This window comes from Diospyros lotus, chromosome 13 (assembly GCF_014633365.1).
Source record: "Diospyros lotus cultivar Yz01 chromosome 13, ASM1463336v1, whole genome shotgun sequence".
Classification (NCBI taxonomy): domain Eukaryota; kingdom Viridiplantae; phylum Streptophyta; class Magnoliopsida; order Ericales; family Ebenaceae; genus Diospyros; species Diospyros lotus.
Genome location: NC_068350.1, coordinates 2,565,618 through 3,129,300, shown reverse-complemented (window position 1 = coordinate 3,129,300; position 563,683 = coordinate 2,565,618). Strand labels below are relative to the sequence as shown.

Genomic DNA, 563,683 nt, shown 5'->3' with positions numbered 1-563,683 from the left:
ATTATGCCTCTAATTAATTGTAGAAGCCAACTTCCTTACTTCATCCTGAAATAATATGTAATACGAATAATTATTTACTTTAAGCATGAATATAAAGCCAAAATAGGGATATAATTCATTAGGATATAGGAAATATTGACCCTTATCATCCACACTCCCATCAAATTCTATAATACTTTTAGAATACCTATTTTACTCTTCATAGCTCATAGTCCATTCTCTCTTTCTCTCCCGTACCATATATACACACAAACACATACATATATATATACACGCCATTGCTGGGTCGACCATGACGACCAACCCACACACACTCTCTCTCTTTTTCTCTATGCGATGGCCACGAGATAGGTCGACAATAGCAGCCGACCCGCACTCTCTCTCTTTGTCTCCCAAATATACACACACACACAATGCATGGCCGCGGCCATAGGTGTTCGCAGTCGGGGAACCCAACAATTTTTTTATTTATTATTTTAATTAAAAAATTTTATTATAATAAATAAAAAATAAAATTAAAAATTAAAAAAATAATACAAATAAATAAATTCTTTTTAAATATCTACATTTTAAGTAATTATAAATTAAGTAATTTTATATAGGTGTGTTTGTGTGTGTGTATAAATTAACTAATTTTATATATATATAGGTTTGTTTGTGTGTGTATATAATTAATATTAATTTTAAATTTTCTTAAGCATTAACTAATTTAACACCATGATTTAAAATTTAAAATTAGTTAATTTATAATTACTTAAAATGTAGATATTTAAAAGAATTTATTTATTTGTATTATTTTTTTAATTTTTAATTTTATTTTTTATTTATTATAATACAAAATTTTAATTAAAATAATAAATAAAAAAACACGTTGCAGTCGGGGAACGCCCATGGTCGTGGCCATACGTTGTGTGTGTGTGTATATATATATGTGTGTTTGTGTGTGTATTTGGGGGACAGAGAGAGAAAGAGTGTGGGTCAGTTGCCATTGCTGACTCACCTCACGGCCATCGCACAGAGAAAGAGTGTGTGGGTTGGCCGCCATGGCTGACCCAACAATGGCGTGTATATATATATATGTATGTATGTATGTGTTTGTGTGTATATATGGTGTGGGAGAGAAATAAAGAATGGGCTGTGAAGGGTAAGATAGATATTTTAAAAGTATTGTAAGATTTTATGGGAGTGTGAGTTGTGAAGAGCAATTTACTGAACTGCCGATAGAATTTCCCTATATGTATATATGAATGCACGATTGCCATCGAGAATTCTCCCTCTCTCTTATTAATCTTCTCTTGAAATTAATCGTCTAATGTATTATAATATCTTATTTAAACCACAATTCTTTAAATTTAATTTATTTACTTGTTTCTTACAAAAAAAAAAAATTAAATATGTAAAATTTATAAAAACTCGTATTTTAATCATAAACAAAATAACATAAATTTAAGCTCAAAATTAGATAAAAATAAGTCCTATCAAATACCCTCACACTAATTCTTTTGTTTATACTCAAACAAAGCAAAAAAAAAAAAAAAAACTAAAGAGCAAACAATTCATTTTCGTACTTAGGCCAAAATTAAATCTAACAACATAGCGATGCATAATTAATTACAAAATCAGTTACCATCAATATTATCACATCAATTCTAAATCCACCAACAATGATTGAAAGACTTAATCATGCAAAATCAACACAGTTATTTCCATGTATTCACTTTGTAACGAATACAATTAAATCATGTAATAGTTTTATTGTAATTACTTCTCTCAACTCCTATAAACATAAGAAGTAATAGGGATAAGCATTTTTTTGTTTCTTTCCTAAACATTACTTAATTTTTGAGGCAAATATCAATATTTTATAATAAAGACACCTAATTACTCTCTTAAATAATTACTTAAAATACATATGTGTACTCATATTTTAATTTTATTCGTGACACCATACTTGTGCAAGTGTGTTTCTAATTATTTATTCCAAAAATGTGCTCTCATCACTAATGATCGCCCTTGATGTGCCAAAACGTGTGAAAATATTTTTATTTATTTATGAAGTTCACTACAACATTAGCATCTTTAGCTTTAAGAGCCACCGCTTTTGGCCATTTAGTGAAAGGGTATATATATATTGATAATTAAATATAAGTACTTACGTTTTCTTAATCTTAATCTTAGACCTATGACCCTCAAGAACCACAAATAGATAAATCTGGTACAGTCCAGCAAAAATTACATCACTTACATCCAAATTGCTCCTCCCACCACTCGAACTTATAACGTCTTTACCACTCGTTCCCCCTTCCATCGATGAGCTATCCCGAGTCACAAGATATATTTGTTCTAATTATATGAGGATGGGAATGGCCCCACCAAGTCAATGCCTCGCATCAAAAAGATAACACAGAAGTATATTATTGAAGGGCACTTCATGCCTTTTGCATATGTTTCACGTCTTTTGGCACTCATTAGGACGTGCCACATAATTATAAGCATCTTATTGGCCAATAAAGGCCAACTCTTCGAGATTAAGAAAGCTATTTAATAGGCAGTTAATGGCTTTATTAGACAATTTTGTTAAGGATTAAGAAAGGATAATTGAGTTCGTTAGAATTTTTAGATTTATAAAATCTGATCGATTATATTATTTTAATTTTTTAATAATAAAATTATTAATCTTGAGTTACGTAAATTGTATATTTATTATTTATTTTCTTGCTCTATTTCTGATCGTTGATTTTTTCACAACAATCTTGATATTTTTGTGATGCTATTTGGATAATTATAATATTTTGTGATTTTATATATTATATAAATATAAATATATAATATATTAATACACAAATGAGTCGACAAGGTTATCTTGCAACCCAGGTGAGCACAAGAAGTTGCTTCTACAACTCTCCAAAGCCACAATAATTTAGGCCAAAGGAAAGGACTAGATAAAATGAATCATATATTGTTTATGTCTATCCGATCCACTATATTACGTCATCTTTATACTTTTACCAATTTTTTTGTTTGAATATAATAATGATATTTAGAGTTGTCAAAAAAAATAACTTCGAGTCCGTAGAATCCTTTAAGGAATAATATTCTCAAAGAGCGCAAGACGATCATCCTATAGATATTTCATACTTAAGTCATTTTTTGTGATATTAAGTATTTTGTAATTTTTTTAATAATTTATTATTTATTGACTTAAGTATCAAAGTGTTTGCGCGAGAATCGCCCCGTATTCTCTAACAATGTTCTTTCTTACAGGATTATACAAATTCGAAGACAAATTTCTCGATACTCTAAATATTATTGTTATATTCAAACAACAATACAATGTTTTATAACTACTAAGATAGTATTTGTTAAAATGATTAAGATAAGACTCTATCAAGATAAGTTATATGTAAAGTTTAAGATAAATTATATAAAAGAAAAAATGATAAATTTATATTAAAAATTCAAGATAAAACTATTAAAAAGTCATGTGACTTATTTATAGAAAATTTAATAAATACAATGAAAAATATTTTTATCTGATATATTTTCATATTTTTTGATTTATATATTGATTAATAAACGTTAACTAAATATTAAAGATTTGATCATATAACAAATTGTGATTAAATTGAGATACCATATTCAATAATGTAACATCATCATTGCACTTAGTATTTTATTCACACCATTTTGATTGAAAAAACAAATGATTTTGTATAAAATGAACATATATTATTATAAAAATATTTATTACATAAATATAATTATCATTTTAGATTAGAAATACATTTACAAAAATTATTATGAATTTGAGTAGTATTATTTATTAAACTCCATAATAGTGATTGGATGACGTACGAATTTTCAAGAGAATCTCTCAAAGGTCTCAAAGGCGGCTCTCGGGTGAGGCTATTCAATGTCAGTCATTTAATCTTTCATTACTCAACTGATGTCCATCAATTTCATTCATCCAATAATTTCACATACTTAGTGCCTTATTTCTATAGATTTCCCCTTTCAAATGGCTTTTGGAGCTCTTTTTTTGGACCTACATTCATCCCCACTTTTTGTTTGTACACAACATCATCAATATATGAAGTGAAATGTTATATCACAAATAAATTTGATTAATAATTCTCACAAACTGCTTCGGGCATCGATTAATTAACAAATGAAGAATTATTGGAGTATTATTCTTTGGGTCTTTAGGTTTCGTGTTTGAACCTTGATCATAAAAGAGAACTCAATAGTCAGGAGCTATCATGAAAATTAAAAAAATATCAAATCGCCCTCACGTCAACGGAGAGAGAATAGAGATAGAAAGTAGCTATTGGGTTCTCTAATTTGCATTTCTACTGAGCAGTAGGGAGCGTTCGTGATGGCACGTTAATAAAAAATAAAAAATAATTTTCACAAATTAAAATAACACGTAAACTTATAATTTTAAAATTTATTTGTGAATATACTATTTTTTACATAAAAATGTCATATCAAACGTGACTCTTGAATAACGAAGAAACACTTTAAAACGTGGACGGTTGGTATGAATTAGGTGTGATTATGGTCGCAACTTTCCCAAATCCTTTTCTATTATAAATGAAACAAAAACAAAATGAAATATCTTGGGGCCATTTAAGGCTGTTCACTCGTCACACATCACCGTTTCAGATATTTTATATTTATATATATATGACTTAATTTTGATATTTAGATTTAAATTTACGCATTAATATATTATATAAATAAATTACGTTAATATAAATATATAATATATTAATATAAAATATTAATTTAAATATATAAATTAATAGTTGGCTAAATCTACATTTTTATTCTTGTACTTTCACATTTTTTTGCATGGTCATTTGAATTTTTTTTGTTTCGATTACATGACTAAATTTGAATTTTTAATAAATTTAATTTATGTGTTTTGATTTTTTTTGTTTGGTAATTCGAATTTTTTATTATTTTAATTATATTACTAGATCGGTACTTTCGAGGTAATTTAACGTATATATTTTTATTTTTATATATAAAAAAAGATAAAATGAGATGATAAATAACATGTCATATTTTGTTTATGTTTAAATATATAAGTTAAATAAATTTAAAAATACAGGTATAGAAGTATAATGATAATAATGAAAAATTATGATTATTATATGAAAAAATTAAAATATAAAAATTAATCGAGTTAAAAATAGAAATTTAAAAATATAATTAAAAATAACAAAAATAGCATTTTTGTTATATGTTAATATCGTAATAAACTGTTAAAAAAGATGGGGAAACCGAAAAAGTGGCCTTTTTGCAGAAAGTTAAAATGGATCTGCATCACCAGTTCTAACTTCTAATGCATCTGCAAAGGGAATCTCTCTCTCTTTCTCTTTCTCTTTCTCTCTCTCCTTCTCTCTGTGGTGATCGAGAACCATGTCGACAATATCTCTGGAGCCTCTTCTGCACCGTTGTCGGAGAGAACACCCCAAGCTCGTCCGGAATTGCGGGAGAACGAAAGCATTCTCCCTGAATTACGCTCCGAGAACGCTCTCCCATGGCCGGAGCTTCTGCAGATTCAGACCTCACCGGCCTCTTACCGTCAGAGCGAGCTCCGCAGATGCAGCTGTGGTGGAGGACTCCCAATCTGCCGACGTCTTCTTCAAGGAGACGTTTTTGTTTAAGCGAACTGTTGAGAAGGTCCGTTCTCTGTCTCTCACTTCACATTTAATGGGAACTTTTGCTGTTGATATTGATTTCGTTATTTTTTGTTTGATAAATTGGAGTCGTGAACTGATTTAGGTTAGTGCAGTTCGTTTTAGTGTTTTTTTTTTTTTCTTGAATCATTTATTTTTTGTTGTATCTGTTCTTAGTTTTCTCTTTGCTTCGTAAGCTTCTGGCATTGTCAAACCTTTTTTGAATTTTCTAGATGTACTTAAATGATCTCCGCGTATTTTTTTAATACAAAATTCAACTGTATTGAGTTTCCGAAGAGTCTATCTGTTTGTTTATTGTTTTTTTCTAATTTGTTATGTTTCAACCAAACAGTGGGGTTTATGTTTATTCATTCGGATTTTATTAGTTGGTTGGAATAACAGGTGGAGGGAAAGATATCCATCAGATTGGATAATGGGAAAGGTGAAGACAATTGGCAGCTTAGCGTGGGATGTAATCTTCGTGGGAAATGGGTTCTTCACTGGGGGGTAAACTATGTTAAAGATGTTGGCAGGTTTGCTGCTGGCCATTCTTTTATCCTACTTTTAAGTTTTGAATTTGATGCTGGAAATGAACTTATGTTAACAAAGGCACTACACGTAGTTTTAGTGCAATTATTCATCAACTTGGGTAATTGAGTTTAATTCTTCATAGGCTGGGATCACGGTTGATTTTATCCTGTGCTATTTCTGCACTGCACAATGTTAATAATGACTGGTGGTTATCCCATAACTTGTGATCTTATCTTTCAAACTTTGCAGTGAGTGGGATCAACCTCCTGTTGAGATGCGGCCTCCGGGATCTATTCCCATTAAGGTCCTTGTTGGTTAATTATATTTCCTTGTGATGTATCTAGTGTTCTTTCCTGCATTGTTTATCATGACCTAAAATATATTTCTTTCCTTTTTCTAGGATTATGCAATTGAGACACCACTGAAGAAATCACCAACAGTGGTGGAAGGAGATTTATATTATGAAGTGAAGATCAATTTTAGTACCACTAATCCTATTGCAGCAATAAATTTTGTTTTGAAGGTTCTGTCTCAAAATTCTGTCAGCTGAAAGATTTTTCATGCCACTAATTTGATATCTCATGTAATATTTTTGGTATAAACAAAGAATGCTATTTATTTATTTTGTTCTTCTTTTTCCCTTTTCCTTTTTTTTCTTTTTTTTGTTGGGGGGTGGGGGGGTGTTTGGTGTTGCAGGATGAGGAAACTGGATCATGGTATCAGCACAAAGGAAGAGATTTCAAAGTTGCTCTGATCGACTACCTTCCTGAAGATGGAAATTTTGTGGGCGCTAAAAAGAGCTTGGGTTTGTGGCCAGGTTTTGTGAAATAATACACTGTATCTTGCTTTGTTTCTGTTGAGCATTAATTCTGTGAAAACCTTTTCACCTTTAGGTACTATTTGTTTCTAATTTGGTATCAAATCCATAAGGAGTGACCTTAAGATATTTAAATCTTCTTGAGCCAATACTTTAATAATGATTATGTATTTCTTTACTTTATTTCATCTTTCTAGAGACAGGTATTCATGTGGCTCATTTTGTTCAAATAGCTGGTCATACATAGTAATTAGTAAATAATGGTGACTTTTAGGCATCTAACTGGTTCACTGGTCTGTTGCTGTTCTATTGGTTTCAGGTCATTCCATGTTCTATAAACATGATTACATCTCATCAGGTGGATTATAAAAGCATTCATGAGTCAATATGTTGTTCTGTTGAATATATATATAATATATAAAAGATAAACGTGCTGCTGAGTTCAGAATATGGGAAAGACAAAAGCCTCAAACAATCTTCTTATAGTACTAATTAATAATAAGGCTTTTATCTTTCTTTGCCTCCTTTTGGTTGACTAGCTCTATTGGTTCATAGGGGCTCTTGGCCAGCTATCTAGCGTGCTCCTCAAATCTACGGAAGATAACAGCGCGTCTAGAGATTCTACTCAGATGCGTCTTGAAGGGTTCTATGAGGAACATCCTATTGTAAAAGAAGTTCTTACGGGCAACTCAGTAAATGTCTCTGTCAGAAAATGTCCAGATGCAGCCAAGAATCTTCTGCACATAGAAACTGATCTGCCCGGAGAGGTTCTTCTTCACTGGGGTGTTTGCAAAGACAACAGTTACAAGTGGGAGATTCCAGCTGAGCCATATCCTGCCGGAACAATAGTATTTAAGAATAAGGCATTGCGAACTCTATTGAAGGTATATAATTTAAAACAGTGAAAATCATGTCTTTTGGTGTTCCTCGCAAACACAATTGTCATTGGGTCTTTGGTGGTTGCACACCCACACACATGTAGTGATAGACCTTTCCATTTGTGATGTATGCTGAGACATGTTATATTAGCTTTCACTTAGGTAGGGAAGACTTTAGAAGCCATCTGAAACTGTTGTTGCTAGTGGTTGCTTCAATCTTTTATAAACATGCAACACTTCTTCCCAAGATACAAGGAACATTACAGCTTGCCATTTTCTAGTGAAAACGAGAGTCTAGCATATAGAACCTTAAAATAAACTTAAGCATGTTTCATTGGATACAGTGGTTTAATTAGATTGGTTTTTGGCCCACTCATTAAGCAGCCATATCCACATCTCATTCATCTTGTTGTGCTGTAGAATCTAACTATATGTGTCTTAAGACAGTATAAGCTGTCTGAAACTATTGTTGCTAGCGGTTGCTTTAATCTTCTATAAACGTGCAGCACTTCTTCCCAAGATACAAGAGACATTACAGCTTGCCTTTTTCTCATGAAAATGAGAGTCTACCCTACAAAATTTTAAACAAACTTAAGCAAGTTCTGTTGGATACAGTGGTTTAACTTGTTAGATTGGTTCTTGGCCCACTCATTAAGCAGCCATATCCACATTTCATTCATCTTGTTGTGTTGTAGAATCTAACTATATGTGTCTTCATGTACCTGCATGTTTGTGTGTTATGCATGCATGAGCGTATGATTGTATTGTCGCAGACATTTTACTATATAGCCAAAATTTTAAATTATCAAAGGGAAAATGTCTTCAAGTGAAGTTGAACAATAAAAGATTCATTCTTTATGTTGTGCACCAATATATATTGTTGGACAAGGAAGAGAAATTCAAAATTTGAAGATTGTTAACCGATGGATAAGGACTTTATTCTTGTAGTTTAAATATTGTAAACGTGTATTTTAAAGTTTAAATTAGTCTCTATAAGTTAGGAGATAGAATATCCTAATATTTAAGAGATAGCACATTCCTATCTCATCTCCTACTTTATAGGAGAAAAGATAAGGATGTATTTTGTATATATTTCTGCTCTTTTTTTTCGTTAGAATCAATCAAGCAAGAGAGTTTTTTTTGCTTGTTTCATGGTATCAGAGCTAAGGAAAAATCTCTAGTCTATCTCAGCCGATTGCTAGTTTCCTCAAAATCATGGGCGATACAAATCAAAACCCTAGTCTCACAGAAGCTTCAGCCACCAATTCTCCAAGTGCGGTTCATCCCTCAGCTACCTCTCAATCTTTCCCAAACCTGTCCAGCCATTCAATCGACAACCATCCATTGCAAATTACTCACCAGAAGCTAAATAGGAGTAATTTTAGGGAATGGCTTTAATCTGTTTTATTTGTGATCAAGGGAAAGGGAAAATCAGGCTATTTAACCGGTGCTACCCCTGCTCCTCCACTGACAACAGTCACCTATGGCACTTGGGAGGCAGAAAATTCAACCATAATGGCTTGGTTGATAAACTCCATGGAGCCTAGGATTGGAAGGACATACCTCTTTCACAAATCAACCAAGGAGATTTTGGATTCGATGCAAGAGATGTACTCAGATTTGGAGAATTCATCTCAGAGTTTTGAAATCAGGTCAGCCATAAGAAATACCAGACAAGGTAATCTGAATGTTACAGATTATTTTAATACTTTGGTAGAATTGTGGCATGAGATGGATTTATTCTATACTATTACTTGGGAGAATGTGGCTAATAGCATTAAGTATAATAAGATGGTTGAAAAAGACTGGATATTTGATTTCCTCCATGGACTTAACAATGATTTAGATGAATTGCGTGGCAGAATTTTAGGTACTAAACCTTTGCCCAATTTAAGAGAAGTATTTGCAGATGTTAGGTGAGAAGAAAGCCGACACAAAGTAATGCTTCAATCGGCTGATGATTTATCCCATCAACAGTCTGCCCTAGCCACTGTTAGACAAGGAGATTTTGTTTAAAAGGATGCTGGGAGAGAAAAGCAACAGGGTGATCATTGCAAGAGACCATATCATACAAGAGAGACATGTTGGAAGATCCATGGCAAACCAACCAACTAGAAACCAAAGAATAAGAGAGAAGGCACCAGATTAGCTTATGTGGCTGCCACATTGGGAGAGAGTAGACCAAAATCACTGGAAAAATGATCAAAAACAGATCTCAATCTGTCAGAGGACCAGATCCAAACCCTATACAGGCTGCTAAACCAAGGTACAAACTCAACTGGGTTTTCTAATCATCAGCCTACTAGATCAGTTGCTTTACAAGGTAATCCTCACTGCTCATTTATGTCAAAACAAATTCATAAGGATGTATGGATAATAGATACTGGAGCATCCGATCATATGGCTGGTTCTATGGATTGTATGACTGAATATAGGCCATGTAAAACAATGATTGAGATATCTATGGCAGATGGGTCTATTGCATCTGCATTAGGTCTTGGGAAAGTTTGTGTCTCTAACTTGAAACTCAATCCAATCTTATATGTACCAGGATTAAGCTACAATTTGCTGTCTGTAAATCGGATTACCAAGGACATGAACTACAAAGTAATCTTCTTATCATCTTTTTGTTTATTTGAGGACCAAGCCTCGAGAATGATGATTGGTAGTGTTGAAGCTAGGGATGGTCTCTATTGGTTGAAAGGAAGTCCTTCAAACCCATTACATTAAAATAAAGTTGTTCTAAATGTTAATTCAAATGTCAAAGCTATGTTATGGCATAAACGTTTAGGACATCCTAGTTTCCCTTACCTCAAATTTTTGTATCCTCAATTCTTCATTAATAAAGATCACAATCTTTCATGTGAGCAATGTACTCTTGCTAAACAACCTAAAGCTCATCATTCCATTCAACCGTATAAACCCTCATCCCCGTTCCACTTGGTTCATAGTGACATTTGGGGTCCTTCTAAACTCCCAAATGTTTCGGGCTCTAGATGGTTCATAACTTTCATAGATGACCATTCTAGGACTTATTGGGTATATCTTATGAAAGAGAAACCCGAAGCTAGCAATATTTTTAAACGGTTTCACAAGTTTGTCTTGAACATGTTCCAAGTCTCTATTCATATCCTTAGGATTGATAATGGGAGGGAATATTTTTCTCATGACATAAACAATTACCTTCTTGACCATGGGATTCTGCATCAAAGTTCTTGCCCATACACCACAAAAAAATGGAGTGGCCGAACGAAAAAATAGGCATCTCTTAGAAGTTGCTAGGGCTGTGATGTTCACCACTCATGTCCCTAATTCCTATTGGGGGGAGGCTGTTCTTACGGCTACTTATCTCATAAATCGTCTTCCCTCCAAGACATTGAACTTCCAAACACCCCTTGAGACCCTTTGTGCTATATATCCTCATGCTCCTCTCTTACAATCTCTTGAACCTAAGGTGTTTGGCTGTGTTGTCTATGTTCACAACCGAAGTACATCTTGGACTAAGCTTGATCCCAAGGCCCCAAAATATCTTTTCATTGGTTATTCACCTACCCAAAAGGGATACAAGTGTTACAACCCTACGACCCACAAGTATTACATTTCCACCAATGTCACATTTTATGAAGATATTTCATTCTACTAGTCCAACCCATCTGTGGCTATACCTACTGATCCTCTCTCGGCCCCTCCACTGTCACTGCCAGTGTATTCTTAAGGGGGAGAAATCATTACCTATGACAATACGCTGCCAGTGGAATCCCTTCCTAAAACAGTTCCAGCAGCCCCATCCCTTCCTAAAACTTTTCCAGCAGCCCCAGCAGCTCTTGAAACAGCCTTTGAGTCAAAATCAGCTGATTCAGAAACATCTGACCATTGTTCTGGTCAGTTTTCCTCCCAGCCACAAATCAAATCAGCTGTTAAACCTAAGTTTGTCTATTCCCAACAACCAAGGAACCAAACAAAGCAGCATCAATGCCAATCATCTCTACCAAAAGCTGGTCCATCGAAGGATGACTGCAACTTTGGAAGGGAAATAACCAGAGACAACACAAAAACTTTCAGACCGACACATGATGCTAATAGTGAGGCAGTTCCTGAGGATGGGCTAGATTGGGCAATGCCAATAGCCTTGCGGAAGGGGGTAAGGTCCTGTGCAAAATATCCTATAAAAAATTATCTAACTTTTGCTAAGTTATCTCCTAAGTTCAGAGGTTTCATTGCTAAAGTTGATAGTATAGTTGTTCCAAAAGATATTCAAGAAGCAATGCAGGATCCAAAATGGAAAGCAACTGTTATGGAGGAAATGAAGGCATTGGTGGATAATAGAACGTGGGATATAGTGAGAAGACCCTTAGAAAAGAAAATAGTTGGGTGCAAATGGGTTTTTACAGTAAAGCACAAAGCTGATGGTAGTGTGGAGAGATATGAAGCTTGATTGGTGGCCCAAGGGTTTACTCAAACCTATGGGATAAACTATGAGGAGACTTTTGCTCCTGTGGCAAAATTAAATTCAATCCGGGTAATCCTTTCAATTGCTGTAAACTTAGATTGGCCACTATATCAATTTGAGATTAAAAATGCATTCCTTAATGGTGATTTGGATGAGGAAATATACATGAAAGTACCACCAGGTTTTGAAAGGGAGGCTGGTATAGGCAAGGTTTGCAAGCTGAAGAAATCTCTATATGGATTGAAGTAATCACCTAGGGTTTGGTTCAAAAAGTTCAGCATGACCTTAATTCAATTTGGGTATCAACAAGGACAAGTCGATCACACATTGTTTGTAAAATCCTCGAAAAATGGAAGGAAATCTATTCTAATTGTTTATGTTGATGATATAATTGTTACAGGCAAGGTTGTTAAAATCGGGATTTTAAGTGGGATCGAAAAAGTGTCCATAAAATCGGATCGTAAAATCGAATCGTAAAATCGTAAGATTTTAGAAATAATTAGAAATACCCTTCAATTTTTGTAAATATATGTTTATAATAACATAATTTTGTAGAAAATGAATTAATATCTTTTAATAACTTGATTATTCCTTATTATAGTTCAATAGATGATACTTCCAAAATATAGCTCAAAAACTAGCATGTTGGTATAGGCAATTTAGAGGCAAAATATAGGTAATTTAGAGGTAAAATATAGTTTAAAATTCTTTAGAGGATTCTTTCAACGTCTTCCATTAGATTTATGTTGCATTTTTTTCTTGATTTAACATTGATTAAATCAAGTAAAATCCCGATTTGGGGTTTGGTGGTCCATTAATTAATTACTTGTTTGTCTTGATTTACTTATGCAATCAATGTTAAATCAAGTAAAAATTATAATTTAAATCAAGTAAATTGGAACTTATGCAATTAATGTTAGATGCTATGTGACATTGGAACTTATGCAATCAATGTTAAATCAAGTTCCAATTTAGAGGCAAAATATAACAATTCATTGCATAAGTTTCAATGTCAGATGCTATGTGACATTGAGACGTTAGAAATATCATCTAAATTGTAACTTAAATCAATGAAGGTCTTTGAATCGTAAAATCGTTTGGAGATCTCTGAAGCATAAAATCGTATATGTAAAATCGAGATTTTATAGGATTTTATCCCAAATTGGATTTTACATGGGATTTGAATCGTTTAGGGGTATTCGAATCGTAAAATCGTACGCGTAAAATCGGGATTTTAACAACAATGGTTACAGGTGATGACATACAAGGGATTGAGACCTTAAAGAGGCAGCTAAAGTCCAAATTTGAAGTCAAAGATCTCGGGCTTATGAAATACTTCTTAGATATGGAGGTTGCTAGAAGCTGAGAAGGATTATTTATCTCACAAATGAAGTACACCATAGATTTGCTAAAGGACACCGGGATGATGGCTTGTAGACCTACTGGAACTCCATTAGATAAAGGATGGAAATCAAGAGAAGAAGAAGATGATGTCCCTATGAACAAAGAGAGGTGCCAACGGTTGGTAGGGAGGTTGATTTACTTGTCTCTTACTAGGCCTGACATAGCCTACGTTGTAAGTAAAATAAGCCAATACATGCATTCTCCTACACAAAGACATATGGATGTCGTTTTTCATGTGCTAAGATATTTAAAAGGAACCCCTGGAAAGGGGTTAATGTTTCAGAAGACAAAGTAAAGAGGAATTCAGGGGTTTGTGGATGCAGACTGGGTAGGATCAAGTGAAGACAACAAATCAACAACCGGATATTGTACCTAGGTGTGGGGAAATTTGGTGACGTGGAGAAGTAAAAACAATCAGTGGTGGCCCGTAGTAGTGCTAAGGCAGAGTTTCGGGCTATTGCTCAAGGAATGTGTGAAGTAGTCTGGTTAAAAAGGCTTTTGGGAGACCTAAAGATACCCTTGGTTCAACCTACAAGGGTATACAGTGATAGTAAGTCGGTAATAAGCATAGTGAAGAATCCTATCCAACATGATCTCATGAAACATGTTAGGATAGACTGAAGTTTTATAAAACGAGAGATTAAAGAATGAGAGATAGTCTTGTCTTACATTCCTATCACTGATCAAGTAGTAGATGTGCTCACCAAAGCAATGGTAAGACCAGGTTTTGAATTTCTAATTGGCAAGCTGGGGATGACATGCATCTACTCCTCAACTTGAGGGGGAGTGTTGGACGAGGAAGATAAATTCAAAATTTGAAGATTGTTAACCGATGGATAAGGACTTTAGTCTTGTAGTTTAAATATTGTAAACTTGTATTTTAAAGTTTAAATTAGTCTCTATAAGTTAGGAGATAGAATATCCTAATATTTAGGAGATAGCACATTCCTATCTCATCTCCTACTTTATAAGATAAAAGATAAGGATGTATGTTGTATATATTTCTGCTTTTTTTTTCATTAGAATCAATCAAGCAAGAGAGTTTTTTTTGCTTGTTTCATATATATATATATATACACACACACAAACAAATATATATTGGACAAAGATGATGTCTTTTTTTTTTTTTTTATGTAAATAACAAAGATGATGTCACAAGCATGACTTTCATATTTACCAGAGAGGTAGGGAGGCAAATTGTGGGACACAGTAGTCAAGACAAGTTTGACCTTCTATAGTTTAGAAGTGCATCATGCGCATTTTATTTTAAGTGAGCATCTAACAAAATTTAATGCCTTAGAGAGATGTAATAGGAAAGATCTGAACAACATTCATTACAAGTTTTAAACTATTACAAAGTGTTTTTTTTTCTTAATATCTTACTCTTCTGATAATATGTAATCTTGTCTTTCTTTCCTCTTACTTGTTTCATTTTTTTTTGTTTTGGCTGAAAATTCTTTCCTTTTACATTGTGGCCAGTGTGTAATCAATGAACTATTTTTGTAAAGGTGAAGTAAATGGGAAACTAACATACATGTTTGTAGACTGATTACTATTGTCTCTGAACACTAATTCCCTTTATTTGTCTCTTTCGTTTATCTTATTTGGCAAATTTGCATTAGTTTCTCACATACGACAAGAGCTACTCTGGTTGGGAATAGTTGTATGGTTCTTTTTTCTATCCTAATTACTAACCTTGCTTTATGCTTTCAGCAAAAAGAAAATGGACATGGCAGTTGGAATTTAATTACTTTGGATGAAGGATATGTTGGATTTCTATTTGTGCTCAAGATAAATGAAAATACATGGTTGAATTGTAATGGAAAAGACTTTTACATACCCCTTTTAAGTTCAAGTGGCTTGCCTTTACAATCTAGTATTGGGCAATCTGGAGGTCCTAAAGTGGTAGAGACAAATCAAGCAGTTCCTCCAGCTGCAGATACTGATGAAATCATCAATGACATAAGAAATTTGGTGAGTGATATTTCCTCTGAAAAGAGTCGAAAAACAAAGACAAAAGAAGCTCAAGAAAGCATTCTTCAAGAAATTGAAAAGCTAGCTGCACAAGCCTACAGCATTTTCAGAAGCTCTATTCCAACTTTTTCAAAAAATGTGGTTGTGGAATTCGAGGAACTAAAACCTCCTGGAAAAGTAAGTTCCGGAACAGGTTCAGGCAGTGAAATTCTCTGCCAAGGATTCAACTGGGAGTCTCATAAATCTGGAAGATGGTACATGGAGCTCCATGAAAGAGCTGCAGAAATATCTTCTCTTGGTTTCACTGTGGTATGGTTACCACCACCAACAGAATCTGTGTCACCTGAAGGCTACATGCCAAAGGATTTATATAACTTGAACTCGAGGTACTGCCTTACAGAATTTATGAAGATACATGCATATTTTACATCCTTTGTTTGAATGCTAATGTGTGTTGTACTAAATATTATAACTTTGAAGACATGGATCAAGAATTTATATTTGTATGAACCACCTGTAAATGGAAGATGTCCTTCATAGTTGAGCTGATTTATCTTGATTTATTTGCCATCAACTTGTTCTTATTTATCATGGTCTGAATTTTGCAAACTACAGTTAGGAAGTCAAATTTCTTTCTCTTTTCAATAACTTGATGTTTAGTTTCACAGCCATTTTTTTTCTTTTTGTTTCTTTTTTTTTAAGTTCATGTCAACTAATGATGGAAATAGGTATAGTTTGGATGGGTATGCCTTCCTGCCCCACCGGAAAAATATAACGCTCTAAACTCATCAAGGGGTGTGGCAGAGTGGGGTTTTTCCAGCTGGTTGCAATGTTTAAGACTTTACATAGAAAATGTTGAACTGGACTGAGCAAAGTACTCTTAACTTGGTTAGTAAACTGCTTAAATGTAACTTGGTTGGACTCTGTGCATGATATCACTCTTACTTTTATAAGCTCAAATGTTCTTCCAATGTGAGACTTGTTTTCTAAAGTCCCTGCAGCCCTTCAGTTGAAATACACGGTTGATGGAGGATAATGAATTCCCCAAATTAAGATATTTTTAGTAGATAGTTTTGTTATAATTTCAAATGGATTCTATCTGCATAATTTTGGGAAGAGTATGGCATCAAAATAAAATTTTTAAGGCATCTATGTAATTAAAGTGGGATGGTTTGTGATGTTGACCAGATGCTACCCCTGACTTGACCTTAAACTTGTCCCAGCCCCCGTTAGCTGCTCCTTAGACCCTGTACTATCCCGGTGGGTGGGTGCCCAACTATTTGTACTATAAGTAGCGTTTTAGTTCATAACAAAAAGAACATGGACATGAAAAGAAACATTGATATGTATATAACATGGTGTAGAGTTTAAGACATATCATATAATCATTCCAAAGAAACCATGACAGAATATAGTAGTGAAATGACAAGAGAGATATATATATTTTTAGTTTCATGTATAGATATTTGTTGATAGGATAGTTAAAATAGAAAAGTGTGTTTAATATTTTATGCAATAATAAAATTCCATTGAATCTAAAAGGGAAGTTTTATCAGGTGGTTATAAGGCTAACTCTATTTTACAGAATATATTATTGGACAATAAATCACCAACATGTTCAAAATATGTGTTGGATAGAGATGGGGATGTTATGGTAGATGTGAGGCCGTTCAAGGAATAATAGAATTAAAAATAAGGTTATCCATCATAAATTCATGATAGCTCCTATTGAAGTTAAGATGCATGAGACTGATTAAAATGGTTTGGTTTTGGGGTAAGAAGACCAATCGATGCCCTTATTGGGAGAGTTGATTGAATGAAAGAAATTTTTAGCAAAAGAGGTTGGGAGATACCAAAAAATCTTTGTGAGAAACATTTAAGCATAATATGCGCTACAATTGCCTTACAGAATATATGGCTGTATATATAGCTATCAGTTTTTTTTGTATATATAAAATAATTTTTTTTTGTATTATTTTAGTTTTAGTAACCATTGCTTTATTGTCATCTTTCATATATTTTTAGTGTATGAAAGCAATGAGAACTCACTATGTATTGACAAAAGTATGGAGAGGAAGTAATGTATCTATTTTAGAAATTCTAATTAATCAAAAGCCTAATTTCTCATCAAACTTTAAAATTTAATGAATATTATATTATGAGTTTCTTCAAATGAGTATCAACAGGTTATGTGGTAAAGCTTTTCTCAACTCTTCTATATCGTCATTTCCTTATGCTTTTGTATTTAAAGGGTTGACTTCTGTTATGGTATGGATCAGATATGGAAATATTGATGAGCTGAAACTTCTTGTTAAGAGATTTCATGAAGTTGGCATAAGAGTTCTTGGAGATGCTGTCCTCAATCATCGTTGTGCACACCACCAGAATCAAAATGGCATTTGGAACATTTTTGGTGGCCGTCTAAATTGGGATGATCGTGCAGTTGTTGCAGATGATCCACATTTCCAGGTAAAACCCTTGCTTGCGATGGATGATCATGCTGTTTAGAATCCAATTAATGGGATCCAAAAGTACAACGAGATAAGTGTTAATTCTTTTTTCAAAATTGCTGTTCAGCTTCTTCTGGCGCAACTTGTTGACCTAACAGAATATTGGTAAAAAAAAAGAAAAATAACTATCCAATGTTGTGTCTGACATATTTTCCACTAAATAAATTATGTTTTCCTTTCACTCCCTGAATTTGTGATCTGATTCAGTTTTTTATTGCCTTAAGGTCCCAAAATTTTGGTATTCTTAGGATCAGCTATAAGCAGCAGAGAGGACTTATCACAGAATTATTTCCTGAAAACACTGGAAGTGTTGTTAACATATTAATGTATAAATAGAAGAAACTCTACTATTTAACTGCAGATCTAGAAAGATTTTCACACATACAAATAAATGAATATTTTATCTATATGTGATCATGTATCTGGAGGGTGAGCCTAGGTAGCAAGGTATGGTCGTTCTTTTAGAGTCATGGGTTTGAGTTGTGAAATAATCTCTCTGGAAAGGTAGTCTACATACAAAAACAATCCTCTTCCAATCCTCATAAAGCAGGGGCACTGCAGATGACTTTTATGTGATCATATTTCTGGTACTAAAGTTTGTGAGTTCAGTTGGATTTGGACAACCAAATAAACAGAAATTATTCTCAAGTGATATTGCTCATGCTGCAACTTTTGATATCCTAATTCTACTAACACTTAAGTAAATGCAATGATGGTGCTCTAAGTCCAAAATTATATAATATTACCTATATCTCACTTATCTCTCAAGGACAGTTTAATTTCTTGAGGTTTTTATTCTGTCAGCAGAAATAATGGAAGTGACTAAATATGCTTGATATCTATCTATTTTCTTTGATTCCGAATTATTTATTTCTGGCCATACTACTTTTTGTGTTAGGTAGATGTGCAAACTGGATATCATTACATTATGAGTGTCAATATTGAAAAGAATTTGTTCCATAAAAGATTCTCAGACTTTATCTATTAGTTTTTCTTTTATTGTCTGCATGCTATCTAGAGGGTGAGCCTTGGTAGCAACCTTAACTCTTATGTGAATGGAAGATTGCCAGTGTCCAACTCATACAAATTAGGGAGCCCCACACACTGGGGATGGTCTTTTGTTTTTTTTTTTTTGTCTGCCTGCTGTCTAGTTATTCCCAAGTTTTCACTAGAATAAATGTGATTAGGCAGTATCTGTATCTTTTTTCTTTTGTCGGCATCTTATCTGTTTTTTCCACTAGGATAAATTCTTAGCTGAGAAAGAATGGTAACTTAGTGACTGCTGCAGTTAATGTTAACTGTTTATGCACAATTAGGCTGTCAACTGTCAAAGGAATGTTTCTTTTGTGTATTTAATATGCCAGTTTGTTTAAAATACCTCGTTTCTATGATTTTACAGGGAAGAGGCAATAAGAGTAGTGGAGACAATTTCCATGCTGCTCCCAATATTGATCATTCGCAAGATTTTGTAAGAAAGGATCTTAAAGAATGGCTCTGCTGGCTAAGGTTACCCCTGTCACCCTATTTCATTTTTTGAGGATCCCATTCATAATCCTGAGATCTTTATTTGACAATGGAAACAATTACATAATGCAAAAGGAAAATGAAGTTGCAAAACTGAAATTGGTAGCAGAGTTATTTAATAGGTGTGACATTTCAGCTAGACTTTTTTTTTTTTTTCAATAAAAGATTTGTCCATCATTTTTCGCTTGTTGGATCATAGGAATGCTCTGACTTTCTTTGAAGAGCTCTCTGGATGTTATTTACAAGAGCAAGCATTAAGAAGCAAGGTCTAGGACTCTAATCTTTCTTTCCTGTATCCTGCCTGTCCTTTGGTTCTCGTGTAAACAGATAAAGTTCTCTCGTCTCAAAGTGACTGCTACGTGGATGTGTGTATCTAATTTACCATAATGCACTTGGACATTTTCTTATTTCTGCTTCTGGGTTCTATTTCTTGTGTCCAAAAACAATAACTGAATTGGTTAGCCTCCTCCCTTCCCATGTTGGTATCTAAGATACATGAACTTAAAAAAAGTCCTCTGCCTCTTATAAATTGTATCTTTTAATCTCTCATTTGGAATTCAAATATAGAATGGAAGTTTACTGTTATTAAATTGATGAACAAATGTTCTCTTGGTCTGCATGCCCTTCTTCTGTTTGCTGACTGAGCAGTAAGTCTGACTATTTAAGTTTTTTTTTTTTTTCCTTTTCTGGTGATACTTGACCTGCAGGAAAGAAATTGGGTATGATGGGTGGAGGCTTGATTTTGTTAGAGGATTTTGGGGAGGTTATGTTAAGGATTACTTGGATGCAAGTGAGCCCTACTTTGCTGTAGGTGAATATTGGGATTCCCTCAGTTATACATATGGTGAAATGGATCACAATCAAGATGCTCATAGGCAAAGAATCATTGACTGGATCAATGCTACTAATGGAACTGCTGGTGCATTTGATGTCTCAACAAAAGGAATTCTTCATTCTGTAAGCATTCATTCAGAAGATGCTCTTATTTGCCTTTTGGACTCAGTAGAGAAGTTTGGACAGTCATGTGCATACACAACCTTTTGAAATGTGCTAGATGACAGATAATTTTTCTGATGAATTTCTTGCTTTATTTCATTGTTCAAAGACGCATTTCCTCTCCATGTCTTGTTTCATATCATAATTGCCAGTCATATTTAGAGATTGCATTTCCTTGTTTTGTTTTTTCTTTGTGACAATTGCAGACATTTTCCACATTGTGGAAAACCTTCCCTACTATTGTCTAATAACAGTGAATTCCTCTGAATCTTGGTGCCATACACATCGTACCTTGGTGGAATCTTGTCAGTTACTTATGAACCCATGAATATGTTTCTACAATATGTTAAAAATTGGAGCTGTCACTCCATTTTTTATTTTGAGGCTATATGATTTCTGATTTTTCATGCTGTTGGATCTTTAATCTCTTGCTTTCCTCACTGCATCAGCACATTTCAGTTGATATTCCTTCCCTTTTGTAAGGCTTAAACCTCCATCATTTCACCTTCTTACTTTTGCAGTTTGATTTTATGTGATGATGGCCAAACTTTTGCTTTTCCTTTCATCTTCTTCGTCATTTATTTTTTCTGTACATGGCCTAAAATGATTGTTTTCATTTTCAGTTCTGTACTCTGTAAGCTTGTGTGCCATTGTTTAGACATAGAACTTAGTTTTTCTTAGTTGCCAAATGTTCATCCCTATAAAATAAAGTTACTTTTTATTGCAAAGCTATTCTAAATCTTTCCATACTCCATTTGAGGGCTGATCTTGGTGAAGTGGTAAGGTTATTCCATTTAGACTGATATGTTGCAGCTTCAAAACATGAAAACATACTCTGCACGAGTCAAGGCATGTTACATTTTACCCTCTCAAGGTCCCACTTGTGGGAGCATTAGGTGCACCAGGCCTGTTTGTTGTTGTTGAAAACCCAATGGAACTCATGAACTTCATATATGGCACTTTCTATGATTTTATCATTCTATCCACAATCAATTGTATCTGCTACTCTGTTTGCATGTCTGGTGGCTTAGGACCTTCAGCTTGTATTCTGGTTGTTGTCCAAATATTAAGGACCACACAAACAGATAGGGTATTTGAATTGCTATTTCTCTAACAAGGCTTTTACTTGTTGATATCTCTTTTCCCAGCATTCTTTGTTATTCTTTTTTCTTTATATTATCAGTTGAAATCTAAGATGGGATTGCAATTCTTGTATTTAGGCACTTGGAAGATGTGAGTATTGGAGATTATCAGATCAGAAGGGAAAACCTCCAGGTGTTGTTGGGTGGTGGCCTTCTAGGGCTGTTACATTTATAGAAAATCATGATACTGGCTCCACTCAGGTACACTTAGTATTTTGATTACTGCTCTTACTGTTGTCATTTCTTATTGTTAATAGTTATTTTCTTTTATCAGTAATATGAAGTTAGTTATGTACTTGTTTTTCCGGCGATTTTCTACTTCCGCATGTAAGTGATTAATATGAAAGTGAGAGGACTGAGCTAGCTGAGTGATGGGAAGTAACATTCTGACAACACAGTGAAGCTGTTCTGCATTAGCCTCAGTAAGCTAGGTGCATATTTTCATCAGTACAGCCTTTGGCTGAAGTTAAGAATGGATGTGGCACTTAAAGATTTTGTTCCCTTATTGCATTTATACATTTTTCCCTTTTCTTGATCTCTTGGACTGCTGCAGCAAGTGGTCAACGAGGAATTACTATTCATTATTCCATTGTCTACATCTTATGGTTTACTGTGGTTTAATAACTATAAAATTGTTTCTGGAAGAACGGCCTTCTGCTGTGAGAATAAACCTCCCTCTATCACATTGTTGCTTCCTAGGTTGAGCTCATTTATGGCAGAATTATATTTTCTTAGCACCAGGTCACATTTCTACACTAACTGGTGCCCCATTCTTGAATACATTGTTGTTTGAGGATATTCAAAGTTCTAACTTTTGACATGTTACAAATTATCAATTATCCAACAGAAATCTACTTTAGAATTTTAAATGAAAAAATTACATAGATTCCATCTTTACCATCTATTATGATCTAAGTGCTCTCCATACCTTGAAGGGTCATGTTTCCAACAGATGCGAATTTGTTGCATGTTGCTTGAGCTTTGAACAGCAAGAAGAGATTCCTGTAAATCTAGTTAATTTTGAAAGGCTTACTACTATGTCTTCTCTTATTCCTTGAAGGGTCATTGGAGATTTCCTGGTGGCAAGGAGATGCAAGGATATGCATACATTCTGACTCATCCTGGAACACCAGCAGTTTTCTATGATCACGTCTTCTCTCACATGCGATCTGAAATTTCAGAACTAATTGCTTTGAGAAATCGGAACAAAATTCACTGTCGGAGCACAGTAAGTATCATTACTAAAACTTCATTAATTGCTACCTATCATTTAAAATTAGCAAGCTCAACCTAGTCATTAAGAACATTAGATGTAGTTCATTTGGCATCAACTTAAGGATGAGAAAAGAAGGAAATTTCCTCTCGTCCAAGCATTATCCTTTACATAATGCCTATCAAAACAGATCAGTGTCACTCTGAAGTAATGTAACTGCTGTTTTGTCCAGTGCGTAAGCAAGCATAACATTATTCAGTTGGAATTCTTAATCACTTTATCATGATCTGACTTCTTGAGGGTTTAGGCAAGCATAACATTATTCAGTTGGAATTCTTAATCACTTTATCATGATCTGACTTCTTGAGGGTTTAGGGTTTACGGCATTGATGTAGTGATGTCAACAATGAATTCTGGGGCTAGCCTTTAAGATAATCCACCATATAATTGGTTAAACTCAGAGTCCTTGAGTCTGGTGCAAGTGACACCAAAATTGAATAAGCAGCAACAAAGCATCATTCTACAGAGTTAAGATTTTTCCTGATTGTTCTCGGTTACATCGATAACATACATTTGAAACTGGTTATGCATTGTGATAAATCAAAATTGCAGTTCTACACGCAACTGTCATAACTAGACTTGTGTAACATCTGGTCATGTAATTTGATTTTTCATCTGGAGATCATGTCTTAAGACTATGGTAACTATTGGCTGGCACCTTTAGAACTTCCATTTGAGTCTTGGAGTGATAAAATAATCCAATTGCTGGTTTTCCAGTTCGAGTCTGCGCCACCTTTGATCCAGGGGGACAAGAACCACAAATTATACAAGTTGCGCATTTGGATAGGGTCATTTGATCCTATCATTTGGAAATTAGAATTTGAAATTTCAAATTCATTGTTTGGGTACACTTTTGTTGAAAGCATTTAGATTTGGGGCTAAATTCACCATGGACTTCAACCCAAAAAATAGAAGAATTTGCAATGACATCATTTGAAATCCCTCTATCCAAACGCAACCTAAAGGTTATCTTGGACCAAATTAAATTCTTTGGAATCTTCATATAGCTTTGGGCATGAATCATGAGCCTTTTAGGTCCTGTCAAATGTTGGTTTATGTGAAATCTTTAATTTGAGAACAGGGCTATCTGCCATCTGAATATATGGCTTCTGTTCTGTTCAGGTTTTTTAATCTTTTTGCTAGGGATGCTCCATTGAAATAAGAAAAGGTGCAGGGGCGAGATTGATCAGATTGCTAACAAAAAAGAATATATATTTATTGCATGTTTCTTGACATGCAATGTGGAAGGAAAAGTAGATATTATTTTAACAGAGGAAATGCTAGATATCCCTTTAGGCATGAAAAATTCTTGATCCACATGAAAAGAGTTTATATTTTAAAGAAATACAAAATACCATTCATCTGAAATGTCTTTGTAGGAAGATTTCATCTCCCAATATAATATTTCAAGATTGAGTTTTGCCAAATCAGAAAATAGCAGAAAACTAGAAAAGGACTTAAAATAAAGAATTTATATCAGAACCCAGCCAAAATTGAATTATCTAAGGATAAGGTATCCCTAGAATTACAATTGCAAGCAAATATTCTATTTTTAGGATCCTAGGAGGTGAAATTTGTCCTAAATCGTTGTATGTCATGGTCAAGCATCGAGTATTGATCCTTAAGTCTTCTCGGATTAATCTATCGAATTTCAGCCCATTCCAACCTCAGCCCACCAGATGAACATTTTGCCTTTAATATCGGTTTCAATTCATTTAGGCCTTATTTCGATCCCACAACGTCCAAAACTCATACTCTAAACCTGCATTGGGTGGGACCATATAGCAAAGTAGATTTTCTCTATTTTACCTATATGTGCGTTTAGCTCCATCTCAGTATGTTTAGCAAATTCCTAATTCTCTCTGCAAATCTTTTGTAACGATTCAGGTTCAAATTACAAAGGCAGAGAGAGATGTTTATGCAGCAATAGTAGATGAAAAGGTTGCCATGAAGCTAGGACCAGGTCATTATGAGCCGCCAGCCGGGCCCCAAAGCTGGTCTTTGGCCATAGAAGGAAAAGATTACAAGGTCTGGGAAGAAGCATCATAACGTATCACATACATTATGTCGATTGCATATAAATTCATTCAGCTTAAGAACATTTATGCTTTGGAGATATAATGACATTTCCTGAGGTAAATGGAAACTTCCTCGGTTGCTTTGACGATTATGTTGCAGCTGGTTAACCCGCCATCTGCTGCTCTACTTGGCTTTCATATACGGAATACTTGATTCAAGGTGTGGATGTATTGGTCTTAAGGAACAATTATATGCTTCCTTCTGCCACATTGTTACATTCGAATACATGTTGCAAAAGTTAGAACACAAGACAGTAATCTGTAGTATTTGCTGTGACCAGAACTCAAGCCAGCAATGTATAGTTTTTGTGCTAAGTAATAGTATATAAAATGATGCTTATTGTGTAAATTGTTGAACAATCAGGGTGATCTATCTCAGAAACCATTCTTCACTGTTTATTGGCAGTGGAATTTTTCTCTTGGATATTGAAATAATATGACATAACACTTTTAGAATGTCCCCTGTAATCCTTGCTACATTACTTTTATATTCTTACTTCTTACTTACAATAAAAAAATTTAAAAATAATATATGTTATTAATGATGTATAAATATTTAAATTATATATACATCAGCGGCAAAAGTAGGTTCAAGAAAAAAACAAGGTTAGGCAACCAAAAATAATATACAGCAATAGGCATTCATACCACTCCGACATACCCTAACATGGATTTGTGTTATTGCATATCATCTTCTTGACACAAAATATGTCTATTACTTATCTTTTAAGTGTATCAACATAGTCACCTACACATTTCATAAGTCGATTTAGTCATAAAAATAAGATATATTCTTGATTTATGATGACATGATTTTTTTTTACTTAATTAAGACATATTCATATTATAACTTTCTCTTTTTATTTTATTTATTTATAACTTTAGTCTCCGTGGTACAATTCCCAAGCATCATTTCAAACATAACATTTTTGTCACATATTCATTTGAGTAAAATGGTATTTAAGTTCTTTGAAACATTTTACCAAAAGTACGTACATAGCATAATGTCTTGATATCTTATCTCATCATCTTAACCCTTTGTTGGCCAAATGTAGGGGTGCGCTTTTATATGGAAAGGTGTGTGCTTTTACGTGTTGGATGACATATTTGCCGGTAGCTGAGAGATGAGACTGGTTTTCTCATACTCAGTCATACCACCAACCATTATCCGGACCATTTGGTTTCTTAGAAGCAGAAGCTTTAATTCATGGTCTTTAGCCCTTAGAAATGCTTCCTCCCCCCACAGGGCACTTTTACTCTACTCCCAAATGCAACGTCTATCCATCCCCTACGACAGCTTCTCCATACTCTTCACTCTAAAATCTTGTGCTCATTTGCAGAGCCTTCCTCTTATCCATCACCTCCATGCCCATCTTTTGAAGCTCGGTTTCAATTCCCATGTCTATGTCGCCACCTCCCTTCTGCATGCGTACGTCGTGGCTTCCTTTGGTGATGCGCGCGCGCTGTTTGATGAAATGCCAGTCAAGAATACCGTGACATGGAATACCATGATTACGGGCTATTCCAAGTCGTTCCAAGTTGAAAAGGCAAGGTCTGTCTTTGATAGAATTCCTTCAAGGGATTTGGGCTCCTGGTCTGCTATGATAGCATGTTGCATGAATAATGGTCAATGGGGAAATGGATTTGTACTGTTTCGCGAAATGCTAGCGACTGAACAGTTTAAGCCTGACCAAGTGACATTAGTATCAATGTTGGTGGGGTGTCCTCGCATGGGTTCCATTGGTTCGCTGCTCGGAAAATCCATTCATGGATTTACCGTAAAGAACGTTTGGAAGTTGAATGTAGAGCTCGGCACAGCACTAGTTGACATGTATGCCAAATGTGGAATCCTAAAGAATGCTGGTCGGGTCTTCCACGTGATGCTAGATAGAAATGTCATATCTTGGACAGCATTGATTCATGGGTGCGCGCAGCATGGGTATGGGAAAGAAGCATTGTCTATTTTCGAGATGATGAAAGAATCCGGTGTCAGACCTAATGAATTAACATTCACAGGGGTTCTCACTGCCTGTGCACAAGCAGGGTTGGTTAAAGAGGGCCGTAGATATTTCAAAATGACTGAAGAATACGGATTACAACACACGATAGAACATTATGGTTGTATGGTTGATATGTTTGGGAAGGCTGGGCAATTGGGAGAAGCTTACGAAATTATTAACACAATGAAACTTAAGCCAAATGTTGTTGTTTGGGGTTCTTTTCTGTCAGCTTGTAAGGTGCACAAGCAATTCGATATGGCAGAGAGAGTGATTGATCAGGTCATGGAGATGCTAAAGCCGGAGAATGATGGAGGAGTCTACACCCTAATTTCTGATTTGCTTGTTCTGAGTGGTAAGTGGGATGCTGCAGAAAGTGTGAGAAAATTAATGGTTAAGCAGAATGTTCAAAAAGCAAGAGGGTCAAGTTTCATTAGAAATGGATCGGGTTAGATAGATTTGGTCTTTTATCTTATTTGTCAACTCATGAACTATGGGTGGCGATTGTGAACGTCCCAACTTGTTAGCTCAGTGTTATGCTTTGCATATTATAAAAGGGTTCTATTTAGGCAAACCCTATGAGACTAAATTGGGAAGCTTTTAGCATCACAATGTCATGCTTATTAATTCAATAGAAAGATAGAACAAGAAGAACTACAACTCTACAAGTCAATACAAGGAAAATACAAAATGTATTCATTTGAAAGCTTTTTGTTGTTGTAGTCTGGGCAGAACGTACATTGAATGAAGCTGTAGAATTAAGTTCCTGAGAAAGGGAATGGCAAAACAGAACATTGGTGAGGAGATTTGCCTTCTTCAGGTTGGTTATGGAATTGGATAGGGAAAAGAGGGTTCTCCTTGCTGCTCCAGGGAGTCCAGGTATGGTGAGCCTCCTATGATTTTGCTTTTCCCTTTTTGTAGTTCCTGAATTGAGCTTGCATGCTAGTTCTTAGTGGGAAAAACTAAAAAGGATAAATGAAAATAAAATGAATTGTTCGTATTGGATGAGGCTTCCTTAATTTTATCATGTGAAGGCATGCTTAGCAACTGCTCTAAAACGTAGAGAGGATCATGGATTTGTTAGGATGCAATGAAAATTTGCAATAATTTCCATCTGGAAGTCTATTGCTGTTGGATAAATTAGAACCAAGTCATTCACATATGCATATACTAGTGCTTTTATATCGAGGCTCTGATTGATAAAGAGGTAAAGTGAATCATTCAATTATGCATATACGGATTGGATGGACAGTTTAGAGGTAATCTCAGGCTGAAATTTTGAATTTTAGGGGCTGAAAACAGGTCTGGAAGCAGGGTCACAAAAATAATAATCTGAGCATGAAGCTTCGGGATGAGAGAGAGAGAGAGAGCTTTTAGACATCACAACTAGGGTTTTATACGTACCCAAATATATTATATGTTTGTTATAACATCCTACTTTGTTTGTTCTAGCTGGTTTTCCTGTGGAGTTCCAAAATCAAGACACAACGATCAGACCCAGTCAAATAAATCAAGACTCTTGGCATGCCGTAATATTTAGCACAATTTTGAGGTTAAGGTTTAGGGTATAGGGTATGTTTGCATGATGTTCATCATTCATTGCATCAAAGTAGAGAGCAATAGAAGTATCTTGTTTTCTAAGTTCTCCAGGCCATTTGCATGCAACTCCAGGCCATCAAAGTAGAGAGCAATAATCATGAGCATGAAACTGCCGATCTATGCCTGGTAACTAAACACGTATGCAGGGGCGGACCTAGGATTTTTTACTTAGGGGGGCTTCAAATTTTTTTTCTAACCGTAAACTTCACCAACAAAAGAAAAATAAAAAGGCAAAAATGGGAATGTAAGAGCTTTACATGCATATTTAACATAATTTAAAAAGAAAAGGCAAAAAATAAAAATAAAAAATGTACAATGCAAATACCTTATAAAGTTGTAACATGCATTATTCTTAGTAAAATTATTTTAATACATATGAAAATATTAATAAATAAGACATACTAAAAAATAATCCTACCAACCTTCTTTGACTAAAGCAACATCCATATATTTATCGAGATAGATTTAGCATATTTTTAATTAATATTCTAAATAAGAATACAAAATATATTAATAAGCGTAAGAAAATATAATATAAGAGGACATTAAAATTTTAACATAAATGTAATCATCATCAAAACATCCATAACATAAAACTAGAACATAGTTCACACAACTTGCTTGCAAAAATGCATTTCATTACATACAGATTTTCATATCTCATAATCACAAAACACAAACCTCCTTGAAGAAATATGACCAAACACTCCTTAACTTTAAAAAAAGACATAATTTTTCTTTTGTTTTTATCAACATAGCACAAATGATCATTCAACAAGCTTAGCCTTCTCCTTAGAAATACAAATTTCATTACTTTACATGTTCAATAGGCTAACATGAGCAATGAAGCTTAATAATAGTTTTAAAAATATTATTTTAACATGAATATAATAACACACAACGTACTTGAATGCAAGATAACGAATAACTATAGCATATGCATGCTTAAAGATGAACAAAATCCATTTCACCTCTAGGCTTTCAAGCGCGGGGTGGCGAAATAATTATTATTTTTTTAAACCACAAAATCTATTTTTTAAAAAAAAAATTGGGTGGGCTGCCACCTCCTGGGTCCGCCCCTACTGGCATATGCATGCAAAAACTAGGAGTCGCCTAAATTACGAAGGGAGATGAAATAACACTAATCCTTAGTCCTCTAAGGCTACATAGATTCTAACTTACTAATCATTTCTAACCACGACCATATCAAGGGCAAAGGGAATGGGCCAAAAGGGTGCAACTCCAAGCTCATGTTAACAGCATGGATTAAAAAGAAAAAAAGGTATTCTGCAATTTGCAGGATGCTTAAACATAGAAGGAAGAAACAAGCAGCCCCCAGGATTAAGCCTTTCACATCCCAATAACAGGAACTTGGTTTGTGGAAGTTAAATTGGACTACTTGAAATGCCAAACTTTTTCAACAAATTTCCAAGCATCTTTAACAACATATTGAAAGGGCAATGAGTAGGCAATCCATATTTCACATAAGTTACTGAGAAAGCAGTACAAATATCTCGAAGCAAGAAACTCCTAGATTTTGACTTACCGTGTGATGTGAAGGTCCCATGAAACAAACAAATAGAAAGCCAGAGAAACTCAGTACAATGCAGCGTCATTGATATTAAAATTTTCAGAATCCTTATTTGGAGAAGGGAAAGTCAGTCACCATCTCCAAGGCAGCTGAAACACTAGCATGTAGGGAGAACTCTTGGACATATAACATCTACAATAATGCCAAGAAATACTTGGAGTTCACTCCAGACAAAATGAATGGCATATATATATCCTTTGATATGATGAGATAAATATAGGGCAATATGTCCTTAAAGGGGGAAAAAAAAATAGAGCCCAAGTTGAGCCTGCAGAGAGGTTTAATGTACATTAAATCATCAAGTAAACCAAGCTTAAGTACTTGTACTTTGATTTGGGTTTTGGACCCAAACTAACACATGTTCAACCATAGTTTAGGTAGTGAAGAGATGACACTAGATACCACAAAAATTGGACTCATTAGCTGCTGAAGTAACTGGCTGTTGATAAGATTGTGAACTTACTAAGATCTGAATCCAACAGCCATTACCGAAGGCGGCTTCCATTCTTCTAGTGATTGTTGAAACGTTCTCCATTAACAGAAACCTGCTGCAAGATGTTAGTTCTTTGGTAAACAGTTGTTTACCTGTTATCTCTCCTTTCTTTGCGAGACACTTTTCAATAATGGGAAATTGCTCGTCTGTTGATTCCATCATTGAATTTCTTCTTCGAAAGGTCAAGAGTGGTCCATAGATAGCATTGTATAATAAACTCTTAAATAAATAAATTACACTCAATATTTGAGGTTTCTAGGATTTTTATCATTTTTCAAATGTCACAAAAAATAGTGTGATAACTTTAAATTAATAATTTAAGAATATAAGTATCGTCTCTCCAAACATTATTGTTCTAAATATTATCGTTCTAAAAATTATTAACATTTAGGCCATTTTATGAATTTATGCAATCAATAAATGAATTTGATGTGATTATTAAAAAAAAAAATATTAGGTCTAAAATTAAAAACACGTTAAAGTTGAATGTTTTTTTGATAATTTATATATGTATGTATTTATTACTCGGAATATTTTGTGGTTTACTAAAACAATATATATTAAATGAATTCAAAAGGTAATTAGTAATTCATGACCGTTAAATCAGTGTCTTTTAAGTGTCCAAGAATAGAAGAGCCTTCCATAGATCTCGCTGCTTCTTCTTCTTCTTCCATGCATTTCGCGCCTTCCAATCTCACGTTGTGGTTCGGAATTACTGGTTGTAAGATGTCGTCCGCCATGGATGAATGCTATAAAGCCCTGCCCCGAGCACCATCACCAATCCAGACAAGTGAATCACTGCGACCAGTGATTCGCTTGCGATCGAATAAAGGTACGTACGTATATGTACGTAGCAGGGATTTTCTAATAAGAACAAAAAAAAAATAAAAAAAGGAAAGAGGAGATCATTGATCAACCCCATCGAGCAGCCAGCGATGGAATTAAGCACGAAGGATCGCCATTCGATTACCTTCTCGTTTTTGCTGCTGCTGTTGGCGGCTGGAGCAATCCCGGCGCTGCACGCCGATATCGGGGAGATGGACGAATACTGGCAGGATAAGGCCCAGAAAGCTCAAGAGGATGCTCTTGAAACCTTCAGCTCGGACCCTGAACAAATCTCAGACAATCTCGCTGCAACTGTTGAATCGTGAGTTCCATTAATAATAATGGCTTCTCTTAATTACCTCATCGTTTAACTAATTGTGTTTATATATATATATGTTTGTTTCAGTTATGCATATTATTTGATTGGTTCTTGTTTTGGTTTGAGCTGTAGGGATTTGATGGGTGCTAATGGCACAAGGAGGAGTCTGAAAAAGAAGTACACCGGGTTAGGGCCATGCATGGCCACGAATCCCATCGACCGGTGCTGGAGGTGCCAGCCGGACTGGGAGAAGGACCGGAAGAGACTGGCCGACTGTGTGCAGGGCTTCGGCCGGAAGACCACCGGCGGGAAGAACGGGAAGATCTACGTGGTGACTGACCCATCCGACGCTGATTTGATGAACCCAAAACCGGGAACTCTCCGGCACGCTGTGATCCAGGACGAGCCTCTGTGGATCATCTTCGCGCGGCCGATGTTCATCCGGCTGAGCGAGGAGTTGTTGATGACCAGCGACAAGACCATCGACGCCAGAGGAGCCAACGTCCACATAGCCAATGGCGCCGGAATCACGATGCAGTACGTGAAGAACATCATCATCCATGGGCTCCACATCCACGATATTCATGCCGGGAACGGCGGCATGATCAGGGACTCCGTCAAGCACGCCGGCCTCCGCACGAAGAGCGACGGCGACGGGATCTCCTTGTTCGGCGCGAGCAACATCTGGATCGACCACGTTTCCATGTCCAATTGCCAGGATGGCCTCATCGACGCCATCATGGGTTCCACCGGCATCACCATCTCCAATAGCCATTTCACCCACCACAACGAGGTATACATACATATATATATATATATATATGAATTCTTAAACCAGCAGTTCGATCGACCAGTCCGATTTTAATTACGATGGTTTTATAATTATTAACGTACGTAGGTGATGTTGTTCGGAGCAAATGACGCTCACAAGATAGACGAAGTGATGCAAATCACGGTGGCGTTCAACCACTTCGGGCAAGGGCTGGTCCAGAGGATGCCGAGGTGCCGATACGGTTTCATCCACGTGCTGAACAACGACTACACCCACTGGTTGATGTACGCCATCGGCGGCAGCAGTCATCCGACCATCATCAGCCAGGGCAATCGGTTCATCGCGCCGCCGGACGTGAACGCGAAGGTGATCACTCACAGAGATTACGCGTCGGAGAGCGAGTGGAGCAAATGGCAGTGGCGATCGGAGGGCGATCTGCTGATGAACGGAGCGAAGTTCGTGGAATCCGGGGGGCCATTGAAGGACAATCCATACTCCAGGCAGGACTTCATCAAGGCCAAGCCGGGCAGTTACGTGACCCGACTGACCCGATTCTCTGGCCCGCTCAAGTGCATTCCGGGAAAACCCTGTTAACTGTTAAACCCAGCAGTTTTGATTTCTGTTCTTTTTTTTTTTTTTCTTTTTCGTTTTTTTTTAGCTCTTGCCTTTGTGTTTTATTTATTTATTTTTTTATTTGTGAGGAAGAAAAGAATCCCCATCTGAAAAATTGAATGGTTATCTGAAAAAAAAAAAAAAAAAAAGCCCGAACTACTAATAATATTATATATTGATGACAATATATAATGATGGGTCTCTGTAAAAGATTATCAAATAATTTATGTATTATATATATATATATATATAGTTGGACACGACAATAAAATATAAGTCTATTTTTAATCTATGGTGATTGATGAAGAAAATGAACTAAAGTACAAAATAAAGTTGATTAGGACTTTGTCAATTATTATATATGGTATTGTTGTTGCTGATTACAACAACAAAAATATATATATATATATATATTGAGGGATTCATTTTTTGTTTTTTTATTCTAGATCATTTTCACTCATTTTGTGTTTCTGATTCTACATTTATCCTAAATCATTCTCACTTATTTTACAATTTTAATGCTAGATTTATCCTAGATTACTCATTTATCACTTTTGTTTCTGGGTTATCTTAGATTACTTTCACACTTTATATTTTGATTTTTAGACCATTCTTACACATTTTGTGCTTCTAATTCTAGATTTTTTCTCTATCATTCTCGCACTTTTTTACATTTCTAATTCTAGATCTATATGGATTATGGACCCTAAATCATTCTTGTGCCTTTTGTGCTTCAATTTTTATGTCATTCTTATGTATTTTGTGTTTTTCATTTTTGATTTGCCCATTTATCTATTATTCTTCTTGATGAACCTTAAGTCATTCTTGCGCATTTTTTGCTTTTGATGTCAGATTTGCTTATTCATCATGATTTTAGTCAATTTTTATGCATTCATTGTCAAAATGCTAAAAAAAAAAAAAAAAAAAATTGTAACAAGGTAAAAGTTTTTATTTAGACATTATTTACTAAAATATAACCTCAAATTATTTGTATTTAATCTCTTACCTATTTTACTTGCCTAAAGCAACCGCAGCATATAAATGTTTTTTTTATGAATTCCTTCATGGGCCTCAAGCAGGGAATACTTGGCTCTTCTGAGGGCCTAGTCATTTGAATGGTGAATTGTGCTCTCTTGCCCTTGCTCGTTGAGGTATTCTTTTTGGTATTGGATCGTACCCCTTGTCCCCGGGATAATATGTTTGGGTCACGGTGTCCACAAATCTTCTCAGTTTTCCTTCCTTGATCCAAGCTTTTATTTGGTTGATCAACTCGTAATATTCATCAGAAAAGTGTCCATATGATCATGGAATTTCTTGAGAAATTTGGTAAGGCTTAATCCTTCAATAGCTTCCAAAATAGAGGTACGTGACTTTGTGAGTTGGGTATAATTCATGAATTGGAGCTTGGAAAGGTTGTCAGACTTTTTGGCTTTTTCCTTCCTCTAGCTTGTCCCCTTGTCAAAATCTCTTCCTTTTATCTCTTTTTTTTCGTTTCTTCCAACTCTTCACATTACCTCAACATGTAGAATGTATTTGTTTTTTGAAAAAACAAGTCTACCAAAGATGGAAGCTAATCTAGAATGAAGGATTTTTGTAGTGGTACAAACCGGTGCCTTAGAGCTTTGTGGCAACCAGCACATCCACATGCAAGTCTTGTGTTTCTAAAACGACTGACATATTATCTGAGTAGTTCTTTGCTTCCTTGTTGAATATTAACCAAATGTGTAGCATCTTCTTTTTTTGGCTATTAATAACGATAAAATTCATAAACTCTCTCCTCGATTATTTAAAGGAGGAAATAGATTTCTTGGCTAAGCTATTAAACTATGTGCAAGGATGGTCAATCAAAGTTAAAAGAAATGTCTCGGCACATGACAGTTTCTTCCCAACAGTGTAATAACATTACATAGTCATAATTTTGGACATGATTGTAAAGATAACATTTTCCTAAATAGGTAGTAAGTTGTGGCATCTTGAATTTACATGGAATGGATTTCTCCATGATTTTAGGAGTAAATGAGATCTTTGTCCTCTGCTAGTCTTCTTCAATGGATACCAACTTCTTTTGCTCCAATACTTGTTCAAGTATCTTTATCATGTTTGTAGCCTCACAGGCACTAAAGATAGACTAATTATCCATTTTTTGCATCTTTCTAGACTAATGCCTTGGTGAGATTCTAGCTTCACCTATTGTTGTTTTCTATGAATTCTTGATATTTTTTTCTTATGGGCAACCCCAATTTCTTTTTGAACTAGGGTAACACTCATCCTATCATGTCGATCCGAGAGGGTCTCCCGTGACTTTCTTTCCCGACAAGTCTCTAAGAGAGGTTAATGGCCTTGTGGAAGACTCCCTTGCAAAGTATCGAGAGGATTCTTGTCAAACAGTCTAGGGCTTTGTTCCCAAGGTTCCAAGAGCTCTCTCTAGGGGAGTCTCTCACTGTCTTTAATTAGGAGATAATCATCAGGGTCCTCTTCACTTTGTCTGGCAGCTTGAGATCTTGTGAACCATGGTGAATTTTTTGACTTTTTGATCAGATTCCCACAAACCACACCTATTATTATTATTTGAATCCAATAATAAAATTTATGCGGAGGAATTCATCTTCAAGAAGTCAAGATTATGCAAGAAAGAAAACTCTAATACTTGAGTTAGATCTTCATAGTTAGAAGACATACCAAAGCTTTTTCTTTAAGTTTTTGTGACTTATCTTTGACAAATGAATGTTTACCTATTTATAGAGAGGAGTTTGAGAAATCTATGATAACCATCCCTAATATCCTAAGATTGACTAGAATTTAATTTATTCTTATCTGTTACATAGTTCTCAAATAAGATTTCAAAGTTACTTGTTTGATCTTTTTCTGGTTAAATAGATTTCTCAATCAATTGTAATCAATACTTCTATTTCATTCATCTTAGTTTAAATAATTCTGATACATGATCTTGAACACCAACCAATGAAAAATTTATTTATAAAATTATTTCTTACATTGTATAAATAAAACTGAAATCCCATTTCACATAACAGTTCTTTTACAATTTTGTTATTCTGTTTAATATTTTAAATGTCAAGTATCCACATCATCAGACCACTCAAACCAGTTCAACTTATAACAGTGGTTATAAATTTTAATGATAAAAAAAAAAATAAAAGGAATATGGCATTTCAAATTAAAGAAATAAAAAAAAAAAAAGACAAGAGAACACTGAACACTCTCCAATTTCTACTACCTATCAGTAGATTATAAATAGAAACATAGCTTTAAAGAAAAACAGTCACTGATTTTTATCCCATTCTATTATTATTCCATCCCTAAAACAAGAGAACCATCCTCCTATACCGTCCATTTCATCCTCCCTTTCCAAACATATTGAAGCTAGGGAAAACAAACCAGAATAAGTGAGTACAAATTGGGTATGTCAATGGATGGTATGAGTCAACAATCTGTAACGAATTGTGTTGCTTGAACCCTAAAATTAATGAATTTACACTCCAAATCTGCCCATACCAATTTCTACCCAATTAAGGGCTCTATATGGGGTTTATTTATTTATTTATGTTTGGTGGTGGTGGGGGGTTAGTCTGCCTCAAATACTCCCCATTTGCCATCCCTAGAAATGACAAAATCCTGCAACTGTACATCTGATCTCAACGTTACCAAACCATTCAACATGCAGAAACATGCCATTCCAGAACTCTATACTTCGAAATAAATAGAATAGTAAAACAAAGACAAAGAGAGCGCTGCACTCAGTGTCAAATATGTACATCAAAGTAGGGCAATTCCGAGGAACTAATCGATGTAAATGAAGAAGAAAAGAATTATGTCTCATCACAAGGACAATCTTAAGCCACATATGTAGTGCCGGATCAAATTAGAGTGCAGACAAGTATGCGATCCCCAATTCTTGTTATTGGACATCGATGGTCGTCCTCCACGGGCTTTCTGAAAGAACAAATCAACTTGATCTCTTCATCAAAATAGTTGAATCAACATTTGGTTGGCACATCTTGAGCATGTCATGTAAGGTGGACAGGTCAGTGGGCATAATATAAAATGCTTAAAGCAAAATACTCAGAAATGGAACAGCGTTGCTGTTTGACATGGGGGGAAAGGGAGAGGGAACATGAATAAAATAAGCTATGGCGATTTGTGGGTTGGGTTAGGCGGGAGGGGGGAGGGCTAAGATAGCTGGGATTAAAGCAGCCGTTATGGGGAGATGGAAATTTGTGCTTTTTTGTCCCAAGTCTAGAAAACCTCCCGTTCAGGTTCTATGTGGCTTCCCTAGATCTTTTAGTTGCTGTTTTGTTCAAAAACAAAGTTAAAAGGTATTTGATAGCTAGTTTTCTCTTTTAAAAAGAACATAAAAATCTCATAAGATAAAAACCCCAGAAGTGTTGTGAAATAGAGAGAAAAGAGAAGAGATGAATATAATCATACCTCAAAAAGTGTATCTCATTAAAAACCAAATCCCTATATTTATATGTGAAAATTAGGGCTGCAGGGGTACAATAGTCATTCACCAATAATTAATAATTTACAACAAGAAGAAAATTGTTGTTTTTTCAGTTTATTTTTTTCTGTAATCAAAGAGAGATATTTTACTTCTTTTATGCAAATCTTTTCATAAAATATTACTCATCTAGATTCTAGAGTACAGCCATTGTTTTCTTAATCATGCTACAATAACAATGACTAGCAAAATGACATCTTTTTAAGCGGTGACCAGACACTCCGTCATGACTTTTCCTAAGCCAGTTTTTTATTGTATTTTCAAGCCAACTTTTTTATTTTTTTGCCCAAAAAAAAAAAACCCTAGTGCTCAGATGGAGCTATGGATACAAGGTTTCAGGCATATCGTAGAAAGGTAAAGCTGGCACCAAAAATACAAGCCATATATTATATATATATTTAGTATTTCAATTCATACCTTGCTACTGTCTTAGGCACGTCATCCAACTTGCAAAGTACCATCTGTTATTGACTTATTGGTATTTTCCGAGAATAAAGAATCAGCTATCTCCTTCAGACCCTGCAGAAAAGTAACTTCCCTCAAATTTCAAAGACCAGTATCATGTTTATAGCTCTATAGCTGAATAGTCCCAACTTACACGTATCATGGATTCATGCTAACATGGGTAATAGAATAATTTAATATGCATTTCTGTACTAGATACGGTATGTTTTGCATGAAGTTGTTATTGATGTCAATATAAACAAAATCATCACTCAAACATGTACCAGAACCACAGCTTTACAGTGCTTTTTACAACTAGAAATGTTGTCAAAGATGATAATGAAATGGATGCAACAGAATTTCTCATGTTCACTTTTAATCCATAATGAAAGTGAAGCACAAATTTCACAAAGATGCTGCCGTTGGTGGCATAAGTATAAGATGTCCCAAACCTAAATATCCTCAAAAGAGAGTGAATTCAAATTGCCATATAACTAGGTTCACTAAAATAAAATCTACCGCAAACAAATTCTTTTAAGTAAGAAATGAACCTTTAGGCTTGGTGCTTCAGAATAGGTGAGAAGACCACGAGATTTCCCAGAAGGCTTTAGTTGTTCCTGCAGAAAGATTGAACATATAAATACCATAAAAGCACTGGCTGTAGAGATGACCAAACTTCATTCAAGATGAAATGTGGACACTAATGTGAATTCCAATGAATCTAGTTTCTGCACCAAATTATATAATTACTAAGGAAGACGCAGATCTTAATCTGCACCACAAATAGAGCTGCGCCATAGTGTAATGATAATTATTGCTGCCAGCATGTGCTGTGCAAAATAAACATGTGATAAGTGAAACAAAAATCCCACCAGAGGAAGCAAATGGACAGCAATGAAGGATTTCAGGACTTTATGGAATACATTGTAATAAATAGCCACCTAGCCCTATTATCAACAAGTATCCAAAGCAAAAATTTGGAAAGCAGCATGGAGTATCTCTTCCAAAAATTCCAGGAACAAGATGAAGCTAAAATGACAATGTCAATATCAAGTTTGCATAAGCAATCATACAAACCTGTACAGCTTCTGGCATTCCCTTTTTTTTCCCATCAACAAAGTTGCACAAGTACAACACACCAGCATTGGCAATGTCCTGTTGCAACAACCATGTAAGAAGAGGAAACATAAGTACAAATAATAATTAATGCAAAAGCAATAGGGGCTACAAAGCACATTCACATTTTTTTCATGGTCGTAATAATCTAGTCCAATCTACTATTCCAGAATGAACGGACAGTGAATAATAAAAGAATCCATTAAAGTTTGGAAACTAGGAAATCCAACTCCAAAGTGCTTGACATTAAAAGTCCCAGTTGTTACAGATACTGATCGCATCTCCATAGGCAAATAACCTCTTCCATAGAAAATGGTGCTTTATATCTGAGACATGCTCTCTTCTTTTATTTCACTATCATGTAGCTTCCTTCTTGCTCTTCACACCCCAAATTAAACAACCAGCTGCCACTCAATTTCTTATATCTTTCTCATTCTTCCTTCTATTACCTTTACCAAAGACCATCTACTCACCCGAAATGCAAACAAAAGCGTACAGAAGGAATAGAGAGAAGCATCCTATTCAGGAAAAAGGGAATAATTTTGAATATTTTAATAACCAATGATAAACTGAAAAGATAGCATAAAGAAATTGAAGTATAGTTTCTAAAGTACATCAGTAAAAACTTTGAAGGTAAAACTGAAGCATGCAAGGACAAAAGTTCATAGCATCATCACAGTCAACTGCTGCTTACCCTAAACGAGTTAGGGTCAGTGTCAAAAAGTTCATAGCATAAACATACTTTTTGTTATAAAAAAAAAAAAAGTACAAGGAAAATAGAAGCTCCAAGTCTACAAGTTCAATTTTTAGCAAATGCAAATTAATTGTCCAAAAACTTCACCCATGGGATGAGTAATCCCCCTTAACACTTACAGCATGTTCGGTAGCCTTTGTAAGACATGGTAGTACCATCAAAATTGGTATTATCATGTTTGGTAGCCAACAAAAAATGCAAAAGTTTTCAGATCTTCTTATTATGGGTTCTAGACAAAGTAGGCATCAATGCGATAATAAAATTCCATTAAAGCTAAAAGAAAAATTGTATCTTACAGCCATACAACCAGCTTCATTGTATGGTACAGAATGCTAGGCAATAAAGCACTTATACGTGCAAAATATGAGCATAACAGGGATGAGAATGTTACAGTTGATGTGTGGCAATGCAAGATATAATAGGATTGAAGATAAGGCTATACATCATAAGGTCAAAGTGACTCCTATTAAAAATAATAAGATGTGTGAGACACAATTAGGATGGCTTGGCTTGGTCATGCAAGAAAAATACCAATAAATGCCCTTGTGAGAATAGTGGATTAAAAGGTAGAAGCTTTTAACAAAAATGGAGGAAAACCAAGAAAACTTGGTGAAAAGTTCTTAGGCATCATATGCATTATATTGGTCTTACAAAAGATATAATCATAGATAAAGATGATTGGCAAGCTAAAATCTATGTAGCCAACCCCACTTAGTGAAATTAAGATTTGATATGTTGTCATTGCAAATTGACTTTAAAAAACTAGAATTCATGTAACCCCACTTATTAGGTGGGATTTAAGTCCTCATATGTTGTTGTTGCAAATTAACTGTAAAAAGATAATTAACTATGGAATCATATGGAGATAACATTATCTCAAGTACAGAGATTTTTCAAAGCAATTGATCTAGCAACCATTGCCACAATTCATGCAATAGACGTAAGATGCTATTAAAAATGACTTAGTAGGTTAATTTACTTTCTTATTAGAAATTCATATAAGACGTGGAAAAAGTTTTACCTGTTTTCTTTCTACTGTACATATCTTTCCATCCTGCAAACAGAATAAGAAAATTAATAAACAAAGACAAAATGAACAAAACTAATAAGATCTCCATCTCGGAGCAAACAAATTAGTGAAACAAAAAAATGCCAGAGAACTTTTGTTTTTCATGCCAAAAATGTTATACTATCCCCAATTTCAATACCAATTGCCAAAGCAACAAGGGCCTCAAAGTTAGCATTTGAGATTGTTGAACAATATATGTGCAAGCAACAACCAATTGGAAAATCATTGCATCATCCTAAACCTGGATGAAACCCAAACCAACTATTTATGTAATATCCTAAAATTTGGGAAATAAATAATGATTACTAATTTGGTCGGAGCAATTAATAATTGTTAAATATTTGTTGGTTAAAAGGCAATATTAAATTGTTTAGGTATTTGGAGAATTAAGTAAAATGTTTATTTATGAGAAAATAATTATTTATTAAGGAATATTTAGGAAAAGATTAAAATAAAGTAATTTGGGAAAATTTCTAGAATGTTTGATGTATAAGTGCAATAAAGGAAATGAGAGTTAGGGGTGTATGTGTAGGTTTTTGGAAGTTATGGGTTTAAGTGTAGATTTTCGGAAGTGACAGGAAGTCATTATAAAATTAATTAAGTGTGTCTTTATTACCAAGGAAGCAGCCAGCCCAGTGGCCGCGTGCGCGCTGGTGCTGGCGTGAGGCGCGGGATCGAGCCAAGGGGCTGGCGCGCGCGCTGGGGAAGGAATTAATATTTTTGGGCAGCAAGGGAGCGCTGAAACGGCGCCGTTTTGGGGCGCCAGTACAGGCCCCTTGCGCAACCACGTGGCGCGCGCTGGCGCGTCCAAGCGGCTGCTCCCCCGCCCCACTTATTTTGCACGCTTTTTAAGGCCAAATTGGCCATGTTTTTCTGCCGACTTAGCTACTTTAAATTGCCTCAATTAAAGGTAAAATTGAGATTAAGTTGGGAGGAAATCAGTGAGCGAGCAGGAAACATCTGGAAGAAGAAAATGGCGCGTTGAGGCTGGAAAGGGCGAGAAAAATTGGGAGAAGTTGGAAATTTAGTCAAGTTTAATTGTGATTTGATTACTCTGGTAAGTAGATGATTATGTATTATTAATTTGTATGATTAGAATTTAATTATAAGTTTAATTTTATTAAGTTTGGGTGATTAAGTTTGGTGTGTAGGTATATAAATTCACTGGCGTGAGAGTGTATAATATTTTGTCTATGAGCATGGGTGTAAGTATATGTATATATGTGGAGGGTGAATTTTGGTGACCATTTAATCGTGGAAAGTGAGCAGTACTTGAGTTGGGCTTGATGTGGTGATAAGCAAAGGAATATATATGTAGATAAATATGTTATGGTTGAGATAGCAGTGAATTGTGTGTGGTCGTGAATATAAGAGAATGGTTTTAATAATAAATATAAGTGGAGTATATGTTTGTTGATAATACATAATTGGAATTTATGATTTCATTAATTATCAGGAAACGCTATTTCGCAGTGGGAGGTCAGGAAAGGCAAGAAATAGCCGCATAAAGGCAAGCTCTTAACCCTCTTCTCACGTTATTTATTTCCCGTGAAAGTCTTTAAGGTTTCTTCTACTCTAAACCCTCCCTCACCTTGACTCGGTTCTACGCATAAATAATAATAATCCGCGTAGTAACCATTTTACGACTTTTATTTTATTAATAAGTTTATTGTTAATGGGATAAGCTAAGTAATGATGTCATGGCGTCTTTTATTTCAACCGTCACGGAGCTTCGTATCGCTCCGCTTCCCTTGGGAATGATGCCGAACCCGTTGGGGTTAGGTTCTTAGAGAGATTGGTTATGGTTAAAATTAGGAAAATGTGTTAAAGAGTTTATTATGTATGTTGAGATAACTTTATGTGAATGAAAGTAATAAGAATGGTATTACGATGTTATGTGGTTATGTACATGAAGAGTTATGAGTTATGGAAAAATGTTATGTAAAGTTAAGCTGGGAAGATATAAAGTCAATAATGTCAGTAAGTGTGTCTAAGGGTATGGGTACAAAGCCACTGACTGTTGACCGTGGGTCGTGGCAGTTGATGGCTGGATGTATGGGCGCCAGTCATCGATTGTTACGATAAGCGCTAGACGGCCAGAAGAGCTGGTACTCCGGATTCCCGCCTTGGTTTGTGCATTTCATGATGTGTGTGCTACAAAGGGCTGGGTTGCATTCACGTGGGGACATGCTTTGTGTGTGATGGGATGTATGAGCATTTGCATGACCCGGTTGGTCCAAGAGCCAATTTGGGTACCCTAGATGAGCATATGCATTTAGAGCATGTCGCATGTGTGAATTCTTATGTATGGGCGTAGCAGGGCCTGATGCTTGGTTTATGGGGGCCTTGCCATCACGTTTATGCTACAGAAGCCCTTGCATTTCTTATGTGTTGCATTGCATGGTTCTAATGTTACTGTTATTCTGGACGGGAGTACCGTGCCAGGTGTCGGGAGTACCGACTCATGTGAGCTTCGGCTCGGCTTAGATATTAGCTCGGGGTTGGCCCGAGGGAAGACCAAGATCGCGGAAGTATATGATTATGTGATGTATGATATGATGAACACATGAGAATATGATGGGAATCAAGAAAAGTATGTAACAAGTATCAGGAAAAGCCGACCATGTCAGGAAAAGGCTGGTCTAAGAGAATGATGATATGGTAGCCTATGTTAGGCTACAACAGGTTTGTATGCGGGACCCGGGTGCCAATGTTTGACTTATGTGGGCCCTTGGTTCCTTATGTGCAGTTAACTTTATGTTATGCATGTAGAAGTAAGGTACATGTGGATCATGGCATGGTGTGGTTGCATTGGCATGAGTTGCATGGGGTGTCATGGGAAGAGTCCTATCCTAAGCCCTCAGCCTTTCTTTTCTAGAGCTTGCTGAGTCTCGCGACTCACGTTGTTTTTGACATCATTCCAGGTACGTTCATCGAGGTTGGGTTCAGATCGACATGTCATGGTAGCAAGTGCAGAGCTCTCCCAAACCTAGATCCTGGGTGTCATCGTGTCTTAAAAAGGTTAATGTTTATGTTTTCAGAGTTTGTCGCATGTTATGTAAGCCCAGGTGGGGCCCAAGTGATGAATGGTTTGTAAAGACTATGATGAGGTGTTATAATAAAGAAAAATTATGATTTCAGAAAGGGTTATGTGTGTGTCGTAGGTGCGTCATTGTTCGATATCATTTTTATAATGACCCTCTCACGGATCCTCTATCCGCGATAGGGGCTCCGGGAGGCGGGCCGTTACAATTTATCCCACTCGCATGTAGTGTTACAGCTCATATCTCACGTCTTAATTAAGCTGTAATGCAAGCTCATATAGGCTGATAAGTAATGGGACCACTAATCATGCTTGCTCCTTGGGAGATCCAACACTAGGCTTGTAACTAGTTTTACAAACAATAAGCACAAGGAATGTCAAGCACCCCTAAGTTGTTCAGTCACTCCAATTGAAAGGATACTCCTAAAAACTTTGACAACACATTCACATGTCTCAGTCTATAAAGAAGTAATTGTCAATAGAGAAAATAAAGACAGACTATTAAGATGGCCTCCCTTCATCTCCATACAAATACGTTCATAAGTGACTAATTTCTTAGCAATGTTACAAATTGTATCAGCTATCACCACGGTAAGATGCTAAAATAGCTGCATCAATCATCTAGCATCATGACTTAGTCAAACATCAAAGAATATAAGTAAATAGAAGTGATTGGTCATACACAAGTGATTCCAGGACTCACATCATGATGAAGCTGGATTTGTTTACTATTGATCAGTTGCCAAACACAATTAAGATGAAATATATGCTAAGGGCAAGTATCTTAATCCAAACAAGGGTAGATGTTTTCCCTTATACCAAACAAATACTTAGCCTAGTCTCTCCATAAATAGCCAACTGAATCACCAACTCACCCCATCCCCCTTAAATGCCCCAAATTAAAATCTAACATCAATCAATCTATCAACCTTTGAAAACAGCCTCTGGAAACAGCCTCTGGAAACAGCCTTAACTTATCTATGTGCACCGAAACACTATAACCTATCATGTCTCATCCTTGCTTTATATCATCATGTTGACACATGAGACAAATATTAACAAAGGAAAATAAAATGGAGAAATTGTTATTAGCCATGTGTACTCACAGGTCCATGTACTGGAAAAAGGTTTATGCACACACCCTTTTATAAGAAATCTTTCACTTACTTCTGCAGGCAATATTTTGTCTATATATCCAAAGTTAAAGAGGTAACAGATCAACAACCATGCTTGGTTTCAAGCAAACATAATCAAACAAGAATTATTTAGATTTAAAAAATGTGCTCCTTTTAGTATAATTGATTCCTTGAAACGTTACAACAACAACAACAACATATCCAGCCTTTATCCCACTATGTGGGGTCGGCTACATGAATTCTAGACTTCCATGTATTTCTGTCTTTTGTCATATCCTCATTTACATCCATATATTTCATATCAAATTTTAATGTCTCTCCCAAAGTCTTCTTGGGTCTACCTCTACCTCTTTTTGTGATTAATTGTTCCATTTCATCAACTCTCCTCACAGGAGCGTCTCTTAGTCTCCTTCTCACATGACCAAACCATCTTAGTCTAGTCTCTCTCATCTTCTCCTCGATTGGCACTACTCCTACCTTATTACGAATAACTTCATTTCTAATTTTATCATTTCTTGTATGTCCGCACATCTATCTTAACATCCTCATCTCCGCTACACTCGTCTTTTGCTCATGCTGGTATTTGACTGCCCAACATTCTGAGCCATGCAGCAAGACTGGTCTTATAGCTGTCCTATAAAATTTTCCTTTCAATTTTAATGGGATTTTACCATCACATAACACCCCCGATGCATTTCTCCATTTTAGCCAACCTGCCTTAATTTTATGTGCGACATCCTCATGGATTTCTCCATCTTTTTGAATCACTGATCCCAAATATCGAAAATGGTCTTTTCTTTGTAAGATTTGGTCTTCTAATTTTATTATAACATCATCCACTCTTGCATTTTTACTAAATTTGCATTCCATATATTTTGTTTTCTTTCTACTTAATTTAAATCCCTTAGATTCTAAATTGTTTCTCCACAACTCAAGCTTAGTATTCACTCTCCTTCTTTTGTTTCATCCACCAACACTATGTCGTCTGCAAATAGCATACACCATGGCACATCTGTCTGAATATCTTTAGTGAGTTCATCCATTACTAGGGCAAATAGGTATGGACTTAGTGCAGAACCTTGATGCAGTCCTATTGTAGTTGTAAATGGTTTAGTATCCCCTCCGCATATTCTAACCCTTGTCCCTACACCATGATACATGTCCTTAAGGGTTTGTATATAGGCTATTTTGACTCCTTTCTTCTCTAAAACCCTCCATAATACTTCTCTAGGGACCCTATCATAGGCCTTTTCTAGATCTATAAACACCATATGTAGGTCCTTCTGATGATCTCGATACCTTTCCATTAGACGCCTCAGTAAATATATAGCTTCCATTGTTGACCTACCAGGCATGAAACCAAACTGATTTTCTGACACCTTTGTTTCCTTTCTGAGCCTCTGCTCTATTACTCTCTCCCAAAGTTTCATGGTATGACTCATTAACTTAATTCCTCTATAATTTTCACAGTTTTGAACATCTCCTTTGTTCTTGTATATAGGAACCAAAGTACTCTTCCTCCACTCATCTGGCATCTTTTTTGATTTAAGGATGGCGTTAAATAGTTGCGTTAGCCAGGAGATGCCCTCTTCTCCCATGCATTTCCATGCTTCTATTGGTATATTATCTGGTCCAACTGCCTTATGATTTTTCATCTTTTTTAATGCTTGCCTTATTTCATTTGAACTTATGCGTCGATAGAATGTGTAGCTCACATTCCCTTCGGAGTTACTAAGATGTCCCAACCTAACTCTTGTATCACCACCATCATTGAATAATTTTGTGAAATACTCCTTCCATCTCTCCTTAATCGCTCCCTCATTTACTAAAACATTTTGATTGTCATCTTTTATGCATTTCACTTGATTTAAATCCCGTGTTTTTCTTTCTCTTGCTTTAGCTAATTTATATATATCCCTTTCTCCATCTTTTGTATCAAGTCATTTATATAGATTCTCATATGCTTTTGACCTTGCTTCACTAACAGCTTTTTTTGCTGCCTTTTTTGCTTCTTTATAATTTTTTTGATTTTCTTCATTGTTGCATTGATATACCGCCTTATAGCAAGTTTTCTTATTTTTAATTTTCAATTGTACCTCTTCATTCCACCACCAAAACTCCTTAAGGTTAGGGGCTCTACCATTTGTCTCTCCAAGGACTACCTTTGCCATGCTTCTCAGAGCATTAGCCATTTCTTTCCACATTTGGTTTGTCTGTCTTTCTTCATTCCATTCCCTTCTACCCCTTAATTTTTCTTTGAAGATTAGTTGTTTCTCCCCTTTTAAATTCCACCACCTGATTCTTGGATTTTGTTTTATGTGATTTTTTCTCTTCTAATTTCTTACTTGGACGTCAAGTACTAGAAGTCTATGTTGAGTAGTCAAACACTCTCCCGGTATCACCTTACAATTCCTACAACATAACCGATCCTCTTGTCTCATGAGGAAGTAATCTATTTGGGTGCTTGAGGTGATATTTTTATATGTGATTAAGTGTTCGTCCCGTTTTTTGAACCTAGTATTGGTTATAATGAGCCCATATGCCATAGCAAAATCTAGGATAGATTTACCATCATTATTAATTTCCCCGAATCCATACCCTCCGTGTACCTCTCTATATCCGTTTCCGTCTCTACCCACGTGCCCATTTAAGTCACCTCCTATAATCACTTTCTCTCCTCTTGGTATCATTTGTATGAGTCCCTCTAGGTCCTCCCAGAATTTTGCTTTTATCTCATCACCTAACCCCGCTTGTGGTGCATATGTACTAAAGATATTCATAGTCATTCTTCCTAGACTAATCTTCACCATAATAATCCTATCCCCTATTCTCTTTACATCCACTACCTCATCTATTAAGCTTTTATCCATAATAATCCCCACTCCATTTTTCGCTCGATCAGTTCCTGTGTACCATATTTTATATCCAGCTTCTGATAAAGTTTTTGCTTTTTTCCCTACCCATCTCGTCTCTTGAAGGCACATAATATTAATTTTTCTCCTAATCATCACATCCACCACTTCCATAGCTTTGCCTGTTAATGTTCCTATGTTCCATTAGTGAGCAAGTTATCTAGTAGGAACCAACAAGTTATCTAGTAACTCCGTTTAATTTCACTGGTTTGAAGTTTGTAATTTTAGAAGCTAAAACTTACCAAACCAGAAACCATCTTCTGTAGAGCATCCAAGTCAAAGCCAATTTCAGAAAGATCAGTACGAACATCAGTAACCTGTTACAAGTTTGAAACCTTCTTATTTAGTGAGCAAGTCATATATATATTATAACAGGTGTATTCATTGGCCTGATTAAGAATGTTGTTGTTGTACCACTCAATATAAAGCAGTTGCATTTGAATATTGATGTATGATGTTCTTTTTCAATATTTTTTTTGGAAATAGGGCACAAAAGAAAACCTTTCATGGATTACCTCATTCTTAATCAACTTTGATATCTCCACTTGCTCATCTAATTTTCCATCCAAGTTCTCAATTCGCTGAGTCAAGTGCCTCTTTGCTGCCTGGTCAAGGAAACAGATTTAACAACCAGAAAGCCATATACAGAAGCCATAAAAGGTATGTGAAATACAAAGATGTTTTTATATAAATGAGAACTCCCAACGATATATATCTTGAGTTCCAGGAGGGCGCTTGTTTTCTTTTACAATTGCATCTGATATGTAGAAAGCATTTAGGTGGTCCCTTCACCTGTTTTCTTTACTAATTATTTCATTGTAAAAGAGGCCACAGATGGGAGCTTTTTCCTCTTTACCCCCTTAAGACGACCACATTTTCTGCATGAACTTTGCAGCTTTGCATCTGGTGGTTAAAAAGAATTCTGGAGAAGACTAAACAAACTATACAGAGTTTATGATGGGGCTGATAGATGTATTAAAATTTGTGTCTCAACAGAGTGAGAAGCCCTTCTGTAAATTTAAGGAAACAAATCTACCTAAGAAAGGATAATAATATCCATGTTCACTTGTGCTACTTCTTGAAGAAAAGAAACCTCAATGAGAACTGTGTTCATATCAAAGAACAACTTTCCATTTGTTTCCATAAAAAATAATAATAATAAAAACATTCACATTTCAACGTTCAAACATTCCAAAATGAAACATTAGTAAAATAACAATCTAAGGTTTCCATTGAAACAGAACAAGACACAATAAATCACAAAAAAAGTAATACGGAAAATACCAAAAACAAAAACTGTTTAACAAGTTTACTTTTATCCATTTACATTTGACTAGATTTCATTTTTACGTGCAAACTTGTATGCATTTTCAAATTCATTATATTTCACTTCCAGAACATTAAAAAGAAATTCCAAATTGTAGCAGAAAAAAAGAAGATCCAAATGATGGTTTGACACCAGCTGCCTAAGAAACATAAATATGGGCATGAGGCATGGATGCGACTTCAAACATGCCAACACAGTAATTTCCAAATCAGTTAGGACATACTACATTAACATGTCAACTACAAAATTATATATCTCATGTATTTACATGAAATAACTGGAGCTCTGCTTAACAGGAAATAAGTGTGACTAAAAAAGCTTAATATAATCTTGTGAAACTCTACCTATAAAAAGTTTTAGAATTCAAAATCTCTTTAAATAAAAAAAATGCACAGGAGAGGGGACAAGTAAATCTCAATCTACACTTATATATTGATTTTCAACTTATTTTTTAAGCTATAGTATGATTATAATTTATTTCTGTGATGGACAGGCAAGATCATGAGCCAGGAATGCAAGATCCTGCAATGGACACAAAATTTCTAATAGTAAATATATATAAATAATAGGAGCCAACCCCACCTAGTGAGATTAAGGCTTGCTATATTGTTACTGCTCTTGTAATAAAAAATAATAGGACATGTTTGGATATGTGACCAACAGCATTTGGAAGTGTACAACTGGGCGTTGATATCCAATATGGGTGTCCAACACAATATGGCACCATTACAGGAATGCACTTGCCTTAGACTGCAAGCATGTCTTGCACAACTCAAACTTCTGGGGCCACATTATTGGGTCAACCCAAAGAACAACAACATCCAATGACACTCTTCTTTATGTCTTCAGCATCATTTACTTTTCTCTTCCTCCGTCTTCACAATCTGATTATCTATTTTGACATCCTTAACAAGAAAACATCATTTTTTATGCAGTTCTTTCCTAAAAGAGAATGTTAAACGTCCTGCCAAAAATAAAGGGACTGGGGCATTAGTGCCACTCACAGTTTGAGGGACCAGAATACCCTATTTAACGTCACTTGCAGTTCCTTAAAGGGCTGTCTGTGGAGAAGACTCATATAGACTAATTGATGGAAATGATTTTTCCCACTTTCCAATTGGCTCTGTTTTGTATAAAACTAGAGATACATGGAGAAGGGGCCACATGAAGGTACAAAACTAACTACGAAAGGCTCAGATCCAAAACCTCCACATAAATTGTCCAAAATTTTCAACAGGCTGAACCCAAGATGAAAATTAGTCTGGTGCAGCTTCCACCCTCATGTTCATCATGACAATCCACCCAATTTTAAATTTAATAGGGTAATTTTACAAATCAATCAGTTACCTAGCAGAAATATGACATTGGCAGGTCAACCAACTATCCACATTATTTGTTAATTCTTCCTCTTGATGCATTCAATCCTCTAAAGTTTCAGGTCTTGGTGGTACATCCAGAAATATAAGTAAAGTGAAAATTAGGGATTTGCTATAAATTATTTTGATAGGATTTAATAGATTGACAAGCTGAACCCAAGACAAATACAATTAGTCTGGTGCAGCTTCAACTCTAGTTTTCACCACGGCAATTGACATTTTGAGTCTTTGACTGTGGGTTTAGCCCAAACATAAATTAAAATGAATAATTTTATGAATCAATCAATTACCTAGCAGAAATATAATACCAACCGGCCAACCAACTTTTCATATTATTTGTTAATTCTACCTCTTCATGCACTCAATTGTCAAAAAGTGTCAGATCCTGATAGTAAAACCCTGGATAATATAATCAATATGAAAGTGATGATTAACTATTCTCCATAAATACTTCTCCTGTTCTTCCCATTACTTCCTGGATAACATTGCTTAGCCAAAGATTGAAAGGGAGAACCAAGGTGACCAAGAGAGAGAAGAGGAAGAACACAAGCTTGAGACCCAGCATGTATTCAATTTAGGAACAGGTTTATCTAGTTCGGGCACACAAGTTAGGTGTGTTTCAATGTGTTCGTGACATGTACATGTTTGCATGTATGTCTGTCCCTATAATGTCTAGCCAATGAGTCACCCTGCAAAGAGTGTGTGTTTCTTAGATATTACTTAATCTCTCAAACACAGAAAACATATATTAATAAACTAAAAAATGAAGTGATAAAATTGGAACTTACAGCAAGGGCCTCAGACACATGCTCCAGATGTTTTGTGAGGTTTGAAACAGCATTTTCCATATTACGCTTTGTCACATACATAAGGTCCGAGAATGAAATACCCTGAAAATTAAGATGAAAGAAAGAAAACAATAGTTTTTTGAATTGCAGATTTAGCATACTTTTCCAAACATAAACTGATATCCATGTGCACCACCTTTGGTAAAAAGAAATTTAACAACATATCTGGGGGGCTAGGTCTGGGGGGAAAGAGGAACTTGCAAATATCAATATGTGAGAGGACAGGTAGAAGTCAATTAAAATAGGCAAGGTAGCAACAATAATAACATGCCTTAAACTAGGGGAACAATGAATGGATAAACTAGGGGGAACAATCTCTTAACCAATTACCACACCTTCCACCACATGTACCCATAGCCCAATGCTCCCAAGGTAGCAACTGGCACAGCAAGAGATGTCATGTTACCTGGAGAAGGGGTGTGGGGGGGAATGCAAAAAATCAACAAGAAAAATGCAATGAGTAGAGGCCAAAACAATATCAACATATAGGGTAGATATGACCAATTTTTGCAACGTAGACAAAAGGAAGTAGAAGTCATAATTGGAGATCATGGTGAGTACAGTACATGCAATTTTGAGCCACAAATAGATTATTTTAAGTAGTTATTCAAGTATGCAGATAGGTACCCATTAGGCTAGAATTCCCATCCAAAATGGTTATCTGTCTTGATGAAGCCAGTTGTCGGACCTCCATTGCTAATCGACGCACCTGTACAATTATTAGGCAAAAATTCAAGAAAGTATAGCATCTATCTCAGTGACAAAAGTACGTTGGATGAAAAATAATATACCTCCCATGCTTTAACTCTCTCAAATCAACAATAGGAATATATTGGAAAAGAACATTTCCATGTAGCACTTTTTACCAATCAACATAAAATAAATCAGTTTCTAGCCCCCCAAAAATTGAGCAGCACTCATAAAATTTGGATTTGAAATCCATATTCTAGCCACTGTTTGCCTGCACATTAATCAAATTCGGGTAGGCTTTGGATTAAAATACAAGGCACATGACTGAAGTCATGCCTCAAGAAAAGTTCATCCTAAATTGCATTCTGTTTACATAATCATCTAGGATTTATACAATTATCTCCATTGAGCTTAGAGTAAAGGAGTTCAAAGATCTTAAAGAAACAAACAACTTCAGGTTGTTCCCTTTAATTCGCCATATGTCATGGAATATTATCCTTCCAAAAGATGGTTGTCAATACTATGCCAACAAAAGCTTGTTTTTCACTCTTTTTCCTCTCGTTCACATCATTTTTTCCCTTTAATGTCGATAATAATTTCACAGGGGTAAGAGAGAGTTGCTTGAATAACGCAACACACAGCCCCTTATGCCTCTTTCATTTTCCCCCCCTTTTTACTCTAGATAAAAATATTTAGAAAAATAGAGCTTCCTGCAAGATTCCAGCACGCGATACTTGCAGATAAAATTAATAATTATAATAGCATCAACGCAAGGAAAAGTAAAATCAATATAGTAATAAAACCAACACCAGACATGAAATAAACAACTGGTGCACAGCGTAGCTTAACTGCCGTCTAACATTGATAAGCTTACCTGAGCAGCAATGGCATCAGAATGGTCAGAGTCAGCCTCCGATGAGTCCCCATTCTTTTCCAATCCTTTCACTACAGTCTGCCCGATCAAAAAACAACCAGACCGTCAAAATAAGTCAAAGAAATCCGAATCGCCAAATTCACCCCCCGAAATCCGTACACATTTAGAAAAATAAGATAAATAATAAACGAGGCAAGTCTTTGCAGTTTCAGTAATTGAGAATGGCGATCCGAGCTGCAGTCGAGCAACAGGAAAACTGACTGAAGTAAATTTAAAAGCTGATTGACCTGAAGTTGGCCCAACAAGTCGGATAATTTGCGGTCTTGAAGCAGCACTGTACCAGTGTAGCCTGTACAGAGACGTATCTCAGTTAAAGAGTGCAGTCAGATGGAGATCAATAAGAAATTTGATATATATACCTGCTCCACACAATACGAGGATCTTAGATAAACCTACGCCAGTTTGCGTCGCCATCGCCGGTGACGATGCCGTAATCACCAACCCCAAGTGTAGCCTCCTCTCTCTCTCTCTGTGCCGGACGGGAGACGATAATTTTCAGAACGGGCGGCTACTTTGTAGCGATGGACGGCGCCGTTGGCAGCCCAAATTCAACCGGGAGAATCCTTTTATATTTTCTTATACATTAAAATTTTAAATAAAGTCAAGATAATGCCAATAATGCCTTTTCGGTATTTATCTATTCCATAAGAAAATTTAATTATTATATTTTTAAAATAATTAAATAAATGACATGCTGTATTTTTTAAATTTAAAATAACTGAAAGAATGATTTAAAAAATACAACAAATACTCCAAAATTAATATTACATTGTAATTTTTTTTATTATTAATTAACTTCAATTAAATATTAAAAATGATCAGAATACTTTTATATATAAAAACTTTTTCTCATTTTTTTTAATTTTTATTTCTCTTTATTATTAAGTCTCTTTCTTTCTCTCTTGGTGACTTAACATCCTTATTTTAAATTTGAACAATAGAATAATAATAATAGTAATTTTTTTTTTTATTATAAACTTAAATGATCAAGGTTGATCTTTATTATTATCTCTTCATCTTTTATCTTTAAACTTAAATACTTAGCGATCATGTATAAATGACCATTAGTTTTTTTATATATTTTTGTAAAATTAAAGAAAAAAATATGAGAGAAAAGCAAGAGTAAAATTGTCATTTTGTCCCTTTATTTAATAACAAAATAGATTATTGCTTTTTCAAATATATAAAGGTGATTTTTACAATTATATCAAACTTTAAGGATAATTATTATAAAAAATTCATAAATTAGGATTTTCCAAAGTTGTGGCCACATTAGCCATTACCATCCAAACCGTCAAAATGCCACATAATAATACTTAACTTCTGGTAATGGCCTTAAAAATCTCTCAAAATAAAACCCTAAACTCATAAATTTGAAATTTCATCTCAAGTTAGAACTCAATTCAAACTCAATAACGGACAACTCTTATGGTAAAGAATATAATGAACTCACAATAAATTCAACTCTATTTCCCATACTAGAATGATGCATAAGGACACATTACATCACCAAGAAACAATCGCAATTCTAACCCAGTTTTGAGCCATACATCTGAACAAAAAGATGATGACATATGATCAGGCTTTGGAGCTATTGTTCAATGGGGTCCCTGTTTCTACTTGGGCAATGTCCTTTAACTATATTGTGCCCTTCTTCCAGGCACAGGCACATCTTGCATTTGTAGACACGATCTCTGGGAGCAAAACTGAACTGCCTTTCTTCCTTGTGTTTTCAGCATCTGATTTAACTCCTGTTCTGCGATGCCCATGCCATGTTCGGCAATTAGTCCTCCGGCAACATTGATGCCTACTAGTGACAGCGGCTTTTGAACCAGTTGTTTTGCATCGCTGTTTTTAAGATCATCTCCTGAAAACTGGTTAACAAGCCAAAAGACTGATGATCTTTGAAGTTACTGGCGTTTCATGAGCTGAACACACTTGAGGCCTTACTCCTTCCCAACTCTGCTATCACCTTTGATTCTCCACCTCAATGCTGCTACATCCAGCTTCCTTCAATTCAATCAGCATGGACTCAGAACTTTTCCCTATTCTTCCTTCCTTTATCTCCTGCATGCTTACGTTGTCAGGAAGCCTCCCCGCAATAGCACAAGTACTCAAGAGAACGATTGAATCAGCCGGATGTTCTTCAAATATATTCTCTAACAGTTTCTTCACATGCTTCCCCAAAGAAACATTGCCGTGCACTCTGCACGCTGCAAGCAATGTACGCCATGCAGTAGCATCGGCTTCAATGGTCAAACCCTCAATCAGTTTATATGCTTCCTCCAGCAACCCGGCACGACCCAAGAGATCAACAATACATCCATAGTGTTCAGCCTTAGGTGTAAAGCCATAATCTTGAACCATGCTCTCAAAACAGCTCATCCCTTCTTTCACCAGCCCAGCATGGCTACAAGCACTCAAAACTGCCAAGAAAGTGACTTCATTGGGTCTATGACCTTCCTCCTTCATCCTCTGAAAGAATGCAATGGCATTTTTGGCTTGTCCATGCATCCCAAAACCCGAGATCATGGCTGTCCAAGATTTTACGTCTTTGCTCTCAATTCTGTCAAATACCTCGATGGCCTTATCCAGCATGCCAGATTTGCAGTACATATCTACCAGAGCGGTGCCAAGAACTGCATCTAACCCGGGTTGTTCCACATCCACGTAGTTATGTATGGATTGCCCTACAGCCAGAGCTCCAGAGGCAGCACAGGCTGAAAGCAAACCAGCCAATGTAGATGAATTTGGTTTCAGTTGTTCAAGTTTCAATGTTTGTAGTAAAGCTAGTGATTCTTCTAATAAGCCACTTTTAGCATACCCATCGATTAAACAGTTCCACAAGACAATATCCTTCGCAGGAACTTCATTGAAAATTCTTCTTCCTGAATCAATAAGACCAATTTTTCCATACATTGCAATCATCGCAGTAGCCACGTTCAAATCCAAGCAAAATCCAGTCTTGATGCAATAGCCATGAAAAGATTCTCCTCCCAGAATATTCCCCACATGACCAACAGCCGATAAAGCACTCAAGATCGTACAGGCACCAATTCTCATGGTGTCCCTATGCAACTGCCTGAACAAATCTATAACCACAGAGGGTTGAGATGCATGAAGATATCCACCCATTAGAGTATTCCAAGAAACCAAATCTCTTTGGGGAAATTCATCAAACATCTGACGGGTATCTCCAATTTCCCCACAAACACAATAGAAGTGCAATAAAGCATTATTTACATTGACAAACAGATCATGCCCAGATCTTACAACAACTGAATGAATCCCCTGACCCTTCCAAGTAGCACACAACCTAGAACAAGATTTGAGGGTTGATACAAAAGAGAACTGATCTAACAAAATGTTTTGAGCCCTCATGTAATTGTACAGCAAAAAAGCTTTTTCTGGATCATCGCAAATTGAATAACCCCTGAGCATGGTATTGAACATGAAAAGACTAGGGTTTTGAATGTGCTTGAAGATTGAAGCTGCATGGTCTATGCTCACCAGTACAGAGGATGCAAGAAGCTTGCTCAATGTGAAAGGCACCAAGTCCAGGCCTGACTTTACCAGTAAGCCATGGATTTGAGAGGTTTCAGAGGCTTGTTTGCAAGATTTCAGTAGAGAAATGAGATTCCGATCTGCTGAAAGAAGAGAATGGTAGTGCTTTGGGTATAGTATTCTGGACGGCCAGGACTTGAATTTCAATCCAAGGCCTATAACCATCACTCATCAGCTCCAGACTCAAAATCTAAGCGAGCTTCTCAATTTATGGCATATATTCGACAGATTATTCAGCTCATATCAGACACTAGTCATAACCATATCAGATATAAACTACAAGGCAACCAAGAAATTGCCCGGTTAATTAGTTACACGAACAAAACAATTTGCCGATTCTAATCCTCGAATGGTCGGCTCGAACCTCCTCCTTATCGACGCCGGTCGGTGCTCCGGCAGCGGAAGAGGAGCCGCAACCGGACTGTTGTAAATGCATCCCCCATTCAGCATCTTCAAAGGAGTTGCTATTTTGGGTGCTAAATTATCGATTTGTAATCTTAAATAGTATTCTGGCACTGAATCCTATATATGCTCCAATGGCAAGTGTTATTTTAATATTTTTTATTAAAAAATATAATTAAAATTTTACATAAAAATAATTATATTTTAATAATTAATTAATTAAAATAAAAATAATTATATATATAATATATAGAAACCTCCACATTTCCATCTCCAGAACCTTCTTCTTCGTGTCTCTTGCCTCATGCCCTCATGGCTCGTCTTTATTGATCATTGTCTCTCCCTCTCCCTCATTGATTGTCGCCTCTCCCTCGCTCTTGCAGGTCGTCTCGCTCAGCATTACTCGCCCTTGCCTTCTTCTCGCTCTGTCACTCTTCAGCTCCGACCCTTTGTCGCTCGCTGCCTTGCTGGTCAATCGCTGGTTCTCTCTTGTTCTGTCTCAGCTCCCTTGTTTCAAGTAAATATATACATATATATAATGTCAAATATATCCATTGAATTTTTTACCGTTGGCAAATGCAATCTTCTTTTTTCTTTCTCCAAAGTTATGAAAATAGCATCGAAGGAGGATTGTTGTCATTTTGTAACTTCATATGCTAGTTCCGTTGGAGTGAAAATTTTGTATTCTGGGGTGTCATTTCGACAATTACAAAAATGGCACCTCGGATAACAACTCCCATTGAAATTGTTTTTACTGGAACACAACCTAGACGAGTCAATATTAAAAAAATACCATCCCAATTAAATTATGGTCAATATCGGGCACACAAATCCATCTTAAAAACTTTTATGGTACCAATCATAAATGAGAGAATGCATCCTTAAAAGGTTGTCTTTTAAAGGCGGGCAAACCTATATTTTCTCTCTTGAGATTTACATAAAAGACTATTTATTTTTTAAATTTTTAATTTTAAATTATTAAATATTTAATTTTTATAATTTATATTTATTAATTATTCAATTATACAGTCAGTATTAAACATGTAATAAATGTATTATTAAAAATTTAAAAAGTAACCAAATATTTAATAAAAAAACCAAAATATATATATACATATTTATAAACACAAGTGTGGCTCACTGTTTAGAGCAAAGAGGACGAGAAATGGTGGGTCATTAGTCGAAGTAAAGAGGAAAGAGAATAGTGGATCGATTGTGATTTGTAAGTCGTTAATCAAAGCAAATAAGATAAGGAATGGTGGATCGGTTATGAGCCGTCAATCAAAGTAAAGAAGAAGGGAACAAGTAGGTCAATTACGGTTATCAATCAGAGAAATGAAAGAATGAGTAGGTCACGAGTCGTCAATCAAAGTAAAGATGAAAGGTTAAGATCGATCAAAATGATAACGGTTGACGGGAGATTCAATTCTTTCATTCCGATTGACGAGAGACAAAAGATAAAATCATAGACAATAACCGAAGACAAATGAGAAGGCAAAAGGAAAAATCAGTTCCGATAATTTTTTTTTTTTTCTAGCTCATCTCAGTGTAATTGACACATTATTTTATCATATTAGGTAGTTAATAAGTATAAATTATAAAAATTAAATATTTAATAGGTCAAACTTAAAGCTTAAAAAAATGATAAAATTTCAAAGAGAAAATAAAGGTTTGGCCTTTATAGGCTATTGCGTACTTGTTTATGAGAGGCACACAACCTACAAGAGTATAAACTTACAGGTGGCAGATATATGGTTATTGTATTTTAAAAATAATTAAATATGTTATTATTATATTTCAAAAATAAATAAATTATAACTATATAGGTCATGTTGTGATTGTGTGAGATTATTTCAATTAAAAATTAACGTTAATAAAATTAAAATGTTGTTAGATAACGTTAAAAAAGATATCAGTCATAATTGCTTAGTTAAAATTGAAAATTTTCACGTTATTATATATTTTAATTTAACAATTCATTTTTTAATTTTTTTTTGTAATTTTTGTAAAAAAAAACTAATGTTATTAATGCAAAATCTATTCCATTATATAGCAAATAATCTATTTCAATTTTTGAGAATATCTTTTATATTTTGCTTAAGAAAAGTAAAATTAGTTATTTATATAAGGACAAAATTATAATAGTTTTGATGTAATTTATCAAATTAAAAATTCAGAAATATTGAATTATGGGGGTCATATATTAACTAGCAGGACGTTTGTTAATCAAGATATAAGGTGAAAAAATTAAAATATGAAATGTATGTTAGTTAACTTTATCTGACCAGTATTGTGAAAACTATCTTATGATCTCTTATCTTGATTTTTCAAGATATGCATATCTCTCATTCCCCTCAAGATAAACATATCTTAATCTTTACATCTAAGAAAAAAAAAATGACGCATGTGTCATTTACTGGATTTCAAAAAATTTAACAAACAGTTTGATAAAAAAATTAATATACTTCTCAATTTTATCTTGACCATTCTATATCTTGATCTGAAAACTATCTTGAACTTGATACTCTTTTATCTTGCTAAATTTAATAAATATTACCTAAATAAAATATAATATTAATAACAATCATAAGTACGCTACCTAAATAAAATACAATATTAACAACAATCGTAAGTCTTAAATGTGTGCTACATAAATACACAAAAAAACGATGAATAAAAATAAAGGAATTTGCAACAAAAGGTGAAAGATCCAAGAAAATTTAGTGTTAACCCTTAAAAATATGATATGATGGACACAAAAAGTTATGCAGACGACCCCTAATGGAATCAAGGCATGTGTTGTTGTGTACATCACAAGGAAGATATGATTCTACTTCCCAGGCTAGAAGTACCCTATCCTCCAACTTGCTTTGAAGACCACATTAACCAGAAACAATCACAAATTCTAACCCAGTTTCCAGCAATACATCTGGACAAAAAGATGATCATTTGATAAGGCTTTTGGAGCTATTGTTCAATGGGGTTCCTATTTCTACCAGGGCATGTCCTCGTATTGTGCCCTTCCTCTTGGCACATCCGGCATTTGTAGTGACGACCTACAAGCGATTTTACTTTGTTTCTACGATGGCATGTTCGGCGATTATGCCCGCTTTGGCCACATATTCGGCAACAATGAAGCCTACTAGTGACCATGGCTATTGGACCGGTTGTCTTTGAATTTGGACAGGTTCTTCTGTTATGTCCTCTCTCCCCACATAACCGGCACTTAAACCGTCTGTCTGTCAAGCTGTCGCGAAGTTCTGGGCAGTAGTGGCTTCTATGCCCTTCGCGCCCACAATTGCTGCAGTAAAATTTCACTCCTGGACAAACAAACCTGATGTCAAAAGTTCAGCAAAGCATACAGCATATTCTCTGTACATTATGTGAGCCTAAAAACAAAGGGACTATTGAAATGATTTAACGACACTTGCAGCAGCACCTGGGTCCTGCCCATAACACGGCTTACTCACCGATAAAAGCTCTATCAAAAGATTTCAGTCATCTTGATATGTATAATAAACACACATTATTAGATGAGGGAAGAGAATTCCAGGTATGATACTTCATAAGATTGGCTGTGCACAAACAGTTACACTTCTCAAAGGTTTTCTATTCTACCCAATACTCTGATTACATATTACTACGCTGCTTCAGGGGCGGATCCAGGGGCTGAGGCTGGCACATGTTTATACACACAGTTTTATTGTATATAGCTATATACAATAAAATAACTCTTCCATGGTGCATGTATATAGCAGGCACATGTATATAGCTATATGCAATAGAATTCAAAGCTATATGCAATAAAATTCTGCACATATATTTACGCAGGGGCTGAAGCTGGCACGGGCTGAAGCCCATGCCAGCCCTCCCCCGGATCCACCCGTGCACTGCTTGGTAGCATAACCTTGATTATCTGTTGGCATTAACATGTAAACTATACAGTTCGTGTATATGCCTTCTTACACTTGAGAGAGAGGATGGGGGGGATGTCCCAGCTACATACAAGGCTGAAAAGTTCTAATTATTTAAATTTCTATTTATTTAGGGACTTCAAAGGACTAGGAAAGTTATTTGTTTGTTGCCTACTTTAATTTTGATCCTTAACTTGGTACGATTGGGGAAGCATATAAATGCCTCACAAGTGTAATGATTATTCAAATTTGAAATATTATTTATTACACTTGAATAATTATTAGGACCACACAAACAAACCTTTCATGGCAATGCTTCTCTTGCGACGATTCGCTGGATCACGAAAAAAAGCTTTCATAGCCTCAGATGCATGCTTCCTTGATGCAGCAGTCCTTTTAGTTTTCTACACAAAAAATACACTTAATATCTGAGCCTTCCTGCTTGACATTACATAATAATATAAGTATGACATCTCTATGCATGCATGAGAAAGCCTAAAATTTCAAGAAAAGATAAGCGCTTCAGCTTCATTTCAACTATCTCACATACCAGTAGCATGCCTTTCATTTTACTATTAAACAAACTGAAAGAATGGGAAAACAGAAAACTACAAAGACACATAATACTCCCTGTGGTGAGAAATCACCACTCATGACATTGTTACTGAAAACATAACCTTTTTACGACCATCTTCTATGATGAAAGTATAGAATGAAAAACGATGGCATATGCTATAAGGGGTTTCTTGTTACCATATTAGCGAATACAATTTCCGAATATAAATACATTCGTAATCTTTGGGCACAGAATAAGCCAGCTTCTCAATTTTTCATGAAACAGAGTGAGTAAAGACAAAATTATGCTAGATGCCAGACCTTAATAGCAGCGACTCTCTGAGCATGAAGCATAGGATCGCGATGGATGATCTTCATTCTTTTGCTAAATAATCCAGTTTTGGCGTTGAGGCTCTGCAACCATCCAACTAAAGAAAGAAGATTAAAATTCATGATCAAATCCGTATGAGGTATTGTTGAAAACATATAAAACAATACCTCAAAGACTAACATGATGAAAAATCTGCAAAACATAAATGCTATCAGAACTAATATTGAGAACGAACTGTGCGAGTATGATGTATATTTTTTGTTAAGGATAAGAAAGTTGAGAGGCTTTCCTTCAAGAAAATATGACTGTATGACTGTATGAGCAGCACATTTTTATTGTATGACAACCCATCACCTGACTGTATTAACAAAGAAAGTGCAGAAATGCAAGTAAAAGATTAAAGCAAAAGACAAACTTTTAGTGATCTGCTAATCTTCAGACCAACTTCAGGAGATGGAGACTGATATACGCGCTTCTTTTTCCGTTTCATATCCAACTTTATGTCCAAATTGTCTACTTCATCATCTTCTTTTACTTTAAGTGGAGAACTAAAACAGGAAGAAGGTTTAAATGAGCCTTCAACAGATAAGAACTTGAAATTAATGGAATGGTCAAATAAAGAAAAGCAACATTACCAATTCTACAAACTGGTCGAGTTTTGAGAAGGAACAAAAATATGAATAACAGAAGCAACTGTGTATCACACCTTAATCCCACTTTGGGTCAAGAGAACAAAATACGAATATAATAAAATTAAGCAATATAAAGGGGAACAAAGAAGATGGCATACTCTGTAAGGGGCTTCTTGTTACCATATTAGACAACAAACTGAGAATATAAGCTTGTTTTGATCTATTGCTGCCTTTTGGATCTAAAGGTTATTGTTCTCAAAAGAGAGAGAGAGAGAGAGAGGACAGAAAATTATCTTGTCACCCACAGTAGTTAAATTAACATTAAAATAAAAACAAACACACTAACTATATTCAGATGACATAATTCTTTCCTCTGACAAGCAAATTATGCTTTGAAAGTCTAAATGGTCACCCTTTTTCTGGATTACAAACTTTTCAATTGGATTGGGTTTTCCACTTGAAAAGTTTATAAAATACATTGTCTGTCAAGTAAAACCCATATTGGTACCAATTAAAAGTTCTCCACCTTTTATTGTCTTTTTTCTTGCCTTTTTCTCTTGCTTATTTTAGGAATTTATTTCTTCTGTTAGATAACAATTTGCTGACATATCCTGCTATCAAAAGCATAGTTCCAAGAGAGCAAATCTCACACCATCTGAGTTCTCATTCTGTGCTTATTATTGTACACTATCCTATGATAATTATTCAAGTGTCAGTCATTGAATTTTTTTTTTTCACCCGCTTGCCTCTCCAACTGATACAAAGTTGCACATGATTGGGGAAGTGTGGTTTTTGGGACAATTGTTGAGCTAGCAGATAAATGTTGAGAACAACTGCTGTATTCATCTTTCATGATGAGAAAGATGGCATTCAAGTCTTATAACATGGATTCCAGACCGCTTAAAGCAATGTAACATAAAGAGGAGGACTACATGTTTGGAAAATTAACATGAAAGTTAAAACCAGTATGGAATAATTACACAGAATGCGCTTTCTCCCATGGTTGTTCATCAATTGACTCTTCCCATATGACACAATCACCTGAGCACTGGTGACAAGTCCTTATGCCCTGTCAAAAATGGAGAACAGGATTAAGTGAAGGGTCAAAGAAACGTGCATTGTCACAAAGAAACGTGCAGATTATTGAGCTCACATCAGATATAATTCATAGACTTCTGGTAATATCCAATTTAAAGGACAAGGCATTGAAGAATATTTTACCTTTCCATTACACTGTGGACAATCTGATCTAGATCTTTCTATTCCACATTCTGTACATGGAGTGTAACCCCTTCCCCTGCAACTCGGGCATGGCAACTCTTTTATATACTGGCCATTAGGACCAAACCATGATCGAGGTTTGGGTGCACCCAATTTACGATACCTGAAATTTTGGAATCGCCAAAAATTCACACCGTTGTACATAAAAGTAACCAGTGTATCATTAGCAACTCACAATTTCTTGCTATCCAGCATTGTTCAAAGCTTCTTAATTAGAACATCAGAGAAGGTAATTGTCAAAGTATCTCCACAGCTTAGTTTTATCAAAAAGGACAAGGCTAAACAGTAGAAGACCAAAATTGCTAACTTGCAATTTGAATTGCTTGGCAGAAAACCAGCTTGATTGTGTTCACTATCAAGAGAACAAACAACAACAATAAACATATTAAGGTCAGCTAAATAACTCTAACTTGCCGGTCATTTCTACACTTGGCCTTATCTTTTGCAAGGCCCTTACAATTCATATCATACTGAGTGTCTCCCACCAAATTTTTCTTGGCCTTCCTCTAGCTCTTTTGCTAAATAGTGAACACAAGCTAAAATTCACAACAAAGATTCCCACCAATGCGCGTGGAGAGAGAGAGAGAGAGAGAGAGATTAAACCTTGGCTGCATATCAACTGCTAGTCCAAAGAGGTCCTCTGAAGGATCATAACCCACCTGTCAACAAGAAGAATGAACTGATGAGAAATGAAATCCATGATTCAGTTGTCGGTGGGGAGAGAGAGAGAGAGAGAGAGAGGGAGAACCTGAGTATTCTTGGGCGGAGAGATTGAATCATCGTTCAAGGAGGAAGAGAGCGGGGAAGGAACGAAGCCAATCTTTCTCTTGGAATGGAGCATCACCCAGAAACGGGGCTTCGTGTCGGCTCTCCATTGAGGTGCCAAAACTCGAAAGGAGGACCAAATCGACGACATCTCTTTCTCTCTCTAGGAATTCATTCATTCATGATTCATTCACAGACGCAGTAGAGAGATTAGGTAAGACCCAAAGAAATGCTCAGAAATTGGACAAGTGAGGATGATGACTTAGATCTTTCCTGTGTGGACACCACGCTCCCATTAAAAAAAACTGCTTCTTCTTTTTCTCTTTTTATTGGTGGGTAAATCACAGCAAACATCATTAAATTTTGATGTATTTTTTATTTTAATCACTAAATTTTAGAGCATGTTTGATAGTCAATTTTTCTTATGAAAAAGGTAAAATTTTCACCTAATTTTTAATTTCTGCATTGTTTGACAGCTATTTTTTTCTAAAAAAAATCATTTTCCTTACAATAATCACATGAAAATATTTTTCTTTAAATCATGGACATCAAATTTCTTGAGGGAGGAGATAGAATTTTCTAAGCAATTGAAAGTAGGCCGTGGGCGACGACAGGCCACCGAGGGATGAGAGAGAAGGAGGTGGGTGGGGGAAGGTTTATAAATTATTTATATTTTATATTTTTAATAATATAAATATATTAAAAAAATAAAAAATTATGTATAAATTATTTCTTTCGAAAACAAAAAAAAAATTGTAGTTTTATTTCTTTGAGAAAATAATTTAATTAATTTAAAATACATTATTATTTTAATTTTTCTATATGAAATTTAATATATTTTTATCATTAAATTTCATGAAAAATGACAAAATTCTATAAAAAAATATTACCAATCAAACACCAAAAGATGAAAAATAATATCATTTTTCAGGTAAAAAATTATACCAATCAAACAGATTAAACTTCCAATTTTTAGGAATTCATTTTTTTTCTGCTCATGTTACACGCTTGCAATCAAACGCACCATTAATTATTTGCAATGTGATCATAGAAGTTTAAAAAATTTTACAATGTAGTCATATATAAGATTTTCTGATCACTCCATAGCTGGAATGGATGATGTGGTGCTGATGTAACAGATAATAAAAATATTATTTGACATGTGGTACATTTTAATTGGTTATCATTGTACAATGATTTTTATTATTTGTCATATCAGCATCACGTCACCCACTCTAGTTATAGAGTGACCATAAAATCTTATATATGACTACATTATAAAAAATTTTAAAATTCTATGATCAAAGTACAAAGAATTAAAATTTAGTGACTAAAATAAATTGGGGAAGAATTCATAACTAGCCCAAAACAAATGTACATAATCGTTTTTAGCCACTTTTATAAAAAAAAATCGTTTTCAGTCACTCAAACAAACTAATTACACTCTATAGACATTTTGTTTTTCATTTTTTTCAAAACTGTACTTAATTAGAAATGTGACATGGTCAAAACTGGATAGGTTAAAAGTTATAAAAAAAATGATAGATTTACAAAAATAATCGAAAGAGTCAAAACTAAAAAGTGATTGTTTTCAACAATTAGTTTGTTTAAGTGGCTGAAAACGATTTTTTTCAAAAAAAATGGCTAAAAATGAATTTTTTTTTTGTTGAGACATGATTAGTTTTTGCAATTTCTAAAATTTTGTTAATTTTAGTGATATTTAGTGTGATTTATCCTTTTATTGATACTCCATGTACATAGGTCTATATATACTCACATGTATTTATATTTTTACCTATATTTATAATACATATATATACACACACATATAATAGGTCAACCTATATTTTTGCTTCTATAGTTTATGTTTTTTTTATTTCATTATATGAACTTTTTATTATTTGAATTATACTTTTAAATCATATATTTTCAAATCAATTGTACATATCATCCTAATTAAGTTATAATGTATAAAATATGTGCTAAAATACCTAAATTACCCTTCAAATGCATGTAAATTCTTGTTGTCGGCCATCATTTTTGCCACAACTTATTCCTTCGGTGGTCAACAATGATTGAGATGTAAATAATGGAGAAGAAAATGGGTTATGATTTACAATGGGTGAGAGATTGACAGTCCACCTCTACACATGGGGCCCATGCCCCCTTAACTGGAGGGCACCTGTTATGTTGCTTTATGACTGTTGACAGAGATGGTAGTTGGTAATGAGATTGGATGACTGGTATGGTGAAAGGTAGATCTAGGAATTTAGAACACATCTTGGTTCGGGGCAGCATCTTTGAATTGAGAAAGATTTGGGTATTGGGTTAATTTTAAAAACTTTTTAGACCAAATTATTGACTTGATTTGAGGCGATGTATTTGAATTGGAGCTTGAGGAACATGGATTGATTAAAAAAAATATAAGTTGACAATTCAAAAACTAAAAAAATAATAATAATAATTTACATCGATTTGAGTTAAGGCAGGCATAAACTGAAGTTCAGTCCAGCCCTCCCCTAGATCTACCTCTATGTATTGTAAGACAAGAAACAATTAATGACGAGACAAGGGACGTGGCTAGCGACAAGTATAGAGGATGGAGAATAAAGTGTGACAAAATTGATATCTAACAATGAGACTAGGTGGATAGTATGATAAGATAAAAAATAGTCCCCGAAAAGACAAGAGAGATAGTGGCTAATTATGTTGATAGTTATGTAATCTTGTTAGGTATAATTTCAAATATTTAGAATTTATTGGTTAAAATCTAGAGTGGTGGACTCAAATATAAATATTTTTCAATAATTATCTAACAAATTAATAGATTTGAAAGTTCAAATTGCAAACCACAACCCAACCAAATGTAATCTTTAGTATGTTTTTATATTTTAAATAATATAAATAATATGACAAAAAATTAAATAATAAAAAATATATTATTTTTAAAGTAAATTTTGGCAAATCACACCTGAAATTTTTGTACTTATTACTCATATATTTTTAAAAATGACATTAATTTCACTTCATATTAATAAACTAAATATCATTTTATTCTTATATTTAATATTTTTTTTACTATTTTACTTCCCTTTTCCTTTCTTTCTTTATTGTCATGTCACCAATATGCAGTGACAGATTACCAACCACATGGAATGATCAATCTTCCCCATCATGTGCATTGTGATGGGGCAAGACTAGCAATATGGAAGAAACCTGAACAGGAGAGGAGCCAGAAAAATTTGTTCAAATTTATTTAAAAAAATAAAAAATAATATAGTAATATAAATGTACTAAAAATTAATATAATTTATTCATACCTTATAATAATTTTTTTGCGAGAATTTGAAATTAAATTATCAAAATTAATAATTTTAATTTATCAATTAAATTTACAATACTAAAAGTAAACATAAATTTACCAATTAAAAACTTAGCTCAACATGAATGAAATAGATGGATGTCAATCTTAAAAAATATAAGGTAAGGAATGTAATTTAAGTAAAATTTTAGAATAATTTATGAAATTTACTCTTATTTTAAAAGAAGGCATACACAAACTTATAATTAAATAAATATTTGACTAAGCTTATAAGCTCCTGAGAAATACCAGCGAGACGGAGCCGACCTCGAAGCCGCTGGCGCTTTGCATTGCAGCCGCATGTGCCCTTCCAGTGGGGCCGGTGATTGAGAATGCCGCGTATAATGTGACGGGCAACTTGGCAGAAGAAGCCATAGAAGGAAAGAAGCAGAGGCAGGAGCAGCTCATATCCAGCTATCGCTCCAACCTCCGATTGATCAAAATCGATCGCCGTGACGTTCTTTCTCTAATTCCCTCTCTATCTTTCTTTTCTTTCTTTATCTTGCAATCCGAGCATTCCTTTTGCTGATACTCGCAGCGTCTCCGACATTCAAAGCTGATACTCGCCGCCTTTGCTCACAAGTAAGAGACGGGTTTTTACTTCCGAGGTGATTTATTCTTTTGCCGTTCAGATAATTGATCTGATTTGCGTTGCTTTTCTTTCCTTTTTATCTGTTAGAAGGCGTTTATTGGGCTGTGAGGTTGCGGAACCCTAATTTTGAGATTTCAGTCAGTAGTTGAGATCGATGTTGGATTGATAACCGAACTTAATGGGTGGATCTGGAGGGAACATTTTTCCCTTTTTATCCTCAGAGGTGTGGATATGCATATAAGTGTATAAGTAAGGTCTTCTTAGGCTCTGTTTGTGACTTCTGGAAGAGAATCAAAAAGGAAGAAGAAGTGATTGGGAGGGGAATTGTGGTGAACGTAGAAACTGAGGAAGGGGACATCTTCCCTCTTGTTTTTTCCGATTTATTTCTTCTCGATTTCCACCTTGAGACCAAACGAGAAACAAGGAAAGCTTTTAACTCTGCCCCTCTCTTTACCTTCTTGTTTTCTCAAGTTCTAAAACACTGAAATTCCTTAGACCGCCCTTGTAGAGTAAACTGAAGTACGAGGGGCTGCCAAAATTGTAAAATTCAAGTGCTCATGGGCAAGAAATTGCTCAACCTTAGCTAGGAAGGCGAGTGGTTTACCTTGACTTTCACTGTCTGTTGAAACCTTTGTATGGATTGAAGTTTGCACAGTTACTTTACCTTATTTGTGTGAGCAATGAACTTTTTTGGATCCAACCCCATCTGGTTGGATTAAAGCTTGATATGTTGTTTGTTACAGCCACTTTTTGCATGCTAGAAATTGTGGTAAACTGATACTGTTGGTTGGCTTATGGTCAAATTTGTAGGTGGTGAGGATGTCAACTCCTGCGCGCAAGAGATTGATGAGGGATTTTAAGAGATTGCAGCAGGACCCCCCTGCTGGCATCAGTGGTGCTCCCCAAGACAACAATATAATGCTTTGGAATGCAGTTATATTTGGGTTAGTTTTGAGACATGCAATTCTGTTTGCAATTTTCTATTTTCAGTACTCAGCAACCTCTTCATTCTTACAATTTATAGTTTTGTATCATAAGCATACATTCTAATGCATTTTTTGTTTGAACTGCAGCCCTGATGACACCCCGTGGGATGGAGGTAGTATCATTTCTTCTTTTAATTGAAGAATATAGATTTATGAATGTGTATAATTAATTTTTATTCATCTATTTGTTTATTCAATTTGATGACTGTTAAGTGATAAGATTAATTGATAGTATTCTCATTAAATTTAGGAAACAAATGATATGACATTAAATCTTAGTATTTTGTCATCATGAGTGTAGTTCAATGCCATTCCTCTTTGTTCATATTCTATCTAGTTATTGTTTATATGGATTGATCTAAATAGGCCGTTTTATTATTAAGATGTACAACTTGCTAAGAATGTATGATTTCCTTTTCCTGAGTTATTTAAATAATGACATTCCTTAAGGGTAGTATTACTAGACCTTCTTGGAGTAACAAAGTTGCCTTTGGACATTATTCGTCACTAGAAGTACTTGGATTAAGGCTTGAGATGTTGTTGTTTTAGAATTATTGAACCTAATGGTGGGAAAGCGGTAGGGAGACTGAACCGACAAGAAAGATGTAAAGGGGAATTTGCAAAGTACTAATACGTGCTTTTGGCTTTTGGGAAAGCGCTATTGTGTCTTTTTCAGAATTCCCTTATTTATGTGTTGACTATTCCTTCTGAAGCGTGTGCAAATTCTTCAATGCCAGTTGTCAGCCTGAGGTTGATCCAATCTTTGTGCGCAACTTCATCAGATTGCTCATTTTGATTTTTGAAGCTTATCTTCATTTGATTTCAGGTTCTATCTCTTCTGGGAGGTTGTCAGATAAGATTTTGGGTGTTTCAGAATGTACTCCTTGCTTAAGCTTTGACCATGGACCTGCAAGACCACCAAATAGTCTTGCAGGAAATAGTTCTTTGCTTCTTCCTCAATAATATGTACTGTTGAGCATTTGCAAAAAGAAGACATTTTATTCTGACGTTGAAAGGGTTGGTTGGCTCAGTGGGCCCAATAACATTTATCTTCACAAAAGGGGGGAGAAGGTATTGCAGTTGAACACCCACTCAACTGTAACCAGGATACAGTGGCAAAATGCTGCCTCATGAAAAAGTTGCTGCAGCAGGTGACTTGAAAACTGCAATAATGACTTGGTTGAGATGCCATGTGTGCAAGGGCTCCCTGAGCAGGAATAGTGTTAGGGTTCCACTTAACCAATGTCGAGACCAAGCTGACTTGCACATGCATGCGAGTGGCCAATTTTTAGTAGACTTCCCACAGGCAGTAGCAATTAGTCATGCTAATTGATTTGGGTCACAATGATGGGTTAATATTCAATGTTCCCCAAAAAAGTCTGTCCTTATGTGGTGCTGAGGTTGTGTTGTTTCCATGCCCTGCAGTAGGGATCTGTGCTAGCTGCTCTTTGTATGCCTTGTTATTAGCAATAGTCCCAAATTTTTTTTAATGTCTTTTAGTTTCATTGAAGGTGGTATTTGTGTTTGCCTATTATTATTCTACATTCTTATTAAAATATTGCTCCAAATGACTTCTATTATTCTATTCATGTTTGCTTTTTGTTTATGATTTTTGTGCTAATCTTTCCTTTTATATTTTATTTGTTTTATAACATCTAACATTTAACATTGATTAGGTACATTCAAATTGACTCTTCAATTTACTGAGGATTATCCAAATAAGCCACCAACAGTGCGGTTTGTTTCTCGGATGTTCCATCCAAATAGTAAGTCTGAAGTGCAGAATCATTTTTCTATATATACTATCAAGTTAAGAATTAACTTTAAAATTGTATTTGTTACGTTTTTATATAACACCACCAGTATTTCAGTTTCTTGACCATATGTTTAGCCTTCTTATTTTGAGTTCGTGGCGACAGAGTTGTCCATTGGTCTCTACAAACTATGCATAGTCAGGGACTAAGTATAGATTTTATGTTGCTATGGATCTTTTTTGTCAACATGCTGTTATACATACTAGTATTCTTCCTGGCCAAAATTGGTCCGTTCTGATAAATACTGGGATTACTTTGACATTTTAAGTCCAAAGATGATGTGTTAATACTGTTTACCAAATTGTTGATTGATAATGATAAGAATGGTTGTGAAAGGAATGGAAATTTTAATTGCTGAATATAACATTCACTCATCTAATGACAAAATGGAGAAAAACACCTTGTTACTGGATATAAATTACTAAAAGAAAATTACTGGAGGTGACGTGAAGTCTGCCTGCATTACCATAGTGTTAAGAGTCCTCTGTTTACTATTATTACCATTTCTTCCCAATACTTGTTTGTTCTTTAATGTATTGGGTCTATATGCTGAGAAGTGATTGTACTGATTAATTCAGGCATTATATCCTCATTTTTCGTTTGCTTGTATCTTTGATAGTTTATGCAGATGGAAGCATTTGTCTAGATATCCTACAAAATCAGTGGAGCCCTATTTATGATGTAGCTGCGATACTTACTTCTATCCAGGTGCGGGAGTATTTAACAGTTCTTGCTTTTGTGATTTGAACTTGGAGTTTGACTATTGATGGAAAATAGGTTTCTCATCTCCATCTCTTTTTTTCTCTCACCTTTAGCTGTCTTTCGTTCGTTATCTTTCCTTCTATTTTATTTTTCTATATCCCTAGTGGGATTGGGCCTTGGAATGAGGGTTCGAGTTAGCATGAATTTTGTTTGTAGACCAGGAACATCAAACCATAGGAAGCTTGTGCATGGGCAGTTTTGCTAAAGGAGTCTTGGATTTGAACTCCTTGGTTGTATTTACTCCTCCCATTATGAATAGTGAACCTGCAGTGATATTGACAGAGCTTTCTCGTTTGTGTTTTGGCCTCCTTTTCAAATTTACAATGTGGACTTCATTTCATGTTCTTAGGCTATGTAAAAGAGCTGTTTGGCTACTTCTAGTGGTTATAAATGCTGGGGAAATGAGAAATTGTTATTTCTATTTGTTAATTTTTTGCGGGGGTTCTAATTTTAGGGAAAATCTTTTCAATAATCTTTTGTAAATTATTATCTTTTTTATTGCTATTTTTTTTAATGAGAAGAGTTCCCTGTCATTTCTAAAGTAGGCAACAGCAAAATAGAGTTTTTGTGACTTGGAAATTAAAGTTTGCAAACTATTGTTTTCTGGATAAAATACAACGTGTACCCTTAAAAATTTTGATAAAAGAATAGGGAGTATTCCTCATATTTCAAAATTTTCATTGATTGTCCCTACTTCTGAACCAACAAAAACAAAGAAAATAGAAGTACTGAAATCACAACCAAACAGGGCTCTTCTCTTCATCCTTAGCTCCTTTTTTCTTGGGGCTTTCTTTTTTAATGAGTATAGCTGTCTTTACATATCTCACTAGATGTTGCTTGGGTTTTGATTGTTCCAATCAATTAGAACATGGAGATACTTTTAATTTTTATATTCTGTTTATGCATATACGAGCTGACTTGTTGGTTGCTTTCTGCCACAAAATCAGAGATGTTTGTTGCCATATTCAGATTGTTAGTACTGGTAATGTTGCTCTTTTATGAATGAAAAGTTATGGGTTTGAAACAGCCTCTTTGCAAATCAAGGGTAAGGCTCTATACAAAAACAACCCCCTAACCCTCGCAAAGTGGGGAGCCTTGTGCATTGAGGTATATTGTTCTATGGACTTCCCTTCCAAGGTATATTGCTGTATCACTGGGAGTTTTAAATTAGATCAGGTTAATTGATTAAATAAATGCATCTGAGAAAGAAAGGAAGCAACTGTAGAAAGGTAGCTGAAACTTCGAAGTGGATCCATTAGAAGTTTTTCAATCTGTGTCTATATTGCTCAAATGAGTTTCACCCAGGATGAGTAAAGATCAATTTTAAGGTTAAAAAAACCATGTTCTTAATGCCATCGCTTTGTCTATGTAAGATTTCTTTTAAATCATCTGATATTCCTCCATCACACCTCACTTGATCATGAGAACTGTACTTAGAATTGCTTTCACCTCTCCTGCATGTCCACCATTATTAACACGGAATATTTAACCATGGATTTCTATTTGCAGTCTTTGCTCTGTGATCCAAACCCGAATTCCCCGGCCAATTCAGAAGCAGCACGAATGTTCAGTGAGAACAAGCGCGAGTACAACAGGAGAGTAAGAGAGATTGTTGAGCAGAGCTGGACAGCTGACTGACTGCCCCGATAGAGTGATATTGGAATTCCTCAAAGGATGGTTTAATGGCCTGTTATAGTAATATAAAATCTTAAAACGATACGTTGCAGACTCCTGAACTTTGGATTATATCTTATGCTTGCTTACATTTTCATTGGTGATATATCTTATCAGGCTTTTTTTCAGTTGCTTTGGGAATTGGGACCTGTTTGTTCTTCATTTTCTGTTATGCTAATGGGTTTCCGGTTAACATCAGATGTGAGCATTCAAATGTGAAATGGATAAAACTAAAATGCTTTCCTTTGGTTTACTGATCGTCTTCTTCAGCTTTGCTTAAAACATCCAAATCTGCTCACAGTTTTTCCATCTCTCCTCCACCCACCCTAGCAGCAATGCAGGCAGTGTCGCCTTCTAGCGGCTGTTGGTTGATCTGATTTGAGGAACCCAACTTTTAAACAAAAATTGAAAGTAGAAGAGGAGATGGCGGCAGTGGCCGTAGGAGGGATGTTCGCCGCCGCGATGGGCGGTGGAGGTGGTGGGAAGAAGAGATATAATGGTTGGATTTGTTGGGCATATTAGGTATTTAATTTATTAAGGTGGGATTATATAAGATTTTACCCCTTTTAAATTTTATGCAATCTCACTTTGGTGAGAGTATTTTAAACTTGTTGCTTTATTTCATATTGAATGGGATATCGAAACTATGATAAAAGGGGTCACTTGGCATCTATATTACAACGGAACACACACAAATTGATTTTGGCAACCCATTCGGCATCTATATTATAATGGAACACACAGAAGTAAGTAAAATTCGTTCAAAACCAGGATAAGGTGTCACTTGGTAGGGCCACATGTGATTTAGTGGCAATTGTTTTTAGGATATAAGTTTGTAACAAAATAAAATTTGAACAATGTGACACTATACTTCTTTGTGGTATTTATATTTACGATTTTGTTTTGTTATCCATATCGAGCAGCTCTTATATTGTCCGACACGAATAAAATGAGAAGGGGACGTGGGACCTCACCCCTTATAAGTTGTGTTAGACAACATAACAGAATCATTTATATTTATTATGTGATTTTAATAAAATTTTCAAAAAATGTACAGTGAGTTCTAAATCTGGTAAAAATAGAAGAATTGCATTAGATGGTGACAATCAACATAAAATGTGTTCGATCAAGCAACATAAATTTTAAATTTTAAATAATTATAAGCAAGTCAAAATTCACATATTCCATTCACATAGCAGAATGAAGACTGAGATATCTTATTATTGTTGATGTAACACCCTAATCCAGGCAGCACATGCATGGTAGATAACCATATTCAATATGGGCAACAACACACTTTACATAATAGAGTCACTGACCAGCCAAGAGGTTTGGTAGGAATGTTCCTAACAATGACCATGAACAGCAAGCAGGTTGTAATACTTTACAAGTTAGGTGGGGGCACAGGCACTACAGTTTTGTACTCAGATTCCCACTGCTAGTCCAATCCTCCTGTACTTGAATTGAATACTGCAAGTGCCAAAGGACATCTCCTATGTTTGGCCTTGAGGTTGCGTCCTTGCTGAGGCATTTCATGGTGATTCCAATCGCTGTTTTTAGGGATTCATGAGCAAATGTCCCCCAGATGGCCCGATCTATTTCCTCTCGTAATCGTGTTGGTGACTCGGCTAAGCTTCTTTCAACCTGCCAAGTTAGAACCCTAATAGTTGAAGCATTGCCATGAATGAATGCTAAACAGATGTTATTGAGAAAGGAGGGTCTGAAATAGACAAGGTTGAATGTTTATCCATACCTGAAGCTTGACCTTATCCAATTCGCTAGCCGATGTGATCGATTTACCAGTAATTACCTCAAGCAGGATGACACCCAGTTGATAAATGTCATTCTCTTCTGGGTTCCCATTGCTGCATCGGATAAATTAAATGCTTGGACGGTTATTCCCCAACTTACTTGAACAAGAACTTACATATATAACTTACTCCATCCAGTATAATGTACTTCCCCATCGATCTTATTAGGGTTAATGACTCGAGTTCGTGAGTTAGGTTGGGGTTGGATCGGTCTTGTTAGGGTTGAGGCCGGGTTAGAGGCTCAAATTCTTGAGTTAGGGTTAGGGTTAGGTGGAAAGCCTCTGGTTTCTCGAGTTAGATTGACATCCCATATTAGAAGATGAAGTTGCAAATTACCTGTGAACCCGTTTGGAAGCATCTGGTCCATTGAAAGGGCTCTCAGAACCTGCCTAAAAGTTGCCAAATTGTAAACAAGTTTAGCAGAATATATGCGAGAAATATGCTTTGAATGAGATAATTATGAAATATTGGTGCTTCATTATCTCCCACCTTTGATTGGAAGGAGATGTTATAGCTGCTGATTTTTGCTGCAAGACTCTCATCCAAGAGTATGTTCTCAATCTTCAAATCGTTGCCAAATATTCCTGGCACGATCCCAGTGTGCAAGAACTGGATTCCCCTGGTAATGCCAATGGCAATCCCCATTCTCTGTGGCCATTTGAGATACTCCCTCCTCCTCCAATCTGCCAAACCAAGCAGTGCTTTAGTTCTTCTAACACTAATAGGATCCCTGCCCTACCCAATCGATGCCATCCGTCCCATTTTGGTTAAACGAGTTGAGATCAATGTGAGTTTAGGTAAATTTTTAACTGGGTCAAGTTCCAAACAGCATTAACTACACATTACTTAAATCGAAGTCAAGTTAAGAAACCGGGACTTGAATTCTCATTTTAATCTGAATTTACCAGTGAGGAGATCCCTGAGAGACCCATTTGAGACATGTTCAAGCACAATGAACACAGTGTTGGCTGTGTTGGGGTGGTCCTGTTTTGTCTCAATACAGTGCCCCAGAACACTGACCAAATGCCTATGCCTCAGCTTTGATACCACCTCCATGTGCTGCTGCAAGCTCTGATGCGTATACTTCTGCTTCATCTTCACACACTTCACCATCACCGTTGACCCATCTCTAAGCCACCCCCTGTAGAGCTGCAAGCCATTAACCAGTCACTAGCAAGCTCAATGTTTTCAGAACTGTTAAAAGGTCGTTTGACAGAGTTTTCAGTTTTCTGTTTTCTGAGAACAGCAAAAACAATTGAAACAGAAATTTCATTCACCTGTCCATGAGATTCTTCTCCCACCAAATTTGATGGGTCAAAGTAGTTTGTTGCATCTTCCATCTCCTCCAATGTGTAGACATGATACTGCGGCAGACCTAATGCCGGCGATCTCAAGATCTGGGGAACATTTCCTATGAACATCGATGAAATTAGTTAGTTATAGTAATCACGACATTGCGATTAAAGCTTGATATGTTTATACACATGGATTTTGGAAACATCACGTCCAAATACCCAGTGCGTTAAAACTTAAACTCGAGACCTAAAGGCCTTACTTCCATTGACGACAGGCGAGCTCCTAACAGAGGTTTTCTCGAACGCAAAGCTGTCGGTTTTCAAGCCATTAGCATGGCTTCTTCCGGCTCTTCTGAGAACCGCCAAAATCAGAATTCCAGTAGCTCCGGCAGCCCCAGTTATTCCCCCTACAATTCCCAGAATCAATCCAACTTTCATGGCGGATTTCCCCGATTTTTTATCAATAATCGGAGGCATAACGGCCAACGCTTCTTTCCGGCAGTATCTGTACGGGTGCTGATATCTGGAGCCTCCGCTGGCGAGACAGTTCCAGGAGCTGAGCACCGTCCTGTTCTTCGAGCTTGATCCGATGCAGCCAGACAAATTTCCGATCAAGAGGTTCCGGGAAACGTCAACAAAACGGAGATTGGAACCGCAAGAAAGATTTGACGGAAGAGCGCCGCTGAGCTGGTTGCCGGCGAGGTTGAGAAACTGAATTGACGGCAGAGAAAACAAAGAAGGTGGAATCGGGCCGACGAGCTTGTTTAGAGAGGCGTCGAATCGTTGAAGAAGATTCAAATCTTTGATCCATGGCGGAATTGGAGATCTGAGAGAGTTGTTCTTGATGTCCAGCTCTTGAAGAGATTGTAATCCGGCGAGATCTGGAACACTTCCATTGAACGAGTTACCGGCGAGAACGAGCCTCCGGAGATTCTTCATCCCATCGATGGACGCCGGAATCTCGCCGGTAATGAAGTTCGAGCTGATGTTGAGAACCTGAAGCGACCTGAGGCGGCTGATCTTCTCCGGCAACGGGCCCCAAATTCCTAACGAAACAAGAGACAACGTTTCCAACCTGGAGAGCTTCGTCAAAACAGTGAAAAACGAGTCAATGGAGAATCTGTCGGACAGTTTTTGGAAAACTCTGTCTCCGGCGACGGTTAACTGAGTAATGTGATTTTCCGAGCAGACGACCGCCAGCGAGGGCGACGGCGGCAAGTAGCAGAAGTTGGTCCAGTTATTCCATCCCTGAAGACCTTGCGGGTATTCGAGCATTTGCCGGAGCTGAAAAAGGATTCTGGTTTCGGGGGCAGATAATTGGGCGGTCGAAGCCGGAAGAAGGACATGGAAAGCGAGGAGAGAAAGCAAGAAAAACAGCAAATTTAGCCGGAAAATCTCCATTTTCTGGGGAAGATATTGCGGGAACACGAAGTCTCAAACAGAGTAGTAAGTAGCCTTCAATTTTAAATTCCTTGCAAAAGCAGAGATCCTCTCGGGCAGAACCGGAATTGAATGCTTGTTCTAGCGAGAGATGTGTCATGCATTTAATCGACTGTCTGGAGCAATGAAGCAGAGAGCTTCCGTTACATGAATGTGAAAACGAAGTGGAAGGTGGCTGCTGACGCCTTGCCCCGGCCTTCGTCGGTTGGACTGGCGGGCGGCCACCATTCATTCTACTTCTTATTAATAATAATTTTGAGATTTGTTATTAAGTAATAATTAAGTAAGTAAAGAAAGCTCACTTCACTTTCCAATTCCATGCACAAGCTGGTGAGAGTCCAGCTGTCCATGCACAAAATAAAATGGAGGGAGGGGAGCTTTGATCCCACGCTTCGCAACCCTCTTTTTTTTTTTTTTTAAACTTGCCACTTGCATCCACAGCCGTTGATTTTTCCCATCCCTTCCTTGATGGAGGTCAACGCCGCTCTGAATTCAAACACTACGCTACGCTCCCGGGATCTCAGCGTTGACCGTTTACCACGGGCTGGACCGCCAAATCACGCTCCGGAGGCGCGTGAGATTCGAGAACTCTGCTACGCCTTTCCTCAAGGCGGTGGAACCCTCACGGGTGGTGATCTTTTCAAGGTAACTTTAGCAGTGGAGTGATGTTCCATCTCTCTCTGGGCAATGGCATTCATTGCAAGAAGAATTCTACACCGTGTACTCTGTAGACGCACTGGGGCAAGTCGGTGGGGGAGGTCGGAGGGAGGTTGGTGGCTAATGCCAGAGCCAAACATGTCAGCACATGCTTTAGTGAGGTGTACCTTCAATATATATATATATATATATGTATACAGTGTGGCGGTAGGTGTGCTCTTCTTCTTCTTCTTCTTCCTCTTGGTCGCTTCCTCTGGTGAAGACAAGCTTTTTATTCCATTCTTCAATTCCACTCCATATATTACTACTACCACTACTAATAATAATTACTTAAATTCCAATATATATAACATGATATCTCACTTGTACTTCTCCCCATATCTTTCCTCACCCACTCTCACATGCACAGCTATTTATTTACCAACCCATGGCTCTTTAAATGGGATTAATCTGGCCAATATTAAGTTTTTTTGAGTTTGTTCTTTAAAATAAAATAAATGAATTGAATTTGAATTTAATTTATAAATAAGTTAAGTATGAATTCAATAAATTTTAACTTATTAAATCTCACTAACATATTTAATTAAAGGCTAGTAAATATACTTAATTAGAAGTTTACGAATAAATTTATTCATAAATATATTAATATATTTATTTATAATTTTATAAATATATTTTTTAACATAAATTTATCAAATTTTAAATTATTATATATATTAATTTAATCATTTAACATAATATTAAATATTTAATAAAATAAAATAACAAATTAAATTTAACTAAACACCATACAAATAATTGTCTAAATTAAAAATCTTAAAAAGTAAAGAAGATTGAAAGAGAAAATAAGCCAAGGGTAAGAGACAAATATAGACATTGTCCACAATAAGCACATGTTGTCCTCGTCACTACAAACCTCAATAAGAGGTTGAACCACAGCTAGTTGTTGTCCTTCGTCGCCATCGTAAATCATTTTTCTCTACTTTATTATCGCTTGTTATGTGCTATCTTTGCTAAGAGGCATTAGAGTTCGTATTGATCTTGAGCTAAGTCTTAAAATTGGTTTGTCGAGTCGAGTTTGAGCTTAGCAAAATTCAACTTAGATCGATTCGATTATAATATTAATTGGATTCATTAAATTAATTATATACTAATTCGATTTAAGAAAAAAGATTGGCGATGGGTATAAATTAGTCAAATTTGGTGAAAATTATATATATTTTTAAATTGGTCAAGCTGATAAAATAAAAAATAAAAAGAACCAATTTTGATTTTTATACCAAAAAATAAATAAATAAAGAACTTGCAATTTTAAAATATATTTTCTTTAATAAGGTGATGGTGCAAAGACCCACATCCACCCCAAATTGGGTCTGATGGATCGCCACTTGTTCAGATTGTCAGAGTCACCAGGAACAGGATAGTGTTTAAAATGAACGTTTTTTCTAATGATCTTTGATGAATATATAGTGAGAACTGTGTAGGGCTAAGCTCAAAAGGGCTTTTTGATGTTTAAATCAAAACTAAAGTGACCAAAGACTGAGAAAAGAATGCAGCAAGCAAGCAAGCAAAGGTAGACAAAAAGGATAATGATTGAGAAATAAAGTAAACTTTTAAACTTATTTATGTGACAATTTAAGTGTTACGTTTTAATCAGTCTAAATATAGGAAGATGACCAAAATCATGGAAGATGGGAAATTGGGAGAAGGCCCATATCCAATAGTGGGGGAGTGGGCTTCGATTCCTTTGTGTGTGCGCCTTTTGGATCACGAGGCTTTTAACTACTTTGGCACTAAGAACCTTTATCTTTTAGTCCCTTTTTTTTTTTTTTTAATAGTCAAAAATATATTTATGTCTTTACATTTTTATATTCTTTTTTTTTTTGTGAAACTTTAAATTTTTTGTGATTCTAAACTTAAACTAAAAGCATATCTATGCTCTTGAATTTTTGTATTTTTTTTTATGAAATTCTAATTTTTTCCGTGGTTTTAAATATGTTTTTGAGCGACATAAAATCACTCATTTAAATATCAAATTAACAAGTGATTCGCATAAGCGTTGATGTGACAATTTTTTGGTGTCTTTTCAACTTCCTCTTCTCTCTTTCTTCGACATCTCCTCAATTCCCCCCCTTTCTCTCTCTTTCTTCGACATTTTCTCGACTCTTTTTCTCTTTCCAACATCTCCCCCTCTCTCTCTAGCTATGTCTCATTTTTCTATGGTGTCTCCTGCATCTCTTTTGACTACGTTTTTTTTGTAAGAAATGTTATTCCCAAACTATCTCTATCTTCGATCCTTCTCAAATGGTGGGATGATCATTAACTCAAGCACATTAATGATTGGTTCAACCCAATTAGTCTACATAACCCAATTAGAGGAGATGTAAAAGATGCTAAAAATAGAGGAGGTACAATAAAAAAGACGTAATTGGAGAGAGAGTAGGAATTGAGGAGATATTGAAAAACTGTCTCGTTAATGTGCATGCATATTACTTTTTGATAAGATATTTAACTAAGTGATTTTGTATAGTTCAAAAATATATTTAGAACCACAAAAAATTCAAGAGCACATTTGAAATTACAAAAAAAATAAAATTTCACAAAAAAAAAGAGAAAAATTTAAAAACATAAATATACTTTTTAACCTTTTTTCAAGGCCATGTGTTGGTTGCATCCACCATTAACTTCCATAAATAATTTTTAAAAAATGATTTAACACGCAAAATTTGTAATAATTTTATTTAAAATTAATAATATATATATATATATATATCACCTCAATTTATAAAAACTATTTGTGGGCAAGGAATTTCCCCTTTACTCAGCCCATTTTCAATAACTTTGAAATAGGGTTTAGGGATGAGCACATGGGACAGCACTTCTTATTTTGTTTTCTAAAGCCTAAGTTGGGTAAATTATTATATTAAAGATTTTATATCAAATCATTTGGATCTATTGCATTTGAACATTTTAGGGTTTTTTTATTTTTAACAAAACTTGAGCATTTAATTAGTGATTCATGCTTTTTAATTATTTTAAAATCATCTTAATTAGAAATTTAGTATCCATATAATTTAAACAGTAATGAATTATTAATTTATTATCCTATAATACAAATTTGTAAGCTAGCATCATAACCAATATCAATGACTTAATCTATTATTACATAAATAATTATGACAAAATATATATTTTAATTCTTGTAGTTATATATTTTTTTATTACTTTAAAAATACCTAAACTTATAAATTTGAGTCAATTATATTCTTAATTTTTTTTATTATTTTAATTACACTCTAAAACACTTTGATAAATTAATTAATAACAATGAATTTATAAATATAATTAAAATAACAAAAAAATTAAAAATATAACTAACTCAAAATTATATAATTCAGAAATGTCTTTAAAATAATAAAAAAATTAAATATTTAAATAAAAAAAACATACAAATATAAAAATTAAAATATGTATTTCACTAAACAATTATAGTGGGAACAAATATGTCACCAACATTAACATTACTGACGTGGCATGAGGTGACAGCAATACTTTTGTAATTATGAGTCTCAATACCGCCATTGCCATTGCCATTGCCATTGCCAATGCCAAGTCTCTAGAAGAATGATACACTGATAGCAAAATTCATTCCCAATACCAATACATGGAAGAAAAAATTTACACACCGGAATGCTGGCCACCGGGCGGCTGGGTTCATCTTACGCGGGGCGACTGCCGGTGGGACAACCGCAACGGGGAGGCGGACGGCGTCAGATTCATCGGCGAACGGGGGCGTCTCATGGCTGATCTAGGGATGGGATGAGAAAGAGCCGGCTGCTCGTACTTGCCTGCATTTTTGGGCGCCTGGAGCTGTTCTAGTCTTGCCAATACCTCTGACATACGTGGCCGGAGTTTGGCCTCGGTGCACAGGCACTGCAAGGCAAGGGTGGCCGCGCCATGAGCCCCTTTTTGGGGGTACTGACCCCCCAACTTTGTGTCCATGATCCTGAACAGTTTTCGTTTATCGTCCAAGTATGGCTTTGCCCATCCCACTAGATTCTGTTCCACACCGGATTTTGATTTGTCAACAGCCCGGCGCCCGGACAGTAGTTCCAGCAACACAACCCCGAAGCTGTATACGTCGCTCTTTGCCGTCAGCCGACCTGTTCATCCTCACGAGATTTAGCACATACTAGCCGTTGCCTCAATAAATAAGTGCAGGAATGGAAAATTGATGATGTACATGTACCTGTAGCAACATACTCGGGTGCGGCATAGCCATGAGTGCCCATTACTTGAGTCGAAACGTGTGTCCTATCACCGGTTGGTCCAGCCTTAGCCAAGCCAAAGTCGGACAGTTTCGCGTTGAAGTCCTGAATCGAAGCAGAGCAGCATGATCGATATAATAAGATCGGATTTCTAGACGAGCTAGCGATATCAGCATAGTTTTCCTCAAGTAAATGCCAAAGAAATTCACAAATATCTTTCTTTTATTTAGCATACCGCATCTAGAAGGATGTTCGAAGCCTTAAAATCACGATAAATGACTTGCTCTTCGGCATCATGCAGAAAGCAGAGGCCTTTAGCTGCACCTATTGCCACTTTCATCCTTGTTGCCCAGGGAAGTGGCTGAGGTCCTCCTGCAAAACCCACGCAAGGCGTAAGTCATTACCTGTAATGTAAGTGAACTACAATTAAAGTAGCATCAAAAGGCTCCATAGATCCTCATTAGTTCGATTTTATTGCTAGCTAGAACGACAGCCAAGAGTCAGATCTAAAATACCCTCAAGGATGCAAGTCATTCCAATAGCAAATATGAATATGAAAAAAGAAAGATGAATGAAAAAAAAGCTGCACTCCAACACTGCCCCGTTCTCCGAGGATGCACAAAAATGGAGCAGATAGCTTTTGAAACACCCAAAATCCTAAACGAGGCAACCCGAGGGACATTACTTGAGGCACCCGTCAGTTGGATTGTGGTGCTGAATGGATCTTAGGCTTCATGTTCCTTAAGTTTCGGCCTGGGGTTTATGGTTGGTCGGTCATACTTAACAGAAGAGAAGGCGTGACAGCTTCCTTTCAGCTTCTGTTTCTCTCAAAGGTTACTACTGCTCAAAATATGTAACAGGTGATAGGACCTGGGATCATGTCAAAGCCACTTCAAACTAAATGTGCCAGAACTTATACTCCATAGTAGCATCTGGGTAAAAGGATATGACTTAACAGTTACCAGCCTTGTGACTTAACACTTCAAGAAGGAAAGTGGAAAAACAGAAGAAACATTATGGTGGTGGAAGCAAACACATACTAAAATAATTATAAAGCTAAAATGAAACTAATGGAGTTTCCTCCAAATTTCGTTAAAAATGTGCTACTTACTTCGAAACAGATGATTTTCCAAGCTCCCTTTTGGCATAAACTCATAAACCAATAGCCGGTTGTCACCCTCTGAGCAGTAGCCAATAAGTTTAACCAGATTTGGGTGATGAAGTTGGCCAAGATAGTTAACTTCTGTCTGCAAAATGGTTTGTACTACTAAATAAACCAACCCAAAAAGCGGGAGTATATTTAGCTAGTAATGGAGAAAAACATACCAGCCACTCCTTATGGCCCTGAAAACCCTCAGGTTTAAGCTTCTTTACTGCAACGACAATACCAGATCCAGGTTTAGCAGCGGCAGTAGTGTGTTCATCGATCCATCCTTTGAAAACATATCCAAAGCCTCCTTCACCAAGAAGACTGTCGGGACGGAAGTTTCTGGTGGCATTCCTTAACTCATTAAAGGAGAAGGGTTTCGCATTAGAAGAAGACAATATTTCCCCTTCAGATCGGGGAGTAGGAAGAGTTTCAGCACTCTTTTCACTGTAAGATATTAATGTAAGGCTGGAACGAGCTGAATAAGTGCCAGTTTTGCTAGTAGTTTTTGAGATCCCTGAGATAGATCAGTAAAGAAAAACCTAATATTAGTTAAAAACAAATGTAGTGAGTTTTGCAGAACAATAATGGCAGGGAATTAAGACAGAACTGAAAACTAGTCTCTGCTCAAATAGACACCCCATCCATGGGCGTCTCAAACAATGCAGTTCCATTACAAACTTATGATAATTTAGAACACCAAAAATACATATACCCGATTGACAAGCTCGAATTCAAGTTGACAGTATCACAAGTACAGCAGCAGGGTTCAAATTCCAAGTTCTGAATCTTCATTCTCCTTCAGTACCAACTTGTTGGTTCACATGAAAAACTTATGCATCACAGTATGTCAAAACACTTCTTTTCATGCATGTTTGGTTCAGTGTAGTGTAGCTGACCTCCTGGTTGTTGTTGCGGGTTTGGTTTCAGTATTCAGAGTGGGAATCTCCTAGAACATTTCGGTCTCCACATTTTGTTTTTTTTTTTTTTTTTTTGGGGGGGGGGGGGGGTGGGTTTACATCAAGATAAGAGCAATACATCCTTTATCCTTTTCGTTTCCACTCCCATTTCATCAATTTTCCAATTCTTACTTTTCATTGCTAAAAGGACCGGAGAAGGATTTCCTTAGGTGAATCCCTCTTGTTAGTATGAAGAGCTAAATAACGTCATGCAAACTCTGTATGAATTCATCTAAAATATAAAATCTGCTCTGTATCGATGGCTACGGTCTCAGGTCATTTTGACGCCTATACTTGCCTTGGGAGCAGACCATGAGCATCATTGGAGTGATGGTGGATGATGAGTAAAAGTAGTGATGAAGGGATAACTAGCTGCGTTGGCCCAGCAGCTAGGTAGGAGGTCAAAGCTACTCCGTTAACACATAGGATTTGTACAGCTCCTTGGGCCTTTCATGGAAAAAATAAGGGGATTGCTGGTCGCAGGTGTTGTCCTTGTGACATATTCGCTACAACCATAGGAGAAAATCGAACAATTTGAGACTCAGGACTAATAGGACAAGACACATTCTTAGATATGGCCCGTGAGCTTGTTCTCATCTATAGACGAATTCTATGTTAGACTCCAAGGGTTAATCCTAGTGCACTAATTCTCCTAGAACCTTTTCACTCTTCTTTTGATAAGTGAATTTATTCTCCTAGAACCTTCAAGCACCCACTTCTCCCAGAATCTGAATCTTTCTTCCTTTTATTAAGTCAATTTATTCTCCTAGAACCTTGAACCACCTAGTTAAAATTAGTACAACCTATGGCCCTACCTGCCAGTGGAATTGACCCTCCCTCCAGCTGTAATATGCCAGTCCATTTTGAAATATCAAAGTAGGGGAAGTTGTAATGTCAGAGGGTTACTATTGAAGGAATTATCGTGAAGACATCTATAACCTTTCAATGACACGAAGCCTGATGCTGGACAACCACAATAATTTAGGATATGGAAAACCAGCAGTCACGAAGACACTGGGGAAAAGCCCTTGATGCTACAAAGCTAAAAAAGCACTTTCTCCTTCCGCTAGAAAATTAATCAAGGATTGAAGCCTTTCTAGCAAGTGGAGTCTGGGGCAGTAGTGGCAGATTATGCTTTATGTGACAGAAAGAATCTCTTCCACACCTCTGACCAAACCATAAATAAATTCAATAAAATTGGTTTGTAGTATTTGAGACTCAAAACTGAAGTTATGAAACAAGGATGTAGCCCAGAAAAAGGGAGAACAGAGATAAAGTCCATCAGAACTCTTTTGTTGCTAATAATAGCTTGCTCGGACTGCAACACATGCATTGCTCCCCCTTTGCTCCTACCTGAAATAAATAGCTATACGCATACATCTAAATACCCATCCTGGAAAGTTGAGATTATATCTGAAACTATACTATTTTACTAGTTTCCACTAGAAATACTTGAGGAGAATTTGGAAAAGAAAAAAACTCTAAACTAATGAAGGATTGGTATCATGACCGGGCAGATCCCTTTATGTGAATTCAGAGCTGTTTTTCTATAGCAGGGTGCTCTGATACTTTCGATGTTATAACATCTTAATACTCCAATATGATTGGATATATTTTTGGGTGAGCCATCTATAGATCAATTAAATGGAGAAGGATGTCCCTAACATAGTATTAAACTGTTCAACCTAGGTTAAGAGGGTTCGTAAGTTCACAAGGTATAATTGACCCTCCTTTTTTTGGACATAGTTCCCATTTACACTACCACCTGCCTTATTTCATCTAAAGATCATATCCGTACTTTTTTTTAAAAGTAAAGATGACAGCATATTGTTAAAAATAGTGCACCCAAATGCAGAAAGAGTGCCTGATAAGTTATAAGACACAAAAAGCACTGGCTTTCCAAATTTTTGACATTATTCAAAGATGTGCATCTTATTTCGAGCCTCAAACTAAAACTAGCAGCTTCCATGACTATTTAAAGTGTCCAGAAAAGTACTCGGAAAGGAAAAGAAAAGAAACATCAATAGTAAAACCCAAAATCGGACACTTCAATACATGTTTTAGCTAAATGTGAACATCTTGCCAAAGAATAAAAGTGAATCCTTAAGTGGATTTTATAGCTAATTTCATAAAAGAGTCAGACCTTGACTTAATTAAATGAAAACAAGCCATTAAAATCCACAACAGGTATCAACAATAAAACATCTGAGACCAGCCACAAAACCTTGCCGAAGAGCAGAGGTGTACAGATTGCTAAAGCCTGAGGCCTTACAAGTGATGAAAACCCTAAAAAAAGGAAAAACAATTAAAGAAACCAAAATATGTTTTGAGGGAACATCCAGCAGAACTGTCTCTCAAATAAACCCATGCCAATTAGGGTTCATACCCAAAATCCCTTAAGACAAATTTAAGGGGAAAAAAAAAGAAGAGGAAATCCCTGAATTTACTATCAGGTTTCAGTGCTAAAACAAGAAAACCATGATCTAGATATATGTGGACAAAGAAGTATTTAACTCCAAAAGAAAGTTTTCCTTTCTCTTTTGTTTTTCTTTCTGCTCTACTGATAATAACCTCCAAATAGAAAACAGAGCAAGCAACAGATGGAAGTATTACCATTATTTGTATTGGGGCTATTAGCAGCATCAACTCTCGCAGAAGAATCTAAGCAGTTGCCCATCTCCTGCTCCAATCTTTAACCAACAACAGAAGAAAAGAAAAAAAACAAAGAATAATCAACTTAAGCAGAAACCCAAAACAATTCCGATTTCCAAGAGCTGAAATCAAAACCCAATAAATATAGACTGTAAATGGTTTTCTCTTTGTCTTCTTGTAGCTCTCTTCCTTCCTCTCGGGACTGTTTCAGGTTTGATAGTTCATGGCAGAAGATAACATAAAAAAGGGAAATAAGGGGACAGAAAGAACAAAGCAGCTTTTACACATACGAGAAAGGAAGAAAACGCTGGGAAATTCGAGGAAGACGAGAGAACTGAAAGAAGAAACTAGCAGCTGTCCTCCACCACCTTCTTCTTCTTCCCCTTCCTCTTCTTCTCCTTTTTGTTTCCCCTAATCAACGGCTGGTTAATGACAAACCAGTGTGGGGACTAAGCCCCTTAACGTGTTCGTCACTACAGCAAAATGTGGAATTACTGAAACACCCTTTCACGAGGTCAAAGCTTTTAAAGCGTCCGAATGAATGTTGGGTTTCTTTCTTCGTTTCATAATCACATGTCTTGATGTGGTTGCTCAATTTATTGACCTTTTCATTGAATGATCCATCCACCATTTAGAGGGCTTTCATTTGTAGCATCCGGTTGATGAGATATTGTATTCTTAAACGGCCGGCAAGATATGATTAATTACTGTCATCAAATTTATATAATAATGTTATTAATCCTACTTATATATATATATAATAATAATAATAATAATATTTCTCTTACAATTTTTTTTTTTTGTAAAAAGACTACATTTTTAACTCAAATGAGAAACAGAGGAAGGCGGTGTCGGGGGGCAATTTGGACAATTCAGAGGAAAGGGAAAGTGAATGGGAAAGGAGGACGATCGACGCTTGCGTCACCATCGTCATCAGCAACGGAGAAATAAATGTCAACAACCAGCAAGGCAGCGAAGGGCGCCAGTCAGTCTATTGCTTCTCCTAGCTTCCAAGCCATTGGGCCGTTGACTCTCGTGGGTCATGGGCTTCCGGCAGGACCCACTGGGACCGGGTCGGGTGGCATCTGCGGAGACAGTCAAGGAGAGAGAGAGATGACACTGATAAGAGAAGAAAAGAAGGAATGGTGGAATGGATTCGGCCGCAAGCAACAGCAGCCACACCAACGAAGAAGAGGTGGCAGCCTCTGCTGCCTCTGCTGCTGCTTTGACTGACTAACAACAAAGGGTTGGTCTTTGATTTCGCCTTCCTCTTTCTTTCGATAGATCTCCCACGTGCGTCCAATATATGTAAATAACACAACAAGAACAAGAAGAAGAAGAAGAAATGCTACGCAATTTCATGTTACCTAATTAATATGTTCGCCGTAGTCAAAACTGCTCAATCAAGCCCCACTTGTTACCTTTCCAATTCTCATTTTCGTTTATTTTTAAATTCAAGACTAACTTATTTTATCTTAAAATTAAACTTGAAAGTTACTGCATTTTGGGTTGAAATTGTCAGAAATTTGATTTTTATTTAGCTAAGTTAGATTGCTTTTGGTTATAAGTTACCGAGAGAGAGCCAACAACTATTAATCAAGGTTAACTTAAGTGACTTAAATTTGATGTTATATATATTATATCAAGAGATAACATATCACGTTTCTCTTTTATTTTTTTTTTATTAGAAAAAGTTGCTCGCACTCTATTAAATCCCTTACTTAATCCAATAATTTCGAACTAATTATCGCTAAACATCTTTTTCAAGATTCATGAAAGATATTCTCGCTATATTTTTGAGATCTCATTTGTTCGTCAAATAGTTATACTGTACATGCGGTGTTGTCTTTAAAAAATACACATAAATACATTATTAAACTGAATTATCATACTTGCACTTCTTATACCAATATTGACCAAGTACTAATTTAATCATAAAAATTTATTTTGAGAAACAAAAACCTTGCCTATATAAAGGTCTAAACACTTATAAAGATTTATTTTTATTTTCATAATTTCATATTCCAGATAAGATTTCTATATAAAAGGAACTATCTCTCAACTCTTAGGAAGAAAGATCTAGTGCGTGCATTCATATAACAATTATTTGTTATTTGTTCTTACCGACCCCGCACCTGCTGTCTTGCTTATTGATGTTTGCTTTGACCCATAAAATAAAGAAGACTTGTCCCAAGTCATACGCAATTGCTTCAATGGACAATTGTCAAAATTCTCATCCTCATATATAAATATTATCTTTTGACCTAACTCCATTTGGTTAATGATATCACTGCTGGCGCTACTTTTTATATAAGAATTTATAATTGTTAGTCAATACATTTTGAATATATGTATTAAAATACTTATAAACTATGCACAATAACTTGCTCCAAAAAGGTTTTAACTTTGGTCAACTTCAGGGGGAGCAATTAGCTCTTTATGATTAAATAATTATTTAGAAAGAGTTCTTGTTTTAATTATTAACACACCCAGTTCATAAAAAAAAAATGATGCCCTAATCATCCCTTATTAAAACAAGTTTACTGAGTATATTCAGACAAATACCCATTAATTATAATCTCTATTTAAGAATTTTAGAAGTATGAACTAGGTAAAAAAAATTTTATGGTATAAGGATATTTTATTTAATTTTATTAATTAAGATTTTTTTATTTGGTGTTATTTGTCATTTAAGTCTATTAAATTCAAAAATGCTCTTTATTTGCTTTGTAATAGTTAATGGGGTTACACACCTTATTATAGTTTTTTTTTTTTTTTTTTTAAAGTGCAAGGTATATTCTTTTTGTATATAAAAAATAACAAGAAATGTCTATATTAAAGGGTATGGAAAGATTTCAACTTACAATCTCGTAATTTTAATTATTAATTAATTAATTGAAACAACCAATTGTAATATTAAAATATATCAAATATAAATTAAAAAAATTAAGATTCTAAAAATTGGATCGAGAATTAAAGAAAAAAATTAATAATCAAACCAGAGTCGAATCAATATGTATTTTTATAAAATAAAATAAATATATATTAATTAAAATTATAATATAAAAATTTTTAAAAATAAAATTTACCATGTAAGCTTAAGAGATTTAAAAGTGTATTAAGAGACATTAATTATTCTATAATTAAAAAAATTAGAGTAATTACCATCATAAAAATATTTTTCGCAAATAATTGCAAATAGTAACTAAAAAATATATTAAAAAATTAATAATCAAACCAGAGTCAAATCAATATGTGTTTTTATAAAATAATATATATAAATTAAAATTATAATATAAAAATTTTTAAAAATAAAATTTACCATGTAAGCTTAAGAGATTTAAAAATATATTAAGAGACATTAATTATTCTATAATTAAAAAAATCAGAGTAATTACCATCATAAAAATATTTTCACAAATAATTGCAAATAGTAACTAAAAAATATATAAATGCAAAATAAATTATAACAGATAGACTTGCAAAAAAAAAAAAACATTTTTTGTTTTTATTTTCAAACTTTTGATGATCAATGCAAAAACGTAAAGTTCAAAAATTTAAACTGAAAAGGAACACAGAAATTAAAAAAGAAAAAAAAAACAAAATATGCCCTCAGCCTCTGAAAAGATGGAGTTGGTTGAGTAGTAATGGTATGCCTACTTTAATGATTATGTTCTTTTATTTGTGACTAACAGCAGGATGGAATGGAATCAAAGTTAATTTAGGGCTCTGGGACCATGAAGATGAAGCCCCCCCCCCCAAGATTACCAGTTTAACCCTAGGTCCACCCCCATTGAAGAGGTCAAAACCAGTGAGTCATATATGTGTGATATGATATATGTGTCTGTGGGCATTGAGAATTTGAGATCACTGACCACTTTATTTTGGAGATGGTTCCCTCCCTCTTTTACCAACTGCTTTTTGCTTTGGCCATGCAATCATATCATACTTTGTCTTCCACCACCCACCATGGCTGGCTGACCTCCTTAAATACACACAGACAGAAGACCAGACCCCTCCTTCCCCACAGACACCATGGAAGATCTTCCAGAAGCTCAGATGGAAGCCATTTTCATCTCTGTAAGTTGGTTCCATCTCTTTGCTTCTCTCGTCTTGGATTGAAGTTGAAGTTGCATTTATGTCTTCTCTGTTGTTAGATTAGTATCAGGCAAGTAGACAAGCAGAAGAGAGAGAGTGTGTGAAGTTTCTGCACACAAAAACCAATCACATTCTCCACTCCAAATAAATATATATAAGTTATGTTACAAGAAAATATGTTTGAAGGAAAGAATACAACTTAGCTTATTCTATACCCTCCTCTGCAAGCCTAAAAAAGAAAAAGAAAAAACAACAAATAGGAGTTCAATTCAACTTCTTGATCCTCCTGTCTCTCTCTGTCTTTTTTTTTTTTTTTTTCCTTCTTCTAGACCCCCGTGATCAAGGGGTGGTATAGGCGAGATGCCGATGTGTAATTACAATCTCAAAAGGTAATGGAAGACACTGCAGGTTCTGTACAAATGACAACTCAGGAACAAAACCTTGAATGGGAAGAGGAATACCCATATCCAAATCCCATAATGTGAAGTATAAAAGAGAATAAACAAAGCACACTTCAAAGGCAAACTGGAAATTAGTGAGAGTATTAGGGCTCATAACTGATGAGGAGATTGAATGATGAAATATGAGGGGTGCTCTACCAGAATGCACCGTAACATTCTAGCTCGAAACGCAGATCTTAATAGGCCTCAGACAAAAAACTTGGGGTCGAGATGACTGCGATCCAAAGGAAATCGGACTCTGGGAAAGGAAAAGCTCTATGTGCCAAAAACTTTAGGTAAGTTGTTATACTGACTGTAAAATCCCCTGCACACTCTGTATGTGAGATGGATCAGTAAGGCCGGTCATAGGCTATGGAGAAGCGCCCTTTTGCAGGGTGGAGGTTGTGAGGCATTGTTGCTTAGATTACAGGACGGGGACTCCATTCCAAGTGTTTTGAGTAGGAACTGCCTCTCCTGAACGATGGATCAAAGTAAATGGAGTCAGTCAGCAGAAACTGGCATGAAGGTATACTAACATGAAAACATGAATTACAAAACAGCACAGATCACAAGTTAAAGAAACTTTTCATCAGCTAGCACAAAATTAAAAAGTAATACGTCATTTAACATTAGTTTAGTTGGAAAGTGTGCCAAACAGTATGCTTTTTTTGACCAAACATTTATGCTTGAAAGAATTTACTACAAAATTCATGAGATTAAACATTTATGCTTTTACATTTTTTACTTATGTAAGGTAATTTTATGTTTACTTGATAGATTTATTCATGTAAATGATATTGAACTTGGAGAACCAAAAATACGTCCAGCAAGTCAATGGAGGGAACAAAATAATGCATCTTAAAAGTATAGATGAAGAAACTTATCCACATTTCAGTACTCTTAGAGTTAGAACAGCCATCTGTTTGAATCATGTTTTGCTCTGATTAGTATCAAAATCATAGACACTAAAACTAGGATCAGCAGTCAAACAAAGTGTTTCTATGCCCATACACTTATCCACATTTCAGTATTCTTAGAACAGACTCTGTTTGAACACAAACTTATGTTTTGCTCTGATTGCATTAAGTGAAAAGGTGTAGACACTAAAACTAGGATCAGCAGTCAAACAAAGGGTTTATGTGCACATGCACACATGCAAGGGAAAATGAGAGCAAGAATCCCATTGAGGACAGATGATTTGTGCAGGAAAGTTAACTCGAGGGTGAACATCACCCTACAAGTAGAGTGGACTTAAAAATTTGACTGATCTTAGTTTTGCATTACACAGGCTCTGACTAGACTCTATTTTGAATAGGAGGAAAGCTATTGGCTAGGCCATAACAAAAGTCCATTTATTTTTCCATCATTAATACTTTTTCTTGCGTTTATCCAGTTGTATCACTTCTAATTCTGAATGGTCTCGGTATATATATTCAGATAACTAAGAATGAGGAACTTATCCACCATAGACATTAATTCTATTGTAAAATATATTTACTAAATAATTATATTTAGTTAGCAACTTTGTACTGCATCAAGAGCTCAGCAAAGGATTTTCTTCCCTATCACTAGGTGTCAGCCACAAGGACTCCTCCTCTAATGGCTATCTTAAAAGGCCCAATGACTATTAATTTATGTTCCACATGCCAACTGGAGTATTCAATCAATCCAATTGAACCTACTCTAGTTTAATTGCTAAATTATCAAAGCTACTTGTCTGCTATATTTCGGAGAATATGTGATTTGTAAAATTGCAGCAAGATTGCATAGCAAACTTTTTATAGAATTTCTTATCTGAGTTATGTGATATCATTTTCAATTGCAGGATAGTGTTCTGTAGTTGATCATATTCTATAAAGTATAGATGCAGCCAGAAAAGCTTGTCAAAAATTTCTTCTAGTTTTCTTTTCCTGTTTGTTCCCTTACATTGGACATTTATGGTTGAGATATGAGTCTCCCTTTTCCTTTTTTGGGTCAAAGCTTTATTTGTAGTCCACTTCACTTACCAGCTATCACCTCTAACCACTGGTAGAATGTGCAAGTTCATTATAGACTTTTAACAAGATATGGACTATACCATGACCATGTAACACATTAAACATAGACATTTTCTGAAACCTCACAGATTGCTGAGGTAGTTGATCCCTGAACTTAACATGAGCTAGGGCACACTCAAGATAATAATGATTTGACATAAACTGTGATAATTAGTGCTGTTAGTATCTTCCTAATGTTGATGGATCCTTTTTCAGCAAGATAAATAAATCAAAATAAGAAGGCATGAGACTGGTGCGGTTACTACTCTAGTTGCCAGCGTTGATGGCATGGCAATCAACAGATACTGTAAGTCTTACTAGTGTAAATTATCATCATATTCAGGGTCTTGTAACTATATTGAAACAAACTTTAAGTCATGGCTATCAGAATTAGGCCAGATTGGCAACCCAGTTCAGTCAGGAACTGGCAGATTCACTGGTTCAACTCACCGATGTCACAAATGATGACAAAGGTAAGAGTATTTGCATCCTCCAATTTTAACAATATTTGAATTAAAAGAAGCATATATTTGATAATAAGACAATTTTTTAGGCTAGACAAACTATTGAGACCCTCGCAAGGATGAGACATAGAAATCTCATTTTTCTCTAAAATTCCATTTAATTTCCAGTTCCTTCTAAAAATCATCACACCGAGTCTTAACCACACCAGTTGGGGTCAATTAAACGGATTTTAACTCTCGCCAATCATCTCTATGACCATATATTCCGTAAACTTATTTTTACCCATGTCATACCTAAGAATTTATGACCGAGTTTTTCTTGGTCTCTGTCTTCCTCATTTGCTACAAATTTTCTTATATTCCTTCCACTGTTCTCACAAGAGCATCTATTTCTCTTCTTCTCACATAACAAAATCATCTTAATTACATCTCACATATTATCCTTAATAAAAGTCATTTCAACTATCTTATGGATAGTCTCATTTTTAACCGTCTTGTTGTTTATGGTTGCACATCCCTTGTAACATCCTCATCTCAATTACTCTCATATTTTGCATATGTTGGTGCTTTGTTGTCTTAAGAGTTAAAGAAGATGAACATATTGACGTACAGCTTTATCCCGTACTCATATCCAAGCTAGGAAGCAGGAATACTTCTAGAAAGACTGTAATGTTTGGTCCAACACCCTGTTGAACACTGGCACTATCTGGACACTTCTATATTCACATTACCCACTCATCCAACTGTCTTATTATTATCTAATTTGTCTAGAATCACACTTCTCAAATACATGAGATACAAGTCTGTCTATAATGGGAAAACGCATATCTATCTCTTAACAAAACCTAGCCAATTGTAAGTTTAAAAAGACAATATCATAAACAATTATAAATATAAAGTATGTGGATTCTTATAAACTTGATTGTGAAAGACCATTAAAGAATAGGTACGAGGACATTTTGTTCACACATTTCCAATCAGATTGTGAAGAATAATCTCCTATTTTTGATAATTATAAATGTAATTATGAAAAAAAAAAACTAACAAAGAAATAGTTACATCTTTAGCAATATGTGAAATATTTTGTTGTTAACTTGTTCCTATTTAGATTGTGAAGAATAATCTTTTCAAAAACTATGATGCTAGAGTGTTATTATCATGTCATTCCTCTGTCTTCTACCAATATCTATGTTTCTTAGTATGAAAGTCCACACAGCATGATAATCAATTCATTAGTATCAAAGTCCATGTAACATAGCAATCAATTCAAACATAACACCTAACATAAAAATAGAGTCTGTAGATGCCATTATTATGTAGCTGTAATGAATCTGTTAATTTGATGATTCTGATTGAAACACTATTTCCACCAATTAGCCATAAAACCCACACCTCATGAATTGATGAAGTGTTTGGATCTAAATATTAAATCCTACTCCACGCACTGTTGTTTGATACTATTGTCAGTGTTTGTGTACTCGTGATTAGTGAGCAAGGTTGTGGTTCTTTCTTCCTATGCATGTGTGTGGTGTGGCTAGGTGATGCAAAGCTTACTGCTTGTGCTACAAAAGGCTATAATCAGCAGGTTATAAATCATACTCACACTTTCTGAGAATTTGGGGCTGGGAATCCCTGCAGCTAGGGTTCTAAAAATTGGGGTTACTTGAAGAGGAGAACTGAACTCTTTACTTGAGAAGGAAGAAAGCACCCCATCATGATCTTTCAGATCGTTGCAAGATGGTAAGAAATCTGCAGCAATAATATAAAAATTTTCAGCAGAAAAATACTTCTCAGGATTCTTTGAAGTGAATGACATGAAAATATCTGACAGGGTTCGCTAAATATAAAACTGAAGTTCACCTTGAGTTCCAGTTGCACCAGAGATAATTCCATTTTCTCTATCACCAAAACCATTTTGGTCTCCCACATGAGTTGATTGTGACTCAGCTATACAGTCCTGATGTGGTGCGCATAGCTCACCTTGAGTTTGTCCTGTTTTATCTGCTGTCTGGGAGAGAATGGTTGATCCTGTACTATACTCAGAACTGCCAGAGGACTCCTCATATAGCTCAGGTTGCCTGGAGAAAAAGCAACTAGGTTATATTACAAGCAATAGGTGATTAAATTTCAATACCAGTAAGCTTATGTTTGTTACCTCCAAGGTGGTTGACTTCCCTCAATACTGCTCCTCAAGTCCTCTACCAAGTCTTTAAAATTTTCAAGTTGAAAATCCATATCAGAAATTGTTGTACTAAGCATATCACTCCCTTTGGTTTGATGGAGAAAACCTTGGAGAACCTGTATGCCATATTTAGTTTATATTAAGCAATAAGCAAACACCAGGGGCCAACAAATGTATATTACCTTTTTTTTTGCAATTTAAATAGGCAATAATAAATAAGATCCTATAGCAGTAGACAGAACACATCCCTGCTGTTGGGACATACACAGAGATTTACAGTATTAGAAAATGTTCGTAGCAATAAGAAAGTCAATGCAACCTTGTTGGATCATTATTTCTGTTGTTAATAAATAGCAAGAAATAGATTCATCGTTTTGGTTGCTAGATGTAAGCATTAAACAGATAATGGGTGTCTTTTAAGTGACTCCCTGGAGGCTTGCTGGCAATGGGCCATCCTCAGGCAAACACAATTACATATTGATAGCAGAAGCAAGACACACCTAGTGTTCCTCACCTTCCATGCATTCTCAAGACTCTGATCTGTATTCTCGGTATTAACTTTGACTGCAAGGGAGCTGAGCAGTTCTGCTTGTTGCATCAATGCAAATATCCTTGGATCATCTTTCTTGAGGAATGTTCCTTGAGTTTTGTCACTATGGGCTGCTCCTCGAAAACAAAGGAAGCCAGGCTATATCAAACCAATTTAATCACAGTAGCAGCAGTTACCAAAGACTAATACTTGTATTATGAAGAAACAAACACTTTCCAGCCAGTGGTTATGAATTGACATAAATTTTAATTTTCTACAATGTACAATCCAGGTCATGACTGAGGGATGATTTTAGTTTACTACCAAAATGTTTGGCAACTCACCATCACTTGACGTCTCCTTGGTGGTGGCACAATGCTGAGTGGGCAGGTCCGCTGCAATGCGGAAGTTTTGCACCAGTACTGCAAATGGAGGTCTTAACTGCTTATTTGTTGTCCCAGATTCCCTTGGTATTCTTTCCCCACGGTTGCAAGTTTCTGTGAGATCACAGATTTGGGTCCTCCTATATCATGGAAATAGAGAGTTATTTCTGAAACACTTCAATCTTATTATATTCACCTCTAAATGGAGGGATGCCCCATTAATTGTACCTCATTTTCTTCATGGGTGATGCATTTTCTGATATTCCTGATGCATTGAACCCATTCCGAAAGAGAACTCTTTTGTTTTTTGGATAAATGTATGAAGTATTGTTCTCTTTTGCCAAGGCTTCATGTTTTGCCCTCTTCTTGCACAGGGTGGTAAATCGATTCTTCACAGCATTATCAGTTCTGCATAAAGATACAACAACTTAAGTTATAATTGCCATCTAGTTGTCTGCTTTAAAGAAAGAAACATACAAAAACTTTGCATACCTTCCCGAAACTACCTTTGCTATTTCAGTCCACCTGTTCCCAAATATTTTTTGAGCCTGCAGTTGAACTTAATGCATCAGTTTCCACATACATGTCAAGGAAATGCTTGTGTTTTCGAAATATGCGGTTATTTAAATCCCGGACCTTCGGAGTCAACAAGTAAAAGAACCAGCTCTACGTCTGGCCTGAATATAAACCTACTACGTCTTCTTCAAGATCAAAAACTTACAGACGCTGGCTGAGTTTATTAACTAACCAGGTACTTTAAAAATAAATCTCATTAATAAGTATTAGAAATGCAAAATAATTTGTCAAGGATTGGTCTCACACCTTTAGCCTTCACAATGAATACGTGGAAAGCCTGAATGCTTACCTCACATAAGAGCATGTCTTCCTCTGGAGACCATCCTCCCTTCTTGAAATCAGAATTCAAGTAAGTGTACCATCTACAACGTAATGGTTTCACTTCATCAGGGGAGACTAAAAAACAGAATAAACAATAATCTTGGAAGGTCAAAGGAGAGCTATCATCAAAACACTATTTATTTTCCAAATAACCTTCTTCTACATTGCCGGGTTGTTTTGTCCTTGAATTTCGACGCAATAATCGACCAACTGCAGGCATAAAATGCAATAAAAGCCGTCAATTCCATTAGTCGAACAAGACGAATTTACATTTTCACTCAACCAAAACTAAGATACGGCAATCAAGATAAGAGGCACTACTTTTCAGTTCCATGGATGCGAATTTGCTCGCGGAGTATATCATCCTCCTGGAATGGAAACAATCCACATCAGGTATTCGTCAAAGGGCCGAAGCACAAAACAGAGTGGGGGGGGGGGGGGGGAAGAACCAGACCTCTTGAGACCACGAAACGATGCGACGCTCTTTCTGCTTGGGAACTTCATCGTGACTATTATCGCAGTTCTTCTTCATATTCTGCATTGCTTAGCTCTTTCTACAACCATGCTAAAGCGAGAGCCTTTTGGCCGTGTTATATAAAAACGCAAGGCAAAAGGAGCCCCGTCCGATGCCTCTCTTTTCGGTCTTTACGGTCACTGTTACTCAAAAACGGAACGCCGAATGCAGCAATCTCCAACACTATGCTTCTTTTAGCGCCTCGGATTCGAACTTTTCACTCCGCCTCTGGTCTACACTACACAACACATCCAGAGAGAATCCAAATTAGGATTCAAACAAAAAAACCGAACACAAAGCAAATCGCAACGCGAGCTCAATCTCTATATACGATCCTGCTGGAACAGTGAGGTCTCAAAGTTCTCGAGATTCGAGAAAGAGATTTAACTCGCCTTCGTATGTATACATCTATACATACCTACATACAGATACAGTTGAGAGCGTGTGGATGCGTATATATATACAGAATCGGAAAAATCGTAGTGGATCTGAGATTTGAAGAGGCTCGACGGTGAGGCGGAGATTGAGAGAAAGAGATGAATAGATGTATGATGATCGCTCGCTCGCTCGCTCGCTGGGGCTCCTCGGATTTGGAATGGATTATTGAATTTCAGCGTCTTTCTTTTTCTTTCTCTGTGAAAGGCATTTTAGAGATGCTGATTGATAATATTATTCAACGAAAGGGTTGCTTTTGAGCGCGGGGATGAAGGCCGAGTTTGAAAAATAACGCTGAAATCCACGACCCCCTAATTAATGCTCTCTCTCTCTCTCTCCCCCCCCTTTATATACCTATATATAAAATTCGAAAATCTCATTTACGCCCTTTTATTTGAAATTTATTTATTAATATACTATATTTTATACGACATAAATATCACAAATAAATATTAAAATAACATTTTTGTACATATAGTTTCCCTATTTCTAAACAAGAGCCAAATTTATATTTTTATTTTTATATTCTTATTTTTTTGTATAATTATTCAAATTTTTTATTACTTGAATTACATTCTTAAATTTAATTTTTAAATCAATTTAATTTTTATATTTTAACATTTTTTATGTGACAATTCGAACATTTCGTTGTTTTCATTACAATATTAGACTTAAATTTTTCATTTAATTTAATCATTATACTTAACAACAACAACAAATAAGTAAAATAACGAAGTAAGTGCGACACTCTGTTCATGTTAAAACATAAAAGTTATATTGATTCAAAAATATAATTTTAACAGTGTAATCGAAATAATAAAAAATTTAAATTATCGTACGAAAACAAAATCAAAGTATAAATATTAAATTCAGTAAAAAATACAGGTTCATATATATAATTAAAATAATAAAAAAATTTGAATTATAACTTACCCTCTAAGTCTAAAGAAGCAATGCAAAGAGGTGAAATGCTGCACACGTGGGGCGTGTGCAAGGAATTACCACTGCAAGCGGATTGATCACGTGACGTGTACACCATGCGGTATACAAATGCAAAACACAGAGCCTTAATCCTGTATTACAAACTATAATAATTTTTCCCATTTTAAATATTATGTAATGAATGAATGTTGAATTTGAAAATTTGAAATTGTGGAGGGCAGATGGCAGATGGAGATGGGATGGGTGCTTAAATTAGTGCGTGCCAATGTTCGTGACCTAACCTCTGCCTCAGGCTCACGGTCGACGGGATGACTCAGCACGGCTGCCGATTCAAACGCCTGTCGTCCACGCTCCAGCCTAATGCCTTTGTGCGCTGGCATTCCTGCATATGTCCGCGTGATGAGGTTTTAAATTCATATTTTATTTTTAAAAAGTTACCAAAAACATTATGGGATTAAGAATAATTGTGTGTTTTTAGTACTAGGTTGTCACACCAGCCCAGCCGTCCGTGGTGTTGTGCCCAGTGAAAAACAAAATGAGGTTGAAAAGGTGATATCTAGATTGAATGTTGCATTAGGTATACCAAGAGTCTCTTAATAACAATTATATAATATAATTTTTATGTCAAATATTAAGTTGGTATGAAGTATTAGCAAATGTATAGTGAACAAGAAAAATTATATAGATTTATTTATGAGAGTCTTGCGATAATCGTTCTTATGTAATTTTCGATATTCATATTCTCGATTATGTTAGATAAGATAAATCGTAAGTTGGAGCTTTAGTCCTTACGTAGGGTGAGAATCGAACTCGTAACTCACCAAATTAATATCGGTATATTGCTTATCCAATCGCTTAACTTGTGCCCTAGGGACTACCTATAAGAATCTTGTTCCATATTTAGGTTGCACAAGATGGGATATTCGATACTATTTTTGAGGTTCTCGAACTTTATAATTATGAAGTGATAGATGATTTTTCAGGTTGAATCAAGATAACTATCCATTGACTTATTTCTTAAATCTGACTTAGATAAAGAGGCACATATTATTGTTTTATTGTTTAAAGATAAAGATACGAGACAATACGATATTTGTTATTTTAGAAAGGTACTTTATATAATTTCACCTTTTAGGTGTTCCCATTAACCCATATTTTATAGATTTAAGTGGGGATAATTTTGAAATAAATAAATAAATTACATACGTAGTATGCAACGTTTGGAAGAGTTAATGGATAAATAGGGATAGTTTTGAAAAAAAGACATAAAGGTCAGAATCAAAGTGCAATTTGTGTAAAGTTCAAGAGGCTAATGGGGTTCATAACCAAAGTGCAATTTTTGTACAACTGACTACCGTTATGTATATATATCTTCTACTGATCAATAAACACACCAATATGTTTATATTTAGACTCTTTTAGCTTAGAGGTCTTTCAGAGAGTCTTGGCAAATTTCCATGAAAACGGTCTTTAGAAGACAAGTCTTTTGGAAAAGTCTCCTACTAGATATTTCTATAGTAAAAAACACAAATAAGACAATTCTAAAAATTCTTTTAAGAATCTGACAAAAGATAAAACTTATTCATAAGAATCCAAATTCTAGTTAATGTTAAAATATCAAAAATATTTATCACAAACCTTCAAACTCCCTTATAAATATGTGAGCTCACATTCAAAAATGTACATTTATAATACTGTTTCAAAAGCTTTACAAATTCTTCAATGTTCTTAAAAATCTAATTTAAGTATTGAAGGGTTTGAACAAAAAACGATCTTTAGAAGACAAGTCTTTTGGAAGAGTTTCCTGTGGGGTATTTCTATAGTCAAAAGCGTAAATAAGACAATTTTAAAAATTCTTTTAAGAATCTGACAAGGGATAAAAGTTATTCATAAGAGTCTAAATTCTAGTTAATCTTAAAATATCAAAGATATTTATCACAAACCTTCAAACTCCCTTATAAATATGTGAACTCATATTCAAAAATTTACATTTTTAATACTATTTCAAAAGCTTAACAAATTCTTCAATGTTCTTAAAAATCTAATTTAAGTATCGAAGGGTTTGCATAAGAAACGGTCTTTAGAGGACAAATCTTTTGAAAGAGTTCCCTATGGGATATTTCTATAGTCAAAAGAGCAAATAAGACAATTTTAAAAATTCTTTTAAGAATTTGACAAGAGATAAAATTTATTCATAAGAGTCTAAATTCTAATCAATCTTAAAATATCAAAGATATTTATCACAAACCTTCAAACTCCCCTATAAATATGTGAGCTCACATTCAAAAATGTACATTTATAATACTATTTCAAAAGCTTTACAAATTCTTCAATGTTCTTAAAAATCTAATTTAAGTATCGAAGGGTTTGCATAAGAAACGGTTTTTAAAGGACAAATCTTTTGAAAGAGTTCCCAGTAGGGTATTTCTATAGTCAAATGAGCAAATAAGACAATTTTAAAAATCCTTTTAAGAATCTGACAAGGGATAAAACTTATTCATAAAAGTTTAAATTCTAGTTAATCTTAAAATATCAAAGATATTTATCACAAACCTTCAAACTCCCCTATAAATATGTGAGCTCATATTCAAAAATGTACATTTATAATACTATTTCAAAAGCTTTACAAATTCTTCAATGTTCTTAAAAATCTAATTTAAGTATCAAATAATTTACACAAGAAACGGTCTTTAGAAGACAAGTCTTTTGAAAGAGTTCCATGTGGGTATTTATATAGTCAAAAGCACAAATAAGACAATTTTAAAAATTCTTTTAAGAATCTGACAAGAGATAAAACATATTCATAAGATTTCAAATTCTAGTAAATCTTAAAATATCAAAAATATTTATTACAAACCTTCAAACTCCCTTATAAATATGTGAGCTCACATTCAAAAATGTACATTTATAATACTATTTCAAAAGCTTTACAAATTCTTCAATATTCTTAAAAATCTAATTTAAGTATTGAAGGGTTTGCACAAGAAATGTCCCATTCCCTCTAATTATTTTATTTTTTGTAGAGTTCTAATAACTTGAAAACAAATTCTCCAACAAATAATTTATTATTATATTCAATCAATCAATAACACATTTAATAATCAAATTAGAGTAATGGTTTGATTGGTAAGATATTAAAAAATATCTTTAATTAGTCATAATCGAATCATTGAATTGTGACAATCTAACTTTCAACTCACAAGTTGACTTAATGGTGCAAGTCAACTCTTTTGCACTTCCATTAAATAGTGATGAGATTTAGTTAGTGATTGACTTAATGATTCAATTGAAAACAAATTATTATATTTTTTAATATTTTCCTTCCAAAATAAAAAAGATAGGGGCAATTAAGTAATACTAAACAAATTTAATATACAAACTTGAGAGTGATCTATCCCCCTAAAGTAAGGTCCTCACTTCGCCATTATACTATACCTTATTTGATAAGAAAAGACATTACTTGAGATAATAATTATTCAATGTTTGGTGTGTTAAAATGTGAAATATATATGTATTACTTGAGTTAAATTATCAAAAATGGCCAAATTACCCCCACAATCTTCCATGATGTATATATATGCAAATATATTTTTATTTAAATTATATATATTATATTTATATTAAAATAAAAAAAGACATTCTCACCAAAGAGAAAAAACTAAAAAAAAGTCCTAAACATCGTAATATGAGCTAACCCTAGCAATAAGGTTTCTTATAAGGAGGAAACAAATAACAATAGTGGAAGCAATTTTGGTTATGGAAAATTTGAGCCAAGGAAGAGTAAAAACAAAGAGGTAGAAAAGTAATGGATGGAAGATGAACCATGATCACTAGCAACAAGGTGATTAATAGTAGAAATAACACTTGTGACAATAAATAGTGGATGAGTTTGTGGTAATGGTAACAGGACATGGTGGTAGTGGTGGGCAGTGGTAAAAATAATGGCAACATATGGTAGGTAGAGCGGGCAATAAGCCAAGCTACTTGTGAGCTAGGTTAAGATTCGACTCGATAATTGATTCATTAAGCTAGCTCATCATACAAATAAACCAAATTTGAGTTCAAATGTTTGGCTCATTTAGTAAATGAACTGAGCTTGAACTACCATCAGTTCAACTCATTTGTCTCATGAGCCAACTCGATATACTTATATATATTGATTTTATAAATTTATTAAATAAAAAAATATTTATTACTTAATACTCAATAATATAAATATATACTTAATAATTTTATAAATATATTATTTAAATATAAATAAATATATATATTATATATATCACATGAGTTAAGTTTCGAGCTGAGCTGAGCTACCTCATAGTCATCTTCGAGTCGACCTTGAACTAAAAAAATAAGCTCATATCAAGTTCGAGTCAAGTTATGAACCAAGCTAAAATCAATCGATTTGAGTTCGAACTAGGCCTAGCTCGACTTATTGTCAGCCTTAGTGATAGGTAATGGACGAAGAAGATGAGAAAGGCATTTTTGACCCGACATTAAAAAAAAAATTATAACAAAAGAAAAATGAATAGAATTATCTAATACCTGTACTTTATAATTATCTAATCCCAAATAATTTGTTTTTTTTTTATCAAACTAAATAATACTTCTTCATATAGTATTACCATGACTTAAAACCATGTCACTTAGCAAAGTCATGCAATAGAGTCTTAAAATCATTTTTAAATACAAACTTAATCAAATACAATATACATAAATTAGGATTTAAATATCATTTTTAAATACGAGCTCCTCTTCTAGAAGAAACCATCACTTTATTTGACTTATGGACAAAAGCCTAACTGTGTTTGGATTTTAGTATGGTTTTTTATAATAAGAACGTTTGCTCAATTTAAAGGCAGGATGGGGCCCACTCTAGCAGCCCAATAGGGCCAATAAGGGGTAATGGTATGTAAATATAAAATTTTATATTAAAAAAAAAAGTCAATCAATGCCATAGTTTAGAGATAAAAAGATTTAAAGATGGGACGTTGGAAGTTTGTGATTGTGGTTTTGAATCTTAGTGTTCTTAATGCTTTGGTCACGCGTTGAACTAATTATTGAAACTATCTTTTTAATAAAAATTTATAAGGATATTATTTTTTTATATTCTCACTTATGTCCCCACCCTTCCTAAGGGCTAGTTTTCAAAAAACTAGATTAATTTGACATCAATTTAAATCTATAATTAGGCCATCATGAGACCTAAACCTAACTAATTATAAAGTAATAATACCTTTAAAACTTTGTCCTAAGTCCTAACCTCAAAACATCTCTCATTTCTTATTTGTCCAATTACATAACCTTTTTCTTAACTACAATTACTATTAAATTACTCTTTTTTTGGGATTTAACATATTGGATTAGGTTGTGTTTATTTTAGAATGTGTTCTATAATTTATGTCAAAAACAAGTTTTATAGATCTTTGATTTAATTTTTAGGTGTTGGGTATAAATTTTTGGTATGATTATTGAGGCCACCAAATATTGACAAGTGGCACGATGTTGTACTTTCATGTTTTTATCAAAACAAGTTTTAGGTATTGTATTTTTAAGATTTTTGTTTTCGTGTGATCACTTAAATTTTTTATTATTAAACTATTAAATTTGTATTTTTGAAATAACAAAAAGGTTCAGCTTATCACATGAAAAAAAGTCAAAATACATAAATTAAATTGACTCAAAAATCAGAATTATAGATGTAATCAAAATAACAAAAAATCTAAATAATCACACGAAAAAAATATAAAAAAATAAAGATAAAAATATAGATTTTGCTAGGAAGAACTCTACATAGGATGTCTACACTATGCAATTCTCATTGAGGCAAGGATCATCCAAGATAATCTCCCAAAGTTATTGACAAGATTGAGTCTTCGCTGGGAGTATGCAAATGGTTTGCTCGGTCATCGAATTCATCAAAATTACTAACTGATTAGATCAAACCGAACTCACTAATTAATCCAAAAAATCAAACTAATTGATAATCAAAAAAATCGAACCCAAACCGTATAAACCAAACCGAACCAATTAGACTAAAAAAATGTATAAAAATTGAAGAAAATCGAAGTAACTGATAGAAAATACACAAAATCGAAAAAAATGATGTTGTTTTATAAACACCAAAATAATATCGTTTTAAAGTTCAGTCACTTTTGTTAGTTTGGTTCTTCCTATAAAAAAATTGAAAATCAAATTTTTTAAAAAAAATTAATCGAACCGAATCGATGCAAAAAAAAAAAAAAAATTGAACTGAACCGATAAGTTTAATTGATTTGATTCGATTAGTTCAGGTTTTCGATTGATTCGAATCGATAAAAAAAAAAATTAAACTTTTACTCTCCCTTAATATTAAGAGTGAAGAAATCTCCCCCATGAGATTATGGTTTCCATAAAATCAAATGTAATGTGTGACAAGATCCGAAGAAAGACTAAACTTGTAGTAATATGATATGATATTCTAGACCATACACCACTCCCTATATCAATTATTATTTGAAAACTTTAATAATCAACTAAGCAATTGAAAGACTCTCTCCAAGGGCTAACTTAAGATAATTCTTCATTATTTTTGCATGTTCACCAAGAAAAATAAATCATTCCCACATCCTATACCTAATGGACATGCATCTCTCTATTGGTCCAAATCACAAATTTCTTAAGGTGTGCATTTCTGCATTATCAATTAAACAAATTAGATTTAGGGTTATCATAGCCTAGTTTTGAATCTTTTTATTGAATTAAATTGATCTTGCTTTTATTTTCTAATTATATAAATTTTATATCCAAATTATAAACTCAATCATATTTAAATTAAGATTTAATTTACATAAAATCCAAATCAACGCGAGTTGACATCTCGTTTTGGTTTTTTTCAAATGCCCTTAAGACAGTGACAAAGTCACGAGCCATGCAAATGAAACATCAAGCTGGATAAATAGTTCTTTTTTTTCTTGATGGAAAATTTTTTTATCAAAAGAAACCCACCAAATCAATTCAACTAATAAAGTAACACGAAGTATATACACACAAATGATTGATCAAAGAGGAAGAAATCAAATCAACAAATTAAGACGAAGATATATACAAACAAATTAAGCTAGTGTCCAAGAAAAAGGGGAGAATATATAGTGAGCGAGCAATGGTGGAGACAAAAACAAAAGAGTTACTAAATGATACTTATTTTACAGAATAACTATTAAAGAGTGGAACAACAACAAAAAAGAAAAGGCTGCTTGAGCTTTAATGGATTGAAGAGAAGAGAACCCTATGCAAAAGCTATCTTCATTTGGTATGTCTTTCCCACGTCACTTTTCAAATTCGTTCACAAGAGAAAAAGAAAACTAAAAGGAGGAGAAACCTAACCCTAACCCTAACCCTAACCCTAACCCTAGCCCTAATTTTCAAAAGAGAAAGTCGTCAGTCATGACCAGCGGGCGCCTCCCTTTCATTATGCCTAATTAGTTTCGTGATTTGTCATTGGAAAATCAAAATTCTACGAGACTGTTTCATTCAGCAACGTATGGAACAGAGCGTTCAAACCATTCGATTGCTATACCAATGATGAAGGGCTGAATGTGATCATGGCTGCTCTGGGTTTAGTAAATATAGCTTATGAATGAGCTGTTGACCCACTTCTCGAGTGTTGTGATAGCATCTCTAGGTCTTGTGTAATAAACAATCCCTTTTCACCATTCATGAAATTTTTTAACAAATTTTTACATCAAATCATGAACGCTTTCCCAAACCCTAATCTGCAGGCAGGATAAACAGATTAAAAGGGGCTCAATGCACAGTGATGATCATTATTGTACAGAGGAATATAATAATAAAGCAATTATTATTACTTGATGGGTGTTTAAGGTTTTAATGTTTTATCATTAATGAGTTATATTGTGTTGTATATTGGTTACCTCTGTACAAGTAACTAGTTTCATAATGTATTGTTCGTGTAGACTGATCATTGATCAATGAAATAGGAAGTTGACTGATACCATTTTGTTGAGAAATTCATTAAGAGTTGAAGAAACAGTACACTTTGTCTCTCGATTGATCACTTTAACTATCTTTATATTTTGCTAAAAAATTCTTATTAATCGCGTCATTGATCTATTCATTTTAAAATCGTATAATATAAGATCACTCAAACATTAATAAAATTAAGAAGTTAAAGTTTCAACGAGTGGCAAATTGATGTTTTCAACACCTTAATTATAGAACTAAGCTATCATATGGAATGGTTATCATTTATATAGAATTATAAAAATATTTGTGATGATTATAGGGTGGTGAGTGGAGCTTGGTGGGGAGGCCCAAGTTCCCAAAGAGATTGATAAGATTAACGTGGGGTTAAGCAAGCAAGTAATCTAATCTGTTGATAAACTGCTCATCATTTCAAGCCGCGCGGCCACCCCACCAATTGCACGCTGCCATGTGTCCCTGCACCCTTCCTGTGTTCTTTGTCAAGAGAAAAGGAACAATTCAGGGACACATGGGCCATTTAGGGCTACCACTGTGAACAAAAAGGATATTTCTAATGATTCTGTACTTAATATTCAATGAGCTTATCATAACCTTCATTTGATTTGGTCTAAGTTTGGACGCTTGGCTCTAGGCCAATGCTCTATTTTCTTTTAGGTAAAAAGGACTAGGAAGGTGACATTTTCGCTTTTAAACTTTGTGGGTTTTGTTTTTTGTAATTACGTTATCAACAAAGTTTTAATAATATTGAAGGACAAATCTAATGTATGAAAAATACATACATTGGAGTCCCGAATTATAAATGAAAAAAAGAGAGGCAGAAAACAAGATAGTTCCTCAGTCTCTTTACTGTCTATACTTGTGATTGTAGAACCCAGTACTGAGACATGATCAGCAGAAAGGTAATCACATTTTGGCTATGTTGCCTTCATGTCCTTAGTATACGAAAACATATGATTTAGTTCTTCATTTCTTTACTATCTTGGTAGGGTACTGAAGTTTTTCTTTGAATAAGATAACAAGGGTCCAGCACTAATCTTTCCGGCTTATGGATTTCAAAGAGGAAAAGGAGAGCAAAGAGGAAGAAAAGAAAAGAGAAACAGATAGAAAGGAATACTACAAAGGGAAAAGCAGCTTCAAATTTTGACACAATGGCTCCAACCTGTATTTTACTTTAGTTTTATGTAGAACTTTTATACACATTATTGTTTATTAATAATCATATGCTATGGTTCATTAAATTTGGTTCCTATCATTCAACTTTGATCCAGCCTTAAACTCATGCCACTTGAACTTCAAATTTTAAATCTTAATACAGAAGGTAAGTCTCACGATCGAGCTAACACCCAACTCAATATTAATTTCACTTCTCTGGTTGGTTTTGGGGAAAGGAAAACGTATTGCATGAGACAACTTTACTGGGCAGACTTAGCTTTGGAAAGAATACAAAGCAAGCCACTGTTTAGTTCCTCTACGAGGTGGGTTATATTTTATTCTTGTTGTTTGTGCACTAATCTCACAATCAATAGAACAAAAGCCACTTAATTGCAAAGTTTAATCACTACTTTTCTTCTTCAAATAGGGCCCAATTTGCGCTCCTCTGAGATTTCTTTTCCTACATGTAGAAAGGAGGACAAGATGATGGCAAAGTGGAAGAGAAAGATTAGCATTTTTACCCTACAAAAGAATAAGGCAAAACATATATAGGGTACAATCCCACTTTTTGTTCTTTTTCTTCTCACCCTTTGCTCCCTTTAGTTTCATTTTGTCACATCCTGGTTGCTCCCTTTAATTTCTTTATACAAAATTATATGACTCATTGGGATCGCATACGAAGAAAGAAAACATCGGTTAAAGTAACTTAAAGTTATGAGAGGATCATTATCATGTAAATTTGATAATATTTTTTTAAGAAAATTTTTGTAAAGGTGTTTACACCTTTGATCTATGAAACTATTTTTAACATACTCTTTTTAGAGAGGATTAATTGGTAGAAATACTTTCAAAACTGCGATGGAAATGGGAAATTGGGCCCCATTTATTTGTTTTTAGGTGTGACTTGGAGCTTGTTTTTCAAATATAAGTTGGAAAAATTGCTTCCCACCAAGTTATTTATAAAGGAGGGAAAAGAGAAAAAAAAAAAAAAGACATCGTTTATAGTCTTAATGGTAAAGTTGTTTTTTTTTTATTAAAATATCACAAATTTTCTTTTACCTAACAAAAAAAAATTAAAAGTTCGAGTTTTAAAAGTAGTTTTTTTTTTTAAAAGCAAGGGTAAAATTGCATGTAAAAAAGATCTTTTTGATTGAGAAAGAAATTCACTATATTAGTAAAAAAACTTTTTAAATGAGCCACATAATATGAAAAGTACATCATACCCATTATTATTTTCCTAATAGAGATTATCTTTAATAACATCATTAACTCCTTTACTTTGACTCACAACTCACAAACCATGTCAGGGATATTATTGAACAATAACAAAATTCAACACGACTCAAATTAACAATTACAAATTGAGAAGACGCTTTCTTTATTTTGTACGAACAACTAAACTACGACTTTGATAGATCTTTTACATAAGAAAATATTTTTTTAATTTGAAAGCACGGATGGTACCGGGGCCAAGTAAAAGAAAACAAGGAATGAAAAGACCCCACGTGTGGAATGAAGGTGTGGTGTGGGAGCTTATTATGTAATTATGCTTCTTTATTTGATTTTTAGCTTTATGTGGGTGTAGTGTAGTTAGGCTGCTTGGGATTCCTACATCTTTGTGGGGGCTGCTCTGTGGGATCTTCACTCACTTTCTTTCCTCCCCCCTCTCTCTCTCTTTTTCTGCAAAGCACGCTCTTGTTAAAGAGAGAGGTTTGGGGAATCCTATGCCCCCAAGTTAGCAAACACCCTTCATGCATGACTTGGTATTTCTCTTAAATTAACATTTATACGTCGATTGTCAACTATTTAATACAATTTCTTTTCTTTATTTATAATCGAGAATACTTGATAATCTATATTTATATGCTGGTTTTCATTCGCTTAAATCATCTTCTTCTTTTAAGCTAATTGCGAATTAACGTTAACGAGAAGTCAATCTAAAGGTGAAGTTAACATGAAATCTAATTTTGCATAGAATGTGCACAATGACTCAACACAACTATGAGCAACTTTGATTTGTGCTTTCTTTCTCAATATACCATTTTGTATAAAAATTCTGAATAAAGAACCCCAATTGAATGGCTACAACTAAAGAATTGTCAATGTCATATTGTTTTGATTGATAATATTTTCTATACGTAGTATGTAAAAGAACATCATTTCCCAAACCAATTGATTGATCAGTTCTTTCTCATGCATCATGCATAGGCCTGTAAAGAGCTAAAGAAGTTGGGACAAACTACTCCCTTTCAATTTCATACACTGAAAACAGCTCTCTCTCTCTCTCTCTCTCTCTCTCTCCTTTAGCATCTTTCAATAAAGAAGGGGCATGGCATCTCTGCTCTGCCACAGCCTTGACTAGACACCACCTCAACTTCCCCAATATTTATACCCTTTTTTTTTCCCTGAGAAAATTATTTAATACATAAAAAATAAGAATAACAGAAAAAGAAGAGAAATACAGAAAATTGGTCAAAAGTCTCAGTGAAACAGTGTTTTAGTACCCCAGCCCATCTCCTTTTGAGACCTCAGCTTGGCCCATTTTTCTCCCTTTACTTCAATTCCTCTCTGCCATGGAGATGGCAACCACCCACAAGCCTTCCATGGGACCTTTCAAAAGGGAAAATCTTTAATATCTTATCCTTCAAATGGAGTTTTGTAATGAAAGTGCTGTAAGAAATGACGCGACAGTGATATTTTTTGTAATTATAAGTCGTTTTGGCGGGTGTTCTGCTTTCTTGATTGTTGATGAATCACATCATTTTACATAAGAATTCTATATAAATTTCTATCACATATGGTAGCCCAGCTTAGAAAACGACTTCTCTGCCTATTTTGTTTAAATAGACAAGGAAATTTGAATTGAGGAGAAGGGTCCAGATTGTACTAGACTAATCTTTGACATGGAGCCCTGTTTACTCAAATGTTCAAATTAGCAACAAGCCAACAAAGGAAGTTGCTAAGAACTTTCTGTTTCATTGTGCAAGATAGATGGGATTTTTCTAAATTGCTACAAGGCTTGGGATTCTGCAATTCACCTAAGGCCACATCTGGAAAAGAAAATTACAAATCCTAACTCGAAACATAACAAAAGCACTACTCTAATGCTTAGTGCAAATAAATCTGAAAACCCAGAAATGAATAAGAAGCAGAATACAAGTAACACCAGGTCTCACTACCAAGATGCTCTGTTTCTTAATGATTACATGCTTTTTACAGTAACTTTTACATGAATATATGATCCATCAGGTTTCAAGCAATTAAAAAAACCACAGCCCAGATAGATATATAGGACAATTGAGGTGTATATGTAGCTGTGATTGAACTTTAAAAGTAGGTTTCGTGTGCCGAGCTTCATGTCAGACATGATACCAGATTTGCCTCCCAGCCCAGCCATGGACCCAACCTCCACTCGAGTGAAAGAAAGTTACACACACACATTAGGAGCCCATTCTTTAACACCGGCTTACTTTTTACGACCACGCTCTCATGAAGATGGAGATGCTACTGAAGATGTGTGGAGGCCGGGATTGAACCCCGGCTGGCATTTGTTGTCACAGGGGTCCATACAGTATTAACACACACTCAAAAGACTAAGGCAGTTAAAGTTGTCACGACTTGATCTTACCTTGGAAGTATACTGAGAAGGTCTCAAGACGTATTAAGGTTAACTTTCACCAGCACTTTTGAGTGATGACCTGTGACCCAGGCTATCATTGTATGATATATTTGAGGCCCGTCATGGATTAAAATTATGGTGGAGTGAGATTTTTGACCTAGCGAGAACACCTGAGCTTAGAGGAAGAGAACTTTTCACGACTTAATCCTGCCTAGTGCCTACGTTGTTGGTATACTGTGGAGGCCTCATAACTCAAAAACTAACTTCGGCTAATATATCTAGGATGTTATAAAAGTTGTCACCAAAAGTCCAGCAATGGTCCAAACTTCCTGGGCTGGCTACACTATGCTCCAAACGTACCCCAAGTTCTTAACCAAGCCCAAGGGCCAAGTCCATCCATTAAAATACATATTTTAAACCTATAACAACTTGTGATAGCCCAAGTTTCCCGGAGGGATCAAATACTAACATCTCCGGCTCATAATCTTATAATAGTTTGGCACTGCTCATACATAACCCGATGAGTTAACCCCAGACTTACAATACAAAAATGTCACATAATGGTGTATGGAAAAAAATCAATTCCCCAGTCCACATTTATTTGTACGGTTCATTAACGGTTTGCATGCTGATGGAAAATTAAATAAACTAAGAATGACAAGAAACTGCACAAATGTTGAGCTGGCTCATCTAGGTAGATTTTGAAAAAAAAATAAAATTGAGATTTCAAATCTTAATAGTGGTGGATCTAAGAAGGCAGTGGGCGCCACGATGAAAGGGAAACCTTTAAAAAGGATTGGTTACAGTGTAAGAATTCCTTGAATGAAATGGTAAGAGTTATTTTTTTTTGTAGGATCTCAGCTTATTCTTCTGTCAGAGGGAAATACTAGAGGGCAATAAATGGAAGTACCACTAAATCTACTAATTCAACCAAAACATGTAAACGGGAAGCCAATAGCTTTCACATTATCAGTAGTTTTGAGGGAAAATATTTTGAATTGATCCCTTTGATTTTTAGAAATGAATTCAAATGACCATGACATCTTTTGCAACTATAAAGATAGCTGCAACATTAAAGACTGATCCTCATTCTAAGTTAGGAATCTTAAAGCCCGAGAGTGAACTGGACTCTTTTATAGTTTGGGTGTATGGAAGAGTTCCACTCACGGTCTTCCTTGATCTCCTTTCAATCTTGGGACTTATGCAATGTTAATATTCCAATCAGTTAAGTGACAAGGTGTAACAGTTTGAATTTTGTTCCAACATGCAGTTGGTCAACACTTGCCCAGTCTTAATCCTTAACTTCCAGTTTTGATCTCCTAGTCCTTATGCCCTCGTTCTACTAAGAGACTTAAGTGTCCATTTTTGTTGTCTATTTATACACTACTAATGCCTCTGCCGAAGGGGTTGGAAAGTTCATTCATTGTTTTATTAACTGGAAATCTCCTGACAATTGCCTGTGCAACTACTTCATAGTGAGAGAACTGTTCGTCGCTTCTTTGTCAAAGCTGCAAAATCACTTGATTTTAGGATCCCATTTACCATATCGATTGCAAATTCTCTTCAAGTTCCTTCTTCTTGGGTAAGTGTTGTGTGGGTTTGCCTACTGTTTTCTTACTCTTTCTCCTAGCATTGATTGTGGTTTCTGATAAGCCACATCCCCTTTTCTCTTTTATTATTTTGTCTCAGAGAGAGAGAGGGAGTTGTACAAGTATGTAGCATCATACACCTCGTTAATGATGTCTCCAATCCTGTTGCATTTATCTAGATAATTCTACACGTGTTTCACATGTATCTAGAAACTTATGTAGGAGAATTCAAGAGTTATGCACAAATCATGGCATTCATATATTTATACAATTTATGAATCTTTGTCTAGGTTTTTTTAGGTGCATATGTACATGTTATTAGAAACATATTGTGCAAGCAAAAGCCCCTGAAAGAACTTTCTGAACAATGTAGCATATATGTTTGACTTGTTATTAGACATTCTTTTTATATCATGTGGAAGTGAATGCCACCAAATTTTGTCAAGCACCAAAAGAATCATACTCTTAACTCCATGTCGGGATCATGGATTTTTCAACCAAAACGAAAAGCAAAGCACATTAGCATATCTGATGTTTTGTGCATGCATATTTACATGTATGTAGGAACATTTATTGGCATTTCCCATTCTCGACTCTCACATTGTATAGGATAGGATTTATTTATAGTCTTTGTAAGGATGGCCCTCCCATATTTGATACCAAAGAAAAAGTAAAATGTGATTACTTTGTAAAAATAAGACACAAATCTGATAGCCCCCTACTCCCCTTTATTTATACATGAACTTTTCCCCATCCCCCAACAATAAATTTCACCCTCCACCTTTGCTAGTGGGGCAAAAGAAAATGAACATTACAAATATTAGGAACTCCAGGTAACACGAAAAGCCCCACCTCATAGAGGCAACAAATACCTAGGAAAAGAGATAGATAGAGAAAGAACAAGAAAAACTTGATACAAAACACTTGATATAATATAAGTTATAAAGGCCTTACAAAAGATAAGGTCGTAAGTAGAAACACCTGACAATCTAGAATTCGTGTAGCTAAAACCATGCGTTGGGATTGTAGACAATCCGGCCTCGTACAAAAAAAAACAAGCAAAATCAAGTATGGTAGTAATTAATAAACTATATTTACAACTAGAATTTGAAAAGGAGAAAACATAGGATTCAAATCAAGTATGGTAGTAATTAATAGACTTCAAATATGGTAGTAATTACTAATTAATAGACTTCCAATGAAACTATCTTTACAACTAGAATTCGAAAAGGAGAAAACATAGGATTCAATTATCCACTAAAGCGGCAACAAAGGAAACTAATTTACATACCTGTTTGAAAAGAAGCAATCTACAACAAACCAAAATCAAACCCTCCTCATCTCATCAGAAGCCCTTAGGCCCAGTCTCCTTCAAAACCGCAGGCTTCTCAGCCATGGAGAGGCAATACTTGGCAATCTCCCTGAACTTAGGGACACTCCTCAAGTCCACCTTGGTTCCATCCTTGAGGGTGATGATAATGTCACCCCACTCCCCAATGAATCTTGGGACCACCTGCACGTCCTTGATGACATTGTAGGAGAAATCGCTCCGGTCTTGGCCGGTGAGGCCGGAAATCACCGTCACCCGCAGGTTGGTGAAGCGGTACCGGAGATAGAAGGCGCGGAGAACGGCGGCGAGAGTGAGGGGCAGCCAGAGGAGAGTGAAGCCCAGGAGGAGGTTGGCCAGGAGGTCGCCATAGTGGGCGCCGCCGTCGAAGAAGATGGTCTCCTCGGGTGGGCGTTTGGAGGCGGAGGAGAAGGACTTGTTGGCGGGAGAGGAGACGTGGAGTTTGGTGGTGGGTCGGAGGGATTTGGAAGGGAGTTTGGGGGAGAAGATGGAGGGGAGTCGTGGGGCGGCGGCGGCGGCGGGGCGGCAGATGAGTGGGGCGGGGGCGGAGGCGGAGGCGGCGGCGGGCATGGCTATGGGCTTATCCGGGGAAAGATGGAAGAGATTTGGAGCCGTTGGCATTGGTTAGTTGAAGCATTTTGAGCTTTTGGATTTCAGTTTGGGAGTATGGTTTGGTTTGGATGGAGAAGGCAGAATGGAGGGTGCGTGGCAGCTTCTGCTCCAATCACACATCTATATGCATTACTATATATAAATAAATTATTATATTATTATTATACACACACTAATATATTATCTACAATTTATTATTATTATTATTATTATTAAAATTATTAATATAACCAAAATACTTTACAATTTTTTCTTCTTTCTTTATCTTTCTTTGCTCAACAAATTGTCAAAATTTAATAATTTGTTGATCTTTTCTCCCTTTAATTCGAGTGTGACTAAACCATAGTCTACTTGAAAAAGAAATTGATATTATATAAAAAAAATATAATATAAAAATATTTTTATTATATTAAAATTTGAAACATTTGTAAAATAAATGAGTGAAAAAATAGTTATAATTATAAAATCATAAAAACTTTCTATTACTCTTTAAATGTTAAAAATATTAACATTTATTTTTTAAATGTTAAAATCATAAAAGCTTTCTATTACTTTTTTGGAGCATCATTTAAAATATCACTTATTTTACAACATTAATGGACCAAAATTTAAAAATACTCTTAATAACAGTAATTTTTGTGTTTTACAATAAAAGTAAAAATTTGGTGTTTTTGTCGGTACAGCAAAAATGGAAACAAAAAGTAAAATCATTAACTAACAAAATTAATCTTATCAAACATTTTTAAATTTGCAACTATTGTCCTTCCTATACATATATATATATATATAATTAAAAACACTTACTTTACAAATATATATAGACATTATATGTGCATAATGCATATGTATAATTACAAAAAATAAAAAAAATATTAAAAGCATTTTTAATAAAGAAAAAATATTAATTGTAAATGTACTTTTATTAATATACTTTCCTCTAACTTACATTTTTTTTTTTATATAAAAAGTGATTCTATAATTCTCAAAATAGCAAAAAATTGAAAGCAATACTAAATGTAGGGTTCACTCATGCTCTCGTCTCATGGTTGGGTTGGGTTGGATTGGGTTATACGAGTGCCTTTATCCTTCAGCCTTCACCACCAATAACAAATGACAAATGATAGACAAAAGTTGAGAGTAATGCTATTTGTAGAGAAAGCTTTAGAGAAAGTTTTATCGAAAGTTTTTTAATTTATTTTTTATTTAATTTTTCATTTTTATCTTTTTGAATCCTGCCCATTTCACTCTCTATCTCTCTCTTTCCCCCTCTTTCACTATCTCTCTCACACTATCTCAAATCGACCACCATAGTGCTCTCTCTCTCTCTCCCTTTTTCACTGCCCACACTCTCTCTCTCTCGCACAGCCTCTCAAACCCACCACCACCACCAGTGCACGCTCTCTCTCTCTCAAACCCACCACCCCCACATCGCCGCGAGCAACGCCATCGCCCCCTGCCAGCCGCTCGCACCGTTCGGCCTCACCCGCCGTCGCCCCTTCCTCCTTCGTGCGCGAGCAACCGCCTCGCCCCCACCCTCCAACCCCCTCCCTTAGCCAGTCGCCCCCACGCCCCTCCGACCAACCGTCGCCGCCCATAGGTTGGCCCCCCCACCCGCCGGCCATATTATTTGTGTTAGTTAGCTTTGATTCTACCTAATGGATCAAAATGGAAGACCAATAATTGCCCAGAAAGGAACACTAGCCCAGCAGTTAAATAAGAGAACACAAATAATATTGTAACTTCATATGGAAAAACTTACTTTGAGATAGTCAATAATCATCTCAGTTCATGACATGGCTTAATAAACAGATACAAAGTTGATGGTTGACTTAAACCTCACCATGCAATTGAATCAAAGCTTATCCTCATGGGTAACATTAAGACTACAATGGCCTTGGCTTGTCAACATAAGTGCAAGATCTTTATGTGTCTACGCAGGGACATTACTCTGCTTATTTTGCTTACTTTGTGATGGCCCTACTTTCGTTCTTATTAGGAAATGATAGATAATTGATTTGCACCACTTGAAAGAATTTATTTGCTTAAATTCTTATGAACTCATTGTTCATATAGTGACAGTTTCAAGTGATTTTTGAATCAGTTTGTAAGGAACTCAATGCAGACAATGTTGATGATCAAATAACTGTTCATCTACCCAGTGCCGAACCTGAGTTTTTGGGGCCCTGAGGCGAGATGTGAAAATGGGCCCCAAATTGTATATTACATTTAAATTTTATTTTTTTATAATAAAATATAAAAAATAAATAAATATTTATACAATAAGAATAAAATTAATTTTTTTTTAACTTATCAATTAAAAACTACCATAAACGAAACGAAATGAAGGATACTACCATAAATGAAACGAAACGAAAGAACAACTAACCGCTGAAAGTTGAAGTAGATCTGGAGTAAGAGCATCTGAGAAACAAATCTAAAAGACTAAATCTGATGAGTGATAACCCAATCGGCCATCGAGAGGCAGCAAGCCACTGACCACAACCCACAAGGGCGAGCAACGGAGGGCGATGGCGAGCCAGCGACTGAGCAGAGTAGCGAGAAGCGATGCTTGCTAGGCGAGTGCTCGAGCAGCGAGCCACTGGCCACGAGGGCGAGGCAAGTCGGTGAGGACGAGCGATCGTCGATCGAGCAGTGAGAAGCGAGGGCAAGGGTGAAAGACGAGGAGGAGTAGCAAGATGAGAGAGAGAGAGATAGCGAGCTACCGACGATGAAGCAACAGGGAGAGGCGAGAGCGAGGGCGAGGGCAAGGCGCAACGAAGCCAGAAAGGTAGGGCTAGGGTAGTGAGCAAAAGAGATGGAGGGAAAAGGGTCGCAACTCGTGAGAAGATGGTGGGCGGGCGAAAAAAGCATGGGCCCTAAGTTGTGAAATTTTCATGGGCCCCTAAGTTGTTAAATTTGCACGGGCCACTTTCAATTTATGGGCCCCTAAATTGTGAAATTTTCATGGGCCCTGAGGCAGCTACCTCTTGAGCCTCATGGAAGGTCCGGCCCTGCATATACCTGTATCTTACAAGCTCAAGCTTGCATATTCTTACCTTTTGCGTCAAAATTAATTAAGGAGTCAATAACATTTCACCATAATAATTGATATTTTGCTGGGTTTGCTTACTTTATGCTGGCCTGACTATCTATTTCTTATTAGGAACTCAGTTTTGGATATTTTATTTGAAACAATTAAAGAATCCATTTACTTAATTTTGTATGAACTCATTTTTCATATACTAACAGTGGCGCACTCGCCAAAGAGAACGAGCCGAAGGTGGGGGACTGGACAACCGAAGGTGGAGGCACCATGATCTCGTCACAGTCGCGCACTCGCCACAGAGAAAGAGAGAGACCCGAAGGCCGGAGGTGGAGGACTGGACGGCTGGGGGGCCACAATTGCTCTCGACGGAGGGAAGGGCAAGGCGATGCGAGCAACTGGGGAAGGGGAGATGGCATTGCTCGCAGCGGTGTGGGGCAGGCAACAGCGGTCTGTGGCCGAACGGTGCAAGCAGCAGAGGGGGGGCGACAGTGGGTTTGAGCGAGAGTGTGGGCTGAGAGAGAGAGAAAGTGCGCACTGTGGTGGGTTTGAAAGATTGTGGGAGAGATTGTGAAAGAGGGAGAGAGAGAGAGAGTGAAATGGGCGGGATTCAAAAGATAAGAGATGAAAAATTAAATCAAAAAAAAATTAAAAAGCTTTCGGTAAAGCTTTCTCTACAAGTAGCATTATTCAAGCTGAGAAGGTATTATTAATTAGCGCATTGATTTGAAATAAGCATTTGTAGAGTTGGGCATTCCTATTTACTACCATAACTCGTATTATTAGAACAACAACCGCAACAGGCAGCTCAATTAGATTCTCTTTATGCCACGAACCAACAAGAAGATGATTTAAGAATGTGAAAGTAGGACCTCCAATCCACCCCCCTATAACCCACGATTTACACTACCATTCCCCCCTACACGTACACGTATATCCCAACGTATGGGAATAAAGAATGAATTTGAATATCGAACAGCATTGCCTCAACGAATATATATTGCGTACTATTTCATTTTCACCCAAGTCTGCCCTCTCGCTCTAAGTTCGTCCCCCAGACTGGGTTCTGAGCGGTTCTTGGCATCGGATGCAAGTTGCTCGTCGCCTCCTCATCGAGAAAGAAAGCTAGTCAACCGAAATGGAAGCCGGATGATCTGAAGCCGCTTGACAGGTCTGGCAGCTTCCGAGTGGCAATAATTCCAGCCGCTAAGGCACATAAGGAAGCGAGAACAAATGCAGGTATATTGCCTCCACCGAATAGGGCATCCCAAGGACCCGCTCCAAGGGACACGACCATCTAAGAAAGCAATAGAAGTGTATCAACATCATCATATCAAGCCTTAATTATCCTACTATGTGAAGTTGGCTACATGAGTTCTAGCTCTTATTGTCATTTCTAACTATAACTTTTATCACTAATGGAGTAAACCACGCAGGTGTGTCACGGAAAAAAAAATATATATATATATATATACGAAAACTCATGCAAACACATTTGCTAAAAACATCTACTTATAACTAGTTACCTGAGGCACGACAATTGCAAGATTTAGAACCCCTATGGCCAACCCTGCATGGAAAGTCGATACTTAGCCCAAAGCTGACTCGGTGAAACAGGGAAAAGAAACAAGGAAAAGGCAAAAAAGGAGCATGTATTTTATACATACCTTGACCACCTCCTGAATCTGCAGTCAACTCTGCCGTCACAGAGAAGGGAACACTGTATGTAATCTGCAAGACACAACTGGTGAGCAAAACAAAAAAACTGCAGAAGGACGAACTAACAGGAACTGGGTGGACACGGGCAGCAGTGCGGTGATATTTAAATGAGGTGGTGAATGTAAGAAGAATGTACAAATACGATCAGGATACTTACAGCAAGTGGAAAGCCGAGAAGAGCAAATACAACCAAGGAGGCGATCTTGATCGCCCCACCACCTCCAATAACATGCTGAATCCCTTGGGCATACTCCCTCTCTGAAACCAAACTAATTATAGCTGTGCCAGCCATGCAGGCAAACACAGTAAAGTTGCTCATTGCCCAAACAAGTCTTGCACCCATCCACTGACACATAGGTTCAATGAAGAATGAACTAATGCCGAGAACAACCTGCCAAAAAGAACATGCTGATTCTGTGGTCCAAATTCAAACATAAACAGAAAAATAAAGCTCATGATGCTCGATTTTGAGTTCTTACTGAATTCAATAGCAAACCAAATGCACCTTCTCTGACACCCTGATCATAAGCTTTGACTTGAGAAGCATCTCCTTTTGGGTCCCCGTGGTAAACTTCTCGTCCCATCCAATCCGTATCAAAAAGAAAAAATGGAAACCAGGACAACTGCATGCAAGAGAAAGAACGATTGCTAAGGGTAGAATCTAAAGAGAAAAGCTGAAAAGGCTGCAATAACTACAAATATAAAGATCAACCAAATGACAAGTGGGTCCAAGTATAACATACCTAGATAGCTTATGAATAAGTAACAATGGATAAGAAGCAAGTACTTACCCAGGTAAGGGCCATGACAATAAGTACTGAATGCATGGCCGGTGGTAAATGCCTCAAGCTGGTCAACAAATTGACTAATACTGCTCCGGGGCTATCAAAGAAATTTTGATTTTGCTCTTCCACCGTTCTTACGTCTGGGCTCTTTAAATTTTGATCCATTCCGTCACTACTCTCAGACTTGTTCCTTGATATATTATCAACTACATGTGCACCAGGTTGAGATCTTGAAAGGTCAAACACCATCTGTTGAGGATCATCCAAGAGGGGAGCAGAATCTGCTATGTGGGGCTCTCTTGGTATTAATGGAACCTCCTTTGCAAAATTGAGGGTCACAAGTGTACAAAAAGTAAGGAAAAGCTGCAGGCAAATCAGACAGATCTCAGACAGGAAAAAAAATAAATAAATAGATAAAAAGTCACAGTTCTTCAAAGTGCAGTAACATAAGCAAACCAAACCAAACCAAACCTCGAAGCAGCAACATTTGAGAACAGGAATTGGAAAGCAAAAACACACATAAGACTGAATTGTTAATACTAGAACAACATTCCACAATTCATTTAGAAGTATACTATACACAAGCATCCCAGTTACATGATTCATAAAATAGAATGCCATGTTTAAATATTCTAGTCTATTCAATAAAGTGTAGAGTTCAATACCCTGACTATGTGGACATGAAATTCCAATCATAAGTCAGTAATAAATTCCATAGCAGATGGTGACGCTATTTGGCATCTAGCAAAGCTTTATGCATTATAGATTTACCGATGAGAACATTGAAGTTCACAGTGACAACGTCAAAAGTTTTGACACTCATAGAAGAATGAAAAAACCAGTGGCACGAAACTTTGATGGATCAACACAATATATTATTGTATCAACAAGTAAAGCAAGAAACAGAAAATGCAACTTATCATTAATTGAATTGACCATTTATTTCTGGTGAAGCGCAAGATTTGTAAACTCAGTTCTCTAACAAACTCTTAAAATAAAAATATGCTCAAGCAAAAGGATGAGTCAAATTAGAAGTACTTTCTATTATGTATTTCAGTAAAAAAACACATATAAGCAGCAACAACCAAAGCAGAAGTCTCCACATCACCATTCTTGATGCCAGTCCTAGAAGGCTTTTGAGATCAATTATAACCCATAAATTTGCATGACATGTTAAATTTGCAAAGTTGTACAATATGCATGTACACACATCACTAGAAATGAGTAAATAGCCATATCTCAATAAAATATAAATAGAAAAGTATAATGGATTGCATATAAACTAGTATAAAAAAATCAATGAGTGACTAAAAAAAATTGCAATATTGAGGGACTTCGTATGAAAAAGAGATCATTATAAAAGCTATGTGCCTATTCAATTATAGAAAACATTTTCTATTTTTTCAACTAGACATGCCCTAAAATTTTATGTTTAAAAAAGAAACAGCAATCTTTTCCAGAAAATTTAGAAAACATCTTTTTGATGTTTTCCAATTCATAGTATAAAGTTGAAAAATTAGAGAATTTAGTTTTCTGTTTTCTAATTGGAGATTCAATCATTCAATAGAAAATTAGAGTTGAAAAACAAAATGTTTTCTACAATCAAGCAAGCCCTAAAATTTTTGCTGACCTTCAGAGGTCTCAAGCACCTTCCAGAGCAGCCAGGATTGGAAATATTCAGAAAACAACTCCCCCCCCCCCGGCGCAGGGGGTTGAGGGAGGCTATTTGTACCTAAACAGCATTAGTAGTAGCAGTTATATGCAGTTGTACTTAGAAGTTAGCTGCTCACAGTTGTACTTTGAATTTGAACTGGCAGCCTTGTTGACGCCAACTTAACTGCTGCTTGGATTAGTATATAAAGCTAATCCAGCCTAATAGAAAAGCACCGAAGAAATATTTTGGAAAATTCTATTTCCCACTCAATTCTTCTCTCTCACACCTCTTTCTGTTCTCCTATCTTTGAACTTTCTTCTCAAATCCTCCCTACTTCCTTCCTTAATTCTCGCCAATTGGCTGAGAATTCACCTTGCCAGAACTCAGGATTTGACAATTTGGTATTAGAGCACTTTCAAGGCCTTCGATTCCATTTGCGATTACAATTCCACCATGGCTGACAGTACAAGAATGAAGCAGTTCAAGTCTCAGCTGATCTCAGATCTGTAGGCTAGAGTCGATTCTCTAGAAGCTTGGATCCAACAGAAATCACAAGGGGATTCTTTCACTAGAGCAGAAGTTTGAGACAATGGATCAGAAGTTGGAGACCTCTATGGACGGATTGGAGAGGAGATTTGATGGCTTTATGCTGATGTTCTCTAAGTCACCTCAAGTAAGTCTTCCTCCTGAATTTCCTCTTAAAGAGAGATCGGATCCACTCCTACCAAGGAATGGAGTGATCCATAGAGCCGTTGGATCCTTTGAATTTGAGGTAGAATCAGCAGTCGTTGGTGAGAATGTGATTGAGAATGCAAGAGGTACAGGCTGTCAAAAATCAGCCTTAATTTCCAATGCCTCAGTTGGAGATTCCTCTACTTGATTGCCCAAATCCTATGAGGTAGGTGGGGCGATGTGAGAAAATGTTTACTCTCTATAACATATCAGATCAACAGAAAGTCGCATTGGCTTTTGCTCATCTTAATGATGTTGCTAATGCTTGGTTCTAAGGTTGGATCTAGTTAAGAGAGAATTGTCAACGGACAGAATATGTGGAAGAATTATGCGAGAGATTTGGTGATAGGAACATGATGGATGTGGTGGAAGAATTTACAAGTTAAAGTAAGAAAATTCAATTTAGGCCTACCAAATTAAGTTCGAGGAGTTGAAATCCTTAATGCTAAATCTTAATCCTCACTTAATTGAGGCCTACTTTGTCTCAAGTTTCATAAGTGGCTAGACTGAAGAATTAAGGTCAACAATGAAGATGATACAGCTAAGAATAGTGGAACATGCCACGGAAAGTGCTAGATTGCAAGAGCTTATTGTAGAAGTTTTGATAAAAAAAAAAAACATAATTCCATATAAAGGAATTGAGACAGGTGAGGCACGAATTTCATTGGTTACTAGGAATTTCAATTCTAGAACCAATACTGGAAAATTCTTGCAAAAACCTCCCCAAGATCCATCGTCTTCGAGTCAACCTAATATGGCAAAAGTTGCTAGTGTAGAACAAAGGAGGCAATGGGACTTTGCTATAAATGTGGAGAAAAATATTCTCCTAGATATAATTGTAAAATACAGCCATTGCATTTGGAAGGTAGAGATGAAGAAAAAGAGTAAACAGAAAAAATAGAAGCCACTGTTGAGATTGAAGTAGGGGTATTTCATTGCATGCTTTAAAAGGGAATTCCTCTAATGAAATCATAAAAGTAGAGGGTCAAGTAAAAGGTAAGAAGTTGATGATATTGATTGACAATAGTAGTATATAGTTTTATTAATGAAAACACTGTCAAGAACTTGTATTGTAAGTTAAAGAATACTTTTTATTTGCCAGTTACTGTGAAAAATGGCAATATAATGTACAACAAAGCCAAGTGTGTCGATTTTTGTTAAGAAATGCAAGGGCATGAATTTATCGTTGATTTGCGGCTATTAAGATTAGGAGAATGTGATATTGTATTCGGAGTGGATTGGATGAGAACATTCAGTCCAATCATATTTAACTTCAATAAATTGAAGGTTACTTTCGAAAAGAAAGGAAAGAAGATAACTCTCACTGGTAACGATACATGACAAATTGGCCCCCTTAAAATTTCTTGTCCTATTAAGAGTAGACTTAACAACTTCCAAATCTTAGCCTTTTCAATTTTTTCTCTTCCACAGCTTATATGGAGAAATCATGAAGAAATTCTATAATTTCTTTCCAAAAATCAGTTTACATGCTCCCATCTCTCCACGCTGCCAGTGAGAGTTATGTTCTTTCCCTCATTCTCGAAAGTAACTTCCAATTTATTGAAGTTAAATATGATTGGACTAAATGTTCACATCCAATCCACTCCTAATACAATGTCACATTCTCCTAATGATACAACATGTAGCGCGTGTGTAAAGAAAACACACAAAAAAACCCTTGAAACAATAAGTTTCAAGTACCTTTGAGAGAACAAACTTCAACGACCAAAGTTGGACTCTCAACTAGGCGCAAGAACCGAAGCTGCTTGTTGGAAAAAATCAAATTGGTTTGCTGGAATTTATTGAATAAAAAAACTGATTACAACCCCTAACTTCTAGGTATATTTATAGAGTTTGGCTAATCCATCTAATACTTGTAAACAAAATTCAACTAGAATCCTAATAGAAATAAAACCCTAATCAAACATGAAATAGAATCCCAACGCTATTGTTTGGGCCAGTTCTGGACTGTCCGGTTTGGGTCGGGGTGACCTTGGACCGAGTCTTGATCGGTGACCGCATCATTCACCTCCACTTGAGAAGAATTCGTCTTAAATTATGATCTGAGTATGACAACACAGCATCCGACAAATACAAAGAAAGATTAGCAACATTAAAGGTTTTGGAAATACCTATATGATTAGGTAAATCCACAACATAAGCATTGTCATTGATCTTCTTTGTAATCTTATAAGGACCATACTTCTTTAGCTTGAGCTGCTTGTGCTTTCCTGCTGAAATCCTTTCCTTCTTCAAGAATACCATGACTTCATCTCCAACCTCAAATACCTTGTGCTTCCTATACTTGTTAGTTTTCACATTGTATTTCCCATTCACCTTGTGCAACTTTTGCTTAACATCCTCTTGAACTGCTTGAACTTGCTCGACTAAGTCACTAGCTGCAACATTGAAACTTGGTACCTTTGGCAACTTTACCAAATCCAATGCATGATTATGAACTTTCATATATACGATGGAAAATAGTGATCTTCCTATTGAGTTATGCACGGTGTTGTTGTAGGCAAACTCCTCAAGAATCACATCGTGAAATTCCTCCAACAATCCCTGCACCTCCATTGGAATTTGATTCACCTTCAGTGACTCACTCACGCTTTCCCCCTTTACAACCAACAAGTGAACCTTTCGGGTATGCCTACACTCCCTCACTAACTCAGAGTGTTTATGTGTAATGATAAGAAAATTCCTCCCCTCCACTTTAGAAGCTTTGGTTTGGTTCTTTTCCACCATAGGTAACAAGGTATAACGCACACCCTCTTTCTCAAGCTAATATGTGTTCTTCCTACTCGAGTGCTTAGTATCCACGTCAAATTGCCAAGGCCTCCCAAATAAAATATGGCAAACATCCATATCAACAATATCACAATAAACTTCGTCAGAGTACTTACCAATAAAGAAAGACACCTTGCAGCATTCATCTACATGTATGCCACCAACTTCTTTGATCCATCCAATCGTATAAGGGTATTGATGTTTATCAAGAGTTAGCTGCAACTTCTCCACCACATCTCTTCTTATGACGTTCTCCTGACTTCCACTATCAATAATTAGCTCAAAAAAAAATTCCTTTCACTGTACACCTCATGTGGAAAAGCTTATGCCATTGAGCAGTATCTTCATTCTTTTGAGATAGCATTAACTTCCTCACTACACAGGTATACTCTCCATGTCCATACTCTTCATTATCATCCACTCCATCAGGCCTACAATATACTTCCTCTTCAGCAACATCTTCCTCCTCCCTTTCTATAATATTAACTGATTTTTTCCTTGGGCAATCACTAGACCAGTACTCAACCTCATTGCACTTGAAACACTTTAAGAGAACAGGCTTTGCATAAGGGTTATTGAATTTTGGAAGATTAGAAGTAGTACCTCAAGTGTTTTCCCCTGTTGTAGCCTTATTAGGGTTGACTATATTAGGTGGAGTGAAAGATTGCACCTTGATCCCAGACCTCTAAATTCCTCACTTAGGCGTTTTGTCCTTCCAACACCACGGTACCCCGTGTCATCCTACTCTTTTCTATCATGGCGTGAGTTCCCTAATTCTTCCCACAGCCGAATCGTCCGACTCTGATACCACAATTGTCAAGCCCTTGAATTAGGGCTGGCAATTCAGTAATTCCAATTGTAGAACGAGAGAGAGAGAGAGAGAGAGAGAGAGGAGTTTATTCATTCAATCAATTGGTAATCCTCCTGATTGCTGTAGGTCTCTTATTAATAGGACCTCTAGCCATACAACTATTCCTTCTAACCGCCTAACAACCTCATGTAGCTGTTACAATAGTCCTTCCCACCTTCTAACCTCCTAACCTCTCCAACAGTCTATAAGAGGTAGTAATTACAAGATAATCCCCAAGGTCATAACAATGGTATGGTTTGGGTCGGGTCCGCCTTGGGTCGGGTCTTGATTGGTGACCGCATCACCTAATCTTAATAGTCGCAAATCAGTGATAAATTCATGCCCTTGCATTTCCTAACGAAAATCGACACACTTGGCTTGGTTGTACATTTTATTACCATTTTCCACGGTAACCGACAAAGGAAAAGTGTTTTTCCACTTACAACACAAGTCCTTGGCAGTGTTTTCATTAAGAAAATTGTGTGTACTACCACTATCAATCAATATCATCAACTTCTTACATTTTGCTTGATCCTCCACTTTTATGATTTCATTATAAGGATACCCTTTTAACGCATGCAATGAAATTCCCCATATTTCAATCTTATTAGTGGCCTCTATGTCTTTTATTAACTCTTTTACTTCATCTCTACCTTCCAAATGCAATAGGAGAATATTTTTCTCCACATTTATAACAAAATCTCAACTACCTCCTTTGTTCAACACTAACAGCTTGTCATATTAGGTTGACACGAACATGATAGATCTTGGGGAGGTTTTTGCAAGAATATTCCTTTATTGGTTCCAAAATTGAAATTCCTGATAACTGATAACTGATGAAATTTGTGCCTCACCCATCTCAATTGTTTTATATGGAATTATGTTATTTTTTATCAAGACTTCTATAGTAAGCTCTTGCAATTTAGCACTTTCTGCGTCCTATTTCACTATCCCTGGCTATAGCATCTTCACCGTCAATCTTAATTGTTCACTCAAGCCACTGATGAAGCTTAAGACAAAGTAGGCCTCGGTTAAGTGATGATTAAGATTCTGCATCAAGGATTTCAACTCCTTGAACTTAAGGTAGGCCTGAATTGAATTTTCTTACCTCAACTGTTAAATTCCTCCACCACATCCATCATGTTCCTGTTACCAAATCTCTCGCATAATTTTTTCACATATTATGTCCACTGACAATTCTCTCTTAACTAGATCTAACCTTGGAACCAAGCACCAACAACATCGTTAAGATAAGTAGAAGCCAATGCAACTTTTTGCTGATTCAGTATGTTATAGAGTAAACATTTTCTCACACTACCTCACCCACCACCTAGGATTTTGGCAATTGAACAAAGGAATCTCCAACTTAGGCATTGGAAAGTAATGTTGATTAGTGACAACCTACACCTCCTGCCTTCTCTCAACTATATTCTCACCAACTACTGTTGGTTCTACCTCAAATTCAAAGGATCCAACGACTCTATGATGATATGATCACTCCATTCCTTGGTAGGAGTGGATCCTATCTCTGTTTAGGAGGAAATTCTTGAGGAAGACTTACTTGAGCTAACTTCGAGAACATTAGCATAAAGCCATCTAATCTCCTTGCCAATCCGTCCATAGAGGTCTCCAACTTCCAATCTATTATCTTGAACTTTCGATCGAGTGAAAGAATCACCTCATGATTTCCACTAGATCCAGCTTCCAAAGAATCAACTCTAACCTGCAGATTTGAGATCGTCACATTCACTTGTTGTAGTTGAGACTCAAATTGCCTCACTCTTGTACCATTAGCCGTGGTGGAATTGTAATTGCAAATGGAATCGAAGTCCTAGGAAGTGCTCTGAAACCAACTTGTCAAATCTTGGGATCTGGCAAGGTGAATTCTCAGCCAATTAGCGAGAAATTGGCTGAGAATTAGGACAGAAAGTAGGGAGGATTTGAGAAGAAAGTTCAAAGAGAGAGAGAAGAACAGAAAGAGGTGCGAGAGAGAAGAATTGAGAGGGAAAGTGAGAGTTCTCCAAAATATTTCTTCGGTGCTTTTCTTTTAGGCTGGATTAGCTTTATATACTAATCCAAGTAGCAGTTAAGTTGGCACCAACAAAGCTGCCAGTTCAAATTCAAAGTATAACTGTGAGCAGCTAACTTCTAAGTACAACTGCATATAACTGCTACTACAAATGCTGTTTAGTACAAACAGTTAGGTACATGACAGGGAGGTAAGCTATTATCCATTAGTTTAAGCTCTATTACTAGCAAAATAGCCTGATGCCATTTTGTTACTGGAAGACGGGATGAATCTGGCTAAAACCAGAAGAAATGGCAAGAATAAGCTGGAAATCAAATAAAGATGTCAATGTAAACTACATACCCTCCCAGTGCAGTTTCCACCAAGAAGGCACGGAATGAACAACTATAATATAAGCCTTTGGTACTGCTCATTATGTAGCTCATCGCCCCCAGCATTTTGGAGTAAAAACAAAATAGAAATAGAGTGACGCCTTGTAAACACCGAGTGATGGTATGCACACAGACAGAGTGAGCAAATTCCAACAGCTAGTAACTCTAACCTGATTAAAAACTTCAGAGAACTAAGATGCTTATTTCTCTTTCAAGCTTGATTATTTTTTTCCGGGATATGATAGATTTCTCATACTTCTTTTCTATAAATATAGTTATTAAGAAGTAATCACAAATGCAAGTAATCAAAGTGGCAAGTATAGATGCACACCATGACCAGAGAGTGAACATTAATAACTAGTAAAAGAGAGGGGGGGGGGGGGGGGGGGGAGGAAGAAGCTCGGTTGTTACCAAAGAATTAACAGACTACATTTATCTGAGGAACTAGATGAAAATTAGCACGCACACACACACACACACACACAAAAAAAGAGGAAGAAGGAAAGACTACATGAATGGGTAGATGACCCCAATGAAGACAAGATGGAGCATAAGGAACCTACAAATGAGAGGAGAGAATATAACATCATAGATGTGGGGCTTCTAAGCAGAAACTTACCACCGCGACTAAAAATGCAGCCTTAAGATTTCCACAGGCTTCACAGCAAGCTCTGCTTGTCAGGAAAGGAAACCACCTGCTCAGAAATAAGTTGTCAGACAAACCAAACATTAATTAAGTTGACTGTATGCATTAAGTTATGGGTTTGTTTTTTCAACAATGAACATATGAGTTTTTGGTTTCAGTTTTGCTTGTGAATTACATGCACAAAAGATTGACTTCTACTTGACCTTTTTCTGGCTTAATGAAATGGAGATTATAAAATGTGTTGCATTAAGAGACAACTAGACAAATGCAAAATTATATTATCATATGATAAAAAAATGTATTTTGACAGTTATACTTATACCTGTGCCAATTTCCACTAGCACCAGCAGAGAATCCTAAGATGTTTCCAACTGCCATCCATGAGCAAAATACAGCATTTGCTGTATTTCGTTGATCAGGTCCTGGCACAAGCAGTGAGATATTAGCAGTCTATGAAGACATCCACCTGTTGCACTTCGAATGTGGTGCTAGGAGACCTATATGTCAGAATCAACATTCCTTTTAATTCAAAAAGATGCATGAAAGGGAGAGAAAGGGATGGTAACTCACCTGATAAATCAGCAAGAAGAGCGCGAGCAGGGCCCTGCAGAAGAGAAAATGTTACTTGCAATACAAAACATGTAGAAATGGAAAGAGCAGCTTCTTTTTTTTTTTTTTTTTTTTGGGTGGTGGGGAGGTAAGAAACAAGCATATCAAAGAAGAAATGCCTGGAGGAGGCAAACCTTGCACACACACATGAAAGAAAAGAAAATAAGGTGAGACTTGGTGTTACAAATCCGACATTGGATAAAGAGGAACCTCTTTGGACCATATAAGGGGGTAGGTAGCACCACCTGACAGCTTAAGTTTTTAGTTCTGATAGCAAGCGCCCAGGTCGTGACAAATGGTATCAGAGTTACTAACTGAATTCTTTATTTAACTTCCAAGGGAAGAGCTCCAAGGGGAAATAGGCAGGGTGATGTGACCCACTCCAAGGACAGAGCAAATTTGGGTGGAAGAGTGTCATAGATCCCATATCAGATATATATATATATATATATACTACACACACATATAAAAAGAGGATGCACCATCTAACAATTTTAACTTTTAGGTTGGATGACAAGAACCCAACCAGTAACATTCAGCCAATCACAAAAGAGTTTCCATCTATTACTTTTAACCATTAAACAACTATAAAAACCAACCTGCACGGTATTATTAGCAAGATCTAGCATCCAGAACCCAATGATGAAGACCAAAGCTGCCCTTGTCCGAGTACCTTTAAATGTGCTGCATTATCGAGAGTTGGTTAGTCACACTTCACATAATAAAAACACATAATGAATGAAAGCATTAATTACCTGCAATGCTCTTTTGCGTCCCCTAACAAATATCCAATGTCCGCAGAAAACCCTATTACTATCACCTAAATTACAAAATTTTGCTTTAGCTAATTTAAATAAATTAAATTACTGGTGGAAATTAAATCTAAGGTTCTATAATACTCACAGCAATTGAGATCATGAGAGATCCAACAAGAATAAATGGCCGTCTTCTTCCATATTTTGAAGTGCATTTATCACTCCAAATACCTACACAAGGTTGAACCTGAAATTCGAAATAAGTAGAGAAAATTGAAACTCAAACATTATAGAGTAGCAGGAAAAAATGTTAAAAGATTCTTTAGTAGTTTTCAACTTTCTAAGATAAATGTGCAACACATCATCTACACAAGCAAAAGTATCAAGAAGAAAAACAAAGAACAGCAAGGACAGACTTAGATGTGGGGGGATTAGGATATTCAGATTGCCACAATGAACATTAAGGCAACAAGAAAAGACACTAAAAAACTTAAAAATAAAGAGAAATCAGAGTCCTGCACAGTGTGCCTAACTCAGGGTTTGTGTCGGTACATGACATTGGTGTAGGTTCAAAACATGACATTTTTCTCCACATGCAATGTGAGATTGTGGGCTTATATGGAGCGTTATCTGAGGTCACAGTTCAACTGGAAGCAAGCTGTTCATATCTATACACACATTAAAAAGAATTTTGATAGTAATTAGAATGAGAATAAACTGGTGAGATTTTTATCTTGCCGCCATTCAGAGATCCCTAGCTTCAATTTGCTTCTGATTCCAGGACCTAGGTTTTTATTTTATATATTTCTTAATTTTCTTAATCAAATTTCCTTAAAATTGGAATACATCTATGGTGCATATCTGGTGCACAAATTGACCAAGATAGCGACAGCACAATCCACATTATGCTTACACGGGGCCTTTGTGATCCTTGTGTCACTGGCCCTATCAATAAGCATATTAGAAATTGACCAACAATGGTAAATCCCTCTCCCAAGAAGCCAATTTTTTGTCATATCTCTCCACCACCACATCTCAAAATGGCTTTGGCTCTAAATGGTGGTCCAAGGGAAGTACTAGGTAAAAGAAGAGTACAAAGTGCAACCTTGCCCCCCAGCTTGGCTGCCAAAAGAGACCAGATTTTCTCCTCTGCCTCTAGCGGAATAATCTCACTCTTGGAGAGGTTGATCCTTAGGCCTGAAATAGTCTAACAATTGGTTTCGGTCTTTGGGGAGAAAAAAATTAACACCACAGATCTACCCTAACTGTTTCTCAAGCAGTGGCACACTAGCGCTTTGCAGCCAATTTTCATCAACAGTGATGCATTCTTTTGATCTATGCTCATAGGCCTCCATGAAACATCCACACAGCTCTGTTATGTCTTCAAGTGGAGGTAAATCCTATAAGACAGGTAATTCAATCACCCATATCCAAAGCGAAATTGGAACCTGACCTAGTTTGTAACAATTCAAGAATTTGTTTGCCTTGCAGGGAGAAGAAATTAGCACCATAGACCTACCCACCCATTTCTCATGCAGTGGCATACCCAACCATCCTTAATCCTCCCTAGCTCCAAATCAGAACCCTATTTCAAATCGGCCTTCAATTTCCAACAATGCAATGAACTTTAAACCCCTAAAAAGGATCAGAAAACTCTAAAAGACCCCATCCCCTTTCCAGTCTCAAACTTTATCCCCATGCTTGACGTAGAGGTCAAAAATGTTTGATCCAACTTGCAAGAGAAACTTCCTTGTCATGTTTTTTTGAGGCCATCTTATATGGCTTGGTTCAGTTCGTTTCTCAAAGTTGATCACATTGTTTCAGTTCAATGCACACAAGATGTTTCTGCACTGGTTCGGAAAAGGTTCAAGACTTCAAGTCAAATTAAACCTATTTGCATCCTTAATATAAAATGGGTCCCACATCACTTGCCTTTCACCCAGAAGGATTAGTGTTATTGCTTCAAAGGAGATTTAATATCATTGATCTTCCTCAAGTTATGCTGCTGTTGCGACATAACCATCATAACTGGAATTCAACTTAAAATGGGTATCAACAAAAGCAGGAAAAAAAATTATGAAAATTAGCAACACAGGTCAACATCTTCAGCTACACAATTCTTTCTTTTTCTTTTTCTTTTTTCCCTTTTTTCTCAAGAGAACTGGCATCTTTGGAAGAACATGGCGGCATAGAGTTATGCAAAAACGGAAGGAAAAGTAAAGGCCTTTCCTTTTGAATCCATTATTTGTTGAATTCTTTACAACCTTCTATGACAGAAATATGTCCGAGGGAAGAGTTAATTGCCTAAATAAAATGCAACTGCACCACAAACATAAACTATTTAAACAAGACCATGTATGCATCCATCTTCCTGCTGCTACATATTTATCATAACGAATCAACACCAACAAAATGTGTATGCAACATAGAAGTCAGGCCTAACCTTAATATATCTATGAGTCTATCCATTAAAGTAGAAGTAGTTAGACATTGGATAATATCCATGCTGAGAAGATTCAAGTATAGCCTTACAAAAGATGGCAGTTAGTCATGGATTATAAGCAATAGGGTTTAGGGGGGGTATCCAACCCATTCAAAATATAGAGATGGTTGTAACTTACCACAAGGCCTGTAATAGGGCCACAGAGCCAGATAAATGACGAAAAAGCATGTTGTATTCCAAGTGTCTGCATCAATGAATTAAAAATTGCATCATCAATGAAACAGGAAACTGATACACAATCCATGGTACTCATCATGTTGAGAAAAATAATACAATATCATTGCCCACAAGACTAATTTAGTAATTTATATATTTAGGCATGCTGTAAGATGGCAGAAAAATTACTTAAGTAGGCAAACGTGCTTTTCTTGCATATTTATAGTGATGTTTGCCCTGCATGAAAGGCATTTTTATGTGAAAGCAAAAACCTCTTTGAGCAAAAAACTATTGTTGGGAGAGAGAAGCAAAATGAACAACAATCCCAAGCCTTAATCCCTCTAGGCACTACTGCAACCTTATATTACGTGCGACCTTGTTTTTCATTTTGCCTTTTCTCATACTTTATCCTCTTAGCTACACTCATATTATTCACATGTTTGCACTTAATTGTCCAACATTCTAATCCATACAACAAAAATGGTCTTATAATCATATCAAACTTTCCTTATAGCCTTAGATACCATATGCAAGTCTTTCTATTTATTTCTAGACTTTTCAGTTACGCATCTCAATAAGTAGATAGCTCCCCATTATTGATCTACTGGGCATAAAACAAATTAGTTTTTGAAGATTTTAGTTTCTCTTATTGACATGTGTTCAATTACCCTCTCCCAAAGTTTTATGGTGTGGCTTATTAGCTTGATACTGCTATAATTAAATATGCTCATTAACTTTACGCATCTCCTTTATTCTTTTAAATAGGCACTAAAATATTCTTTCTCTACTCATTCGACATCCTTTTTTATTTAAGGGTCACATTAAATAATGTTTTTAACCCAAAAATTCCTTCTTCTCCCCCATGCATTCCCACGCTTCTATTGGGATATCATCTGATCCAACTGTTTTATTATTCTACATCTTTTTCAACGCTTTTTTTATTTTATTTGGGCAGATACATTTATAGAACATGTAATTCTTTTCTTCTTCAAAATTACCAAGATACCCTGATATAAGGCATGTTTCTCCACCTTCATTGAATAACTTTGAGAAATAGTCATTCCATCTTTCCTAAATCCCCCCTCATTTTGATTTTTGTCTTTTATTCATTTTCATTTGGCTCAAAACCCAGGCTTTTCTTTTGCTTGCCTTTTCTAGTTTATTTGGTGCTTCTTTCTGTTGTCAAAAAAATGTTTTTTTCTCTTTCTTTTGGAGTAAATACCACCCAAACCCTTTTGATTTGAACCATTTTCATGCAGACCCCATGTGATTTATTTTTAGCATTTAAGATCTCTATGGTTTACTTTTCTTTCAAAGACACTCTTAGTTAAGTCAAGAGCCCCCCTTGATGTACCATTCCAACTTCGAACCTACACTGGTTTTATCCCTAATTGTAAAACTGTTTTGTAGTTTTTTCATCTAATCATCCCTCAACAGAACATAAGTTTATTTTCTAATATAAGGGGGAAAAATGTATAGGAAACATAAGTTTTTTTGACCTCTGCATTAGTTAACTTTTTATTTACAAAATCAAGAAAAGCTTAGCATCGGAAAAGCTCATCAAAGCAACATTCATTTTGACTATATGCTGCTTAATTTTATATGTCCAAATGACTAAATCATAATGAGAGCTAAGTTTAGCATGCAATTTTCTTCTGCATTTGAGGGTTACATGTAGGTGATTTAAGGTTTTGCAAGGATAAATACATGATAAAACTAAGAATATTACCAAGCGGAGCTAGTTTAAGTGTTCATCCTTGTCTCTAGATGCTCAAAATCAAAACGACATTCAAGGAACCAGACATGTTCAGCTCTTGCAAAACTACAGATAATCCAACATTACCTGAACGTAAGGAGTGAGAAGAGAAAGCTGCAAAGCCCAACCGAACTGAACGCCGGCGGCCACGGTACAAGCGAGGACCAACGTCAACAAAGTCGCGTGCTGCTGGTGAGTCGGAGAAGAACCAGACGACAGATCGGAGAGGTCCCCATTCGAAACCCTCGATTTCTCATCGCGACCAATCGCAACCCGATTATCATCCCCATGATAACGATTATGAGGATGGTTGTGACGATGGTGCTGGTGATGAGCTTCGTCCACTCCCACCAATTCTAGTTCTACCTCCGCGTCCTGCCTCAGATTCCTGTACGGCACGCGGATCGAGGCGCCGTCCATTGCAAGAACAGATCAAACGCTAGGGCTGTAAAATGCATCCACAGAGGAGAAGGAGAAGGAGAAGGAGATCGAATCCGTTCGGTTTGTGAGAGCAGTGATTGAGGCTCCGTCTCCGGCTTCAGGCTTCAGGGAAAGGTAGCTGCTATAGGCGGCATAGGTTGCAGCAGCACGAAGCGTCCTGCAGATTTTGATTGATGAACCAACGAGACGAGGCGACGGCGGGCCACTTGAATGGAATCCTCCTCCCTGGGTTGAATTTAGCGAGGAGCATTGGGAATGGGACGCGTCATCGGCGACTTGTCTTGAAGTGGATCTGATCTGAGTCGTCGATTGAAAATGGGATTTGGCCTCTTTCCTTTTGAGCTGTGCGTGTCTTTATCACCAAGGCACCGGGAGAGCCCAGCCACCGACGCTGGCTCGCTGGATCGGCGGACCCGCGTCCCAAAAACCAAATATAAAATTGGCTCTTGGCTCTTGGTGCCCACTAAATAATATTAAAAAATAAATAAACTGTCACATTTTGATTTGACCGTGAAGTAATTTTGTATTGAATAATGTTATTTATGGTGATTTTTTTTTAAATAATTAAAAAATATATAATAAGCATAACTATTTATACCTTTTTAATAAAAATGTATCACCTAGATTCAATTTAGATAAATAATATTATTTTTTTATATTTTAAATCTAAAAATAATCAAATAAATTATTATTATATTTTTTAATTTATGATTAAGTTAATAATTATAATAAATAAATATCATCTTAATATTTTGAATAATGTTATTTGTACATTTAAGTTGAATCCTCATTAATTAATTACTAATATATTTTTTATTTAAATTATTTAATAAATAATATATTGATAATTCATTCAAACAATAAATGCAAATGCTTTAGAGAATTACCAATATATCATTTACTTGAACGATTTAATAAAAGATGTATTAATAATTGATTAATGGGTGTCAACTTAAATGTGCAAGTAACAATATTTAATAGCGTTAGTTTTATTTCTAATTAAACATATATTCAAATAATCACTCGTGATTATAATTTAATTATTTTTTAAAGACAATAATTAATCAAATAACGAGAATTTAATTATTTTTTTATCGAGAATAGTCATTACTAATCTAGATGTCTCTTAACAAAGGTTTTTTTAAATGTCTCCCCATATCGACATTTTTACTCTTATAAAATTAAAAAACGTTACATAATATATTTTGAGTTAGGCGGTTTCTTTTTTTATTAAAAAAGCCATGGCCACTTTTTATTTCATAAATGAATTTAAAATTATGTGGTTGTTAAATTATTTTATAAAATTAATCTTGAAATAAATTAAACTATTTTACTTGTTTTAGAAATACAATATATATGAAAGCAAATGTAATTTTTAACTTCCTACAAAAAAATAATTTAAAAACAACAAAAATAAAAAAAATAACAAAAGTATAAAAGCCATAACATGTCATTTGCAATTGTTTGGAAATAAACATAAAATATGGAATTTGATAAAACAAAATTGTATAATATTTTTAATAATTATATATTCAATAATTTATTTAACAAATATATTTAACAATTGACACTAATGTTTTTAGAATTGGACCAAATATCGAACCGAAAAATGTAGTGATTTACAGTTCAATGGTCAAATGGATCATTATGGTTTATATATCAATCAACATGAGTAAAAAATTTATAATTATATTATATGTATGTACATAAACCATTGATGTGGCATGAACAAATTATCATAATTATCAATGATCATGAACAAACTAAATAATTTAAATCGAAGAAAAATCAATATTAAATTATGGGTAAAGACATTTGCATTATGATAATTAAGTCATATCGTGTTTAAATTTTAATTTAAATCAAAAAATGAATTTGGTCTAGACCGACTAAAATTCGATCTAATCGATCGTTTATTCACACTTTTACTTCAACTAATTTCAATCCGATTTGAAACTAATCCAAAGCAAAAAATTGTTTTAAAATAAATAATAATATAATTTACATATAATATATTATTAAAGTGTAAGTCAGTTAATTATTGTTTAATTTTTTTTATGAAAATTTATATTTAAATGAAATAAATAAAATATATACATATTTTTTTAAAAAAATTATATTAAAAATAATAAAAAAAATTCGATATAATCCCATATAGCATGGTATGCTTTCTAATACTCTACAAAATACAAAAACAGAGAGTGATGGGCTATTGGACCCGTACTCACTGCTCCAATGAATGGTCATTTATCAAACAGCCCGTGTCCAGCATTGGTCTTGGGCCTTATGGGCTTTCATAGGCCTTGGGCCTTATGGGCTTACATCGGTCTTGGGCTTTATCCAAGTCATTTGCCTACAAAATTTCAATTGATTTTTGTTGTTAGGGTCTATTAAATTTTTTAACTTAAGCTGGAATGGAAAAGTAACGCATAAAAAATAATAGACCCTCCCTTTCTATTTTACTAATAACTTGTGTATTTACAATAATTTATAGGGATTTTAGCATGAAAAAATCAAATATTTTTGTATTTTTGTAATTTTATTCAAACGTTTTAATTTTGACAATTAATACTCGATTTAGTCAATTGATTACAATTTTATTCACGACCCGAATCCGATTTCAGAGGCGTGTGCGCCTATTGACGTGGCACGCTATATGATATTTTAAAACATTTTGAATTGGCTACGTTGACACAAATGAAAAAAAATAAAAAAGACGGCTACAACGACGAATAACAATGGCGACTGATCTGGAAGTTAGAGGAGGCAATCGATATGGGTTTTCTCATGCTCATGACAATAACGTCTGATCTAGAAGTTAGATCGGCGACTTATCTGGGTTTCCCCTGCTTACAACCACCTCATAGAAGGTGACTGACGACCCTCTACTCTTGCCATTGCCAGCCAATGACGTATTTTGTTAGCCACCTCACCTTTGTCGTTGGTTGCTTAAGCAAGACTCATCGATGTGAAAGATCAATCATCAAGTTTTCAGATTCTAGATTGACCTCCATCGCCACCTTTAACGTCTAGATTAGCCGTCGTCTCTAACCTAACGTTGTCATCGTTTCCGTTATTCACTTGTCTTCCTTCTGACTCGCTTTCTCTCTCTATATATATATATATATTTAACATCATTTTCTTTTTTATTTTCTTTTTCATATGTCAATGTGGGCCCACATAAAATATTATAAAATGCTAAGTGGCATGCCACATCAGTCAAAGCACACGCCTCTCAAATCGGATTTAGATTGTGATTAAAATTGTAATCAATCGTTCAAATTGGACGTTTATTGTCAAAATTAAAACATTTAAATAAAATTACAAAAACGTGAAAATATATATATATATATATATATTTTTATGCTATTAGCCCTGATTTCTAACTATACAAAGTGACGTATTAACGCTACTAAAGCTTTAGTAATGGGTTCGTGCTTTTTAAAGTATTACCATTAGTTTAGTAGCTTTGATTTTAAAACAGGTTAAGCTATTTTTAAGCAAAAGTAACAAGATCTTCTATTAATTATTATAATCTCGATTAATCTAACACTTTAACTACTACTAGCTTTATGTCTAATTTTAATATCCCTTTTGGCCTTCATCCATCCATTCCTAATTGACAACACCAAGATGCTTACTTGAGGTTTGGTTGAGTGGGGACATCTAATTCTATTCCATTGGAACTTATGCTTTTACTCATCTCATATCAACAACAACTAGTGGTGAACCCGTTATGATACACACGGAATAATTTAATTTAAAAATAATAAAATAAATTTGTTATTTTAAATAATTTTAACATAATTAATAATTATAATTTTTTTAAAATCTTTAATCATTTATCAAAATTTAAGTTTAATTAATTATTCGCTATTCAATATGCTAATTGAGAACACTTTTAATTCAATGTATTGTCATTCAATGTGTTAAAGAATAATTAACAAATTAAGTAGATCACTTGACAAAATACTTATAAATTTTTTTATTCAGTATATTATATTTATTTATAAATAAATATTATAAAATCTATAATATTTTCATTCAAAGACGTTCGTTATTTTCTATTTATTATATTATAATTAGAAATATAAATTAAAACTCTTAAATATGAGTAAGACTAAGTTTTTTCAATAATAACAAAATTTTAAAAATATGAATTTTGATTTCTTCCATAGTCTTAAAAATGTGATACTTTAAATATTAATTGGCATTGAAAAACCCTAGCATTTGACAACCTTAAATGTTTTTTTTATGAATTTGTTAAAATATCACATTTTTAAGACTATAATATAATTATTAAAATAATTAATAATTAATTGATCGCTACCTTTGTTTTAATAAAATTTTTGAGGGAAAAAATTCACCATTGATTGACACTTGACAAAATACTTTGTTTGACTATCATATTTTAATATTATATAAATATATATAGAATAAAGATATGAAGATAATATTTTAAATAAATGGATAATTTTCTATAACTTAATTAATAATGTAAGTTGTCTATTAATATATCTCATAAAACCTATACAAATTTGATAAAAATTTTAGAGGCAAAAAATAGCTTGGCAGATTTTTGGAGGGAACAAAAATTTGCAAACTATTCTACTTTAATATAATATATTATATATTATTATATTATACAAAGATAAGATTTTATTTAATGGATAATTTTTCGTGACTTAGTTAATATTTTAAGTATCTATTCATATTCCTTATAAATAGTATTTATTTTTGATTGATTGACAGATTAATTAAATATTTAATATTCACATAATAATGTATTAGAAATTCTATAATTAGTATTGAAAAAATCATATATTTAAAATTCATTATTAATTTTACAATAATTAGTACATATTATTTCAAAACAATTGAAATATTTAAATTATTAATGTAAATTACAAAATATAAATTATTAATGCAATAAGTATTAAATGTAAATCATTAATGCAAGTTTTGGGGAGAAATTTTATTACTACTTATTATTTTAAAGCAATTGAAAATTTTAAATTATTAATACAAATTACAGATTGTAAATTATTAATGCAATAAGTATTAACTGCAAATCATTAATACAAGTTTTGGGGGAAATTTTTTTTTTTCAAGACTATCCTACTTTTATATATATAAAAATCTATTATTCATTTTCTGAATTTGATTGTTCTCATTTCATTAATCTACTATCACAATCTATAGGGTATGTTTGGTTAAACACATATTTTTATTCTTCTACTTTCACATTTTGTGTGTGTGTTTATTTAAGCGTTTCGTTGTTTCGATTACACCCATGAACTATATATTTTAAAGTTAATTATACACCTTAGTTAGAGTATGCAACACGTGTGCTGAAATTATCAGATTACCCCTCACACAACCATCATTTTCGCCTCAATTTCTTATTTAAATGGCTGGGAATGAGATACGTGCAGACCGACAACTAAGGAGAAGAGATGTAGAGGCCGTCATTAGTTGGGAAAAGTGCAAGGCAAAGAGGCGAAGGCCTCAACAATGGCAAAATGTGAAGAAGTTAAGGTGTCTATGGTGGTGAAAAGTGCAAAGGCCATCGTTAGTGGTGATAAACGGCGAAGAGGTAAAGGCGTCAGCGATGACGAAAAATAAAGAAGCGAGGCATCGATGATGGCAAAATGTGCAAATGTTGTCATTGGTAGTGGCAGAAGGTGAAGAGGCGAGGGTGCCTGTAGTGGTGGAAGGTGAAGAGGCGAAGGTGTTTATGACGACAGAAAATGCAGAGGCCATCTCCAACAATGGTGGAAAGCTTTGTTAGTGACGAAAGGTGAAAAAGCAAAGGCATTGGAGATGGTGAAAGGTGCAGGGTGGCAACACCTTCCACCACTACCTATGCCTTCGCATTTTCACCTGCCACCACTATCGACGCCTCCATCTTCTGCTTTTCTTGACCGATGACAACTTTTGCACTTGTCTTGTCGTCGGCCATTGAAAGAAAATATTATGATGAAAATGGTAGTTGTGTGAGAAGTAATGTGGGCATTTTAACACGCTTGTGTTTACATTTTAATTGAAGTGTGCAATTGACTAAAAAATGTATAGTTTAGAAGTATAATCGAAATTACGAAAAGTTCGAGTAACCATATTAAAAAAATGTTAAAATATAAAAACAAAAATATGTATTTTGTGGTCTATGTATAGTTGCATACTTACTACCATAATGCATGTTCTTATTACCATACATTTCAAAGACGCCATTTTATTATAAAATTTAAAAAATATCGAGTTTTGTCTTTTTCTAACACACCCATTGAATCGGATCCAACCTCATCATATATACCCATTAGCACATGTGCAAGTTCAATAATTGTGATCGAAAACTAATTTAAGGCCACTTTATTAAAAAAAATAGAAATTTAAAAGAGTCATATCTTATATTTTAATTTACTTATTAAACTACATACCCACTATTAAGATCTTGTTAATAATATCATTAAGACCTCAAATTGGTTATAATTGATGTATAATCCAATTAGACCACACATCTATTTCTTATGATACATGAGTATAACAAATACACAATTTTTTCACCTTTTTCATGAATAGAAGTTGATTCCAAATCAACTCATGCCTAAATGATTCTCAAATCAATGGATCAAAGAATACCAAGAAAGGTAGATGATTTGAGCCTATTTGCCAAATTGTGGGTATCACATTGTGGCATGATTGGTCAATTTTTTTCAAGTATTTGGTATTAAATTTTTATTTATGTTATTATGTCGTTCTCTTGTTAGATATTAGAGATGCTCACGACAAGAGAAATTATATGATAATTATAATTTTAACTATTAAAAGGGGTTATTTAAGAAAAATTACAGATATCTCAAATACTAAATTTAAATTATATGATATTTTCACAAAAATAACTCAAATTACAAGAAAACTAATATAATTGATCACTTTTAATGGAAAACACACCCAACCAAACAATATTATTTTTAAATTTTAAAAATAAAATAAAAAAACAAAATCAAACAACCCCATCTTAGTTTATGTAATTCAAAAATTGTTTTTAATTTTAATAAATAATGTATTATAAATAAAGGCCAAAACTTATGCTAGTTTAATACAACTATGAAATGCTTACTCTTATTGATAATTATTTTTGTGAAAATAAATTTTGCTAGAAAAATTTTAATTGATTTTAGGTCATTTTATTTTTCACTTTTATTATTATTGTCTCTCAAGTATTATAATAAATTTATTTATTGAGATATGCAAAAAAAAGAATGATCAGAGAGTATTGGGCAATCTTTGCAAGAATACCATGATATTTAAATTAGGTAATCGAATTTGTTAAAGATTTGAATGTAATATTGAAATTAATATTATAAGTATATATTTTTTAGAACAAGGGATCGTTTATTTGTAGAGAAGGCTGGAGCTTGGAGATTTGTGATAAGTATAATTGGTAGTTCAAGATCGATCAAAATTAAGATTTTTGTTAATAATATCTATCATTTATGAAATTCTCACATGAATTTTTGAATGTCAAAATGATTATGTTTGTGTTTCTTTTAGGACTTTCTCAAAAAGGGATTTGTATGTTAGTTTTCAAAAGATTCAGTCTCCCGAAACTAGTAACGATTTTTAAAAAATCAGAATCTTTCTAGGATAACTTATAATTTTTGAGAGACTTAATTTCTGAGAGGGAGTCCATGTTCTTAGAAAACGTTTCAGTTTCTCGAAGATTGCTTTGGGTTTTCATTATTGTTTTGAGCTTGTTTTTTAATGGATTTTTTACCTTTGCCCATGTGTCATATCATTTATGAAATTCTCATACGAATTTTCAAATGTCAAAATGATTATGTTTGTGTTTCTTTTAAGACTTTTTCAAAAAGGGATTTGTATGTTGGTTTTTAAAAGATTTCAGTCTCTTAAAACTAGTTACGATTTCTAAAAAATTAGAATATTTGTAGAACTATTTATAATTTTTGAGAGACTTAATTTCTGAAAGCAAGTCCATGTTTCTAGAAAACGCTTCAGTTTCTTGAATACTATTTTGGATTTTCATTCTTAATTTCAGCTTGCTTTTTAATGGATTTTCTACCTTTGCCCATGCGACATCAATTTTTTTCTCAAGACCAAAAATTTTAAATTCTTACTTCTTTTTACAATAAAAAATAATACACCATCATACAAAATTGTTTCTTGCTATGGGCCAAACAAGCCAATAAACATGGCCACGTGGGTCCATCATCTTCTTTAGGACACAAAATTGACTAGGGAACCTATGAATGCGAAGATGCCCAAATACCAAACAAATTTCAAAGCCAAGCAACTTCCACTAACCCTTAAAAAGAGATTCCCGCGTGCATCCGCCCTCTATAAATAATGTCCTTAAAATATCATTAAATTAATTCATATTAAATATTATACGTTTCTTAATTAAAATAATCCCATACAATCACAATTTAAAATTTAAAGAATCATATGTCCTTGTACGTCGTGCTTTCTTTTTTTTTTTTTTAAAGTATATTGACCAATTTAACCCTAATTCTTATTAAAATATAAAAACTTAGTCGACCATTTTTTAAAAAAATAATGTCTTATTTAATGTTAATATATTTAATTTTAATACACCAATATGATAATAATCATTGGTTTAAGTGAGTCTTAAATTATTTTGGCATGGAAGGAAATGGAGGGCCTACCCACGTGACATGTCACGTGGATGGCATGCCTAGAATAGACCTATCTCTTATCATGTACGTCAGGGTATTCCCTGCTACAAAGGAAAATGTTGATTTCAATAATAATGTTACCTTAATTTAAATTTAAATTTTTGTATGATTGTTTGGTGTATTTAATTTATAAGTTATTCTACGTGTTTTATAAATTTATTTAATATATATATATAGAATATTAATTACAAGTTCTTATGTCAACAACAATAAAAATAAAAAATATATAATAATATAAATAAAATAAAATAAAATAATTCAAAATAATATGATTTTAAACCCATAAAATAGCCGAGGTGCCCCAATATCTTATTAGGATGGTATGTGTAAATATTGACTAAGATAAATAAATACAGACGATGAAAGTTAGAGGGTCAATCACCACTTGATGCACGATGTGATAGTCTTTTTTTTTTTTTTTAATTTTGAATTCTCTTCAATTTTAAGGCTGTTTTAACAATTTTCGATTTTAGGTGTATCTCAAATTAGTATTTTTTGTAAGAAAAGAGGGCAAGATCGTGTTTTTTAATAAATTTTTTGAATTTAAATTAATTATTATAGTTATTATATTAAAAAATAATGTAATAATAATACAATTAACGCGTAAGAATCCACTCGTAAAGCCCTTATTGAATGCCACTCGGTAGACAATGAGATTGAAGTCGGATAACAGTCATTATCATTATCAGATAATAACACAAAGCCGGCTCTTCAATGGCCTAAGGGGGGGGGGGACGTGTTTAAACTAATTAAAATCCATTCCCTTAATGGTCAGAAAGAATGGGGGGCACATCCACAGTTACTCATCTGCCCACGCCAACCCCGCCATTTGTCGTGAAAAAGAAGGACGTTTCAGACATTTGAAGTGTGAATACATTGTTTTATATTTTCACGAATAAAACAATACGAAACAATACAAAAAAAAGTTCTTGTAAACTACGTCACGTCCGAAATGTGAAATTGAGTGTAGAATTAGCATTTCAACTTCCTAAAGTCTCTACTCAATTCATCACTAAAGGATACAGTCAAAAAAGGTAGTTTGAAAGGCTTAAATGGATAAGGAAAAAAAAAAGAAAAAAAAAAAAGAGACGCGTGTCTGGTAGACGCTAAAGGAACAGTTTAGCCATGCATTTCTGTCCTAAAATGACTTGAAAATTAAAATTTATTATTTTATATTATTATGTCATAATTGAAAGTAAAATTAAAAATAAAAAATAAAGACGAGTTGACCTGAAAAATGGGCAAAGATCTAGGCCTTCGACGATTGCGACGCAGGCGATAGATCGATCTGTTACCCCTCCAGTAATAATGGCCGATTAAGGGTTTCTAAAAAATACATATATTTGATATTGATATGAATAATGAATAATATTTTTGACAACAGCAATGCAAGTGAGAGACTGGTCTCCAACCCATCAAATAGCAACGGTCGATCAACGGTCTTTATGAAATGCATGTTTTTGATTCTGGTGTGAATAATGTTTTTAGATCTTCATCATTTTTGGGTGGAGATTTTTTTATATTTTTTGATTATTCTCTTTCTTATAAATTTTAGATAATTTGATAACGGTATTTTTAATAAAATAAATTTATTTTTATATCTCAATCACAAGAAAAAATAAAAAAAAAAGACTACGTCATGAAAATTCTCTTTTATTGCGAAACTAACTATGGTGTGGAGTGACAGGACGTGGTTTGTCTTATTATGCAAATTAAATTAATATAAAAAAGAACGAGAAGGAGGAGAAGGAGGTAGGGGACCCCCTCCCCATCCATCTGATCTGAGACCCATTGCAAAGCATATGGCTGGCTGGGCAGTGGGCAGTTGAGATGAGAGAGGGGGGAGGGAGGTGGAAAGCTAATCCACAGTGAAAGCTATAACAATCAGAGTTTGTTAATTATGGGGCTCTCTCTGCCTTCCTTTCTTGACATGCAATTGTGCGGTGGCACCGTCAACTATAGTCTCCTGTCACGTCCCTTTCAAAATATTTTTGTTAAATATATGTTGAGCCAACTGTCATCCCTTTAAATAATTGCCATTTTAATCTCAAAAACTATTCAAAGTTGGTCCACTGATTAGAGATTGGTGATTAGAGATAATAACTGGGGGTTTAAGATAAAATAATAATAATGGTTACTTACTGGGGGAATGTATGTATGTATGTAGTTATATTTTGACCGTGTCACTCACGACGCTTCTAAACGTGACGTATAATATAATGATTTTATTATTAATAATAATACACGTAGACGTAGATATAGACGGAGAGTTAAAATTCACATATATAAATGAATGAAAGGAGGAGAGGAGACGAGTGAGAGGACGGAGGACCCCTTAAAAAGATTTCGCACCGAAGCCCACAGCAGACCAGAGCCTGCTTCATTTGCAGAGAGAGAATCCGAAGGACGCTTCTGAGCCAGACCGCCGAGAATCCAAACTGCCCGACAACGCACAGAGAGAGAGAGAGAGAGAGAGGAACGGAGCAAGAAAGAAAGAAAGAAAGAAAACACGCAGATTGATTCTGGTTTTAATTTGCGCATCGATTTCTCCTTCGTCTCCTTATCCAATCCCGTAAGTCCTCCGCTTTATTCCTCGCCTTCTAATCTGCTGTTTTCTCTTTGCGATTCCGAGAAGAAATTAGCGCTTCTTGTTTTCTCGGTTTCTGATTCGGTTGATGTAAGTGCGAGCGACCGGCAGATCTAGTAATCGAATCGGACTGTTGCTATTCCTAGAAGCTTCAGATTAGGTGTGTTTTTCTGAAGCTCTGATCGATTGAATTTGACAAATTTTGGTTGCTGTTTCGCATCTGATTGGAGCGATTGAGATCTGGCGCAGATAACTCCGCTCTTTGGAGATTTTCGGCGCCCTTGTTTGACCAAAGCCTGCCTTTATTTTTGTGAAATTCTAAATTCCGTTTGCGTCTTCGTTGACGATCCGAGGGTTTCGACTTTTCTTTTTGGAATTAATAGTTTGAGGAGTGATTGAATTTTAATTTACACTCCTTCGATCTCTGTCGCTTCTATTTGGATTCATATTGAACTTTTATTGATAATGGACCGGTATGGTTTCTAGATTTCTTCATTTGTTTTTCCGAATAGCTTGTTTCTGATTTTGACAAATATATGTTGCGGATTTTGGGCCTTCCAGTATCAATTTCCAGAGGTGGACCTTGTCTTGTGAGGAGAAAAAGGAGGTACTGCATTAATAGTTTGGTGGTTTTCTGCTGAGACATGTTGGAGGACCTATCCTTTGTGGTTTCAAGGGGTTGTCTGAGAAATTGTGAACAAGAAAACAGCTGGACTTGCATGAATAGCTGGCTAGAGAATGGCAAGAGACCCTTAGAAATTGATGGGGTGGAAGAAGGTGCAAGGAAGTCATCTAAGCAATCAGATGCTCGTGAGAGAGTTGATTCAAGTCTGCTGTTGCGTGATGTTTCTATGTCCCCAGCGGACCAATCAGGTAACCAGCGTCAAGCTGGGGATAATTCGGATTCAGATCCCCTTATCCATGGCATTGGCAGAGACAACTCAATAAGCTGTCTCATTCAGTGCTCAAGGGCTGATTATGGCTCTATTGCATCCTTGAACAGGAGCTTCCGCTCTCTAATACGGAGCGGCGAGCTCTACAAAATGCGGCGTAACAATGGCGTGATTGAACACTGGGTTTATATTTCATGCAACCTCCTAGAGTGGGAAGCTTTTGATCCAAATCGTAGGCGGTGGATGCGTTTGCCAATGATGCATTCCAATGAATGCTTCGTTTTCTCAGACAAGGAGTCTCTGGCTGTTGGGACTGAGCTTCTTGTATTTGGAAAGGATTTGATGTCTAACGTCCTTTATAAATATAGTTTATTAACAAACACATGGTCATCTGGAATGAAGATGAATGCTCCAAGATATTTGTTTGGGTCTGCCAGCCTTGGGGAGATTGCTATTGTAGCAGGTGGTTGTGATAATCAGGGAAATGTTTTAAGCTCAGCTCAGCTCTACAATTCTGAGACTGGAAACTGGGTTACACTCCCAAGCATGCATAAGCCACGCAAGATGTGTTCTGGGGTTTTCATGGATGGAAAGTTTTATGTTATTGGGGGAGTTGGAGGAAGTGATTTAAAACTTCTTACATGTGGAGAGGAATATAATTTGGAAACAGGATCCTGGACTGAAATAAGTAATATGTCCCCTGTGCGGAGTGGCACAGTTGGGGAAAATGAAATACCAGCTACATCTGAGGCACCACCTCTGGTTGCTGTTGTAGATAATGAATTGTATGCAGCTGATCATGCAAGGATGGAGGTCAGAAAATATGACAAGGAGAGGAGAGTGTGGGTTACCGTAGGCAGATTGCCAGAAAGGGCTGCCTCCATGAATGGTTGGGGCTTGGCATTCAGGGCATGTGGACGCCAGCTTATTTGTATCGGTGGACCAAGGTCTGCGGGTGAGGGATTTATAGAAGTCAATTCATGGGTTCCAAGTGAAGGCCCCCCAGAGTGGAAGTTGCTTGACCGGAAGCAATCCGCTAGCTTTGTCTATAACTGTGCAGTGATGGGTTGCTGAAGGTTTGGAAATTGGAGGAACTGTCTGCATCCACGGTGACTTATGGTGAGTGGAATCCAAATGATTGTTATCCATCGGTGAAATATTCATGCTAATAGGTAATTTAAACCAACCCTCATTTCCCCATTTCACCTCTTTTTGTTTTTTACTAGCTGGGTATGAAGGGAAAGAATATCAGATTTACTTAAAATTCTACAAAATGTTTTATCGGGAGGAGGACTTGAATTAAATTTTTCAACATTTTTATGTCTTTTTTCTTCTCCATTGGATTTATCTTCCCCATTTTCAGTGGCATGAAAATTCAAAGTGGGCATCAGGAGGCACAGGGGATAGGTTTAATAATTCCATACATTGGTAGGAGGTTGTTAGTATTTGCTGGAGGCTTCTCAAGAATCACAGAATTAGTTACATGGTTTTATAATCCTTAATTTTCTTGGCCTTGTCTTGATGGAGAAAATAAACTCTTTGAGATTGTTCTGCTGGAACATTACTGATGTACCAAGTATATTTATTTTGCTCCAATGCATCACTATATTGAGCTTGTTTATTTCACTTTCATGGTCATATGTGCAACATCTTGGCCTGGTATTGCATTTTCAGATCAGAGTTGTGTGATAGTAGTTGATTTGTTAGGCTACTCAAAGAAAATATAATAACAGTCAGATAGCAGTTCATGTTGGTATCTGTGCTGTTATCTACTTTTATATAGCTTGTCACGCAAAGGTTTTTTGTCCCATTGCTTCCTTTCTTTATGTGGATATTCTTGTGAGGCTGCACGGCATCCACAGTTGGAGAATTTTAATGGTTTTCTCACTTTTAAGTTGTTAGAATTTATACCTTACGGCCTTCCAAATTGAAATATCATTGAGGGAAGTAACTTTGTTGAGATGCTAATTGATCATATATGTGCTTTTACTTTTTCATCCTTGTTTAATGTGCACAAATTGGTGTTTCCAAGATTATTAATTTAAGGTGCATATTTGTGGCTTAAATGCTTCGCACGTGCTGTAGACCAAAAGACTAATACATTGAAAAACCAACTCTTATTGCAAGAGATTAGAAACAAAACATGATTGGATTAAGCGCTGGGAAATTTTTACCTGAATAATTTACAGTGTAGGTTGCTCAAAAGAACATGGACGGTTGAATAGATAAGTGTGGTATTATCTGCTAGATGGAGCGATTTCTGTGTTCTTCCGCCTTATATTGTAAGCTTCAATTTCTGCCTCCAGGGACAAATCTTGGGGGTATAAATTTTCCAGAGAAATAGGCGTTGAAGTCTTTTTTCCCCTTAAGTTTCTAATAAAGAACAGGACCTTTTTATTATCGTTTTTGTATTTGTGACTGGCCTTATAGAAGAAGGTAAGGACATGGATAGAGATTGCTGTGATCTAGACTTCATGTAGCAGACCCTCCTAACCCGCCTAATGCAATTTGGGCTTGTGATTATTGTTGATGTCGATATTGTTTTCCATTTGTGAGCCTGACGTGTGGATGTATGACCCAAAGTTGGATCTTTTCTGTTTAACTCTTAGTTGCTGCTTTCTTGGTTCATCAAGCAGCACCATGTGTTTTTGTGACTTACTGGTGGTTATCAGTGTGGTTCTTATCCTTTTCGTGTTTTCAAATTTCTCAATCTAAAGACAGATGATGTTACTCAGGAATGATAATAGATTAGATATGGACCGGCGTATCTTTCCCATACTTGTACCTACACCCTCTTCTTAATACACCCATGCTCATATCCATTATCATTGAGGTCTTTGTACCTTATGCGAGTATTTTTTTTTGGCCTGATTTCATGTGTTTGTGTGTCCCATATTAGACAATTTTAATCCATACTAGTTATAGATGAATCAGATTTGTGTGTTAGGTTAAAGTTATTATCCCTAATGTTATTTAATCACTTCCACCTTCATTTAGTAGGAGAATCAAATGAAAACCATAGATCTGTTTTGGGTGATGGGGTTGAGTGCAAAACATTTTGCCCAATGGTTGACCATTCATTTTGACAGAATTCAGTTTCATGTATTGTTTGGGGACCATTCCATTTGTTTCCGAGTTAACTCTGGCATGGATATGCATGCATGCATGCATCTCTGTTCCGTAGTTGTCAAAGAAAAAGCTGAACACCCCAATCATTAAGAATTAGTGATTGCGGGGTTTATTGAACGTCATACGTCATTTTTAAAGGATACGAGTGATTGATTTTATGTCAGTTTATTTAATTATGACACTAAAATTGATCATTATGATTTTTTTTTTTTTAGCAATTTAAATCGTCACCGATCACTTAAATTTTAAAAAGCTATTGTTTAGTAGTTTAGAAGCATTTAATTTTTTGTACACAAACACCCCTTAGTATCGGCCATTGGTAATGAAATTGAGGCTAACAGCTTTTTGTTAAATTGACTCAACGGATTAGAATAAATTAATGCATAAATAAAAAGAAAAGTGCATAATAGCAAGAACAAAAGGAAAGAATTATTGAAAATTGAAAAAAATAAAAGGAACAGTTGGCTTCCATCATACAAATCCAACCCTCTCTACGATCTGGAATCGGCCTCCCTCTCCCTCATCGTCGGTGGCTCGGTCGGGAATCATTCATTGTCGACGACTGGCAGTTTGGCTATTTTCGTTGCGGGGTAGACATCATCGCCGATGATCTCGGAAGCATAAGCTTCCACCAACAACCATGAGTGCGTGCGTGTTGATTTTAAGGGAATTTCGATGTTAAAAGTGACTTTTGTGCTACTTGATAAAAAGTTGAATGCATATTGGAGATGGAGGCCGATTCCAAGTCGAGTAGAGGGATGGATGATGAGGGGACCTGACCCGACTGTTCTTCTTTCTTGGGGTTTTAAACTTTTTTCATTGTTTCTCTCTCTCTCTCTCTCTCTTGTTTTTCCTTCCCTCGGCATGGTGATGGTGGAATCGGCAACAGGAACAGGGGACAACAAAGCAGCACAGCTAGAAGATTCATTCATTCGTATAAGATTGGTGCATCCATTAAATTTTAATTAAAGCCAAAAGGAAATCAAAGCAACGGAATAACGAAACAAAGAAGCCCAGAAAAAGCAATGAATTGAATGGGTTTTGCTTTGCTTTGATGGTGTGGATAGGACTTAGGAGAGGGCCGACAGGGAAGGCTACCCTTTTACACACATAAAAACGGAGCAATTTGGGCAAGCCTTTGGTTTGAAGCACTGGTTGGTCCTTCCATTTTTCTGAAATTCAATAGCAAAACCCATTAAAACTCGCATTCTTGTGTATAATTTTCACTTCTTGGGTCGGTAATTGGTAATTAATAAGCTAAGCTGAAACAAATCCTTCTTCTTATTCTTGCTCCTAACTGTTTGGACGCTTCTAACCTGTCTTCTCACTCACTCGGCCCTTTTGGGAGATTTCTAGTTCTTTCGACTACATTCTTGGACAAGAACAACAAAATTGTCATTGGAGTTGTTGATGAACTGCTGCTTGCAGTGTTTGCGTCGGCCTTCTGTCCATATTCCCTCATGGCCTGCAGCCTGCTTGTTGACTTGGGCGGCATCGATCTGATTGGAGTTTGGGACTGTACTGTACTGCCCTTGTCACAGCAGCAACGTGTTGTGATAGTTACCTACCCGTATAGATATTTTGTGACCCATTTTACCTATACATCACCCGGTTAGTCCCTTCTTAGCATATATGGGTAAAATGAGATTCTATACGTCTGTTCATACCCTTCAATGCCCAGATCCATACTTTCTTGGAAAACCTCTTAATTTGTTTTGCTTTTCTTAGTTTCTTCCCCTGCATATTGTCTTTTTCATAAACACCTGGGTTCATGGTTATCAGCTATAGATTTATTTATGATGGTCAATTAATAATTTGCAATAAATATTGTTTTCTTGGACAAGTAATATTACATAAGCAGCATTGAATACAAAAATAAAACATAGTCAGTAAAGGATGTTGCCATTCAATTCAAACATTAAAAAATAGGTTTCTTTGAAACAAATGAAAACTTTTATTTCGATCAATTCAATACTTAGAACCTTGGAATAACAGTTAAATTAAGTAGTTCTACTTTCAATTCAATGCTTAAACTTTAGGGGGCTAAAAAAATAAATCAAAAACTTTTAACTTTGGATTTCAGTCAAAAATTGTCTGACCAACAGTTGTTGGCATGAACTAGTTCCGTTGGATGACTTGATCCAAGGAAGAAATTAAGAAGAAAAGAAGGGAAAGAAAATACCAACAAAAATGCAGAGCGTACTACTGGGAGAGGGAGGACGGAGAGGGAGAAGGAGAACTAGTGCAGTGACCAGTCAGGCTGCTTCCATTTCCCCTTTTGACGGCCAGCAGCAGCAGCATAATATTATTATTAATGTGCTGCCCATATGTTGTGCCGATCACACACCTTGGTGCCATTTTCAGCCCACCACTTCTCTGCTTGTTCTTCCGTGAAACGTTTCCGACTGTTGACATACATAAAACAGTAGATTGTTCAATAAACTGAATTAGTTCGCTCCTCAACTTATCACAGAAATTCACCCATGAATTGTCTGCCAACAAGCTACGTGCTAGATAGAATACATACATCTACATTTGAGTGTGTAGGTGTGTGTATGTGAGAGTGAATGCATATGTCAAGAATGAAAAGGTCAAGAATTAGGGTCCGTTTCTTCCACCATGGGTTTGAGGTGAAGCATGTTTAAGAGTCTTCGCATCTCATCTCGATTGTTGTTATCGATGAGAATTCACTGCCACTACTACACTCCTTTGGGTGTACGTTGCAATAGCCTATAAGCCACCTCAACGCCTACATTTGCACTGACTGCAAGATCGATTTTTCTTTACTTGACTCTATTCAGAATTTTTACTTGCATCTGACATGAATAAAAGTCGCTCTCAAATGCAAGAATGGCAGTTTTATGTTAGAGTGACCTGTACAATCTACTTAATGAAGTTGCATATGCATTTACAGGTCATTCATTATAGCATATCTGCATGTCTGGCATGTGGTGTTGGTGCAGGGAGCAAGACAATTGTCACATGTAAGATGACCACAAAAGCCTTTCCTAGACTATAGTTTAGCGCATCAATGGACATGCATCAAAATCATACACAGAAATTTAAGCTGTACAATCTTACAGTACACTGCAGAACGACAGCAATGGTATATGAGTAACAACTGAAGGAAAGTGCAGTGAAGTTGAGGGTAAATCATGAGAATTTGCTGTCTGGTTGTGTTGCTTGACACAGTCTATTGCTAATTTCCATTATAGAAAATGACTTGAGTATGCATACCTGAAGCGAACTCGTTTAAGTTCGTTACGACCCCCCGGCAAGGAGGAGAGAGTTATGAACACTCCCGGTTCATCTTGCACCACCCACTCTAGCTTCTCATTTTGAACCTTTGTTCCATCAGACAGCAATGGATCTGATGAATTGATTTTGGACCGAGTGTTAGAAGAAATTACGCCCATCAAATTGGAATCTTTAGAGGGGGATTTTGCACCACACAAAGCATGCATAGGAGAATAGTCTAATTTCTTGCTGGCAATAAGCCCTTTTGGAGCTGTCTCAGCCATCCCCTTCAACTGTTAGAATAACAACAATATAGCTATCAAATAGATTAATGACTTCACACCAACAACATATCAAGCCTTGAAAAATAACAAGAAGAAGAACAGGATACCAAGACTTAATCCGCTAGGTGAGGTTGGCTACGTAAATTCTAGCTTGCCAGTCATTGTAAAAATACAACTAAGAGATAACATAAAAATATGCATATTTTTTTTTTGGCTGAATCAAATATGCATAACTGTTAAATCATGCAATACATATGAATTTTTGCCAGCAGTGAATAAGGTAAAAGATAATGCAAATAGGACTTGACAGGATACATGGACTAGGTGGGGTGGGGGCACACATCTAGCATGTGTGAAATCAAGATCGGTGCAAGGAATTTACATCACAGAAAGGGAGTGGATTTATCTCAATCACATATATATATATATATATATGTGGCACAGCATTTGCAGTATCCTTAATGCAAGTTCCACATAATAACAGGAACATGACTAGCTTGAAAGGGATAGGTAACTGGATTTTGCAATAGGAAATGCTTGTTGCCATCAAACATATGCATCAATGCAACTTCCATTTGATTTGGCATCTAACAGAAAATTTATTTCTTGTCTGTTTTTTGTTAAGTTGGTTTTTCTTTAATTTCCCATCACTTATCAACTGCATAGATAAGTTTATGACTTCAAACTGACATTTTAATGAATCAAACCTAAACAGACCTAATATTCACTTTTATCTTCATCCTCTATCTTGATTCGAGGATATGACATCTAATTTTGCATGTGTAGCTGGCAGGACCACAGAGATGGGTTGAATAAAATCCAATATATTAAGAAATGAAATCTAGAACCCATGAACTGCATGTATATGATTAGGTTTTTCATTACTAGTATGATATAAAGTGACACACTGCCATACATACATCAAGACAAAACCCATTGCAATCGAAATAAAGCAAAGAGTAGACACAAGCAAATATCCAGCACACATCTTCAGAGCTTAATGCATCTCATAGAACCGTCAAGACATTTTGTCTTTATTATTATTGGGAAATTTTACAATATATGCAAAAGACTGTAGGGGTGAACTCTATACAAAAAGAAACCTCAAACAACTTTCAACAAAATATCATCCAAAAATTTTACAGAAGACTCAAGTGTGAGAAAGGTAAGGGGCTGTTTAGTTGTGGAAAATGATTTCTAGTTTTCTATCTCCAATTTTCTATAAAATTTATTGTTATCATTTTCCAGAGAAAATTTGAAAAATGCATTCAGATGTTTGAAATCCAGAAAACTAATTTTCCAATCTAGAAACTTGTAACATATGTTCAGAAAAAAGGAGAGATGTTTTAATTTCTTCTGTGTAACTTGTCTTAGAGAACAAGATGGAGATGATTTGGGAATTTTTTTTGGAAAACCACATTTTCCCAATCTTCAAATTAATAAGGAAAACTTAGAAAACTCATTTTAGGAGTTTTCCAAATTCAGTTCAATTTTGGAAAACTACATTCACCAAATTTCCATTTCTGTTTGGCAAATTTTTGTGTTTGAACAAGTTTTCTAATTTTCTATTTTCTGTAGAGTAATTTTCTGGAAACTAGGGCTGTTTTCTACAACTAAACAGCCCCTAAATCTCCTCTGACTCACAAGGAAAGGGAAACGAGCATGTTTCCCTTGAAAAAAATAGTAGAAGTTCCAGAGTATTTCTCTCCCTCCGAATATGCCATGGGACATGAAAAGGAATAATAAGCACAAAACTCTCTCACTTTCTTGTTAGGAATTTAGGAAAAGCCCTACTTCAAGAAAATAATCCATCAAACACTGAACCTAGAATTGCTAACTGCAGACTACAGAAGAAAGAAAAAACAAAGACAGAAAATGCTCCAAATATCATGTGCCACTAAATAATGGAGGACCAAATCTGCTTCCTTCTTACTAGTACCAATCAGTCACAAGATACCCTCTTAACCAAATTGTCTATTCTAAGAACGGTGCCAAGACAAGTGGTCCAAACAAAAAAAACTACCATCGGTGGAGTGTACAACCTCCATAAAGATTTCCAAGGGAAATCTAATCTACAGTTGTCACAGACAAGAACGAAACTAAGAAATACCTGTAATTTGACAAGTTCCAAAGCCATCTGTTGTCCCCAGGTCCTACCTTGAAATAATAACGCAGAACTCAAAGTACAAAATAGTGGAATTATACTCCCATACATTGAGATTATGCCAGAAAATATTGCACAAAACAACATTACCAAAACATAGAGAGAAGCGACCACTCACAGTTGCCAAATTATTACTAGGTAGCCAATAAAAATCTAAAAATAGTTCACCAAATGGACTAGAACTACACCAATGATCCAGCCAGACTCAATTCTTCTCCCATCACCTGGATGCCTTTCCTTAACCCAACACCATGAAGAGAATTAATCGAACACCTAGACCAATCCCCCATAAGAAACCGCAATTGAATTCTACAGCCTTTTTCCAGAGAATGACATTTTTGTTTACAAATCTCCAAAGCAAGAAGAGCTTTGTCAATTACTTCCAAATTTCTAACTCTTAAACCACCACCGTCTCTCAGTAGACTAACCATCTTTCAACTAACCAAATAAAATCTAAAATCTCCATCTAAACCTTCCCAAAGGAAATTCCTTCGAAATTTCTCCAACCCAGATGCAACTGGAGCAGAATTTGGGTTATGATAGATGAATTGTTTGTAGTCATAATACGGGCAACAAGATTATCATTGTAACATAGATTACATACCATTTCTATGTAACATAGAGGCTCAAGAAACATATATATATATATATATATGTCGGGAAATAAGGAGCATTTTTACAGAATTGTAGGATTTATGATTTATTGTTTTTTCTATATAGTTATTGGTTTGTTTTTCAGTTATATTATCTGTTATTGGGCTGAAGTTATGGCCCTCAAGTTGTGTTTTATGTTCAGATTAGTAGTTGGTTAGTGGATCCTTAATTTAAGGAAGTGGGGAGTACTTTTCCTAAACTGTATATATATTGAGTTATAGGCTGGAAATAAAGTCAGTTTTCCTCGCCAATTCATAACATGGTATCAGAGCCATAAGAGCATCCGATTTCCGAAGAAACTAACATCTCATTCCATGACATTAAACTTATCTATCTTGTGACTCGAGAAGTTCAAGTGCAGTTCATCTAGGAGCTATGTCTACCTTAACCGAAGCAAGTGGTGCCTCTGAAGCACCAGTTACAACAACTGTTTGTGGGGAGTACAAAAGCAATCCATCAACTGGAGAATTGCAGAATATCGAGGCAGCCTATAGGTTGAATGGTAAGAACTATTTGAAGTGGTCTCAATTGGTTCGTACATTTTTGAAAGAGAGAGGCAAGCTAAGCCATCAACTAGGTACTGGACCTAAACAAGGAGATCCTACTTTCGAAGCTTGGGATGAAGAGGATTCTAAGGTAATGTCTTGGTTATGGAATTCTATGTTTCTTGAGATAAGTGATACTATTATGTTCTTAGGTACAACTAAAGAAATTTGGGACGCAGTTAAGCAAACTCATTCAAAAGTTCGAGATGCAAGCCAAATTTATGAAATCAAAACAAAGATCTCAGCAACCAAGCAAGGAAATCGTTCGATCACGTAGTATTCCAATCTCCTGCAAACTCTATGGTAGGAAATGGATCACTACCAGTGTATCAAAATGAAATATAGTGAGGATGCTGCCCTACTTAAAAAGGTTTGTTGAAAATTAAAGGATTTATGAATTTCTTCCTAGCTTAAATATTGAATTTAATGCAGTGAGAGTCCAGATACTAGGGAAAGAGGATTTACCATCTCTAAATGAGACTATAGCCATTGTCTGATTTGAGGAAGGAAGGAGAGGAGTTGTGCTTGAGACTCATACCGTGGAAAATTCAGTACTTTTGATAAGAAAGATCCAACATTCCAGTGCAAAACATCAAGGGGGTGAGACTAAAAAACCTATAGATGTGTCACGCTCAAACAAAGATCTCTTGTGGTGCACCTATTGTAAGAAGTCTAGACACATTATAGACAAGTGCTGGAAGCTACATGGAAAACCATAAGCTAAAGGTAAAGCACCAGACAAGCAGAAGAGGCAGGAGCATGCCTATGTGGCTAACACACAACAGGCTGAAATGGAGCATTCAGAACTGGTGATTACTGAGTTCAACAAGGAAGAAATCTCTAAAGTGAAGCAACTAATTGGATCCCTAGAGAAATCTACTGGTTTAGGTATTTGTACCCTAATCTCTTCAAGTATTTCCTCATTTTCTCATGCACTAAATGCCACAGATACTGCTCTATCAAGTGCCTGGATTATTGACTTAGGTGCCACCGATCATATGACCTCTTCTTCTCACAAATTTGTGTCACATAATCCTTGTCCTAACAATCGAAAAATTACCATTGCTGATGGTATAACTACTGTGAGAAAATAATTATGAGAGAAAAACCTAAAAGATTAGTCTTTTTTATCTTGTTATTTATAATAGACATAATGGGCCTTAAACACCTACGGGTTTAACCTATGAGTTCAATCTAATTACAAATAAAATACACATACAATAATTACAATATATACAATTATACTAATAATTCTAGCACTCCCCCTCACGCTAGAGGATAGATATCATATGCACCAAACTTGTTACAAATATATTCCATTTGAGGACCTTTTAGAGACTTGGTGAAGACATTTGCAAGTTGATCATTGGAGTTAACAAACTCTGCAATAATAACACCTTTAACTAACTTTTCTCTAATAAAGTGATAGTTGATTTCAATATGCTTAGTCCGCTCATGGAATACTGGATTGGAAGCAATGTGTAAGGCAGCCTGATTATCACAAACAAGCTTCATAGGGGACACTTCACAAAACTTCAGTTCCTGCAACAAATGTTTAAGCCAGATAAGCTCACAAGTTGCATTAGCCATAGCCCGATACTCTGCCTCTGCACTAGATTTAGCTACTACATTATGTTTCTTACTTTTACAAGAAACCAGATTTCTTCTCACAAGAACACAATACCTAGAGGTTGACCGATGATCAGAAGGAGATCCTGCCCAATCTGCATCTGCATAATAACAAATATCTGTGTCCCTTATCCTCATAGAGTAGCCCTTTACCTGAGGCTCTTTTGATATATCTTAGAATTCGAATAACAACATCCCAGTAAGAATCACATGGAGAATTGAGGAACTGGCTAACTACACTCACAACAAAAGCAATGTCGGGACGAGTGACTGTGAGATAGTTCAACTTGCCTACCAGTCTCCTATTCCTTCTAGGATCTGAATAAAGCTCCCCCTGTCCCGGCAAGAGTTGGACATTCGGATCCATTGAGGTGTCAACTGATTTGCAGTTCACCATACCAGTTTCTTCGATGATGTCAAGTGTATACTTCATCTGAGAAATTGAGATACCGTCTCCTGATTGAGCAACTTCAATACCCAAGAAATACCTAAGTTAGCCTAGGTCTTTGGTCTGAAAGTGCTGACGTAGATGTTCCTTCAGCTTCTATATTCTAACATGATCACTCCCTATGACAACAATGTCATTTACATAAATGACAAGGTAGATGCATAAGGAAGAAGAATGGCAATAGAAAACTGAATGATCAGCTTTACTTCGAGTGAGACCAAAGGCTCGAACCATAGTGCTGAACCTGCCAAACCACGCTCATGGAGATTGTTTCAGACCATAGAGAGACTTCTTGAGTTTGCAGACTCAATTGGACTCCCCCTGAACAACAAAACCAGGTGGTCGCTCCATATATACCTCTTCCTACAAATCACCATGAAAAAAGACATTTTTTATATCGAGCTGATAGAGTGGCCAATGATGCGTGGCAACGAGAGAGAGAAAGAGGTGAACAGAGGCCATTTTTGTAACAGGAGAGAATGTATCACTGTAATCCAACCTATAGATCTGTGTAAAGCCTTTGGCAACCAAGCGGGTCTTAAGACGTTCCTCCTGTCCATTAGGACCCACTTTGGGAGTGAATACCCATTGGCAACCAGCGGGAGTTTTTCCTAGTGGTAAAGGCACCAAATCCCAAGTACCATTCGAATGTAAGGCGTCAATATCATCTAACATAGCTTGACGCCAACCAGGATGGGACAGAGCTTCACCTGTGGTTTTAGGAATAGAAATAGAGGAAAGACTCAAAACAAAGGCACTATAATAAGGAGACAAATGGTCATAGCATAAAAGTTATAAATAGGATGGGGATTACGAGTAGACCGTGTATCTTTGCAAAGAGTAATAGGGAGATTGTCGGGCTCAGGATCCGGGGTAGAAGGGACCGCAGACGGAGAGAGTGAGTCAGGAGAGTCTTGGGCCGGAGGAATGCTGGCGTCGGTAGTGGGATGAGGACGACAGTGATATGTAAGAAGTGGAGGAGCCGTGGAAGGTGGACCGAAAAATGGTAAGGTAGGCGCCATAGAGGAGAAGACAGACGGACCCAATGAGAACAACAGAAGAAAAGAAAAAGGAACATGCAAAACCTGGTAAAGACTCTATGAATCAGGCTAAGCAACCGAAAAGAAAGACTGTTGTTCAAAAAATGTGATATCAGCAGACATAAGATAGCGGTTCAGCTCATGAGAATAACACTTATAGCCTTTCTGCAATCGGGAATAGTCAAGGAAGATACACCTAAGAGATTTGGCAGCAAGCTTATCCTGCCATTTTTTACATTAAGAAACTTCCTAAAACCATTTTTTAGAAACTTCCAATGAAGAGAGCTGTCACCAACCATAGCCGCCAACCACAATGAGAATGTGTGGGAAGCACGGGATCACAAGCACATCAAACCGTATAGCCAAAATAGGAAACTTTGGCTACACGGATCCACATATTTCATCAATTATGCCATTATTATTATTATTATTATTATTATTATTATTATTATTATTATTATTATATTTAACGGTATTTTTATCTTGAATTACTAGTATCTTTCAACATGGGGATAATATCCTTGGCCTATACGTATCCTTATTTTTTTGAATCACCATATCCCGTATGTTCTGTGTTTTTCTAAGTTTTATCTGTATGGGTGCTTTTGAGGATAGAAATACGACATGTTGACAACTATTTTGCAGTGTCAATGCTTCATACCTGCACCAAGTGCTCGTCCTTTTGGGGTAACTGCTAGTCTGCTAGGTGAATGCAGAAAGCTGCGTTGATCAAATATGGAAAAACCAATGAAACTTAATTATTTATTTCACTATTATTATCTTGTTAAAATATATATGATTTGGAGTAGATGGCTAAAGTTTCCCCATAATATCTTATTTGGCGTACATGACATGCTTGGCAGGTTCATGTAAATAATGGGCTAGGCAATTGGCAAAGACCAGTATCAGAAGTTAATGACTGAGAAAGGACCTTTCTTACTCTATCAACACATGCAGATTACATAAACCTAAATCGCAGTTGGCACAAAATACCAAAGTCCATTTCTGAACAGCTGAAAATGCGATCAGAACTTTGTTTTTTTGAAAATATTCCCAAGGCTATTTATCAGCTACAAAGAGGCTTCTCCCTTCTCTGTGATCCTGCCAGAAATCCTTGTAAATCAGCACTGTTCCTTTCCCTCCCCTGCCCCAAATTCCCAGAAAAGGTCCCAAAAATGAGAATACAGGAGTTTAGAGTAACTGATGATAGACAGGAATAACTATTAGATTAATAATCAAAAGACAGAAATAGGTTTGTAGCACTACTCAAGTGACATGCATGATGGCATATACTTTCCAGTTGGGTAAACACTTTCAATCATGTTACGATCCTAACATGTCCTTAAGATAAAGAATAACCAGAGCAGATTTGACCCTGTAATTCAAGCCTAACCATACATTGTCACCTTACTTTGAAACCACCTTTTCCATCTGATATTTGGCAGAATAGAAGGGAAAAGAAAATTCTAATAAAAGACAAAGGTATGGTTCCCACTTAAGTCTGAAGTGTGCTAGTAAAGTTAGCTTGTGGTTATCCAATATGAAGAAATTAATTGTTTACGTCCATATTGAACAGGCAGAGTGCCTGTGACTGATAAACATCTTTCCTAGATGAAAATATCTGAAGTACAGAATTTATTGAACATAAAGTCTACCTGTGCAGTTAGAGACTTAATAACTTCCTTTGCAGCTTTGAATTTTTCAGCTTCATTTGCTGATGTATCTGTTGCTTCCTTCAATTGCCTTGACATTCTCCCCAGTTCTGCTTCTAGAAGTTGGGACTTGCTAGTAAGATCCTCAACCTACATTTTTTTTTTAAATTCAAGTTCAAAATGAAATCTTTAGGTGCCATATATCAACAAAGCAAAACTGGAGTATACAGTAAAAGACATATGCTGCATGGTCTAAAAAATTTATGTCTCTACTTATTTTTGTTTATGAGCATGTAACCCTTATGCATGAAAGGATTGACTATAAACCAACATAAATATTCTGTGGAAAGACCAACAGGGCGAATGAAAGGTCTCACTGAAACTGAGCAACTACTTCATGGGAGAGCCATCGATTTTCTGAGGACACAAGATATTTTACCTTCCCAAATTTGTTAGCGTAATAGTTTTAGTTGATTTCCTTATATTTCCCCAACAATGTCCAACATCCAGCCAGATCCAATTTGTGGAATTAAATTAAACATTCTAGTCCTCAAACTGAAATTATGAAAGCTTGAAACTGGTAGAGATGGCAAGGTGGCAGAATTATTTTCTTTTTTATTTCATAGAATCAACAAAAGGCAGCATGCAAAGTTGGGGGAGAGGGGCAGGGAACAAAAAGAATTGAGAGCTAAGATTTGGGAACCATAGGGTAACCTTAGTTCTGAATATAATGCCCTCTTTTGCTTGACGAAAGACATCCTGGCAAAGGCTGTGTATATTAGTAAAAAAAGGGGACTTTCATGGATCCAATGGCTCTCTGACTGGTGTGCCTGAAAATTATTTGGTATCAAATTCTTACATTAGACCCTTTAGCACCACTTCTTTTAGATGATCTTTCGCTTTTTTGCTTAAGAAAAAGATTAGGTGTTTGGTTGACAGCTTTTTTGCTTAAAAAAGTAACCTTTTGGACCAAAAAAGCCCAAAAAGTCTTTAGCATTTTTTCGCTTAAATGAAAGAGAAATGATATCTTTTACACTTTTTTTTTTAGCTTAAATCACTTTGATACAGAATGATCTACAGAAGCTAGATTTTTTATGTAGTAACCAAACACTCCACCGCCTTTTAAGCCATATTCTTTCTACTTCTTAGACAAGCTTTGTAACAAGAAAGGAAGGTGCGTAATGGACCCTGTTAAGAGTGGAATAATAATATAAAAAATAAAGTTAACTCTATATCCAACAGCTTAAACTTTTAGATGAGATGATTAACAATTTAACATGATATTGAAGTAGGCACAAAGGTCTTGAGTGCAATCATCATCGCTAACCCAATATTAAATAGTTGAACGTGTTTGGACTAGTTATCTAGGAAGCCTGGCCATAGATGAGAGGGTGTGTTGGGAGAAAATAATAATATAAAAGGTAAAGTTAATCCTCCATTTAACAACTTAAGCTTTTTAGATGAAATGGTAGTTAACAATTTAACAAAGACAAAGTCAATAATGAGGTTCAAATTGTCCTACAGGATTATGTTGGGGTTAGGTTTTCTGCTATGTCCAATGGCGGAACCAAAATGGTAAAGACACAATATAAAGGTTCTACAGGCAGCAGTGAGAGATCCATGGACATGTGCACTAATGAATTGGTTGGGTATCTCCAACTTGTTGTGAAATGCATTAGTTTCAATAAAACCACATACTATATACTCTAGAAAAATATTTAGAGTTAAAAATAAACATATTCTTGACTTCCCAACTTCCTGTCCGTTGTCCTTTTTCCTAAGTAGAGAAGAAGGCATGTTCCAAAAAGAGATATCATGAAGGTATGAAATCACAAGATAATGTATCCTTCACATGTGGGAGGATTGTAGAGATCAAATGAATTATGCTCCTTAGAAGTGCCATCAATAAACCAATAACAAATAGAACCAGAGATTTATGCATGAATGCAACTTATATAGTTACTGCAACTTCATAAAGGCTTTACCTGAGCTCTCAAATTTAGGACATCTTGTCTTAGTCTTTCATTTTCATTCTTTGAATCAGCAATCACCATTTCAGATGTATGAAGATCGAGTGATGATGCAAGTGTTGCAGACTGCACCTGAGCTGACTTTCTTCTAACAGGAGATGGTGCCCGAGACACCATTCTAGAAACAGGAACAGAAACTGAAACTGGAAAAAAATTCTTTTGAGCTCCAATTAGAAATTTTGATGCTTTTGAGGAAGAGATACTCCCCCTTTGTGTATTTCCACTTGCAATCGGGAACACATGGCTACCATTTGATTCTATTTTTGTATTGGATCTAGAATTTCTGCCTTCAGCCTGATTGATTATGTTGGAAGATGCAAGTATAGAAGACTGTTGTAGTGTATGACCCCTGATCTCTTTTTCAGCTGCCTCATTGGATTTATTAAGGATAGACCCACTTTTCATGTTAGAAATTAGAGCATGAGATCCAGATTCAGCAACCTTGTTTAGCTTGTTAAAACAATCATCACATACACGATATGGTCGGTGCATACTAGGAGCTAAAGAAGCTTTCAGTGATTTCCTACTGCTGCATGTGCTGCAAAAAGCAAGGCCACAGTTGTAACAATTATGATGTTTTCTTCTGAAATTAAATGGATTGTGACAACCAGAACACAAAGAATCATCGGTGGTTGATGCTAATCCATGAAGACATACAACAGCAGTAAAATTTGCACCACAAGCTATGCTCTTTATTTGCTTATCTTTAAAAGCATCAATTAGTGTGGGTGTATTCCGATCCTCACTGTCTCCATGGCCTAATTGGCCTTGTGCACCCTTCCCCCAAGTATAAACTTCTCTTTTTGAAGTTAAAACTGCAACATGATAGGAGCCACAGGCAATTTCTTCCACAAAACTGCTAGCAATATTACCTTCAACGCAGGTGGGTGTCATTGCATCAGCTAAAGGACTCCCCAACTGACCATAAGCTGTGCTTCCCATTGTGTAAACTCGTCCTGTAGTTGTAAGAGCAACTGTTAGGTTGTGGCCACAGGCTACTTGACAGAAGCTTATGTTAATCAATGAAACTACACACTTGGGAACTACACTTGATTCTCTATCACCATGTCCAAGTTGACCTTTATCCCCATTCCCCCAGGTGAATAACATTCCAGATGAAGAGTTATCAGAAGTTACAGAAATAGATCCAGACATTACTTCAATAACTGCAGCAGTATGCCATACTCCACAAGCGACACTTACTGTCCGTAATCCTTTTAAGGCTTCCACTTCCCTTGGGGTGCCTGCGCTCTTGTGATCTCCATGGCCCAAGGCACCGAAAGTTCCATCTCCAAAAGTAAACAACTGGCCTGCAGATGTTACAAGAGCTGTATGCCAAGGTCCACATGAAATATATGATACATGTATTCCCTCCAAGATACCACTTACTTTCTTAGGAATCCAGTGACTGGCTTCACTTCCATGCCCAAGCAAACCAGAGTTGTGACTACCATCACCCCATGTATAAAGATCCCCAGAAAATGAAACAGCACACGTGTGATATTCACCACAAGATACTAGTTCAATGTTCACACCACCAAGAGCATCAATGAACTTTGGGTGTGAAACATCGGCTTCTACTCCATGCCCAAGCCTGCCCCCAGATTCCTCCCCCCAACTAAATATCTCTCCTTGTTTTGTGACTAAGACAGCATGCCTACCACCACAAGCAATTCTGTGAACATCAAGTACAGCTGTCGACTCCAACAGTTTAGGAAAAAATGCATCTGTCTTGGTGCCAGATGAACTACCAGCCCCATTCATGCCACCGCCCAGGAGTCCATCACCGATTTGTTCTCCCCATATCAAAACATCACCCGAGGCATCAAAATCTTCATGGGTGGAACCATGGCTTGATAAACTTTGACCACTAGATAAACTAACTCGAAATGTTTCAGCAACTGAACTAAGACCATTTGAATTATTTTCTAGACCTTCACATGACAATGGACTAAAAGAATCGGTTACTGGTTCAGGTTGAGCCTGGATTTCACTTGCTGCAGTTAATGAAATTATGTCAGAGAACGCCTTTCCCAACCCAGTATGGGGAAGACTCACAATGTATGGAGTATCTCCTTGATCCTGATATATAGGTAAAGAATAAAAAAAGAAGTAAGAGAAGAACAAGAAAATAAAAGGAAGAGAACTTTTCTGCATATAAATGAAAAATATAGATGAATCAATATGATTTCAAAGATGTATAAATAAGACCTGTTTGGTTAAGGAAAATATTTTCCAATTTTGCAGCTCTAATCTTCCACTCTATCCCTAGTTTTCCTTTTCCCACAGAAAATATCGAAAACACGTCCTCCTCCTATTGAATACTGGAAACCATTTCTTATTTTGAAAACTGAAAAATATAATCGAAATGATCACAAAAAATATGTTCAATTGTATATAATATAATAACATATCAGTAATAATATTGAAACATTAATAATTATATTATTATTGCTATAAAACTAATGCTATTGATACAATATTGATTACATTGGTAACATTATGTTATTATATTAAAATTGCAAAAAAATTAGAATGATAATGTCATTAAATTAATATTAATAAAAATATTCATTGTATTACTATAATATGATATTAATTGATATTGATTACAAATTTTATTTCTTTTCTAAAATCTTTACAAATTTTATAATACTAACATTTTTTTATTCATATTTTTACTAATTATTATTAGTCAATTTTATTATTTAACATTTTTACTGTTTATAATATTAATATTGTTCATATTCTAATACTATAATATTTTTATTATTAGTCAATGTTGCTACTTATTAATAATTGTACAGTTTATAATACTAATTTTCTGATATTTACGGTATTATTTATTATTACATTTTAAAATTCACCTCTGTACTATTTAAATTGTTCTCAATGTAAGTACAACTGATATTGATTTTGGGTTAAAAACCCATGTTTTTCATTTGTAAAACACAAGAAAAATACACCATTTTGTTAAGAAAACAATGAAACGTCCTTTCCAACAATCAATATAAATTTGGAAAACTGAAAAGTAGAGTTTTCTATTTTTTATCTGAAATTTTTTCTCATTTGCCCCAAATTTCTAGTTTTTTATTTTCTGTTGCAAAACGTTTCAAAAAATAAGGCTAGTTTTCCACAACTGAACAGCTCCAAAGAATTTGATCCTTACAAAAGGGAAGGCAGTAGGACAGGTTTTCTGAGCATGTGGACTATCTGCAGATGTACTCCCATTCCTTGCTTCACTTCCCAAGTTGCGATAACTACCATGTGCAATCAATGCCTTTAGACCAACAAACCAAACCTCAAGTTCATCCTTATCCTTACATATCTGTTAATGCAACAGTAGTGAGGGAAAAAAACAAGTTAAAGTGTATAAACCCAACAAGTTTATGTGATTTAAATCCATGTATAATATTCCAAACACAATAAACAAAAAAGGAAAACAACTTTCTACTTCCTACTGCATTTAGTAGGGGTTACTAGGTTCTTTAGGCTCAAACCAAGCTTTGTGCCATTCCTTACTCCTCAGCAGAAAGATCACTAGTGAAAAAGAAGACTCACCAAATCCAAGGATCGGTCATTGCATATGAGAGAGAATGACTGATATTCCTTCTCTGGACGGGGATACCTCTGAAATGTTGCCTGACAAGAAACCATTACCATTTTAGTCATAATTGTCATAAATTTAGAAGCACAAAACAGTAAACATTAAAGAAATGCCAAAGCATTGAGAATAATGAAAATCTTCAAGGTACCCTTATTAGAAAAATCCTTATGCCCTGAAGACCTTTTGATAGATTTTGCTAAAGCCTTTGCAGCTCTCTATGAAGCATCCAAATTATAAATGCCTATCCAAATAGTAATTGTAATGCCATGCTCTTCCAATGTGTTATTGCCTAAAAAATTAAGTTTTTTTAAAAAAAATTAAATTTACACCCACAAATTTCCATGAAATATTGTTTTAGCTCCTTAACAATAATTAAGGCAGCTAATTTAAGTTCTGCACAAAACGTAGTCTAGTTCTAACCTTATCGAGATATAATAACAAAAATTAAAGCATCAATTAAATAAAACTAAGTCATCGCATCTCTCATATTGAGTTCCACAATTTAAGGAAATTAAACAATAAAACAGAAATTCAAATTCGGGAATATAATTAAAAAAGACAGTCTTCTTCTTTTCTTCTATATGATCTTCTTCTATACAGGAATATATGATTAGCCACCATTTTATTTCCTTTTGAAATGCTTGAATCACCTTTAACACGTTTGAATATGCTTAAATTAGATGATGAACCACCTAGTGACACCTCCAAAACACTTTTCGTGCTTGTCATGCTTCCTACGCCCTTATGACAAAATGAGTTGGTAATTACCACTTATTGTTTTTCAATTGAACCCATACCATTTGGTTCAGGATGAAACACCAATCACTTAGTGATAACAATGTACCATCTCATTTATTCACCAAGTCAAAAAAGGCAATGATATGGTCATATATGTGTGCATCCCATTAAAAATGGGTTTTAATGCAATAATCATAAATTTCCACATCATACTTCAACATGTATAACCAAGGCTATCGTGCAATTTTTGCCAATTAAACATTCAAATGCATAATAAAATGTAAATTACAGGGCACCTATGCCATTTGAACAAAACCAGAGGACAAATGCATGATATAATAGACATGCAGGGTCTAAGTGCAATAACCCAAAGTTTTAGGGGTTCAAGTGTCATCTCTTGAAACTTTAAAAACTTTTGAAAAATTCCTCTCGTGTCCCTCATCTCCTCCAAACCCAAGCTACGCTACCAGCCAACATCTGGCCGCCCCTTTGCTGCTGCCGTCACTGCCTCTCACACCAGAACACCTCACCATCAACTCTGCCCTCTCCTGGTTTGCCGCAAACTGCTGCCACTGCTGCTCGCTGCAATGTCACTGTCAGCAACTAGTTTGCCAGTGACTGGTTTTGCTGGCACAGCAATCAGAAAGAGCTGCCAGCCACTGCTTCTCACCAGAAACCACTGCCAGTTTCCTACAGCGCTGGAAGCCACCTCAACTACCTCGCAGCTGGCTGCCATCCTCAATTCAACTGCTGCAGCCTCACCAGACTGGTTCCCAGTCGCTGCCAGTTTCTGGACCGCCGTTTTCCAAGCACCCTTGGCCACTGCAAACCACCTCCTGAAGCCAGAAAACACTGCAGACTGCCCCTGCCACTATAACACCCCACCAACTGACAACTGTTTTGCCTCACCGGCGACCCGACTCCCCCAAAATCTCTCCATTCTCTCCCCTTTTCTCTTCCTCTTGATTTGTGTGTCTCAAAACCGAAGAATGAACCTATTTTTATAGGCAATGAGGGTCGCCAAATTCTTCATCTTTCCATATGCAAGTGGTTTGTTATGAAATTGGATCGAATACAAACTATGATCAAACCATCAACCACACAAACAAACACATAATTTTATGTGAAAAAACCAAATTGAGAAAAACTACAGACGGAAAGAACAAAATATTACTAAACAAATATTGCTAGTATAAAAGTGATATTGCCACACCAATACATCACGAAGATGATATTGTTGCACTAATTCTAGTAACCTGGGCACTTATTTATAGACCTAAAATTATATATAGATGTACACAAGAAATCGTATCCTGACTAAAAGATGATTCTTGAGGATATTCCTCCAGATGAGATAAATTTCACTTAAAATCGAATTTGACAGCATCTTAATCATAATCAAATTTGAAGTCATAATCACGATCAAATTAGGAAACCCAATCATAGACAAATTTGAATTCTAGGTCACAATTATAAAAAGGTCCACCTTGACACAAAATTCAAATATGGAATTATCCAAAATTCTTTTTTCCAACAAAATCACGGGGAATTAATTTCCCAGATGAATACCAACCAAAACTGGACCACAGGGAATATCACCCAAATCCACACAAAGTTTACTACAATGGATATCTTCAGTTGCACTTAAAACATAGGCAACGAGATTAGCCTTAACATATCTTTAAGAAGGGTTGATATTTCTTTTGGGTTTATCCTTAGCAATACAATAATTTGATGGACCGGTACTTGCTTTCGGACTTGACTTGGGGCTTGACTTAATCTGAGATGATGACGACGGTTCAAATGTTTGACTCTTGTTGATTTCAATCTTCACATAAATATCAGAACTCTGGTGACCTGTAGGGTTAGATACTTTTGCAAAAGAATCACGAAGCATAGCAATTTCATCACAAATAACATCTCTGTTAATTACAACTTTAGACACTTCTAGATCCCATAATTTATAACCCCTAACACCAAATTTATAACCAAGGAAGAGACATTGTTTAGACCTTGGTTCTAATTTTTCATAATTAACATGAACAAATGCAGGATATCCAAAAATTTTCAAATTAGAATAATTCGCAGGAGTAACTGACCATAACTCCTTTGGAGTTTTCTTGTCAATAGCAAACGAATGAGACCGATTAACCAAAAATCATGCCATATAAGCAGCCTCAGCCCAAAAAGAGTTAGATAAACCGGAATTAGACAGCATACATTGTACCTTTTCCATCAAGATTCTATTCCTCTGCTTAGCTACACCATTTTGTTGTGGTGTACCTAGAACTATTAAATGCCTTAGAATTCCTTCTTTCATGCAGAAATCTTTAAATTCATGTGAACAAAATTCTAAACCATTATCAGTGCGGAGACGCTTAATTTGTATGTCGATTTATTTCTCAATCATAGTCTTCCACTACTTGAAAGTAGTAAAAACATTAGTCTTTTGTTTCAAGAAGAAAACCTAGACTTTCTTAAAAAAAATCATTGATGAAAGTTAACATATATCTGACACCACCTTTAGAGGGTACTCTGGCCGGACCCCAAAGATTAGAATGGACATGGTCTAGTATACCTTTAGTATTGTGAATGCCTTTACCGAAGACACAATGTTCACAAAACTCCAGTTTTCCAATACTGTACCCTTCAAGAAGTCATTTTTTGCTCAATTTAGCCATACATATTTCACTCATATGTCCAAGACGCATATGTCATAACTGAGTGATATCGATATCAGATAAAGAAGAAGTAGAAACAGAAACATCACCTGTAATGGTAGAACCCTACATAACATATAATTTATTATATTGTTTTGTACCTTTCATTATAACAAGAGCACCATTACTGACCTTAATAACTCCACCTTCACCAATGAACTTGTACCCATTCAAATCAAGAGTACTCAATGAAATAAGATTTCTTTTGAGAACAAGAACATGTTTGACATCAATTAAAGTTCGAACGATACCATCAAACATCCTAATTTTAACTGTTGCAATGCCAACAATTTTACAAGAAGAATGATTACCCATCAACACATCACCAGAATTCAAAGTTTTATATGTCGAAAACCAATCCCTTTTAGGAGACATATGAAACGTGCATGCAGTGTTGAGAATTCAATCTTCGCTAGGTTTAGTAACCTCATTATTAACCACCATAAATTCCCCATTACTACTATTATTTTCAACAACATTGGTTTCATTAAAAGTTTCTGGTTGTTTTTCCTTTCTAGTCAGATTCCTATCACTTAAGTTTGTTTTACAACTTATAACACTCATTCTCTATGTGTCCTTTCTTCTTATAGTAATTACAAATTTTTTCTTTGTTTCTAGACTTGATCTACTTTTTCCTCTATCAATAGAATTTCTATGTTCTATTCTCCTTCTAATCAACAAACCCTTCCCTGATTTTTAAAATTCCCCAATAACTGCTTATCAATTTTATCTTTCAAGAACAAAGCATCATAAACTTCATCTAGGGTGAGAGTATCACGACTATAAAGTATGGTATCTCTAAAAGTTGAATACGAGACCAGTGTAGAACATAACAAAATTAGACCCAAATCTTCATCATTATACTTAACCTCCATGCTTTCCAAATTAAAAACAATTTCTTTAAAAATGGTTAAATGACTTTCAATAGACATATCTTCAGCCATTCGATGAGAATACAACTTTTAATTTAGATGCAACTTACTGGTTAAGCTCTTTGTCATACACAGCTATTCCAGTTTCAACCATATAACGACATCGGTTTTTTCTTTCAAAATATCCTGTAAAATTTGATTCGATAAATATAGATATATTTGAGACAAAGCCTTACAATCCTTACGTTGTTTTTCCTTAATATTCCATGATCGTGGCATTTTTTCAAAGCCCAAAAATGCATCATCTAAATCCATCTGTGCCAAAATTGCACGCATCTTAACTTACCATAGTGAAAATATGATATTCGATCAAATAAAAGAATATCGTACTTTAATGTAGCCATCAAATAACCCCGAATAATATCAAATAGTTTAAATAAGAAACCCAATTGAAAACGGACCAAAAAATACCAAATATGGGCAAAAATTAGATATGAAATTGGGCTGTCAAATTTGTCGGATTTGGAGTGGGCCAATGGGTAGGGTTGAACTAGATTCATATCTGGGCAAGGATCTGGGAGAAGCTTAAGCAGCCAACAATGGTTGAAACACCTCTGTGCATTAATGGCAAACCAAAGGAAGGTCGTCGGTGACGTCAATAGTGACAGCAAGCAAGGCAATCATTGCCGGTTGCGAAAGACTGAGATGGCAATAGGAAGCAGGGAACCCGCTGTCAATAGTGGCGACGATGGTAGCGGTGACGACGGTAGAGGCAGGGAAGGTCGACAGCGGCAACAACTGCTAGGGTTGGGCAACCAGTAACTTGGCTGAGGAAGATGAAGATGGTGCTAAAATTCAAGTTTTCTATTCTTCCTAAAACTGTTTTTTAACATGGTATTAGAGCCAGCTATCTAAAGGGCCTTTTTTCTCGGCCTTCATTGTTGTTTTTTTGCTCCAACAGTTAATGCCATTCTAGCCTTTTTTCTATTTCGTTTTTTTCTGAACAATTGCAGTTAGTTTTGGCCCTCTTTCTTTACCCAATAAGGCCGTGTTCTCTTTGTTGTTTTCAACCCGTTTTGAGTTTTCAATTTACACTGAAAATGCATTTTCTTTTCTGTTTTCAAAAACACATTTTTGAAAATAAGAAAAAAAAATGTAAAGAAAACTCAAAAACACATTTATGTTTTCTTTTCTTTTTTGTTTTTCCATATTTCAAAAACACATTTTTTCTGAACGATTGTAAAAAAAAACACATTTTCAATCAAAACTAACTGAAAACACCCAAAATATGGAAAATGTAGAAACACCAACACCCCCCCCCCCCCCCCCCCCACCCGCACAAACCCACATCTTTCATCTCTCTCCATTCTGTTCTCCTCTTCTGGCCATCGACAACCACCGCCAGCGCCGTTGACCGCGCCCCCCACCGCCACCGCAACCATTGCCATTGACCAGCCCACCACTACCACCGCGACCAGTGCCGTCGACCCGCCCCACCGCCACAACGACCACCGCCATCGATTGCGCCCCCCACAACCACCGCAACCACTGCCATTTATCGCGCCCCCCCACCGCCACCGCCGTCAACCGCCCCACGGCTAGTTGCTAGTTTTGTCTACTCTCTCCTCTCTTCTCTTGCCAAATCTAAGGAGATTTGGCCATTGAATCTTACTGATTTTTGGGTATGTTGGTAGATAGGCCCTTGGGGGTCAGGTGATTGCCTCTTATCAGTAGTGGTCGCCAGCGCCGAAGAAGATGCAGGGCGCCAGAGAAGAAGAAAAGAAAAAAAAAGAAAAAGAAAAGGGAAAAAAATAAAAGAAGAGAAAAAAATAATTAAAAAATTTATTATTAAATTTTGAAAATAAAATTATATATTTATTTAAAATTTAAAAAATAAAGTATATTTATATTATAATTAAAAATATAAGATAACATATGTTATATTATTAAGTATATAATTTAATATAAATTATTATTAAGATGTATATTAGTAATTTATTAATTAAATTTATTAATTTATTTTAATACTAGAATTTCATTAAAAAGAGTTAATTTTATTATTTAATAATTAAATTTATTAAATAAAATATCATAATAACAAAAAAGAAATAGTTTTTCAAAATTTCAAAACAAAGGTGCTTTCTAATTTTTTGTTTTGAGAAATAGTTTTTCAGAATGACAAAAAGAACACATTTTCAAAAATCTCAATCAAAACACACTCAAAACTCAAAATTGAAAATGAATTCAAAACTGAAACACGAAGAGAACACCATCTAAGTGTTTCCAAGATCTTCCTAAGATGTCTACCATCTCCAACAACAATCCTATACCAGAAGCAGTTGAAACGAGCAGCTCTTCAGAAGTTCCATTCTTTGGAACCAACAGTACAAGCAATGGGGGAGAATTACAAAATCTCCAGGCGACCTACTGGTTGAACGGAAGAAACTACCTAAAGTGATCTCAGCTTATCCGAACCTTTCTCAAGGGAAGATAAGCCACCTCTTAGGAACTGGTCCCAAGGAAGGAGATCCCATGTTTGTTGCATGGGATGAGGAGGATTCCTTAGTGATGTCTTAGCTATGGAATTCAATGGTACCGGAGATAAATGATACTGTGATGTTCTTAACAACTGCTAAAGATATTTGGGAGGCTATCAACCTCACCTATTCTAAGGTGAAAGATGTAGTACAAATCTATGAGGTTCGGATTAAGATTGCACCAACTAAACAAGGGGTAAGATCTATCACTAAATACTCTAATGTGCTGCAAACTCTATGGCAAGAATTGGACCATTATCAATGCCTAAAGATGAAATGCAGTGAAGATGCAACCTTACATAAAAGATTTGTGGAAAAAGAAAGAACCTATGATTTCTTAGCTGGTCTTAATATGGAGTTTGATGCAGTAAGAGTTCAAATACTAGGTAAAGAGGAGTTATCTTCCCTAAATGAGGTAATCTCTCTAATTCGGGCTAAAGAAGGGCAAAGAGGAGTAATGCTGGACACTGTCCCTATGGAAAGATTAGCATTAGTGGCATTGAAGGGTCCTAACCGGGCTCCTAAAGAAGAAAAGAGGGCTGCCAGGGATAAGGCTGCAAGCGATAAAGATCCTCAAGACTCTCTATGGTATACTTTTTGCAAAAAACAAAAGCATACCATAGAGACATGCTGGAAGCTACATGGGAAACCATCTAAAGGAGGACAGCTAGGAGGCCAAAATCAAGCCTATATGGCCAACAACCAACAGCAAGGAGAGCAGAAACTAGCAAAACACAAGGAACAAGGAGATGGTTTGGAGTTTAACCGGCCAGAAATTGAGAAGTTAAGGAATTTTCTAAACTCTCTTAACAAGAAAGAAAAAGGTACCTATTCTCTTGCACTTACAGGTATGTCATCTCATTCTCTTACCCTACATGCTTCGAGAATAACTCAATCTAACTCTTGGATCCTTGATTCTGAGGTAACGGATCATATGACCCCTTTACCCCATTATTTTATTACCTATAGCCCATGTTCAAGTTCTAGAAAGATAACCTTGGCCGATGGGTCCTTAACCACTGTTGTTGGCCAAGAAGACATTATTCTTAATAAACATCCTACCCTTAAGGATGTTCTCCATGTCCCTAAACTATTCACCAACTTTATTTCCATTCAAAAACTTGTTCTAGACAATAATTGCACTGCTAACTTCTCCTCCACCTCTTGTAAAATTCAGGAACAGGAGTCAAAGAAGATGATTGGGCTTGCTAAAGCTAGGGCTGGCCTATACTACCTTGATGGATCAAGTGGGCAGGAAAACAAGGGCAAGATGAATCTTGTGTCTTGTTTGGTGTAACCCAATAAAAACCAGATCTGGTTACATCACCATTGTCTTGGTCATCCTTCATTTTTTACCCTTAAGAGTCATGTTTCCAGCTTTATTTAGGAGTGTTGATATTAGAGATTTTCATTGCTCTATTTGCGAATTTGCTAAACACAAAAGGGTGACTTATTCTTCATCTAATAAAAGAACCTCTCTTCCGTTTACTCTTATTCATAGTGATGTTCGGGGCCTTGCACCTGTTCCCAATATTTCTGGGGCACAGTGGTTCATAACATTTGTAGATGATTGCACTAGGGTAATATGGTTGTTTCTTATGAAAAATAAATCTGAAGTAAGCACTATTTTTCCTAACTTCTATAATATGATTAGTACTCAATTTGGAGTGCCAATCAAGAGGCTAAGATCTAATAATGCCAAAGATTTTTTCAACCATTCCCTCACACAATTTTGTCAACAAAAAATGATCATCAATGAATCATCTTGTCCATATACCCCTCAACAAAATGGAGTGGCCAAAAGGAAAAATGGACATCTATTAGCTGTGACTAGGGCACTACTTTTCCACCATAATATTCCAAAAAATTATTGGGGAGAAGCTGTTTTGATTGCCACTACTCTCATCAATAAATTGCCTTCACAAAATCTCGGGTCCTATAGCCCTATTCAACTCTTAAACAAACATTTTCCTGAAACTCACATCTCTAGTGACTGGAAACCAAAGATTTTTGGGTGTCTCCTTTGTGCACGTTCATAATCCTCATAGAGGCAAACTAGACCCTAGAGCTCTCAAGTGCATCTTTGTGGGTTATTCCTCCACCCAAAAAGGCTATAGGTGTTATCGCCCTCCTTCCAAGAAAGTCCTAGTCTCAATTGATGTCACCTTTGTGGAAAATTCTCCTTATTTTGATCAATCTTCTGATCACCAAATCGTTTCTAATAGGGAGCCATCTATGTGTCTCCCTAATCTAGAATTTCCACCTTATTCTACACCCCCTTCGGATCTAGTTCACACACAGACTGCATCAAACAAGATTCCAGAGAAAACCCACCTAAGTATTCCTCCTCTCAAGGTCTACTCCAGGCGGCAGACGCTGGCTCCTAGCCCTATGTACGACCAGGAGTCCAATTCCTCCCCTGAACCTGCCAGCACTACCAGACCTCTTGCCAGTCTAGCAGGCACACCTTTTTTTTATTCTTCTACATCTGTGACATAACCCATTGAAGCTAAGGGTGATATTTCATTTTCCCCTAGTGACCTTGAATGGCCTATCGCCCTTAGAAAGGGAACTAGGACTTGCACCCAGCACTGTTTGCACCTGGTCCTCTCCTATTCCAAACTATCTACCTCCCATAAAGCCTTCCTAACCAGCCTTCATACCATTCCCCTTCCCCACCATTTTTCCGAAGCTGTAAGGGATGAGAACTGACGGAATGCTATGGAAGTCGAGATGGTAGCCTTGGAAAAAAATAAAACATGGGAGCTAGTTCAATTACCAAGGGGAAAACAATCGGTAGGATGCAAGTGGGTGTACACCATTAAGTACAAATCTGATGGGACCCTAGATTGGTATAAGGCAAGGCTAGTGGCCAAATGATACACTTAAGTCTATGGCATTGACTTCCCAGACACTTTTGCTCCTGTTGCAAAACTAAATACAGTCCGGGTTCTCTTGTCTCTAGCTGCTACCTTAGGCTGGCCACCACTTCAATATGATGTAAAAAATGCATTCTTACATGGGGACCTAGAAGAGGAAGTTTACATGGACTTACCACCTGGTTATAGTCCCACAACCCGAGGGCAATTCGTGTGTCAATTGAAGAAGGCCTTAAACAATCCCCTAGGGCTTGGTTTGGCCGATTTGCTCACATGATGCTCACTTTAGGGTACAAACAAAGTTAAGGAGACTATACCCTCTTCATTCATCACTCGGCCACAGGGGGAGTAACAGTATTACTTGTATATGTGGATGATATTGTTGTGATAGGAAATGATGAAGAAGGTATGACTAAACTCAAAGAATGCCTAACCAAGGAGTTTGAAATTAAGGAATTGGGACGATTAAAGTATTTCTTGAGCATAGAAGTTGCACACTCACAAGAAGGCATTTTTATCTCTTAACAAAAGTATGTTGTGGACTTGCTAACAGAAACTGGATTGCTAGGGTGTAAGGTTGCTGAAACTCCAATTGACCCCAACCACAAGTTAGGGGAAGTCCTAGGGGATAAAGAGGTGGATAAAGGGGCTTACCAAAGGCTGGTAGGAAAGCTAATTTACCTAGCCCACACTCGGCCAAATATTGCATATGCAGGGAGTGTGGTTAGCCAATTCATGCATAACCCAAAAAAACTCACCTAAGGGCAGTCTATAGAGTTTTACATTACTTGAAAGGAACACCAAGAAAGGGAATTATGTTTAAAAAGGTACAAGGAATGACACTTGAACCTTATACTGATGCAAATTATGCAGGATCAATGGTGGACAAAAGATCTATATCCGGTTATTGTACTTTCCTAGGGGGCAATCTTGTAACTTGGAGAAGTAAGAAACAAAGTGTGGTGGCCCGATCAAGTGTAGAGGCAGAATTCAGATCTATGGCTCTAGGAGTTTGTGAGTTGCTCTGGCTAAAAATTTTGCAAGATGACTTGAAGATCGACTTGGTGACACCTATGAGACTCTATTGTGACAACAAGTCGGCGATAAGCATTGCCCACAACCTAGTCCAACATGATAGAACCAAACATGTTGAAGTAGACAGGCATTTTATTAAAGAAAAGCTTGATAGTGGTTCAATTTGTACTCTATATATATCATCTTGTGAACAGCTTGCAGATGTCCTCATTAAAGGATTGCCCGCAGTCATATTTTAGAAGATGACCAGCAAGCTTGGAATGGATGAAATCCATTCTCAATTTTGAGGGGGAATGTTAACGAGTAAAGGATTAAGCAATGGGTTGAGATAAGGGGATAAGAAGCCGAAGATATTTTTGAAGATAAGTCAAGATTATACTATTTTTTATCTCCTATGTAAATATGTAAAATATAGAGATAATGTTGTAATCTAGTCCTATTAATTAGGGTTGTAATCTTTTCCTAGTTTTTAGGAGAATTATTAGGATGTCCCTTGTATATATAGGCGATAGTATACATGGGATGAATACAAGTTTTATATTCTTCCTAACACTCTCTTTTAACACTAAGCAAATATTGCTAGTATAAAAGTGATATTGTCACACCAAAATATCACTAAGATGATATTGTTGCACTAATTTCAGTGACTTGGACACCTATTTACAACAACATATCCAGCCTTTATCCCACTATGTGGGGTCAGCTACATGAATTCTAGACTTCTATGTATTTTTGTCTTTTGTCATATCTTCATTTAGGCCCATACACTTCATATCAAACTTTAATGTCTCTCCCAAAAATCTTATTGAGTCTGCCTCTACCTCTTTTTTTGACTAATTGTTCCATTTCATCAACTCACCTCACAAGAGTGTCTCTTGGCCTTTTTCTCACATGACCAAACCATCTTAGTCTAGTCTCTCTCATCTTCTCCTCGATTAGCACTACTCCTACTTTATTACGAATAATCTCATTTCTAATTTTATCTTTTCTTGAATGGCCGCACATCTATCTTAGCATCCTCATCTCCGCTACGCTCGTTTTTTACTCATACTGGTATTTGACTGCCCAACATTTTGAGTCATACAACAAAACTGGTCTTATAGTTGTCTTATAGAATTTTCCTTTCAGTTTTAATGGGATTTTACCATCACATAACACCCCCGATGCGTTTCTCCATTTTAGCCAACCTGCGTTAATTCTATGTTTGACATTCTAGTGAATTTCTCCATCGTTTTGAATCATTGATCACAACTATCGAAAATGGTCTTTTCTTTGTATGATTTGGTCTTCTAATTTTATTATAACATCCTCCACTCTTGCATTCTTACTAAATTTACATTCCATATATTTTGTTTTCCTTCTACTTAATTTAAATCCCTTAGATTCTATATTGTTTCTCCACAACTCAAGCTTAGTGTTCACTCCCTCTTTTGTTTCATCCACCAACACTAGTCATCTGCAAATAACATACACCATGGCACTTTTGTTTGAATGTGTTTAGTGAGTTCATCCATTACTAAAGCAAATAAGTATGGAGTTAATGCAGAACCTTGATGCAGTCCCATTGTAATTTTAAACGGTTCAGTATCCCCTTCGCATGTTTTGACCCTTATCTCTGTACCGTGATACATGTCCTCAAGGGCTTGTATATAGGCTATTCGAACTCTTTTCTTCTCTAAAACCTTCTACAATACTTCTCTAGGGACCCTATCATAGGCCATTTCTAGATCTATAAACACCATATGCATGTCCTTCTGATGATCCCGATACCTTTCCATTAGGCGCCTCAGTAGGTATATAGCTTTCATTGTTGACCTACCAAGCATGAAACCAAACTGATTTTTTGAGACGTCTGTTTCTTTTCTGAGGCTCTGCTCTATTACTCTCTCCCAGAGTTTCATGGTATGACTCATTAACTTAATTCCTCTGTAAATTCATAGTTTTGAACATCTCCTATGTTCTTGTATATAGGAACTAAAGTACTCTTTCTCCACTCATTGGACACCTATTTATAAACCTAAAATCATCTATAGATGTACAGAATAAATCATATCCTAGTCAAAAGATGATTCATGAGGATATTCCTCCAGATGAGATAAATCCCACTTAAAATCGAATTTGACAACATCTTAATCATAGTTAAATTCGAAATTGTAATCACGGTCAAATTAGGAAACTCAATCATAAACAAATTTGAATTCCGAGTCACAACTATAACATTGTCCAATTTCTTGCCAATATTCTTTTGAATCTTTAATCTTTTATGTTCAAAATTTATCTAAGCTGGTGCCAAAGTGTTTCCAAATCAGTTTCAAGACCCAACTTGGAAAGATTGCAGAGAATCAGGAAGATTTGAGGCAGTTGGTCGATCAAGTTTTTAGGTTTGTGTTGCCATTTTTTGACTTCCCCTAACTTCGTCATCGATTATCAGAAATGCATACCAAAAATGCTAGTTTACTCTCCTTTGTGCCATCTATAAGACCCATCAAACGATTTAGTCCAATTTGAAGCCGTTTGGCCAAAATTTGAGTCCAAAGTGCTCTACCCGAACTGTTCTTCATGTCTCTAACAGTTTTTTCTACAATCTTCCAAGCTCCATTACTTCTAATATGAGAGTCGATAATGCAATCCAAAGGCACCATCATGTTCTTGATTTATGCCCCTTTGACACCCATATTTCGATTTGTCTTTACCTGAGCCCGTTCAGACTTTATTCGGGTTCAAAGTAAGCCACCTGACTAACCCGTTACATGTTTCAACCAATTTCAAGCTAGAATAACTTTTAATTCGCTCAACGATTTCTGATAAATATATTATGCTCCTTAACTTAGTAAAAATGGCCTATTTATGTAATTTTGATAAATTATGTTTAGTTCCTAGTTCTTTATAAATTCACCCTTGGTTCTCCTAAATTCCTCTTGAGGCCCGTTAATTCACCAAATTATCACTAAGTCCCCTTCACATGCAATTTTAATTAATTTTAAAAATAATTTAATATCCAAAAATCCCTAAAATTTTCAGATATTACATATAATACCCCTTAAGAAATTTTATCCTCAAAAAATTTCCTAGGCTTAATTTTTCCAATTTTCTATAAAAATCTAGGGTATTGCAGTAATAGATGCTCTGATAGGTCATGGTCAAATATTTTTTGTCAAATTATTCATACTAACGAAAGAATTCTAAGTTAAAAGTTATGGAATGACATCTTAAACTTCAAAACTTTCAAGTTGAGCAGGTCAAAAACCAAATATATGGAATGTAAGTCTAGTAAAAATTGGAGTGTAGATAGTGCTATAGCTAGACTTGTAGATTATCGTTATATTTTGGATCAATTGTTCAAGAAGACGAAAAGATTATAGAAGATATTACTCATAAAAATCAAGATAAAATGGTTCAAGCCAAAAAGGACTTCCAGCATTTTGTGAGATTCAGTGATTGTAAAATTCCGAAACTAAATGGAAAGTCTGATTGGATGGCTATGAGACCAACTCTATTTTATGGCATAGAATGTTGGGCAGTTAACTATCACCGTGTACAAAGATATGAGTGTAGTAATTGAGATAAGGATGTTACAATGAATATACAACCATAAAAGATTATGGAAAACTTAGAAATGAGTTTATCCATACTAAGATCATTAAGGCATATGCTACCAAGCATGATAATCCCCCAAAATTAGGCCTATAATTGTACTTGTATTTCTCATTGAGTAATCACGTCAAGGCTTCAGAGTATTACAAGTGTTGAGAGCAACAATAAAGGCACATAAAAGTGGAAGGAACCTACAAATAGGGAAAACAATCGTATAACATTATGGCTTGTCCCAATTAACTAACTCATTCGTGTATCTTGCATATCTTAACCTTAGTTAGAAAATGAAGCTCAAAACCTAAGTCATATGATTGACTGACAAACAAAAAATTCAAGAATAACTAAGGAGGTATTAACAACATGGAGATGAGAAATAGAAACAAGTCCAATATCACTAACATGCATATGAGAACTATCAATAGTATAGATTATAGGTGTAGGGTTAAGGGCATTTTTTGTACGGAAAAGCATAGGGTCAAATGGCATGTAATTACAGGAAGCAATGTCAATAAACTAGGAGAAGTTAAGGTGACAAAAGGATGACCAAGATAGAACCTAGTGGATTAAAGCCTCGATGTCAGAAGTAGTAACACGATTACCTTTTAACTTTAAATATAAGTGTGATAGGAAACCCACTCAAACTCCAATTTCACTATCCAAATCAGTAGAAAAAAATCTAATTTGTAGTGCTCAGTTGCAGAAGACTAACAAAAGATGGAAAACGAATAGAAGAAAAATGAAAACCAAGGCCAATTCAAGAGGGCCTCCTCTCCCCAAAATCCTCTCCCTTTTATATGGATTCCCCCAGTGGTTACAACCATGTGAGGTTGTTATTCCTAACCACCTCTAACAATTCTACCCCTGTATCCTTTTCCTCAATTGCCCTCTTGCCTCATTTCTTACCGCTATGCTGATATATGTGGTGTATTGGTGCTCTATCATGACTCTTGTCCATAAGATTCACCTTGTCCTCAAGGTAGAACTCGGGAAACTATTGCAATATTTGATTGGACAGTTCCTCGGTAGCTTCTAAGGGTGGCAACCCTTTCCATTGAATTAACACATCAAGGCCCCTCAAGTTCTTACCTCTGCCTGACCATATCCCTAATAGAAATTTTGGTTCCACTATCATCTCTAGCTCAACCGTCAACTGAGCTGGAATGGTGGCAGTTGCTGGTATTGTCCCCTCGGCCTTTTGTAGTTGAGATACATGAAATATGGGATGGATGGCACAGGTGCGTGAAAGTACCAGCTTGTACGCCACCTTCCCTATTCTCTTTTCCACGACGAAGGGCCCAAAATACCTTGGTGACAACTTTTCATTTAGCTTGGTAGCCAAAGTCTTTTGCCTATATGGCCGAATTTTCAGGTAAACCAAGTCTCCCACTTTGAATTGGATGTCCCTCCACTTCTTATCCGCTATGGATTTCATCTTTGCTTGTGCTCGCAGTAGTTGGCTTTTAAGCTCTTCTAGCACTAAATCCCTTTCTACTGGTTGTTGCTCCAATCCGGATATGGCAGTGATACCCTTCTCAAACCGTAGAAGTGGAGGCGGCTTGCGCCCATAGACTATCTGAAAAGGGGTTAGCTTAGAAGAAGCTTGATAGGAAGTATTATATCAATACTCAGCCCAAGGAAGCTAAGTGTACCACACCTTAGGTGTAGAAGAGGCAAAACATCGGAGATATGTCTCCAATGTCCTGTTGAGGACTTCCGTTTGGCCGTTGGATTGGGGGTGGTAGGTTGTACTCCTATTCAGATGTGTGCCCTATAGCTGAAATAGCTCTTTCCAAAAATAGCTAATGAAGACCTTGTCTTTATTCGAGACAATGAGTTAGGAATCCCATGTAGCCGTACAATTTCCTTGACAAAAACACCTACTACACTGGCTTCTGAGAAGGGGTGCTTCAATCCGATAAAATGCCCATACTTTTTAAGTTGATCCACCACCACTAAAATGGAGTCCATTCCCCCTGATTTTGACAATCCTTCTATGAAGTCCATTGACACATCCTCCTAAATTTGATGAGGAATAGGGAGCGTTTGAAGTAAGTCCCTTGGTGAGAGAGCCATATACTTGTGTTGTTGGCATATGAGACATTGGTGGACATACCGATGGATATCTTTTTTCATTCCTACCCAATACACATTAGCAACCAGCCTTTTGTAAGTTCTCAAGAAACCCGAGTGGCCTCCAATCTGCCCATCGTGACTCTCCTTCATCAATAAAGGAATCATAGTCAAACCAGGGGGAAGTAGCAACCTGCCTTTGAATAATAACTGCCCATCCACCAAGGAATAGCCTAGCCTACTTGAAGGTTCAGCTTGCAGTTCCCTTATGATCTGCTGGAAATGGCTATTTTTGGCTACTTCTTCTTTGAGTTGATCTAACTGCAGCACCCGAGGAACAGTAAGAGCCATGAGTGTGACCGGGAAAGGAAACTAGGAAAGTGCATCAGCAGCACGGTTCTCCAAGCCGGGCCGGTATTGTATTTCAAAATTGTAGCCCATTAACTTCATCACCCATTTTTGACATTTCGGGCTCACCAACCGTTGCTCCATCAGGAACCTTAGACTCTTATGATCCATCCGGATGATGAATTTCCTCCCCAATAAATAGTGTCGCCATTTTTGTACCGCAAATAGAATAGCCATCAACTCCTTCTCATAGACCGATTTATTCCGATCGCTGGGGTTTAAAGCATGACTAAAGAAAGCAAGCAGCCTATGTTCCTGCATCAATACAACCCCAAGTCCATGCCCTGAGGCATTAGTTTCCACTATAAACTCCTTTGAAAAATCTGGTAGAACGAGCACGGGCAAAGCTGTCACGACTGTCTTTAGAGACTGAAAAGCTTGCTCCGAACTCTCATCCCAATAGAAGTTATCTTTTCGAAGTCATTCCGTTAACAACCAAACTAATTTCCCATAATTTTGTACAAACTGACAATAATACCCCGTGAGTCTCAAAAAACCACGGAGTTCTCACAGTGAACAAGGGCTGGGCCAATCCATAACTGGCCGAATTTTTTAGCTATCCACAGCAACCCCCTACTGCAAAATGATATGTCCTAAGTATTCAATCTCCAACTGTCCAAACCAGCATTTTTTTGCATTGGCATACAACTTGTTTTCAGCTAATATTCCCAATATGCAACGCAAATGATCCCGATGTTCCTGCATCGTTCTGCTATACACTAAAATGTTCAAAAAATATGAGAACAAACTGTCTCAATCGTTCCTAAAAAATCTCATTCATCAAAAACTGAAATGTAGAGGGTGCATTTGTTAATCCAAATGGCATCACCATAAATTCATAATGGCCCCCATGAGTGCAAAAAACAGTTTTTGGAATGTCATTAGGTGCAATACATATTTGATGGTAACCCGATTTTAAATCTAACTTAGAAAAAACTACAGCCCCATTCAACTCATCTAGGAGTTCTTCAATAACCGGAATTGGAAATTTATCGAGAATAGTTACCTTGTTTAAAGCCCGGTAGTCCACGCAAAGCCTCCACCCCCTGTCCTTCTTTTTGACCAACAATACTATAATACCCAAGAAATTATTAAGGGTATAAATGGTATTTGATGAAGGGCATAATAGAAATTATCGAAAGAAAGAGGTTGTAGGGTACACTAACGCAGCTTTGAGATGACCGAATCAATTGGAGGGAGTACCCCGGACCCTAAATAGCCAAGGAAAATGGTATGGTATTGACGAGTAATACGAATTCTGATTTTTAGTGATGAAAGAAATTGGATTGGGAACAGTTTTCGGTACAGCTGTCGACCGGGCTGAGAAAACCGAATCGACGTAGGAGACGTCCGGAAGGTCAACGGAGCATGCTAAGGACTAACATTTTATGTGTAGAACAACCCTTAAGCGAATTCGGGTTAAAAAAAATATATTTAAGGTCAAATTGACCAATCGGGTCTAGGTGCAATTTTCTAAATTTGCCCGAGGGAGGTCAAAATGGTAATTTTTTGAGAGTTTCAAGGATGAAATGAATAGTACAAAGTTTGAGGACCTTCGTGGTATAGTTGAATTCATCAGGGGTATCATGGAAAGGGTGGAAATGTCATTAGAAGAAAGCAGGGGGTCAAAGTGCAATAAAAAAAAAATCTGGCAGTGTGAATGCAAAGAAGAAAATGGCCGCCGCACTGCCACCGCACGTGGAGGCCATTTCTGGCGATGGGACGACCGGGGAGGAACTGGGGGAGGTCGTAAACGGCGTGGGCTGGCTTGGGGGCCAAGCCTTGGCCACTGATTGGCCGGAACTTGGCCGAATTTTTGCTATAAATAGCAAGGGTTTCGGCCGACACTTAGCAAGAAAATCGATTGCGATGTTGGATGTTTTTGGGAGAATGGTTAAGGGGCTATTGATGCTTGCATCAAGGAGAAAATTTTGGAAGGTTTTTGGAATGTTTTCATCAAGTGAAGAGGCCGATTGAAGCTCGGCCGAGAATGGGTGGCGGACCGCCTGTCGCCGCCTACAACTGCCATTTTCGGGCGTTTTTCGGTGAGTTTTCGGGCTCCAACCAGTGCCATTGTGATCGACTTCAAGTGGGCTTCAAGGGGGTACCTTCAGATCGATCATCGGAGACGTCGGCGGTGGCCAGAAATTTGGGGAAGAAGGTGGCGCGTGGTTGCACACGCCACACACCACCCGTACCCACGCACTAGGTGCGTGAGGGTGCGTGAATGGGGATATTCTGGTAATTTCTTTTCCAGTATTTTTATTAATTTATTTTAGGAATTATTTATGTGAAAAAAATTGGGAAAAATGTTTGAGGAAATAATTATTTTGGAATTATCGAGGTAAAAAATGGGAGAAAATAGAGGAAATTTTAGAAAAATTGAGGAAAATGGATTTTAATGCTTCCTTAATTAAATATGGTGTTTAGGAAGTATTATGGTTCGAGATTGACTGCAAGTTCAAGTGTTTGTGATATGACACGCAAATCGAGGCGTTGCACGAGGATCGAGGCGATCCGAATACGTTCAGGTGAGTGGTCTGACTCTAGTTTTACCCTTCTTTTGGAAATGTCTTGGTGTGAGTGCAGTGAGTTCAGGTGAGCGGTCTTACCAGAACTCGAGATGCTATGCTTATGCATTTTATTCATGTATATATGGCATCATTTGCATATTGATCATGTGGTATATTGCATCAACTGTTTTTACTTGCAAAAGAGTCGGTGCATGGCGTGTGATTTTCATGTCATCGGGGTATTGATTTTCGTGTCGTTATTAGGTCCTTATGGGACGGGATGGGGTCTTCTTGAGAATGGGACAAGGTTAATCCTGGTGAACGAGTGACACGGTAGGGCACTCGAGAGATTAAGTATGTTGCGGCAAGGTCAACCCCAAAGGTGTGTGAAATGAATTTTTCCACGGGAGGTTGAGTATGTCAGAGAGATTTCTCAAGATAGACGTGTTGCATGTCATTTTGTTTGTGTATGCCATGCTCGTATGTCTTTCATGCATTATGTAAACCATTTCATGCTGTCACTTAGATGTTTTGTCATCTAACCTAAGTTATGCCCCTGGAACGTTCAATGTTCTAGTCAGAGACTGCTGCGAGGGCAAGGACATGGTCGGTTGAAAGTCAACGGTGCTTAGATTGATAGTTGTTATAAATTTTTGGGGTTTTAGTATGTATTTCAACTTGTGTATGAATAGTTGTACGATAACGTTGTTATCATTTGGTTATCTGTATTACGTATTTTGTTATGGAAATACTATGTAAGAATCACGATGTTTGATGTTAATGTATCCGCTGCGTTATGGTCTGTCTCGTTTAATTGTTAAGATTATTGATCTTGTTAAGTTAAACGGGCAAGACTGGGGTTTTCGGAATCCTGTGTGTGTATGTGAAGGTTGTTCATAAAGCACCGCGCGTGATGATGTTAGAGGAAAAAAAAAAAAGATTCCTGGAAATATCCTTATAGTGACACGCCTGGCGAGGTGGGGTGTTACAAATACGGGGTTGGAAAAGGGGCTGATGCTTGGCTTAATGATACTTGCAGCCAGCATCTCTCTAACAAGTTATTCAATCTCAATCTTTAAGAGATGGGGGTATCGGTAAGGTCTCACACTTACTAGGGAAACCCCAGGTTGCAACGTGATAGTATGATCTCGCATTCAGTGCGGGGGCAGCCCACACGGCTTTTCAAAGACTGCCTTGAAGTCGTTTAGTACCCCCTGCAAGCTGTTAAGGATTTTAACTTCCACTATTTCAGCCGTTAAACAGCCCAACTCCAATAATACTCCTTCCCCACCTTTCTGGAATGCCTTCATCATGGACTTCATGGTCACTAAATTCTTGCTAAGGCTGGGATCCCCATGCAAGGTAATGGCTGTGTCTCCCACCTTGAACCTCATGATCAGGGAGCCCCAATCCACTTGTGTCTCTCCCAATGTGGCCAACCATTTCATCCCAAGAATGACATCAGAGCTGCCCAGCTCCAAAGGAAGGAAGTCCTCCACTATCTCCACATTTTGCAACAATAGGGGGACCCTCTTACAAATTCCCGCCCCCTGCACTGCCATACACGAGCCCATTATCACCCCATATCCTCGAGTGGGCATCCTTAAGAGTCCTAATTTTTGCTATGAAATTGTGGGAAGCCCTACTATCAATTAAGACAATCACTTCTTGGCCTTCTATTGTTCCTTTAATCTTCATCGTTTGAGAATGAGTTAACCCTACCATGGAGTTTAGCGATAACCCCACCATTTCTCCTTCCTTTACAATATCTTCCCACTCCCCGGAAGCCTCCACTACCTCATTTCGTTTTATCTCTTCTTCTTCTCCCCTCTTCTTCATAAATAACCATCACTTGCAGCTCCTTGTTCTTACACCCATGCACAATTGAATATTTTTCGTCATAGCGAAAACATAATCCCTTCGCACGCTTGGCTTGTAGCTCATTCTCACTCAATCGTTTGAAGGGTGGTGTGGTCAGCTTCCCGTTGGTAAGCAATCTTGATGAATTAGGGGAGCTAGCTGTGACTATTCTGGGAGGATTGGAGGCCTGGAACCCCAGATTTCGCTGCACCATAGGGGTTGGAGCTAGGTGAGGAGTTACCTTACTTAGGCCGTAACCAAAACGATTCCCTTGGAGCACCTGATTCTAGTCCTCAATTCTTTGGGCCATTTCCATGATATTCTCTAGACCCAAGGGTCTCAGTACCCTGATTTCCGCTGGTTTGAGCCCATTAATGAAGTGTCCCTCCAAAACGGCTTTGGGCATCTCTTTAATGGGTGATGCTAAAGTCTCAAAGCATAATCGATAATCCCTAGCCATTCCCCACTATTGAAGGGCTAGGAACAGCTCCTCCACGGTCCCTTCTTGTGTGGACCTGAATCGGTTCCTCAGCAGCCCTTTAAGTTCCTCCCAACTTCTTACTCATCGCCTCTTTTGCTCCCACTAGAACCACGACAGAGCCCCTCCTTCAAAGCATAAAGCCGCCAATTCCAACTTCTCTGCTTCTGTTAGCTGGTTTACAGTGAAGTAGCGCTCAGCCCTAAAGACCAAGCCATCTGGATCATCTCCCTTGAAGATGGGCAATTCCAGGCATCTCCCACAGTATTCTTGCCTTCCGACACCATCGACCTAGTCACCCCCTTCCCCACTTCTCCCTCTAGCCATCGACGTTCCCTCCATTGACAAGGAAGATCCCGTAGGTCGATCTTCCCCATCTTGCTTCCCCTTCCTCTCTCTCTCTTGCTTATCCCATCGCGCCATTAATAGGTTGAATCAATCCATCATCCCTGCCATGTTCTTTTTGATATTTTGCACCCTCATGACTTCAGCTTTCACCGATTCTAGACCCTCCTATAAACCCGCCATATAGCTCACCCACTCTTTCATAAACAGTCATCCCCATAGATCAATCGCTCTGATACCAAAATGATAGGAAACCCACTCAAACTCCAATTTCACTATCCAAATCAGTAGAAAAAAATCTGATTTACAATGCTCAGTTCCAGAAAACTAACAAAAGATGGAAAACGAACAAAAGAAAAATGAAAACCAAAGCCAATTCGAGAGGGCCTCCTCTTCCCAAAATCCTCTTCGAATTCTTTCACACCCTCTCCCTTTTATATGGATTCCCCCAGCGGTTATAGCCACGTGAGGTTGTTATTTCAAACAACCTTTGACAATTCTACCCTTGTATCCTTTTCCTCAATTGCCCTCTTGCCTCTTTTCTTACCCCTATGCTAATATGTGTGGTGTATCGGTGCTCTATCAAAGTGATAACCTACCTTGAATTATATTTAAAAGGAAAATGGAAAAAAGAAAAAAAAAATCAGTTTTCTTTAAATGGTAAGAGAAGGACTACAAGTATTGACAACTCAAATATTTGATTTTAGTTACAGGCTTTTAAGAAACTACCAGAAGTACTCTCCTTCCACAAGCACCCAAAAGAAATACATTATGTAGAAAAAAAAATGGAAAAACTGGTCTGCTTTCTTTCATGAGAAATACTGAGTAAACTTTCAAATCTCTTATTTTTCTTATAACTTGAATAGTTAAGGAAACTTACAGTACGCTGGCCAGGAATTATCCTTGAAACTTGACATAGTTCAACCCGTCTTTCTTCTTTGCCACGGTACCATATCAATGCAGTCTCATCCTGTAATGCAGCAAAAAGAACCTGATTATACAGAAAAAATAGGTTCCTATGGAGGGAAACATCAGCAGGAATCATATATACTAATGAGAGCCAGGAAAATATTTAAGACATATAACTTTGTGATCAATAGAATGAGGTTCCATGATTGATTAAACTCCAATCAGAAAAAGAAAATGTATCTCTTGGCTAAATACTAAATTAACCATGCATAGATTTCTGCTCAGAATGAGCAAATAAAAAGAGTTATGCGAAATGTTGCCTAGTTCTTCATCAAAATAAAACACAGAGAAAATGTTTTATTCAACTCCATATATACTCCAAACTGAATATCAAAATAACTGTTGTTATTCTACTGGTAAAACATAAGCACTAAGTGAAAACAACCAATGGTGTGAACTGTGAACCACAGGCAGCTAAAGGATCATCAATAGGGTCGTAGGCATAATTCTCCAAAATTAAATTAAAACTCCAATTCCGCCAACTACATGGGCAAATTTTGAAATGAGAGAGAGAGAGTAGACACCTAAGTCTTTAGAATGAGCCATGTGCACTATGTTAAACAAAAATCCTTCAAATGGTGAAAAAACTACAGAGCCCTAAAAGAATATAACACAAACTGTAAATGTATTATAAACTGCAGCAAATGGACATGCTATCGTTGCCTATGTGGGAGTTGCTACACTTGTCCATATAGAGTCACATCTTATATATATATATATATATATGCACGTATGTATGTATAGGTGAACACAATGCACAAGCTTCCCCCATTGTGGACTGTGGGGAAGGTCAAGTATATGCAACCTTACCCTTACTTAGCAAAGAGGCTGTTTCTTGACATGAACCTATGACCTCTAGATCACAATGAAGCAATATTTTTTATGCCATATTTTTTTTACAAGCAAGTTCATCCATATCATCATCATCACAAGCCTTAAATCCCACTAGAAAACAAGGAGTGCAAGTTTTATGCAAAAGGGTGTTTTCCAAATGACAAAACAATGGGCATGGTGATAGGTGGTCCTTACCTTCTTACTTATAAATATTTTTGTTGGTTTAGTGAACACTAGCTCAATCCCCATTTCCTAGTTTCAGCTCTGTGAGGTAGTCCTGCACAGGTTCTACAGCTCAATTTCAGAGTCCGCAGCTATTGGTGGAACTACCTTTCACACCTCTACTGGGTTTTAGCAATGAATTCCACTAACTCTACATAAGGCTCACACAGGAGAATTTCCCCCTCTGCTCTCTTCTCCCCTTCTCAAAAGCCAGAGGCTCCAAACCAAAAGGAAATGGCCTCTCTACTCTATTATTGTCACACAGGTTCCCCTCCTAGAAGAGGTTGTTAGGGTTTATTCCAGCCCCACACTATGTGCTGAATGCTTCTGAAGATATAATGTGTTTCCAACTGAACCAAACAGTCCAAACCTGAAAGTCTGATATACAGAATTGAGAGAAAACATAAGAGAAGAAAAGAGAAATTAGAGGGAAGAACTAAGTCAAATCTTTATTAAGCCAGGGTTACAAGTACTTACACCCTAACATTGTAACTGCTATGTACAAGCTACCTATACTAGGTAAAAGGTACAACTAGTATATGTAGTACACTAATACAAGCCTATATGACCTCTCAACATGCCCCCTCAAGTAGGTGCATACGTATCATATGTGTCTAGCTCAGAACAAATATATTCAATCCTTGGAACTCAAAGAACCTTAGGAAACAGGTCAGCCAGCTGATCCATATTCCCGACAAATGCTGGAAATCTCACCAGAAACCAGTTTTTCTCACAAAGTGATAGTCTATTTCAATATGCTTGGTCCTTTCATGAAAAACAACATTTGAGACAATATAAAGAGCAGTTTGATTATCACACACAAGTGGCATAGAACTTGAATCACCAAAGTGCGCAGCTCCTTAAGAAGCTGTTTCAGTCAAACCAGCTCACATGTAGCTAATGTCATGGCTCTATACACAGCTTCAGCATTAGACCAAGCAACTACTTGCTGCTTTTTACTCTTCCATGAAAGATTGCCTCCAACTAAGACACAATAACCAGAAGTGGACCATCTATCAAATGGGCAGCCTGCCCAATCAGCATATGCATGACTAGTCACATATGTATGACCTTTATCCTCAAATAATAAACCTTTACCAAGTGAACTTTTAATGTATCGCAAAATATGCACCTAAGCCAGCCAATGACCATCACAAGGAGACTCTAAAAACTCGCTAACCACACTAACAACAAATGCAATATCATGTCAAGTCATTGTAAGATAATTTAGCTTCCCAACCAGTCTCCTATGATGCCCTGGATCATGAATAGGTTCCCCTTGTCCAAGAACAAGCTTAGATTAGGATCCATAGGCGTATCAATGGGCCTAGAATCCAAGATGCCTATCTCCTCCAGAATATCAAGGCATACTTCCTTTGGGAGATACAAATTCCATACCTAGATCTAGCAACCTCAATACCTAAGAAATATCGTAGTTGACTCAAATCTTTAAGTCTGAAAATGAGAATGCAAATGAGCCTTCAATTGAGAAATCTATTGCTCATCATCACTAGTAAAGACAATATTATCTACATAGACAACCAAGTAGATAACACCACTAGGAGTATAACGATAGAAAACAGAATGGTCAACTTCACTCCTAGTTAAACCAAAGGATTGAACAACAAAACTAAAGCAACCAAACTAGCACCAAGGTGATTGTTTCAGACCATACAATGGCTTCTTGAGGTGACAAACCAGCTGACAAGACTCCCCTTAAACAACAAACCTAGGTGGTTGCTCCATATAAACCTCCTCAAGAAGATCACCATGGAGAAAAACAATTTTTATATCAAGCTGATGAAGAGGCCAATGTTTAATGGCAACCATGGAAAGAAACAAACAAACTGAAGCAATCTTCGCCCCAGGGAAAAAGGTATCACCATAGTCAAGACTAAAGATTTATGTATAACCCTTGGCAACCAAACGGGCTTTCAACCTATCAATAGAACAATCAAGACCATCTTTAATAGAGAAAACCTAGGGACAACCAACCGAGGATTTCCCAAGAGGAAGAGGAACCAAGTCCCATTAGCAAGCAAAGAAAACATCTCCTCATCCATAGCATGATGCCAACTAGGGGCAAAAGCCTCTGCAATTGTTTTAGGAATAGAAATAGATGAAAGAGAAAAAACAAAGGCAGAATGGATGGAAGATAAATGATGATAACTCAAAAAAGTGTAAATAGGATGAGGATACAAGAAGAACGAGTACCTCCACATAGAGAAGGCTACACGAGATCAAAAATCGAAGGAATAATGGCACCGATAGGAACTCCATCTGAAGGAACTACATCATCTGAATCTGGAATAGAAGAAGGTCGTGAACGACGCATATATGTTAAAAAAGGACAAGAAGGAACAAAGGAAGGAATGGAAGAATAGATAATAGGAACCGAAGAAGAAAAAGAAGGAACAGGAAGAACCTCATCAAGAGATGAGGAAGAAGGTAAGAAAGAACTAGATTCAAACAAAGTAACATCAGAAGAAAGGAAATACCAATTAAGATTGGGGGAAAACACATACCTTTTTTGAAACCGAGAATATCCCAGGAAGACACATTTAATAGATCGAGGTGATAATTTGACCCTTTGTGGAGATAAAAGATGAACGAAATAGGTGGAACCAAAAATATGAAGAGGAAGAGGATATCAAGGCTCACGAGGAAAAAGTAGAGAATGAGGAATATATCCATTAAGAATTGTAGAAGGCGTCTGATTAATGAGATAGCAGAAAGTCAAAAGAGTAGCATCCTAAAACAAAAGAGGAACATGCATACGAACTAGTAAGGTATGAGACGTCTTAATGAGATGATGATTTTTATGTTTGGCCACCCTATTTTGTCGTGGAATATATAGAAATGAAGTTTGATGAAGAATGCCATGAGAAGACAAAAAAGATTGAAAAGGCTTTGAACAATCTTCCTTGGCAGTATCACTTCAAAGGATACGAGTAGAAGAATCAAACTGAGTCTTAAGCTCATTATAAAATGAAATGGATAAATATTAAAGACAACAACTCAATTCAATCCTTCATCAAATACAACTATGTACAATGAGAATAATCATCAATAAAAGTAATAAAGTAAGAAAAACCTTGTTTAGATTAAACTCGACTTGGACCCCAAATATTAGAATGTACAAGAGAAAAAGGAGAACAAACTCTTTTATTAATTTGATTAGGAAAAGAAGAGGGTACATGTTTGCCCAATTGGCAAGATTCACAATCTAAAGACTGTAAAGAAGACAACTATATGTTTTACTAAGACAAATGAGGATGGCCTAATCTACAATGGATTGGCAAAGGTGTGGTTGTCGTAACAATACAAACAGGGGGTAAATAGAGATGATAGAGGCCTTCAGATTCATGTCATATGCCAATTATTTGTCCAATATTCCGATCTTGGACCAAAACAAAATCGGAATCAAAGATAACCCGACAATCAAAAGATTTAGTCAAATGACTAACAAAGATTAAACCGTATGGACAATGATGTACACGCAGGACTAAACTACGAGATAAGGAAGGCAATGGATTGGCTTGACCTAAACTTGTAGGAATGGACTTAGAACCATCAGCCACCATAATAGAACAACAACAACATATCCAGCCTTTATCCCACTATGTGGGGTCGGCTACATGAATTCTAGACTTCCATATATTTCTGTCTTTTGTCATATCTTCATTTAGGCCCATACACTTCATATCAAATTTTAATATCTCTCCAAAAGTCTTCTTGGGTCTACCTCTACCTCTTTTTTTGACTAATTGTTCTATTTTATCAACTCTCGTCACAAGAGCGTTTCTTGGTCTTCTTCTCACATGACCAAACCATCTTAGTCTAGTTTCTCTTATCTTCTCCTCGATTGGCACTACTCTTACCTTATTACGAATAACCTCATTTCTAATTTTATCTTTTCTTGTATGGCCGCACATCCATCTTAGCATCCTCATCTCCGCTACACTCGTCTTTTGCTCATACTGGTATTTGACTGCCCAACATTGTGAGCCATACAACAAAACTGGTCTTATAGTTGTCTTATAGAATTTTCCTTTCAGTTTTAATGGGATTTTACCATCACATAACACCCCCAATGCGTTTCTCCATTTTAGCCAACCTGTGTTAATTTTATATGTGACATCCTCGTGAATTTCTCCATCTTTTTGAATCACTGTGTCATGACCCTAAGAGTAATAAAAGGGTATTATTGTAATAGGGTAGAATAGTTTGTTAGGGATATTCTAGCAATTAGTTAGGTGCACATGGCTGCATGTGCAAGGCTGTTAGGGGACAAATATGCCTATATAAGGCTGATGTAAATGGAGGGGATGTATGCTGAAAAATTGATATTGAATCTCTATTTTCCTCTCTACATTTCTCTCAATTACTCTCTCCCTTTCTACTGATTTCTCCCCCCATTTCCCCCTCCTACAATTCTAATTTCATTCCCCAATTCCTCTTTTACCTATCACGAACCCTAGGTTTGTGACAAATGGTATCAGAGTAGTCGTCCTCAACTGTGAGTTCGTAAATTCAATAGTGTCCGATCCGATTTGGAGGTCCCTCCGGGAGTCGAACCCAGGTCGCTGGATTCAAAGTCCAAAGTGCTAACCAACCAGAGTCGAAGCAGAGCAACGATTCTTGGCGGTGGTTCCGATTCGTTTCGAAGGCTGCTAAAATCAATTTCAGTGATTAAACGGAATAGGCAGAAGTTCCGAGGTGATAGCGAGTTCGCTAGTGTTGATGTGAATAGCCAGGAGGTTGCGATTTGGACTTGGGAGTGTGGCGACTCTCCAAGGCGAGCGTGAGTCCGTCGAAGGTGAAGCAGACGGCCTAGGCGTGTGCGACTGAAGCGGAAGACAGGTTGCAGGAGCTCCGCTGGATTTGACGACAGGGGCGAGGAAGGTGTCGCGACCATTACCGAACGCGACTAGTGGGTAGGAAGAACCAGAGGAGGATTCGCGACTAGAGAGAACGACTGGTACAGGAGATTCGCTAAAGTTGGCGACGCGGACAGCATCAGAGGCAACGTGAACTGAGGAGCCTTCGCAATCGGAGTCCATCGAAGGTGATCCAGCAACAGATTTGGAATGGGCGAGGCAAGATGTTGACGAACGGCAACAAATTTTAATAAATCTTGCTCGAAAATTGAAGACGACACAAGCTAGGAGAGTGTCGACGGTGATACCGAGTTGAATCTGAAGTCAAATCAGAGTGGTGCAACAGGTATTGGATCGGAATCGGAGCGACTATTGAAGGTGGAACAGTAGGGTGAATCGCTATTGTTTTCCGAGTTGCTGTAGTCGATCAGGAGGCGAGGCGAGGCGAGTGTAGGGACTTCTGCAACAGGCAAACAAGAAGGCGGAATCGGATCCGTTGCTTAGCGGTTCATTTTGCTAGAGGACTGAAGATCGCTAGCTGTGGTGAGGCAATCGCTAGTCCTGGGCGATTGTTGTGAAGTAGAAGAGCAAGTGGATTGCGGCTATTTCCGAGGCTAGGCAGTGTGGGTCAACAAGCCGAAGCAAATTTAGCGGAATTGGAAGCCAATTCATAAAATACTGCAACCATCAAATTTTCAATTCTGGAGAATTCTGTTAGTTGCAGCACAATTGAGCAAGGGAGGCAAAGCCAACCCAAATCTCTGCGGATTCCGTTTGAGGCGAGCCGACTTGGAGGAATTTTGAGTCATAATTGAAGGCGATTTTGACGGTGACCGTGGACATAAGTGATCGTGAGTCGCTTTGGTTGTGATTTCAACTCCGGCAATTATATACTTCTACGGATAATGGAAGTAGAAACAGGGTGATTTCCAGAAGGCTGATTTCCGGAAATTGATTCCGATGTCTGGTTGATAGACGACTGTCATAGCATTGTGGGTTGGAGTTCAGGAGGCGGACATCGTCGGCAACGTAGCCAGGTAAAGTTCGATCTGTTTAGTCTATTGCCAGCTGACATGATTAAATTCCAAGAGAGAGAGCAACCCTTCGTTCAGACGTTTGAATTTGGGGGGCGAAGCAGGGTGGACAACGCTCCAAATTCTTGGCCTGTGTCTCGTTCTGCTAGTGAAAGTTTTGCCAAGGCAGGCAGTGCGTACATGAGGCCATGGGAGACTCAATGGCAGCCAAAGAAGGCTGCATTTTCAGTGGGGTGTCCTACTCATGAAGTTAGGAGAGACTGTGAGCAAAGGGAAACAAAGGCAGCCAAGGGGAGCAATGCATACATGGAGCAAATGAGCCCTAAATTGCAGTAAAAGAATGCTTCATTTTCAGCTGGAATGGAGCCTCAATGGCAGCCAAAGAAGGCTGCATTTTCAGTTGGCAACAACAAGCAACATAAGAAGGGGATCAACCAATTGGACAAAGGAACCAGCAGTGGGTTTGATGAAGAATGCAAGGAATTTGGTCGAATGTTTCGCGAGAAGTTGCAAGAATTTGCGATGATACTTATTAAGAAGTATCATTACAACTTTCCGGTGGAATACTTTGATGATTATCACGACAGTTTTAACAAAGATGAATTCCTTAAAATGGAGCAGCCGAAGGAGAAATTTAGGAGGCAAGAAGCAGATTCACTGCCTACCTCCAATACAAAGTGGAAGAAGTATGTCGGCCTAGGTGGAATGGACAAGAAAGGTGACGATAATGACAATGCTAGCAGCAATAGCAGACTTTGCGGGGGTTCGGTACAAGGTGTGTGGGCAAAAGGAGAATTAAAGGAACACATCGATTCCTTTGGAAAAGAAGTTCTCGATGGTGATGTTTTTGGGATTCTGCAACAAGAGCAATCCAACTTTAAGGAAGAAGGGGAAGAGGAGGAGGAAGAAAAAAGTGAGGAAAAGGGATTGGAGGATGACACTCAATCAATTGACAGCCTCTCAAGCACTCTTACTAGTGCTGAAACACTTGGCCAGGTGTCAATTATTGAGCAATCGTTGGCTGGAAGTGAAGTTGCAGCAGCTCCTAATGTTAATGCTCACAAACAGCCTTGGTATGAGTATTCAAGGAAAGAATACAAACCTCCATTGCTGCATTTTGAGGCTGCTGTTGATATTTCTGCAGCAAAACATGGCTGTGGGTTGAATGGGGATAGAGTAACAGCAACAATGGCTGAAGATCTACCCTTCTTACTTGTTTTGGATGGTAATGAAGTTTTCCCTATTGAAATTTTCGGCCAATTCATACTTGGAATTGATCTTGAAAACCTAAGAATGAAGAAGAAGAGACCTAGAAGTAGAAAGAAAGAAAGGAGGATTATTCGCATAGAGAAGGTTAGAATTGGATGAAGAGCAATGGCTACTTGCGGCAAGTTCTTGGGGACAAGAACTCTCTTATGGAGAGGGGAATTGTCATGACCCTATGAGTAATAAAAGGGTATTATTGTAATAGGGTAGAATAGTTTGTTAAGGATATTCTAGCAATTAGTTAAGTGCACATGGCTGCGTGTGCAAGGCTGTTAAGGGACAAATATGCCTATATAAGGCTGATGTAAATGGAGGGGATGTATGCTGAAAAATTGATATTGAATCTCTATTTTCCTCTCTACATTTCTCTCCAATTCTCCCTCTCATTTTTCTCTATTACTCTCTCACTTTCTACTGATTTCTCCCCCCATTTATGCCCCATTTCCCCCTCCTACAATTCTGATTTCATTCCCCAATTCCTCTTTTACCTATCACGAACCCTAGGTTCGTGACACATTGATCCCAAATATCGAAAATGGTATTTTCTTTGTATGATTTGGTCTTCCAATTTTATTATAACATCCTCCACTCTTGCATTCTTACTAAATTTACATTCCATATATTTTGTTTTCTTTTTACTTAATTTAAATCCCTTATATTCTAAATTGTTTCTCCACAACTCAAGCTTAGTGTTCACTCCCTCTTTTGTTTCATCCACCAACACTATGTCATCTGCAAATAACAGACACCATGGCACCTCTGTCTGAATGTGTTTAGTGAGTTCATATATTACTAAATCAAATAAGTATGGATTTAGTGCAGAATCTTAATACAATCCCATTGCAATTTTAAAAGGTTCAGTATCCCCTCCGCATGTTCTGACCCTTATCTCTGCACCGTGATACATGTCCTTAAGGGCTTGTATATATGCTATTCGGACTCCTTTCTTCTCTAAAACCCTCCATAATACTTCTCTAGGGTATCATAGGCTTTTTCTAGATCTATAAACACCGTATGCAGGTTCTTCTGATGATCCCGATACCTTTCTATTAGGCATCTCAATAGGTATATAGCTTTCATTGTTGACCTACCAGACATGAAACCAAACTGATTTTCCAAGACGTCTATTTCTTTTCTAAACCTTTACTCTATTACTCTCTCCTAGAGTTTCATGGTATGGCTCATTAACTTAATTTCTTTGTAATTTTCATAGTTTTGAACATCTCCTTTGTTCTTGTATATAGGAACCAAAGTACTCTTCCTCCACTCATCTGGCATCTTTTTTGATTTAAGGATCGCGTTAAATAATTTTGTTAACCAGGACATGCCTTCTTCTCCCATGCATTTCCATGCTTCTATTGGTATATTATCCGGTCTCACCGCCTTATGATTTTTCATCTTTTTTAATGCTTGTCTTATTTCTTTTGAACTTATGTATCGATAAAATGTATAGCTCACGTTCCCTTTAGAGTTATTAAGATGTCACAACCTAACTCTTGTGTCCCTACCATCATTGAATAATTTTGTGAAATACTCATTCCATCTCTCCTTAATCGCTCCCTCATTCACTAATACATTTTGGTTTTCATCTTTTACGAATTTCACTTGGTTTAGATCCCTTATTTTTCTTTCTCTTGTTTTAGCTAATTTATATATATCCCTTTCTCCATCTTTTGTATCAAGTCGTTTATATAGATTCTCATATGCTTTTGATCTTGCTTCACTAACGGCTCTTTTTGCTGCCTTTTTCACTTCTTTATAATTTTTTAGATTTTCTTCATTGTTGCATTGACATACAACCTTATAGCAAGTTTTCTTATTTCTAATTTTCAATTGTATCTCTTTATTCCACCACCAAGACTCCTTAATGGAGCTCTACCATTTGTCTCTTCAAGAACTACCTTTGTCGTGCTTCTCAAGGCGGTAGCCATTTCCCTCCACATTTGGTTTGTCTATCCTTCTCCATTCCATTCCCTTCTACCCCATAATTTTTCTTGGAAGATTAATTGTTTCTCCCCTTTTAAATCCTACCACCTAATTCTTGGATTTTGTTTTATGTGATTTTTTCTCTTCCAATTTCTTACATGGACATCAAGTACCAAAAGTCTATGTTGAGTAGTCAAACACTCCCCCAGTATCACCTTACAATCCCTACAACATAACTGATCCTCTTGTCTCATGAGAAAGTAATCTATTTGGGTGCTTGATGTAACATTTTTATATGTGATTAAGTGTTCGTCCCATTTTTTAAACCTAGTATTGATTATGATGAGCCCATATGTCATAGAAAAACCTAAAATAGACTTACCCTTATTATTAATTTCCCTGAATCCATACCCTCCATGTATCTCTTTATAGCCGTTTCCATCTCTACCCACGTGACCATTTAAGTCACCTCCTATAATCATTTTCTCTCCTCTTAGTATCATTTGTATGAGTCCCTCTAGGTCCTCCCAAAATTTTGCTTTTATCTCCTTACCTAATCCCACTTGTGGTGCATATGTACTAAAGATATTCATAGTCATTCTTCCTAGACTAACCTTCACCATAATAATCCTATCCCCTATTCTCTTTACATCCACTATCTCGTCTACTAAGTTCTTATCCATAATAATTCTCACTCCATTTTTCGCTCGATCATTTCTTGTGTACCATATTTTATATCTAGTTTCTGATAAAGTTTTTGCTTTTTTCCCTACCCATCTCGTCTCTTGAAGGCACATAATATTAATCTTTCTCCTAATCATCAAATCTACCACTTCCATAGCTTTGTCTGTTAATGTTCCTATGTACCATGACCCAATCCTTAATCTATGATTTTGGCTTTGACTTTAAATTTGATTTTGTTTTTTATTTTGGTTTTGATTTTGGACTAGCTTCTTTACCTGCATCCGTCCAAGTAAATGCGATGACCCTTGCTCATTTATCACTACATCCGGGCACCGATGCAACAACCCTAGCTCATTTGACACTACAAGCAGGCAATGTAGCGTATTGCTATGAAGGGTTATGCCCCCAACGGTTTTCATAGTTTGTCTAGAGTTTATATTTTGGATCCGACTAGATTTTACGTTCATCAACCACCATAATAGAAGGCAACATATTAGAAGAATCTTCTATTGAGAAAGGAACAGAACCTGCAGCTTGTGCAACTGAGGCTATAGAAGTAGATGCCTGCTTAGTTGCTTGGAATTGGTGAAATTCAGCTAACTCCACCCCTAAAATAAGCTGAGAAACAACACTAGGCCCTGAAATAACACCCTGTCCAACTGAAACAGAGGTGGAAACAGAATCAGCATGTAGGTGGTTAGTGGCATCATCCATAGATGCCACATTTGCTTCAGGTGGACGGCCATGTAATGCATCACAGGTCTCTTTATAATGACCTGGTTTGCAACAATACCAACAAAAAGTCCGTTTCCCCCCTTTTCTACCATTTCCACCACGCTGTGGCTGCTTATTCTTGGACTGATTACCAAAGGATGTAGCCTGAGAAACCACAATCGACCCCTCAGCTGTGGAATTAGAACCAGTAAATGTCTGAGTACTACGCAGCAGCTTCACAAACACTTCTTCCATAGTAGGAATGTCAGGTCCATTGAGAATTTGTGTACTAACATTCTCCAAGTCAGGTCCTAATCCAGCCAATGTAAGCATCATGAACAATTTATCACATTGGACACACTGTTCGGTAACATTTTTGGTGACTGGCAGCATGATATTGAAATCTGTCACAGCAGATTGAATCTTACCCAGATATGTGGTCATACCTAAATCTCCTTTTTGAAGATTAAACAATGTACTAATAATTGTATACGAATGAAGGATGTTGTTTGTATAAAGTCTCTGTGCATGTAACCATATTTCTGCACAATTTTCATAAACACAAAAAAGAGGCACTAGATCTAGTTCAATAGACTGCCACATCACAGAAACAAGCTTTACATCAACGTTATCCCACAATGTCCTATCATTTTCTGGTATCTCATTCAATTAGATGATCACTAACCCCTTGGCCTCGAAACAACATTTTAACTGAGGCTGGCCAAGAAAAATAATTTTTCCCATTCAATCTTTCAGTTGTAATAACGGGAGTACGAGATATGTTTGGAACAACAACACAAGGATGAGATATTACCTCATAACCAGACATGTTAAGCCCTAATTTCAACAATCAACACAACAAGATGACTCCAAAATACCAGATCTCAATTTCAGGAATTCCAAAGCAGCAGATCACGGCTTCAGGAATAGTCCAGACCAGAAAAATCTTAACCAGTAGAATACAGCAGAAAAGCAGCCAGTCAGATCTAGAGAAGTTCCAATCTCAGATCACAGAGAACTACCGATCTCAGCTCAAGCCCTAGAGATTCCAACCTCAGATAGAACTGCTGATCTCAGATCAAGCCAAGCTCTAGAGAGTCTGGCCTCAGATAGAAATGCTAAAAGATCGCAACAGCCCTAGAGATAGATTACAACTGCTGATAACAACTCAATCAGATCGCTGATCTGAACATTATCGCTCTTGATCAGACAATCAGATTGAGAAGACAGTAAACAAGATTTGATGATTGAACTTCATCAAATCTACTCCAATTCTCCAGTTCTATCCCTCAATGGCTCTGATACCATGAAAATCTGATATACAAAATTGAGAGAAAACAGAAGAGAAGAAAGGAGAAATTGGAGGGAAGAACTAAAGCAAATCTCAATTAAGCTAGGGAGGGTTACAAGTACTTATACCATAACATTGTAACTGCTATGTACAAGCTACCTATGCTAGGTAAAAGGTACAACTAGTATATACAGTACCCTAGTACAAGCTTATATGACCTCTCAACAAAACCCCTTTTGACTTTTCATTTATTTTGGGCCATTTCACACATCTCAAACGCTTTGACATAGAAGCCCATGAATTTGCCTTAAGACCCCACATAACCAGCACAATTTCAATTTAGGTTGTTCTGGATCAATAATTCGTCCTAAAAGAATAATATTGTGCATTATATCCTTTTATTTTTGGGATTTTTTTCAGACATTCTAAAATACTTTTGAACTTCTTTGAGCATTCTTGGTCAACATCCAGCTCAGGGTGTAAAATGACCACTTTACTCGTGGGTCCATTTATCCTTCATTTCTTACTTAGATCTCCAAATTTTATTTTAATTGACCCATATCCACTATATTTCAGGTACGCATTCTTCAGGGTGTCGCACAACATCAAGTCCAGAGTAAAAGTCAAACACTCGCTCTTTGTCAACCAGCCACTAAAATTTACCAGCATCTGCAGCACATTCAGCTTGAAACTTTTGGTAGCAGTCTAACTCCTGCCATAAACTACAGAGTTCAACATAATATTGGGCAAAAATATCCCCTCACTTTGTCTCATGAATGTTCTCCAAAGCTCATAAATCTGGTAATGTTGATTCCCGTAGGATACACAAAGGAAAGGATAAGGAAGGTTGACTAATTATCCATTCTAGGATTTGAAGCTGATCTAATCTTTGGTTTTTAGAAATTGCTAAAATCAGTTTAGGATACTTTCTTAATTCTAGTTTAGGATACTTTCCTAAACTTTGCATAGGTAATCTTTCCTAGTTTTAACTATTGTAATATTTCCTATGTTGTAATTCCTTAACCCTATAACTAGGGTTGTATTGTTGTGTGTAAGATATGAATGAAATTATTCCATTCTCACATGGTATTAGAGCCTTCGTGATTTGCTCTTGTTATCCTCTCGGTTTGATCTAATCATTGTGTGCCTTCATTACATAGTATTATTTTCTTTCATCCTACTTGTTCAGCCATTTATCCCTCCAAATATGTCAAAAATCTCTAAGACCACTCTGTCCATGGCAACAGGAGAGATTGTCCCATTCGATCAACCAACCGGAAATCCTCCAGTGAGCTATCGGGAATGCATCATTCCTACTGCTTCGATGGAAAAAACTACGTTCAATAGTCACAGCTTGTAAGGACTTTCCTAAAAGGTCAAGGGAAGATAGCCCAATCATAGTTGTTAAATCGAGATTCGAATCGAGAATCGAAATCCTTATTTTATGAATCATGAATCGAGAATCGAGAATCGAATTGAATCGTAAGATTTGGTACACATTCTCAATTTCAACTATAAATAATATATATCCATAGAAAATAAATAATGTGCCCACCGTGATCAATTCTTTTAAATATAAATAGATAAATAAATTTCTAAATATATTTGCTAAGTTTAAAATTATACCAAAAGGCAAAAGTATATTCATGTTGCCTTTAAATTCAAATTGCACCAAATCAAACCATTTTCAAAATAACAAGTTAGAAAAAAAAAAAAACCTACAACTATATGGTTACTAATAAACTCCATTCTCCATAATCTTCACTAGTTATCAATCATCTTCATCATTTCCATCATCTTCTTTGTTTTCAAAGATAGCTAAATCGAACGAATATTTGATTAAAGCGCACATGCAAACGAAGTTGCACGAATTGGACGAATCATGCTATTCACGGTAGATTCGTTCGATTCATAGTTGATTCTAAGGGATTTTCGATTCACCCTATAAATTCGACTCGATTTCTATATGAATCGAGTCGAATCATACGATTCGAATCGTGAATCGTACGATTCTAAGGGATTTTAGATTCACCCTATAAATTCGACTCGATTTCTATATGAATCGAGTCGAATCGTATGATTCGAATCGTGAATCGTAAGATTCTAACAACAGTGAGCCCAATTAACTGAACCAATCCCCAAGACTTCAAATCCCACATTTACAGCATGAGATATTGAGGATTCAATGATCATGTCCTGGCTTTGGAGTTTTATGCATCCTGAGGTAAGCAAAACTTAAATGTTCTTATCTTTTGCAAAGGATATTTGGGAAACTGTTAAGTGTACTTATTCTAAAGTACAAGATGCCTTGGTAATATTTGAGATTAAGACAAAAATAAGTGGTACTAAGCAAGAGTCATTGACGTTAATTGATTATTATAATAAGATGAATGGATATTGGCTTGAACTAGATCACTATCAGGATATTAAGATGGTGTGTAGTGAGGAAACAAGCATCCTCACTACCATATTTGAACGAGACAGAATTGTAGAGTTCTTGGCAAGTCTTAGTGCTAAGTATGATCACTTAAGAGTACAAGTTCTTGGAAGAGAGAAACTTCCATCTCTCAATGAAGTTTTTTCTATGATTTGGAGTGAGGAGTATCGAAGGATAGATATGCTCAATGAATCCCATTTTGAGGGGTCAGCCATGGTGACCAATGAGGTGGAAGGAACCAGATTCAAGTCTCAGCAGAGGAAGTCTGACTTGCACCCAAGATCACAAAACCGAGAAGGATTGTGGTGCACCTATTGTAAGTTTTTTCTCCACTTCAAGAAGGATTTTGCAGGTCAAAATTTACAGATTGTTGTTTATGATACTGGATTTATTTTGCTACCAGTTGATTTCAGTTTTAACTCCTCTAGATTGCTTGAGAAGTGAACGATTGCTCCCCACTATCATTCTTACTTGTGTGATCCACCATAATGGGATAAAGCATGAATAATATACTTTCTTTTTCATAACTAACAAATAATAGATAACAAAATTGGAGTTGTTTATAATTGAATGAAAAGAGAGAAAAATACTGTCTGCAAACTCTCAGCAAATCCGTTTCTTCCATCATGAGAAATGGCCCTAAATAATATGTGGAAACTTGGAAACTGGAATATGTCAAAAAAAATTATTGAAGCCATAACTTCTTCATTTCACTATTATTATTGACACAGAAATGCACAAGAAAGGATGGAAGAGATTATGAAAGTCTTTGCTTAAATGGAAACAAAGCAACTTACAGTAGAAAGTCTAAATAGACTGAACTTTGGCTTCCCTCGGCGCCCATACTTAAGCAAATATGCCCCCTTCTTAAGCGCTTTAATGGCCTGTAAATCAGAATTTAAAAACAAATGCTGGCACATGAGTTTAATCTCTCAGGGAAATGGCACAGATAACACCTTCAGACTGTATATATCTCAGTCCAGTCAATGGAGTCCAATTCCAATGCTCCTAGTGCTCTGTCATTCTCATTCTTTCTTTTGTTGTTTTTTCAATAAGTCTGTCATTCTCATTCAACACCTCTGTACTTTGCTTTCAGTTTCCTGACTCTATTGTACAAAGTTGTTAAACGCATGATAAGAAATAACGATACTAGTGGATATCAAGAAGCTGCAGAAATAGGACACCTGATGATATCATTAGCTCCAAGTACCACAGTCGGATGAATAAGTGTTCTGTCTACTGAAATCCCAAGCATGAACATCTAGAAAATTTGAAATATGACTCATGATAATTCATATTTCATCAACAACTAAACCGACCACCAACCCTAAACGACTACATACTGAAGCATGTTTGGTATTTTTTAATCCACTCTGAAGAACAGGACTTGGAGACCACTTCAGGTCAGAATTTGAAGTAGATTAAACTTCAATTTCCACATCCAAGGCATTAATTCCATGATACCACTTGCAAGTTGCAACAAGCAGCTTTCGCTAGTTCCTTCCGTAGAGATTTATATATAGACGTATGTATTTGCATAAGTCAGTAGGGAGGGTTTACCTGTTCAATGTCTCTTTCGACGAGACCAGCCCTCTGAGAATCAGCCATTCAAGTTGCAATATCAGGGAAACCCCAGGAGTAGACCCAAAACCCATTAGAGCAATTCAATACACAACTCTGCCCCATAAAAAAATCAATCCACGCCAACTGGTAAACTCGAATAGCCAATCCTTTCATCAACCCATCCCATATATATTCCCATCAAAACCACTGCCAGCTTATCAACTCCATCAATAAAATCCCTGCAACTCAAAAGAATCCCATAAACGCACCCCTAAAGACATCACACGCTCAGACTTAAGCCAACCAACCGATGTCAAGCTCACACAAGTTCTCGGTACAATTCACAGAATCCTAGAAATTCATAGGTCCATTTCAAAAACCTGAAAAGCTCCGAATTTCGCACGTATAGATATTGGAAAATGCAAAAACCATCTATCCGTACAGGCGTGCTGGGAGAATGCCAGCCACGGTTGCGTAGAACAGGGGATTGCACCAACCTTAACGAATCTGAAGTCGTTGAGCTCCAAACGGTGGCTGAAGAACTAAGCGATCCAATTCGGATGCGGAATGCTTGTGACGCGAAACGAAACGAAACGAATCCTACAATTGAAGATCACGCGAAGAAGAGAAAGAGATACAATTTTTCGGAATTGCGATTTCTCTTTCTCTTCCTCCCCTCTCTCTCTCTCTCCCTCCCTCCCTCGCTTCCTTCCCCTTTACAAACAGATTGAACTTGTCTCTCTTTCTCCTCTTTCATGGATTTTGTTCTGTGGGATGGTGCCACGTAGGCAGCTGAATCTTGAAAAAAAAATTGAGAAATTGATGAAGAAAGAACGTGGGGCCCTAGAAAAGGAAAGGCTGAGAAGGACTATTTCTTTTTGTCTTATATTGTTTTGAGATCTTTCATAATAGGGCCCAGCCCTATCTATGGACAAAAAAGCCCAAGTAAGTAGACTCATACAAACCTAAGAGCTAAGATATGACCTCAGTATGGCTAAGGCATGCCACTATAGCATTCAGGCATGTTGTGGAGTCATGTCCCCTAACGACTTAGGTGGAGGAAGAAAGTGCTAGAAAGTTCGATGGGATTATTAAAATGAGGTTAAAAGATGATTTTATCCTATGTCTGCTCTTTCCCTTCCTCTCTTGCGGATTTCTCCCCATGTTCTGTGCGTCTCCCCTATTATGGTTATCGTTTCGTCTTGCTTTGCTGCCGTTGCCTCTTTGTCATCGTCAATTTGCCGACAGTCGCTACATAGATTGTTAGGAGGCGAGACGACGATGGCAAAGAAACGACAAAAAAGAGGCGACAACAGCGAGGCACGACAACGAGCATGACAGAAGAGACGCACAGAGCAGGAGGGTAGTGGCCCACTTTGCACATTTACAAAGTGGGCGGGGCAAAATCATCTTTTTACCTATTTTCTATGAGCAGCTCGGTAGGCTCGTCAAGCCTTGTAGAACAACTTGATGGAAGATTATTTCGCCTGACAAGTCTAAATACTATTTAAGATTAGATCTTTCTAATTTAGTTCACGTGCTATTTTAATATTAACTTATAATAAGTTTGTATTATTTTAATATTAATTTATAATAAGTCTGTTATATTATTTGTATCAAGCAACAACAGTATATTACTCGATGTGGACTTGTAAAGGTAAATGTATAAGTTTCACCCCTCATAAAGCCACACTCTTCTCTCAATTTGCTTACATTAGACAAATTGTCTAATGCAATTATCTTTACTTAAAATATTAATTATTTTCATTTACTAGACATAGTCTACAAATTTTGAAAAAAATGAAATAACAAGAAAAGATAAATTAAAATCTAGTATGCATGTTAAGAAGAGAAGGGGAACTTGATCGAGTCTGTTCGAGTAATACAAAAAGTACACTCTAATTCATCTTAACTAGCTATGTTCTACCTTTCCAAAATCAGCTGCCACACTTGGGTTCCAAGTGAGTGAGTTAGGTAGTTGATTATATGAACACTAATTTATTTATAGAAAAAGCATATTAGGTGGCAGAAAAAAATTAATTTTTGAACAAGTGGATTCATCTTTTATAAGGAAAAAAAAAAGTGTTTTTGAGGATTAATCTATAAAGTCATTTCAATACTTAAATTAGATTAATCTATAAAGTCATTTCATAATCTCAATCTCCAAACCCCCAAATGGCTTCCCCTCAAATCTTGAAAAATCGGATCCCTCATTGCCCCCCCACTTTCCCCATGGCTAGCTTTTGCTGGATTGAGAACTCGATATATAAGGTGAGCATTTGTTTGGCTCATTTGTGGGACAAGCTTCTGGGCACGTGGGCGGTGCACTGGTGCTCCAGCAAGACCCACTTGAGTGCCCAATTCAGTTTATTTAATTATCTGATTAATGCTACAGAATAGATATCTTTTTGTGAATGGAGATGTGTGGTGGGATGTCAATGGGGGGGGGGGGGGGGGGGGGGGGGGGGGGGTTTCACACCATGCCATTTGATCATTGACAACAACTATAGGTGTCTCAAAGAGCTCATCTGATTATCCCAAATATTAGCAGAGTTTGGTCTATTGCTTGTCTCTCAAATTAAACCATGAGTTGGAAACTTCATGGACGAAGCTACTCTGTTTGGAAAAATATATGGTTGTTTAGCACATGCTTCTTTCCTGGCTAACAAACTGAAACAGATGGTCTTTTCAGCCGCTCGCTCTTTGTACATTCTATCTTCTTCTCCCTGTTCTCCTCCTCCGTTGGCATTAAGTTACCTGAAATAATCAATTTTCTGTAGCCATTCATCATCAACTGTGGCGGTTGCAGAAATAGCATCGCAACAAGAGCGAGGAGAAATCTATCACTATCAGGTGTTTTGGGCAATTTCGTCTTTTCAAAATTGATAGGTACTTGAACGGTTAAATTCATATTTTTATTTACTTATTTTTATGTTTTTTTTTTACGTAATCATATAATTTTTTTATTATTTTAATTATACTATTGTATTTATATTTTTAAGTCAATTTAATCTATATATTTTAACATATAAAAATAAATTATATGAGTCATCATTTTGGATGAAAATTTTAGTTAATTTGTCAAATTTAAAACATTACCGATACGTGTCTTATTTCATTATCATACTTTCTTATTTTCTTCACCAAACATATTAAAATTCTCTAAACATGATAAGCATGGGAGAATCAACTAAAAGGAAAATTGCAAGCACCAATTTCTTTGCAAGCTTACAAATTTATTAATAAAAAAAATTCTAAACTTATAAAAATATAAAGAGCAAGTTGAAAGAAATAAAAAGAGAGATAAAGTTTTTGTTCAAAATACTGACTTATCTCATTTTATTTATTTATTTTTATATATCAAAATACAATAATTAAATTAATTAAAAAATATAAGTATGAGGTATAATTAAAATAATAAAAAATTAAATTATCACAAAAAAAAGAGTAAAATACAAAGATAAAATTAACTAAAAAATAAAATTTTAGATATGCACATAAAACAACCAAAAGTTTGACTAACTAAATCAATAAAATATGTCAGCATAAAACATGTCAGCATGGGTAGCTCAATTGGTCGAAAAAGGGGCATAAAGTGCTTTTCGTGATGAATTTTGGATCAAGACAGAGAATCGAGTCTTGCAACCGATAGTATAAGGGTACTGTTCTCCAAAGTGAGGGAGACTCTTTATGCGCAATGAATTTGAATCTAGCCACAATATCTGATTAGTTCACAATAATTAATCTTTTTCATATTCTATCAAATTGGGTGTTGGGACGCCCGGGATGAGGGAGTGCACCTTTTGACCAACTAAACCAATAAAACAGACCCGACAGGCACATAGGCTGTGTACTTTCCTGTCCTGAGACCAGGCCAGGCCACAAGAATGGCTCTTCATTTGTCGCTTTACTCTTTTTCAACCGGGCTCTCCCTTAGCCCTAACGCCGGTTTCCTTCCCGATCGAACAACCTCTGTTGCAAAAGCCATCACCTCAACAATTACAACGACAACCTCATCCGTGTACGGCGGCGGCGGACAAGGACTAAGACGACGAGGGTTCCACTCGCCTCCTAGCTGCCGAGAATTAAACCACGACCTCAGCCGACCGCCGTCGCCGGACCCTTTATGCGCTTCTGGATTCTGCTCTTGCGGGCGAAGGCATTTTATTGAAGCAATCGGTACCTCTTTCTTCGCTAGTCCGCCCTCCAGCGCTTCCACCTCACTCTTCGCTATTCCGCCCTCCAGCGATTCCACTCCACCTCCTGACCCCACGGTCTCTCTCTCTCTCTCTCTCTCTCTCTCTGTAGATATTTATGCTTGGTTAGAAGTCTCAACTAAATTTGTAAAAATTATACGACGAACTAGCTTGTACAGGAAGGATAATGGTTCTGGCGCTCAATTTGCGTTCCACTCATTGAAGTCCTGAACCATCGCTGCAAGCCCAATGTGAAGCAAACTAGACTCCTTCACTTCTAAACTGGCTTCACATATAAGTTACAACAATACAGAACAGCAAGTTTTTCTTAAAACCAAGGGCTTCCCAGAAAAGGTATTTGGAAGTCCCCAGAATAATTATAAATATTCTACTCCTCAGCACATCACCATGCTCACTGGAGATGTGGACCTTGGGGGATGACATGGATGACCGCAAACTTTCCAACTGGTTTGGCGGGTATTGCCTGACACAACATTTCACAGTTTCTCGCTGACATCCGAAAGAATCTCACTAACATCTGAAACAGTACCTGGATGGCTTGACTGGTCTAAGGGGGTTGTGACCCGCTAACATGGTAATCAGGTCTTTAGTGATCCAAACGCTCACGGAACTCAGCCGCGAGAGTCTGGCAGCCTCTTGGGAGTCCTGCCTCCGACCTTGAACAGTCCAGGTACACTGCTCAATGAGTGAGCAGGAGTCCAGTGAGCTAGGGGAGACTCACTTACTGGGTGAATGGGTCTCCAAGTGCTCACAGCACTCAAGCTCGTGAGTGTCTGGCAGGCCTTGTCAAGGCATACCTGCTCACACAGTGAGCAGGTGTCCTTTAACCCGTGATGACACTGACCTGGTCCAGATGCAGGCCGCTTAGGCCCCTGAGCATCTGGCTCACTGAACACCCGCTCACTTGGTAAGCAGGTGTCTCTGGCCTGTCTGAGGACTGAGCCATGCCTTTAGGCTTGCAGAGGCCTCTCAAAAGGCTGCCATAGAGTCACAGGTTGAATTCTGTGCGCATTTGGCTCTCCAGGGACTCTATTACCATGTTGGCAGGTCTCAGTCTCCTTAGACCCATCAAACTAGTCAGTTATTGTTCAGATGTCTGTGAAATTCTGTTAAATGGTTGTGTTACGTAAGACCCACAAAATCAGTTGGCCGGTCTTCATTCATTCCCCAATCCCCAAAAGTGCAGTCAATGTGGTGCGTGGAGTAGTATATCACTATTTATTTATGGAAGACAAGTAGATCCCTAAATACTTTTTGAGAAGCTCTTAGTTTCAAGAAAAACTCCAAAACAACCTGGTTACTTCATGTTAGGCTGTGATCAACTGAATTTAACCTGGCAAGGCATGACCGCAATTTGAAACTGGTTAATTTACTGAGCCAAATTTGAATAATCCACATCTCAGATTGTCTGCTTCCCACTTAATTGTGGAAAAAAAGGCTGGTTATTTTTAAACTTAAACTTGTCTCCAAACATGTTGACTTGCTTAGTAGTAAATGATAGTAGAGGAACAATAAGAGCACTATTTTTGGGAATGTTGTGGATCAATGACAATTCATTGGTTGCCATATTATACGAAATGCAGGCCATGCTGAACAGCATTCACCCTCCAAGGCCAGATTGGTACGAGGAGTTCTATGCATCTGTTTTGGATAAATGCACAAAACCTTATGAGGCGGAGGTCAGTATTCTAGTTTTATGATAACATCATTATATGTATATATATTGATTGTGTCCTGTCTTCTAGTAACTGCATTTTCAAGCAAGTACATCTAATCTGCACCTGTTCACTGGTCAGATTGCAGGTTATAAGTCACAGCTCTTCAATAACTTGAGAGGAAAGGCTGAGACAGTGTTGGAAATTGGCATTGGGACTGGTCCAAATATCAAATATTATGCTTCTGATGGTGGTGTCCATATTTTTGGGATAGACCCCAACCGGAAAATGGAAAAGTATGCTCTGAAAGCAGCAGTGGATGCAGGCCTACAGCCAACAAATTTTAAATTTATACAAGCAGTATGTTGTCTTTTGCATATGACACTACTTCATTGAACTTGATTAACTTCCAAACATGGTATCCTTCTCCTAAGGAGCACAGTTATAAGCTTCTTAGGATCAAAGAAAAGATATATTAAATATACGTGCAGAATAAGTTCTATATGTAAGCTGATCTTTGTTGTTAATATGTGGCATCTGATCCTCATGATACATGCACCTTGTAATATGGAAGACATTTTTTATGTGGAGGGCAGAGGTGGCAACCCAAAGGTAGTTGTCTTAAATGAGTAAGTAATTACTTCAACCAAAATTGATGACTTGAAGTTGAAGTAACTAGGAACTGGCACTTGGGTGGCTTAGAATGGATCTTTTGCTGTAGCGCCATTAATGAATAGGTGTTGGATTTCTTTAGAGTAGTCTGGTTAGGAGGAAAGATCATTATCAAAAATGGTAATTTGTCCTATTAGGGATTAGATTATTTGGAATTGACCATAAATGCCAATGCTTATCCTTGTAAGATCTAAAAAGGACCAATACAAATACAGACATGGACACAGATATGGCAATTTATAAAAATGATATGGATACAGTGAGAATACTACGAAACAAAATAGTGTGTATATATATTTATATATATATTTCTTTCAGTAGTGTTCATGAAAATAATAACTATAAGTCACTGGAAATTTTGAAAAGTACCACTAATCCATTGAGTACCATAGTTTTGTAATGAAAATGTACCACAGTCTTCTATAAATTGGAGGGTTCGGGTCCAATTTGGATCATCAAATTCATATCCTTTTGATCATTCTCTCTCTCTCTAGTCACGGTGCTTCATTTTTTGCTTTGTCCAACACAGGTTCTTGTGCTTGCTCATTTGCTTAGATTCTGTGACCCCTTTGTGTAGTTCTCTATCTACAACTTTTGGTCAGGATATCTTTATTATTTACTTTGTCATATATGAAAACACGAGGCTGTTAACATTGTTGCTAATGATGTTTGCTTTTTTTTTTTCCCTTCCTTCCTGATTGGAGATACTAGGATGTACGTCCACATGTACCTTTGTTAAGAAGGTTGCAGGTGGTTATTTGAAGGACCGACTCACTCTTTGGAATTATGACTTTCAACAACTGACCTACAACCATGACTTCCCCTAATGCTTCATTCTTGCCTTTTTGCACTTGTAGAAAATGACTGAACCATTTTTGATGATTTTATTATCTTGCTTAATTTGGCACCACTTGTGATTTTCTCATGAATGTGTTTACTTGTCCTGGTCTTTCCCCATTTTGCTTAATCAAAGAATCTTGCTGACTAGCTGCTATCTCTTACTGGCCAGTAAAAGTACTACAATACAAATCAAATTTGTGATGACTATTGTCAGGCTAGTGTTTCATTTGTGGAAACTAGTAATGTGCCCTGGGGTAGGTTATATGATTGGCATTACAACATAACTTAGAGCAGTCTTTTGCTTCATGTGCTTATTTCATACTCCAATAAGCTGAATAAGTGAATGCTTAGTGAAATATCCTTGATAGTTGTTCTTATGAATTATACGTTTCCCAGATTTCTGGGGAACGAATTATTAGAAAATTTTAAATCATCTTTGTTCAACTGCCAGAAAGAAGAAAAGATGGAAAATGGTACCCCAGGTGGAACACCAATTATCAGATATTTACTTTTTCAGAATTTCGGGAGGAAAAAGAAAAGAATCATATGCAACAAACTCAAGCAATTGAGTTGTGAAATGACTATTATGGTATCAATGCTTCTGTCTAGATTTCTGTGACACTTGGTGATTCCTATCCTATTCTTATGCTGTATTTGGTTTCAAACCATAGGCTCTCTCCTAACTTGTGTAATTATTGATCAAGAAATTTAAGAACTAAACTAGAAAGTTGATAAACTCTGAAAATTGAATGGGGAACTTTGTGCAGGTAGCAGAGGCTTTGCCATTAAGTGATGCTTCTGTTGATGCAGTTGTTGGGTCACTCGTGCTATGTTCTGTTAAAGATGTTGACATGGCACTGAAAGGTATATGACTACCCTGAGTCCCAGTTTCTTGTTTTGTTGGTGAATTAGTTAATTTGAAATTCAGGTTCATGTTCATTTAGGGAACTGTAGTCATTGAAAATCATTGCCCTCAGGGCCAGCCCAAGGCTCAGTGAGGCCCTTGGCGATGATAAATTTTTTTTAGGGGAGGGTGGCGTGGTGTATTTTTTGGGGGCCCCCAAATTTTTTTTTTTTGGAAGGGCGGGGGGCAATTTTTTTGAGGGTGCTTTGTTCTCTGATTATTTTTCTTCGGGGGAGGGGGGTATTTTTTTCGGGCCTCAATTTTTTTGGGGGTGCTTTGTTCTCTGCTGTTGGGGGGGGGGGGGGGTTTGGGGGCCCCAAATTTTTGGGGGGCAACTAGGCATAGGCCATAGTGGCCTATGCGGGGGGGCCCAAATTTTTGGGGGGCAACAAGGCATAGGCCATAGTGGCCTATGCCTTGGGCCGGCCTTGCCCTGAGTGGAAAATATCAATTTAGCTTGCATCCTCCAATTATGTTTTCATAAACCATGCAGCCAGCTACTTTACGATCATCTTCTTCAAGTATATTAGAAGTCTATATATTCTGTCTACACTTCTTTACTTGGTACTGGTAGACAATTTAACTTCTCCTCCCAACTTGTGTTACTTAAAGCGCCTGCCCATGACATCTCATCTTGCTTTTCATCACCTCCAATCTTATTAACTTCAAGAAGCTCCACAAATCTAACTCATGTTGTCTCCAGTGTGCCTTGTCTAGCATGTGGTGACTAGGGCCTGTTTGATTTTAGTTTTTGTTTTCATATTTTTGTGTTTAGTTTCCAGTATCTGTTAAAAAAGTGAAAATTGAACATGTCATTTGATAATTTTTTATGTTTATTTTATATAATGATCAAATATATATAATAATTCACTTAATTTCAAACAAAATTAAATAAATTGTAAAATAAGATATAGAATCTAGTTTTATTTATTTTAAAAATAATTAAGTATCAATAGTACCATAAATGTTAATGCAATATAATGTATTACAATATAGTGGAAGTAGATAATTATTATTGATTTTTTTTATTGTTGTTAATTTTTAATCGATTCCAAAAAATTATAGTAATCTATATACTAATAACTCAACCGTCACAACAATTCGGTTGCCAATACAAAAATCATAATGAAGCATATAACAAAATTAGCATCGATTGTAATGACTTTGTTAGCTAAAGTAATTGCAGCAATACATTTTTTTTTTCAAAATTTTATTTTCCCAAATTGTTTTAATCCCCAAAAATCTTTTAGTCTATGAGAAGTTTTGTTCCTACTAGGGGTTGAGGAAAGGAAGATAAGGGACACTCAAGAAAGAGGATGTTGTGAATAAAAATGAAAACTGAACACAGAAACACCTTTTATGGTGTTTCAATTTTTTCCAAAAAGAAAATGAAAATTGTGTTCATTTTTTTTTAAAACTGAACTCAAGCAAATGATTTTGTGTGTTTTCTTGTCAGAAAATGAAAATAGAAAATTGAAAAAAGTAACAAAAACGTACTATCCCTATTAGTTTCATTATGTATAATATGCTAGGGAGGGACTTGAAATAACTTCTACTTAGTATTAGGATGTTGTAGATAGAAATCTCCCAGTTATTCAGACAATAATAAAACAAAGAAAAAAAAACATCTATGTCATAGTGCTGAAGGGAGAATGTATTCTTTAAAATGCATTATGATCTATAGTCAGTTTGGCATGGTTCATTATCATCTTCATTTCTTCTAGGAATTTGTTCCATCCTTCAAGAAAAAAAAAACAATAAAACTGAAAATTAAATACCCCAATCAAGTTGCTAATTCTATTTGAGGGGACATGATTGCCAAAAACTTCATTGAGGATGTTGTGTGATAAAGCCAATTAGAGAAGATGAATATGTATAGCTGACAAAAGATTCTTGGAGTTTATTGTTTCCTAGCTCAATGTTTATATTATAGCTGGGTATGTGCAAGCCATAGAACATTTATGGTTTTATTCCACACCAACTTTGTAATTGCCTACCAAGCTGAAGCGATAGGCCCTCCTATTGTTGGTGGAATGGAATATTGTCTCCATCTTTGATGTCAGCCTGTGCCTGGGCACTAGGTATGATTATGATTCACGAGCTAACACCCAGTACTGATAGGGAGAAAAAAACTAAATTTATTTTGAGTTACACAAAATGAGAGAGGGTGGTCCTTGGTAGCAATTTAATGTTTGCTCCTTTGTCATTAGAAGATCATGTGTTCGAGTTAGGGAGCAGCTGGGCTACATAAAAATATGACTCTCAGCCAAGTCTCACAAAGCCGGGAGCCTCATGTACCAAAGATGCCTGATTTGTGGTAAAGGACAGAGCAGCCTTCCACCATGGAGAGCAATGTGCCATGAAAAGCATCATATAGATGGCTAATTTGTTGAAAGAGTCAGACTGGGGATTCTGAGAACAATTATCAATTTGGCCTATTACTCACTCAAGTTTCAAAGAAATTGATCAGTTCGGTACCCTGAAACTGCATAAAAATATGATCTGATACTTATCTTTGAGGTTGATGGATGACTGACTGTTCCTGAAAGGTTAAAGGAATATAATGGGCTGAAACGCAGTGTTGTTTTGTTGCCTCATACTGTTTGATGACCCCGTTCTAGTTTCTTGGCATTTAAAGAAAAATTCATCTCACAAGTTGAATATTCTAGGTCATGAGTTTCTGACAATGACAATTCAGGCCAACAGCTCTCCTAAAGTCCAGAGCCAGCACAATAAATATAACAAATAAAATCACAGGCCTTAATCCCGAAAGGTCCCCTGTTGATGGCTGTATCTTTTGGAAGGCTATTAGATTCCCTCATGTCTTAAGGGTAGCCAGCATCAGTACATAATTGAATTGAAGTCGGTTTCAAATCTTTAGCATGCATTGTAATGTGATTTCCAAGCAGCCAAGCAATGGCCAAGAAAGTTGGTTGAGAGATTAAAACTTGATAGGAATGTGTCAAAAGTAGAGCTGGGTAGTGAAATTTTGTTCATGGCATCTGCTGTTTGTTGTCCCTACTTAGTAATAGAAATTCAGACCTAATTATCCATTGCATAATTGGACTTATTTTCATTGTGATCTTTATCTGACCTGCTAACTTTCAACTTGCTGGTGAATTCAGAGGTGAGGAGGGTGCTTAAACCAGGTGGACTTTTCATATTTGTGGAGCACGTAGCTGCAAAAGGTTAATGAACTGATTCTCCTTTTTGGTACCGTAGAACTAGATGCAACCGTGTTATACTCGACTTCAGACTCCATTTTCCTTCTGGTTTATGTTAAACCTAACAGATGTAATTTGTGTTTCGTTATGTGCAGATGGAACGATTCTCAGATTTGTGCAGGGTATTCTCACCCCCCTTCAGCAGATGGTATCTGACGGGTGCCATCTTACCAGGAAAACAGGAAAACACATACTTGAAGCTGGGTTCTCAAACGTTGACATAAACACGGCTTTCTTGTCGAGTGCCACGCTCGTAAACCCTCATATATATGGAATTGCTTGCAAGTAGCCAGCTGAACCCCTATCGTAGATTTTGATAGCTAGCGGCTGAAGAGCACATATATTGCTACCACTGATGCAATCCTAGAGGTTACATATGCCATTATTGTTAGGGCTGGATATTTTTGTCTCAGGTGGCAGATGATTCAAATTTCAGATTGGCTTACTATGAACGTCTTGCAGGGTTCAGGGGTTGACCGTGTTACGGCTTAACCTAGCTGTAAGATTCTTATGTCGTGATCGAATTTATATTTTTATCTCTGTATTTTTATTTTTATGTTTTTTTTTATATAGTTATTTGAATTTTTTGTTATTTCAATTATACTTTGGAACTTGATTTTTGAGTCAATTTAATTTTTGTATTTTATTTTTTTTATATGATAATTTAAATTTTTGTTGTTTTGATTATATCTCTATATATGTATTTTTAAATTAATTTAATTTGTGTACTTTCATATGTTAAAAAAAGATAAAATGATATATGTCACACACTATTGATATTGAAATATAAAAGTTAAATTGACCTAAAAATGTAGGTTTAAGAATTGAAAAAAATAAAAAATTTAAGTCTTTACATGAAAAAAAAAATTAAAGTAAAAGAGTTCAATGGTGTAATTGAAAATGTATGTTTGATGTTGTAATTGAAATAATGAAAATTTTGAATAGTTATATAAAAAAATATAAAAATAAAATAACAAAATATAGATTTGACTTTTTATCGGTTGAGAAATCTTAAGTTGTTTTAAATTTGTTCGGTCCAAATAGTGTTAGCATTCGAGCTATGCGGAATTTATGGTGTGTTTAATATTATGAAAATTTCATGGAGAATGTCACATTCAACCAATTGAATTTTTTTTTTTTTTGTTTGACATATTGCATTTTTTATTTTATAATATAACTCTTTAAAATATGTTTTAATCTATTTTTTATACAAAACTGATTCTAAGAGTGATAATTTTTGTTTTTCATGAAAATTAAAAAATATTTTCTTTTCTAATTAAATGAAACCAAAATCTAAACATAAAATTGTCGTATCAATTTGTTTGTTGACCGATTCTACTCATTTTGGGCTAAGTGACCAGTTTGGTCCAATTCTCAAATAAATAATAACGCAACAATGGGGGCGTCTAGGGTGAGCGATTCATCTTTTGGGATAAGTAATAATGCAACAAGACAATGGCGCTGTTGTTTGAAGCAAGTAAATCTTTCCTGTGTTTAACTTTGAACTGAACACAAGACAGATAAAAGAAGACAAAAAAAAACACTGGCAAAATTGTCTGGAATGGAATGTAAAAGCTAAGCTATAAACAACAGAAGACCAAAAAGAGAGTGATTACTCAAAATGTTGTACACAGAGATGCCGCTGCCTCACAGAAATGGTGGTGCCTCCCTCACCTGGTGGATCAGCACCATTCCGCCAGCACAATCGACTTAGGATAGCAGTTCTTGTGTCGGCTCTACAAGTCTCAAAGACAACCAACCTCCTGCCATCGCTGAGAAACCGTCGACAAGATTTGACGATAGGGGTAGACGAGCAGCTTCGACTTGGCATGTCAGGGACTGAGCTTGTCAGCTACAAGACGACGATCCGGTCGATAATGTTACTGAGAGGAAACAGGCAAATAAGCAAATTAATTGCCCAATAGATACCACCACAAGGGAAACCATTATGTCAAGTCTGTTGAGACAAATCATAGAAATGTATCCATATGCTGATAGCTAGCTTCGTGGGGGGGGGGGGGGGGGGGGGGGGGACCTTTAGCATTGGAGAACAATATCTCCCAAATCAATTCGGCAAGCTCAGGTTTTAGGACCAGTAGTCTCATTCTTGTCTTCAGTTTTTATGTATTCATTTTTATTTACTTTGTGTTCGCTGTCATTTATTGTTAAAAAATAGAAAATAGACATTGTGCATTTATTTTCAGAAATAACAAGGACTTTATGTGCCCTTTAAAAGTTGAGTAAATCGACTATCTTATCTCAATCCCCCACAAACCCCCCATCTAGTTAGGCCATTCCTAAACCAGAGAGGGGGGGGGGGGGGGGGGGGGGGGGGCATTTTTAGACTTATAGCAGTTAACTAACGGCTATATTTTCATTAAACATAGGTGTTGCTTATATTTTCATTAAACTATAGGGGTGCCATTTACCCAAATTCTTTTATATTGACAAAAATACCAATCCTCCACAAAAATGGATATGGTCATGGTCAGTCACTAGAGAATGGATTAATGAAAGGGTTGTGCCTGATTAGTCCCTAGAACTTAAATCAATAGAAGGGAACACACAAAATGATATTTTCCTCTCTTTTCTTTTCTTTTTTTTTTTAAAGAGAAAACGAAATAAAAAATTTAAAATATAAATAAAATGAACTGGACCCTTAGTAAAAGGGTTTCCTGATCAGAAGCACAACCAAATAAGCATAGACTAACATATATACACATATTATAATTCACAGAATTAACTTTGTCCCGTGTCATCCTTAGCCTAATGTAATTCTTCATAAACCTATCAAAATGTTTTAACTACATTATACAGGGGTGATCCTGGAGCAAGTATATCAGGTGCATGAAGATAAATCAAAAACAAATGGAAGACACTTGCCTGTAGGTAGAGACGCTGGTCAAAAAATGCAGTGACAGAAGGTCCAGATGAAGATGCCCAGTCGCAAAGGCTGGTTGAATTGTACCCAAAATTAGGAGGTTCGGATTTACCTTCAGTACAATAGTTGTGATTACTTTGTGGCAGGTTGGTATCCTGTGCTGGTTGGAATTTGCTGTCAGGGAAGATATTCTGTGGGTGTGGGTAAGTACATTGCGCATACAGTTGTAGCCTCGAAGACTCAGCCCGTGTTAACTCATTCCTCACACATTCACTTCTTATCAACTCATTTATCAAAAACTCGGTTTTCATCATCTCATTCCTCAAGGATTCTGTTTTTACCTCATTCCTGAAAGTTTGAGTTTTTGAGCCAATTGACTCATTCTTCGAAGATTCAGTTCTGAGCAAGTCACACAGGATGCCACTGCTAGAGATATCTGCCTTTTCAACCGTGCCAATGTAACCAGAAGAGTTCCCAAAGGAGTTACCTCCAGACAGTTCTGTTTCCCTGTAGAAAAGAAAATATTTTATGGCAGCTGGTATATATATTCGAGAATATCTAGTTCTCCTTGCAACTCATGGAAACGATTAGTAGTTTTCATCCTAAGTCATGGATCTAGCAATGGTGTGAATTGTTTGATGACTTCTTAAGACAAAATGTTCATGAACTCATTAAAGTTTGAAGCTTGATAGCAGTATCACTCACCACACACTTGGTTTGATCTGTGAGATCATGTGTTGACTATCATCATTCTGGATCCATGAAAAATGTTGGACCTGTTGCTCCAGACCCAAACTCGAGGATAGGTGCATCCCATTTTGGTACTGCAAGATATGACTGTCTAAAAGCATGTTTCACAGGAACAGAATAGTGCCCCACCTAGTTAAATTTCTCACCTGATTACAAATGTTCCCTAATGCCAAGGACTTTTGCTTTCCAATATTTTCCTGTTAATAAGTAAATAGCAAATTGTGTCACTACCCCACAAGGCAACTGACGCAGGTTGTTAGGTAAAAAGAATTTCATGATCTCACCATCATACCATACCCTACAGATTTAGGGAAGTCCTATTCTTGGTATCCCCTTATCTGTGCTCAATACCAGTGTGTAAATAACAAGACTGCACGGTAAGTGACAATTACCACAAGGAAACCAGATGCATACCTTCTGTGTTTGAATTTGACCAACCAATCCCCTGATATAATCTTCCATTTGCTTCAAAAGCTCTAAACTGTCGGTCTTCTCGAGGTTATTCCAATCACTGTACAATCCAAAACATAACAATGAACAAAAGCATGGATTTGGTTGTAACACCCATAACATAAAAGGAATATTTCAGAAACCAAGCCAATAAGGAACCTGCAAAATTTGGGCACGAGATAAAGCAAGGTGTCTATACTAACATTGTATAGGTTATGCTAAAGAATACCAGGGTAACTGTAAGTATTTAGGTAAAGCAGGCCATCTTAGCTAACAAAAATGTCGGATAAAATTACAGTGACTAGGATGATACTTGCTGTTTAGAACCCATAGTATCTCCAGAACTTATTTTTTTTATTCTACTAGATGGGTAGCAGAATATAGAAAGAAAAGTCAAGGACAAGTTTTGTTCATCCATGTCCATTATCTAGCAAGTCAGAGACTTTTTTTCTTTGACAGTTCGATCAGTGGGCCTTGCCTCGTTATTGGGATACAATCGAAGTTGTGGGATTGTCCGTGAGGATTCTTCTTTTTTGTTTTTTTTTCCTTCTAATTAATAGAAATTCAAGATCTTCAAACTTAAATATTCAGATTATTTTCAGCAGTATTTTAGTGATAAGTGATCCTTGGATTTCATTATCAAATGTAGTAAATAAAAGATCTACTCAGAATATTTCATACATAAACCGCCTGACAGGTACTATACAACTTGAGGATAGTAATCCATGGTGCCAGATCTTAGTTCATAGTCCACAATGATAGATCCAGATCCTTGGAACCGAAACCATTGTATCTTTCTGAAAATTCAATCCATAAATTGATTATAGAGGTTTTTTAATGGTCCGGGACAAATGATTTGACATAAATATTTAACTGTTTAAGTTAATTTAAATTGAGCAGCATGAGTCTTGGTAGCAATAGTAAAGTTGCTTCTTTGTGACTAAAAGATCACGGATTTGAGTTGTGCAACTAGTCTTTTCGAAAAGCAAGGGCCAGGTTACATACAAAAATATGACCCTCCCTCTACTTTGACAAAAGTGTGGAGCCTTGAGTACTAGAGATACACTTTTAAGTTAACTTAAATTTAGAAATATTCACATAAATATTGTTCAAATTAATGATCAACCATTCAAATCTGTGAAAACCTTCCCCACCAAAAGAACGAAACAAAGTCCAACTCAAAATTCATATCCACCAAAGAAAGAATCAACACGCAGAACGCTGAGGCTTATAGAAGACTATAAATGTAGCATTAAATGACAAATAACAAATAACAATGATAGTGTTGGAAGACATAAGAAGGGGGAGACAATGCTGAATGCAAGAATTGGCTATAAGTATATGGATGATTGAAGAAGGAAAACAGAAAAGACCCAGAAGACAATATGATACAGGCATCATACAAAATGTTTTCCAAATGTCAAAAGAACCAAAGAACTGCATTTTAATTAAAAATGGAAAAAATCACCTGAGCCTCTTCTGGATTACAGAAACTTGAGTTCGCAACATATTTGCTTGAACAGTCAAATCCTGTCAGAATCAAATTACAAAGGGCAAAAGATGTCTCTACTACTGTCACCATCAACAAACTCAAAATATACTAATTTTAAAAAATAAGAACCCAATTGTTAACTGGCTTTACAGAAAATAAGAACCCAATTTACAGAAAAAAAAAAATAAGAACCAGTTAACTGGCTTTTGATACATACCCCAATTGTTTGATAACTGCAAGAAAAACAAAAATAGAGCAAGAATAGTTTCATATCAGGATAATATAGTAAATTTCATATGCCTTAGTCCCAAAACAATTTGTCAGATACCTTGGACCAAAGAAATCTTCTACTGTAACTGTATGATCCGATTTGCTGTAGGATCTTTTCAAGGCCTAGAGTAAGGGAAAACACTATGTGAAGGACTAATTGGTAATTATACCACATGTTCAAACATTGAAACAAATAAATAGTTGGAGAAGAATGGAATTTTACTGAGAGCAGCTTACGTCAAAGCTCTCTAACTTCCTGTTTCAATCAAGTAAAGGGCAATTCAATTTCAATTCATGATCACATCTAACCAAAATGGGCAAAACAGCAGGTTTCCAAGAGAGAAAATACTGGTATCACCTTTTTGCTCTTTCATGTGGTGTTAACTGAGCAAACCTTTCAAGAATTCCTTCAATGCTACTGAAAAAGGCAGAGGAAGAAAAAGGCTTAGTATCATACCAACCTCATTGTTACCATTGGCAGCAGTAGCATTAACAAAGTCAGCGGTAAAGATAGTACAAAAGGTCTTTCCTATGTTACATGGACTATGAAACAACCGTTACATGTCTGAGTGTCAGATTTATCTAATTCTAAAGCTCAAGAGTGCACCAACAGATAAATTTCATATTCATTAATCGCTTATTTTATTTATTCAATAGTGAATACAGACAACTATTTTTCTCCTGTAACAAGCTACGGACAAGAGGAGGAAAAAACACACTTTGAACATTTTGGAACTAACTTAACACATCAATTATTCACAAAAAACTAGACATTTCTCTATAACCAAGGCCTCAATTTGGTGCCCTGGCACCAGCCTATACCACTTTTGGAATTCAAAGCACAGTAAGTAAAAGAAATGAGATTACAAGCATATACACCTGTTCTTTCCCTTCCAAAGCACAGGCTTGCCTGATGGCGAGAACATGATAAGGATAACATCAACATCACACAACACTGACAATTCACTGGCCTTCTTGATCAGCCCATTCTTCCGTTTCGAATAGGTTGTAAGACGGCTAGAACTACTCTCCAACCTCTTTATCTTCAACTTGACCCGCCCCATCTGCATTTTCACCGGAAAGCCTTAACTTAGTAGTGTATTACAGAAAACATTCGGTATCTGCAAGTTGTCATCAAGACATGGAGAATCGTTGAACTGGTTTTCAAACTTCTGTGCAGTCATCAGAATGGGGTATAAACACGGTAAATCAAGCAGAGTGTGCGTTATTAGCGTTAGAAGAAGAAACAGAGACTCTAAACAATAAATTTTGTATTGCTTTGAATGCATTATATATTCATCGGAGAGAGTTGTACAAGCAATCAGCTTATACAAGAGAGAAAAAATAAGCCTCATAATATCTTGAAGAGATACAAGCCAAATTCAAATTTGACCCTGATCTAATTTAATTCTTGCAATTAGTACAGCCCAATATAAATAGAGAGAAACCAACAGGACCCAGATAGATAAATAGAATAGTTATGATTAAAGCATAGGGAAATCCCTTAATTTAGGAGGAGGAGAAGAAAATGAAGCGGCTGAATCCCCATGATGGCAAGGAGGAGGCTAAATATAAGAATTACCCAGATGAGAAAAGAAGACACTACTAGTTGAGAATCGCTTGATCCAACCCTCTGAGAGTGGGGACGGATAGAATTGGATCACCATTACAGATCCCATTAAAGAGAAGATCAAAGAGAGAGAAAGAGAGAAGTCCACTGACTGGGCCCGATGGTTGAGTATTTGGACGAAATAATGGGCAAGAAAGCCGGTCATCTATAGGGAACGAGAGAATCGGTGTTAGAAATTTGTTATAAAGCATCAATTTTTCAAGAAATCCTCTATAAGGTTACAACTATAAGCGCCTAAGGAATAATAAATATATTTTATTTACATTTATTATATTTTAAATTTTAAAAATATAACAAATACACTTTATCTAAAAATAAACAAGGAGGGAACTTTTATATGTTCATTTTATTTTTACAAGAAAATTAATCATTCACTCCTTCAATTTTAAGTTTTTGCGGGAGTATTCTTAAGTTTTATATTTTTTAATATTAATTTTTAATTTTTTTAAAATTATTTATAATATTATTTTCATTATTAATACATCTCTTAAAACTTTAAATTTAAAACTTGTTATGTTAATAGTGTCTGACAATAATATATTGCATGACACAAGCTTATAGGGATGGATGAGTGAGTACGACTTGCAAGGGTGGATGTGTGGGTCCCACTCCTAGGGCCCATGTCCCTCTCTTAATTTGTTCTTGTTGGATAAATTTTATTTTATTTAATATAAATAACAGAAATTTTTTCATTTAAACTTTAATTTTTTGACTGGACACCTTTTGAATTTTATTTTTTACTTAATTAATCTTTGAACTTTTTTAAATTAGTTAAGATATCCCTATGATATTAATTAAGTACATATTAAAAATAATTTTAACTAATTAATTAACGTGAATTTTTTGTAGAGGGATGTTCTTGCAATTTCAAAAAAGTTTAGGAACCGATTTGATAAAAAATAAAGTTTAAAGATTTGGTTAAAAATTTAAAATTTAAGGGGTATATGAGTAATTTAATTAATGTCATTAATAATATATATATATGTATAAAGCGGAAATTGGCAGTTGGATAGGAAGCGTGGCCCTGAACCGGTGCTGTATCGGCTTCTGCTCCATGCAGCTGATGAGAGATGACAATTCGACTGCAAATCCTACCTTCTCGAACCCTAATCCCTCTCGCCCCAAAATCCTCCACAAACCTTAACCCTAAACAGCGTCAATCCAAGCCCCTCCCCAATCTGAATGCCCTCACCCCTCTCCAAGCCTACCCCACCACCATTACTCCGCTGCAAGCCACCTCCGATTCGGGCCTCCGCTTCCGCGAAAAGCTGCTCTACCTCCAGCGCCTCAAGGTAAATCCCGCCAAAGTCCTCGAGAAAAATCCCAATATCCGATCAGCCCCGTTCGCCTCTCTCAAATCCGTCGAGCAATGCCTCTCCTCGATGGGAATCGAGCGCTCCGCCTTCGGCCGCATTTTCGAAATGCACCCTCAGCTTCTCACTTGCGATCCCTACTACGATCTGTACCCAGTCTTTGACTTCCTCTTGAACGACGTCCATATCCCCTTCCACGATATCCGCACCTCCATCGTACGCTGCCCCAGACTGCTGATTTGTAGCGTCGATGGCCAGCTGAGACCGGCCTTGCATTTTCTCGAACAGTTGGGGTTCGTGGGGCAGCACGCGATAACTTGCCAGACGACAGTCTTGTTGGTGTCTAGCGTCGAAAACACTCTCCTTCCGAAGCTGAATTACCTGCAAGGGTTGGGATTTTCGTACGAGGAGGTGGCGGTGATGGTGCTGAGGTCGCCGGGGCTATTGACGTTTAGCATAGCCAACAATTTCCAGCCCAAGGCGGAGTATTTCTTGAAGGAGATGAACGGAGATTTGGCGGTGCTGAAGAGATTTCCCCAGTATTTTTCGTTTAGCTTGGAAGGGAAGATAAAGCCCCGGCACCGGCTCTTGGTTGAGAATGGCTTCTCGCTTTCGTTGCCGGAGATGTTGAAGGTCAGCGACGGGGAGTTCAACGCGCGGTTGATTGAGATGCGGCTGCGGTTACTTGATCAAGAACATTCGTAGTAAGTTGGCTTGCAAGGTGCTATAGATATATCATGTATCTGTTAATGCTCAAGCATAAATTTTCTTGATATACAAAGGGGTCCTTATTCATCAAATAAAGTTGTTATCATTGTGATGTGGGAGAATTAATTCTTTGAGCCATCAGATGTGATGACTCCTTTTTCATTGAACTTTACAAATACTCATGGCTGTTATATTCACATATGTGATAAATAGGATTTTAGATTTGGATGCCACTTAGGGCATGAATGCAAATTAGAACTCGGTTAAAAATAGTTGTTTTCTCTTTTTCTTTTTCAATTTGTTGGATTGGTGGCAAAGTTAGTCACAATTTAGGTTTTGTTTGGGAGAGATTTAGTAATGGAACACAATGGGAATGGGTAGAAGGATTGAGATGCATGGTGATTTAGAATTCATATAATCAACGACACCTAGTGGGATTAAGGTTTGAGATTATTGTTGTGTGAATCTATCCCAATAGACAAGACAATATCATCAGAATTCTTGAGATTGTAGGAGTACTCTCTTTTGTGCTTTTATGCAATCAATGGTCAATACTTTTTAGTTTCATTACTTTTGGAAGGAGCAAACATGTACAGATAAGCAAATGGGATCGCCTAACATCAATTAAATACTGAGCAAATCAAGCTGAATTGATCCTCCCCAATATATATGAATGCAATTCATCGCCAGGACACTGAGCATCTATAAATTCATGAATGAGTAAAGTATTGTTGCTGGATATGGACCTACCACAGTGAATTATCAATTAGTAGTATTCCACACTCTGAATATCAATATTCAAGATACTGATTATATGGAGTACAATTCACAGTGGATAAACACAGGAGGAGAATAACACCACTTCAGAACCAACTCAAAACCAATGAAGAGGCAGTCCCAATAACCAGTCGTAAAATCAGTAACTAAGAGAACAAATTTTAGGGACCTTCCAGTCAAATTTCACTATTTCAGCATGAGCCGCCTGTTAGTTGGATCACCTGGCATGTAATATTCCACCATGAAAATGGACCAAGGTCAGTCCATGCTTCTGATTTGACCCTTTGTAGTCCAGGAATGGATTAGCGGAATCACAATAGAATTCTATAATTGCTGCTGAAACTTAGGTTGTATTTGCATCTCTAACAGCAGCAAACTCTTATGTTGTAATATTTTTTGTACTAATAAAAAATTATTGTCTCTCCTGTTGAGACAAGTAGCCTGTGCTGAATTACGTTAATACTCTGCAACTAACTTATTTTCGCTTGATGTATGCGGGTACTATCTTTGCTGTGCTCTTGAATGGTAAAAAGTTCCATCAAGAAAAAACACCTGCAGGAAACACGGGCCAACCTGAGGTAGCAAGACTCATGCCCAAATGGCCTGTGTCTTGTATATGTGAACGTGAGCTTTTCCATTTTCATGTCAAGGTGGAGTGCTCATTCATATATCAGTTGGCACAGTACTGGAACATGGACCACTCTATGCATCTCAACAAGACCACACAACAGCCTTTCTGGTAAGGTTTGCCCCTTCCTGTCTTTCAATTGTTTGTTTCTCTTTTTGCCATCTCAATTGTCTTTTTTGTATTCTTTGGGTTTGATCTGCTCTTCTTGTATAATTTTGATTTGTACATCAATTTGTCCCTAGAGTCTCACTGCTTTCTTTAGTCTGTATTTATTTATTTTTTTGAGTGCTGATCCCATGTAATGGGATAAAGGCGTGGTGCTTTGTTTGTTGTAGTTATTGTTTTACTTCTCGAGTGTAAGGCAGATTTTTTGTTGAACTCTTAAAAGTAGTGCAATGAACAGATTCATTGATTGCCCTCCTTGTAGTGAAGTCATGTACATTTATCATGACATCTATAATTTTTCAAGTAGTGCAATGAACAGATTCATTGATTGCCCTCCTTGTAGTGAAGTCATGTACATTTATCATGAAATCTATAATTTTTCATTCTTAAACTATACAAAACATAGTTCTGGATTTCCCTTTTAGATCATTCATTTATTCTTTGACAGAGAGAGAGACTTCTAGCTATGTAGTTATTGTGCTTTATTACTGAGTTGATTGTGCATGAATGATTAGACACATTGTTTTTGTTTTAGGAAAAACTCATTACAACATAATCCACTCCACGGGCACAGGCGCGGTGGGTGGGGGTTCAAAGCTCTTCAACGTAATCTTCTCCAATGGAATCGGAATCTGAGAAGGAAGGGAACTCGATCTTGGAACCGCAGCGGCGTCCGTGCGGCATAACCGGGCATTCCATGAAGTCGGTGGCGGAAGAGTCCACGCAGAGGTAAACCTGGTAGAGCTGGTGGTTGCCTGATGGATCGACGTTGCACTCGATGTAAGGCGAAACCCTAAGAGCTCCTTGGATGGCTTCTTTGATGCTATCTAGGCTGTAATATTTCCCATTGGGTCGAATACCTGCAACCCAGAACCAGAAATTCAATCAATCATTGTGAATTGAACACAACACACACACTGTTTGTTTTAGGCCCATACATAACAGGGGCGGGCGGCTTGACTACTAACTAATTCAGTATCACCATTTCATGTCACTCAGAATCATGAAATACTAATAACTTGCTCCTCTAAGCTCCCAGTCCGCTGTGATTAATGGTAGGAATGAGGCCACAGGCAGGGCCAGATCCAATGAGGAACTATTCAGCCTAGATTTGGATTCTATCTCACAAATTCATCATTTGATTCAGATCCATGCTGCAGCTACTAACTAGTGCGTACCCAACTTCTTGTTCTTCTTCTTACTATTATTATTATTATGAATAATAGTATATCGATCGGGGATCGGAGATGGATGGATATGGATACCTGATCTGGAGAGCGCTTCAAGAAGATTGGCCTTGGACTTGAGGTCGAGAGCCTTCTGGAAGTAGCTGTGTTGGTTGAGGACATTCTCGGAGCAGGTGCCGTGCTTGTCCCATTCGTGCTGCCAGAACTTGTATCCATCGCCGCTCGGACAGGCCAGCGTCGGCCACTCCTTTTGCAGTCTCTCCGTCAGATCTGAGATCTATGCGCCAACCAACCAAATTAATCATCACAATTCATCAACTCATTCGGAAGCTATCGGTGGATTCAATTAAATTCATGAGAGGAAAACTTCACTGCACTCCCAAGCCATCGTCGCAATATGTATGCCTAATCTATGTTTCTATTATTATTATTATTATTATTATTATTGGGCGGCAGGTGGCGTTGGTGCGGCGGACAAGGAAGGAAGGAAGGAAGGTGCCACGTTTCCGTTATTAGTCACATATCAGTTAGGTATTACCCGTACAACTTACAAGTCTTAATTTAAGAAAGAAGCTGCTTTCAACAAAAGCATTTATGTTGGTTGTTGCTTGCATATCTATATCTATATCTATATCTATATCTATTCTATATCTATATCTATATATTTAAAGAATTAAATTTTAATAAATATAAAATGTCATGTTACTAATAACACGAGAGTTCCATATATATTAGATGGTAAATTATAGCTAGTCAACGAAAAAATTACTTTGATGGTGATGATTTAGTGGTATATTTGAGACAAATTAATTTATTGAGGACTATAGTTTATTTTTGATATTTTGTTATCTATTCTTTGTTTTTGGAAAAATTATTTTAACGTTGACTTCCAACTATATAATATAAAAGTATAAACTATAAGGCCCAAAATATTAAGAGAAAAAATAAAAGACCAAATGAATGGAACTAAAGCGGTGACTATTTATAAATAATTAAATAAATTGTGAAAACTCAGAAAATTAAAAGTAAATCAGACCATATTTGTAACCAAGAAAGTTTGGTGTTCCAGTTATTGCAACTCATTTAATGTATTATCTGGATCCAATTATTTATATTATTATTTCCTCAAATACTGCAGAGACATTATGAGCGACTTTCTCTAACATGATTTTCTCATATGGTTATGTTGTTAGGTGAATATTTTTTTTTTTTAGGATGGTTTTTGATTCTTTACTGTTATGTTATTGCTTTACTTATCATTGTTATCCTCGTGATTTATCTTAGCTTCTCATTAAGACAATGAAATAGACAAATTAATGGTGGTGGAGAGGAGATGGCATGGGCTGTAAAATATATACCTCAGACTGGTCGAAAAGGTTGTCACTGTCGCAGTTAGAAGGGTAAGTGCCGTCGTCATAGTTAGGCCAAAGCCCGTGAATGCTGAAATCCTCCGCCGGCTTTCCGGTCGTCGGATAGCAGCAGCTTCTCTTTGTGTCGCAGTAGGACGCCGGCCACTGCACAGAATTAATGAACGATATATAATTCATACCTCTGAAGAAACATGCGTGTTATCATCAACATTAGACATTAGAATGAGAATATCCATGCATCATGGATCCCTCAGCCTCCTCACCTGTTGAACGAAATAGAAGAAATCAAAATCCCTGGCGACGCTTAGAGCCGCCACACTTTGTATCACGAGGAGCTTGATGAAGACGAAACTTGACTGCCTGCCTTTCATGTTTCTTCCTTTCTGTCAACTTCTCCGTTATTTCCTTGTGTTCTATATATATATATGAACTAGGCAGTTGAGAGCAAGCCAGCTATGGAATTAATGGGATGCCATGTTTGGTGGGTGATGGCTTGCATTTATAGGCAAATGACAAGATGCAATAAGAGCCTGATCAGATGGAATATGCTTTACGGTACGTATATCCATCCCATTCATACATATATACATACATATATATATATGTATGCATATGGGGATGGCCTTGGCTTGTGCTGTGGAGATAGCCATCTGATCGTATCTTGCTAATTATTATTTACTTAATAGGACAATGTGTTTTCGACAACCCACTCCCATCCTCTACAGCCATCAAGCAATTATTTTTGCCTATTTGAACCTCATATTAATGATACTCCCTCCTGTTTGTCATGTCCATATCACGTGGTAGAATTATTTATCATGTTCAATAAATAATTCGACCCTTAATTACAATAATTTATACACGAGACACAGTATGTAAATTTTCTAATAAGAGAGGATTAGCCTCCACGTTAGCATGCGTGTACAGTTGATCAGATTTCAGACTTAATTAGGATTATAATAAATTACTTAGCCAAAGCCATGGTGGGTGATTCATGGTAACATGGATACAATTAAGGGGCCTTTGTGATTAATTAACTACTGCAAGCTTATGTATATCTTATCTCCATTGATAAGTGCATGGCTCAGTCTCTCTAAGTTGTGTGCAGTGCATCTCCATTTCTAGATTCCACACACACTTGCATTAATTTTTAGAATTTTAAGTGTAATGATGTGTTAGTGCTCTTTAATAATCACAATTTTATTTTATTTTTTATCTAGCAAAAGAGAAGTTTACTTTGACGGGTCTTCTTTTATTTTGTTTCTTAGATGAGTGTTCTTTTTTATGGTCATTACCCAGTAAAATTATTTGTGTCTAATAAAGTAATATGTGTATATGTGTGTGTCAATTAAATATATATACACCCTTAATCAAAGTAAATAATCAACTCACCAACCAATCCTAAAGTGTCTCGTGACCCAACTTGAATTTGTCATATAGACCAGCGAAAATAAACATTTGATACAATTTTAATGAGCTGAGATGAACATCTCTTGGAAGGCATCTCCATCCACCATGTGGTGAGATCTAGTGTCCTTGATGAGTATGACTCAACAAACATGGCTTGAGCCTTTATTATCTTATTGATGTGGCACCAACTGAAATTACTAGAATATCCCTACGTGTTGATAGTCTCACCTGTCACGTGGATCACCTGAGAGACCGACACGTGGCCAGTCAACACTCTAGAGCGGAGCTTGAGAAATCTGGGTCGAACCGCAAGACCCGTTCCAACTTGATTGGGATTCTCGAGAGTCGTGCCCACTCATCTCGAATACCCCCAAAACGGGTTCGCCTATAACATTTACTAATACTCGCATTTACTCTACTGATTTGAGCGTCGGAGTCCACCCCGGGAGATCTAAGCCCCGGCCCTCCATTGTCTTGCAGGTTCTACACCCGAGGTCCGACATCCCCAAGTCCGAGGTTCCATTCCCGAGGTCCAGTCATAAAGGTGGCACATGGTGGTCGGTCCCAAATACCATCATCACTTGTCTTGATCATATCCTAGATGGGATCTCCAACGAAAATCACGCTCTGATTATCTCTTGTACAAAGTATAAAATTAAACCCTCAAACTTTTTTTTTGGCTCTAGTTACGTATTAACTCTTTCCCTACTCATTATGAAGTACTAACTTGATTTTCCAAGGTAACACTAAGAGATAAAAGCTCTAAATTTACAAGAGACTAACAAGTGTTGCAATGAGTTTCATCTACATGACAACAACATCAATTATGATGCCAATAAAAAATTACTTTTTATGAAAAAAAGACCAATTTTTATAAGACAATTTTTATTTTAACTCTCATCCCATATAAAATTGTTCCCCTCAATACTTTGTACTCTTAAGCTTCTATAGAATTCAACTATTTTATTATTACATTAATGTGAGATATTAGTCAAATTAAAAAATAAATAATGTTTAGGTCAAATTTTACCTTCTGATCAAAGATGAACCACGAATATATATTTTTAATTATAAATAAATTTTAATTAAAATTATATTTAAATTTCAAATCACAATTATCACATGGTTACAAATTAATGAATAAGTGTCTATCTAAGTTTGGTGGCAGCTTGTCTTATTGTTATTTTTATTATGCTTCTTTATTCATTAGTTTTTCTTTCCTTGTCTCCTAGTGAATAGCCAACTCCCATTTGGTCTTTGATCGACTCCTTAAGATGAAAATTATGGCTTCGAGACAGACGGAATCAACCTCCTATTTTAAATTTTAAGTCTGATCTTAACTCAGTGATTGAGAAATTCAGTAAGTTACTAAATTCAAATGAGGTGCTAAATTTTAATTGATTTGATAAATTTTAAATATTAAAATTTAATATTTAAGTGAATTTAAGAATCTAACGTGTTGTGTCTAAGAAAATGAACCAAACTTTAAGATATACCCAAGAGAATGAAGTCCTAAAAGAAAAGTTCGGGAGCCCTTCCCAATAGAATTGACGTCCCCAAGAGAGTGCGATTTTGTTCACCCCCTTTAACGGGGGTGAACATCACCCTCACAATTTTTGTGAGGGTGAAAAAGCAACGGAACGGCAATCAATATTTTAATGTCGTTCCGTTGCTTTTTTTCACCCTCACAATTTTGTGAGGGTGATGTTCACCACCGTTAAAGGGGGTGAACAAAATTGCACTCTCCCCAAGAGACTTTCCCAGAGACCTTCTCAGGAGTCTCTCTCGCTTCCAAGAATATATCAAACTCACATTAATTTGATGTTTCTACGTACATAAAAATTTGGCATAGATGATTTGAAAGATGAGAATGCTCATTTACTTATCAACTTCAACCTCTATAAATAAGAAGTGATTTTTACGATTGAAGTAGAACTAAAACTCTACTTAGACTATAATCTTCTTATTTTACTACACTTTTCTGTAAAGACTAATTTAAATATCGGAGGACCTATGCAGAAGACATTAATTCCATGCCCTTAACCCTTTTCTCTTTTGTAGGTGTCTTAGAAACTAGAAACTCAGCATGAATATTTTTTCGTAATTACAAATTTATTATTGTATTTAGACAACAATAGAATAAATTATCCAAATTTTGTTATATCTTAATTACATAAGATAACAACACAAAAATCAGCATTTGCTTAGTAAACTTATTTTATTATCATGGAATTATAGAGATAAACATATTGATATCAAATCACATTAAATGTTTTTAATATCAGCACTTGCAAGAAGAGGTGGAGTTGGATCCCCTAGTTTAATTTCTAACTCTTAAGTCAATAAAGTAGTACTAGTGAATGGTAATGTTGTGAGCAAAGATGAGTTAGATTTAGATGCTATTATCAATGGGGAATGGGGGTTCTTGTCCTTTATATAGCCGGGGGACGAGACAAGATATTCGATGTTATTTTTGAAATTTTCAGACTTACAAGTTGATAGAAGATTTGTCATACTAAATTTGGATGATAACTAATCTACCAGATCTATCTCAAATCCTTCCAGATTAATATTCAAAAGTTGAATTTGTTTGGTTTTTTTTCTTGAATTGGGTCAAATATAAAAACATGTCATTTTTTTTTTTTTTTTTGTTACTTGTTGATAAGAATAATAACGACATAAAATTCATTATTTTTGTCCATAATACTTTTCATATCCCACTTTTTATATCTCATGTATTAATTAACAAACACTAACCTAAAGTCTTCACTAGTCACATTGATAAAACAAAAACAAGCTGATGGTAAAAAGTTCCATCAAGAAAAAGCACCTGCAGAAACAGAGGACAACCTGAGGTAGCAAGACTCATGCCCAAATGGCCAGTGTCTTGTATATATGAACAAGAGCTTTTCCATTTTCATGTCAAGGTGGAGTGTTCATTCATATATCATTTGTCACAGTATTGGAACATGGACCACTCTATGCATCTCAACAAGACCACACAACCGCTAGCCTTTCTGGTAATTAAGGTTTGCCCCTTCTTGTCTTTCAATTGTTTGTTTCTCTTTTTGCCATCTCAATTGTCTTTTTTGTATTCTTTGGGTTTGATCTCCTTTTCTTGTATAATTTTGATTTGTACATCAATTTGTCCCTAGAGTCTCACTGCTTTAATTTCTTTAGTCTGTATTTATTTATTTATTTATTTTTTGAGTGCTGATCCCATGTAATGAGATAAAGGCGTGGTGCGTAGTTTGTTGTAGTTATTGTTTTACTTCTCCAGTATCCAAGGCAGATTTTTTTGTTGAACTCTTAGAAGTAGTGCGATGAACAGATTCATTGATTGCCCGCCTTGCAGTGAAGTCATGTACATTTATCATGAAATCTATAATTTTTCATTCTTAAATTCCCTTTTTAGATCATTAATTCATTGATTCTTTGACAGAGAGAGAAACTAGTAGCTATGTAGTTATTGTGCTTTATTACTGAGTTGATTATGCATGCATGGATGATTAGAGACATTGTTTTTGTTTTAGGAAAAACTCATTACAACATATATAATCCACTCCACGGGCACAGGCGCGGTGGGTGTGGGGGTTCAAATCTCTTCAACGTAATCTTCTCCAATGGAATTGGAATCTGAGAAGGGAGGGAACTCGATCCTGGAACCGCAGCGGCGTCCGTGCGGCATAACCGGGCATTCCATGAAGTCGGTGGCGGAAGAGTCCACGCAGAGGTAAACCTGGTAGAGCTGGTCGTTGCCCGATGGATCCACGTTGCACTGGACGTAAGGCGAAACCCCAAGAGCTCCTTGGATGGCTTCTTTGATGCTATCTAGGCTGTAATATTTCCCATTGGGTCGAATACCTGCAACCCAGAACCAGAAATTCAATCAATCATTTGTGAATTGATCACAACACACAGAGTGTGTGTTTTAGGCCCATACGTAACAGGGGCGGGCGGCTTGACTACTAACTAATTCAGTATCACCATTTCATGTCACTCAGAGTCGTGAAATACTACTAACTTGCTCCTCCTCTAAGCTCCCAGTCCTCTGTGATTAATGGTAGGGATCAGGCCACAGGCAGGGCCAGATCCAATGAGGAACTTATTCAGCCTAGATTTGGATTGGATCTCACAAATTCATCATTTGATTCAGATCCATGCTGCAGCTACCAACTAGTGCGTACCCAACTTCTTCTTCTTCTTATTATTATTATTATTCTTGAGATAGAATATTAGTATATATCGATCGGCGATGGGAGATGGATGGATGGGGGTACCTGAACTGGAGAGCGCTTGAAGAAGATTGGCCCTGGACTTGAGGTCGAGAGCCTTCTGGAAGTAGCTGTGTTGGTTGAGGACATTCTCGGAGCAGGTGCCGTGCTTGTCCCATTCGTGCTCCCAGAACTTGTATCCATCGCCGCTCGGACAGGCCAGCGTCGGCCACTGCTTTTGCAGTCTCTCCGTAAGATCTGAGATCTACGTACGCGCCAACCAACCAACCAACCAAATTAATCATCACAATTCATCAACTCATTCGGAAGCGATCGGTGGATTCAATTAAATTCATGAGAGGAAAACTTCACAGCACTCCCAAGCCATCGTCGCAATAAATATGCCTAATCTATGTATCTATTATTATTATTATTATTATTATTATTGGGCGGCGGACAAGGAAGGAAGGTGCCACGTACGGTTACGTTATTAGTCACATATCAGTTAGGTATTACCCGTACAACTTACAAGTCTTAATTTAAGAAAAAAGCTGCTTTCAACAAAAGCATTTATGTTGGTTGTTGCTTGCATATCTATATCTATATCTATAAAGAATTAATTTTTAATAAATATAAAATGTAATGTTGCTAACAACACGAGAGAAGCGAGGTTTACATATATATTAGATGATAAATTATAGCTAGTCGACGAAAAACTCACTTTGATGGTGATGATTTAGTACTAGCTAGTATATTTGAGACAAATTAATTTATTGAGGACTATAGTTTATTTTTGATATTATGTGTATTCTTTTTTTTAAAAAAAAAATTATTTTAACGTTAACTTCTAACTATATAACATAAAAGTATAAACTATAAAGCCCAAAATGTTAAGAGAACGACTAAAAATCAAATGGAACTAAAGTCGTGATTATTTATAAATAATTAAATAAATTGTGAAAACTTAAAAAATTAAAAGTAAATCAGGCCATATTTGTAATCAAGAAAGTTCGGTGTTCCAGTAATTGCATCTCATTTAATGTGTAATTTGGATTCAGTTGTTTACATGATCATTTTTTCAAACATTGCAGAGTCAGGTTATGAGACATTATTATGATTTTCTCATATGGTTATACTCTGAGGTGAATTTTTTTTTTTTTTTGTTGGTTTTTGGTTCTTTGCTGTTATGTTATTGCTTTAGTTATCTTTGTGATGCTCGTGATTTATCTTAGCTTCTCATTAAGTCAATGAAATAGACAAATTAATGGTGGTGGAGAGGAGATGGCATGGGCTGTCAAATATATACCTCAGACGGGTCGAAAAGGTTGTCACTGTCGCAGTTAGAAGGGTAAGTGCCGTCGTCATAGTTAGGCCATAGCCCGTGAATGCTGAAATCCTCCGCCGGCTTTCCGGTCGTCGGATAGCAGCAGCTTCTCTTTGTGTCGCAGTAGGACGCCGGCCACTGCACAGAAAACATGCATGTTGTCATCAACATTAGACATTAGAATGAGATCCAGATCCATGCATCATGGATCCCTCAGACTCCTCACCTGTTGAACCAAGTAGAAGAAATCAAAATCCCTGGCGACGCTTAGAGCCGCCACACTTTGTATCACCAGGAGCTTGATGAAGACGAAACTTGACTGCCTGCCTTTCATGTTTCTTCCTTTCTGTCAACTTCTCCGTTATTTCCTTGTGTTCTATATATTTATGAACTTTGCAGTTGAGAGCAAGCCAGCTATGGACTTAATGGGATGCCATGTTTGGTGGGTGATGGCTTGCATTTATAGGCAAATGACAAGATGCAATAAGAGCCCGATCAGATGGAATATGCTTTACGGTACGTATATCCATCCCATTCATACATATATATATGCATATGGGGATGGCCTTGGCTTGTGCTGATTATTATTTACTTAATAGGACAATGTTTTCGACAACCCACTCCCATCCTCTACAGCCATCAAGCAATTATTTTTGCCCATTTGAGCCTCATGTTGATGATACTCCCTCCTGTTTGTCATGTCCATATCACGTGGTAGAATTATTTATCATGTTCAATAAATAATTCTACCCTTTATTACAATAATTTACACACGAGACACAGTATGTAAATTTTCTAATAAGAGAGGATTAGCCTCCACGTTAGCATGCGTGTACAGTTTTATCAGATTTCAGACTTAATTAGGATTATAACAAATTACTTAGCCAAAGCCATGGTGGGTGATTCATGGTAACATGGATACAATTAAGGGGCCTTTGTGATTAATTAACTACTGCAAGCTTATCTCCATTGATAAGTGCATGGCTCAGTCTCTCTTAAGTTGTGTGCAATGCATCTCCATTTCTAGATTCCACACACTTGCATTAATTTTTAGAATTTTTAAGTGTAATTTGATGTGTTAGTGACACTAATAATCATAATTTTTTTTTTTATCTAGTAAAAGAAAAGTTTACTTTGATGGGTCTTCTTTTATTTTTTTGCTTATATGAGTCTTCTTTTTTATGGTCATTACCCAATAAAATAATATGTATATATGTGTGTCAATTAAATATACAGTTTTAATCAAGGTAAATAATCAATTCACTAATCAATCCTAATTAAAGTGTCTTGTGACCCAACTCAAATAGTCATATGGACCACCAAAAATAAACATTTGATGCAATTTTAGTGAGTTGAACATCTCTTGGAAGGCATCTCCATCCACCATGTGATGAGATCTAGTGTCTCGACTATAGTATGACTCAACCACCAACATGGCTCGAGCCCTTAATATCTTGTCTTGATCATGCTTGATCACATCCTTGACGAGGTCTCCAACAAAAGTCACGCTCTAACTATCTTCTATGCAGACTATAAAATTAAGTCCTCAATTTTTTACGTTCATTATACAATAACTCTTTCCTCACTGATCATTATCAAACACTAATTTTACTCTAAGCGTGTGTTTGATTGCATTACCTAGAATTTAATTCTAGATAATATTACCTAGAAAATAAAAATCACCCTACCCCCTTGGAAAATGAATTCTATGGAAATAAGCTTTAAATGATTGTACCATACATATTTTTCTATAGAAAAGTTAAAAGTGTTTGATTGCTTTTCATAGAAAATATGTAATAATTACATATTTTCTATGAAAAATATGTACAATCAAACACACTCTAAATTTACAAGAGAATAAGAGGTGTTGCAGTGAGTTCCATCTACATAGCAACATCAATTATGATGCGAATAAAAAATTATTTTTTATGAAAAAAAAGGATCAATTTTTATAAGAAAATTTTTATTTTAACTCTATCCAATATAAAATTGTTCCCCTCAATATATACTTAATTTGTACTCTTAAGCTTCTATAGAATTCATACATAAAAGAACATAAAAAAATTTAATGTGAAAATTCTAAATTGAAAAAAAATCACAATTATCACATTTGTAAGGGTGGTACTCTAAGTTTGGCGGTAGCTTGTTTTATTGTTATTTTTTCTTATGTTTCTTTATTCATTAGTGTGTTTTTTTGTCCTTGTCTCCCATTGAATAAACAACTCCCATTTGGTCATGGCTTCGATCGAGACAGACGGAATCAACCTCCTATTTTAAATTTTTAGTCTGATCTTTAACTCAGTGATTGAGAAATTCAATAAATTATTAAATTGAGGTAAATTTTAAATATTTAAGTGAATTTAAGAATTAAATATGTCGTGTTCAAGAAAGTGGGTTTAAGTTCATGATAGTCCCAAGAGAAAGAAGTTTAAAGAGAGAAGTTTTGCCCAAGGGCATCTCTCGAGAGACCTCCCGAAAGCCTCTCCTGAGATTATGAATGTGTCAAACTTATATTTAATATATCTATTTGAAAATGTAGAACACATGATTTGAAAGATAAAATACTCTTTTACTTGTGAATTTCAACCTTTATAAATAAGCGGTGGTTCATTTGATTCAAGTAAGACTAAAATTATACTCAGGGTACAATCTTTTTATTTTATTACACTCTTATGTGAAGACTAATTTAAGTATTAAATGACTCACACAAGAAACATTCTGTACTCCTAATCATTTTATTTTTCACAGATTTCTCGAAAACTACAAATTTATGATAGACATTCTTATGCAATTACAAATTTATTGTTATATCTAAATAACAATAGAATAAATTATCCAAATTTATTATCCTATCTTAACTACATATGATAACAACACAAAATTCAACATTTGTTTAGTAAACTTATTTTATTATCATGGAATTATTATAGAGGAAACATATTGATATCAAATTGCTCAACTCAATAAAGTAGTACTAGTACTGAATAGTACCTTGTGAGCAAAGATGAATTAGATTTAGATGCCTTTTATCTTTGGGGGTTCTTGTCCTTTATATTGGCCGCAATTTGCTACCTAACTGCCATTTATACTACATTCGTGAGGGCAAAAAAAAAAAAAAGTTCTTGTCCTTCATATTGGCTGGGTGGATATTAGGTGTTATTTTTTAAATTTTTGATCTTACAAGCTGATAAAAGATTTGTCAAACTAAATTTGAATACCAACAAATTTATCATACCAATCTCAAATACTCAAAGATTAATATTCAAGAGTTGAATTTGTCGATCTCTTTTTTTTTTTTGAATTGGGTCAAATACAAGGACACGTGTTATTTTTTATTACTTGTTGATAAGGATCATAATAATATAAAATTAATTATTTTTTTAAAAAAATAACTTAATAATTTTTATCTTTTTAAAGTGTTCCCTCGTCACATATTGATGTAACCAAGACAAGAATGCAAGGGTGAAGTGAAAGTGCATTGATGGAATGGAAGCTATATTAGGAATTATTGCTACCATAAGGTCGGATATAAAAGTAAGGTAATCAAGTGACACCTACACATGCGTAATGTGAATCCAGAAATTCAAAGGGTTGAATATGCGAAAGGAAAAGGATTTCATTTCACACCAAACACCTTTACAATTTATATTTTTTAAACATAATAATTTCCTGTCTTCTTTCATTGACTAAATAAGTAAGTTCATCACTTCGTAAAATACTCATTTAATTTTTAAAATAATAATCACTAAAAATTAAAATAAAGGCAAATAAAATAATTTACATTAACATCTCTAATCAAGTCACCAATTCTCTACTTAGATAGTATATGTTAAAATAAATAAGATTATATTATATTAAAATATTTTTTGAATCAAGATATAAAATAATTAAAATAAAATTAAAAAATATTTTAAATTTTTATTAATCTATTTGTTAAATTTTTTTTAATATATTGAGAGACATGGGTTATTTTTTTTTTTTTTATGTGTGTAAGGTGCAAGATAAATTTATTTGAAAAAGTTGAGAGATAAATTTATTTAAATAAAAAGTTACGTCACTTCCTTTCAGTAAATTGTTAAATATAATAGAAATTATTTTTATTTAAAATATTTTTTATATGTCACTTTTTTTTTTTTTTTCAAATCTCATATTTTCCGCTCAATACAAACATATTCAAGCCCATGTATCATCAGATCCACATCACAAGTGGAGAAGCAGATACTAAATATGACTGGAAATACAATTTATTTCAGTTTCTTTTTGGGTTTCGTTATGTTTTCTGACGTCTGGTGATTGTCAAGTCCCCGTCACAAGTGGAGTGAACGTTTTGACACCCTTTGCTGTGCCGTGCCGTGCCGCAGCCGTGAAACCTGCTCTACTCTAGAAGGAAGGAAACTGCACGGTGGAAGCACATTTGCTGCCGGTGGGAAGCACCGGGCATTCAATGGTGTTTGATCCTTGATTGTCAATGCATACGTAAACCTGGTACAGTTGGCTGTTGCCCGATGCGTCAACATTGCATTCGATCCACGGAGTGAAGCCAAGTGCATCTTTTATGGCTCCTCTGATCCTGCTTAAGCTGTAGGATCCTCCATCCGGGTTGATTCCTGTCAATCATCATCTACTCGTTAATTTCGGGTAAAAATCATCTTCTTTTAATTTGGGCCATTATTATTGTAAGTGGTCTCATCTCATTCAATGGTGTTTTGTTGTGTTGTTTAGTAAAATATATGAGTATAAATGATGGGGAAATAATTAAATAGCATATCCATGGAAGTACCTGCGGACTGGAGAATTGGGAGGAGGCCGAGGGTTTCTTTCAAATTGAGAGCTGTTTTGAAGTAGTGGTGCTGGTCAAGAACGGACTCGGAGCAGGTCCCGTGTTTCTCCCATTCGTGCGACCAGAACAACGAGCCATCTCCCCTCGGGCACGCCAGCGTCGGCCAACTCCTCTGCATTCTGCTGATCAAGTCCGATACCTGCACCGCCATCACCATATATAGACTTCCTAAGTTGATTAATATTAAAAATATTCTAATTGATTTGGTTCCTACGAACCTGGGATCGATTGAAGTGGCTATCAGGATCGCAGTTCGAGGGGTAAGATCCGTCCTTGTAATTCGGCCAGAGTCCATGAATGCCGAAATCTGTCGCCGGCTTTCCCGTCGTCGGATAGCAACAACTCGCCTTTGTGTCGCAGTACGATCCCGGCCACTACATGTTCACAAAAATACATGAAGTCCTAAGAATCATCGACTAATTAACTAATTAATTAAAAGCACAGAGAGATAATAGATCGATGGATGGCTCACCTGTTGCACAAAGTAGAAGAAATCAAAATCTTGCTGCGCAACGGCAACGCACAGAAGCGACAATGAGCATTGCAGAATGAAGAGCTTGATCAGCAAGATTGAACTGGTGGATTTCATGGCGCTGTGAGTGTGAAGTAGCGGTGGAGTCGGGAGCTCCATTTATAGGGAAAAAAGGAGCAGTGTAAACAGAATAGGATAACGGGCTGGGGTTTCCATTACAGGTCCACCTTCCTTGTGTGAAAGGTTGAAAGAGAGGCCGCTGATTGATGGCTTGGCGGATATATGCCGACCAGTGTCTTGCCCTAATTTCCTCCTGTAAAATGAGGAGAGAGAGAGAGAGAGAGCATCTCAAAGTGGGATATTCCATGCGTTACGGCAGAGGCGTTGTGTTCTTCTGTATGGTTTATTGCAGCCTCTTCTTCCCTGCGTGCGTTCCCGCTGTTCGTTAAAGCAGTCTCTTTCCTCACGTCTCTTCCGCCACGACAAGAAAACAACCAAGTCATGGCTAAAATGGGAAAGCCACCACAGTGTATAAAATGCACAAAAAGGCTCCATCTTCTCTGCCTTGCACGGAAACAGACCCAACCAAAACAGAAATGCCAACCGAATAAGGTAGAAACAGAATAGAGAAAAAGGGTAAATTATATGAAAACCTTAGAGTCAGTTTGATTCCACATATTTTTTTATAAAAAATATATAATTATTATATATTTTTTATGAAAAATAATCAAACACTTTTAATTTTTTTATAGAAAAATATATATGGTACAAGCATTTAAAGTTTATTTTCATAGAATTCATTTTCTAAGGGGGTAGGGTGATTTTTATTTTCTATGTAATATTACCTAGAATTAAATTCTAAGTAATGCAATCAAACACACCTTTAGGGTCATATTAACTTATCCCGTTGCACTTTCAATTGCATCAAATAACTTCTTTACACTTTTAAAATATTGCAATCAACCACAATTTATTGTTATTTTATATAATTTTATACAATAATTTACATACAAAATACATAATTCTACATATAGAATTTCAATACATCAAAAAAATACAAAATTTTGTATTAATCAACCAATAAATTGCATAAAATTATGTAAAATAATAACAAATTGTGGCTGATTACAATATTTTGAAAGTGTAAGGGGGCTATTTAATGCAATCAAATAAGTTACACATGACCCTAATCGTAGGGGGATTTCATATAATTTACCTTAGAGAAAACAATATAATAGTGTTTGTTAATCAATATATAAGTCAAAAAATGTGGAATATGAAAAGCATCCTAAATATATGATCTTTTTAATGTATTTGTTAAACTTATCTGATGATCATTAGAAAAGAAATCACATGATTTCTTATTTTGATTTTTCAAGATATGTTTATCTCTCTCCCCTCAACATAAATATATCTTGGTATTTATAGATAAGAAAAAAATAACGTTTGTGTTTTCTAGTGCATTTTAAAAAATTTAATAAACAATTTGATAAAAATCTTGAAATGCTTTTCAACCTTATCTTGAGTATTTCATATCTTGGTCAGAAAAACATTCCGACCTTATCTTGATACTCTATTATTTTACTCATTTAACAAACGCTACTTAAAAAGAAAATGTTACTTTTACAAATAACTAGATTAGTGAGCGAATGCGCTAAAATTTAAAAATATCATCACTTAATTTATCATTATAGGCTCTGAATAAAATCCTAGGTTTTATCATTGTCTTCATCCCATGATGAAGCCTGGTTGGACTTCATGATTGATGAAGTCTAATGATTGATAATAAAATCCGATTCGATCATCGAGTTTGTATATCTTGTTGGTACATATAACATAATCCTTTTAAAAAAAGAAGTATGAAATAAAAATATGAAAGAAATGTATAAATAAAAAATAAAGGTTTTTTTATAAATATAATTTTTTATTTAAAAAAGTATTTATTTAATTAAAAATAAACATAAATTTTATAATCCATTCAATCAAATATAAAATAAGTTCTATTATTGATGAACCATAATTTATCAATTAAAAATAAATAATAAATTAAAAAAATAATCAAACATAACACAAACAACAAATTTAAAAATTTATTTACTTTTAAAAATAAACAGTACATTTTGACCAAATTTTTTTCCTCCTCTAATATCTTCATAGATAGAAATGAGTTATTAATATTTTTCTAATATTATAAAAAAACCCAAAATATTTTCAAATTTGTTAAAACTGCCAAAAATATATTTTTAAATATTTCAAAAATAAAAATATCAAAATGACTTGGTTTGTCAACGCAACATAACGTTTGCCAATGTGGGCAAGATGAGAAAACGGGCATGGGCTTCCCCTCCCCCGTTTTCTCTCCTCTCTGCATGTTTACGTCAAACAAATTCAACTTGAAATAATAGAATATTAGAAGGAAAACAAATAAATAAAAGTTGATAGATAGTGCTGAGGCTTGCACTTGCATCACTGTCTTTCAATTAACAAAATGATATTTTTTTATTTAATTATAATATTTTTATAACATTTATCCATTAATATATTATATATATTTATATAATATGACTTAAAATAAAATACACAAATAAACTATTTTCGTTGTGTGTAAATAAACTAGTTTGAGATTTAAATAAAGTATGTATCGCTTTAGCTATTGAGTTTACTTATATAACAATGTTATATGTATTTCTCGTACTACTTCTTATGGGTTAGACTCAGTTCAGTGAACTAGGCTAATTATCTGGAGCCCAGAAGATTCAAGCGACCTCGTTAAAGAAAACTCATACACCCCTAAAATCTAAGCTCATATCGCAAAATCAAGCAAACTCCCGGTAAGGCTTCCAACAAACTCTTAGAAATCGATTTAACGAGCTCCCAATAAAGTCTCTAGTTCGCTGGCCCAACCATTCAGTTCGCTGGCCTGAAACTTCCAATTTGCATGGACAACAAGGCTGCTGAACAGTCAGAGATAGGGATCCACTTACTTTATCTAAGACGAATCATAGTCCTCATAATGAGGATCCCACTCTCGATTTTATATAGAAGATAAGAACTGTTTGTCCCCCATTATATCATTTTTATATTTTTATATCTTATGCAAATTATAAATGCCCCTCATTATAAATAGGAGTCAGAAATATCACAAAGGGGAACAAAAAGAATAATTAGAGTACATTCGTGGAATAGGCACCGTTTTGGCCGAACCATGTGAAAATTCCTTATGTTCACTTATATCTGTTATTTTTATTTTCTTTCTCTTGATATTTCGGATTCACTCACTGCGACCCAAAATAAATCACGATCGGTCAAAATTGAAACGTCCACGCTCAACAAATTAACACGCATTTAAGGAGATAATTGTAATTACAATGGGCAAAAACAAAAAAAGCAATTATGTACACACATCAATACAAACAGATAAAATTTAAAAACTAAATTATTGAATTAGTGGAGATGCGGGGTATCGATCCCCGTACCTCTCGCATGCTAAGCGAGCGCTCTACCATCTGAGCTACATCCCCATGATACTGGATGGTAACACAAAATAGCTAAATTTAATATAAAATTAAGATTATATATTTTATATTATATATAAATATGTATCAGTCTGCATATGTATATATTACACCACCCTGACGACAAACGAAGAAGAAGAAGATATACTGCAACTAATATAAACACAGCGCGATGACACAAACAATTCGACCATATCACTTCTCGAGGCCTTTCGACCTGTACTTGTACCGCCTAGCCCAGAAGAGGTAGTTGAAGAAACTCAGTCCACTCAGCCCACACATCAGCCAGTAGAACCGATCCAGCCGATAATGATTCAAGTTCCTCCCAGCCAGCCATGGATGCCGGTTCGAGCTTCCCGCGGCCGTCACATTATTCACAACGGATACAATGATACTGCTGAGATAATACCCCACTGCCAGCGACGCCCACGACAGCGACGTGGCCAGTGACCTCATCCCCGCCGGCGCCTCGCTGAAGAAGAATTCCATCAATCCGGCCAGTGTAAAAAGATCGGCCGATCCCAGAAACAGGTACTGGAAAGAAACCCAGAAGAAAGTAATCGGCAACGGATTGGTAGAGTCGACCAGGGATTTGTTCCGGGCGACTGCCTTGCGCTTCACTTCGACTAAAGCAGCGATAGCCATGGCGAGGATGGAGAAGAGCAACCCGACTCCGATTCTCTGTAAATGGGTGATGCCCATTTCGGATCGGGTGGCCTTGCGGGCGAAGGGAACGATGAAGTGGTTGTAGATAGGGGCGAGGATCATGATGAAGAGGACGGGGAAGATGGGGAGGGAAGCCGGGGGGACTTGGAGTGAGCCGACCCGGGTGGTCATGGAGGCGGCTTGGTGGACGGAGAAGGTGGAGAGCTGGGCGAGGCAGGCGTTGAGGATGATAGTGGAGGCGAAAATGGGGAGGATTTTGAGGACGATCTTGACTTCCTCGACTTGCTGCGCCGAGCAGGACAGGGCTGGGTGGGCTGGCTTGTTCTGAGCCGCTTTGTTGAGGAACTTGAGGCTCTCTGTTGGGGTGGCAAAGGGAGATTCATTATTATTTGGTGTTTGTTCTTCTTCTTGGCTGGTGGTGGCGGCGGCCATGCTCGCTATTGCGTTGCTTGAGCCGCTTCTTAGGCAAGAGTTTAGTGCGGCTGCTAACAAAACCTGTTGAAATTTGGCAAAGCAAACCAGTGTGAGCAGCTGCTTAAATTAAACATGGTTAATTAACACCGTTACCTGCAGATTATTGATATAAGATTAGATGACGACCCGAGCATCGTGAATACTCTTGGTCTCTTAGGTCTCTTACCTTGCATATGGTTGTGAGAGGACTTCCAGAGGGTATCTTATTCCTGTAAAAGCACGAACCAACAAGAAAAACTGGGATCGACAAAACTATGGCCAAAGTACCGATGCCAAAGCCCCATTGCCAGCCCTTATTGTCCTCAATCCAGACCACGAACGTCACCGCAATTATGGCACCGGAGGCCAGACAGAAGACGAAGTAGTTGAAGAACGTGGATATCTTCTTCCTCCCCTCCGGCGTGCCGTCATCGAACTGCTCTGCTCCTTGTACCGGCAGCGATCCTTTAATGCCTCCCACGCCTAACGCCACCAAGTACAAGCCTGTGCCCAGCATCGCCGCCTTCCACCCGCTGACCTCCGAGCAGGGGCTGCTCGGCCTTTCGCCTCCGCCGCATGCTGGCGGCTTCAGCGACGGCGACCGAGCTTGCACTGTTAGAAGGATCAGGCCCTGTTTTGAATTGAAGCAAATCATAAATTCATAATTCCATTCCAACTCAGAACGAAGGACATAACGGTAATATACCTAATGAACCAAAATATACAAATAATATTACTTTTTTTAAAAAAAAATTTGTGATGTTGAGTGACGTGGCACGGAGTGAAGGAGATGGGTGGCAAAGGTGGCCGAGACGCCATTCGTCGACGGCATCGATCATCGATGTCTGCTCATCAAGAACACTCCGTTTTCCTCCCAAACTTATATATAATTATATTTATATATATCACGGCTATATTACATAACACATAACACAAAGAACGAGAAATCGGAGAGATTTAGAATTACCAGAAACTCGGTGAGTGCGCTTATCAGAAAGATGTGATACGCGGGGAAGAAAGCGTCCGACAGGAAGCCGCCGAGGATGGCGAGGAGGAAGGCGGTGCCCATGAAGTTGGTGACCGAATTGGCCGACTTCTCCGGCGACAAATGCATGTACTCCGACATGTAACGCACCAGGTTGCTCGCGCTTGCCAGATACGCCAAGTTCTCCAGAATCTCCACCCCTGCTCCGGCCGACCCGATTCGCCGGGAAAAAACCCACATGCAGATCCAGTATTAGCCAACAATTAACAAATCTGTTAGACGCTTGAATTGTAAAAAATAAAAAATGGATGCTTAATTACCCAGAACGAAGGATGCGGCGAGCATGCCGCCGTGGAAGCGCCGGAGTGCCGGTCTGTTCCGCCAGTCGACATAGCCGTCCCAGGTTTCCGCCGGCTGCTGCGATTCCTGAAAACAAAAAATGAGCCGGCTATATATATATCAGGGTTTAATTAATTAGCTAGCGGTGAATGAATGAATGAATTAGAAGAGAGAAGCGAAGAGGAGATCATATATATGGATAATGAAGATAGACAGTACCATTGTTGGCGTGGCTTGGGATCAGGTGAGATTGTGAAGCGGTGCGTTGGAGAAGACGACCAGCACGGGGTGGTGGGGGAATCAATCCATCAATTAAATAGGGAGAGGGGAGGAAGAAAGGGCCAAGTTGAAGATGAATAATAGAGGGTTCAATGCCTTCACACTGTGGGCTGTACGTGGCTGTGGAGAGGAGTGTGGGATTGTCTGCACTCGTCACGCTGTGCAGTCTGCCGTCAATGCATGCATCACAAACTCCTCACCATCCCCCCAAAGGTATATAAATTCCAATTTACTTATTTTAAAATATCAATAATTAAAGACTTTTACACCAATAATCATTCAACTTTATATTCTGTTACTGTTTGATCATTAAATTTTGAAATATTACTTATTAATCACAAATATTTCAAAACAGTTACTATTTAGTCACTAAATTTTAAAATGTTACCTACTAATCACTAATATTTCAAAACTGTTTCTCATCCGTCACTCGTGAATTTAAAGTTCAGTGACTAACGAGTGACGAGTAAGAAACGATTTTAAAATATTAGCGACTAGTAAATAATATTTTAAAGTTTAGTGACTAAGTAATAACAATTTTGAAATATTAATGACTAACAAGTAACATTTCAAAATTCAGTGACCAAATAATAATAGAATGCAAAGTTGAGTAATTATTGATGTAATTAATCTGATCATGTGCGTCTCCTCTAGTAAAAATAGGTAATTTACTCCATCGGCTCACCATTATATATGTTAGGAACAAATATCATTAGTTCTAGTAATATCATTATGTTATGATAAATTACCTAAACTTTTAGGGTTGTTTAAATTTTGATGGGAACCAAATCAAAAAATCTTAATCCATTTAAAAATCAATCTTATGTATAAACTCGAATTTGGAAAAAATATCGAATAAATATAGTAGAAAAGTATGTATTGACATTATTATTAGATATAAATACAACGTTGCATTATTTATTAGGAGCTTAACTTTAATTTTAATTTTGATTTTTAAATTATATTATGAAACAATTAATTTTTCTATTTACAAAAGTAATTGTATTGGAGGGAGCTACTCCGGAAGAAGGCGACAGTACTGGGTTACGGTTGCAGAGGAAAATTGCCCTGGAACGGGACGGATGACTGCTTGCAAACGGGGAACGGCAGACAAGTCTGAATTTTATCCACAACTCAACTACTCTTATTATATAATAATCATAATAATTATTATTATTATTATTATTAAAAGTAAATAATTTTTTAATCTTGTATATTTAAAAATAATTAAGAGTCCAAATAAAAAATTCATAAAAATGCTTAGGGTTTTTTGTTTTGAAATATCATAAGGCAAGGGTAAAAATGTCACATCTCATACATTATTTTGTATGATTTGATTAATTTTATTATTTTAATTACATCATTATATTTATATTTTTAAATTAATTTAATCCTTATATTTTATTTTTTTATGTAACAATTCGAACTTTTTCTTGTTTTAATTACATCTCTATACATATATTTTTAAGTCAATTCAACTCATATATTTTAATGTGTAAAAAAATAAGATCAGTTAATTTAAAAAAAAAATTACACATAAAAATATAAAGATTAATTAATTAAAAAATACAAATACAGTAGTATAATCAAAATAACGAAAAGCTCGGATTGTCACATGAAAAAAATATCAAAGTATAAGGGTTAAAATGATTTAAAAATATAAGTATATAAGTGTAATTAAAATAATAAAAATTCAAATAAACACACTAAAAAAGGACAAAAGTACAAACAACAAAAATATAAAATTAATAATTCATTTTAAAACCATTTCTACCAGCACCACCATATAAAAGGAGTCTCCTAAGAGTGCTCTTAGGAGACTCCTTTAGGTGCATTTAATCTACTTGTTTTTAATATTCAAACATTTATATTAATCGCTAATAACTGCATCGTATTTTGAAAAAATTAAAACATATATAAACAATTTTAACAATTAAAAAATAAAAATATTTTCACGACCAAAAAATCAGTTTAGTTGGTATTTATGGTTAAAGAAATATACGATATAATAACAAGTAGGCCCAGCTAGACTCGTTTATAGGACAGGCCCAACAGGCTTGCAAGCCTAAATGGGCCAAACCCAGTAGAAATTGGTCAGCTTGGCCTCTTTTTAATATGCTTGAAAAAATAAATTTAAAGAATAATATTTAAATAAGTTTCCTGAGCCGGTGAATCTGCTGTGCTGGCCGACTGAAGCAAGGCTTTTTTGCAAGCCAAGTCGTAGGGCTCAGACATGCTAGACTCGGGTCAGCTCGACCCATCTAAGAGAAGAAGCCGGATCAGTACCCGACCGGTTTGACATTATCTAGCTGAGCTCCACCTCCGGCTCTGATTCGTCTTCCTCCTCGTGGACGCCACCTTCTGCCAACGAATCTCCATTTTTAAAGCTCCAAGATTCACTGGCTTCGTTTCCTTCTTTACTTGGCCCTCACCCTGACCCATTCATAATTTCGTTCTACCCTACTTAGATTTGGTTGCAGAGATACTTTCTATTATTAAATAATAAAGAAATAAAATAGTTTTAATTATTTTATGCAAAAGATGTGATTTTAGTTTGCATTCCCTTTTGTGAAAATAGTTTAATCAATTAAAATTTATTAACTGATTAAATTTAATTAGGGAGTAAAATCGAAATGAACCGACCTATTAACTCGAAGAATCAAATTAATCAAAAATCAAAAAAATCAAACCAAATTATATAAATCAAACAGAATCAATTAAATTAAAGAACCGCAAAAAAATTAAAAAATATCAAAATAATTGATATAAAAGACACACAAAAAAATGACGTCATTTTATAAACATTAAAACAATACCATTTTAAAGTTTGATCGGTTTAGTTAGTTTAGTTATTTCAACTAAAAAATCAAACCAAAAATTAAAAAATTAAATTTTTGAAAAAATTAATTAAATCAAACTGATACAAGAAAAAAATCGAATCGAACTAACAAGTTTAGTCGGTTCGGTTCGTTTTGTTCAAGCAAAATTAAATTTTTGATTTCCCCCTCAATCGCTATAACTATTTATAGAGATTTAACTATTGTTTATAAACTTTTCTCATCTCAAGTGTCTTAAAATTATCACGGAAGTTGAACTTTGATAAGATTATGTAACCCCAACATCTCATTGAGGTTGATTTCTTCTTTTTCAACATTGACGAAGCAAGAAAAAAAAGAAAAGAAGAGAGAGATTGTCGCCATCGTTATCACATTGATAGAGATGGAAAAAAAGAGTGTTGTCAGGGGAGAATAATAATTATTATAAATTATATAAAAAATACCTAAATTTTATGGGTCTTTTTATAAAAGTTAAGTCTTTTTAAAATAGTTTTAGATTTTTTTATAAAATTTGTAGATTTTTTTTTAAACTTAGGTTTTTTTTTATCAAAGTTAATTTTTTTTCATATCGAAGACTAAATGTCAAATTTTTTAATTATTATTTAATCAAATATCATATTTTTATATCAAACTTAATCTAATGAATCTTACTAAAGTAAATTTTTTTATGAGAGGTGAAATAATACGTAATATTTTACAGTGAAAATTTAAAATAATAATTTTTAATAATTAAAATATCAAAACTTCATTTTTTATATTTTAAGAATTAAAGTCATATTTTTTAATTATTAAAAGATGATTATATATATATGTGTGTGTATTAAGCTTTTATTTAATTTAGCCATCCATGCTTTTTGGGCTTTGGGCCTGGGCTTCCCCAGAATCAAAGAGATTGGCGTCCAGATTTGGACAGACTGACATATTTAATTTCTCCCATTGCTTAACGGCGGGGATAACTGCCGGCAGCCGACAAGGCCCCCTTCAGAATAATTATTTTTTAATTCGAATAACAAAATAAGTGCCAATAAATATTATTTATATATTTAAATTTGATATTTTTATCAATATATTGTATTATTTATATTTAACGTGTATATGAATCAAAACTCAGATAAATAGACATAGAGAAGCCCAAAAAGATAATTTAAAGAAAAAAATTAAAAATAAAATAATTCACTTAATAAATAGGCATCTACCTACTCACGAAACCTATAAAAGATAGTTAAATATAAAAAATAAGAATTAAAATAAATAAGAAAATCACGAAAAACTTAAGAAACCCTTTTGGCAAACTCCCAATGAAAAGAAGTTTTGCATAACCTAGTAAAGTTTCGTGGAGATCCTTCTAGCAAGATATTTTAGAGCGAAAAAAATGTGCAAATAAATAAATATAAAATCCTATAAAAAAAATGTGTAAAAGAGGAGTATAAGGTAAATTTAAATTGATTCCAAAAAATCAAGAATAATTATCACAAATCTATTAAGCATCGTTATAAATAAATGAACTCTCGTCCTTCAAATGTAAGCTGTAGAAATTCATGAAAGATCTCTGTTAATTAAGAAAACATGACTTAAGTATCAAAATATTTGTACAAAAAATGTTGTGCTTATTCTGATCGTTTTTTATGTTATTAGGCCTTAAGACAAATCTCCCAATATAAATTTTATTATTCTATTTAGACAATAACAACATTAATATAAAATACAATATAAAATATCAATACAAAATATCACTATAAATATCAAAATTAAATATCCAAATAGCATTATATGAAATAAACCTAAATCAATTTAATAGTGAAATTTGATAATTCTACTAAAAATGGGGTGAAGTATTAAAAGTAGGGTTATTCACGAAATTAATTCAATTCTTTTTGAGAATTTATAATTTTATTGAATGATTTTAATTTTGACAATTAGGTTTAAATTAGTTAAATTGTATACAATTTTATTCAATACGTAAAATCAATTTAAAAGGAGTGTGTTTATACTGACTTGACATGTTACGTGTCATATAATAATAATATTTGTGAAATCCATATGTACACATAAATAAAAAAAATAATATGTAAAAGAAAAGTAAACAAATTATGCAAAACAAGTTATAAATATATTTAATTAAATATACATGTAGATCTTATAAATATTATTATTATATGACATTTGACATGCTAACTCAACATAAACATATTCTCTGTAAATCAATTTTACATATTAGATGAAGTTGCATTTAATTGAACCAATTTGAACATATTATCAAAATTAAAAAGATTGGATAAACTTATAAATTTACAAAATATATATATATATATATATTTTCATAATTAGCCATAAAAAAAATGGCAAACTTTTATCTCTATGGAAAATTTTAAAAATTTTCAATAGTATATCAAATTTTTTGTTTATTTGTAATTTTATAATGAATTTTTAATCCTTTTTAGCTTTGCATTTAGTTTAAATTGGATTATACTATAAACATCCATCTAAGATAAATTTGTTAAAATCAATAATATAAAGTTATATCAATATAAGATTAAAATATTTTTTAAATTAAGATATAAAATGATAAAGATAAGTCAGGTAAACATTTCAAAATTTTTATCAAACTGTTTATTAAATTTTTTAGAATATACTGAAAGACACATATGTTATTTTTCTTATCTATAAAAATTAAGATAAATTTATCTCGAGAAAAGAGATAAATTTATCTGAAAAATTCATATAAGAAGTCTCGTGACTTATTTTTCAACGATCGCTAAATAAATATAATAAAAAATATTTTTATCTAAAATAATTTTAATATTCTATTTTTTTTATTTATATCTTAATTAATAAACACTAACTAATTATATATCGTGGATGAAATTAATGTCTAACCTGGACAATAAGTTAAAAATACTATATTTTATGTATATTACTCATATATATATACATATATTAAGGGGGTTAGTGAGACACGTGTAAAAATATATTTAACATTAAAATATATTTTTTAATGTTTATAAACATATAATTTTAGGTAATATGTAGGGGTATTTTAGATAATATCAAATATTTCTTAAACGATACGTGACGGTCCACTTTAACATTTAAAGGCACAGCGAACAAAGAATTAAATTATGAAATTATAAGATTGGAATTAAACACACAGTTGTATTAAAAAAAATTAAAAACTTGTCACGAGGTTAAAATAAAATATAAAGTTGAATAAAGCATAATTTAAAATGCTTTTTTATATAATTTTATTATTATCGAAATAAAAAAGGATGGATGAGTCAGCGTCAGGTGCATCAAATTCCGAGCTGTACAGTGATAATGATTGATGGGGGCACTGGGCTTTGTCCTTCTTCGGCCAATTGGGAGATCAAATTACCAAACATGCCCTCCCCCCTCCCTTTCAGTCTTCCTTTGCTCTTTCCTTCCACGGAAATGTTACTTGCGAATTCAGAAACCATATTTGGCGTGATGTTTTTAAATTATTATATTATATATTTATATTAATTAAATACATAATATAATACATTAATATAAAAATATAAATTCAATTTTATAGTAGATTCAATTTATATTAATTAAATTCTAATTTAAACTTGAAACGGTATAACTAAAAGTAAATTTTATAGAATCAAATCAAATAAAATTAAACCTAAAATCAAATTATCATTATCAATTGTCATAGTTCTTTCTTTATGTAAGCCTATAAACACCTATTTTCTCAACTTAAAAATAAAACAACACGATTGGGAATATTATATTTTTACGTTTTTTTTTATAATTATTTGAATTTTTCGTTATTTTGATCATAATTTTTAATTTAATTTTTATATTTTAAATTTTTTTTTAAATTCTTTTGTTTTTTTGGTTATTGTGGCTGCTGGTGCCAGAGGCTGCATGCATCACCCTGCAGTGTCTTATGTCTTTGCCCGAGTTCAATGAACCACACCCACATAACACAACAAAACAATCTAGTTTTGTTTTCTTCTTCAAGAAAGCACAAGCAAAGATGATGAACAGTCCACTGTTCCTTTGCATGCTGGCTTCCCAATGAAAATTCATTGAACTTCCACACACTTTTGTCTCTCCACCACTCGCTTTATTAGCCAAGCCAACCCCTCCATTGTCTCTCTTTCACCCCCACCTCCCCAACTCCAAACTCTTGTCAGCTTTTGAGGCCTTTGCTCCAAAACTTAATTTTGCCTTTTTTTGCAATTTTATTGATAGAGCATGTGCAACAAATTTATACTTTTTAAGCGTACATGGAGAAAATTTACTATACATCGCACATGTAGCATAACCCAATGACATGGCATTAAAAAATTACAAAAATATCTATATCGTCATGTGTTCTTTATCTTAAGCCCTTGGAGAAATGCATGACAAGTGTCAGCATTAGGGTGAAGACTCGGACCCGAATCCAAAAGAATTTGGGACACATGAGAAGAATTCGCTCCCATTCTCATAATAAAATTAGGAAAATCCTCTTGAAATTGGCGGTATAAAAATTCATGGATCTCGAAACTCATTTCGGGCAATCTCATCACCTTATAAAAGGCACAGACTCTCTCATAGATATATAGTATCTAATCTAAATTTACTTTCAGCTCTTATCTTTATAGACTCGTGCCTATTTTTTTGGTTTTATTAACTTTAGTTTCGGAGTCTAAATTGGGAGACTTAGCACTACCTCATTCTTTTGTAGTTATATTGTAATACTCTAAGAATTCAGATAAGAATAATATATATCGAGAATAAGTATGTAAGAAAATAATACTAACTAGATATATTTTGAGTTGAATGTAAACAAAGAACTCCGGGGTTAAACGTGTTTGAGTTGGGAAAATTCAAAGATGGGTGATTCCCTGAAAAATTCGCGTAGACCCATCAAGATAAGTTGTTTCGATTCTTCCTATCGCCCGATATAAAATATTACATACATCTCTCAAAGTTAAAATCTCGAGACAACGTCTTTTTCTTGAGAGTATAATGTACTCTCAAAGTATATTAACCCAGGCTAAAAATCTCAAAGCTAAGGCTCCAAAATAATGCATAATGATTGGCCTCAAATATTACAATAAACATATTTCTTAATTTTAGTTTTATGAAAATAATGCATAATGATTGGCCTCAAATATTACAATAAACATATTTCTTAATTTTAGTTTTATGTGCTTTTCTATAACATTTTGACCAAAATGATTAATTTTTATAGCAAATGCTATAACAAAACACATCCAATTTGAAGAAGAAAACATCACACACACACACACACACATATACACAATAAAGAGAAACTCATGGTCATGGATCGTCTAAACTGCATGATAGCTGAAGTGCATTTCCAAATACGTTGGTTTGAAACGTAGAAGGGGAGAGCTTATCGCTTGGATTGGATGTCAACTAATATTTTTTGACAAATTGGTATAACGTAACACTCTCCGATCATACCCACCCCAAATATACAATAGAGGAAGGCCCCCCCCCCCCCCCCCCCCCCCCCCAGTCTTTTTCCTATTAAATGAGTGACGTTACGGTACTATATATGTTAAACCCTAAACCCATAAAAACTCTTTAATGCTTAATATATATATATATAGTTATTTAATTAGATTATTATTATGCGATCGAGTTTAGGCCAAGATTATCAAGTTAATTAGGGTTCGTGTAGAAGGGTCGGGAACCTTCATTCCTCGTTGACCAATAAAAACGGGGGTTATGTCACCTGAGATGAGAGAGAGGTAGAGATAAAATAATTAAAATTCATAAAACTCAAAAAGTTTTTACGAAATAGATTATATATAATTAACTTGCCAATTCTAATATATGAAAATACTATTTAAGTATTTAAAATTTACACTTATAATAATATTTTATAAATTTATATTAATATGGTATAAAATATAATAAATTAATATAAAATATTAAATTTAAATATCTAAGTATTATTTTTTATTATTATCTATGAAAAGATGAGGTCAATCGGTGGCTTGCTGCCACTTGCGCAAGTTCCAAGCTCAAGGAAGGGAAGGGAAGGGAAGGGAAGGGAAGCTATCTCAACTGAAGTCTTGTTTTTCACAGCTCTCTCTGTCTTTATAATCCCCATCGGTCCCTTCTTCCCATGGAAGAATCTCTCTCTCTCTCTCTCTCTCTCTCTTCCATCTCTCTGCGGTGCGTCCTGATGAGCATAAATAAGCTCTCGCTATCTCCATTCTTTTGACCTCCCCGTCGCCTTCTTCACCACCTTCTTCTTCAATAAAATCTGAACCAGCTTTCGAAGAAAAGAAGCTATATATGGAGGTCGGAACGGTAAATGACAGGCTACCTGCTTCTTCCCAGGTCCTCGACTCTCTCTGGATCTCCAAATCTCACCCTTCCTTCCACGGTACACCCCTTTCCCGGAAAGTTATTGTTTTATGTTTTCATGTCCATTTTCGTTTCTGGGTTTCTTCTCAGCCTCACTCGCTTGCCTGAAAATTAGTTTGTCTCAACTTTGCTTGTCGGTTTCTGCAATGGAGTCTAATTTCTGATGAAACTTTGTTTCTGTAATTTAATTCTCTCTGCAAATTTTCTGTTCTGCTCTGATTTGACTTGCAATTGCTCGAGTCTGTTTTGCATCAACTGGTCTGGAATTACACTAATTAAAGCTTCATTTTGATCTGTAGGCGACTCCTTTTCATGTTCATTGTCCATGGTCAAGTCCGAAGATGTCAGAGGGGCAAGCCCCACCTCGGACCTGCCATTTTTCTCGGCGCTCGAGAAAGAAGAAAGCGGCAATGAGGACTACGACGGGTGCTTCCACCAACCGGGGAAGAAAAGGCGGCTAACCGCCGATCAAGTTCAGTTTCTGGAGAAAAATTTTGAGGTAGAAAATAAGCTTGAACCAGAGAGGAAAGTCCTGCTCGCCAAGGAACTGGGCTTGCAGCCCCGCCAAGTCGCCATCTGGTTCCAGAACCGGCGAGCCCGGTTCAAGACCAAGCAGCTGGAGAAGGACTATGACTCTCTCAAGGGAAGCTTTGATAGGCTCAAGGCTGACTACGAAAACCTCCTCAAGGAGAAGGAAAGATTGCGAAATCAGGTAAATTATTTGGTAATTCCTCACATTCGGATCTCAGATAAAAATCAACTTGTTTGTGGATAAGGTTCAAAGTTGACGCCTCTGCAACTCTCCCTTTCGTAGTTTTTGATTGGTCTAATCACAATAATATATTACAAAATTTATTGTGATTTTGTGTCTCGAGTGTGTGTTGGAAGTGGAAAACCAATGCTGCTAGTGTATATTTCTCATTGTCGTGAGATTGTTAATTTGTATATGGAAGTATGTAGGTTAAAACCAAACCAAGTTAACTGACGCAATCGTCTTCTTCATCAGGTTGAGGCGCTCAGAGAGAAGCTGCTTCTGAGAGAAGATCAGAGCCGAATTTCAGAACTTGCCGGTTTAATCAAACCGGTGGTTGCAGAGGCCCAGAAGCAAATGCCCAATTCAGCAGGTTCTGGGCATATTATAGCCAAGCAGGAAGATGCAAATTCATCAGCCAAGAGTGATGTTTTCGATTCAGAGAGCCCGCATTCTTCAACCCTGGAGCCGGCGAACTCTTCCCATGGCTTCGGACCCGAGCAATCGAACGTCGACGAAAACGAGCTCGGCCGGGGGCTTTTGCCGTCGCCGTGCTTCCCCAAGCTTGAAGAAGAAGAAGAAGAAGAAGAAGACGAAGAGGAAAGCCTGGCTGCAAATTGCTCCGGCTGGAGCTTCCCGGTTGAAGGTCAGCCTTCTTGGTTGTGGCCTTACTGAATTAGCTGCTTCCAGGCCATAGATAGGACTCGAACTAATTAATCTCTTAATCAGCCCATGCAACTTCATGTGTTCTGTTGTAATTAATGTTTCGATGCAATAAGATACTGTTCCCTGTCCCTCGTTTCCAGCTTTATTTTGGCATTCTTTGGCATCAAAGTTGGTTCGAATTTGAACGAGGAAGAAGCTATACTGTTGCATCCTAGTTTGTGGTGATGGGTGAGCTGGTTTTGCACTTTGTGCACCGAGAATGATGAACCTTTAGGGCATATTGGGATCATAATCTTTGTACGAACTTCCGTCTTCGTATTCTTAGTTACGTTAAAGAGAGATAAATCGTAAATTAAATTTTTGATTCTTGCGTAGAGCGAAAATCGAACTCATAATTCATCAGATTAACATTAACATATTATTAATCTGGCCGTTCGACCTATCTCCCTAGTACACTTTTAGAGCATATTAACGTTTATGATGGATGGATCAGAGTAATGGGATAAATCCGTTTAATGAAGTTGTTTTAGAACATGATTATTAGGAACTTTGGTATAATCTTCACAGCTCTAAATAACAAGCACAATCACACTAAGCAACCCCAATTCAATAACAAAATGGGTTGTTATGTGAGTTCTGAAAAATTTTGATGAGTCAATTAGGTACTTATTTTATAAAATTATCTCTGTTATTTTAGATATGAGACCAAAATCAATGTTGGGAAAATTCCAACTCTTTTTGGTTCTTTATCCACGAGACTCATGGATAAACTAACCGGGTATTCATAAATCTTATAAATCAAATATACTAACTTAGTGTTTATTAATTAAAATATAAACTAAAAAAAAGTGAGATATAAAAAATATTTTAAATAAAAATATTTTTTAAATTTATTCGATAACCCATTAAAAATAAGTCACGCAATTTCTTATACAAGATTTTACGGATGAATTTATCTTTCTTCTTTAAATAAATTTATTTAAAATTTTACAAAACAAGAGACCTATGTATCCCACCTCATACAACCCTCACTCTCTTTATATTCATCTATTTTTCTTCTTATTAATCTTTTTTTTTTCTTTCATCTTCTTATTTCATCTGCCGCCGTAGTTTTCGCCGCAATTAATTTTAAATGAATTTAAAATAAGAATATTTTAATAAAAAAATATTTTTATATTTATAATATATATATATTTAAACACACACAGAAAGAAAATGTGTTATTCTTGGTATATTTTAAAAAATTTAAAATATTTTTTATTCTTATTTTGATCATGAAAGTATTTCGACTTGATTCAAGTTTATCTTTCATATTTTATCAAGCTAATAAGTACCTAGACATATATTTAACTCTGGCACGATATTTGAGATAAATTGGCTACAAATTAACGATGAGTATGGGACTAAATTAGGGTTAGGGCAACTCATCTGGTCGTCTTCATCTCTGGCAAGCAATAACGGAGCCCCAAAATTCTAATGGAATCTGCTTTTTGGCTTTGAACAAGCGAACATCTGCAGTGGAAAACTAGGCGTTGTGTGTCTTAGATGGCATGCACAGTTTGAAACTCTTGCAAAGTTGGAAGAAGAAAAGGTAAGAGAGGAGGGAGGGAGGCCCTGTAAAGTCAATTTATGAACGGCTAATTTCAACAACTTCTTCAATTGCCAATGACTTTTTAGCCCCATAGGTGCTGACATTTGGTCCCCCAGCTTGACGTCTGCCCTTCTTCAATTTCCCGGCTCGGCTTGTAAGGGTTCGGGGAGGACAGGAGGGTCGTTTTTTATATTTAATTTTAGTTTTATTTTTTATTTCTTAAGGAATATATTATATTTAGTTTTTAAAAAAAAAAAGAAACTAAATCTTCCCAGTTTTTGTTGCTTGTTGATGGAGAATTAGCGGCATCGGCACGATATCGCTTTGAAGGAACAAGAAGTAAGCTTGGCTCTACAAAGCTTGCCGTGCTTTCATGTTGAGTGACCTTTGGTCGGAAGCACTTGAAAACCTTCCCAAAATCAAGTAATTTTCTCCTAATTTTATATTAATATATTATATTTTATATTATAAAAATATCAATATATAAAACATCCATATAAAATTACTTGAAAGTTATATTGAAATTATTGCTCTTATGCGGTCTTTCGTCGCTCGTGTCCTCAATTTTAGTAGATGAGAAAAATTACAGGTGAAAACTTTATCTCATTATGTAAGATAAGAAATTGAATCTATGACCTATTAATATGAATCTCAACTTATCATGATTTAATCATTGAATCTATGCTATGAAGGCTTATGAAAATCATCTTACATATATATGTGTGTAATTTTTTTGCCAAATCCATATTTTTTCTCTCTTAATCGTATGAATTTTTTATTATTTTGATTAAATTCATATATTTATATTTTTAAATCAACTCAATCCCTATACTTTGACACTTTTTCTCGTGTTGTAAGTGACAACTCGAATTTTTTCGTCATTTTGATTATACCTTTATATCTATATTTTTAAATTAATTTAATCCTCTAAATTTTAACATATAAAAAAAAAAAAGTTAAATTCACTTATCTCACTTTACCTTCTTATTTTACGTATCAAAATATAATATTAAATTTATTCAAAAATACAAGTATAAAGATATAATCGAAATAACACAAAATTTAAATTATCACGTAAGAAACAAAAAAATTAAAATATAATAATTAAATTAAATAAAAAATATATGTTTAAAAAATTAAAGAAAAAGATAAGAACAAAAATATGGATTTTACACAAATTTTGCCAGTGAGCCATTAAAAGATCAGAATTAACAAGAAAAAGTAAATTCAAAGTTGCCCATGTAGGTGAGTTTCTGCTGCAATGATGGAGCCTGTCATTCCAAGTGGTGTGAAAGGTTATGAATATATATATAGACTAAAACGGTATCCAATGCCCATGTGATTATGAAAGCTTGTTTACACCAACTCAATCTACCAATTTGTCAATGTGATTGCTGATATGCTGACGTGTTCCTTATTAATACTTTATATTTTATGTCATGTTAAAATAAATTTATAATTATCAATTTAAAAATACCATCACAAATATCAATCTTTGGAGGTGTAAATAACATTTTAATACCCTTAATATAATAATAATTCATTAAATACACGTGTTATATAAACTCATAAAAATTTATATACTAATTTTGTCTTGTAAAGGGGTTTAAATTTTAAATTTTATTAAAATAGAAAACTATACTAATCATAACTCTATGTCCTATCTTACAATTTAAATTTAAAGGGAAACTTGTTTCTTATTTTTATCTTTTTTTATATAAATATATATTTATTATAATATTTTATCTCGACCACCTTTCTATCATGAATATATTGATATCATGAAGTGTAAGGATTGCTTATTTATAAAATATAAAATTAAAAGACTAACTACACGTGTTAGTCAAGGATGGTAATTTATTAATATCTTGATCGATACTTAATTCCATGATTGGTTCAACCTAAGATTAGGCTTAGTTACTCTTTGGAGTGAAATTATTTATCTCACCACTCTTTAAAATGAGTAAGATAAGATTGTATTAAAATAATTTATTTGTAAGATTTAAGAAAACTTATTCGAAATGAGGAGAGATAAATTTATTTAAAAAAGAGTAAAATAAAAATAACATATAATTGTTTTTAGATAAATTTAATAAATACAATAAAAAAATTTATATCTCACTTTTTTTTTTATCTTAACTAATAAATTAATTCAAACGTAAATTTTGATAGAAACCATATAATTATTACGAAAATATTCTTTGATTAACATGGTTTTTTAAAAAAAAGTTATTATTGTATTTTTCACTCTAATATTATTTTATTTTATCACTAATTTTATTATATTTTTAATCGTGATGGATGTGAATTATTTACCCTCCCTCCTTGATTGTTTGTTTAATATCAACAAATATTAAATATATTTGGCTTTTAAAAAGATTAGCAAAGAGTGGGTAAACGGATAGGCAACGGGCAAGTCAGGATAATCATAAGATAATCGATCACAATTCGAAAACAAATGCACTTCCGATCAAGGACAGTCAATCGCCGCCGGCCACGTGCACATGCGAAACATATTTGGATTTGCCGACGATTCCAACCGCATTAGTCTTCCGCCCTCGAACAAATGAATATTCGCCACGCGTTCGACGGTGGACAGCTGCCACCGGCGAGCGGAACAATGCATCGCGTCAGGCGAGAGCCGTCCCGTCAAAGAGGCCACGCAACCGAGGCGAACGTACACCACGGAGCCTGTAAAGGCGGGCGGGGCCCTGGACGGCGACGGGGCCGGCAACGTGGTGGACAATCCACGGTGGAGGGAGAGACGGCGGGGCCCGCGGGGAGTTGTTAAGGGCATCTTTTCGAGGGTGCAGATAAGAATGTGAGGGGGGGCGACGTAGGGTAGCCGGGCCCCAGGACGAGGACTGTCCACCTCGCTCTCTATATATATCGCTTGTGGGATAGGCTCACACGTGTTAAGATCTCTTTCGCGGGGCCCACTAGCCACGTGCCCACCATGCCCATATGTCAGCCCAACTTTAAACGGCCATCGGTGTCATGGAGACTGAGAGGCTGGCACTGGCACTCTGGCCTTCTCGCTCCTCCTTTGATTTTTTAAATTCCTAAATTGTTAGTTTAAAATTAGTATATTTTAGGAAAGCGACAAAATTGCTGTTTACTGAAATATTAATATTTAAAATTTTAAAAATAATTATTTTATAAAATAAGAATAAAATTATAAAATACGAATTTACAAAAATAATTATTAATAAATTTAAAAGAGCTAAACACAAATTATTGAATACGAGTCATTTCCTGAATACAATAAGTCAAAAATATATATTTGTCTCTAAACTTTTATCGTTTTTTTTTTTTTGTAATTCTAAACTTTTTGTAAATTCAAACGTGTATTTGAAACTTATAAAATTATTTATTTAAATACTTATCCAACAAATGATACTTACATACATGTTGATGTGATAGTTTTTTATTATCTCTTGAGCTCCCATCTCTCTCACTCTTTAGTATCCCATCTCTTTGAGAGGTCTCCTCAACTCCGTCTCTTTCTCTAATGATGTCTCTTCAACTCTCTTTTTTCACTCCCTAACATCTCCTTCGCCCCCTTCTCTCTACTTGGCGAAGTTATAGATCTTTTACTCAAACAACTAAAACAACTAAGAGCAAAAGAGAATAATTTGAAAAGAAAAAGAAAAGAGGAGAAGGCCAAAGCTAGAGTTGCTTGAACTCTACATATGGTTGATTGTAAACAATTATCTTTTTTTCCATCTTCAAAATCAAGCAACAACAAAGAAAGGGAGTTAAGGAGACATAATTGGATAAAAAGAAAGAGACCAAAAACACCGCTGGATTTGAGGTGATGCAACTAAAAAGAGAGAAAATTGAGGAAACATCGAAAACATAGAGAAGAGATACTCTAAGAGACGCAGCTAGAGAGAGAGAGAGAAAGGCAATCATGTTTTATAATCATTCTATATAAGTTATTAAAGAATACCAAGTGCAAGCAAAATAGAGTTAAAAAAAGTTTTTGAGAGGCTGGTTAGATGTAAAGATGTTAAATGGGTCAAATTGTGCTGGGCGAGGGTCCTAGGGCCCATAGCTTGGCATTTTCAACCACAAGCTCACAAGGCATCGCTCATGGTAGGGTTGACAATGGTTCAATTTGATTTTGATCTTTGTTAAAATTATAATTAAATTAAATTTAAATTATTAAAACCAAAACCAACCTATTATCCATTAGTTTTAAAAATTCAAAACTATAACCAACCCATTTGATTTCGATTCTAACCATAATTTTTTAAATTTGATCCATACTAACAAATAAAGACAAACTCTTATAAATAGCATTCATAAAATTTTTTGATAACTCCACAACAAACAAAGACAAACTCTAATAAAGTTAACTTCTTCTTGCATAAAGTTACAAATTAACTTCAAATTTCTTGGATATAATTATTTGACTGATAAAAATAAAATAATTTAAGATTAGATTTTATTTTTATTTGTTAATTACTTTATAAATGTTAAATATTTTATATATTTATAATAAATTAGTTAAAATACTTATAAAAAATACATTAGTCAATATATATATTATGTGTATATATAATATATTAAATAAATAAATATCTATTATATATATGTATATTTGGTTTGATTTGGTTTAGTAACCCATACATTTGATTTGGTTTCGGTTCGAGTTTTGATTTGGATTTAGTGAAAATTATAACCAAATCATATCCATTGAAACAGTGTTCGATTTTTCTCCAAACCAAACCATTACTCAATCAAACAGTTTTTAACCATGTTGACCGATTTGATTTTAGTTCAATTCTCCATAGTTTCGATTACAATTGTCATCTCTAATCATAGGTCAATATATATATATATTTCAAAATATATAATTGTAAATTATAACTCCTCATCTATCAAAATTTTGAAATAATAAAAAATATTATTTAATATAGCATTTTATTTCGAAAGAAAATAATAAAAAAATCATAGTCAGCCCACCTAAGCCTACTGGGTTGGCCTAGCTTGATAGGCTAGAACAGCACAAACCCATATGGGTCGTGTCCATGGGTCGAACTAAGCTAGCCCCATCCACTGTGAGCATTGCATGACACAGTCTTTTACTGGACCGTATAAAGACATAGCCTGCTTGGCACAGGCTGCCCAAATAAAAGGGGGCATGTCGGCCCGGCACTGCCTATTGACATATCTAACTAGACGTATACATACTAAGAGGCTACACCTCTTCATAGTCACTCCACCCCCTCCATGGCCCGCCTCTATCTAATGTAGTCAAGAGCTGTGATCTACCAACTAGAATGTTATCTAAGATATTTACAAGTAACTTTCTAGATATTTACAAATCTAGAACTGTTTAGGAGATGTTAGATCTTTCTAGGAAAGCCTTTGATCCATCCAGTAGTCTTAAAATCTTCCAAAATCTTGTTTTAACCTCTCCAGGATGTTGTTCCTTAGCTCGTAGAGTTGCTATGTTTCATGCACCATGAAACAGTGTGGTGCCTTGGCTGTATCTATTTATCATGATACTTCTGGCACATCATCAGCTCAGCTCTGATGGAACTCACCGCAGTAGTGCTCTGTTGGCTATCCACACAGAGAAGTGAGTTCTCCAAGAGCTGATCACTCATCTCCAACTTCAATAATTTTGGTAGAGGTAAGGCCAGGATCTCCATTTGTCGGCAAGGCTCCTGGGTTTCGTCGAGGTATTGTTTCTCATCGAAAAGATCGAGGCCTTGACCTGTCATCATATGAGGGAGAGTTCAACTAGAACATAAGTCCTCTGCTTTACTTCCACGATCCCACAACCCTGAGATAAGTGCCATTGCTCATTGCGTCCCACTAGTTGAGTTTCAGGTCATACTTAATCACCCATGTCCACTGGAAGGCTTGAGACTAACACTATAAACAGGGGTCCTCAGGTCATCTTAGGCAACGATAACATAAGCACCTAGCTCTCTACCTCCATTTTTGCTCTCTCCCTAGTGGCAGTCTGGATCTCTTCCTTCTAACTGTGCCTGTCTTCATGTATTGACGGCCAAGGCCAATCATAATTCCTAACTTACCACCGACACCCTTTAAGATTTCTGTTGTACTCCACTTGGGAAATGCACGACTCTGCTAAGCACTGTCCTGGCCTGGAGTTTAGCACATCATCCCAGGACTCATGTTATTCCACTTACAAAAGAACGCTCAAGAGAGTGAGCCTGCTCTGGTATTAATTGAAAATAAAAATCCTTTCAGGGATACTAATTTTTCGAATCTGTTTGATAAATAAAGTACGAAATTACACAATCAAACCATCATAAAAATTACCAAATGTAATGAAGAAAATTGCAAATAACTTTCATATGAAACAGACAAACATCACAGGATCTTGTCAAAGCCAAGCAATCCAATATTAACACAAATGCAAAATTGCAAGGGTACTTTTTTTTGGTACCAACCAATCTCCAAATTCTCATACCAAATGCCATGGAACAATTCCCTAAGTGTTAAACCTGCAATTCCTTTAAACTCCATCAAGAACTAAACAAGGACCACCAATCAAACCCTAGAGTTAGGTTAAAGAGAAACAGTTGGGACTTGGGAGGCTCGAATTCTAAAGTTCTAAATAATATCTTCTACAAGATATCTCTAGGATTCCAATCTATGTGGAGGCATCCATTTGCCTTGTATTTATAGTTGAAGTCCAAACTCAATAGGAGACCAAATAATCCCAAATTCCTATCAAAACTGCCTAATTTCAAATAATGTATCAGTAGCATCACATCTGCAAACAAAACAAGCATAAGGCTTGAAAGTCGACTAGAATTCACATAAAAAACTCAAAACATTGAGCCCATAAGAGCCCATGAAATGTCCATCGACACACTTGTAAATCCATTTTGACCCACCCCCAACCTGGAAATGCAGGAATAACAATTTTGCATTATATACAAAGTGGTAGTTCTTTTAACTCTTCTTTCCCATGGTGAAAGAATCAACTCAATCAAATACATGGTGAAAATTTTATAACCAAATTACTAGAGTTATGTCAACTTGAACTTTTTGATTTTTTTTTTTTTAATTAAGCAGTGAATTTGATGTAATTGCACCAGATACTTCAAAACTCAGACCATGGCCTTAACCACTTGAAAATCTTACACATGATATGAATTAAAAGATCAAAACTAACATGTTTTGTTTGCAGAATTTGCCAACACTAAACTTCAAAAAGACACAACAACAAAGGACATTCAGTGTCAAAACAAAACAAAACAAAACAGGAAAAGAAACAACAACAATAATACAAAAGATGGTAGACAATGATGTGCTCTAATGACAGTTACAGAACCATGATATCTTATCATTTCTGTTTTTTTCCCTTCACAAAATACTTCTTGTCATTTCAAAAAGAATCATTTCATACTTTTGCATCTTATACTTCAAAGACTGATTCTATCTAAAGCATTAAAAACTATCCTCCCACATTCATCACAAGAACGAAAGACCTTAAAACAGTACCTGTTGCTCAACAAAGGATTATGAATTTAGCACATCATTGGTTCAATGCGGCCAAAATATTTATGAATGAGTTATTCTGAATACCATATCAGTTTGATGAGCTAAGAGAATTTTTAACATTTCGAAGGATGCTCCACATGAAAGTGGAAATAGTGAACAGAATTATACCAGTTACAATGGCATACTTTAGCCCCAGGTTCACCAGCAAGTTTACCAGAAGCCCAGCCAACACTACGCCACAGAAATTTGCCGTGAAAGCAGACCAGAAAGGCATATCAAGAATAGAAGCAATGATGGCTCCTGTCCATGCCCCCGTTCCAGGGAATGGCACAGCAACAAACAGCATAAGACCAAGCCATTGAAACTCTTCCACTGGACCGGCTTTTTCTTTGGCCTTCTTGAGTAACAAATCAACCCAACGAGAGGCAGGCTGGCTACTCCCAGCAAGGAAGGTTGCAAATTTCTTCAAATAGAGTATTATAAAGGGCACAGGAATCATGTTCCTACAGTTGCGGCTCCAAAATTAGTTATGCTCCAGGTCATGAAACCAGCAGTGTACCAAAAAGTCAATCTATGGCTTCTCAATTATCAAACAGATGGCCATAACAAATTAGCAGCAGCTATGAAATCGTATCTGAAACTCTTGATTCAGCAGGTTTAGAGGATGGAAAAGGCAACATTATTACTGAAGAAAGTTCATTGTAAATACAAGCACGCACATTATTATCAATTGGGTAAGAGGAACAAGGAAAAGACAACTACAACATCATATAAAGCCTTTATCCCACTTTTCTGTGGGCTACATGAATTCTAGCATCCTAGTTATTTCTATCAATGGCTTTATCTTCCATAATGCCCTTATAACTAAAACGATACCCAATGTGTCTCCCACCAAGTCTAAGTAAAAGCCAACTGATGATAAAAATTTAAACCAAAATTTGGACGAATCATTTCTCAAATTCAGTAAAACAGGAACTAGTAGTTAAATGGGATTTGGACAATGGCCTATATGCAAAAGGGAATAAAGCTAGAACCATGAGAGAAAATGAGACTAACCCCAAAACAGACAAGAGGGTCAAGAGAGCAGGCTTGAGCTGCAACCAGTAACCGACAGGAATAGCCCCACGAAGTTCAATTATGGGAAGTGTGGCAAGGGCCAGCACAACTGCCTCGTCAGGCCAGCCGGAGCTCCGTAACTTTCGGGCAATCTTGAGGCCGAAGCTCGAGGCTCTAATGGAGTCGGCGGCGGCATTGGCATCCCCAGAAGCAGCGAACCACGCAAGAGACAACGACGCCCAGAAGAAAACCCACGAGGCGAATTTGACCGGCCGTTGCTGAAAAGACGGCAAAGCGTCAATTTCTTCGATCGAGACGACAGACCCAGTTGAAGAAGCTCGAGCTGCAGCGGAAACGAGCGGTGGAATGGATTGGAACGCAAGAGATGATGATGGGGGCTTCGACGTGAAGCGGGGAACTTTGAGAGAAGGACCAATTGGGGGATTAGGCGAGAGTTTCGAAGGGATGGGCTTAACGCGAGGGAATGAGAGTACAGGAGGTGGACGAGAGAGAGAGGAAGCCATATGGGAGAGACTAGAGAGATGCAATTATTGGATAAAATGGTATCAAGATCTTGAGCAGAATCTGTTGAGAGAGTGAAGTGACGAAGAGGAAGACGAAGACGAAGAGGAAGAATGGGAAAGGCGGCTACTTTAGCAGGGAAAATGAATGGAGAGTTGTTTAGCAGCCCAGCCGGTAGCCGCATTGGGGAGGATTTACCGAGGTGGCCCCCTCGCGGCTCGCCCTTTGTTCTTTCTTCTTTCTTCCGTGGACTATTCTATATTGTCCCACGAATTTATAAAAGTAGTTACTAAAGTGGATTAAAAAGACTCAAATGCCCTCACCCAATTTTTGCCTTTCTCCTCTCTCCTCTCTCTCTTCTTCCATTACCTCACACGAGTGACGGTCAACGAGACGAGACACGTCGATCCGCGATCACGCGACCATGGGAGTGAGGCAAAGACTGGGCAATAGTATTCCTTGTAAATTTGTATTTGGGGCGAGAGTAGTTTAGTCTTTTTGACCTTATTTTGTAAGTCTCTCGATAAGGTTTTCTGGTCCTATAGTATAACTCTTGACAACTTATCACAATATTGTCTAAATTATTATTAAAAATTTAATTAAACATTTAAGAATGGTAGTTGATATAATATTTTTATATTAATATATTTTGTTATTATCTAAATATAATAATAAAGTATTCATTTTTAGTCTTTAATCTTCTAGAGACCTGTAAAATAAAAGACGATCAAGAACTCAAGATATCTCTCTCACGATTCCTCCCATACTTAAACTTGTCTCACCCAAAAAATATATAAATATTTAAGTAGTTTGTGTATAAATTATTGTATATTTCAATCAAATAGATCATTTTTTATTTATAGAGGTTAAATGACGATGGATGAAAAAATATTATATTTTTCGAGATTGTATGTTTCGATTTTCCAAACGAAAATTTTGAATGTAATTAAGCTGACTCATTCTTAGTAGCTCATTGTTGACATTCAGAATTGGTCGATCGTGATCTGTCAACCTGCACTAATTAAATAAACACAAATACGAAAGGAAGAAACAAATAGCAAATAATGTAATATCTTAGTATTTTGAGAATAATAATAATTAATTTTTTGTATTTAAAATATTTTTGGCATTCATTAGAGATTATAATTGGAAAAAACTAATGTGTTTAAAGTTAGTGGGCTAAGTTGAAAAAAATAAAGGCTAAATAAATGGGTTTAGAGTTAATGGGTTAGACTAAGTAAATGGGCTTAGAGTTACTAGGCTAAGAAAGTAGGCTTAAAATTAATGAACTAAATAATAATCTATTTAAAAAAAGATTTAGTGAAAAAATAATTAAGGTAACAAAATAATTAAAAATAATGGGTGAAATAATTGAGAAATATGGGAGACAAAGTAGGGTGTGGAGAAATAATTAAAAATTATGAGTAAGATTTAGTGGAAAATAATTAAGAAATGTGACAAAATAATTAAAGATAATGGGTGAAATAATTGAAAATGTGGGAGACAAAATAAGGTGTAGATAAATAATAAAAAATAATGGATGAAATAATTAAGAAATGTGGGAGACAAAGTAGGGTGTTGACAAATAATTAAAGATTATGAGTGAGATTTAGTGAAAAATAATTAAAAAAGATGACAAAATAATTAAAGATGATGGGTGAAATAATTGAGAAATGTGGGAGACAAAGTAGGGTGTAAACAAATAATCGAAGATAATGAGTGAAATAATTAAGAAATGTGGGGGACAAAGTAGGGTGTGAACAAATAATTAAAAATTATAAATGAGATTTAGTGGAAAATAATTAAAAAATATGACAAAATAAATAAAGATGATGAGTGAAATAATTGAGAAATGTGGGAGACAGAATAAGGTGTGGAAAAATAATCAAAGATAATGTGTGAAATAATTGAGAAATGTGGGAAACAAAGTAGGGTATGAATAAATAATTAAAGATTATGAGTGAGATTTAGTGAAAAATAATTAAGAAATGTGACAAAATAATTAAAAATAGTGAGTTACTACAATTATGCTAACCTTAAATCAACTTTCTATAAATAGAGAAAACTTAAAAGGTTTGAGAACTTAGATTAGAAAGAGAAAGGTTGTAAGAAAAAAAAATTTGAGAGAGAGAGATTTGAAAAAGAGAAAGAAAAAAAAAAATAGAGAGAGAAAAATATCAAAAAATTCCTAGAAAAATCCTATAGGCTGGGTTTAGTAGTTTGTGTGAAAATTTGTGGTAGAATGCGTTGTTGGATACGCAAATCGAGATTTCATCACAGTATTGAAGAATACCGAATCGCTCCGCAGGAATGTGAGTTATCTTCAAAAAAAATTTCAAAAATTTCAGAAATATGGAATGATATTTTAGAATTTTTTATGATGAAATTGGAAGAGAAATGCATGAATTGGTATTTATTATGGATTTTTTGAGGTAATAGATGCTTGAAAATCAAAGAGAAAATGAGAAATAAATAGAACATGGATTCTGAAAATTATGAGGAAATTTCTGGGGTTTAAGAATATTGCTTTAGGAATTATTGAGAAGATAAATTGAGAAAAATTTATAAGGAAATATTTATTTCATAATCTTGAGGAAATAATAGGAGAAAATGAGAGAAATTAAGAAAATTAGAAATCTAATTTTCTTAAATAATTATGATACCCAGGGTACGACAAGGTTCATAATTGAATACGATTGTAAGTCTGACACGAATTTTGAGGCAAAATTATGTTAAGGGCAAAATTGTCTTTTTGCAAGATAAGTGGTACTTCCCAATTGGACTAAGTGTTATGATCTTATCATGATGCCATGCCTTGTTATGAGTATGTCATGTAGATTGCATTTACATGTTTTGATCTATGAAATATGCATATGAGCATGATGAGATTCACGATTATACATTGCATGGGTTTAGGATTAGGTATTAGCTCCGTTACTTTGTCAAGGGTGCACCCATACACCCCGATCTGGCAAGGAGACTGGAAAAATGATAGGTAATCTTAAGGTACGATCGACCCAAACATGAGAGTTATGATACTATGTGCATTACATACATACATGAGTATTAAATGTTTTGTTTCCCTTATTTAGATGATTCATCATCTAATTTGGGTTTTGCCCCTAGAATATTCAAACGTTCCAGATGGAGATTGTAGCAGAAACGAGGATGAATGAGGCATGAAATGGCACTTAGTAAAGTGCATGATGAGTTGTATGATCAGTTTAATGTATGTTATGTAGCTCATGTATTTAAGTTCTGCTACTTCGAATTCTGAACGTTTTGAGGAATGATGATGTAGAACCCTATTTAGGGTTAATATTAGTTGAGAACTTATGTTATGTATTAAGTCATGTTGAGAAATTTATGTTTCCGTGATATAAGAACTAATTTATGATTAATGTTATGATATTAGGTTCGATTCTAACTTCCGCATTTAATATTTATGATAATTCTCTTTAGAGATAAATGAATGAAAATTTTGGGATGGATAAGAGTAATGATATGATTTAGTCTTAGTTTTAGTAGTATAAAAAAAGAAAAAAAAATTATTTCAGAATTGTCCTGAGTTATAATGCGCTGGGAATACGGGGCGTTACAAATAATACACATGAAAATTTTTACGTGGTTCGGCCAGAAGAAACCTATTCCATGACTGTTCTTTGAAAACTTTTGCAAAGTAATAGCATGTAATTGATCATTCACCTATAATGGTGTTTTAACCCCTATTTATAGAGAGAGGTGTTTATAATTTTAATGACTTCTAAATATAGAAGAATAATATCATATAGATAATTTATCCTTATCAGCTCCACAAAATTGGGAATAGATTCCATATTATCTGGGATGTGGTTTGCTCTAGATAAGGCAGGTGTGCCCTACCTCCGATTATTACGTGGTCTTTTTGTCCTTCGAGCTGATTGAATTGACTAGCAGGCTAAAGGTCTTGCTGGGAGTTCATTTACTCTCGTTGTCAAAGTTCGAGTTTCAACGATTTGCAATCTTACTGAGGTGTTCTCGACCTTAGGCTTATAACGCCCCGTTTCTCGAGCGCGTTATAACTTAAGACAATTCTGAGATAAATTTTTTTTTTCATACTACTAAAACTAAGACTAAATCATATCATTACTCTTATACATTCTAAAATTTTCATTCATTTATCTCCAAGGAGAATCATCATAAACATTAAATGCGGAATCCAGAATCGAACCTAACATCATAACATTAATCATAAATCAGTTCTTACATCACATGAACATAAATTTCTCAACATGACTTAATACATAACATAAGTTTTCAACTAACATTAACCCTAAATAGGGTTTTACATCATCATTTCTCAAAATGTTCAGAATTCGAAATAGCAGAACTTAAATACATAAGCAACATAATATACATTCAACTGATCATACAACTCATCATGCACTTTGCTAAGTGCCATTACATACCTCATTCATTCTCGTTTCTGCTATTATCTTCATCTGAAACGTTTGAATATTCTAGGGGCAAAGCCAGGTTAGATAATGAATCATCTAAGTAAAGATACAAAACATTTATTGCTCATGTATGTATGCAATGCACATAACATCATAATTCTTATGTTTGGGTCAACTGCACCTTAAGATTACCCGCTATTTTTTCAGTCTCCCCGCCAGACCGAGGTGTATGGGTGCACCATTGGCAAAGTAACGGAGCCAATACCTAATCCCAAACCCATACAACGTATGATCGTGAATCTCATCATGCTCATATGCATATTTTGTCATCAATACATATAAATGCAATCCATATGATATGTTCATGATAACATGATGAAAATATTTACATAAAATCAGGTTTTGGTAGAACCACTTACAAGCCATTTTCATAAATTAAATCCAGTTGAATAGTATCACTTACCTTGCAAAAATATAATTTTGCCACTAATATAATTTTGTCTCAAAATTTGCATCGGACTTCCAATCATACGCAATTATGAACCTTGACGTATTCTAAGCATCATAATTACTTAAGAAAATCAGATTTATAATTTTCTCTAATTTTCCTAATTTCTCCCATTTTCTTCTATTATTTCCTTCAGATTATGAAATAAATAGCTTCTCATAAAATTTTCTCAATTTATCTTCACAATAATTCCTAAAACAATATTCCTAAGCCTCATAAATTTCCTCAGAATTTTCAGAATCCATATTCTATTTATTTCTTATTTTCTCTTTGATTTTCAAGCATCTATTGCCTAAAAAATTCATAATAAATATCAATCATGCATTTCTCTTCCAATTTTGTCATAAAAAATTCTAAAATATCATTCTCATATTTTTGAAATTTTTCAAGAAATTTTTGAAGATAACCCACCTTCCCACGGAGCGATTCAGTATTCTTTTATATTGCGACGAAGTCTCGATTTGCGCATCCAACGTCTTATACTACAAATTTTCACACAAACTACTAAACCTAGCCTATAGGATTTTTCTAAAAATTTTTTGGTATTTTTCTCTCTCTCTCTCTCTCTATTTTTTTTTTCTTCCTCTTTTTCAAATCTTTCTCACTCTCAAATATTTCTTTTAACCTTTCTCCTTCTAATTTAAGTCCTTAAACCTTTCAAGTTTCCTTTATTTATAGGAGATTTAATTAAGCTTAACATAATTGTAGTGACCCACTATCTTTAATTATTTTGTCACTTTTCTTAATTATTTTTTACTAAATCTCACTAAAAATCCTTAATTATTTATCCACACCTTAATTTGTCTCACACGTTTCTCAATTATTTTACCCATTATTTTTTATTATTTGTCCACACCTTACTTTGTCTCCCACATTTCTCAATTATTTCACTCATCATTTTTAATTATTTTTCACTAAATCTCACTCATTATCTTTAATTATTTGTCTACACCCTACTTTGTCTCCAACATTTCTTAATTATTTCACTCATTATCTTTGATTATTTGTCCATACCTTAATTTGTCTCCCACATTTCTCAATTATTTCACTCATCATCTTTAATTATTTTGTCATCTTTCTTAATTATTTTCCATTAAATCTCACTCATAATCTTTAATTATTTGTCCACACCCTACTTTGTCTCCAACATTTCTTAATTATTTCACTTATTATCTTTGATTATTTGTCCACACCTTAATTTGTCTCTCACATTTCTCAATTATTTCACCCATAATCTTTAATTATTTTGTCATATTTTTTAATTATTTTCCACTAAATCTCACTCATAATCTTTAATTATTTGTCCACACCTTACTTTGTCTCTAATATTTCTCAATTATTTCACCTACTATCTTTAATTATTTTGTCACCTTAATTATTTTTTACTAAATCTTCTTTTAAATAGATTATTTTTTTATTTAATTCATTAATTTTAAACTTATTTTCTTAACCTACTAATTAGCCCATTTACTTAGCCTTTTATTTTTTTCAACTTAGCCCACTAACTCTAAACTCATTTACTTAGTCTTTATTTTTCTAATTTAGCCCACTAACTCTAAGCATATTTACTTAGTCTTTATTTTACCAACTTAGTTCACTAACTCTAAACCCATTAATTTTTTTTTTTCAATTATAATCTCTAATTGATATTAAAAATATTTTAAATACAAAATTAATTATTATTATTCTCAAAATATTAGAATATTACAAGGCCCATTAGACTTCAGGAGATTGGGCCGACATGCTCAGTAAAGTTTAGTCCACAAGGGATGGTTCGAAAATTACTCGTAAGATTCATAATCTAAAAAGTCATTTGAAGGCTATATAACTAAAATTTAAAAAAATCTTCAAAATACCCTAAAAGAGTCTCTTAAAAGATTATTTTGTTGGAAAGATCTCATGCAACTCTGTCTTTCTTTCTCTTGGAACTATCTTAAACGTGAATTTACTTTCATATCACTTATATTAATTAATATATCACACTTAAATATTCCATTAATTTTTTCCTTATTTCACAAATGGGAGAGAAAAAATACGAATTTAATAGCAACCTATAATGAAATACATAACAAAATACGGAATTGCCACGTATAATAAACTCTCGGACCTCTCTCAGAAGTGGGTACTGAAAACGGATCATTTTTCCTCGTAATTTTCGCGGTCTCCGCCGACCAGAGACAATGAGCCGCAAGCGGGACAGACGCGACTTCTCGCGCCCCGGCCCTTACCGTCTCACGAAAAGGCGTCGTCCTCCCCCTCCTTCGCCGCCCCACGCCGACCTGCCTCCGACCTCCTCCTCCAAATCCCCGGCCACGGTCGTCGTCACCGGCCTCCCTCCAGATTCCTCCCTGCTCGACATCAGGTCCCGCTTCCAGATCTACGGTTGCATCTCCCGCACCTCCATCCGCCACACCGGCGTCGCCTACATCACCTTCCGCTCCAAAGACTCCGCCATGGCCGCGGTCGCCGCCTCCCTTGACCCCTCCTTCGGCATCACTCTCCATTCCAAACCAGTACTCTCTCTCTCTCTCTCTCTCTCTCTCCCTCTGTGGCGTATAGTGGCAAAAGCATGTACTTGTAGATGTGAATTGCAATATTAGGGTTTCTGTATAGTGTACAGAACATGTTTTTGTAGATGTGAATTTTCAATTTTGGGCGTTGAATTTAGGGTTTCGGTGGTTGCAGTTATCGGTAACGTGGGCGACTGATCCTGTGCCACAGTGGAGAGAAGGGGTTTTGCATAAGGATGGTTCCAACTATTCATCTTTGTCGGCCTCGTCGTCAAAGCTTGTTAGAGCTGAGGTGCCTCTGAGCAGGCACGGAAGGGGTAACAAGCTGGGGTCAGCCATTGTGAACCCCAGAAATAACAGTAGTGTTGCAGGCTTAGATGTGCCTTCCAAGGGTAGAGAAATTGTTGCTTATGATGATATTCTCTAGCTTCAGAGATTGCTTTTCAGTAAGCTGTGATAAGATTGTAACAATAGGCGTGCAGTAGATAAAGCCCAGACTGTGCCTGATCTAGAATGGTTGAACCTTGCTAGTCATTAGTGAGGGCAAATTGTGTATGAATTTTGATTCTCTGCTATTTATGATGTTAGTGTGCATTAGCTGTTAAATTTATTCATTTTTGCAAATTTGGTTTTCTAGATGCTTTGATTGAGTAGGAATAACAGTTCTTTTCTTTAGCTAAATGTTGGTATCACTGTAAATCCATGTCATGTGCATCCTCATAACTTATATGAGATCATTATGGCATGGTAGTGAACATTGCCCCAGTTCAACTTGTGGGCATGCATAAATTTATTGTGGGCGTGCATAAGTTTATGGTAGTGTAGATCTCGGATTCCTTTAAGGCATTTAGTGTGCATTAGCTGTTAAATTTATGCTCTTTCACAAAATGGTTTTCTGGAGGTTTGGATTGAGCAGGAATAACAGTCGTTTTCTTTAGCTAATTCACTGTAAGTCTTGTTCATCCTCTAATTTATACGAGACAATTGTGGCCTGGTGATATGAACATTTTCCTGATACAAGTTGTGGGTATGCATCAAATCTCGGCTTGTTTAGTTTGGAATTGATTTTGGCATACAGTTTGTAAGCCAAGAACACGGTACTGAACACTTTTTAAACAGGGATGCAAAGAGGTAAATTCTTTTTGTTTTTGGCGAAAAGTATCTTTTCATACTGTGGTAGAAGAAGTGGTTCATGTCATGTAAAGCTGTTTCCTTGCAGGCCTAATTGACTCTTTTCATCTAAATTTGGTGCCTTCTTATGAATGAATACACACTGAGGTAGAATACAAGTCATTCGATGGTGCCCCTTTATGAACAAATCTAGTGTTTTTATTTTTGCTTTGGTGATGCTATCAGGCTGTTATGTACGCGTGGGGTGGGTTCGTTGGTAGTTACAAATTCTCAGTCCCCGGGCTTGGCCTTGATCATCTTTTATCTTTCATTCTGCAAGTGATGGTGGGGACTTTTACAGACAATTTTTATGAACTATGTTATATTATTTTGTGTAAAAATTTAATTTATATACTAATAGGAAAAACAAAAAATAATCTTTATAATAATGTAAGAATAAGGTTATTCGTGTTGCTTAGATATAACAATAATATTTATTTGCTGGGAAATAATCTTCAAGCTTGTAAATTCCTGTAAGAAAGAACACCGTTAAAGGGTGTAGAGCAATTTTTGTGCATACAATTTGATGCTCAAGTCAAATTTTTAAGAAGGCTTAAAAAAGTTGCAAAAAGTTCTTGAATTAATGTTAGTAGCATATCTTTTATGAATAGTGAGGAGCTTAGTGATGGAGGATAAACTTCTATGCTATTTCAATATCTACTAGGATTTGCACCTTTCTATGGATAAATCTTATCCTTTATGAGGTTTTTAGATAGATTTTCAGCATTGTGTTAGCACGTTGTTTGGGAATTTCCCGCAAGAGTGAAAGGTCTCATGGAGAGCTTCCATTCTCTCGAAGCTTTCTTGTTAGCCTTTTTTTTTCCAAAACTGTTGTAATTTCTTGTTAGTCTGCCGAAACTGTCCACAATATTGTCGACAGTCTCGAGAAATTGTTGACAATTTCTGGGACAGTCTCCTAAAATTTTTCAAAAATTGTTAACAGTCTTCTTAGAGATGAGTAGTTTCTTGCGCTTTGAGGTGTTTTCCACTTTCCCTTTATAGACTTGGGCTTGGGCTTGGGCTTGGACTCGGACTTGGGTGTGGGCTTTGTCTTTATTGGACCTGGCCTTTTTCAGCTTTTTGGACCTTCATTTTTATGGGGTCTTTGACGCATGGTTCTTCAATTATTAATAAAAAAAATGATAATTTTCTCACAAATGAGAATGAGTAGATAAAAATATATTTAGAAATTATGATATAATAAACACTTTTTATCTAAAAATAAAAAATATTAAAGATATATTTAAAAGCCCACGTTTTTTATACGAATTGAATAATGAATAAGAAAAAAATTATGGTATATCCATATTTCTATTTTACAGAAGTACATAAGCGACGTCGTTTCAGATATCCTTGGGGAGTTTTCTCGAGTGGCAATATTCCTGGAAAGTTGCAACCTTTCAAGCGGCCATGGAAGAAAACGAAAGAGCAGTCATCGAAGAAGAAGAAGAAGAAGAAGAAGAAATATGGAGCTGGGGGGCAGGAACTGAAGCCCAGTTGGGCACTAGAAAGCTTCAAGACGAACACTTCCCCGTCGCCGTTAATTCTCTCGCCGGCGGCGGCCGCATCGCTCTCCTCTCCTGCGGCGGCGCCCACGTCATCGCCCTCACCTCTGGTTCACATTTATTTATACACACACACACACACACACACACACATATCTCGGTTTGCCCAAATTAATGTATATGTATAGCACCGTTAAGGCGATAATGATGATGATTATTATTATTGAGATGGCGATTTGCAGGTGGAAGAGTAGTGACATGGGGAAGAGGAACTTGTGGTCAGCTGGGGCATGGAGACATGGTCAACAGCTTACAGCCTAAGCCCATCAGGTCATTGGAGAGCCTCCTCGTCACTCATGTTTCTGCCGGCTGGAATCATTCCGGCTTTGTTACGGGTCTGTTCTATACTTTGATTCTTGAATTTCTTAAGAGAAGGGGAAAAATCTGTTAAGAGAGAGCCTAAATCCTTGTCTCCTTTTCTTCTGGGTTGCAAATATGAGCTTAAAATGATCCGATATATATATATATATATATGTTCTAAGTTCCTGATTTCCACTTAGTCCAGAACCTTCTGTTAGTCTCAATTTGATGCCCGCTCTTCTTCTAGGCGAAAATTTGGTTTATCGTCCCTTAATTGAAGGAACACAATTAAATGAATACAGGGTTTGTTGCCTTTTGTTAATCATCACAATTTGCTTGCTACTATTAAAGCTATATATATCTATGCACAGAGCTTAGCATTGTTTTATAAATATAGTTTTCTACTCATTGTACATATCTCTGAAAAAGTGCTAGTGCAGATAATTTGATTTCAGGCTGGCATTGTTCTTTCGGTTGTTATTTTCAAAATCCATTGTAATCTTCTAGGTTGAATTTTTGCCATCCAGATTTTCTCATTATACCATCCATCTATGTAGGTGTGAGGCATTCCTCCTAGGGCAGCATCGGCCTTTTTGCTTGATTAACTTGCTCTTTTACACCATTTTCTGTTTGTTTTCAGATTCCGGATGCCTTTTTACTTGTGGAGATGGGTCATTTGGTCAACTTGGGCATGGTAATCAGAACTCGCATAGCTCCCCTGTCATGGTTTCTTATTTTGCTTCAAAGCATGTTGAGCAGATAGCATGCGGTATGCGCCATTCATTGGTCTTGTTGAAAGGTAAAGATATGAAGGCACCTTTCTATATTATTTTTAGCTGGATTTCTCTTCTTGCTAATGTGTATTTTCTGGGGCTATACATGTTCCTGGTATGTGCTTAGACCATTGCTGCTGTTGTGCATTTCCGTTGTCATTTATCTCATCTTGATAAATCTAGGCTACTAACATATCTTAGTAGCATACATTTTACTAGAGGTAAATGTATATTTGTGGGAGAAGATGATTTCTTTACAGAACTAGATACATTTTCTGGAAATGATATGAGAGAACCTGTTTTAAGTTTCATGCATATAGTTGAAACAGCCAATTGAAATGGCGGAATCAATTGACCTAAAAATGATGCATTAGCTCAGGAAAGTCTGGAGGAAAAAACTGGATTTTGATTTTTTGTGTTGCCGTAAATATGTATTTATTACTTGACACTAATAGAAAAGCCTCTTAAAAGGAGAAATTTGCTGGTCGCACCACAAACTTTTCACTAAGGATTTTAGCAGAAATTTTGAAATCCATAAACCTAGTACCGAAAACGTTTTAAATACCAATGCAAAGAGATATATTCTGTTTTCCACGAAGTAGCTTGTCATATTAGAAGTGGTTCATGTCATGTTCGTCGTATCCTTGTAGGCCTGATTGACCCGTTTCATATATATTTGATGCCTTCTTGTGAATAATTAATTATAAGATAGAATAAGAGTGTTTGATGCCTGCAATGCCCTAAACTCCATAAAATTCTCATCTATTTTGTTTGGGGATTGTTTGAGATCCACAGGAGAATGAATGGATGAATGAATGGGTAACTTAAATCAATGCTCAAATTCCTTCCTTTCTGATAGGGGGGATACCAGATAAACCTTGAGTGCTTCAGGTTGACCTGTAGAGCAACAGTATTACAAATGTAAAAGCAATCTTTTGCAGGCCATTCTGGAAAGAGAGTTTATGGATTTGGATCTGGTAAGCGTGGTCAACTAGGAACATCTGAAGATAAAATTGGATCAGTATCTCTTCCTCAAACTACTGTTGGATTGGAAGACATCCAGATTGTTAGTATTCATGCAAATGGAGATCATAGTGCTGCACTGTCGGGTGAGTCCCCCTAAAAAGCCAGACATCATAAATGAAATTTTCATATAGATTAGGGATTATATTGGTCTGAAGAGTAGCTCTCTTCCAAGTCATTGCATAATTTTCCTTAAATTACTATTTTATTTTTCCTTTGCTGATGCTATGGCTGGCTGTTACACAAGGCGATGGGCGCCTGTACACCTGGGGGAGAAGGTTCGGTACTAGTTCTAATTCTTACAGTCCCCAGCGTCTAAGATCATCTTCATCTTTCATCCAGGCAGCGCTTGGATGGAACCATGCTTTGCTATTAACAGGTTTGTAATCCTTTAACCATTCTTCTTTCCAGCCTAAAATACGTGAGGTGCATGACTTGTTAATGGTGGTCTTTCGGTATCTTGAACAGGTGATGCAGAAGTCTATATGCTCGGGGGCAAGCACCACGGATCGCTCAGTGAATCACAAAAGAATGAGACAGTTAAACATTTGTCAGGTACTGAAATCACCGATCTGCTTTTGCATTTCATGCACTCGGCAGCCCTCCCTTTGGATCAGAAAGGAGGGGGGGATCTTAGGATAACTTCCATCTTTTGGTGATTGCTTTAGTGAGAGCCAACCAAACTTAGCGTGCAATTTATGGCATTGATACAGCAGAAGATTCCAAAGAGCCCATTCTCAGTAAAATTTCGAGTCTCGACGGTTTGAAAGTTGTGCAAATTGCAGCAGGATCTGAGCACTCAGCTCTGGTGTCTGGTGAGAGATCGTTTCTTTCTTTATTTTCCAGCACATTCTTACTTAAGTTCCTTTGCTGACCATTGCAATTGACCAGACAGCGGTTTGGTAATGACATGGGGCTGGGGTGAACATGGTCAGCTTGGCTTGGGGAGTGCAGATGATCAAACTAGTCCTAAGGTTGTTGAACTAGCACACAAACTTCCTGGCACCAGAGTCTACTGTGGAAGCGGTTTCACTTTTGCCGCAAGGACGCTTCATCCTACTACTCAAAAACATTCCAAATGACATACAAAAGAGAATCGGGTTATAATTACTAAGCCAGAGAAGAGTCCACAGACATCAGAAAGAGTTATCGTTAGTTTTCAAGTGTGCATTGGCATCTCAAATGGGTGACAGTGTTGGTTGAAAAAGTAGTGACCCATCCATCTGGCCTCTGCTGGGACAATTTGGTTTGATGCAAAATGAACCACATGAACTTCGAATGCCAAGGCTATTTGTGAAGTGTATATATTCAGAGAGTTTTGTAAAATCACATTCACAAATCCTTCCATACACATATTTGCACTGCAGGAAAGAATGTTCAGTTTCATTGAATTAGATCACTTACAGATGGTCAGTCAGATTATACACCAGGGGAAGAAAATGAAAAACAAGGAAACGCATGGCATGGCTAACTGAAACTTGTAAGAACAAGTGTTACATATACTTAATTTCCTATCAGAAAAAAGAATCTTAGATGAAAAAATCACCTATCTCCCACCTGTTTAATTTCAGGAGAGTGTGCACCCATTGTCACTCCCCATGGATCCATGGCTTGCCTCTATGAGATAAGGAGAAGATTATTCTCGAATCCGTTGTTGTGGACAATAGGGCGCAGTGGATCAGTCTTCCATACACCATCAACTATAAACTTGATCTGCAGAAATGGCAAAAGATTGAAATGACGACAACCTGCACGATATCCTGTGAATCACAAGTTGAGTTGATGCAAATGACCTACCTCGTATTGACCTGGATACAACTTTAGGCACACCGAAAAAATACCGTTCTTTGATTTCTCCATCTTCCTCTGCAAGACAACACAGAAAATTATAATTCCTACAGAAAAAAAAAAAAAAAAAGCAACCCAAAAGCAGTGCCCAATTTTCTGTCTAGCATATTTTTCTGGCTGTATTTCCGAACAATTCATAGTGCATGGCGTCTTCAAGTGTCCCCCAGCCCCTTTAACCTACTCTTTTGACCATTCAACAATAGAATTGGATATACAAAAGAGGAGCAACACACCCGGTAAATGACTGGGATATACTCTCCCATTATGCATATGAGATGATAAATAATCAAGGATTTTTGTTATTATCAATAGTATTATATTCCACCCAAAAAAAACTATGCATCTTATAGCCTTTACATAGGATTAAACCTGAGAGGTCCAACCATCAAAAGATCCTGCTAACAGAACCTCAGAGGCAGAATTTGGCCAAACTACACAGGTGGTACGAAGAAGTTGTAAGGCCCCACGAGCACCATCAATCAGCTTCTGCTTCTCTTCTACTATCTTTTGTGCATCACTGCAACATGCAATACTGGATGAGACACATACCAATGGGGAAAAGGAACATTTAAGACAGATTGCCGAATCAAAAGAAGTCGGTCATGCTTACATAATTGCAAGTGTCATCTTCCCTTCTAACACTGCTAACTTTGCACGTATTGAGCGCAACCTGTTCTGAGCATTCATGATTTCATTTTCCTGGAACTCCCAAGCATCAGAGAGCCTCCCCAAATCATCAATTTTTTTACCCTGATAAATAACATATATGACAATTTTTTATGATTACATATCATGTAGGGTTCAAGAAACAAAATCCCACAGTAACTTCTTCAGAGGAGAGAAATAGCCAACTCATTCTTCTAAAGCAGGTCAAATACATAAATATAACTTTCATCGAAAACATTGTCTGGCACTCTAAAAGAGGCTTATATTTGTGTCCAACAGGCTTTTACATGCATATTCTGAAAACACCATGATGTGTCTAACAAGCTAAGTTCGTGTCCAATGGCTTATTATTTGTCAAACATGTCACTAGACCCATCCAAGAGTAATATTTTGGTTGAAGTTAAATCGACTTGCATTTTCTTTTCCCATTTTATACTTAGAAATAGTAAAATGTTAGTTGTCGTCCAAGAAGCAAAAGCATTGGCACAAAAAGATAGAAAACCAAACTCTATAATGTTTTAACATATGCAAGGAAATTTTTAATAAATGTTTGCTTTCTGTGTAAGTAAAAATCATTGCTATCTCCGCCCATGATGCACTGTCTTCTACCTTCCATGGTTTCCTCCAATCATCACTGGCCTTTGATCGCCCTTGCTCTATCTATCAACCACCCAAGCCTTCTCCTTCTCTCTTCCATTGGTTCAATACTCACTCAGTGAGACTGATGCCTTTTCTCAAGCCCTAGCAGGTACACCCCTGACTCTGGTCTCCCTTAGTCCAAAATGACTCTTGCTCTTTCAATCAACCACCCAACCATCCTTCTCCTTCTCTGTTCAATTGGTTCAATACTATGACTCTGGTGGCTTTTTTCAAGCCCTAGCAGGAATGCCTCGCACCCCAAGAACCTCATCAAATATGCTGCCCAAAAAGAACTGGGTTAACAGTTTCCTAGACCCACCAGGATGCTGTGAGCTTTTCCATCAGAGTACTTGACATTCCTCTGACCAAGAAGGATGTTTTTGCTGTGTCAACAACTCCAGAGGAAGACTGCAAACCCCTACCTCCATCCAATGCCAACATGGTCCTCGGAATTTGCAGCCTTGAGAAAGACACTCCAGCAGATTCTGATTCCAAGCCTACACAACTAGAGGGTTTGAAAATTAACCCAAAAATGTTATACCTACTCCCCAAGGAAGAAAATTTTTATCCCATCTCACTCCCTTCTGATCCTGTATTAGAAGTCACCTTAGCAGCTCCACCACCATCCAAGGTTGCTCCTAGGGAGCCTAGTAGTGAAATGAAACCTACCATCTACAAGACCAAAAGCAAGCTATTTTGGCTCAAGAGAGAGAATTTAACATCTCAAAGTTGGACCTATGGCCTGCAAAAGACTCCTCCAGGAGATTCTGATTCCAAGCCAACAAGAGAGTCTGAAAATCAACCCCAAAATAGAAAACTTACTCCCAAGGAAACTTTCAACATAAGTCGCCCCAGCACTCCAAGCAGATATGTGGCCCCTAAATTTATCCATTTCAATGACGTAAAGGCAACCAAGGAACATATAATCATCCAATACATAGAAACACTCAAAGCCCATAACTTCAACATGATTTGCAGCTCCAAATCCTTCAACATCAAATTTATCCATGAGGCACTATGTCCCTTTATTGCATGCTATCCTCTCATCTGTTTGACCATAAACTTTTAAGTAAGAAGAAGAGCAGAGAGAGAGAGAGATGCAGAAGGAGAAAAAAGAGGAAAGGAAAGCAATGCAACTCCTTATGAAATAATAAAAAATCATTAAATTCGTGTGGTATTTATACACTCATAACACTTTTTGAAACCAAAAATCCAAATAGAACAAAAGGTTAATATTCCCATGTCTTACCAAACTGGGAATCCAAATTGAAGCATAAAACAAAAATATAAAAAAGAGCCTTGCAAAAACTTTTTTTATTATTTGTGTTGAATCTCCAGGACTAGAATTCATATTCCTGACCTTACCTAGTGGGATTCAAAGTTTTTGATTGTTGTTGCTGCATCCTCAATAAATGTCAGTCCAAAATTAGATTAATTTTTAGAAAAGAAAACACCTAAAGTTCAATGGCCCACCTCTTTGGGAGCAAATTGCTCATTATTGGACCTCAATAAGTGAAGTGCAGATGCAAGCTCAAGCTCCAGGTGCTGAATGCGAGACCTTATCTCATTGTGACTCATATTTTTCCTCTTGTCCATGGCTTCACCCGAACCCTTTGCTATTGCAAGTACTTCATTCCTTGAAACATCCTTTCCCTCGTGCATTTTGTTGTTGTCAAAAGAAATCTCAGCCGCTGCACATAGTAAGAGCAGGCATGGGGAGTTGGGCAGGGGAATGTAAATAAATCATAGTTAGAAGCTAAATTAAAATAAATACCCTCAAATTCCACATTTGATAAGCCTGCCCGGTGTATGCTCCATGTTCTCCACGTTTCTGGCTTCAGTAAGCTCCTGGGACCGTCAAAATTTGAGACAGATCTGACATGGTTAAATTTGTCACCTGAATTGTTGAAATTGTTGGGAGTAAATAATGTCAGTCTGCTGCTTGATCCTAGGACAGCACTAACAGATGCTGGAACAACATTTAGGAAGTCCGTGATAAACTACTAAAAAGAGAAGAATGTCATCAAAACTTAAATGTAACTAAGCAATCTATGGAACATTTATATTTTGACAAATGACTACATAAAAGAGCTAATTAAAATATGTAAGAGAGGAAAAATATAAACATTTATCAAAAGCCTATTCAGAACATTTACTGGTACATCAAGTGCTGTTGAAGTTTAAGGTGCAAAAAGTGTGAACCTAACAGCATGCTAAGCCATAATTTGAGAATGTAGGGTCAGCTAATTGAATTCTAGCTCCCTAATAATTGCTATCTATGACATTATTTTTTAAGGCCCTTATAAAAAGTATGAACCTGTTGTCCAAATTTATACAACATAATTTGATCCCAAATAGAACATTGTGTAGCATTTTAATTATTCAGGTAATATCAAATTCTATATGGTGAGCCAAGACACCAACATCACCATTACTCATAGTTGAAGATGAAATCCCAATATGAGTATATAAAGTTGTGGATATATAAGGTCTCTGGCTAATCAGACCCCACAGTAATTGTTATTGGCATGAGAGCCCATGACAAAGTGAACTGAGATCATGCTTCTAGTATCATTCTGCATTAGAGAAACCATAGTTACAATAGACTCAGATTAAAGTAGGCCCTCCACTCCAAGGAAAATGGGAGCCAACAAAGTAGTGCATCATGTGATTGAGTGGGGCGGAATGGAGTTTCATGGTCTTGGACAACTACACCTATCAGCAGTTACGTTTGAATGTTAGCCGCACTTAGAAGAAGAAATGCACATATAGAAGACAAAGGCCAACATGATAACCCTAGGCAGCAATTTGCTCCCTATACTGTTGAACCAAACTTCAATGAGTCAAAATGACCAACTTACCCGTGTCTTTTGAGGTTTCAACAGAGGAGTCATCTTCATGTCCGTCGTAATTACTCATTTCCTGGGCAGAATATCCCACTTTGCCCAAATTAATGCCAAAAGATAAATTTCTCTCTTTCTCCAACCGATTCAATATACCTTCAACACCCGTTTCATCCCTGTCTTCCATTTCACTGCACAAAAATGATTACTTCAGCGAAATAAGATTCCGCATAAAAATAATGGAAGTATTAAAATGCTGTGGGGTTCAAAGATAAACAGTAGATACTAGTAGAAAATTAGAAATTTCAAAAGATCATCAATAATTTCCGTTTCTAAGCACAAAAAATAAAGAGAACATCGTAACACATCAAGTAAAAAATGTTGAGTAGAGCGAAATCAGAACCTCACAGTGATCTACCAGAAGACGAAGGAGAGTAAGAAGAATTAGGCGTAACTTCGCCACCTGCCTCGGAAGAGTTACTCCCTTGACGACTCTCGGCTCTATGTTGAGAGTCCGTTGCATCAATTTTTTCAGCACTGACTTGCTCATCATCACAATATCCTGCAGTTACGTTGATTTCTCGAACATTTTCTTCCTCCTTGCCAGTATCCAAATCCCAACCGAGAGAAAGCCAACCGCCTCGTTTCAATACAGCCTCTACCAAATCCATCCTACCGGCATCCGCCAACTCTTTCTTGCTCGGGAACACCTTCGGCTTCGCCGATTTCTTCATGAACTCAAAAATCTCCGCCTCCAACTCCGAATCCCCCTCGCTTTCCCAACCCTCGGAACGACAACACCAGGACTCCTCGTAGTGCCTTCTCTCCAACTCCCTGAGCCCAAAAGAATACCCCTTCACGCTTCGCCTACACGCTCTCGTTCGAACCTTGACGACAAGAGTGAGAGGGACGGCGCGAGAGTTCCAATCTCCGGCGAGTCTGGGCGGAACGAGAGAGTGGTTAGGGGCGACTAGGAGCGAAACCATCGGTCGGGCATTTCGTCGAGCAGTTGGAAGGCGCATACCACGTCATATAGAATCCATGGCACGGGCACAGAGAGACGAGCGGCCAAGCAACGAACAATGCTCCTCCGAAAAGCGCATGGCATTTAAGAAGAACCCCCGAACAGATAAAACCACACATAATAATAATACTATATCACGAGCTCTCCTTAATTTCAATATTTTACATAAAAGTAAATTCTTGTTCGCTTCTTACCGTTGAGTGTTGGTCACGACTTGACTTACCTTGTTTAGTTTGTGGGTTTTCGTATAAAATAAATCTAAACGTGTGTTTGATAGCATATAAAATATTACATCTAAAGAATTAAATTTTATTTTTAGTATTTGACATGTTATATTTTTCATAAAATTAAATTCTATAGTACAATTATTAAATTATTTATTTATCTCTTTTTCATGAAAAATTTCTATTTAAGGATAAATAATTTTTGTTTTCCATGTAACTTAAAAAATGTTTTCCTTTTCAATTAAATTCTATAGAGTGTGTTTGATAGTACATATTTTTCATAGAAAATGTCTAATCATGTGTAAATTATAGGAAATGCAATTAAACAGAGTCTAATATTTGTACCATATACATATTTTTTTATGAAAAATATGTACTATCAAACACACTCTAAGATCAATTTAAAATATTTTTTAGATCAATATATAAAATGGTGAAGATAATATTGAGAAACATTCAGAGATTTTTATTAAATTATTTCTTAAATTTGTTAGAAAATACTAAAAATTATATTTTTATGAGATATAAAATATAATATAGTTCAGATAAATTTATCTGTAAAATTTCATATAAGAAGTCATGTGACTTTTTTTCAATAGACTAATAAATAAGTTTAACAAATATAATAAAAATTACTTTTATTTATAATATTTTTTAAATCTTATTTTTTCCAACTTATATTTTAATTAATAAATATTATCTAAATAAAATCTAATAGCATTAAGGGTATTCATTCGGCGTACCCTTTGACTATATTAGTTAAATATATTTTTTTATTTTCAATAAATTTTTTGTAAAATATGCAAATAGTATATTAAGTGCAACTAATTTTTTTTATCTTAAATTGGTCTCTCTATTAGACCGAACTGAAGACAAATTAAACCTTACAGGTGGACTCAGGATCTGACCGGTTGGTCCGAACCAGAATTTGAACACTCATAGATAGCATGTGCAATTTTACATACTAAAGGGTAGCCAATGTAATTTTAAAGTAAAATGTTAGTTATTGTATTCATGTCAAACTTTTAGATGCTTAGTTTGGGATTAAAAGGTTGTCTTGATGGTTATACTTTAGAATTTATTTTTAAAATAAATATTAATTAATTAATTAAAAATAACCTTTATTTAAAATTTTAAAGGTAAACATTAGCTTTTATTTAAAATTTAGATTTATTTCTAATGAATAATTATGACAGAGGTGTTTTTTTAAATAAAAAAAATAAAATAGAGCATTTTTAAAGTTCAAGATTTAGAATATCAAAATAGATGTTTTTTTAAATTATAGCTAGGTGTTGTCAATACTATGCAAATGAAATTTAAAAAATAAATAAATAAAAATTTATTAAATGTCAATTGACGATTACATTTTAATTTGTATATCTTTTAGGTAAAATTTAAATAAAGATTAAATTTTATGTAGCAGTAAATTTGAATATGTTATAACTTAAAAATCATGAACTCAACTTTTAGTAAGATTGATATTTAATTTTAGTTATTATTATAATACAGGTATATTATTATTAATAGTCTTCGACTCATTTTCAATCCTCTATTATAATTGGACCAAAAATCAATCATTCTTAATACTAAAACTGAGGATCAAATTGATTTGTCAAATGAGATAGAAATTTAAACACTTGTAACCGATGTCACTACAAAAATAATGAAGCTAAACAATAAAAATGTTTTATTGTTATCAAATGATGAAATTACTAGGCAAGGAACAATTGGATGTCGTTGCCATAAGATTGACCTGCGATATTGATTGAATAATGTTGCCATTGATGATCGGAGATATTGTAAAGTTCATTATCATAGTCATCAATTATAGTAAGAGAGTGATATTTTAAGGTAAAAGAGAATAAATATAATTGCGATTGATAGCTTTAGCAACATTATCATAATCCAAAACTCTAGAATTAGACAAAAATAACAAGAAAATTTACTAACAAAAGGTCTATCGACTAATATAGAGGGTTTCCTTTGTTGGGAAATAAATGGTGGAAAAAAATAAAGAAAGATAGGGTGTGAGAATAATTAAGGATAATTTGGTAAAAAATATACAAGATTAATAACAATTAATTAATTAGATAAAAAATTCAATTTCAATTTAATATTATAAACAAATAGACCATTAGATGTTAAGCGAATTATTAAATGTAGATGTGTGCAATTGATTATAACCGAATCGAACTAACCGAAAATCACTAATCGAACCGAATTGATTGAAAATCAATAACCAAATCGAACCGCATGTAATAACTAAACCGAACCGAACCTACTGACCAACTAACCCCATCTAACTGAAATTGAACTAACCGAAACGTAAACTGTGATAATCGAATCAAACTGAAAATCGAATTAAAACACAAAATAACCAAATAGACTAAACATTAGTTCGGCTTTACTATCGCTGCCAGCTAATGATTCCAATTATCGGAACCGATCATCAGATTTTCCTCAACTGTGATTATTCATATATTAAAAAATGATTTTATCCAACAGTTGATTTGTTATATATAATAAAAAATAAATTGCTAGTAAAAAAAACTCAAAAATACATTTTTGGAAAACAAACGTTGCTAGCCACCATCCACGATGAATTCCAACGATCGAGATCAACCATCAGATTTGCTTTGACTCAGTAACCTATATATAAAAAAAATCAAAAGTATCTAATGGTGGAAATTTAGTGGATATAGGTTTTAATGTAAAATATAAGTTATCAGCAAACTTATTGAATGGGCCATTAGCTTCGTATTCGTCTCTTATCTTTGTTTTTTGTAGTTCATTTTTGTCTTTAGTCGGTAAGCTTGGAGGCAAAAAATGGTGGTGGTTTCGAAATGACTATTTTTTTCATGAGAGAATGGATGAATAGAAGACGGTGTAAGGAGAAAGAGAAGGCCGGAGGCGAACGATAGAAGCCGACAATGATGAAAAATGGTTTTGATGACGATAGTGAAGTGAGAGTTAGGGTTTAATTCAAAATCAGACGAAAGGGAATTGCTCTTGTTTGTCGGTGAGGTGGATGACTATGACTCAGGTGTTGTGATTGTTGTCAGGCTATCGGGTGTGAAGGATGAAGGTTATGCAAGCACACATTACTTGGTTCGGTTGTTTGGTTATTTATACAAAAATAGTCGAACTGAACTGAATAACTGATTTTTAACATAAATGCTATTCGAACTGATAACTGATTTCTAAATAATCAAACCGAAATGACCAGTTCGGTCTATTCAGTTCAGTTAGTTCGGTTTAACCTAATCTATACTTACCTTTAAGAGGTGTTTGCTAACCAAGATAAGAGGGAGAAAATGTCAGAGATGAGAAGCATTTCAAATATTTTGGCTTTCTATCGTATTTGTTAAGCTTATCTAACTATTTATAGAAAAGTCCTCACGTGATTTTTTATCTGATTATTTCAAAATAAATTTATCTGACATCGGCAGATAAATTTATTTGACTATTTCAAGATAAGCTTTAATTACCTATATGCCCCATGATAGTTAATGTCATTTAATGCATTTTAAAGATTCAAATTTATTAAAAAAATATATTTATTTAAGTCTTAAAATTAATATTATTTAATATATTTTAAAATTATTATATGTTTTGACAATTTTTAAAATTTAAATGACATTATTAATTTCATTATTTTTTAAAATTTAAATTTCTCTCTCACTATATATATTTTATTAACTAATACAATTCATTTCACCAATTTTTAAATTATTTTATTTAATTTTATATTTCATTATCTATTATGAAAATATATTTTAACCATTTTTAATTATCTAAGTAAAATTATTATAATTCCAACAATAATTATTTCTATTTTTCAACTCATTTTAAATCTATTTTTGAACATGGATTTAGAAAATAAAATATTATTTTTAATTTTTTTGATAATTCATATTAATTATAAAATATTATTTTAATTATAAATTTGTTGTTGATGTTAACGAATAATTTTAAATAAATTTGATAATAGGAATATTTTGATAAAAAAAACTCTTATCTTGATACTTATCATATATATTAATAAACACATAAAAATAAAAAATATAATTATCAGTAAATTTTAAAAAAATGAATAAACGCTTTATAAAAATCTTGAAATACTTTCCAATCTTATATTGAAAATTATATATTTTGATTCAAATATCTTGTTCATTTTAACAAATCTCTTATAAATAAATGAACAGATAGGGGCGTCGATGAAAACATGTTATAGGCGGGAGGGTCTAGATGTAATTAACCCCAACTTCAAACCAAATCACACAGCTTCTCCGTGGTGGCGGCACTTTCTCACGAGCAGCCAATCGCACTTCGGCCGGCGGCGACGGAAACCCTCAATCTCCGGTACATATATACCCGCTTTCTCGGATGATTCAAGTGACCATAAAACCCCGAACCACACTCCCACTGCAAGACTCGAACCAAAAATGCACTTTTCGTCGCCATCCCCAACCGCGTCGTTCGCAAGCCTTGCATTGGCAGCATTGTTTGGCGCCTCAGTCACCGCAATCTCCGCCTTCTACATCCACAAGCGTACCGTCGATCAAGTCCTGGACCGCCTCATCAATCTCCGCCAACGCTATCTTCACTCCGCCGCCGCCTCCGCCTCCGCGGACGATCATTCCCTTCATTCCCATGACGACGGCGGTGGCGGAGGATATTTGGAGTCCAACGGAGAGATTGATATTGATTGGAGCAAGTTGAGGTACGGACATGCTAATGAGAACGTGCTGAGTGCTTACAGAGTTTCGTCTTCATCGCCAAATGTAGGTTTGCCGAACGAGTGGGTAGATGCGGCGGGTGGAAATAGAGCGCCTTCAGCATCTTGCGATGACTTAAATTTGATTTCTTCTGACTTACCTCCTATTCATACTGTTCCGAAGGATGGTATTTTTCTTTTTTGACTCGGTCATTTGATTAACCAGTCTAAATATTTTTTGAATGAACGAGCAGACATTGTAAGAAAATAACATACTGAGGTTGCAACGTTGTTGATTGTTAGCAAAAAGCATTTGTGTAATCAGACACCTGGACTGCATGTAAGTGTGTTTCAAATAGGAAGTTTCTGCGAAGCGAGGACTAAAGGTCTACTATAGGATGGTGAATTAAGGATGACGAGGTGAAACTGGAATAGTAAGAATTGATCTATTGAACCTTAAGAATCCGAACCTTACATGGAAAATGAAAATCCAATGATAGATTTTCAATAAGTACGGGGCTCCCCTGTTTCTCACTCTTGAATCTCCAGGGAATGGGGATTCCCCTTGAAACTGTTCTTAGGGGTTTAGTTCCATCTCCTGGGTGCATCCAGTAGGTGGAATGGAGTAGATCAACAATAGCATTCCTCTTTGTCTTCCATTTGCTTCAATCCTAACATAGCCAAGTATCCACTGCTTGGCCACACACGTGCTTTCGCATGTTTGTTAAATGTTTCCTTGACGTCACAAAATTAAGATGCTGTTCTGCCATATGGTTCGTATTACCTTTTCTTTGATTTTGTATTTTCCTTTCAGGTGCATGAATGCCTTACGTGGCAGCGAAAGGCATTCAATTATTTAAACTCTTGCTCGAGACAAGTGCATTTAGTAATTTGACATAGCTTTTTTATTTTGGATTCTCTGTTGGTGATTATATGATGCCATTTTTGCACCTGCTCGGGACTGTGTCAAGGATGGCAGACGTCCTGGGCATTGGACTGGAAGTTACTGCCCTTAGTCAAGGGAATAGAGCAAACTTTCTTTTTTCCTTCTTTCTTTATTTTTGTTGAGCTCTTAAAAAATATACATATAGGTCTCATTGCTGGTGTACATTTGTATGTCATCCTCAATTTCGAATCTCAAGATGCCCATGCTCTTTGTAATTTAATAAAATAGCATCACGGTACAAGCATGGGAGAGCAAAAGTTCGGTTTACCCGAACCGAACCGAACTGACCGAACTTGTCGGTTCGGTTTGGTTTTTTTCTTGCATCGGTTTGGTTCGATTAATTTTTCTCAAAAGTTTGGTTTTCGATTTAGCTTTTTTTGGTTGAATAACCGAACTAACTAAACTGACTGAACTTTAAAACGTTGTTTTTTTTTTTTTTGCTTTTCTACTGGTTAATTTGGCTTAAAATGACATCGATTTATCGGTTAATTTGGTTTTCTTCGTTTTTTTTGCATTTCTTCAGTCTAATTGATTTGGTTCAATTTATACGGTTTGGGTTCAGTTTTTTCGGGTTAATCGGTCAGTTCGGTTTTGCTCATTGATTTGGTTTAATCAGTTAATGGATTTCGGTCTGTTCGGTAACCAAACTGACCGTTTGCACACCCTTAGGTACAAGGACATGCATATATTGCAATAGTTGTAGAATTTGCTAACTGTTAATTATCAATAAGTAACTCGAGAACTTGAATGTATTTAAGAACCCTACATGAGTGTGTTCAATCTACTCTGAGTTTGATCCATTTATGCTCAGTTGAAATGGGTCCTGCACAAGTGTGAGCCTCATTGTAATTCATTTTCTTTTTTATTCTTCTTTTCTTTTCACTGCTTCAGACCTATTTACCAGCATCTTTCTTCAGACAAATACTGATATGTCAACTATAGCAAATAAAGCATTGAAGTTTTTACATTTGGAACTAGATTCCATCTGTTTGTCATCTGTTACCATGTCCCAATGTGTTAGTCATGGCGTCCTCTTGTTATATTACGAGCCATATAAGTATCTTTACATTGTCATCGTGAGCCATATAAGTATATATTATGCTGCATCATCAGTTGTTGCACACGTGGCAACTGCATTGCGTCTTGTTGTAAGTTGCCGTTGTAGTTGATTTTGCACATATGCTTTTTCCTTGTCAAATATCAATAATCTCTTGCTACATGCCATTGTGTATATAATACCTTAATAGGAAGTTATGCCTCTGATCTACAGTTTCTAGTTTGTACTCGAATCACGAGTAAAAAATTGGAATTTTGTTTTTGAGATTTTTGGAAGCTTTTCAAATTTCCCAGAACCAGTCAGCAAATAAAGCTGATGGGATTCATTTTCTTTTATTTGACCTTGCCATTTGTTCTAAAGAACCTAGTTGGTAATGCATCAGGTATTAACCATCTGAACCAATTTTAGTATGCTGGTGCAGCGTGCTAGAGTTCTGAGGTTTTTTCACTTAAACTGGCACTTTTAGGACTACTTTTGCCAAAACTTGTTAACTCTCTGAGGAATAATTTGTTTTAAACAATTTATGTGTTCTATTTGGTTTCAAGAGTTTTAACTGCAAAGTTTTAGTCTTTTGATGCTTTAAACCATGATATGTATAGCTGTGTGCTGACAAGTCAATGTGAATTGAAATCAATTGTGGGAGTCTTTGAGCCACTGCTTTCTCTAAGGAATTCAGCTGTTGAAGTTAACACTTAAGTTGCATATGCTGTTCTATCATGTATGAATATATATATATATATATGTCGATATGTCTATATGTGTGTCTTCTTCTCAAATCCCTATTTTTTTTGCTCTGAAATGATTACCTTTTTGCTTTGATGGCATTACAGGCAGTGTGTTAAACCAAAACACGTGAACTGTCTCTTTTGTTTTTATTTTGCCTTAGTCTTTGTTTTCCCTTCATTTTTGGAATAACATTTTTGTTAACTGCATAGATTTTTCTCTTATAATTTTTCTTTGTTCAGCACAGGATCAGTCTGTTAACAATCCAGGTTCTAAGTTCTGGGTAGGATCTGGTGGTAGGCTAATGACTCCTAGGTCCTCGGGTGGCTATGCATTTGAAAGTTCAGTAGATTCTGATGAAGAAGGACCAGAGCTTGCAACTCAGGATGACATCCTTTTCACCTATAAGAATATCAACTTCTCAGCTGAATATACAAATTTAATTGTATGTGCAGTTACTATCTTATTGGTGGTTGATATTTTTATTCTCATTGCCTTTGTATCCCCACTGCTTTTTATGTTAGTTCCAGCACTTTTTCAGGGGTTTACAAAAAATATGCTACAGCTACTTGTATTTGAAGTAGAGATATTATTTGTTTATGACATTCATCTTGGTGTTTTTACAAACTGGCTTTAGGAGGAGAAAAAAAAGCATAACTGGGTAATGAAAATGCCATTTTATATGCTATTGTTAGCAAAAATTCCTTTGGGTTCATTTAGGCAATTTTTGGATATGGGCAGACATCATCTCCTTTATCATTGTATCTATCAGAAGAGTACATTAAATGTTAGGCAAATGACTTGGCTTATTGGCACCATTAGTTTAAATGTTTAATTCTTTGTTCGTCTTTGATGTTTGTATTCCCATGTTGAAACATGTCAAGTAAGCGATCAATGCATACCACATTCTTTTCAAGACTATGAGATGCTGATGCAGTTTGTAGGTCTTACTGATTTTGAATTGGTGGGAAGGAAACAATGTTCAAGGATATTTATAAAGAATACAATATATTGATGTTTTGCAGGATAACAGTTCAAATATTCAAACTTCGTCAACTCCTTTGTTCAAAGTTGATAACAGGAGCTCTATCCTAGATAAGGAATGTAGATCAATTCCTAACGATCTGAAAGAAAATATAGACCAATATGGTGATGGAAAAGCAGAAACAGCCTCAATGAACATCTCAGGGAATGATCCCATTTTTGTGAACAATAGTTTTCATCTGACGACTACAATGAATGGTATTCTCAGCTTTCTGGTGCTGGAGTTATACTGGAATTTCTGTTTATTCTCACTCTCTTTTCCATATCAAGTTTTTTTCTTCAAGTGTTGGTTGAATGGTATATAAGTGGCACTCATTTATTGTCTGCTTAATGTTTATGTCTTGTTAATTTCATCACCTTTTATCTGGTATTGCCTTTATATTTCATGGTTCTCCAATTGGTCAACCTAAATGACTCGTGCTTTTTTCAATTCAATCATGTTGACTGGTTACCACTTCCTGTCAAAATAACTGAAACAGAGTCAATCTACAAGGAAGAGGAGGAAGTATGGAAGATGATGATCTGTGAATGTTTGGCTTTGCGGGACAGATATCTTTACAGAGAAAAAGTTGCCCCATGGATGAAGTTGACTGTGGGTGAATCTTGTTCATCAAGGACAAAAAGTGATCCACTTTGCTTTGTCCCTGTTGAAGCTACTTCTGTGAGTTGCCTTTGTTAATTTATATGCATGTATATAAGATACTCCGATTTTTGCTTCCTTTGTTTGCTTTGTAAAAATCAGGCAAGTGAACATCTTTTTTTCTTCTTACTGCTTCTGTCTAACAATAATCTTTTAATTTGGAAGCAGCACTATTTTAGAATGGAAGATGGAGTTGTGCATGTTTATGCAAGTGAAAATGGTAAACTTTGCAAAGTATGTAAGATGTGTTGTACCCTCAAATTTTTTGACTCTGATGACCTTAGTCACTTGCCTCTCTCTCTTTCTCTCTCAGACTCTACGGATCTTTTCCCTGTTGCAAGTTCAACTGAATTTTTCACGGATATGCATTACCTCCTCAAAGTTATGTCCATAGGAAATGCTCGCACTGCGTGCCATCATCGTTTACGATTTCTTGAGGAGGTAATTTACTTCAGATTTTGATACTAATATTATTTTCTTAGGTTGTGATCTTGTGCTTATAACTTCAACTTGACCACCATACAGAGATTCCGCCTCCATTTGCTAGTAAATGCAGACAAAGAGTTTCTAGCTCAGAAGAGTGCACCTCATCGTGATTTCTACAATATCAGAAAAGTTGATACACATGTGCATCATTCTGCTTGCATGAACCAGAAGCATCTTCTACGCTTCATTAAGTCTAAATTAAGAAAAGAACCGGATGAGGTATAATTTTTCTTCTCTATTCATCTCTTTGAATGATCTCAGACAATTCCTTGAATTATACGTTTTGGATAAGTGGATATAAAAAAAATTCCTTCATTGATTCTACTTCAAAGAGCTATGGTATTACTTTCTTCTAATCAATCTTTGTTGTTCTTCTATTGTGTTCCGCTGCACAGGTTGTGATATTTCGTGATGGGATATACCTTACACTTAAGGAAGTCTTTGAGAGTCTACAACTAACTGGGTTGGCATGATTGCCATTCTGCTGACAGTTTTTTCTTTGAGCAGTGGAAATTCTCCTTTTCTATTGATGGTTGTTAACAATTGTGTTGCAGTTATGATCTTAATGTTGATCTTCTGGATGTGCATGCTGACAAAAGTACCTTTCATCGATTTGACAAATTCAATCTCAAGTATAATCCTTGTGGGCAGAGCAGACTCAGAGAGATCTTTCTGAAGCAGGACAATCTCATCCAAGGTTAGGGAATATTTAAAACAAATTAATCTTTGATGAATGTCTCAGCAAACTCACCCCAGTGGAGGTGTTACTTTCCCCTGCAACAAACCTATTGGTTAAAACTTGTTGCCTGGAACGACCTTATAGGCCCACACACAGCTGGATCACAGTAAGTGAAATTCACATGCAGAAACCTCATTAACGTATGTTGGTGCCTGACAACTCTGGCCACTCTTCACTTTCCACTAGTGCAGTTGCTTGATGCTGAATTATCTACCTAGGATGTTTAGTTGTCTCATGTACTATGTTGATTGGGTCTGTTGTGCGTGGAGTTGTTAGAATGTTGTTGCAGGTTAGAGTGTATTCTCTTGTTATGCATTATGGTTTATCTATTAGAAGTAAAAATGAAGTCCAAAGTCACTATTTTGACTATTCTATCTACATAAATTAACTACCCAAAAGTTAAAGGGCAACAATCATTTTGGGCATATGATTGTATATGCTAAGGTGTCGTGCTAGATCACTTTTATGTTAGTTAGAAAGATCTTCTTAAATGTTAGCCTATCAAAGTGGCATATGAATCTCCAATATTTGAGGGTCAATCATATGCATCTCCAATCTCTCTAACCAATGATCAAGCACCTAAACCTTCAATCTCTCCCAGTGACTGAGCCTGAGCCTTCTATAGTTAATGCATCTCCAGGAACCAGCTTTGTGAGGTAACATGTGAATTTCCATGATCTCTTCCCTTGGGAGATCAAGTTATTTATAATCTCTTCTTTTATAGATCAAGTTCTCTTTGATGTTTCTTCAAATGCCATTCTCTCATCAGGGGCACATTGGAGCTCTATATGCTCTCCCTTTGTGGATTTTGACTTGTTTGACCTTGTAGCACATCCTCACCTTGGCTGGCGGAAATTTTCGCCCAACATCTTGTCATGCATATCCTACATCATGTTGAGGGGAGGGTCTGAAATTGTGATCTCTTTGTTATGGTAAAGTTCTGTAAAAGTTGATCTCCAACCTAATGAGTCTAGGCTAAGGTAGGTCGTAGATTCATTTTAAGAATTCAAGCAAGGTTTTGTATTGATGTTGTAAGAATGAAATATTCTCAAATTTTCCAATGATACATATTGTTAAATCAGAGAACTTGAGAGAGAGAAACCCTAGTTGAAGGAAATTTCATTCCTTATCAAACAAATAGATTGTACATCTATATATACAAATACTAATGGGTCATGACATAAAGATAACCCTAGGTGTAATATACATAAATCTCACACTTCCCCTCAAGTTGGAGCATATATATTATATGTGCCAAGCTTGTTACAAATGTAGTTTATCCAAGGGTGTGTGGGGATGTTGTTGCAAATTAGATTTGAAATTGCAAAATCCAGATTTGAGACGAGAGATCCAAGACCGACCACGAGGAAGGAGGCGATGATGGAAGATCGACAATGCAGTGGCGACGCAAGATCTGTGCGATGCACAAGATCTGGAGAAGAGGCCGTGAGATTTGAGAGCCGTGCTGGAAGGAGAAACATGCGCGAGATTTGAGGGCGATCGAAGATGGCGATGCTCCGACGCATAAGAGAGGCCATCAATCAACCAATGAGATGGCACTGATAGAGAAAAGGTGGCCTGGCAGTAGAAAGAACGAGCCAATAACGGTGTCAGAGGGACAAATTGACGGTGAGGGGTCGCGAGCAGATAACGAGATCTAGGTTGGCTAGGAAGAAGATGGCCATATTTGAGGGATTGATGGCCGAATTTGAGAAATGATGGCCGGATCTGAGGTTTGATAGCCAGATTTGACTGGATCTAAGGGATTGATGCCTGGATCTAAGGAATGATGGCCGGATCTGAAGACCAATGGTCGGATCTGAGCAACGACAGTGGTGGCGACTCGTAGATCTAGACGATGACAGCGGTGGCGACTCGTAGATCTAGACGATGATAGTGGTGGCTTGTAGATCTGGAGGCGAGATTTGAATCGCGGAAGATCAACGGCCGCAATAGCGTTGTCGGAGCAGGAACGCCGCGATGTCGGAGATGGCAAGTTGAACGAATTGACAAAGAGCCTCCCAAGAAGCTTCTCAATTTGGGCTAGTGACGAACGAAGGACACTGTGGATAAGCAGCTGAAGAGGTTGTGAGATCTGAGACCGGCTGTGGGCGAAATGGATGACGATGGTGGCGTCGGCAGCTGCAACTAGGGTTTGGTAAGGGTAGGCTTTGATACTGTGTTAAATTCGAGAACTTGAGAAAGAGAAACCCTAGGTGTAATATACATAAATTAACTACCCAAAAGAGAAACCCTAGGTGTAATATTTGTACACCTATATATACAAATATTAATGTGTCATGACATAAGCCATGACATAAAGATAACCCTAGGTGTAATATACATAAATCTCACACATATAATACAAGTGGAATAGACTGTCCAGTTTTCCCATTTTGTATAATCTTGTAATTCTGTTGTTTATTGTCCAGTTTTTTTGTGAGTGACATTTATGGAAAACAAGGTCATACAAATATTATATTTTCTTGAAGCATTCACAAAAAACTATTTGTTAATTTGGATTATTGTCATTGATATTTCAGGTCGTTTCATAGCAGAGGTGACAAAGGAGGTTTTATTAGATCTTGAAGCAAGCAAATATCAGGTGTAGCCGTCCATCTAATTTGAAAATTGGAGCTCTTTTTATGGGATCTTTCAGCTTCATTTAGTCATTCCTTTTTATCTTATTATTTTTCTTGTTGCTTTTGACAATGAATTGAACCATGTGTTCCTCGTGATCAAGACCCTAATGATTTGTAGACCTATGAAATACTTGATTTTCTTAAAGATGTTAATGTGATCAAGTTTTGTGCTTACTCTGTGATTGTATTGCAATTCGAAGCTCAACAGACTAGCTTTGGTACAGGGAAAACTGTGGGATGGATAATGATAACTATATTTACAGTTCTTTTCAGATAATTGTCTAGGATAGATTTTGTTCACTTGCCTACACTATCTCTATTTTATTTCTAAATTTTATATTTTTCCATCTGATGGAATTTCTGACTCGGATAATTCCCCATTCATTGGAGATCTTTTGAAAATTAGTAGAGAACGTGTGGAAAATCAGGAATGATATGGCTGTCCAAATCACTAGCTGTCCAAATCTCTAGCTTTACAGATCTCTAGCTGTCTCCTTTATTCTGTGTTTCCAAATATAGCTTAGCCTAATAGGAAGGAGAATATGTATAACTGTAAATTAGCAGTTTCCTATTCCTATTATTGTATAGATTAGGCATTAATGTAGATTCCTAATCTAGGATTAGAGTATCTGTATATAAACTGATGTACTCTCCAGTGATGTATTGAAGAAAACTTATTCCCTTTCAGTTATCTTTCTACCCAAGTTCTGTCATTCAACTATTCAGTTGCCTACTCGAGTAAACCTATTATTCAATTCCTTTTTTCGTTTATGGTATCAGAGCCGTAACTGTTCAATTGCAGCCTGTTGGAATTCCAATGAATTTTCTGAAATTCTATTGAACTACTCAATTCCGATTGGAAATTTACATAGTTTAAGAAGGAAAAAAAAACACCCAGGGCGTTTGAGAGGCCCCAACTCTCCAGAATCCTTCTACAAAATTCCATCCCTCTCTCACTCTCTTTCTCTTATTATCCCATCCTACTCAGCATAACTACCTCTGGCAGCACATGCTGGTTTGTTACACACAAACCAGCTATTTCCCTTACTACCCTCCACCCCGGCTTGCTGTTACGCAAGTCCCACTCACTTTACCCCCTTGCCCCTGCTCCTTGGCCACCTTTGGTAGGTCCAATGGACCGGGGGCCTATCACAACCCTGTTTTCACCATGTTTGAAATTTCATTTGAATCTTGTTCCTCTACTCTAGCCCCAAACCCACATAGAAATTCCAAAACTCAGCCCAGTCCTGTCCAAATCACCACCATTAGGTTGAATGGTGATAATTTTCTACACTGGTCTCAATCAGTTCGGATGTACATACGCGGGCATGGTAAGATTGGGTATTGAACTAGTGAAACAAAGCAGCCTAATGAGAAGGATTCAGCCTACTCCACGTGGGATGCAGAAAATTCCATGGTCATGACATGGTTGGCGAATTCGATGGAAGAAGAAATCAATGCAAATTACATCTGCTATGCAACGGCGAAGGAACTTTGGGACAATGTCACCCAAATGTACTCGGATTTCGGAAATTAGTCCCAAGTATACGAGTTGACCCTCAAACTAGGTGAGTTCTGACAAGGAGGAGATAGCGTTACAAAGTATTTCAATTCATTGAATAGGCTCTGGCAAGATCTAGACCTATTCAATGACTATGAATGGAAATCTCTTGAAGACAACAACTACTACAAGAAGATGGTAGAAAATCATCAGATTTTCAAGTTCCTGGCTGGACTCAATATTGAGTTTGATGAAGTCAGAGGTAGAATACCTGATAGGCAACCCCTTCCATCCCCTAGTGAAGTATTTTCTGAAGTTAGAAGGGAAGAAAGTCAAAGGCAGGTTATGCTCGGGAAAAAAACTGAAAATATACACACTGAAACTTTGGCTATGGTTGCTGATGCTAAGGTGTACAAAGTGAGCCATTAGAAGAAACCTAAAGTTTGGTGTGATCATTGTAATAAACCCTGTCATACATGGGAGACTTGCTGGGTTATCCATGGGAAGCCAGAAAACTAGAAACCTAAGAACAAGAAGAAACCTGGCTGGACTTACCCTATTGCGCATGAGGCTGAAACCAGTCCATTCACCAAGGATCAGATGGATCATCTTCTAAGATTGCTGAAATCCAATTCCTCATATGGTATTCCTAGTGTGTCAATTGCTTAAACAGGTAGTGATCCTATTGCTCTATCTTGTTTTTCAAATTCAGCACCTTGGATTATAGATTCAGGTGCATCTGATCATATGACTAGTTCCCCCCACTTATTTGATACTTATTCTCCTTGTCTTGGAAACGAAAAGGTCAGAATTGCTGACGGTAGTTTCTCATCTTTTGTTGGAAAAAGTTTAGTGAAAATTTCAGAAAGTATCTATATTAAATCTGTTCTTCATGTACCTAACCTTGCCAGTAACCTGCTATCTGTGAGTAAACTATCCAAAGATTCTAACTGCTGTGTTACTTTTTGCAAATCTCATTATAAATTCTAGGAATAGAACTTGGGGAGGATGATTGGTAGTGCTACGATGATGCATGGCCTCTACTACTTTGATGATGGCTCCTTCAGTGAAAAACCTAGTGCTCAAGGTTTGAGTTTGAGTAGTGTTTGCTCCATCCCTACTTACAATTAATACTTTGGCATCGTAAACTAGGACACCCTAGTTTTTAGTATCTTAAACATTTATTTCCTAGGTTGTTTAAAAATATGGATCTTTCCCTATTTCAATGTGAAAGTTGCTACTTGTTATCGTACTATATTTGTTGCAAAACCATATTGTGCCGCGAAACCTTTTTACTTGGTTCATAGTGATGTTTGGGGGCCCTCTAAAATCACAACTCTAACTGGAAAAAAATGGTTTGTAACGTTCATTGATGATGATACTCAGTTGTGTTGGATTATTTGATGAGTGAAAAATCTGAAGTAACTCGGTTATTTAAAGATTTTTCTAACATGATTGAAAATCAATTCCATACCAAAATTAGAATACTTTGTTCTGATAATGGAACGGAGTATTTTAATTAAGGATTGGAAAATTTTTTAAAGGAAAAAGGAATTCAACACCAATCCACTTGCCGAGATACCCCAGAACAAAATGGAATTGTTGAACGGAAAAATAGACATTTACTTGAAGTTGCTCATGCTATTATATTTTTAGCAAACGTACCAAAATATTTATGGGGTGACGTTGTGTTGACAACAGCTTACTTGATTAATAGGATGCCTACTAGGATCTTAAAATATACAGCTCCATTGGACTGTTTGAAACTTGTTTTTCCAGAATTTAAACTGTGAGTTAGTCTCCCTCTTAAGGTGTTTGGCTGCACAGTTTATGTTCACAACCTACTAAATTCAGGTCCAAACTAGAGCCTAGGGTAAAAAAATGTGTTTTTACAGGGTATGCTCCTAACAAAAATGGGTACAAATGCTACAATCCAACAACCAAAAAAATGCATGTCAATATGGATGTGACCTTTATTGACAATGAACCCTTTTTTAAAAATTCTCTTTAGGGGGAGAATGAGAGAGAGGAAGATAATTTTTGGAGTGTTGTATCTCTTCCCAATACTATTTTGGAACAACCTGCAGCAAATCCAGTTTTAGAAAAACAAAATAATCCCAATCCTAGTCTACTTCTGCCAAGTACCAATGATTCAAATTCTGGGGGAGGAATACTACAACAAAAAATGGACTCTAAACTTCAGGTTTACACTAGAAGGAAAAATCATACAAAAGAAAGGGGCCTACCTAGACCTATAGAATTGATTATCAGGAGAGGCTAGTGGCCAAGGGATATGGAGAGGCTAGTAAACCGGGGGCCTATCATTACTTGACTTATCAAAGAAGGTCCAAGAGGCAGGGGGCAAGGGCAAGGGTGTAAATTGGATGGCTGGCATAACAGCCAGCCATGTGCGTAGGGGTAGAGAAGGGAAATCGCTGGGTTGTGTTACAACCCAGCAAGTGCGTAACAGATTTCTGTTGAGGAGGGAGGGAAGAATATGTAGAGGGGGAAGAAGTTGGGGGAAGAGGAGATTTTCATTATTGTATTGAGTCTTGGGAGAGTTAAGGGCCTCTCGAATGCCCTGGATTGTTCTTGTTTTCTTGCTGAAAATTATTGAAAGCTATTGATATTTGATTGTTGTTGGATTTCTATCTGGCATCCTATCAAATTGGTATCAGAGTGGTGCCGATCCTCATGGTGAACCTAACAGATAGAGTGGGTGAATTAGAGTCGAAGATGGAGGGCATGCAAAGGGAAGTTGAAGCCATTAGAGGCGACATCCAGGCGATGGAACGAAATGTGGCGGTGATGCTCGAATAGTTCGCTTTCATGTGAACGAAGTGGGAAGAGCAGGAATGGGAGAGGAAGAAGAAGGAGGAGTTGGGAGACCAGCCTCTGGAATTCGCTCAGGATTCCGAGGCGATGCCAAAAATAGGAGTGCGGCGAGCTGAAGCAGGGGGTTCGAGGGGGGTTGGCGGTCGGAGATCCGAGTACGACAGTTGGAGATGTCGCTCGTTGAAGGTGAAGAACTTGACGGTTGGATATTCCGAGCCGAACGTTACTTTGCGGTGGCTGGGATGACTGATGTGGAGAAGTTAGACTCCGCTGCTCTCGGCTTTGAAGGAGCTGCTCTTGCTTGGTTCCAGTGGGAGCAGCAAAGGCGACGGGTGAGGGGTTGGGCGGACCTTAAGGCGACGGGTGAAGAGTTGGGAGTTGCGGTGAATGGGTTGGCTGACGAGGAGAAGATGGACACAACAACACTGTATTTGGAGGGTGCTGCACTTTCATGGGTCTAGTGCGAGCAACAGAGACGAAGAGTGAGAAGCTGGGAAGAGTTGAAGGGGCGGCTAAGGAATCGCTTAGAGTCCACGCAGGAAAGCGCGGTGGAGAAGCCGGACGAGCTGCATATTGAAGGGGGATTGGCGGTTGAGCAGAACATGGTGTTGCGAGGTAGAGTGGCTGCCGTCGATGATGGTGTTGGGGAGTTCTCCGGCGAGGCAGAAGGGCAGCCGACGATCGGTCCATTTAAAATGACATAGACGGCTGGTCCGGTGACAGCCAAGGAGAGCATTTAGTCGAGGGTTAGGGCGCCATCAACAGTCCCTGATGTCTAAGAAACTGGTTTGACTCTTAGCCAGGTTTCTCAGAGATTTTACATGGGGTTGGTTGATAATGGAGGGTCCCCCATGTATTCTCACCATCATGAGGGGGTGGGTGCCTCGTCCAAGCAGGTCATGATGGTGGAAGGGCAGCATGCTTCTAGAAGTCAAGAGCTCGATTCACATTCTGTTGTGGAGCCCAATGGTATAGATACAAAGATCTTAGATAGCGTTGGGAATTTGGGCGTGAAAGTTATCTACAGAGGATTGGCTGCTGCTGTTCTAAGAAACTTGAAGGTGTGGATCATGTTTAGGGTGCCAATAGGCTCTTCAGATACACTACCTATAGTTTATGAACTAGACCATCTCTTCTCCAAAGTTAAAATGAGATGTCATTTGATGGTCGTGGTTGCTGAGGTTGATCAGATTCTCAGCCTAGAAGGAAAACTGATTGTTTGCGACAAGGTGGAGATCATCAATGAGGTGGAGGAAATGATTGGGGGGCTGGCGTACAAGTAGTCTCTACCCCCATCATATGTGTTAGAGGTGCTCATGCAATGGAAGGGGCTACCCCCATTGGAAGCTACTTGGGAGCCTTACCTTTTGATCTAGCAACAATTTCTATGTTTTCCACCTTGACGACGAGGTGAAAGTTGGGGGGGAGTAATGATAGGTCCCGGTTCATTGGACTTATCAAAGAAGGTCCAAGAGACAGAGGTAGGGTGGTAAATTGGCTGGCTGGCATAACAGCCAGCCATGTGCATAAGGGATAGAGTGGGAAAATTGCTGGGTTGTGTAACAACCCAGCAAGTGTGTGTAACAGAATGTGGTTGAGGAGGAGAGAGGGATATATGTAGAGGGTGAAGATATTAGGAGGGAGAGAAGATTTTGGTATTGAGTTCTTGGGAGAGTTAAGGGCCTCTCGAATGCCCTGGGTTGTGCTTGTTCTTGACCGAAAACTCTGATAGCCATTGTTAATTGATTACAGTTTGGATTTTCTAGCTGGGTTCCTATTAGTTTGCCAAATCAAAAGAAGGTATTTTTGTTTGCCAACGCAAATATATTCTTGATTTACTTGGTGAGGTAGGTTTACCAGGTTGCAAAGCGGTGGAAACTCCCATTGAAGCCAACCTTAAGTTACAGCCAGCCCAAGCTGAAAAGGTGGTTAACCGGGAACAATATCAGTGTCTAGTTGGAAGACTGATCTATTTATCTCATACTTGACCCGATATTGCCTTTGCTATTAGCAAAGCGAGTCAATTTATGCATTCACCAAGTCCTGAACAATTTGAAGTTGTGTACAAGATCTTAAGGTACCTAAAAGGGACTCCTGGAAGAGGGTTATCATTTAAAAACATGGACATCTACAGATTGAGGTCTATATGGATGCAGATTGGGCTGGCAATGTTATTGATCGAAGATCTACCTCAGGTTATTGTGCCTTTATGGGAGGAAATCTTGTTACTTGGCAAAGTAAAAAACAGAACATGGTGGCACGAAGTAGTGCATGAGCTAAGTTTAGGGTCATTGCTCTCAGGATATTTGAGGGGATGTGGATTAGAAGACTGCTGGAAGAATTAAAAACATCTGAATCCACTCCTATGAAAATATATTGTGACAACAAAGCTGCACTCGCTATTGCCCACAACCCAATTCTTCATGACGAAGCCAAGCATGCAGAAGTAGACAAGCATTTTATCAAAGAAAAGCTTGACAACAAGCTGGTTTGTATGCTTTACATTCCAACCAGTGATCAAATAGCGGATATTCTTACAAAGGGGCTACATAAAAGACAATTCGACAGGCTGATAAGCAAGCTGGCTATGAAAGATATCTTTAGACCAGCTTGAGGGGGAGTGTGGAAAATTAGGAATGATACGGCTGTCCAAATAACTAGCTTTCCTAATGTCTAGCTTTACAGATCTATAGCTGTCTCCTTTATTCTGTGTTTCCAAATATAACTTAGCCTAATAGGAAGGAGAATATGTGTAACTGTAAATTAGCAGCTTCCTATTCCTGTTATTTCCAATTATTGTATAGATTAGGCATTACTGTTGATTCCTAATCTAGGATTAGAATATTTGTGTATAAACTGATCTACTCTCCAGTGATGTATTGAAGAAAACTTATTCTCTTTCAGTTATCTTTCTACTTTCTACCTGAGTTCTGTCATTCAACTATTCAGTTGCTTACTCCTGTAAACCTATTATTCAATTCCTTTTTTCATTCAGAACCAACTTCCTAAATGAACAAGCACCCATATCATCGACTGGCCTACTTGTGTTTGGTTCATCTTGGGTTTGGTTGGCTTTGAATTATTGATCTAGGATTGGACTAGTTTGTGCAATTGTTCATTGTAATGCTTGTGACCTTGCTTAAGATAACCTCTTTCCGTTTATTGACCATATGTATTGGACTATAGATAGCCTCTATTCATTTCAAACAGCCTGGATTGAACTTATAGCAGTTTCAATAGAAGATCCAGATTGCAATATTGTTGGAGTTCATGCTTGTTTTGATGTAGCACATCACCCATTTTCCTACACAATGTGAAATGTTATTTTGCATTCCAATCATATAAGAAAATTGGTTCTGGCGCTTTCATATTTTGATGGTAGTTGTGTTATTTATTAATGTTGGTTGCTTGATTGCCTTTTGACAGAGTTTCAAGCTTTTCATTTTTAGTTTTCAGTTTTCAGTTTCAGCTTTCATTTTTTTATGTTTAGCTTTTATTTTTTGTTACAAAAATGAAAACTGAGATTGTTGTTTGCTAACTTTGTTTTGTTCTCAAAATTATTACTACTTTGAATGTTTCTTTTGTTCTTGTAAATCTGCACTATAGTGCTTTTTCTCCACTAGTTAAACATCCTCTTCAATTTAAGGATCACGTGAAATAAATTTGCTAACCAAAAAAAGTCCTCTTCTCCCATCTATTTCCATCCTTCTACTGGCACATTGTTTGGTTCAACTACTTTATCATTCTTCATCATTTTCATAGAGTTTGGCAAACTTGGCCAGTGTGACTTAACCCCTAGGCATAGTTGCTGTCTTCCATTGTGTTTATGGCTGTTCAAACACCAGTGTTCTTTTGTACTTTGGACTCCTTTCTCTCATGCCTCCATGTCTCTGTTAAGTCTTAACCCTTTATGTAGTTTCCTATACATATCTGGTTTTGAAAGACCTCTGTTGTGGACAAGTCAAGAGTCTCAACCCTATTTCTCTATATATAAAATTCTATGAAAACCTCCCACACCCACTGCTAAGACTATACACTTGAAGTCTGGATCCTGCATGATGCTCTATAGTTATGCTGAACTGGGCTTAGAGTAGTCTTTTCCTACTTGAGCAAAACTAGGTATCTTATATTACTAGAATCATTGCTAACATAAAGATGATTTATCTGCTACAGTACTATCCTAGTTTCTACATACCAATTTGTTTTAAGTGAGATATATTTTTTCAGGATCTATAACTTCTGTGATGCTGTAATTTCCAGATGGCAGAGTACAGGGTGTCCATATATGGAAGGAAACAAAGTGAATGGGATCAGTTGGCAAGTTGGTTTGTTAACAATGCATTATATAGCAAGAATGCAGTTTGGTTAATCCAGGTAACTCAAAATGTTGGTGTTTGTTATTGTCTTAGTGCTTATGGTAGACATTGGTATCTGATAGTTAAGCTTAGTCTGAAGAGACATGGATATGGATGTTAGACATGGTAAATGTTCAATTTGGTCTTTACTTGTAACTTAATCATCCTTAGACATAGTAAGAAAACAGTTTCTATGTTCTATGCATTGAAAGAGAATTGTAAACAAAAATTTGTAGTATTTATTTTAGAGATCTTTGTCTGTAAACAAATTGGAAATTTTGAATTTTGCATTTATAAAATAAGAAGTTAAAAGGAGGTGTAATGAGGTAGAGTCATTATTTTTAGTATCTCAATGATCCTAGATTATTTTCTTCAAACTTGCAATGTGTTTAATCTGTATTTATGCAATGGATCAAAAAGATAAAACATTAATGACCGGCCATGCTTGAAAAAGCTAAAACATTAATGACATGTCTTGTTTGAGTGTGTGTCAAATGTTTGAGGGAGCATCAAATAATTCCTATCGCCAACAAGTTTGACAGGGATACACCTTTTTCATAGATGGTTTATGCTTGCCAATCTTAATGCAATGCCCTGCATATGAGTCTAGGCTACAACTCCTTCATGAAAAGTTATATTAAGAATATAACCCTTTGTTATAGCTTTGGATCACACAAATTATGCAAAATTGCAAATTCCAGAGGAAAAAGAATGGAAGAATTTAGAATGTTTCTGAAAGAAGGCTGTTTTGTTTGGCTTGCTAGTTGTAGTTATAATGGTCTGTCCAGCCATAATAGACTTTTAGAAGTTTCTGTTAATGCTCAGAAAGCTACAAATATGATCATGGAAATCTCTACAGTGCTTGCCTTCATTTTCACCTGAAGTTTGGTTATTGTTGGACTAGCGCTAACTCCAATGTGGCTTATTGTTCCTCATGCAAGCAAGTTTATCAAGTGAGAAGCAAGTTCCATTAAATAGGAAGTCTTCTGAAGGAAATGGATGCCCACACAAGTCTCCCCACTTTGTGAGGCTTGAGGGAGGGTCGTATTTGTATGCAACCTTCCCCTTGCTGTGTTTTTTGGGCTAAAGGCTATTTCCACAACTTGCATCCTTGACCTGCCAGTTACAAAAAAACAACCTTACCATTCTTCTAAGGCTCACTCTCACTAACTATCTTGAAGGAATTTAAAAATAAATGTTTAGAAATTTCATATTATGTTCATTTATTTTTCTAATTTATTTTTGAACCATCTATGTGATGGCAATGCCAGTTTGTAAATTCAAATAAAGATGCTTCAGATGGTTGGACCTCTGAAGAACCCCTTTTCTCCAAAGTATTCATTAAGAAAAAACATATAAATGGGAGCTCATGTACATCAGGTAAACATACTGACATTGTCTTCAAACAAGAGTTAAAGGACTATAAACTCTTGGCTGACTGAAAAGACTGGATAAAAAAAGGTCAAATGTTGAGCATATCTCCTACCCTGGCTCAAGCCTCCTTAAACCTTGCCATATGACTAGCCAAATAAGAACTCTTCAATCTTTGCAGAAGCTTGTTTGCACCTTTGAACTTTCAATTATCTTCTCCACCAATTATCCACATGAGATAAAGGAGGTGAAAGCAATTCAGTGCTCCTTTTCTTCCCTTCAACATCCCAACAAATCAAAACTTTCAAACCTCTTCTTTGGAGTAACCAAGATAACCTTCCAAACATCCCTAGTATAAAAGTCCAAAATACCTTTAGCACCCTGCAATATGTAAGTAGGTGAGCACCTCCTTTCCCATCTCACTTACAATATGTATGAGGTGGGATACAGTGCAACTCATCCTTATCCCACTCTTATTCCATGAATCAAACATGCACCTAACCTCTCCTAATTTGTGAAGATTATTCTGTTCCTTGGAAGATTGCATGTATAAAACAGTTCTCTTCGAGACTTTGCATTGGGATGCTACTTGTGCCTTTTCTTTTTCCTTCTAATATTTTGCTTTTATATTTCTGTGAGTCCTGATAGAAATGAATGGAAAGTTAGATTTAATGTAGCCAACTTCGCATAGTGGGATAAAGGCTTGGTAGTTGTTTTTTGTGATTCCTCAATTTTCAGTATTATTACAAAGTTTCTTTGAACTTGCATGCAGCTACCGAGGCTATACAACGTGTACAAGGGCATGGGTACTGTTACATCCTTTCAGAACATTCTAGACAATATGTTCATTCCACTCTTTGAAGTCACAGTCAATCCCAATTCTCATCCACACCTACATTTGTTCTTGATGCAGGTTTGATTCGTTTGATCACCTTGCAACATTTTGCACCTAGTATTTTTATTTCCTCAACAACAACAAGCAATGATAATTGTTTTAACTTTCATTGATTTCCACGTGTAAATTTTGTTCTAGAATTTTGTGATTCTATTTCTTACCCATGTGGTTGAGTTCTATAAAAAGTTATTGGGGTGCGTGACTTAATTTATATTGTTGCATCGCATTATTTTTGGTTATATTTTCAGAAAAACTCATCAAACTTGAGCGTAGTTGAATTGTATACCTTTATCTTATATACATAATATGCATAAGAGGGAATGCATAAAAAAAGGTGGCCATGCTGCCATATCATGTATTCGACATGGTTTAAAAGGTTAAAAAAGACCCTAATGATGTTTGTTAACTAGGCTATCAAAGTTCTGAGTGTCACTATTTCAATGTAAATGGAGCTACAAATTGTGACGTAGTAGTGGGCGTAGTGGTAGCTAGCAGGAAGATTATCTACATGCCAATAACCTATGGCGGTACTTCAAGCTTTTCAGTCACTTGCTCAGTTGCTTTGCTGTTTAGTGAAACTGGAAATTTGATCTATTCATCTTTCTGAAAATGTGTACTTGGACAAAGACTCAGCAAATAGCTTGCTTAGGGCTCTCTGTTGAGTATTGGATCGAATACTTTACACACAATTCTCACACTCTCTCTCAAAAAGAATAGAAAATACACGCGGCAAAAGATTTATCTTGGTTTAGGCTTTGAATAACTCAAAGCCCTACATCCAGACTGTAGGCGATACCAAGAAATCCACCATAGAGCAGAAAGATACACACTCACATAGCCTTCTTACACAGGCTTCCCTCATAGAGATTACAAAGTCTAAGAACCTAGGCTTTTCTCTCTCTTGTGTATGTGAAAATGAAGAAGACCCTCATAGAAACCCAGTCGACCCTCTATTTATAGAGGATAGAGGCAGCAATTACAAGACACTTCAAAGAAACGGAAAAATAAGTTGGTACTAACCGTTACATGGTTAGTTACCGTTACAATGATTTAAAAATAAAACATAAACTTCTGGTTTCTTTCATGCCTTTTGCTCTGAATTTAAGACTTAACTGGTGCAAACTTCAACACTCTCCCTGGTGGGATAAAGTACTGGCCAGTTCTTGATCAAGTAATGAATTGTCTATAACAATACAACTTAAACCATGAGACCAAATTCAAACTCACTTTTGACATATATAAGATTTACAACTAAAAGCATTCAAGTGGCTCAGAATTACTGCTTTAATAGTTAAGCAACAACAACTACTTAGCAAGCATTACTATGTGGGGTCAACTACATGAATTCTAGCTCAACAGTCATTTGTATCTATAGCCTTATCTTTTGTAAGGCCCTTTTAACTTGTATTATACCTGTCTCCGACCAACTCATATCATACACGATTAAAACACTTAAGTGACTATTTTAAGTGTTGTAATGATAATGACTGATAAATATGTACTCAGATTATGCTTTCATTCTGTATGGTTTGTTTTAAGTTATATTTGTGAATTTCACATGAAATATATGTCTCTATTTCCCTACAAGCCTGTGATTGGAGTACAGAGATCTAAAATGTTGCATATTTTTATTCTAGAAAGTTGGCAGCCCAAACACTACTTTATTTCTAATGTCTCTCTCTCTCTCTCTTTTTCTTTTTTTATATTATCTTATGAGCAGGAAGTTGTTCTAGAACATTATAATTGGTCAGTTGGCATCTCAAGCACTTTCTTTCTTTTCCAATCTAAATGCTTGTATATCCATTACAAGCGTATAACCTAATGCATCATTGTCTTAGTTGGAGTCATTTTTGATCTGGAATTCTTGCATTTGAATCTTATTTGGCCAGATCATGTCATATATGCATCACCACTTTGCCCACCAAATTTTTTTTTGCCTTAGCTTTCTGTCCTTGGCAGGTACTAATGTTGTTGTCTATATCTCAATGCAGGTTGTGGGCTTTGACCTTGTAGATGATGAAAGTAAACCTGAAAGACGTCCAACTAAGCACATGACAAAGCCTTCAGAATGGACAAATGAGTTTAATCCTGCATACTCGTACTATGCTTATTATTGCTATGCAAACTTGTACACTCTTAATAAGGTTAGTAAAATTTTCTTGGCTTGATGAAATTCTTTCAGTGAATTTCTGTAGGTTCATTTTTTGGGTGATAAACTGTAGTTCACACTCGGTAAGAGAACATTAGCATTGGGTAACAGGGTGAGGCTGAATATCAAGTGTCACCGCATGTGGTGCTTGTCAAGTCTATTTGGCATGCCCACCAAGCACCTAAATGTTCTAGTGACCCAAGCAAGCATACATGCACTTCAAGTTTACAGTACAATTGCAGTTGAAGAAAATAGTCTAATGGCACAACAGTTCACTTGGATAGAAGGTTACAAAGCTTTTATAGGAAATAGAATAAAATAGACTTGGCAAGAAAGAAAACAAGAAAGAGAACAGTATAATCTGGTTAGGGGATTTCAAACATTGCACCTTCCCGTATAATAACATTTTAGACATCTTACAAGTGATAGGAGGGAACATTTCCATCACCCAAAGAATCATAATGGATTTTTTGAAAAGTAAAGCAAAATATATTGCTTGAAACCAGGCTACATTATATGTAACAAAAACCCCTAACTATACGTTGTTTGGAAAGTTGGAATTAGGCTACATGCTGCAACAAAAACACCTGAACTCAGGGTTATCAAAAATGGCATCCATGCAAGGATGATCAACATCTTGAATGGTGAGGAGAACCAATGTGCCACCACTGGGTCCACACCTCTTGAAATAAAGCACAAAAAAATGTAGAGCCACCTTTTGAAGCAAAGTGCACGGAGTGACATATGGGTAGCACCTCCTAAAGTCCCATATCTGCAAAAAAGGGTTTTGGACATGGCTTTATAAGAATAACTTTCTAGTGGGTGGCGTGTCATGTTTTAAAATTTTGAGGGGCAATTTAAAGCAGAAATTGGTAGTGCAATTGGAAAGTCTTTGAATGTACACCACTTGGTCTGACGAGTTTAAAAGGCACATTTAGTTAGCACTTTAGGGAGATCCTATGATTTTACAAATGTTATCAAAGGACAGTAACTCTTGAATGGTGGGGAGACACAAAATGCTGCTCCCTTGACGATCAGTTCTTGAAGCAAAGTGCACAAAAATGTCACAAGGGGAGCCACCTCTTTATGTACTAAATTGTCAGAGCAGAGAGATGAACTTGGGCTTGCAAGGATGGCCTACTATTAGTTGGGGCAATGCATTTTACTCTTACCTCTTGAATGACAGGGAGAGAACTAGCTCTTGAAGCAAAGTGCACAAAAAGTGCCAAAAGAGAGCTTTTTGAGTACTGCATTGTTAAAGCAGAGATCTGAACCTGGATTTATAAGAATAACCTACTAGTACTTGGTGTGACACATTTTAAAGCCACAAGGGGCAGCCTAAAGCAGTCAAAAGGGAATGAAGTGGCTTAGGTAGCCACATTAATGCTCTCCATCACAACCACGTGCTTTGAGAAATATCCTTACACCTGATGGATTGATTGATTCTACCTGTAGCTTTTGGTTTTTGTTATGATTTTCCCTGCACTACCAGGTTTGCTGCATTCTTCACTACTTTGAGTCTTCCATTCTTCACTATTTTGTCACGATTTTTTCTCTTCTTATCTGCCAAGATAAAGGCATTTCTTGGTAGGGGGAGGATAGATCTTACTGGTTATGTCCATAGCCCATCTTTGAAACAGCTTAGAAGTTTTGAATCTTTAGGTTTTTTCTTCTAGCATCTGGGATAGTTGAACTGGTAACATTCTTTTTCTTCCTTGCATAGACAAAAGGCCTCAAACCTTAGAGGTGAGAGGAGATTACTTTGGACCAGCTAAAGGAAGTTCTTAAGCTAGACTGTTTTGAGGTCACATTCAAAATCTCACAAGGCTTCATTCATATACAAGCATTAGTATATGGTTATGGATCATCCACTGGTAATTTGTGGAAAAGGCAAGCTTTCTGTGCAGGATAGGATGTTTGAACACCTTTTTCATATGTAAAATAGACATGCACGTTTTTCCTCTCCTTTTTCCTTTACCCTCTCATGATTTTCCTAGACTGGGGTTGCTTTTACCATCTAAAGACTATATGCCTAGAGACATTTTTTCATTGAATTTTAAATTAGGTTCCTTCCTCAAGTTGATCAATCAAAACATATGGTTCCAGAGACTTGTTCAGAGTCTCTTCACATCTTGATTGCATGAGCTAATCCATGATTACCCAATCATGCTATTCACTTCAATCTTCAAAGATATTTTTGAATGCAGGATACTATTTTCCAAGTTGTGATATCATAGCACAAGTACCATTAATGGAACTGATATATGATGGAACAGGTTCTGTAAGCAAAAGGAATAGCATAATGGACTAATCGTATTTGCTGTAATCTTCTTTTCTTGTCATGCTAAGCATTACATGCATTCTCTCTGAAGAATGTTTCTAAATCTACCTCTTGCACCATATGGAACTGGCTGCTCATGCATTCTTTACTATTTTTCTTCTCAGCTTCGTGAATCAAAAGGGATGCCTACAATTAGACTGAGGCCGCATTGTGGAGAGGTTATTGTTTTTGTTGCTTGTCTTACGTTTAGTTCTTCAATGGTGCTTTAATTTCAACTAAAATATGCACAATCTGTACAGGCAGGTGATATTGATCATTTGGCCGCTGCTTTTCTTCTGTGTCACAACATATCACATGGGATCAATTTGCGGAAATCTCCTGTTTTGCAGTATTTGTATTACCTTGCTCAGGTAGCTTGCCTAACTGGCCTTGCCAATTTATTCAAGGCCACATGTGTATAAGCCCTTCTTTCTAGTATTTGATATCTCAAATCAAATGCTTGGCTCAGAAAAGAGCAGATCAACCCCTTTGCTATTCCACTTTAAACATTCAGCCATTCCATCTCCTTTCTGTTATGCGAGATTTCTGCTTCTTGGACTAAAAAACATCTTTCTCACTAGTACTTTGCGGACAAGTAATATGAAGCATTTTAGAAAACTGAAAATCTTGCAATAGATAGTTGAAAACTACTGTTACTTATCCACCTCAGCCTGATAGAGAAACAGTAGCAAACTTCTATAAGCTATTTCCATATATTCTAGATGAACGTGTATGCTATAACACACCAAACTTAATCCCACTAGGTGGTGTTGGCTACATGAATTCTAGCTTGCCAATCATCACTATCTGTCACCATATCTTCTATATAAGACCATTATTTCTCTTGTCATAACTAAGAGTTCCCTACCAAGTCTCCATTTTTATAACATGTGAATATTATACGGGCACAGCTCTGTTTTTCAGTTGGAAAATGGAGCAGATTAAGCTCCACTTTATCAACTTTAACAATAGGCCATTCCATCTTCTTTGACCTATATTTTAGCTTTCATCTGTTTTGGAAGAAAAGATCTTTTTGACCAGTAAGCATTTTGGTCAATTGTATATCTGCAAACTGATATGTCAGGAAACTACTTGACTTATCCTCCTCTGCCTGACAGAGATACGATGATTAACAACTTTGAGCTATGTTCCGGCCTCATTCCTTTTCAATTGTTGGATGTTATTTGTTGAGGAAGAAGTCTCGGTGCGAAGGAGATAAAACTGAAGAAGAGGAAGCAGATCAGGTTGAAGATATCCAAAAAAGAAGGAAGAATATGAGGCTGAATGAAAGAAGATAAAGATCACAGCAAAGCCTAATAATTAGGAGGAAAATCAGGGGAAAAATTCTCTCCTTATCTATTGTTCTTTTTGTATTTTAAATCTCCTAAAATTTAGATAGAAGATAAATAGAATTGTTGTGTATAAAGCAACCTTGTAACCGAGAATAAGAGAGTAGTAGTTGGTATTTTACAACCCTATTACTTCGAGGGTATTAATTCCCAAATTCTCTAAATTCGTTCATGGTATCAGAGCCCGGTTTTTGATAATCTGCATACTCTTTTTCACACCAAACTGCTTCAAGATGGCTAGTTCTTCATCAACTAGTGAATCCTCAACTATTTGCCCTACAACCTCTCGATCTATACTCCCAACTTCTGCCCCTATTTCGTTAGTTCACCACACCCTTCAAATCACTCAACATAAACTCAATGGGACCAATTTTCGGGAATGGTCCCAATCGGCCATCTTGGTTATGAAAGGCAAAGGGAAAGTGGAATACCTAACGGGGGGAGTTTCAAGGCCAGATCTTGAAGCTGCCAATTATGACGCATGGGATGCTGAAACTCTATAGTAATGGCTTGGCTCATCAATTCCATGGAGCCAAAGATAGGGAGGACCTATCTGTTCTATAAAACAACAAAAGAAGTATGGGATGCTGTCCAAAGTCTTTACTCAGACATGGAGAATACATCACAATGTTTTGAAGTTCGATCAACCCTAAGAATCACTTGCCAAGGTAACCATTCGGTGACTGATTACTATAATATATTATGTGAATTATGGTAGGAGATGGATTTGTTTTATGATATTAGTTGGGAGTGTACAAAGGATGGGGTGAAGTATTCTAAAATGATAGAGAAAGAGAGGGTATTTGACTTCCTACATGGGCTGAATTCTGACTTAGATGAAGTAAGAGGAAGGCTATTAGGAACCAAACCCTTTCCATCTATCAAGGAGGCTTTTGCTGAAGTTAGGAGAGAAGAAAGTCGCAAGAAGGTAATGCTAAATACATCACCTGAAGTTAATAATTAGAATGGATCGACTCTTGCTGCTTCTAAACAAAGGGCAACACCAACTCATGGAGACCCTCCAAAGGATAAACAATGGTGTGACTATTGGTACAAACCCTACTGCACTAAAGAAACCTATTGGAAAATACATGGGAAGCCAGCAAACTAGAAAGGGAGAAATCAGAAGAAGCAACAAACAACCTATGCAGTTGATGCGAAAGAAGGTAAAGGTACTAATTTTACCTTAACCCTAGAACAATTGGAGGTTTTGCAACAGGTTTTGAACCAAACAAGGGTTACAAAACCATCAGATTCTGTAGAAGTACCCAATCCAGCAGCTTCCCATGTGAAACAAGGTGATTTTCATAATTGCTACCTCTCTAAATTGCTGAATATGAATGATTGGATTGTGGATACTTGGGCTTTCGACCATATGACCGGACCCTTACATGGAATGGCTGATTACAAATAGTGTGAGAAAAATATAAAGGTAACTATGGTAGATGGTACAATATCCTATGCTGTAGGGGAAGACTCAGTATATTTAGATGATTTGTGGTTGAAATCTATCTTGTATGTGCCTACATTGAGATGTAATCTTTTGTCCATCAGCAAAATTGCAAAGTAATTTCTCTCCAACTCATTGTGTATTTCAGGACTTAATTTCGGGGAGGATAATTGGCAATGCTGAGGAGAAAGAGGGCCTATACTATGTGAAAGGAACTGCTGGCGATTCTAGGTTCTCTTAAGTTACATTATTTTTTTTTATCTTTTGCTATTTCAGATTCTAACATCTATTTGTGGCACAAACAATTAGGCCATCCAAACTTTAGATGTCTAAAGATCTTGTATCCTCACATTTGTTTGGCAATAAAATGAGTGAGTCTTTCAATTGTAAACAATGCATTCTTGCTAAGCAAACAAAATCTTTTCATCCTATTCATTCTTATCAATCAACCAAGCCATTTTACCTAACACATAGTGATGTATGGGGACCAACAAAAGTCCGAAATCTAACTAACACTCGCTGGTTTGTCACTTTTATAGATGATTATATCAGGGTGTGTTGAGTATTCTTGCTGAAAGAAAAATCTGAAGTTTACAAAGTATTCAGAAAATTTCATCAAATGGTTCTTAACATTTTTCAAACCTCAATCCATATCTTTTGATCAGATAATGGAAGAGAATATTTTCCAACCGAATTTGAGTGAAAATGGCATTGTTCATCAAAGTACATGCCCCTATAATCCCCGACAAAATGGAGTGGACGAAAGGAAGAATAGGCATTTGCTTGAAACAACTAGAACCCTAATGTTTACCAGTTCGGTTCCTACTTCCTATTGGGGAGATGCCATTCTCACTGCTACCTATCTCATCAATAGACTCCCCACTAAGGTTCTCAACTTCAAAATTCCTTTAAATACTCTCATTACTTTCTATCCTCTTCTTACCCATATGCTAAATTCATTGCCCCCAAAAGTCTTTGGATGTACAACATTTGTTCACCATTACCACTCTAAATTAAATCCCAAGTCTTTGAAGTGTGTATTTGTTGGTTATTCTCCCACACAACAAGGCTACAAGTGTTATTGCCCTTAACACTAAGAAATTTTTTGTATCTTGTGATGTCTTTTTTATTGAGAATCAATATTATTACTCTACCAAACCTCTGTAGGGGGAGATTCCTAGTGTAGAGCAAGCTAGAGATGGCTGGGGATGTTAGTGTTTTTCCTAAAATAGTTACTTCTTCTACTCTTATTCCTAATTATGTAACTAATCAAGGGGGAGAACAGAATATACAGCAGCAAATTCAGCACATTCAAGAAGAAATTCTTAAGTCACAGCCACCAATCCAAGTGCATTCTAGAAAAAGGACTCTTGAACCAAAGCAAAACCAATCATTAACCCCGGAAAAAGGTCCGGTACCTGAAGAGGATGAAAGGACTGAAGCAGCAACGCCTGAGGAGGATAACAGAACGGAAAATGCAAAACATGCAGAGCTTGAATTATATGATTTGAATATTCCAATTGCTTGGAGAAAGGGGGTGAGATCATGCACTAAATACCCTATTTCTAACCATTTGGTATATTCTTAATTGTCTCCAAATTTCAGGGCATTCACCAGGGTTGATAAGGGCAAATACCTAAGAATATCAATGAGGCCTTACAAATACCAAACTAGAGAAGGGCTATAATGGAGGAAATGGATGCATTAAAAAAGAATAGTACATGGGAAGTGGTGAATCCGCCTTAGAACAAGAAAGTGGTAGGAAGCAAATGGGTATTCACATTAAAACATAAAGCTGATGGAAGTATTGAGAGGTATAAGGCCGGATTAGTGGCTCAAGGCTTCACTCAAACACAAGGTATAGATTATGAAGAGACTTTTGCACCTGTTGCAAAGCTCAATTTTATACGTGTGTTATTATCCTTTGTAGCCAACTTAGATTGAGAATTATATCAACTTGATGTAAAGAATGCATTTCTTAATGGGGATCTAGAAGAGGAGATATAAATGAGAATCCCTCCCAGTTTTGAAGAAAAAGAGAAAGTTTGTAGACTAAAGAAATCTTTGTATGGGCTGAAACAATCCAGTTTAAAAGGTTTAACACGACATTACATTAGCTAGGGTATCAATAAGGGCAGGTCTAATCACACTTTATTCACCAAGCATGCTGCTAATAGTCTGAAAACTATCTTAATTGTCTATGTAGACGATATTATTGTTACAAGTGACAATCAATAGGAAATTAGGGCACTAAAGGGATAGTCGCAACAAGCATTTGAAGTTAAAGACCTTGGATAACTGAGGTATTTTTGGGGGATGGAAGTAGCAAGAAGCAAAGAGGGAACTTTTATCTCCCAAAGAAAGTATACATTGGATCTACTAAAGGAGACAGGTAAGCTTGGTTGTAGACTAGCCAACACACCATTGGAACCTAACTGGAAAGCTAATGAAGATGGGACAAAAAAGGCAGTTGATAAAGGTACATATCAAAGGTTAGTGAGAAGGCTGATTTATTTGTCTCTTACACGGCCGGATATTACATATGTAGTGAGTAAAGTGACTGCACTCTCACCTTGCAATTAAAACACAAAACAAAACACAATAAAAATTTTATATTTTTTTTCCTTTATTTTGGTGAGAGGTTTATACTCATCAGTGTACGAGTGCAGTTGTAGTCCAAATTTAAATTTATATTTTCTAGATGAGTTCAGGTCGTTCACTGAGAGATTTATTTATGGCAAAATAAAAAGAATGTCACACACAAACACACACATTTGGACAAATTGGCAACAAGGTTTTTTTATGATTTTTTTAGACAACATAACTAGGAAATAAAGTAAGACAGAAATTGAAATAAATACTGAACGTGAGAATATAAAATTGAACAGCATTTGAGTTAAGACAATTTCAGCACCAACCCGTTGATTCCCAAACTTTAGCATAAAAGATTAGCAACATTAATTTAATTTCAGATATGAGGGTTTGTTATTAAATGCAATTAGAGATGATGATAGTTCAAGTTTAAGCAATCCCCATACATGATATGCGAGATTCTAATTTAAGCAACTACCATAAATCCAATTGCAATTAATACACAAAACAACTAAATTAATCATCCGGGTTTGGGTATGATAGCGTTTCCAGTTCTAGTAACTCTCATGCATGACATGAAAGCTCTAAGTTAGGCTTACGCTTCAATCCAAACCTAGTAATTTCTCAATAATCAAGACACTCATACTGAAATTTAAATTAATGTTACTCATTTAAAGTGTAACTTTCTTTGAGAATCATTGGCGTTGGATACTGTCCTTGCCTTAACCCAAGATTAGATTTAGCTACTCATCTCCATTTAAAAGTTGATTGACAGGAATTTAAATGACGTAATTTAAATAACAGAATTTAAATAACATGAATTAAAATAGCATAAACTAACCGGCTATTTAGGCGGTGGATAATTAAAAGACAATAATTAAAATTGTAGAAATTTAAAGGCATAAATTAACCGGCCATTTAGGCGGTGAATAATAAGTAACAATAAATGACATAAGAATTTAAAAGAAAAAAGAAAGGAAGTAAGATCACAAGAGAAAATAATAAAGAAAACGAGAAAGAACAAGAACAATTCTCAAAGAGAGAATTATAAGGAAACAACTAAACTTTGATTCAAGAATAATAATCCCCCTTACAAATGCAATCAAGTGAACTATTTATAGGCCACAAGATGCAATACAAATCACACAATTTCAATTATTCAACTAGACATAATTATATCTAATGGGTACTCATACACTTAAAGTTAAATGGGTTTTAGCTATAATACATACCTAATAGTTAAATGGATTTTAGCTAAAAAACACACCTAATAAAGCACTCACATTAAAAAAATAAAAATAGATTTCTATAATTGGGTTTTTGATCTTCATTAGGATTAAAAATAATGCTTGGCCCTTCTCCAAATGATATCTTCCATGGGTTGCTCAAATTTGGCCTTAATTCTTCATGGGCTTTAATTCTTCATGGACTTTAATTCTTCATGGGTTTTAATTCTTCATTGAGCTTGAATTCTTCATGGGTTTTAATTCTTCATGAGCTTGAATTCTTCATGGGCTTTAAGCTCACCTTCTTCATGCCTACAAAAAAAATAATTTAATGTTATTAATAAATTATATATTATATATATGTATTACACATGGCACATATATATATATATTAGATTATATTATATATATATATATTACATGCACGCATTTAATGATGTATATGTATTATATATAATTTTATATATTATTATTATTATTATTATTATTATTATTAAATTTTACTTTAGAACTTCATTTCATTCATTTTTCAATTTAAACTTGCATATAACCATAAAATATATATTAATATCTAATTTACGTCATTTTTAAGATCAAAAGAAATGTGTAATTATAACATAATTTTTACAAAATTAACCATAAAGTGAGTCAATATATGCATTCACCCATTAGCAAACATCTTAATGTTGCTTATCATATTCTAAGATACCTTAAAGGAACTCTTGGTAAGGGTATTTTATTCAGAAAAAATGAAGACTAAGGAATTCAAGGGGTGGACGCTGATTGGGCAAGTTCTTTAGAAGACAACAAATCAACCTTTGGTTATTGCACAAAATTATAGGGTAACCTTATGACATGGGGGAGCAAGAAACAAAGTGTAGTAGCTAGAAGTAGTACTGAGGTAGAATACCAAGCTATAGCTCAAGGTATTTGTGAAGTAATATGGCTAGGGAAGTTCATGGAAGACTTGAAGGTGCCTAATACTAACCCTACAAGACTATATTGTGACAACAAATCTACCATTAGTATAGAAAACAATCCAATCCAACATGACCGGATGAAACATGTGAGAATTGATGGACAATTCATTAAGCAAGAGATTGAAGATGGTGGAATCAATCTGGTGTATATCCCTACAACTTTACAAGAAGTTGATATTCTCACCAAGGCAATGAACAAATAAGGTTTTGAGCTGATTGGAGGCAAGGTGGAAATGAAAGATATTTATTCTCCAACTTGATGGGGAGTGTTGAGGAAGAAGTCTTGGTGGGAAGGAGATAAAACTGACGAAGAGGAAGCATATCAAGTTGAAGATATCCAAAAAAGGAGGAAGATGAGGCTGAATGATAGAAGATAAAGATCACAACTAAGCATAATAATTAGGATAAAAATTCTCTCCTTATCTGTTGTTCTTTTTGTATTTTAAATCTCCTAAAATTTAGATAGAAGATGAGTAGAATTGTTGTATATAAAGCAACCTTGTAACCAAGAATAGGAGAGTAGCAGTTGGTATTTTACAACCTTGTTACTTAGAGGGCATTAATTCCCAAATTCTCTAAATTCGTTCATTATTTCTTGTCAGCTCAGGAAATTGATATAATATCAAATCAGATTACTCAGTTTAAAAGTATTATCTTTTAAATATTTCATAAGTTGCAGAGGAAGTGTACAAATCTATCTAATTTTATCTTTCTCACTTACAAAACTTTCTTTCTTTTCTTGAAGCCCTGAAAGCTGTCTAAATATCATTTCACATTGTTGCAGTAACTAGAGCCATTGTTGAGCAATCCTTTTATAACCAGTCAAGGAACTGTAGTTAATAACTGACATTATTCGTGTTTTCTTTTTTTTTGGTTGCTATATTGCATTTGCCATTGCTTGAGGCCAAACCTTGGTAGCAACAGTAAGTTTGCTCCATGAGTTCAAGCTGTGGAAACAGCGTTTTTTTTTCCCTAAAAAAAAAAAAAGGGTAAGGGTCGTAAGGCTGCCCACAAATACAACCCTGCCCTTAATCTTGCAAAGTGGGAAGCCTCAAGCACCGAGGACATCCTTGCATCTGTCATTGCTTCTCCCTATATGTTTCCTTGACTATAAATGATGATTGATCATGTTTTTCAGATTGGATTGGCCATGTCACCACTGAGCAACAATTCCCTTTTCCTGGATTATCACCGCAACCCATTTCCAATGTTCTTCCAGCGCGGCTTAAATGTTTCACTTTCAAGTGATGACCCCCTGCAAATCCATTTAACAAAAGAACCTCTTGTTGAAGAATATAGCATTGCAGCCAAGGTCATTTCCTCTTCAGTCTTTCCCATTGGCAGTAGTCATGTTCTTGTATCTTAGAAGTTTTTGGTATTTCAGGTGTGGAAGCTCACTTCTTGTGACCTTTGTGAGATAGCAAGAAACTCTGTGTATCAATCTGGATTCTTGCACCAAGCCAAGGTGAGATATTCAAAGGAATCAACAAGTCCTTTTGTGACATGGGTGTTGAAGTCTAATTTTTCACAGAGCAATCTTAGCTTATTTGCTGAATTCGGCCAATATGATGGATTTTTCATTCAAGTGGGCTGATTTACGGAACATAACCAATAGAATGCAAACTGTTCTTATTTGATGGCTGTGCCTAGAGATACAATAGGGCAATGATTACTGCATAACTTATCATCATGAGTGTTGACATAAGCTTGAAGTAAAGCATTAGAATCATGGACAGTTTTTAACTTTTTGATTGGATCTAAACAGATAGAAATATTAGAAATTCCTGGAACATAATTGACAGGTGGTGAGGTCGAAAACTGAGAAATACAAATGGTAAACAGTTCCACGCTGAGGGTTCATTAATTAGAAAAAAGGAAAATAAAGAGGAAAGATTGGTGATGTTGATGCTCATAAAATTCAGAGGGAGAGGTCTAGACAGAAGAGTGCTTTTGTTATATTTTGTTAGCAATTCCTACAAATCTAGAAGGAATAGCCTACAAATCAGCTATCAAAGCCAGGCATGCACTGTGGAATAGATTGCTCGGTAGACATGAAATACATGTTCAATGGATAAGCATTGTTGAAAATTGAAGGACATTTGTGAATTTAAATTTACAGGTAGAGAAAAATGGTACTATTAGATCTGATGACATTTACTAGACAAACTTTTTGCTTTGTGAAAAAAAATGCAGAATTACCAGTCTGGAAGAGACACAATCCAGATTGCAGGTAAAGGAAAGAGGGGAAAAAGAGTTGAGAAAGGAAAAACATGACGACTTCTTTTCTTATATATAAAATAAGATTTATGTAGTTGATCCTAGATAAGATTTTTTATTTTATTTATTTATTATTTTTTAATTCTTTACCCTGAGGAGATGGGATGATTATTTCAATTTTTCCCCTTTCATTTACTACACCCGAAAGTGCACATGCCCCTTTTGAGCATTGTGCTAAAACAAGTTTGTTGCTCTCAATTAGCTGGGATAGTTTTCTATGTTGACTCATACATAAAGTAAAAGACATTATAATGTACCATCATATTACCGTGAAAGGTAAACATAATGTTGTTGACAACTGTTCCTTAGATTTTCTTTGAAAAAAAAATGTATATAGAAAAAAGAAAGACTGGTTCTAGTGCATTTGGGATAGAAATTTGATGTTGCTATCTGTTCCTTTCTCTTGGAGTTAAATGGGGAGTGTAGTGGGTAAATTAGTGCGACCGGTGATTATAGTAGTGAAGCACTGGCTCTGTGCAACATGGTAAATTTGAGAAAATAGATAGAGTTTGAACTTGGGTAGGGAGTTCAACCTAAGTGATTTGCATAGGTGTATTAATAGTTGTTGGCAATTTATTTTTGGTGGCTTACCAGTAAAAAGAGATTATTTTAGTTGAAGGAAAGGAAAAAGGAGTGTCCTAATGTAGGAAAAGAATATCAAAGGAAAATATCATAGTAGTAAATGAAGGAAAGAAGGAAAAAGAAGAAAAAATACATGGTAACTGTTTTCAGCATATAGGTTGGCTTCACATTCTATTACCATCTTGTGCCATGCAACTCTTTAGTACAACTCCCAAAATGTCTTATTTCCCTCGACAAAGTGCATGATGCTGAAAAACTATACATTGATAAATATATGCATTTTATTATGGGAGCTGTACTTGGCTGGAAGTTACAACTAAATACATCTCTCATGAAAGACATCAACTAGTTGGACTAAAGGTCCTGAGTAGCAACACTTGAATTTGAACCCAAAGTATTACTGCCAGAATCTTAGTCAATTGAAACATATTGCAATAGTCGGGAAAGGAGAATGAGTTATGCCAATATAGTCAGGTCTAAGTGCACAGCAGCTAGCAGCTAACTAGTTGAGGGCTTAATTAGTTGAGAGCAAATATCATTGCTAAAGGTTGGAAGCTGTGGATAATATGAACAAATTGAGCAGACATTTTGGAAGCAACTTTTTTAATTTACTTTATGAAATATCAGATTCAGCAATTGCCATTTTCACCTCTCGTGTCAAGTTCCTATCTTGGTTCTCTCTCTTCGAGGAATTTGTCTTTGCTTGGATACCAAGTAGCTTGTTTAATTGGTTATGTATATGCTTAATCATGTTATTATGGTATTTGTTGCCCAGATATTAAGTTTGGGGGGGTGGTGAATTGACCCTTTTTGATTTTAAGAAAATCTGACTTAGTTTGTAGGTTTAATTTGAATTGATTTTATGGTGATTTGAGATGTTTGCAATGTATGAAAATAAAGCACATACACAACCAAGAAGTAGAGGGATTTATAGAGGTTCAGTTCTTTCAAGCCTACATTCTCTCTCTTTAAGGAAAACCTTGAAGATTCTACTAAATAGAATCCTTAATCTTTAATAGAGCTAGAAATCAATACAAATCCCTTGCCAAACTAAGATACCTTTTTTTTAGGCAAAAACAAGTCCCTTGCACCAAGGTGAGAATCCCATCACTTAAATGAGTAATTACACAAACAGAAAATCACTACAATTTACATAAATTTGAATACAACAGAAACAAAAAAGGTGTAAATGAAGATATCCTTCAATGCTCCAACTTCAGCAACACACTCTTTGTCATGAGAGAATTGAATGCTCTTGCAAGTGTTTCCAGATTTCTGTGTTTTCTTAAGACTCTACAGAAATCTGCATTTATAGCCCTCAATTAAAAAACTAGTTGTTAGAGAGAATTGAGAAAGAGGGACAACTTCTATGAGCTCTTAGCCAGGACCATCTCTTTTTCATTAATGAAATATAAATAACCTGTAGATATGTAGGTAAAACAGAAGACAGCAATCTGGAGGATATGCCTCCAAGTCTGATGGAGGCTAAAAAGATGATAAAGTAGTCAAATTTGAGATGCAATAGGCAATATATCAGAATAAGGACATACCTATAACAAAAAAATCTACATATCTAATTTGGGAAAGATATATTTTGTTTGGCTTGTTTTGTAGTAAAGCAACATATAAGAATTTTGATTTTCATCAGAGATATTAGTCACAAACAATCAAAAACATCTTCTCTTTTGTGTACTTTTGAAGATCATGAAATCTTGAAAAGGTACATAGGATTGTCTTTGTTCAGACATTTAAATTCCTTGGTTCAAACTTCTGAATAGGATATGATCAAAGGTTTTGAACATCTAAAAGATTTCATTCAGACGTTTGAATAACCATTTTGGAAAGGTTTAGATGTCTGAGGGGATTCCTTCGGGCATCTGAATAAGGCTTGCAATAGGAGATGAGTCTCTGAAAAGGTTTGAACATTGAAGGGATTCCCTTTGGATATTCAAAAAAGGCTTGAAACAGAAGAGTATTCTGGATGTGTTTTTGAAGGGTGTTTTGTATCATTTAGACTTCTTAAGTTCATCCAAAAATTGGTTTAGACATTTTTTTTTATCATCAAAATAAGTTTTATAAAAATACACTTGTACCTTTGACTAACAGTATTTATTTTTACATGCGCGGAATTCATTTTCCAGGACACTGTCATCTCTTACATAATTTGATACTGAGGTGTCTGAATTAATTCAGTGCTCTAGCTATAACAATGTAGACACGATGAATGACTTATAGTTATCTATTTTATCTGTTACTGTGTAGATGCATTGGCTTGGTGGCAAATATTTTAGGAGGGGTGCTGAAGGAAATGATATTGATAAGACAAATGTACCAGATATGAGGATTTCGTTCCGACATGAGGTCAGTTCTAGTGTCAAATTGTCAATTATTTTGATGTAATATATATATATATATGTAAGTTATATAATTTACTATTTGACATGGCTCAGCTATTGCCATGTCCTAATTTTTTGAATATTACCTATCAGCAATGTTCTGTCTTATCCAAGCCCTGTGTCGATAGCCATGCTCTGTCATCACCTGACATGGAACTTTTGCAGACATGGAAAGCTGAGATGCAATATGTCTACTCAGGAAAGGCCCTGCTTCCTGAAGAAATAGATTTCTGAGCAGAATAAGCGTTAGGATGAAGGAAATTTTTAAGTTTTGAGAAGGGTTTTGGTGTATGGAAGGTTACAAAATAAAATTGAAGATTGGGTTGATCTCAAACAATGATCAGGCTTGCCATTCTGAGGTCATTGATTCTCAGCTTCAATAAAGTCAAAGCCCATCAAGAACAATCACTGCATTCTCAATCCAAAATCAGGGCTAGGTTTTATTTTATTTTTGGCTCTAAACGTGCAATCATGTACATCAAATTTTGGTCCCAGCAAACAAGATTTTAGTTTCCTGTGGGGTGGCTAGCATTTAGGATTTCAAAATAGCATCATTGTAACTGCAGTAGTATTTGCAGTTCCAATTTAAGAATAATCTTTTTGGACAAACTATATACTTTCTGGAGGATACAAGTTCTGATGTGGGAATATTTCTTTTCTTGGCTTGTAAGTTGCCATGGTGCTTGTCCATATTGGCAATTTCAATTTCTGAGGAGCTGCTGGGTTTGACTAATGAGTAAATGACCATGACCAGAGTTGTCTTTCTATATATATATATATATATATTATGTTGTGTGTTTTTACTTACTAGTTTATCACTGCTTTTGTAATTAGGGTTTGTGGAATTAAAGAAAGAAATAAAGAAAATAAAATAAGAGTAGACGTTCTTATGTGCATGCATATGAATTATTATTATTATGAATCAAATACAATATCTTAAATTAATTGATTCTAAAATAAATTAGGATAGGAAAATGATCTTGTAAGTTGTAACAATGTAAAATTATGCAGCAAAATGTATTTTCCTAAATTTTTTAGGAAAAAAGTCTAGAGAGTCGGATGAGCTTATTGATCGGGCTACCAAAGAGGGGCAAAAAGACGAATTTACCCTCACGCCTTGCTCTCTCTTTTTTCCTTTCATGGATTGTCTCGCCCTTGTTCTCTCCTCTCCCATGGCTGCCGTCTCGTTGCCGCGTTTCGCTGTCGTAGCCTCGCCCTGTTGCCGTCGTCGCCTTGCTTCGCCGATAGTCACTGCATCAATTGTTGGCGAGGCGAGACGAGGGCAACGGTAATGTGGCGGGCATGGGAGAAGAGATGAGAGAGCAGAGATAGGAACAGTGTCCTGTAAAGTAGGTGGGGGCAAATTCATTATTTTGCCCTTATTCGGTGAGGCGCTCGGTAGGGTTGTCCGGCCTACAACATATTTTTTAGTACTTAAAAATTAAAAAAAAAAAAAAAAAAGGAAACTTATGGAAAGCCGAACCGGGCGAGTCAACTCGTTAACCAAACTCACCGGTCCAATCGAATTACGAGAAAACCAAACAAAGCTGTATTTATATTTCGGAATTGCTGTGCATTTATCGCTGGTTCCTTTCTCTCTCTCTCTGCTCTCACTCTTTGTTATCGATTCTCGATTCGAAGCCGCCGTTTCGATTCCTTCTCTTATTTGTTTCCCTTGTGACTCTGTCCCGTCCTCAAGGACCCTGCAAACCTTCAAAAACCCTCCGCCACCGCCGTAGACGGCGGCGCAATCCACCTCTTTCCTCCGATCAAACTAAAACAGACTAAGGAATCGAACAATGGCGGCCACCGCGGCCTCGGACGTCACCGATGGACCTGTCCTGAACCTCATCAACAAGCGTCTCCGTGCCCTCCGCAAGAAGCAGAACCGCATCAGTCAGATGGAAGAGGCCATCGCCCAGGGCAAGCCTATCAACAAGGAGCAGGAGGAGGTCCTCAAGGCCAAACCCTCCGTCTGCGCCTCCATCGACGAGCTCGAGAAGCTCCGTCAGCCCCTCGCCGCCGCTGTAGCCGAAGAAATCAGCCTTGCCCTACAGCGCCAACAGGTCTCCGCCTCACCATCCCTCGAAGAGGCCAAGGATGATGAGAAATCAAGCGAGCAAAATCTGGCAGAGTTCGAACCGGAACCGGAACCGGAAACGGAACTGCGGCGCGACGTGGTAGAGGATCTCCTGAACTTGCTCTATTTTGGGAGCATGTTCGATGTGAAGGGCCAGAATGATTTCACTTCGACTATGCTTACTCGGACACACGAACGTGGTTGCTGCTTGACCTACGACTACGTCACCGACGACGCCACCGATCTACTTGGCGAGAGGGACTTGGATTTGATTGCGATGCTTGGCGGCCTCTTGATATCGCGTCCGGTTGATTCGAGCCTCTCGCACAAGAACGCGTTGCAGCAGTGTCTTGAGCACGCAAATCAATGGCTTGCCAACTCCGATCAGCCTGTCGATTCGGATCCGAGTGTTACTTGTGCGCCTTCTTTATCACCATATTTGTGATTTTTTTTGGGAAAAAAATTGTGGTCTGTTAATATTTGCATCTTTGATCATTGTAGATGCCGGGTTGAGAGCGAAGCTCAACAAGATTATGGCTTCGGATTATTTCACCACCACGCCGGAGATGAAAGCTACTGTTGAAATGGCTGCTGCTGCTGCTGGAAATTATGCCTCTTTCCCGGTACCATTGCATGGCTCCATGGTGCCCGTCAGTATCCCAGTACAAATTGAAGGTCCAGATGAGCAATATCAGCAAAAGGTAAGTCCTCTTCCCCAGAAAATAAGATAATGGGATTTATATTCTTTATCCTTCTATTTGTTGTTGTCATGAATGGTACATTTTCCATGAAGTCTATGTAGGTATAGTGTCGCAATTTGGTCTATTACTTTTAAGTTCGTTAATTTTGTTGTGGAAGGTGACGTTACAGTTCTTTGTTCATGATGCTCATTAATTTGGTTCTCACTACATTGATGAACAATGTGATAGGAAAAGATAATTTGTTATTTAGGGAAGAGATTAAGTTAACTGTCTTTGGGATTACTTAACAATAAATACCGCTTCTATTAAATCCTTTGCTGTTGTAGGCCATTCGCCATTAATAGCTAAAACTTCAACAAAAATATGATTTCTTGTATCTCTAAATATTTGATGCTGTCAAAAACAGTGTAGTTCTGTTTCCGTTATTTAATTTTATGTTGTGTTGTTTGACATTCTGTTTTGCTGAAGTGTTGCATTGCCATGTAAGATTATGCTTTATGGGGCAATAGGAAATTTTAGGTGAGTTGCTTATATTACATCAAGTGCAATGAGTGTTGCAAGGACTGATGTTTGCTTTGTTGTGGTTACTCAATTTTGATACATTTGTATCCCAGGCTACATATTTGAATCCTTGTTAGAGCAGTTGATACAATTGGGAAATGATTGGTCTTCATGGGGGGGTTTATATAGTGGTTCTTTAATTGGTGTGTGGAGCCCCATAAATCAAATATATTCATAAACAAAAACTGAGGTTTCAGAGTCAAAAGTGTATTATGATTTCTTCTTTCTATATGAATAATTTTCATCATTCCTTGTCTTTAGTTCTTACGAAAAAGGTAGCAGTTAAGTTTTTATGTTTTTTTTTTAAGAATTTCCTTTTGTTTTCATTAAAAAGGGTTGTTTAAGTTGTGGTCCTTGTGGACTATCTCTGTTTTTGGTGGTCACTTGGACCATCATGTTGCTGGTTTACCTGCAGTAGATATGACTTGGTGCACCCGCATGTTTAGACTAACCTTAGCTATGTGTTATTTCCTTGAGAAAGGAAAAGGAGCGGTCAAGAAGTCTTTTCAGTCTTCTTATTAGTTGCACGTACAGGAACAGAAATATGATATGTATTGAAGGTCAAAGTTATTGCTCGTTTCTGATTTGTCTACTAATGAAGCTTGCTTATCTGAAGACAACTTGAACTTATGAAATTGTTTGTGGAGATTCTTTTTGAGTTCTTCTTCTTCTCTTGTGGTCTGCTAGCCTTAACTGTGGCAAACCCTTCTACTTCTTTTCTTGCTTTTTTTCACGTCTGTTCTAATATCTCCTTTATGTGTACTGTCTCTTCCTGAGTGAAGTTCTTTTGTGGATTATATTTCACCCTAGTAATATCTACATGCTTGTATGCTGCAACTTGAAATTTGTCTTTAATTCTCCGCTAGCCTTAACTGTTTGTTTACATGCTAGCATGTGTTAAAGAAGATGCTGAATCTATAGCCTTTTGAAATGAAAACACATCATTCATATAAAATTATAATACTTATGAAATGACAAAGCAACAAATAAGATAAGAACAAAAATAAACAGAATTAATACATCAATAGCAGCAATTACATCAATAAAAAGCATAAGTAAATGAACAGACGAATAAAAAAATGAGGGCCTGTCAAGTATGTTGATAACGTAACACATGAGATGAAATATTATGCCATGCCAACTGTTTGTGATGTGTCTTTTTTATGAATACTACATATTAATTGCTTGCAATGTGTCTATGTTAGAGATATGTTAGACACTTCGTTACTGTCTGTAGAATACCCATGCTTCCTATATGGTAGGATTGGGATGAGAAATCATTCTACGTGTGATAAAATCATTACCTTTTCAATTTTTATCTCCATGGGGCATGAAATTATGTCTCTTAATGAGGGAATAAATGCCTACGGAAATCTTTTGTTTTTAATTTCATTTTGTAGGTGAGCTAAAAGTTGACATTTTTGTCAATATCAATTGTAAAATTACATTTATTTAATTACCAGAAAAAAAAATAAAAGGGTAATGTAACCATTGACCTAAAGGCAATGATAAAGGTTCGATAAATGCACCAATTTCCGAACAAAAGAATGGATATTGAACACAAAATTGTTAAACCAAAACTGAAACTTGAAAACAAAAAAATTGAAGTCTTTGTCAAACAGCTCCTTAGTTTGTTATTCTTTAAATTTGTTGTTTCATGGGCTTTCTACATTTTGCACTGGCGACTCTAGTTCATTCCTAATGATTGTTATTTTGAAGCGTTGGTTGCCTATCAAAACGGGAGGGAGGGAGCCCTTGACAAACTCATTGAACTCACTGCCTCAATTTTATAGAGAGCTGGCCAAGAAGCACAGACAATTCTAACAGGTGTCCTTCCGTGTGGCATTGTTTCTTTCTCACAGGGCTTTATAAATGGTTGTGAAGGTTTTTGATGACTAGTTTGTGGGCAGTTGTGGTGTCCAAATATGTTAGTGACTAGGGTGAGTGGTCTAGCAGTTCAGTTAGCTCATTTTGTGGTGTTGGATAGGCGTTATGAAGGTTTGGAATAGTTCTCTTAGTTTGTTATGTTCAGGGTTAGGGATAATAGTGGTGTGGCAGTAAACCATTATGCAATATATTCTTGGTCCCATTTTAGTTGGTAGGAAAGAAGGATGCATCAGGTTGGTGAGTGTTTATCCTCTTCTTAAGATGGGTTAGTTTGGTCTTTTTGGTTTGTGCTAACTTTCTTGATTAGGAAATTACCTGCCTGATATTAACGGAGGGAAGATGAGTGGGTTTTTATGCTCATTGAAGGCTCCACACCCTTAGTTGTCCGTTTTGTGCAGACAACCTCCTTGTGTCACTAGTGAATTTAAAATAACTACATTCACAAGCCTCAATCCCGCTAGGTAAGGTCTGCTACATGAATTCTAGACCTGTCACCAGCAAATTTAAATAAGGCAAAATTTTGGTGGATGAGTGAGCCAATGCTAATGTTGTGTTAATACTTTCAAAACTCACCAGGTTGGTGTGCCTTTGCCCTTTCATATCCATATGAGAGGTCCGTGACTTGTTACTTAGCAAGTTACACAAGCTTGAATGGCGATCAAGTAGAAGTTTGTTCAACCTTACACATGGGATGACCTAACCCAGCTCAATGTTTGTTCTGATCTTTTCAATTTTCACATTTATTTTTTTTGCTTGGCTCCATTGTAATCTTTCTTCACACCCAATTATAGCATGCTTTTGGTAGTATCCTCAAAGATCAAACAACAATATTTTAACAGAAGGGTAAATTTTTCATTTGGTAATTTGCTGGAAAAGGTTTTTAAATTCACTGTGCGTGCATGACATAAAAGTATATTCATGTCACCTTCCATTGTCTCTATAATTATGCCATTGAATGAACAAAATCATTTCTGATTACTGGTACAAGATAAGATACACTCATGTTTTCATGTTATTTTCAATTGGTGTATGCGCTCATGGTGGTTTTGCATATATATATTTTTTTCTCTTCTTCTTTCTTCCATTGCATGTAAAAAGTGGATCAAGGGGGATTTTCTTTTATTTTTCTGTTGTTTCCTATGGGTTGGCTCTTGTCATGACCCTAGGAGCAATAGAGGGCATTATTGTAATAGGGTTATAATAGTTTATTAGGAGATATTTGTAAGTTGTTAGGAGCACATGGGTGCTGTTAGGAAATCAGTTAGCAGCTAGCTATGCCTATAAGAAGGCTACTTGTAAGCGGATGGATATCATGTGTGAAATGAAATGGAATTCCTTCCTTTCTAATTCTCTCTATTCCTCTCTCCGTTCTCTCTAATTCTCCCTCCCTTTTCCGCTGATTTCTCTCCCTCCTTCAATTCTTCAATTCTGATTTCTCCCCCTAATTCCAATCACAACCCTAGGTAACCCTAGGACTGTGACAGCTCTTGACTGTCACCTGTTGGTTTCTGTCATTCTGTATTAATGGTGAATCAATGGCATTGCTGTAGATGGGATCTGGCTTTCTGATCATCCTATCCTTGCACATTGACGCCCGTTAACCATTTTTGTTAACCTGTGAAAAGTTGATAACTAGAGGTGACAAAACTATACCAGGAAATGCAGTTACCTAGCATGGGTTAGACATTGAATTGATTATTGGATTAGTACTGTAGTAGCTTTGACTTTGTTTTGAGTTAGTCCGTGGCTACCTTGTTTTACTGACACAGCTAAATAGGCCCACTTGTCTTGTAAATTGCTGACCCTAATTACTGCAAAATCTCCTATTCAAGTACTCTGATATGTTCACTGTGGGTAGAAGAACTAGAATTTTCCTGGGAGTAATTCAAAAAGGAAAATTTCTAACATCCATGTTTTTTGTTTTCTTTGTGCTATGGCCCTAGCCAGATTTTTTTAACACATCATAATTGGGTGTATTCTATAGGAGGAAGAGGCAGCAAATTTTCAAGGAAATGAATCGTATGGTGATCAGTCTAGTCCTTTGGAAGAAACTCAGAAAGTGGTATCTGCATCCTTAAATCTGTTTCCTGAATTTGCTGTTTGTTGACTATAGTGATGATATATGGCACTCTGATTTGCAGGGTGAATTTGAGTATGAAAATCCAGCAGAAGTGCCACCTCATACAGAACCGGATGAACCAAAGGCAGAAGGACAGAATGAGAGAAATATGGAGTCTAAGGAGCATCATTATGCGCCCAGGAGGGGCTATCAGAACCAAAGAGGTAGCCGGGGTGGTGGCCGCCGGGGCTACTCCAATGGCCGTGGAGGACGAGGAAGCAGCAGGGGAGGCGGGCCTTACCAGAATGGTCGAAACCATTATTATGACCAGCAGGGAGTTTATTACCAGAGGAGCTATTACAGCAGTAGGGGAAGGGGTGGCAGGGGCGGGGGTGGTGGTGTGAACTTCTACAACAATCATGGTTCAAGAGCTGAAGCCAGCCATGCAACAGCTGATTCATGACCTTATGACTGTTGTTTATAGGTATTTTTGTTTCTAGCCTTTAGTGGGATGCTTTAAGATGCAGAACTTTGCATGGAACTTGGGTTAAATTGTGGGTTTCTGTTTATGCTCCTCCTAGGACCCCCTTCAATGAATGGATTAATTTTTATGGTAACAGATAGATTTTCTTATGGACCAATGCTTTGCAAGATTTGGTCATTTTGAAGCCGTAGGATTTGTTTTGTAGTTAAGAAATTGACTAGTTTTGTGAATTTTGAAGCATAAGACAATTCAGAATTGTCAAGGTTTTGTCGTACTGTTACAACATTGAGGTGGTAAGAGGACATATACCATTCATTGCATTAGGAGTTTGGCTGTGGGCAAGTGACTTCTGCTTGCTTAACCTTGAAGGTTTTAGTGACCTTCCCTGTGATCATGGTTTAAACCTTTTTGAGGCCAATTCACATATAGATTTTTGTACAAGGGGTACCCACAAGTTTACCAATTAAGTGCACACTTGAAAATTAAGGGCTGCAGAATTTCAATTTTTGTCGAATAATTTTATTTGGGTCCTTCCTTAAAAAAATAATAATAATAAAAAATAATTATTTGGGTCCTTTATCCAAAAATTTGGCTATTTGCTACTGCCAATCTGTTAAAAGCTTCTTCAAAATTTGGCTATTTTGTACAAGGAGTTTGGCTTTTTACAAAGAACTGTTTGCTTCAAGGTTTGGCATTGGAAGGTTGATTAGGTTTCACATTCCTTTGGATCTATGCCTATTAACTCTTTCTAATTTGAGTAAGGTGACTTATTAATAATATTGTACTTCAGAAGAAACTAATCCTAAATCATCAATACGGCTAATCATATATGGTAAAAGAAATTACACCGCCCCCCCCAAAGAGATTTATAATTATAAATAAAAGTGACAGGGTCACACACCACCAATTCTGATGATTTTTTTTTTTTTTTGTACAATACCTGTTTGAAAATTGAAATGGTGCCGAGGGTTAGATAGCTCGCTAGCGAGTTAATCCTATGCCTCTCTCAAAAGCCCACATCAAACCCTATAAGAAGCCAAGCCCCACAGCCTTACCCTAATCTCCAAGCCAAAAGTTAAGCTCGTCTTCCACAGACCATATATAGTACTTGGTGAGTAGCAGGAAGAGGAGAAGAATGGGAGCTGAAGCCTCAGCCATGCAACAAGCCAAAGGCAAAGGCAAAGGAATCATCATTCTCCATTCCCAAGCAACTCCAAACTGGTATATCTAGTTAACCCTCTTCAGCACTTCTCTTTAATTTTTTAACATGCATGGTTTCTTTAATTTCTTCTGTGTTTCAATTCCTTTTCAATGATGGTTATCGAGTTCACGGCTTCGTGGTGCGTCTCATGTCTCCTGCGATCAAGGAACTCGCAGCCAAATATATGCGGAGATGTTGGGTTCACCATCTAGATAGATGTGGATGAGTTGATGGTACCATAACCATTGCTGTTTAATAATTATTTCCTCCCACATGATCATCAATTATTTGTCTTAATTTTCTCTACCCTGATGATGATATTTATCTTTCGTATATACGTGAGCTTGCGTGGGGACACAAATTAATTTATAGGACGTGACGAGAGAATTTGAAATATAAGCAATACCAACGTTTATACTAAAGAAGAAAGCGAGGGTGGTAGATAGAATTACATGGGTCAAAGAGAAGCTCTAGAAGAATATCGACAAGCATAGGGCCTAGCTCATCTTCTTCTTATTATTATTATTAGTGTTAGTGCTAGTGTTATGATGATCACAACAAGGCTTTGAAATTGATGCAGACAAGTTGAATAAATATTGTGATGCTAATCTAATATACACCCGTGTGTGTATTTTAAAGAATTAAGTAACTGATTATCGTAAGAATCAAGTAATATTTGTAGTATGTTTTAAATATATTAATGTGATTATTCTCAATTTAGTCATTCTTTTTATATTATATGCGTTTATTTTATAATAAAGACATTATGATTCTACGATTCAATATAATTATAAAAGTATATTCAAATTATTTTATAATGCAATATCATGTTGTTATATTAATAATAGTTATTATTATTATTATCTTCTAATATATTTTTATGAATACAATATTCACGATATTAATAATATTACAATAACAATAGTTTATTAACCATTCATTATAATTATAAAAGTTAATGATTTTCCTATAAATTAAAATTTTATAGCACTAATATTGTTCTTATGAATATCTTTAATATAGTCAATAATTAATACTTTTTAGTCTTAAATTATATATATATCTACTATTTATATTATTATTAACACAATTACAGTTGATATTAATTTTAATTGCATTAAAACCTGTATCTTTTATTTCAAGAAGATGAAAAGATATCCCTATTTCTTGAAGATCATGGTAAGACGCAATATTTTTTTTTAATACTAACACATCAAAAGATATGACTAGTCTATTGTGTCAAATTTCACAAACTATTGAGATGGATGAAATGGCGGAGATAAGAAGCTGAGAATAATAGGTAAGACAAAGGACCTTACCTAAACAGTGTGTCCTTTGGGTTTCTAACTTCTAAAGGGACAGGAACCTAAGAATCAGGTAGCTAACGGACAGACATACAGACTTTCCTTTTTTACTTGTTTAGTTTTTGTTGGGTGAAATACTGAATGTACAAAGAGAGTTGTGTGACAGTGACCATAGGTGAAAAAGATTAATAATAATAATAATAATAATAATAATAAAGACTTGATATGAAAAATTTAATGTGATGAAGAAAGCAACTATGGGTTGTTATTGATGTAAAATTTCATTACCACACGTTGAAGTTGAAGTTGAAGAACCATCACAATGAAAGTAAAAAAAAAAGTTGCAATCTCTGGTAACTGAGGCAGTAACCAAAATAGATTCCAGAGAAGCGTGGACGACACTAATGCAATAATGCACCCACCACACCACCTTCAAGCTATCCTTCCTTCCTACTATGCACATTTTTTTGTTTCCGTCTACAACGAGGAATATGTTCTATATTTACAAAAAAGAAACTCAGTTGTCAGCGTTAATAATAATGATGATGATGATGATGATGATGATGATCTTCTAGCTCTCTAGTTAAATCCTTCAATTGTTTAGCCACTCCCTCAGCCCAGAACCCTCTTCAGGTCAGATTTCTGGTCTTCAGTGAGCCTCCGAGGGAATTTAACGTCAAATTTGATCCTCAAATTTCCCTTCTTTGTAGGTTCCTTGGAGATGGGCATTCCTTCGTTTGGGACCATCACCTCATGTCCAGGTCGAATAATATCATTCAGTGGCACGGTTATGTTCCTTCCATCCAGGGTAATCAAGTCAAGGGTCTTCCCTGTAAGAGCCTCCAGCAGCGATATTCTCTGATTGACGATCAGATCATTTCCCTCCCTCCTGTAAACAGCATGAGGTTTCTCGTCTACCACAAAAACCAGATCTCCAGGCGCCATCCCACTCTCCTGGTTCCCTTTCCCGGGAAAAGTGATTTTTGTGCCTTTCTTCCAACCAGGTTTGATGTCTATCTTTAGGATCTCGTCAACAGTCCTAGGTTTGCTGCAACAGTTACTCATGCATCAAGCTAAGAATAAATGAAATAAATCAACAACTGTAAAATGAGTGAATGAAGAAAAAAAAACTGAATAAATTGTTATTCCTCGAGCTCCTGACAGAAATCATTAAGCTAAGCGCCAATGTTGTGGACCACAGGCTTCATTGTTTATTTGTAATAACAGTGATTATTATTATGGTTGCTCATCATGGAACATGTGGTGAACCAAATTCTGGGGAGCACTTTAGCAAATATAAACTGAAGCTCTTCGAATTGGGGTTTGGATATGGAGGCATAGTTTTTTAAAATTTGTACCAAGATGGCTCCCCAATTCCAAAACCATTGTTCAGATTCCAGGGTGCCAGACATGGATTAGTCATGGAGTATGTGAACATCAAATATAATTCCAAAGAATGGATTGGCACTTAAAAGAGAGTGAAAACTTCTTACAAACCCATGGATGGTGACCATCGAACAGAATTCCTAGGAATCTATGGGCAGTCCAAACTTCTTCATCAGACATCTCTTCCCCACATGGGTAGTGCTTAAGGACTAATATAAAGATAGAAGGTGATGTCTCACCACCATAAAGCCTGGAACGGACCAATGCACAAGCTACCAGCATGTAATAGAGGACAAGAAATCAGCAAGCCAATAAATAGGGAACACTAAACATAAAGACTACTGTAACTATTTCTAGAAATTACACCCCTTCATTTCCCACAAGCAAAGTTTACCAACAACACAATAACAACATATCAAGTCTTTATCCCATAATGTGAGGTCGGCTATATAAACTCTATTCTTGCTAAACAACCAAACAAATTATCTGATTACAAAAAGAAGAAGAAGCAAATGTAGGATTTAAAAAGAAAATGTTCTGTGGCCCTAATTAAGTACTTTAAAGGCTTCCAACAACACCTGATCCAGCTCTTCGTATATAGGAACTCTTACAATTACAGAAACCAAAAATTTCATCAGCCCGCAATGTCTTCCAACATTTAGATAAACCACACACAGTGTAAAACTGCTGTATCACAACCAAAATGAAATAGACAGAAAGTTTTTCCTTACTACATTTACCATGAATTGGAGCATGGTGTAACACAGAATGGAAAAAAATTAGCGCAATCCCAAATGTAGTCCCAATATAGATTTTTTGAGATGCATTATATGACTTTATATTTGACAGTGTGTTTAGCCCGACACTTGGTAGGGCTGGATCAGTATTGATTTTGCAACTAACAAAATTTTTGGAACGAAAGCAAAAATCAATGCATGAGTATGGGAATGAAGGTTGGGAGATAGAGCAACACATCAAGGAGGGAGAGGGGCAAAAGCATCTCAGGACAAGGTTGTGGCACACTTAAGTGGTGTGAATCTTTGAGGGGAAGGCCTTAATTTATAGGGTAAGGTACACTAGGTACTGGTCACCCAGGAGATTATTTCTTCAAGGGAGAAGGATTATCCAAACACCAACAGGTTTTGACTATCATCATGAAACTCCTTGCAATAGGACATGGACACAAATTTCCTCCCCAAGCCAAATGGACCTCCAGGCATAGCATGACATAACAAACCTCTATCTCAAGTTTTCAGGCCACATAACCCTAAAGTTTTCATAGTGTGCGGGACCAATGTGTTTGGGTATTTGTATCACCTTCCCTTCAAGAATAATGCTGTTCCTCAACCCCATAGGCCAGTCTCAGCAAACTCATTTCGATGCTAAATGAACAAAGGATATTGGTCAGGTGTCCAAGTTATTCATATTCTAATTCAACTATACTTGAATATATTCCAGGCCCCCATATGCACTAGTCCTGGTTTGGTTCACTCAAACTTGCATTTATTATTAAGTGGACAGCACATGCCATAAGGCTAACACATTCAGGTGTCATTTGGAGCATACCTGTTTGGTCAATGGGGTTACAACCTACACTACCTTCTATTTGTTGAAGAAACCGTACACAGTAGTATATCCAAGGTTGAAGGTGCTTCTCCACCCTTAATTCCTTTTAAAGAAATCAATTTATGTGCTGAAAGATGTTCTTATATCATTTAGAAAGAAGCAGCAGTGAAGTATATACGTATTTTAGGTGTGTGATTGTCTGTATGAATGGATTAACATAGTCAATAGGCCAACTTCTTCCCGGATAAACCCAGCATTTTTCGTAATTCAGAAAAAAAAAAAAAAAAACTAAGAACAGGGATAAGTAATCTGGTTTTACCAAAAACTGGTTTTTAGCTCTATTTTCTGAAAACAGCTGTTTTGGAGCAAACAAACTGAACTTCTATTCCAGTTTCTGTTCTCCGACTCAGAAAACAGGAAATTGTTGTTGGAAATTCTGTCAAGGACAGCTATATTAGATACAGTTACTGATAACTGTCCTCTACCCTTGAAAACAGAAAGACAATATATCAATAAGAAAAATTATATTTCAGGAACAATCATAACCAGTTTTTTTTTTTCAATTTCCAAAGAAAACAGAAGCACAGACGTTCAAAACTAGATGGTTTTTCTTTTATGCAACATGAAAACTCTAGCCTAGCAAACAAGCTAATACCTCAAAGAAAGCAACAGAACAGCCGCAACTGCCCGAAAACGATTCACTATCTCATTTCAAATGATTCCAAATTCTCTATCTACGTAACTCTGACTGGCCGAAATTGCCAGTGCAACAGATTTAACAGAGAATTCGGAGCTCCAAAAATCAACCGCAATTAAACCACCGAAAAATCTGTTCAATACAGAAAATGTAGAGCAAGAGAAAACACGTAAAAGGAGCAAAATTGCGTACCCGGACTCATCCGGAACAATCCGCGAGATCTGCATCTTCCTCCTGGAACCCTTGTAAAGCTCCTCCAGACTACAAGGCAGCTTGCTCTCCACGGGAGCAGCCTTCCTGACCTTGCGATCCCCATTCTCAGGCCTCTCGAGCCCGCCGCCGAAGTCCGATCCCCCGAAGAACTCATCAAAAACAACGCCGGGATCCGAGTGATCGACCTGGCTGGAGGCCAGCCCTTCCTCGCCGTAGAGATCGTAGATCTGGCGCTTGCGAGGATCGCCGAGCACATCGTAGGCCTCGGAGATCTGCTTGAACCTGGCCTCAGCTCCGGAAGACGAATTCTTGTCTGGATGCCACTTCATCGCCAGTTTTTTATACGCCTTCTTCAAGTCCTCCTTGCTCGCGCCGCGGCTCACCTTCAGTATCTTGTAGTAATCAACCCCCATTTTTTCACACTCTGCTCACTCCAAATTAGAAATTCTCTGCCACTCAAAACACGATGATCATTGGTTGCTCCGTATATTTGTGCCTGTGTGTGTATATATATAACCGTGAATAAATCAGTGAGATGAGAGGAATCAGGAGTTCGTTACGATCGGTTCGAGAAGGTTCGGAATATGCCGCGTACGGCGGGGCGGACGGTGGTGAGTAGCCGTTTGTTGGCGGGGAGGCGGATGCTGCGCTAAGATACGTGTCGGCCGGGATATTTCTATGGGGCGTGCGCAACTCACGGCACAGTCGTGGAGTGGTTTGGAACGGGTCAATTGGGAGGGGACGCGTGGCCGCCGAGGATGGCGTGGCGGGCTGGCACTGGAGGAGGGGGCACAGGCGGGTGAGGGGGGAAACGGTTGCGACGCGAGAACGTGCGGGGTGGAAGTGATGAGTTGTGGTATCTTCTTTTTTTAATGGCTTTGGTAAGTCAGGCCAGGATTCTGTGCTGGCGTCTCGCCGTGGCCTCTAGTTGGGCCATTTCAAAGTTAGCCCGGCCCAAATGCATTTCGTACTTTAGAATTAGAATTATTTTACTTTATGGAGATCACTAAGGGCCCATTTAGATGTGGTGCCTTTTATAATATTATTTATTAAAATATATTTTCTGAAAATAAGTTTAAATAAATGTGGTTCTCATAGGAAAGAAAAAAAATATGGTTTTATGTGTTTTTATAACGCTATTTTGTATACAAAATTTCATTATAATTCTACATTTTAATAATATATAATCAATTTTATTAGTTTGCCTGCATATCTGAATTTGTCAATGTAATCTAAAATCGGCGCTGTACCATAAATCCTTAGCCAGGTACCATATTAACTGTGGAAGCCATGGTTTTGTCGGTGACACCAAGCCCACCTTCGTATGTTCTTCCCTTCACCATCAACGATGGCAACGCGAGCTTTAACCATCGTCGTCGTTTGCTTCACTACTTGGGCCAAGCCACGTCCATCTCTCAGCTCAAGCAAATTCACGCCCAAGCCCTCCGTACACCACCGTCCAGTGACTACCACGCCTTGTTTCTCTACAGTCGAATCCTTCACTCCGCGGCCTCGCTTGACCTCGACTACGCTTCTCGAATCTTCGACCAAATTGGCAACCCCAATTCGTTCATTTGGAACACTCTAATTCGGGCTTTTGCTCGTAGCACTCACCGCAAAGAAGAAGCTATCATAGCTTTCCGTGACATGTTGAGCGATGGAAGCGTGGCGCCTGACAATCACACCTTTCCCTTCGTTCTCAAGGCCTGCGCTTATCTGTTCGCCTTCTCCGAAGGGAGACAAATGCACGCCCAGGTTCTGAAACTCGGGCTTGATTCGGATGTGTATGCGAGCAACAGTTTGATTCACTTTTACGGGACGTGCGGGCAGTTGGACAGTGCACGCGACGTGTTCGACAAAATGACTGAGAGAAGTGTGGTGTCTTGGAATGTTATGATTGATGCCCTTGTCCAGTTGGGGGAATTCGAGACTGCGTTGCAGCTATTTGCAGAAATGCAGAGCGAGTTTAACCCAGATGCGTATTCGCTGCAGAGCGTAGTAAATGCTTGTGCCGGTTTGGGAGATTTGACTTTGGGGACGTGGGCTCATGCTTACGCTTTGAGAAGATGTGATGCTGATGTTGCTGAAGATGAAGATGACTATGTCTTGCTGAACTCTTCTTTGGTGGACATGTATTGCAAATGTGGATCACTGGACATGGCTAAGCAGGTGTTTGAGAGAATGCCCAAACATGATGTGAATTCATGGAATTCAATGATTCTAGGATTAGCAATGCATGGGCAAGCAGAAGTGGCATTAGAATACTTCGCCCACATGGTTGCTGAAGACCTGCTGCCTAATTCTGTCACATTCGTCGGTGTTTTAAGCGCATGCAACCATAGAGGTATGGTTACTGAGGGTCGAAAGTACTTTGACGCAATGATCAGGGATTTCAAGATTGAACCCGTGTTAGAGCACTATGGTTGCCTAGTCGATCTCCTGGCTCGTGCTGGCTTTCTGGAAGAGGCGTTGACCCTTGTGTCAACCATGCCTATGAAACCGGATGTGGTGATATGGCGGAGTCTTCTTGACGCTTGTTGCAAGAAAAATGCAGGGGTGGAGCTGAGTGAAGAAGTTGCTAGGCAAGTAATTGAGTCGGAGGGGGGAGAATGTAGTGGTGTTTATGTGCTATTGTCTAGGGTGTATGCTTCAGCTAGTAGGTGGGATGAGGTAGGCCTGGTAAGGAAATTGATGACCGAGAAAGGTGTGACGAAAGAGCCAGGCTGCAGTTCAATACAGGTCAATGGCATTGCTCACGAATTCTTTGCTGGAGACACTTCCCACCCTCATACCAAAGAAATTTACGAGCTTTTGGATGAGATAGAGGAAAGACTCAAGTCGACAGGATATGTACCTGACTTCTCGCAAGCTCCTCTGGTTCATGAGCCTGATCAGGGTAAAACACAGTCATTGAGGCTCCATAGTGAGAGACTTGCCATAGCTTTTGGGCTTCTGAATTCAAAGCCTGGAGTCCCTATACGCGTGTTTAAGAATCTTCGAGTCTGCAATGACTGTCACAACGTGACAAAATTGATCTCCTGTATCTATAATGTAGAGATTATTGTTAGAGATCGAGCTCGATTCCATCACTTCAAGCATGGCTCATGCTCGTGCATGGATTATTGGTGACATTTGCTCGTTAAAGCAGATCATCCCGCATGCTATGTTCATAATATTATAGTTATCTGTAGGTAAGAATATACGCAACATAGCCTATTTTTTCTTGGGAAAAGACATCTTTTCCACCCAATTTTCCATGTGTAGTGTTTGATAGCAAAATTTTTTCAAGGAACTCATTTTCCCATTTCTTGTCACCTGATAGCTTTTTACTTCAAATCATGAAAAACAAATTTTATAGGGGGAGGAGCTCCGATTTTCCAAACAAATGGAGCAACAACTCACTGTGTTCCCGTCTTTATCCTCTTCAACTTCACCATTGAAGCTGTAGCAAGAAAGGGATAGAGAACGAACGAGAGGGAGGGCGAGCGAGCAAGAGAGAGGGCGAGCTACTGAGTAGGTCAGTGGCGGTGAGCGGCGACGGGTGGATGAGCGGGGACGCAGCAAGAGAGAGCGTATATATATATATATATGTATGTGTGTGTATATATATATATGTATTTGTGTGCGAACAAGAGGAAGGGCAAGCGAGAGAGAGGGTGAGCCAGCTAGTAGGTCAATGGCGGTGAGCGACGGCAGGTGGATGAGCGGGGAGGTAGCGAGAGAGATGGCGTATATATATAGATATGTATGTGTGTATATATATATGTATTTGTGTGCGAACAATAAAAGGAAGGGCAGGCAAGAGAGGGTGGGCGGGTGAGCGAGAGAGGGAGAGGGGCAGCGAGAGAGGGCGAGCAAGTGAGCGAGTCAGCGGCGACAAGCAGTGGCGGGTGGGTGAGCGGGAGGCTACAACGGGTCTGTGTGTGTATATATATATGTATATATATCTCTGTTTGAAAAAATATGTATATTTGTATGTGTGATTGTGTATATATATAATTTTGTATATATAAGTTTGGAAAATAGAAAATTTTTAATTTTGTGGTTTGATTTATCTGTGAAAATGATTTAGTTAATTTAAAATAAATTATTATTTTAATTTTTCAATATTTTTCAATATAATTTCACCATTGAATTTCATAAAAAAATGATTATTTTCCATAAAAAAAAATACCTATCAAACACGAAATATCAAAAAAATGATCAAATTCTATAAAAAATATTACCAATCAAACACCAAAAAATAAAAAATAACATCATTTTTTAAGTAAAAAATTATAACAATCACACAGCTTAAACTTCAAATTTCCAGAAAATCGTTTTCCCTTAAATTCATTTTCTTTTCACCCAAATTTCACTCTTACAATCAAAGCACCCTTAATGAAAATTCATCAATAATTTATCTTGTAATCCATTGATTCTCTTAGTTGCCCAAATGTTTTTTCTACTACCATTAATGAGGGCACGAAAAGTTTGGCCCATCTTGCAGCAACTTGGCATACCCTTTTAGTTCTCATAAATTGTTCGCTCATCAGCTGTCAGATTGAGCAAGATTTGGAAATTGAGAAAAGATTGTTCTCCAGCTCAAGAAATGAGTGAGATTAAATATATATATATCCATTAAATCCGTTCACATGTATAATAGCCGAAGCACGCATCTTTAAATACGCCTGAACCAGTAAAGAAACGCATTAGAGGAGAAGCCAAAAAATTTTAATGCAAAAGGGTAAAAGGATTGTAGTTGTCAATGGGGCTATACACGTTTATTCAACTAGCATTGCTAATTGTCTTTTGCCGCTCCCGTTCAATGCAATATATAACTTCTGCTGTATAACAACAAACCCACTGGATTGAGATGATGCACAGGCAAGCCAGTCAAGCAGTTCATCATATTCAAGCAAGGCATGATTACAGGCCTAAAGCAGAATGCGTGTATGTACCAGCAAAAGCACGAACTCTCCCACAAGATTTCACATTGGAATTTCTGGTTTTGCCAAGTTTCTTGCCACTGATACACAAAAGAAAAGGCAAACGTAACCAAGAGAGTTATGGAGAAATATGCCCAAGGCAACAGAAATCCGAAACAACAATAATAATGGCAGCATCCTTGGTCAAGATAAATAGAAAGACATTACAAAAATGAATTAACAAAATTCAAAAATATACTGCAGAGGCTAAAGAGCAATTAAAAAAAATCTGAATACAGTTCCATGAGGATATTATGTCCTTTTGCCACACCATAACAAATTGCTTTCAAAATCAAAATAGCACCCTTTAAATTCAGAATTGGATGCTAAACCTTCAAACTACCATCTCGCTTCTCCTTCCCAAGACCAGACAAAACACATACACGAGAACTGACACTCCATATAAACCCTCTGGTTTAAATATTTATGGAACAAATTAGTAAATTAAATACATCCACTGTTAACTTTTACAAATTCATCATGTTTTCTTTTAGTCCAAAGCATAAGAGGATTATGGGGCAACTGTTAAGGACAAATGTGCTTTTTTCATCTTAAAAAAGGGGTAAAAAGTACTCATCCTTTACTAGATCAGCTAAACTTCATTGTTCTTGTTCATTTCTATCGACAGGAATTATCAAGGATGAGGATATGGCAACCAATAAAAAAAAAATTGCTTCTAGTGCCACCAAATAAAATAAAAATGAAAAGGAATTTGCACTAGTCTTCATCTTTACTTGATTGCACCTGTCAGTATATAGACTCCCATACTTTCTGTACTTTTCTTTGTATGTGCATACATCAACAATTGCATTACTTCGGGTAAATAAATCCCATATTGGCAATATCATAACATTTGTTGATTTTGCCCCTTAAAAAATAAATCATTTCGTAACTGTGATAACCAACATTCAAGATATAAAAGACAACCAAGCAGCCTCAAAACAAAGGGTCTAAAGTCTAAACCATGAAACCAGCATGGACACTCTCCAAGTGACCATAAAATCAAATGAATGACAATATGCACAACTCAATAAACTAGATTCATGTTGAACTCAAATAAGCAGATCTTGTTAATTGTTTAAGTCCTTGGGCAAATGACCCATTTAAAAGGATGCAGATGACACAATAGATAGTCATCTACCTCGGCCTAACTATTCCAAAGTTGTAGAAAACCTCAACTATTATATGCCCAGGTACCCTGATTAGAGAGTCAAGGTCTAAATTTGGGTGACAGAGTTCCTTCAGTCATCTCAATCATAACCAGGTGAGAGATTGTAACGACTATTTTCAAGGTATAGAGAGATTGAGGAGGAATAACTTCCAAGCCATGCATAGACCACCTTGGCCACAAAATAGGGGACCAAGAGGGTCATGGGTGCTATTCTCCACAAAACCCTCATAACTAATCTTGTCCTAGAGTATTCAAGGGACATCATGAAACAGATCAAGATAGATGTTTCAAGCTATGACAGTAGGTTAGACACTAGTGTTTTCTATTTTTCTTAAATTGGATAGCTAGCATGATATGACATGTCAACCAACCAAGAAGTTTAGTTTGTCAAATGATACTTGCTTATTCTATCAATAATTTTGGTAAGTAATCCAACTGAATATAGAACATTCAGGGAAAGAACTTATTACTTTGTGGTTTAAGTGAAAGACTCCATTGAAAATCAGCTCCTCTAATGAGGCATCATTTGCAGAGTTTCTCACAATAGTCCAGTTAATATTGACTGAGAAGAGTCCATTTAAGATTGTTCATCAGTTAATCAGCTCTTCATGTTATCCTAAAACTTGAACCCAATGCATATTTATTTGTCTTACTACCATATGCGAATAACAATCTAGTTTTTACTGTTGATCATTTGTTTCCTTACCAATGAAATTTCCAGCCTCCTACTTTTCCAGAACATTTTGTTCTAGTTTTAACTATTAACAAAGTCTGAACACACATTAATTCACCTTCATCATTTTTTACCATAGAACTATTAGAGAGTGTCCTATAGTTTGCAAGCTAGATTTCCACAATAAGTGCTTTCCCAACAGTATTCAGAACTACACATTACAAATAACATCATCCACAACCACAATAAACAATTTTGAGCCAAAGTAAAAGAATCGCCTAAGGTAAGAGCATGACTAAAATGGAGAAAAAACAGGCATATCAATGTTTTTTGTTTTGACTTGGTTACTAGCCTAGCATGCATTTAAATTTTGAACATAAAAAAGTAATCAAATTTCAATGCATAACATCAGAAATCAGTTCACTGTTTAGCAGCCAAAACGAAGTTTGGTTATTGAAACAAATAACACAAAAAGCTATACCAATTGAAGAACAATCTCACCTTTTGACGATGATTCAATTATGACAACATGCATAGTCATATTGTTGGGAGGAAGCTGCAATCGAAGGGGGTGCAGATTCCCATCCAAAGGACTGCGGGAACATACAATAATGCCCTGAAGACCTGTCTCTTGCTCCAATCTGTATCTCAATTCATCAACCCCATTTCCCTTGAACATGATGCAATGCCCCTCCAAATCCTCCTCACTAACATTGCCATAGTCATCGGCAACATGGTAGTATATAGTCCGACCATCAGCTGATGCCTTGGGCAAAGCATCCATAGAATCAGAAGACTGCAAACAAACAGAGAAACAGAACAACATCAAAATCTAACACTTCTAATAGGAACAGACAAAGAAGCCAAATTGGGTAGAATTGATACAGTTTACAATTTCTAATTGTTTGAGAATATATTTTATTTTTCCTTTTTGGTTTAGGATTCTTATTTGGAGTTGGATTCCTATTATAATTATTTTACACTTTAGTATAAGATTCTCCTCTATAAATAGTGATGCTCTGCAGTAGTTTTTATCATCAATTAGAATGAAATAATAAGTCTTCTTTAGAGAAAGATTTCTCTTGTTTGCTCTTTTCCCTTGTGGTGGATTCCTAAGGATTGGAGTATAACTATATCCTTGGCGTGGGCTACCAAGGTGGTGATTTGGCCGTTCATCTGCATCAACTTTGTTGAGTAGCCCCCTCCACTTTCAGTGTCAAGAATGTTTTTCAAAAGTACTTTCAGAATTTCAGAAATCAAGAAAGACTGGTTTCAAACTGCTAAAGAAACTGTTCTTATACAAACTAAAAGTAATGTGAAACGCCGCCATTTGGTCACGTTCTTAACAAACTCATTTTTATTTCCCTGAATTATAAAAGAGAATACATTGTTTTGAAATCTATTAATAGATAATTGGTATTAAAACATCTAGTTTTAAGAAACAATAAGAGTTATTTTTATTGATTCTAAATATTATTAAAACATAAAAATAAAAAATCATATAAAAAAATTATTTTCACAGTTCAGAGTCTTTTTCAATTTAGCGGGTAGCCATGAACGAAAAAACATAGGTTAATTATGAGTCCTGATGTTTTCAGTTTTCATGATTTTGATTTTGCAATCAGCGAAGACAATAACAAAACTGAAGCAAAAATTTGTAAACAAAGGGAAACAGGAAAAACCTCTTGTCTTCCGAAACTGGCGGACTTGGAGGAATTCGTGGAAGGAGAGCTCGCTTCAGAAGCCAAAGAATCCAAATGCGGGTTTGGCCAAACAGCAGCCGGAGAATTGGGAGGGTGGACGACGAGTTCGACGACGTTAACCTCCCAGAGCACCCAGTCCTGCGTGACGGAGCGGTGGGGGACGTCGTGAGTAACAGAATTGCGCCACGGCGGAACGCCGCCATTGGCGCGGAGGAAGTTGCCGTAGCGAGTCTTGAGCTTGACTACGTGGCTACTGTAGCCGTATCGAATCGGCTCCCACTCCACGGATGAGTCGAGCCGGCCGGGCGGCACGGTCTGGAGGACCTTCCGGCCCGTCATCCCGAACAGGAAAGCCTGGTTGGAGGCGGTAAGATACTTGCCGTAGCAGCTCTTGAGCCGGATTATGTTGTCGACGCCTTCGACGAACTCGACTGTCCAGTGAACGCTCTTGGAGGAGCCGCTCCTGGTTTGGCTGACGGACTCCTCGTCATCGTCAGCGTGGAGGTACTTGTTGTGGTGGCTCCGGAGGCGTACCGCCTTGGCGGGGCGGAAGAGATCCATTCCGGCCTGTAGCTCGAATCAAATACAGAGATAAAAGAGGAATTAGGTTTTAACCGAGGTTTTCACTTAAAACGCGGAACAGCAACGGGTTAGGCAAAATATACAGCCCCGTCCAGTCCAGCAGTGGTCACTTTTTTCAGGTCTATTTTAAATTAATATTATTTATATTATAATTAAAAATATAATCCCATAAATAATTTATCAACTAAAGGAATCTCCCTTAGGCTTGCTTTAGCATATCCATTATTCAAAACATCTAGAAACGATTGTTGCTCAAAGTCATTCAAAATAGTGCTATCAACTCACCAACTTTAAATTCATAGACAATGTATCAACCATATGAGGCTAGCTATTACTTTTTAGCAGCACGTGTCCACTTCCTTATGTACCCTTATTCTTCACCCCGAAATTGACTCCAAAGCTTGATTTAGTGAAATTTTATAAAGAAAGTAAGAATAATTAAGTAATCCCCTTGTAAAAGCTAAATTCATATTTTTATTTTTATACTTAATTTTTTTCATGTAATCATCCCAAACTTTTGATAAATTTTAATTATATTTTTAAACCTAATCAATTTAACCTTACATTTTTTTTTTCTCGTATGACAACACCTCACATTTTGAGTCAATTAAATATTAATGATGTTTTTATTTTTTTTCTAGATAAAAATTAGAATTTTCTAATCTAAGAAAATCTAGCGGAAGAAAAATCACCGTCCTCGAATTTTTACTGAGAAAAAAGAAAAGAAAAAAACTCACCTTCCTCGTAGAAACCCTAGGAGAGCTGGCTGCAGAGCGAACGGACACGGGTGACGCAAGTTCCAAGCCGGACAATTCGCCGGAAATTGACGAGAAGCTCGAAATGATCGACAAATAATCCGTCAAAGACTCGTCCTCCGGAATATCCGCCGCCTCCACGTCCCACAGAATCCAGTTATGCGTGCCGCCGGTGTGAGGATTGTCGTGCGTGACGGAGTTCCTCCACGGCGGCGTGCCGCCGTTCCCGCGCAGGTACGTGCCGTCGCCGGCCCTTAGCCTCACCAGAAACCCGTCCCTGACCGGCTCCCACGCCGTCGCCGAGTCCTTAGACGTTATCTGAAGCACCTTCCGTCCGGTCATCCCGAGAAGAAACGGTGCGTCGGCGGCGGCGAGGTAGCGGCCATGGCAGCTCTTGAGGCGGACGGCAGCGGCACCTTCAACGAGCTCGACGATCCACCGCGCGTTCCTCGACGATCCTCTCCGGCGGCTCTGGCGGACTGTTTCCTGGTCGTCTTCGGCGACGAGGTACTTGTCGTGGTGGCTGCGTAGTCTAACTGCTTTGGCTTTGCTGAAGAACTCCATGGATGGCGGGAGAGGATCGGAAGAGGAATTTATCTGGAGCCAAAGATATGAATCAAAGTGGACGATGGTGTTTGGTTTCCGGGAAAGTTAGAATTGCAGTTGCCTTAGATGAGTGTGAACGAGACGTCCATCCCATGGCAGGACCAAATTGATGGTGCGCTGACGATGGAATGCTTAAGCACCAGTTGGAAACAGTGCTCACGCGCTCGACGGGGCGCGTGTAGAATGTTGATCAAACTAGCACAGTCCTAGTGGACCATTTATGCGGTAATTCTGTTTCGATATATCTCCCAATAAATTTAATCCACGTGTTTTATATTTACGAAATTATACCCTGTTTTTATTACATTTCAAAAATTAGACTAAATTATAGAATAAAGAAATAATTTTATATAATTCTAATATCTGAGTTTGAGATAAATACTTTAAGGTTTGCAATTAAATCAAATTTCGAGAATACCCTTTTTTTAAAATATGAAAGTATTTTTGTAATTAGATCAAATTTTGAGGATAATTATTATAATTTTTTTGATTTACACAATATTATAAGCATCTAAGGTTTGCACAACATAAAACAAAACGATTGGAATTTATTATTATTTTTTAAATAATACTCTATTATAAATATTCTCGTTTATTAATCTCAAAATACGATGAATGAATTAAATTAGAGAATTTGATAGTCTTCGATTTCGATTCCAAAACAACACCCCAATTATGAAGGAATAGACTTTAGATGAGATCGTCAGGACTACCAGAATATATTCGGATATAATTACAAGTTTTTTAAGTCACTTTTTGTTTAATGTCTAAAAATTTTGAAATATCAAATAATTTTATTTAAAAAAATGAAATATAAGGAATAAGATTTAACTTTTTAAAAGCTTACGGCGCGTGAATAGCTGACTGAGCGTGGGGCAAGAATCCTACTTGGCAGTCTTTTCCCGCTCTAGAAGGCGTTGGGTTTTGACGTGTACGCGTGGATGTGGAAACCGTGGCACCATTTAAACTTATCTGATTAAATTAATTATATTTTCATATAATTAAATGAGCTAATACCTGAAATATCTTTAATTTTGAATATTTTTTATATTTTAAGATTAATGTAAATTTTATTTTAGATTAATCTCGCGTGTGTACATGATGACGAATTGGCATATTGATGTATCTAATAATTGACATATTAATAAAATAATATTATTTATAGAGCAAAATAATTTTATGTTATTTTTATTTTTTATTTTTTAATTATAAAATCTTTTACAAAATTATAGATAATTTAATTACTATGAGAATTATCCCTTGATTGTTCATTGCTTAGAAAGTTGCCGTAAAGCACATTACTAAGATTGTGACATCATTTTATTAACGATTACTCATTATTAAAGGTTAAGAGGTAAGTTAATAAAATTACATAACTTTATTGATTAGTAATTAATACATCATGTTTTAAAATATTTTATTACAATAATAAAATTCATGGCCTAGAAACTCATCGTGAAATCATTTGAAACTTTTAAAACAAGAAATAATCAAAGAGCGTAGGTCGTAACGTAAACATTTTAATTTTTAAATCAGACATTTAAAATTGTAAAAAATTGTGTAAAGTATTGAAGTCAGTGTTCAAACCATACCTTTTTTATGTTGAAGGCCTCTCTATTTATACAAGAGGTTGAGAATTTGTAATAAACATTCTCAAAATTTCAAAATTTAGTATGATTAAGATTCTTATATATAAACCTTATCTTATTCCAGATTCTCAAATGTATTTTTGAAGTTATTTGCTTATACTCAAGAGTTTTTCTGTTCACGCTTCTTTACTAGGAGTACCTTACAAAAGAGTTTTCGAGAGACTTTTGAGTTCACAAGTCTCCTTTCTTGCTAGTAAGTTTTCGAGAAATTTTTAAGTCTCCTAAACTCCTTGTGATGGCCTTTTTGGGCCATTGTTTGAAACTTCGGATCTTCATTCTCATGGGCTTAAAGCCCTTTGGTGTTGGCCTTATATCAAGTAAAAGATATTAATTGTTCAATCCAAATAAAAAATTAACTTTTGTATCTTATCTTAAATTCTGAACTAGTGCCACCCGTGCGATACACAGAATGTGTAATTACAATAAATTTAAAAATTAAATTTTAATTAATATTAAAAAATTTATATATTAGTCTTAAAAATACAATATCTTAAATCTTCATTAGTATTAAAAAACTCATGCATTGGTCTTACATTAAATTAAAAATAGTGATTGATTAATTATTAAAATAAAATTATTTATTATATTATATATTTATTTATAAATTATAAATATAAATTAAAACTTCTAAATATGAAGAAACATGGATATTTCAATGTTAATTAAAAATTCATTTGAAATTTTTAATTTTTGGTTTTGAAATTTAATTTTTGCATTGATAACAAAACTTTGAAAATATAAATTTTGACTTATTTTTCTTTTACTATGTATTAATTTTCTTGCATAGTCTTGCAAATGTGATATGTCAAATCTTAATTAACATTTAAGAACCCATACATTAATATTTATTTTTTAATAATTGAGGAATTAATTAAAAATAATATTATAAATATTTTTGATTAATAATATTTATAAAAAATATTTATTTTTAATTCATTGAGAAATTATATATCTATACATGACTTAATTAATAATTTAAATTATCTATTCAAATTTTCTATTAATAATATTTATTTAATTGATAATGAAAAGTTTCAAGATATTTTATAGGAGATGTCCAATTGTTTTGGAATAATAAGTACTAAATGTGAATTATTTTTCTTTTATACAAATGAATAATTTTTCTATAACTTAATTAATAGTTTAAGTTGTCTATTCATGTTCTTCAGAAATAATATTTATTTTTGATTGATTGAGGGATTAATTGACGAATTAATCAAAAATAATATTATAAATATGTTTAATTAATAATATTGATAAAAAATAATTCTTATTTTTAATTAATCGAGGAATTAATTGATGAGAAAATTAATCGAGTTTAAAATTAAGTTATAAATAAATATTATAAATAATAATCGAAACTTATGCTTAATTTTTTAATTTAATTACTACCTTTAATTTATTGGAATACACAAGCATTTAATTACTGCTACTTTTAGTAATTAATGCAAGTTTTTTGGGGGGAGAATTCTTTTGCAAACTATCATACTTTTATATAAATAAATATTATAATTTGATATTATTAATGTTATTATATTATTAAATGTTCTATTTTTCTTGTTTCACAAAGTTATATCAAATATATAAGCTAGTTATCGACTAAGTGTAGGTGTGGATATGCACTTGGGTTAAATCACACCTACAAGCCATCAACATAATTATAATATCTATTTGAGGTTTGGATATTATAATTCTGATTATAGATTATAGAATAAGAATTTGAATTTAAATAAATTTTAATTTAGATGAAAGAAAATATAAAGAACTTCATTTAGTAAGTCTAATGTTTCATATTGAAATAAGTCCTCAATACAAACTCACTCTTGTTAAAGAAACTCATTGTCGAAACCCATCAACAACGAGCCTGTTGTTGGTGGATTCTAGTACATAAAAAGAAAGAAATAGCATATTTGACTATCAATAATAACCTTCAACAATGTAATAGATTTGACCTTCATTAGGGCTTGACATGTGATAAGAAAGAAGAAGTTAAACTAATAAATTTGTTTCTTTTTCCTTATCTTATTCTTCTTTGTCGATTCTTGTTCTTCTTTCACCTCTCTCTTTCTCTCTTTGTACTCAAACTCAACGACAACGGATTCCTTTTGGAGCCAACTGTTGAAGGTTGTTGATAATCGACTCTAGACGATAATATTTTATTATTATTTTAATTAAAAATTATTTTAACTTTATTAAGATAATTTAGGTTATTTTGATGAAGTTATTAATGGAAGGAGTATTGTTGTTAAAAAAAATTAAATCACATAAACTAATAAAATATTTTTAAATCACGTGTGATGCTTGGGCCAATAACTCAAACCACATGAGTGCGATTTTGTGCACCTATTTTAACAGATGTGCATGTAATCTTTGTTAATTTTGTGGGGCTACCGTCTTTCTTTTTTTTTTTTTTCTTTTTTTCTCAGCAACCCTCTCGTTGTTGTCGCATTTTGCACACTAATTGTCGCAAAGAGAGAGGTGAGGTACCGACGGAAATGCAATGATGATGAGGCGATGGTGAAACAATGACAAGAAGGTCAGTGAGGGGAGAAAGACAATGAAAATAAAAAAGGAAAAGAGAGAAAAGCATAGTGGGTTCCTGGAGAGAAAAACTCCCAAAATAACACTTTTTACCCCCAACGGGGGGTAGTTCACTTAGTCAAAATTGCACTCAAACCACATGGAGCTAAGTGTATATATCTTATCGATTAAAGTTCATTGTGATCATGATTGGCATTCTGAGTTGTAGGTTGTGGCTCTATCTATAATAAACTCGTATTTAATTAATCACCTCGAATCTTCTTTTCTTTTCTTTGCTTTGTCCTATATATGTCAGTGAGGCGTGGGATTATACGTTTGCTTTGCTGTCTTGTGTTGCTGTAATATAAACTCGTAAGCATGTAACTTTAATTTATTAAAGTTATTTAAGATAAGATTTAACTTTACATTCTTTGTATCTTAATAATGTATACGTGATTGATTATTAGACTGACTATTGAGTGACTACTTTTGCTTATGATTGTGCTTTTCTTTCGTCAGAATAATAAGCAATTGTTGGCTCAAAAGTTGTATATTTTATATTATGTATCCCATCACTCGTGGGAGAAGAAGAGAAAGATTTATAAAAGTATTATTGCTCGACAGATTAGGCCGCTGTCCTGTTGTTCGCCGGCCACTGCTCTTGTGGATCGGTCTTCCTCGTTCTGCTTTGCCCTCGCCATCGGCCATTGCTGCTGTTCGTCGCGGACCATCTTCTCCTTATTTTGGTGGGAGCAACACTATGATGAATTTGGAAAATAATATTTGGCTCTCATCTCTGTGGGATAATTTGAAACTTCACAAAAAATTTAGCTAGTGACAAGATAAGTAGAAAGCAGTGTTGGAGTAGAAATTATGGGGATGACTCTCTAAATTTTGACTTGACGACGAGCATTTTGCCTCAACTATGAGATGTCCTAATCCTTATTGCTTAATAAACGGGTCTAATTTACATCTCTGTCTGCTTCTCCTCCATCCTCCTTTTTTTCTCATCCCTCCTTTCTGTTCCTCTCTGCGATTTGGATTCAATTATGGTTCAACATTTGTTTCCATCTTTCCACTTTCTTTTTTGGTTAGTTCCCTGGGTTTGTTGTTGCCAAACCCAATGAATGCCTATCTTCTTTCTTTCTTTCATTGATGGGTTCAATAATGAAGGTTAAATCTCTTTTATCGAATTTATAGTGATAATTGATCGCCAATAATTCCTTTAGGGTGAAGATGCATAAATATCTCTATATTTTATTAAAAATGTCGTGTGACACCTTAAATTTTTAAAACATTTCGTTAGACACTATCTATTTCAAAAAAATAAATCTATTAAATACTCATTAAGGATTGTTTTGAAATGTGAAATGTATGAACGTGAAATGCTGCTTCATTCAAAGAATCTTGTTACCGAAATAATTGATTTGACGATAATGGCTGAGTAGGGAAGCTCTCAATCTTGAACAGGTTGGAGTTGGCATTGTTGGCTACGTCATCTTCTTTTGCGATCACTCGGGACATGAAACTCACTGGAAATCTAAAGGCCTAGTGGTTCGAGAACTGAACTTTTATTGACAACGACTGAAAAATCTCCAATGATCATCAGGATGGGTTTTCCAAAAAAACGATTGGACCGTTGATGATGGCTAGACCATTTTTGATGATTGGTCCAAGATTGAAAACAGAAACCCATTTTGGTGCGAGATGCCAGAGAGACGTTGCTCTATGATGACAAAATTCATCACAAATAAGTGTTCTATAAGCCCTTGCTAAACACACACTACTTACGCGAAGACGACATTGTCCTTTTCAGCACATTCTCTTAGCCTTTCCATGACTTTTGCTTCTCTATCACCGCCTAAACTCAGTCTCATCATCTTTATCGACTATTGCTTTGTTTGTCGTCTACCATGACGTCTTCCATTAGCTTCATATCCAAGCTTTCGCCCCAAACCTTTCCAACGAATGGCTTCAACAACACGTTGATTTTTTTAGGTGCCTTCTGATGGGTAACAATTCCAAAAGACTTTATCGTTAAAGAAAGAAAAAGAAAATGGGGTATTCTTGCTAAACGCGTCTACTAGCACGTGTTTTTATATAGTTAGTTGACTACGTAAAAAATGTTTAATAATTCTACTTTTTTAAAATAAAGATGTTTAATGAGATATTTTGATCGTTTAGAATTTTACATAGTGTTTTTAATAAAGTATATGGGTATTTTTATACCGTTTGTCATCTTTTATATTTTTTATGCCTTTTGTAACAAAATGGAGAAGAAAGGAAGAGAATGAATAGGGTGAAATGATTATTTTTTATTTTTTATTGGAAGAGAGTTCATTATAATTCTTAAAGTTTTTGCAATTAAGATAAATTTCACCGGGGGTTAAACTACAATAAAACTTAAGCCAAGAGCTTAAAGAAAATAATCTATAAAAAAAATGGGTAAATTGCCCCCACACTCTTCATGGTTTGGGTGATTGGTACGGAGACATCATGTGATTTGCTTTGTTGTTGGACACTTCATTAGTTTTAGATATAAATGGCATTGATTAAATCAAATTAAGTTTAATTTAATCAAACCATTCTTTAATTTCTCACAAATTAGAAACTAAAAATTAACACATAAAAAACCTACAAAAATAACACAATCTATTCCAAAAGGTTATTGGCAACATCAAAGAAAAAGGATAATTGCTGACAAAAACCACCATAAAGTAGTGGTGTGGAGGACATGAATGAACTTTCTCATAACTTTACGTATTCTTGATTGCGATATACCTTTATTTTTTATGACTAATTTTTGAACCATAATTTTAACACATTATTGTTTCCAATCGGAGCCCAATTTGCCCTCGCACCAGACGCCTTCTAGGATTTTGTTTCGCAGAACATTGTGATGAATGGTTGTCTCGATCATTACTTTAATAGAGGTGTGAGCTTGCTAATTTATATTTGTCTATTCTCTTCTCCGTTTTCATCTCCATTATCTTGGTCTTCAACACCAATTATTTCGTCAAATCATTATCACATTGTCACTATCTTATTTCATTTCCTCTTCTTTGCTCTTTCTTAAATTTTTCCAAGTGATGGAACTAATCCCCCCAAATATGTATATATTGGCCCCTCTTCTTGAATGCATGGTCTTTACTAGTGGCAACCCTTCATTTTCAATGTGGCTAACAACTTATTTCTCTATAGAACAAAGTCTTATTTTGCACTTTGGTCTTTTTGATTTTTTTTATTTTCTAATTAGAGAAAAATTAAGAAGAGATAATTTAATTAACATTGTATGTGCCTAAAACTAAGGGAGGAGGTGTCTCAACAACAAAAATAAATCATGAGAGCCCCTCCAATTACAAAAGTAAATCATAAAAAAAATTGTTTAATTGAGGCGAAATGAAATCGAATCCAAACAAACTGAAGCAGATGGGAGAGTAGGAACGAGTGAGCGATGTCAGGCATGTAAAACCAAACTCTAGTCCAGGGGAATATAAAATGGCGAAGGACCCCAATGTGTCAATTTGGGCTCCATCAATGGCCGACAGAGCAAGACTTTGAGGTCTCCAATGGAGGAAAGAAATTTCAAATCCAATTTTTAAACGAGAGAGGGCTTTTTGTCTTCTTCCTCTTCCTTTTCACGTGCTCTCTCTCAGTCTCGGCAAGCCCGAGGCAAGTACTTGATCAACCTAGTAAGGTCAAGGATTCAAGATTCAGATCTCAAAATCCAGCCGTTTGATGATCTCACCGTGCTTTCTTCAGCTCCGCCATGGCTTATTCTGCGCCGGTCTTCCTGATCCTCCTCTTTCAACTCCTGCGCTTTTCCTTGCCGTCAGCGGCGGCGGCTCATTCATGCTCAAAACCAGAACCCCTCTGTCCGCCGTTCACTTCCACGCCGCCTTTCCCGTTCTCTTCCTCTCCTGGATGCGGTCACCCTTCCTTCCAAATAAACTGCTCCTCGCCCCACTCCATCATCACCATTAACAACCTCTCCTTCTCTCTCCTCCACTACGACCACAACTCGTCTTCTCTCCTTCTCTCTCCTCGACCCACTGAATCGCTGTCGTTTCGCCGGAACTGCACATCCCACTTCCCCTCCATTCCCAACGGCTCTGTCGATCTGTCCGGCTCCCCATTTCGAGTGTCAGACTCTTCCTGTTCCCGCCTCTCCGTTCTCCGGCCTTGCCCGGAGCAGAATCTCCCCAATTGCAGCCACTGCCCTTGGGACTGTCGGATTATCAAAAACCCAGCTCAGCTATTCGGCGGCTGTGAAGCCAGCCGCCATCCTGCCGCCGAACAGGGTTGCCACGGCGATATTCTCGGATTCCTCGACAAGTTTCTGCAACTGGGTATCGAGCTCGAGTGGGACGAAGATCAAGATTCTTACTTCTCCAATTGCAAGACTTGCAAGGCTGACAATGGAGTCTGCGGGTTCAATTCATCGGATCCCCGGAAGAAATTCATCTGTTTCCGGCTCCGGAGCCAAGTCCCGGCTCCGTGGATTCGGCAGCATGGCCCAAATCGAACGGCGATCTTCTGTATAATCTTCGTGTTCATGTGTTTGCTGGCTGTTGTTTCAATCGCTTCGGTTGTTCTGCGTTCGAAACGGAAGCCTTCGCCGGCGGAGGAAGACCCGGCGGCGCTTTACCTCCGGCGGCACCGCTCCGCCAGCCTCCTGCCGCCGGTGTTCACCTACGAGGAGCTCGAAATCTCCACCAATCGGTTCGACCCGAAGCGCAAAATCGGCGATGGCGGGTTCGGGTCTGTCTACCTGGGCCAGCTCTACGACGGCCGAATCGTCGCCGTAAAACAACTTCACCGCCACCAGGGCGGTGGCGCCGCCATTGCCTTCTCCACCAAGTCGTTCTGTAACGAAATCTTGATTCTTTCTTCGATCAACCATCCGAATCTCGTCAAGCTTCACGGATATTGTAGCGATCCGAGAGGGCTTCTCCTGGTCTACGACTACGTTCCGAACGGAACCCTAGCCGAGCATCTCCATGGAAGCAAGAAAATTTACAGAAAAGGGTCGCTGACGTGGCCGGTGAGGGTGGATATGGCACTGCAAACGGCTATGGCGCTAGAGTATCTTCACTTCTCAGTTATACCACCGATAGTTCACAGAGACATAACTTCTTCCAACATTTTTGTGGAGAAGGATATGAGAATAAAGGTGGGCGATTTTGGGCTCTCCAGGCTACTGGTGTTGCCTCCGGACACGAACTCGACGGCGGCGTCGGCGGCGGGTTCCGGGTGCGTTTGGACTGGCCCGCAAGGTATACGGATCATAATTAGTATTTACCCAGTGAAATTGGTTTTTTTTCCTTAGCGGGATAAACCCTAATTTAGTTGTCTGATGTTAAGGAACGGTTAATTATCAAAAACAAAATATTGAATTTTAGGACATTTTTTATTTTGGATTAAGGGCGCCTGATGTTGCATCTCAAATGATAAAAATTTTGAAATGTTACTTTTAACATTTTAAGAATTCGTATTTATAACAATAAGTTGAGTTTAGTTATGATCACCCGTCTCTATGAACAGGTACACCGGGATACTTAGACCCGGACTACCACCGTTCGTTCCGGCTGACGGAAAAGAGTGACGTGTACAGCTTTGGGGTTGTGTTGTTAGAGCTGATAACGGGCTTGAAGGCGGTGGACCAGCGGAGAGACAAGAGGGATGTGGCTCTGGCGGACATGGCGGTGGCGAAGATACAGATGGGGCTGCTGCACCAGGTGGTGGACCCGTTGTTAGCGGCGGAGTGGAGTGCTGGCGAGGAGGCGGCGGAGGGCATCGCCGCCGTGGCAGAGCTAGCGTTCCGATGCGTGGCAGCCGACAAGGACGACAGGCCCGACGCCAGGGAGGTGGCGGCGGAGTTGCGCCGGATCCGCGGCCGGACACGCGGCGGGGGGATTTCGCGGGCTTCTTCGAATTCGACGAATGTGGGGGTTGCTGACGGGGCCGGGATGGTCTGAGCAGGCCAGGTGGCGTGATGAGATGCGCGGAGGCTTGCCTTTGTTAATGTTGAGCTTTGACTTTTTGACTAACACGTGTCACAAGATTATTGTGTTCTTGATGACAATGCGAAGCTCTGATCAACGGTTTGTGCACTCTGAATCATCTCAAATCCGATGGGAGGCATCTTTTTGTAATAAGAATTTTTTGTCAAAGAATTGTTATATAATAATAAATTTTCATCCAAATGAAATCAGATAAACACATCTTCTGCGACAGAAAGAGAGAGAACCATCAATTCTCTTTTATTTATTCATGGTGAATGTACCCAATAGCTAGCTTATGATCCATTGATCAGACAAGCATTGGGTCATGTCCCTTTATTTTTAGGGGTCATATCATGGCTACCAATGTTTATCTTAAACAAGATATTGAATTTGTTGTTGGTAGATAATGATAAACGGCACTATATGCTAGTGCAAGATTATTTAAATCGTAAAATTGTAAGAAGGTCTTTGACATATAAAATCGTAAAATCAAATGCGATTCAACGTCAAAATTCTAAAATCGTAAGAGTTTTCAATGTAAAAAATCATAAAATCGTACTCATAAAATTAAGAGTTTAACAATCATGTACTAGTGGTACAAGCACAAGAGCCATTTCAGATCACATCCTAGGCTCTAAAAGCTTCCGATAAGAGCCTCAGATAATCGGCTCGGCTGGGCTAGGCTCTGCGAGTTTCTGGTTATTTGAAGCATGTGTCCTCTAAATGCTTGGCCTTCTCACGGGCAGCAGTGGCTTCCGGCCTCCCCAGCATCGAGTAAGCCCTCTCCTGAAGCAACAACATATGCATTCAATCGAGAACTATGTCTTCACGGAGATGAACAAATGAAATGGCTTGATGCCAGCAATACGAATGATTGACTGTGTGCAAGAGAATCAGAGGTATACCAGCAGGCGCCACATAAAAGGCACTCCTTCCCTCTTCTCTGTCCTGCTCTCGAGGACTTTGATTGCTGCACACCGCACACGACACAAAGAACATCTCTATCAGAAAGAAACTGCAGAAGATTTTGAGAGAGGGCATGGAATGGAATGGTGATTGTACCTTCAGCAGCGCGTCCGGTATTCAGCATTGCCACATACCAAACCTCGTTAAAGACATCAAGCTGCTCATCTGATGCTCCAATAGCCTAGCAGAAGTGAAAAACTTTTTAACTTGTTTTTCCCATAATATAGAATCATTGTCAGGATGTAAAAGAAATTAAAATTGCATTCTATGTAATCAGACCTTACAGCGGTTTGCATCGAAATCTGGGCCAAGCAATTCTAAGGCCCGACTATAGTTGCCTTTTCCATATTCATACATGGCTTCTGCAAGCTAAGACCAGAAACAAAAAGAGAGAGAAAAAGACAACAATTACCCATGAGTCAGGAGTGATGAAGGGGAATGGCACAGGTAACATTTCAAAAATGTCTTTGGATGAAGCCCCATCAGTTTAAAAAGCGTAGCAATGGCAATTCCAAGAGAATCATGAATATCTATCAACTATTGATTCCATGAAACCATCATCATCATGAAGGTATAAGGAAACAACTCAAACTAACCAGCATTCCTCCTTGCATTACTCGCCGCTTCTTATTGCTCATCTTCGAGATCCTACACAGAGAAAGAAACTAAGGAGAGTGAGAGGGAGAGAGAGCAATTATAGAAAGCTAGATGCCGAATACTTAAAAGGATATAGAGAAAGATTCCCTTACCTCGATCTCAGGCCCTTGAGTAGATCCTCTCCTTTACCATATTCTCCAGTTGAAGCTAATGCCCAAACCGTCAGCACGTCTAGGTGCCACTCCAAGTACCAGAGATCCTAAATATTATAGTGACATCCAGTAGAAGAACAACAAATACATCACATTGCATCAATCAGAAATGGAAGGACAAAACTTTCACCCTCAAGAAAACACAGAAGATGTGGACCACGAGCAATTATGCATTAGCAGTTAAAGTAAACCCCCGAATTTTTTATGAGTATATGCTGAAAGGCGTGCTCTCTATGTGCATTTGTTTGTGTGGAAGCAAGGCAATGAAATGCATACAGTATGCAGTATGGAACCAAGCTTTATAAGTTTCCTCCACTCTCTAACTTCATGTAGTGTTCATCAGCATGATAAAATTCTGAAATATTGCGTGTGACGGAAACAAACTTAGTTTCTTCTTCTTTGCAAATTCATCACCATGTCTCCACACAACACTGCTTGCACATTATCAAAATTACTCAATAGGTATATATCTTGAATCACAATCTGGACATGCAATCTGATAAACGACAGAGTTGTTCTAAAAACATCCTTACTTCAAAATTTAGACATCTCAATCATTTAAGAAACCAACCCCTGGGTTAAACTACTATATCTCAGAATTAAACTTCCAGCATTGTAGTGTTTACTCTTATTCAGAAAAAAGGAAAGAAACAATTTGTTTTCCAACTCACTTGATTTGTCAGACAACCTGCTAAGATCTTGAGACGGTCCTCGATGATGTCAATTTCACCCCGTAAATATACCCGCAGCAGCAAACCAAGAGCATTTAAATACACCTGAATACAGAAAAATCATCAACACTTGAAGCAAGTCATGAAATACAAAGACAAGAGATAAGCATCTAATATACTTCTCGCGGAACTGCATGATTTCTTTCCAACTCCTTCCAGATACAGTGGTCATACACGTCTAGCACTTTCCTCATTGGAGAATGTCCTTCTAAGTAACAAAGAGCAACATGCCACCAATTGTGCGTGCACCTGATATTAGTTTAGTGATCAAGAACATCAAATAATGTGACTACAGAAGTTCCTGATAATATTTTATTTAAGGAAATTCATTGCATACATAAAAGATGACAAAGAATTCCATGATTTTGAGCATTCCTCCATGAATCCCACTGCTTCTTTGAAACGACACTCGTGTTGAAGGACATGGCAAAGCTGCATATGCCAGTGTCATGAGGACTAACCACAGAGAGAAGAACAGAGATATATACACAATATAACCATGAACTGTCTGTTTCTAGGAAGTTATTTTTTAAGCAATATATCAGCAACCATACTTGTGTGAACATATAAAAATAAAAAAGCAACATATTATATTAAATATGGTGAAAGAAGGGGGTTTTTTAAAGTCAATTGAAGAAAAACAGGTCATAAATAATTTTACTCACAGCATGCTGTGCCCAACTGTCTTCCCTGTTGATTTGTAATCCCTTTTTTGCAGCCTTCTCTGCATCTGCCATTCGACCAGTCTCTAGCAAAGAGAATGCTAGCATTCCATATATGTAATTTTCTTGTTCATTTTGAGGGAGAACCTATGTAATTCAAAATAGAAATAAAATCTGACAAGATGAGTAACTGAAGTTCTTGATGGACTAAAACTTAGAACCCAAACAATATGTGATGGCTTCAAGATCATGTGTTGTTATATTGGTGCAGAATACAAGTATGCAACAACATCAATCCCAATCCTTAATCCCATTAAGTGGGGTTATTGGTAAAAAATAACTGATTTAAACAATGATGGAAGTTCAATCATTGGTGAATGATTTATTAGTAATTCACTACACATCAAACTCAGAATTATTCTTAAATTGCTCATCAAACAAACATAGAATACCTTTTGAACGAGATTGAGAGACAGATCAGGTCGACCCATGTAAAAGCAGAGAATTTGAGCCCTCTTTAGAGATACCAGGTCCCTTGGGAAATCTTCAAGTAGCTGCAAGAATATGGACATCAGGTACACAATCAATAAATTATAAACAATCAAAACAAACCAAATAAATCTTCGTTGCTTAAATAGTTTCATACCTGACACACTTCTTAATTCTAAATGATGTGATCTTTAGAATATGAGATATGCATGAAGGTATGAAGCAATTATAAGGTGAGAGTTAGAATTTAACCCCCTTGGAGCAGTTGCAAACTAAACGATCTAACTAAACTTTTGAACAATGTTTCAGGCTGATAAAAATGTCAATAAAGGGAAAGAAAATGTCCAGCGTGATTAAAGCAAGCTATTCATCCATAATCCTTTTCTAAACAAACTTCGTTCCAAGGTCCATACTTCAGTTTCACAATTTCCATGACAAGCTCATAATTGAAATTTCTTAGTGCTCAGACATTGAGGGCCTGGCACATTGATTTTGGCCTATGTACTTCTTTAAGGGAGCATCTGATTCATTAAGAGGACTAGTCAATGAAATGGTTATAAAGGTCAAGAGAGTTCCCATGAGGAATGATTAGAGTATTCCACAGAGATGAACCTGGTCAATTATGACTTAAAAACATACGTTTTTATCATCTGCACTAACACCCCCTCCTCTTCCAACACAAACAAAAAAACAAAGAAGAAGAAGAGGTGAAAATTTCAAAGGTGTTATATGTATTTTCTGCTCGCATGAAGCGGGCCCAAGCTCGAGGTTGTTAGTTCCAGGTCGTAGGACACCTAACTTCGAGCTCGAATCGCGAACCATGGGAGCTCTCAACGGCACTCTCAGTTCGCAGACATCGGGATCATTCAGTTCGAGCTCCCAGCAACGCTATTAGCTCGCAGACTGAGTAATCAGCTCACATGAGCGAGGACACCACAGAATAATGATGGGCTAGGCATCATTCTAGTTGGGCCGTCTGGACCCCAATCTGGCCTCTCTCTTAGCCCATGACGGTCACATTCTGGCCCCATACCATCCTGCATCAATGTTATTGCAGCCTTTACTGGGTATTCGTGCGCTCGTCTCAGATTCCATCCACATTAATGAAGGACCAGACAACGTCATGCTGTCACCTAGGAAACCTCACCAGCGCCGGTATACAATCCCATCACCTGCAAAAGCATAAGACATGTGGAGAGAACATCTCCTCCTGATATATTTAGCTAGCTCTCTTCAGAGCCAAGGTACGCTCTCACTCTCTGACTTGCTAATACACAGCGTACTCTCTTACTTACTTGGGCGTCGGAGTGCTTGTAGGTGTCAGCCGTCGAAGCGCTAACCGAACCATTCAAATCTCCCTGGTGCGTTTTCTCTTTCCCCTTTTCGCATTCATTTCTCAGAACGGGCAAAACGAATCACGGTCGACCAAATCCGGACGTCGACATTTTGGCTCTAGAGGAAGGGCCATTCTGATTGATAGCGATGCTGAGAGGAAGAAACACCAGAAGTTTTGAAGTGGTGACCAATCAGCCTGAAAACCATGTTAATCAACTACCGAAAATTCCACCAGTCGGGGGTGCAGTCGCAATCGCTGCAACTATTTCTGTACCCCCACATTTTGGAGCCGCCTCTGCCATCCCCGCGTGGGTTCCCTGCCAATCTGTGGCCTCTACCCCTAGAACGGAGGCGATACAGGCTTGGCATGAGCGTTAAAAAGTGCTAGAAGGTATAGTCATGCAGCTCGTTGATACAGTTAGGACGTTGGCCCAAGCGCAAGTTCGCGTAGCCCAAATGCAGGCAGAGGCCACGCCACCCCGGCAACATGGGAATTCACCTTGTGGAGAAAGCTTGGTCAAGGTTAGCGCAGGCCGTGCCACATACCACAACTCGTGAGACCTCGAGAATAAGAGGCGGCGTATGCCGCAAGATCGCTATTCGCCAGAGCAAGCCAGGGGACGGGAGAAACGATCTCGTACTAGGCAGTCTATGGATTAGGACCCCACCGTGGAAGGACTACTGCAGAGGGTCCAACAGCTGGAGGCAAGATACAAGATTCATGATCAGAGGGAAAGTTGCGAAGAGAGGACCCCACTCTCTAGGGAAATCGAATTGGAGCCTCTCCCTCGCAGATTCAAGACCCCTAATATCCCTCAATACAACGGAGATGGCGATCCATATGGCCATTTAGATGCTTTCAACGTCTTGATGGACCTCCAGACTTCAAGTTCACTGGTGAAATGTCGTGTCTTCCCCGCAACCTTGGGAGATCTATCTCGGACCTGGCTAAGAAGTCTTCGTCCTCGCAGCATCTGTAGCTGGGAAGAGTGTCAAAGAAAGTTTATAGGTCAATACAGGTCGCTTAGGAGGCAACTCGTCCCGACCTGTCACCTCGCTACCATGTTCTAGCAGCCCAATGAATCCCTGAAAGATTACATTAAGAGGTTCAGGCATGAAGTCAATACTGTTGATAACCCATCGGATGAAAGTACTTTGACTGCGATATCTGCGGGGCTTTGGAAGGATGAGAAGCTCTATGAGAGCATCTACAAATCCCCCGTAAGGGACCTGGACGAGTTTTACGAACGAGCTGCGAATGAGGTCAGATGGGAGGAGACCTTTTGCCCCAGAAAGCTGGATGGCCTAAAAGAATGAGATTGGAAGCACCAGCCATAATAAGAAGAGTGACAACGGCGACGATGATCAGGTCGCTAAGAACTCAAGGAGCGAGCTAAGTTACGAATGACCTACGCACCAAGGTCGCTATGACAATTATAGTATCCTATCCAACACTCAGGATATGATTTTCGCTACTAAGAAGGGCGAGGAGGATTTTGGGAGGCCTAATCCCATAAGGACCCCCAACAGATTCAGAAATAAGGACAAGTCCTGTGCTTACCACGACGAAGTGGGTCACAACACCTCCGAGTGTCGAGCAATGAAGGACGCAATCGAGGACTTGATCGAAAGAGGCTGCTTGCATGATTATGTGGTGCGACCAGAATACTAGAAGCCTCAGCAATCGACTCAACCAGAGCCTCGTCGAGCTCTCAAGCAGGATTGAGCACCTACGATCGCATGAGGATGGCTACCATCAACAACGGGCTACAAAAATTACAACATAAATATTCGAGTTTGGTGCTACAACGTCGGTGATACCGGGCTGCGCTTTGTTCTTCATAGAGCTCAAAAGGCCAGCGACCGGACACTATGCCAAATTGCGAAGGCCCCCATATTATCAAACAAAGCCTGGGAAACAGAGCGTATCGATGGGGCTATTATCCCATGTACTTGGAATGCGGAGCATTTCCGTCCTTACTCCCAATGAGCATAACTGATTCTTACTTATGCTCCAGCTTTCTTTTATAAATAATTTTGTTTGTAATTTATTGATTTTCATTATGTAAGCTTATTGCTCTTTACTCATGTTTGATGTTCGATTGAATGTCCTTAAAATTGGGGTTAGAGATACCATAGTTTGCGAGCTGGGGCCCATTCCTCTTAGCCTCCGTGCTATGGTTTGCGGCTTATCTGAGCATTCATCTTAGTCCTCCCCCAGGTTGTAGTTTGCAAGCTGAGGACCATTCATCTTAACTTAACGTCATGGTTTGGTACCTACTGGGAAACCACTCCCATTAATCATTCCGAACTAAGGGTTCACTAGCTGGGGTCCTTTCATCTTGACTCAAGTCATGGTCTGCGACCTACCTGGATGTTCTCTCTCAGCTCGTTAAATTTGCAAAAAGTCATGGGATGTTAGCTGAGATCGCAACACGATCTACCTAGACATATAGCTTGGCGACGCAGATTAAACTCTTGACAGAGCCATGGTATGTTAGCTGGGACCGCACCGCGATCTACCTGGACATATATCTTGGCAGGTTTTTTTATATGATCCAGATATTATCTCTCTATGACGTATCAACCAAGACTCAGATCAATCTAGTTATCATCACATAAATCAATTATTATTATCTTGTCATTACAGTTGAAAGGTATGTTAGCTGAGATCGCAGCACGATTTGCTTGGACATATAGCTTGGCAATGTAGATTAATTTCAACAGAATACAACTCTATCAAGTTTTCTCCGAAGTCGTGGTATGTTAGCTGAGTTCACGATGCGATCTATCTGGACATATATCTTGGCGAGGTCTTTAGTATGACCCATATGTTATTTCATCATGGTATGCTCTCGCTCACCACAAAATTATAGTCCACGATCTACTGGACGTCGGCACGAGATGGCATAATCTGAAATGATCAGGCAGAAGTTGGAAAGGTAGATCGACAAATCGCATAGCCCGCTTCAGTCAGCATACGTCAGCTCTCAGTCCGTAGATCGTACTAAGAGCTGGGGGGCTAATGTTATATGTATTTTCTGCTCGCATGAAGCGGGCCCAAGCTCGAGGTTGTTAGTTCCAGGTCGCAGGACACCTAACTTCGAGCTCGAATCGCGAACCATGGGAGCTCTCAACGGCACTCTCAGTTCGCAGACATCGGGATCATTCAGTTCGAGCTCCCAGCAACGCTATTAGCTCGCAAATCGAGTAATCAGCTCACATGAGCGAGGACACCGCAAAATAATGATGGGCTAGGCATCATTCTAGTTGGGTCGTCTGGGCCCCAATCTGGCCTCTCTCTCTCGGCCCATGACGGTCCCATTCTGGCCCCATACCATCCTGCATCAATATTATTGCAGCCTTTACTGGGTATTCGTGCGCTCGTCTCAGATTCCATCCACATTAATGAGGGACCAGACAACGCCATGCTGCTACCTGGGAAACCTCACCAGCCCCGGTATACAGTCCCATTACCTACAAAAGCATAAGACATGTGGAGAGAACATCTCCTCCTGATATATTTTGCTAGCTCTCTTCAGAGCCAAGGTACGCTCTCACTCTCTAACTTGCTAATTCACAGCGTACTCCCTTACTTACTTGGGCGTCGGAGTGCTTGTAGGTGTTAGCCGTCGAAGCGCTGACCGAACCATTCAAATCTCCCTGGTGCGTTTTCTCTTTCCCCTTTTCGCATTCATTTCTCAGAACGGGCAAAACGAATCACGTTCGACCAAATCCGAACGTCGACAAAAGGCTTGGAGTAATTGTTGAATTGACCCAAATTCATCATACGATGATAAGAACCTAATAACTAACTAGACCACAAAATTAAACAATCTTCATAAAACAAAGAACAACAACAACAATCTACCAAGCCCTTATCCCATTATCTAGCGCTGACTATAAGAATTTTAGCTCTCTAGTCATTGCCTTATCTTCTACAAGGCCCTTATAACTAACATTTAGTGTCTCCCACTAAGTTTTTATTGATCCTCCTTACATCTTTTCCTAAATACTTTCTCAGAAAAGAAAGAAAAAAGCAAAATTTCCAGTAACAAGGCTCCCCCACCTTCGAGTGTAGCTCAAGAGCAACATCGTCGTCCCTGTTCTCGGCGATCAAAGAACTGACGGCATCAAAAACCGCTTTCTCGTACTTGGAGGCTTGTTTCTGTGCAAATAAAGGTTCCTCGATCAAAGAAAGCAAGAAAAATTTGCAAAAAAAAAAAAAAAAAAAATGTGGTACCAGAAAAAATTAACTTTCTATGGAAGAGTTTCAAACGCAGAAGTAAATTACAAGTCGAGCTTTAGCATCTTGAAGATGAACATGAACGCTGGAAGGGTCTGAGGAATCATGAGAGTGCGCCGCAAAAACGTTGGCCAAAACACAGTTACGGTCATGAGCCAGCGCCTCCATAATCGCGGATCGCTCTCTTCCGTAGCTCAGCACCTTCATTCATTCATTCATTCGTTCAAAGACTAGAGCATTCAATTAAAAATCCAAAAATGAACACGAATTGCAAGAGGGAGAAGAGAAGAAACCTGGTGATAGAAGGAATTGATGGCGGAGATGCAAGCGTCGGAGGCTGTGTTCACCTCGTAGCCCCACTTGTCGAATTTCAGTCCTCCCATCGCTCTTTTTCTGCAAAATGGTTCGGAGAAATCAGAGTTTCAAATTGGTGACTGCGAAAGAAAGAGACGAACAAGAAGAAGAAGAAGAAGAAATACATACCTGTCGCTTCTGGTGCTGCGTTGCACACACAGCTGCCCCCTTTCTCTATCTGTTGTTTTCGCTTGTCTTCAACAGTTATTATCAGTCATTTGTTTGTCTCATGGGACTTAATAAAACGATAGATTTGTTTGAAATTCTGCCGCTTTTAGGTTAAGAAAACGAGGATGGGCGCTTGAACCCACGTCAGGAACATGTGGTCGTTTGTTCTGTTCTCGTCAGTTGTCACTCTCCAAATTCGTACTGTGTTAGTGACCTGACCTGTAGCAAGAGAGAGAGAGAGCACATCTCCTGCCAGTGTATTATTATGTAGGAATGAATCTGATTCTAGCAAGTGATCTGATCGGCTACACTCAAATTTGACGATCCTCTCAATTTGTCTCCTCATTTGTGAGATTAGTTGATAATCTAATTTAATCACTTGCTAAAAGTTGCGTCTCAAGAAGATTATAAGATTTGAACTCATCCACTTGAAGAATCCAAATGATAAAAATATATATATTTATATGATACCATGATCATATTTGATCTGTCCCAAAGGCTCATCAAAAGTCTAGAAAGTCAAAAACAATTCTTGAATTAAAAATAAAAATCAGAATTATCAAAGAGATCAAAAATACATTTATCCAGAAGACATGAAACTGTCTTAGAAAGCGGTTTCGAATAGAATTCTATGCTCATATGTAAATAGATGAACCATTATTCTAAAAGATATTTATTTTTTAAATTAATTTTAATATGACATTAAAATCTTTAACGTCTAACTTAAATATCAAAGTATTTATATAAGAATTATCATGCACCCGCCCTCTAATCATTTTCTTTTTTACAGAGTTCAAGTGACTTGACAATAATATTTTCACTTAATAAATTTATTATTAGACATATTTTCAGATAATATAGCTTTTAAATAAATTTATCATTACCCTTCGTTATATCTTAGATCTAAATACACGATAATATATTGTTAAATTATTACATCAAATCAATACAATCGCATAATACCCTTAAATTCAATACTAGGTCTCCATCTCATCTCATGGAGGCCAAACAGAGCTCAGTGGTTGGGCTTGAGCAACTGCCATTGAGGCTTATTCGAAAGCCCTGGCCCATATGATTGAGAGATCCGACCCATAAAGCCCACATACATATATGAACCCGACCCATAAAATCCCACACAATTAACACGTTGAAGAAGAAGAAGAAGAAGAAGAGGCCCATAAAACCCCTAAAGTAGGCCGGAGAAAGACCCCTCTCCTCTCTTTTTTGTTAGTATAAGTCACTAGAAGAAACCACCAGGACCTTTCCCTATTCATCCTCAATGGATCTAATTAAAAATATTTTTTTGACATATATTCAATAATTATATAATTTTTTGATTTTTATAATATAAAAGGGCATTCTTGTCAACTAATTATTTTTAACATTCAATTCTAACCTACCCAATATAGCAATGAAATTTAATGGCCATTTCAATTTTATCTATACTAAGCGTGACAATAAAATGAAATAATCATTCCACAATACGTGAGATAATACAAATGAGACTCGTAAATTAATAGAGAATTGACATGTGACATGATTCTGATAAATTGATTTGAATGTTACTTGAAAAGTATCTGAATCAACTGCGTGATGATATCTAATACCTCAATTATTACTGAACATGAGCATATAGGCATAGCTTGAGCCCTTGAAGTGTGTCTTAACCATGCCCGATTACATCCCAAATAACATTTTCAGTGAAATTCAAATTCGAAGTATCTTACTATTGACAACTAACTTAAATATAAGCATTTGCTCCCTTCGTACTCGTTAAATAACTCGTACTCTTACTATTGACAACTAACTTAAATGTGAAAATTTTCTTAAAAAATTAGGACAAATAGTAAAAAAAATCAAATATTTTCACGAATTTATAAATTTATCCAAAAGTTTTAATTTTGGCAATTATATCTCAATTGAAAGCAATTTTATTTAACATCTAAAATTAATTTAGAATGCATGTATCATTACTGACGTGGCACGCCATGTCATTAAAAAAATTTGAATAGAATCCACATATACACATATAAAAAAATAAAAATTATACATATAAATTTCACTCATATGTGTCCATGTGACTCACTACTTTTATTTTTTTTTTTTTTATGACAGATGACTTGTCACATTAATAATGACATACATTTTCTAAATTGATTTTAGTTATTGGATAAAATTATACTCAATTGAGTCAATTAAGATACAATTACTAAAATTAAAATGTTTAAATAAATTTATAAATTTATGAAAAATTTTGAGTCTTTTTTACTATTTACCCAAAAAATTAAGGGATTTACTATAGAAGCAAATGCGCTTACCGAGCGCCTTATAAAAAGGGGGCAAAAAAATAAAATTGCCCCCCTCAAACTTTGCAAAGCATTGCCTGCTCCTTTCCTCGCTCCCTTCCCATGGCCCCGCCTCCACTGTCTTCGCCTTTCCGCGAAACTTCGTTGTCATGTCTCTGTCGCCTCACTGTCATCGCCAATCATTACTAGAAGATGCAGTGACGATCGATAAAGTGAGGCGACGGAGGCGAGGCACTGCGGCGAGGCGAAGGCAGTGGAGGCGGCCATGAGAGGGGAGCGAGGAGAGAGCAGGGGTAATGCTTTGCAAATTTGCAAAGTTTGAGGAGACAATTTTATTTTTTTATCCCTTTTCTATAAATCGCTCGATAAACTTTTTGGGCTCGCAAGACTTTTTCAAAAATTAACATTCCAAACTTACAAAGGATATACCAAATCTGTATCACAATAAAAAAAATAATAATAAATCTGTATCAAATGAAGGTAATCGGTAGAACGTGGTAGCCACGGTTCATTACTGGGTTTAATAATTTATATGAATTAATCTTTAGCACGTCCAGAAGGCTGCCTGCCATATTTGAATTTTCTATGACAACAAGTGGTCTCGGCGGACCTTTTCCCAGGAAATTTATGGAGCCTGCCTTTCAGTGGGCGCAAGGAAAGCAGAAGCCAAGTGGGTCTCGCGGGTGGGTGGGGGCACCATATCATCCAGATTTTGCCCCAATTTTTGGTTTTCTTATTATAATTTACCCTTATTTTATTGTGTTCCCAGCATCAACCCCGTCTTCTAGAGACCCCCCACCCCCTCCAACTGAGATTCTTCTAGATTTCCAACCCAACCATGGAATGGGATGGAATGATTTCTCACTGACAATTATGATATTATAATATTTTTTTTTACAATTTTAATACATGGGTTTAATTATAAAATAATAAACTATATTAAAGTCACCATTAGGTAATTAAATTTAACATCTTTAGGGCACAAAAGTTTTATGTATAACCTCACTCCTGTTTTAGTCAAATTTTTATTTTTATTTTTATATAATTATTTAAATTTTTTATTATTTCAATTACACTTTTATATTTATATTTTTAAATCAATTTAAATTCTATATTTTGACATATAAAAAAAAGATATTAAATTTAATTCATCTCATTTTAATAATTAAATTAACTCGAAAATATAAATACAAAAATGTAATTGAAATAATAAAAATTTAAATTATTAAAAGAAATTAAATATAAAAATTAAATTAATTTAAAAATATAAACTTAAAAATATAATTAAAATAATAAAAAAAATGAAAGTATAAGAGTAAAAATATAGATTTATGGGAATCATATCTTTATATAATTTATAAGAAAAAATCATCAAATGATACGATAATGATATTATTTTTCATAGACTAATGTTTGTACAGAATTTGTATACAGACATATATCTCCAGAGATCTGTTTCAACCCAGTCTTAAATTTCCTTGCTGGATTGAATCAATGCTGTGATGGAGGGAGGAGGCGGACAAGTCTAGTGAGAGAAAGATGTTTGTGAAAATGACTCTGAGAGAGTCGTCAAGGTTTGAAAATTTTTGGTACCTGTAATTTTGTCAACCCCAGCTTTAGCTTTAGATACCCTATTCAAGAGGGCAGTTGTCTGCATATCTCGAGTCTGTTTTGATGAGGTAAAGGAGAGAAGGCAAAGTTGTTTTTGCTCTTGTTGTCGTCTTCCTCGGAGGACCATCGCCATGGCTGCTGCTGCTGTTACCACTCTTTTCCTGTTTTTCTGCTCACTGTTGCTTCCACATTCTTCTTCTGCTCTCCCCCTTTGCACTGATTTGAGTAAATCCTCCTCCCCCCCCCTGTGATTTTCATTTTTCTTTCTGTAGGTGAAAACTGCATTCATTACTCTTCAGATGTGCACAAACTACATGCATAGTTAAATATATAGAAATATATGAAGAGTTTTGAACTCAGACAAGGACGAGGCTACTAACTTTTTGGGTGTGCCCTCGACAAACTCATCGAGCATATAGTAAATTCTACGTGTATCGCGTAGACAAATAAAATTTGTCGACTTGGCGGGGAGGTTAGAACCCCTCTCTTTGTGGTAAAATATTTGGTACAGGTGATGAAATTTGTGTTGTTTTGAGTGGAACAGGGGCGCCGGAGATCCAGAAGGCTGCTCTGAGCTTCTGTCCGTACAGTGGGAGAGTGTGCTGTGACTCGGCCAAAGATTTGGAGCTGAAAAAGCAATTCCAAGCAATGAATGTGTCTGATTCTGGCTGTGCTTCTGTGATCAAATCTATCCTCTGCGCAGTGAGTTCTTATTTGGGTTTTCCTTGGCGAATTGAATGTTGACAGATGTTGCTTTCTAGCATGTTTTCTCATCCTCTACTGACTGGAAAAATACTATACACAAAGATTTGGTCTCTAAACCTGTGTTTTATGCTAATATGTATGCCCAAGATCCAATCCCATCGCTTTTGGGTGAATTCATAATGTTATAATAACAAAATTACAACCTTTAATCTTACAAGTAAGGTATACATAAATTTTAAACCTCCAACCACGGTAACTGTTAACTACCTAACACAAATCTTCTTTATCCAAGCTTATGATAAGACTATAATTAAAAAGAAAATACTAGAAATGTTGAGGAAATCATTCCAAAAAGCTTAATACGTGATTGGGTGTTCTCTCTTATCAATGCCAGAAAGAGTTTCTTGAGCTTGTTGAGTAGTACAGGTGTTGGAATTTTCTGATTCATGTAGTGTTTTTCCACAATCCCATCAGACTAGTGTTTTCCACATGCCTGCAGCTTTGCTTTTGGCATGGCACTTATCTGCACACCATCTCAACGTAAATGTAAGCACAAATCTGGTGTTTCAGCCCTGTGGGTTCAGAAAACTTGAATGGAAAGATGGAATTATCATAAGCTTGTTGTACCTTAGAGAAAGGCGATGAACTATATCATCCTCATACTGATTTCTCTGAACTATGCTTTTAAAAGTACCACTAAAAGCCCCAGTGAAATGCACAAACGTGAAGCCAAACTAGACTTCCATTAGATTTCTTGAAAGCTCCTGAATGTTAAATTATAAGAGTGATTCAACACCAACAACATCACATGTTCCAGGCAAACGTTCAACTTTGAATATCCTAGCATCTCTAATGTCAGAGTAAGGGTGGAAATTGCCTAAAATCAGTTCTGACTTTCATCAATTTTCAGACATGTGATCAGTTCGCAGAAGAGCTATTCAGAGTAGACACAGGGCCGGGACCAGTTCCAGTTCTTTGCAAATCTAATGAATCAGCCAACTCACCCTCGTCAAGTCACACAGAAAGTAGCTTCTGCTCACAAGTCTGGGATGCTTGTCAAAATACAGCCATACTGAATTCTCCTTTTGCTACTTCATTACAAAGTAGAACTGGGGTGCTGCAAAATTCAACCTCCACCAAGCTTACAGAACTTTGGCAATCAAAGAGTGAATTTTGCGAAGCATTTGGTGGTGCCTCTGGCAATGATTCCTTGTGTTTTAACGGCAAACCAGTGTCACTTAATGATACTGAAACCTCAGTTCCCCCAAAGGGCCTGTGCCTTGAGAAAATTGGTGAGGGACAATATCTTAACATGGTTGCTCATCCCGATGGGTCAAACCGAGCCTTCTTCTCCAGCCAAGCTGGTAAAATATGGTTGGCCACCATCCCAGAGCAGGGTTCAGGAGGAACTTTGGATCTCGATGAATCTAGCCCTTTTGTTGATTTAACCGATCAAGTTCATCTTGATACCACCTTCGGGGTGATGGGAATGGCTTTCCATCCAAACTTTGCCCAGAATGGGCGTTTCTTTACTTCATTCAACTGTGACAAGGTTAAGTCCCCCACATGTTCTGGAAGGTGTTCTTGTAACTCAGATGTGAACTGTGATCCTTCCAAGCTGAATTCTTCAAAGGGAGCTCAACCATGCCAGTATCACAGTGTTATTGCAGAATATACTGCCAGTGGAACTGCATCAGAACCTGCAATGGTAGACATCAAATTTCATTCTGTAAATTGGTTTAGGCATTATTCTAGCTCAAGTCTTCTCTTACTCGAACTTTGACCATCTCTAGGCAAAAACAGCCAAACCAACAGAGGTGAGAAGAATATTTACAATGGGACTCCCATTTACAAACAACCATGGAGGCCAGATTCTTTTTGGACCAAAAGATGGGTATTTATACTTTATGATGGGTGATGGGGGAAGCAAAGGGGATCCTTATAATTTTGCCCAAAACAAGAAATCTTTACTTGGAAAAATCATGAGGCTTGATGTAGATAACATACCAAGTAAGTAGCTTGTTCATTACACAAACCATCTGTTCTTCGTTGCTTGTTTATTTCTTCTGCATTGCTGTAATTTCTTCTAGAGAAGACCATTTCTCTTCATCTTTTACACGGGACTTCAGGTGCAGAAGAAATAAGTAACCTTGGTCTTTGGGGTAACTATTCCATTCCTCGAGATAATCCTTATCATGAAGACAAGGAGTTGAAGCCCGAGATTTGGGCCCTTGGACTAAGAAATCCTTGGCGCTGTAGCTTTGATTCAGAAAGGCCTTCCTACTTTCTTTGTGCAGATGTTGGACAGGTTCTCGGATGACCTATATTCTCTGTTTCAGAGGCTCTTGATAATTTTTCACTAGAACATATATCCTGAAGTTTTGACTACATAGTTCTTTTAATAAACACTTACAGGATAGATATGAAGAGGTTGATATCATAACCAAAGGCGGGAATTATGGCTGGAGCATCTATGAAGGACCTCTTCCATTCAACAATCAGCATTTTCCCTCAAACACTTCTGCTGATTCTGAGACACTAATCTTCCCCGTCCTAGGATATAACCACTCTGCTGTGAATAGCTTAGGATCTGCAGCAATATCAGGCGGGTATTTCTATAATTCCAAGACCGATCCCTGCGTGCATGGAAGGTAAAAGACTTTTAACACTCTTGCTCAATTTTCGTATAAAATCTTGAACTAATTTGTGGACACCCATAACCATGAATGTGCCATCAGTTACCTGTATGGAGACTTGTACGGTGGAGCTATATGGGCGGCTGCAGAAACCCCCAGAAACAGTGGGAATATGACTGCTAGTAGTGTTCCATTTAGTTGTGCTTCTGACTCTCCCATTGCGTGCCACTTTGTGCCCGGAAGCCGTCAACCAGCTTTAGAGTACATATTCTCATTCGGACAGGATAACAGGAAGGATGTTTTCATTCTGGCTAGTAGCGGTGTATACAGAATAGTTCGGCCAAGCCGCTGCAATTATACGTGCTCCAAGGAAACCGTGACAACAACTGACAGCCCCAGTTCTACCCCTTCTTCATATGGTAACAACCCAGTTAAGCCACGCAAAAAGTTGGTGTTCTTCCTTTTATCATTGATGCTCTTGGCAGGCACTATGTTGTAAGCATGAATATGAAAACAAGGAATACTTTTGTTCTATATAAGGTTCAGATACATGCCTGCTGATCTTCGGCTGTATATATGCATATCATATTCCCAGTCTTGTTTCATTTCACTTTAAGATACTATTGATTAAAGCCTACGAAGTAAGGTCCATAAAAAGGTTTGCTACCGTTGGATGCTAAACCAAGCCTTCATCCCTATTAAGCAAATATATAAAGAGGGAACCCAAATTGATCAAACCACTTTAACAAAATCAAGAAAAATTCAGGGTAGCCGACTTCAGAAGTCTACCAACAACCTATAATGATCAACACTGCAGCTGATGCCAATTTGTACTGGTTTATTTCTATTTCTGCTTTATTTGACGAAGCCAGCCTTTTCCATGGTAAGTTATTAGTCCCGAGATGTGCTTACCTTTTTGAGTCGTATTTCTTTGTAAGATGCTGTTGCAACTTCTCTTGTGGATAGAATCTGGAAAGCACAAGCTCGCTCTCCCAATGACAAGCCCATCTGGAATCACACCACAGCACCCCAGGACTACAGCATCAGGGTGATAAAAAATAATGATAGTAATAATTATTTAAATCAATATTGTACTATTATTTTAGAGATGAAGCTCCTTAAGGATTTTGAACACTATCTGAGGACTAGTAAACAACTCTTGATCATAAAACGGGCATCCCCTATGTTGCAAACAACTTGTAATCACAAAGAATTGAAAATCTTTCCATCAAAATGTTTTCTATATACACACATTTATATAGAATGCCAACTTCACCCTAGAAATAGTGTATGAAATCTTCAGTCTTTTGTGCTGCAGTCTACGTTCATCCAATAGCTGGAACGGGATGATCATATCCACAGAACTGTCTAGAAACCACCTCAGATTTGAGATGGAAGAATTTATGAATACCAATGTTCTAAAAGAAATTACCTTTCTACCAGACTACCACAAAGGTTAAACAGTACAAAGGGTGTTATACTGCAGTTAAGTGGGAAAATAGTAGTGTGCGAATAACCAAATACAGTAGGTCTAGCAATTTTCAAGTACCAAGTATATTTTCACGCTACAAGAAGATACAAGCTGTTTGACATTAGGAGCAGCGCATCACACAGCAATATCAGTGCATCAAGAAAGGATTTATGGATTTGAATAATAAATATATAACTTGAACTATCACTCCATCCATACAAATCTATGTTGTCACCTATAACTCCAGGAAAAACATTAACGTTAGATGCATTAAGGGTTTTAACTTACAATTTTGAGCAGACAATGATGTGATTCCCAAAGCCGAGCTGACTTTCATTTCAGTCTCAAGAAATGCTCTTTCCTTCATTCATTACCAGTTTTCTGCAATTTACATTTAGAGAATGTTAAATGCAGCAATAGAGACAAATCACAAAAAAACTACCGTCACTAAACAAGAATATCCAGATAAACAGATAACTACACAGACAAACATAACACAGAGCTGAGGAATAAAACTGCCAGGCATTTTCTTTAATTACCATCTCAAATCAATCAAGTATAATATCACTTTAACCCAACTACTTGGCAGCTATTTTATAAGATTCACTTGCAAGTTTGGCATGCTGGTACGTGTCCAAGTGTGGATTCATCTAACTCTCAGATACAAGTGACAGGAGCTAAATTTCATAAATACTTTTGTCTTTTTATTTAGGTGAAAGAATGTATACCAGTATATGAACTAATAATATAAACTTTTGTGCATGGTCTTATCAAGACTAGTCTACAATGCTATTTGTGTTAAATAGCATTCCCTAGTAACTTGTGTAAAATACATGTTCATATCTCATCTCATATCCAAATGTCATGTATCCAATAAGCTAAGCCATGTATCTAGAAGAGTCCATGCAACATAACTTGGCCGGTCACATTACTTCCACCCATCATCATGAAATGAACCTTATACTAAACAAGTTCGGGCTCATTGGCATGAAATTCATAATGTCAATTGGCTTCTAAAAGCCACATTGACAATACAAATTCATGCAAAAAGACAAGTGGCAAATTTTATGTCAGATGCCCTTCCAAACAATGGTCACATTTACTTTCAATATTAAATAATAGATTAGTTTTCTTTGTTGGTCTTTTTATTATACTGTGGACGGATGTTAAATTATCAATTTGTTCAAATACATTGAAAGCAGCTACAAACTGAGCACAGCACAACAGAGCAAACCTCTGTGACACAACCAATATCCGTATCAACCAAACATCCAAAGATCATCCAAGTTAGAGAAAGAGATTCCAGGAAATTCACTGGTGATTGCATGGGCAATATATGCAATGTTTTACTAGCATAGAAGAGCTTCATATTATCAAGGGATTAATACCTCTATATGTTCTTGACTTCTCGTATCAATCTCATAGCATGATGTTCAGAGGTACACCTAATTTCAATTGAGATTGTTAGTAATTAAGAAATGATTTCTCCTCAAGTAATTTGGTCTAGTGCAAATTGAGAAAAAGAAGAAGAAAAAGGTACCTTGGTGGTGGATTACTGAGGTCAGTAGGCCAAAAAATTGCACCAGCAGAGAACAACTAAATTTTTTCTCACAATAATCCCATGAAACCTACATAGCGGGATAAAGGCTTGGTATGTTGTTTGTTGTAATAATGCCATCAAACTAGCAAAGACAACTCAAGCTATGTGTTCTCTTTGTTGCTGTCATCCACAAGACATTTTTCTATTGCTTCATCGCAGAGCTCAAGAGTGATATCTATATTTCCTTCACTATATATCACATCAACAAAAGTAATGTATAATTCTCTATCTGCAACTAATCCTTCTCTCCTCATCTCTTCAAACACTTTCCTAGCCTCCAAATATTTCTTCCTCTTAAGAAAACCTTTGATTAGTGCATTATAAGAAGTAACTGAAAGTTTAAATCCTTTCTCAACCATTTCTCTATGCAAAAACCATGCTTCCTTCATATTCCTTGCTTTAGAGTGCCCCTTTACTAGAATGTTGTAGGTGTTGCTATCAGGCATCACCCCTTGAGCATGCATCCTCTTGTATATTTCAGTTGTAGCACGCATATCATTTCTAATGCAATACTGCTTCATTAGAGAATTGTAGGTGGTAGCATTTGGCATTATACCCTTCTCTAACATCCATTTTAGCAGCTTCTCACCATCATCTAGCATTCCTGACAGGCAGAATCCATTCATTAGCACATTGAATGTAACAATTGTGGGTTGAAGCCCTCTATTCAGCATCTCACTTAGAAGTTTGTGAGCCTTGACCATCTCCCCTGATTTACAATATGCATCCATTAGAGTAGTGTAAGTGATGGTATCGGGATGGAATCCTGCCACATCCATATCTTCCATTAGTTTAACTGCTTGTTCTATATTTCCCACTATACAAAAACCATTGATAAGTGAGTTGTAGGTACAAACGTTCAGCTCAAGGCCCTTTGCACACATCTCATGAAGGAGCTCATTAGCTGCGTCTACCTCCCCAAGTTTACAGAGACCATCAGCAAGTGCAGAGTAAGTGACGACATTTGGGGTTAGTCCCATTTGCACCATCTGGTTATGAAGTGAAAAGGCCTCTTTCATCTTACCAGCCTTGCAATAACCATCTATAAGAGCAGTATAAGTAATTCTGTCATGCTGCATCCCTCTACTAAGCATTTCGTGAAAGAGTTTATCTGCTTCAGATATCTTCCAAGTTTGACAAAGCCCACAGATAATAGCAGTACAAGTTACAAAGTCAGGAATAATTTTATGATTCTGCATTTCATCAAGTAGATTGTATGCAGATGAAATGTTTCCAACCTTGCAGTAACCATCAACGAGAGTTGTATAAACCACGTTATCTGGAAGTACTCCCTGTCTCAACATCTCCCTCAACACAATCTCCGCATCAGGAACCTTCCCATTCTTACATAAAATAAGGATATTGCTGTTAAATGTATATGAGTTTGGCTTCAATCCTTTGCACTGCATATCTTCTGTAAGCTTCAGGACTGTTTCAAGCTCCCCAGCATGACAATATCCATTGATTACTGTGCTGTAACTTACAACATCAGGCATACAACCTCTCAACTCCATTTGCAGGAGCAAATTATGAGCTTCTTTAACTTTCCCTAATTGACAAAGTGAGTGTATCACAATATTGTGAGATATGGTGTTCCAACAAACACCTACTTCAGGAAATTCTCTGAAAACTTGCAATGCTGTCTCAAGCCCATGCAAATTCTTTGGGAGACGCGAAAGATATAAATTACACGAATCAACAGATAAAACCACACCATAATTCAGCATCTTATCGAAAAGTTTCCTTGCTTCATCAAGCATTCCAATGTCAACAAGGACTTGGAAGAAAATATCAAAGACGCAAGGATTAGACCCCCACTCCTTAAAAGTATATATCAATCTCTCAACAAAACAAGCAAATGAAAGGGAAACCTCTAAATTAGGTTTTCTCCAGAAATCTCGAATGAGTTTTTGTGCCATCTCTGGATCATTTGCAGCAACAGCAATTTGAACAACAATGCAACGGGATTCTAGAGATGGCTCCCTGCGTAGACATGCCCAGTCAAAGAAATCTAAAACTAGTTTGTAATCATTCTTTATGTTCATGAGAACCCAAATAAGGTGGTCTCCCCTGAATTTTGATTCATAGGGTTTCAGAATGTGGCGAAGGGGCTCAGAGCGACGTTGTTTGATGGTATTGCTGATTTGATGGACAAGTTCAGAGTCCCTGATGGTAGGCTTCTTTGGTGAATAATCAGGAAAAGGTCTGGAAGCGGATAAGCCAGAGGACAGATTTCGAACCAAAAAATTTCTACCAAATAACAGGAATGAAAAATGGCTTTGAGTAGAGCCCAAGCAAGGTTGATTAAAGAAGACCTGACTAAAATGCCCACAGAAGGAGCCTATAAACCTCTTCATGTTCTATCAGAATGACCCATCAAAGCAAATTTTGCAAGTCTGTGATTGACACTGCAGTGGTTCTCCATGTAGAAGAACCAATGTGTTTCTTCATTGCTCCATCACCTGCACAACTAACAACTAATACTTCAATTTTTTATAGGCAATGCATTAACAATGAATGAAATATGTTAGAACCACGTACTTATGTATTAAGTGTGATAATTTTAGCCTGCTCTAAAACCATTTTTTATAATCCAGCTATATAGTCAAATATACCATTTCAGTTGAACATACTAACCCCATAATGGTTTTGCTTGAAATTGATTATTCTTAAGATGTGTCCCAACTACCTCATTAGTACATAGAACATGTCATAAGTTTATTTTTTACGGACACGAGGATTGGGTGAACTACCTAGTGGGATTTACGGCTTGGGTAAGACAGTGTGCCATCTGACGGTTTAAAACGACTGTATTGATGAACCTGAATACCAAAAACTCTTCAGAGATGATCGTGATTCAAAGGTTTTAAGAGAATTAAGAAAAAAATGAGAATGATTATACTACTGATGAAGAGTGCAACCTTGATATGGGAGTGCATGATAGCATACAAATTACAAAGTATGATATTGACACAGGGCATGGGAAAGAGAAGGCACAATGAGGACATATCAAAATGTTAATTTTCAAAAAGACTGAACATGGGACAATGAATAAACTATTTTAAATTTATGCATGAAATAATTTCACATACTAGGATATAAATGTGATTAAAATCAACATATAATTTAGGAAAATTTATCAAGAAAAAGTTCAGGAAGTCAATAATCTTAAAACTTATTTAGTTTAACTTAACTTTAAACTGTAGTTTGTAAAATATATTTTTTTTAAATATTACCACACAAGATCCCAGATGGACATAGGAGTTCCCCAAGTATCCCTAAATTGTTCTGTATTGAAGAACATAATAAGAAATAATAGAACATGTTTAAACAAGTATGTGATACATGTATGAAAATACAATATGGCCCCCTCACAAAGGTGTCTATGATTCTTAGAAGAAACAGACAAAAAGAATGAGAGATATAACAAGAGAAAAGGAAAGAATCCAATTTCTATTCATTTAAAATTTGATCAAAACATAAGTATTCCTCTTGATTGTTCTCCTATTTACATGGGTAAAAACATAACGCTACCAGAAATTTAATAACTAGAATTCTAAATATCTAAAAATAAGATATAAAATAAACCTAATCCTACTTTGTTTTGGATACAAGACAAACTTATTCCTAACCTATTTTGGATAAAATTCCTAATGCTTTTAGGATTCTTGACATTCTTCCTTCTCTCTAAAATATATGAAGTTCATTCCTTAGACCCCATCACACATGGTTAGCCTCCCTTAAACAGATTTCTCTCTGTCCTTGGTGACAACAGATTAAGGAAAAAAACCTGAAAACAAGTCATTTGTTAAAATAAACCAAACTGTCACTCAACTAAACACCTGGTGCCAGAAAACTGACTACTTTGAATCTTAAATTCACTTCAACAAACAAAAACCAAAATTAAACATCATAATGTACATTCCACTCAAGGACATGTGAAAATCAGTCATAGCCAACTAAAAATTGCATTAAGAGAGAAACCACGAGTTCTTACTTATAGTAACTATTTCCTACTAATTTCAACCTTGTTGAACTTATACTTACGCTGCAGAATCTAATACATGCAACACTGTAAATGAGGGTTTGGAGTTTGGCTCATGACTCATTTTTAATTTGCTGCATTGACTTCAAGTTTTGTAAGAGACATCAAAAAGGCAGCAGAAAGCATACAAGTAAAAGGCATTATTAATTCAATAGCTCACCTTGTATTACCAGCATTACATTCAGTTATGTATGTAAGAAGAGCTTACATATGATACATCTCCATTTATTGGTATATTAAGAAATCTAAATACTATAGGTCAGCAAGATGCCGCATTGCAAGGGATGTGGTATTCCAATCGGGCGAACAACAAATCTATGTTCCAAACAACATAGGAATCTTTGTAAGTTCAACTTCTAAACTTTCCCAGCTAACTATGAAAAAAATATGTACTTCCGATATCATTATATCTTTCATCAGAGACGTCAGGCTCCCTGCAAACACCCTATCTCCAACGGTTACAAATACAACTCCAAAGAATTGCAAGAAAAGGAATCCCTTTTTGTGATTTTCCAAGACGTATATGGATACGTTATCTATAAACGCAAAGACCCTACATTGGAATTCTGTGAAAGGAGTTTCTGCTACGCATTCTTTCAAACACTTGGCAAGCAACCAGCAAACTCTTCAATACAGAGTTAAACTGCCAATAATGATAGTCTTTACTCTTTACAGAATATCCTGGCACTGACTCCTTAGATTCGTCACAATCTTGAAGTATAGAACTTATTTACTGAATGCTATAAATATTGAAAAAGCATCACCCAGTATTCTATGGAGAAGAAGATTGCAAAACGTCGAACCAGGAAAGAAACGATGAGGCATTCACGGTACCTTTTCCCGATCAAAACCGGAATATGCTACCAAAAATCCACACTTTTGGCAGCTGCTTCTCACGACGAGCAGACCAGTGCGCGACATTGGCAAAGCTGCAATCTTTTACATCAGTCAAACTTCTTAAGTTTTTGCGGGTCGCCTTCAATATGGAATGGAACCACAACAATTGGGCCTAAATGTTCGAATTGAGCCAACAATTGGGCCTGAGCGTGCCAGATTTCTTCCAAGGCCCAGTGGGTTTGTTTCGATGTAAAATATTTTATATATTAAAAATAATTTTAATATGAAAAAATATTTTTTATCTTATTTTTGGTGTGAAATATTTTATATTAATATTTATTTTTCTATCCATAAAATATTTTATATAAAATATTAATAATGAACACTATTAAAAATCTCAAAATAACTTAATTTTGTTATAAGAGAAATAAGATTCAAAAGACTAAAAGGTTTTGTAACATAATGTTTAAGGGCCAGCCAAAACTTATGGGGAATCAAATTGGGCCCATAATTAGACACATATGAACATCCACTTAGTGTCCTCTTAATCAAAATTATTATACAAAATCCTTTTATAAAGACACTATATTCAAATATTCATGTACTATATTTATTATATTACTATTGCATCATCTATGAGCATAATGATCAACTTGAACACCAAATGATTTGCCAAATGACTAAATCATGCCCTTTTCTTTTACAAGAAAATTCATTATAAAACACATTTAAACTCCCAAATTTCTAAACTACCTTAAGATAGCAAATAAATCTCAAAGAGAGCACGTGCACGAACAAATCATGGACCCGGCCCTCTAAACCTCATCAAATATATACTTTGAAAATCGAATTGGTATGGTCCTAGGAATTCGGGGAGATTGGAATTTATTTATTTAATATTCTAAAGAAAGGATAATATTCAATGAATGGGAAAATCCGAATGCAAATAAGATTAGATTTGAAAACCGGCGATGCTCACTCAGAGGCAAATAAATGCACAGAATTGCGGATCGAACATGGTTGGTGCACATGCTGATCTAAAAGGTTGATGAGGAAGCTTCTCGTGCTGCTTTTGTCTTTCATATATGGATAGCAGGCAAGCAATTGGCACTGAAGAATCAATCATTGACACCAATGCCCAACGAATCTGATCAACTGGTCAATTCAAAGTAACAATCTAATCTCATCTCATCTCATCAAAGGCTTACCCACTAAATATAAAGTTGAGAACATAATTGTTGTGTTATTATTATATAGTTATTATTAATATTATGACATGAATGATACCACTGTCACGTTTATCTTAAATATTAATAATACAGTGCCCCATCTATTATAAGTATCACGCCACACTACTCTCCCCCAGTTTGAGAGATCATAAACATGAAGCTCAGAGCTTCTTCCATGGCTGCCATCTTCACCATTTCTCTCATCCTTGTCCCCTACTGTGTCTCCTCCCAGACCTGCCGCAAAACCTGCGGCAAACAGCCGCTGCAATACCCATTCGGCTCCGCCGCCGGCTGCGGCGACCCACGCTTCCAAAAATATATAACTTGCAGCCAGGACCAGCTCACCTTGTCTACCCATTCCGGCTGCTACCCGGTAACTAGTATTCAGGGTGGAACTCAAAATACCCACATAAATTATACGACAAAGAAACTGTTTTTTTACAGAAATATGCATTTAGCACATATTTATGATGATCACAGAAATTTCATTCTAACTGTACTTTGGATCCGATGATGCCCATCTCTATACAGGTGACCTCCATTGATTACCCAAATCAAGTTCTCTACATCACTGATCCATCAATGTCAACCTGCTCGTGCACCAACCCGAGCAAAGGCTTCGGCTTGGACTGGGACGCGCCCTTCAGCTTCGCCGACAGCACCATCTTCGCGCTGCTCGGCTGCTCTGCCACTTCGTCTGTCTACAGCTCCGGAGGCAGCGCCGCGCCGCGCTGTGATCCTACCGGCGCGCCGGTTTGTAACCTGCTTAATTCGTGCCAAGCCGTGAGCCTAGTTGAGACGCCAGTTTCCAGCTGCTGCGTCTACACTCCGGTAGATCTTGGGCCGGCGTTTGAGATGGATCTGCAGAAGCTGCAGTGCAGCTCGTACGCCGGAATCTATGGCTTCGACGGCAAGAACGACGATCCTCGCACCTGGAATTACGGCCTGGCGCTGAAATACAAGTTTAACTTCAATAATGACTATCCGGGAATGTGTGCGAGCTGTGAGAGAAGCAATGGAGTTTGTGGGTATTCTGGGAACGATAATTCCTTCCTCTGCAATTGTCCGAGCGGTCTCAACATGACGACGGAGTGTTTCTTTGCTGCGTCTTGGAGCAATAGCTTGGTTTTGCTTCCATGGCAAGCTGGTATGAATCGGTACTGTCATTTAGATCCGATTCGAAGAGCAATTAAGATAAAACAAAACACAAAATTTAATCTGATTCAACATAACACCAACTCGCGTTATCATTCATATTAAACATCTAACTTAAAACTAACAATTTTAACGAGATTCGATCTCTTATACTTAAAGATTGAAATTATTCTTTGGGTTTTGCTCTCAGGGACCTGGTTGATGTGCGGTTTGGCATGGTTTATGGTCATGCTGTAGAAACAGAAGGTCCATTGATGGTGCAGACTGCAGAAAGCAAATAAAAGTGGTGGGAGTTTGAATTTTCTTTTTGGGTTTCTTCCTTCTCTTGTTGAGATCAATCCTCCAGTGAGAGGGGAACTCTCTGTACCTTTTTGCATCTGTAAGACTGTAAATATGGTGGGAATTTCTATCGTTTCTCCAACTCTTGCCCAGTCATAGTTGATTATATCGATTGTGATCCAAAGTCATAATTTAAGTTGTATAATAATAGTTCTGTAAAATTGAAAAAAAAAAAAATTGGACGAATATCATGTCTCTCTTTTTTATTTTTGATTAAGATGGTAGTATTTTGTCTTCCGATATAATTTTTGACAGCTAAGTTAATACTCAAAAATGAGTTAAAAGTGAATATTTAAAAGTTTTTTAACGATAAATATTTATATCCCTTTATAGTATTATCTTTTATCTAGATTGAATTCTTATAAATTGAATGAGATTTTCAACAATATCATCTCTAACTTTCTCAAATTTTGAAGTAAAATATATCAAGAGAAAAGTAGATGTAACGTGTCAAATATTTTTTCAAGGTTGATTTCATTAATAATCATACAATATAAGATTGATTTCAAGGTGGCAACCAAGCAACAGTCGGGATTGAATGCAAATTATAAAAAGATAAAATTAATCATCTTTCTTACAATTTATGTTTTTAAATGAGATAATAGTTAAAATTTGAACAAAAGACTTAAGAAAATCAATTTACAAAAATATTCCTTGATACGGGTTATCTTATTCTTGGCAAAGGGCAAACAATTCCAAAACCACTGAACATAGACACCTTTTTGGGGTTCCAAAATTGCAAAACTAATGGGTGTGGGAGCAACTTAGCAGGCTATGAGCAGAGTTGAGATGTGATCCAGCTTAGAAAGTGGAGCTTTATGGGGCATAGAAAACTAACAGCCCTAAAAAATTCGCTCTCTCTCTCTCTCTCTCTCTCTCTTCGACTGGAACTAAGTTCTTTCTTTTGAACACCTCCACTAAGAGAGAATCACTTTGATGATATAAAGCTTGTTTCTTTTATCTCACCACCTTGAATGGGAGACTCAGGATAGTGGTCTAGAAAGCTTGCCTTGCCTGCATATTATTCTGCATCATTTGATTCTATTCCATAATCATTCCTATCCCCCATTTCAATGGCAAGCTCCAGAATTTCCTGATAACTTTTCCAAGCATTCAGAGATATGGCATCAGTTGGCAATGGGAGAACATGGCCGCTTAAGGTATAGGCCACTAAGGCTTATGCCTAGGGCCCACAAAAAATTGCAACGGTCACCGACCACCCAAAAGAGTTGGGGTTTAAACCAAGGGCTTCGGTGGTTTTTAGAGGATTTTTGGCCATCCGAGAGGGATTGGGAGGAAAGAGAGAACCTGTCCAAACTGCCTTTTGTAATTGTTTCCTAGTGGTAGAGAGAGAGAGAAAAAACAATAGGTTAAACTGAATTCTAGATAAGAGACGGTGTGTGGTGGATTCTAATCCTTACAAATTATGTCTCTTCAACTTTAATCTCAATCCAACCATTAGCCCTAAATAGTTTGACTTTAATCCCAATCCAACCATTATCCCATGACAGTTGACCTCCTCCATTTTCGGTTTAAACCCCAATTCGATTTCAAAGCAATGAAAAGAAAATTCCAAAGGCAATCCAAAAAGTACTTTTCCATTGAAATGTTCAACCAAGTTAGAACATTAGAAGAGGCGGCCTACGTATGGCACAGACTATGAAGCACGAAAATAGTAAGGATGGCCCGAAATAGTTTTTATGTCGTTTTTATAAATTGTGAAACGTTTTAGACGATTTTGTAATTTATAGAAAATTGTGCGTGGAAATGCATTTTCGGCGATCACGTTCACTTACAACGGGGAAGACAAAGGTCACCAAATCTACAACTCAAGCCACTGAGAGACAAGGCGACGGCTAAAGCGGAGGATGCAACGATGGTTGGCGACGAGGAAAAAAGCGAGATAATAGCCAAAGCGGCAAGAAATGTGAGGCAACAAGTTGACACGAGAAAGGCGACAACAGTGGCAGAGACGAAGGAAGTAGCGACAATAGACACTTGACGACGAGCGACAAGAAAACGAGACAAATCCATTGCGAGGGCAAACAACACTCCGACAAAGAGCAACGTGGGTCTCTCTCAACAAAAGAGAGAACACTTTTATATGCAATTCTAATCTAAGGTTTACACCTTAATATACTATTTATAACATATAAATTATAAATTAATTTCACATACATCCCTATATTTTTAAAATCATAATTTACCCTACATTTCCGTTTTTAAACTTTTTAAAAAAATATCATTTTCACATTTCCTTCTCATATTGAAAATATTTCCACATTTCCGTTTCATATTAAAAATATTTTTCCGTGCAACAAAGGCATAGATAAGTAATATCTTCCAGGGACAAAGGAACGACACATCAAGCTCTAAACCCATGTTGGGTCAGCTACTTATCTAGACTTCACTACGTTTGATCCAATGAGTTTCCTTCCAAACTTAGGATGAACTATATAAATAAGAACAGAATCCTCAGGCGTAGTTCTTCCAGCCCCAAGTGAAGAAGCGGGGGGGGTGGGGGAGAAGACAATGGATTATGAATGAATTGAAAGTGAACAAAAGAGGCCAATATATTTAAATAATGTTAACATTGCTAAATATGTACAAGCTATGGCTGCAAAACTGGTTTACCCCCTCGGCTTTTTTTGTCTGAAATTTCTCTATATTCCTTCAAGAAAGTTGCACATTATCATTGTCATCTCATGTTGCAGCACTGGGCTCTTCCATGGAATTTCAATTTGTCCCACAAACAGATCATCTGTCTAGGAGACTGGTAATGTGCCGTGAAATAATCGTCGATGCACCCAAACTGGCAAAACTTCACATTGTGCAAATACTCGACCGACTTGGAACTGTTGAACTGCTCCACCCACATCCCCATGCTCACATCTTCCATCTTGAACAACTGCACCATTTTAAAATAAACTCAAATCATACAACATATCACGCCTTTATGTTATAATCAGAGGTCAGCTATATGAATTCTAACTTAAATAAACTAACATAATGCCTTCAGAAAATTCAAGACACAAAACTTCGGAGAATTTTACCCACATGAACATGAACGAGCATGCCAGCGCAGACAAACGTGTGTGCAGAGAGAGAGAGAGAGAGAGAGGGAGGGGGGGGGGGGGGGAGATACATACTCTCAAATTATGCTTTTCAAACTCAGATACAATGTACTGAGCAATGTCAGATGACACAACGTAACCAGGGCCATTTGCATAGGTCGGATAAGCTTCTTCTGGCCATTCCTACAATACCGTAAGAAAGAAAATGAAATTAAATAATCATTCGTGACCTCAATTCAAATGAGTTGTTAGAAGAAGAAAATTATAGTTAACACTCTTCTTTGTGCGTAGTATAATATTCATGCATCAGAGAAGTCAGTCTATCCGAGCCACAAGTTTCATTTGTGTTTGGCTGGCTTAAATGCAGGGCCACCGATGAGAATGTATTTGGAGTGAATTACATGGAAGAGTTACAAGTTTAAGCATATACACACAAGCTCAAATTTCTAACTTCAGCTCTGTTAACGAACTTCTCACAGGTCACAGCCACATTCCAACTTCAGTACACATAGACAGCAGGGAAATCAAATGTCTCCGAACGACCAATTGACAATGGCTTACTTTCAAGAGGAATTGGCAACAAATCAGGTAGGTTGTGCCCAAAAAACCAGAGCCCAACCCAACTTTTTATCAGACTTGGTCAAGTACAATATGAAGATCAAGCAAGTAGGGCAAGAAATTACCAACCCAAAGTGATCTTAGTCTGGTCCAGGGTTTCAGCCACCCTAAAACAACCCTAGGCCAGCAGTATACACACATGCATACACAGGTATATAAACACAATGAATACATGTACTAGAAATTGGTAAGTACCATTGAATAAATGGTTGTATATACACAGATCCTTGAACTTTGAGATACATATATTGTCTTCTATTTTTTGTTTTTCTTTTTCCCTGACTTACCAAAACCATTGAATCCTGGTTATATTTCTCACCTCTCGTGGCTTTCAATCTATCATTATATTCATTTTCTAGCTGGACCCAACTTTTTCTTAGGCTTAGCAAAGGGTGGATTGAACATAGCGAGACCAAAATACCAATCAAAAAATATGGGCGTGCATGTGTGTACGCCCATATTTAAGTTGATCTTAAACATCTGAAAATCCTGATTCATGTTTTTATTTGGTTTACTTTTTTGCATTATTTTTCCTGATATCTAAACCATCAAACTTTACAAAGATCAGCTTCATAAGCTAATCCAATCCTGTGGCTGTGTTTTGATAACCCTTTGGCTGTGTATTTAAGTCGATCCCAAATAAATTGATATTCTGTTTTACAATTCCTAAACTCAATATTTTATAAGAGAATGTAATAATAGTTATATATTTGCATTATCCTTATTTTATCGTTACATCTCATGTTGTTTTATTCAAACTTATATGTTACCAAGTTCCAGATGCTAAATAAATATAACGCTCAGACCATCTTTCAAGCCTTGCACCTAGTACAGGTATCCAAGGGGCATTTACAGACACAAACATACTGTACAAAGTGTTTATGCTTCTAAGAATGCAAGGCCAAGTGATGGCAATGAAGCAAGCTCACAAAAACCTCATTGTCACAGACAATTTCGTGTTCTTCCCCATCTCCTAGCCTTTGATGGTTGCCCTCTCCCTCCCACCCTCTTTCAAAGTATAAAATGGGCAATGGCATCAACACAGAAAAATGTATCTAAGTGTTTGTGCGTTTTAGAATGCAGTGGAAGTGATGACAATGATACAAGGTTACAATTCATTACTTATTCCCATCTCCTCCCTTTTAATGGATACTCTCTTCCTCATCCCTCTTTCAAATTATCCAACCAGAATGAGTACCTGACAGGCATCTAGACAGTTACAGACATAATATATTTTATGAAGTGCGTTATACTTCTCAGAATGCAGGGCAAATGATGGCACTGAAGTAAGGTTACAGGTCATCAATGTCACCAACATGTTGATGTTCTTTCTCGTCTCTTCACCTTTACTTATCCTCCCTCCCTCTCTGCCATGTTACAAACTGCAGGCCAAACTCATTCAATTGAGGTCAGTTTGTCTGGCTCAATTCAAGGTGGGTTGACATTTGTAGGGCCTTGGCTACAACTATTGAGGAAATAAATATAAATCAAATTTATACTAATTGGATCTAAAACAATAACTTAACAGTAATAGGACCTTCAAGTTTCAACATCTCAAATTTTATAAATAATCATCCGGAGCATTATGAAAAAGAATTACAAAAAAAAAAAAAATCATCTTTTCAGGTCTGGCAGACAAAAATAATATTTTTCCCTGGAACAACAATTATCTGTATGGAAGGGCAAAGAAATTTCAACTATATAAGAACTATGCAGAAAGCCATTAGGAAAAGGTCCATAAATAAATGCAATATATTTGTAACTCTCTAAATTGCTAACTATTTGGATATTCAAGTAAAAACTACACAAAACCAACACCAACACCACAGTACTTAATTCAGCTTTAAACAGCAAATTACAAAGAAGAATAATTCATAACAAACTGCAATTTAATCTGCTATTTTCTTTCATGTTTAAAGTGGGAAGTATTGAATTCAAAAGAGGCAGCCAAGGCATGTAGGTGGGCAAGTCTTCAAAAAATTGTGCAACTCAAGGAAGAAACTGCAAAAGTATACCTCATAAGTTACTGCCCATTTACCATAACGTAGGGGCTTGTGGTAGTAATTCATGTTCCCCACATATAGGCTTCCACCACTGCGGACTTTCATCACCTCTTTAATCACAGCATCTATCCTTACAAACGTATCATCATCACACTTCATAATATAGTTTGCTGCCACTTCACGGACCTGAAACAAAGACAGTGATGAATGTGTCATGTAAATAGCACAGGCAAAAAAGCTGATAAGTTGCGATTCTAAAGCACTGTCCAGTCGCACACCCCATATTCACAGATTGCAACAGTCTTCAGTACAACAAGGTCATAATTGTCCATGTATGGCACGATGACAATATCACCAAAAAATTCTGCTTCTTTCATTAGCTCTACATTTATCTCGTTTCTACCATGCTGTCAAAAAAAATTAAAAATTATAGACAAGCAATTACTCAACATATAATCAGTCAAAAAATTTAGAGACACCATTTTGCAGCCCTTACCAGAGCCACAAAAAACCGAGCTATGACTATTAAAGTTTTGACAAGTGGGTGCTGCATCCAGGACTTCCTCACAGCCATTCTCTCAGCAAAGTGATTGCCTGCAGAAAGAATGCCAATGAAAAGTTCTGCATGCCCATGAGGAAGAGGTGGGGCCTGCCATTTAGTCAGCATCTCCAGATGCCTCTGTGGATCAAAACTTGGATGTGATGTTGGCAAGGAGGCAGCGAATATAGAATGGACATCAACATCCCCTTTTACAGTTAAACCCGTTGCATCCTCAAGTGTGAATCCCTGCCAACATCATAAGCATCTTGAAGCCATCCCCATTCATCATAAATTACACATTATCAGCTAACTTAGCAGAGATACTCACAGTGCGATAAGGAAAAGAAGTGACATGCCTTCCATCTACATTGACATGATAGCCTTCCAGGCCAGCACCTAGTGTAAGAACAAATAACTTGTCCTCTACAAATGGGTATGGCCAGTCCACAGTCACTTTTGTTGTTCTCCCTATCAGCCTTTTCAACCACCATATAGTTTTTGACTCTTCTGAGTGATTGTCATCATCACGAATCCATTTTTCACATTTTACCTGTCCATCCACTTCATAAAAACCTTGAAAATCAGCAAATAAGAACAATCCATCCACATGCATGGTTGAAGAACTCATAAACTTAAAAGCTACTACAGACCTTTTAAAATGAATAATGATATCTATCACAAAATAGATGACCAAATTCATTCCCCAAGTGAGCAAAATGCCCAAAATGTCCTTGCTTTGGTTTTAACAATCACTGTGATAGAAAAAATCAGAAGTAGATATTTTGGAAATTCAGCCAATTAATTCAGTTGGCAATTTTTGTGATAGATATCATTGTCCTCCAAAATTTAGTGTCATTGAAGCAAGAAAATGGAATGAAACAACAGATTATGTAAGTAATTTGCCCAAAGCTGGAGACAGCCAAAATCACAGAAAAGCATTAAGTGCAGTAAGAAGTTATTGCTGATCAAAAACACAAACATCACAAGCCAAAAAGCAATTCTTTTGTTGAAATTTGTCAAATTAAATTGTAAGATATCATATGTTCCCCAGTAAAGTAGTTAATTGTATTCAGTTTTCAACAGGATAACTACCAAAACAAGTAACCTCTGCAATGATAAATGTGAAGCACCAAAGAATTTGCCTACCAGTTTCTTCATCCGCCCTAGACTTCCACCCTTCACACCTCATTGCAGACCCCCATTGCATCCTATAACACGTATTCTGCTCGATTACCGGCCTCCCACTAAAATCCCCTTTCAACCTTGGATTGAAATGCAGAATCCTCGGCGGGTCCTCCCCATCCACCGTCTTCAGCCCCTGCAACTCCATCATAAACTGAGACACCATCAAACTCTCATCCCCTTCTCTCAGCAATGCTATCTTCGGGTCCTGCTCCGGGTGTGCCCAATGTGGCTTCCCAACGACTGTAATGTGCGATCCCAGCGTCAGCCCGCACGGGATCACCATAAGCTGACCGTGCTCCCGAAACTCATGCCCCGACATCGAAATCGAGTGCTTGCACGAGTCAGACACATTCTCCGCCTTGCTTTCCAATTCACTTCGGAGTTTCCCCGATGAAATCTCCTTCCAGAGGTTCTTGCCCACGTTGAAAGCGTGCCTTGCCATCTTGTGAAGCTCCGAGAACTCATCTTCACTGGCATTAACGTACGCGCTTTCGTCAAATACCAAGCCGGACACATGTCTGTTCTCCGACGTCCGGTGAGAGCGAGAGCGAGAGCGTCTCGCCTGAAACCTAAACGAATCGACATTTGGCGCTTCTCCTTGCGCCAACTGTTCCCTGATTGGCTGGCTCCTGAGATACGTAGTTGGCTCGTCCTCTCCCGATCCAAACCCTAGCCCAGCTTTCAGCACCAATGGGATTTCTAAGCTCATCAACAACAGATACAGAAACAATAGGCCAATCAGGACCTGAATCGATCTTTGTCGGCTCACCGACACCAACGACTCAAGCTTCGTCCTTTTCATTTTTCCCTCCCAAAAGAAACCCTAAATTTTCTGGCCGTAAGAACGAGAACAACCCGTTTGCACAAATAAAGGGGCAATCAAGCGTTCTTCCTGATTATTTTGAATTTTCACCCAAATTCCAACTCCGTCACCCAAAAAGAACCCTATGTCTTCGCATTTCCAAGAGCAAGAATGATGTTTTCACGCAGAAAAAATAGGGAAACCCAAAAATCAAGGGTTCTTTTCCTCTCGATTCTTCTCATTTTCCTCTCTCTTTCTGAACCCCAAATCAAGCCCTAGATTTCAAATAACCGAAAGACAGGGTCAAGCCATTTCCACAATTTCTAGAAACCCAAGAACAACACTTCGAAGCAACTGAAAATAGAGATAGGCCCGTCCGGAGACATACAGAAATTGTCAGAGAGAAGGAAAGAAAGAAAGAGAGAGCGAGAGAGAGAGAGAGAGAGATGGACAGAAAAAGAAAAAGAAAAAGCAAGCCAGCTTCTCCCTCCACCAACACAGAAACAGAAACCGCGCATCGAATCAAGAGACATACGACACCGTTTGGGCGTCTCAAGAACCCCATTTTTGACATTGCAGGTACGCCTTCCATGCTCCATATTTGTTTGTTTAATTGCTCCATCTCCATGAGTTGATTCCTCACGGATTCTGTTAAACACTCAATACGATTAAATTTAAATAAAGAGAGCCGCATGTCGCCGCCCTCTCTTTTCCATCTTCGTACTTTTACTTTGTCTCTGTCAACACATAATAAAGAGCGTTGTAAAATAATTTATAAAATAAATTAAATGTTATAACCCATCAAATTAAAAATTAAGTTTAAATTAAACTTTATCCTTATAACCATAATTATTAATACTTATATTATTTACAAAATTATTACATAAAAAAACTATTTAAATAATTATATTTGTTTCATTTATAACTATTTTAATTCAAATGACACAAAATACAAGATATCTATTTTGAAAATGTCTCAAATGTATGAAAAAGACATTTCAATGACTGAGATAAATTTTAAATATATATCAATTGTTGACATTGACTAAGTTAAATGTCTTCCCACTCACTCACTCTCTCTCTCTCTCTTTTTTTGTTGCATTCTCTCTCTCACTCCCTCATTCCCTGCCTCTCTCTTTCTCTCTCTTATAGACCCATCCACCCACCCCATTACGAGTTGCAGCAGCCAGCCTGGGGGAATGAAGGGTCGGTTGCAGCTTGGAAGGCCTCCAGCTCTATTATCTAGTTGGCTGGAAAAGCCCTTTCGAGCTTGAGTAATAGACAACCGCCACCTCAAAGAACCCCAAGATTAGGAGGAACTCACCCACCCCCTTCATCGCCCCGCGAATTGTATGATGCTTCTCTCTTTCTCTAAGTGTTTTATGTGTCTCCAGTGCTTATGTGTATTAGTTGAATCCTTAGCGACTAAATTTGAGGCCTCTCAGCACTCAGACAAAAACGACCTAACTGTACATATATGCATAATTATATAGATAGAAGAGAGAGACGACAGTAAAGCAGATTACAAATACTTTATTTTACTTTATTTTTTTTAGAGTACGCACTATTACTCTCGCCCCCGCTGAACTCGCCCCAGGATCATCACGAGAGAGATAAATCAAAGATGTGCCTGGGTGACCAGGGTTTGAAGCTGCGTCTACTGGCACTTACCAATAACCACTCTCATAAAGATGCAAATTTGCCTTCCCAAAAATCGATCCTACACTGACAACCTCCAGCATGACTTTATAACCCCCTCCTTTGCCACTTAGTTGTGCCATTGGGGACAACTTTATTTTATTTTTTGTTTGATGTTTGTTTGTCCATTATTTACCTTTTCTGTGGGTTTGATTATTGTGAAATAATTTTTTTTAACAATTATTATTAAGAAAATGTTTAGTACAGCCTCCGTTTTTCATTTGCGGTAATAATTTAAAGTTTATTACTACTTCATTTAATAAAGTTTATTACTACTTCATTTAATAATAAAGAAAAGAATATTATTAATAAAAAAATTGAATGAAACCATATTGAAATATTGATTCTATTCTCAAAGAAAAAAATTCTATATAATAAGGTAAAAGGGTTTTTGAAAATGTTTCAAATGAATGAGAGAGACATTTTAATGGTTTAGATGAATTTTAAATGTATTTCAATGGTTGAGATTGGCTGAGATGAATGATGTTTTCGCCCACTCACTGCCTCTCTTTCTCCCTCTCTCTTTCTCTTTCTCACAGACCCACCCAAATCATCTATCGGGGGAGGGGGGAGAAGGAAGGGTCAACAGTATTTGGCGAGTACGACAACGATGAGGGGGGCGGGAGAGACGACGGCGGGTAGGAGCGAGGCACTGCAAATGACTGGCAAGGGGCAATGATGGTTTGAGAGGCTGTGTGAGGAAGGGCGACGATCATCTGTGGCCGATGAAGGGGGCGACCAGGTGAGGCAGTGCGAGCGACAGAGAAAAAGGGCACGACGAACGATGCTCTCAGTAAGGGGCAACGAACGACAAATGCTACTTGCGATGATGGGGGGCAACGGCGGTGCTTGCATCGGTTAGCCGCTAGTGGCAACTGACCTATAGCCTCTGATCAGCAATGATGAGGGATTCGACGAATCCTTGACTCACGAGCCCACAACCGGTCGCTATCGGGGGCCCTTGAAGCCCTCAACTAGTGGACAGTCGGGGGCTCCAAATTTTTTAAAATTTTTAATTTTTAAAAAAAATAATTTTTAATTTTTTTAATTTCTAAATATCAATATTTAATTTTATTTAAAATTTTTTAAATAAAAAAACACCAAAGTGTAATTTTTTTTATACTAAGGTCAGGACTCTTTTTTAATTTTTTTTAAATTTAATTTTTAAGTATTCTAAATATCAACGGTGTATGTTTTTGAAATATCATGTAAGTTTTGAAATATCATTTAAAGTTTCAAATAAGAATTTGACATGGATGATTCACTTCAAAAAGAAATAAAAATTTATTTTTTAAATCATTGATGATCAAATGTTGTTTTTAGTGTAAAAGTTTATTCAAATAATGGTATCAAAGTAATAAGCTTAATACGAAATTTAATATTTTTATCTTTAAGTATTGAATTTTTAATACTTAAAGAAATGTGAAATTGGTTAATCTATCTTATTTAGTTCCTTAAAGATGCAAATATTCAAAAAAAAAATATTTTTTTAATTCTATTTTTATTATCTTAATTCTATTTTTAGGTACAATAAAATATTTTTTAAATTAAAATAATATAAAATCAAAGAGTTCTCGACCACACATGATCAGGGAACTCAAGGTTCAAGAACACAAAGGTTCTCGACCATTCACAGTCGGGAACCCAATGTTTTCCTATCTTGAATCAGGGTTGCCCCCGGTTGATGGTCGCGATTGTTAGTATGTATTGTTTGATATTTAATTTTTAATTTAATTTATTCATATTATACAACACTTATTGATGTGTTTTATTATATAGATTTTGTAATTTTTTTATTATTGTAAAACGTTAACAAGTATACAATAATTTTAATTTATATTTTTTGTTCAGTATTTATAATTTTTTTTACTTGCTCTTATAAATCTTATATGTTTGTTTTTTATTTAAGTTTTATATAGCATTTTATATAAGTAAAATTATTACAACATAATACGTATAAATTATAATTATATTTTAATATTAATATTATTGAACAAATCTTGAGAAACGCAAGATTTAATAAGTTTTAAAATTTAATATTTAATGAACCAATAAGATATTAAAATGTCATAAACTTATGAATTTATTTATCACAACACTAAAATATTATCGAATATCAAAATTAATGATTCTTTACCTTATATATTATATGAACTTATTATATTATATTATGTTATCCGTGTCAAATAATTCTTATATTGTTCTGGATAATTCCGTGAGTGTGTGAATTCCACACGTCTTTCATGGGCTTTACATTTCTCTCTTATTTTATTCACGTTCAATAATATAAGAGTTGTCCAATACGAAAAATAAAACACAATCGATTTACTATAATTCTTTTGAAGTGATGTAATAAATATAATTATATTTTTAAGTAGTGGATTTGTTAATTGATTAAAACTTTAGTTTACATCTCCAAGGGAAGGGACCGGTGCCGTTGGGAGCGTGATTTGAAAAGGGTGGGGCTTAAGGTTGGATCCGCCGTGGACGACAAGTGGGGGGCCGGGCCGCCGCCATCTTCCGACCCTTGGAGCCGTCTTTTTCTATATTTCAAAGGTAAATGGTTAGAGAGAAGAAAAGTGTGACAAAGACAAATGGTTGGCGACGTCCGCCATGGTCCATAATGGGGACATAACATAACGTTCGATTTTTAAAGGATTCAAAGAATGATGGTTAGTAAATAAATTAAAGATTAATGAGTTTATGATTTAAATCAAGTGAGTTTGAGATAGTCACAATCACTAGAAGCCCACAAAATAAAACTCAAGAGACATTCTTGACATAACTGTGTCCATAAAACTTTCTGATAGTCTCTCTCGAATCTATGAAATGATACAATAAGAATATATCAAATAATTTTTGAAATTTTTATTTAAAAATTTATAAAAAATTAATTTCAAAAGACTCAAATGTCACTCTCGAATAATTCTTTCAATTAATATATATAACAACTTCTATACAAATTATTTAAATATTTCTCTATTTTTTGGTTAAAACTAACTTAACCATTAGAAAACACACAAGGGAGACATCTCATATCCTTAATTATCTCATATTTTACAAGTCTCTAGAAGTTAAAGATAAATACTGTTTCGTAGTTACAAATTTATTATTGTATCTTAATAATAATAATTATGTTATGATGAAAGTTATTTTTTTTCTTTAAAAATAATCTCTCTTTTATTAAATTTGATTAGAAGAGTGAATTGCGTTATATACATGTAAACAAATTAAATAAAAATTTATTAAATGATGTGTGATAGTTATAAGTTTATATTTTATTTTGAAGTAGAAATTTAAATAAAATAAATCTTGATAAAATAGTAAGATTTAAAAATGAAATTACCATATAGATATATGAATTCAAATCAAATCTTATTAATAGAATTATTTTTTATTTTTAAAATAAATATATAAAAAATATAATGTTTAATTATATAATAATAAAGATATAAAATATAAAAGTTAATAAGAAACGGCCGACAGTGTGATGATGATCAAAGTGAAATAAATGAGGCGAATACGGTTAAACGTCACTGGGCATAAATGCTGGGCCTGGGCCATGGGCCCATCGCACGCTGTCGAGCCTTGTGGCTGTGTTGAAGTTCGCATTTAATTGCCCCAGTGCTCACTGCTCACAGCCACCAAATTCAAAAAATCAAACAGTGTAGCTCCAAGTGACAAAGGGGCATATTTCAGTGACGAAGGGCGGGCTGAAAGCTTGTCTGGAAAGTCTTAACGTGGATTTGATTTTTTGGAGAAGTAAAATATTTCTTTTTAAGAGAAGATCTTGAGAGAGATATTAGTGGTGTCAAGGCTTATCACCTGAGTCACTTGGACACATCTCTTGATTTATCTCCTCAGTGTAACTTTAGAGACGATGTGGGTAAGGATGCCAGTAATGAATCGTAATCCAAAAAAAAAATCAAACAGGTGGAAGAAATTGCTGCACCCCACAACTTACTAAAGCTTGCTACATTAAATTGAAATAATGTTATTTACTCAATTTAATGATAATTGTGTTGACTTTGTTCTTCAATGTTTTGACGATGATTTTTTTATATAAAATTTTAATATAAGACATGTTTTATGATAAGAATAGTTTGAGAATAAATTCAGTAAATCTTGATATATTTATTTGTTAATATATTTTATATTTGTGAAAAATATTTTATTTTTTATGAGATCTTAAATTCTCATTATTCTTAAGGAGATGTCAAAGTTGTGTTATTAACCTTAACATGTTTTGTTTATGATTAAGCTTGTTTTGTTTCATATGCTTAATATGTTGATACATTGTTCTAGAATTTCAAGGGATATCCTAAATATTTATAATGTTTTAGTGTTATGAATAAATGTCGTATGTTTTTGTGATACTTAGAGTAAACTTAAAGTTGAAAAATATCTTAAATGCTCAAAATATGTGGAAACATTACTCAAATCTAATGTTGATGTGTTTTATTTAATGAATTAAGTATCAATCATCAAAGCTCTTGAATAAATGTGTATATACTTAATATCAAATTCTTAAAATCCTTAAATTTAAAAAAAAATATTAAATAACTTATAAAGTTGAATGTTTGTTGCAATGATGCCAATCATTCTAGTATTTATAGTTCAATAAATCAAGTAATATTTGACAAAGTTGCTTTAAATATATTTTTTTAGTTTGATAATAGAGTGATGGTTAAACACTTGAATAAAAAAATAGACGCAATCAAGTGATAGTGTTTTAAAAATAACTAGATATGACCATCTCTAAAAATATTTCTTGAAATATCAATATTAATTATTTAGATCGTAAAAAATAAAATTCAGATATATTTTATTTTAGTCAAGTAATGGTGAATTACTTGAGTTATGAGTATTTTACGTGAGTATGTTTCATAAGGTAAATGTGAATGAAAAATAATGTTACTATGTTTGTACAAAGAGATTTTAAATTTAATATTTTTTTAAAACACCAAATTCAACCCCTTATATATATTTTTCTTACAAAAATAATAAAGCGTTCTAAGTTTTATACCGACTCATCGGTATCTTTAGAGCCGCTCATGCCTGGTGTTTTTCTTTTTTCACAACACAACACACATTCACACACTTTCTAAGAAGTTAAAATATTAAATTCCAACTAGAAATAACTCAAACTAATGTGTCAATGTGAAATTTATTTAATTTTAAAACTATTATTTTATAAAATCAAAAAGTATTTTGGTTACTTTTATAACCAAAAATATTTTTGATTTTTGATAAGTATGTTTCCTTATTTTTTTTCTTTTACTAATTGACAATAAAGGTTCTTATAGTTCTAATTAGTATATTATTACTCTTGAATTAATTTTAACATTTTATAAAAATTGTATAAAATCTTATTTTTCTTTATCATACATAATATGTGTTTAAAATTAGGGGAAATGTCAAAATGTGCCAAACTTTGGCTCCATTCATTTTGACTTTTTAATTCTATTAATTAACCACCAAATTTTTAAACAAATTTCAATTATGCCCATTATTAGCATTCTATTAAAAAAAATATAAAATTATTACATTACAACTTCCCCCTTGATTTTCACCCCAAATATCACCAACTCAACCCTAGCTCACCCAAATTATCATATCACAACCATTATTTAACGCTTTGAATTTTTCTATGAATAAGTATTTCCACTTCTTATGTTGTAGTGTGCTCGGGATCACAACGTTAAGATTTAAAAATTATTATATATATATTAAAATATTTATTATTAATTTTATGTGATAATTATTAAAAGTTAAGGTGTTGATAAGAACAATTTCGAAAGTATATTTTTATATAATGAACAATGAAACTGAACTATCTTAAATTTTTATATTTTGTGATTCGACTCATATCACTCACAAATTTGACATTTTGTTAATGTTATTTAACCACAAAATTTCATCATGACATTAACTAACAAAAATAAATTTGATGCAATATTTACAAACAAATTATATAACAAACGAACTTAGTGGAAATTTGTTTATTAGTTAATTATAAAATAATAATTACGTGTATATCATTTATTGGCTGTTGATATAAATTACATGTTATCGCCTCTTTTCTTATAATTTCTCAGTCTAAGCGTTGTTTCGCGTTTGACCATTTCGCGGGTTTGTAACCGCCAAAGATTCGTTGGCCCGCCATAGTCTCCGAGTTCAAGCACAAACGCATCTTCAGATCTCCACTCTATTCTCAGGAAATTTTTGTGCATTTTCAATCCAAATTGAACTGCCCCTTTCAGTTGATCTTCTCGCATTTTCTCTGATTTTTTCTTTCACGTTCGGATGTTGTGAGAGCTACGACAAAGAGCGAGCGGCAATGGAGATTTCGCACGCCGGAGCGTCGTTCTCGTCGAGCATAGGAGATTCGACAGAGTTCGAAGCCGAGCTGTCGCTCAGCGACAAGCTCAAAATCTTCAAACCTTCTAATTTCGATCCCGAAGGCTATGTCACCAGTAAATGCCGTAACATGAGCGAAAAGGTTAATTGCCCTACCTTTATTCTCAATTCCATTTGATCCGTACTCCCGTGAATTTTCATCTTGACGCTTCTGAAACCAGAGGTTAAAAAACGTGAATGTTTCGGGCCAGTTTTGATTAGATTTATTTGTTTCCGTCAGAACCAAGAATTATTGTAACATACAGAAGACATGCATAAGTATACTAGTTGCCAATTGAAGATCAATTATCCGAAGTATTTGCTCACCATTTGCATGAATTTCAGTTGTTTATGCATTTTGCTCTAATGTTTTAATGATGTTGGCGCAGTATGGTATTCTATGAGTTATGAGAGTATGTAAATATGAATCTTTTTAGTATTATGCTAACCAAACAAATGCCAGAAAATTTAAAACAAAAAATGGAGTGAAACATATGTCAATTTGTGCATTATTGACAGGAAATCAGATACTTGCGCTGTTACCTTGTTGATCTAAAGAAGGCATCTGCAGAGGAGATGCGCAAAAGTGTCTACGCTAATTATTCAGCTTTTATTCGGTGAGCATGAGTTGAATGGTACAAAAAGCTATCTGAACTAGATTTGCATGTTATTGCTTTATATTTTCTTCTACTAGTTACAATTTTCTAGTGTTAGCATTTTAGAAATTTAGTTGGAGTTTGATGAACAACCACCTTGGATTTTCCTTACGTTGTTATTGGCATTACATTGTTTATATATGCAGTACATCTAGAGAGATTTCTGATCTTGAAGGACAGCTACTTTCTTTGAGACACCTTCTATCTACTCAGGCAGGTCTTGTTCATGGTTTAGCTGAAGGGGTTCGTCTTGAATCATTCTGTTCTGGTTCTGAAGGTTCAGTAAAAGAGGACAGATTTGATTTTGAGGATAAGGGGCCTTCAAATGCAGAAAAATGGTTAGCAGAATTTTTGGAGAACCTTGAGGTTTTGCTGGCTGAAAGAAGAGTGGATGAGGCTCTAGCTGCATTGGATGAAGGAGACAATGTGGCGAATGATGCTACTAGCCAGAAGAAATTGTCCCCATCTGCACGCTCATCGCTGAAGGCTACTATCATAGAACAGAGGCAAAGATTAGCTGATCAACTTGCAGAAGCTGCTTTCCACTCTTCCACTCGTAGTGATGAGCTTCGCTCAGCAGTTCAAGCTCTAAAACAGCTCGGGGATGGTCCCCGTGCTCACGACTTGCTACTGAAGTCTCACCACCGGAAGTTGAAGTACAATATGCAGGGTCTTCACCCTTCAGGCACTTCGGATGGAGGGGCTTACACTACTGCACTTTCACAACTTGTATTTTCAACTATTGCACAGGCTGCAAGTGATTCTTTGGCTGTATTTGGAGATGAGCCTGCATACGCATCTGAACTTGTCACTTGGGCTGTCAAGCAGGCCGAGGCTTTCTCTCTTCTCGTGAAGAGACACGTCCTAGCCTCATCAGCAGCAGCGGGCAGCTTAAGAGTTGTTTCTGAGTCTGTTCAGATATGCTTGGGTCACTGCTCATTGTTAGAATCTCGTGGTTTGGTCCTGTCACCTGTCCTCTTGAGACTCTTTAGGCCATGTGTAGAACAAGCATTAACTGCCAACTTACAACGGATCGAACATAGCACTGCTGCATTGGTAGCTGCAGATGATTGGTCACTTGCTTATCCACCAATTGGTGCACGCCATCTAAATACTGCATTTCTTGGTAGTGTGATTGCATCACAACCAAAGCTTTCTAGCAGTGCTCAGAGATTTAACTCAATGGCTCAGGTAACGACACTTGTGTCCTTTTCTGAATTTTAACAAGAAGAAAGGTCTTATGTCGTTTACTGTATCAGGCTTTTATCATCCAAATCAATATTTGTTTTTTGTCATGCAAGAACCCGAATCTTTATATTATTCCTGTAAGATATTTTGGTCACAGCAGCAGTGACAATTTTCTTATCCCAACTAGTCACAGCCGTCAATCTATGCGCAAATTGAGAAGGCCTGAAATAGTTTACAACATGCAGTTAAAAATCTTCTCCCAACTACACTGATCTTCCATGCTTTCCAGGAACTCTGTGAAGATGTCAGGCCCCTTGAGAGCCTGCAGTTTGCTGACCATGCATTGGAAGGCCTAGTACAAGCTTTCAACTCATATGTCAATATGCTCATAAATGCACTGCCAGGTTCAATGGAGACAGAGAACCTAGAGGGGTCTGGGAGTAAAATTGTAAGGACGGCAGAGACTGAAACACAACAGACAGCTCTACTAGCTAATGCATTGTTGTTAGCAGATGAGCTCCTCCCACGTGCTGCTACCAAGCTGTCATCCTTGAACCAGGCTACTCGAATCGATGAGCCCCCTCGAAGACCTTCAGACAGACAAAGCCGTGCTCCTGAGCAAAGAGAACTGAAGAAGAGGCTTCAGCGCTTCGTTGATCATTTGCGAGACAGCTTCTGTAGACAACATGCCCTTGAGCTCATCTTCACAGAAGATGGTGGTGTCCGCCTCAGCGCAGAGATGTACATAAGCATGGATGGAAATGCACAAGAGCCCGAGTGGTTTCCTTCTACAATATATCAGGTATTTCAGCTTGGATATGGTGATTATCTCCGTGCTTGTTCTGTTTTAGAAATTGCGCTCATGATAAATATGGCAAAACCAGCGCTAGCTTATGGTGTTACCATTCTTGTCAATGTGGTTTTCAGTAGATGATTTTTGTTACAGACATTTTAAGAATCAAAGTGGTGCTGCTTGTATGCACCATATATGCTTTCTTGCAAAATACTTGCATTTGCATGCCATTATTGAGTGATAAATAATCAACTATATCTCCGTACAGGAACTATTTGCAAAGTTAACTAGGATTGCAGCCATTGCATCAGACATGTTTGTGGGAAGAGAAAGGTTTGCAACTATGCTATTGATGAGACTCACAGAGACTGTCATCTTGTGGCTTTCTGATGACCAAATCTTTTGGGACGAGATCGAGCAGGGATCAAAGGCTCTAGGCCCTCTAGGCCTTCAACAGGTTAATTTTTTGCTATTTTTGTTTGTTTGTTTGTTTGTTTTCCCAGAAGGTGTGGGAATTTACCATTCCTACCCAAAGAGAAGAAATGAGAAACTGACTCTGATTCTTACTGAATATTGTGCAGTTTTATTTGGACATGCAGTTTGTCATACTCTTTTCATCCCAAGGCCGTTACTTATCTCGAAACCTTCATCAAGTTATCAAAAATATCATAGGTAGAGCCATTGAATCAGTTGCTGCAACTGGAATAGATCCTTATAGGTATGCCTCTTTGATCAAAAGGAAAAAGAAGAGATCCATGGAAGAACCTGTGTGTTTTTAAATTTATCTTCTCTGCCTTCCATGTTTAAAGTCTTCCAAAACTCATTCTCTCTCAATTATCGATATATATATATATGAGAACATATAACCATTACCCTTCCAAGACTGACTCTTACTGTTGCTGATGAAAACTTAATCGTTGCAGTATTTTGCCGGAGGATGACTGGTTTGCTGAAGTGGCTCAAATAGCAATAAAGATGTTGATGGGAAAGGCCGACTTTGGCGATGTAGATGAAGAAATTCTCAGTCCCACTGCATCTGATCAGCAAAATCTTTATCAGCAGCCTTGAGCAACTAGTGTTTGGCTCTTGATCGCTGTGGACAGGGTATAGAGTACGGAGTAGGTATTTATCTCCTCCATATCTAGCTATTTTCATAGAAAAATATTATTCATACATTTTTTTTACATAGAAATATCTTTTTTGTTTTTTTGCTATCAATGAAATTATACGGTCATTACCCTTTAAATGTACACGAAATTATTACGTTACTCCCCCGATGTGGGCTACATCAAAGAGGAGGCGTGAGCCCTCTCCTCCGATGTGGGCAACATCAAAGGGGAGGCGTGAGCCCTCTCTTGCATGTCCACATAAGGCATGTGACACAGAAAAGAGAACATTTATGTAAATATATATTAGGTAATTACATGAATAGCAATTTTATAGTTATGAACCATTTTGATAATATTTTGTACTAAAGTTGAATTAGTAACATTATTTTGTACAAAAATTCTGTATGGTTACGAACCAATTTGATGGTATGATATTGATTTACATTTCTAATCATCCAATATTCACTATTCTTTTAGCTTAATTATATAAGCTAATCCATCCTTCAAACAAATAAGAAACCCTAGACACTTGGATGTATTAAGAGTAGCTCATATTTGTCAGATTAATTGCAGAATAATTCTATAACAATCCATCTTTCACACTCACAAAGCATTTCACCTTATTCACGCTCATAATTTGATCTACAAAAATTGAAAACTTCTCAATTTAAATATTGGTTATAAGATCATCATACTACATAAATTAAATGGTAGAACATTTATTGTGATACATAAATTTATAATCCTGCAAAAAATATGTTATAGGATTATGTGTAAACTTCTTTTAAAAAAATAAAGAATCATTAACAATAATAATTAAGAATAGTAATCAAATTCATTAACAATAATTAAGAATCATTATTTTTTCCCAAAAATATAAGAGTGAAGTTTCGAATTTCAAAATGACATGGTTAATGCATGTTTATAGTCAATTTCACCTTCACCTAATAGAGTTAATGTTTGAGATTGTTGTTCTTTCAGAGAGAGAGAGAGAGAGTATAACATAAACTGGAAAGAGATTAAAGAATATCCAGTAGATGGGACAAGTTGACTTCCAAATTGGCGTACAATTTCCCTACTTGCTGCAGCTTCATGGAAGTCTCATAATTTGTTGCTCTTAATTTGTAGAACAAATATTCATACTCCTTTCTTTCCTCCAGATCTTATAAACAATTCATTGCCTTTTAGCTTCTTTATTTTTTGGCACATGGGTGCTCTACTCTCAGTCACCATTTTCCTGCTCAAACTGTAATCCCACTGTTTCCACTGGAAACTTTCGATTCCCCTAAAGAACTCATTCAACTGTCATAGGCAAAATGGAAGTCAAAGAATGAGAAAATTAGACATCACAAAGATTGGTTTAAAAGTTAGATATTATAGGGGTTGAATCCATACCTTGCACTTTTGTTTAGCTTCATTCAAGGGCCTCTTGACTCAGTCCCAGTTGTTGATAATTCATGTAATCTATGCCATTTAACCGTACACAACACAATATCTGCTCTGGCAACTCTTCAGGTTTGTTACCCTGTGATTTACAGCAGAGATAAGAACTCGTGCTAGTAACAATTGCCACAACCCCACAATTATTTAGGAAAACAGAGAAGAATGATGAGGAGATAGGGCCATAGATGACAAAGCCTTGGTATGTTGTTATTTGTTTTGTAGAGAAGAAGAATAAGAGATTAATGTAGTAGGAAAACCAATCGAGGACTGGAAAATACTTGCCTGAATTGTGAGGCCAAAATCCAAGATGCAGAGCTTCAGTCTATCTAGGAATGCTTCAAATCCTTTCCTAGAGATGTAACTAAATCTATGCATATCCAAATCAATCTCGAAATAGTTTTCTCCCTGTACAAAATTCATAGTAGCATGAGTAAGAACAAAACAACCTGCTACAAGTTAAGCTCGATCACAATGAAGTCATACAGCAGCAGTAAACAAGAGTGTCAACTACCAAACATATAATTCTGAAACTTCTCGTGGGTACAAGTTTCAGTTGAGAGCCCAATAAAACACCCAGATCAATATCGTTTCTTAGAAATGAACAATGCAAAGTAGTACACTACTGCACATAGATCCTGTTGATGTTACACGTCACTTATTTTACTGTCTAGAAGCAAAAGATGCACTCTTGTACACAACTTGATGGAGATTTATTGTCATGGTGTAATTTTCTGTTTGAGGTGAATCAATTAATTGCCCAACTAATTAACAGAGAAAATGAATCAAATCCCCTCCCCTCACTGGCATACAGAATAAAAACGATAATAAAAGAAGAAAGAAAGAAAAGGTTTTCTTGGATAACGACAATCTAGCAACTCAATAACCACTCCATGTTAACTTCCTTGTAAAAAGTAATGCAAAAGAATCAATAGGGGAAACTTCAATGATATGAGCATGATCTACCACCTTAATCTACCTGTTGAGATATAACAAGTCCTTGATTGCTAGATTTACACTAGGGCACCCCACTGCATGAGACTCCCTGCTTTGTAATAGTCAGGGAGGGTTATTTTAGTACACAACCTTACTCTTATTTTGCAAAGAAACTGTTTACAAAACTCAAACTTAACCTTCCAATCACAAAGAAGCAACCTTTACCACTGCTAGATGTACTAGAAAAAGGATGTCTCTAATCCACAAGACTTCCCATTTTGTGAAGGTCAGAGGGGGGGTTATATTTGTATCCAGCTTTCTCCTTGTTTTTTTTTTTTGGCTGTAAATTAATAAAAAAATAAGGAAGAAGATGTGTTGCACTAGATACCACAGAACAAATGGAATCAACCAGGCTCAACTTGAATGGACCAAAAAGCTTATTCAACATGAAGGCAAGCCTTGCATCAACACATGACCAAGTTCCCTCTTCAGTACCAACCAACCCCATCTTCAAGAAATAAATGCACGGAAAGAGTTTTCCTTTTCTGTTTGCTTTTATGGTGATAAGAAAAAGAAAAGTAAAAAGATAACTTTAGTGGCCTTGCATAAAAAAGAACAGAATGGAAAGCAATGGGCTAATTCAATTTCTATTTAGAATTGAACTTCCTTTTATCTAACAGAAAATATACATATGCTTGTATCCTAGGACCTATATGCTTAATCATGTGAAGCTGTAACAAGATGGCAGTAACTGGATTTGGAAACAGCTATATGAGCATAATGACACGATTTAGATTTCATTTTAGCTCCTTTAAAACAATGCAACAAACAGGAATTTTTGTGTCAATGGAATTTCTTTTTTTAACTTACCAGGAAGAATTTATGCTGAGGACGTGAAAGAACAGGTTTTTCATTGTAAGCATGCAGAAGCTTCCTTTCAGGTGCACTTAGATGAAGGTCATCCACATTAACTACACGACCCAGTATCTTCAACCTTTCACGGAAGGGGACAATTGTATCTATGGGAAAACCTTTAACTTTTTCAGTCTCATCGTCAATTAATCTCTGTTCCATAGAGAAGGCAACAGATATAATCATTAGAAATGGCTTTCAAACACACAAATACCAAGAAAAATGATCTTTTTGTCTGGAAAAAGGAAAGAGAGAAGGATCATATCAAATGTCGGCTAGAGAAACCATCTTAAGGAAACAAAGCATGCAATTGTTAGCACTATGATGATAGAACATTTTGTTGTACAATAAGAATGCTAAAGGTCAACAAGATTTATTTTGATGAAATCTATGCTAGCACTAGGGGTTGGAACGTAAAAATCTTTTACACATGCACAAAGTGAAAGAACTAAATTCAACATATAATTGCCATTCTTACTTTGATACTATCATGGAAATGGGAGGGAATTTCCTTAGAGCAACTTTCAGACAGCTTAAAGTATAAAACGATGTTCATCCCTTCACCATCAGTTTCACTCTGGAAAAGCGAAGCAGGATAAAGTGGAATCTGTAGGATCATTCAAAAGAAACATGTCAGTAACAAAAGCCAAGAGGAAAATAGTAAGAAACAAGAAGTAAAAAAGACAATTCTGTACTTACTGGGGGAAAAAAAAAAAAAGACAAATTCTAATCTACCACCATTAACTGTTTAAAAGTTGAGAGGAGTTATGGTTTAAATGAAATTAGAGTGCTGAAGCCATGCAATTAGGAATACTCTCCAGAAACAAAGCACATGGAAATCTAGTAGAAATAGCTTAGAAAATTGATGCATTACTTAAGAATGATCATCATTTACCCCCCAAAAGAAGAGAAAAATTCAACTGGATACTGTCTTTTCCATAATGATGCAGTCACAAGGTTGAAGTAACCAAAAGTGTGTTCAAGGCTACAAAAATATAGCGTTAGAATTGTTTGAATCCTCCTTCTGCATGCCTTTTTAGCTGCAATCCCTTACTATGTTCTGGAATTTCTTTAGCAAGTCTATGTATAACCTTTGATCTCTCAATATTTAAAATGTAAATAAAATAAGTGATTATGTGAAGAAATTCACACATTTATCTTCAATATGTGATAAATAATTCACTCACATAAGCAAAGTTAAAAACTGTGACAAGCAAAATAATTTTCCATATTAATGGCATCAGGCACATTTGAATGGATTAAAATTCTAACTATGTCGTACAAATACAATGGAGAAACAATCATATCAAAAGTGAAAGGGTAAATACCTGAGCATTTACAACAAGGATGGGTGGAAGTTTCCCAGAAGAATTAATAACAGGAAGTTCCACAAACCGAGCAATATGATCAACTTTCCTTGGAGACAAGTATACATCAACACCAAACGGACAATATGCAGCATAATTCAGTGCCAACTCCTTCTTTTTATCCCTGCCATAAAAAAAAAAATTAAAAAAAAATTGCACTGTAGAAATAAAAATGAAGTTCAGATACAAGTGTTATTTGCTAGCCTGTTAGGTCACTAATGTTAAGTACTGATTTCTACAGACTTCAATCATATATACCTCCTGAGTAGTGTGTGCGGATCAGCATGCATGTAGTTATCAAATTTGTATGGTACAAACAGGACAATTACTGCTTCCGTACCTCAAATAGTTCTCTGCCCGAACTTTGAAAGTACCTGGCTCAACGTTTGACCAAGAATCTAGCATCTTCTTTTCTACTGGACAAAATGGTACTTGAGAACCTGCTATTGGTCTTTGCAGCAGCATCTTTGAAGAAACTAAGGACACCAGAAAATGAAATAAATTATTAGAGGGTTCCTAGGACAGAACTGGCCTAAACTCAACCACAATAATTGTCAATTTTCAATTTGTTGTTCTCAGTGATGTGTGAGGTTGCTTTGAATATGCAGCAAGCTTTGTGCATTTATTTGAGAGGTAAGAGATACCATTCATAGAATACAATACAACCCAACTCTTAAATGTAAATAAGCAAAACACTATCAATAAAGAATGGTTATCTTTTATGTTCAGCTTTACCTCAAGTGCGTCCCATCATGGTGTACAATTAACAAAGATAGATATTCAAGAAAAGTTCCCTAATTTAGTGAGAAGATTTAAGACTCGGGACAATAGCAACAATAATCAAGATAAAGTAGCTATATAAATGTCGGATAGATCTGTCTGTTGTGCCCCAAGTGCTTAAAGACGACTGTAAGGTAACAATACCAATACTCACGTATAGCAGCATTTGGATGTCCATCCTTCCATTTAAAGGAAAGTTTTGAGATGGCCTTTTTCGGTGCATGTGGTGGACTTGAGCTCAATTTTCTCTTATCAAATGAGGGGACAGTAGAAGCAAGACAAGGCAGACAGTTGTTTGGAAGAATTCCACAGTTATCTAATAGTCCATCCCCGGCAGCACCTTCATTTGCAGAGAAAATCTCATCGCGAAACACAGGATGCTTTCCTTCATCTAGGGATCCTACTGGTTTTGATCTGGAGTCAGCAGCATCAGAAGTCAAATAATCTTTAGCAACTTCACTGGCAGAGTTGGACAAAGAATTTCCAGCTAATAAGTATCCTGGTCTTCGTAGATGAACAGGGGAAGAGGAGGCGACAACAGAGTCTTTATGATTGGATTCTCTAATCAAAGCAACATTTGATATGGGTGTACCTTCTAATCCAGTCAGAGAGAGCTCATCTGCCATAATTAGCCAGAAACATCACAGATTACTCAAAAAAACATAAGAAGAAATGAAATTGATACCTCATACAAAGATCAATAATCTCCAATAATTATACCATCCTGCACGCTTTGGAAATCTTCATCGCAGTCAGACTCAAGTACAGCAGCAGAATCAAACCACGCCTCCTCAGTATTTCCTGCTAATGTCATTGCATTGCAATAGAAATAAGATCAGAACATTACAGTAGAGACCAATTGGTCATGGGATCAAGTATATCAGCAATTATACCTAGTGCCAATAAGAGATAATTGTCAAGGACCACAAACTTACCAAAGGAAAATGTCAAGCAACTGGAAAGATCCAAAGCTTCCAGTAAATCAGAGATATTTGTTCCCAATTTAATACATACCAAATAAAGATTAAATTTAGGAAAGAATACCAGAATAGATCATCATAGTAAATTAATAATATATATTTTTAAAAATATATGTACAACTATAATAAATTTTTCAAACAAAATCAAATTACAAAAGCTTGCAAAATCATTACTAATGTTAAAAACATTGCCTATATAAAAGATTTAACATAATACTACAACAACGCGTCTGAATCAATGCATAAAGAGATAAAAAAAAATAAAAAAATCTCTACTACTCTATATTACAGAGAAGTAACTATATAATTGATAATAACAAATAAATAAACGATACAATTAATGATATAACATGTAAGAAGATAAACATAATAGTTTAAATGAGTATAGATTTCTCAGAATTTTTTTTTTTATTTGTATCGGCACCAGCCAGTACTGTCAAATTTTGCTCAGTGCCAGCCAGCAACATCCGATATCCGATGTTCTGGTCATGGCACCGTAAAGCATCTTTTTGGGTGGTACAGAACAGTATCAGTAACTGTATAAGCTCAACAACAGAGAGGTGGTCCCACGAGACGAATGCCAATAATAGAAGGTGCACAGTGTCAAGCATAAGATATTTTCTTTGGATCATAAGGCAACCTCATCAAAATTGGGCGAACAAACACACCATCAACAGTCCTTAAAGTTCAGACTCTCATGAGCTTGTGAGAAGTAGGCAGAGGATCTATACCAAAGAGGTCGGTCAGTCTCAGCCCACGAGAGCCAAATGGATGTGCACTTTATCAACAGGATCAAAGACATGAGATTAAGAGGACGATTCTAAAGAATTCTTCAAGTGTCAATCATCATGGATCAATCAGTCTTGTGAGAAGACAGTCACTTAAGGAGAACCATAAAACAATGCGCTCATTAAAATAACAATAAATAAATGAACTATACATCTAGAAAGGCTTCGAAATAATTCAGATATATATATATATGTATATATGTAGATATATGCAACTCTCCATGTATCAACATATAATCTAACCAACGAATTGAAACGAGAATCAATTTTCAACGAAAGCAATATTCATAAGCGAGAGAGAGAGAGAGAACCGTGGAAAGTTGGATTAGCGTAAGAAATAGGATCCGGGTGGGAGAAGATATCAAGCTTGGGAAGCGATTGATCGGACAAATGAGAGGAAGCTGTAGGGTGGATTGGTTTCTTGCGCTTGCGAGGAGAGCAGTTTCTGTTGCTATTGCTCTTGTTCTTCTTCTTCTTCTTCCTCTTCGACGAACTGAATCGAGCCCCAGCACAGCTTTCCGGCTTCGACACGCAAGCTCCCATACCTCTCTCTCTCTCGAGGAGAGAGAAAAACGCACTACTCAATCAGAAAATCACAGCGATCATAGCATGTCCACTCTGCATTCACAATTCATCATCTGTATATACCTATCTTCTTTCATATATATATATATATATATATAGATAGATACAGAAACAAGCGTGGAGGGGGAGAGACAGAGAGAGAATTGATGATGCGGGAGATGGAAGAGAACCAGCAACAACAGATTCTCACAAGAAAGAGACTAAGAGAGAGAGAGAGAGAGAGAGAGAGATTCCTGTCTTTAGCCAACGCTTTGTAAATGATATCACGATTTCGGATTCAAAACAACTTCAATAAAATAATAAAATATCACAAGTGTGCATATCCTTTCAAAATTGCAGAAACGTTAACTCTGCAAAATGTAATTTACCCATCTCTTTCTTTACCGCATAAATGTAACATAAAATTGGAATTGATTTAATTTAATTTTATGGTTTTTAATTGAAAGGTACTATCGTAAATATTTTTATATCAAAAAAATAATTTACTATATATGCCAAAAAATATTTATCAGAAGAGCGAAGTTATTTTAATAATTACTCTATATTATGTGAATATTTGTTTTTGATATAAATTGACCGGACGGCAGTTGCCAACTCGCCATCGTAAAAATCCATCATCCACCAAAGCTCAACACTAGGACGCTTTCATTGATCGCCACGTGGCAACCCCATAATCACTATTCTGATTTCCGGTTAAAATAACATGAACTTAATTATAAATATTAAGTAAAAATGAATATATATGTGTGAGATGAAATTATATTTTGTATCTTTATTTTTAGAAAAAAAAAATAATTTAGAATCAGACAAGTTGACAAATAAGCTTACAGAAAATGGGCTAAAAGACTATAAATTTTAGCTCTAATTCTGTAAATTTGTCTGTCAATTTATCTGATATTATAAATTTTATTATTATTATTATTATTTTCAAACTTAAAACGAAACCTTAATAGTCTCAAAAAGGCCATGAATGAATGAGCCTGCCTTTGGGGGCAAGCTGAAGCTAGCCTAGGGCCACCTAACCATAGCTACTAACGTGTTTAATTTAATAATTCTAGCCTTTGCCTCTAAGGTTCCCCCAATGTACTCGTCTATTGGGTGGCTCACCAAACCCAACTTTCACATCCACCTAAGAAAAATCAACGCCCTCGTGCTTAGATCAAATTTTAACCTAAAAAAAATAGTATTATCTCCTAAAATTAGTCACACAGTAAAGCCATACGCAAGACTTCATTAAAAAATTGAAAGTTTAAAATAATTTTTTAAATTAAAAATGTATAAAATTTCCCTTAATTAGGGGCAGCGAATAAAAAGTAAATAAAATAATTTTAATATTAAAAAATTCCTCTAAAAATTCTACCAATTCTAGTTATAGTGAATAATAGAAGACTATCAGAGTAAACATTATTTAAAAAAAATTAATAATAAAGTATTTTAAAAAATTTTATACTTCTCTATAAATTGATAAGTCATTCTTTTTTAAAAAAATACATCAACAATATTCAAGTTTTTAATATCTAACTTAAGCATTGAAACGTTTGTATAAAAATTATTATGCACCCTCTAATCATTCTCTTTAGTATAAAATTTAAACAACTAGATAATAACATTTTCAACTAATAAATTTATTATTATATTCAAATGACAACAAAAATCATAATTATTTTATATATATAACCAAAGTTCAGAGTTTCATATATAGATTTTTATATATTTATCCAATATACATATTTTATAAGTTGTTAAACGTAACACTAAATCTAATCTAGGCACACTCAAAAGATAATAATAACTTAAAGTTATAGTTATTACCTAAAAAACAGTCTTCAAATTATTGTAATAAGTATTTTCTTTTTAATATACAATTATTAATAAAATTTACTATTATATATTAAAATTTATATTTATATAATAAAATTTCCAGGCCAATGGGTTGAAACAAATTCGTGGCGCAGCCCCTAACCTTTCCACCTTCTCCAAACAAAACAAAAGATAGAAACGGTCAACAAAATTTAGTTGCCAGCCATCGTTCTCCACTCCTTTGAAAAGACAAAAGAATAATAATAATACTAAGTAATGGGAAAATAACAAGAGCTATGCTTTCTTTAGTGGCTGTAAATTAACTAAAGTAAGGTGGTCTATTTGGGCGTCCTAGCATTTGATGACAATATATCTTAGAAAACGACACTCATACTGTAACATCCCGTTCGAGCGATAGGAAGATTCGGAACAACTTACCCTGATGGGCCTACACAAACTTCCCAGGGGGGTCACCCATCCCTGGATTACCCCAGGTCAAGCACGCTTAACTTGGGAGTTCTTTGCCAACATTCAGCCCAAAAGGTATCCAGCTGGTGTTGTTTCCTTTCTTACACTATCCTCGATATATACTAACTTCTCTGGGCTCTTGGGGTATTACATTCTCCCCCCCTTGAGCACATGACATCCTCATCATGCGACCTTACAACCAGTCCCAGATCTCCCCCCGATGCATGGCTGATGTGGGATTCGCCTAAGGTGCCTACACGCACCCCCCCTCGGGGACTCGGCGTCCTCGCTGAGGTTTGCCCCACCATCGCACTCAGAGGCTCGGGGGTCGGTTCTGATACCATTTGTAACATCCCGTTCGAGCGATAGGAAGATCCGGAACAACTTACCCTGATGGGCCTACACGAACTTCCCAGGGGGGTCACCCATCCCTGGATTACCCCAGGTCAAGCACGCTTAACTTGGGAGTTCTTTGCCAACATTCAGCCCAAAAGGTATCCAGCTGGTGTTGTTTCCTTTCTTACACTATCCTCGATATATACTAACTTCTCTGGGCTCTTGGGGTATTACATTCTCCCCCCCTTGAGCACATGACGTCCTCATCATGCGACCTTACAACCAGTCCCAGATCTCCCCCCGATGCATGGCTGATGTGGGATTCGCCTAAGGTGCCTACACGCACCCCCCCTCGGGGACTCGGCGTCCTCGCTGAGGTTTGCCCCACCATCGCACTCAGAGGCTCAGGGGTCGGCTCTGATACCATTTGTAACATCCCGTTCGAGCGATAGGAAGATCCGGAACAACTTACCCTGATGGGCCTACACGAACTTCCCAGGGGGGTCACCCATCCCTGGATTACCCCAGGTCAAGCACGCTTAACTTGGGAGTTCTTTGCCAACATTCAGCCCAAAAGGTATCCAGCTGGTGTTGTTTCCTTTCTTACACTATCCTCGATATATACTAACTTCTCTGGGCTCTTGGGGTATTACATTCTCCCCCCTTGAGCACATGACGTCCTCATCATGCGACCTTACAACCAGTCCCAGATCTCCCCCCGATGCATGGCTGATGTGGGATTCGCCTAAGGTGCCTACTTAAAATCACATAAGTAAATTTTATTAAATCACAACAAATTATTTTAATATTTCCTTTAATTTAAATAATTAATTAATTTGTTTTAGGAATTTCTGGAATTACAGGAAAATTAAAAGAAATTCAATAATGGGATTTTCAGAAATTTCGGGAGTTAATGTAATTAATTAAGTGGGCGTTAGTGCAATTAATGAAAAGTTTTGGGTGCTGGCGTGTATTGCAGAAAAGAGCTCAAATCACCTTAAATATATCATAATGCATATATAGGTTGAAGATGCATGCGAGCGCGAGCGGTCGCGCGCGAGGCGGCCAGGCGGTGGACGCGGCTTCGAATCCGCGGGCAGGCGCGCGAGGGGGGGGATTTTTGGCTGATTTAATTCAGCCTCTAGACGTCGAAACGACGTCGTTTCGTCAATGGCGGTGGCTCCCAGTGGCTGGCCCGCGCGCTGCCACGTGGCCGCGCCTCAGCCGCTCGTTTTTGGCCGATTTAAGCCCGATTTCGGGCGTTCTTTTTGCATGCGAACAGTAAAGAAATTGCAGAAAAGAGCAGCAGCGTGCGCGAGAGAAATTTCTGAGATTTGGGGGCTTCAAAAATTGGATTAAACTCCGTTTAATCCCTGATTTAATTATCCAGGTATGTAGAGCAGCTAGTAATTAATATTCTGTACGGTCAGAATTTCGTTTTGCGTCCAATTTTATTAATTTTGGCAAATAATTGGGATATTGCAGTTTGTATAATTTTTACTGCTTTTGGACCCAACGAGCCTAAGGATATCTCTGATAAGGCAAGTTCTTCTTACCTATCTCGTCGTTTCTGTCGTTGGCGATTTATTGGGCCTCCCTTCGTTTGTTTCGGCCATTAATTAATTATGAAGTTTTTAAACGATTAGTTTAAGATTTAATTTATTAAATGGATCTCGTGGGTTTTATTCGTTGGTTGCCTACGGGGGTTTGTGCCACCCCCCTGCCTGTTGGGAATGATGCCGTACTCACCCGGGGCTAGGTTCTTAGCGGTTCGGGTATTAATTGGATTTTTGGTTATTTTCTGGCTGGAGCGGTTGTGCAGTGGGGGCTAGGATCGATGGTTCGGTGACGGAGTGACTGTCGTACGGACTACCTTAGGCCGCCGGCGAGTCTCTCCTACCCACTGACCGTTGACCGGTGCCAGGCACTGCTAACTTGCTTAGCCGTTATGTGATTATAGCATGCCTGCTTATATTTTATTCTCGTTGCATGGCTTGATGTGCACATGGGTACGGGCTGCATGTTGGGATTAACATGATTTGGTTATGCTTGGTCACGGGCATTTTAGCTTGATTATGATGCATCCAGCACGGGCATATGCATCGTGTGTGGCTTACTATATGGGCGGAGTATGGCCTGATGCTTGGATGTATGGGCGCCTGGTATCACGTTGATGCTCATTACGCCATTGCATTCTTATGTGCATTGCATGGATACTGGTAGTATTTAGTTCTCGGACGGGAGTACCGTTCCGAGGGAGCCTTTGGCTCGGTTGTCGGGAGTACCGACGGATACAGGTGACGGGAGTACCGGCCTGGGACAGCGCGCGCAGGTTTGTGGAGACATTTGTTGCCTTTCAGGGCAGCGGCAGGTTGGTATGGGACTTGGGTGCCAAGTGTCTTATGTGGGCCCCAAGGACCGGTATGTGCTTTTATTTTGTTATGCCATTGAGCTGTTGTGTTGTAGCGTCTCATGGTTTGTGTGTACCTGGGGGTTTAATCTGGGGTGAGATTTTTGGTTTTGTGTAGCCTTCATCCTTTTCTTTCTTATGCTTGCTGAGTCTCTCGACTCACCTTGCTTTCCATCATTCCAGGTAGTGGCGGCGTGGGCCATAGCAAGGGAGTCAGCTTAACGGCAGAGTCGGTGTGGTGTACAGGCAGTCTCGTCAATCCCTATCCACTCTGATGTCTAGGTAGAATTTACTCTATTATTTCGTACTGTGCCAGGTCTTTTCTCGAGTCTTGTGTATGTCGGCACAGGAGTTTGTGTTTATTTATTTATCTTGTGACCGTTGTATTAGCGGGGTACCCATAGTACATGCATGTCTTGAGCTTTGCTTCCGCTGTTCTCATTTTTGTGTATGCATGCCGGGGTGATCTGTGTCTTGTGTTTATCTCCTTTCTCCTCCCGTAGGCACTCCCGTTCGGGTAGTCCGGATGGTTGGGGATATCCGGGCGGGGGTGCTTACACATACATAAATTTACAAAGAATTGTCACTTTCTTTGATTTACAAAACACTAATGAATTGTGCCATTTTGTATGAAAGTTTCATTTAAAACTTTTGTTCACGTACTGCTTATCTCAAATGTCATTTGAGAAATAAAATATTAACTTTTTTTAGTATTTTTGTAACACAAGATATTATTTGGTGGTCTGTACTTAACCTTTTCTTGTTAACTATTTAATTAATTTCAAAGGATATAAAGCGCAAAAGCTAAAAGATTTTTAAAAAAAAATTGAGCCTTTTTTGGCCTTTTTTTTTTAACTTTAAAAATCTAAATACCTACCAGAAAAATACTATTTTAACCATAGTCAAACAAATATTTTAAACTTTTTAAAGTAAATTTTTATCTGAATCTTTAAAAAATAATGCTAACGCTCACATAAAACACAATGACCTATGAGTGTGTTTATAAACCTTAAATAATTATTTCCGTGAATGTCTTAAAATTCACAGCACAATTATTAAACTTTGATGATCAAAACCAATATAATCCTTAAAGAAATTATTGTATATTTAATATTAAAGGGATTGTATATTTTTATTAATTATTTAAATATTCTAATGTGATCTTTTGATATGACACTCGAATATGCCATAACTTAAAGTTATAAATATTTTTTTGATTATTTTCAATAAAATTCTTATTTATATAAAAAAAAATCTCTTATTTCAAATAGCACCACCTCATATATGCTATTTTAAATTTTTGATCTTTTTACATTCAAATCCAAATATTTTGAATAAAATGTATCCAAACCAAATAAATTGATATATTATACCATCAGACAACCTAACAATTACCATTTGAGAGAAAAAGTGGATCTCATAGGAATGTTGACAGCACACACCACTCCTCTTATGTAACATATCAAGTCTATCCAAACCAATTACGCGTATATATATATATATATATATAATTTAAAATATCAAGTTCTAGAAGATTAACGTAAATTCATATGTCCAAACCTATATTGGCAAGAAAAACGATATAAAGTGTCATTTTCTCCTTTTTCTGGATTGAACTGTCTTTTTCCTATTATATACACATGGTGTTCAAAATTAAAATGACACTGAGGCCTGCCAGACAGGCAGGAACTCAAAATGTGGTTATACTTGAGCTGACAGTGATGGCCCTCATGTGATTTTGATGATTGCCAGAAGTGGACCAAGTGGCAAAGGACTCTATAAATTAATAGTTTTGGAGAAGCCCCCTGATACTGATAATTAATATTGATATTAACACACTAGTGTCTGCTTTGAAAGTGAAAAGTGAGATGAAATTTTAATTTTAATTTTATTTTTATTCTTAAAAATTTTAATTTCTTAATTTCAAAAAAAATCTTCACTTATTGAACTAAAATAGAATTTAAATTCCATAAAAAAAATTATTTGATAAAATTTCTTAAAATTTAGGTAAAAAATGAATTTCACCCTCATTTTCTACCCCTATCCAACACTCTAAATATTTATAAAAAAAATATAATTATCTTTGAAAATTTGTATTTTCATAATTTAGAAACTATTTATAATAATACAAATATAAAAGATAACTACATTTTTAAAAATATATTTAATATATTAGCATTAATATTAAATGTATCAATATTCTCACCCTTTACCCCTAAAAGCCATATCCAATGACATTATCGAATAATTTATTTATTTGAAGGTCAAAATAAGCGAGGTTGGACCCTTTGATACCCACCCCCAAGGTCACCATCCATGGGCCAACAACAATGATTGGGTTAATAGAAACAAATACTTAGCAGAAAATAAAAAAGAAAGACAAATATACACTATTAAGTTAGTTAATCCTATTCTTTTCCCTGGTTAAAAAGATAAAAGTTAAATTTAAAGGTAAATGACCGAAAGAATCCAAACTAACATGGGTTGCAGGTTATTTGGAACTTTTATTCTTATCAATTAATTATCAGATCTTTAAATATCATTTTAATTATATTGTATAATCAACATTCTGTTAAAAAATATAACCAAATATTATATTGTTGATATAAAAAAAGTTATCGTGCAAAAGTACGATGACTTGACATTAAATTTGATTAAAATTAGTATTATGTTTAATGAAATCTTAACAGTAATTTAATATTACGTAATTTTTCTAAATAAAACAGTTTTAAAATTTTAGTAACTAATTAATAAAATTAAAATAAATCTACAACACAGACCAAAATTTGAATCATACACCCAAAATTTTAACTAAAAAAATCATAACTAATCTATAGAAAATTTGACAATCTAAAAAACGTACATCTTCATCTCTCTTTTCCCGTAAGTAAAAAAGATAAGGCCAATTTTAAAAAATACTTTATACTATAACTTGTCTTAGTTTTAACATAGACCCAAAATTCAATTTACAAGCCATTATACAAAAACTGCTAAAGAGAATGATTAAAATATATTCATCTACTTATTTTCTATTCCAAAACAAAACCCCAGAAATTCATGAACTTGACCTCAATCTTGGTGGTAGCTCACACCAAGCATGAGTGATGAAAATAAAATGTCTGAATTCAGGGCTAAATTAGTAACAAGGAAATGGGTTTTCAGGCATCAGAAAGCAGACTGATCGATCGCTCTGTCATCAAATGTGCCCGGAAATGATCAGGTAAGGGAACATGTTCTAGCAATTAATGAGAAGTGATCGCAACGTACCTTCACCTGGGTTGTCTGAGGCTTCTGAATCTTGATGGTAAACTGATGCTGTGTCGTTCTCCTGTATGATTAATAGCATTAAAGAAGACAGGCATGGAACCAGAAAGGAAAATCCGTGCTAAATTAGGCCACTTTTTTTTTTTTTTCTTATAAACAACTTATAATTGTAGACGAAGATCATTCTAAACCTTAATTTTTTTCGAATAAAGTGGGTTCCAAACCCGGATAAAGGAGAAATGCTACGTTAGATAAAACTTGTTAGTCAAACAACATGAAATGTGAACCTTAATGCATCTATCTGTCATGTCTACAATGGAAGCAAGAGTATGGTTTAGGCTACAGTATATTTGAATATCAAAATGCAGCAATGGGCATCCCTTGGCACGAAGCTCTTCACTTTGAGAGGGCCAAGGAGGGTTGTATTTATACTCAGCCTTGCCTTTGCTTTTTGCAAACAGCCTATTTTCACAACTCAAATTCATAACCTTCTAATAACAAAGAAGAAATCTTATTGTTATTAACAAGGCTTACCCTCAAATAACAAATTGCAAAGAGGTAAAATAAAATAAAAATCTAAAAGTAAAGTACCTTCACTTCAGTAGCAGAAATCCTCGGGACATTTGCTGGAGAGTGATGTTCTAAAGAACTTGGCTGTAGGGAAGAACAATTAAGGCATCAAAGATTGTTTCTCTATCATGGCATTACAGTATGAGTTAGGAAAATTTTTAGCTCTAGTAGGAGAAGCTCTCATGCCTCTGAGATACAGGAGTCCAAATTAGTGTTGCCTTGTGAAGGGCAGTTTACTAAATCATGCTCCTGGCACAAGGAAGCTGCATTCAAAGAAAAAGATTAGTAAAAAAATTCAAACGTGTGCTTTAAAATGCTAGCAGAAGTGGCATACTGCAGTGAGTGTTGAGATAAATGTCACCAAATTTGACTAGCAATAGCTTCAAGAAAACGTTAAACATGTTCCACAAGGGGCATTGGGGAACAAGGTTTCCAAAAACCAATCTTATAACCAGTCATTACTTGTGCATTTGCAATTTCAAATGAACTATTCAGTAAATCTTAGGTTTATAGAATATAACAACAATCACATAGCCTTTATCCCACTAGTTAGAGTCAGCTATGTGAATTCTAACTCTCCAATCTCTATCCATAGTAATATCCATTGTATCCTATATCCTGTTAAAGGGCATATTTTCTAAAATTTCTTAGGTGGAATTTCCTTTGTGCAATAGGACCAATACTGTGTCATCGTGAATCCAACAGGGAGGATATATGTCCACCAAACTAGTAAGAAAATAAAATGAATTACCAATGCTTCAGGGCCATAAACAATAGAAATCCATGTTTTTAACAGCTGGCTCCATAAGCAAATCTAATTTTAGTAGAAACAACACAACAATCCCAAGCCTTAATCCAACTAGGCAGATTAGCCTAATTCTAGTAGCATGACAAGAAATGTATGCAAGACCAAACTATGTCACATCCATAATTCATCAGATCTGAAGTCTCCATGCGTTGCAGGACTGTTGTCCCATTCGTCCTTCCCTCCCGCACATGGGTGATACCCAGGTTCAAGCTGTTAGGGGACTAATTTTTATTTGTGAAGATCCAATTTGACCCACCAAGTACACATGCCAAAGTAAGAGTCATTAAATTGCGTTCAGTTGATAACTGCTCGAAATATGAAGCCAACCCTCAGCGTTCTTAATGTGTTTCACGTTGAGGAAGAGTTTCAATGGAGTAAAACAATTATGCTCAGTTGTAGCTAATGGAAAAATGGACCTGGCAACCTGGACTCGTTGAATAAGCTTCAACAGGGTCTTGGTGTTGATTTAAGAATCAATGATTTTATATTATCTTAAGCACCCCATACTAACAGCCGAACTTTAAGTAGACCAAGTTTCTTCAATTATTAGTCCCAACTGCTCTCAACTAGCACGTAGAATATCTATAATTGCCAACGTTTGGCAGCAGTACCCACTATTATGTTCGTTAAACATAATTAGACTTGTTAAACATTTTGAGTATCATACTCAGAGATTTCCCAAGTGAGCATATTTGAGCCATACAGTTGAATAACAAGAACATTGGCAAATCTTCTTCTTTGCTACTATGACAAGCTCAAGAGGAGGCAAATGTCAAGACTCAAAAGTAGACCTGTATTCTCTGCAGTGTCTCCTTCACAAGCCTCGCATGGAAAATTTTCTTCAATATTTTGACACATATCTTCTATCCTGTTTTAGTAAGCCAGTAAAAGCATGCACAATAGTAAGAGAGAAGTATTTTCAAAGAAAAAAAAAAGTAAGAAGAGCTCATCATCCATGCCTGCAATCTGCAAGAGGGACAAGCATAAGCAGTGTTGTGCACTGATACTCAAACCTTAGGGTATATACAAGAATGTTTCAATCACAGATTCACGATGAACAGAAAGATAGGAAGCCTCAACAATCATTCATGCATAAACAGAATGAAAAACAGAAACGAAAGAGTGAAAGCAGACACAAATTTTTTTTCCGTGGTTCACCCAAAATAGGGCTACATCCACGTTGAGCTCCGATATGGAGAGCTCACTGCACTAACGATCGAATCAAATAATACACCCTCAGAAATCCTCTCAATCTCTTTGTACATACAGTGGTTCGAGAAACTAAACTTGCCCAATAATCACTCCATATAGATTAAGAGGCAAAAAACCTATCGAACCATATAACTTATGAAGCTATACAAACATTTACAGAGAATGAAAGAAAAAAACGAGAAGCAAACCAGAAACCCTAGGTTGGAGACGAAGACTCTCCCTCTTCTCAAACCCTTTCTCTTTTCTTTGATGATTTTTTGTCTCTTTCGTCTTAAATGTCTGAGCGGTCCATATCTCGAGGGGGAGATAAATAGCGATGATGGAGGGCTGGGATCAAGCCTCATAAAGTATAGATAAAGGGCTAGGATCAGATCGTGCAAGCACGATAAATATTCCAACAGAAAAGGCAGACGAACAAGAGAGATTGAGCGGGCAAGATAAAGGCAACTGGGCTCCATCAGAGAGCAGCTGATGGTTGCCACGTGCTGCCCTCCAACAGCTGCCAGATGGCAGGCTGAGGTTGCTGCACGTGACCCTCCAACAGCTTACTCCTAACGACATCGTTTGGAGCTTCACGGACAACAAGTAGAAACAGTACAACCCTGTTCCCTATGTTCTGGATCTTGAACAATAAAACTATTTTGCCTTTGCAGCAAATGAAAAGCCCAGGAACTGATGGAAATCGAGATGAACTGAGAATGCAAACACAGCAAACTCACATAGAATCCTGCGGGGTATACCCAAGCTTTTTGTTGTATTTGCTTCTGCAGTTTCTTGTTTAATGCATTTCTTATTTACAGAAAAAAAAAAAAAAAAAAAGGCATAGAATCCACTGTTTTATGTTTCATTTGATATTCTTTTTCCTTATTTTATTTGATTTATGTTTTAGTCCATTTCCAAACTTGTAAAGCCTAATCCATGGACACATGCCTAACGATTCTGTTCAATATAAACATTATGTATTCCTAATCAATGCTGCATTGTGGCTGAAAAAGGAGATACAAAGTCAAGGATGACTTAATTTTTTATTTTTCTTTTTCCATGAAGGCCATGCCAAGTTAACCTCTAACAATGCTCCACCTTGATTTTAAGCTCTTTTTGTTTCATTATACATGCTAATCCACAAGTCAATGATCAACTTGAACACAGAAAATTATGAACAGATCACATTTGACCAACCTGCCATTTTCTCTTCCTTTGATTTCAGAATGCACTTTTTGGCCTCCAAATACTGAGGAGAATGCTTTTCTATCCTGGCGTAAGGATCAATGATATTATGAGAGCAGTAAATCAATGACAAAAAAATGCTGTAAATTAGCATAAAAAATATCTGGGCTGATGTACTAGCAGAAAGTTACATAAATTTGCAGGTATAACCAAGGATAACTGTGCAAATTTACTGGATTGGACAATTTATCAATCACGTCCATATGGGTGACTACAAGATCTTTTCAGTGCCACAGGCTAGCAATTTATTTATGAAATGATAAGTGCACATTTTTAGTACAATTTCATGCATCTAGCTGAACCATCTCATCATGGATCAGATTATGCTTCACATTCTCCAGCATGAGCATGCAAATAGCAGTGTCCTCGTATCCATCACTTGTTTCCATATGTTAATGCTCAACTTATTATGGACTCGTTATCTTATATCCAAGTGAAAACTAAGATCACAATATCTAAGACTTTACCCTGGTTTAATCAAACAAATTCCTGCTGTAACTCACCTCCTCATTCATATTTTTCACAGCATCCTGAATCTTCTTCAAGATAATTGCAAGACTCCGCAATTCCAAATGCAGTGCCTAACAATTAGATGTTCAGGTAACTTTAGACATCAAACAAGACTGACTACGAGAAGTCAGCTAAAAAGTGGTTTGTCTTTCTTTTATGTGCTTTCTGGAAAATGAAAACAGAGAATCTCAAACCCAGACCTTCTTGTCCGATAGTAAATTCTGGATGACCATATCTTTTGCTGATAATGTTTCCTGGAGGTTAGAGTAGTTAAGATGATACCCTCCAAAGAAATGTCTGCATCTGAAATTACAATACATAAATCAGAGTAACCAGAGAACATATATAGATGATTATCAATGCTTATATGGATATGTCTTCTATTTGCTGTTGGCAGTTGCTACTAATTTTTGTATCCTCCAGCCGTCCTTCAAGCTCTAAAATTATTCTCTCTTTTCTCCGAAGTTCATTCTCATCCCTTCTCAGGTTACTTTCCAGGTCAGAGATTTTTTCTGTATCAACAGTAAATGTGCATGCATTAAAAATTATGGCAATTATCAGCTTAGGAGTAACAAGGAGAAACTTGGCAGTTTGAAGCAAATTGCCCAAATTTACAATTAACCACAGCATCAATATCACCAACGCAAATCTACATAAGTTTAGCGATCTGGAACTGAAAATTGATTGAGATGAAAGATGAACTAGAAGCATTTTTTCAGAATTGATAATTTACGTTTGTGTATAACTACTTGACATCATCAGAGCATGAAATTGTAAATTATGATATAATCCAAGCTGAAAGTGAAATAAGTTGGAGTAATCAGAATCTGGAATTACCAATGAAGACTTTCTCATAAGCACAAACCTTATCCATTTTTCTCCTTAAGCCAGCCTCTGGAGATAAAAGTGAAGTCAAGAAGGAATATCATGCTGACTTTTTATATAGCCTTATTGCAGATCTATATGTGAGCAATTGAGTATACACATGGAAAGAGAGTCAGAAATCTACATGCCTATTTCTTCTTTTTCCCTCACAAGCCTTTGCACATTATCCAAAACTTGTTTGACATAGAAAGCTTCCTTTTCTATTGAATCAAACAGTAACAAATGAGCATTTATCTTCTCAGAGAGGATAGCAACCTTTCTATCTCTGGTTTGAATGGATCGTTTCATTTCACAAGTAGAGTCCTGCAAATAAAGACGATGTCAATCTACTTAATGCAATAAAAGCCTTCAGTGTAAGATTCAACAGAAAAATCCTACTGTATTACCATTGATAGCCCCTAATTCATTTTATTAACCGAAGGACTTTTTCACATTGATATTGGAAATAATTTATTAACCAAGTCATGAAATGAAATGGTTATATAAGATCCCAGCATGTTGGCAGAATCAGATCTTTTTTTCTAAAGCAAAATAAGGTCCAACCACTAAAACAAATTAGCTTTAAAAGGACCAGTAGTTCTGTAAGCAATAGATCCAGAGTCAAGCAGTCTTAAGAAAATCAAATTACTAAACTGCCAGACCACACACCAAGTACAAAAGGGAATCAAGTCAAAGTAAATATCTTGGTAATGATTCTTGTAGTTCAAAACCTAGTACATGATTCAAGTGAACTTATAATGCAATCAGGATCACTTTCTCAGGCATGGGATAAAATAAAACTCTGTTGTTTTTTATGAAGCATCAAATGATGCCAAAAGGATGGGAGGTCAATTGGCAACCGTGGGCTGCCCTTTGGGTGCCCACTGGATGGCCATTTGGGCAGCCTCTTTTTGGCCCAAGCCCAAGCCCTTTATTTTGTCTGCTAGCCTGCTGCAGATTGTGTTGCACAATCTCATCCCAACCGTTGTTGTTGCCTTTATGCTTTTCCATCGCAACCGTCCAATTGCCTTATTTATCGTGCGGCCTCGAGATTGGTGAGGGTATCGGAAGACGAAAGAAAGAGAGGGGGTTGCCGAGAGTCTTTCATTTTGGATGTATTTCATATTAGGGTTTTATTCTCTCTCTCTCTCTGTAAATGTTTTGTACAGTCTTCATCCTCTTTTCATTCTTTTGTATTCTCTGGTTAGTTTAAGGTAAGCTCTTAACCTATATTAAGTGGTTTTTAAGCGTTTTTAGAGAACTAGGGTTGTCCAGTTTTGTATGGGTGTAATCGGATTTATTCATATAGTGCAATGAGCTCTTCTCACTGGAGCTCAAGTGGACGTAGCCTCGATTTGGGGTGAACCATTATAAATCTCTTGCCTCTTGTAACGTTTTTGACTTTTAATATTTGTTGTGTTTGAGTTATATGTTTTTGTATACTCTCGGCCATCTATGTTTATTCAGCAGTGTGTGATTTTGGATTGAGCGAGTATTTGCTATCCCCTGTTATTTCTAACAAACTCTATGGTAGTCCCAATTAGTTATGAGGTTATACTAATATTTAGACCAAAATCATGAAGCTATTATATGAGTTTGAATATATATGAATGCAAGCACAAAAATTAGATTACAGATAATACAAAACCACTTTAGATCAAAGCTAATACTTAAAGAGTTTTAACCAAATATATGCAGCTTTAAAACTATTTTCTGAAACTCAAGCAGTTTTTGAGTTTATTTTCCAACCCCCCCCCCCCCCCCCCAATTTTTTTAAGACATTACTGGTAGCAGTAATTTCATCATTCACACCCTTACGGAACCTAGGCATTTTTTCTAAGTAATGTTGGCTGTGAAGCTCCAAACGGCATCGTTGCCTTTAAGCTGGTTGGATGGCCACATGCAGCAACCGCATGCTGCCATTTGGCAGCTGTTGGATGGCTGCACATGGCAACCATCAACTGCCTTTGGTTGGCGCCAGATCTCACTTTTCTTTGCCCGATCATCTCCCCTGCTCGTCTGCCATTTCTGCCGGAATAATCAATCGTGCTTGCACGATTGAATCCCAGCCTTTCATCCATACTTTATGCGCGTCCGTTCATCCGAGCCATTCATCATCGTTTTTAATCCCGCCCCTCGGGATGAGAGCCATATAGTGATTTGAGACGAAAGTGACAAAAAGCAAAGGTGAAAGAAAAAGATTGAGAAGAGGCAAGAGCCTTCGTCTTCGGGGCTAGGGTTCTGGTTTGTTTTCTCTATTATTCATTCTCTGTAAATGTTGTATAGCTTTGCTTAATTTTATATGGTTCGATAGGGTTGCCTCTAATCTGTATTAAGTGATTATTTGGCGTTTTTGTTTTCTCGAACCATTGTTGTATCGAGGGTTTTGTGAGGGTTTTTTGTGGGTGTAATCTTGGATTCATCTCATAGTGCAGTGAGCTCTTCTCTCTCGAGCTCAACGTGGACGTAGCCTCGTTTTGAGGTGAACCATGGTAAAAACTCTCGTGCATGTTTTCGTTTCTTTTTCTGTTTTCGTTTTCGATTTCAGTTCTGTGTATGAATGCTTTGCTTCCTATTCTGTCCATTGATAGTCTGAGATTGAAAGTTGTAAAACCCTAAGGTTTTGTTATTGGTTCCCAACAAGTAAGTTTAACAAAATTCATAAAATATGTCTCTTTGTTGGCAACGACTTCCTGTTCGCTTCCATTGTTGGTAATGACCCTAAAAATATTGTATAGATTTGAGAAATAAGTTTCAAACTGCCTAGATTTGATGAAAAAGTTGAAAAGGAAAAGTGCATGTATTAGGTAAAATGCTCAATTTCATACTTTTGTTCACTCCAATAATCTCTCTATTAGTATAGATTTATGACTTCGGCAATTAAAAATGATGACCGAGTATATTAAATTGTTAATAAACAACAAAAAACAAAATTAAAGCAGGCTAGCAACTACAAACCTCAAAAGCTTTCACAAAGTTTTCCCTTGACAGGAGGAAGCAATTTATGCTCGCTTTCAACTCTTTTTGCTTATTTTCGAGCAGAGCATTGTCATTTTGAAGGTAACTTACCTGCAGCGTTGCATTTGTACAATCAATTACAAATACAGGTTTCGAATAAACTAATCAGAAAAGTCTGTGCTCAACATTCACTTCCACTTGATCACTTAGCAGGAAAATTTTCAAAATGTAGAGGACTTCACAGACCTGCCGTTCGAGTTTATGCCGAAGTTCATTGGAAGAAGACAACTCTGCTTGCAATTCCGTTAGCTTTCTGGTAAATTCTTCTTCCGTTTGCTTCTGCTTCTGGATTCAAACATCAACAGATATTAATTTCACGCAGACATGTATGTGTGTGTGTGTGTGTGCGCGTGCAGGAAGGTATAAAAAGGAAACCTCAACTAAACGGTTAAGCTGATCGGTGGCAGAATGCTCTCTTTCCTGAAACGTCCACCGTGAAAGATCAGAAAAGATCAGAGAAAGCGGGAGAGATCGAGATGATATAGAGAGACTCACTCTGAGTTCACGAACTTCGTTGACTAGGATTCGAAGATGGAGCCTGAATTTAGACAATTTGAGCAGCTCCATTTTCCCGCCAGATTTCGCAAACCGATTCTCAGAAAGACGAATTTTGAAGTAACTTCTCGCAATCAAAGGAACTTTTCCGGATACTTTACAGCTGAAATTCTTAATTTAATGAAATCTCCTGAATCATAGAGTGCGTGGATCAGCCGCACCCGGGCCTATGATGCACGGAACGGGTGGTGATGCTGTTTCCGAACATTTTTTGCATTAAAATATTAAAAAATACTAACAATTTTTTTTTTGTAGTTTTTATAATTTTAAAATTATTTTGTAATATTAAAAAATATAATAAATGTATTTTCGTCCAAAAAAATTAGAGAGAAAGAAAATTCTGTCTTTAATCAATTCTACTTTTAAATTGAATAATTATTTTTTAAATTTTTATATTAAAATTTATATTTATAAAAAAAATTATATTTCTTATTTACATATCTCTTCACAACTTTATGTTTTTTATTTTTTTTTAAATATCATTTTTTTCATTTTCATTTTATATCATATTTATTTTTTATTTTCGCTTCTATACAATTGAACTGACTACAATCACAGTGAAATGGTCGTTTGAAAGTGTTAGTAAAAAATTTTATTATATTTATTTTAGTTCATTAATTTTATTTTTGTTGAAAAATAATTAAAAATATTATTTGATTTTATCATGAGCTATTAAAAAAATAAAACTGAAAAATGAAAATATTGTTTAATTTTCTGAATCCATGTTCAACACTAAAATTATGTTGTGGGTAAAGAAATTATTAATAGATCTACAATTATTCAAACATTATAATTATTAATTTTAAATTAAATATGAAAATTTTAATTAAATAATAATATAAATTTTTATTATTAATCTACCCATTGAAGTTGCTGGTGCTAACTAACGATCATAGAGAGAAAGGCCTTCTCGATTGGATGAAAAAAAAAGAGACCGTTAAAATTATTTATTTCATTCTAAAAGTTATTAAAATTTTGATAATATAATAAAAAAAATAAGCACTACTTCTATTAATCTGACATTAATATTTTATATTTATTCAAATTGCTCACAAACTATTTATATTGCCTAAATTGTTAAATTATGATTTAGGTGATTTGAAATATATAATGATTTGGTTTAGTGTTTGGTTTGAAAAATACCTTCCAAACTCCTAAACCAATCATTGCAAAACCTTAAATTGGTCGAGTTGAGTTGATTTTTAAGTATAATTTTTGATGAAACAATTCAAATCACCCAACAAATTGTGTTGGATAATATTTAGGTGGAAAGGAAAGCATTTTTTAAATTACATGGAAAACAAAAACCATCTTCCCTGAATAGAGTTTTCTATGAAAAAGAGTAAAAAACAAGTTTTAATGGTTGTATTATAGAATTTAATTTTATAGAAAATATAATGTGTCAAACACCTAAGATATAATTTAATTCCTTGAATGGAACATTTTTCATGTTATCAAACACACCCTATAATAGTTAAATTAAGCTTTGGACCCTCAAACACACTAATATAAAATTTACCAATCACGCATCTATTGCATTTTGCCATAAACTCAACGTAAGTCTAAACTCAAAATCCAAAAAAACCTAAATATAACTTTTAATTGTGAAATAAAATGTCACTTACATACCATATTATCAAGGATTAATATAACCATTAAAAATTAGTCAGTTCTGTAAATTTCACTAACAGAACATCACAAAAGTTAAGCTTATTTAACCTCAAATTTTACTAGGCCAAGATTAGTCTCGGATACAAAGGTCATCCCCAACGTCGCAATCTACAAACCACTCCAAAAATAGTGTAGACAAATTAGTCATTTAATAATAAATAACCAATAATACCTCTTTTATAATTTAATATAGAAAGAGTTAAATGTAAGATAATATTATTTAATCAAATCACTATTTTATCTCATCTTTTAACATCTCATGATTATACAATCTTAATATCAAATGGGCAATTAGGGAATTGTGAGTTTTCAATAAATTAAAAAATACAATAAATAGCGTGTTGGCCTTCTCCTTATTTGGCCAACCTCATATTTATAGGATACTTTCACCCCCAATCAAAATTCTATTGAAAACACTTAAACTCGTAGACCTATAATATATAGAATCACCCCAATAATATTTGTAGGGTTATTAACCAAACTCGCTACTAAACTATGAATTTAGGTGGTCACCAGCTAAAACCAATTTGACAGTTGCCAGAAAGAATATAAAGAGCTACTTCAAATCCATTTATAGAACTTTTTTTGGGTCTTAAATGGGCTAGAAAGAGGCATTCTCTGTGGGCGGGATCCCAAGGAAAATCAACCCAACCATTGCATAGGCAGGGTGTGCATTTGGTTGTATCATCAAATCGATTAAATTATTAAAATTAAATAGAATTCACTGAATAAACGCTAAAAACAGAAAATTGAAAAAAAAAATCAAATTGACCTAAAGAATAGAAAAAAAAATACTGAAATTTTGGGGAAAAAAATAATGTCATTTTTTAATATTTTAGTTACTTCAATTATTTTAATTTTTTCAATATAGAGACCCATCCGAATCGAAATAACTGAAATACTTAAATTTAGAAATCGAATTGAATCAAAATAAAGATTGGATCGAACTAAATTGCTAATTTTAACTGATTAAATTCGATTATTTCAATTTAACAGAAATGTTAAACTAAATTTCAAGAGCAAATGGCTGAGAATTATATAACCAAACAATAGCATTGAAAATTTAAATTTTGAAAATCAAAAGATAACATCAAATGACCTTGTCTCAACTCCACCTAAGAAGGTGCCATTTAATATTCTTCTATTTTTTGGATTCAGCTCTAGGATGGATTTAGAACTAAATCCGAGCACTTTCTAGCAAAAGTGCATTGAAACAAAAATTTTAAAATATAAAATTATAAATTTCAAATGCAAGTATCTGTATTAGAAGAGGATTTCTGCCAGTCCATTTTCAGTCTTTATGTATTTCCAAAATCATATAGCTACCATGCAACATCTAACACCATTCTCTTGCAATCCGTACATTGATATGTATAGCAGTACCTAATTGAAAGACTCACCCAAACCCATCCCGGATTTTACATCATCTGCAGGACAGATACTTTGGAAAAATGAAGTTATCATCTAGCATACAGAAATTAGAATCTTGTTGCATGAACCTTCTTGACCTATGCAATATAGCTTAACCCACCACTCAGACGCAAATGTGTCCAGTTTGCAATTCTAAACAGGCAATTTTTCAACAGAAACTCTGCTCTTATAGTAGAACAGAGAAAGACCAAGCTGCCAATGTAACATGTAAGGTAAAAAAAATAAAGAAAGAAAAAAGGAAAAGAAAAGACATTTTATAACACCCACGAAATGGAGATGTTCATAAATGAATTATATGGCAGCAATCACAGCTCCATGACTGATGTGTAGAAGAAATGAGGTGCGTCCTTGATTCAAGACAAATGGGTATGATAGTGGCCATGAATGAAGATTTATTAACAATTTATGAAGGTTATTAATTGACTTACGTTGCTCTTCTTTCAAAGCCGCCGCCAATCTGCATCCGTAGCCATTCTGGTGATGAAGCCCTGCCGTAGTCCCCAGTTACTTGTGAACCAAACTCCATTGCGGCTATGTCAAAAGTTTGTTGACCAAACTGAAATGCAGTATCAGCTTATTATGACAATTAGTGTGTTGAAGACCACAGAGAGAAAAGAGGAGCAAAAACAAAAAAATGCATAAAAAATGGGGAAAAAAGATGAGATCAACAACCAATATCTATATTCAATTGTCCAAATCCAAATAAGTCTGAACAGTTCTAAGGTATGCATTTACTCACATAACCCAATCAACTTACGAATTCAAATTGATTAAAGAGCTAAAAATTTGAATATTCTCAAGATTTCTCTCTCTAAATAATAAGACTAGACATATAAGGGCCTTATTTTATAGAAAATAAGGCCATATATAAAAATGATTGGCTATTTAGAATTTACATAGTTGACCCTGCATAATAACTCTTTATCTCCACCACATGACAAGACCAAAATAGAAAAAAAGAAACAAATCTACACCATATATATAAATTTGTGCCTGCTAAAAATGAATTAAACTTAATCAGAAGCTACCTTAAGGTGCACATAACTGCTTGCAGTAGTAGGGTAGGCTGAGTAAGAACCAATACAAAATTATAAAATGAAAAATAGCTGATGTTTGACAGGCAAGAAAAAAAAAATCTGATGTTCCTTAATAAACCTAGGCAGAAATGGAACTTTTGAACTTACATCTTTTGATGGAAATCCTTCAATGGCAGGGTTCATTCTTGAATTGACTGCTTCAAGCTTCATTGACAAGAACTACGGCAACCACAAATTGTCCAAGTCCAAATTCAATATCTCAAATTTAATAGTAGAGTATAGTATGGTAGTCAAAAGAAGCATGTGTACCTCAACCTGATGCTGTAGTGACTGGATATAATTAATTATTTCATCAAGAACTGAAGCCTTGCCAATGACCTGAATCCAAATAAACCTTATCAGAAACAGAACAACAACAACAACAATAAATCAAGCCTCCTTAGCAAGTGCACATCCTCAAGTTCGAACAGGAAAAAAAAAAAAAAAAAAACAGACAAGGGACTTCGTCCCACCATTATGCACCAATTAGCTCCCATACAAATTAGGTAAAATCAATTAATTAGCCTAGGTGAAATTGATGCATGTTAATGTAGGTGCTCTAGACCCAATCAGATTGGGCATGTTGTACACTAACAATTGTAATCATATTTATTATTGAATAAGGAGTTATTCAATCTCACAAAAAAATCGTTCTATTAGTTTCTTGTTATTATTGTAATAACCGAATGAAATTAAATAGAAGTCCATATGATGTATACTGTGATTAATCTATAAAGATGTGAGATGATGCATTATAGTTTATAAACATCATTAAACGTCTCAAGTCGTAGCAATATCAAGAATGGACATTGACAATTGCGGTAAGACTTGTATGTGCTATGTTTTTACTATGTGATAGTGTAGAAATGGAAATATTTTTTTGATATAGAATATTGTTTGTATTTTTAGAAGCTATGTATATTTTGTGTATATTCCTCTTTTCTTTTGTATTATTCTCTTCCTCTATAAAGAGAAAAGATAATCAACATATTATGTATCTTAAGAAATAAAGAAATACCTAGTTTATATGGTATCAGAGCGGGAATTAGGGATTAAATCACAGTCGTCCACTGTGAAACCCTAACTTCTTTTATTCCTCTGCTTACCCAATATCTGTCGCCGCCTTTACACTGGTCGCCAGTCATCACTCATCCTCAGGCCGCTGCCGCCCTTACACCGGTCGCCGCCTCTGCGATCCGACATCCCTGTCGTTGTCGCCTCCACAGTCATTGTCGTTCTCCAGTGGGATTCTCACCTCTGGAATGGTCGCGGCTTCCTAGCCCCTCACGAAAGTCGGCCTCCATTCATCGGACTTGTCGCTGCTCTTGTTGCCTCGGCATCGCAAATCAGAAGCCGCTCTTGTTCGCACATCAAATCCGCTCCCATCCACCGTTCAACGTCATCCTTGGTCGCCGTTCGTGAGCCACCCATGTTCGCACATCAAAGTCGCTCCCATCCCCTGAAGCGCCCAGATCAGTTATTGTTCAGATTGGGCATTTAGATCCAAGCGCCCAGATCGTGGGTCACTACTGGTTCGCCCAGATCCGTGGGTCACTACTGGGTCCAGATCCGTGGGTCACAACTGCTGTGTCCAGATCTGATTGTTCTGCTGCCTCCACGAAGTGTAATACTCTGATCTGATTGTTTAGCCGCCATGACCGATTCTGCATCTTCAGTTACTCCGACCCAACAATCCTAGTCCTCTCAAGACCAATTTTGAGTTCCTCGAAGCTCCTCCGACTCGTATCCGGTACAGATTACAACCATTCGTCTCAATGGTACCAATTTCCTATGTTGATCGCAATCTGTTCGTATGCACATTCAAGGTCAAGGAAAGATTGGCTATTTAACTAGCGCCACATCAACCCCAGATAGTAAAGACCCACTGTATAACATGTGGGATGCTGAGAATTCAATGGTGATGACGTGGCTTGTAAACTCCATGGAGGAAGAGATAAGTTCGAATTATATGTGCTTCTCAATAGCAAAGGAACTATGGGATGAAGTCACTGCCATGTATTCCGATTTGGGGAATCAATCCCAAATCTACGAGCTCAACTTGAAGTTTGGTGAGATTCGACAAGGTAGTGATACTGTCACCATATACTTTAATTCTTTAAAGCGTATATGGCAGGACTTGGATCTCTTCAACACATATGAGTGGAAGAACTCAGACGATTGCAAACATTATCAGAAAATGGTTGATGCTAATCAGGTGTTTAAGTTTCTCGCTGGACTCAATGTTGAGTATGATGAAGTCTGTGGGAGGATAGTTGGTAGAAATCCACTCCCGTCTCTAAGTGAAGCTTTTTATGAAGTTCGGCGTGAAGAAAGCTGAAGACTAGTTATGTTGGGTAAGAAGAAGAGTGGTGAATGTGGGTTATCTGAAAATATGGCGCTCGTGACTACTGATGCTAATGCTGGTGGACGGCATATTGCGGGTCAAGGAAAGGCAGAAGAAAAGCCTCGTGTTTGGTGTGATCATTGCAATAAACCACACCATACTCGGGAGACCTGTTGGGTGCTTCATGGCAAACCAGCTAATTGGAAACCTAAATCGAAGCGATCCCAACCTATTGCCCATGAAGCTGATGTAGGACCATTGAACAAATAGCAACTTGATCAACTTCTGCGACTGCTAAAGCCTAATCTGTCTCCTGGTACACCCAATTGTTCATTGGCCTATTCAGGTAGAAATTCATTTTCCTTGTCTAGTTCATTCCAATCTGTTCCATGGATCATTGATTCAAGAGCATCTGATCATATGACTGGTTTATCGCATCTATTCAACTCATATATTCCTTGTGCTGGTAATGACAAAATTAGAATAGCCGATGGTAGTCTTTCACTTATTATAGGTAAAGGTCTCATTAAACTCTATGATAGTATTGATCTTTACTCAGTACTCCATGTTCCTAAACTCGCCTGCAATCTTCTATCTGTTAGTAAACTCTCCAAAGACTCTAACAGTCGTGTTATCTTTCTTGACTCCTATTGCATTTTTCAGGACCAGAACTCGGGGAAGACGATTGGCAGTGCTAGAGAAATAAACGGACTCTACTATTTGAATGGGGATGTCTTGTGTAATAAAAAAGCTCACGGGCTGAGTGGTACTAGTTCTATTTCTGTTTTTAATCAAATAATGCAATGGCATCTTAGGCTAGGCCATCCCAGTTTTCCTTACTTGAAATATTTATTTCCTACGTTGTTCAAATGAGTGGATCCTTCTATATTTCAATGCGAGAGTTGTCATTTATCCAAATATCATCGTGTTAAATTTCATCCAAAACCCTATTGTCCTTCAAAACCATTCTATTTGATACACAGTGATGTTTGGGGCCCTTCTAAGGTCTCTACTTTGTCTAGCAAAAAATGGTTTGTTACTTTTATTGATGATCATACTCGAGTTTGTTAGATTTACTTACTTACAAAAAAATCAGATGTGTCTAGAACTTTCAAGGATTTTTTCCACATGATTGAAGCTCAATTTAACACAAAAATCTGTATTCTTCAATTTGATAATGGCACTGAATATTTTAATGAATCCTTGGGGGGGGGGGGGGGTTTAAAAGAAAAAGGGATTTTACATCAAGCCACTTGTTAAGAAACTCCCCAACAAAATGGTATTGCTGAACGAAAAAATCGACACCTCCTAGAGGTTGCCAGGGCCATCATGTTTTCTATGAATGTCCCTCAATATCTCTGGGGTGATGCAATTTTAACTGCTTCATATCTCATCAATCGTATGCCCACTCGTGTTTTACAATTTCAAACTCCCTTATACTCTTTAAAACAACTCTTTCCTCTATGCCGCATATATTCTAAGTTACCCTTAAAAGTTTTTGGATGCACTTGTTTCGTTTATGTCTCTCAAATATTTCGTTCCAAATTAGATCCCACAGCTGAAAAATGTGTCTTTCTGGGCTATGCACCAAATAAGAAAGGGTACAAATGCTTTAATCCTGTCACCAAAAAAACTTATATCAGTATGGATGTGTCTTTCCTCAAAACTCAACCTTACTTTACCACAAATCATTTTCAGGGGGAGCATATTGAGAAAGAAGATAATTTTTTGAATTGTAATGTTGAGAAGGATAATTCCTTGAAACTCTATAACCCTTGTCCTACCATGATTGGTACTCCCATCCACTCTGATAAACAACTCAAGGATATAAATGTTCCAAACGTTATGGAACAGGGTGTGTCTGGTTCACAGGTGCCTAGCATGATGGGATTGGAACCAGGGGGAGAATTACCACAAACGGATCAAAATATTCCAAAACCGAAACTTCAGTTTTATACAAGAAGGCAAACCCTGAAGAATACTCCGAATATTCCTCTAACAATTGAACAATCGACGTCTCCAAATGATGGGTCTTCTAACAGTACTTCTTCTTCTCATGGTAACTCTAAACTCACTCCCTCAGATTATTCTTCATTTGACGTATCCGATCTTAATATCCCTATTGCTACTAGGAAAAGAGTGAGATCTTGTACCAAACACCCAATTGCCAAATACCTATCATACCAAAAATTGTCTAATTATCATAAGGCATTTCTTTCAAATATTTCTAGCCTGCATGTCCCAAAAACAATTCAGGATGCCCTTGGTGACCCAGATTGGAAGTTAGCAGTCCAGGAGGAAATGAGTGCTCTTAGAAAGAATAGAACTTGGGAGATTGTGAACAAACCAGAAGACAAAACAACGGTAGGCTGTAAGTGGGTATTTAATAAAATGTAAGACAGATGGGAGCATAGAAAGATACAAAGCAAGGCTGGTTGCTAAGGGATTCACCCAAACATACGGCATCAACTATCAAGAAACATTTGGTCCAGTAGCTAAAATAAACTCCATTCGAGTTCTCCTCTCATTTGTAGTGAATTTCGATTGGCCACTTCACCAATTTGATGTAAAGAATGCATTCCTAAATGGTGATTTAGAAGAAGAAGTGTTAATGGATCTCCCACCAGGATTCGAGAAGAGTCTCGGTACAAACAAGATATGTCGTTTAAAAAAATCCTTGTATGGTCTAAAACAGTCTCTAAGAGCATGGTTTGAAAGATTTGTAAAGGCGGTGAAAAGCTATGGCTACATTCAGAGTCAAGCAGATCACACACTGTTCTTCAAACATGCTAGTGACGGTAAGAAAGCAATTTTAATTGTCTATGTGGATGATATAATAATGACTGGTGATGATAAGGGAGAGATTGAAGAGCTTAAAAGGAGATTAGCTCATGAGTTCGAGATCAAGGACTTGGGTCCTCTTAAGTATTTTCTTGGGATGGAGTTTGCAAGATCTAAGGAGGGGATCTTCGTCAACCAACTTAAGTATATCCTGGACTTACTTAGTGAAACATGAATGCTTGGGTGTAAGGTAGCTGAAACTCCCATAGAATCCAACTTAAAACTTCAACCTGTTGAGGCCAAGAATGTGGTAGAAAGGGAGAAATATCAAGGCTTGTGGGTAGACTTATCTATCTATCCCATACTCGTCTAGACATAGCCTTTGTTGTAAGTCAATTTATGTACTCACCTGGTTCACAACATTTTGAAGCTACCTACAGAATTCTGCGGTACTTAAAGGGAACTCCTGGGAAGGGTCTACTTTTTAAAAAACGTGGATACTTTCATATAGAGGCTTTTACAGATGCAGACTGGGTAGGCAGTGTAACTGACAGAAGATCTACATCAGGGTACTGCACCTTTGTGGGAGGCAATCTTGTTACTTGGAGGAGTAAGGAACAAAATGTGGTGGCCAGAAGCAGTGCTGAAGCTGAATTTCATGCAGTTGCCCATGGTATTTGTGAGGTTATGTGGATAAAGAGGCTTCTATCAGACTTGAGGGTCTCTACTTCTCTACCAGCTAAAGTTTACTGTGATAATAAAGCTGTTATTTCTATTGCCCATAATCTAGTTCTCCATTACAGGACAAAGCATGTAGAGGTGGATAACCACTTTATCAAAGAAAAAAATGATAATGGAGTAATTTGTATGCCCTACATTCCAACAGTTGACCAAGTGGCTGATATTCTTACAAAGGGATTACACAAAACTCAGTTTGAGAAACTTATGAGCAAGCTTGCCATGGAAGATATCTTAAAACCAGCTTGAGGGGGAGTGTAGAAATAGAAGTATTTTTTTGATATAGAATATTGTTTGTATTTTTAGAAGCTATGTATATTCTGTGTATATTCCTCTTTTCTTTTGTATTATTCTCTTCCTCTATAAAGAGAAAAGAGAATCAACATATTATGTATCTTAAGAAATAAAGAAATACCTAGTTTATAGATAGCAATGGGGGTCTCACACCCATAGGCATGGGAATGCCTAGATAAGTACATAGGTGACCAATGTTGGAAAACGTGTCACTGGACATGACTCGCCATGAGAATCCATTTTGATTATATATTGATGGTATTCTTATACGAGATGGGTGTAACTAATCCTTGGACCTGAGGTTGTCATGGTCATCTCATAAGAAGACCGATATGCTTTGACATCGTTTCGATGGGTCTAAACAAAGGCTACACGTGGGTGATCGTTGGACATATCGTGAGGCTTATGGAAATGGGTGCATAACCAATACGGGACTCGTCTATCCCTTGATAGAGGATGATGTGATGATGTGTCTAAGGCGCCTTCAGTGGATATTCACTTTAAATCTATGGCCATGGTGAAAGAGATCAATAAGGAGTTATTGATTCACTTTTTATTAAGTGAAGATATCTAGATGACAAAAAAAAAACTCATGTGATTATAATCAAGTAACACATTGCCAGACTTGAGATCACATAAGATACATTGACGAGAGGATCGAATTATACGGTAACCATGCTCGTGAAAGGTTATTTGTGGATTATGAATCCTTCTGAATAATTGGGTAGGCATGATGCTTTGCTAGAGGCCAATCTTGTCTTATGTGTTCATACCGACACATTGCCAACATATTCGAAAGCCTAATGAGTCATGTGTAATAGGCACGGTCCCTAGCTTAAACCAGGAGAGCGGACGTACAGTTAAGTGGAACACTTCGACAAGAAGTTATGCCGTCGTAGGTTCTCACGGAAAAAGAACAAATAGACGTAATGATGTCGATATGACAATGGGTCGTCATAATGAAAAGAGTTTTTTAAAATGACAATTGATTAAATTATGAAAGAGTTTCTAATTTAATAATTTTCTATTTGTTAGAATGACAAATAGGAAATAAAATATATTTGGACTTAAGTTAATATTTGGACTAAATTGGAGTTGGGCCAAATATTAAATTAAATATTATATTTGGACTAAATTAGATTTGAGCCAAATATTAAATATTATATTTGGGCTAAATTAGATTTAGACCAAATATTAAATAATAAATATTTGAGCTTGAATTAGATTTGTGCTAAATATTTTATAAATGGATTGGGGTTATTTAATTATATTTCTAGTTGGACTAGGATAAGCCCACTTAAGATTCTAGTTTAACTAGGATTAATGGGCTAGCCCAATCAATTAGGGTTTAAGAAATCCTAGGATGTTTTCTTTATAAATATTCATTTATGAGTTGCCCAAAATTAATGGTTGGTTGTGTAGTATTTCAAGAGTTGAAAAACGAATGCCATTAACTCTTTCCGTTTCTTTTTGGCATTGATTTGAAACGTGGGAGTTCTTTTTCGCCCATACACAAGCCGCAAAAAAGAGAAGGAGCTAGCACTCCTATTCCGCTCTCCTTGCCAACGGACGCATGCCGCGCATCACGAGTTAGAGGCTGGATGCTTGGACGGCTCGAATCCGCGAACGACTCGAAAATCTAAATGTTAGATTTATTTTATTTGTATGTGAATGATTTAATTTCGACGTTGATCCAATCGCTGGGATTGCGGTAAGATTCAAAATTTTTGAACTACGTTACTTGTCCCGTAGCGATCTTGTTTTACTTTCAACTGCAAACTATGGCAAGCGGTCAACTCATGATGTTGGTATGCGCACATGCAGGAACTTGTATTTTAGACAGTGACTGGACTAGGTTCAACAATTTTATGCTCAAATAAACCATGCTCTGATGTTTGCTTTTGAAAAGCAAAGCAACGTGTTTATACATTTGAAATTTTCAGTTTCACACAGCAAAAAAGAAAATTCATCATTTTCTTTCTGGAAGGGGGATTAGCATTTTTAAAATTCTATAAAAATGCTGAGAAGCATGCATCTCCCACAAACAAAATCCACCACCCTTCTGTCTTTGGCTTCCACAGGATGTCTCTAGAGTTGTTAAGAATGCTAAAAGAGATCAAAATTTTATGCAAGAAGCTTAAGACAATATTATAACTTATGTCCTCATATCAAGATCCTACCTAAAATATTTGACCAAATTCTGATCCCTCAACACCCCCCCTTCCCGAGCAGGGCTGCTAGATGCATATTTCAATCTCATCTAGTGCAATAAGGTTACAACAAATCTATTTGAGGAGGATCATTTTAGCTAGTACTCATCTGCTTAAATTACAGTCTATTTAATCAGAGAAGGGAATTGACCAAGCACACAATTTATTATGTTGCATATGAACTCTTCTTTTGTTTATGGCAAGAAATATGATGAAAAAGCCAGGTCAAACAGCAAAAAGATATTGCAAGCCAAAAAGATGAAACATTTCCTTGTATAATCAACTCAAATAAACTTTTTCTTTTGGTAACTAGTTGGGTTGAATTAGATTTTCATCTTTAGTCATTCCACTCCATTAAGTGCCATGCTTGAGGTTGCACCTCAATCTACCCTTTTTTTTTCTTTCAAATTGCAGTCACAGTTAATTTATTGGCATTCTTCATCCCCTAATATTACTTAAAATGCAGATTTTGTTACTATTTATTAGGGTGCTTCCTAGACTTTGTCTTAGATGCCCAAGTCATCTTAATTATTTTCAGCTCAGTCTATCTCAATAGAAGCCGCCGAGCCCTATTGTATTTGTCTCACTGTTTCATCGATTACTAACATTATCTCTGCCCTAGTAATCAAAAAGGAAAAAGAACAATGCATGTTGAAACATCAAACCACAACTGGAACTTCCAAATGTTGAAATTACTCATGCTCTCCTTGTTATTCTGTTAAAATCTCTCTTAAAGCTGGCAAACCATAGACAAAGTAAAGATTTCTTAGGTTTTACAATGAAAGAAAAGGATTCGATCAAGTATCTCAATTCAAAGGAGAAGAGCAAAGTTCTTGCCCTTAAACACCCCCCCCCCCCTAAAAAAAAAAAAAAAGTTATCACCATGCAACTTAACTAATATGACAAATGAGAACCTCATAATAACTACAAGAGGGAGGTTTTTGGCATTCTAAATGTAATAAAGGGGTATCTTGATTTTGACAGAATAAATGTGTCACGCAGGCAGTTTACCAAGAGAAATTTTAATTTTTTGCTTCTAAATGTAAGTTCCCTCTAGCTGTAGCCTTAGGCGCTAGTGGGAGCAGTAGGTTGGTTAGAATCAAGCTGTTACACGGTTAAGGAAGAGGGTCCATCTGTCAGGGAATGATTCCCCAAACGTCCTTATATAGGACCCTTCCGTGCAGTGTAAAGCCATGCAAAAACAATCAAGAATATTCTCTTCCAGCTCTCTTTCTCACACTCTCTCTTCCTCTGTCTCTCTCGTCTATCTCTCTCTCTAATTCCTTGCTATCTCCTTCACAATTCTCTCGAAATTGTGGTAAACACAACCACCGTCCAGCGGGTTGTGACACATTAGTATCAGAGCACTGTTCTAGTCAGTGGGTGAGAAGGATTATCGATGGCTGAGGGGACGCGTATGAAGAACTTTGAAACACAGTTGCAGCAAACTGGGGTGGTCGTGGCGGAATGTCAAAGTAAGATGGAGCAATTGGAGCTGGGTACGACTCGGAATCAGGAGGCGATCCTTGCTCTGGATCGCCGAGTGGAGAGTGCCATGGATGGAATGGAAAAGAGGTTGGACGAGTCCATTACACGGGTACGGGAGGAACTAAGCTGCACAAATGCAGCAATACATGGCCATGTTAGGCCGACAACAACCGATAAAGCTAGCACCTGACTTCCCTCCGAGAGAAGGGATAGAGCTGGTTGAGAACTGGAAATACATGAGGAGGAGCTTAATCAGGGTGGCAGAGAAGAAGGAATACTGGGAAGAGGGCCAGCAGGCCCGATAAACATGATCCATAAGGGTTCCCTCTCCCTAAGATGGACATTCCAGTGTTCGAAGGGATTAACCCACGATGGTGGATAAGGAAATGTGAAAGGTTGTTCGAAAGGGATAACATTCTAGAGCCGCAGAAGGTGCCGCTGGCAGCAGGCTACTTCAATGAGGAGGTCGATGCTTGGTATCAAGGAGTCATACGGCTAAAGAGAAACCTAACGTGGGGGGAGTTCACGGAGGCTCTATGTGGAAGGTTTGGAGAAAAAAGTATAGTCGACATTGTGGAAGAGTTCAACAAGCTTAAACAGTTAGGAAGTGTAGAGATGTACCAGAAACGCTTCGAGGAGCTGAGATCTTACATGATCCAATACAACCCCTACCTCACCGAAGCCTATTTTGTATCAAGTTACTTGAGTGGCCTCAATAACGAATTGAGGCCAATGGTTAAGGTGCTTAGACCCCAAATTGTAGCTCAAGCATCAGAAGATGCTCGGCTACAAAAGCTAGCAGTAGAGGCCTTGTTAAAGAGGCAAAGGCAGCAGACAAGGGGAATGGTGGCAGGAACCCAAAATAGGGTAGGGAGGTATTTGAATCGAGAAGAAGGCAAGGGTACCATCAGGGTAAGAGGAGTTGTGGGTCAAAGCACAGCACCCTTAGGAGATTCGTTGAGGGAGCAAAGAAGATTGGCAGGACTATGCTTCCGATGTGGAGACAAGTACCACCCGGGCCAGCCTTGCAAGAGGCAGATTCTGCTGTTAGAAGGGAATGAAGGAAGTGACCAGGAGGTGGAGGAAGAGATAGATGGGGATGAAGGGGCATGGAAGACAATGGAGAAATATCCATTCATGCCCTGAAGGGGGTGGCCAATAACAAAATTATTAAGGTAGGAGGACAAGCTAATGGGAGTACTCTAATGATTATGATCGATAGTGGGAGTGCCCACAGTTTTATTGATGAGCACACGACAAGGAGGCTAAATTATCAGCTGACAGGGACGCCACCCTTAAGTGTGACAATGGCCAATGGCCAGAAGGTGTTAAGTACTTCGGCCTGCAATAGGTTTTCGTGGGAAATGCAAGGAGAGAAATTTGTAACCGATTTAAGGCTACTGTAGTTGGGAGGCTGCGATATGGTCTTGGGGGTGGATTGGATGAAAGGAGTAAGCCCTATTAGTTTTGATTTTAACCGCATGGAAGTATCCTTCGAGAAGGAGGGTAAAAGAATGACCATCAAGAGCGGAAAAAAAGCTGGGGTGTGCAAGCTGATGTCTGGGAAAGTTCTGAGGAGAGTCATGAAGGGGAAGTGGGTTCAATGGGCACAACTCTTTTCAATAGTGACCACAGAAGACGCACCCGAGGAACAAGGAGAGCTGGGGCAGTATTACCTAACAGTCAGCAACCGGGAGGAGCCCCCTGATTAGGTAACACACTTGGCTTTACTTGATGAATTATTGGTGAAATATGAGGACCTCTTTGCAGAACCAAGATCCCTACCTCCTAACCGACTGTTTAACCATTCTATTACCCTCAAGCCAAATACAGAACCAGTTAATATTCGAGCCTACCGATACCCACCTATCCAAAAGAATGAGATTGAGAGGATGGTTAGGGATATGTTCCAATAATCCATTATCAAACCAAGCCAAAGCCCCTTTGCTTCACTTGTTTTGTTAGTGAAAAAGAAGGATGGAACATGGCGATTTTGTGTAGACTACCGCCACTTGAATTCCATCACAATCAAGGATAAATTTCCCATACCCTTGGTGGAAGATCTTTTAGACGAACTCCACAATGTCAAGTTCTTTTCCAAGCTTGATTTACGCTCGGGTTATCATCAAATTAGGATGAAACCTGAGGATACTCCTAAAACTGCATTCAAAACCCACCATGGCCACTTTGAATTTCTGGTAATGCCATTTGGGCTTACCAATGCCCCAACCACCTTTCAATCACTCATGAACCGCATCTTTGAGCCCCACTTGCGGAAATTCATCTTAGTTTTCTTTGATGACATCCTTATCTATAGCTCCACCTTCGAACAACACTTATTGCACTTGCAAACCACCCTAGACATCCTCCAGTCCCACCAATTATTCATTAAGAAATCCAAATGTGAGTTTGGTCAATGGCAGGTGGAGTATTTGGGGCACATAATCTCTAAGGGAAAGGTGAGCACTGATCCTAGGAAGATCAAAGCTATGGTGTCCTGGCCGAGGCCCACAACTGTGAGGGCCCTAAGGGGATTTCTTGGGCTAACAGGCTATTATCGGCGGTTTGTTAAGAACTATGGGGTCATCAGCCGACCACTGACTGGGTTGCTGAAAAAGGGAGAGTTTCATTGGGGTCCCAAGGTAGAAAAGGCATTCAACGAGGTGAATGAGGCCATGAGCAGGGTGCTTAAGTTGAAGCTGCCATATTTTGAGAAGCCTTTTACCCTGGAAACCGATGCATGTGGCACTGGCATTAGGGCAGTGCTGGCACAAGAAGGAAGGGCAATTGCCTTCCTAAGCCAAGTGTTAGGCCTTAGACATTCTGGGTTAAGCATCTATGAGAAGGAATTTTTGGCAGTCCTAATGGCCGTGGATTGATGGAGGCATTACTTGGAAAGGGGGCGATTCATCATCAAAACAAATCACGAAAGCCTGAAATACCTTTTGCAGCAAAGACTTCAAACGCAGCTACAGCGCAAGGGAATGTCTAAGCTCATGGGATTAGATTACATGATACAGTACAGAAAAGGTAAAGAAAACATAGCTGTGGATGCCCTCTCTCGGTGCCATGAAGAGGGAAGCATTGCAGCAGTCACAGTAGTGACTCCACAGTGGTACGAGGAAGTGATCAACAGCTATGGGAACGACCAAAGAATCACAGCCTTGCTGGAGAAACTGACTGTGAGGCAAGAAGATGTGGAGGGGTATACTCTGAAAGAAGGAATGCTGAGGTATCAAGGACGAATAGTGATCGGGAATCGGGCTAAGCTAAAAAGAAAAATCATGCAGGCCTTGCATGAGTCACCTTTAGGAGGCCATTCCAGCGAACAAAATACATATGTAAGGGTTAAGGGGATATTCTACTGGCCAAGAATGAAGGCGGAGGTAAAAGAGTTTGTGAAGAGTTGTGATGTTTGCAAAAGGTGCAAAACGGAGCGAGTACCCTACCCCGGACTGCTGCAACCCCTCCCCATTCCGGATCAAGCCTAGTCAAGTGTGTCAATGGATTTCGGGCTTACCCAGATCAGAGGGGAAGGACAGTGTTCTGGTGGTGGTGGATAAGTTCACTAAATTCGCCTACTTCATCAAGTTATCCCATCCTTATACGGCTCAAGAGGTGGCGAGAGTTTTCCTGGATCATGTGATCTAGCTGCACGGGGTTCCTCAGAATATAGTCTCCGATAGGGATAGCATTTTCACCAGCCTATTTTGGCAGGAGTTGATGAAATCTCTAGGAACAAACCTAAGGTTGTCCACGGTATACCACCCCCAAACGGACGACTAAACTGAGAGGGTGAATCAATGCCTCGAGACCTATCTAAGGTGCATATGCCTATTACGACCCAAGGAATGGCATAGGTGGTTGTCCTTGGCATAGTGGTGGTATAACACCACCCGACATTCAGCTATTAGAATAACCCCTTTCGAAGCTTTGTTCGGATACAAACCACCAGTGCCACCAACAATAGGAGGAGGATCAGACGCAGCCACAGTAGAAGAGTACTTACAGAAAAAGAGATAAGTGACTAGGCAACTGAAACAAGAGCTGGCCTCCACCCAGCACCGCATGAAGCAATACGTGGACAGGAAGATGACAGAAAGGGAGTTTAAGGTCGGGGAGAAAGTGTATCTAAGATTGAAACAGCCACACCTGAGATCACTGACACAAGGGAAAGCTACTAAGCTCAGCCCCAGGTACTTCGGGCCTTTCTCTATAACTAACAAGGTGGGAAAAGTGGCACATCGATTGCAATTACCATCCGACACCCACATCCACCCTGTATTTCATGTTTCGCTATTGAAGAAGTCAATTGGGGGGCAGCCAACAAGTGCCACGCTGCCACCTTTGCCTAAGGAAAGTGAACAAGCTGTAGAACCAGAAGCCATACTCGAGAGACGAGTGATCCAGCAAGGAGGGGTGCCTTTAATCCAAGTCTTGGTCAAATGGCAAGAGAGTACTAAGGAAGGAAACACATGGGAATATCTCCGTGAACTGCTTCAGAAATTTCCTCGCGCGATGAGCCTAATCAATCTTCCTTGAGGACAAGGAAGCATTCAAGAGGGGAGCAGTTTCACACAGGCAGTTTACCAAGACAAATTTTAATTTTTTGCTTCTAAATGTAAGTTCCCTCCAGCTGTAGCCTTAGGCGCTAGTGGGAGCAATAGGTTGGTTAGAATCAAGCTGTTACACGGTTAAGGAAGAGGGCCCATCTGCCAGGGAATGATTCCCCACAAAATGTCCTTATATAGGACCCTTCCGTGCAGTGTAAGGCATGCAAAAACAATCAAGAATATTCTCTTCCAGCGCTCTCTCTCGCTTTCTCTCTCTTCCTCTGTCTCTCTCGTCTATCTCTCTCTCTAATTCTTTGCTATCTCCTTCGCAATTCTCTCGGAATTGTGGTAAACACAACTACCATCCAGCAGGTTGTGACAAAATGTAATATACACTTATGTTGCATGGCACTTCAATCATGCAACATAAGCGGGTACTCTATTGTCTTGAAGAGAAAACATTGTGGCACAACATTTTGCATGAACATTCCAATAAAATTGCTTTTGCACCTCCCCTGGAGCCCTGTTAAGCACGAGGCTTGTCAGATTATAGTTTGCCCTCTTCAGCAGGTTAATTAATGGTCAATTTCATGCAAAGTGTCTAGTAGCTTGGTTGATTTGAGTTAGGAATGACAATGGCTAGGGTATGAAATGTGCCTGTATCAATCCTACTGCAACTCAAATAGGAAACATTTTCCAAGCTCCATCCATGCCAGCATGATGTTTTGCCCAAAAATCTTTTACTCGTTTTATTATTATTGTTGTTATTACTACAACTCATATTCATCCTGTTTAAATTAACGAGTTTCCTTTACAGTTTTGAGACAGGTGTTTAATAATAATAAGAAACTCGTAAAATTGTGAAAAATAAAAAATTAGGGGTTTGACAATTTCATACATGTTTAAGTTTTTTTACCAGAATACATTACTATACCAATTAAATTAACCGATTCCAATATATATGTGGATTTGAATTGATTATTTAAAACTAATAAAAAGTAGTAAAATTATAATAAATTTTAATGTTGTATAAAAGGGATATTTTGCTCTTACAAATAAAATATCAAGGAAATAAAAAAAGCATTTAATGGAGTCGGGTCAGGAAAGGAATGTTATACTCAACTCCAACCTTAGCCTACACCAAGTTCTACTAAAATATTTCACAAACTCTTCCACACCCATACATACTAGCCCTTATTGTGTGGTTGTGTTTCAGGTCAAAAACTCACATTCTTGAGTCAACTTGTCAATCCTAATTTCAGCAGTTAGAATTAATACCTTAACATAAGATTCAGATTCATGCTAGAAATAAATAAATAAACTCTTAAGTCTTAAAGTAACAGCAAAGGAGCTCTCAAATTTTTTAGCACAAATAAACCTTTGAGCTTTTCTTTTTTCTTTTGATAAATAGCGAACCTTTAAAACATTAATTTTCGAAGATGAAGTTTTGAGAAAAGTGAATAACCACCTTATTACAACCAGGAACCAGATCTTGTAGAATTTTCATTCTCTCGCTAATCTTTTCTCTTCTAGCCTGCCCACCAAACAACTTCAATTAGAAAAACTAGCAGTATCTTACTTCTCCACCAATTCTGAAAATAATAATGCAATTATCGTCAATAGGAAGTTCTTTTGACTTGTCTATATAAACCAAAGTCGTCATGGTTTGGTACTTCCAGAAAATTTTTGAGAGTTAATAGAAAGAAAGATGGATTACTCTCTCTGCTAGACTGTGGCTATCAGTAGCTTGGCCCCTTCTTGCCCGTACATGGATGTAATCTTGCTTAGGTGGCTCAGGTGGTTTCGTTTTCAGTTCTGCAGGCTTGCTTGAACTTGCTTCCACTCCAGCTTCAGGATCAAGGTTCTCGTGTCTAGATCCCCCTGTCCTAATGCGTTTGCCTTCACAATCATTCTGTTCAGTTCAACGAAAATCGTGGCCGTTAAGACATTATCCAATAGAATATAATGAGGTGAAACCGAGAAATTAGACGCTATAAACAATCCAGATCACAATACAGGTTCGCTCTGATAATTGCCCAAAATTTCACATTGACGACCGATCATCTCAAAGTCGTCTAAGATCATTTAGAAGCCAAAAATAACAAACAGAGGTATCACATTACAGAGCGTACTATTCAGACCACAAATGCCGATATAATATATAATAAACGGACTACGGGACCAGAACAAAAATGAAGAAGAAAACAGCTAGTAAATAATCAATAGCAACAAAGCTAACTACACAGAAAAGCAAACAGGAAATACCCAAGTACATAATATGCATGTGTGTACATTCCAAGTTAAATGCATGAAGTACCATGCCACTGGCAGCGCTTGTCGGTACAGCTTTAGCAGACTCATCCTCGGAAACCGAATCACGCCGCTTCCTGGAACAGCCCCTCTGTGCTCCTCCCTGATCCAGAACCATCGGATCACCGGCGGAAACTTCTCGATTCACACACGGACTCTCCACGGATCGATCACGCGACCTTTGCGCAAACTGCACCTTCCTCAACTCCAATCCAGCGCCGGCCTCACAGCCACTGGCCGGAAACGGCCAGATCTCCGCCAGATTGTACGGCGCCACTCTCGCTGCCTGAAATGCGCCGTCGTAGATCATAACCGGCGGATCCATCTCAACTCTATCTCAATTACTCGAAGTCCATTCATGAATTAGATTTCAAAATCTCTATGGATTCAAACAACACCTTTAGTTCAGTGGATTAACCCCGAAACGTGTACTTGAAAGTCGACGCGAGAGAGAGAGAGAGAGAGGGGAGCCTGAGAGGTCTCGACTCTCGATGGTTGAAATGAAGTGACTTCTGAGTGAGGTTTTCTCGGAGGGTCCAGACTCCAGTCTAATCATCAAGAGCTGTGACTCGCAAAATAATGATATTTGCTCAATTATATTATTTTTTATGATATTTATATATTCACATATTATAATTTATAAAATATTTAGATATATAAGTATAGTATATCAATAAATAAGTATTAAATTGATCTTAAAATTTACACGGAAAGATCATAGCAAGAGATTAACAAATGTTAACAATTGTTTTACTATGATAGTATCGTAGGTGTGACGCACTCCGATAATTACTATCCTTGTGATAGATAAATATAATTGAGTTATTTAATAATTAATTAGTGTAGGTCTTAGAAAAATAATTGACTTCGCTTTTGTTTGATTTTGCTTTTCTTTTAAAATATACATATATATACGTACACTTTTTTGTTTTTGTTTACATGTTCTATATATATTAATATATATACGTCCAATTTATGTCACAATGTCCAACGGGCCTCTCGCAGTTGTATGTGGCCTACAAATTTTGGCTTATGGGCTTTAGCTTGGCAGGCCCAGAATATTGGAGCTGACTTTTGGGAGATTTGTTCGCTGCGTAGAATAGAAGCCCAATCATTCGTCGAATTTATACATGATAAAAAGTATAGTGCTTTGTTAAAAAAATTTTAGAGCCACGTAGACTTACAGAATAGAGGTTAAAAGACTAAAATATTTTCATTTACACTGCACTGTACTTTTTTTAATGCAATATGAGTGAGAACATTTTATTTTTTAAATTCTCATTCTGTAAGTCTGTTTGTTAATTTGTTTGGTCATATAAAAGAACTCGTGTGTCGTTGTGACCATTTTCTAATTTTCTTATTCTTCTTCTTGGAAATTGTTATTGAATAAAGGTTCAAAGCAATCTAAATTAAAGATTTACTAGCTTACTCAATCTATCAAAAGAATCATCTAGGTGGTTTGATTCTGAACTCAATACAATTTATATAAGTATCAAATTAGGCACCAAAGTAAGTCTACCATGACTCACCCAATTCATCTAATAAATCAAATATACCATTGTCATGGAAATTTTTCGAACCACCTCTTATGGACCAGACTTTACCAAGTAGGCTGACCCAATCTCTCGAAGTCCAATGGGCCTAAAGCCAATGACACCTCAGTAAAGTCGCAAATCGCTAAAATCCAAGCTCTGACAAAGAGAATAAGTGAGCTTTCAACGAGGCCTTTAGCTCGATCAGCTCGCAGGACAAAAATGCCACGTAATAACCCGAGGCAAAGCCCTCTTACCTTATCTGGAGTAAATCACATATCAAATAATGCGAAATCTATTCCTGATTTTGTGGAACTGATAAGGAAAAATTATCTATGTGATATTATTCTTCTATATTTAAAAGTCATTCAAGTTGTAAACACCCCACTTTATAAAATAGAGGTCAAAAACGACTGTACATACATGATCAATTGCATACTGTTACTCAACTGAAATTATTAGATAATAGTCATGGAGTATGCATCATTCTGACCGAACAACGTAAAAAATTCTATTGCATATTGCTTGTTATTTGTGCTATTTATTTATTCTCTTTGCATTCATATTTGTCCTATTAGTGCGGACCGACAAATTACAGTTGACTAGTTTCGAACGTCGACAACCATACTTATTTTTTAGTTCGCTTAATAAAAACATAATATCTCATGATTTAAATATAGCATTTATTACATATTTATTACATCATTACTATATCATTACTAAATATAATAACTGACTTAAGAATTGAATAATTTATTGGGATACTATATTCCACCCTATTTTTTTTTTTTTTTCTAGAAATAATAAGTTTAGACAAACTTAACTTTGTGGATTATGGAATCAAAAATAATTTGAAAAGTAAAGGTGTTCAAAATCCCATTTAGGCTCTAGCTAGTTTAGTTTGGTCCAGGACTTGTCCAAGTTTGAAAACTATTTGTAGTTCATATAATATTATTATTTATTATTAATATGCATATGATAATTTAAATATGTATATAATATAAGTACATTATTTTTAATTTTTATATAAAGAAAATTTAAAGACCAGTTATAATCTAATTGTATTGCTCCATCTTTAGTATGAGAATTTTAAGAATTCTAGCATTAAAATCGAATAAACACTAAAAAAAAAACCAAAGAGAAATATAAATTTTTTATGGTTGAAGGTTTCATTTTAAAATATTTAACTAAGATAAATTGTTCATAGGAAAAATTAGAACATGACATTTATGTACAAGAATACTTATTATATTTTCTCAAATATTACGGATGTTGTTTATATTTATGTTAAATTTTAAAAATATTAAACACATATATACATAGTGACTAAGGGCAGAATAATATATGTTTGAGGGTGGGCAATTGCTTCTGTTAAAATTTTAAAATTGCCCTTGACCTCTTTGATGCTATGCATATAAATTATTATATTTTTAAATGTTTGTCATAACTAAAACAAAAAAAAAAATGACAATTAATTAATGTCAAACAAATTTAAAATATAGATTTGATAATTTTGCTTTCTGACTTAAAATTTTGACTTCGACACTAGTAGTGATTGAGAGGGTCGAAGATTAAAAAGTGAGTTGCATACTAAACATTTTTCTTATGGCTAGATCCAATCTTTCGATCCATGCAGAAAGAAAAAAAAATTTCATGCCCCCAGGGTGTAAATCAACTAGCAAAGGAAGAATCGTTGGGGCGTTATTTTTTGAGCTTTTAGGTTTCGTGTTCGAGTCATGCCCAAAAAATAGTTCAACAGATAGGGAACGATCTTAAATATAAAAAATGCTTGTCACCCTCATATTTGTGGTTGTGCTAAGGGTTGAAACATGGCTGTTTGGTTCATTGATTTACCTCTATTACTAAAATTGTGGGACTAAATAATAGGGGTGTTCGTGATGATGCGTTGACAAAAAAAAAAAAAAATAAATTCTTGCTCTTTACAAATTAATTTTTATTGATAATTGATACAAACTCAAATAAAAAACAAAGGATATTAAATTTAGCTAGGTATATACAATATCAAACTTGTCATATTAGACAAAATAAAATTTAGATAATTGTGAAATTGCATAAAAAAGATTTTGTAAAAAGGAAAATGTCATGGTTTATGTGTTTATGACGCCAGAAATAGCCAATATTTCCAGCCGTTGTAAAAAAAAAACCAAAATAATATAAACATAAAAACTGTCCCATCCCTCCAAAATTGCCGGTGCCTAAAAATCTAGGCTGGATTTGCCAATTACGGCCGAGATAATTATTTATTACGTCATCAAAACGACGTGGTAGCGTCGAACTCTCCGGCTCTTGAACTTCTCAAAACCTTTCCCCACTCTCTGGATCGCGCGTGGCTTCACAAGGAAGCAAACCCATCCACCGCAGTTCTTCTACGCGCTCATTCACGCGTAAGACAAGCATGTCACGGCTTAAGATCGTTGAAACCCACATTCAGGAGGGCAAATAATAATATCAAAAAGAAAGTGGTTCGATTCAATTACGCACTAATTCGTTGTTCTTCATATTGGTTCATGATGAAGAGAGGAGGAGAAGGGGGATAATCGAATCGAATCAATTCAGAAGAAGAACGACGAGGAGAGCGATTGGATATTCTCTGCGGGCTGCGCGTGCAGGATTGGGCGCCCGGCGGTGGTCGTTTCTGTTCGGCGATCGGGCGAATTGCGAGGAAGATGAACGGAAGGGCTAGGACATCGAGATCGAGTTCCGACATGACGAGCCGGTTGCCTTCTCGCACCGTAACCCTAGGCCGCGTCCAGCCTCAATCTCCTGGTCACCGTACCATCTTCTGCAACGATCGAGACGCCAATCTCCTGGTTAAATTCAGGGTACATATCTCACCCTCTTTCGTACATGTTAATGAGGAAGCTTTTAATGTGATTGGAAAATATTTAATCATTTGATGGTTCGAAATAAGAGTTGGTTCATAGATTTAGTATTGATTTGTCAGTTTGAGCACTGAGTCTTCTCGGGGCGAGAAAATTTGGGTAACGAATTGATAATCGGCTTTAATTTTGTGAATCAAATGTTTATTGATGGCGCTTCCAGCGCAATGGTTGACCCGCGGTTTCTTGCTATAAGCCATTGGCAGACCAACATTGGGTGCGTTAAGTTGATGTGATTGTGTTTGGACTTTTCATCAAGTTTAATCTACGCTGAAACTGTTTGGTCTTTTATTTTTATTTTTTTCTGTTCTTCATTTTTTGAGTGCAATTATGGTTGTTCCATGAATTGGATTGTAGCTAAAGAGTATTATTAGTAGGTGAGGTAAGCGACTACCATGCCTTGAAATGTAAAGTGTTGGGGACCATAGCTAATCTAGGAAATATGGTGTATGTAGTTTTATTGGAAACTATTTTGAGCTTTGAATTAAGATGCCCAAGTTGTCATAAGAGCCCACTGCTTAATTACTCCACTTTTTTTAAATAAACTGTGGATATTAGAGTTTAGGTTAGTTTTATTTCAATATTGGCCATATTCCTTTCTATGCATTATCCCAAGCGGAGGCTTTAGGTTGGTTTTTAGTGGTTCCCTAGAAAGGTGAACCAGTGTGGCTATTCTAGCTAGAAGACTCAAAACTGTTCCTGGCCTATACATGTGTTCTATTGTAACATAGTATTGAGACTAGCTTTCTATTTGTTCTTCTCTGGTTAATTACTTTTTCTCTGCCTTTATTTCTTAGCAAAATAGATCTTCTCCCGTTAGGAATTATTTGATTCCCCTTTAGACATATGTTTGATAAAATAGACTGGTTTAGACCAATTTAAGAGCCTTTATGAGATGGATAAACCGTCTGTTCATGGCATTTAACTTATTAAAGACCCCGCAAAAAAGGTTTGAAGTAATTTTTGTTAGTTCCATTTAGATTTTTGTTATTTATATTGAAAGGGAATAGAGAATCACTAACGAAAGGAACTATTTGGTGAGGATATTTGAGAAAGAGTTCCTATTAGTTTTCTTTTTCACCTCCTTTTAGAGAAGGAAGAAGGTTGCCTGGGTTTGATTTTGCTTCTTTTGTAGTAAACTCTTGAGAACACCACGAGTTTCTAGGAGCCTCCTTGTAGTGGGGAATCAATTTTATGTCTCATGGGTATTAAGTTGGGATTAGGAATGGTTTCAAACTTTTTGCTTATGGAAGTGTTTTGTCAAAGCATGTCTATGGTGCTTCGTGAGCTGGGATAATTATTCACTTTCAAGTAGTTGGTGCTCATATTCTAGTTAAGTGATGTCTGGAATTCATGTTAAAAGATTTGACAATTTTACACTAGCTGTTAATTAACTAATGAAACCCTTTTCATTTATCTAAACTTAACACAAAATGTGATAATGAGTAATACCTTCCAAACTAAATGTACTGAGAGATAAAGATAGAACAATGCCAAAAAAAGAAGATAAAATTTTCACCCATTTTGCAAAAAGCAACAATATAGTGCCACCTATCTCTTCATCAGCTTGTTGGAAATTTAGACACACAAGAGTGGAGCTTTCTAATAAGGAAGCCCACCTTGAGAAGGGTTTCAATTTGTACAATACCTACAAAGAAAAGTCCATTCCACTTGTCCTTGAAGTGAACGTGCATTTCAGATTGTGCAAATAGAGAATACTCCATATATTAACACGTGCCAAAGCCATCTAGCCTATGCCAACATGATCCTAGAATGTGCATGTCATGTGCCTGACATGTGCTTACTAAATAAAGTGAGGTGGGAAGGTAGTAGTAGCTGTAGCACATGGGTAGTTAGCAGTTGTATGGTTTGTTCGTTGGAATTATTCAAATTGTCCATTTGGTTGGTGAGATCAGTATATAAATATAAACTGATCTCACCTGAAGAGACATCCTATGAATGAATTAAATTCTGAACTTTCCCTCTAAATTCTCTCTCTCTCTCTCGCCCTACGATCAATTCTCTTCTTTTTACCAATCCTACTCAATTCTCCAGAATTCCTTTCGTAATTCTTGAGATCTCCTTATTAGATCCCTTAAACCTGACAATTTGGTATCAGAGTCGGTTCGGGCCAGTTCTGATCGCTGTGAATTTAGGAAGATGGCAGAGGGTACGTTGATGAAGAACATGGAGATGCAGTTACAACAATTTGGCTCCACGATGTCAGATTTTTAAGCGAGAGTGGATCAGTTGGAGCTCAAATCCAATCGCAATCACGAGGCGATCTTCTCCATTGATCGCAAATTGGATGGAGCAGTTAATCAGATCCAAAAGGAGGTGTTCACATACATGAGGAAGTGGGAGTGCAGATTAGGGAGTAGCTGCAGGGGTTTATGGTGATGTTTGCTTGGCAACATTCAGTAAGTCTATCCCCATATTTCCCTCCTAGAGAGAGTGGATCCGATTCTTCTCGGACAGGGGATGAGTCAGAGGAGGCTGGGAACCTCTGAAATTGGGGAGGAACCGGTGGAAACAGGGGAAAATGTATTAGGAAGAAGGCAGGGGTAATTGGGGGCCAAGGCCACCCGGGGATTCCTATGCCAAAATTGGATATCCCCATGTTTGATGGTAACACACCTAGATGGTGGATTAGGAGGTGTGAAAGAGCCTTTGAGTGGTATGGGGTACCAGAGCAACAGAGGGTGGCTCTAGCTGCGACTTACCTCAATGATGCTGGGGACGATTGGTACCAGGGATGGGCCAAGGTGAAGGAGGAATGTCACGAGGCTAAGTTCGTGGAAGAATTATGTGAGAGGTTCGGAGAATGGGGGATGACCAATGTTGTGGAGGAGTAGGGGTGTCAAAAAATATTCGAAAACCGGTGAATCGGACCAAACTGGACCGAACTGTGCCTTTTGGATTATGGTTCAAGGGTTAGGTTCTGGTTCTAAAAAATTAAGAACCGATATATTTGGTTTGGTTACTGATTTTTTTTTTTTCCAAACCGTGGTTCGAATCGAACCGGAACCGATATTATACTTATATATATTATAAATTTTTGGGTATATATATACATACGCATAAATAGTATCACTTTCTAGAAAACTAGCAAGATTCATGAACTATTTTATTTCTAGACTATTACTATACTAAATGGTCGATGTAATATCATTTGATGAGATAGTCTATGAATTATTTTGTTCTACTTTTACTTCAAGACTTGAAGCATTAATGAAGTTATGAGTTTATTTTAATTAACAAAATTGTTTGTAATTTCATATTTTGCGAAAATGTTTAGAAGCTAAATGTTAATTGGATAGAACCGAATCCGAACTGAAACCGGTTCGGTGTGACGGATTGGTCATGGTTTGGTTTTATATATGTAATGGTTCGGTTACGGTTCTTATTTTTTCAGAGCCGTTAAAAATGGTTCGGTTATTGGATTCTTATAAAACCGGACCAATCCAAACCGTTGACACCTCTATGGAGGAGTTTAACAAGATTCGACAAAGGGGATCAGTGGCGGATTATCAGAGGAGGTTTGAGGAGTTAAAGGCACTGATGCTCAACCATAACCCCTATCTCATGGAGGCATATTTTGTCTCTAGCTTTATAAGTGGATTAAACAAAGAGCTAAGCCAATGGTGAAGGTCCTGCAACCCAAGATCCTCAAGCATGCCACCGATAGCGCAAGGTTACATGAACTGACAGTGGAAGTGCTTATGAAGAAGCAAAGGTTGATGAACAGGGGAGGAACACACAATGTGTTGATCCCCGTTGGGAAGAATCAAGGAAGGTAGGTTTTCAGGGCATACAGGGGATGAAGAGCTTACCTTTCCCAACCCCTAAAACACAAGGGGATAGGCTGATAGTGTACAGGGGATGAAGAACTTACCCCTTGCCTGGGCACCAGTGTAAGAAGCAATTGCTTCTACTGGAAGGAGAGGAGGAAAATGTAGATGAGGAAGACATGTTTGATGTGATTGAAGAAGGAGAAGAAGACAATGGGGAGATTTCTTTGCATGCCTTGAGAGGGCTGGCCAACAACAAAATTATCAAGGTGAAAAGGAAGGTGGGAGAAAGTAAGTTGATGATTTTCATTGACAGTGGGAGTACCTACAGTTTTTTGGACGAAGGTACTGCCAAGCGATTGAAGTGCTCACCGATTAACACCCAGCCACTCTCAGTAATGGTGGCTAATGAGAGTAAGGTAATGAGCAAGTCAGCTTGCGCTGGCTTTTGTTGGGAGATGCAGGGCGAAGAGTTTGAGACAGGTCTGAGGTTATTAAAATTGGGGGGTGGGGGTGGTGGTGATGTGGTTTTGGGGGTAGGCTGGATGAAGCAAGTGAGTCCCATCTACTTTGATTTCAACAGGATGGAGGTGACCTTTGAGAAGGAAGGGAAGAGAATGACATTGGTGGGCAGTAAGAAAGTTGGAGTGTGCAAGATGATCACAAGGAAGCATTTACAGAAGATGCTCAAGCATAAACTAATTCAGGTGGCCCAACTTTTCTCTATACAAGCAGTGGAAGAAGGGAAGGAGGAGGATCAGAGGATAAACAATGAACTCTTGCTAGTGGCCAGCAACCCATCTCAAACAGAGTGGGAGGTAAATCAACTCGACCTACTTCATATGCTTTTGTTTGAATATGAGGATCTTTTTAGGGAGCCAACAACCCTACCTCCTCCTAGAACCCATGACCATTCTATCAATTTGAAGCCCAATTCTGAACCCTTTAATGCACAAGCCTATCGATACCCCCTAGCCTAAAAAACACAAATATAGCAAATGGTCAAAGAAATGTTACAACAATCCTTAATTCAATCTAGCCACAGTCCTTACATATCCCTTGTATTAAGAAGGATAGATCATGGCGTTTCTGTGTAGATTATTGCCAGTGCCGTGACAATCAAAGACAAATACCCAATTCCACTCATTGAAGACCTCCTAGATGAATTAAGGGATGCAACCATTTTTTCTAAGGGAAAGGTAAGCTCTTCATCCCCTGGAAGTGCTTATGAAGAAGCAAAGGTTGATGAATAGGGGAGGAACACACAATGTGTTGATCCCCGTTGGGAAGAATCAAGGAAGGTAGGTTTTCAGGGCAATACAGGGGATGAAAAGCTTACCTTTCCCAACCCCTAAAACACAAGGGGATAGGCTGATAGAGTACAGGGGATGAAGAGCTTACCCCTTCCCTAGGCACCAGTGTAAGAAGCAATTGCTTCTACTGGAAGGAGAGGAGGAAAATGTAGAAGAGGAAGACATGTTTGATGTGCTTGAAGAAGGAGAAGAAGACAATGGGGAGATTTCTTTGCATGCCTTGAGAGGGCTGGCCAACAACAAAATTATCAAGGTGGAAAGGAAGGTGGGAGAAAGTAAGTTGATGATTCTCATTGACAGTGGGAGTACCCACAGTTTTTTGGACGAAGGTACTGCCAAGCGATTGAAGTGCTCACTGATTAACACCTAGCCACTCTCAGTAATGGTGGCTAATGGGAGTAAGGTAATGAGCAAGTCAGCTTGCGCTGGCTTTTGTTGGGAGATGTAGGGCGAAGAGTTTGAGGCAGGTTTGAGGTTATTAAAATTGGGGGGGGGGGGTGTGATGTGGTCTTGGGGGTAGGCTGGATGAAGCAAGTGAGCCCCATCTGCTTTGATTTCAACAGGATGGAGGTGACCTTTGAGAAGGAAGGGAAGAGAATGACATTGGTGGGCAGTAAGGAAGTTGGAATGTGCAAGATGATCACAAGGAAGCGTTTACAGAAGATGCTCAAGCAGAAACTAACTCAGGTGGCCCAACTTTTCTCTATACAAGCAGTGGAAGAAGGGAAGGAGGAGGATCAGAGGATAAACAGTGAACTCTTGCTGGTGGTCAGCAACCCATCTCAAACAAGAATGGGAGGTAAATCAACTCGACCTACTTCATATGCTTTTGTTTGAATATGAGGATCTTTTTAGGGAGCCAACAACCCTACCTCCTCCTAGAACCCATGACCATTCTATCAATTTGAAGCCCAATTCTGAACCCTTTAATGCACAAGCCTATCGATACCCCCCAGCCTAAAAAACACAAATATAGCAAATGGTCAAAGAAATGTTACAACAGTCCTTAATTCAATCTAGCCACAGTCCTTACATATCCCTTGTATTAAGAAGGATAGATCATGCCGTTTCTGTGTAGATTATCGCTAGTGCTGTGACAATCAAAGACAAATACCCAATTCCACTCATTGAAGATCTCCTAGATGAATTAAGGGATGCAACCATTTTTTCTAAGCTTGATCTAAGAGTTGGCTATCACCAGATTCGAATGAGCCCTAAGGACATATCCAAGACTGCTTTTCGAACTCACCAGGGCCATTTTGAGTTCTTGGTAGTTGGTAATGCCGTTTGGCCTTACCAATGCCCTAGCTACTTTCCAATCCTTGATGAACCACATTTTTGAATCCCATCTAAGAAGCTTCATCCTGGTATTTTTTGACGATATATTGGTGTATAGCCGTACTTTAGACCAACATTTGACACACCTTAAGGCCACCTTTGAGGTCCTTAGAGTCAACCAATTGCATATCAAGAGGTCGAAGTGCTCTTTTTCTCAAAGGCAGGTGAAGTACTTTGGGTACATTATCTCAAGTCAAGGGGTCAGCACAGACCCAAAGAAGGTGGCAGCCATGTAGTCTTGGCCGAGGTCTAACACCCTTAGGGCCTTGCGGGGGCTTCTAGGCCTAACAAGGTACTACAGGAGGCTTGTGAAGAATTATGGGATCATTAGTAGGCCTCTAACTCAACTATTGAAGAAGGAAGGTTTCAAGTGGGATGCTCAGGCTGAAGCAGCCTTTGAACAACTCAAAAGGGCTATGAGTGAGGCCCCGGTGTTGGGTCTACCTGACTTTAACAAAACTTTTGTGCTGGAAACAGACGCATGTGAGATGAGGATTGGGGCGGTATTAATGTAGGAGGAAAGGCCCCTAGCATTTCTCAGCCAAGCCTTAGCCCTTAGACATTTGGGGCTAAGCATTTAGGAGAAGGAGTTTGTGGCTATGTTAATGGCAGTAGACAAGTGGAGGCACTATTTAAAAGGGGCTCAGTTTGTGATCAAGACTGACCATCAGAGTTTGAAGTTTCTACTTCAACAGAAACTACACACTCAATTACAAAAGAAGGGGATGGCAAAGCTGATGGGTCTTGACTACACTATACAATACAAGAAGGGGAAGGATAATGTAGTGGCCGATGCCTTATCCATATTTCAGGAGGAGGGAGAAGTAGTAGACATAATTGCCTTGGTACCAGATTTGTATCAAGAGGTGGCCACCAGCTATGACTTCGATGGGCAGGTCAAAGGGTTGTTAGAGCAATTGATCTTGAGTCCCATTAGCAAGCCAGGATACATGCTTAAGAATGGGGTGATTCGATACAAGGGGAGAATAGTGATTGGGGACATATAGGACATCAAGCAAAGGATACTCCAATCCCTCCATGAGTTCCCACTGGGAGGGCATTCTGGAATCCGAAACACATACCCTAAGGTAAGGCAGCTCTTCTTCTGGCTTAAATTGAAAGAAGTTATGGTTAAGTTTGTGATGGCATGTGATACTTGCAAGAGATGCAAGCAAGAGAATGTAGCTACTCCTGGGTTGTTACAACCCTTAGTTGTTCCAGGCCAAGCATGGGAGAGCGTGTCAACGGATTTTCTGGAAGGGCTGCCCAGATCAGAGGGGAAAGATTGCATACAAGTGGTGGTGCATAGGTTCAAGAAGTTTGCTCACTTCTTGAGCCCTTCTTACCCATACACTACTCAGGAAGTTGCTAGAGTATTCCTTGATTAGGTTGTTAAGATACATGGGACTTTAAGGACCATCATCTCTGACCTAGATAAGGTATTCACCAGTCTCTTTTGACAAACTCTACTAAAATCCCACGGATTTAAGCTAGGTTTGTCATCGGCCTATCACTCCCAAACTGATGGACAAATGGAGAGAGTCAATTAGTGTTTGGAGAACTACCTGAGGTGCTTATGTTTCCATCACCCCAAGAGCTAGCACAAGTGGCTATCACTAGCCTAGTGGTGGTACTACTCTAGCCACCACAGCTCCATTAGGATGTCCCCATTGGAACCTTTGTTCGGGTATTAGCCCCCCCTACTTCCTACTATTCAGGAGATTACTAATGTGGCAACTATAGAAGATCATCTCCAACAAAGGCAGGAGATCTTGGGATAGCTAAAGAGGGATTTAGCTATGACTTAGAATAGAATGAAACAACAGGTAGATAAAGGAAGAAGTGAGAGGGAGTTTGTAGTAGGAGATGATGAGGTCTAACTCCCTTATTTGCTCACATAGTTCCCTAGAGTAGCTAATCTACTTTGTTTGAGGACAAGAAATGTCTCAAGGGGAGGGTAAACTGTCATGTGCCTGGCATGTGCTTGTTAAATAAAGTGAGGCAAGAAGGTAGTAGTAGCCGTAGCACGTGGGTAGTTAGCAGTTGTATGGTTTTTTGGCGAGAATTATTTAAATTGTCCACTTGGCTGGTGAGATCAGTATAAATATAAATTGATCTCACCCGAAGAGGTATGCTATGAATGAATTGAATTCTGAACTGTCCCTCTAAATTCTCTCTCTCATTCTCTCTCCCTACAATCAATTCTCTTCTCTTTACCAATCCTACCCAATTCTCTAGAATTCCTTGCGGAATTCTTGAGATCTCCTTGTTAGATCCCTTGGACCTAACAGCACATGCAGAGAGGGGCCAGCTGGGGGGGAGGGATTGGAGGTGAACAAAACATGCATAACTTTCTCAGTAAACTGTTATGAGAGATCACATGTATAGGGAAAAGACTTTTGAGTTTTCTAGCTGGAATAGTCACACTGGTTCACCTTTCTAGTGAACCACCAGAAACCAATCTAAAGCCTTCACCTAGGATAAACCGAACGAACTCTTATTTTGAACCATCAAATGATTAATCATTCTCCAATTGCATTAAAATGCTTCCTCTTTAACATGAAAATTTGATCACTAGAAACCATTTATCGACTATTCAGTAGATTTCCTTGTTGCGAGAAAAAAATAATTGCTCGTGTTGTTAATAATGTAAGGATCTTAAAATTATATTGGGAGAGCGCATAAACACTCAATATAAGCTTTATGATCTTTGATTTTCATTTCAAAAATTGAAGGTGGAAGAGTGATGAGTGAATCCTTGAACGAATTGGAGATTTAAAATGTGAAAATTAAGTTATTTTCAACAGTAAAGTGTGGGTGAAAGAGATTACTTGTGGAAGGTAAGATGAATTGAGTATGCAATGAGATGGCTCCTATTTTTAAAAGGACGAAGCCTTAAACCAAAAGGAGCCTGGGTGCTGGAGTGCATAGGGAAAAAAAAAAAAAGAGAATAAAAGGACCAAGAGAGCTTGCCACTAGACATGGCATGCATGTGCTAATAGGAAAGTATGAGAATGTCTATTTTGACTAAATGCCAAATTACTAAAAATGTCCTGAACTTGGGCTAGTTTTACTTTTTTAACCCATTTTAATAATGTTTTCAATTGATACCTCGTACTTTTATAGGTGTTGCAATTATATTACCTTTAAAATACTATTTCTTTTAGTGAAAATATCATATTGTTTGATTCAATGGATTTTATGCTGTTGGCAATTTAATGCAATCGTCCTCCCTTATTCGGGTTAGGGATCGGCCATAGATGGATATCCTTTGTCGGAGTTGGTGTAAATTTCAAATGAAAAATAGTAACGAAGTAATACTTTTCAATGGATTGTATATTATAATTGTAATATTTATAAATGTATAAAGTATTAGTTGAAAAATTGTTAAGTTGATTTAAAATGATAAACTTAGGTAAAAGCTTATAAAAGTGATACTAAGGACTTGACATGTAAGATGAGAAAAGTCATACATACAAACTGCCTAAACTAAGAGAGAGAAATATAAGGAACTTGAGTCAGGTGAAGTGCATAAAAAACAGAGATAAAAGGTACTAGTAAATGAGAGAACAAGAATATTGTATGAAGTGTTAAGTGAATATTGAAAAAAATTAATATTATGTTGGAATATCTTGGTAATTTTGAATAAGATAGCAGTTACATATTTTATAATCATTTTTGCTTGAAAAAATACCAAAAAGAGTGAAAAATGGTGAAACAGTTGGATTGAATAATATCTCAAGAGAAACATAAGTTTGAATAAAAGAGAATGGTTTTTTTAGGTAGTCGATAGTTGGTGTAAAAAGATTGGGTTTTGTCAAGAACCCAAGCCTGATTGTAACTCATTTGATGAGAGAATTGAAAGGAAGGGAGAAATAGAGAGGAAAAGGGGAAGAATTAGATTGATTAAGAGGGAGAATTGAGAGAAAGAAAGGAGAATTTAGACAGGGAATAGGGAGAAATAGAGAGATCCGAGAGAGACAGAGAGAATTTCAGAGAGAGAGAATTAACTTTTCAATTAATCAAAACCTAAAAAACGTACAAGAGTGATACAACCTTACATAAAGGCTATTCCACTACTTTAACAAAGCAGTTTCCACTTCCTCCACTAGAGTAATTGCTCCTAAACGCTACATAAATGCCACTAATCTGTAAATAACTAACTAATAGAATTTTGCATAAATAAAAATAAAATATAACTAGCCTAAATAATGACATTCCCTCCCCTTAAAAGATTTCTTGTCCTCAAGAAATCTCAGTGGTTGGTCCTTCATCCCCCCTGCATCATCTTTGCCCTCTTCTCTTTCCACCAATCCTTCCATGGACAGTAATTGCCCTTTGCACTGGTGGCCTGGACTGAATTTCTCTCCACACCTGTAGCACAACCCTAGTTGCCTCTTTTGGTCCATGGCTAGGGATTTTGCTGAAGTATTAATGCTAGGATTCCATCCTGATATTGTAGTCCCCAGATTTCCGTCCAACTGCTAACCTGTTAAAGGTTGAACTCTCGCTGGGATGTGATGCCTTTTAAAGATTGCTTCCAAGGCCATTTTTTGTAATCTTGCCTTCTCAGTAGCCTGCTTGATAGTTGCAGGCTCAATCATCTTAACCATTGCCCTCAATTCATCATTAAGTCCATCGACAAAACTAGAAGCTAAATATTCTCCAGTCAAGACAGGATGTACATTCATCATTAGAGACCTCAATTGTTCAAAATGGGCTTGGTAGTCTATCACTGACCCTTCTTGCTTAAACTTATTAAACTCCTCGATTGTGTTTGTCATAGGTTTCTCACCAAACCTTATACAGAAGTCCTTCACAAGGTCTGCTCAATTTGTCTCATCTCTCACTTTGCTCCACCCTTGGAACCATGCATCAGCCATGTCATTGAAGTAGGCTATTGCAAGGTTTATCCTCAGACTTTCAACAACTTGATAATATTAGAAAAACCTCTCACACCTCCTAACTCACCACCTTGGTTTCACACCCTCAAACATGGGAATTTCCAGCCTAGGTAGGGGTGTGTGTTGGTGATTTGGGTGAGGTCCCCTTACCTGGATGGCCTAGTCTATTACTAGTTATTCTTCATTTTCCTGTGACGTGGAAGGATGAGGGGGAATGCCTGCTTGTGTCAAGATTGGTTCTGACACAACTCTTGGAGGGAAATCTTCTAGCAGGCTGGCCTGAGGCATATTGGAAAATATCTTCAAGAGCCCATCAATCCGATGACCCAAGTTAGCTACTTCCTTCTCCAGTGATTGCACAACCTCTTTGGTGGCAGCATTGGTGGTTGTGTTCTCCTCCCGGTAGTGACCCAACTCTCCTGAGTCTACCGCAAACCCATCTCCATAGCCTCCAACCTTGTCTCTATATGCTTCGTGCGGGTTCCCTCTGCTATTTCCTCATTTGATTTCTTCCAACTTTGCCCTGAACAACAACAAGAATTGCTTCCAAAGACTGCCTTGTACTGCTTGCTTTCAAAATCTGATCGGAAACACCTAGATCCAACCAAGAATTGGACTACTCTAATACCAATTTGTCAGGAACCCAAGCCTGACTGTAATTCCTTTGATGAGAGAATTGAAAGAAAGGGAGAAATAGAGAGGAAAAGGGGAAGAATCAAATTGATTAAGAGGGAGAATTAAGAACTGAGAGAAAGAAAGGAGAATTTAGACAGGGAGAAATAGAGAGATCCGAGAGAGACAAAGAGAGAATTTCAGAGAGAGAAAGAATTAACTTTTCAATTAATCAAAACCTGAAAAACGTACAAGAGTGGTACAACCTTATATAGAGGCTATTCCACTACTTTAACGAAGCAACTTCCACTTTCTCCACTAGAGTAACTGCTCCTAAACACTACATAATTGTCACTAATCTATAAATAACTAACTAATATAATTTTGTAAAAATAAAAATAAAATATAACTAGCCTAAATCGTGACAGGTTCTTATGGATAAGACCTTGAAGATTGGTGGTGGATGTGAAAATCTTGTGGGGTAGGTAGGATTATTGTAGTTAGAGAAGCTTATCATATAATTTCAGAAAAACTTCACTAAGCACATTCAAGAAGAGGTGTCTTGTTGGATTAGACAAACAAACAAGAAGTGTGAGTCCTTGGGGCAAAATGATTTTTGGCAGTGTTCTAAAACGTGCTAGGCGCTAGTCAGACATTAGATTGCGGCATAGTGCCTAGGTGGGGTGGTCAAAATGTAAGATCCCTCCAATTCTAACGCTAATTCCGCCTACCAAAGTATTCCTAAACTTCCCAGGGCGTCCTTTGGGAACCCCTCAAGCATCTTCAGGGCCACTCGCCACCGGCGAGCCCACTCTGAGGTGAACTTCTGCCTACTTGATGACATCCGTGACCCCTTCAATGGCCCGCTGGGGGGCTTTGATGAGATTGTATCGGAGGATGATCTGTTTTGCACTTATATTGACGTTGAGAAGCTTGAATCCAGCTCTGCTGACGGCGGCGACGGTTGGATAAACAATGCCGGTGGTAGTGGAGGCGGAGGGGGAGTGGGGCTTAATCGGGCTGGCGCCTAGGAGCCGATTGACATGAATTTGTGGCGGCCGCCTTTTTGGACACTGGTTTATGGCTAGCATTCTGTTGCGAAATTGAGGAAGGTTTAGTGTGCTTAAGTACGCAGCCCTGCCTCTGTGCAGGAGTCTGAGAAATGGATGAATGCATGTGGCTCACTTTACTCTTGCCACATATAATTACTGATCAGTGGACAGCCAATTTGGCTACTGTTGTCCAACAATTCACTATGCTGAAAATAACTTCCTCATTTTCTTTGACATTAATTCTCATCAACTGAAAATCAAGTTTATGTATGCTTTATTTGTGCAAAGTAAACTGCTGGACAAGGAAGATTTCTGCATGATACCCATTTACTTTTCTTCAGGTTATGCATTACGTGCATTCTTTTATTGGATTGTTTGGGTTATGACTGCAACTGGATTACATTTTTCAGGCAAATTCTATATCAACTACAAAGTACCATGTTCTTACGTTTCTACCAAAGGGTTTGTTTGAACAGGTAAACTAGTTCTCTGCCTTGAAAATTATAAATTATTTTTAGTGCCGTGCTTTTGTATATTATCATTGAGAGTATTATGGGCACTTTCTACTTAATTTCTAGTCCAACCTAGATACCGCTGTTAAAGCTTGAATTTAATCTGGGTTTTGTGTTGGGCCAGAGTTCAGAAATGTCTCCTTTCTTCATTTACTAGAATAAAACAAACCATGAGTTTCAGAGTGCTCCGATATTTGAAATATTTGACCTGGCAGGTTGTGGGCATAGTTGGGAAGGTAAATCCTCCAGCCCAGGCCCCCATGATGCCCTTTCTTAGTTGAAATCTCATTCCTTTACTGGTGTTCCTGTTCTGTAAATTGTAAGCTGTGTTGAAACATCTGAAAATTCAAGAATCAAGACGATGGAAACCATTTGAAGCCTCTTCTTTTTTCCCTTTTCCCCATTTACTTTTATAGTGATTATTTTTGTTATGTTAAACCTATATTCCCATTTGATAACTGGTTGGGGGAGGTGGAGGTGATCTGAATGAAAGGCTTCTATTTACACTGAAATTTAATGATGTTGACTTCTAATTTTATATTTTGGAGTTTCAATTGTCTGACTGACTAACATTTGTTGTGTTACAGAATGCATCATATGCCTTTCTACCTTAATAACTTTGTCTATGTAAACTAACCTCATTTCTAACTCATGTGAGAAGAAGACCAAGAGATGCTCCTGTAAGGAGAGTTGATGAAATGGAACAATTAGTTAAAAAAAGAGGTAGAGGCAGACCCAAGAAGACTTTGGGAGAGACATTAAAGTTTGATATGAAGTGTATGGGCTTAAATGAAGATATGACAAAAGACAGAAATACATGAAAATCTAGAATTCATGTAGCCGACCCCACATAGTAGGATAAAGGCTGAATATGTTGTTATTAGTGTCACTATGTTATGATTAACATTATCTACTATTTGTTGATGTGGAATTATTGTGTTTTAAGGTCTTATGTGCATAGATATGTATTTTTCAGGAAAATGGGATGAGTTAACTGAAATAGACTTGTTCACATTATGGTTTTGGGTTTCAACACATTTATTCAAACATGCATCCATATTGTGGTCTAACTCCTATTGAGCTCAACCCAACATATTGTCTGCTCTATATTAGTTCTATATATATGTGTACACATGCAAACATATGTATTCTCTGAAAAGAATTCTCTTTTGTCCACTGACAGTTCAGGCGGGTGGCTAACCTCTACTTTCTGATGATTTCAATTTTGTCAAGCACGCCAGTCAGGTACGTTAAGTGAAATAAGGACTTGCTATCTTTTTGGAGCATTAAGCATATGGACTAGTCTCACATACAAAAGACAGCATAATTCAGTAGAGTTGCCAGCTAATATTTGTGTCATGGGAGCATAATTACTAATTTCAGCAACTCTGGTAGACCTGCCCGGGGCAAAGTAGTAGGTTTGTCTGCAAATATTGTCTGATTCACTCCCATTAGCTATTGGGGCACTGTTGTTGCATTTCCGGGATTCTTTTTCTTATTTATTTTAATTCATTTTCTTAATTTTTAGAATTGGGTTTGCCAGGGGTGTGGAATATTGTTCCCGACCATAGGTTCATCTTTTTTATCTGTAGTATTTTAACTGTTACAAATTTTATATTCAACATATGGAGCACCTCAGAAGTTTAGTTTAGTTTTATTTTGTTTTTGGCTAAACCAATTATGAAGTTTTGACTACTTGGCTTTTTATTTATTTATTTTTTTATTATCTCCACTTGTTTTGTTTCTTTTATCGTTCCTTTTGTTTTTCCAATTCCTAGTTAACCCCACCTAGTGGGTTTAAGGCTTGTGACCATTGTTTGTTTTTTCAATTCTGTGCATGGCTTCTGTATATTCAAGAAAAGGAAGCTGGGTCTCCACTTCTTCTCTGTTTTTTTGGTGTTCTTCTTTTTTTTTTTTTGTGTGTGTAATGGTATGTTCATATGTTCCTTTGTTGATTGTTAATATTGAATAAATCTAAAATTACTTACAAAAAACTTGTTCCCAGGGCTCCTAGTGGAAATTGTGTTTAACTAGGCTAGCGTCTTTTATCTTTCTATTATGCATTTGCTACATGTGGGTGCATGTTCCATTAATGCTCAGAAGGGTCCAAAGTCCAACTGGCCTAGTTATTCTACCGGACATGGCAACGTGGCTCTTCATGTGCGACATCATGGCATTTGCCATTCTTGCCTAGAGGCACAATTTTAGCTAGCCATGTGAAGAGTCTTACAGGAAGCTTGTCCTTTTACCTCGAGCCTCTCTGTGAAAGAGACTCACTTAGGGACTCAGCTCGGAAAATTCATGGGTAACATCATTCTCACCAATTGCCCTGGCAAACTCCATATACTGCCCTTTGTCAAGATTCCATACCTCATTTTACTCCCTTGGCTCATCTTCAAATCCTTGTTATTGGCAGGGCAAGAGGGTGAAGTCTCCCTTTGCCTGGGGCCAAGGGGTAACTTACGGAGTGGAGGCTGGAACCAATAGGCTTGTCACTTGTAACTTGGCATAGTTGAGGGCCCTTGCATTGGTCAGTCAATGAGAAGGATGTGCTAGAAGCGGAGAGACACTTTCCATTGTGCCTGTAGTGGATTGGGCAGCAACAAATCCCTTCTAAAATCTGTGGAGGTGCCACTTGACTCACACACAGAGAAAGCAGCTTCGTGTGTTGCAGGTTTTACTATTAAGGTCAACCTTATATTCAGTTTGTAAGCACAAGCAGCAGTGCCACTTGTCCCTATGTCACTTCCTCCATCGAATATGGGTTGTCACCTTTCATCACTTGGGAACCTGCAAGGTGCTTCACCTCCTCATAGCAAAGCAGCTTGAACAGACCAGTATTTGGTCCTTGGTGCCAAGGATCTCCCCGTCTTTCCTGTTCTCTCTCTTGATTTCTTAATTCTCTCTTTCTGACTGTGATAGGCCTCAAGGCTTTTTGGTGCCTCTATTGCTTCTCAGCCTGGTGTTAGCATCACTCAGATAGTCTCTCACACAATATTTCCTTATCCATGTTGGATGCACTCCTTATATTCCAATATATTCCAACTTATCATCTACTTGATTTTCCTCACTTTGGAGCTCTACACTTGTTTTTCATTTATAGGGTTCTATTGGTAAATATGTCCAAGCTTTTGTCTGTCTGGCATGCTCTGCTATCCCTATACATGCATTATGCATGTGTTGTGTAGTGATTTCTTTTTTGGGTAGGAGTGTAGTGATTTCTTATTACTTCTGTATTTCATTTCCCCCCTCCATGAAACTCCTTCATTGGCTTGTTGGGAGGGCTTCACTAATAAATGTGTAACTATTCTTGTGTCCTGCCTATTTGTCCATATCCGTGTATTTTATGCATCTTGTATATGATTCAGTTGCCAACCGTGAACTCCAGCCTCCTATCCCTGGCCCGCCTTGATTATTCTTTTGTGGCCAGGTTGGCACTTCTTGATTTTGCGTATGGCTTATTATATGCATGTTTTGTGATCCCTTAGCATACTTTGTGCACTTGAACAGTTGAACCATGAAATTAACAAATAAACCTGGCATTATACTTTCACTCTTTTATATACTGCTTCCTGTACTTGACTTGGCACTGCTGTTGAATAAGTGTTTTAAGTTTGGAAGAAGAGAAAAATGTTTTGTGGGAGAAGCAGTGATCTTAGAGATTTAGTAAGCTAGTTTTTGGCTTGTTTGGAACTTGAAATTGGAAGTTCTGTTTTGTGCAGTCCTGTATCTCCAATAACAAATGTGCTCCCACTAAGTATCGTGCTTTTTGTATCTCTTGTTAAGGAGGCATGGGAAGACTGGGTGAGTACTACTAGCTGATTGGCTTCTAGTTTCTTGGATTGATCTTTTTCTTCATGGAATCCTTGAGAAAAAGACTTCATTGCATGTGATTCTTGCTTAATTGAAACTCATACTTTTGTCCTTTGTGTTTTCTATCATTATGTGAAACAGAAGCGTTTTCAGAATGACATGGCAATAAATAACAATTCTGTGGAAGTGCTCCTAGGTCAGAGGTGGGAAAGAGTTCCCTGGAAAAGTCTACAGGTTGGAGATATTGTCAGGGTAAGTATTCCCATCTATTTATCAGAGAAAAAAGGAGGTAAAATTTTAACAGAATTTTATATTTCTTCTTTTCAGTACTAGTGTATGAAGTGACTGTTTTTGGTTTGAACTCTAAAAGTCCCTTAAATACATATCGGTATCATTTAGGCAAACTAAATACCACCCCACTTGGTTGTCTTTAGCTTGGACTAGCAGTGTTTTCTATCTTCACAGATTCATAGATATCCGCTCCTGTTTTGGGTGCAAAAATTACTTTCAACATTGTGATGTCACCAGTTCGAAGTTTCCTTGGTGTATTTTTAACTGCTGAAATGTATTTCCATGTGGGTCTTGAAAAGGACAAAAACAGACTGCCAACACAGTTTATTATAAGTGGTATTGTGAGTGTTAATTACTTTTGAGTTTATTTGCCTTATTGTTGTTTTGAAGATTAGTTTATTTGTCTTTAAACACCGTGACCTCTACAACTTCTTATGGAGTTTGAAATGGTGCAATCCCTATCATCTAAGCATCTCTCTCTCTCTCTCTCTCTCTCTCTCTATTATGGTTTTCCACAATGTATGTACTAGTGTTATGGTTGGCATCTGTGTGGTTAAGCTGATTGAATGTAGTAACTTGTTGGAGAGTGGGTGATTGAATGCAGTTGGTAAAGATTCAGAGGCATTTATTTACCAGTTTGGTGATTCCATGTATGTGTGTTTGCAACCTCTTAATGTTTTGTTATATCTAGTGGCATTGTGGAAGAGATGGATGGCACCTAGCAAAAAATAAAAAGAAGACATGGGTGGCGATTATGTATTCATGGAAAATGAAAAGGAGGAATCATGTGTATCCAAGATGATAATTACACTAAAAAAGAGAGTAATCCGATTAAATTAGATCTATGAGAGAAGTTTTGAGAGATTGATGGCATAGTAAGGACTTCATTGGGCATATGACCTTTGAAATAATTATTTGCGTATCCTATATGTTTGAGTTTAATGGAGCATCGTTTTTGGTCAAGGTTTAGCAACAGGATTATAGGGATCATTATTGTGGTTATACTAACCATAGGCAAATCGTTGGGGTGTGGCAGTGCGCCTCAAGGTGAGGCAAGACAATTGCTTCAGGCCTAATGTTGAATGTGCAAATCTCCTCGAGTGACACCTCAGTAGGTGAGCTATTGCATTGAGCACTTGGGGCATGCTGTTTATGCCCTACTTAATAGTTGTGTGCCCAATGAAATGACCAAAATGTATTAAAAATTAATTATAATTGTTAGAAATTGTTGGATTTCTTTGTTGTAAAATTTGTTGGATAATCAATCCCACAATTTATGGGATTGATTATAATCAATCTTAATAGTTGGGATTGATTAATTGATGTAAAATAGTAATTGATGTAATTAGGATTTCTTCTTTTTTCCTTAGTTGTAGGGATTTGATTGATTTATTTCTCCTATATATATTGTAATCAAGTGGAAGAGAAAGGATATACCAAGTTTTCTCACAATTGTTCATGGTATCAGAGCAACCCTAGACGCCTCATGTTCTTCTCACAATCGTCCTAGGTCAATTTTTTATCTACTGCTTTTTCTGGCAACATTCTACACTGCTTATTCCGGCAGTGTTCATCAGTTGTCCTAGCCTTTATTTCATTCTCGGCAACAACATCAAATCGCAAACATGTCAAACACGAACGAATCCTCAATTGAAACTCCAAAATCCTCCTCCTCAAATGTTGAAACTGTTATGTACAACGACAATGGGGGCGCCTTGTCAAACTACCCATCCGCACCCATCACCATCTACAAATTGAATGGGCGAAACTACATCCAATGGTCTCAATCCTTCATGTTTCACGTCTGCAACAAGGAGAAAGAAGATTATCTCATCGGAAATATCATCAAACCAGATGAAAAGAGCATTGATTATCGGATTTCAAAGAGAGATAACGACCAGGTTATGTCCTGGCTAGTAAATTCCATGGAGCCACGCATAGGAGAAAATTCTCTTGTATGAAACTGCTCCAGAGGTCTGGGAGGCTACAAAAGACACTTATTCACACAAAGACAACACCCCCGAACTGGTGACAATTGAGGGTGTGTTGCACGATCTTCGACAAGGTGATTTATCTGTGACTGAGTATTACAATAAACTCCTTCGAAATTGGCAGTAACTGGATCCTTTTGAAAAATATTCCTAAGAAACTACCATTGATCTCAAACTCTACAAGAAGATTATAGAGTAAGAGGGTTTACAAATTTTGCTTGGGCCTGAATTCAAGTCTTGATGCGGTAAGAGGAAGGATATTTAGCACAAAATCACTGCCAAGCTTATGAGAAGCTTTCTCTGAGGTTTGACGAGAAAAGAGTAGACGTCAATTAATGCTAGGGATAGAAAAATTAACTGCTGGTGGTGAATCATCAACCTTGGTTGTCCGAAACTAGTAGTAGGCACAAAAAGGGGGAAGGCCATGGTGTGAACATTACCACCACCCTAGTCACACAAAAGAAATCAACTGGGAACTCCATGGAAAACCTGTTGATTGGAAGCCAAAGACATCAGCACAAAAGGCAAGTCGAGGCAACATGGCTGGCAGTTCAGAGCAACTGGCAAACTTTAGCAAAGAGGAACATGGTGGACTGAGAAGGCTACTACAAGCACAACAAAACCTACCAATTATTGGATCAGGTTCCATAGCTCTAAAAGGTAATTTTCTTAAGGCTTTAACTGTGAAACAAGAGCACTATAAGCCCTGGATTGTTGACTCTGGTGCTTCTGATCACATGACAGGAGGTAGGCGAGTTTCCAACACATATTCTCCTTGTAATGAAGCCCTCACAGTTAGAATTGTAGATGGTTCTTTGAAAAAAGTTGAAGGGACTGGTTCGGTTGTGGTATCTATGGACATAACACTCAAATTTGTATTATATGTTCTTAATCTAGACTGCAACTTGCTCTCCATAAATAAAATCACCCAAGAACTTAACTGTATAGCTAATTTTTCTCCTCATGTCTGTGAATCTCAGGATTTGACTCTGAAGATGATGATTAGCAGTGCTAGGAGTCATGTTAGGCTGTATCATTTTAAGGTTCAACCAGATTTTGTGAGACAATCTCATCTAGGAGTGAATGAACCCATTTCTTGTCAAACTAATTCTTGTGTGTCTATTAGTGAGTTGAAAAATGAGAGTGAGAGGTTGGTCATGATGGCATATTATAGGTTAGACCACCCAAGTTTTCTGTACTTCTCTAACTTTTCCCAAGTTTATTCAGAAATAAAAGTGCTAATTCTTTTCAATGTGAAATTTGTCGATTTGCCAAACACTCTCGCAGTTCATACCCAATTCAGCCATACAAATAATCAAAACCTTTTTCTATGGTCCACAATGATATTTGGGGCCCATCTCAAGTTCCAAATATCACAGGAGCTCGGTGGGAATCATACACCAGAGTTCCTATGTAGATATCCCTCAACAAAATGGGATAACTGAGAGAAATAATAGGCACATTCTGGATATTGCCAGGTCTCTGTTGTTTTCATCTAACGTTCCAAAACGTTTTTGGGGTGAGGCTGTTCTTACAACAACATACCTAATCAATCAACTTCCATCCAAAATTTTAGATTTCTCCACTCCACATCAAGTATTCTTACAACACTTCCCTCAAAATCGACTGATTTCCTCTCTTCCTCCAAAGATATTTGGGTGTATTGTGTTTGTTCATATCCATCAACAACATTGAACCAAACTTGACTCTCGATCCTCCAATTGTATCTTTGTAGGGTACTCTCCCAACAAAAAGGGTTACAAATGCTTCTATCCTGACAACCAAAGGTTTTATCACACCATGGATGTCACATTCTTTGAAACAAAACCCTGTTACCCCAAAACTGATATTCAGGGGGAGAGTTCTAGTCAGAGTCAACAAGAATATCAATTTTTCTTGGATAGCATAGATTGCACACCACTTGAAATTGCCCTTCTCCAAGTGTCCAAATTGAACCTGAGCCAAAACCAATTGATTCTTTCAATCCCGAGTTAAGTGTCTATCACAGAAAAAGGGGAAAACCGAAGGAATAAGAGATTCTATCAGATTCACCATTACTATCGGCATTTGAACCTGAGGTAAAAATCCCTACGTTTAACTCACAGAGTATGGAGAAAAATTCTGCAAGTACTAGTTTAAGTGATCATGATAATTCTGATGAGAACTTACCCATTGCACTCAAGAAAGGGGTGAGAGAATGCAGAAGTAGGCTATTGTACCCTATTGGCAACTATGTGAGTTATGAGGGTAGACATCTTTATCTTACCAAGCATTCACTAGCAAAATCAATTTTATCTCCATTCCTAATTCAATCCAAGACGCCATGGCTATCCCAGAATGGAATAAGGCAGTTATTGAGGAAGTTAATGCTTTGGTGAAGAATGGTACTTGAGAAATTACTGATTTGTCTCATGGAAAGAACTTGATTGGGTGCAAGTGGATCTTCATGGTAAAAACAAAGGCAGATGGTAGTATTGAGAGATATAAGTCTCAGTTGGTAGCTAAGGGGTTTACTTAAACCTATGGCATAGATTATGAGACCTTTGCTCCAGTTGCAAAACTCAACACTATTTGGATACTCTTATCTTTTGCAGCAAATCTGGATTGGCCCCTCCATTAACTAGATGTCAAGAATGCGTTCTTGAATGGGTATCTAGAAGAGGTCTATATGGACATTCCCCATGGACTACAAAACTCATCAAACATCAACAATGTGTGTTAACTAAAGAAGTCACTTTATGGTCTAAAACAATCACCCCGAGCTTGGTTTGAGAGATTTACCAGTGTCATAAAGAGTAATGGGTATATATAGGGACAATTTGATCACACAATGTAAAACATTTTTCAGATGGATTGATTTCCGTGTTGATTGTCTATGTTGATGATAAAATTCTAATAGGGGATTATGCTAAGGAGTTTCGAAGAGTCAAAGAATTTCTAGCTAGAGAGTTTGAGATCAAGGATCTAGGGAGACTCGCATACTTCTTGGAAATGAAAGTGGCTAGGTCTAAGTAGGGCATTATAGTTTCTCAAAGAAAGTATGTACTGGATCTTCTTAAAGAAACATATATGCTTGGGTGTAAACCTGCAGAGACATCTATAAACTACACTACCAAACTTGGTTCAAATAATGACAGTGTTCTTGTAGAGAAGGGAAGATATCAAAGATTTGTAGGGAAGTTGATATATCTCTCACATACTAGGTTGACATAACATTCTTAGTAAGTGTTGTTAGCCAGTTCATGAACAACTCTTCTGAAGAACACATGACAGCAGTGTACAGAATCTTGAAATACTTGAAAATAACTCCAGGAAAGGGATTGTTATTCAGAAAGAACTCAAATGGGAAAGTGGAATTGTATTCTGATGCAGACTGGACAGGCTCAATCTTAGATAGACGATCCACTTCTAGATATTGTACCTATGTTTGGGGAAATCTGACAACATTGAGAAGTAAAAAACAAGCTGTGGTAGCTAGGAGTAGTGCAAAAACGAAATTCCGAGCTATGGCTCATGGTATTTGTGAAGGAATTTGGGTGAAAAAAGTATTAACCGAGTTGAAGATACCTTTTGAGGGATCAATCCAACTATTGTGTGATAGTCAATCTGCCATCAATATTGCCAAAAATGCAGTTCATCACGACTGAACAAAGCATGTGGAAATAAATCAGCATTTTATCAGAGAAAAAATAGAAAGGGCATGGCGCAGTGGTAAAGCATAAGGAGAATAACAAGAGTATCAGAGGTTCGAATTCTTGTGGCGTCTTGGAAGGCACCATTAGATGGAAAACAATAGTAAGGTTAGAAGGCAAGTCACTCACGTGAAGGCAGGGTTATGGTGTGCCCTGTTGGCCCTTTTGGGGTCTTGTCTGCATGACGTAAAGGTGGGGTCCATAGGGAGGGTAGTCGTTTCTCGAAAGTCCACTCCAAGTGTATATAGATTGTGACCGTATCCGGATTTACTTAGAGGGCGAACCAGGGGGAAATGCTACTTTCCTCAGGATTAGTCAGACACCTGGGTCATCAAAAAAAAAAAAAAAAAGAAGAAGAGGATGTAATTAAGTCTGTTTCCATTCCTTTTAATTTACAGACTGGCGATCTCCTAATTAATGCACTTCTAAGGGCACATTTTGAAGATCTAAGTTGCATGCTGTGTATTATAAATATTTATAACCTAGCTTGAGGGGGAGTGTTGGATTTTTTTGCTTTAAAGTTTGTTAGATAATCAATCCCACAATCTATGTGATTGATTGTAATCAATCTTATCCCACAATCTATGGGATTGATTGTAATCAATCTTAATTGTCAGGTTTGATTGATTAATGTAAATTAGTAATTAATGTAATTAAGATTTCTTCTTTTTCCTTAGTTATAGAGATTTGATTGATTTATATATATTGTAATCAAGTGGAAGAGAAAGGATATACCAAGTTTTCTCACAATTGTTTAGAAACTTTGATAAAAAAATAAACTTATGGTGAGGGGAAATAGAATTTACCAAATGTAGAAGTCGAAGTCTAAGAGACTCAAATGAATTGATTGAACTTATTTTATATTATTAATATGATTTACTAGTACTATTAGTTGCAAATTAATAAATTATTAATTTTTTATGGATTACTTGGATTGTCTAACTTTAGTGAGTCACTCTTATTTGGCTTTTTGTACTAGCAAAAACAATTCCTTTGAGATGTAATACTATTGGGCCACTACAAGGGCTTCACATATTTGATGGTTTTGTTCTTTGACCTTATAACTTGTCCATTTTATGCTCATTCAGTTATGTTTCTTTTTTTTTTCCCTTGTAATTTTTTCTATATTTATATAGTTTTGTAATATATATTTTTATTTTTAAATACTAAAATTAAAATTTCTAGAGGCATGCCCAACCAATACCCGTGATGGACTACAAAGATAAAATGCAAAGATCAAACAAGAAATTCGGGGAACAAAAAATAATTGGGGTGTAACCCTTCACAGTGACACTACACTACTCGTATGGTGACAATGAGCTAGAGTGGAGCCTTTGCATCAAAGTCTAGATGCAGTATCAAATTTGCCAAGGTTCTCACATTTTCATGAGCAAATGCAAGGTAAAAAGCTAGTTCAAAATCATAGAATAAGGATTGAATCATGAAATATCAGGACTTTAACCAAAAAAAAAAAATCTATGGAAGTGATGCATGTGATGATTAGGAGAAAAAGAATTAATGTTATGTGCCTCCATGAGATAAGATAGGTTGGAGATAAGGCTAAAATATTGAAAGAATTGGATTTAAACTTTGATGCTCAGTGAAGGATTCGACAAAGAATGGATTGGTGATTATTATGGATAAGACTTTATAGCATGGGTTATTATAGCTAAAGTTGATTGGATTATTGCAGCTAAAGTTGTTATGGGAGAAGAAACTATGAACATTGTTAGTACATATGTAACACAAGTTACATAAAGGTTGGTTCATAATATCAGCTATGTAATGGAGTGCGACCATACAATTATCTTCGTTCTTGACATCTCATGAAACTTTTTCATATGAAGATATTGAAACATTATCTCATCATTCCCTTGTTAGAGGATTTTGTCAGGAAGGGCATCAAACGTAAAATTTACCACATTGTTCCTTTGCATGAATTTGTATTGTCAATGTGACTTTTAGGAGTCAATTGATATATGGACGTTGTGCCATCAACCCTAACTTGGTCAATATAAGGTGCAATTGATGATGATGGTGGTGTTGGTGATACCCAATGCAAGTTGGGTTGGGAGAGGAGATAAAGGCAAAATTTTGGATGGATATAGAGGGGTTGGTACAAGAGATACATAGAGGAGGGAAAATCATTATTGGAGGAGACTTAAATGGTCATGTGAGTAGAGAAGGGAATGGGTATAGAGATGTACATGGATTTTATAGATTTGGGGAAAGAAATAATTAAGGGTAAATCTATTTTGGATTTTTCCATAGCATATGAGCTCATCTTATAGCCATAACCAGGTTTGAAAAATGGGATGAACATTTAATTAGATATAAAAATGGTGTATCAACCATTCAAATAGACTACTTATGATACTAGAGGATTGCTTCTGTTTTAAGGATTGCAAAGTTATATTGAGAATGCTTGACCACTCAACATAGAGTTTTAGTCATTGTCTATATCAAAAAATGGAGAAGAAAAGATAACATGAAACAGAGCCCAAAAATTAGATGGTAAAATTTAAAGGGTTTTCGAAGAAAAATATAACAGGAAAGATTTGATTGTAGGAGAGGCTAACAAAATGTGGAGTGAAATGACTGCTACTTGAGATTCATCAAAAATGGGTCTAGTCTAGGACTGTCACTGTGAAAAGTCTAAAAATAAGAATAGTCTTGGTGGTGGAATCAAGAGGCACAAGAGAGAATGAAAACAATGGGAGCTTGCTGCAAGACTTTACATAGAAGTTGTAGTGATGAAAATCTAAAGAGGTATAGTTTGGCCAAGAAAGAAGCAAAGTGAAAAACGTATGAAAATTTATACCAATGACTTCATGTAAAAGATGGAGAAAGACATATATATATATATATAAACTACTTAAAGCAAGAGAGAGAACAATGAGGGATTTAAGCCAAGTGAAATGCATAAAAGAGAATAACTACAAGTACTACTAGAGGGGGCGATCAAGGAGAGATGAAGGGGTATTTCTTGGACTTATTTAATAAAGGTAGAGAAACAAGTGTTAGATTGGGGCATTTTAGTATCTTTGAATAAGATAGAAGTTACATGTTCTATCAATGTATATGTCCAAATGAAGTAAAGCATGCATTGAAAAAGATGAAGACTAGTAAAACAGTTGGATTAGAGATAATATGCCAATAAAAGTATGGAAATGCACGATAGAAAAGGGCATTTTTTGGTTTACGAAATTATTTAATGTGATCTTTAAATGAAAAAAGGATGTTGGACGAGTGGAAGAAGAATATTGTAGTGCCCATTTAGAAGAATAAAGGAGATGTTCAAAATTGTGGAAATTATAGAGGAATCAAGTTAATGAGACATGCTATTAAACTTTTGTCAGGACCTCTTGTCTTGACAGGGAAATTTCTCCTCTTGAGAGGGAAATTAGGGGTAGAAAAGGGAGAAAGGAAAGAAGAACGAAGAGAAAGAGAGAGAGAGAGAGAGAGAGACGAACAGGGAGTTATGAGAGAGAGAAGTTGAAGAGAGGGAAAGAGTATCAGTTTTGGTCATGAAGTACTTCTCTTATTGATTGGGAGCTCTTATATAGCCCCTTTCTTGCCAACCCTTGGTGGTTACGATCCTTAACAATCGATGGTTACACCCTCCAACAGAACTAACAACTTACTACATCCTTCTAACCGCCTACTAACATCTTTAACTATCTATTGTTACAATATAACAACACTTAACCGCTTACTGTTACAATCATAGGAAGCAAAATACAAATTTGCCCCGAGTTCCACATAGGTTCCTAACAACTTTGGGTAAGAGTGATTGAGCAAGGATTAAGAAGATAAACCAAGATGTCACAAAACCAATTTGGTTTTGTGCTTGCCTAGTCAAAATGGAAGCTATATATTTATTGAGGCATCTAATGGAAAGGGATAGAGATAAACAAAATGATTTGTATATGGTTTTTATAGATATGGAAAAAGCTTATGACAGAGTTTCTAAAGTGGTCTTATGGAGGATTTTAGAGAAAAAAGGAGTTTGAATTACTTATATACAAGTTATTAAAGACATGCGTCATGGAACAAACAAAACCATGTGAGATATTGAGGCTTTTTGAATTACAACGGGATTCCATTAAGGATCTACATGGTCCTTACCTATTTGCCCCAGTAATGGATGAACTCACTAAACATGTCTAGTCATTAGTGTTTGCAGATGGCATTGTGTTGGTGGGTTCAAAATGTGGTTTTAAATTAAGTAGATTGAAAACCGAATATATGGAATATAAGTTTGGTATGAATGTAAGTGTGGATGATATTATGGTAAAATAGGAGAATCAAGTTCCACTAAGAAAAGATCAGTTCAGATATCTTGGATCAATCATTCACTGGGAAGATTAATGAGGATGTTATTCATTATTGAAGTAAAGAAAGATGGTTATAATGGAAAATTTCATCTGCCATTTTATGTAATACTAGGATTTCTTTAAAACTATAAGGAAAGTTTTATAAGATAGGATAAGACTAGTTTTGTTGTATAACACAAAATGTTGGGTAATAAGCACCAACATGTGAAAAATATGAGCATAACTGAGATAAGGATGGTAAGATGGATGTATGGCCATATAAGCAAAGATAAAAATTAGAAATGATGTTATTCACAATAATTGTTGGAGGGCTCCTATTAAAGATATACATGAGGGGTGATTAAGGTCGTTCAGTCATGTGGAGAAGAAGATCAATAAAGGCTCTTGTGAGCAGAGTGGATGGAATGGTTGGAACTAGTATTTAGCAAAAGACGTGGAGAAAGACCAAGAAAAAGAAAAGAGTAGAGGAAGACTAATAAAAACTTGGTGGAGGCGCTTAGGTTTGATATTAATTATGGACCATATAGAAGATAAGGACATAGATAGAAATGAATGAAAACTAGAATTCATATAGCCAACCTCACTTAGTGGGGTAAAGGATTGGTATGTTCTTAAGTATTGTGTAGTTAATAAAACTGTGATTGGCATATTGCTTTTAAGTTTCATTTAAAATTTGCATGGGTTAAACTTGCAAGGACTGAAGTATGATGTTAATTATAAATGGTGTACTTTAACTTCTTCTTTGATCTAACTTGGCAATTGTTGGAATGAAAAAGCTTCAATTCGTCATTTGTCTACTCATGATAATTACTGCAGGTGTTCTACTATGAACTCAAATTTTCCTGCTCTTGCAGGTTAAACAAGATGGATTCTTTCCTGCAGACCTCCTATTCCTTGCTGGTACAAACTCAGATGGTGTCTGTTATGTAGAGGTTTCTATTAATCTCTGCACCTTATTTCCTTTTAAAGAATCCTTGTCCTTCTTTTAAGAACTGAATGTGATTCCTTTCAAGAGAATAAACTTTTCTGCTGATATGTTTCTTCTTCTGTCTTTGTTCCTGACATTTCCTTTGCTTTTTTTCTTGGGTTTCAGACTGCTAATCTGGATGGTGAAACAAATTTAAAGATCAGAAAAGCATTAGAAAAGACATGGGACTATGTCACTCCTGAGAAAGCCTCTGAATTCAAAGGTTTAACTTTCTGTTGGCGAACTGATCAATGTTGTGTTTTTTTGATTGTTTACTGTAATTGATATTAAGGATCGATCATGCTGCAATTCTGCTTTTCTTGCTGAGGTAGTTCTCATTGGAGAATGAAGAGGCCCTTAGACCCTGTTCGCTCCTGTTCCTCCTCTGAATCTTACAACTTTTTGGTTCCATATAGACATTACTGAATTAAGGATGTTGTCTTTATTCTACAGTTGTGCCAATTAGATTGAGGCCAAGCTTTACTTTCCTTTCTTTTTACCTTTATTATCTGTAAACAGAAATGCAACAGAGCTCATGAGGCTTTACCCCTGCATGGTCTGGGAAGGATGAACTCCCAGCTTTACCTATACATGTTGAAATGCTATTTCTGTACATCAAATTCTTGACACAGATTGGCTAAACGACCTTACTCCAGCACCAGGGTGCCCTGCTTTTCTGCTGTTATCATTTTACTTTTCTCACTCACAAATAATGGCCTTGGGGCAAGATTCAATTATTTTTCCTGGTTTAGTTGAGTGAGTTTGTTGAGAACCATAGCGATTCTGGTCAGGACTATAAAGTTAACATGGGTTAACTTTAGTAAGTCATTATATTGTATGGTTTTATCAACTTTTGGTCATAGTTTTTCTTAGTTGTATTGAAGCTATTCCTCATTGAATTTAACCAAAAATCTCAATTGGTTTAAAATCACAATGCATGTATTATTTTCTTCTCAGTATGTATTCTTACATTAATTTTCGTTGATTCCATCATTAGAGGGTTGTGTTTGGAAGGGCATCCAGTGTAAATTTTGCCACAAGATTCTTTTGTTGGATTTGTATTTTGGCAGTAAGAATGTCAACTTGGTTAAGATAAAGGTGAAGTTGATGATGATGATGATGATGACAGCATTAAATTTCATTGATTGCAGGTGAAGTACAGTGTGAGCAACCAAATAATTCTTTGTATACATTCACTGGCAATCTGATAATTGACAAGCAAACATTACCCCTTAGTCCAAATCAACTTCTGCTGCGAGTATGATTTTTTCCTGTCTCTTTTTCATATTCTATTGTACTGTTATATTCAATTTGTGTTTCTTTTTTTTTTTTTTTGCTAAGGGAATTCAAAGTTGGGTTTCTATTTTTTCTATTCCAAATATGAATTTGGCATGCTTAAAATTTGTAGAATTGTATACATGCACACCTGGCTTGAACTGTGTATTTTGATTAAATATAAAATCCCTCTTTTCCTAGACTGTTACAGGACTGGCACCTGTTGATTCTTTTGATTTTGGTGTTTGCTTTGTATTTTCAGGGATGCAGTCTCCGGAACACGGAGTACATAGTTGGAGCTGTTATTTTTACTGGGCATGAAACCAAGGTGTTTTGAAGTGATATTTTTTTCATTTGCAGTCTGTTCTTCTTTTATTTTCCTGGTTTTGCTTCCTTAGCTTTTTATGTGTGGAATTAGTAAGAGCACCAGTCTTCAATAAAATTGCTACTTTTAACCAGAATTCTGGCACACCAAGATAAGTATTGAGGAAACCGATTTCATCATGGCATCAGCCAAGGATCATGGTTTCTACTGAAGTTTTTTGTAGCCCTAGTCATTTTGTTTTCTGCTCTCTTGATGTTACTGCACTTACATCTGCTGCATCCCTTTATCAAATAGCATGATAGGCAGCAAGGAATTTCTTATTGAATTGCAGGTTATGATGAATTCCATGAATGTTCCTTCCAAAAGAAGTACCCTAGAGAAGAAACTTGACAAGCTTATACTCATTCTTTTTTGTGTCCTGTTCTCTATGTGCTTTATTGGGGCCATTGGCAGGTATGATAATATCTAATCTGTTGTGCATGTTGATGTAATTGCTTTAGATCATTCACATTTTCCTTCTGAGAACATTTTTTATGCCCTGTGAAATATTGCAGTGGAGTATTTATAAACCGCAAGTACTATTACTTAGGTCTTCGTGGGCCAGATCTCACACCAGATATGAACCCTGGCAACAGATTTGTGGTATTTTTCACTTACTGCAATAAATGGTGCCTACTGGATGTTTTACTTTTCTTTCTTGAGCTTTTTTCTATTGATATTGTTTATTGCCTTTTCAGGTTGCTCTTTTAAATATGTTTACCCTAATTACTCTTTATTCACCAATTATTCCCATCTCTCTCTACGTCTCAGTTGAGGTAAGTTTTATGCTGTTGCAGTATTTGTAACTGCTTACTAATTATTTGTTGAAGAAAACATCTTCATGCTTATTGTTGTTATTTTTTTGTTTTCATTTTCAGATGATCAAATTTATTCAATCCACTCAATACATTAACAATGATTTGTGTATGTACCATGTTGAGACAAACACACCTGCATTGGCTCGGACGTCCAATCTGAATGAGGAACTTGGACAGGTGTACTGTTATATACTTGACTTTTTAAATAGAAGATCACAGATAGTTCCTTTCTCTTAAACTTTGTTATATTGAGATGCTTACAAATTTTTTGTGGTTCTTGAGTAGATCTTGTGAGAGTTTTTTTATTTCATAGAATGCTTCAAGTCACCTAGCCCAAAAAAAAAAAAAAAAAAGAATGCCTGGAGTTATTATTGAATTTTCTTTTCCAATGTACTTTCATATTGACTGGTAGAAATTGAATAATCACAAACAGTTGTATACTATAATTTTGCTCAGGTTGAGTATATCTTTTCGGACAAAACTGGAACCTTGACAAGAAATTTGATGGAGTTCTTTAAGTGTTCAATTGGGGGAGAGATCTATGGAACTGGCCTTACAGAGATTGAGACGGGAGGAGCACAGAAGAATGGCATGAAAGTCGATGGGGTAGACATGGCTATTTTAGCTTGAAAGGTGACATACCTTAATATGTGTCTGAATGATTTTGCTGTCAATCTATTCTCACAGGTAAGAAAGTCATCAACTGCTGTACATGAGAAGGGTTTTAATTTTGATGATGCAAGGCTTATGCAAGGTGCCTGGCGGAATGAACCTAATCCTGATATGTGCAAGGTAAATGAATTAATTTTCCAAATATTAGAATAATCATTGGTATTATTATGTGCCTATAAAAAAAATGAAAAAAATGTTGTGGTAAGAAATGGAGAAACGTTCTACTTCAGAGAATCCCACCCACTCATAGGGAATGCTTTATTTTATTTATTTATCAAGCTGTAAACTATTTCTTCATTTGAAAGATGGATTGATGTTATGTTCTAATAGGATATATGTAATGTGTTTTTTGTGACTATTGGGCAGGACACTTGCGTGGGGCTTTGTTTGATTGCTGCATTTAAATTGTTAGTATAGTGCATGTAAGAAAGCATTATATGCATGGTAGTTTCTTATTGCAAGTTTGTTTCATAGGTTGAGTAACAGGATAGGCAATCTCTTGGGATATAATCTCTATGAGAGATGATGTATTGGAGAATGTATTCCACATTAATTTTTTCTCCCCGGTTTGGTGAATGTGGGGTAGGTCTTAGAAACATTCTTTATCTTCTGGGGAAAAAAGGTGTTAAAAATGTTTATTTGCAAGCATTCGAGATTGGAGAAAACTATAGTATAATAACAAGAAATTTATCCGTGCTATCCTAATGAATTGTGTATTATATTTATATGTTTAATTCTAATACTGACTATATGTAAACATAATTTTGCATATATATCTTATTAACATATAATATATTTTAATTATGTAATAGTTTTTTTTATATTTCTAATGTTGATGTAATATATGATTATGATTCTTTGAGTCCTTTGACTATCCTAAGCGTGTTCTATAATTTTTGCACTATGTCAATGCTAATATCATTAGATAGAAGTACTTAAAATTAAAATTTTATAATAACATTACTTCATTATAATATTATATAATGTAAAGTATGCCAAAACCCACGAGGTTTGTCAAAAAGACAGAAAATAACCTTGAATTTTCGGAAATGAGAAGGGCCTGCCTTGACTGTATTATCCTCACATTACTTTATCTTTTTCCACTAGAAAACGGCTATTAAAATTTCAAAAATGCCCAAAATTCTCTCTCTCTCTCTCTCTAGGGACGGTGTTGCAAAGAACAATCCCATGGGCACTGCCTGCAAAGAACTGTCTTGCAGAACCCCATGGGTTTGTCTGCAACCCCCATCGCTGGGGGTTGCAGATGGAAACATTTTAAAGGAAAATCATGACCCACTAGCTCAATCACATATTCTTGTACAAATTCAAGTAGGTTATATCCAATTGAAACCAGAGCCTTAGGTTCCATTGATTCCATATCTTCTGTTGAACAAGGGGCGTCAGTAGTGGCAAAATTGAAATGTGGGACAAGCATCTCATTATCCTTCGCTGCAAAACCAGCATCAAAGTAAGATATTGGATCTGGAAGGCAGCAGAACCTTACTGAGGCTCTCTCTCGCTCACGTGCCTCAGCTGCCACCAGTGCATTTCTTTTCAATTTTTATATACTTCATATGTATGCAAATCTTAATATATGTTTATAATGTTATTAAATATATTTTCTGTATTTTTTAGTTTTCATGTATATATGTGTAGATATATTTTGAGTTCTAATTCTTTTTATATGTATATATTTGTAGTTTTTTTTTAAAAAAAAATCTGTAATTAGAAAATATATATACATATTTAGTTCATATATTTCCTTTAATTAGTATTTATAAAATTTTAGTTTTTATATATTTCTTTTTTGTATATTTTAGTTTTTAGTTTTTATTCATTTTAAATAAGAGAGAGGAGGGGGGGGGGGGGGGTGGTGGAAGAGAGAGTATGGTAAGAGAGGGGAAAAGTGGTCCAGTCACAAATCTGTTAATGGTAGGGTTAGTCCCTGTCATTTCCTGAAAATTGAGGGTATTTTCTGTCTTTTTGCTAAACCCCAAGTGTGTCAGATGTAATATACCCTATTATGTATAGTTAAAGTATAGTTACAACAGTGTTATATTATTGCTTATAATAAATTATAAAGTAGCATTGTTATAGTACTATACTTCTTAAGATATAATTATAATGTTGTAATTATATTTGCTATCATGACTAGATAAAGATATTATAATACTATGTTTGTAACATATAGCTATACTAATAGCACACTTATAAATATTACATATATTGTTATAATCATATAATTACTGTTTCAAAATAAAATTATTATATTATTGCTTTTATGATAATTATATTATTACATTATATTGTTTCATGTTATATCATGACAATATTGTTCCAATATTTGTGCACATATATTATAACAATATATATCTAGTTTGACAAATTTGATATAGCTACGAGAGTAATATGATAAATTTGTTTTTTATATCTGGTCTTTATCTCGGGAGGTAGTAGCTGAATCTCCCGCAGGTAATTTTTATTTATCAATTCGCATGGGAATTGAGGTTAAAGATTGCATCATGCCTCTTTAAGTCGCATTTCAAGAACTAATACTGTTTTGGATATACTTAGAATTTAGATAACATTAAGAGAAAAGATGGATGGTATTGATGGATTCAGTTGCAGAAAGGACTTATTGGGTACATTATGGATATTTTATTTTGTACTTTTTATTTCTATTTCCAAAAAGAGTCATAAATCAATTTTTGGTTTTCTGCAGGATAATTCATGATACCAACTGGTAATTATCTTTTGTATATTTTTTAGGTCAGCTAATCTTTGGTTTTGAAATGTTGATATGGTGTATTAAATTTGGAAATATTTTTAATATGAATCATGCTAGATGTACACTCATTTTGTACATCTTGAGCTACATAAGGGGGTATTATAACCAAAATACCCTACGCCTCACATGCGTCTCACGCGCCTCTATGCGCCTCATAAGGGGTTTTTTTGTCATAATACCCCCTTATGTAGCCCAAGATGTACAAAATGGGTGTACCAATAGCATTTTCCTTTCAATATTTGGTTGATAAGTAGGTTTAAATATTGTACTAAGCTGTTTCAGATCTGTTCAAAATGGATGTAATATGATTCTTGATTGCTAATATATGCTCGTTCATAGATTGAATATAGGGGCTTGATTACCCTAAAAATACTTTTTTAATTTTGTGTTCGCACAGGAATTTTTCAGATGTCTTGCTATATGTCATACAGTGCTGCCTGAAGGTGAGGAGTCCTCAGAACGAATCCGGTATCAAGCTGCATCACCTGATGAGGCTGCTTTGGTTACAGCTGCAAAGAACTTCGGTTTCTTCTTTTACAGGTCTCTACTTCTTTAGAATCTGTTTTTTCTGAGAGGAGCAATATTGTAACACAGAATTATGTGGGGAAACACTTATGCAAGAGCATACTGTTCTTTTGGATATGGAGGAAAGAAGTGGTAAAAAATGGGAGTACATAACGTCCAGCATGGTCCTCATTTGTTGAGAGTATTATTTGTAGTATTGAAGATATTCCTTTGTTTGAGGTAATGACATGTCTTTCTCAGGCGTACCCCTACTTTGGTCTATGTTCGAGAATCACATACCGAGAAGATGGGAAAGGTTCAAGATGTTCCTTATGAGATCTTGAATGTCCTTGAATTTAACAGGTGGGTCCTTTCTTGTGACTTAATTTATAACTTGCTGGTGTCTTCTGAGACTATTTATGATTTTGTAAATTCATAATTGATGATACTAATGTTAATTGCAAATATTGTTGAAAATTCAGTACAAGGAAGCGTCAATCTGTTGTTTGTCGTTATCCTGATGGCAGGCTTGTATTATACTGTAAGGTAATAGTTTTATGAGGCTTTTATGTGAATGGAAAATTGTTAGTGGGAAGTAATGGCACTTGGACAGAACCTCTCTTTTGCAGGGTGCTGATTCAGTGATCTATGAACGATTGGTGGATGGAAATAATGATATTAAGAAAATAACCAGGGAGCACTTGGAACAATTTGGAGCTGCTGGATTGCGCACCCTTTGCCTGGCATATAGAGATTTAAGCTCCAATGCATATGAGAGTTGGAATGAAAAATTCATTCAGGCAAAATCTTCTCTTCGGGATCGTGAGCAGAAACTGGATGAGGTAGCAGTTTTGAACAAACAATTTATCTTATTTCTTTTTATTGCTCTATTCTTTAATTAATTATTTGCATGTTTTCCAATGAAGTTTACTGAATTTATCATGTGAACAGATGAGTTTGTTTGATCCTTTCCATTGAATACATTCTGCTGATCATCTTGAATTACAGAACTAGCTTGTTTCCCTTTTTCCATTCTTAGCTCTCTTTTTCTATGTGGCAATGTATTTAATAGTCTTACTGATGGTTATAGTTGCTACGTAATTTAAATTTTGCCTGTTCAAAGATGGACTGTCAGGGAAATTAGTTAAAATGATGAAGTGGACTTCCAGGATATCTAGTTGAAGGTGGACCATCTTTCTTTTGTTAAGGATAAAAGGAGCATGATGACATTGAAATTGAATATTATTAGCATGTTAGTTGTTATTTGTAGTACGTTTGGTTTTCAACATTGATGGTACCAATGTAAGAACAACTAACACATTATGTCTAGTTGCAGGACTGACTGCATTAACAAAAATTTTCTCGTGTTCCATGTCTTTGCTTGATGCACTTAGGCTTATTTGGATTGGACAAAATTGGCCATTGTTCTATTACTGGTTTATCTTACGGCCATAAAATTGACCTTTTAACTTCAGTTACAATAGGAAACGGGAACTAGTTGTTTTTCCTACTAGTTTAGTACAAAGTTGGCCTGTTACTGTTTTCATTATAAATATATCCCAAGAGGAGTGACTGCTTATGCTGAACATTATTTTGTTCTTTGATGAAGCTACCTTGTAAGTGAAGTATCATTTATGTGCTAGCAGCAACAGATTCACAGTGAGGCACCTATATGAAATTAGTTCATTTGTTAAGAGCAAAAGAATAAATTTATGCCACTACCTTCAAAGAATGAAAGAAAAATATCACTACATTAAATCACATGGAATTTGCACAGGTTGCGGAACTCATAGAAAAGGATCTTGTTTTAATCGGGTGCACTGCTATAGAAGACAAGCTTCAAGAAGGAGTACCGTCCTGTATAGAGACGCTCTCCAGAGCTGGAATTAAGATTTGGGTTTTAACAGGGGACAAGATGGAAACAGCCATTAACATAGCTTACGGTTTGTACTCAGAAAGTTTGCATCATTTTGTTCTTTTTTTTTTTTTTTTAATTTGTTTCTTGCTGGATATGTAATTTTCTCATTTTTATCCAACTCTCAACCACCTCTCTGTTTTTCTTGATGTCAGCCTGCAAGTTGATTGATAATAACATGAAACAATTTATTATCAGTTCAGAAACTGATGATATTAGAGAAGTTGAAAGCAGAGTGAGGAACTTACCCATCTGGTTTGATTATCCATCCATGAATGCTAAATTCATTAAGTTGCAGATGCTTACTAGTTTGAAAGTTGCTTTAAATTCTATGACCAGGGTGACCAAGTGGAGATTGCCCGCTATATGAGAGATTCAGTGAAAAATCAGCTAAAGAAGTGCCATGAGGAAGCACAAACTTATCTTAGCTCTTCATTTGGACCAAAATTGGCGCTTGTGATTGATGGGAAGTGTTTGATGTATGCATTGGACCCAAGTTTAAGATTCATGCTACTTAATTTAAGCTTGAATTGTAGTTCAGTTGTTTGCTGCCGGGTTTCTCCTTTACAAAAAGCACAGGTAGCTATTGTGGATCTCTTCTTATAAGTATTTCTCTTCTCGATGCATTGAATGTAGCATCTCTTATGTCATGGTAGAAGTATATATTGCGTTTGAGCTTATCAAAGTAGAGTGCTTTGCACAAACTGCCTGTTTGCCCGGGCTTTTAAAAGTTCATTTTTACAGAATATCACTCCACTTCTGATCGAACCAGTAAGCTTAATGGTAATTGATTAGATGCAATTATTAAATTCTTTGTCAACTTTTTTATAATCATAATGCTTTGTTCATTCCTTTGACACTATGTTTGTTTGGCATAACAGTACATGGACTTGGGTAATTTGGTTTACTGGTGGCTTACACTCTTGAAATCCCAAAAGCTGCAATATCTTTTCATTTTTCCAAGCATTAATTGAAAGTAATCAAATTATGCTTCCGTGTGATAATATAGTCACATGCTTTTGTGTAGATCAGAAAATATGGAAAACTTTTAAGTTCAATTTGAGAATTGAGTATGTGGATTGGATTGGGACTACGCTATTTCTCTCTTTTTTTTTTTGAAGAACTGGTATCATTTGTCTGGTTTACCATCTTTGGCCTACATTTAGTGTGAGTTTGAATTATCATCTTATTCTCTTTGTTTCCCTGTCTTTGACCTACCATTTAGTTTGGTTTTGAACTTATTCACTTTGTTGCCAGAAATAGACCATCTGGTCAGGTGGTTTTTAGCTTTCCAAGGAAGCCAGTAACTTTACTTTTTACCAAGTAGATTTTATGTGCTGGTTTACTGTCTTGAGCTCTCCACGTATTAGGATTAAGGCTTGCAATTGTTTTTGTTGTTGCTGTTCTCTTTAGAGCAAAATATAATACACCTTATACTGTTTGCAGGTGACAAGCCTTGTCAGGAAAGGTGCAGGGAAAATAACACTCAGTATTGGTGATGGTGCCAATGATGTTAGTATGATTCAAGCTGCTCATGTTGGGGTTGGAATCAGCGGTCTGGAAGGAATGCAAGCAGTGATGGCCAGTGATTTTGCAATTGCACAGTTTCGTTTTCTCAAAGATTTGCTTCTCGTGCATGGGCGATGGTCATATCTCAGGATATGCAAGGTACACTTTACTACCATTGGTTCTGCATAAGACTTTTTTTTTTTTTTTCCCGTCTTGCTAAAGTTTTTCATGCTTGAATTATTTCCTACAGGTTGTGACTTACTTCTTTTACAAGAATCTTACCTTTACTCTGACTCAATTTTGGTATACCTTCCATACTGGTTTTTCTGGTCAGAGATTTTATGACGATTGGTTTCAGTCTTTGTATAATGTTATTTTCACAGCCCTGCCTGTGATTATGGTTGGACTGTTTGACAAGGTACTGCTTTCTTTCTATTTGATGTGCATTTAGCATGTGGGTTTTTGCTGTCATGTGCCCTTGTACCATTGTTTCTGGATTTGTGCTCTTCTTCTTTTGGAAAGCCCTAGTATTTTTAGCCAAATCATATCATTGTACTTCGTATTTTTTAATCTTTTTCTGGGACCAATGTAAAGGTGAATCTGTACTGAGTGTTAAAAGTATGTCCTTTGGCAGGATGTCAGTGCATCTCTTTCCAAGAAATACCCTGAGTTATACAAGGAGGGAATAAGAAATACCTTCTTCAAGTGGAGAGTAGTGGTGACCTTGGCTTTGTTTTCGTTATACCAATCACTAGTTGTGTACCATTTTGTGGTAACTTCAACTTCTAACAGTGTTGATTCATCTGGAAAGATGTTCGGCCTGTGGGATGTCAGCACAATGGCCTTCAATTGTATTGTAGTAACAGTTAATCTGCGGCTTCTTATGATGTGCAACACAATTACAAGGTGGCATCAGATAAGTGTAGGAGGAAGCATTTTAGCGTGGTTTTTGTTTGCCCTTGTGTATTCGGGTATTTACACCCCTAAGGTGAGTTGTTATCTTGCTCACTCAAGAACTAGTTGAACTACTCCATCGCCTAACCTGCATTCTTTGCATTCGCAGGGTATCTATTTCGTCTTTTATGTCTTGCTGAGCACGGCTTATTTTTACGTTGCACTTCTTGTTGTTCCTGTGGTTGCACTGCTTGGCGATTTCCTATTTCTAGGGTAAGTAATAGAGAATCATTATGAACCCCTAATATTAGATTGAAGTGACATTTTCATTTGTATTTTGCATTTATTTGGAGGTGGTTCAATTGACATTACGGAGTGATTGTGATACCCATGTTGCATTTGGCTCTTCAGGGTTCAGAGATGGTTCTTCCCTTACGATTATCAGATAGTCCAGGAAATCCATAGACATGAACCTGAAACCAGCACTGTGGGGTTGCTCGAGATGGGGAGCAGCCTGCTTACCCCAGAGGACGCGAGGAGCTTCGCCATTGCACGGCTCCCACGCGAGCAGTCCAAGCACACCGGTGCTGCTTTTGATTCACCCGCATACGAGTCATTTTTCGCATCGCAGGCCGGTGTCGTCACCAATCAGAAGCCATACGATGTGGTGCGAAGAGCCAGTATGAAGTCACGGCCAAAGAATCCTCACAAGGATTGACCACGAGCATGTATCTGTACATAAATTGTTTCCCCTTTATTTTTGACAAAACAGCAGCAGAATCTGTAAAACTAGTTGTGCCATATCCTCCTAGGCTTGATTCTTTTATACGTGTTTTCTTTTCCTTCCTGAATCATAGAGTTGGCACTAGGACTGTTAGAAAATATATGACATCCCATTGGCCTAAGGTGGGGTATTATTTCACCGTAGGCATTTTGTTTTTTTTGTTTTGTTTGGGCCCAAAGCCAAACTTGAATGTAAGCAATACGAAGGGAGTTTAATGGGAGCTCTTATATATGGCACTTGGACGGCCTGGATTGATTTCTTAACGCTTTACCCCTCATCCTACATTGTTTGTCAAGATTTGATAAACAAATATTTAGGATAATGATAATTATAGTGAGAGGAGAGTGGCTTAGAAACCCATGTCAGGGTAATTATATTTTATTTGTTTAAGAGTTAATATTTATCATTTAAGATTTAACACAGTAAAAAATTTCACACCTCACCAAAGTTTGAAAATTCACCCGAGTTCACTAAATTTTCTAATCACTGTAGTTGGCATTAGCTGCCCAATTTGGGTTCTCCTTTTGGTGAGTGCATCGTATGATCCAACCAACAATTAAAGACCATTCCTCTACAAGAAGAAATGCATTGGTTTCAGAATCCATGAACTGTCTTATTATAAGATGGGAAGAGCAGAGCCAACTCACATTACGATTGAATTGTACTAATTGATGATAATCAGAATTCTTTTCAAAAGCTTCTGTTGCGAAATCATAATTCCTACTTTTTCACTTTTGCTCGCATCAATCAAAAGATAATGTAAATAGTTAAAGGTACGGTGCATATTTAAAGGATGGTGACTAAGTTTTCACTAATTTTTTTAAAAAAAAAAATGTATTCGAAATGAATTAGATGAATTTTGCACAACAACTAGAATCGAAACAAGACAGACCGGTTTCAATTGGATTTGAGTGGAATATTTGTTACCTTTGTTCTCTTTACCAATAAGTAAAACAAGTAAACAGCTGGCTTCATCATGAGATGAGGATTGATGAGCATTGAGAGGGTTACTTTAGGTAGCCATCTATCAGCATAAAAATTATCACATCTTTTCAACATATTCTAAGTTTGTGATGATGATGAAATAATAGATTAACACAGAAATGCGTAAAAATTGCAGATAGTGTTGAACAGAAGGCAAAAGATAAACCAAATTCTGTAGTTCTCATTCTCTCCTTGTCCGGATTTGTTAACATCTTTGCTTGAGACAGAAAGTTAATGGCAGATAGAATGGATTAAAGTCCTTGCAGATTAGCAGCCAGAAAAAAGAAAAAAGAAAATCTTTACAGATCATGGAACATATCTTCATGGCAAAAGGGCAACCGGATATCTTCTTTGCTTCAACGTCTTAGCTCTTCACAGTTGACTTGTTCACCTCAAATCAACCGGATATCTTCATGGCAGTAGGGCTAACTGGAATGAAGCCAGACGGAGACACCACTGCAACCACAGGAACATCGTTAGGAGTGACAGCGATGGCGCCCTCATCTACCATCTGTACAGAGTAGGCAGGTGCAACTGCAGCCAAATAACAGGAACCAAAAGCATAAATATAGTAGTAGCAGTAGATCTCATGAGCATACTGCTCGTGTTTAATCTGAAAGTGTAGAACTTTGAATAAAATTGTAAACGATATGTAAAATACCTGGATCACAGCGGAATAATTGGAACTGATTTATCTAATAATTTCCATGGAAGAAAACTATAAAAACTTTCTTATACATTCACCCCTTAATCGTCCGAGACTCGAATGGTGATGCCCAAAATATTATATAAGCGATCAGAAACTAATTTTGATTGTTATATCTTTTTCATTGTCTTCTACACCTATTTATAGATATGGGATATGGTCGATGGAAGTATTGGCAGTAGCGAAGTACACAGTTCACCAAGGTCTCCAATATTGCCTTACACTAAGGGCCAAGTCAACAGAATTTACCCATTTATAACTTCAAGCATTGTTTCAACAATCAGAGAAAAGCATTGTTCCAGAAAATCGCAGCAAACTCTGGCAGCAGGCCATAAAGACAACACCAGAGACGCTTACGGGTAGCACACTGACAGCTTCGCAGTACTTTATTAATTTGGTTTACTTTTGATGCTCCTATATGTCAATATGACTACTTAATTCAAACTGGGTTTTTATATACTAAATTGCCAACATTTGGCAAAAGCAGTCTAAATGCCATCATAATAACACTATGAGGCTCAACCAGGTAATATCCTAATATCAGGATTAAACCAACACAAAAAAGCTTACCCCATACTACGTCCTAGACGTCTTCCAGATCTGTCAAACGCCAGCCCTAACAGCATAAAGGTTTTAAGAGATAAATAGTTCCATCTTTCTCTGAGTTTTGTTGGTTGATCAAATGGGAAGAAGGAAATCACCAGGTAAGATGAACAAGTTGATGGGCCCACTTGCCTGCATAACTGCACCAAGAAAGTACAAGTAGAATTACAAACACCACTAAAAATCTCAGACAAATATGTAGTTTCTGCAAGCCAAAATCTAAACGTCAAGTAAAAGAATACAATCAAAAGAAGGATGATGATAATAATACAACAACAACAACTTGAGTAACTTGTGAAAATGACTTATTTGAACCCTGCCCCTCCCCAGCCACCCAATAATAATAGTAGTAGTAATAAAAGCAAGACTCCAGATACCAGCTCTCAAGGTAAGGTCATAAAATAAAAACATCATAATGAATAACTTGATGATGTGCATTCTTCGTCAACCACCATGCAATTCCTCTCAACTACCTTGTGTGGATCGCATTAGCAGGCAAGTGCTGGAGTTCCAAATTTGGCACGTCACAAGGACAAAGTTAAAGCTGGGAACAGAATCCATCAAGATTTTCATAGACTACATAATGACCAATCTGAAAAAACCTTGGACATTGTAAAGAAAGAATAAATAAGATTCCAACACTCAATCCAGATATGGGAATAAATCATTATAAGTTTAAGATGCTCTGACCAGTTTCTTCCCTTAAAAAGGGACAACAAACCTACGAATTATTATGCAGCAAATATTGGAAACATGTAGCTTCTTCACGTGGATCTCCATTGCAATCCACTGGTGATGGTTCCAAAATGTTCATTGAGTTTGCAATGAGATCATTGAAACTTGAAATTTTGAGCATTCTCATGTTGCTGTTCCTGTCCTCCATGCGCGGAAGATAAAGCTTTTTCTTGATCTGTGCATAACCTTCTTGAGTTGAAATGAACTGTAAGGATCTCTAAATGTGAATTGAATTGAAATGAATTACAACTCAGCTGGTGAACGTATTGTGGATATTACAGATAGCGTTGAGAAGATCTATTGTGGCCACAGGTAAACAATGAAAAGTTTATTAGCCATTATATATGTTCAACTTCCACACGTACATCATGAGGCGAGGTGGACATGACACATGAAACCAAACCCATCAGCTATGCACGTAGCACATTAGCTGCTAACATCAATCTGGAAGATCCTATCAGAGTGATTCTTTGGCTGTTATACTTACACTTAGCAATAGAGTTGAACTGATAAGCTTAATTGAGGGGCCAAATTTTTCGCTTAGGTGGTGTGCAAATGGTAAAGCATTTAGGACTGTAAGATTTTAATCCTGATATTGGAAAATTTGAAGCACAACCTAATTGGTATATGTTGTTGTCAAGATACAACAATGAATTTAGTTGCTAGAAAGCGTCGTCGTCAAGCCGCCTAAGTCTGCAAGAAAGAATATCCTCAGAGGGCGCAGGAGGGTTCCAGCGCAAACATTCCGATACTTAAGTCAGACACTGAAAATGATGAAAACTGTATTGAAATCAGTATCAGAGACGTATCTTATCTGAAATGAGTATTTGTCTATTTATAGAGAAATATAGAGTGATCTAAAGTGTAACAGAATTAAGATTCTTGTAGATAATGCTTATCTTGATTAATTCTAGTATGACTAAGACTATAATCGTTATAGGTGACATTTATCTTTTATAGATGATGTTTATCTTGCCTTTTTTGGAGATAAAATTTCTTATGGATGATTGTCTATCCTTTTCCTAAAAGGATTTTCAACTGTTGGAGTTATCATGTTTACATGTGGCATTGCATAAGATCGCCGACAAAATTTTGGATGTATCAACTTGTAATACCCGAGAATGATTTGAGGTCATAAATAATATTTGATGAAGGGCATAAATGGACTTTGTGGAAAATAAGACTATAGGGTACACTAACGCAACTTTGGACGATCGAATTAGTCAGAGGGAGTACCCTGGACCCTAGATAGCCAAGGAAAATGGTATAGTATCGACAAGTAATACGAGTTATGATTTTAGGCATCAAAAGAAGTTGGATCGGGAACGGTTCCCGGTACAGCTAAAAAAAGGCAATTGTGATTTAGGCTGAAATACCGAATTATCGTACGGGACATCCGGGAAGTCAATGGAACCCCGAGGAAGTTCATATTTGGCATATAGAGTAACCCTTCAGTAGTTTTTGGAAGAAACAAAAGGGTTTGTAGCTAAAACGAAAATTCGGGCCTAAGTGCAGTTTTTTCGAAATTGACAGAGGGAGATCGAAACGATATTTTTTCGGAATTTTAAAGAGAATGTTTTAGGATATTTCAAAGGGTTATAAAGGTCTTTAAAGAGAAGTTCAGTTTTTGAGCCAGGGGCAAAATCGTAATTTTTGAGGCTGGGGTAAAAGTGTAATTTACCTAAAAATTAGGGGCATTAGCGCAATTAGTCCATTTTTTAGGGACTAAAATGCAATTAAAAATTAGCCCGGAGACCATGTTGAAAAGGGTCTAAGTGCAATTATCCAAAAGTTCGGGCTAAAGTGTAATTCTTGAAATCTTTTTACTAGGGGCATTTGGGAGATTCAGGAAAAAGCTTCATAAATGACTTTAAATATAAGGATGAAGTCTCATGATGACGTTAGAGATAAGATGAAGGCTCATGATGACTTTAAGGATAAGATTTGTATAAGATTTGATTGGATAAGAAAAGATTTGATTTGGATAACAATGATTGCAGAAGATCTTACAAGATTTTGGAATGATTATATAAAAGATATTAGAAGATTTGGAATAATTATAAAAAATTTACAATGATTGCAGAGAATCTTAGAAGACTTTGGAATGATTACAAAAGATATTAGAAGATTTGGAATGATTATAGAAAATTTACAATGATTGCAGAGAATCTTAGAAGATTTTGGAATGATTACAAAAGATATTAGAAGATTTGGAATGATTATAATGATTGTAGAGAATCTTAGAAGATTTTGGAATGATTGCAAAAGATATCAAAAGATTTGGAATGATTATAGAAAATATTAGAAGATTTGAAATGATTGGAAAAGATTTTGAAAGATTTGAAATGATTGCAGAATATATATTTCTTGGTGGCTAAGTTTCCTAAACATATAAATAGGGGCTTAAGGCTACGGGTTTAGTGGATAGAGGGTTTTTGAAGCATACGCGAGGCATCACACGCGTAGAGCACTTAGGCAGCGCGTGAGGACCTGTAAGGAGGTGGTTTGGTTAAAAGACTTGAGGAGTTGCATGAAAATTGAGGTTGGGCACAAGATTTGAGGTGTTCTGAGTTTCGTTCAAGGTGAGTGTTCTACCGAAAAACTTGGTTTTAAGTTGTGAGTGTTTACCCCCAAAACTTGATTTATTGTGCTTGTTCTATCTGAACATATGGTGATTTCATGCAAAATGGTTTTGTGCATTAAAATGGTAACCAGTGACGGTTGAATTTATGAGGGAGGTTTGTCCCTAAACGTTTTGAACTGTGCATTGCATTTTATAAATGTTGTTTATACGATGCATTGAATTGTGAATTGTGGCATTGTCTTGAGTTTTATGTGTACGTATGGAATGTCAGACTCGGATGTTGTCTGGATAGTGTAGTCATAATTCTCCAAGGGCGTGACGGAATAATAGGGGTATCTGATGCTGGTGTGCATGTCAGGATAGCCGCCTTGATTTCCGTGCCAGACCGTTTGGTCAGGAAAGTTGCACTAGGACGACTAGGTGGTCTATACTGTGTTGTTCATGTGGGATGTCAGCCTAGGATGTTGTCTGGATAGTGTAGCCGTAATTCTCCAAGGGCATGACGGAATAATAGGGGTATCTGATGCTAGGTGTGCATGTCAGGATAGCCGGCTTGATTTCCGTGCCAGGCCGTTTGGCCAGGGAAGTTGCACTAGGACGACTAGGTGGTCCATGTGAAATTTTGGAGTTGGGATTGTATGGTGGTTCCTGGATGCTTAAGGTGGGAACGTATTCTGGTGAGATGCGTTGGCAGCCCCATTTAAGCTAGAATCGCGTCGCGTCGTCGTGTCGTCGAGTCGGTGTGGTGGCATAGCTTTTAGAGAGATTGCTCTTTCCCCATGGTAGGGTTAAGCGCGTGAGAATTCTCTTGAGTTAGGGCTTAACCGGGTGTATTGGTTTATTTCATGTCTTGCATTATTCATGAAAAATGTGTTTTGAACTCTCACTTAGATGATTCATCATCTAATTTGGACTTTGTCCCTGGAATATTCAAACGTTCCAGGTGAAGGCAGCGGTGCAAAAGGGAAAGGAATCGTCGAGGAGTGACGGCGATTAGCGGATAGTTTACATTATGTCTTTTCAGTTATGTTATTTACTTTTGAAAACGTCATGTAAACGTTGGTGCAACTTTATATATAAATAAAGTGGTTTCGGTTATGACATGTTGAGGTTTCGATCTAGCTTTCGCATTTGTGTTGGTGAACCTGTCTTGGTTTATTAATGGTTCATAGTTGATATACTGAGAAGATGTAACGGGATTTTCAGGGAATGGTTTTTGTGTTGGGTTTTTGTTTGAAAAAAAAAATTATCCCCGAAATCTTACGTTACGTTAACGCTCCCGGAAATTGGGGTGTTACAAACTTCTTGTAGAGATACACAGCTTGCATAAGCACACAAATTTGTACTTGATTTGAACCATGGAGCTTCTAGAACAAAAATCTGTATCCAATCATCTGGAAAAGAAACAAAATGAGTAGAATTCATGTTCCATATATTATTAAGGTATTTAGGCATACATTACATCCAGAAGACCGAAAAAGGATATTTGGTGTTGGCAATAGTTGTAGTATGATGTGAACAGAACTAGTTGACACAGAGGACAAGTTATTAACTATGAACTTGAAATTAGATACTTCACCAAGCAGATACATCAATATAACTAACCTAAGCTATCACATAAGAATGGCAATGGTCAACATGTTGATGCACAATCAACTCCTTTTGCCATGTGCTGTTACCCATGAGAAAGAGAGAGAGAAGTGAGCTCAATTTTTTAACATCTGTCTGTAATCCATGCGCATGCAAAAGGAATTATTGTCCATGCATTGGACTGATTAGATTCATCAAAACAATACGTGGAAAGAGTTATTGAATGTCAAAATTTTCCAACTCAGGCAACCAATAAAGTAGGTAGAAAAAAATAATCAACAATCTGCCAACTTATAAGTAGCCTCAAGATTATTCCCTTTCTTTTCCTATCATTTTACTTGACTTTCCTTTCCCCCACAACAAATCTAAGTTCCAAAAGTAGCCTCAAGGTTAGCATCAAAATCCAAATTTGCCAATTGCGTACAAAATGCCATACATCCATAACAAGGAAACCCATTGGCTATTCAGTCGGGCAAACATTCAAACACAAGGCACGCACGTAAATACACACTCAACTAAGCTGAATTCAACCCGTGCAAACACGGTATGGGCATTCCATATTTCAATCGGCAACAGAGAGAGCATGTAGAAATGAACCTTCTTGAGATCTTTGGAGAGGGTCCATGTTCTTGAGCGCCCTGCGTATTTTCGATCGAAGAGCTCGCTTCTTCTGGACAATGGCTTCGAGCTGATTAGGGTCGCCGTCTTTGCTCATCGTGGCAAAGGAGCAGCGAGCGATTGCTCCGAAGTATTTAACAGAGGAACGCCATGCGCACGCCAGGATGACCGGAGATGCAGTGAGTGAACCTATGGCGGGCATCTGGATCAACAGCGCTCTCTTCGCCTTTCTAAGCTCACCAGCCGGACTCATCTCTTCTGCTTCAAAGACAATTTCAACGCGAGGAATGTTATTTGTACAAATAATTAAATAATTAGGCTATGGATAAAATGATTGAAGGTGTCAAATAATAAAAATATTTTTATCTAATTTACAGATTTACCACCCATGTCCTTGGTTGCCTCATCTCTCTTCTACCATGACCACCTTCAACAAGCTCCGCCTTGCCTCATTGCCGTCCTAGGTCGCTTTATTGATCGTCGATGCATCCTCTCATCGCCCAGCTGCAATGCCTCGTGCGACCACCAATGCATCTTGTCGTCACCACATTGCAGCGCCTAACGTGATCGCCGTTGCATTTTGTTGTCGCCTTATGCTGACCATCGCTACACCATCTCATTGTCTCATCGTTGTCGCCTCTGGATAAAGTTTGATTGCGTTTCTTCCGTTCGCAATGACTTGATGATTGATGATAAAGTTCAATCGAACTTCATCATCAAATGAAATTCGATTTAATTATCAAGTTTGTCTCTCATCGATACAAGTAGCACGATCCAATTCAATTTCAAAGGCAACCCTTTCTAATTTTAAACTTGCATTCTTTATGCTAATTTAAAATATTTTTAGTGACATCTATTTAATCATAATAAATTTTTATTTAATTAAATTTTTATAAAAATATTAATATAAAAATAGACACATTATAACATAAAAATAATATAACGAATACATTAGAATATTTTGTCCTCACATACTTAATTTACCAATTCATTCGCATAAAATTCATAAGTTACACTATATAGTTAGGGTCATACACGTATCTCAATTATTGAAACTCATTAATTTTTTTTGTTTAACTCATTTGAATAATTTTATTTTATTATTTTAATTAATTAATTTAATCAAATTCTTAAGATTTTAACTTAAAATATGTAATTTTGTGATTTCAATAATTAAATAAGTTAGTTTTTGATAGATTAATATATGAATTCGACCATTATATTACTTAGTACAAACTAGTATACTTGTTAAATTATGAAAGATCAAGTCTTTACACAAAAAAAAAGTGATTAAATAATATTTTTATATTTTTATGCTTTGAAAATAATAGTATTGTCGCCCTTCTTATTAATTTTTTATTAGAAATTCTGTAAATTTTTTAAACTTCAGGGGTACATTGTGTAACATATTTTCAAATCTTAATGGGTAATTTAATGTAAATTTTAAATAGTAGAGATAGATAGTGTAATTTTCATATCTCTCCGCGAATAATTCACCTTTAGCAGTCATTTTATATAAAAGCAAATCCTCAAAGGGAAGGGAAATCTATTCATGCGGGCTGGCTGGATGGCTGGCTTGGAAGATTTGCAGCAAGGAGAAGCCATATCCGACAGGATTATATTCCTAATCTTCCATTTTGGAAGCTTCCAACAAACTGTTAATTTGGTAATAAAGTAATTTTCATGTGATTAATGGTATAATTATTAGTAGTCAACTTTATATAAAAATTCACCAAAATTGTAACTCTATCTTTAGTATCTTGCTATTCTAAACTCTAAATCCTAAATTCATAAAAAAAACATTAATGATGCTAACTTGCTACCTTAAGACCTCAATTTGACTTATCCATCATGAAATGTGTTAGTCTTAACAATGTAATGGATGGACAATCTATTACTCTATTCAATCAATTAGTAGATGATTGTTTAATTAGAATAATACTATAAGTCATTATTAATGATAATGTGGTGTCGTCTCATTAGAAGAGACTATTCTATGTGCCAATAAGAATACGACACATACAGGGGCGGATCCAGGCAAGTGGGATAGGCTGAGCTGGGCAAAATTAGGGATATGTTGGACTAAATTAAGGCTGGGCTATTACTAAAAAATTAAAAAAACTACATTATAAAAAGAAATTTTATTGTGAGCTGCTATTACATCTACCACTGAACACATATGACTCCTAGCATTACTCATTTAATTATGATCAAACAAATATCTTTAAATTCTTGTCAAATCTTTGATATTTCTTTTTGAATAATGCTGCCTACACATTCAGGTTAATATCTTATTAATCAATTGTCAATATACCCCTCAATTGAATGATTTAAGAAGGATTTCACGTGAAGAGTATATTAGTAATTCAATCAAGTAATAAACGCAAATATTTGAATGAATTATCAATACACGTTTTATTAAATTATTTAAATAAAAAACATATTAATAATTAATTAATAAAATATCAATATAGGTGTTAATTGAATAAGCAAGGAACATTACTCTTTCTTTTTCCCTTAAATTCATTTAATAATAATGAGGGTTCACCTCATTTAAGGCTCGAAAGTAAATAAGATTAATGTACGAGATATTAAGCATTGGTCCATCTCATCGACAGCTTCATCAGCTTTGAATGGATTTTATTCTCTATGCGAGCCAATGAGACAAATTCCAAAGTAACTTCAATTTAAAAAAAAAAAAATACTTATAAAATTAGGTAAATAATCACAAAAATATCACTAAATTATTTAAATGGTATTTTCTTTAAAATTTTATTCCCTTGAGATGTTTATTCGATATGAATTGAATTAGACTGAATTATTTTTAGATCAAACCAGATCAAGATTAGAATTTCTAAAAATTTTGGATTGGATCAGACTAATTCATATTATTTTTATTTTTTTACTTTTTTAATATAAAATTAAAAAATGTCTCATATATTTGATATATATAATATACATTATGTATTGTTTATTACCTTTTATGTTAATTATTATTAATATTTAATAATCATAATTAATTTTTAATCCTAATTCGAGTTAGTATTAGAATCGAGAGACTAGACTACCATCCCTTGATCTTGTACCGAATCGATCAATTCCAATTAAAATTTGAACTACCCTAATGATCACCTACAATATTGAAAAGGAAAAAACTAACAAAATCTCTTGCAGTTTGTAAAAATATTGATATATATATATAATATTATTTTAATAATAATTTATCCATAAAAATTTTGAACGAATATTATAAAGGGCAATTAGGCTTTAGCATAAACTGACAGTGACAGTGGAAAATTAGAGTGATATATTATTCTAATTAACCTCTGGATCCGGTGCAATTGAAATAATAAAAAATTAAAAATATAATTAAAATAATAAAAATTTAAGTATATAATTGATTTAAAATTATATAATTCATGAGTATAATTAAAATAATATAAAATTTAGATATTTAAATAAAAAAAAAACATACAAATACAGAGAGTAAAATATATATTAATTTTGGCTGAAATCTTAATTTAGTTCGTCCAGTGTGTAGAGACTCCCTTGCAAGTGAAGCTAGCCAAGTGTGAGAATCGTTTGATGCCCCGCAACATTATGGAAAAGTGTTTGAGGTATAGCTTGCATGCTACAGTGGAGATTCATAGAGTATGGATGAAAGGAAAGGTGCCTTATGCTCCGGCCTAATGGTGCAAGGTGTGCCAGATTCCCCAGTCTAATTAAGCCCCACCCCCCTCCCCTCCCCTTCTCTCTTCCAAGCACCCATCTTAACTACTAGGCCCATCTGCCCACCCATTATATTTATAATAATCACATATTCTGTGTCTCAATCCCTCATTCTTAATTATATATATATTTTAGATACTTTAATCTAGATTAACTGTGTAATTATATATAGAGAGAGGGAGATCAGGAGGGAAAGAGATTAAAAATGAAAGATTCATGCCAGTCATCGAGTAAGGAGTGGTATGAGGCCGTATTTGTGCGGGCGGGCGGGCCATGCAGTTGCAGTAGCCGTAATTGTAAGCGTCGTCCTCGTCGAGTCGTCATGCCTTTGCTTGCCTCCATATATGTATATATGTGCCTGTGCCTGTGCCTGTGGAGTCCTCAAGTGGAACAGCAGAGACATTATAATGTTAATGTGACGAGAATCGACATCCTAATGCGATCAGAATATATATGAAGCCCTTTTCTTGTTTATTTATGATTGAACGTTGAATTCTTTTCCTCACGTGCGCGTATTTCACGTGTCTAGCTACCGCCACAAATAATGATGGTTCGAAGTCTATATTTGGTATTTTGACCGCTGCGATGGAAACATTAATGGAGATCTATTATAAGTCAAATACTGATCAAATCCACAAGTCATAGAAAAATAATAGGCATATTGAACGACTTTATTCGTATTGATAGCCAAAAACAAAGATCTCCTGAGCCATCGATGAATGGTACAATCAACTTGACGTTTAATATGAATTTAATAGATAGACAAAAGATGACATATATATTTGTCATTCAATAAGATTATGTATGATTCGATATTATATATTAAATAACAATCATAAACACGAATCTTAGATTAAAATTTATTTTTGACGATCAAATTTTTCTCCCACTACCTCTAAGACAGGCAGTTGTTCAATGAGACAAACATACAATATTGTTAGGTGTAAAAAAACACTAACCCAACATTATTATTTTAAGTAGTGGAGAAGGGATTAGGTATAAATAAAATATTCATTTAATTACCCTTAGATAATGACATATATTATGTCTTAAGCTACCCCTAAATTTAAAAATTAATGTGCATATCATACTAACAATTAGTTAGACCACATCTCTTAAAAAACAATCGACCATATTATCAATCAGATTTTAATAAAATAAAATTATTAACAATTAATAATAACTCATACAAAATATTTCAAACACGACACACTCGTCTTTGACAACTTAGATGGGTCGAACAAAACCCACAACCAGAAAACACAGGAGAAAAAAAAATTAAAACATTTGCCGAAAACCCAACATCTTGCCTGGATCCCATATGCTCAAGACATTCTGGCCATTGATTGTTATTGTTTCAATAACTTAGTTTCTATTTGCATCTTGCCTTTCATTGATGGATCCCCACCTTCAACTCCTTTACTTCACCATGATGCATCCTCGATCGTGATGTCTCTCTTGATAGAAAAATTAATATATTACTTTGTTGAATATTCATTAGTATTCATATAATGAAAAATCTACTCATATTCTATGCAGCTCAGACATTTCATATGGTTTTTTTTTTTTTTTGATATTTTGATCTACTTCTCATGATTAATTTGTTTTTTTTAACACCTACTCTTTTAGCTAGGTCAAGAGCCAAAATATATAATGTTAATTTCAACCATGAAAAAGGTAAATAATTTACAAGAACTTGAAATACTAAAAATAAAATATATCGTAGTAGAGATATATAATGGGATTACGCTTCGAGTTAATTAATTAAAAAAAAGATATTAAAGGCTAAAAATATTAAGAATAAATCATATAAAATATGTATGAAAATAGGTTAGGTTATCTAATATTTGGATAGATTTTACCCTAATAAAGACCGATTCAACAATATTTTGTTTATAGAAGTTAAAAGGGGATGACATGAAAGGGGTAGAGATATAAAGTTGAAAGTCCTAGGGTGGAGGGCACGCAAGTAAGCTAACATTCAAGGGTACGCAAAGAATGAGAGGAATTAGGCATGAATTGATGGTACGTAGCTTGGATGCATGAAAATACACAACAGATGGAACCAAAGCAAAAAGAAGCCTTGTCGTGTATGTGTGTGTGTGTATTATATATGCACGTACCTCCCCCTATCAGTATTTAAAGCATGGCGTATGTTCCCTCCTTGTCACTTTCCAAACCAGCTCATCTCTCTCTCTCTAGAGGTTCGAGAAAGTGTTAGCAGAATCCCTCAAACCTATAAAGAAAACCTACCTCCCTTCATGCACCCATGAAGTGAAGAGAGAGAGAGAGAGAGAGAGAGACAAAACACTTGGGCTCTCTCTTATCTCCACTTAGTTCTTCTCTTCTTTCATCATACGCCAATCATGAGCTTCTTCTGATCTCTTTCTGTACTCTTTCAGCTATATATACAGAAAGACGATCAGATGGTTCAGATCCATATCATGGGTGGTGGTAAGGGCCTGTTTGGGGCGGCCCTATTAGTGGGTTTTACGTGGTTATTGATGCTTGGGCTTTTGGAAGCTGGAGCGGGAACCTCCATGGCAGCTTCAAGCTCCACACCAACAGAGAAGATGGCCGCTCGCCCTGTCTCCGACCTCAACTACATGAGCAAAAGAAGAGTTCCGAATGGTCCTGATCCTATCCATAACAGGTACCTTATTTTCTTCAACCAAACACCCTCTCCCTGATCTGCTGCATGTTTGTGGGTAATTTAATTTCATGGCAACATCTTCAAGTATATATATATTCGTGCTTTCAAAGGTCCTTAAATATATAATAATAATTAAAAATGATGATTAGACAGTATGTATCTCATGATGAACGCAATTTTTGAAAGAAATTTTGGCCATCTTTAAGAAGTTTGGTACTTTTATAAAGTCCATATATCTTTCAAGTTTCTCGAGTGCTAAATCTTCAGTCTTCACCCCCATGCAAGCATGCAAGGAAAAGAAAAAGAAAACATGTCTGCCGATGACTTTATTCCATCTCTCAATGTGTTGAAGCAAATTAACATTTCATTCTATTCTTTTCATTTGTAGGCTTTAACCTTTTCATGCAGCCTTTTCTTCCTTTCCTTTCTCCTTTACCATTCAAACTCACAAGCATCTTAGTTACAACATGCAAGCCCAGAGAGAACCCCCAAATATCTTAATTTTATTTGAATCCCCAAAATCCTAGAGATTTCAATCAAATAATTATAAATAAATTATGTATATAAATATATATTAGTTATTCTTTAAGAAACAAAATTTGCATAGACAATAGAGCTATATATATATGTCACGAATATTAATATTTTTTCTTTATAAATATTACAAAGTTTTTATCAGAAAGAAAGAGAACAATCGCTAACTTAAATTTTTCCTTCTTCCAGGAGAGCTGGAAACTCTCGACGACTACCTGGTCAAGCTTAGATGAACAAGATTTGAGAAGTTTGGGCAAAGACGGGCTAGCTAAAAGATGACAAACAAATTAAGCTTATGCCTGACAACTGACTACATGACGATTCATCGTGGGTCTTTTCCCTTCTCCTTTTTCCGCTCTACAAGATATTAGTTGTCTTGTATATGTAATTTTTCAAGAAATGGGATTGTAAATTTGTAGTGAAAAGATTTGAGGAATCCAGTTTGTGAAGTGGTGATTAGATTTATTAACCTAAGAGATAGGTGTGGTGATGAGGCTCTAATGGTGGGGGAGTAAAGAAGATGAGGAAGCTTCTCTCACACAAAATAGGCTTCAAAGGAATCATGGGAAAGATGAAGCAGCCTTTGTAGAACCCCACTTGACTGTTTGCAATGCCTATTTATTTGTTTCTTGTTTGTGTTTGAATTGAAGACTCATAATAATTAATTAATGAATTTTGTATTATTTTAAACCAATCATATAATTAATTCCCATTTAGAGAATCATAATATAATATATATATATGAGACGAAGATAAATTTTAAAATATAATTAAGAGGAATAAATCAAATTTTAAATAATACAAAATGCGATGAGTTAGTCGAGAAAATAAAAAGAAAAAATAAAGAAAATTCCATAAATAGAAAAGTTAGATAAAAATCAAATAAAGAAATGTTTGTATCTACTGTGCATCCGTTTAAATTAAATGATTTTACTTTTTTATTAAAGAGGTGTCTAATAGAATGTTTTAAAAGTTTAGAACGTCACAGAATCTGACACGTTTGATAAAATAAAAGAGTATTTTTATAATTTTCTAAATCAAATTAAGAAATATTTATATCAACCATTTAGAAAGACCCAACCATATATATGTGTCAATCTCTATCTATCAAATCACTCATCTCTCTCACTTTGGCTTGTGGAAGGATAATATTGAATATTTGTGTCTGTCATATATTCTTCACCACCAAAAGGAACCAATTTCTTAATATGATGATATAATTTTATATGAATGGTGAAAGAAATTCATATAATTTTATAAAATTTTAAGAATATCTATTGTAATGTAAATCTAGATTGAATTTATAACATTAAATGTCATCTCGAAAGATATCACATATTCAAAACTATCATCTCGAATGATTTCTTGAGACATTCCTTTATAATTAATTATATTCTGATAACTAAACAATTAATGTTAAAAGTGTTGGCATGTGTTCCAAACTCAAAAGCGAATCCACCGAGCCAAGGCGTAGTTGCATTGCAGTGCAGCCCTGATAAAGAAAAGGTGTTTGCTTATCTCTGTGTTGGTCTTTTTCCACTGGATTCTTTGGTGGGGGGCTGCGAACTGTTTTGGTCTTTGGTCCATTCAAACTGATGCTAATTAAAACTGGCTCAGATTCTCTGCTCTCGTAGCAATAAAAGTATCACATCTACATTTATTAAGATATAATTTATAATTTATTTACTTAAAAAAGTTATTATTATTAATATTATCAAAATATAACTGATATGATGACGAGACTCGATAGATTATGGCTCAAATGAAGTCCAATTGAGAGAGTCCGCACCAAGAGTTAAATCTACCAGAGAAAATTCAAACTAAGTGCATCAATACAAGAAGATTCATTCAAAATGGGCTAGGTATCTTTATTGGAGGCAGTCTTAAATAAATAAAATAATAATACATGTTTAATTTTTAAGAAAACGTTACATAACTGATGACAATATAACTTATGACATTATAAACAGTCATAACTCTTAATATTATTTTTTATTTTTATATTTTTTGTATTAAGTAAGATGTTGAAGGACGAAAGAATAGTCTTGAATAATTATAAGCTCTCTCTACAAATTAAATGAGAAAAAGTGTCTATTCCAATCGCTCGGTCAATTCGAACATTAACGGTATATTTTTCGACATCAATACCATTCAAAGATCAATGGTGAAATGATCGGCAATTAAATTCTCCTGCCAACTGTAGTTGATCTAGAATCATAAAAAGGACTGTTTCAGAGTGTGCCTCTAAGAAAAAGGCAGCAGGGTTACGTACGAGCATGCATGGCCTCTGCAGCCCTCGTTCAAAGCAGGGGGAGGCTCTCCATTCATCATGAGATGCTTTTCATGGCCCTTTCTCTTTGGTCCGTGGTCTAAAGCTGGTGAGATTACCCAAAAACAAAGGCAAATAAAAAGAAGAAAAAGGAGATTGATAAAGAGAACATTTTTAATGAAAAATAATTTTACATGAAATGATTTCCAAGTCATCTTCTCCGTCCGACAACATTTTCGCCGGCGATCCGTATCCAAAATCACCCACCACCGTCTAGGTGATGCCATAAAATCAGCATCCTCGCAGCGAGAGTGGATTCTTATCTGCGCGGCTGGGCCCAAATTTGCCCATATGCAAGTGGTAACGTTCGGGCTTCTCTGTTTAAACGCACTGCATTCCAAGAAATCTCGCAAGCTTTTCGCAATTTCTCAAGTCAGTTCGCTCTTGAATTCTTAAATTTTTACATGGAAACTTACCGTAAATTTTGGGATTTCTGTCCATTTGCTATTTTTTTTTTCTATATGATAATCATGTTCGCGTTAAATCTGTTCCTCTTAAGCTCAAGTTTGATCTCTCGGCTGTTGGACTCTTCTGGTGGAGTTCGATTGGAAATTTGGAAGTATTTGATTTTAGATCTTTTTGTTGTGAACAAATTTCACTAGTTGACCGCCTTGTTTGCCGAAAATGGGGTGGATGGATGGATGGCTGGTCAATTATCGCATGACTACTGTTCGATGAAATGTCTCAAAGAACCATGCACAGAATTGCTTTGGCCTTTAGGTTTATTGGTTTGGTTCAATCTAGTTAAGAGTTGCAAGATGGTTGTGTAAAACTGACAAATGGTTTTGTCAAGTCTTCCCAATTTCTTCAAATGGTTCACAAATGGTTTTGAAGCCTTCGTCTGTGCCCCCTTTTATCCCTTTACCAACTCGAAACTCCATCGTCATGATTTTGGTCTCATTGGATGCTGAAAATATCACTTCCCTTGTATGAAACTGTCAAAATTGCAAGCGTATGGAAAGGCCAAAACTACCATGTTGGTAATTTAATTGGCATTAGAATTGCAAGTGTGTGGAGGAACTTCTAGTATTCGAATTCTTCCATAACCAGCCTATCTTTGCCTTACGAGCCTGGTTTGTCAATTATAATGAGATTTTCTCATATTAATTTAAAATAAACGTAACATAAAATACTTTTGATCTTATAAATAATACTTTAATAAGTGCAATAGAAGAAAGTTAACGTGAAACTGGCTCTATTGAGCCTAACCTAATATGTGAGGCAAGAGATTGGACATTATTTTTCTACCCACACATCTCTTAAAATTAGACTTATCCCCTTTTTAAAAAAAAAAAAAAAATAAAATTCTTCAAGCATACGAAGCAGATAGTTCTTAGCCATTCCTGTTTCCTACATATTGACTTTCTTGCCTTGAGAGAGTAATGCCAACTAGCTTGGGGGATTGAGGAAATCCTCTCTCGTAAATGGTTACCAAATTCCTTTTAGTCAACAAGTAGTGTGAGAGATGTAATCACAATAAATTTAAAAATTAAATTTTAATTAATATTAAAAAATTCATATATTAGTCTTGAAAATATAATATCTTAAATCTTAATTAGTATTGAAAAACCCATACATTAGTCTTGCATTAAATTAAAGGTAGTGATTGATTAATTATTAAAGTAAAATTATTTATTATATTATATATTTATTTATAAATTATAAATATAAATATAAATTAAAACTCCTAAATGTGATAAAATATGGATTTTTCAATGTTAATTAAAAATTTACTTGAAATTTTTAATTTCTGATCTTGAAATTTAATTTTTGTAGTGATAACAAAACTTTGAAAATATGAATTTTGACTTATTTTTCTTTCATTATGTATTAATTTTCTTCCATAGTCTTGCAAATGTGATATGTTAAATCTTAATTAACATTGAAAAATCATACATTAATATTTATTTTTTAATAATTGAGGAATTAATCAAAAATAATATTATAAATATTTTTTATTAATAATATTTATAAAAAAATATTTATTTTTAATTCATTGAGAAATTATATATCTATACATAACATAATTAATAATTTAAATTGTCTACTCAAATTTTCTATTAATAATATTTATTTAATTGATAATGAAAAATTTCAGAATACTTTATAGGAGGTCTCCAATTGTTTTGGAATAATAAGTACTAAATGAAAATTATTTTTATTTTATACAAATGAATAATTTTTTATGACTTAATTAATAGTTTAAGTTGTCTATTCATATTCTTCAAAAATAAAATTTATTTTTGATTGATTGAGGGATTAATCAAAAATAATATTATAAATATTTTTAATTAATTGATGAGAAGATTAATTGAGTTTAAAATTAAGTTATAAATAAATATTATAAATAGTATTGGAAATCCATGCTTAATTTTTTACTTTAATTATTAATTATTACTATATTTAATTTAATGCTAGTTTTAGAGGTAAAAAATACTTTGGCAGACTATTGGAAGAAAAAAATACTCGACACACTATTTAATAACTAAATATTTATATACACATAATAATTCATTGAAAAATCCATACTCAGAAGTTAATTTACTAAATATTTAAACAGACGAATAAATAATATACACATTATAAATGGCTTTTAATAATTTTTTAACTAGTAAGCCGAAAAGACTATAGAAAATCAACATAAAAGTGATATTCTGGTTATATCTTGTGTAATTTCTTGGTGTATATCTATTCTTGCAGATTAAAAATTACCTACGTGCATGTATATATTCATCTATTTAATTGTGTCCACAACAAATTATTTTCTAACTCAATATTTAATATACACATAATAATGCATTAGAAAACCCATGATTAGTATTGAAAAAATCATGTATTATAAATTTTATTATTAATTTTATAGTAATTATTAATTACTACTACTTTTAGTAATAATAATTTAATTATTATTAATGCAAGTTTTGGGAAAAAAAATTGTTTGCAGATAATCCTACTTTATATAATAATAATAATATAAAGATAAAGATAATTTAATTATTATTAATACAAGTTTTTGGGAAAAAAATTATTTTACAGACTATCTTATTTTATAATGTGTATATTAACTAAATATTTAATATACACAAAAAAAATACATTAAAAAACCCATAATTAGTATTGAAAAACTCATATTGGAAAATTATTATTAATTTTATAATAATTAATACTTTTAGTAATTAATGCAAGTTTTGAGGCGAAAAAATTATTTATCAAACTATTCTACTTTTATATATATAAAGATTGTTTAGAGGCGATGGATCGGTGAGTCTTACTTTCTTTATTAAATGGTCTTTATGTAATTTCTCTTTTGTTATGCAGTTAAAAAAATGTTTTCTCTTTTCCCTTTTATTTTATCGAACAAGAAAATAAATTTATATTACGGTGGTGTCAATTTCAATTTAGGTTGCGAGTTCAATATTTTCGCTCTACGCAAATACTAAATGCTCAATTTGCAATTTATCACGAATATCGAAAATCACACAAAGATAATCATGTTCAGAAAAAAATTTACATTAATCCCATTTCGACCTTAGGCATTCATATAGTCCATAAGTGGCAATTAATTATCCTTTTCATCAGTATTTGGTTGAATGTGATGATTTGGTGAAATTCTTTCTTTTTTATTATATAATCTCTATTTAGCTCCCTTTTGTCTGATGTTTAAAGTACCCATTATACTAGTAGTGGTGTTAGGAAAAAAAACAATGTTTGAGAAAAGACCGCATCACTCACTAGAGCCACGTTGGAAAGTAATGTCCTATCAACCTATAATTTGATTCAAATCAAATAACACTTTCAATAATTATAAAAATCTAAGACTGATAACAAAACATATATTCAAATTTTTTAAAGATAAACAGAATAAAAAAAATCAAACAAAAAACGACTGTTAAAATATTTTTCAAAACAAGATAAAGATAATCACTACAATAATAAAAATTGATTTTAGAAATCTATTAATCAAGCCCTCATGAGTAATTATTATCTATTAAGTTTTCAAACTCTCGAGATAATTCTTAAGATTTAAAAAATATATAAATTTAAACCTAATAATACAAAAAATTAAATGATGGACATTTCAAGTCCTCTTGATGGCTTGTGTCCCAACCGCCATAAAATTAAATTTTATAAATTCAATCAATGACTAATTAGGCTACGTTCATATTTTTTCATCATTCAATCAATGACTCATTTTCATTAACTAATTATTTTCAAATTTATTTTAATTAAAAAGTTTTGAGTTGAAATCACATTAACAGAGTGATTTTTTTGTAAAATGGTTTATAATTTTAATTAACAATGTTTTGTGAAAAGTATCACTAATTCTTTTTAAATGTACCATTAATTTTTAAATATGCAAAAGTGTAAAAATTTAGATAATAAATGTTGTTGTGAAATTATAATAATTAAATTTATTTATCTTAAAAATAATCAAAACAAAACCCCTTGATAAAACAATGAGGTCTAGGATATCGCTGGAGAATCAACAAGGTCTAAAGTCAATCTGTTGTATAAGAGAACTGAAGCTTTGGGGACACGAGTGGGTATCTGGGATTGTCAGCCCTAGGGGAGTCTTCGGGACAAGGATAGGAAGGTCCTGAAGAGTTTTCGGGGGAAACCAATGGTTGGTCTTCAAGGATTACTGTCCTGATTGAGTTTGCAATCACATGGATAGTCAAAAGGCACACAGGAATCTTCATCACACAGACCCTCCAATATTTAAATTAGACATAGATGTCTTGAAGCAGAATATGGATGCATGCAGTATGCAAAATGTAGATTTATGCAGTATGAGTCTTCAAGGAAGTAGGCTCCCGATGAGTTATTTGTAATTTAGAGTTTTGAGTCTGAGGTCTTATAGAGAGACCGTGGTGTTGAGCATGGTTCCAAAGTGATTCGCTTTCTTAGAATAAGCATGTATTTATAGACATTTAGTGAGATTCACGGATAAAAGTCTTCAAACTCTTTTCGAATGAAACTATAAGGCCTAGAGATATTTTTGAGATGAAAATGTCCCAATGAATGTCTCCAAGTAGGTTTAAAGGATCTTCAAAGTCACAGAGTAATTGAAATTCAAAAAATTTAGAGAAAGTCTTCAAGCTATGCAGAATATGAGGCTCGACATCTCAAAAAAAATTTAGAAAGCTCGAAGAACTATCATTTAGGGAGATTCTCCAAAGTCTCAAGGGCGATTCCTTAGGATTTTTAAACTTTTTCTAGGCCACCCACCAAATTGTAAGATAGATAGATATAGCTCGACTGTTATACAAATTACAATAACATTGAATATATTTATTTAGTATTATTTTAATAATATATTATATTAAAATATATAATTAAATTGTGATGCGAAATCCTACGGTGGTCCAGAGACCGTTGTACGGTAAACGACCATCGTTTACTCAACACGTCCCAGCGCAGCTTTGACTCGGCGGAGCCAGAGAGAGAGAGAGACAGAGAGTGAATTTCATTTCGATTCATTTGAGTTTCATTTCACAGACAGTTCGTCGCCAAACCAATACCATTCCACCATTTTCTTTCTTTTATTTTCTCTCTGCTCCACACCATTCCATATATTGGACTCAACTCACGCAGGCGTATATATTTTGAGCTATATATGGTATATATATTATATTTTTTCTGCATTTTGTAGAGAGAGAAAGCAGAGAGGGAGGGATTCGTAATGAACGGCGACGAATCTAAGGATCAGAAAATTATGAGAAGAATGCAACTCTGTTCAGAGAGTTGAAAGATGTTCCAGATCGAAACCCTAGTTTTGTGCTCTCTGATGGCCGGTCGGCTGGATTGAATCGAAATCTCGGAACGTAGCGAGTCTGATTTATTGGTCTTTCAGATCGGGGGGAGAGAGAGAGAGAGAGAGAGAGAGATGCCTTCGCACGCGGATCTGGATCGGCAGATCGAGCACTTGATGGATTGCAAGCCCCTTTCGGAGGCGGAGGTCAAGGCGCTCTGCGATCAAGCTAGGGCTATTCTGGTCGAGGAGTGGAATGTGCAGCCGGTGAAGTGTCCGGTTACGGTGTGTGGTGATATTCATGGACAGTTCTATGATCTGATCGAGCTGTTCCGGATTGGAGGAAATGCTCCCGACACCAATTATCTTTTCATGGGCGATTATGTTGGTGAGTTTTTCCTTTTTTTAATCGTATCACGAGTCCGATTTCTGATTATTTTGATTCGGGAGTTTGATGTCTTATGTAATAATTAGGCTTTGAATTTCCTTGTGTGCACCTTTCAGACAAGAAAATTTTTGTTGATTTGTAATAGTTTGATGCATATTGATTGTGTATCTATTTATTGGTCAATCTCAATCACATGGGTTGTTTTTCTAATATAGCAGGATAAAACAGTACTTACTCAAAGAAGAAAGTTTAATTGTTTAACAGAAGTAGCATGTGGATCGCCCTGAAACCTCCCTCTTGAACCAATGAAAATAATTATGCCGGCTATATACAGGGATGCCTTTTCTATTACTTCCGAAGGAATATAAGAACCAAAGATAACATAGGGGTGCCTTCTGTATTTGGCTTATAATCATATCTGAAATCATTGGGACTAATTGATAACAAGACAATGGCAGAAAGGCAATTAAGTCTTTGAGACTGATTTTTTGTTTTGGATCTGCATTATGATTAAAACTCGGTGAAGAGCATTCATAGGATTTGGTGTGAATTACCATAGTTTTGGATCTCATTAGTTGTTAAGCCAAAATTAGTTACTTTTACTTTTGAACTGAAAAAGTAGATTATGGATGGAGACAGCATAATGCCCAGTTCTAAGTCATCTTACAAGTTACAATGATAGCTTGGGGAAGGACTGGTGTGATCAAGCTTTAGTACCAAATTGTGCAAATCAGCTGAAGTGGGTTGTGCATCAGGGACTCTTTAGAAGTTAAATGGTTTTACACATAATACCAGGATGTTGAATATATATCTATCCTAAGTTTCCAATTGCATATTTATCTTTTGTCAGCTGAATTATTTGTGCCTGTGTACTGATTGCATATACTGAAATCTGCTCCATTCAGAGATCCATGTTCATCAGGAATTAAAGCTGTGGAATTATCACACCCTGTCTTTGTTAAGAGGGAAAAAAATTGCAATACTGGTTTGCAGTAAGAGTCCATAAAAAGCATATAGAACCACTGAAATTTTGATGGGGTCACTTGGATGGCAATGGAGAGTGAGGCATGTTAACATAGGACTATGCGGAATTACCCTTGGATGATATAGGCCTCTCTCAACACTCCCAAATCCTCTCAAAAATCAAACCCACAACAGAATATAGATAACAGGAAATGTAAACAGCAAAGAAATTGAAATAAAAGAGCGATCAAACCAATCAAGAGGCGCAGAATTATCCTGGTTCGGACTGCAAAGTGCAATCCTACATCCAGCCTTCTCTCAAGAGACAAATCCGCTAGAAACCGCTTGAAACAAGATACAAGAACCTTCTTTCTCTCCCTCACACAAGTTCACTACTCACACAAGAGAATACAAGGACAAACTTTCCCTCTAAGCCTTTCTCTCTCTCTCGGCAATATCACTTGTATACAGAGAAAAATCACTAGAATGATTTGTTATGTCCAACTGAAAGACTCTCGCCTCCTATTTATAAACTATAGGGGCGGTAATTACAAGGCTAACTACTTAGCCTATACAAAAGACTAATATATCTCTCATAATAGAACAACTAATCTAACTTAGAATAAAACAGTCGGAAATCATCTTCATTCTAATAGAATCTATTCTTCATCTTCTAAAAATAATTCTCCATGCAAAAAACCCAACAAGGCGCACTAAACTTTTGATAATCTTTGGCATAATCCCCCAAATTATTTTAAGAGGTGGAGAATATAATTCTTGTTCCTAAAATAAAAAGGTGAACAATAAAAATGCATTCAATGAAGTGGTCTATCTAGTTCAACTATTGTGGCACAACCACACATTTGAGAAAGTTGCATCTTGCATGGTAGATTGGAGGAGATGCACGAGAAGTATTTGCGCTTGTTGGCATGTCATGCTTAGGTAACTTTTGGGGATGGAATTTTCTTTAATGAGAGGCAACTATGAAGACTTAGTTCTTGATTCCTAGATTATTTTCGTATAAAGCGACAACACTTTTAGTTGTTAATTACTCTTGGATAATTATCATATAGTGTCACTGCCAAGCGAAGACAGTGGTAGACTTCCTGGGGTTCGATGTGAATCAGTAGTCCACAATAGGAAAAATAGAAAGAAGAATAGGGAGAAAAGAGCAGAACAGAAGGAAGGAGAGAAGAGAGAAATTGAGAGAGAAGTAAGAGTTCTTTCTTGATTTTCGATAATTCCTTCCTCGAGTGCCTTGGGGAGTATTTACAGGACCTTAGGGTGATGCTGCCATAGCAGATCACTCCCCCAAGACCGTTGCAACCACCTTCTTTGTCCTATTCTAACCCATGCACATGGCCTCTCTCTCTCTTACTAATTCTCTAATAGAAATATTCCCTCAATTACAGCAGTAAAAGGAAATTACAAGAATTATAAATAGTAAAGGAAATACAAAAGAAATATAAAAGGAGTTACAGCCACTAAAAAAAATCAAAATTGCTATAATAAGGTACGATTCATGACAATTCCCCCTCCCTTAGCAGCTTCTTATCCTCAAGAAATGCTAAGGAGATTGGAAACTCTTGAAAATTGTTGAAGGAGACTCGACAGGTATTCCCAGGTGCTACTTCCCATAGCTCCTTTTTGCCATTTCACCAAAACTTGTATAAGGGGAGCCCCCTGATTGTAGACCACCCTTCTATCCAATATGGCCTCCGGTTCATTGCCTTGATTCTTTTCTTTAGGAAGTGAGGGTAAGGTTGGACTCACCTGTTCAGTCCCTGCTAATTTCTTCAATAGTGATACATGGAACACTGGATGAATGTGTGTTCCCTCAAGTAATTGTAGACGATAAGCAACCTTCCCCACTTTAGTTGTTATAGGATATGGCCCAAAATACCTTGGGCTGAGCTTAGACACTGCCCCTGGGGCGATGGATTTCAGATGAGGGTACCTTAGCTTTAGATATACCTTCTCTCTCACTTCAAACTCCCAGTCACTTCTCCTCCTATCGACACATTGCTTCATCCTATTCTAGGTTGATGCCAGTTCTTGCTTGAGTTGTTGTAGCACCAACCTCCTTTGCTGTAGATACTCTTCAATCGAGGCTGTAGTAGGTTGCCCTCCTATTGCCGGCAAAAGGGGAGGTTTGTACCCAAACAATGCTTCAAATTGGGACATCTTCAAAGAGGAATGGTGGTTAGAGTTATACCACCATTGGGCTAAGGCCACCCACCTATGCCAACTCTTTGGTTGTAGAATACAAATGCATCTTAGATACATCTCCAAAACTTGATTCACCTTCTTAGTTTGCCCATCAGATTGGGGGTGATAGGCAGTTGACATTTTTAGTTTAGTACCCAAAGTCTTCATAAGCTCCTGCCAAGAGAGGCTCGTGAATACCTTATCTTTGTCATAAATTATGGCCTCCAAAACCCCATGCACTACTACCACTTGGTCCATGAATACTTTGACGACTTCTTGGGTTGTATAGGGATGAGTCAGCCCTATAAAATAGGCAAACTTAGTTAGACAATCAACCACAACAAGAATGTTGTCCTTACCTTCTGACTTGGGTAGCCCCTCAATAAAATACATAGATACACTTTTCCAAGCTTGATCAAGTATAGGCAGCAGTTGTAACAGATTGGGTAGGCCACGTTTTCGTGCTTACACCTCTTGTAGGTGCCACAAGCTAACACAAACTCTCACCTTTGCCTTTAGCCTTGGCCAATGGAACAATTGCTTCACCTGGCTGTAGGTGTTCTGAATTCTAGAATGTCCTCCTAAGGGAGATTCGTGCAGGGTTTGCAAAATTCTCCTCTTGAGTCCCTCATGGTACCCAATAACAATTCTTTCGTTATTCCTCAACACCCCTTCCACCAGTGTATACCCATCTACTCCCTTAGGGTCAACAACCAGCCTCTCCATGATTACTTTAACCTGTTCATCCTCTTCATAGCTCTCTACCACCTTGTGATATCGTTTCGGAATTACTGTGGTGATAGCTGCGATACTGCCTTCCTCATGGCACCCCGAAAGGGCATCCGCGGTCACATTCTCCTTGCCCCTGTTGTACTGTATCGAATAGTCTAAACCCATCAGTTTGGCCATTCCTTTCTTTTGTAATTGAGTATGTAATTCTTGTTGTAGCAAAAATTTCACTTTCATGGTCAGTTTTGATTATGAATCTTCCCCCTTCTAGGTAGTGTCGCCATTTATCAACTGCCATCAAAATTGCCAAAAATTCCTTCTCATATATACCAAGACCAAGATGCCTTGCATTTAAGGCTTGGCTCAAAAATGCGATTGGCCTACCTCCCTACGTTAATACAACACCTATTCCCGTCTCACACGCATCAGTTTCCAATACAAAAGGTTGGCTAAAATCAAGTAATCCCAAGATAGGCACTCTACTCATGGCTTTCTTTAACCCTTCAAAGGGTTCCTCAACTTCCTTTCCCCAACTGAAATTTCCCTTCTTTAGGAGGTCTGTTAATGGCTTACTAATGACTCCATATCCCCTCACAAACCTACGATATTAACATGTCAAGCCAAGGAACCCCCTCAATCCCTTCACTATGGTAGGTTTGGGCCATGCCAACATGACTTCCATTTTTCTCGGATCAGTGCTCGCTCCTTCTCACGAGATTAAATTTCCTAAGTACTCCACCTGACCTTGAACAAAGGCACATTTTGACCTTTTAATGAAAAGTTGGTTAGCCCTAAGGACCTCAAAGGTGGTTCTTAGGTGAGTAATGTGTTGGTCCAAGGTGGGGCTATACACAAGTATATCATCAAAGAACACAAGTATGAATTTTCTTAAGTAGGGTTCAAAAATTTGGTTCATTAGGGATTGAAAGGTGGCAAGGGCATTGGTGAGTTCGAAGAGCATCACCAAGAATTCAAAGTGCCCATGGTGTGTTCTAAAGGCAGTTTTATGGATGTCCTCAAGCTTCATTTTGATCTGATGGTAGCTCGAGCAAAGATCAAATTTGGAAAAGTACTTGCCATTGTGTAATTCATCCATCAAGTCTTCCACTAGGGTTATGGGAAATTTGTCCTTAATGGTCAAGTTGTTTGATTGTCGATAATTAACACAAAAGCACCATGTTCCGTCCTTTTTTCTTTTACTAATAGGATGGCTGAGGCAAAAGGACTTTGGCTAGGTTTTATGAATGATTGGTTGAGCATGTCCTTCACCATTTTTTCAATCTATGTTTTTTGAATTGGTGAATAACGGTATAATCTAATGTTTATGGGTTCGGAGTTAGGCTTAAGGTTAATAGGGTGGTCCAACGATCAGGTAGGAGGTAATGCGATAGGCTCAGTAAAGAAGTCCTTAAATTCTAACAACAATTCATCAACAAGGTGCTGAGGTTGTATCTGTTCAATCTTCCCTTGTTGGTGGCTGACAGTGAGTTAGAATTCTCCTTGCATCACCTGGTCAAGACCTTCATCCAATGCCACAATTGAAAATAGTTGTGCCAATTGGCACCACTTGTTCCTGCTTGTGTAACCTCTTCCCAGTCATCAGTAAGTATCGATCTCCCTTCCCCTAGTAAGAGTCATTCTCCTCCCTTCTTTATCAAATGACACTTCCATCCCATTGAAGTCAAAGCTTATAAGGCTCACCCCCCCCCCTTCATCCAATCAACTCCTAGAACCACATCGCAACCTCCTAGTTGTAGCAGCCTAAGGTCTACCTCATACTTCTCTCCTTGCATTTCCCAACAGAAACTAGGGCAAGCTGAATTACTCAACACCCTACTCCCATTTGCCACGGTCACACTCAAGGGTTGAGTCCCTGTAAGTGGACACTTCAGTTTCCTAGCGGTGCCTTCATCTAGGAAGCTGAGTGCTTCCACTGTCAATGAGAATTGACAAGTTACTTTCCTTAACCTTTCCCTCCACCTTAATTATCTTGTTATCAGTCATTCCCTTCAATGCATGTAATGAAATCTCCCCATTATCTTTTTCTCTAGATTCTCCACTCTCTTCAATTTCGTCTCCTTCTGCTTCCAACTCACCCTCGATATCCCCTTCTAACAAAAGCAACTAGCATTTGCACTAGTGCCCGGGGTAATGCTTATCCCCACACTTGTAACAAAGGCCTAGTTGCCTCCTCGTATTGTTATACTTCCCACCAAAATTGAATCCTACTGGATTCTTTACCCCCTGGTTGCCTCTACTCCATTCTCGATTATAGTTCTTCCCCCCTGAACTCGAGGTCCCCATAGTTAAAGTTTTATGTTGCTGCATTTGCTTCCTCATTAAGGCTTCCACCACCATTTCTTGTAGCCTTGCACTTTCCGCCGCTTGTTCCATTGTTCTAGGCCTAATCATTTTCACCATAGGCCTCAAATCATCACTAAGCCCACTCAAAAAGATAGACACAAAGTAGGCTTCTGAAACATGGGAGTCGTTGTTCATTATCAAGGACCTCAACTCCCCAAACCTCCTCAAGTAGGTATTCACCTCCCCCACCTGTTTTAATTTGTTGAATTCCTCAATAATGTCCAACATACTCCTCTCTCCAAATCTCTCACATAGCCTATCAGCAAACTCTTCCCATGTAGGGTTATCCTTGACCCTAGTCCACCCCTGGTACTAAGCATTTACCAGATCATCGAAGTAGGCTGAGGTCAATGCTACTCTTCTCCCCCTTGGCACATTATACCAATCAAACATACGCTCACATTTCCTTATCCACCATCAGAGGTTATTCCCATCAAACATCGGAATCTCCAACTAGGGCGTAGGGAATCCTGGTTGTTGTGGGTGATTCTATCCTTCTCTACCTCCTTCCATCATATTCTCTACATCTTCCTCTGGTTCAATTCCAATCTCATCATTCCCAACTACTTTGTCCCTTCTATTTTCTGGTAATATAGGCTATGTTCTATCTCTAGGAGGAAAATCGGGAGCCAATCTTACCGTGTTTTGGCAAGTAAACATGACCATAAATTGTTGTAATTGGGCCCCCAACTCTACTTTCATTTGTGCGTTATCCTTCCGCATTTGAGATAGAGCACCATCGAGCCTTCTCTCCAGTCCTCCGATTGAGCTCTCCACCTTGCAATCCATAGATAGGATTGCCTCATGGGAATTCGGACAAGGTCAAGCTGAACTGCTGCAACTACAACTCATAGTTCTTCATGCGGGTCCCTTCTGCCATCGAAGAATTCTCCAATAACTCCAGCCAAGACCGTTGCTCTGATACCGAAATTGTCACTACCAAGCAAAGACAGTGGTGGACTTCCTGGTTCGGTGTGAATCAGTAGTCCACAATAGGAAAAATAGAAAGAAGAATAGGGAGAAAGGAGCAAAATAGAAGGAAGGAGAGAAGAGAGAAATTGAGAGAGAATCAGAGAAATAAGAGTTCTTTCTTGATTTTCGATAATTCCTTCCCCGAGTGCCTTGGGGAGTATTTACAGGACCTTAGGGTGATGCTGCCACGGTAGATCACTCCCCCAAGATCGTTGCAACCACCTTCTTTGTCCTATTCTAACCCGTGCACGTGGCCTCTCTCTCTCTTACTAATTCTCTAACAGAAATATTCCCCCAATTACATCAGTAAAAGGAAATTACAGGAATTATAAATAGTAAAGGAAATATAAAAGGAGTTATAGCCACTAAAAAAAATCAAAATCGCTGTACTAAGGTACGATTCGTGACAGTCATGTGCTAGACAACTTGCTTCTGGGAGAGAATTGTTGGTAAGAAGGTCTTAAGACTGGATCTCTTTCATTGATTGTATGTGATGGTGCATGGTGATCTTCAGATGAACTTGACTACAGATCAATGGACGTGTTCTAGGTTAACTCTTGCTGGTCTTTATTACCACACTGCATCCAAAACTATTATTAGCATAAAACTCATCAGATCAAACATCATGAATTCTAGATATATGAGAAAATCAACATGTTTGGAATTATTATTCACTATGGGGAATATGTTGATTAGGTTTCCATGTTTACTTGCAAGTCACCATGGTTCCCAGAGAGTCATCTGTTTAGTTCGGGTGTGACAAGAATGTTCTTATTCACTCAACCTCTTTTTCCAAAAATTTTAATGTTCCCTATTAATGTAAATAATTTAAAAAGGCAGTTTGGTATTAATTGTCTGTTTCCATCTTGGTTTTCTAAATGAAGCTAAGAGGAATGAAATGGACTGTTGATTATGAAAGAATTAAAAAAAATAAAGAAATAAATAGATGCCTCTAATTGAATACAAATTATGATTCATCAAATTCAAGGCTCAATTCTAAAACTATCAAATAACTCTAATTATGTTTCATTTATTTTTGATTCACCTCCCTGATGAGTTGTATAGTACTTTATGAAATGTGGTGTTAGTAAGAAAACATTGATTGCTCAAGATATAATCAATCTGTAATTTACTGCAGTCAAAACAATAACAACAAAATCTGAAAATGCACAAACAAATCAAGGATAGACCTTTAGAGGAATATGAGAACTAAAGCATAAAGCTGATGGTTGGAGAGCCAAATAATTTGATCAGTGTTGTTATTGATCTGGAGAATTTTTTTTTTTTTTTCCTGCTTTTGTCTGAAGAAAATGTTAGATCATTGCAATTAACTTCTGGAGAAAAGAGTAATGTTTGTGGGATCAGAGAAAGCAATTTGGTTACAATAGGGTATACTAAAATCACAAGTGAGCTTAAAAGATTGTGAAGGGTGCATGGATTGATTGCTTGGTCCATGAATTAGAATATAACATGGATTTGGGGGAGTTTAACTTGAAGGACACACATGACTGAGTTCAAATTTGTGATAGTTTACGCTTGACTGAGTTATGGTTGGAATAAACGGCAATTATAGTATTTATTTACCCATTGGTTAAACTGTTTTCATTATTGTTATTTGGATCTCTCAGAAGGTAGTAGTTCTGCATGTTTCCACTTGGGAATTGCAGAGAGATATTTCTCCCTTTTCAAAATATACAACTTTTTCAACTCTCTTGTTCTCTTGTTTGGTACTGGTTTAGTGAGTTCAAAATTGAGTCTTTCCATTAAATTTAATGGATTTTGTAGCATTTTCTAATTGCTATTTCTAATAATGCAGATCGGGGGTACTACTCAGTGGAGACTGTGACACTTTTAGTGGCTTTGAAGGTTCGTTATAGAGATAGAATTACAATCCTTAGAGGAAATCATGAGAGCCGGCAAATTACTCAAGTGTAAGTCCTTTGCTTTTTCATGTGGGCATATCATAAATATATTTGGGAGCTAAGAAAAGAAATTATTTATTGAAATGCATTTTGTCATCAAGTTAAGAAGATTTTCTTTCTTCCATATAAGCTCCTACTTTTGTTTCCTATATTGAACTGCTAATTTTTTACTTTGGTAATCTGGCACAGTTCTCATGGGATCTTGGCTACACCTAGAAGTTCTTTCCTAAAAAATTTGGGAAAATTAGTTAGACATCTGAGATATGACTAAGCCGTGTAAGTGTGTCATTGGGGTATTGATGGCCTTGGATGTTAGATATTCTGCATCCAAGTATATTGTTGATGAATTTGATTATGTAGTAAGATAAAAAGAAAATCAATACGAACTTGTGAGCTGTAATTTGAAGGACTCCAGCAACTAGTGGACAGCTTAAACTTATGCTTTTGAGATGAGTTGTAAGAGTGAAGATAACCTACCAGTCAAGGCATGGATTAAGATGGAAAATATCCTAATGGATTGATGTAACCTTGCTTGCATATTGGCTAATGCTTTTACAAGTAATTAAAATTTAAAAGTGTCACACAGCTTTGAACTATGGTAATGTCTTCTAACTTGTAGAGCACTTTCTGGTTCATTGTTCTGAATGTCATCGCAACTCACTCATCCCCATTCCCCTTGCCCAAGAGAAACCGGGGGGGGGAAGAAAAAAAAACTATCATTTTGGCGGTTATAATCTTTCATTGATGCTCATAATTATTCTTTTTCTCTTCTTTTATGTTTCTTTCTGACTCTTTTAGGTATGGGTTTTATGATGAATGCTTGAGGAAATATGGAAATGCCAATGTCTGGAAGTATTTCACAGATCTTTTTGATTATCTTCCCCTTACAGCACTGATTGAGAGCCAGGTTTGAGTTGGACATTGTTCAGGCATTTCACAATGTTATCTTTATGACCATTTCTGATAGCTTATAGAATCTTTCACTTTAGGTTTTCTGTTTGCATGGAGGACTTTCACCATCTCTGGATACATTGGACAATATCCGAGCACTGGACCGCATACAGGAGGTATAAGAATAAAAGTAATCCAAGATTTCCTATCCTTTGAAATGTTACCTCTGTTGTAAATTAATTGTTTACATTGTACTTTTCCTTTTTGTCTTTTAAATTATTATTTATGAATGATCCAGAACTTTTCTTCTTGTAATTTGGAGTCTGTCATATTAGGAAACCTTGGCATTCTATGAAGACTAGCAGCATGTCCCATTTGACCATTGTCATTTGCAAGTATATTAAAATTGTACTACAACATCATCTACATATCAAGCCTTTATCTCAGTACATGGGGATAATATAAAAGAATTAAGAAGATAAAATGTCCTAATTCTATGTTACTATCTGAGCTTTGAATTGTAGTCATGAGACTAAAGATCTTCATGCTGAGGCTGGTCTTCCCTATGACAGCCAGATAAAATTAAACTTATGGTTGTTCCCTGTGTTGATAGGTTCCACATGAAGGACCAATGTGCGATCTTTTGTGGTCTGATCCAGATGATCGGTGTGGTTGGGGAATTTCTCCACGTGGAGCCGGCTACACATTTGGACAGGATATAGCTGCTGTGTTCAACCACACCAATGGGCTCTCTCTGATATCTAGGGCCCATCAGCTTGTCATGGAAGGTTATAACTGGTGTCAGGTATGTAGAGTTATAGCGAGATATTTGTCAGTGTTCTCTTGTGCTTTCCATCAATTTGCTGCTCATGTTTATTCGCTGGCGTTTCTATCCATGCTTTCCTTTAGGAAAAAAATGTGGTGACAGTATTTAGTGCTCCTAACTACTGTTACCGGTGTGGGAACATGGCTGCAATACTGGAAATTGGGGAGAACATGGAGCAGAATTTCCTTCAGTTCGACCCGGCACCTCGGCAAATTGAGCCTGACACCACCCGCAAAACTCCAGATTATTTTTTGTGATCTCAATACCTCAATTGGCTGTTTGTAATCCCAATTTGCATCATCTTGTAGCTGTAGGTTTGTCTACAGGAAGGAGCTTTGTTGCCTGACGCCCTTTGTTAAAACATCATTCTTTTCCTGTGGAGTTTTGTCTTGCTGCTCAAGGATCAAGAAGAGAACCGTTGGAAGATGGCGCCAAACAACTCTTTTTCTCTTCTTTGTATATTGTCAAGTGGAGGAAGCAGCAATGACAATGATATATTTGTGTTATGTAATTTTATAATTTAAGATAGAAGCTGGGCCTTGGTCTGGGTTTGGGTTGGATGTAGGGGTCGGTTGCCTTCCCTTAGCTGGAAGATGGTAGCCGAGAATGTGGATACTGTTGTTCAAGTTTATAGAATCGGATTTTTGTGTCTTTTGGAGGAAGTTTCTTTCTGCAGCGGTCAGGAGAAAGAGATGCCTATCATGAGATAAGTTTCTTGAATTACAATCAGAATCCTTGTTTTTCTCAATTATGCTAACGATAAGAGGCAAATTGATTTTATATAGATCTAGTACTACAGAATGATAATAGTTTTTAATGACCACTGGTATTTGGTTCTATATAGATGTCAAACCTTGTACAAATGCCCTGCATTTTTTATAACTTACTGTTTATTGACCAACAGGCTCTGATAGCGCTTCCAAGTCTCATCCTCCATTATTAAAGTGTCTGGTATTGTAATATTTCTGTTGTGAAAACCACCTTTGCGAAAATTACTTTTAAAGAAAAATAGTTAGGCATTTTTCTTTGTTAAGACACCCAAGATTTGAAAAAAAAAAATGATATCCAAGATTACTTCATGTTAACAAGATTGGCCAACCAAATGGCTCTTGATACAACTAAAAGTAGGAAGGAAAAAGAAAGGATCATTTCATCCATTAATCCTACAAATCAAGGACCATACCACAGAAAACAAATATCAAAACGAGTTAAAATCTAGAGTTGGATGGAATTCTCATGGCTCCAATGCTTGAAACAGGACTGCTCTGTTTCCGTCTGAAGTATACAACTGAACTGCTTATCAACAACAGACCTAAAATAATTCCCTGCGCAGTGGTTCACAAAATGCATCAGACACGGTAATGACCCAACAAGTATGCCATCAAAACAGAAACAAGAGGAATCATTGTGCTTTGGGTGAATGTTTGCACATGAGACACGTAGAGGAACTTGTATTATCATCCACACCAGTACCACCAACGAAAGAGACTGAGAAGTAGACATGCAAATGCAGTTCGGCACGTTCAGGAGATCTAATAATTTAGGCATCACAAGAAAATATTGGTTCTTTTTTTTTTTTTTTAATTTATGCTTTTACATAACTTACTTTGTTACCGAAGAGAATGTCTTGGTTCATTTTGAAACAGAGTAATTTCGGTTTATGTTTTGAAACTTATATAAACCCACTCACCACACTATTTTCTCATAAATTTTCTTCAAAAAATTGATTATATATGAGAGAAATTACATAAGAGGGCCGGGTGTTACACTCACCAAACACATGTTAGCTACTCTAAGTCTCCCCCAACAACACAAACAGACATGTCATTGGCTGCATGGAATATGTACATCTGTTTTTGTTCTCAAATTTTCCCTCGTGCATCCAAATTAGGAAACAGTAAACAAATGTCCAAATAAAGGACACATCAAGTTTCAAACCTAATTTTTAAGTGATTTGTATGTGAAATAATTGAATGGGCAATATGACAAAAAGGAGAAGTCTCCATTCAAGTCCTAACCAGAGAGAGAGAGAGAGAGATTTTACACAAACATGCAAACACATTTTCCTCAAGTACTGCATACATGATATTGAGAAATTAGGGAGGAAATTTATTTATATTGATGCCAAGATGTTTTTGTATTACTGTGATCTAAAATAAGTCTACCTTACACAGCATTGCAAAGAGATTTTTTAGTTTATCGATTTACGGCACAATCTCTTTTTTAATGATATTGGTGAATGTTATACCTTGATTATCAAGGTATTCAATTTTAAGTAATGTCATCTTGCATTCTTATTGTCTTTACAATAAATAAAAATAAATTTAACATATAAAAGTAAGCACTAATAAAACTTTTGCCAAGTCCTCACTACATGGTGCCTTGCCTTTTTGAAAACTGCATCTCAGTTTGTTTGTGTCCTGCCATGCTACATCATTGTATTGTGCTCTTTAGTTAAGGACTCTATTTGCAATTTCTATTCTTAATAATAAATTGTTTAGTTGGAGTGCATTCCAAGCACACAAGAGGGTCATGTATTGCACAGCCTTTTTCCTTGCTTTTTTGCAAAGAGACTATTTTTACAACTTGAACCCATCAAAACTCAAATCCATCACCTTAATAAAAGACTTGATTTTCTTTTTCCCATTTTAGGTTATACTCTTTTGTGTTCCAACTAAAAAAATTGCATCTGTATTTTTTGTGTTTTAGGTTATACTCTTTTGTGTTCCAACTAAAAAAATTGCATCGGTATTTTTTGTGGTACTACTATTTTTTTCACGCAATTGATTGACAAACTAATCAAAAGGAATGATAAAATCTGAGTAAGCAAACAAGACAACCACAGATTCACCGATAGAGAACTTCCTTCAATTACTATCAAAACAAGCAAAATACTAATCTAAAAATTAGCTTTTATGAGTGTGATCCTATCAGACAAGAAGTTTTTCCTTTTTGGTTTATGATTTGGGTGCAAAAAGTCAAGCATCTACTTTATGTGATTGTTTTTATTTTTACATGAGAATGATAAAATAATTATTCAATTTAATTAATAGGAATAATTACATTGAACAAATTAAACTAGACAACACCATGGTCTTGGTCTTTTTTCCCCATCTGAATTATTATTCCCATAAACAAGTAGTTCCAGAAAACCTAACAATTTTTATGATTAAATTATCACGAGCATATAAAGATATTCCATCCGTTACGAATTTTCAGAACTTGGAATTTAAATTTCCCAACTGCTATAGGTAAGATAGACAACAGTTACATGGCATGGTATAAATAATCTAAAATGTATGAAGAAGCAAAAAGTATAGGTTGAATCAAACCAATAACCCAAATTTATGAAGAAAAAGATCAAACCACTCAAAGAGAGTGGGGACGGGCGATGCAGATTAAGATTGATTAAATAACGTAAAATGTTTTAAGCAAATACAAGCTAAGGTGTAAACCTGTCCTATATGTGGGTGCAGCTGAATGTGTGACCTCATCCTCTTTGAAAATTACCAAATGCAAGAGTTGAACAAGGATCACAAAGAAAAGGATGCAAATCAAGTGAATACATACCTCAAAACCAAGAATTGACAACTTCTCTTCAACAATCGCTGGTATACAGCTTCTGTACGTAATATAAGCCTGAGACCCACCCACATGCGTGGATGAATCATCAAGTAAATTTCTTTGTGATTTATCAACATGCGTGAAGGAACTGTCAGGTAAACTTTCTTGCCTCGTTGAAGTAGAGTTTTCAAGTGTTGAGCGAGTCCTCTTAGCTTTTATGCCGTTTGCTTCATTTGAACCAGCTCCAGTTTCCACACATTTCAAAGGGATACGATAGCCAGTTTCACTGCAGCGATATTTTGCATCATTCTACAAGAAAACACATAACATGGAAATTAAGTAGGAAATTGACACAAGTAGGAGAAAGATGCTACAAAATAAATAGGTTCAACCTTAAATTATTTATTAGTATTTTTTCTTACAGATGCTGCAGTATGATCATCAATTATCAATAACAAAGCCTCCAAGTAGGGTTACTTTGTATTCCGAAATTGCAAACTTCTAACTTAGGGTTTGATAATTTGCCAGGACTACTATATCACTGATGTAAAAAATGCCTTCATGTTCCTGATTGAGAAGTGGAAGCTTGTTCTTTAGGATCTAAGCTTATTACTAACATCTATTGAATCATATGTAACATATACTCTTCCATGCCACCTATACCTGTTTCCCCATATACGACAATGGTAAGGATGTAGTGTAAGTGTTGGATCCTTGTATCCAAATTGGAAACTTGGATCTATGCAACTTAGTCAGTGGTTCCTACCATCACAACCAAATGCAAACCTGAACAACACTTGATCAAGGTTCAACATTAGCAAAAAAACATATCTCAATCTGATTTATGCAAAATCCAGCAAGCAAGGCAAATTCCACAGGTTTTGAGGCTCAAACCAAGTCTTAAAAGGTAGCAAAATAAAGATACAAACAATATACCAAATCAGATTTTTAAGTTTGTAAAACAAAAAAACCTCCTTCAAGCTTTTATCCCACTATTTTGAAGTTGGTTGCATGCATTCTAATTCTCCAATCATTTCTATCTACGGTCTTATCTTTTGTAGTGCTCTTATGACTCATAATACCTAAGTGTTTTCCACACAGTTTTTCTTGGGTCTTTTTTTTTTTTTTACCTCTTTTGCCAAATACTTGTTTCATTGCATTTACTACTGATCTTCTTCTTACATGACACAATCATCGTAATTGTGTCTTATGCATCTGGTGTTTTGAAAAGCGCTAAGTGCACACTTAAGCACAAAAGGCCTACGGTGCTTAAGCACACACTTAAGTAAAGTGAAACGCATATAAATAAAATAAAGAGTATAAACTTTTATAAACATAAAAAATATAAACTATTAAAAAAACAATCATTAAAAAAAATAATAATAATAATAATGAGGGTTGCAAATTTAACAAAATATGAGATATCATTTTTCATTTATATTTTATATCAGTTTACAAGTTCATGCAATCATAGTAAAAACACATAGGGGACATACAAAAGGATACATTTGGCCAACTGCTAGTCCTGACGAAACTTGGAAGACAAACTGGTCTAAACTCTTGGTTGAAAGGATCTGAATATGCTAAGACTTCTTTTTTAATTTTTTTTTATTTTATTTAGTGCTCTTTTGTTTTTTTTTAAAGTTTGGCAAAAGAACCTATTCTATTTCACTAACATGACTTATACATAGGATCTGATAAAAGAATAAGGGAAAAAAATCATCCCTAATTTACAACAATCCTTAATTAATCAACCCCAAAGTTACATCAATCCCTAATTTGCAATCAATCAACAATACTTAATTTACAACAATTAGAAATCAATCATCAATCTCTAATTTATAGCAATTAGGAATAAATTAGCAAGCCCTACTTTACACCTAATTACATGTTTCCTTCAATATTTTTTGCTTCGGAAATATAAATGTATACATGATTTTATTTAGATCTTTCTACGATATGATAATAGATTTTTTGGGTAAGGATTCCATACAATCAGCCACACTATTGCAAAAATTTAAACAAATCCAACCATTCATATTGTTTGATAAAAAAAAGCAAGTGTATTTCTAAAGTGCGCTTTCTTGTGCTTCAAAGCTCAAGTAAATAGGTAAGGAAGAGGGTTACAATTAGGTAGTTGACAACCAACATAAAACTCATCAAATTAAACAACATGAATCTACCACACATCTATAGAAATAATTTGGCTATCCACATAAAATGCTACTCTTACAGAAACAAAATATTACATGATAAATAAACAGGCCGATTTTTCAATTAACGAATATTATCCTATTTATCACTGGAGGTTTTTCCAAACAGGCAGTAGTATGGTCAGTGTTTACCATTCCACATGCACCAGATGGGACCCAAAATTTATAAAATATATATATATATCACCAATTGTAAAAGTGATGCAAGTCCAGATTTGCGATTGCAATTCTGGATCTGTTTAAACAGTCAACATTATGTTCCTAGGAAGGAAGGTGTTGTTGGTGAAGCATAATGACACCATTTAAGGGCTAGAGGGTCAGCTACAATCTGCCGTCCATGTGTCAGCGGATTGCAGCTTGGCAACCGCCCGAGATCATGCCCATTCTCTCTTATTGTTTTGTCCTTTACAATGTGCAACGCTGACCGTCAATGCTGCCTTTATCTAGTGCAATCCTAGCCCCTCGTTCTCATCGTGCGTCTCTTATTTATTGCACAGTGCCTCGAGATTTGAAATAGCAGAGAAAAAGAGAGAGAGAGAGAGAAAAGTAGGGAGAGCGAGGGGTTGCTCATTTGGGTTGTTCTTCCCTTCGTCTTCTCCATGTTCTTCTCTCTGGTTCGATAGGGTAAGCCTCTGATCTCTATTTTTGTATGGTTATGGAGCGTTTTTGTTAGCCGAACCAGTTTGTGTATAGAGAGTGGTTGTGAGGCTTGTACATCTTTGAGAGTTGTAAACCCTATTTACCCTTATAGTGCAGTGTGCTCTCCTTTACTAGGGCTCAATGTGAACGTAACCCATTTAAGGGTGAATCACGGTAAATCTCTTTGTGTTGATTCTCTCTTCTTTGATTTTCGTTTGTGGTGTGTTTATCTTTTGTTGTTCTTCCGATTGAGACTCTGTTGTTGGGTCAAAAGTAGTTTAGTGATATCAAGGTCATGTGTATATGTGTGGTTGATTTACTGTTTTAATACAACAAGTGGTATTAGAGTCATTTCTTTGATATGCACTGTTTAGGTCTTTTGGTCCGCTCAGAGTCGGTGTGATCAAATCTAGGGTTATTCTTCGCGCTATTAGTACTGTATGAATCTCTAGGGTTTTTTGAAGAGTCACGGTCAGTGGGTGTTCTTTGTGTGTCTCTGTCGGTGTCTAGGGTTTTCTTAGGGTACATTCGTGCAAAACGAAGATGACAACAACCTGATTTGAAATCGAAACATTTGATGGAAAAGGAGATTTCGACAGTTGGAAAAAGAAGATAAAAGTCTTACTCTCTCATCACAAAGTGCTTATTGCACTAGAACCAAATGATCGAAAATGGTCCAATGAGCAAATTGCTAGGACCAATGATATAAGGGAGGAGGCATTCAACCTGATATTCCTCCATTTGGGGGATATTGTGATCAGAAAGGTAGACGGTATGACTAACCCTCTTGATCTTTGAAAAAGACTTAAATCTCTTTATTCTGTTGTTTTTGCTCCTAATTTAGTTTATTTGAAAGGCATGCTATTCAATTTAAAAATAAATGCATCAAAATGTATGGATGAAAATATAGATGAATTTACAAAACTTACATTGTTGTTAAGGGGTACTGATCAAGCCCTAGGTGACACTAGTGAGGCAATGATTTTGTTAAACTCATTACCTGATGATTATAATGTGGTTAAACATGCCTTACGGTATACTGGTATTGGGCCTACTTTAGAATTTGTAATCTCTGGAATTAAAGCTAGAGAATTAGAATTGCATACTACTAAAAAGCCTGTCAATAATCTGTTTGTTAAGAGAGAGTCTGAAAAAAGGCACAATGGTTTTAATACTGATCAGAATGGGGGATCAGGATCTAAGGGTAAACAAAAGGAAAAGAAGGGAAAACAAAAATGGAAATGCTACCACTATGGGAAAGAGGGACATTTTAAAAAATACTGTTATGATTTTATTAAAAAACAGAAGCAAGGGGGAATGCAACTATAGATGCTAGTACCTCAAATGCTCTAGCTGAAGTTTTAAATGTATCATGTTCTTCTACTGCAAATGAATGGATAATGGATTTAGGGTGCTCTTTTCATATGTGTCTTAACATTGAATGGTTTCAAAACTTTAGCACTAGAGAAACTAGAACTGTTTATATGGAAAATAATCATTCATGTAGTATTAAAGGCATCAGTGACATCTCTATGAAATTACATGATAACAAAATCAAAATGTTAACTAATGTGAGATATGTACCTGGCTTAAAAAGAAATTTAATCTCACTTGGTACCTTAGACGAATTAGAGTTTTCTTACAAAGCTAAAAATGGTTTTATGCATGTGTTTAAAAATGATAACCTAATTCTTACTGGTACTAAGAAACATGGATTATATGTCTGGAATAGTTATTGTCATATATCATTTGCATGTGTAGCTAAATATGATATAACAGACCTCTGGCAGTTGAGACTTGGTCATATGAGCCAGAAAGGGTTGCAGGCACTGTCAAACCAAGGTTACCTTGGTCCAGTGTCTGCAGACTCCTTAGGCTTTTGCGAACCATGTACGCATGCAGACCTTTGGGGTCCCTCCCAAATTCCCTCTCACGATGGTAACATGTATTTTTTGTCTATTGTTGATGACTTCACTAGAAAGGTTTGGATATTTTTTATGAAAACTAAGGATCAAACCCTAGAAAAATTTAAACATGGAAGACCTTAGTTGAAAACCAAACAGATAGGAAGATTAAAATACTAAGAATAAAGAATGGACTGGAGTTCTGCAATAGGGAGTTTGATGATTTTTGCAAGACCCATGGCATTCTTAGGCATAGGACAGTGAGGAATACCCCTCAGCAAAATGGAGTTGTTGAGAGGATGAACAAAACCCTATTAGAAAAGGTTAGGTGCCTTTTATTTACTACTGGAATGCCTAAATTTTTTTAGAGAGAAGCTCTATCAACTGCAACTCACCTAGTAAATAGGAGCCCTTTGACAGTGACCAGCCTTAGGTGCCCTAAGGAAAAATGGACTGGGAGAAAAATGAACTTAACCTATTTGAGAGTCTTTGGGTGTGAATCTTATGCTCACCAATTAGAAGGAAAATTAGATCCCAAGGCCATTAAATGTGTTTTTGTTGGGTATCAAGATGGAACCAAGGGGTATAGGTTATGGGATAGAAATTCAAATGGAGTTAAAATCATTATAAGCAGGGATGTAATATTTAATGAATCAATTTTTCCATGCAAACTTAGTAACACTGAAGATGACGCCAAACCTAGCACCCCTTATGACTTTATAATAGGAGGTAGTACCCAAATTGAGGTGGAGCAACAGGACTTTCCTGCTGCTCCCATCTCTCAAGTCCCGAACACACAAGTTGAGTCCCCAACCCAAGAACAAACCTCTGATCAGGAAAGTGATCATGAGGTCCAAGAAGATGACCCTGAGGCTGAGGAGTATGACACTCTTCAACAAGACCTCAGCAATTATCAATTGGCCAGAGACCAGAACAGGAGGACTATTAGACCTCCTGCAAGATATGCATACTCAGACTTAATCTTTTGTGTTTTAGTAACAGGTATGGAGATGCGAAGTGGTGAGCCATCCTGCTATGAGGAGGTTGTCAGCTCTCATGACTGCTCTAAGTGGCAACAAGCCATGGATGATGAGTTGGCATCTTTAAAGGCAAATGAAAATCGGAAACCAGTTCCAAGGCCTGATAAACAAAAGCTGATTAAGTGTAAATGGTTGTTCAAGCTTAAAGAAGGTATGTCTCCATCTGACCCTTTAAGATACAAAGCAAGATTAGTAGCCAAAGATTTTTCACAAAAGGAAGGAATAGACTATACTGAAATTTTTTTCACCTGTAGTTAAATTCAAAAATATACGCATGATGCTTGCTGTTGTAGTGTATTTTGACTTAGAACTTGAACAATTGGATGTCAAAACTGCATTTCTATATGGTGACATTGATGAACTCATTTACATATCGTGCCCATTCTCTGAGCATACTCTATAAATCCCATTAGGTCAAGAGTATCACCTCTTTTCTTCACCCAATTGGATGTCAAAACACATCCAGTATTTTTCTTCACCCTAGGAGGTAACTACATTAGTTGGAAGTATCAACTGCAGTCTCTGGTTGCATTGTTTTCCACTAAGGCAGAATATGTGGTTGTTACCGATGCTTTCAAGGAAGCCATTTGGCTTCAAGTCTCTTAAGGAAAATCCATCTATTACAAGGTAAGGTCAAGATATTTTCTAATAGCCATAGTGCTATTCATTTATGTAAAAATCTTGTTTATCATGAAAGAACTAAACATGTGGATATAAAGTATCATTTTGTAAGAGACCAAGTAAGTGATGGAATTGTTACAATCCTTAAAGTGCCTACTGAAGACAATCCAGCCGACATGGGAACAAAGGTAGTGATTGCAGCCAAGTTCAAGCACTGCTTGGGTTTGCTGCATGTCGAAATTGGTTAATCCAAACCAACATGAGTAGTGAAGGTGAGGATTGAAGTGTGCTGCACTAGTTGGGGTCTGATCGTTAATGCTTCAAGGTGAAGATTGTTGATGGTGAAGCATAACGACACCGTTTAAGGGCTGGAGAGTCAGCTACAATCCGTCGTCCGCGTGTCAGCAGATTGCAACTTGGCAACCACCCGAGATCGTGCCCATTCTCTCAGATTGTTTTGTCCTTTACATGTGCAACGTTGACCGTCGATGTTGCCTTTATTTGGTGCAATCCTAGCCCCTCGTTCTCATCGTGCGTCTCTTATTTATTGCACAGTGCCTCGAGATTTGAAATCGCAGAGAAAAAGAGTGAGAGAGAGAGAGAGAGAGAGAGAAGTAGGGAGTAGCGAAGGGATGCTCATTTTGGGTTGTTCTTCCCTTCGTCTTCTCCGTGTTCTTCTCTCTGGTTCGATAGGGTAAGCCTCCGATCTCTATTTTTGTATGGTTATGGGGCGTTTTTGTTAGCCGAACTAGTTTGTGTATAGAGAGTGGTTGTGAGGCTTGTACATCTTTGAGAGTTGTAAACTCTATTTACCCCTATAGTGCAGTGTGCTCTCCTTCACCGGAACTCAACGTGGACATAGCCCATTTAAGGGTGAACCACGATAGATCTCTCTGTGTTGATTCCCTCTTCTTTGATTTTCGTTTGTGGTGTGTTTATCTTTCTGTTGTTCTTCCGAGTTATGCTTCCAATTGAGGCTCTGTTGTTGGGTCAAAAGTAGTTTAGTGGTATCAAGGTCGTGTATGTGTGGCTGATTTACTGTTTTAATGCAACAGAAGGAACAGAATTCACAACAGAACAAAATTTCGCAAGTGGATTAGATAATACATAGAGCCAGCCAACCTAATTCAATTCAAAGCAGAAGCTAGTTTAGCAAATACTCAGATGAACCAAAAACACATCAGTCTCAAGCGATATGAATTCCAATTAACCAATAAGGGGGGGAAGACCTTTTCGGAGTAAAGACAGGCGATGCAGGGTCCAGAAGGAGTGCATTCGAAAGTAACGTTGCCGCCAGAAGGTGTTTCCTTGAAAGCCATCAGAACTCGACGCCATCCTCTTCCTTCTTCTCTCCCGCCTCTTTCCCTCATTCTGAGCGAATTCAAATCAACAACCAAATTTCCAATCACTCGGACGCACATCAGAATTACATACTCTTTCTCCAGTTTCAATTATCAATCTATAAAACCACATACAGAGAGAGAGAGAGAGGGAGAGAGAGAGAAGGAACTATTTACGTATTATGCCCTAATGTGAGATGAGTTGATGTGGAGAGGAAGAAGAGAAGAAACGCCACCAAATTGGAAGAAGCCATAGGCTCTGCTTTGCAGCACCGCCTTCCCTCTTCTCTCCGACGATGCACGCCAAATGAATTGGGGATGCAATTTCCCGACACAGACCCAAGGATTAGTTTCAGCATTTACTTACAAATAGTTAAAAGGATCCAGCTCGTATTATTTTAATATATTATTTTTTATTAAAAATATAATATTAGGGTATTTAATAAGATAAAATATATTTTAATAATTAATTAAATATTAACCTTTAATTCTTAATGAAATGTTAATATTAAAATAACATGACCTATTATGTTACTTCTAACATGAGAGAAGTTTGATTCGTAATTAAATATTATTATTCATATATTTTTTCTTAATATATGTTTGAACTTTGGAGAGGTTGATTGGTGATCAAGATGTTGAAAAATAATTCTTATAGTTGTTATAACTCACCCCTCGAAATAAGTCTTTTAGAAGATCTCTGATAAGGATGGTAATTACAATTGAAATCGAATCAGTGAACGTGGTTAAAAATTGTTTGACTGGATAATGATTTGATTTGGAAAAAAAATGAACATTGTTTCAATGGATATGATTTGATTATGATTATCACTAAATCTAAATCAAAATCCGAATCGAATGTGTGGGTAACCAAACTAAATCGAATCAAATATATATAATATATATTTATTTATTTAATATATTATTTATACACATGATATATATATTGACTAATGCATTTTTTTACAAGTATTTTAACTAATGTATTACAAATATATAAAATATTTAACATTTATAAAGTAATTAACAAATAAAAATAAAACCTAATCTTAAATTATTTTATTTTTATCAATCAAATAATTATATCCAATAAATTTGAAGTTAATTTGTAACTTTATGCAAAAAGAATATAACTTTATTAGAATTTGTCTTTATTTATTGTGAAGTTATCAAATTTTTTTATAAATGTTATTTGCAAGAGTTTGTCTTTGTTTGTTGCTATGGATCAAAATAAAAAAATCATGGTTAAAATCGAAATCGAATGGTTTAGTTATGATTTTTAATTTTTAAAACTAATGAGTAATTGTTTGGTTTTGGTTTTAGTAGTTTAAATTTGGTTTGATTATGGTTTTAGTAAAAATCGAAACTAAACTAAACCATTGTCAACTATAATCTTTGGGGAAGCTTTCCAAAGAACCCAAAAAGAACTAACCACAAACACATTAAAGTCCAAGAGGGTGTTCTTTCTTAGGAGGTTCTTGAGGGCCAATCCACCCAAAGACTCTTCAAGGATGCTTGCCTCGAAAACTTGGCCCAATTCTCATCAAAGCCTCCTTATGAGACATGTCTCCCACAACTTAACTCATATTCTTTACCTTTCTTAGGGTTTCTTTTCTTCAAAGATATTTCAGGGAAGTCTCTTACCTAGGTCTTTTTGAATCATAACTTATGGAGATTTAGGCACTATCCCAAAGGTTGTGTCACGTGTCTTAGCCCTTTGAGGGATATAAATATCCCTTAACCTCTCATCTTCTAGGATCTTTTTTTTTCAACTCTTTAAATTACTTACCAACACTTCAACAACCACATACACAAACTCATTCAAATACCTCTTACTATTCAGAAACACCGTCCACACACTCATTTGCATTGCCCTTTGCATCATTCTTTTGGGTCTATCAACTTTACCAAATAACAAAGACTCACTTGAAGCCTTCAACCTACTCGAAGCCTTATTGTCAAAAACCCACTATAGATGTCGAAGACCCATCCGTGGACCTTGTTCATGGCCTCCCAAAAGACCCTTCAGGCGACCTTATCAAGGTAATCCTCTTGAGGTATTCTTATGCTTTCCTAAACAACAGATCGTGTAACATCTCGAAATTTGAGAATTAAATAAATGATTATTAATTTATTTGGGTGTTTGGAGTATTAAAAAAAATATTTATTTATGTAATTTTGAGAAAGTAGGAAATTTAAATAAATTATTGGGAGTATTTATAAAAGGGTTAACTAAATTACTTTGGTAGAATTTTTGGAGAATTCGGGGTTTGAGTGTAATAAGAAGGAAAGTGAAGTTCGGGCCAGTGTGCAAATAATAGAAAATGTGGGAGCTGAAATGTAAATTTTGGAAATGGCGATAAGTCACCTTAAATTTAGTTAAATCTGTATATATGCATGAAGGTGAGTGCCAGCCGAGCGGTTATGCGTGCGCGTGTGCATGCAGGGGGACGCGGGATCGATTCTCGGCTGCGCGCGCTTGAGGAATTCTTTTGGATTTTTATCAGCCATAAAGCGCCAAAACGGCGCCGTTTTGATTAGGCGGTGGGCAGCCCTTGGCTGCCACGTGGCGCGCGCTGGTGCGCCCTGCGGCTGCCTCTCTCACGCCCACTGTTTGCACGCTTTTTAAGGCCAAATTGGCCATGTTTTTCTACCGATTTTGCTGCCTTTTTATGCTTCAAATTGAAGCAAAAATTTGGATTACATTAGAGCAGAGCAGAGAGCTCGGGAGAAGAAGAAAGTGGCACGTAAAGGCTGAAAATTTTGAGGAAAATTGGGAGAAGTTGAGGAGTTAGTCAAATTTCATTGCGGATTAATTACTCGGGTGAGTAAATAATTTTGTTCGGTTAGAAATTATTTAAAAGTTTGATTTTAGTAATTTTGGATGATTATACTGTGTTTCGTGTATTAATTTGTTGCGTACGTGTATATATATATATATATTAATGCACTGTGTGCAAGGGTGAGCTTTCTGTCTGTATAATATTTTGATTGTGAGGGTTGTGTTGCAGTGAGTGTGCCGAGAGCTAATTTATATATCTATCTATATATATATTTTTAAATAACGATGTAAACAGCAGTGGTCTTGGCTGATTATATAGATATACGTATATGGTTTCTGTTGGCTCTGTTATTGCACGAATGGCCGCCATGGTAGGGGAGCTTGTTGTGGGGGGTTTATATATGTGTTCGAGGATGCCTATATATAAATATATATTGATACACATGCAAGGGCAGGTGTGTACAGTGAGCAGGGGGGTGTGCGTGTGTATGTTCACTGGGGAAGCTTAAGATAATTAATGGGTGTGTTCATTAGGTGTGTTTATGAGGGAGAAATTGAAGTGATATATTTATATATATGTATATATAATGTTGAAGGATGAAATTGGAGGCACCAGCACGTCCATGTGCTCTTGGAAGTGCTTAAATATATTTATATATATATGTATATATTTATGTAAATGTGGCTTAAAGATTACAAGTATCTAAATAAGTAATAATAGTAATAGGAATGATTTAATTTAAAATAAATATGAGATTTAATGGGATTTTATTTACGGTGTGCCTACGTGGGATTTTAGACGGTTAGATTTAATTAATGCGAGCTACGGGTTTATTAATCGCTCTTAAACGTTTTACTTTGCAGCGGGAGTGCAAGGAAGAGAAGAAACGACCGTGTAAAGGCAAGCTCCTAACCCTCTCCTCGTGCTTTTCAATTCCCGTGAAAGACCCCGTGATTTCTCGTATTTAGTCTTCTCCCTTACTTTGTTTTGGCACTTAGCCTTATCTGTTGAAGTATTATTCATTTGTTTTAATTAAATTAAATCCGAGACTTCTAGCATTTTATTTGTTGTGAGCCTATGGGGGTTTGTACCGCCCCCACTCCTTTTGGGAATGATGCCGGACCCAGCTTGGGAACTAGGTTCCTAGACGGGCGAGTTTATTTATGATTTTATGGGGTTTATTTACAGTTTTTCTCGGATTTATTTATAGTTTGGTTAGAGCTATCGAGCAGTAGGGCAGGGGTCGGTTGTTGGTGACGCTGGGGTAGACTATTGTACGGCCCTGATGTGGACCGTCGGGTGGACACTCCTAGTCACTGACCGTTGACCGGTGCCGGGCACTGCTGACTAGCTCTGCCGGTATGTGATTTACTGCATGATTAGATACATTGTATTACTGTTCATGATTTGATATACGCATGGGTACGGGATGCATATTGGGATATCCATTTATTGAGAATGCTTGGACACGGACATTCTAGTTTGGTTAGGTTGCATCCAGCGCGAGCATATGCATGGCGTGTGGTTTACTATGTGGGCGGAGCATGGCCTGATGCCTGGATGTATGGGCGCCTTGTATCACGTTGATGCTCACTACGCCATTGCATTTCTATGTGCATTGCATGGATACTGGTAGTATTTAGTTCTCGGACGGGAGTACCGTTCCGAGGGAGCCTATGGCTCGGTTGTCGGGAGTACCGACGGATACAGGTGACGGGAGTACCGGCCTGGGACAGCGCGCGCAGGTTTGTGGAGACATTTGTTGCCTTTCAGGGCAACGGCAGGTTGGTATGGGACTTGGGTGCCAAGTGTCTTATGTGGGCCCCAAGGACCGGTATGTGCTTTTATTTTGTTATGCTATTGAGCTGTTGTGTTGTAGTGTCTCATGGCTTGTGTGTACCTGGGGGTTTATTCTGGGGTGAGATTTCTGGTTTAGTGTAGCCTTCAGCCTTTTCTTCCTTATGCTTGCTGAGTCTCTCGACTCACCTTGCTTTCCATCATTCCAGGTAGTGGCGGCGTGGGCCATAGCAAGGGAGTCAGCTTTAACGGCAGAGTCGGTGTGGTGTACAGGCAGTCTCGTCAATCCCTATCCACTCTGATGTCTAAGTAGAATTTACTCTATTATTTTGTACTGTGCTAGGTGTTTTCTCGAGTCTTGTGTATGTCGGCACAGGAGTTTGTGTTTGTTTATTTATCTTGTGACCGCTGTGTTAGCGGGGTACTCATAGTGCATGCATGTCTTGAGCTTTGCTTCCGCTGTTCTTATTTTCGCGTATGCATGCCGGGGTGGTCTTTGTCTCGTGTTTCATTATTTTTCTCCTCCTGTAGGCACTCCCGTTTGAGTAGTCCGGGTGGTTGGGGATATCCGGGCGAGGGTGCTTACAGATCGAGTTTTACCCCTAGGTTTTACCTATTCTCTTGGATGATGGATAGAGCATATCCCCGAGCCACTGTTGCAATTCTCTCCAAGTAGGATTCACTTTTTCGTCTCATCTAGTTTTGTTGATTTTCTATTGAACTTTCCCAACATATTAATTTTGATTGTTATATTTCGATAATAATACAAGTTAATAAATTTTATAACAATTATATTCAAAATTAATAATAATTCATACTAATTTTATTTAAAATTAACAATATATCTACTCATTATTGTTAATTTTGAATATAATTATTATAATTTTATCATTTTGTAAGGATTATTTCTCAAATTTATTATAGATCTAGTATTTTCATAATGAAAACTCAATGGGATGTTTGGCCATGATTTTTGCGTAGCTAATATGTTCTATTTATTTTTTAATTTGTGAATGGTAAATAAACAAAGAAAAATGTTGAGAAAATTGGTTAAGACCAGGAAATGTATCCTATTTCGGGATAAGTTGCATATATTACATATTATTGTTAATATTTAAATAAGTTGTTTACTTAAATAGTTTAAAGCGAGGTGTATTTGTAACATCCCCTTCTCCAAAAATTACATGAGAAGAGATGCAATGAAGAAATAAAATAAAACTAACTGATAAATTGAAATTTGATGCCATAAATGAATATCTCGATCAACTGAAATAAAAATTCTGAGTCAACATAAATTGAAAACCATAAATTCTGTCTAAGGGACAATCCCTCAAATGAAATATAAAATAAACTTAAATTGATAAGACATCAACTAATTCCAGACATCTTTTATTTTGAGCGGCTCCACGTACACACACTATTGACCACTGCTATTAACACCCACGTCTAGTACTCCCTCGTTAGGACCTAAAATGGTAAAGAATACAATGTGAGCTACAAAGCTCAACAAATAATAAGTTGAAAGGAATAATAAAATTGAATTAAGGAATATCGATACTGATACTAACTATACTTATATATATTGGGAGATATAATAATCATTGGATTGCGTTTATAAGATGTATGCACATAATCTGTAAACTAAATCCAGGTATGCAACTTTGGCTCATAGGCCCACATAATCTGATACATACTTAACTGATATAAATTATGCATACATAAAAACTGTAAGCACATACTGTGAGTAATATGCCACTGGTCGTCACAAAGCAAGCAACACACAAACTGAAATTGGTGGAATCCCCGTGAATAAGCTGCCTGGCACCCATATGCAATGTTATGCTCATATACATGCTGACACACGATATGTAGTGCTCCATATAAAGTTACGCTCAACGCTCATATTAAGATATATGCACATAATCTCACAAAATAATGTTGAATGTGTCTTATGATCACCATCAATTATATTGGAATACAAAGATTTACTTGTATTTTCCCTTGAAATACAAAATTTATTGATATTTATTTAATTATTTATTTATTCCGAGGGTTGCAACATGAAAACTTCTTAAGAGGGTCACCTATCATAGAACTACTCCCACCTGAGCACGCTTTAACTTTGGAGTTTTGAAAATATTGAAACCAAATATGTGAAGAATGAAAGTTTGGTGTGAGTGTTATACATCATAGGCCCATTTGGATATGGAATTGGCCCATCTGGATACAAGACACATGAAATTAGGATGGGTTGTGAGAGCCATGTGAATAAGCAAAATATCATTCGGATACCACACACAAACATAATTGGACACATTCGGATACAATACAAAGCATTTGGATATCACTCACAATTCACAACAAACACATCCGGATACGAAGACGAAGCATTTGGATACCACTAAGACCATTCGGATATGAATAATAGTCATCTGGATGTCACTCATAAAAAACTTTTTGACACATTCGGATAGTCTTTAGCCTATTCGAATGTCACTCACATAAAATTTTTTGACACATCCGGATAGCCTCTAGTCTATTCGGATGTTACTCACATACTCTGAAAAATCTATCTGGATATGAAGGAACCTACTCGGATGTCTGCAACTTTTAATCACAAAAACGAACAAACACAAAGACTCGGATCTTGAACAAATCTTAATGAAACTACACAATTCCGAATAAAATATTGGGAAAACAAATATCACTCGACATGCAACAATATCAGGGATGATTCAAAGATAATATTTAATTGAATCGCTAGAAGAATCATTCATGAATTGAAATAAACTCACTGTAAACGCATATATATATATATACACGTATCTGTATAATCTGAAACTCAAATAAGGAGTTATTGAATAAACTGATAACAGACTAACATGAATCTGTAATGAAATGAATTACAGATAAGATACTTACCTGATAAAACTATCTGATCGAACCCTTGAATGATCTCGAAGACTCTTGCAAGACTCTGCTATCTCTTAACCTCTCTGTTCTTCACATGACGTGCAAAAAAATATGGCTAATGAGGCTATATATATATGCCTATAGGAAGCCCTAATGCCTATCTCCTTCTCCTATTGGCACTAGTAGACTTCAAACCCAAAGTTCTCTCACGTTTGCATATCTCAATCTCTTAATATCAATATAATCCTAATTCAATTATTAAAAAAATAAATTTTTTAAATGACCCTCATGTCTTTGCATTTAATTTTTACAATAAATAAATAGAATTAAATTCTATTTAAATATTTTTATCTCAATTAAAAATCTAAATTACCACATTAAATAATTAAATGACAAATTCTCTTAATTAAATACTTCAACAATTAATTAAATAATTCTAAATAAATACTAGACCCTCTAACGGGTTGTTATAGTATTTATCATCAATGAATAAATTTAGTTAATTGATAAAAGTTAGAAAATAAATTTATTATTATTTAATCAATGCACTTAATAATACCCATAAACAAAAACAAAATAAATATGCTAAATTTACATTTATGTTTTGAGGTTGTTTAAGTTGGAATTTTATCGATTCATTCTGCAATTTTTGTTAAGATTGTGTTTCAACAATTAATCACGTGTTTTTACATGATATTTTAAACAATGTTGTGGAAGATAAGGAAAACAATGACAATTATTCAATAACATATATTTAATTATTGAAATATAATATTCACTAAAGTTTAATATTAAGATATCCACAAAAAATAGTTTAACATTAAGATAATGCCACAACTAATTTCTAAAATTAGAAAATAACATGTTAAAAAAAAAAATTGGTACCGCATGGGTTCTCAGCCAGCCATCCAAACTTTTTTCTTGTAAATGACAGGTGACAGCTTGCCTAACATTAGCAAATTTCCGAGTCTTGCCTAACATTAGCAAATCTCCGAGCCTTGCATTCATGTCAGTCTTCTAGCAAAGTGCTAAAAAGAATGGGAAGACGTATTAATTGATTGAATTATGATAAATTGAGATTTGCACAAATAAATTATAAGTTTGATTTCTTGTTTTGTGTAATAAGATAAAATCTTCACTTACGATTTATCTCCTCTATAAAAATTAAAAATATAAACGATGAAAAATAGTATAAAGCGATAATCCCA

General features: G+C 36.3%; 45 protein-coding genes, 1 long non-coding RNA gene and 1 other non-coding gene across 101 annotated transcripts; 20 read left to right on the top strand and 27 right to left on the bottom strand.

Moving 5' to 3' along the window:
• Positions 1-5,330: 5,330 nt before the first annotated feature.
• On the top strand, positions 5,331-25,656 carry LOC127788442 (alpha-amylase 3, chloroplastic). Of its 4 annotated transcripts, none has more exons than XM_052316699.1 (14): positions 5,331-5,691; positions 6,090-6,220; positions 6,468-6,522; positions 6,619-6,741; positions 6,915-7,035; positions 7,355-7,393; positions 7,591-7,919; positions 15,481-16,127; positions 18,021-18,210; positions 19,651-19,757; positions 20,483-20,732; positions 21,992-22,114; positions 22,974-23,141; positions 25,074-25,656. In XM_052316699.1, exons 1-14 carry the CDS (start codon positions 5,428-5,430, stop codon positions 25,233-25,235), a joined length of 2,709 nt encoding a protein of 902 aa, XP_052172659.1. In that variant the 5' UTR covers positions 5,331-5,427; the 3' UTR covers positions 25,236-25,656. The 4 variants fall into 4 exon arrangements, with proteins under 4 accessions (XP_052172659.1, XP_052172661.1, XP_052172660.1 ...); XM_052316702.1 differs by having other exon boundaries at positions 5,562-5,691; positions 6,074-6,220; XM_052316701.1 differs by lacking the exon at positions 7,355-7,393 and having other exon boundaries at positions 6,915-7,023.
• A 467-nt stretch (positions 25,657-26,123) lies between these two features.
• Positions 26,124-28,176, top strand: LOC127788444 (pentatricopeptide repeat-containing protein At5g66520-like). The gene has a single exon (XM_052316704.1). It carries the CDS (start codon positions 26,389-26,391, stop codon positions 27,712-27,714), a length of 1,326 nt encoding a protein of 441 aa, XP_052172664.1. The 5' UTR covers positions 26,124-26,388; the 3' UTR covers positions 27,715-28,176.
• Positions 28,177-28,359: 183 nt separating this feature from the next.
• LOC127788443 (pectate lyase-like) lies at positions 28,360-33,571 on the top strand. The gene is made up of 3 exons (XM_052316703.1): positions 28,360-32,091; positions 32,221-32,881; positions 32,987-33,571. The coding sequence occupies exons 1-3, from the start codon at positions 31,880-31,882 to the stop codon at positions 33,452-33,454; spliced, it is 1,341 nt and encodes a 446-aa protein (XP_052172663.1). The 5' UTR covers positions 28,360-31,879; the 3' UTR covers positions 33,455-33,571.
• Positions 33,572-37,164: 3,593 nt separating this feature from the next.
• On the bottom strand, positions 37,165-54,192 carry LOC127788811 (uncharacterized). Of its 2 annotated transcripts, none has more exons than XM_052317440.1 (13): positions 54,000-54,192; positions 53,868-53,929; positions 53,581-53,658; positions 52,644-52,725; positions 52,352-52,422; positions 51,957-52,058; positions 48,981-49,070; positions 48,708-48,782; positions 41,327-41,359; positions 39,513-39,590; positions 38,987-39,052; positions 38,409-38,510; positions 37,165-37,487 (listed from the first exon to the last, which is right to left on the bottom strand). In XM_052317440.1, the coding sequence occupies exons 1-12, from the start codon at positions 54,052-54,054 to the stop codon at positions 38,430-38,432; spliced, it is 873 nt and encodes a 290-aa protein (XP_052173400.1). In that variant the 5' UTR covers positions 54,055-54,192; the 3' UTR covers positions 37,165-37,487; positions 38,409-38,429. The 2 variants fall into 2 exon arrangements, with proteins under 2 accessions (XP_052173400.1, XP_052173401.1); XM_052317441.1 differs by having other exon boundaries at positions 37,165-37,423.
• An 892-nt stretch (positions 54,193-55,084) lies between these two features.
• LOC127787897 (pentatricopeptide repeat-containing protein At1g26900, mitochondrial) lies at positions 55,085-57,685 on the bottom strand. Its single transcript, XM_052315964.1, has one exon. It carries the CDS (start codon positions 57,367-57,369, stop codon positions 55,609-55,611), a length of 1,761 nt encoding a protein of 586 aa, XP_052171924.1. The 5' UTR covers positions 57,370-57,685; the 3' UTR covers positions 55,085-55,608.
• A 2,630-nt stretch (positions 57,686-60,315) lies between these two features.
• LOC127789201 (uncharacterized) lies at positions 60,316-65,363 on the bottom strand. Of its 2 annotated transcripts, none has more exons than XM_052318019.1 (8): positions 65,068-65,360; positions 64,923-64,978; positions 64,260-64,422; positions 64,019-64,107; positions 62,822-62,954; positions 62,397-62,489; positions 61,822-61,924; positions 60,316-60,926 (listed from the first exon to the last, which is right to left on the bottom strand). In XM_052318019.1, the coding sequence occupies exons 1-8, from the start codon at positions 65,233-65,235 to the stop codon at positions 60,574-60,576; spliced, it is 1,158 nt and encodes a 385-aa protein (XP_052173979.1). In that variant the 5' UTR covers positions 65,236-65,360; the 3' UTR covers positions 60,316-60,573. The 2 variants fall into 2 exon arrangements, with proteins under 2 accessions (XP_052173979.1, XP_052173980.1); XM_052318020.1 differs by having other exon boundaries at positions 60,797-60,940; positions 65,068-65,363.
• A 3,389-nt stretch (positions 65,364-68,752) lies between these two features.
• LOC127789043 (ubiquitin-conjugating enzyme E2 2) lies at positions 68,753-74,401 on the top strand. 2 transcript variants are annotated; one of them, XM_052317794.1, is made up of 6 exons: positions 68,753-69,027; positions 69,848-69,981; positions 70,111-70,136; positions 71,700-71,789; positions 72,457-72,545; positions 74,109-74,401. In XM_052317794.1, the coding sequence occupies exons 2-6, from the start codon at positions 69,857-69,859 to the stop codon at positions 74,235-74,237; spliced, it is 459 nt and encodes a 152-aa protein (XP_052173754.1). In that variant the 5' UTR covers positions 68,753-69,027; positions 69,848-69,856; the 3' UTR covers positions 74,238-74,401. The 2 variants fall into 2 exon arrangements, with proteins under 2 accessions (XP_052173754.1, XP_052173753.1); XM_052317793.1 differs by having other exon boundaries at positions 68,754-69,053.
• A 1,031-nt stretch (positions 74,402-75,432) lies between these two features.
• Positions 75,433-79,074, bottom strand: LOC127788498 (probable LRR receptor-like serine/threonine-protein kinase At1g14390). 2 transcript variants are annotated; one of them, XM_052316844.1, is made up of 7 exons: positions 77,640-79,073; positions 77,362-77,495; positions 76,990-77,233; positions 76,574-76,767; positions 76,421-76,473; positions 76,027-76,138; positions 75,433-75,917 (listed from the first exon to the last, which is right to left on the bottom strand). In XM_052316844.1, exons 1-7 carry the CDS (start codon positions 78,778-78,780, stop codon positions 75,684-75,686), a joined length of 2,112 nt encoding a protein of 703 aa, XP_052172804.1. In that variant the 5' UTR covers positions 78,781-79,073; the 3' UTR covers positions 75,433-75,683. The 2 variants fall into 2 exon arrangements, 1 of the variants encoding a protein (XP_052172804.1); XR_008020409.1 differs by having other exon boundaries at positions 75,771-75,917; positions 76,421-76,469; positions 77,640-79,074.
• Positions 79,075-82,929: 3,855 nt separating this feature from the next.
• Positions 82,930-88,959, bottom strand: LOC127788499 (probable serine/threonine-protein kinase PBL3). 2 transcript variants are annotated; one of them, XM_052316845.1, is made up of 7 exons: positions 88,793-88,959; positions 88,464-88,540; positions 85,071-85,408; positions 84,856-84,991; positions 83,980-84,116; positions 83,726-83,849; positions 82,930-83,639 (listed from the first exon to the last, which is right to left on the bottom strand). In XM_052316845.1, exons 2-7 carry the CDS (start codon positions 88,525-88,527, stop codon positions 83,191-83,193), a joined length of 1,248 nt encoding a protein of 415 aa, XP_052172805.1. In that variant the 5' UTR covers positions 88,528-88,540; positions 88,793-88,959; the 3' UTR covers positions 82,930-83,190. The 2 variants fall into 2 exon arrangements, with proteins under 2 accessions (XP_052172805.1, XP_052172806.1); XM_052316846.1 differs by lacking the exon at positions 88,793-88,959 and having other exon boundaries at positions 88,464-88,775.
• Positions 88,960-92,365: 3,406 nt separating this feature from the next.
• Positions 92,366-98,978, top strand: LOC127789236 (uncharacterized). The gene is made up of 2 exons (XR_008020516.1): positions 92,366-92,582; positions 98,544-98,978. It is a non-coding gene; the product is annotated as an uncharacterized LOC127789236 (long non-coding RNA).
• On the bottom strand, positions 92,707-100,780 carry LOC127789235 (transcription factor MYB124). Of its 2 annotated transcripts, none has more exons than XM_052318065.1 (13): positions 100,464-100,780; positions 99,986-100,283; positions 99,853-99,899; positions 99,685-99,741; positions 99,500-99,572; positions 99,127-99,182; positions 98,863-99,042; positions 98,596-98,774; positions 98,237-98,382; positions 97,696-97,838; positions 97,401-97,618; positions 97,144-97,289; positions 92,707-93,514 (listed from the first exon to the last, which is right to left on the bottom strand). In XM_052318065.1, exons 2-13 carry the CDS (start codon positions 100,070-100,072, stop codon positions 93,404-93,406), a joined length of 1,443 nt encoding a protein of 480 aa, XP_052174025.1. In that variant the 5' UTR covers positions 100,073-100,283; positions 100,464-100,780; the 3' UTR covers positions 92,707-93,403. The 2 variants fall into 2 exon arrangements, with proteins under 2 accessions (XP_052174025.1, XP_052174026.1); XM_052318066.1 differs by having other exon boundaries at positions 99,986-100,278.
• Positions 100,781-112,672: 11,892 nt separating this feature from the next.
• Positions 112,673-117,825, bottom strand: LOC127787875 (uncharacterized). 4 transcript variants are annotated; one of them, XM_052315938.1, is made up of 4 exons: positions 117,057-117,825; positions 116,720-116,804; positions 113,062-113,167; positions 112,675-112,962 (listed from the first exon to the last, which is right to left on the bottom strand). In XM_052315938.1, exon 1 carries the CDS (start codon positions 117,732-117,734, stop codon positions 117,111-117,113), a length of 624 nt encoding a protein of 207 aa, XP_052171898.1. In that variant the 5' UTR covers positions 117,735-117,825; the 3' UTR covers positions 112,675-112,962; positions 113,062-113,167; positions 116,720-116,804; positions 117,057-117,110. The 4 variants fall into 4 exon arrangements, with proteins under 4 accessions (XP_052171894.1, XP_052171898.1, XP_052171896.1 ...); XM_052315934.1 differs by having other exon boundaries at positions 112,673-113,167; XM_052315936.1 differs by lacking the exon at positions 116,720-116,804 and having other exon boundaries at positions 112,681-112,962.
• A 3,629-nt stretch (positions 117,826-121,454) lies between these two features.
• On the bottom strand, positions 121,455-138,897 carry LOC127788734 (sucrose transport protein SUC3). 2 transcript variants are annotated; one of them, XM_052317330.1, is made up of 14 exons: positions 138,211-138,897; positions 136,330-136,395; positions 133,857-133,955; positions 133,709-133,773; positions 133,553-133,637; positions 132,915-132,948; positions 132,667-132,766; positions 132,318-132,393; positions 123,279-123,635; positions 122,967-123,110; positions 122,645-122,878; positions 122,436-122,499; positions 122,295-122,338; positions 121,455-122,065 (listed from the first exon to the last, which is right to left on the bottom strand). In XM_052317330.1, exons 1-14 carry the CDS (start codon positions 138,541-138,543, stop codon positions 121,898-121,900), a joined length of 1,869 nt encoding a protein of 622 aa, XP_052173290.1. In that variant the 5' UTR covers positions 138,544-138,897; the 3' UTR covers positions 121,455-121,897. The 2 variants fall into 2 exon arrangements, with proteins under 2 accessions (XP_052173290.1, XP_052173291.1); XM_052317331.1 differs by lacking the exons at positions 136,330-136,395; positions 138,211-138,897 and having other exon boundaries at positions 133,709-133,760; positions 133,857-133,923.
• A 10,690-nt stretch (positions 138,898-149,587) lies between these two features.
• On the top strand, positions 149,588-152,387 carry LOC127787844 (F-box/kelch-repeat protein SKIP11-like). Of its 2 annotated transcripts, XR_008020257.1 has the most exons (3): positions 149,588-149,853; positions 150,430-151,933; positions 152,125-152,387. XR_008020257.1 is itself a non-coding variant. In XM_052315880.1 (2 exons), exon 2 carries the CDS (start codon positions 150,513-150,515, stop codon positions 151,833-151,835), a length of 1,323 nt encoding a protein of 440 aa, XP_052171840.1. In that variant the 5' UTR covers positions 149,588-149,853; positions 150,430-150,512; the 3' UTR covers positions 151,836-152,387. The 2 variants fall into 2 exon arrangements, 1 of the variants encoding a protein (XP_052171840.1); XM_052315880.1 differs by having other exon boundaries at positions 150,430-152,387.
• A 3,555-nt stretch (positions 152,388-155,942) lies between these two features.
• Positions 155,943-211,793, bottom strand: LOC127787843 (PH, RCC1 and FYVE domains-containing protein 1-like). 3 transcript variants are annotated; one of them, XR_008020256.1, is made up of 9 exons: positions 211,047-211,793; positions 210,284-210,370; positions 194,110-194,199; positions 171,135-171,215; positions 170,743-170,901; positions 167,529-169,655; positions 165,547-165,693; positions 157,128-157,260; positions 155,943-156,295 (listed from the first exon to the last, which is right to left on the bottom strand). XR_008020256.1 is itself a non-coding variant. In XM_052315878.1 (9 exons), the coding sequence occupies exons 1-9, from the start codon at positions 211,092-211,094 to the stop codon at positions 156,202-156,204; spliced, it is 3,126 nt and encodes a 1,041-aa protein (XP_052171838.1). In that variant the 5' UTR covers positions 211,095-211,791; the 3' UTR covers positions 155,943-156,201. The 3 variants fall into 3 exon arrangements, 2 of the variants coding, with proteins under 2 accessions (XP_052171838.1, XP_052171839.1); XM_052315878.1 differs by having other exon boundaries at positions 157,128-157,420; positions 211,047-211,791; XM_052315879.1 differs by lacking the exons at positions 155,943-156,295; positions 157,128-157,260 and adding an exon at positions 157,463-159,568.
• A 3,090-nt stretch (positions 211,794-214,883) lies between these two features.
• Positions 214,884-223,159, top strand: LOC127789274 (uncharacterized). Of its 2 annotated transcripts, XM_052318142.1 has the most exons (7): positions 214,884-215,323; positions 216,850-216,945; positions 217,063-217,281; positions 218,885-219,022; positions 219,201-219,297; positions 222,463-222,525; positions 222,657-223,159. In XM_052318142.1, the coding sequence occupies exons 1-7, from the start codon at positions 214,937-214,939 to the stop codon at positions 222,848-222,850; spliced, it is 1,194 nt and encodes a 397-aa protein (XP_052174102.1). In that variant the 5' UTR covers positions 214,884-214,936; the 3' UTR covers positions 222,851-223,159. The 2 variants fall into 2 exon arrangements, with proteins under 2 accessions (XP_052174102.1, XP_052174103.1); XM_052318143.1 differs by lacking the exon at positions 218,885-219,022 and having other exon boundaries at positions 214,886-215,323.
• Positions 223,160-224,025: 866 nt separating this feature from the next.
• On the bottom strand, positions 224,026-230,188 carry LOC127787932 (agamous-like MADS-box protein AGL30). Of its 5 annotated transcripts, none has more exons than XM_052316011.1 (11): positions 229,987-230,188; positions 229,284-229,468; positions 228,763-228,822; positions 228,642-228,660; positions 228,463-228,527; positions 228,352-228,367; positions 228,111-228,172; positions 226,607-226,703; positions 226,339-226,389; positions 226,148-226,266; positions 224,026-225,949 (listed from the first exon to the last, which is right to left on the bottom strand). In XM_052316011.1, exons 2-11 carry the CDS (start codon positions 229,466-229,468, stop codon positions 225,352-225,354), a joined length of 1,272 nt encoding a protein of 423 aa, XP_052171971.1. In that variant the 5' UTR covers positions 229,987-230,188; the 3' UTR covers positions 224,026-225,351. The 5 variants fall into 5 exon arrangements, with proteins under 5 accessions (XP_052171971.1, XP_052171972.1, XP_052171970.1 ...); XM_052316012.1 differs by lacking the exon at positions 229,987-230,188 and having other exon boundaries at positions 224,026-224,444; positions 225,445-225,949; positions 229,284-229,973; XM_052316010.1 differs by lacking the exon at positions 229,987-230,188 and having other exon boundaries at positions 229,284-229,973.
• Positions 230,189-231,047: 859 nt separating this feature from the next.
• LOC127789002 (transcription termination factor MTEF1, chloroplastic-like) lies at positions 231,048-241,145 on the top strand. 6 transcript variants are annotated; one of them, XM_052317732.1, is made up of 4 exons: positions 231,048-232,051; positions 232,888-233,089; positions 233,366-233,571; positions 234,161-234,307. In XM_052317732.1, the coding sequence occupies exons 1-2, from the start codon at positions 231,105-231,107 to the stop codon at positions 232,892-232,894; spliced, it is 954 nt and encodes a 317-aa protein (XP_052173692.1). In that variant the 5' UTR covers positions 231,048-231,104; the 3' UTR covers positions 232,895-233,089; positions 233,366-233,571; positions 234,161-234,307. The 6 variants fall into 6 exon arrangements, with proteins under 6 accessions (XP_052173692.1, XP_052173689.1, XP_052173687.1 ...); XM_052317729.1 differs by lacking the exons at positions 232,888-233,089; positions 234,161-234,307 and adding an exon at positions 241,126-241,145; XM_052317727.1 differs by lacking the exon at positions 232,888-233,089.
• Positions 234,217-237,157, bottom strand: LOC127789004 (intracellular ribonuclease LX-like). Its single transcript, XM_052317733.1, has 4 exons — positions 236,446-237,157; positions 236,171-236,326; positions 234,891-235,089; positions 234,217-234,485 (listed from the first exon to the last, which is right to left on the bottom strand). The coding sequence occupies exons 1-4, from the start codon at positions 236,551-236,553 to the stop codon at positions 234,217-234,219; spliced, it is 732 nt and encodes a 243-aa protein (XP_052173693.1). The 5' UTR covers positions 236,554-237,157.
• Positions 240,992-243,619, bottom strand: LOC127789005 (ribonuclease 1-like). Its single transcript, XM_052317735.1, has 4 exons — positions 243,357-243,619; positions 243,113-243,268; positions 241,873-242,071; positions 240,992-241,456 (listed from the first exon to the last, which is right to left on the bottom strand). The coding sequence occupies exons 1-4, from the start codon at positions 243,462-243,464 to the stop codon at positions 241,188-241,190; spliced, it is 732 nt and encodes a 243-aa protein (XP_052173695.1). The 5' UTR covers positions 243,465-243,619; the 3' UTR covers positions 240,992-241,187.
• Positions 243,620-247,202: 3,583 nt separating this feature from the next.
• On the bottom strand, positions 247,203-248,682 carry LOC127788013 (extracellular ribonuclease LE-like). The gene is made up of 4 exons (XM_052316132.1): positions 248,443-248,682; positions 248,189-248,344; positions 247,911-248,109; positions 247,203-247,737 (listed from the first exon to the last, which is right to left on the bottom strand). Exons 1-4 carry the CDS (start codon positions 248,599-248,601, stop codon positions 247,511-247,513), a joined length of 741 nt encoding a protein of 246 aa, XP_052172092.1. The 5' UTR covers positions 248,602-248,682; the 3' UTR covers positions 247,203-247,510.
• A 3,208-nt stretch (positions 248,683-251,890) lies between these two features.
• TRNAA-AGC (transfer RNA alanine (anticodon AGC)) lies at positions 251,891-251,963 on the bottom strand. Its single transcript has one exon. It is a non-coding gene; the product is annotated as a tRNA-Ala (tRNA).
• Positions 251,964-252,008: 45 nt separating this feature from the next.
• LOC127788012 (protein NRT1/ PTR FAMILY 4.6) lies at positions 252,009-254,686 on the bottom strand. 2 transcript variants are annotated; one of them, XM_052316128.1, is made up of 5 exons: positions 254,620-254,686; positions 254,382-254,487; positions 254,044-254,261; positions 253,264-253,707; positions 252,009-253,118 (listed from the first exon to the last, which is right to left on the bottom strand). In XM_052316128.1, exons 1-5 carry the CDS (start codon positions 254,620-254,622, stop codon positions 252,153-252,155), a joined length of 1,737 nt encoding a protein of 578 aa, XP_052172088.1. In that variant the 5' UTR covers positions 254,623-254,686; the 3' UTR covers positions 252,009-252,152. The 2 variants fall into 2 exon arrangements, with proteins under 2 accessions (XP_052172088.1, XP_052172089.1); XM_052316129.1 differs by having other exon boundaries at positions 254,382-254,509; positions 254,620-254,668.
• An 8,825-nt stretch (positions 254,687-263,511) lies between these two features.
• Positions 263,512-265,438, top strand: LOC127787842 (homeobox-leucine zipper protein HAT5-like). The gene is made up of 3 exons (XM_052315877.1): positions 263,512-263,895; positions 264,176-264,588; positions 264,883-265,438. The coding sequence occupies exons 1-3, from the start codon at positions 263,805-263,807 to the stop codon at positions 265,300-265,302; spliced, it is 924 nt and encodes a 307-aa protein (XP_052171837.1). The 5' UTR covers positions 263,512-263,804; the 3' UTR covers positions 265,303-265,438.
• An 8,924-nt stretch (positions 265,439-274,362) lies between these two features.
• On the bottom strand, positions 274,363-276,185 carry LOC127788763 (uncharacterized). Its single transcript, XM_052317366.1, has 2 exons — positions 275,435-276,185; positions 274,363-274,881 (listed from the first exon to the last, which is right to left on the bottom strand). The coding sequence occupies exons 1-2, from the start codon at positions 275,956-275,958 to the stop codon at positions 274,467-274,469; spliced, it is 939 nt and encodes a 312-aa protein (XP_052173326.1). The 5' UTR covers positions 275,959-276,185; the 3' UTR covers positions 274,363-274,466.
• A 6,832-nt stretch (positions 276,186-283,017) lies between these two features.
• Positions 283,018-284,020, top strand: LOC127788744 (uncharacterized protein At1g27050). Its single transcript, XM_052317343.1, has 2 exons — positions 283,018-283,413; positions 283,586-284,020. The coding sequence occupies exons 1-2, from the start codon at positions 283,081-283,083 to the stop codon at positions 283,835-283,837; spliced, it is 585 nt and encodes a 194-aa protein (XP_052173303.1). The 5' UTR covers positions 283,018-283,080; the 3' UTR covers positions 283,838-284,020.
• Positions 284,021-285,926: 1,906 nt separating this feature from the next.
• On the top strand, positions 285,927-289,334 carry LOC127788743 (ultraviolet-B receptor UVR8). 4 transcript variants are annotated; one of them, XM_052317342.1, is made up of 8 exons: positions 285,927-286,195; positions 286,328-286,480; positions 287,086-287,244; positions 288,160-288,327; positions 288,489-288,620; positions 288,710-288,796; positions 288,958-289,056; positions 289,137-289,285. In XM_052317342.1, the coding sequence occupies exons 1-8, from the start codon at positions 285,991-285,993 to the stop codon at positions 289,145-289,147; spliced, it is 1,014 nt and encodes a 337-aa protein (XP_052173302.1). In that variant the 5' UTR covers positions 285,927-285,990; the 3' UTR covers positions 289,148-289,285. The 4 variants fall into 4 exon arrangements, with proteins under 4 accessions (XP_052173302.1, XP_052173301.1, XP_052173300.1 ...); XM_052317341.1 differs by having other exon boundaries at positions 285,928-286,195; positions 288,955-289,056; XM_052317340.1 differs by having other exon boundaries at positions 285,929-286,195; positions 289,133-289,334.
• A 472-nt stretch (positions 289,335-289,806) lies between these two features.
• Positions 289,807-295,354, bottom strand: LOC127788742 (protein PTST homolog 2, chloroplastic). Its single transcript, XM_052317338.1, has 8 exons — positions 294,646-295,354; positions 294,256-294,428; positions 293,169-293,291; positions 292,868-293,085; positions 290,700-290,839; positions 290,459-290,606; positions 290,039-290,107; positions 289,807-289,954 (listed from the first exon to the last, which is right to left on the bottom strand). The coding sequence occupies exons 1-8, from the start codon at positions 295,257-295,259 to the stop codon at positions 289,859-289,861; spliced, it is 1,581 nt and encodes a 526-aa protein (XP_052173298.1). The 5' UTR covers positions 295,260-295,354; the 3' UTR covers positions 289,807-289,858.
• A 4,381-nt stretch (positions 295,355-299,735) lies between these two features.
• On the top strand, positions 299,736-338,207 carry LOC127788525 (probable AMP deaminase). 6 transcript variants are annotated; one of them, XM_052316912.1, is made up of 19 exons: positions 299,736-300,390; positions 303,171-303,373; positions 303,954-304,170; positions 304,452-304,633; positions 304,781-304,832; positions 304,926-305,053; positions 305,138-305,317; positions 305,494-305,561; positions 305,653-305,795; positions 308,381-308,442; positions 317,076-317,189; positions 319,314-319,454; positions 321,428-321,580; positions 324,031-324,084; positions 324,166-324,276; positions 332,641-332,814; positions 332,887-332,967; positions 336,624-336,722; positions 336,923-338,207. In XM_052316912.1, the coding sequence occupies exons 1-19, from the start codon at positions 299,931-299,933 to the stop codon at positions 336,989-336,991; spliced, it is 2,691 nt and encodes an 896-aa protein (XP_052172872.1). In that variant the 5' UTR covers positions 299,736-299,930; the 3' UTR covers positions 336,992-338,207. The 6 variants fall into 6 exon arrangements, 5 of the variants coding, with proteins under 5 accessions (XP_052172872.1, XP_052172871.1, XP_052172873.1 ...); XM_052316911.1 differs by having other exon boundaries at positions 336,851-338,207; XR_008020414.1 differs by lacking the exons at positions 332,887-332,967; positions 336,624-336,722; positions 336,923-338,207 and adding an exon at positions 325,024-326,935 and having other exon boundaries at positions 332,641-332,704.
• A 144-nt stretch (positions 338,208-338,351) lies between these two features.
• On the top strand, positions 338,352-344,678 carry LOC127788527 (uncharacterized). 2 transcript variants are annotated; one of them, XM_052316918.1, is made up of 4 exons: positions 338,352-339,253; positions 339,339-339,538; positions 343,971-344,045; positions 344,128-344,678. In XM_052316918.1, exons 1-4 carry the CDS (start codon positions 338,557-338,559, stop codon positions 344,506-344,508), a joined length of 1,353 nt encoding a protein of 450 aa, XP_052172878.1. In that variant the 5' UTR covers positions 338,352-338,556; the 3' UTR covers positions 344,509-344,678. The 2 variants fall into 2 exon arrangements, with proteins under 2 accessions (XP_052172878.1, XP_052172877.1); XM_052316917.1 differs by having other exon boundaries at positions 338,353-339,253; positions 343,971-344,048.
• A 2,582-nt stretch (positions 344,679-347,260) lies between these two features.
• LOC127788794 (uncharacterized) lies at positions 347,261-351,687 on the bottom strand. Its single transcript, XM_052317408.1, has 2 exons — positions 350,876-351,687; positions 347,261-348,082 (listed from the first exon to the last, which is right to left on the bottom strand). The coding sequence occupies exons 1-2, from the start codon at positions 351,307-351,309 to the stop codon at positions 347,647-347,649; spliced, it is 870 nt and encodes a 289-aa protein (XP_052173368.1). The 5' UTR covers positions 351,310-351,687; the 3' UTR covers positions 347,261-347,646.
• A 437-nt stretch (positions 351,688-352,124) lies between these two features.
• Positions 352,125-354,184, top strand: LOC127788793 (pentatricopeptide repeat-containing protein At1g59720, chloroplastic/mitochondrial). The gene has a single exon (XM_052317407.1). The coding sequence runs from the start codon at positions 352,187-352,189 to the stop codon at positions 354,023-354,025; it is 1,839 nt and encodes a 612-aa protein (XP_052173367.1). The 5' UTR covers positions 352,125-352,186; the 3' UTR covers positions 354,026-354,184.
• Positions 354,185-355,457: 1,273 nt separating this feature from the next.
• On the bottom strand, positions 355,458-361,463 carry LOC127789270 (uncharacterized). Of its 4 annotated transcripts, XR_008020521.1 has the most exons (6): positions 360,730-361,463; positions 359,390-359,977; positions 358,209-358,503; positions 355,837-355,904; positions 355,656-355,722; positions 355,458-355,566 (listed from the first exon to the last, which is right to left on the bottom strand). XR_008020521.1 is itself a non-coding variant. In XM_052318135.1 (5 exons), exons 1-4 carry the CDS (start codon positions 361,309-361,311, stop codon positions 355,867-355,869), a joined length of 1,503 nt encoding a protein of 500 aa, XP_052174095.1. In that variant the 5' UTR covers positions 361,312-361,463; the 3' UTR covers positions 355,458-355,722; positions 355,837-355,866. The 4 variants fall into 4 exon arrangements, 2 of the variants coding, with proteins under 2 accessions (XP_052174095.1, XP_052174094.1); XR_008020520.1 differs by having other exon boundaries at positions 355,656-355,904; XM_052318135.1 differs by having other exon boundaries at positions 355,458-355,722.
• A 7,521-nt stretch (positions 361,464-368,984) lies between these two features.
• Positions 368,985-371,742, top strand: LOC127788900 (LEAF RUST 10 DISEASE-RESISTANCE LOCUS RECEPTOR-LIKE PROTEIN KINASE-like 1.5). Its single transcript, XM_052317573.1, has 2 exons — positions 368,985-370,798; positions 371,067-371,742. The coding sequence occupies exons 1-2, from the start codon at positions 369,292-369,294 to the stop codon at positions 371,498-371,500; spliced, it is 1,941 nt and encodes a 646-aa protein (XP_052173533.1). The 5' UTR covers positions 368,985-369,291; the 3' UTR covers positions 371,501-371,742.
• Positions 371,743-372,065: 323 nt separating this feature from the next.
• LOC127788901 (uncharacterized) lies at positions 372,066-381,601 on the bottom strand. 2 transcript variants are annotated; one of them, XM_052317574.1, is made up of 15 exons: positions 381,249-381,598; positions 381,059-381,158; positions 380,814-380,966; positions 380,589-380,687; positions 375,148-375,249; positions 374,699-374,842; positions 374,371-374,465; positions 374,153-374,282; positions 373,974-374,078; positions 373,243-373,349; positions 373,090-373,141; positions 372,773-372,862; positions 372,590-372,674; positions 372,433-372,497; positions 372,066-372,313 (listed from the first exon to the last, which is right to left on the bottom strand). In XM_052317574.1, the coding sequence occupies exons 2-15, from the start codon at positions 381,146-381,148 to the stop codon at positions 372,227-372,229; spliced, it is 1,404 nt and encodes a 467-aa protein (XP_052173534.1). In that variant the 5' UTR covers positions 381,149-381,158; positions 381,249-381,598; the 3' UTR covers positions 372,066-372,226. The 2 variants fall into 2 exon arrangements, with proteins under 2 accessions (XP_052173534.1, XP_052173535.1); XM_052317575.1 differs by lacking the exon at positions 380,814-380,966 and having other exon boundaries at positions 381,249-381,601.
• Positions 381,602-385,013: 3,412 nt separating this feature from the next.
• LOC127788567 (HIPL1 protein-like) lies at positions 385,014-389,150 on the top strand. Its single transcript, XM_052317016.1, has 7 exons — positions 385,014-385,429; positions 385,749-385,906; positions 386,820-387,617; positions 387,703-387,919; positions 388,039-388,217; positions 388,325-388,560; positions 388,648-389,150. The coding sequence occupies exons 1-7, from the start codon at positions 385,336-385,338 to the stop codon at positions 389,042-389,044; spliced, it is 2,079 nt and encodes a 692-aa protein (XP_052172976.1). The 5' UTR covers positions 385,014-385,335; the 3' UTR covers positions 389,045-389,150.
• LOC127788566 (pentatricopeptide repeat-containing protein At1g05670, mitochondrial) lies at positions 385,585-396,629 on the bottom strand. Of its 8 annotated transcripts, none has more exons than XM_052317011.1 (8): positions 395,822-396,488; positions 391,557-394,078; positions 391,405-391,461; positions 390,305-390,397; positions 388,652-389,553; positions 387,917-388,545; positions 386,537-387,609; positions 385,585-386,432 (listed from the first exon to the last, which is right to left on the bottom strand). In XM_052317011.1, the coding sequence occupies exon 2, from the start codon at positions 393,971-393,973 to the stop codon at positions 391,718-391,720; it is 2,256 nt and encodes a 751-aa protein (XP_052172971.1). In that variant the 5' UTR covers positions 393,974-394,078; positions 395,822-396,488; the 3' UTR covers positions 385,585-386,432; positions 386,537-387,609; positions 387,917-388,545; positions 388,652-389,553; positions 390,305-390,397; positions 391,405-391,461; positions 391,557-391,717. The 8 variants fall into 8 exon arrangements, with proteins under 8 accessions (XP_052172971.1, XP_052172974.1, XP_052172975.1 ...); XM_052317014.1 differs by having other exon boundaries at positions 385,585-387,609; positions 387,917-388,239; positions 388,323-388,545; XM_052317015.1 differs by having other exon boundaries at positions 385,585-387,609; positions 387,917-388,230; positions 388,323-388,545.
• Positions 396,630-397,838: 1,209 nt separating this feature from the next.
• LOC127788891 (wall-associated receptor kinase 3) lies at positions 397,839-399,409 on the top strand. Its single transcript, XM_052317558.1, has 3 exons — positions 397,839-398,100; positions 398,259-398,874; positions 399,073-399,409. Exons 1-3 carry the CDS (start codon positions 397,882-397,884, stop codon positions 399,117-399,119), a joined length of 882 nt encoding a protein of 293 aa, XP_052173518.1. The 5' UTR covers positions 397,839-397,881; the 3' UTR covers positions 399,120-399,409.
• Positions 399,410-401,776: 2,367 nt separating this feature from the next.
• LOC127789139 (hydroxyproline O-galactosyltransferase GALT6-like) lies at positions 401,777-408,055 on the bottom strand. The gene is made up of 7 exons (XM_052317939.1): positions 406,604-408,055; positions 405,786-406,018; positions 405,413-405,703; positions 405,195-405,323; positions 404,929-405,102; positions 402,371-402,478; positions 401,777-402,129 (listed from the first exon to the last, which is right to left on the bottom strand). The coding sequence occupies exons 1-7, from the start codon at positions 407,442-407,444 to the stop codon at positions 401,920-401,922; spliced, it is 1,986 nt and encodes a 661-aa protein (XP_052173899.1). The 5' UTR covers positions 407,445-408,055; the 3' UTR covers positions 401,777-401,919.
• Positions 408,056-415,260: 7,205 nt separating this feature from the next.
• Positions 415,261-419,657, top strand: LOC127788320 (exocyst complex component EXO84A). The gene is made up of 7 exons (XM_052316463.1): positions 415,261-415,644; positions 416,061-416,158; positions 416,344-417,388; positions 417,675-418,187; positions 418,447-418,635; positions 418,760-418,896; positions 419,102-419,657. Exons 1-7 carry the CDS (start codon positions 415,483-415,485, stop codon positions 419,244-419,246), a joined length of 2,289 nt encoding a protein of 762 aa, XP_052172423.1. The 5' UTR covers positions 415,261-415,482; the 3' UTR covers positions 419,247-419,657.
• A 629-nt stretch (positions 419,658-420,286) lies between these two features.
• LOC127789241 (uncharacterized) lies at positions 420,287-427,332 on the bottom strand. 2 transcript variants are annotated; one of them, XM_052318078.1, is made up of 10 exons: positions 426,802-427,332; positions 425,443-425,526; positions 424,877-425,341; positions 424,283-424,418; positions 423,904-424,066; positions 423,054-423,182; positions 422,534-422,728; positions 421,013-421,135; positions 420,683-420,812; positions 420,287-420,589 (listed from the first exon to the last, which is right to left on the bottom strand). In XM_052318078.1, exons 1-9 carry the CDS (start codon positions 427,031-427,033, stop codon positions 420,702-420,704), a joined length of 1,638 nt encoding a protein of 545 aa, XP_052174038.1. In that variant the 5' UTR covers positions 427,034-427,332; the 3' UTR covers positions 420,287-420,589; positions 420,683-420,701. The 2 variants fall into 2 exon arrangements, with proteins under 2 accessions (XP_052174038.1, XP_052174039.1); XM_052318079.1 differs by having other exon boundaries at positions 425,443-425,523.
• A 7,664-nt stretch (positions 427,333-434,996) lies between these two features.
• On the bottom strand, positions 434,997-444,200 carry LOC127789018 (uncharacterized). 2 transcript variants are annotated; one of them, XM_052317750.1, is made up of 15 exons: positions 444,058-444,200; positions 443,938-443,982; positions 443,749-443,847; positions 443,503-443,613; positions 440,694-440,868; positions 440,518-440,574; positions 440,058-440,192; positions 439,881-439,942; positions 439,674-439,751; positions 439,123-439,196; positions 437,523-437,599; positions 436,110-436,186; positions 435,945-436,007; positions 435,357-435,417; positions 434,997-435,279 (listed from the first exon to the last, which is right to left on the bottom strand). In XM_052317750.1, exons 1-15 carry the CDS (start codon positions 444,127-444,129, stop codon positions 435,248-435,250), a joined length of 1,218 nt encoding a protein of 405 aa, XP_052173710.1. In that variant the 5' UTR covers positions 444,130-444,200; the 3' UTR covers positions 434,997-435,247. The 2 variants fall into 2 exon arrangements, with proteins under 2 accessions (XP_052173710.1, XP_052173711.1); XM_052317751.1 differs by having other exon boundaries at positions 435,363-435,417.
• Positions 444,201-444,219: 19 nt separating this feature from the next.
• Positions 444,220-465,539, bottom strand: LOC127789019 (transcription factor BHLH094-like). 6 transcript variants are annotated; one of them, XM_052317753.1, is made up of 7 exons: positions 465,021-465,537; positions 464,421-464,615; positions 464,172-464,237; positions 448,566-448,634; positions 448,404-448,475; positions 447,648-447,775; positions 444,220-444,247 (listed from the first exon to the last, which is right to left on the bottom strand). In XM_052317753.1, exons 1-7 carry the CDS (start codon positions 465,336-465,338, stop codon positions 444,235-444,237), a joined length of 861 nt encoding a protein of 286 aa, XP_052173713.1. In that variant the 5' UTR covers positions 465,339-465,537; the 3' UTR covers positions 444,220-444,234. The 6 variants fall into 6 exon arrangements, 5 of the variants coding, with proteins under 5 accessions (XP_052173713.1, XP_052173714.1, XP_052173712.1 ...); XR_008020478.1 differs by lacking the exon at positions 444,220-444,247 and adding an exon at positions 445,700-445,896 and having other exon boundaries at positions 447,648-447,792; positions 465,021-465,538; XM_052317754.1 differs by lacking the exon at positions 444,220-444,247 and adding an exon at positions 445,700-445,896 and having other exon boundaries at positions 448,572-448,634; positions 465,021-465,539.
• Positions 465,540-469,028: 3,489 nt separating this feature from the next.
• On the top strand, positions 469,029-509,738 carry LOC127789016 (phospholipid-transporting ATPase 3). The gene is made up of 27 exons (XM_052317748.1): positions 469,029-469,388; positions 482,866-482,931; positions 484,151-484,212; positions 486,690-486,771; positions 486,922-487,032; positions 497,946-498,023; positions 498,185-498,281; positions 499,210-499,316; positions 499,596-499,661; positions 499,990-500,111; positions 500,213-500,300; positions 500,396-500,473; positions 500,576-500,692; positions 500,972-501,121; positions 501,203-501,307; positions 504,373-504,515; positions 504,741-504,842; positions 504,962-505,025; positions 505,109-505,321; positions 506,257-506,422; positions 506,550-506,629; positions 506,734-506,973; positions 507,841-508,062; positions 508,154-508,321; positions 508,538-508,891; positions 508,967-509,070; positions 509,209-509,738. The coding sequence occupies exons 1-27, from the start codon at positions 469,233-469,235 to the stop codon at positions 509,513-509,515; spliced, it is 3,648 nt and encodes a 1,215-aa protein (XP_052173708.1). The 5' UTR covers positions 469,029-469,232; the 3' UTR covers positions 509,516-509,738.
• Positions 509,739-510,735: 997 nt separating this feature from the next.
• Positions 510,736-517,664, bottom strand: LOC127789017 (uncharacterized). Its single transcript, XM_052317749.1, has 4 exons — positions 517,381-517,664; positions 511,973-512,014; positions 511,842-511,887; positions 510,736-511,099 (listed from the first exon to the last, which is right to left on the bottom strand). Exons 1-4 carry the CDS (start codon positions 517,652-517,654, stop codon positions 511,066-511,068), a joined length of 396 nt encoding a protein of 131 aa, XP_052173709.1. The 5' UTR covers positions 517,655-517,664; the 3' UTR covers positions 510,736-511,065.
• A 14,502-nt stretch (positions 517,665-532,166) lies between these two features.
• On the top strand, positions 532,167-544,323 carry LOC127788583 (serine/threonine-protein phosphatase PP2A catalytic subunit). Its single transcript, XM_052317043.1, has 6 exons — positions 532,167-532,786; positions 541,839-541,953; positions 542,743-542,851; positions 542,934-543,011; positions 543,449-543,640; positions 543,745-544,323. The coding sequence occupies exons 1-6, from the start codon at positions 532,534-532,536 to the stop codon at positions 543,916-543,918; spliced, it is 921 nt and encodes a 306-aa protein (XP_052173003.1). The 5' UTR covers positions 532,167-532,533; the 3' UTR covers positions 543,919-544,323.
• A 386-nt stretch (positions 544,324-544,709) lies between these two features.
• On the bottom strand, positions 544,710-555,332 carry LOC127788585 (uncharacterized). The gene is made up of 4 exons (XM_052317044.1): positions 555,160-555,332; positions 554,872-555,013; positions 547,232-547,534; positions 544,710-544,986 (listed from the first exon to the last, which is right to left on the bottom strand). Exons 1-4 carry the CDS (start codon positions 555,234-555,236, stop codon positions 544,870-544,872), a joined length of 639 nt encoding a protein of 212 aa, XP_052173004.1. The 5' UTR covers positions 555,237-555,332; the 3' UTR covers positions 544,710-544,869.
• Positions 555,333-563,683: the final 8,351 nt, after the last annotated feature.

Excerpts from the sequence above, each read along its gene's own strand:
- LOC127788742 (XM_052317338.1), bottom strand. The coding sequence starts at position 295,259 with ATGCGCCTTCCAACTGCTCGACGAAATGCCCGACCGATGGTTTCGCTC. Across the intron at positions 290,840-292,867 it reads AGCAATTTGCTCCCAAAGAG|GGTAAAAAAATTGATGATTT; the intron begins GTGGGCCATTGA and ends GTTATTTATCAG. Across the intron at positions 290,108-290,458 it reads TTGATGGTTGGACCTCTCAG|AGGAAGATGGAGAAATCAAA; the intron begins GTTTAATCCTAT and ends GTTGTCTTGCAG.
- LOC127787843 (XM_052315878.1), bottom strand. The coding sequence starts at position 211,094 with ATGGCTGATTCTCAGAGGGCTGGTCTCGTCGAAAGAGACATTGAACAG. Across the intron at positions 194,200-210,283 it reads GTCTATTTAGACTTTCTACT|GATGAGACTGCATTGATATG; the intron begins GTAAGTTGCTTT and ends GCTGCATTACAG. Across the intron at positions 156,296-157,127 it reads CTTAAACGAGTTCGCTTCAG|TCGGAAACGTTTCACGGAAG; the intron begins GTATGCATACTC and ends GTATGTCAACAG.
- LOC127788567 (XM_052317016.1), top strand. The coding sequence starts at position 385,336 with ATGGCTGCTGCTGCTGTTACCACTCTTTTCCTGTTTTTCTGCTCACTG. Across the intron at positions 385,430-385,748 it reads CCCCCTTTGCACTGATTTGA|GGGCGCCGGAGATCCAGAAG; the intron begins GTAAATCCTCCT and ends TGAGTGGAACAG. Across the intron at positions 388,561-388,647 it reads GATCCCTGCGTGCATGGAAG|TTACCTGTATGGAGACTTGT; the intron begins GTAAAAGACTTT and ends ATGTGCCATCAG.
- LOC127788734 (XM_052317330.1), bottom strand. The coding sequence starts at position 138,543 with ATGGACGGCGCCTCGATCCGCGTGCCGTACAGGAATCTGAGGCAGGAC. Across the intron at positions 123,111-123,278 it reads TTGTCATGGCCCTTACCTGG|TTGTCCTGGTTTCCATTTTT; the intron begins GTAAGTACTTGC and ends TCTTGCATGCAG. Across the intron at positions 122,879-122,966 it reads TTGGTTTGCTATTGAATTCA|GTTGTTCTCGGCATTAGTTC; the intron begins GTAAGAACTCAA and ends TCTTTTTGGCAG.
- LOC127789002 (XM_052317729.1), top strand. The coding sequence starts at position 231,105 with ATGACAATTCGACTGCAAATCCTACCTTCTCGAACCCTAATCCCTCTC. Across the intron at positions 232,052-233,365 it reads CTTGATCAAGAACATTCGTA|TTCCATCAAGAAAAAACACC; the intron begins GTAAGTTGGCTT and ends AATGGTAAAAAG.
- LOC127788794 (XM_052317408.1), bottom strand. The coding sequence starts at position 351,309 with ATGGGGGTTGATTACTACAAGATACTGAAGGTGAGCCGCGGCGCGAGC. Across the intron at positions 348,083-350,875 it reads ATTGTTCCGGATGAGTCCGG|CAAACCTAGGACTGTTGACG; the intron begins GTACGCAATTTT and ends TAACTGTTGCAG.
- LOC127788442 (XM_052316699.1), top strand. The coding sequence starts at position 5,428 with ATGTCGACAATATCTCTGGAGCCTCTTCTGCACCGTTGTCGGAGAGAA. Across the intron at positions 6,742-6,914 it reads CAATAAATTTTGTTTTGAAG|GATGAGGAAACTGGATCATG; the intron begins GTTCTGTCTCAA and ends TTGGTGTTGCAG. Across the intron at positions 7,394-7,590 it reads ACATGATTACATCTCATCAG|GGGCTCTTGGCCAGCTATCT; the intron begins GTGGATTATAAA and ends ATTGGTTCATAG.
- LOC127788793 (XM_052317407.1), top strand. The coding sequence starts at position 352,187 with ATGGTTTTGTCGGTGACACCAAGCCCACCTTCGTATGTTCTTCCCTTC.
- LOC127788891 (XM_052317558.1), top strand. The coding sequence starts at position 397,882 with ATGAAGCTCAGAGCTTCTTCCATGGCTGCCATCTTCACCATTTCTCTC. Across the intron at positions 398,101-398,258 it reads CCCATTCCGGCTGCTACCCG|GTGACCTCCATTGATTACCC; the intron begins GTAACTAGTATT and ends ATCTCTATACAG. Across the intron at positions 398,875-399,072 it reads TTTGCTTCCATGGCAAGCTG|GGACCTGGTTGATGTGCGGT; the intron begins GTATGAATCGGT and ends TTTTGCTCTCAG.
- LOC127788527 (XM_052316917.1), top strand. The coding sequence starts at position 338,557 with ATGGCGGCCACCGCGGCCTCGGACGTCACCGATGGACCTGTCCTGAAC. Across the intron at positions 339,254-339,338 it reads TTCGGATCCGAGTGTTACTT|ATGCCGGGTTGAGAGCGAAG; the intron begins GTGCGCCTTCTT and ends TGATCATTGTAG. Across the intron at positions 339,539-343,970 it reads ATGAGCAATATCAGCAAAAG|GAGGAAGAGGCAGCAAATTT; the intron begins GTAAGTCCTCTT and ends TGTATTCTATAG.
- LOC127787875 (XM_052315934.1), bottom strand. The coding sequence starts at position 117,734 with ATGCCAACGGCTCCAAATCTCTTCCATCTTTCCCCGGATAAGCCCATA.
- LOC127788763 (XM_052317366.1), bottom strand. The coding sequence starts at position 275,958 with ATGGCTTCCTCTCTCTCTCGTCCACCTCCTGTACTCTCATTCCCTCGC. Across the intron at positions 274,882-275,434 it reads ACCCTCTTGTCTGTTTTGGG|GAACATGATTCCTGTGCCCT; the intron begins GTTAGTCTCATT and ends CCGCAACTGTAG.
- LOC127789270 (XM_052318134.1), bottom strand. The coding sequence starts at position 361,311 with ATGGAGTTCTTCAGCAAAGCCAAAGCAGTTAGACTACGCAGCCACCAC. Across the intron at positions 358,504-359,389 it reads CCAGTTTCGGAAGACAAGAG|TCTTCTGATTCTATGGATGC; the intron begins GTTTTTCCTGTT and ends GTTTGTTTGCAG. Across the intron at positions 355,905-358,208 it reads AATTGAATCATCGTCAAAAG|TGGCAAGAAACTTGGCAAAA; the intron begins GTGAGATTGTTC and ends TTTGTGTATCAG.
- LOC127788743 (XM_052317339.1), top strand. The coding sequence starts at position 285,991 with ATGGAAGAAAACGAAAGAGCAGTCATCGAAGAAGAAGAAGAAGAAGAA. Across the intron at positions 288,797-288,954 it reads GACAGTTAAACATTTGTCAG|CAGAAGATTCCAAAGAGCCC; the intron begins GTACTGAAATCA and ends GCATTGATACAG. Across the intron at positions 289,057-289,132 it reads GCACTCAGCTCTGGTGTCTG|ACAGCGGTTTGGTAATGACA; the intron begins GTGAGAGATCGT and ends GCAATTGACCAG.
- LOC127788013 (XM_052316132.1), bottom strand. The coding sequence starts at position 248,601 with ATGGAGCTCCCGACTCCACCGCTACTTCACACTCACAGCGCCATGAAA. Across the intron at positions 248,345-248,442 it reads TCTTCTACTTTGTGCAACAG|TGGCCGGGATCGTACTGCGA; the intron begins GTGAGCCATCCA and ends GTGAACATGTAG. Across the intron at positions 248,110-248,188 it reads GCCACTTCAATCGATCCCAG|GTATCGGACTTGATCAGCAG; the intron begins GTTCGTAGGAAC and ends ATGGCGGTGCAG.
- LOC127787842 (XM_052315877.1), top strand. The coding sequence starts at position 263,805 with ATGGAGGTCGGAACGGTAAATGACAGGCTACCTGCTTCTTCCCAGGTC. Across the intron at positions 263,896-264,175 it reads ATCTCACCCTTCCTTCCACG|GCGACTCCTTTTCATGTTCA; the intron begins GTACACCCCTTT and ends TTTGATCTGTAG. Across the intron at positions 264,589-264,882 it reads AGGAAAGATTGCGAAATCAG|GTTGAGGCGCTCAGAGAGAA; the intron begins GTAAATTATTTG and ends CTTCTTCATCAG.
- LOC127789201 (XM_052318019.1), bottom strand. The coding sequence starts at position 65,235 with ATGTCGTCGATTTGGTCCTCCTTTCGAGTTTTGGCACCTCAATGGAGA. Across the intron at positions 64,108-64,259 it reads GTCCACAGTGTAATGGAAAG|GGCATAAGGACTTGTCACCA; the intron begins GTAAAATATTCT and ends CATTTTTGACAG. Across the intron at positions 60,927-61,821 it reads GAGAAGCATTGCCATGAAAG|GAGTGAAATTTTACTGCAGC; the intron begins GTTTGTTTGTGT and ends TTGTTTGTCCAG.
- LOC127788320 (XM_052316463.1), top strand. The coding sequence starts at position 415,483 with ATGGAGATTTCGCACGCCGGAGCGTCGTTCTCGTCGAGCATAGGAGAT. Across the intron at positions 416,159-416,343 it reads AATTATTCAGCTTTTATTCG|TACATCTAGAGAGATTTCTG; the intron begins GTGAGCATGAGT and ends TTATATATGCAG. Across the intron at positions 418,636-418,759 it reads GCCCTCTAGGCCTTCAACAG|TTTTATTTGGACATGCAGTT; the intron begins GTTAATTTTTTG and ends AATATTGTGCAG.
- LOC127788499 (XM_052316845.1), bottom strand. The coding sequence starts at position 88,527 with ATGGGCAACTGCTTAGATTCTTCTGCGAGAGTTGATGCTGCTAATAGC. Across the intron at positions 84,992-85,070 it reads AGGGCCATAAGGAGTGGCTG|ACAGAAGTTAACTATCTTGG; the intron begins GTATGTTTTTCT and ends ACCATTTTGCAG. Across the intron at positions 83,850-83,979 it reads CGAACATCCTTCTAGATGCG|GACTTCAACGCGAAACTGTC; the intron begins GTATGCTAAATA and ends GCTTCGATTCAG.
- LOC127789016 (XM_052317748.1), top strand. The coding sequence starts at position 469,233 with ATGAACGGAAGGGCTAGGACATCGAGATCGAGTTCCGACATGACGAGC. Across the intron at positions 505,322-506,256 it reads GTGAGCAGAAACTGGATGAG|GTTGCGGAACTCATAGAAAA; the intron begins GTAGCAGTTTTG and ends GAATTTGCACAG. Across the intron at positions 506,630-506,733 it reads TTAGAGAAGTTGAAAGCAGA|GGTGACCAAGTGGAGATTGC; the intron begins GTGAGGAACTTA and ends TTCTATGACCAG.
- LOC127788901 (XM_052317574.1), bottom strand. The coding sequence starts at position 381,148 with ATGGGAGGACTGAAATTCGACAAGTGGGGCTACGAGGTGAACACAGCC. Across the intron at positions 374,079-374,152 it reads ATCATGCAGTTCCGCGAGAA|GTGTATTTAAATGCTCTTGG; the intron begins GTATATTAGATG and ends TTCTGTATTCAG. Across the intron at positions 372,314-372,432 it reads CTTTTATGTGGCGCCTGCTG|GAGAGGGCTTACTCGATGCT; the intron begins GTATACCTCTGA and ends TTGTTGCTTCAG.
- LOC127788585 (XM_052317044.1), bottom strand. The coding sequence starts at position 555,236 with ATGGCTTCTTCCAATTTGGTGGCGTTTCTTCTCTTCTTCCTCTCCACA. Across the intron at positions 555,014-555,159 it reads CTCACATTAGGGCATAATAC|AATGAGGGAAAGAGGCGGGA; the intron begins GTAAATAGTTCC and ends GAATTCGCTCAG. Across the intron at positions 544,987-547,231 it reads TGTCAATTCTTGGTTTTGAG|GGAATTATTTTAGGTCTGTT; the intron begins GTATGTATTCAC and ends ACCACTGCGCAG.
- LOC127788498 (XM_052316844.1), bottom strand. The coding sequence starts at position 78,780 with ATGGAGATTTTCCGGCTAAATTTGCTGTTTTTCTTGCTTTCTCTCCTC. Across the intron at positions 77,234-77,361 it reads GAGAAGAATCTCATGGACAG|CTCTACAGGGGGTGGCTTAG; the intron begins GTGAATGAAATT and ends AATGGCTTGCAG. Across the intron at positions 75,918-76,026 it reads TGGATAAGGTCAAGCTTCAG|GTTGAAAGAAGCTTAGCCGA; the intron begins GTATGGATAAAC and ends CTAACTTGGCAG.
- LOC127789274 (XM_052318142.1), top strand. The coding sequence starts at position 214,937 with ATGGCTCTTCATTTGTCGCTTTACTCTTTTTCAACCGGGCTCTCCCTT. Across the intron at positions 217,282-218,884 it reads ATTTTAAATTTATACAAGCA|AAAGAAGAAAAGATGGAAAA; the intron begins GTATGTTGTCTT and ends TTCAACTGCCAG. Across the intron at positions 219,023-219,200 it reads GTTGTGAAATGACTATTATG|GTAGCAGAGGCTTTGCCATT; the intron begins GTATCAATGCTT and ends AACTTTGTGCAG.
- LOC127788525 (XM_052316911.1), top strand. The coding sequence starts at position 299,931 with ATGCACTTTTCGTCGCCATCCCCAACCGCGTCGTTCGCAAGCCTTGCA. Across the intron at positions 317,190-319,313 it reads ATGCAGTTTGGTTAATCCAG|CTACCGAGGCTATACAACGT; the intron begins GTAACTCAAAAT and ends ACTTGCATGCAG. Across the intron at positions 321,581-324,030 it reads ACTTGTACACTCTTAATAAG|CTTCGTGAATCAAAAGGGAT; the intron begins GTTAGTAAAATT and ends TTTTCTTCTCAG.
- LOC127787844 (XM_052315880.1), top strand. The coding sequence starts at position 150,513 with ATGTTGGAGGACCTATCCTTTGTGGTTTCAAGGGGTTGTCTGAGAAAT.
- LOC127787897 (XM_052315964.1), bottom strand. The coding sequence starts at position 57,369 with ATGGTTATAGGCCTTGGATTGAAATTCAAGTCCTGGCCGTCCAGAATA.
- LOC127788566 (XM_052317009.1), bottom strand. The coding sequence starts at position 393,973 with ATGAAGAGGTTTATAGGCTCCTTCTGTGGGCATTTTAGTCAGGTCTTC.
- LOC127788012 (XM_052316128.1), bottom strand. Across the intron at positions 253,708-254,043 it reads GCGCACTCACCGAGTTTCTG|GGCCTGATCCTTCTAACAGT; the intron begins GTAATTCTAAAT and ends AATTCAAAACAG. Across the intron at positions 253,119-253,263 it reads CTCTCACAACCATATGCAAG|GTTTTGTTAGCAGCCGCACT; the intron begins GTAAGAGACCTA and ends AAATTTCAACAG.
- LOC127788583 (XM_052317043.1), top strand. The coding sequence starts at position 532,534 with ATGCCTTCGCACGCGGATCTGGATCGGCAGATCGAGCACTTGATGGAT. Across the intron at positions 541,954-542,742 it reads AGCCGGCAAATTACTCAAGT|GTATGGGTTTTATGATGAAT; the intron begins GTAAGTCCTTTG and ends TGACTCTTTTAG. Across the intron at positions 543,012-543,448 it reads CACTGGACCGCATACAGGAG|GTTCCACATGAAGGACCAAT; the intron begins GTATAAGAATAA and ends CTGTGTTGATAG.
- LOC127789019 (XM_052317752.1), bottom strand. The coding sequence starts at position 465,338 with ATGGATCCGCCGGTTATGATCTACGACGGCGCATTTCAGGCAGCGAGA. Across the intron at positions 464,616-465,020 it reads CAAGCGCTGCCAGTGGCATG|AATGATTGTGAAGGCAAACG; the intron begins GTACTTCATGCA and ends TGAACTGAACAG. Across the intron at positions 447,776-448,403 it reads AAGGATTTCCATCAAAAGAT|TTTGGTCAACAAACTTTTGA; the intron begins GTAAGTTCAAAA and ends ACTGCATTTCAG.
- LOC127787932 (XM_052316010.1), bottom strand. The coding sequence starts at position 229,474 with ATGCAGATGGGGCGGGTCAAGTTGAAGATAAAGAGGTTGGAGAGTAGT. Across the intron at positions 226,267-226,338 it reads TAGGGAACATTTGTAATCAG|TACCAAAATGGGATGCACCT; the intron begins GTGAGAAATTTA and ends CATATCTTGCAG. Across the intron at positions 225,950-226,147 it reads CAGATCAAACCAAGTGTGTG|GGAAACAGAACTGTCTGGAG; the intron begins GTGAGTGATACT and ends TCTTTTCTACAG.
- LOC127789017 (XM_052317749.1), bottom strand. The coding sequence starts at position 517,654 with ATGAGTCCGGCTGGTGAGCTTAGAAAGGCGAAGAGAGCGCTGTTGATC. Across the intron at positions 511,888-511,972 it reads CAACTTGTTCATCTTACCTG|GGCTGGCGTTTGACAGATCT; the intron begins GTGATTTCCTTC and ends TTATGCTGTTAG. Across the intron at positions 511,100-511,841 it reads CGTCTAGGACGTAGTATGGG|TTGCACCTGCCTACTCTGTA; the intron begins GTAAGCTTTTTT and ends ATTTGGCTGCAG.
- LOC127789043 (XM_052317794.1), top strand. The coding sequence starts at position 69,857 with ATGTCAACTCCTGCGCGCAAGAGATTGATGAGGGATTTTAAGAGATTG. Across the intron at positions 71,790-72,456 it reads TCGGATGTTCCATCCAAATA|TTTATGCAGATGGAAGCATT; the intron begins GTAAGTCTGAAG and ends TATCTTTGATAG. Across the intron at positions 72,546-74,108 it reads CGATACTTACTTCTATCCAG|TCTTTGCTCTGTGATCCAAA; the intron begins GTGCGGGAGTAT and ends TTCTATTTGCAG.
- LOC127789018 (XM_052317750.1), bottom strand. The coding sequence starts at position 444,129 with ATGGAGCTGCTCAAATTGTCTAAATTCAGGCTCCATCTTCGAATCCTA. Across the intron at positions 443,848-443,937 it reads AGCTTAACCGTTTAGTTGAG|AAGCAGAAGCAAACGGAAGA; the intron begins GTTTCCTTTTTA and ends GTTTGAATCCAG. Across the intron at positions 439,943-440,057 it reads CTGCCAACAGCAAATAGAAG|ACCTCCAGGAAACATTATCA; the intron begins ACATATCCATAT and ends TTAACTACTCTA.
- LOC127788443 (XM_052316703.1), top strand. The coding sequence starts at position 31,880 with ATGGAATTAAGCACGAAGGATCGCCATTCGATTACCTTCTCGTTTTTG. Across the intron at positions 32,092-32,220 it reads CTCGCTGCAACTGTTGAATC|GGATTTGATGGGTGCTAATG; the intron begins GTGAGTTCCATT and ends TTTGAGCTGTAG. Across the intron at positions 32,882-32,986 it reads ATTTCACCCACCACAACGAG|GTGATGTTGTTCGGAGCAAA; the intron begins GTATACATACAT and ends TAACGTACGTAG.
- LOC127789005 (XM_052317735.1), bottom strand. The coding sequence starts at position 243,464 with ATGAAAGGCAGGCAGTCAAGTTTCGTCTTCATCAAGCTCCTGGTGATA. Across the intron at positions 243,269-243,356 it reads TCTTCTACTTGGTTCAACAG|TGGCCGGCGTCCTACTGCGA; the intron begins GTGAGGAGTCTG and ends TTTTCTGTGCAG. Across the intron at positions 242,072-243,112 it reads ACCTTTTCGACCCGTCTGAG|ATCTCAGATCTTACGGAGAG; the intron begins GTATATATTTGA and ends GCGCGTACGTAG.
- LOC127789241 (XM_052318078.1), bottom strand. The coding sequence starts at position 427,033 with ATGGGAGCTTGCGTGTCGAAGCCGGAAAGCTGTGCTGGGGCTCGATTC. Across the intron at positions 425,342-425,442 it reads TTTCCAAAGCGTGCAGGATG|ATGAGCTCTCTCTGACTGGA; the intron begins GTATAATTATTG and ends TAATTATGGCAG. Across the intron at positions 424,419-424,876 it reads ACATCCAAATGCTGCTATAC|TTTCTTCAAAGATGCTGCTG; the intron begins GTGAGTATTGGT and ends TGGTGTCCTTAG.
- LOC127788744 (XM_052317343.1), top strand. The coding sequence starts at position 283,081 with ATGAGCCGCAAGCGGGACAGACGCGACTTCTCGCGCCCCGGCCCTTAC. Across the intron at positions 283,414-283,585 it reads TCACTCTCCATTCCAAACCA|TTATCGGTAACGTGGGCGAC; the intron begins GTACTCTCTCTC and ends CGGTGGTTGCAG.
- LOC127788444 (XM_052316704.1), top strand. The coding sequence starts at position 26,389 with ATGAGACTGGTTTTCTCATACTCAGTCATACCACCAACCATTATCCGG.
- LOC127788900 (XM_052317573.1), top strand. The coding sequence starts at position 369,292 with ATGGCTTATTCTGCGCCGGTCTTCCTGATCCTCCTCTTTCAACTCCTG. Across the intron at positions 370,799-371,066 it reads CGTTTGGACTGGCCCGCAAG|GTACACCGGGATACTTAGAC; the intron begins GTATACGGATCA and ends CTCTATGAACAG.
- LOC127789004 (XM_052317733.1), bottom strand. The coding sequence starts at position 236,553 with ATGAAAGGCAGGCAGTCAAGTTTCGTCTTCATCAAGCTCCTCGTGATA. Across the intron at positions 235,090-236,170 it reads ACCTTTTCGACCAGTCTGAG|ATCTCAGATCTGACGGAGAG; the intron begins GTATATATTTTA and ends GTTGGCGCATAG. Across the intron at positions 234,486-234,890 it reads TGAAGCGCTCTCCAGATCAG|GTATTCGACCCAATGGGAAA; the intron begins GTATCCATATCC and ends TCTGGGTTGCAG.
- LOC127788811 (XM_052317440.1), bottom strand. The coding sequence starts at position 54,054 with ATGGCGACGCAAACTGGCGTAGGTTTATCTAAGATCCTCGTATTGTGT. Across the intron at positions 53,659-53,867 it reads ACTTGTTGGGCCAACTTCAG|ACTGTAGTGAAAGGATTGGA; the intron begins GTCAATCAGCTT and ends TTGATCGGGCAG. Across the intron at positions 49,071-51,956 it reads ATGTGTCTGAGGCCCTTGCT|GCAGCAAAGAGGCACTTGAC; the intron begins GTAAGTTCCAAT and ends TTCCTTGACCAG.
- LOC127789139 (XM_052317939.1), bottom strand. The coding sequence starts at position 407,444 with ATGAAAAGGACGAAGCTTGAGTCGTTGGTGTCGGTGAGCCGACAAAGA. Across the intron at positions 405,704-405,785 it reads CTTCTTTTCCTTATCGCACT|GGATTCACACTTGAGGATGC; the intron begins GTGAGTATCTCT and ends TGATGTTGGCAG. Across the intron at positions 405,103-405,194 it reads TTGCAATCTGTGAATATGGG|GTCCGTGAAGTGGCAGCAAA; the intron begins GTGTGCGACTGG and ends TCTTTGTTTCAG.
- LOC127789235 (XM_052318065.1), bottom strand. The coding sequence starts at position 100,072 with ATGCAGAATATGAAGAAGAACTGCGATAATAGTCACGATGAAGTTCCC. Across the intron at positions 99,900-99,985 it reads TCGTTTCGTGGTCTCAAGAG|GAGGATGATATACTCCGCGA; the intron begins GTCTGGTTCTTC and ends TTTCCATTCCAG. Across the intron at positions 99,183-99,499 it reads AAGACATGCTCTTATGTGAG|GCTCAAAAAATATTTGGGAA; the intron begins GTAAGCATTCAG and ends GTTCAACTGCAG.